The sequence below is a fragment of the Odocoileus virginianus genome, chromosome 16 (genome assembly GCF_023699985.2).
Source record: "Odocoileus virginianus isolate 20LAN1187 ecotype Illinois chromosome 16, Ovbor_1.2, whole genome shotgun sequence".
NCBI classification, from domain to species: Eukaryota; Metazoa; Chordata; class Mammalia; order Artiodactyla; family Cervidae; genus Odocoileus; species Odocoileus virginianus.
This window is the reverse complement of record NC_069689.1, coordinates 11,877,356-12,430,759: the sequence shown is the minus strand read 5'-3', so window position 1 is coordinate 12,430,759 and position 553,404 is coordinate 11,877,356. Positions and strand designations below refer to the sequence as shown.

The 553,404-nt window shown below is 51.1% G+C and overlaps 6 protein-coding genes, 1 long non-coding RNA gene and 1 other non-coding gene across 16 annotated transcripts; 5 read left to right on the top strand and 3 right to left on the bottom strand.

Annotated features, from left to right (window-relative positions):
• Positions 1-54,766: 54,766 nt before the first annotated feature.
• Positions 54,767-59,364, bottom strand: LOC139038608 (uncharacterized). Its single transcript, XR_011491629.1, has 2 exons — positions 59,313-59,364; positions 54,767-54,981 (listed from the first exon to the last, which is right to left on the bottom strand). It is a non-coding gene; the product is annotated as an uncharacterized lncRNA (long non-coding RNA).
• Positions 59,365-62,059: 2,695 nt separating this feature from the next.
• On the top strand, positions 62,060-62,131 carry TRNAC-GCA (transfer RNA cysteine (anticodon GCA)). Its single transcript has one exon. It is a non-coding gene; the product is annotated as a tRNA-Cys (tRNA).
• An 8,816-nt stretch (positions 62,132-70,947) lies between these two features.
• Positions 70,948-147,400, bottom strand: SETD3 (SET domain containing 3, actin N3(tau)-histidine methyltransferase). 2 transcript variants are annotated; one of them, XM_020899103.2, is made up of 13 exons: positions 147,206-147,400; positions 131,973-132,082; positions 130,457-130,549; positions 128,179-128,327; positions 125,806-125,878; positions 125,245-125,501; positions 85,335-85,393; positions 84,364-84,478; positions 78,402-78,476; positions 77,329-77,495; positions 76,359-76,444; positions 73,013-73,173; positions 70,948-72,276 (listed from the first exon to the last, which is right to left on the bottom strand). In XM_020899103.2, the coding sequence occupies exons 2-13, from the start codon at positions 132,073-132,075 to the stop codon at positions 71,830-71,832; spliced, it is 1,785 nt and encodes a 594-aa protein (XP_020754762.2). In that variant the 5' UTR covers positions 132,076-132,082; positions 147,206-147,400; the 3' UTR covers positions 70,948-71,829. The 2 variants fall into 2 exon arrangements, with proteins under 2 accessions (XP_020754762.2, XP_070333954.1); XM_070477853.1 differs by lacking the exon at positions 147,206-147,400 and having other exon boundaries at positions 130,457-130,563; positions 131,973-132,041.
• Positions 147,401-147,879: 479 nt separating this feature from the next.
• CCNK (cyclin K) lies at positions 147,880-177,071 on the top strand. 2 transcript variants are annotated; one of them, XM_070477854.1, is made up of 11 exons: positions 147,880-147,975; positions 161,740-161,989; positions 162,670-162,751; positions 164,223-164,354; positions 168,323-168,428; positions 168,925-168,982; positions 169,739-169,908; positions 170,214-170,485; positions 171,078-171,111; positions 173,308-173,379; positions 175,724-177,071. In XM_070477854.1, the coding sequence occupies exons 2-11, from the start codon at positions 161,793-161,795 to the stop codon at positions 176,347-176,349; spliced, it is 1,749 nt and encodes a 582-aa protein (XP_070333955.1). In that variant the 5' UTR covers positions 147,880-147,975; positions 161,740-161,792; the 3' UTR covers positions 176,350-177,071. The 2 variants fall into 2 exon arrangements, with proteins under 2 accessions (XP_070333955.1, XP_070333956.1); XM_070477855.1 differs by lacking the exon at positions 147,880-147,975 and adding an exon at positions 147,982-148,110.
• Positions 177,072-177,445: 374 nt separating this feature from the next.
• CCDC85C (coiled-coil domain containing 85C) lies at positions 177,446-257,542 on the bottom strand. 2 transcript variants are annotated; one of them, XM_020899082.2, is made up of 6 exons: positions 256,386-257,542; positions 197,799-197,872; positions 187,878-187,985; positions 182,978-183,073; positions 182,583-182,681; positions 177,446-180,321 (listed from the first exon to the last, which is right to left on the bottom strand). In XM_020899082.2, exons 1-6 carry the CDS (start codon positions 257,182-257,184, stop codon positions 180,232-180,234), a joined length of 1,266 nt encoding a protein of 421 aa, XP_020754741.2. In that variant the 5' UTR covers positions 257,185-257,542; the 3' UTR covers positions 177,446-180,231. The 2 variants fall into 2 exon arrangements, with proteins under 2 accessions (XP_020754741.2, XP_070333957.1); XM_070477856.1 differs by having other exon boundaries at positions 187,878-187,982.
• Positions 257,532-314,493, top strand: HHIPL1 (HHIP like 1). Of its 2 annotated transcripts, none has more exons than XM_070477852.1 (9): positions 257,532-257,875; positions 294,489-295,135; positions 298,417-298,560; positions 301,237-301,565; positions 302,064-302,190; positions 304,674-304,819; positions 307,891-307,972; positions 311,463-311,545; positions 313,093-314,493. In XM_070477852.1, exons 1-9 carry the CDS (start codon positions 257,759-257,761, stop codon positions 313,611-313,613), a joined length of 2,196 nt encoding a protein of 731 aa, XP_070333953.1. In that variant the 5' UTR covers positions 257,532-257,758; the 3' UTR covers positions 313,614-314,493. The 2 variants fall into 2 exon arrangements, with proteins under 2 accessions (XP_070333953.1, XP_070333952.1); XM_070477851.1 differs by lacking the exon at positions 257,532-257,875 and adding an exon at positions 287,186-287,751.
• Positions 314,494-321,883: 7,390 nt separating this feature from the next.
• Positions 321,884-350,460, top strand: CYP46A1 (cytochrome P450 family 46 subfamily A member 1). The gene is made up of 15 exons (XM_020899101.2): positions 321,884-322,224; positions 329,523-329,603; positions 330,329-330,410; positions 333,098-333,171; positions 333,631-333,717; positions 337,778-337,916; positions 338,671-338,781; positions 340,796-340,946; positions 341,071-341,133; positions 342,329-342,401; positions 345,679-345,763; positions 346,404-346,514; positions 348,716-348,804; positions 349,477-349,543; positions 349,723-350,460. Exons 1-15 carry the CDS (start codon positions 322,058-322,060, stop codon positions 349,891-349,893), a joined length of 1,551 nt encoding a protein of 516 aa, XP_020754760.1. The 5' UTR covers positions 321,884-322,057; the 3' UTR covers positions 349,894-350,460.
• Positions 350,461-356,765: 6,305 nt separating this feature from the next.
• Positions 356,766-553,047, top strand: EML1 (EMAP like 1). 5 transcript variants are annotated; one of them, XM_070477850.1, is made up of 23 exons: positions 356,766-356,845; positions 468,540-468,722; positions 487,232-487,367; positions 501,102-501,236; positions 516,901-516,929; positions 517,812-517,868; positions 520,268-520,397; positions 523,441-523,590; positions 524,624-524,693; positions 528,110-528,220; positions 529,019-529,114; positions 530,566-530,700; positions 531,395-531,494; positions 533,193-533,347; positions 535,676-535,801; positions 536,271-536,402; positions 539,836-539,903; positions 542,535-542,623; positions 547,633-547,730; positions 547,840-547,927; positions 549,337-549,432; positions 550,853-550,983; positions 551,517-553,047. In XM_070477850.1, the coding sequence occupies exons 2-23, from the start codon at positions 468,566-468,568 to the stop codon at positions 551,640-551,642; spliced, it is 2,415 nt and encodes an 804-aa protein (XP_070333951.1). In that variant the 5' UTR covers positions 356,766-356,845; positions 468,540-468,565; the 3' UTR covers positions 551,643-553,047. The 5 variants fall into 5 exon arrangements, with proteins under 5 accessions (XP_070333951.1, XP_070333948.1, XP_070333950.1 ...); XM_070477847.1 differs by lacking the exon at positions 356,766-356,845 and adding an exon at positions 359,552-359,680; XM_070477849.1 differs by lacking the exon at positions 356,766-356,845 and adding an exon at positions 398,679-398,879.
• Positions 553,048-553,404: the final 357 nt, after the last annotated feature.

Sequence of the window (553,404 nt, the reverse complement as noted above, 5' to 3'; positions counted from 1 at the left end):
CAGTTCCTCCAGCCCCCCTCCTCCCCCAGCACTGGCACCGACTCTTGGCTCCACACCTGGCTGTGTTTTTGCCCCATGAACTCCCACCTGCTACAGCCCTGACCCTGACCCCAGCCTCCAAAACCACCCTGCTGGAGTGAAGAAAGCAGGGTTGAGACTTGGGGTTGACCTATTATGTCCCCACGGAACCTGGGCCTCAGTGTTCTCATCCGTAGAGTGGGGACACCAGCCCAACACAGCAGGGGCTGAGGAGCCCGTGTGCCCGGTCCCACTCTTCCCTCCACGGTGCCTCTGTGGCCCTGCATGCACCTGCCAGCCCACCCGTCCTGCACCCTGACTCTGGCCAGGCCCAGCCTGGACTGCCCTTTTCCCTCCTCCGCCATTCCAGCGTCTCCTCCTCCAGGAAGCCCTCCTGTTGCCCAGCCTCAGGGGTGGCTCTCCCCCAGGGCCCTCAATCTAGCATTACGCCTGAGTACCGTCAGACTCCCTGGTCCTTCCCTCTGTTCATTTCTTTTCTTCCCATCTCTGAAAGCAAAGATGGGCTTCATCCACATGCCAAGCATGCTGCCTGGGTTGTTAGGGGTGTCCCGGGCCTCAGGGGGCTGGAGAAGCCTGACTCTTCCCCTTTAGGCTGCCAATCACTTCCCTTCTCCAAGCCTCAGTTTCCCCATCTGTACAATGGGGAAGAAATGGGTGCTGCCTTCTGGAGTGTGGTTAGAACTCCTGGAGGAACACACGTGAGTGCTCACAGAAGTGTTTCACAAATGGCAACAGAAAACAAGCCTCTTCTACCTCCACCCGTCTTCCCGGACATCAGGCCCTGTTTGGGCATAAACTCCTTGAGTCCCCATCCTGGGCCATCTCTGGTGACATAGGTAATTCTGGCTGCCCACTGGCCCGTCCCTGCTCCGGGCCTTTTCCTGTGAGTCTGGGCACTCCTCCTGGGGCTATGGAGGCAGTGGTCAACGGACGCAGCCCCAAGACCATAATTTGAGTCCAAGCTCCTCTGTTTCAGCTGTGTGACCCAGGGAGAGTTACCCAGCTTCTCTAAGGCTCAGGGTCATCACCCATAAAATGGAGACAATAATGAAGATTAAATGAAAGAATGTATATACAGTGCTTAGCATATATAGCACTGGGCGTGCCTGGGGGCTCAGACGGTAAAGAATCTGCCTGCAGTGCAGGAGACCCAGGTTTGATCCCTGGGCCGGGAAGATCCCCTGGAGAAGGAAATGGCAGGCCACTCCAGTATTCTTGCCTGGAGAATTCTATGGACAGGGGAGCCTACAGGCGGGCTACAGTCCATGGAGTTGCAAAGTGACGACTGAGTGATTAACAGTTTCACTTTCACACTTGCAGTGCTTAGCACAGAGGCTGAGCGCTGGTTACTATGACTGTCATTGCTACCATTATTAGTCTGGAGGATTGCAGGCTTGGTTCCAGGGCTCCTCTGAAGGACAGAGAAGCCTCCTGGGGAGGACCTCAGGCCCTGGAGAGATGCATGTGAGCACAGGATGGCGGGTCCCTGTCACTCTCACCCTGGGGACCTGCGGCTGTGCCCAAGATGTCCAGAGTCTTGCCCAAGGCCGTGGGGTGTCGCAGAGACAGTCAGCCCCAGGGGTCCAGCAGTGCAGGTGGCCCAGGCTCCGGCAGCCACACGAGGCCGTGTCTGAGGGTCCCCTGGACAAGGGGGCAGAACCAGAGAGGAGGAGAATGGCAGGCACCTGGGGGGCACTCTTGGAAACATCTAGGAACCTTCTTGGGGGGCTTCACTTCCTGTTGCAGCAGGTAGAGCTGAATCAGGGAAATACCGTCAGACTGTGTTCCCGGATTTTATTAATGGGAAACATTTTTTTTTCTTTTTTAGAGGAAACCAGGTGAATTGGGCAATTCAACGTGAGCTTCCATGAGGTCTATGCGACTGCCTCCTGCCCTCTGTGCTCCTAAGGACGCCCTTTCTCTAGACTTACAGAGAAGGGTGCCATTTGTTTACCCGAGTATTGACTGACGGCCCTGCAAGTGCCGGACCCTGATGATTCCGTGTTGAGCAAAGCCGAGCCCCAGTCCTGCCCACGGGAGCGGACTGTCCGTCAGGGCTCCAGCTGTCCAGATCGAAAATAGTGCAGACTCAGAATCGACCACACAGGCTCCAGTTCAGACTGCATCTCTGCCACCCCGTGTTCTGTGACTCTGCATGACCATCTGTGAAATGGGCGTGCAAGCTGACACATCAGGTATCCTGAGAAGTTCATCCAAAGATGCTTTTTTATGAAGATTTTTGAAAAAGTAAAACTAAACAACACACCTTTTCTAATCCTCACATGTGAAAAATGATTTAACCTTCTTTTTAGGTTTTCAACACAACATTCAGGAGTGTGGTCCCCTAGGCAGGGGGAACAGAGGCTCTGGGTGGAAGCAAGTTATAAACAATGTTCTGGTTCTCATATTGGGTGGCCAATCCTTGGGGTTTATTATTTACAGACTTAAAATATTAATGAAAACACACTGGGCCAGTCATGAGAATCTGGCATAAAGTAAGGACCACAATGAACAAGTCCTGTGTTCCCAGGGTCCACACAAGGGTGAAAATGGGATGATGTGGTGCCTACAGGAAGCCTGGTTCAGAGGAGATGCTTCATAAATGCCTCCTCCCCATCTTCCTTCCTGGAAGGTGACATTTCCCTTGCTTTTGAAAAGCAGATTTATGCCATTCCAGTGAACTTCAGAAGAAACAAAGAGCATGTCTCCCTGGTGAAGAATCAATCTGTTTCCTCCTCGAAGCAGCTCCGAGAACCCCTCAGACATCACACAGGCAGGTGACAGGTGTCTGCTTTGTCTGTCCAGGCAGAGCCATTAGGAATACATCTTTATATAAAGAGGTTTATTACAATGCATCATTTGTCACGATTATGGAGGTGGGCAAGTCAGCAGTCCACAAGCTGGAGAGTCAAGGAGAGCTGACGTTTCAGTTGGAATTCAAAAGCAGAAGGAGCTAACATCCTAGCTCAGAAGCAATCAGGCAGGAGGAGTTTTCTTTTACTTGGGGGAGGGTCAGCCTTTTGCACTATTCAGGCCTTCGACTGATTTGGCGAGGCCCACCTTAGGAAGAGCAATCTGTTTTACTTTTTTTTTCTTTCCAGTGATCTGTCTCTATCTTTTTTTTAAGTGTGCATTGGAGTGTCGTTGATTTACAGTGTTGTGTGCATTTCCATTGTACAGCAAAGTGACTCAGCTATGCATTACATGTATCTATTCTTTTTCAAATTCTTTTCCTATTTAGGTTATTAAAAAATATTGAGCCAAGTTCCTTGTGCTATACAGCAGGTCCCTGTTGTTTACCTATTTTAAATAAAGTAGCAGTGTTAGTCGCTCAGTCGTGTCCAACTCTTTGACACCCCACGGACTATAGCCCACGAGTGTCCTCTGTTCATGGGATTCTCCAGGCAAGAATACTAGAGTGGGTTGCCATTTCCTTCTAAAGGGGATCTTCCCGACCCAGGGATGGAGCCTGGGTCTCGTGCATTGCAGGCAGATTCTTTACCATCTGAGCTACAGGGAAGTCCATTTTAAATATAGTAGTGTATATACATGTCAATCTCAAACTCCCAATTTAGCTCCCTGCCCCTGACTTTTCCCTTTGAAAACCGTAAGTTTGTTTTCTCTGTCTGTGCTATTAAATGTTCATCTCACCCCAAAACATCCTCACAGGAACGCCCAGAATAACGTTAAACAAATGTCTTTGGCAACCCATAAAATCCACCATCACAACTGTCAAGAGCTCACATGGGGCTCAGCACTGAAGGACCTCCTCACTTGGACCCTTAGATCAGGCCTCGCTGAACCACACTTTGGCATTTTCCCCTAATCTAAGACAATGTAAGACGCTGCTAGGAAAGAGAGCTGGCACCTTGAGGGTGCTGACAGCGCCGTCATCCCATCTCCTTGGGGTGTACTTTGCCTGACTTGGTGAATAAGAACACAGCAGGCCCAGCTGAATGTGAATTTCAAAGTACTTGAAACAATTGCTTAGTGTACCGGTGTCCCAGGCACTACTTCTACAACTTCATCTGACTTCCCTACTGTTGTTTCTCCTTTATTCTGATTCCCTCGCTTCCTTCAGGTTTAGGAGATGAACAGAGAGACTAGGCTTGGGGCTGGGCTCCCCGCCCTGGCTTGGGTTCTGTGTGAGTCTCCCTGAGAGCGGCCACACTATGCGCGCAGGGTCCCTGTGGGACTTCCACCCTCCGCCTTCCCCTCACAGAACTCTCTCTCCCTCCCTCTGTCTCTCTTCGCTCCCTTGGATCAGAGCACGTTTACTGAGCAATACCATCTATGTCCACAGCACAGGGCCCGTGGCTCCTGTTTCATGAAGACCCAAGCTGCTCCAGGTCACATCTCCCAGGGTGTTCATGTGACCCCAGGGGCACCTGAAGGTCAGATGCTTAAGCCCAGGGTGTGAAGAGCCTGAGGCCAGAATGCTGGTGCCAGGGCCACCCTGCTGGCAAGATGCTCCTGCTTGGGAGACGGACCTACCTGCCTCGAACCGCTTCAGACAGGCTTGTGGGCTGGAGCCTGATCACAGATAAGAGTGTCTGCCTTGAGAGCGAGGAGAACCAGGCTGCACCCCACCTTCCACGCAAGGTTTCTGCGCCATCTTAAATGATCTGCTTCCCCTTGCAAGCTTGTTTCCTCATCACCTTGTCAATCTAACGTTGGTTCTTCTACCCAAAGTCCTGTGACCTTTATGGGTAAAGCAGATAAGCTGGCTGGTGTCAAGGTAGGCAGGGTAGAGAGGCTCATCCAGCCTTCAATCTGCCCCCAGAATAAACACATCCGTTTGTTCAACAAACAGAGAAGGTTTGCTCGCTAATGGTGCTTGGAAAACGTCCCCCACATGCTAGAAACGCTCACAAATGCTGACTTCCAGGGGTGCCAACTTAACGGTGAAAATACTGGAAAGAGTGGTTTGGTCTTCCAAGATCAGATGTTGGCCAAGGCCGTCTGGTTAATGCCAAAAGGAGCTAGTTGATTGTGACATTGGCAGGAGCCCACATTTTGCCATTTTCTGTGCATTGTGCTTAGCGGGAAAGACGGAAGAAAGAGGGATAGACACAGAGATGCAGAGGACGAGAGATGACTGGTGATAGAGAACCTTCTGATCCTCAACCGTCCCTGCCTGTACCACACGGACACCAAGTGAATCCTCGCTAGACGGGCATCTAGTGGGTCAGCCACCAACTCCCTCCACAATCTAAGTTCACATCATTTTGCTGCTGCCAAATCTCTCCCCCAAATGACAGATTATTATCAGGTTCCCCATAAGAATAGCTTAGAAGGTCTTCAGACCCTCCACCATAGTAGTAAAGTCATTTAAGCTGTAAAGACCCAATAAACTTCAAACTGGGATACTTCTAATAAATCACCTATGCCTAACATCTTAGTCTATGTCGAACAGATGGGGAAACTGAGGCTCAGAGAGGGACTGTGACTTGTCAGGATTGTACAGACAGCCGGGGTGGCTGACAGAGGACAACTCTGGTCCCTGAACCAACTGGAGAGACCGTAAAAGCACTCTGGGGCCTCATCACAGGATGCCTGCCCCCTAAACTTCCAAGACACCAGACTCGACCAGCCAGTTCAAAAAGCAAGGGCAGCTTCTCTGCAGTCAGCAAAGCCCTGTCCGTCTGCCCCTGCTTTGGGCCACATGGGCGCTTCTACCTTCGGAGGACAGTGGACGTCCTCATGCCAGTAATTATCAATCCTGTGGCTCAAAAAAAAAAAAATCCTGTGGCTCCAAAAACCAACATCAATAACAAACAGACTTTGCCTCCAGTTCTTAGACAATTGGATGCTGGAGAGAGTCTGTGCTGAGACCACACATACATCCTGATGGCTTTGCTGGCCTCTGAAATCCGGGCTGCACATGGAGCCCTGCTAACCCCTCCATCAAGCCCTAACATGCTGCCAGCATCTCCCTGGCTCGGGGGCTCTTGTGCTTGATAAAGGGATGGCCCAGGAGACAGAGGAGATGAATTCCAGGAATGTGATCTTTCAACACCCAAGGAGCTGGAGCCTGGGGTGAGAAATTCCTTCCTGCCTCTTCTAGTGGCTTCAGTGCTTCTAGGACATGACAGGGCTGGGCCTTCTTCTAATCCATTCTCATTCACCCACCCAATCGCTAAGAGGCAGAGAGCACCGGCAGTGTGCCGGGCCAGGGGCCGTGGGGGCTCCAGCTCCATGTAGCCCTGCTTCCCCACCACACCCCGTGCTCAGGACCCTGTGTCCACCCTCTCAGGACACACATCTCCTGAGCATGTGTCAAGTGATCCCCACCTCCTTGCACCTGCCACTGACCTGTCCGAACCCCTCCCCAGACCATGACGCCCATGGGAGACTCACACAGAATAAGGTCTTTGCTGTTGGCCAAGCTAAGATGAGGTCAGGAAGGTGGACCTTAATCCAGCATGCGTGCATGCATGCTCAGTCGCTTCAGTTGTGTCTGACTCTGTGTGACCCCATGTAGCCCACCAGGCTCCTGTGTTCATGGGACTTCCCAGGCAAGAATACTGGAGAGGGTTGCCGTTTCCTCCTCCAGGGGATCTTCCCGACTCAGGGATCGAACCTGCATCTCCTGCATTGGCAGGCAGATTCTTTACCCCTGAGCCACCAGGGAAGCCCCATCTAATATAACTGTGTCCTTATATAATGGGAAATGTGAACACAGATGCACACACACACAGACAAAGCCATGTGCAGATGAAGGCAAAAATTAGAGTGATGTGTCTATAAGCCAAGGAAAGCCAGAGGCCGCCAGCAACCAGCAGAACTCCATCATGCATGAACACCTGACGCCCCACGCACTGCTAGGTCCGCCTCTTCCCCCACTGCCTTTGCTCCTGCGGTTCCTTCTGCCCAGAACGCCCTTCCTGCCGTCCGGCACCCGTGCTTCCTTCATTCACTCAGCACCGCCCCAGCGGCTGTGCAGGTTGCCCCAGAACCCCAGGGGTCTGCCGCCTCCCGACCTGCTCTACGCTGCACCCCATGGGGATCTTTAAAATGTACTAAAGAGCAAGGGCCTCACCTGCTCAGAAACCATCCATGGCTCCCACTGCCTTCCCCCTTCCTGAGTCTGCCCCCCATCGTCCGCCCCTCTCAATCACAGCCCGAATCTGTCCTGTGCCCTCCTGGGGGCTGGACGCACCTGGGTTTCACTTTCTGCTCCCATGTGACCTTGGAGGTGATACCTGCTCACTGAACAGCAACTGCCCCCCCAACCCCCACCAAGTGTCAACAGGAAGCTTGAACTACAGGTGTTTCTGAGCTCCCTTAGGGCTCCCAGGTCTGGATGCTGGAGGAAAAGCACATTGAGAACATTCCACCACGCCCTCGGGGAAGGGTCTGGCTCCTCCTGCCCGCAGTCTCCGAGCGCTAGTGCTGTGACCCTACGTGTGATCTGCAGAAACCACTAACCTTTGGAGTCTCCGAGAGGATTAAAATAGGAAACTGTCTCCGCCTCCCACACGGGGTAGACGGTTTTCACAGTTCACACGGCACGTTGGCTCAGCGAGCCATGGCTGCCGTTCCAGCATTTTCAGACGTGACGATCAATACTTAAAAATGGATGGAAAAAGAAAAGAGAGAGAGAAGGTGAGTGGTGGTGGCGACAGGGGGTCTGCTCCCTGGGGCCCCCACGTGCCACCAGAATGCGTCCTCTTGTTTCTGAACAGGTCTGAGGTGGGACGTCTCACATACACACACACATGAGTGAACATGCATGCAGACATCCCAAGTAATGCCTGTAAACACTCAAATGCACCAACATCCACAAACCCGCACACAGCCAAACACTCACATCCACCCTCCGCCACCCACAGGCGCGTCCACCGGCCACACACACACGCCGCGTACCCATGTGCATGCACCTGTGAGCTTGTATGCACACTCCCCCTCGTTGTCTGACCTGCCTCTGAGCGAATCCACGGGATGGCACATGAAGACACGAGCCCCACGTGCCTCCTCAGCCACCTGAGAGGCACACAGCGCACGGGGCACCCAGGAGAACCTGTTCGTGGGGCGGGTGTTCCGCGGGGTGGATGGAGCTCCAGCTTCGGGGCTCCCTCCCCCGGCTGCGGGGTCCCTGGGGGGTCTGGTCGGAGTGGAGGTCTGGTGGGCGAGGGGAGACGCAGAGGTCAAGGCCAGGAGTCTGGCCAGGGCGACCACTTCCTCGAGGAGACGGAGGAATTCAGATGCCCGGAGCCAGGCCTGGGGAGCGGCTGGACGGCCTTCACCCGCGGCATCCTGCCAACGAGGAAACTGAAGCCCAGTGGTGGAAAAGACACGCCGCCCACCCCAGGCTGGCCACCTTTTCACACCCGCTGTCCTCACCTCGGGGGTCCAGATACAGGTGACCCCTCCTCTTGGCGGCCAGCCCGGCGATAGGAAGGACTTCTAGGCTTGACCTCAGTCTACATACAAAAGACTGGTCTCCAGGAAGCGCCGTTTGTTCACTGGACACAGACAGAGGGCTCCCTCCTACGTGCCAAGGCCCCAGGGGGTGGAAATGAAGGATGCAGTCTAGAAGATGAAGGCCTGCCTGGGGTGGGGGGCTGCCCCGGCAGAGCTGAGCTGGGGTGGGGGTTTGGGAGGGGCTGTCAGGAAGGGGACTCCGGAGGCTTCGGGAAAAACACACAGAAGCTATGAGCGGTGCGGGGCAGGAGCCCTGAGCGGGCGCAGGGGCGCTGGCACTCATCGCCAGCTTGCCTGGGCGTGGGGTGGGCTCCTGGCAAGCACAGCGTTTCTTCTGGAGCTCCTGGCTCCAAGAACCCAGAGGAGGAACTTCCCTCGGCTCCTAGCTAACAGTTTGCATTCTGGGCAACCTTTACCATCTCCGAGTTACGTGCTCGGAGGAGATCTCAGGGTGTCGCGCTGACATTTCAACTCCTCCAAGCGGCTCGTCACCTCCGTGTTTTATTTCCATGCGGCACCGAAGAGGGTGGTGTCTGGCCAGCCGCGGAGCCCAAGGAGCGGGTCTGGCCTTTTCTTGGGGAACATTTGAAAGGCTCTTGGCAGAACCCCGAACGCATATGGGAGGGGGCTGGCAGGCCCACTGGAAGAACTCCAGAGCAGGAGAGAAGAGAGTTCCAGAAACCCTGAGGACTTTCTGAGCTTCCAGTCTAAAGAAAGCACCTGCTGGCAGGCTTCCCCTGGCGACGGGGTCAAGGCAGGCAGGGCTGGACATCTGTGAAAGGTGACCGCCCGTCAGAAGCAGTGGACTCAGGGGCCAGCGGGCGGGACCTGCGTTTTGGTCCTAGTACCACGCCTTTCTGATTGTGGGATTCTTGTCTGCTTGACGAGGGCCTCCGATCTTCAGTCACGTCACCTCCAAAACTGGGATAATAATAAATAGCTCACGGGGGTCCTGTGCTCTGTAAAAGGCCCATGCTTTTAAAGTGGAAAAACATCTGTGCAGGAAGGATGATGACTTTCCTCAATGACAAATAGGATGGGGAGGCGGGTTCAGGATGATGGGGGGGGACACATGTATACCTATGGCCAATTCATGTTGATGTATGGCAAATCACAATATTGTAATTATCCTCCAACTGAAATAAATAAATAAATTTAAAAAAATAGGATGGAAGGGTGGACCTGTATCCCTGAGTCATCCCCAGGAACAGAGCCACCCACCAAAGGAGCCTGCTCGCCCAGGGCCAGTGGAAGTGGGACCCCTCCCATCTTCACGAAGCCACTGGGTTTGTGGGGGCACCTTGGTTAGCAGAGCTCAACCCTCACCCTGACTCACACATGCTCCTTTGCGGGTCACCCTCACAGGATGGCATTTCATCCTCTAAGCATCATTTCACATGTGATGTGATTGCCAACGGACCAGTAGGCTGGGCAGTGTGCAGGTTGCCTGGGGAGACTGGAAAAGGCAGAAGCCAATCTGGAGAGGGCTGAGGGTGGGGCGTGAGAAAAGAGAGTGAACAGAGCAATTCTTACAGAAGTCTTCACTGGAGGGCCATGCAGAGTCAAGGGAGGGTTTTGTTTGTTTGTTGGGTAAAGATTTTGAGCTCATTTAAGTATTACTGGGAAGGAACCAGATGTGGGGAGGGGCCAATTAATTGATTGTATTAGGTCCCTGAGAAGGGAGGAGATAAGTTTTGATGCATGATGGAGGAATCAGTCTTATGCAGAGGAGTGGACCCATGTCAGGGAGCTGCTATGGATATTTAACATAAACCTATGGTGAACCTAGACAGCGTTAGGTTCTAGAAAGCAGAACCTAAGGAAGCAGAGACATCACTTTGCCAGCAAAGGTCCATATAGTCAAAACTGTGGTTTTTCCAGTAGTCATGTTGGGATGTGAGAGTTGGACCATAAAAAAGGCTGAACGCCAAAGAATTGATGCTTTCAAACTATGGTGCTGGAGAAGACTCTTGAGAGTCCCTTAAACTGCAAGGAGATCAAATCAGTCAATCCTAAAGGGAATCAACCCTGAATATTCACTGGAAGGACTGATGCTGAAGTTGAAGCTCTAATACTTTGGCCACCTGATGTGAAGAGCCAATTGATTGGAAAAGACCCTGATGGGGAAAGATTGAAGGCAGGAGGAGACGGGCGTGACAGAGGATGAGATGGTTGGATGGCATCATTGACTCAATGGACGTGAGTCTGAGCAAACTCCAGGAGACAGTGAAGGACAAGGAAGTCTGACGTACTGCTGTCCATGGGGTCGCAAAGAGTCGGACACAACTGAGCGACTGAACAACAAAACAATATTAAGTCCTTAGCAACTTGGTAGCACATAGCAAAAACGATTTCACATTAAATAATATTATTGAAGAAAAGGAATAACTGTTCATTTGAGCCAAAGGCCTTTTAGATATCTGTTGTTAGGTGTGTCCAACCCTTCTGTGACCCCATGGAGAGGAGCCTGACAGGCTCCTCTGTCCATGGCGATTCTCCAGGCAAGAATACTGGAGCAGACTGCCATGCCCTCCTCCAGGGGATCTTCCTGACCCAGGGGTAGAGCCCATGACTCCTGCATTGGCAGGCGGAGTCTTTGCCACTGAACCACTATTGAGATATAACAATATAGATCTGTGATATGATTTCTTATACTAATAGATTTTCCTTAACATTAAGACATTTTTACATTCCTGGGACAAGGTCTACTGGACTTGGATGAATAATTAACATGTTATTGAATTTGACTTGTGAGGATTTTACTTAGATTTTTAACATCTGCATTCACAAGGGAGACTGTGTAATCTTGGTGACAAGATTACTTTAACTTTGTAATAGTATTTGGGTAAATTTTGGTCTTTTCTATGCTTTGGAAGAGCTATACATCTCTTCCTTAAATATCCTAAACAACTACATACAAAACTATTACTACTTGACCCCACAACCGTCTTTTAAAAGTGCCCATCAGCAGACGAATAGATAAGAAAGCTGTGGTACATATACACCATGGAATATTACTCAGCCATTAAAAAGAATTCATTTGAATCAGTTCTAATGAAGTGGATGAAACTGGAGCCCATTATACAGAGTGAAGTAAGCCAGAAAGAAAAACACCAATACAGTATACTAATGCATATATATGGAATTTAGAAAGATGGTAACAATAACCCTATATGCAAGACAGAAAAAGAGACACAGAGGTCTAGGACAGAATTTTGGACTCTATGGGAGAAGGCGAGGGTGGGATGATCTGAGAGAACAGCATCAAAACATGTATATCATCAAGTGTGAAACAGATCGCCAGTCCAGGCTGGATGCATGAGACAAGTGCTCAGGGCTGGTACACTGGGATGACCCAGAGGGATGGGATGGGGAGGGAGGTGGGAAGGGGGATCAGGATGGGGAACACATGTAAATCCATGTTTGATTCATGTCAATATATGGCAAAAACCACTACAATATTGTAAAGTAATTAACCTCCAACTAATAAAAATAATTGGGCAAAAAAATTAATTTTAAAAAGTAGTTTTATAAAATGTTCAATCATTTATAAAATATTTTATCATTATTTACATTTTTGAAGTTTTTATACATTCACAAGTGTTGGTAATCTACCATGTTCCAGATAATTGCCTATTTTCTTTGAGATTTGCAAAGTATTTGCATAATTATATATATTATTCTTATTGTAAACTACCCTTCTGAAGTTATATCCTTTTTATCATATTGTTTGTATTTCGTATCTTTTTATTTAATTACAGTCACTAGATTACTAAAGGTTATTTTTTCAAATTGACTCATGTTTATATGTCAGCTCCATTTTTCACTACATTAAGTTTGGCTTCATCTTTTTTTATTTTACCACCACAGTGGGTAGCTATTCCCTCCTCCAGGGGATCTTCCCGACCCAGAGATTGGACACAGGTCTCCTGCTTTGCAGGCAGATTCTTTACCATCTGAGCCACTGGGGAAGCCCCTTTTTATTTTATTGGGGTTGCTTTTCCCTTCTTTCCTGATTTATTGAATTGAACACTTAAATCATACATATTTTAACTCTCTTTCTGGATAAATAATTCATTTAATAACTATGGGTCTGCCTGGGAGAATAGCTCTATTCCTATCAGGTAGAGAGTTTTTATTTTCATTAGTTTCAAAGTAGTCTGTAAATGTATTTTGTCCCTCTATGTTCCCATTGTTATTAAAAAGACTTTTAAAAAATTAGTTATTTATGGTTTAATTTTGCAATGATGGGAAAATGGGACTTATGAAATTTACATTTTAGGGAACACAGTAGGATTTTTATGACCTAGCATATCCTCCACTCTGGTCAATATCCCACAGATGCTAGAAAATAAGGTAAATTGTTTTTTTGTGTGTAAAATGGTAGACACTTGGGAGTTCTCAGCAGTACAGAGGTTAGGACTCCACACTCTCACTGTCAGGGCCAGGGTTCAATCCCTGGGCAGGGAAGTGAGATCCCGCAAGCCACACGGCACGGCCAAAAGTTTTTACAGTAGACACTTCATTAATATTACTATTCTGATAGTTTCGACCTCTTTTAAATTGTTTAACTCGTTTCCAGCCTTCTTTCTGTTGTCTTATTTTCTGCTTTCTGCTTTTTAGTTTCCTTGTTATCTTTTTCCTCCACTTCCTGCTGTCTATATAAGGAATTGCTCGCTTTTACCTCTCCCCCTGGAGGAGGAGGAGGGAGGGATGATGGGGGAAATGTTTAGGTGTGATGATTTGCTCACAGTCTCAGGGGGGATGATGGCTGCACAGGTGCACACCATGCCAAAACGCGTGAAATTTTATGTCTGAAATACGTGCAATTATAGTATGTTGATTATACCTTAAATTATACCATTCTTAAAAATGCCTGCCGCATAGCTCCGAAAGACCTGAACACTCACTGGAGGTCAACCCCGTGGAACCCCGGCTCCCTCCCCATCAGAGGCCCAGCCCCGCGCAGACCTTACAGGCGTGTGGATCTTCCTCTCACACAAACGTGAAAAACCCTTCTACCGTGGCTTTTTCTCACTGAACATATTTTGGTACAAACTTGCAGCTCTATGAGTGATCTCCTTTCTGATAAGCAAATGCACACGCAAGCTGATGTGTTTTATAGTTTCATTTGTGAATTTATTTTGGCCATATTGGGTCTTCATGGCTGCTCGTGGGCTTTCCCCAGTTATGAAGGGCAGAGGCTACTTGCTGGTTGCGATGTGCGGGCTTCTCATTGCGGCGGCTTTCTTGTCGTGGAGCACAGGCTCTAGGGCACAGACTCAGTAGCCGTGGTGCACGGGCTTCATTGCTCCACAGCATGGAGGATCTTCCCAGATCAGGGATCAAACCTGTGTCTCCTGCATCAGTACATGGATTCTTTACCACTGAGCCTCCAGGGAAGCCCTCAAGCTTATATGTCTATATTTGCCAAAATCAAGAGCAATATAATAAGCCTTGACAAGCCTGAAGAAAAGCTTTATTTTCTCCTAGTGTGTAGTATTCAGAGGAGAAATAAAAAACAAGCTTATTTGTTCTTCCTTTATGGTTAAGCTATTTTTTAATACCTCTCTGCTCAGTGAAGAAAACTTGGGAAACACAGAGAAAAATAACTGATTGCCTATAACCACACCCAACGTAGATAAGGCTGTTGATACTCTGGTGTGGGTCTTTCTGATCTTCTCTCCCCTCTATGAGGTACGGTGAGTTACCTGGTGGCCTAGTGCTTAGGATTCTGGGCTTTGACTGATAGGGTCTGGGTTCAGTCCCTGGTTGGGCATCAGGGACCCCACAAGCATGCAGCATGGCCACAAAAAAGGGAGAGAAAGATAATGACACATACCCACTTGAACTGAGAACAAGATCCACAGATTAAAAAGCATAGGAAGTGTTTGGTTGAATTTTTCCAGCTATTTGGAAGAGAATTAATAAATGACTCTGCTTCTGAATGCATTTTTTATTAACAGAAAATCCCTTTCTCCTTCAAGAGATGAAGAAATTCTTCAAGAGATGGGAATACCAGACCGCCTGACCTGCCTCGTGAGAAATCTGTACGCAGGTCAAGAAGCAACAGTTAGATCCGTACATGGAACAATGGACTGGTTCTAAATTGGGAAAGGAGTATGTCAAGGCTGTATATTGTCACCCTGCTTATTTAACTTATAAGCAGGGTACATCATGTGAATTGCCAGGCTGGGTGAAGCACAAACTGGAATCTAGATTGCCAGGAGAAATATCATTAACCTGAGATAAACAGATGACACCACCCTTACGGCAGAAAGCGAAGAAGAACTAAAGAAAAAGTTGGCTTAAAACTCAACATTCAAAAAACTAAGATCACAGCATCTGGTCCCATCACCTCATGGCAAATAGATGGAGAAACAATGGAAACAGTGACAGACTTTATTTTCTTGGGCTCCAAAATCACTGCAGATGGTGACTGCAGCCATGAAATTAAAAGATGCTTGCTCCTTGGAAGAAAAGCTATGACCAACCCAGACAGCATATTAAAAAGCAGAGACATTATTTTGCCAACAAAGGTCCATCTAGTCAAAGCTGTGGTTTTTCCAATAGTCATGTATGGATGTGACAGTTGGACCATAAAGAAAGTTGATCACTGAAGAACTGATGCTTTTGAACTGTGGTGTTGGAGAAGACTCTTAAGAGTCCCTTGGACTGCAAGATCAAACCAGTCAATCCTAAAGGAAATCAGTCCTGAATATTCATTGGAAGGACTGATGCTGAAGATCCAATACTCTGGCTACCTGATGTGAAGAACTGACTCATTGGAAAATACCCTGACACTGGGAAGACTGAATGCAGGAGAAGTGGACAAGAGAGGATGAGATGGCTGGATGGCAACACCATCTAGATGGACATGAGTTTGAGCAAGCTTCGGGAGCTGGTGATGGACAGGGAAACTTGGTGTGCTGCAGTCCATGGTGTCGCAAAGAGTCGGACATGACTGAGGCATTTAACTGAACTGAACTGATTCTTTGGGAGAAAAAAAAAAACACTGAATGAGCTAGGAACTTAACTGGAAAGTCTAGCATAGGTGGTTGCTATATTGTTCTTCCTCCTCTAAGAAAAAATAGAACAAATGGAGCCAGACCTGCTTAACCATGCACAAATCTTTTAGCCAAAAGTTTTTCATCTGGGAAGTGAGGATGGTAATGTGGTCACTGGGAGTACTTAGTAGGAGAAAGAGGAGCAGGAGGTAACAGGGTTGTAATGAATGAAAGGGGCTTTGAAAGTTACAAACTGTGACAGTGCTAGATAAATAAATCCCTTGTGATTGGCTCCATGAGTGCCTCTTCTTTGTGTCCCCTCCCCTTTGTTATGGGACATCCCTGTTATGGGACACTCAGGGAAAATCCCCTCTACCTAGCCTAAGAATTTCCATCATCATCATGTAACCACTATCCCCTCTTACGGGGAAGCAGATGGGATTAACAGATTGTCACTATTGTCTCTTGTTCTTAAGCAAGGTACACAAGGATCTGTGTGTCCCCTTACAGAAGAGAGGCTCTATCGCTGCCACAGAGAAGTGAACATGTGAGGTCCACAAATACCCTCAAGAGTTCCTCTCTGTTTAGAAATCAAGCTTGCCTGGTGCATCAGTAAGGATCATGTTCAACCACATGTGACTGAGACTCAAAATAACAGTGACTCAAACACAAGAGAACTTTCTCTCTCACATTAAAGAAACCCAGAAGTAGGAAATACAGAACTGACATGAAGGACACAAGGCCATCAAGAACCTCAGTTCTCTCTAGCACGCTGCTCCACCACCACTAAAACGTGACCCTTGTGATCTAAGATGGCTGCTAGCACTCCAGCCATCACACCCATGTTCCAGACAGCCAGACACAAGAAGGATCCAAGATGGGCATGCTCCTGATTTTTTAAGATGAATTCTGGAAGTCCCACAGGACACTGCTGTTCATATCCCATTCGGCCATAGATGACTCACTTAGCTCAAGGGAAGCTGGGAAATAGTCTTTGAGATGGTCAGCAATGGGTGATTTAAAAATTAAGGTACTGAGATGGCCCCATGTAAGGTCAGCTGGTAGAAGATTCCAGGGACTCTTGAAAGGAGAAAGCATTATTCTTATTCTTATTTTTGAAAGGAATAAGAGATCTTATTAGGTGACTTGGAGGGCGGCGGTGCCTGTTGCTGGAATGCAGTTTGATCGGTCACCCTGGCACAAAAAGGAGCATCTAAAAAGCCACGCCTGGGAGCCCCAGCCTATCTATGTTAGGACCGTGGTTCTCTAATGGCTGTGAGAAAGACCCCCAGCCTCAGGGGGGATTGTCTGAGCAGGACTCAGTGGTCACACAGGCACCAAAGTCTTGCTGAGTTCCTGCCTAAAGTCCTTGGATCATGACCAAAGGAGACTTTAGGGAGAGAACCCCGACATTTCACTCCAGGATCCACAAGGATGACAGGCTCTGAGGCTGATCAACTTGAGTAGTAAAAGTGTGTGTGTTGATTCTCCCGAGTGCTAAAAGAGAATCAGTTGTACATGAAAACGCAGAGCTTGGTCTCAGCATTCATGGAACCTGAGCCCCTTTTTTTGCTGAAGGATCCTCAGGTATAAAAGCATGAGGCTATGATGGAGAAAACAGTGTTAGACTTTGTGTGTGAATCCATTAGCTTAGCACTTGTATCCTAGATAAGCAGAGAGCCGGTGCCATAAAGAATGGAGCCTGGAAAGGCACTTACAGATCACGTGCATAAACACACAGGCGTGCGCACGCGCGCGCGCACACACACACACACACACACACACACACACACAGCCTTCCTTCTCAGATGAGAAATGAGGCCAGAGAGGGAAAGACTTGGCCCAGGATGGAATCCGCTGTCAAGAGGTAACCCAAGGGGGAGGTAACTGTGAGGAAACTGCCCAAAAGTTAGAAATGTGGGGCAATTAACTGACTGCCATTTGACCTAGGGTGGAGATAATTCTTTCATACAAAGACAGACAAGCCAGTCCCCAAGGAAGCAGGGCCCAGCAAGGGACTCTCTGAGGACCGTCACACCACAAGGCTTGCTCTGATCCCTGGAACCCAGGTCAGAATTCAGCAAATGGGAAAATCTGCCGAAATTCAAGACCACCTAGCTTTCTAAGCAGAGCGGCATGATCAAGTGGAACCACGTGTGACTCCAGGGCAAGTTAATCAATTCTGAAAAAGTGCCAAGCCAGGTGCCCCTAAATCCTCCATGTCTGCCCTGAGGGGGCAGAGATGCAGCTAGACATATGCATTGATGGGAAGGACACTGCCCTGCACCCAAGGACCTCCCTCTGGACCCCTGAGGCATCTTGAACAGGTCCTACAATGTCCCTGAGACTCTGTACCCTCAGCTGCCACGCAGGGCTCCCGACTAGCTGATCTCTAAGTCCCATTATAGTTCTGCAAGTTCCTCTTTGTGCAGGGAGGTCAGTGGACCTGAGCCTCCCTGGGGAAGGAAGGATGGGAAGGGGTGGCAGGAGGGAAGCACCTGGGCATTTGTGTGTCTGAACCTCAGTCTCCGGGTAGCCTTTTCTCTTCTGTGCCTGTTTCCTCATCAACAAAATGAAAATGAAAATCCTTGCCCTCGACGTCAGAGGATTATTGTTAGGATAGAAGCATAATGTTTTGCCAACTGTCAGACACTTAGCGCCATGCACAGGTGGGCACTTTTAAATTTGTATATATAGTTAATTGGATGGAGAATCCAGAGATGTAGACACCTGCGGTGTGATCCTGGGTGAGCCTCTTCTTTCCAACTGGTCCACTGAACGAGCGCAAAGGTTCCTGAGCTCACGTGTCATCTTTCCTGTGAACAGGCACTGTCTCACTTGAGCCCCCAACACCCCAGGAGGTAGATGCGACAGGCACTGCACTCCTGTGTGCTCCAACTCCAAAGCCTGCCCTGAGCTTGGTGATGAGCTGACATGGACCACTTCTTGTCTCCAGTGCCGCAGGGGCAGAGGAAGAAGGTGTGCTTGCACTGTAGTATTTAGGACTGCCCCTGGTGGCTCAGACAGTGAAGAATCCGCCTGCAATGCGGGAGACCTGGGTTCGATCCCTGGGTTGGGAAGACCCCCTGGAGGAGGGCATGGAAACCCACTCCAGGATTCTTGCCTGGAGAATTCCACAGATAGAGGAGCCTTGTGGGCTACAGTCCATGGGGTCGCAAAGAGTTGGATATGACTGAGCTGCTAAACACAGCTCACAGCACTGTGTATAAGGGCCTCAGGTAGCTCAGATGGTAAAGAATCTGCCTCTAATGCAGGAGACCAGGGTTTGATCCCTGGGTCAGGAAGATCCCCTGGAGAAGGGAATGGCTACCCACTCCAGTATTCCTGCCTGGAGAACTCCAGATAGAGGAACCTGGTGGGCTACAATTCATGGGGTCACAAAGAGTCGGACATGACTGAGCGACTAACACAACACACACGCTACATTATTACACGTGGGTTTTATTTGACTCTAAGTGCCACACTGATGAGTGAATGTTCCCAGAGGAGGCATCTGTCCTGCATATCCTGGCTTTAGCTCGTTTGCGGGTCCATCTCGGCTTGCTTGAATCGTAAACCATTTTAGGTAGAGTGGAAGGAGCAAATCCTATGTCACAGGCCCATTTTGACTCTGTTACTCCATGCAAGCAGTGTATTTTTTTTTTTAAAGGCCTGAGGGCTCTCTTCAGGGGGCAAAAAGCAGGAAAAGACTTTGTAAAAGCCCTGTGTAATTTTGCCTGGGTTTCAAACATTTGGAATGGCCACATGGAATTTGATGGGGTTCTATGCAACATTCTGGGTAACATTCGTGGGGTTTCCAGAAGCTCTGATGGAGTTCCAGGAAGGCTGGAGGAGGCTCACTGGTCATTTCACAAGTTGGCGGAGGGATCCCACTAGGTCTTAGATGGAACTGGGTTGGGAAGCCAAAAAGATCAAGTTTAAGGATGTGGTAGGTGCAGAGAGCTCCGTGTGCTGAGGTGCAGAGTTGGGGGGGTCCCGGCCAGCTACCCCAGGGAAGGGCAGAGCCATCCAAATGCAGGATCCAGCAGGAGGCAGGGCCCAGACGAGAGCCTTTCTAGAAATGAGGAAGAAAGAGGTCCTGCCTTTGAGAGGCTCTAATAGGCCAGGCCAGAGAAGCCAGGCCCCACGTTCCCAAAGGTAACCAGGGACCAAGACAGGGAGTGGTGTGTAGAAAATGTGCTTGCATCTGGATGGTTAGGTTCATAAAAGGAAAAACATGCCTCACTATATCCCTGAAATGTGACTCTCCTAATACTAGGCTTTTATTCGTAATTCTTTCAACTCCCAAACCCACTGTGACTCAGGGACACTCCCTCCCGTGTTCTGCCTCTTCTTGCCCCAGGAACTCAGCCTTGTGCAGAGGCCGCACAGGAAAGGCTGGCAATACCAAGACCCCCATGACAATAACTGTGGGACTGGGAAGTTATTCCACATCCAAGGGTATGAATAGAAATTCAACGGAACCCATGTTCCAGGCTCACTCAAACAAAAAGAGCACATGACTTTTCTTTATAGGACATCCATCAATCTGGCTACATCAGTAGCTCTATGCATCTTTGGTTAAAAAACCCTGAGAACAAATCAAATATCACCTTAAAATGTTATGTGTTTAATAGACATTTTTTCCCAAAATGTAGGGTTCCTGATGGGAGGAGGTGGGTGAAGCCAAAAGTGAACCACTGATGTCTGTCTGTGGCCTAACCTGCTGAGCCCTGGAGTAAGGACTGAGGGAGCCCCAGCTTCGTCACTGACCCCCAAGAGGCCTCACTCACGATGGGAAAGGCTGGTGAAAGCTCCACCAATGTATTCGTTTAATGAACAAATGCAGGGCCCACGGGCCACTGTTTCCTGCTCCTGCCTCCTAACGAAGGCCCACAGCTTCCTACAAATCTCCCCAGTAAACACACACACACCAGCTCAGGTGTTTGGGGGTCTCCCACTGGAGAGTCTTAGGCAGCCTTACGCTCAAGAGCAGTAACTGTGGGACAGGCCCGGGCGGGCCCACCTTTCCCCTCTGATTCCAGCTTTTCCATGACATGTAGCCCCACTGCCTGCTATCAGCAACCCCAGAAAGGCACCCACTGCTCCTGCAGGTCACCCCACATTCCCAGAGCACCACTGACTGCTAACCGCTCCCCGCCAACCAAGGTCCCTGCATGCTGGAACCATGAGGACCACGATTCTCCAGGCTTCTCAGAGAGTTCTGGACAGAAGTGGGCGAAAGGCTCTCTCTGCGTTATTGTTACATTTCCCCACCTGATTGGAGGCCCATGGACCCAGGCCTCATCTGATATTCTGATGACTAAAGTCCGGATGAAGGAAGTGGATATTTTCAAGAGGTTGCTCACCACCAGTGCACCAGTGGAAATTAGCAGTAAACACCTAAGCAGCATCCATCCGTTCACTGGAGGGGCATCTTTGGACCTGCACCATGCTAGGTGTTTCAGGTAGATGAATTAGACTCACGAGGAATCAAACACAGCAATAAATAATTCAGAAAAGTACATTAGTTTAAAGGAGAGGTTGGCGAACTTTTTCTGCAAGTGGCCAGAGAACTATGTGGGACTTCTCCGGTCATTCGGTAGCTCCAATATTTTGGCCACCTGATGGGAAGAGCCTGATGCTCATTGGAAAATATCCTGATGATGGGAAAGATTGAAGGCAAGAGGAGAAGGAGGTGGCAGAAGATGAGACAGTTGGATGGCATCATTGACTCAATGGACATGAGCAAACTCCAGGAGACAGTGAAGGACAGGGAAGCCTGGCGTGCTGCAGTTCAAGGGGTCACAAAGAGTCAGACATGACTTAGCAACTAAACAGCAACAAGAAATCTCTGACAAAACCACTCAACTCTGCCACTGTGCGCAGTGTGACAGCCGCCCTAGACAATGTGGAGGTGAATGAGAGTGTGTTTCAATAAAACTTTATTTATAAAAAATACGTGGCGGGCCAGGTTTAGCCCTTGGGCTATGGTTTAGAGTAAACCACATGTTAGCTGCTGCCATATGGTGATTTCTGCTCTCCGGGCAGCTCCCCTCTACATCTGAATTCAGAGCCTCAGGCTCCTACCACCATGCTGCTCCAACATTTTCCACGTGTGTGTGGTACTGAGGGCGCTGTGCTCGGGAGTGTTGCCCCGTGAAGGGATGACAGAGAGGATGAAGGACCTGCCTCTTGGGCACCTTGCTGGCGGCAACACACACGGCTTTGTCCTCGGGTCCTGTGGGCAAGAACACGTCCTGGGGCTCCAGTGAGACGCAGCGGTTCCTGGGGAAACCCCTTCCAACCTTGACTCCTCACTGAAGCTGGGAGCAGACAAGTGACGAGGAAATTACTAGACGTATTCCAAGCCTCAGAAGTGCAGATTAAGTTTTAGGGACAGAACTGAGGTCTTAAGAGTCACCTAAGTCTCTCAGCCTGCCGGGGGAGAAGAAGAGAGTGTGTTCTTCACTGAGGACAGGAAGAAGAGCAGTGAAACTAGGCTGGGGCGGGGGGAGGGTTGGGCCTGAGCGCGGGGGCTCACCGGCAATGCCCAGGAGCCCAGGCTTCGTCTCTAAGACAACGGAGAATGAGATGGGGAGCAAGGCGATTAGATGCATTACAGATCACAAGGATGCAGAGGCGGCTCAGTGGTAAAGAATCCACCTGCCAATGCAGGAGACGAGTCCAATCCCCAGGCAGGGAAGAGCCCCTGGAGAAGGAAATGGCTACCCACTAGGCTATTCCTATGGCCAGTGGAGGATGGCTTAGAGAGGAGGAAGATTGGAGGCCAGGGAACAAAAGAGTTCTTCAACAGTTCTGACCAGCAGGAAGCAAGAGGGGAGGGTTCTAGACCATTTTAGGATGTAATGCCACAAAAATTTGTGAGCGGGGTTGTAGGCATGCAGGTCTCCTGGTTGGGTCACTGGGTGGGTGGTGGGGGCTTCTGCAGATACCAGAGAGCCAGGAGGAGCAGATACAGGGAGGTGGGTGAGTTTTGGGGACGTGCTGAATTGTGGGTGTCTGGGGAAGTCCAGGTGATGGGACTGCTGGGTCCACTGGGTTGCTGGCCGAGATCGCAGAAGTCATCTCACAAAGCCAGCCAGCAGGGCGTGGGGCCACCAGCCCACACTCGCACCCGCGGAGCTGTCTGGAGAGGGAGACGGGCCGGGTGCAGGTCGGGGGGTGGATCATGATTTACACCCGAGAATACTGATTTCAAACAGGTGGAAAATCCGAGCCGGCGAGGGGAGACAGGAAAAAGACGCTGATACCCATTCATCAAGGGCTGCAGATCAAGGAGACCAGATGTTGCTGGACAAAAAAATGCAAAGAATTTCATAATTTATCCTGCAGACAAGAAGAGCCTGTTAAGGTCGGGGCAGGCAGCCTGGAGTTCCAGGTCAGCCGGGAACTCTCCAGTGGGGGCGGTAAGTGTGATCGCCCGTTACCAATTGATGCCAGGCGGTGTCAGACACACACCTCTGTAAACACCTGCACGGCAGGCAAAGAGCCTCCACGGACAAGCGGCCTCCTCTGGATCCAACCGTCCCGACACTGGGCTCCTGGAGGGAGCCTGGATGACCTGGAAAATCTCAATACCCCTCCTCTGGTGCACTCTTGACCCGAAAACTCAGTGTCGCTCTTGTCCCCTACCTGGGGCCAGCCCCATCCCGTGTGGTTGAATCCTCACCACGACACAGGGGCTGTTTCCACCATCTGTGGGGCGCGGTACAGAGGGGACCCCAAAGGGTGGAGAAGAAAGGGGACCGCCAGTTCCTACTGCCGGAGCCAGCGCAGCACATTTCCACACAAGCTTTGGAGTCAGGACTGGGACCAAGTGAGTTCTTTCTTCTTAAATGTTTAAAGAATGAATGTCCACATCACTAATTATTAGAGAAATGCAAATCAAAGCTACAGTGAGGTATCACCTCACACTGGTCAAAATTGTTGCTGTTCAGTCCCTCAGTTCTGTCTGACTCTTTGTGACCCCCACGGACTGCAGCACGCCAGGCTTCCCTGTCCTTTACCATCTCCTGGAGTTTGCTCACAATCATGTCCATTGAGTCAGTGATGCCATCCAACCATCTTGTCCTCTGTCGTTCCCTTCTCCTCCTGCCCTCAATCCTTCCCAGCATTAGGGTCTTTTCTAATGAGTCAGCTCTTCGCATCAGGTGACCAAAGTATTGGAGCTTCAGCATCAGTCTTTCCAATGATTGATTTTCTTTAGGATGGACTGGTTGGATCTCCTTGCAGTCCAAGGGACTCTCAAGAGTCTTCTCCAACACCACAGTTCAAAAGCATCAGTGCTTCGGTGCTCAGCCTTCTTTATGGTCCAAATCTCACATCCATACATGACTACCGGAAAAACCACAGCTTTGACTATACAGAACTTTGTCGGCAAAGTAACGTCTCTACTTTTTAATACGACGTCTAGGTTTTTTATAGCTTGTCTTCCAAGGAGCAAGTGTCTTTTAATTTCATGGCTACAGTCACCATCTGCAGTGATTCTGGAGTCCAAAAAAAAAAAAAAAGTCTGTCACTGTTTCCACTGTTTCCCCATCTATTGCCATGAAGTGATGGGACTGGATCCCATGATCTTTGTTTTTTGAATGTTGAGTTTTAAGCCAACTTTTTCACTCCTCTTTCACCTTCATCAGGAGGCTCTTTAGTTCCTCTTCACTTTCTGCCATAACAGTGGTGTTATCAGCATATCTGAAGTTACTGATATTTCTCCTGGCAATCTAGATTCCAGCTTGTGCTTTATCCAGCCCAGCATTTCTCATGATGTACTCTGTATAGAAGTTAAATAAGTATGACGACAATATACAGCCTTGTCATACTCCTTTCCCAATTTGGAACCAGTCCATTTTTCCATGTCTGGTTCTAATTGTTGCTTCTTGACCTGCATACAGTTTCCTCAGGAGGCAGGTAAGGTGATCTTTTGTATTTCCATCTCCTTAAGAATTTTCCACACTTTGTTGTGATCCACACAGTCAAAGGCTTTCGCGAAGTCAGTGAAGCAGAAGTAGATGTTTTTCTGGAATTCTCCTGCTTTTTCTATGATCCAACAGATGTTAGCAATTTGATCCCTGGTTCCTCTGCCTTTTCTAAATCCAGCTTGAACATCTGGAAATTCTCATTTCATGTACTATTGAAACCTAGCTTGGAGAATTTGGAGCATTACTTAGCTAGCATGTGAGATGAATGCAATTGTGCAGTAGTTTGAACATTCTTTGGCATTGCCTTTCTTTGGGATTGGAATGAAAACTGGCCTTTTCCAGTCCTGTGGCCACTGCTGAGTTTTCCAAATTTGCTGGCATATTGAGAGGAGCAATTTCACAGCACCATTTTTTAGGATTTGAAAGAGCTCAACTGGAATTCTATCACCTTGACTAACTTTGCTCATAGTGGTGCTTTCTAAGGCCCACTGGTCAAAATGGTCATCCTTAAAAATTCTACAAACAATAAATTCTGGAGAGGGTGTGGAGAAAGGGAACCCTCCTACACTGTTGGGGGGAATGTAAATTAATACAACCAATTTAGAGAACAGTATGGAGTCTCCTTAAAACACTAGAAATAGAACTGCCCAGCAATACCACTCCTAGGCATACACCTGGAGAAGACCATAATCAGGAAGATAGATTTTCCCAATGTTTACTGCAGCACTGTTTACAATAGCCAAGACATGGAAGCAACCTAAATGTCCAACAACAGAAGAATGGATAAAAAAGATGTGGCACATATATACACATGAATATGTATATGGCTGAATGGAATACTATTCAGCCATAAAAAGGAATGAAACTGTGCCATTTGCAGACATGTGGATGAACCTAGAGACTGTGATAGAGAGTGAATTAAGCCAGAAAGAGACAAACAAATATGCAAATATCACATTTTAATGAACAAATGTGTCCCCTAGAAAATGGTATGTTGCTGTTGCTCGGTCGCTGTCATGTCCAACTTTTTGTGTCCCCATGGACTGTAGCCCACTGGGCTCTTCTGTCCATGGGATTTCCCAGGCAAGAATACTGGAGTGGGTTGCCATTTCCTTCTCCAGGGGATCTTCCCAACCCAGGAATTGAACCCGCATCTCCAGCATTAGGCAGGCATTAGCAGGCAGATTCTTCACAGCTGAGTCACCAGAGAAGCCCTTAGAAAATGGTATAAATGAACGTATCTACAAAGCAGAAATAGAGAGACAAATATACGAAACCAAGGGGGAAGGGAGTGGGATGGATTAAGAGACTGGGACTGACATGTATACGCTACATGTATAAAATAATTAACTGATGAGAACCAACCGTACAGCACAGGGAATTCTACACGGTGATCTGCGGTGATCTAAATGGGAGGGAAATCCAAAGGGGCGGGGCTAGATGTACACGCAGAGCTGATTCAGCCCGCTGCACAGCAGGAACTAACACAAGACTGTAAAGCAACTCTGTTCCAACGAAAAATAAAAAAGAGTGAATGTTTGATCAGTTCAAACCCCCTTGGACTCCCAAACCAAGCTCCTTCTTTTTAGCTGGACTGGTTCCCAAGATACCCATCATGGTGTGCAAGAAGAGGTGCCTGAGTGTTTTACATGGGCAGAATTGCTCATTATTTCCTGTTGAATACAATACAAACCAGAGTCGTGACTTTTACCACCAGTCACAGCAAAGTCTCAAGTCCTGCAAAAACAGGACCTCTTAGCTTGTGAGGCCTGGACTCAAACTGAAACTTCTAACACACAGGAGAAGAAACCAAGGAATTTGAGCTGAGAGTCCCCATTGGCCCAAATTATTCTCAGTGACACATCTGAAGAATCCTACACCAAGCAGGATTTTCCCTGGGATGCATGGATGGTTTAACATACACAAATCAATGTGATACATCACAGTAATAGATGGAAAGATAAAAACCATGTGATTGTCTCCGTAGTTGCAGAAAAAGCATTTGACAAAATTTAATATCCTTTCATGATAAAATCCTCAACAAACTGGGTATAGACGAAACATGCTGCTATTTAGTTGCTGAGTCGTGTCTGACTCTGTGCAACCCTATGGACTGTGGCCCACCAGGCTCTTCTGTCCATGAGATTTCCCAGGCAAGAACACTTACATCCAAATAATAAAGGTCATCTATGACAAGCACACAAAAACATCACACTCAACAGTGAAAATTTGAAACTCTTTCCCCAAAGATCAGGAACAAGACAAGGGTGCTTATTCTCACCACTACCATTCAACATGGCACTGGAAGTCCTAGCCAGGGCAATTAAGCAAGAAAAAAATAAAAATGCCTCTAAACCAGAAAGGAAGACGTGAAACTGTCATTATTTGCAGATGATGGGGCCTTAAACACAGAAATTACTAACAACTGTTAGGCTCAAAGAAAAAACCCGTCAGAACTAATCGACAAATTCCATAAAGTTGCAGGATATAAAATCAACATATAGAAATCAGTTGTGTTTCTGTACACTGACCAAGAAACACTGGAAAAAGAAATTTTAAAAACTATTCCTTTCATAAGAGCATCAAATACAGTAAAATACTCAGGAATAAATTTAACCAAAGACAAGAAAAGATCTGTACAATGAAAATTACATGACTTTGATAAAAGGAAGTGAAGAAGGCACAAACAAATGGAAAGATATCCCATGTTCTTGAATTGGAAGAATATTGCTAAAATGTCCAATACTACCCAAAGCCATCTATGGATTCAGTGCAATCCCTATCAAAACTCTTAGGGCCCCAGATTGCTCTTGAAAGGGACCTCATTAAAAGTCATCAGCCCATCACAGCCCTCTGGCGTGTCCTCCAAGGGACACAACTGCTCTGCTCAGCCCATCAAGAGCCCTGTGGTCTGAATCACGCTGCCCGGGTGAGATGCCGACAGCAGTGGGGTCTACACTCAAGTCCCCAAAAGCAACAAAGATGAGAGCTAGCTGGTCAGGGAAAGGGACTTGGGAATGACCATCTATGGGCCAGAAAGGCCCCTGGAGGAAAGGGTCTCTGCTCTTACGTGCGCACCCCTGGATCTGGCCAGCATATGTGGTAGGGGGCGGAGGAATGGGAGGATGGAGGAACACTGAGGAGGGAAGGAAGGCGGCCCCAGGGTCAAGGCGTTGGAAAGAGCAGACTCCGTGTCTGGGGGCATCACAGACCTCCCGGCGTGGCTGCCTAGGTGATCTTCAGAAACGAGAACCCCTGGCCAAGGTCTATGTGGTGCCTGGTTGCCATCCCTTCAGGCTGGTCAGGCTCAGCTGCTGGGTCCCCACAGCCCCTGGGCATCCTCTCCCATAATCCTGAATTCAGGGTACCGCGCTGTTGCCGTGTTCTGTCTGCCTCGTAGGCTGGGTCCTCTACACTCTCACACCATCATTGAGAAGGAATAGATGCGCCTTTCTGGGAGTCGAGGGGTAGGGGGTTGGGGTGGGGGCTGGATGGACAAAGAGGCGGAAGGAGGTGGGCTTCCTCCTCCTCTGTCCCCTCCCCACCACCAGCCCCCTCAGTCCCAAGCGAGCGGCTGGGCCCAGCGAGGGAGCCGGCAGACACAGCGTCCTGACTGCCGGGAGCAGTGACTCAGCCACCATCTGTTATTTAATGAGAAGATGACAAGCCAATTGGCGTGTTTCCCCCGCTTCTCTTTAATATGGCAAATCGAGAAATGTGACTTTCTTGATCTATATTTTAATGATTTTGACTTGCTCACTCTTACTTCTCTTAATTCAGCAGTAAATAAAGCTGTGATTTGCACAGGAATCCCTACTGGGGTTTCTTCTCATTTTGCTTTGGGGGTTTGGGTCTTTTTTGGTGAATGGGGGGGGGATGAGTAAGAGGGTTTGACCAGGTGACGCCCATCCTGATTCTGCCGCTAGAAGGGGCCAAGTTCAATCCCAGGGTCTGCTCCATGAATCACAAAGAGAGGGGGCCCAGGAAAGCCCTCCTAACCCGGCCCACTCCAGAGGAGCCAGCCCGCCGTGGCAGGGGACAAGCTCTCCTTGCACAAGTGTCGACGAAGCCTGAGGCTGCACTGGTCCAGGCAGGCTCTGCCACTGGCCCTGCGTGACCCTGGGTGGGTCCCTCTCCCCCTCGGGCCTTGGGTTCTCGGGCCGTAGAAGGAGGAGGCTCCCCCAGGTTCTGCAGCTCCACAGTGCAGGCTGGGATTCTTCTGGACGGATGGTTTATGTATCACTACTCACTCCTTACATGACCTCAGGCAAGTTCCCCATGTGGGGGACCAAGTCTTCAGCTCTGAGCTGTGCCCAGGGGAGGGCGACAGCGCCCACGCTCCTCACAGCGCCCCAAGGAAGGAGCACGGTCACCCCCCGGAGAAGGACCCATGCAGAGAGGGCATCTCGTCCACCATCACGTGCCTCTTGGCCTGCAGGGGGGCTCGGGTCTGTGATGGGATGGCAGCTCCCCACCTAGGACCCTGCTGTCTTTGATCCCCTAAGTCCTCGGGAGCTTCAGTAGCTTTGCAGGAAGCCACTTGGCTCATGAGGACATGGGTTCTGGAGTGTGACAAGCTACCGTTTGGATCTGTTTATCGGCTATGTGACCCCGGGCCAGGGACCCATCTGAGACTCAGTTTCCCCACCTGTTCAGCAGGGCTGAGAAGCCTACTCAGCACTAGCAGAAATAATGTGAAAAGTCAGGGGGGCTGCTGTGTCTAGGAAAGAGACTGCTGGCTTTGCCCCACTGGTGATAAGTTTGACCCGAGCGCCCAGGCGCCGTGCCCACGAGCCACCAGACTCCTGCCTGGACGGACGGCCCCGGGGTGGGGGGCGGGGGCCTGGGGGCGCTGAGATCTGGCCACGTGCTCTGCCTCAGTCCAAAAGCCACGCTCACGTGACCATCGGCAGCGGATTGATGAAATTAAGCACAGATGGCTACTTTGTTGTTGTTCTTTGAACTGACAGCTGCTGGTATAAAAATAAATTAAATTAAATTTCACATAAGTCAGACTTTTTGTATTTTTTTTAAATGATCTAAGTTTTTTTGTGTTGTTGTCGTTAAATTGTTTTCTTTCTTTTTAACATACGGAGGCAGAGAAAACTCCAGGGCAGCAGAAACAAGAATGCGAAGGAGAGAGCTCCAGGGTGACCCCTAGATTTGGAGAAAAGCCCCCCAAAGCCTTCCCAAAGCCCCACCCCCAACCCCCAAGGTTTTTGAAGGACCACAGAGCTGCATGGTTAAAAAAAAAAAATCTCTTAGCTCCTTTGTCTTAAGCGGCATCGGCCAGGGAGTCAAACAGTGTGACTTTGAAGCCAGTCTCGGCCACCAGCCCGTGTATTAAGCTGTCCCCATCTGTGAGGAGGGAAGTGAGGCTGCCTCCCGGGGGCACCTAAGTGCTCAGCATTCTTGGCCTGTTATTACTCGCATGATCCAAGTAGATAGAGAATCCTCACTCACTTGGAAGGACTATTGTGAAGGTTAAATGCAAGAGGAAATACGGAAAGAAGCCCCCAGCAACCCCTGATTCCCAGCAGGTTCTCAAAAACCACCCCCTGTGGCTGGCCTCACCCACCCACTCAACCCACCTCCTGCCTCCTTGCCCCACATCCTGTGCACCAGGTCCAGGCTGGGCATGGCCACACGATACACGGAAGGACTGGGCAGCTACAATGAATGCCCCTGGGATCCCCATCAGCTGTCCTATGGCTGTGTTCTGAGACAGCCCACCTACTGGCCATAGCCAAGGGGTCCAGGGGAAAACATTTGGACCAGGCAGGCCAATCAGATCCCTGTCCTGAGGTTTTTCTAATGAGAGAGAGAGAGAGAGAAAGAGATTGACCTTGCATCAGGTGATAAGCTGTGAGCCTTTGGAGAAGATGGTCAGGAGAAAGAGGATGAGGACAGCCCACGATGAGAGGCAGAGATGAGAGATGGGGAGAAAACCCGAGGACCATTCATTCTCTGGTCTTCCCTGCATCTCTGCAGCATCCTCACCCTTCCCACGATTCAGCTGTTCACCCTGGCTATAGACCTCTTTCTGCCTAAGCTGGCTCCAGCTCAGCAGCTCAACCAAAATGCCCTGTTCGTCCCTCCCAGGCCAGCGGAGGAGACAGCATGCGTTATTGACAATAACAGTAGGGAGAATCCACAAAGGGTCATAGGAGGGGTGAGATAAAAGACGGTGGGCACCCTGGAAGGGAGAGGTCAACTCTGATGGGCAGTGTGAAAGCTTTCTAGGAGGAGGAGAGACAGGAGGGATGGGGCAGATTTGGACAGGTGAACAAGGTCATACTCCACGCAGGAGCAGAGTGAGCAACGCCACGGAGGTGGGAAAGACAGGCCTGCATCATGTACAGTGGGGACGCAAACTGGGGGAATGGGCAGGGTCAGATCATAAAAGGTCTAAGTGCTATTCTAAGGGATAAATGTTTCTCTATGGTCAGGAACCATGAGGGCACACACACCCCCCACACACAGGCTGCTCTTTCCTCTCAGGCCCCTGGCAGATCTTATTGACCCAACTCCTCACTGAGGTGGGACATGGTTTCAGGATCCTTCTTGAGGCTTAATGCTTCAGGCTGATGGGACATAGCATGTGGGGTAAAATCTATTTGCTACCCACATCACCCTGATGGGGAGGCTACTGGTCCACATACACCCCCACCCCCCTCCCTACCTCCAGGCAGTGATTTGGTCCTAAGCAAGTATTAGCAGGTAACACGGACAACAGTCACTACTGGCTTTCGATAAGACCCTGTCCTGGCCTGGTACTCCAATCACCGTCCATCAAACAAAGAAATGGACAAGACCAGTGACTTCCAAGTCTGTGTGTTTTAAGCATTTGAAAACTTTACTCAAATTCCACAAACCACTCTCCAAGTACACTAAAAATCACTCTTCTGTCTGCTCTAGGGAGAGGTGGCAGAGATCCACCTGGGTTACGAGCAGCTCCCTGTCCCGAGGTGCCTGTGCCTTCTCCCTGAGGATGGGTGTGTGTCCACGCCTAGTCACTCAGTCCTGTCTGATTCCTTGTGACCCCGTGGCCTGTAGCCCACCAGGCTCCTCTGTCCATGGGATTTCCCAAGCAAGAATACTGGAGGGGGTGGCCATTTCCTACTCTAGGGGATCTCCCCGACCCAGGGATCAAACTCGCGTCTCCTGTAACTCCTGCATTGGCAGGTGGATCCTTTACCATCCGGGAAGCCCCGAGGGTGGGCATAGAGGAGTAAACCACAAATCCCGGGTTCCCAGGGCAGGAAAAGGGGAAAGGCAGCTGAGAAAAGGACGTGGTCTCACAAATGGCCCCAAGCAGCATGATTCTGATGGAGCACCAGGGGCTGCTGGTCCTCTGGACCAAGGCATCCTATGGGATGAAGGGCTGAACGCCCAAGTCCTGTGGCCCACATTTGGCCCGGGAAGCAGGGCTTGAGTTCAATCATTCAACCCCAGGCTATGACCGTGCCAAGTGCCACGAGCAGTAAGACAGGGCTGGTCAACAATGGTGATGATGCAGGCTCATGTTCCTTGGAGAACAGCTGCTTCTGAGCAGCTCAGGGGTCCTCGGCAGACACCTTGGGCTGGGGGTTTTCATGCCCCATGACATTAACCCGACCCCAAAGCTCCCGGAAGTGACTGCTGGGGCCAACTCCCAAGGCCTCCGCTGCTACCCAGCCTTTGGGTACCTTGATGGAGCACAGGCCTCCGCCATTCTGGTGACCACTTATTTAGCAGGAAATGTCCCAGAGAGGTCTCTCTCCATGGGGACCTGACAAGTCAAGGCAGTTGTTTTCAAATGCCGGTGGTTTTTTAAAAATATTTTTGGCTGCATCAGGATCTTCGTTGCATCACATGGGATCTTCCATCACGTCTCAGTTGTAGCGTGCAGGAGCTTTCATTACAACGCAACTCTCTCGTTGTGGCACATGGGCTTAGCTGCCCCTCAGCACGTGGGATCTTAGTTCTCCAGCAGGGATCAAGCCCACATACCCGGCATTGTAAGGTAGATGCTTAACCACTGAACTACCAGGGATGCATGTGCTTTTATTTCTCCATCTGTGAGGAAGAGAAGGCAGAGGGCAAAACAGAGTTCTCCCAAGTCTCTTTTGATCCCAGGTTGAGCGCGGCATTTCCCTTCTCTTGACTTGGTTTCCCAGTTTGTAAAAAACAGAAGTTGGACCGGCCACCTTTTTGGTATGTAAGAGCTAGGACTTTCTCCAATTCATTTTAAAAAAAAAAACCAAAAACCATGCAACAACAACAACAAGGATGAGAATGATAAACAGCCATGGCAACTACCATTTGGAGAATGTTTGCGTGTCACCAGACACCAATAGCTTTACCCTGATGCCTGTGTTCCCACCAGTGAGGGAGGGATCATTGCTTTGCTTTGAAGAGCCGATGAAGCCAAAGCTCAGAGAGGTGACGCAGCTTGCCCAAACTCACAAAGCCCACCAACAGCCACTCTACTGCACGACTCTCAGCTGATTCTCCCTCTCACGTCAAAGTCCCCATCCTCCCGGCCTCTTAAGATCAGAAGACCTGAGAGTATATCATTCATGGAGTCCAAATACCAGACCCACAGGCATCCTCTGATCCCATCCCCTCAGTCAGCAGGTAGAGGCCAAGACCCTGAGGAGGCAAGGGGTTGACCTTGGTGCCACGCCAGTGAGCCAGTCCCTCAGGCCACGAGCTGGCTCCGGGAAGATGGGAGAAAGGTTTGCATCACTTGCAACCAGATCCTTGCTGATCTGGACAGGCCAGCCGTGTGGAAGGAGCCCCTGGAACCGACAGAAAGACTGTCCTACAGGGAACTCCCGTGGTACCACTGCTCTCAGCTCCTCGGTTCTCTGAGCCTGTCGCCCCATCTGAAAATGGGGGACCCCTGCGCCCTCCTGCTAAGGGACAGTGGGGCTGCCCTCGGGCACAGGGGAGCAGCGCTGGGGGCTCAGGTGGTGCTGCCGTCCAAGGACCGAATCCAAGGACTGGGAGGTCCTGGCCAGGAGAGCGCCCCCCCGGGGAGGGGCTGCACCTGAAGCAGCCCATCCCTCCCTTGGAGGGAGTCAGTCCTCGGGGCCGAGTCCCCAGCGGCTCGGCCGGGAGAGCCTGGCAGCCGCCCGTCCCAGTAGCACCAAGAAAAGAGGATTTCAAGCAAATTAAAAACAAGCATGTGTGTTTCTCCTTGGCCCATCTGTGGCAGTTTCTCGAAGCACCAGCTCTCTTGGAAGGGGGGAAGGAACAAGGAGGAAGTCGAATGGCTCTTGGAGAAGCTGGAAAAATTAGCAATTAGGAGGGAAAATTGTAATGAGAAAATGAGCCTTAATAAGGCAAACACAATACTGCAACGGCTTTTTTCTTGCTCTCTCGCGAAAACAAGCGGTGACTTCATGTCTGGGTTTCTCTGCCTTCCTGCAGCAGAGCCAACTGGGAAAGAGCGGGAGAAAATGTCTCCATTGTCCCTAGACAGCGTCCGTGGCATCCGGGAGAGAGACAGCCTGCTAGGCCGTGATGAGCAGGGGAATCTCACAGGTACCTTCTGGGGAACCCCTACTCTGCTCTCGGCATCACACACTGTGTACACACACTCCATAGTTAGGATGGGCTAGGTCCTGCTGCAGTAACCACCCAAACTCTCACTGACGCAACACACGAAATTTACATCTCAGCCACATTAGATGTCCAGAGGGTTGGCTTGGCTACGTGCTTGCATGGATGTCGTTGGGGGCGGGGGGGTATAGTGAATTTTTCAGTTCACTGGCTCTTACAGTTTTTATGCATAAAGGACACTCATCACTTAGCATACATATTTCACTAGTCAAAAGTAAGTCACTTGGCCACACCCAACTTCAAAGAGGCATGGACCTTCATTCCCAATGTGTACCCCATGCAGGATCAGGAAAATCTGTGATTCGCCCTAATGACTATCACACATGTGTTATCTAACCCTCTCCAAGGGAGGTAGATAGTAGCTATTAACGATAGCATCCTCACTTCCCAGGTGAAAAGGCTGCGCCTAGGAGAGAGGACATGAGTCCTTTCATGCATTCAAGTATTCATCCAGTCTTCATCACTTGCACTTTCATTCAACAACTAAATAAGTCTCGACTTCTTGATATAGCTTCCTATAATGCATTCAACATTCAGCCAACATTTCTTGAGGACTGGTGCTGAGCCTGGCACTGGGGATACTGGAATGAATAAAATACACATATGCTCTGCCTTCATGGAGCTCACGGTCTAGCTGGGAGACACACAAACAAGAACGCGAGTGAAGAAACTGGAAAAATGACATTATGAAGCCTAACAAGGACAATACTAGAACTGTGAAATAAGCATGCTGAATGAATGGGTACACTAGGCAGTGAATGAAAGTTCCCACAAGACCCAACTCAAGGGCCAGCCAGGCAGCTGACAGCAGGGTTTGGAGGCTGAAGCTGAGCTGCAGACTCCACTGACACCACTTTGTAGAGCTATGATCTTGAGTAAATCATTTAATTCTGCAGACCTCGCTTAGGACAAGAAAGCTTACACTGAGAGCTTTACCTATCTAGAAAGAATTTATATAAGGTGCCCAGCACAACAAATGTACTCTGATTATTGCCACCTATAGATCAGGGACACAGAAAGAGACCTTAGAGTAATTCCAATGCAAAGAAAACGGAGAGCATGAGACTGCGTAGGGCCTGAACTCTGCTCCTGCCAGGGCCAGCTTTCCAACCTGCAAAGTGGGTTGTCTGGGTATTCCAGGTCCTCTGCTCTGATATCTCTGGGCCTAAGAATTAATATCTTTAAAGCCCAGCAGACAGGCACCCTTAATACAGAAACAGCTGCGTCCTTCATAAATATGGAGGGGGATCAATATCCCTGGGCCTGTCCACTGATAACTTCAACAGGCCATCTGCAGACACTGGAAATCACCAGTGGTGACATCACTGAAACCTGTGCCCGGCCGGCTGCTACCACACGGGCCTCTGCTAATCTCCAAAGGCCTGGGCCGGAAACCTCCAAGTTCTCACCTGGGGCTGTTGGCACCACCTGGGAGTTCAGTTCCAGGGGCACTGGCAGGGCTCCCAAGCTGCCAGGGACGCAGGTACAGGCGAATACAGACCTCCTGGAAAGAAGTGTGGTGGCACCCAATGCAGGCCGCACTGAATATTTATAGCTTCCCCGTGAGAGGCTCTGATTGGCTCAGGTTGCCACACTTCTAGATGGAGCGTTCCTATTGGACAGAGCTTACATCTGCCACCACCCATCTGTTTGTCTTTGGCTCCGCCCCCAAGCCTTGGTCCAATCAGCTACGCAGGAGGATGAGTCACTTACTTTCTTATCTGCAAAATGGGTCCAGTGGAATCCCCTAGTTGTGCTGCTCATATCACCCTACACACGCCCCCGGGAGTGGTTTCTAGCCAGTTCCCACCACACCCGGGAGCAGTCAGTCCAACTGCCACATGCATGGTACCTCGAGGATGCGAGTGGGGAGGGGGAGAGAAGAGGAAGGTGGCCCCTGGAAGGCAGCCCAAAGGCCCCAGCCCCTTATATGCACAGCGTGCAAACAGCACCTGCGACACGTAGCCCTGCCCCTCCACGACCATTTCCTCTCCATCTAACTTTTCGAGCATCGGGCGAACTAGCGGGACACCGACACCATTCCTGCTGTGGACGGAAGGCTCTTCACTGCCAAGGAGTTACAAGCCCAACACATTAGGGCCCAGAGTAGCTGAGCGTTTCCGGCCCTCCCGTGGCCAAGCCTCTCCCTTCCAGCCCAGGAGGGCCAGAGCTGGAGAAACAGCTGGACTGCCTGTGCAATGTGAGTTAATGGGAGTTATAATTTTTCCAATGCCTCCGCCTAGAAATGGGAGCGATGTGCATAATTTATGGGGGGTCTGGGTCTGCGCTACCAGGCTGGGCGCCGCTTGCTAGCAGTTGGACAGATGTGGGAGAAGGGAAAAGCTCCCAGAGGAGGGCCTGCCCAGAGCGGCTGCCCTGGCCTGGCTCTCAGCCCCGTTCTGTAGGAATCTGATCATCTGCGGGCTGGAGAGAAGGCCTAAAACTAGCATTTCTCTGGGTTCCGCTGTCTGGGGGCAGTGGATGAATGCACTTGTTTTATTATTGATGGTGGCTTCTGTAGCCCTGAGTCTCAGCCCCGCTGAGGAGGGGGCATTTAAGCAGCCTTGGAGGGGAGGTCCTCTCATTTGCCTTCCAGCCTGATGCCAAGCTGGGTATTTGTTCATTTTCTGACTTTTCCCTGCTAGAACATCAGCTAAGTGAGGGCAGGAGTCTTTGTTTCCTGACTTCTGTTGCGTTAGCTTCTAGAATAAGGCCTGGTCCATAGTAGGGACTCAATAAATGTTTGTTGACTGGCTGTGTGAGCTCAGGATCTCAGCAGGAATCAAGGAAACAGTGTGGTAAAGTTGCAAGAAACAGATAAGAGTGTGAATCCTTATTCTGCCGCTGATTTGCTGTGCGGCCTTGAACAATTTGTTGTTGTTTTTCAGTCACTAATTTGTGTCCGGCTCTTTGCAACCCCATGGACCGCAGCACACCTGGCTTCCCTGTCCTTCACTTTCTCCCAGAGCTTGCTCAAACTCATGTCCATTGAGTCGGTGATGCCATCCAACCATCTCATCCTCTGTCGCCCTTTTCTCCTCCTGCCGTCAGTCTTTCCCAGCATCAGGGTCTTTTCCAATGAATCAGTTCTTCACATCAGGTGGCCAGAGTATTGGAGCTTCAGCTTCAGCATCAGTCCTTCCAATAAATATTCAGGATTGAATTCCTTTAGGACTGACTGTTTTGATGTCCTTGCAGTCCCTGGTACTCAATTTAAACTCAGGACCACTGCTTCCTCCTCCAAAAATAGGGACAATGGGATTATTCTCTTGGGACCCTAATGGGGTATCTCAGGTTGGGAAGAGGGGTCAGTCAAGCATCAGGCAGAGTTAGCAGAGCAGTTATGAAGCCCATCACAGAATCAACCTGGGCTCAGGAATCCTTTCCATAGACCAAAGCTCCCCACCTGGAGGAGACTTTCTCCTCGGACCCTTGGTCCTGTCTGGAGACATTTTTGGTTGTCATGCTGGAAGAAGGCTGGCATCTAATGGACTGAGGCCAAGGATGCTGCTCAGTGCCCTACGGTGCACAGAACAGCCTCCACAAAAGGATTAGCCAAACCAAAATTGTCAGTAGTGCTGAGGTTGAGAAACCCAGGGCTAGACCAAGGAGGGCGTGCGGAGCTGCAGAGTCCCCATCTGCACAATGGAAGGAGGGCAAGGTGACCACAGCATGGGCAGACTCCCACTGAGTCAGAGCCTTCCAAGCCCCCAAACCCGCCATTGCCCAGAGGGAGCTGTGAGCATCGGGGGCCCTCCTGGGGAATGTGCTTCCCCTGAATGCCGGAGGAAGCGAGGGGCCTCCAGGGTCTCTCTCCACCCATGTAAATCAGCCCAGGAAGGTAGGAGCAGTGGCAGCCCTAATTGAGGCCAGAGAGCTGTGTCAAAAGTTCAAAGAACATTCCAGGATTTCTTCCTTAATCGTATCTTTAAGGGCAAGCCCCAGACCCCGGCGTTCTCTGCCACCAGGTGCGCCATAAACCATCTTTTCATGACAGGCTCTGTCCCAGAAAGCTGGGCTCGGGAGGGGGCCGGTGAGCTCTGCACAGTGCACCTGGGAGCTCAGGTTCTGGATCCACCCCCAGTTCTCTAGCCACCGACTCTGAGATTCAAGAAACCACCCCCAAGGCTCCGGAGCTGCCCATCAGGACTCTAGAGCCAATGGCGCTGGGATTCTCAAACTGGGCACCTGGCTTTCTGACACTAGCTCCACAGCCAAGGGTGCAGGAGGGCCAAGGCTCAAGAAGACGTGTGCCCTGATGATTCTGGGAGCATGGGCTCTGGTATTCCATCTCCGGCTTAGGGACCCCGTTCGCCTTGACCTCATGGGACCCCAGCTAGCACCGACAACCAGGGTGGTGGGCTGCATCCCACAGACCAGCAAGACCTGTACTTGTCCAGCCTCAAGACCCAAGAGGGAGCCTGGAGTTAGCAATAGAGACATCGGTGGTTTAACGCATGGGGAATCTTAGACTTCAGAATCGAGGTCCTGGAGCAACACGCCACCGTGTGTGTCAGCCAGCGGGCAGGACGTGGCGGCAGTCTTGGCTCCCAGGGGGAAGAGGAGGTTTCCAGTTATAGGGGAGCTGATGTCAGGCTGGCTCATCAGTAACCAGGGAAACTGCCAAGAGGGGCACGGCCCTCACTGCCTCTTTGATAAACTGTCCCAGTGAAGATGTTCTGATCTCAAGGTTAGAACAGTCACTAGCTGCAGTGGGGGCAAGTACATAGGAAGGTTAGTCGTGTGAGTAGGGTCTAGGGGAAGCAGGCACGGTCAAGCGGGGGATTACAGAGAGCAAGAGGACAGCCATCTTGGACAGCCCGATCACACACAAGGGTTTTCAACTTGATGGTCTGGCGTGTTTGCAGCCGCATGGCTGACACAGTGCTGAAACCACAGGGCATCCTGAGTTCCGGGTTTTCCTGCTGGAGGTCCGCTCCCTGCAGGGACTGAGGAAAGAGTGTCCACGACCCTGAAGGTGCCCAGCACATTGGGCCAGCTCCCCGGGAATGGATTCTGGGGGACTCCCACCAGCAGGGAGCACAGCTGAGCCAGTTCGTCCAGGAGTCTGGCTGGAACGAGCCCGGGTACTCAATAATACATTCCCCCCAAATGGGGACATCGATCAGCGGCGGCCCGCGCCTCCGCCTGCGTCGGGCTGGGATGACACACATCTGTTTCAGCAACAAGGCGCAGGCTGCCTCCCAGAGCCCTGCAATGTCGCCAGCCCCCGGGAGCCTTTTGAGAGAGAGCAGAGCAGCCAGCCCCGACCAGCTCAGCTTCTCTGCCCGACAGTCTGAATATTCCATGGGCTTGAATAATGCAGACCCCATGCAAGTCAACTGGGGCTGCTAGAAAACTGCAGAGAGACAGGGTGGTGGGCTTCTGATTTTTCATTCCAATCCATGGCTGTTTCGAACTCCACGAGGTCCCTGCAAGGTGAGGGATGAGGCCTGACGTGGGGCAAGGTCGGGGGAAGAGGCATGCAGGGGCACAGTGCCACTGCTGACCTCTGTGGTGTTTGAGGCATCTTTGAGTTGGAAGGAAAAGGGTGTCAGAGCTGGGCTAATCCAGGCTCAAATCCAGGCTCCACGACTTAGGCCCAAGTCACGTGACCTTGCTGAGCCTCAGTTTCCAAATCTGTAAATGGGAGCCATTGTCTTGGAGTGTTAAGTGAGGTTGGATGAGGAAATGCAAACTGGAATTCTCAGCATGCCTTAATCCCCTTCCTCCCCGTCCTCCTCCATCACCTCCACCATCACCATCATCCTCACCATCCCAGTCTTCATCCTCAAGCCAGAAAGCCAGGAGCTGCACCCCCACCCCTTGCTTTCACCATACCCCGTGTGCTGGGAAATTTTCCTGACTGCTTCTGAGAGTATGCTTGCCCAAGGAATGCGGGGGCTGGAAAGGAGGACCGTTACAGAGGCGGTTAAATTGTCTAACCCAGACTTCCCTGGTGATCGGTGGTGAGGAGTCCTCCTGCCGATGCAGAGGACACAGCTTCCCTTCCTAGCCCGGGAAGATTCCACATGCCGGGTAAATCCACGCGCCACAGCTACTGAAGCCCATGCGCTGCAATAAGTCCGAACGCTGCAACTGGGGAGCGGCCCCCACTTGCCACAACTAAAGAAAGCCTGCATGCATCAATGAGGACCCAGTAAAACCAAAAATCAATTGATTACTTAATTAATTAAATGTCTTGTCTTTCACTGTCTCCAGGAGTTTCCTCAAACTCATGTCCGTTGAGTCCGTGATGCTACCTAACCATCTCATCCTCTGCCATCCCTTTCTCCTTTTGCCTTCAGTCTTTCCTAGCATTTTCCAAGGTCTTTTCAATGAGTCAGCTCTTCACATCAGGTGGCCAAAGTATTGGAGCTTCAGCTTCAGCATCTGTCCTTTAGATGAATATTCAGAGTTTATTTCTTTTAGGATTGACTGGTTTGATCTCCTTGAGTCCAAGAGACTCTGAAGAGTCTTCTCCAACAACACAATTCAAAAGCATCAATTCTGTGGCATTCAGCCTTCTTTATGGTTCAACTCTGACATCCATACATGACTATTGGACAAGCCATAGCTTTGACTATACGGACCTTTGTTGGCAAAGTGATGTCTTTGCTTCTTAATACATTGTCTAGGTTTGCCATAGCTTTTCTTCCAAAGAGCAAATGTCTTTTAATTTCATGGCTGTAGTCACCGTCCACCATGATTTGGGAGCCCAAGAAAATAAAAAGTCTGTCACTGTTTCCGTTGTTTGCCTGTATATTTGCTATATATTTGTTTCCCTATATATATTTCCCTATATATTTGCCATGAAGAGATGGGACCAGATGCCATGATCTTAGGTTTTTGAATGTTGAGTTTTAAGCCAACTTTTTCACTCTCCTCTTTCACCCTCATTAAGAGGCTCTTTGGTTCCCTAGGGCTGCCGTAACAGAGTATCACAAACAGAGTGGCTTAAACAACTGAAGGTTATTATCTCCCAGTAATCTAACGTGACTAGAAATCTGAAACCAAGGTAACTGCAGGGCCACATCCCCTCTAAGTGTGCCCGCAGAGGATTTTTTCCAGGCCTGTCTCTTAACTCCTGGTAGTTCCTTGGTTTCTGACAGTGGAAGTCTGATCTTCACCTGGTGTTCTTCCGGTATGTGCATGTCTGTGTCCAAGTTTATCTTTTTTGTTTTTTTAATTTCAGTAGACCTTATTTCTTAGAGCAGTTTTAGGTCCACACCAGAACTGAGCAGACGGTACAGAGATTTTCCATATACACTGCAAATACACATCCTTCCCCGCATCACCACCCCACACCAGAACAGGACATTTGTTACCAACTGAACTTATATTGACACAATCTGTTTACTCCAAGTCCGCAATTTACACTAATGTCCCCTTTGGTGTTGTTCCTCTTTTCATTTTATAAGGACTCCAGTAGTATTGGATTAGGGGCCCAGCCTTATCCAGTATGACATCTTAACAATTACATCTGGAGCAATCTTATTTCCAAACAAGGGCTCATTCTGAGGTTCTCGGAGTTAAGACTTAAATGAATGAATGGGGGTGGGGGGGCAGGGAGAACAGAGTTACAGTTCAATTCATAACATTCTGCAGCTTTCTTTTTTCACTTAAGCACTTATAAAAAAAAATCTTTCCAGGTCATTATTCCAACTTATTCTTTTTTTTTAAATGTTTTTTTTTTTGTTTGTTTTTGGTTGTGCTGGGTCATGTGGCTGTGGGGGCCTTTCTCTAGCTGTGGCATGCGGGGGCTACTCTCTAGTTGCAAAGTGTGGACTTCTCATCGTGGTGGCCTTTCCTGTTGCAGGTCACTGGTTTTAGCACGTGGGCTTCAGTAGTTCCAGCTCCCCCGACTCGAGAGCACAGGCTTAGTCATTGTGGCACAGGCTTAGTTGCCCCACGGCATGTGGGATCTTCCTGGATCAGGGATTGAACCCATGTCCCCTGCATTGGCAGGTGAATTCCTTACCATGGAGTACCATGGAGCAACTTATTCTTTAAAAACACACACACATGATTGAGACATAATTCACATAGCATACAACTGACCGATTTAAGGCATATCGACAACCTCAGATACACAGGTGACACCACCTTTATGGCAGAAAGTGAAGAACTAAAAAGGCTCTTGAAGAAAGTGGAAGAGGAGAGTGAAAAAGTTGGCTTAAAACTCAACATTCCAAAAACAAAGATCATGGCATTTGGTCCCATCACTTCATGGCAAATAGATGGGGAAACAATGGAAACAGCGAGAGACTTTACTTTGGGGGGCTCCAAAATCACTGCAGATGGTGACTGCAACCATGAAATTAAAAGACACTTCCTCCTGGGAAGAAAACCTATGATCAACCTAGACAGCATATTACAAAGCAGAGATATTACTTTGCCAATAAAGGTTCATTTAGTCAAAGCTATGGTTTTTCCAGTAGTCATGTATGGATGTGAGATTTGGACCATAAAGAAGGCTGAGCACCAAAGAATTGATGCTTTTGAACTGTGGTGTTGGAAAAGATTCTTGAGAGTCACTTGGACTGCAAGGAGATCAAACCAGTCAATCCTAAAGGAAATCAGTCCTGAATATTCTTTGGAAGGACTGGTGCTGAAGCTGAAGCTCCAATACTTTGGCCACCTGATGCAAAGAACTGACTCACTGGAAAAGACCCTGATGCTGGGAAAAATTGAAGAAAGGAGGAGAAGGGGATGACAGAGGATGAGATGGTTGGATGGCATTACCAACTTGATGGATGTGAGTTTGAGCAAGCTCTGGGAGTTGGATAGGGAAGCCTAGTGTGCTGCTGTCCATAGGGTCACAAAGAGTCAGACACAACTGAACTACTGAACTGAAGGCATATAAATCAATGGATTTTAATATATCCACAGATACGCATAATCGTCACTGCAGTTAATTTTAGAAAATTTTCATCACCTCACAAGGAAACCCCATACCATTTAGCTATGGTTTACCCCTTTCTATTCACCCCTTTATTATCCCATCCTCCCCAGTCCTAAGCAACCACTAACCTACTTTTTGTCTCTATAAATTTTCCTATCCTGGGCACTTTCTATAAATGGAATAATTTATACTTTGTGATTCTTTGTGACTGGCTTCTTTTACGGAGCATATTTTCAAGGTCCATCCATGTCATAGCAATTGTTAGTACTTCCTTCCTTTTTGTGGACAAATAGTATTCCATTGTCTGGACAGTCCACATTTTTAAAATCCATTAAACTGTTGATAGACATTTGATTTGTTTCCACCTTTTGGGTATTATGAATAATGATGCAACAAACATCATGTAGATAAACATCTTTGTGCAAGTTTTTATGTGGGCAAATGTTTTCTTCTTCTTGGGCATATATCTAGAAGTAGAATTGCTGGGTCATATGATAACTCTATGTTTAATCATTTGAGGAACTGCCAAATTGTTTTTAAACATGGTTACACCACTTTATACTCCTAACAGTTGTGTATGATGGTTCCAGTCTCTCTCTATCTTCATCACTTACTATTATCGGACTTGTTTTTTTCTACTATTATCTGAGTTTTTTATTTAGCCATCCTAGTGGGTATGATATGATATCTCATTGTAGTTTGATTTGCATTTCCCCAAATATGAATGAAGTTGAGCATCTTTTCAGCTGTTTATTGGCTATTTACATGTTTTATTTGGAGAAAGTTCTGTTCAAGTGATTGGCCCACTTGTAAATTAGATTCTTTGTCTTTTTGAGTTTATGAGATCTTTATATATTCTAGATATAAACCCTTTCTCGGGTAAATGATTTGCTGATATTTTCTCCCATTCTGTAGTAGGCTGTCTCTTTATTAACAATGTCCTTTGAAGCACAAAAATTTTCAATTTTGATGAAGTCCAGTTGAGCTATGCTTTCCCTTGTTGCTCATGCTTTTGCTGTCATATCCAAGAATCCATTGACAAAACTGAGATGGTTAAGATTTACCTATGGAAAGAAGGTTCACGAGGGGGGTGGTATGTGTATGCCTATGGCTGATTTACATTGATGCATGGCAGAAACCAACACAGTATTGTAAAGCGATTATCCTTTAAATTAAAAAAACTCAAATAAATTTGCCTTTGTATTGTAAGAGTTTTATATGCTTTGCTTTGGGTTAGTTTAGTTCACTGTATCACTTTGAGTTTTTTGTATGGTGTAAGGCAAATCTTGGAGAAGGAAATGACAACACACTCCAGTATTCTTGCCTGGAGAATTCCATGGCCCGAGGAGCCTGGGAAGCTAGGGTCCATGGAGCTTCAAGAGTCAGACAGGACTTAGTGACTAAACCACCACCAAGGCGAATCTGACTCTTTTACATGTGACTGTCTCATTGTTCCAACACCACTTGGGAATATTGTCCTTTTCCCCGCTGAATGGTCTTGGAACCTTTGTTAAAAAGTGAGTTCATCATGGATGAAGATGTTGTATATATGTGACATACAACAGAATCCTACTCAGCCATAAAAAAGAATGAAATTTTGCCATTTGCAGGGACATGGATGGACTTGGAGGACACTGTACAGAGTAAAATAAGTCAGACAGAGAAAGACAAATACTGCATGACATCACTTGTATGTGGAATTTTAAAAATACAACAAACTGGTGGATATAACAAAGAGGAAGCAGACTCACACCTGTAGAGAACAAAGTAGTGGTTACAGGAGGGAGAGGGATGAGGGAGATGCAGTATATTGGAGGGGCAGTGGGAGGTAGAAGTAAGCCACAAGGATGTATTATACAACATGGGGAGCAGAGCCAATATTTTACAGTGAGACTAAATGGAGTGTAATCTTTACAACTTGTGAATCATTATATTGTACACCTGTAAATTACATAATACTGTACATCAATTGTACTTCAATTTTTAAAGATTTTTTAAAATAGTTCACCGTAGACAAATGGGTTTGTCTCTAGATTCTCAATTCTATTTCACTGATATGTATGTCTGTCCTTGTGCCCCTTCCACACAGTCTTCATTACACTCTTGCTTTGTACTAAGTTTTGAAATCAGAACTGTGAGTCCTCCAACTTTGTTTCTCGTTTTTTCCACAATTGTTTTAGCCATTCTGGGTCCCTCGCAATTCCATTTGCATTTTAGAAACATCTTGGTAATTTATACAAAGGAATCAACTGGGATTATGATAAGGATTATATTGAATCTATGGATAATTTAGGGCGTATAGCCATCTTTACAATTTTAAGTCTTACAATCTCTGAATACGAGATGCTTTTCCATTTATTTAGACCTTCTTTAATTTCTTTCAATGAAGTTTTGTAGTTTCAGAGTGTAAATTTTGTGCTTTTATTGTTTCTTCCTCAGTATTTTATTCACTTTGATTCACCTCAGTATTTTATTCACTTTGATGAATATGAATAGACTATTTCAAGTATGTTTTTCAAATATTTACAAAAAATAGTTTTGTTCCCGTCGTAAATATGATGGTTTTTCCATTTCCGTTTTTGTTTATTACGAGTCTAAGGAAAAGCTACTTCGTGGTTGCTTATTTATCTAGTATCCAGCCACCTTAGCTTTTGTTTCTGTTGTTGAATTTTCTAGATACATAATTTATAATCTGAAAATAAAGAGTTTTATAACTTCTTTTCACATATTTACGTTGTTTTTGTTCATTTTCTATAACAGTGCATTTAGCCAAGACAGTGTTGAGTAATACTGGTGACTGGTTAGATAGCATCCCTGACTCGGTGGACATGAGTTGGAGTGTTAAACTCCAGGAGGTGGTGAAGGACAGGGAAGCCTGGCATGCTGCAGTCCATGGGGTCACAAAGAGTCAGACATGCCTGAGAGACTGAACAATAGCAAAAACAAAAACAGTGGTGATAAAGGCATCCTCTCTTAGTCCTAATTTTAATGACAGTGGCTTTAAAATTTCCGTTCACTGGTCAATTTGGGTAAAAGGACTTTACATGTTTAACAAGTTTTATTCTCTTCCATCTTACTTAGGAGAGCATAGTAGTTGAAAGTGTGTATTCTGGAGTCAGACAGTGTAGGTCTGAATTGTAAGTTATTTACTAGATGTGCAACCTTAAAGAACTTACTCAAACTCTGTTTCCTCAGCTATAAAGAGGGGATAATAACAGTTCTGACCTTACATGTTTGTTGTAATGATTACATTATTCCTCAGTCTTCTGACTTCCAGGATGGCAAATGAGAAGTCTGATTTTGGTTTAGATTCTCTTAGGAACATTTTTCCTCTGCCTGGAATTTTGAAAGCTTTTTAAAAAAAGGTTTTCCCTAGAATTTAGGAATTTCAACAGACTGATCCTGCCTGAAACTTGGGGGGCACTTTTGATCTGAAAATGTTTGCATTTCCATTGAGAGGGGCAAAAAAAAAAAAGGTAGTGACTTCAGACCAGTATTTGTCACGGTCATTCCTATCATTGAAATATGAGTGCCAAACTTTAGACTTTACTTTGTGGTCAGTGACAATATCAATTGTTGACAACTATTTGGAATATTGGGAACTTCGCTGGTGGGAATCAAAAATTACCAAAACCAAATCACTTAGTTTACATTATGTGATAAAGTTGAGGAAAAGAACACCCCATGACCCAGCGCTTCTAGCCCCAGATATAAACCTGACAGGATTCCAGCCCAGGGGCACCGTGAGACTGACCTTGTTAAAGCGGCACTGTCATGAGAGCAAAGAAAACAAAAGCATCCCTGGAAACCACCCAAATTTCAGCAGCAGAAGAATGAATCCATAAATTGTGGTCCATTCACGGGACAGAATGCTACCCAGTGGTAAGAAAGAATGACCTGCTGTTTGCACCGTGTGGATAGTCTGGGGACATCATGTAAAGGAAAAAAGCAGAGGGTAGAAGGATCCACACAAAATGACCCAATTACCTGAAGATCAAAAACATGCGAAACTAAACAATGTCATGTTTAGGGCCACATGCATGTGGTAAAACAATAAAGAACAGCAGGAGAATGATAAATGGGCAGAAATAAGGCATGTGATTGCTTTGAGGGAAAATGGGCAGGGAACGGGGCCTGAGAGAGTAAATAGGGGGCCTCAAGGTCAATGCACTCTCCTGTTTCTTAAACTGGGTACCCTGGGTACCCCTGGGGTTCCTGGTTGTTACTCCTTATAACTCATGCATTTTCATAAGTGCTTCTTTTTTGAGTCCCGCTATTGAACTCAGCAAGCATTTCATAGAGAATGTGGTTTATGAGGAGCCAGGGGTTTGCCGTGAAAGGGAACAGAGACAGGAGCAGGTGGCTGCAGGGAAATATGGGGTCAGGATGGCGGTGTCCTGGAGGTGTGGGTGGTAGAGGTGGTCACCAGGTACATTGTTTGTAGAGAATTTAAAACATAATAAAACTGACTGAAAGTCGGTCTGCTTTTTATTATCACCATGTGCCTGCAATTCTATGCAATGTCAGTGATAAACAACCCTCTCTGGGGAAAAAAAAAAATCTTCTGCCGATCTGACACATAAACAATGGCTACAGTTACTGTTGAGTTTTAATGATTTTTAAAGTATTTTTATTACTTACCTTTAATAAACATCGAGATCTACATGGAAGTAAATTCCATCGGCACTTGAAACAGACAGACTCAGCTACCCATGGGCTGGTCCAGTGGTCTCCCGGTCCCGACTGCCATGGACAGGACGCTCCGCCCAGACCTCCTGCCTCCAACCCCAGGCTTCCCCCTGGTGCCTGCCCTGGGCAGCCCTCTGCGTGGCACCCATGATGCCCAGACAGGCCTCAATCTGACCTCGTGCTGAAGGCCTTATCCTCAGCTGCCCTTCCTCCCGAAGCAGGCCACCCCATTCCCCCACTTCCTGTCTGCACCACCATCTTCTCCCTGCACCGCCAGGAGAGCTGGCCCCTTCTGCAAAGCTGACCTCAGAGCCTGTCCTCTCGAGGCCGCGGCTGACGGCTCTTAGCTTCTCTTAGCCCCATTCCCTGCTCCACAGGCGGGGGTTCGTTGCCTGGCCCCCTGGTCGCCCTCAACACCTAGCCCCTGGACGCCCCCAGCTGGCCCTCAGTGCGCATTTGAGGAGGGTGAATGGTGTTGGAATCAGTCCTTCCACACCAGGATTCTGGATCCCAGGGAGGGCCCCCCAGCATCCCCTGGAGGGGGCCCCAGTGACCCTACGTGTCCAAGGCCACACACAAGGCCCCGGGACCCCAGACTACAGCTGGCATCGGTGGTCCAGAGAGCCTGTTTATGAGTGCACACTTTCTCGAGGCCATATCACAATGCCAAGAATTAATATTTTTGCTCCCTCTTAATCCCCTCAATAAATCTATAAATTCAACACAATCCCAATCAAAACCTGATCAAGATTTTAATGGGATTTGACAAGCTGATTCTAATATTCAGACAGAAGTGTAAATGTTCAAGAATAGCCAAGACAGCTTTGAAAAAAGAAAGAACAAAGAGGGGAATTTTGTCCGACAAGATGTCAAAGTATATTATAGAGTCATTTTAATAAATATAATGTGATATTAGCACATGAATAGATAAATAGATTCTTGGAACAAAAATAAAAGAATTTGGGATATGAAGAAACGTGGCATTTCAAATCAATGAGGAAAAGATGGATTAGTCAATAATATTAGAACAACTTAAAATGAGATTTTCTCTTCATTCCATTAACAAAAATTAATGAAATAAAGACATATGTTTTTTTAAATCCTGGAAGAAAAATAGAAGAAAAAAACATAAAATGTAGTTATGATCTTGAATAATCTTAAACTAGATTTAAAGAAAAGCAAATTAGTAAATTTCACTATAGGATTTAAGTCCATATGAAGAAAGATAATGTAAGTTAAAAGAGGAATGGCAAATACGGAGAAAAGATTTACATCGTATATAAGAAACTAAGGATAAGTATCCAAAGTGTACCAAGAATTCTTTTTTTTTTTCCCATTTATTTTTATTAGTTGGAAGCTAATTACTTTACAACATTGCAGTGGTTTTTGTCATACTTTGAAATGAATTAGCCATGGATTTACATGTACTCCCCATCCCAGTCCCCCCTCCCACCTCCCTCTCCACCCGATCCCTCTGGGTCTTCCCAGTGCACCAGGCCCGAGCACTTGTCTCATGCATCCAACCTGGGCTGGTGATCTGTTTCACCCTAGATAATATACATGTTTCGATGCTGTTCTCTTGAAACATCCCACCCTCGCCTTCTCCCAGAGTCCACAAGTCTGTTCTATAGCAAGAATTCTTTAATAAGAAAGTAGGAAAAGGTTATGAACGGATAAGATGCAGAGCAGAAATTATAAAGGGTTAAGACGCATGTTAGGACTTCCCTGGTGGTACAAGGGATAGGAATCAGGGTTGCAATCCAGAGGACACCAGTCGATCCCTGATCCGAGAAGATCCCGCATGCAGTGGAGCAACTAAGCCCTCGGGCCACAACTCTGCCCGAGCGCCTACAGCCTGTGCCATGCAACAGGAGAAGCCACCACAGTGAGACGCTGTTGCAGCTAGAGTCTCCCCGGTCCTCCGAGAGCTAGAGGAAAACCCGAGCACAGCAAAGGCCCAGTGCAACCAAAAATACAGTTCACTTTTAAAAGATGCACGTTAGAAATGCTCACCTTATTAGTAAAAGGAGGGAAATGCACATTAATTTCACATTTTCCCCATCAGATTGGCAAATATTTAAATGTGTCAGCATCAAGTGTAGGGAGATCCTCTCATACACGGCTGGTGGCCATTTTGGAGACCAACTTGGCAAGATCTATTAAAATTTCAGGGACTTCCCTGGTGATCCAGTGGCGAGAACTTTGTGTTCCCAATGCAAGGGATCTGGGTTTGATCCTTGGTCAGGGAACTAGATCCCACACATAGCAAATAAGACCCAGTGCAGCCAAATAAATACTTTTTGAAAATTTCTTAGGCAGCCTGCCTGACTTCTTTTCTTCTTCTCTAGTCAGCTGTTAGATAAGGCCGAGCAGGGTAGGTGCCCACACCAGAAACAAGAAGTACACGGCAGCCCAGCATTGGTGTAGGAGACTGAATGGGTCCAAGCGGGCAAGATTTTCCACATTGAGGGCCAATGACGTGGGGAATCAAAGACTCCACAGGGATGAGAGGTGCCCGGGCAGCTGATCACAGGGTATCCAGCCAAAGCAGGGAGAAAAAGGCGAGGACGGTCCCCACACACAAGGGTGATGGTGGGGGCAATGAGAGATTGGTCACCTACTTACGGGGGATTGATCCCATAAGCAATTATTTTGAGGATATGGGAGCCTAGAGTCTCACTGTTGGGAAACAGAGCTACAAACATGGAAAGTAGAACACTCGAATGAACTCAGTGGTGTTGGAATGGAATTAAAGGAATGAATTACATAGAGATAGAGAAATGGGGCAACAAATGAACGTGTAAGCATGTGTGTGTTTAGCTCTGTCCACAGAGAGAGCCTGGAGACTGACATCCCCACGCTAATGAGCACACCTCCTGTCCAGATCTTGGCGGCTAATACCACGCTCCACTAAACAGAAACACGGCATGATCCCGGGCTGGGGCAGAGAAAGAACAAGATACATCTGGAGTATCTGTGACAGAAGGTAAGGAAGTGCTCGAAGAATGATGAGGACCAGAGTCAGCTTGAAAGGCTAACCTGCTGGCCAAATCAGGACCAAAGTGAAGTCACTCCGTCGTGTCCGACTCTTTGTGACCCCATGGGCTGTAGCCTACCAGGCTCCTCTGTCCATGGAATTTTCCAGGCAATGATACTGGAGTGGGTTGCCATTTCTTTCTCCAGGGGATCTTCCCAACCCAGGGATCGAAGCCAGGTCTCTTGTATTGCAGGCAGACTCTTTACCATCTGAGCCACCAGGGAATCCAATAAATCAGGACCAAGTTGAATATCAAAATAAATGATGGTAAAAAAAATTCTGGAGAAGGGGATGACAGAGGATGAGATGGTTGAATGGCATCACAGATTCAATGGACATGAGTTTGAGCAAACTCAGGGAGATAGTGAAGGACAGGGAGGCCTGGCGGGCTGCAATTGATGGGGGTCGCAAAGAGTTGGACACAACTGAGCAGTTGAAAAACAACAGCAAAATATATATAAATAATAACAATGATAGTAATAGAAGAGGAAAGGGCTGTTTGCATATCACACACATAGGGCTTCCCAGGTGGCGCTAGTGGTAAAGAACCCACCTGCCAATGCAGGAGATGTAAAAGACAGTGGGTTTTATCCCTGAGTCCAGAAGATTCCCAGGGGGAGGGCACGGAAACCCACTCCAGTATTCTTGCATGGAGAATCTCATGGACAGAGGAGCCTGGCAGGCTACAGTCCATAGGGTCGCAAAGAGTCAGACACAACTGAAGCAACTTAGCACTCACACACACATACAGGTAACACCCACCCATACACACACATGCACAGGAGATGTGGGCAAATGAGCTAACCCCCAGCCTCAACTTCTCCATCCATAAAATGGGACTGTTATAGCACCTATTTCACTGTGGTGAAAGTAACTCTACAGTTGGCATATCTGGCAGAAATGACCGCAGTCCAAAGAACAAAGTCACCCCGGTAAGCTCTGGGATAAATAGAAATCTTGTCCCACCTCCTATGATGCAGGGAGCAGAACACAGCATCACTTCTGTAGGTTCCTGAGAAGCTGCAGAACCTGAATCTAGACATGAAAAGCCCCAGCTAAGACCATCATGGGAAAGAGCAGACCTGTGCTGTTTGCAAGTGAAAAGGTCGGGACAGGCAAGGACCTCTGCAGATGAAGACGGTTAAAGATGCTGGGCATGTGGGTGGGTAGGGGTGGGCACGCCCAGCTGCTCAGTGCTGTCCGACTCTTTGCAGCCCCTTGGACTATAGCCCACCAGGTTCCTCTGTCTATGGAGTGTTCCAGGCAAGCATACTAGAGTGGATTGCCACCTCCTCCCGCAAGGGATCTTCCTGACCCAGGGATCCAGCCCGAGTCTCTTGCATCTCCTGCATTGGCAGGTGGACTGTTTACCAACAGTGCCACTTGTGTGACAGCTAAACATGAGGCGTGGTCTGGGATCCTTTTGCTATAAAAGACGTTCTGGGACCCCTGGTGAAACTTAGATGGGCTCTGAGCATCAGACAGTTGTAATGCATCAGCATTAATTTCCTGCCTTGGTGGGTATAATGTGATTGGGTGGAAATATCCTTGTTTGCAGGAAATGCACACTGGTTTTTTGCTTTAATTTGTTGCCTTTTTGCAGAGGTGGGGGGTTTCCGTGTGGATGGTGCCTGTGTGGGCATCTTCAAACAGTGTTCGGAAAAAGAAAGGTTTCTACGCCAGCCTTGCTCTACCTGAGCCCATGTGGATGCAGCTGATGCAAGAGTCGTCATTGCCCCATGGGTACCAGCAGGGGGCTGGGTCTGTCTCAATCACCAAGGACGTGCCAGCACGCGGTAGGCACTATATAGATGGTCCTTTTTACAATTTTTAAAATATGGACCGTTTTTAAAGTCTTTATTGAATTTACTACAATTGTTTTTGTTCTTTTTCTATGTTTTGGTGTTTGGGCCACAAGGGGTATGGAATCCTAGCTCCCCGACCAGGGATTGAACCTGCACCCCTGCCTTGGAAGGTGAAATGCTAATCACTGGAGCACCAGGGACGTGCCTACTGATGGTCTTCAAAGGGGGAGTTTTGGGATCACCAAGGCAACCTGCTTATCAGAGAAGGGCTGTGCCTAGGTCTGGGTTCATCTCTCGTTTCCTTAAGGGATAGGCTGGCTTTGTGATTTGGACAAAGTTCTGTAACAACTTCAATTTTCTTGTTAGCAAAATGGAAATAATAATAAAGGAATTGGACTGAACAGTCAGTTGCAGCTAACGGGGAGAGAAGCTGGAGTCCCAGTCTCGGTCAGGGGGTCTGGCGTCCTCACCTGGACCCCTGGATCACACCCCTCCTACCCCTCAGAGTTCTGGTTCATGCTGACTCTTGTTTCCTGGGGCCCTGTGATCGGCCAGCCCTGGAGTTGGATGTCCGTGGACCAGGATACATCGGCCGTGAGCTGCCTTCAGTCTGGTGAGGACCACAGGCACATTGCCGACCACGACACAGTGGGGCAGAGGCCAGGAGACCCCCAGGAAGGAAGGAGAGGCCAGTAGCTACCCTGGATTTGGGGAGCAAAACCACCAGACTCGGCTCATCCGAGGTCATCCCGACACCTACGTAGTGGGGCGTGTGGGGACGAGCCTAAATGACAAATCCCTCCAGCTTCAGTCACAGTCTCTGGCCTGTGCTCAGCGGCCCACATAGAGCATTCACTGTAATCCAGGAAACAGCCAAGTGAAATAAGCACTATTACTGCCCCATTTCATGGATGGAGAAGTGGAGGCAGGGGTTAGTGCACTTGCCCAGGCAGCTATTATGTGAACACAGGCAATCCTATCCTTTCATATCGTTGCCCAGAGCATAGATGGAGGGAGCAGCACATGCACCAGGGAAGTCCTTACTGTAGTGATGTGGTCCCTGGGGCCGGTGGGACGGGGAGGGTAGGGATGATTGTCACTGACCTGCTGGCCATGCCAGCATCCTAGCAACCGAGAAAGCTCTGATGAACACCTCAGTTAGTCCTGGAGGACTTACTTTTTTTTTTTTATTAGAAATGTCACAGGAAGTCCACTCAAATGTTTGAAGTCACCGCCAAGCGTGCACACGTTTGATATTAATTAAAGCGAAAGATGACAGCCTCCAGGAAAAGGAGTAATTTTCTTCTCTTGGAGAAATGACCTTTCAGGAGAGCTTGTTCTCAGTTCTAGCTGGTCATTATCAGAAATTACTGAGTCTTTTCAATAAAGCTGGGGTGACCAGCTGTTTGCAGTGTTCCACCTCCTGGTAAGAGAGGGGGCATCCGTCCTGGGCCGGGGGGGAGTCCCTCACCCTTGGCCAAGCCATGAATGATGTCCTTGGTGAGCAAAGAATGAACTGCGCTTGGAATGCCTACAGCCCCACCCTAGCCTGGGCCCCTGCAGCCCAGGGGGACAAGGTCTCCGCTGCCCAGCGCTGTGGCCTCCTGCTTCCTGTGGTCCCGCCGTCCACCTCATCTCAGGCCTGTGGCCACGGCCACACCCTCACCTTCATCACCCCGCCCAACATCACGTCCAGCTTGCCCCCTCTGCACCCCCTTCCTCCTCTAGCAGCCCCCCTCCGCACCCCCTCCCGAAGCTGTGGGGACACCCCCGCCCTGGCCAAGATGGCCTTTTTGTCCCTTAAACCACAGCCTCCCAGTCCCTTCCCTCCATAGGGAGCTCACTGCAGCTCCTCGTGGGCCACACCACCCGGGAGACCTTCCTCAACCCCCCTTGCTGGGTGAAGGACCTTCCCTTTCCGGCCACCTGCCCACCTGCTTTCTTTGCTTTTAGGTCCTTGCCAGCCTCTGGCGCCATCTTAGCTGTGTCCTGGCGTGTTATAGGATTCTCCCTCCAGAACAGCAGCCCCCCAGGAGTTCCAGGCCCTCCCCTCCCTTCCTGAAAGGGGACCCATGTGGCCCAGGAGCCCCGAGAGCCAGGAACCGAACTTGGCCGGAGCCTAGGTCCTATGTTCCTCTCCCGGCTCTTCTCTCTGACCTGGTTTCCTCATCCACGAGACGGACAAGCCCCTATCTCGGGCCACGGGAACGGTCAGATGGGATTGCAAGTCACCCCTGGATGGGAGGGTGTGAAGGTGGCCCACCCGTTTGCCCCATACTGAGCAGCTCATTGAAAGCCAAGAAAGGCCCAGTTGATGCCCACTTCATGCCTATGGGCCTGTTTATTTCTTGGAACATCCACGCGCCTGTCCCATTGTTGGAGGTGCCTTCACTGGTCCTCAAGGTACACGGGCACACCATCCATCACAGTCCCTCGGACGCACTTAGACTAATAAAGGCTGAGCCTCTTTACTGTGATGGAGGCGAAGCTGCTTCCGGGTTTCTTCTTGCAAGACAAATAGCTGGTGGAAAAGTAATACCGCATAATAGAATATAGTCAAGGAAGGGAGTGTTTTAATATAGCTGGATGCAGCGTGTGGGTGGTGAAAAATAGCCTAGTTTGTTTTTAAATAAGAGAAAAGAGAGGTGAGATGCTTCGTCCCCACAGGAGAGTCTCCAAGGCCCACAGAGGAAACGCACAGCCCCGGGAGGCGTGCCGCAAGCTGGTCACCGAGTGGTGGGAAGGGGCAGGACCAGAGTCCCGAAGCTGAATGCAAGTCGCAGCGTCCTCTCCCGGCAGGTGCGAGGGAGTCCGTTTGGCCTCTGAGGCCTCAGTTTTCCTCCTCTAGAAAACGGGGGTGATCCACCTTCTTCCCAAGTGTCAAAGATCCATTACCATCCTTCAAGGCCTCGGGGATGGAGGGACCCTGGTAATTTGGTGGAGAAAGAAGGGATGTCGAGTCTCAAGGACTCTGGGAGGTACTGAGGTCCATTATATTAATATTATCTTTATGTCTCCCTGGGTAAAGAAATGAATGTTCTGACGGCGGGCGCTGGGTTACATGTGGCCCAGGGTTTAGAAAAAGGCACGTGTGGAGGCTGAGTGAGATGGTTGGATGGCATCACCGATTCAATGGACATGAGTTTGAGTAAACTCCGGAGCTGGTGATGGACAGGGAGGCCTGGCATGCTGCAGTCCATGGGGTCGCAAAGAGTTGGACACGACTGAGTGACTGAACTGAAGGTTGAATTTGAGGAGCCTTTGACATTGAGGAGGTCACACTTTAGTGGTGAAGGTGGACATAGAAAGAAATCATTAAAGCCCCTCGGAGTCTTCCCAGGTGGCACTAGTGGTGAAGAGCCCGCCTGCCAAGGCAGGAGACGTAAGAGACTCAGGTTGGATCCCTGCGTCAGGAAGACCCCCCTGGAGGAGGGCATGGCAGCCCACTCCAGTATTCTTGCCCGGAGAATCCCACGGACAGAGGAGCCTGGCGGGCTACAGTCCACGGGGTCACAGAGAGTCGGACACGACTGAGTGACTCAGCGCGCAATCGGCACGCACACAGGAGACCACGGGGAGAGGCAGCAGGAAGGGTTTCCCGATTTTGTGGAGGTGCCATTGGAGCAACGTCCTGCAGGAAAAGGGTCTCTGTCTTTGTTGCAAGAAGCTTTCTTGGTCATTTGAGGCCAGAAGGCCCCTCCTAAGCTGCCAGAGGCTTTGAGGCCAGGGCAGTGGACTCAGCAGGCGGCCCTGGTCAGCCTCCCCCTGGCTCTGCCCGTGGGGTGGGTGAGGGGTGGGGGGCGTCACAGGCCTCTCTGGGTCCAGCTCCTTTCTGGACAAAGGTGGTCATCACAGCTCGTCGTGTCGTCGGGGGAGGGCTGCAGCCGGGCTGCCCAGGTCCCAGTGCGCACGCACACTCACACACACTCACACTCACACACACTCACACTCACATCTGCAGGGTCATGCATGCAGGCACACTCATGCACTACCTTCGCTGGGCCTCAGCCTCCTAGGTCATCAAACCAGGTGGCCTCGGAGCCTCGAAGGGGAGTGATTGACTCACAGGGAGCGCCCAACGCATGCGGCTGCACTTGGCATCCCTCCCGTTATCTCTTCCGTCTCTGCCAGTCCCTGGGTGGGGGGACTCAGATGGCCTCAGAGGCAAACCATAATCCAGGTCCCGTGCAGCACCCACGTCCTGATGTCAGGGTGGGGGCAGGCTTGCTCCCCACTCCGGGCGAGGGCTCATGTCCATGGGGTGGGGGATGGCACAGGTGGGCGGCAGACAAGGAGAGCTAGGAAAGGAGGGGGCTTTCAAGCAGGCGATGACAGGAAGGGCCTTCCAGAGGGTTCCAGGCCCAGGGGAGAGGGGCCCAGGCCCTAGAGGAAGCATCGGTGAGATGGCGCCATGACCCGCCCTCCCTGGCTGGCTGGGAATGGTGGGCTCGCACCCAAAAGCCCACCAGACAGGTAAGTGCTCCATGCATGCGACCCTCTCCCCTAGAGATGAGCTCCAGCATGTGTTGCTATTGGCTGAGTTTTTCAATTGCCTGGAAAACCCTGTCCTTTTTCCTCTGTGTGGGCTACCAGTCTCTCAGCATTTCATTTCAAAAACAAAAAAGCACCACTTGGACCCTTATGTGCTGCCACAGATTTGTCTGCGGTTCTTGCTGTACTTTTTTAAAAGAAATTAAAAAAAAAATTTTTGTGTGCAGCCTGGCAGCTCGATTTCCTCGCAGCCCCGAGAACGCAGCAGCTGCCCCTGGGCACGGTCCTTAGAGCTTCCTGAGGGCTCTCTCATGGAGACCCTGTCCACGCGGGCAGGCCTGGGACCCCGGTACATAGCGGGAAGTGACAGGCTGCGGTTCAGGCCCAGGCAGTCACAGCCAGGACACAGGGTCTTGCTCTGTATTTTTGAACTGAATCCAGACTCACAGAAAAGCTATAAAAACAGTGCAAAGTTTCCGTGTATCTGCCACCCAGCTTGACCTCAAGTTCATGTCTTGCATGACCAGAGTGTAGCGAGCAAATGCAGGCAATGAACACGGCTACTGATTAAACTCAGACCTTTCTCAGATGTTAACAGGTTCCAGCGTCCCACCCAGGATCCCACACCCCTTCATTTTCCTGGCTCCTTCATCCTCTCCAGTCTGTTAACAGTTCCTCCGTCTTCCCTCGTCGTTCACGGTCCTGGCACGTCCGTAGAGTATCGACAAGCTATTTTGTAAAAGGTCCCTCAATCTGGGTCTGCGTGATTGTTTTGTCAGGATTGGATTGAGGTTTTCCATTTCTGGCAAGAATCCCACGGAGGTGATGCTGTGTCCTGCTCGCTGCCTCATATCAGGAGTTCATGGTGTCTGTGTCTCGTCACTGGTGATGTTGACCTTGGTCACTTGTTTAAGGTGCTGTCTGCCAGGCCTCTCCACTGTCCAGCTCTGATCTTTCCTTTCTAATCAATACATGTCTTGAGGAAGGTACTTTGAGGCCACGCAACTTTTGTTTCTTCCTGAACGTTCACGCATTAATTTTAGCATCCATTGGTAGATCTCGTCCACCACAATTAATAGCGTGATGTTTGCTAGATGCTCACTTTCGGTTTTCTTCTTTTCTTTTATGTTAATAAATAGGAATTTGACTGTAAGGAAGAACTTGCCCTTTTCTCCATTTATTTATTGAATTGATTGTTTATATCAGTATGGACTCATGGGCAGATGTTGTAATCTATGTATTATGACCCAATACTACCATTATTTATTTTGCTGTATAAACTGTTCCATCATTTTTATCACTTCCTAACGTCCTGATACCACAAAATGGCCAATCCAAGCTCATCTTGTATTTTCCCTGCTCCAGTCCTAAGGCCAATTCTCCCAGGAATCTTTATTGGAGGGTGGTGCTTAGAGACCAAGATTAGGCACTAGGGGTGCTCACTGTTCCTGGGACGTCACTGCTTCCAGGCCCACTCCGTGGACAGAGCTGGGAAACCTGTGTGTTCTACATGTGCTAAGCACATGCACGCACATCCATGATCCTGGTCTCCCTGTCTCATCACACACAGTAAAAACCATGAGTTCATACAAATCACAGGAATCATTTTAGCTTTCCTCTTCTCCTCCTTTGTAACTTCTTTCTCCAACAGTGAGAAAACCAGCTCTTGTAATCTGCAATATGATTATTAGTTCAGTTCTCGTGGCCGTAGAGAGGAGTTTCAGGATTGCCTGCTGACCCATTCCCCTTCGAGAGACTCATTTCCTGACTGGATCTGTGTGCAGCTCTTTCCCCTGTGACCTTACAGCATCCAGTGAAGACACTGATTTCCAAAGTTACTTAGGTTCGTTCCTTCCCCATACCCTACAGGGTAAGTGTGCTATTCATGTGCAATGTGTCTTGGTTAATTGTTGGTGGGGGTTATTCCATTTGGGGCTACTCTCATATCTCGGTTTGTTTGATTTGGGGGGCAATGTAAAGGACATGTGAAAGTCTGGGAAACATTGCAGAGGTCCTGACTCAGAGCCTGGCCACCCTGCCCTGCTCCCTGCCACCTGGTTCCATTCCCCACTCATGGGAGCAGTCAGGAAAATGGGAGAAAAGCATGAACAGACAATTCACAAAGCCCTGAAACATCAAACAGTGTCCAAACTCATTCATCGTGGAGAAATGCAATTTAAAGCAATACCTATGGACAATTTTCTCCCTATTAGACTAACAAAAATTAAAATACAACATATTCTGTTGGTGAACTGTGGGAAACAGGTGCTCTCATGCACTTCTGCATTTGCATTCATGCAAATTAGTACTTCCCTTGCAGGAAAATGTGGCAATACCCAACAGAGCTATGTATGCACTTACCTGTCAGCGCAGCAATCCCACTTCTCGGAATCTGTCCTGAAGACACACCCGCAACATGTGAAATAGATGCACACAAAATCATTCATTGTAATGTTGTTTGTTATTGTAAAATACTGGAAACTGCATAGAAGTTTATGAATAAGAGAGGGGTTGAGTCAACTCTGGTACCTCCACACAGTAGAGGAGGACGGTCTTCGTGAGCTGACCTGGAGTGATTTCCAGGATAGGCAGTGAAGTGAAAAACGCAAAGTGCAAGAGAGTTTCTATAGCACATTGCCCTTCGTGGGAGAAGGAAGGCAGTCTAATACACTCATTTATGCAAAGGAAATACAGGAATAAAAACAGACACTGACGAGATGAATTACATACAGGCAGTGAGGAACTAAAAATGGAACTGCCATATGACCTAACAATCCCACTTCTGGGCATGTACCCAGAGAAAACCATCATTCGAAAAGATACAGGTGCCCCGTGTTCATTGCAGCACTGTTTACAATAGCCAAGACGTGGAGACAACCTAAATGTCCATCAGCAGAGGGATGGATAAAGAAAATGTGTTACATATATGCAATAGAGTGTTGCTCAGCCGTAAAAATGAATGAAACACCACCACTTGCAGCAACATGGATGGACCTAGAGATTATCAAACTAAGGGAAGTATGCCAGACAGAGACAAATGTCATAGGATATCATTCATTCATACATGGAATCTAATTTTTAACAAATAATACAAATGAACTTATTTACACAACAGACTTATAAGTATCAAAAGCCAACCAATAGCTACCAAAGGAGACACACCACGGGGAGGGATAGATCAGGAGTCTGGGGTTAACACACACACGCCGCTACATACAGAGAAGGCAGTGGTGGCCCACTCCAGTGCTCTTGCCTGGAGAATCCCAGGGATGGAGGAACCTGGTAGGCTGCAGTCCATGGGGTCGCGAAGAGTCAGACACGACTGAGCGACTTCACCTTCACTTTTCACTTTCATGCATTGGAGAAGGGCATGGCAACCCACTCCAGTGTTCTTGCCTGGAGAATCCCAGGGACGGGGGAGCCTGGTGGGCTGCCGTCTATGGGGTCGCACAGAGTCGGGCACGACTGAAGTGACTTAGCAGTAGCAGCAGCAAACACTATATATAAAATAGATAACCAACAAGGACCTACTGTATAGCACAGGAACGCTGCTCAATATTCTATGATAACTTACATGAGAAAGAAATCTGAAAAATAATGAATAAATATATATGTATCACTGATTTACTTTGCTGTATACCAGAAACTAACACAGCATTGTAAATCAACTATGTGGTGGTGTTCAGTTGCTAAGTCACATCTGACTCTTTGCGAGCCCATGGACTGCAGCACACCAGGTTTTCCTGTCCTTCACTACCTCCCAGCATTTGCGCAAACTCATGTCTGTTGAGTCAGTGATGCCATCTAACCATCTCATCCTCTGTCGTCCCCTTCTCCCCCTGCCCTCAATCTTTCCCAGCATCAGGGTCTTTTTCACTGAGTGGGCTTTTGGCATTAAGTGGCCAAAGTACTGGAGCTTCAGCTTCAGCATCAATCCTTCCAATGAATATTCAGGGTTGATTTCCTTTAGGATTGACTGGTTTGATCTCAATGATAATCCGATAAAAATTTCTTTTCAATTATGTAGCCAGTCAAATCTATGCATCTGGGTTTTCAGGGAAAGTTAGAGAGTCTTCAGCTACCCCTGCGTGCAGTCCTTTAAAGTGGGGAGTGGGGAGAGCGGGGAGGAACAGGCGTGGGGAGGCGGAGAGCTCCGCTGGAAATAGGAGACAGGCCAGCTCAGTGTGGAGCTTGAAGGGACTCCAAAGGGACTCACTTACACAGGTAGTTCCCCAAACACTTCAGATTCGGGTAGGTTTGCTGAAATTGAGCCGAAATCCCATGCTTCGTGAGGACGTTTATTCATTTCACGGCGAGAGCAGAGTCAAGGGCAGAGTCCTGTGCCTCTGGAGCATGGGGTGGGGGGGGAGGAGGGGACCACCTGAGCGAGGAGAGTCAGGGCTGGTGTTCCACCAGCGGGTTCTTTAGCTGCTAATCTGAGGTCCAGGTGGGGAAACTGGAGGTCTGTTAAGTAACCCAATCACGTGGTGGAAGGGCTGGACTGAATCCACCTTCCTCCAGGGCTGTGCTGAGGTGCAGCGGGGGCTTGTTTGTCCCCCAGGAGACCCGCACCCCATCCCCAGGGCAGTTTCGGCTAATGGCATCTGCAGGCCCCAGGCTGTGGTCCTGGGCTCGCCTCTCCCTCACAGGCGCCTCCCACCCACCTGCCTTTCTTCTGAACCTTCCGGCCGGACCTCTCCGCCTGCCCTGGAGTTTATGCTGCAGATGCCCCGGCGGCTCCCTCCTCTGGCCTGCACCCCCAGGCGCCGTGTAGAGCGCCATGGGGATCTGTCTACACTTCAGGGAGCCCCTCCCCAAAGGAGAAAAGCCCCATTTCTTCTACCAGGTTGGTGGGGGGGTCATGGGCGGCTCTGTAACCAGCCTCCAGCCATCTCAGGGACGCCTCCTTTATCTCGGCCCCATCCCTGGCTCCAACCTGCCAGCGCAGAACAGCCAGGCACCAGCTGCCTCCCTGTCCACTGGGGACAGCACTGCTGGCTGCTGGGGCCAGGCTCCCATCCACCTCCCCTGAGCGCCCTGCATCCCTCTGACGTGCCCAGACCAACCCTGATTCCATCCAGTTCAGGGGTCTGCTCCCCTGGTGGGCTTCCCTGGTGGCTCAGCTGGTAAAGCATCCGCCTGCAAGGCGGGAGACCCAGGTTCAATCCCTGGGTTGGGAAGAGCCCCTGGAGAAGGGAAAGGCTACCCACTCCAGTATTCTAGCCTGGAGAATTCCATAGACTGTATTGTCCATGGGGTCACAAAGAGTTGGACATGACTAAGCAACCTTCACTTTCATTTTTCCCCTGTAGGTACTGGGCAGACTGTAGATGCAATAAAATGTCTGAAACAAGCTATTGTGGGCAAGGAGGAGGAAAGACGGGGCGGAAAGAGGGGGTTGGAGCCAGAGAGGGAAGAGGGGCAGGAGGAGTGGGGAGGTGGGAGAGGACTGGGCCGGGTCCCTCATGGCCCAGAAGGTCAACAGGAAGCCAGCGCAGGCCAGAGTCATCTTCGCTACAGTTCCACGGCTAAGACACCATGGCGTCTTTTAACCGGGCCCCACGAAGGACCCAGAGCATCAGGTGCACTCAGATTTAACGCAGGTTCGCAGCCTGCAGGGATATTTCGGGATCGGCAGATGCTGCTCTGCGCTCCTGCGTTTCCCTTCCGCACCCTCTGAGCGGCAGGTGTCCCTGAGGACAGGCTGCTCCCAGGAATTCTGTAAAGCCAGTTGTGTCTTTGCCTGCAGACCACAGTTCTTCAAGAGAGTGACCTTTCCTTCCTGAAAGTGTGAGGTCACCCTGTGAGCTCCTATCCGTCCATCTGTCCCCTCTGCCTGCAGGCAGAATGTTGTGGAATTGTTGGGAATAAAGCATTCTAGTGAAAGTCACCGTTCTAACCATTTTCCAAATTATATTTTGTAAAAGACTGCTTCTTGTTTTCTTTTCTTTTTTTTGGCTGTTTACAGTTTCAGTTTTAGCTCACCTCTTGCTGAGCTGAATGGCTTGCGCTTTGTTCTTCTAGGGCATTTTTTGGGCACCTACTCTGTGAAAGGAGCAGTGGGCACACGGGGCTGTAAATGGGGTGTCGGGGATCGACTGCAAAGTCAAATCTCGCGGCGGGAGTGCTGCAGGGGGCATGCAGGGAGGACCTCAGTCACAGCTTAAGGGTCCAGAAGCTGGATAGCAGGGGTGGGGGAAATCCAGGGCCATAGGGCACCTGTGGACAAGGCAGGGTCCTGGCTCCATGCACATCATCAGTACTTTTTGGATAAATAGGTGTAACTGTAGGTCTTAAATGGTCCTTAATGTTGAGCATCTCCGTGCTGAGAAGCGTTTATTTGCACAATATAACGGCAGCACCAGCAAGCCCCAGACACCCAACACCAGCAAAAGCCCACCTCTAGAAGAAAGTTCTTGGCTGGGTGCGGGAAGGTACCTGCTCCCCGGGCGGTGGAATGCAAGGGCTCGGCGCCGTTTTCCGTTGGGCGGGTTGTCCCGGCGGGCACGGCCACCAGGGGGCGCGAGCGGAGCAGGGGAAGGGAGATGGCCCGGGTCGGTGACCCAGGGCGGAGGGAGGGCGTGGGTTGGGTTGGGTTGAGAGTGGACAGGGAGGCTTGGTTTGTCTTCTGTTCCGGGGCGGAGGAGGTCTTGAGGTCGTTTCTCCGCTGTTTCCCGTGCCGGGAAGAGATGACAGAATTCCATCCCTCGTGGACACGGCTCTGGGGGCTGCCCGCGGCGGCGGTGTGGGGGAAGGGCAAGCAGGATGCCCATCGCTCAGCTTCACCCTTGGCCTCCGGTCGCCGGAGACCTAGCTGCCTGATGGCTGTTTGCTCGTCTGCCCGTGGGTCATTTCAGGGATTCAGGGTGACACTTTCCCTTAACACACGTTGTACTTCGTTGCCAGTTTGCAGAAATTACTTACTTCAAAATGTGCAGATTGGAGACTTGATGCCTGAAATCTACATAATTTGAATGACTAGAATCCTGAGGTGAGTGAACAAGCTCCTATACTCATATTATCCTACTAACAGCACACAGTATTTGGGCTTAATTTTTCTATTTCCTCGGCTTGTAATCTACTTTCCTTCCCATCAGATACACAGCAATTCTGTTCTTCCGGGATCAGCTGTTTTATAATCATCACCCTGACAGCCGAACTACATCCCTGTATTCATTTAATAACTATTTATCATCCTCTATCTTCCCATTTTCAGAAAGAAATAAGTGCTCCAGAAATTGGAAAAAAAATTGAAATTTGACCTTTATTAACTGGGTTAATTGTCAAAATCTCTGCTTGTAAAAAAAAATTAATGACCAAAAAGTGTAACTTTTAGAGTTTCAAAGATTAGGTTCATGTCCAAGGAAATATAAACTCTGACCTTTTTGACACATGTCATAAGTAACATCTATCCTAGTAAATTGCTGCTGTGAGCAATTATAACATTTTTCCTGTATCCAATTATGCAATTTAATTGCCGCTGGAAATTCTGGCTTCCTTAAGAGATAGCCTGAAGAATTTTTTGATACCTACAGGAGTCATTTTATATTTGTTCCAGGGGAGTATATTTGTTCATTTGGATTTCTAAGAGATTGAGATGTCCTGGACAAAGCCTAGCCGCTTTGGCCAAAGGCAGCTTGATCAGTAAACAACAAAACTTGTCACAGGAATGACGGGGAAACAGCAGACAAGATTCTATGCCCAGATGCAGTCTGTCACTGAGGCTGGATCCTCTCATTTCCTTGTTAATTGTTTGTTTGAGATGGACTGAAGTAGGTGCAACTTAGTCAAACTCCATGGGATTAACAGGTTTTTTTTTTCTATTTTTTTAAACCTTTTATTTTAAATTGGAGGATAGCCAATTAGCAATTTTGTGATAGTTTAAGGTAGACAGCAAAGGGACTCCACCATCCTTATGCATGTATCCATTCTTCCCCAAACTCCCCTCCCATCCAGTCCATCACATTGAGACAGAGCTCCCCATACTATACAGTGGGTCCTTGTTGGTTATCCATTTTAACTATAGCAGCGTGTATATGTCTGTCCCAAACTCCCTAACTATCCTTCCCCACGGTTTCCCTCCTGGGAACCCTAAGTTCAAGTTCATTCTCTAAGTCCGTGAGTCTGTTTCTGTTTCGTAAATAAATCCATTTGTGTCATTTCTTTTCATTCCACATAGAAGGGATGTCATATGATGTTTCTTTCTCTGTCTGACTTTACTCAGTATGACATCTCTAGGTCTATCCGTGTTGCTCATTCTTCATCGGCTGAGGAATACTTCGCTGTGAGTATGGACCGCATCTTCTTTATCCATTCCTCTGTTGATGGACATTGAGGTTGTGTTCATGGCTACTGTAAACAGTGAGCAGGTGGTCTTTTAGATGCTATCATTCGAGGAGGGGTGTTTGCAGACTAATTTGAGGAAGCGGGGCTAATGCCCTGCGTTCACACTCTCACACACCGGTCTCGTAACAGGTTCTGTTGTTTCTGTTTCAGCAAAGGAAACAAGGATTTCAAAACTGCTATTAATCGAGTCACCCCAGAGCTATGATGCTGGGGTACCCTCTTATCATTCCATCCTCATCGGAAAATCCCACAATGTTAGAAAGCCTGGAAGTGTAGTATCTAATAAACAGGAAGAAGATTCTAGTTCCCTGAGGCATGTGTTCAAAGCACTTAAGTAAAGTTGTGAAAAGAAATCAGACTTAAACTCTCTACTGCTTGGTAATAGAAATGAACCTTTGGGGTGGAGGAGAGAGAAGGAATAAAATTCAGGCTAAGAGAGAACTAAGGTAATCTACCATTTTGTAGATTAAAAGCCCTGGCCAGTCTCTTATGTTAGGAACAGGAAAAAAAAAAAAAAGGAATGTACCTGAAGACCTGGTTTGGGGGTGACTTCCCCTGGAAGGCCCCCCGCACCCTCCAGACATGGGCAGGGGGCTGGGCCTGCTCCTCCTGGAGTTCCGTGTGGACGAGGGGCCCGGGGCCTGCACTCTTTGTCCCCCTAGCCCCGATCAGGCGCCACAACTGTGGGCAAATCTACGGGTATCACCGAGGGAAAGTCCCTCAGTCGTGTCTGACTCTTTGCGACCCCATGGGCTACAGTCCATGGAGTTCCCCAGGTCAGAACACTGGAGTGGGTTGCCATTCCCTTCTCCAGGGCGTCTTCCCAACCCAGGGATTGAACCGGGGTCTCCTGCCTTGCAGGCGGATTCTTTACCAGCTGAGCTATGGGTGTCACTGAATCAAAGCTTACAGGAAGAGAAAGTAGGATGAGACCCTGTGGCCACTGGTGGCACCTGGACCTATGTTTTGTCACCTGGGAAACGGGACTCCTGCCCTGCCCTGCCCGGGCCCCCCGGGTGCCATGGGAGGGAGCAGCAGGCCGGGGCCGCCTGGGTCCCCGTGGAGAAGAACCCGCACCTGGAAGGCTGTCCGAGCTCCGAGAAGACAGACCTGGAAAACGGCTGGTCCCGCGGGGACCCTGCTCTGCCTGGCTGGACTGCCCCCACTCACGTTGCAGGGCTGAGCAGGTACCTGGAGGAGACGGCCACTTGAACCCACAAGGACAAGCGGGAAGGTCGAGCTCTCCTGGCGCGCTGAGGACTGACCCAGGAGTCTGACGGTGGGGAGCGAGGCCGGCTGCCTGAGGCACTGGGGAGCGGTCCTCACTGTCGCTCACCCACCAGTTGGCGGTTCCCACGGCCTCTCAGCAGGCGGCAGGAACGCATCCAGCCAGGCTGCCCTCCACCTCAGACCCCTTGGCACCCGCGTCCGGCAGCAGGCACGCTGGAAACGCTCTCTGTGAAACACCGCCTTTGTTCGAGCTGCCGGTTAGGGGTAGACAGCCCTGACTACGACAGCAGAGTGTCCGCGACAGCCCGGCTTTCTGCGCGGGGAGGGCGGACGCGAGGAGCCGTGCGGTGCTTAGTCTTGACTTTGCAACCCCGTGGACTGTAGCCCGCCAGGCTCCTGTGTTCATGAGATTCTCCAGGCAGAGATACTGGAGTGGGTGGCCATTTCCTCCTCCAGGAGATCTTTCTGACCCAGAGATGGAACTTGCGTGCGTCTCTGATGTCTCCTGCATTGGCAGGCGGGTTCTTTACCACTGGGCTTCCCTCATAGCTCAGTTGGTAAAGAATCCACCTGCAATGCAGGAGACCCTGGTTCGATTCCTGGGTTGGGAAAATCCCCTGGAGAAGGGATAGGCTACCCACTCCAGTATTCTGGCCTGGAGAATCTCATAGACTGTATAGTCCATGGGGGTCGCAGAGTCGGACTTGACTGAGTGACTCACTTTCTTACTAGTGCCACCTGGGAAGCCCAAATGTGTGTGTGTGTGTGTGTGTGTGTGTGGACTCACACACAGGTACACCTGAGTCGTAAGAGGGCACCAGGAGACTGTGCCTAGGAGTTGGCACTGAGATGAGTGTGAGCATCTGGGTTAACTTTCCCAACCCCACAGTCAGCTGAGGCCATGAACACGGGTTTCTCTGCAGTTTTATTGTGTTTCTACAGGAAATACCGACGGTGGCATTTGTGTTTAAAGCAGCTGGCCACCGCTCCATTTTTCCACCTGAAGCTCACTCCCTGCAAGGTGGGTGAAACTCCGCAGGTGCTCTCCTGGGAGCCCGAGCCCCAGCCCAGTCCAAGAGCCTCCTGTGGGGTTCCTCGCGGAGGGATGGGGCTCAGCTTCCTGTGCCCTCACCCGGCCGGGCACTGCCCTGCCCCCAGGGGAAGCCCTGAATGTCCACGTCCCACTTCCTCCAATGCTTCTTTGCCCGAGTTCCCAAGTGCACAAAGCACCCCCTTCTCTTGAGGCGCGGCCGTGCTCTGCCCGGGGTGATGGGTATTTGTTCAAATGGCTGCCCTGCCACCTCGCACCCGGGTCTGAAGTTCCCTTCTCCGTGGACAGATGTGAGCAGCCTGTCTGCAGAGCAGGGACCCTTGTGCTCCCCCCACCCCCAGTCCCACGAACATTTCCAGCCTCCTGGGGGCAGCTCAGACTGAGAAAATAGTAATAACTCACATCTACTGAATGCTCAGTACGCAGCCGACACTGTACCAGAAGCTTTTATACCCATTACCTCATCTGGTCTTCCCTGTCCCCTTGGGAGGTAGGAGGCACAAGATAGCCTAAAGGCAAGTACAGAAACACCCAGCGACTGTCCGCAGGGCCTGGGAGAGCAGCCTGGGACCACGGGCCCCAGAACTTGCCTTCTCAGCCAGCACGGACTGCCTGTATAGTGATGAATAAAATCAAAGTGCCCCCGGCACTTAGAACACACTCCACGTCAGTCACCCCTTCCGATGGCCAGCGGTCTGTCCCGGTTCACAGGCACAGCGGCCTTCCTCGGCGGGACTCTGCCTCCCTGACCACTGGCCAGGGTTGTGCCGAGTCCCGTCCCTCCTTCCAGGGAGGGTTCCTCAAACACCCAGGACCAGCCCTGCAGCTTCATTTAAATAACAAATTCGACAGTGCATCTGAATGCAACCCGAGTTCCTCAAATTCCACTGACACACACAATTTTAGGTTTACACAAGATGCCACTGATTAGAAAAAAACAGTAGGCTGACCCTTAATGAGGTGACTGGATTCTACTCTACACTTACCTGAAATTGACATTTAAATAAAAGTGAGCCCAATTCTTTGGTCAGGTGATAGGCTATAGCCTGTTAATAAACATGCTCATTCTGCCAGATCGATAATAATGGGAACGTGGCACAATATATCACAGAAAAAGCCTCTCACTGTAGCCATGGTTACAGCCAACGCTTCACGATCTGGGTTTTCTGAAACTCACCCCCTAAGCCAACCCCCACTAACCATGATTCCTGGTTTTCTTTACAGACACTGCTATTTTAGTTCTGAACCCAAGTTGTAGGTACTTTCTCTGGGTTTTTTTTTTTTTTAATTCTTTCACTTCAACATGTATGCATTAACCACCAAAAATATAGTTAAGTGATGATTTACAGAAAATGAATTCCCTCATTTTTAAGTGAAAGTTTGACTTAGCACAACCCTGTATGTTGGGAACCTGGGAATATTATATTTTTAATGTCTTACCCCATCTCTCGGAAAAATTAAACACATCTTTTAGTGAGCCTATTCTAGAAACTATTGGGGGAAATCACCCATCAATGGCCAGCCTGTGTGGGAAAACGGGGTGATTTTTCTAGGGCTAGAGAATCTAATTGCTAACTGTTTACACAAATAACACACAGAGCTAACGAAACAGAAGCAGAAGCTGGCATTTTTCCAATGACTAGCCTGAGCAGCCTCTTATCCAAAAGCATTAGGAAGAAAGTAAACTTTAAAATGATTTGAAAAAGGTCTATTTTCATGACAGATGGCAGTGAGGGTTCTTCAATGCCAATTTAATCACTTTTCCTCAGTTTTCAAATGCTTCATTTGTGAATCCAAGGGTCTGTGCGGTAGCACTGCCTACCTCACGGGCACAGGGGGCTGGTGACGTGCACTGTGGTCTTGCCGACCCTGCTGGGGTCCTGCCAGGGCGATTCTCCTCGACCTGGGAAATCATGTTGTTCAACACACTGTCTTCTGACATCGAAAGCATTCTATGAGCACCATTTTTGTCACAGAGAGCCTCCTCCATTGGAGCCTAACCTATGTAACTGCTTTCTGGTCCAACAACCTTAACAAACAGACCCTAGTGGAATTAGTGGACAGAACAGTCTCCCAATTTTTAAGCAAGGACTGTTGATAATTTAGTACCATTCTCTCATCTCCCAAGTAAACGAAGGAACTGAGCCCTGAGCGTGGGGACGTCCCCCCCCACCACACCCTCCTTCGGTGCCCTGAGGACCAGGGCTTGTCCCTACCCCAGTCAAGCTCCACCTCAACTGGAATCTTCTCCAGGGAGTATTTTGAAACCATCCCATCTCATGAAGTAGTCTGTCTGAACCGTACATACACCTTTCAAAGGACACACTTCACATTAGACTTGAAGGCTGTTATCCAATAAGAAACTCATCTACAATCAGTCATGAGCATTCCCGTCTCTGGGGCTTCTGTTCTGGACAGAAAACTCCCTGAATACCACTGTGCTTTTGCCTCTTGCAAGTTAGCCACGTACATCTCCCAGACTCATACTTTGGTAAGGGGCTGATGGGAGAGGTGGTGTCACAGGCAGCCTCTTAGGAGGAAGCTGAAACTGTGATTGCATGAACAACGCAGGATGTTAACGGGCGCTGACCGCACGGAAAGATGAGACCTGCTGCGAGTGCCCGATGCGGCGGGTACACTTGATGCGCAGAGCTTGGGGAGGCAGGGTGTCCTCAGTAGAGAATGAAGCAAGTGGTGGACAGAGCTGTGTCTTCTCCAAGGAGAAACCCCAAGAACATCCTGGAGACATCTGTGTGCAGTGATGCTACACATCACTAGACAGTTGGGTGAAGAGTTCACTTGGCATTTTTAAAAATAAGTGATGTTATTTAATAGGGCTTTGGAGACATGTGAAAACATTAACATGAAGTTGAGGATGACTGACAATGAGCAACCTGAAGGCTGGTGGCTTTCTAGGGATGGAACCCACCCCACCCCCCGTCACCACCTCCCCTGACACTAAGAACCCCCTTCCAGTGTTCCTGGTGCTGCCGGGCCTCCCAGAGCTCCCCCTGCGGCTGAACACAGGCTTCTCATCCACCTTGCCAGGGGAAGCGAACACACCCAGCACAGGTCAGGTTCACAACCTGCCCAGGAGCGAGCAGCATGGTGTACATAAAAGCTCCCCTGGTGGCTCAGACGGTAAAGAATCTGCCTGCAATGCAGGAGACCTGGGTTGGATCCCTGGGCCCAGAAGATAACCTGGAGAAGGGAATGGCTACCCATTCCAGTATCCTTGCATGGGAAATCCCACGGACAGAGGAGCCTGGCGGGCTACAGTCCCTGGGGTCACGCAACTGAGCAACTAACACTTTCATTTTTGACTCAAGAGGCCTGTCACACTCCAAAGAAAAGGAATAGACAAAAATATTAATCACGTTTTCCTTTTAATAAGGCTTGTTACTCAAAAGTGTAGCTTTGAAAACCTGTAGCTTGTTGTGACAACCAGAGAAGCCAGGAGCAGCCTCGCCTGAACATAGCCGCGGTGCCCTCACGGGCTCTCCGGCGCCGGCGTGGAGGGCGAACGCTTTACAATCTGAGCCAACGCGGAAATTTACGAGCAGGGTATGCATGTCCTACTTTGATTCCAGGAGAAAGGACAAGCTCTTAACACAGTAAAACAAAACACAAAGTAAACCAATCTTTAGAAATCACTAAACGTGTGTGTATGTATGCATGTTCGTATCATTAGGATTATCATCAACATTTAAAACTATTAAAAATAAGGTTGCCACCTTTCCTTTTCTTTTGGTACTGGGGGCATTATTTTTCTAGGAAAAAAGAAAAAGAATTTCATCTTCTTTGCCCAGACTCCCAGGTTTCCTAACCTCAAGCCCGTTTTCCGCTGGGCAGCCACCTGCCCCAGCATAGCGCAGCACCCCATCGCGCCCCCCTCAGGCAGGAGGCGGGTCAGGCCTGCCCCTGTCGAGAGGCCAGGCCCACAGAAGCACAGCGGACTGGGGAGCTGCATCCTCTCCCAGGAAGAAAAGGCGTCTGCCCGCTGCGGGCCTGCAGAACCTTCCCAGGCGCCGCTCCCCTCCGTGTTCTGCTTGGTTAACTGGTTGGTTTGGCCTAGAAGCAAGATGGCAAACATAATCAGAAAGGGAAGCTAGATTTTTTAAATAACTTAAAAAAAATCATTTTTATATAAAGCAGCAAAAACATATTTTTCTCTCAGCAGAAAGAAAACCGTGAACAGGGAAACACAGCGATGTAAACGGGCCTGTTCATAAACCTCGGCCGAACCCGGCGCTACTTTGCACCGTCCTCGGCGCTGTCGGAAGAAGGTTCTTTGGCGTCTCCAGTCGCTCGTTTACTCTCCTCTTGAGTTAAAGTCTCCTTTTCTGACCTGGTCCCGTTGGGGATAGAGCTTTGGCCGTTGAGGAGCCCGTGCTCTGCGGCCTGGGCCCTGCGGACGGCCTCGGTGAGCGTCAAGGCCTCCTGCGCGCCCGCCTCCCCGTCCAGGTTCCTGAGCACCAGCGGCAGCCGCGAGTCCGCCACGCCCTCCAGCAGCGCGGCGCCGCTCTCCTCGTACTGGGGCAGCGGGGCCCGCTCCTCCATCTGCTGCCGGTAGAACTCCCGGTTCGCGGCCGCGCTCTTGACCGCTCTCTCCAGGATCTCCTTCTCCCCCAAGCGCAACTTGACGGCCATGGTGGCACGGGCGGAAAGGTCGTGGTTTTTCAAGAAAGACTTATCTTCCTGGAAAAGGAAACAGCCAAATCAACTATCACAAGTCGCTGAACTGGTAAACTGTACCAACAGAAGGCAGGCCAGTTATTGCCGGGGACGAGGGCACGGGGGAAATCGGGGTGCGGGGGAGAAGGCTCGAGAACTTGATTGTGGCGGTGGCTGCATGACTATACACTTACACCCAAGCGCACACTTCGGAAGTGTGAATTTTACTGTATGTAAATTATACCTAAATAAATTATGGTCAAACAAAAAAGAGGGGCCTAAATCACAGTGCTTGGATGCTGGATGAATGATGGGTATTTGAAGTCAAGTGACCCAGGAAGAATCTTTGAAAGCACAAATAAAAACTTACATTTGCTTGTATCATATGAATTAGAAATTATAAAAAAGCACTAAATAATTTTAAAAAGTTATCTTCTAATCAACAATGCCTCATGACTCTTGTGGTGAGGGTAAATGTGTTAAACAGAAAGATATGAATGCGTTAGATTTGGCTGCTGCCGTGTCCAGCTCTTCAGCAACCCCATGGGCTGCAGCCCACCAGGCTCCTCTGCCCATGGATTTCCCAGGCAGGAATCCTGCAGGGGGCTGCCATTTCCTTCTCCAAATGAACTGAATGAAAAATGTCAAATATACAATGATTTTTGCTAAAGAATTATAGTAATTTACATTTAAGAGTCTCTCATGAAACATCTTTTAAAGCATGACAAAGCACGAATCCTTGTTTAATCAACTGAATCACCTCAATGGTTGTCTTATATGTTTTTAGAAGAAGTGACGCTCGGTCTTCAAGAAACGTCCACAGTCTGACCTCGTTGTCCCAGCTGACAGGGTACTCAGAGTTCCCCAGGGTGAAGATTCTGTCAATGGCACTGTCTCCCAGCAAGTGTTCTTTCAGCTCTTCTACAGGAAACACAAACAGGCGCCTGTTAGGGGAAACAGCACTACTTTCACACTAACCAGCGGCTACCTCACAAAACAGCCTCCCAGCGGCGTCCTCTTCCGTGGTGAAGTGCTCCCTTCTCCCGCGTCAGTCAGAGCAGGATCAGAGCCTGACCTGTCTCAGGGAGGGAAAAGGCGGACAGGTCTTCTTGATTGGCATCTAGATCAAGCCTTGCTTGGCCATTGTTTTTAAGAGGGGCCCTGAGAGCCTTTAGATGGTTGCAGAAGATGCTTCTTAAAGACCATCTGGAGAGACACACCCCTTATTCTGAGAACACCCTTCCTGAAAACCGTGAGCCCAGTCACTCAATTGGGTAGAAGAGACATGCAGGTGAGCAATGCAATCAGGGAAGACAAACAACAGCTCAAGAGCCCAGTGACCCTTCTAGATTGAAATCTGATGGTACCAGTTCCAGTAGCTGACCTGACAAAGCTATCTGTCTCATCTTGTAACAAGTAAACCACAAAGTGAAACAAGAAAATGGACTAGAAAAATCTTAATGAAAAATATGTGCCTATATCCCTCACTTGTCAGGCATTTAAATAGGAATTACAAATAAACACAAGTGCACATCTCAATTACCTTCAAATGCATGTAAGAAGAGGAAAGAATTCAGCAACTGCTCTGAGCACTTTATCTCCTGGCACATTATCTTCAAAAGACCAAAACGTGCCGATCCTATTCACGCTCAAGAAGCATACCCGTGCTTCTTATGTAATTATGAGACAGTGTCTCTTTCAGAGCAAAATGCCCCACAGCTGTCACTATTTACAATTCAAATGGAAGAACTTCTGCTGCCAGCAAACCAAACTTTTATTAGTATTAGTGAGAATGATTCAAAGAACGCATCAATTGTCTTGACATGACAAACTCTCTATGACTACAGAGAAACTAAAGAGAAGCAACGAACCTAAAATGATTCAAAAGCAGGGTTTCTTTTTTTTAATAAAATAGAAGTTAATCTAATATTCAAAAAAAATTTATTAAGTTGCATTTGTTAGCAAAAGATCATGATAAAATTCAGGATTTTTAGATTTTTGAGCCTATAGTTTTATTCTTTGTATAAAGAATATAAACTCTGTGGGTGGAAGAAATGTCTTTTTAGAAGCCCCCAATACTAAGGTTCCTATCTTTTTTCCTTCCTCAACCTACTCAAGTTTCACCCTTTAATGAACTTTGCGAAGCCAAGGAGCTGAAGCAGAGTTTTCTCTCTGCTGCTTTTCACAGTGAAACCGGCCTGACTTCACACACCTGGAGAGATGAAACTTAGGAAAGGCCATCCACCTGCCTGCAACCCCCGGGAAATGAACACAGCCTCCGGAAGCAGGCTTCTTTCCCCCTTCCCCGACTCACAGACCCTTCCTGGATTCCCTGCCATCACAGGGCTCCTCACCACCGCTCTACTTCCCCCCACCCTAGCCACCACGAGAGCGTGGTTTGGTGGCCCCCAGCCTGGCTCCGTGTCAAAGACCCTGCAGCGCTAGATCTCTTCCATGGGCTGCAATTCCTGCAAACCAGCCGGAGCCACAAGGGGGCTTGGGGCACAGGCTCTGAGTTGGCTGAGCTGGTCCCACGGGTCACTGCCTGTGAGCTGAGTGGCCAAGTTCCTCTCCTCGTGGCACAAGAGTTTCTACGTCAGTTAAGTGGGAAGCCCTGCCTCCCTTCCACAAGGCGGCTGAGAATGAACAGCCTGCTCCATAGTCCTCTACAAATGCAGACTCTGACACGGTTAGATAATCCAAGATGTTGTAGGTTTTCTCCAATGAAGTAGAGAATTATTTGTTTATTACAAGAGCCCCGCCCAGAGTGGGGCTCCCAGACCCCAGGGGTCGTCATCGTCATCATCACTCCTAGTTATCAGCTTCTTCAGGCCATGAACTGTGACACTCAACTCTGTAACCCTACCTTATATACAAGAAAAGCCCACAGTTAACCCTAAACTCGTGTCCACTAAACTGGAGTGACAACTCACCACCACACACAGAAGCACAAGCTCTCACTCGGGACGGGGAGTCCAGAGCAGTATGGCTGTGAACGAGGGGTGAGGACCGCCGTGCATGTCTCTGGGTTCTGCAGTTGACGTCTAAGTGGCCTTTCTGTGCTGCGGGACTCAGTTCTCCCACCTCCATCCCGATGACCAGCCAGACCCAGGCAGCACTTCCCTGGCTGCGGATGTGAAGATAGGAGCCGGGTGGCAGAGCCCAGCAGGCTCCCTCTAGGGGCTGGAATTTCTGCTCCGGCCCAGCTGGCCTCGCTCCAATGCTCGGACAGCCTCACACTTGTCTTTTCCATCAGGGGGCACTCGCTCGCTTGCTCACTCTTTCCCACCCAATCTGTTGTGCACGGGATCCAAGGTGCTTTACAACAACAGCAAACTCACACACAATTAACAATGGCACCTCACGACCAGAGGGTCTGGAAGAGTGTATTTTCTGATGAAGAATGAAACACGACCGCAAGAGGTCACAACTCAGTACCAGAAGCCCCAAATGGCTTATCTTACAGAAACATAAAATCAGGGCTCAATACTATGTATATATATATTAAACTCTTTTTGTGCCTGAAGTAAGAGGCTGTTGACAAGAATATTTTGCAATTTAAACAGGTTCTGTTTGCAGTGTTATATACTCCAACAGGATGCCTGGCATTAAAAGGCCTGCTGGCAACTTTGGATCCAAACCACAAAGCTGGTTAACAGATGAAGGCCTCTGGCCCACACGGGCCCCAGCCAACCCCACAACTTCAGTGATAATTGCCCCCTCACTTGTCCAGATGAATTAGAGACATCAGACCCCATGAGTACACAGAGATTCTGTCGTCCCAGGTAAATAAACACATCAAGAACTCCTGTCTGCCAATGAAGAATCTGATATGGTTAGATAGTCCAAGATGTTATAAGTTTTCTCCTAATGCAGTAGAGAATTATTTGTTTATTACTAGCGAATATTGACAACACATCGAGGATTTAATAAAAAAACTTCCATGATGAAACATCATTTTCTTCTTTTTCCAATATTACTGTCTTACCTCCTCCCCCAAAGTGCTTTAATTTTAAGCAGTTTTATCTTTAATCTGAATCCCTCTGTCTCACACTTCATGAAATAAAAAAAAAAGTCAACATTTTTTTTTTCCTGAGATGATTTACCTTCGGTCATGCAGAAAACTCGGAGAAAAGCCAGCAGCTGGGCGGAGATGGGTGGCTCAGTGAAATGCAGGGCAAAGACGCTGGAGCTGACAAGAGAAGAGGCCGCATCAGTCCCGGGAGCCCACTCCTGCCCGCCCGCTCCTCAGGGAGATTTCTAAGCCTGCCCTCGGCGTGGTGACCCTCAGGGAGCGCTGGGCCAGCCAGAGGCCCCCCAGCTTCTCCCCCGAACTCTAAATACACAGCATTCAGTCCTGGCAAAATGCAGCAGGGCTGGGCCGGCCCAGGAGGACGGCGGAAACCGTCACTGCCAGCAGTCAACGGTCTAACAGCCTTCACCTTGGGGGCACACAGCATACTAGGAGAGCTGAGCACACCCACGGTCCCTAAAGGGAGGTTACGATAATTTATGTTGAGTTCACATTTTAATCATTAATCAAATATTGACAAGTTCAATAAAAAAAGGTCTAGATAATCCATTTTCATTAAGAATGGTTCCTCCATTCCCTGGAGAACCAATAAATCATAATTCTTGTCTTCTTTATCATTTTGCACCTCAAATGCAAGAAGATCTTAAAAAATTTAACCAGAAATTCTTGAAATCACTGAGGATCGTGACTTCATTACAGAAACTAATGGTGGCAAAGAATTAAATGAAACAAATTGATCCTGGTCATTAACCTTTTCAAGGTGAAAGGCATTAATGACACGGAGGCTCTAATTTAACTGAAGGAGGATTTCAGGCCACATCCCCGGGAACTGGCTGTGGACGCCTTCAGCGACACGATTATGTTCATCTGAAAACGCTGGTAAATCACCATACATCTAGCAGTTTAGATTCACAGTATAATAGGGATAAAGGGATTAAGACAAACTACAGCAAAGGAGTCGCATTAACTCGCCAATTAAACACTCTGCAACTGGAAGTATTTCAAGGGCCACAGGAGAGAGATGACAGACTGTGTCTACGTACGTTGGGATGCCAGCGCGAGCCAGGACCTCGGCCTTCATGGCGTAGAGCCGGTCACTTTTACTCACTCCAAGCTTTATTTTCACTCTGTCGTGTGAATTATTGTCAAAGAAAAAACCACTGTGGATCACAAACTCTGCATTTGACCGAGTGCCATAAAAAATGTAAATCTGAGATGCAGTAAAGAAAAAATAAAGGGATATAAAAGAAACTTAACATCCATTCTCAGTACAAAGCAGGGCAAAGGGTCAGTTCTCATACATTTAGCGCGACTTTACACTAAGAGGACGGACAGCCCTGAAGGAACCACACCCTGCTCTGAAGGCCCGGTGCGGCCCCCCAGGCCTCCCAGCACACACAGGAGCTGGACCCGTCCCGGCCTCTCTCGCAACCCCTCCCTGCCCAGGCACAGCAGTACTGTCCCTTTAGAGCTGCACGTTACAGTCTACCACGTTCTCCCCTCCTCTGACCACCAGTGTCTGGCGGAGACCCATCTCTAGAGGCTGCGGCAATTCTGCCCGTAGCAGAGGGGTGATGAACTTTCCTCCAGACACTTGGTTAGGCTGACATTTTTCACCCTGTCTCCTCGAGAATGTCAGTGGCCTGTGTCAGTTCTTGGTCACGGCTGACAGAGCACAGGTGTTCTTACCTGCATATCTGCAAGCTGACTTGAGAGGCTGCGCCCCGCCCACCCTGCCCCAATTATTACTGGAAACAGATTCAAGTGAAAGTATAAAAAGTCAGCTCTTGTGGGTCCCGATTCCCTTATGGTTTTGCCACTTAAATACATTGCCTCCGTATAAAGAAGGTTCTGATCCATAGAGAAAGATATGAAAGCAACGCAGTTTATACAATGGAATAAATCTGTTCTACTGTCGTAACACAGAGTTGATTTTCAGTGGACAGTGTTACACACAGTAGGTCAGTTGTGCAAACCTTTCTCCCTGGCGGGACCAAAGGTCCCATACAGAGCATGATGTGTTTATCCTGGCTTTGGGTCCCAGTACATACTCCCTGAACAAGCCTTAGACACAGATCTCACACAGTGCGAGCTGAGGGTCTCCGGCGGAACCCACCTGCTCTCCGGCCCGGAAATCCTGCAGGGCCACACACTCGCAGCGGTCGTCCTCCAGGTTGTAGCCGGTGGTGATCTGAACACAGGAGGGAGGGGACAGGACAGTGTCTGAGTGCTCTGGCTCAGAAGGGCCTTTTTTTTTCTTTTTGGCCATTAGAGGATAAGAAACACCCAAAGCTACTTAAAGGGGTACATTTGGCCCTGCTTCATCAAACTGAGCAGAGTTATTTTCATTAATTCTGTTCACACCAGACATCCTCCTGGAAGACCCCAAACCTGCACTGAGGGACATACCCTTTGGAAAATGTACACATTATCCCTTGCTGGTCTCAACCAAATAAAATTATTCGTTACATAATTCCTGCCTTTGAGCCCATCTACCCCCAACCCCACAACACAGGACAAGCACTCCCCAAGGAGGAAGCAAGATCCCAGGAGAACTGTGAAAGTGAAGTCACTCAGTCGTGTCCGACACTTTGGGATCCCACTGACTGTAGCCCACCAGGCTCCGCCATCCATGGGATTTTCCAGGCAACAGTACTGGAGTGGGGTGCCATTTCCTTCTCCAGAGGATCTTCCCAAACCAGGGATTGAACCCAGGTCTCCCACATTGTAGGCAGACACTTTACTGTCTGAGCAACCAGGGAAGCCTGTAACAGACTTGCAAATAGCATCTTTTCTATCTGGCCATTAAGAACCCAAAGTGAGTCTCCTACTGGATCATGAATCAGGGAGAAAGAAAAATCCTGTTTCTGAATTATATACATATTTTACTCTAAAACTAGAGAAATTCAAACTTTCAGACAAGCAAAAGAAAAACAGAACAACTTAGTTACATCCTATTCACTTTCTTTATGCTGAAGGCTACACTGAGTTTCTAAATCCCCCAATCACTGACTACACGGAAAACGTGCATCTCTCACCGCTCCTGTCCTGGGGCCTGGAGAGGGAGGGGAGAGGCAACACTGTAGTCCCAGCACTTATACCTTCACTTAATTCTCTGGGCCTCAGCTGGTCAGCATGTCACCTTCCAGGTCGCCCTTTGGATTCCATCTGTCCAGTCATCCCCCTACTCGTTCGTGCCTGGCTTATCATGTACAAAACCCTCCCAGCTGATCTCCAATTCCTGCACTATCCCTCCTGCATCCCTGGGGACATTCATTGTTGATCTCTTGTTTACAACCTTTCAGTGGCACTCTCCTTTGCCTTCAGAAAAAAAAAAATCTGAATTCCGGAGCAAAGCCAGTTTTCAAGGAGCCCTGCGCCTCCTTATGGCCTGTGGACCTGCCACTCTGGCCACTGTCCCTGCTCCATCGTGCTTGCAGCTGCCTTCAGCTCCTGTTCGGCCTGAGCTCTGCCTTCTCTGGAGGTCTCCCCTCATTCCAGATTCCCTCCGTGCCCCCCAAAGCCCTTCCCACCCCACAGCAGGGCATTTATCTGTGTACCTGCCCCTGCCAGCCAGAACTGCAGCTGAACCCTTTCCACCACTGGGCCAGCAGCTTGGCCCACCGTACCTAACACCCGATGCTGCCTCTGCCCTTGACAACATCTGCCTGACAAAGCAACCTCCAGCGGGGAAAGAATACGGTCCCTCAGGGCAGCCCCCGCCATATCTTAGAGGGTCTGTGCGTGTAAACTCAGTCACTTCAGTTGTGTCGGACTCTCTGTGACCCCGTGCACTGTAGCCCGGTAGGTTCCTCTGTCCATGGGATTTCCCAGGCAATAATACTGGAGTGGGGTGCCATTTCCTTTTCCAGGGGATCTTCCCGACCCACGGATTGAATCTGCATATCCTGCGTTGACAGGTGGATTCTTTACCCACTGAACCACCAGAGAAGCCCTAGAGTGTCTGTAAATGTTCATTAATAAGTTTGATCTCCTCATTTTATCCCGGAGAATCAGAATTCAAGACAGCTTCACGTGCTATTTCCTAATAAAGGTGTCAACAGCTCAAAAGATTACTTCCGAGTCTAGGGAACTGCAGGCCAGACAACACTGCTCTCTAAACCCAGCACCCCAGAACCAATGGCTGAGTAGACACAGACCAAGGAATCCACACACTTGTGATCTGCCAAGACCAAGGAGAAACAGTAAAGAGACGCGCACGTCATGAAGCCAGGCGTCCCCACTCCTTCCCACTCACAGCACAGCCGCAATACCTGACGAAGGAAAGCATGGCTTGGAGAGGCAGCGGGACAGCCAGTGCCGAGGCCCCGTGGGGGGGTGTGGGGGGACAGTCAGTGCAGAGGCCCCGTGGGGGGGTGGGGGGACAGTCAGTGCAGAGGCCCCGTGGGGGGGCGGGGGGACAGTCAGTGCAGAGGCCCCGTGGGGGGGGTGTGGGGGACAGTCAGTGCAGAGGCCCCTTGGGGGGGTGTGGGGGGACAGTCAGTGCAGAGGCCCCATGGGGGGGGTGTGGGGGTGCGGGGGGACAGTCAGTGCAGAGGCCCCACAGGGGGGTGTGGGGGTGCGGGGGGACAGTCAGTGCAGAGGCCCCATGGGGGGGTGGGGGGAAAGTCAGTGCAGAGGCCCCATGGGGGGGCGGGGGTAAAGTCAGTGCAGAGGCCCCGTGGTGGGGGTGTGGGAGTGCGGGGGGACAGTCAGTGCAGAGGCCCCGTGGGGGGGTGTGGGGGGACAGTCAGTGCAGAGGCCCCGTGGGGGGGTGTGGGGGGACAGTCAGTGCAGAGGCCCCGTGGGGGGGGGTGTGGGGGTGCGGGGGGACAGTCAGTGCAGAGGCCCCACAGGGGGGTGTGGGGGTGCGGGGGGACAGTCAGTGCAGAGGCCCCGTGGAGGGGGGTGTGGGGGTGCGGGGGGACAGTCAGTGCAGAGGCCCCGTGGGGGGGTGTGTGGGGGTGTGGGGGACAGTCAGTGCAGAGGCCCCGTGGGGGGGGTGTGGGGGGACAGTCAGTGCAGAGGCCCCATGGGGGGGGTGTGGGGGTGCGGGGGGACAGTCAGTGCAGAGGCCCCTTGGGGGGGGTGTGGGGGGACAGTCAGTGCAGAGGCCCCATGGGGGGGGTGTGGGGGTGCGGGGGGACAGTCAGTGCAGAGGCCCCATGGGGGGGGTGTGGGGGTGCGGGGGGACAGTCAGTGCAGAGGCCCCGTGGGGGGGTGTGGGGGGACAGTCAGTGCAGAGGCCCCGTGGGGGGGTGTGGGGGGACAGTCAGTGCAGAGGCCCCTTGGGGGGGGTGTGGGAGTGCGGGGGGACAGTCAGTGCAGAGGCCCCACGGGGGGGTGTGGGGGTGCGGGGGGACAGGCCGAGCAGGCACTTTTCTGCCACTACAAACACCTGGGCTTTCACCTGGAGACTGAAGCCTGACGCACATCTAAACGTTTCAGACTTGTCAGCACCCAAACAGAACGGCCTTGGGGAAGAGCCTCCCTGGGTTCTCCCTGAACCTCCGAAAGCCCGCTCGTCCTGACTGGCAGAGGCTCGACCCAGACCCAGGGGCTGGCCGTCCGACGCGCGCCACCTGCGGGCAGGAGCGCAGGGGCCCCAGGCGGCCAGGAAGCGGCCTTCTCTGTGTGAGCGGACCGCCCTCAAGGAAGGGCAGGCAGACCAGCACCCCCCGGTTCTGACCCAGACCCAGCTCAGCACGACACCTGGAGGCCTGTCTGTGTGCTTCTCCCAGCGGATGGGAGTGGTTCTCCTGCGCCAGGCTGCGGCGGCCCGGGCTAGCCACCCGGCCGGCCGCCTCCTTCCTCATGAGCCACCTCGGCTGCTGCTTTGCAATCACTGTCACAGAACCCGACTCTCCCACCTCTGCCCCCGGAACCTGGTGCGGGCACACTGTCAGGAGCGCGACGCTGCCCGGTCACCAATTTCTGTCTCCTCCCTCAGTGGCAATGAGATCAGACAGACAACGGCTGCCAGGACAGACACACACAGAGAAGAAATCTACTGTCTGAAAAGCTTAATTTCAAATACCTCACTTTAAAAAAGAGATTAACTGTTCAGATGTATGACATGCAACTTCACAGTGTTAAAATAGATTCTGAAATTACCCAGACAGAATTTCCCATGAAGTCTTACAATTACGACGGCAAACAGTTCAACAAAGGTGCAGCAGAAAGAATTAAGTATGTGGAGAAAGGAACCACTGGAGGGAAAAGTACTAACGTCTCACATGAGCCTTCTCAAGGTCAGCAGTGTTCCCCCGTGGTCTGCGGGGGTTAAAGCCTTGGTGAACAGTGTAGTAAAAGACAGCATGAGCGGTCGTCATCAACTCAGTAATTTTATTACGAGATAAACTTTCTTTTTTTTTTAACTTTTAGGGGGAAAATGTGAGTAGTGTACATGAAAGCAACATAAAAGTAGTCTGTGTGTGAGTGTGTGAGGGGGCAAATGCATGCAGAGACTCTCAGAAAGCCAGTGGCCAGCTGCCCAGGAGGCAGGAGGGGAACAGACCACAGGGCCCGAGACTGGGGGCGAACTCTTGAGTTTCACCTTGCAGAGGCTTCTGTTTTGTTTCACAGGTTATGTTTGTTTACAATAAAGTGTGTGCTTTCCACACTTTAGAAAGAAAAGAATAAACCCCAACAATCAATCAAGTCTGGGAACCAACGTCCCAATCCAAAAGAAGAAAAAGAAAAATGCTACAGCCAAAGATTAAATGCTATTTGAAAATTTTATAACTTCAATATGATAATCAGTTCAAAACAGCTCTGAAAGAAAAGGAAAAGAACAAAATGTAAAATTTTATTAATGAAAATAAATGATAAAATATGCTAAGAACACCTCAAAATGGCTAATTAAGCATATCTAAATCAAGGCAAGAGTAAAATTTAAAAAGTCTAGTTATTTCTTCTCTACAGTTTAAGAGTGTACTGGTTGCTAGACCTTCCCAGATTAGCACTAGGGTGTTCTATCTTAAGTGTTTGGCAAATGTTACATGTGTTCTGGCCATTTTGTGGAATTACATGTAAAATACTCATTTGCAGCATTTTTCTAATCTATTTATAATACTGCTAATAATAACAAAGAAAGCTGACACTGAGAAAAGATGAACAAAAAACTAACCAAACCAGTATACAATCATAATGTATAAGTTCAAAACATCCTGAAGTTGACTATCTTTCCGACACTGATTTCAGGAAACCTCTCTCGGACGCCTTCTGTGCACAGAGTGGCACTCTTCGGTGGCTCACGGTCGAAAGCACGCTAAGCCAGAGGCAGGCTCCTCTGCGCATCCTGACTAACCATCATCGCGGCATCTCCCTGTCTCCTTAGCATCCAGTGATGCCAAGAGACTCCTGTATCCGAGGCCATGTACACCTCCCCCGCCCCACCGCCAAGGCCACCAGGACAATTAACACCAGGTTAATCAAGGGGGCCGAGGATGTGTCCGCCTATCAGGTGAAGGAGTGGGCCAGGGGATAGAAGAGAATCAGAGAAGCTTAAGGACCCAGAAATCAGTCAGCAAGGAGAGAAAACCAGCAACACAGAAGGAAACAGCAGGAGGAGATAGGTTTCTTTTTTTTTTTTTAAATAAATCAGTATTTTTAAAAGAATCAGGAAAAAGAAACTGGTTTAGTCTGTGGTCCTTAGATAAGAAAATGTATGTCTAGGCTTAGCACATAAATGCTGTTCACTGTGGCTTCTGAAAGTGACATAAGACTCCTGTTTTCAGGATTAAGTAATAAACACAGGGAGAAAACCCCCAGCCTCTACTCAGGGGAGGCAGGGCAGGTGGCAGGTTTGCTCCTCTGGGAGGGGCTGTGGGGAGACTGACCTGAGGCAGGCCGCCCCGTCCTGACTACACAAGACCCTAGAGGAGCGGTGAGGAGAGTGACCTGAGGCAGGCCGCCCCGTCCCGACTGCACACGACCCGGGAGGGGCAGTGAGGAGAGTGACCTGAGGCAGGCCGCCCCATCCTGACTACACAGGACCCGAGAGGGGCGATGGGGAGAGTGACCCGAGGCAGGCCGCCCCGTCCCGACTGCACACGACCCGAGAGGTGGGTGCTCACCAGGCCGCTGGTGTGGTTGCACATGTCCCACAGGGGGATAAGCGCCAGGGTCACCCGGGAGCCGTCCTCCGTGGGAATCTGGTTTTGTCGAGTCATAACGGAAGAGACCGCCCACCTGTAACAATCCAAAAAAAAGAGGCTGATTAGGGCTGGCACATCGAAGAGCCCAGCACAGTCATAGTTCAACTAAAACTGAGGTGCCTGACTTCTCAAAATTCTTTCCTAAGTTGCAAAGGTGACAACTGGCCACCTTCATCGTCATTTAAAATTTACTTTCAGAGTTGGTTGGTGGGGGAGGGGGACAGGTATGGAAGGAAAGGAAGCCAGGGGCAATCAAGGAGTGAGCGGTTAACAGGAGGCTGTTCCTGGGGGAGAAAGTAGCCTGGAAGAAGGGCTGGCTGACGTCAGAGCTGGCTAGCCCTCTGCAGGTCCCGGGCTGGGCGGCCACGGGGACTCCATGCCTCTTTCACACAAACGATGACTCTGTTCCTATGTGTAGCCTCAGTGAAAAGCAAGCAGTATAACTCCTTTCTGATCAGAAATCCTCTAAGAATGCTTCAAAATGTGGAATGCTATTTTTTATTATGCTGTGAACTACACTGAATCTTTTTGTTTAAAAAAAAGAAGTCCCTACTTCAAAGCACTAAAATAGTCTACTTAGAAAGAAAAAAGATCCCCACGACCACCCCACACTAATGTTAATCTTGGGCAGCACTTGGCTACAACAACTAATCCCCACCAATACAGGTGAGTGGAAATTTCCACATGGCTATGAAGATACGGCTACTTACCCCAGCTGTCCGGGGTAACTTGGGAAAGACTTTTTTTTTAAGGCTTTAAATGGTCATGCCAATGACTTCTTATCAAAGCTCTTCGAGCTTCTGAGACCCCAAATTCACTCGGAACCACCCTCCGACACATGCCTCGTGCACATACACAACCCCCCCCCCATCACCCTCCCACACACCAACCTGTAGTCCTCGTAAGTGAAGGAGTCCTTCAAGGGCAGTTTGTGGGCATGAGGATGGGTCTGGGAATGAGGAAGTTTTAGAAAGCAGAGGTGAAAAGAGAAAAAGGGAAGACAGAAATCAGTCAGCAGAATTTCATTACTTAGCTGCCTAACGGATCCTAACAAGAGCCAAATGAAGCAGGAGGCGTCCAGCGGCGCTACTGAGGGCTCATGGCGCTATTATGCGCTCATACATCACTGTCAACTTAATTTGTTGTGCCCAGCAGCCGCCATAAATCTGCTGCTTGTATTCTGATACCAGGGCCCACAGACGAGGCACAAAAATAAAATTTAAGGTGGACTGAGTTTACCAAAGGTAGGCACACCCACACTGATCAACACAGAAACCCGGAGCCTAAGTCAGGTCCCACCTCCCTCCACATCCTGTCCCATGATGTGCTGTGAGGCTCTTACGAAGAGTCCAAATCTCTTCTTACCTCAGTAAAAGGAGCAATTAAAGGTACTTGAATAAACTGAAACTTCTCTCATTAATCTCTGACTTAAAATCATTTAGAAGGAAATCAACTTGTTATGGGCAAATGAATCACACACATGGCAGATGCAGCTCAAGTATAGAAAATCAAGAAAAAATACAGTTCTGTAAATTATGAATTAAATTTTACAAACAAACATAATGAAGATAAAATTGAGATCGGCACATTTAAACTTCACTACTTTTTTTTTTCTCTAGACAAAAGATCATTTGATGAAAATATCCCAAATTTCACACATTGGAGAAAATTTTAAACATCTCAGGTTCTCGCTCTGTAACACTCTCCCCGCCACACCTTAGACCTTTTGAGCACGTAAAAAACTTTGTCTCAATTAAGAAATTAAAAGCTCAAACGGTATAATTTTAATCTTCAGTTTCCATTACAGGCTGATAGACAGATTGCAGTAAGTGATCAAATGAACAAATGGTGATTTCTGAGACACCCATGGAATCGGCTGCACTGTCTCTGCACCACTGTTAATGCATGAAGCCCCATGTAGTATGCAGTTTTTACTCTTGACGCATTAGCATCACAAGTGCACGGCAATTTATCATCGCTCACTGTAATGTACTCGCTGGCACCGCACGCAGGACAGTGGGGGATGAGGTAAAAGTGGCTCAAACCGTAAATCAATTAGAAAACAAAAGCTGGTGCTCCGCGCGCAATTTTAGGCAAATTATATATTACAAGAGGCTGCCAATTGGGTGCTAGCTCCCAGGTGCCTGCTTCTCCCCTCTAACCCTCAACCCAGTTTTAACCCTTTGGAAGAAAAGTCAACATTAGGAAATACAGTTACACAATATGTAAATGTTGTGATAATAAAAATGAAATTAAAGAAGATGCCATTTAACATAAAAATAACCTATTGCCCAGGAGCATTCTCTTGCTACATTTTCTAACTAGGAAGATTAGGCAATCCTGTTTCTGGTTTTTTTAAAAAAAAAAACCCTATACCATGGTCAAGCGCAGCAAAGATGGGAGGAGAAGCTTCTCATTACATCTTCTTTGAATAGATGAAATGTAAGGCTGTGCTCAAGACTCCTAAAGATGCTTTCCATTTAATTATGGAACTTGACCACAACGGTGCTCGCGTTTTTTTCTCATAAAAATACAAGTTCAGCAGACAGGAACTTCTCTACACCCCAAACTATGATAAGTACCATAGAAAAGCTTCCAAACTTGAAAGAAAGGGAATTCTATTGCTAGAATTTCCTTTCACTTATAATGAAATGAAGTTTCTCATAGTCTGACCTACTTACCAGAAATGTGGCACAGCCCATCTCTCCTCAAACTCTAGGAGGTGGGAAAGCACTGCTGCTTTTGTTATTTTAAAATATTTTAAGTTCATTTAAACGGTGGAATGCACTACAGTATTTTTGAAAGTTGGTAAATTCCAATGCTAAAACCCCTAAGTATTAAAAATTTGACCCCTCCCCCTCAAAAAGTTTGACTTATTGGAGAAAGATGACAGTTTTCAAAATTAGAACGCTGAATGTCATAATGACTTGAGGAAAAATGCTCCAGACACTCAAACATCTTTAAATAGCTTTGGACTCTGTGAAAACTCTTCAAACAAGGGCCACCTCCCTAAGAGCCAAAAAGATGGAAAATCAACTCGCAAAACTGTCTCCCTTCCTATTATTTATATACATTTCTTACCAAATATATAAGTTCATGTTCACTGTCCTGGCAAAGTCGTAAAGAAAACTCAAGGAAAAAAAAATGTGCAAATGTTTTCTGCAGATTAATTTTGAAGATTATTTTGGCTGTAGAGTTATGTAATATTTGCAGAATCTCTTAGAAACAGTTGTTCTTATGTGCTTAAAAAATAAGGTGTGCCCACTGTATGTAATTCTGGTTTAAAGAAATATATGTGTTCTGCCAAACACATTCACTTAACAGACTGAAGCGGAATTTGAGGCTATAGAGAAAGGCAAGTAACTGCCATTTCAATGGGGCTCTCACTACTGTGACACCAGCGCCACCTACTGGTGTCATGGTGGAATACATTAGCGCTGCAGGGTTCTTGAAATAACAGCATTTCCCAGGGTATGAGGCCTTCAGAGCAACTTATCCTAAACCCAAACTGGGTTTATCCAGAGTGGCTACTAGTTCAGATTTACTCAAGAGAAATTTGGTTTGTTAAAAAAAAAAAAAAAAAAATCTAACCTTCCCCTTTAGATATGTAATAGTTTTACAAGGATCTTGAAACATTCAAATATTGAAATGATTTGCATGGGTGAAAAGCATTTAACTTTAAATATAAGTATTTTCACAAACCCTGAAAAAATAAACAAGAATAAGAAATGTGTCTATTGCAGACACTGTTTAAACTTTGGACAGATTTTTTTTTTTTAACACATTAAGTCTCAAGGTTTAAAAATACATCTTCCAAAAATTACAATATTAATCTGAAGTTACTTGCAAGTTTCTAAAAATGTTCTTGGATGAAACTTATTATGCTTATACTTTATGGGGAGGATAACTGAACACTCCTCACTTTATAGAGCAAAATCCTATAAGGGTTTTGTTTATCTCCAGTAGAAGCCAGTCCTAACATGTACTTTAACAATAGAAATCTAAATGAAAGCAGAAAATGTGGCTAATTGATTTAAGGTGAGATAGCTGTTTCCAGGATGTACCTACCTACACGCTGGATGGGGAGGGGCTGTCTGGCTTGAACAACAGTGACCCCATAAACACAATTTAGAAACCAGCCATAGATCTTCTGCAGATTTTTTAAGTGATTGATATTTTCACTTTCTTATGCATTATAAATATTTGAAGTTGAGATATGAACAGTTGCTGCAGCTCATGATCAGACCTGAAGCCCTGCAGAGCTCACTTTTAAAAGAGGATTCTTGTTTGCTTATGTCAAGCCCGGCAGCCCAGGGAAGCCCTCCCCGGTCCCTCTTCTATCGGAGGAGGTGTTCCAGATGAGACACAATAATACTGTACCTAGTACAAAATAATCACTGTGTTTGGGAAAGATTAATATCTAAAATCGTTTGTTTGGCTTCAATAAAAAGAAGTAATATTGCTAAATATGTAAGTATGACATTTTGAAGAATTTACCATATTGCATGGGTCTGGTAGCAATGCTTAAGGAAATTAAAAACCACTATAGTCAGCATATTTCATCCTTATTAAAGTTCTGTCTTGAACTATCACTCACATAAAACAAAAATAAACCAAGAAGAAATTTAAATAAAAAACCTATGGATTACAAGAGTTTGAATATGAAAAAAATGAACAATATTCTGGCTTTAAAAAATTGATTTAGCATGCAGCTTCTCTTTATAGTCCCTTGATAAAAATGAAATCTCCCTAACAAACACTTAATAAAACCTGTCAATATCTCTAGAAAGAAAAATGACACAAATGCATTAAGTATTAAATACCCTTGGAAAAAGTCACATATTCCATGAATTTTTGATGTACTATCTTGACATTAATGTAAAACCTTGATATTTATAATTGACAGATATTTAATAAAGTATAAAAGAAGATGGCTGCTGTGTAGCATGCAAATTCCTCAGGTTGATCAGAAATGAAAGATACAGTCATGTACTTAAACTAAACAAACAGTTAATATGTGCTGCACGAATCAGCTGCAGTCTTATTTTAAGCTCACACAACAAACCTTCACAGAGAAGCAAAATAAGCAGAATTCATTATTATGTGAATTCCTAATTCAAAAGCATCTAATATATGAAACGGCTCTGAAACAGCTCTGCACATGAAACAAAATACATTCGAGTTAAAGTTGTTTTTTAACAGTTGACAGTAAACATCTCAGAGATAAAGATAAGCACTTTGAGAACTACATGGAGAGGTATTTCCTAAAACAATTCTTTTTTAAAAAACCACACATTTATCTGGAAGAAAGATTCGACATCCTCTAAGGAAATTAAAAAATAAAATAAAAAGAATTAAGACACATAAATGTCTCTAGGACATAAACACTTCTCAAAATTAGATCTTTACTTTTCTAAAAAATACTCATCTCTAACCTTGACCAGTGTTTATATGGAAACTGAGTTGAACACATTTAATAATCACCTTCCATGAGGCATTTAAATATATCAAAAGGAAAGTAGCGCAGTTCAAAAAAAAGACTCTTAAACACTGTATTTTAAAAAATTTATAGCCTGCTATAATATATAATCAATTGTTAATTTGAAAAATATATACGGTAGTTCAGTGACTTATTAATGGTTCTACAGTATCAGGAATGACAAAATACAATTTAGAAATTGTACCTAGTTTGCTCTGGTTAAAAACCACAGTAACACGCAATTAGAACTTTCCAACTATAACACGTCATAGGTTGCATTTGGCATACATACTAAAAGGCAGGGGACAGGGGAGGAGGAGAAGGAAAATTTATACTTAGAACACGGAGGTTCCCCTTCTAGCTCCAAAAGCAGGCTAATTAGAAGCACTGTCAGGCAGCGATTTCTAGTAGGTCCGTCAACCCTCCTGCTCATATTTCATTTTCTAAGTGGATAGAACACAGTTTAACAGAATGACAAATTGCAAAATATCTATTGAATCTAGAATTTAGTTTTGATGACCATAAATCAGAATCAAAGCACGCTTGGTTCATACATTTGGCTCTTGAGGGAAAAAAATCAATTTTTAAGACTTTTATTTTTAAACACAGATTACATCCAACTCTTCAGGGAATTTTTCATCATAAAGTTCTCTGAATTTACTCAATACGATCAAATAAATACATCAATACACATTAAATTTAAACTGTTTGCTTTTTGCATATATATATATATATATTTCATTTCTATAGCAAATATGTATTACCTTAAAATAAAAATTTTTAATTAAGAAAATGAGATCAGTGGAGAAACATCAACACTCTTCAATAAATTTATAAAATTACTTAACGATGGAAGAATTGTTTTTTTTTAATTGAAACACTGAAATCTATAACCTACATTCAGTTTAAAGTGAAATCTACTGAAACACTGCAAAAGATATGTCTATTTAAAAACTTTATTGGTTACCATTTATATTCCCTGAAGAGGGGCAATCAGCCATGAATCAAATTTAGCATCATCAATCTACACCTTTGACTGTCAATCATATTTGTTCACTCAACAAATAATCATTGACTCCGAAAAGAGTTGACTAGGTTAGCAGTAGAAATTCCACAAACATTGTCTTCACTGTCTGTCTTGAGAGGTGGACGCTGTCACACTCTCGGGGGGCCTGCCTGGCTGCAGTCAGATAAGCGACTTTAAAAGGAAAGCTGAAGCCCGAAGGTGCAGCCCGGTGCCCTCCCTCCACCGCCAGGCTTCCCCACTGTGCGGGCCCAGCCCTGCGCCCTTCTCCCGCTGTGCGTGCGTATGTGCGTGTGTACACACATACGTGCACATGTGGTTATGTTTCTTGGCCCAAGGAGGCACGGGGGGCAGGGGCCATGTCCTTTCTGACCATTAGGGAACCCCCAGTGTCTCGTGGGCGCCTCACTGCCCGCCCACCCCCGTGAGAGGCAAACACCCCACCTGCCCGTGCCCTGGGCCGTGGGGAGAGCCGCCATCGCGGGCTCACAGGACTTCTGCGTGAGCCCGCCGTGGCCTCCAGGACAGGAGAGCAGACGAGCGGCGCCACCCAGGTGCCCAGGCGAGTCGGCTGCGACCAGACTGCAGCCCTGGGCTGTCTGGTCCCCACGCCCCTCTCAAAGGAGCCGTGCCCATGGGCACCGCTGCTACACAGAGACACCGCCCACACGCTTCCAGAGAGGCAGGCCTGGGTTCCTCTGCCTCCGACTTCCATCTCTCACGAATGGAGTATTTTTCTTCAATAGGGCCAAAGAATCTTCTCTCTTTTGTTTCCTCCAAATCTACCTTCAAACACGTTTACTCGAGAAAGCTCTAGTTTAAAAATCTGCGGAATCCCAAAACAATGGCTCTGATGAACTGACTTGCAGGGCAGGAACAGAGATGCAGACGTGGAGAACGTACGTGCTGATGCAGGAAGGAGGCGAAGGGGTCAGGATGCACTGGGAGGCGGAGACTCCCACGCACACACTCCTGTGTGAGCACAGATCGCTGGTGGGAGCTGCTGCACTGCACAGGGCGCTCAGCTCTGCGCTCTGGGGTGACCCAGAGCATGGGCGGGAGGCTCAAAGGGCAGGGGGCACGTGTATGCACACAACACATGATGTCATGTGTATACACACAACACGTGTGTATACACATTCTCACCGTGCTCTACAGCAGAAACCAACTCAGCGCTAGGAAGAACTACACTCCAATTAGAAAGAAGAACCCACTGAGGCAAAGGGGACCCCTGCTCCAAATGGCCAACAAATGTGCCTCCAGCACACTCCAAAGCACCCCAGCAGAGGCACACCCTTAAAGACAGCGGTGTCCTTCCTGGTCACCTCAGATGGCCTGACCCTGAGCCTCTGAATCTGAAAAGGGGGCCAGACAAGAGACCTCTATCTTCTAAGCTCTTAAATCTTTTGGCTTCTTTGCCTTTGACACTCCTCCACCAAATACCTCAACATACGGGTCAACTTAAGGACTCTAAACCATGATCGTATCTCTTTTCTAGTCTGCAAAAAGATAACAATTCCAAAGCAATATTTGCAACTTCTCAGCTTATCCCTAAAGAAACTGGAAACAAATAGAGTGGTAAAAGCAGCTATCATTTTAGATGAATATACCTGCATCAAAAAAGCAGGCTAGAATTATTTATCGTCAGCTTCACAGTATTCTACTTTTCATTTCAGCTACTTCAGATTTTAACAATTCAGGATAGAGTCTGTGGACTCTAAGTTAATCAAGCTAGCATGATCGGGGCCACCAGTCATTCATAAGAGGAGAGAATTCTGACCACCATGATGAAGCCCATCTTCTGGACTGACATTCAGAGATGCAAACAGACCTTGTCCCAGAAAAGGTCAGAGTCAGAGAAACTGAAAGGGAAGGAGAGAGGCAGGGGGGCGGCAGAGAGGGAGGGACTGTTGTTTGGCCACTAAGTCGTCTCTGACTCTTTGCAACCCCAGACTGCAGCATGCCAGGCTCCTCTGTCCTCTGTCCACTATTTCTCAGAGTTTGCTCCAATTCATATATTCAATTGGTGACGCTATTAACAACCACTATTTGCTAAATCCTCAGTGCAAGGAACTCTGGTGAACTTGACATGTACTACATAATTTAATCATCTTGCTTCTTAGGAAATAGGCACTATGATTAGGCCCACTCCATTGCTGCAAAAACTGACGGACAGAGAAATCAACAGTGTGTCCAAGGTTATCACCCAGTTAATAAATGACAGGGGTGGAATAATGGCCAGGCAACAGTTTTTTGGAGTTTACTGAAAGGCATAGAATAATTAGCTATACCACTTATATAAATTAAGTTCTGATACGGTAAATACGTTTTTTTCTTGTTGAAATGCTAGAAAAATCCTTGGTAAATATTGCTCTCATTTAAAATTCAGCACAGAGGGCTTCCCTGGTGGCTCAGTGGTAAAGAATCGCCGGCCAAAATTCAGGAGACACAGGTTCGATCCCTGATCCGGGAAGATCCCACACGCCACGGAGCAAGTAAGCCCACACACCACAACTACTGAACCCGCGCTCTGGAGCCCGGAAGCCCCAGCTAGTGAAGCCCGTGTGCCTAGCATCAGCCAGCGCTCTGCAACAAGAGAAGCTTGTGCGCCGCAACTAGAGAGGCGCCCCCGCCAGCCACAACTAGAGAAAGCCCACGCAGGGACAGAGACCCAGCACAGCCAAATAAATAAATCAACACTAAAGTTTTAGTGCTCAGCACAAGCACAGAGATATTTTAAGGACATTACAAAGCTTAGAGGCAGGCAGTATTAGCAAAACTAAGACTGAATCTGTTATTTCCAAATTACCAGAAAGGACACCATATTTAAAGTCACTACCTACAGCCATGAAATCTCAGACCCAGGTGCTGACATAGAGATCATCTAGCCCAATTTCCTGGTCATTCTGGATGTGAAGAACCCTGGTTCCAGAAAACACACGTGTACCAAATACATGTAGAGATGTATACTCTTTTCCTTCAATACATTTTAAAACACAGGGGTCATATTTGGAATTCACTTTCTGGTATTTTTTTCTTCATTAAAATTATGCCACATCGGTGTTTCGACAACTTCCAATACCACGTTATCTGGAACCTCTATCATTTCATGATAACTCTGAATAGCCTCTAAGACACCCCACAGCTTTAATTAATCATTAAACCAGTATTATCTCCATGTTCTTACACAGACACTATGTCTTTGGGCTACTTTCAATTCTCCTAGTTGTCATGTTGTTAGAAATGAACTTTGGTCCCTTAAATTTTCTGCCTTTAAGCCTAAAGGAAGTTGAAGAAGTCACAAGCAGCCAGTAAGAAATGAACCCCAGGGGTGCGCCACAGAATCTGAGAACCCACATATTTCAGACTTGGGATTCTGATAAAGATGGGCCAACTTCTGATGTAATGCATCGATCCAAAGGATTCAGGAGGGTCCCTACAACTGAGCAAGCCTCTGGAACCTCCACTCTCTGAGGCACATCGTATGAGCCCATACATCATGTATGCTACTTTGTCACCAGCTGCTGTGAGTTTACTTTGGTAAACCCCAATGATAACAGAATCTAGGGTAAAGGTCCCTGCAGCACACAGCCAGCTGCTGGTCACCAGGAAGGTGGTGAGGGTGTGAGGCTGAGATCACAGCGCCGAGGTCAGGGCGTCTCCACCGCCCCTGATGGCACTGGGGTGTGAGAGAACACGGCCACTGGTGAGGGTGCTGGCCCCCCTCCATCGCAGGACCACTCCCATCCCTTCCTTTCCCCTGGTCCGACACTTAACGCTGCGCTCAAGAGGGGCCCACCAGAGAGGAAATCCCCAGCACTATTTCTCTGGGTCCCTGTCAGTAGAGCAAAATTACAACCAAGAGGAGAGGTACGGAGGCCATGGAACACGAGGTGAGCACACGACTCTTGTCCCATGGCCTGGTACACAGGAAAGCTCCCTGCATCTCCAAGAGAGAGACAGACAGGCAGACAGACCGAGAGAGAGGAGGAGGCAGAGGTGAACAGTATGTCACTGACAAAGAACTATGCCGAGAAAAGTGTAGAAACCTTTTCTGTACCCCCTGAAAAGGGAACCTGCAAACATATCACCCTGAGATTTGACAAAGGAAACAAATATTTTAACATTTTTTGGTAAAAAAAAAAAAAAAAAATACCCCCATTAAAACTGCAATAAACTGAATTATAGGCTATAATTTATTAGAGTCACACTAGAATGTTATTACAGTAAGTCAAGACAACTCACATATAATTTAAAATGCCCATGCCTTTCGGTAAAGTAGCTGAGAGCTTTCCTTTTGATTAAGCAAAATTATTTTATATTCCGCTTCAGTTGATAAAAAAAAAAAAAAAAATCACTCTGGTTTCAAGAGTCCATAACTCTTTCGAGCACTGTTCTATCAAAAAATAAAAATTAAGATAGTGTCACTAAGATGTCATTGGTATTTATTAGCTATTTCTCTACCGGCATTAAAATTTCTAACGGAAGTCATAAAGAAAAATTCTTCTGGAGTTAGAGTGTACCTTGAAACAAAACCGGGTATGAAACTGAGAAGGTTTAAGGGCTGGTCAAGTTGTGCAGGGTTGTCTGCACCAGACTCTGCTCGGCTCCCACCTCTGAGAACCAGCCAACTGAGAGCCCAGCAGGACAAGCAAGAAAATGCAAATCTACTTCTTTTTCCACCAAAAAAAAAAATTATTTGCCTTATATTTCTGTAATTAAATGCTTTACTGATCAATAGTTATGAGATGGATTTCATTCTCGTTTTTATCAGAGAAAATGCTGTCTCACTTTCTGAGAATAACACCATTAAACACCATTTTGTTGGAGCAGTCAATATCTGGAAACAAATTTCCAGTGAGAGAACAGTATCACCAGTACACAGCTTTTAATCGCCACCTACAAAACAGGCAATTATCAAATTGTTCACTTGGAACCAAAAGCAAGGAACTGAATATATTAGCTAAAGTTACCTTTTGACGTAAGATGACCTCTGATTATAGTCAGAGATGAGAGAATATTTTAGAACTGGGTTTTGAAAACCAGGTCTAACCCTAACCCAGAGTCCCGAAAGCTGGGGAGCACCCCTGCTCAGGGGCAGGAACGGCAGTGACAGAAGTGCAGGGGAGAGCGCCTGACGGGCCAGCAGGAGGTCGGGGAGGCCCAGGTCGCAGGGCGGCAGGAGGCCCGGAGGACGGGGCCCACCAGGGCGCGTCGCTGGCGGTGGGAGCACCCAGACCCAGCAGCCTGAGGAACTCTCACGTGTAGAATATTCTTGGTGAATGCCGTAAGTGAAGACCGAGGGGACAGGACATTATCTCAGAGGCACAGGGGCGTTGTGTAAACCCAGGGACTACAACCGGGAAGGAAGGAAAGATGGGGATGGAGAGACAGCATCCAGAGCGACGTCACAAGGCCCGGGCACAGGCCACTGGGCTCGTCTTAACTGCTGGCCAGGACTCCTCCTCAGAGAGACCAAGGGAGGCGAAGACACAGAGAAACTGAGCTGGAGACAGCAAGAAACAGGAGGGGTGCCTGTCGCCGGCTCTGAGCTCTCTCTCAGTAAAGCGGGAGCAGGGGAGCCTGGGGGCAGCTCGGGACTGCAGGGACTCTGAACCACCACCTGGGGAGTAGCCGGTGAGCAAGGCGCGATGAGGCATCTCTCTGGCCAGGCGGGGGCTGGCCTGTCTGGGAGCTGACGGTCACCTGCACACTCCTGATGATGCTCCTGGGCCGGGATCAGAGGCTGAGAAAGGGTGGCACGGAGCCCCGGGGTCTGCTATAAAGGGCAGTGCATACGCCTCCTTCCTAACAGACGAGACGACAAGGGTTTCAGAGTTAGTCTCAAGAGACTCAGGCTGGGGAAGGCGGTGCAGAGAGAACCTCTTTCTAAACACTTAATGAATCTGCTGCAGAAAGAAAAAAACCTGTTTTCCCATCTGCACTTGCAGACGCCTATAATAATGTGACATTTTCCAACATAGGTTTTTCTAGATCATTAGCTTTGTCAATTAAGACTCCATGCTCGGCAAAATGACCATTGTTTTTTTCAGTCATCTTCTAATTTCTAAAAAAATGTTGCAAAAACCTGGAAGTAATCTTATATATCCCTGAAAAAAAATGTGATGTGGAAAAGTTTCCCCAATTCTCACAACTAGTGTTTGGTATTACTCTCCAGAGTAGAATGATTTACTCCCTGTCCAGTGATTCACTTTGCCAACCCTAAGATAGTTTAAGATTCCTCTTATTTCAAATCGTCAGATAACCTCCAGTGACCTCTGCATTTCTAAAACTGAAGTCTGCAAAATACCACCTAGCATTTGACTTCATACCATATTAAACTGCTCTTGAGTTGCTCCATTCATTCATTCACTCACTAACTTGTTCAACAAACACTGCCGAGTGTGCGCTCTGGAGTGAAGGCTGTACCCGATGGGGAGCAAGTGAACAGGATGTCTTGGCCTTCTACACTCCTGGCGCGTCCTGTGTGCTGGGTAAGAGGAGGTCACAGACAGGCTGAGAGGAGGAAGGCAGAGCAGAGGGGTGGTCCAGCCAGGCAGGCGGCAGGGGGTGCAGGGAGGGAGGAGGGGCAGGCAGAGGCAGCCCTGGGCTCCCCTGCTGAGCCCGCCACACACAGCAGCTGACCCTGGTTCGCTGTTCCCACTTCCTGTTCCTGCTATGGGTCAAGCCCCAAGGGGGACAATCAGTAAGACTGGCTCCCCACACTCAGGGCCAATGACATCATCGCGGGTAGGCCACCCGGATGGGCAAAACACGATGTGTCACGGCAGACTACACGCCGTGTGCTGGAATCACACAGAAGGGGTTGCAGACGTCGTTGGGAACAAGGTCAGGCAGTGACTCACGGAGGAGGGGGCACATGAATCAGGTTTTCGAGTGGGAAGGTAGGAAGCGTCCTGGGCAGAGAGCACCCGGCAGGTGGGTTCACGAGGAGGGGCTGAGGTGTCCTGGGGGGAGAAGCATGTGCAGAGCAGCAGCAGGAGGGGGCGAGGACCCTGTAGGGGAGGGGACAGGGCCCAGGGCACTGGGTCTGCAGGGGCCCTCACCGTCGGTCAGCAGCCTCACCAGGAACAGGGAGACAGTACCTGCCCCCCTAGGTTTGCTGGTACTTGAGGAGGTATCAGTAAGTTAGTATCCTTTCGGGGGGTGGGACTTGATTTTAGTAGATGTTGGTAAATTAACAGAAATGATGAAGGTCTTCTTGGAGCTGATTTTTTATATTTTTTTAATATTTTGGCCACACCACACAGTTCCCCAACCAAGGACTGAAGCAGACCACAGCAGTTTGACACTGCTGAATTCTAACCAGTGGGCCACCAAGGAACTCAAAGAAGGTCTTCTTCAGGGAAAGTAATTTACCAAAGGATGAATCAAAACACAGAGCCAAGGACATAGAGAGTATGGGGAAGGGTCTGGTAGTTTGTGAATCTGATCAAAACCATAGGTCTGAGGTGGGAAGACCTCAGCCACCAGCAGTAAGAACTGTGTCCCCGAGGGGCAGAGACCTGCCTCCAATGATGAGAGGGAGTCAGGACACGGATCCCACCCCAGTCAAGCCCTCAGATGAGAGCATGTGCTGACTGCGGATTGAGAGACACCTGGACTGGAGGATCCAGAGAGGCCACGCCTGGATTCCCACACCAACCGTGAGGGAATAAAAGTGCACTCTTTTACGCCTTTAAGAAACACACAAACAAAAAAATGGGCCTGGGAGAACTTCTCAAGGAAGTTCACACAAGCACATACATGCCTTTTGAGTCAGGATGGACTGGGAGCTGCTGTAGTAACAAGTGTCTTCAGTAAATGTTTACACCTTTCTGCCTTTTAGGAAAGAGGAAGTGACCATATTTACCAGCAAAAAGGAAGAAGATGAAGAGAAAAGGGAGTAAGTGACAGAACAAGGACTCATGGGCATTCCGTTACCAAGAGCACAGACAGAAGGGCTGGTCTGGACAAGGAGCAAAGGTGAAGAGAGCGGGGGTGAAGCTACGGGGAAACTGAGGAAAAGAGAGGAGCCACAGAAACTAACGGTGGACAAGACACCTCAATTCACCTTAAACTGGAGGCCAGAGACTTTGCTCAGAACGAGGGCATCTGGTCAGCTTTACGACCATTAAGAGTGTGGTGACATGGTTTCTGGTCCCTTCTGCCCCTATCTGAGCTCAGCATTCACTCAGTCACCTGAAAACTAATACTCTATTTCAATCCTAAATTTACAGCTCTTGCAGACATCCAAGCTCTTTGAAACATATGCTATGTACTCTGAACAAAGACACTGGTTAGTTAAGATGTGATAAACAGTTGCTTCTACACTGGCAGTCTCAAACAGAATCCAGTCCAATATAGAAACCCATCTGAGTCTCTTTAATTTCCAAAGTTCCTCATGAAAATCAGGCACTCTGAAGGCCTCCATAAGGCCCATCTTATATGCTTAAGGATTTATTTTGGTCTCTTCAGCTCCATACACCTGTTTTATTCTGTGAAACAGATGAAAACTGTGACGCATACAGGGGACTGTAAGAGACTCTGGACAGGGGCCAACAGCAGGCTCTCTGCTACTCCAGAGTCCTGCAGTCCAGGGTGCTGCTCCCTGGGGGCAACGTCCAGGCCTCAGCCCAGACCCACAGACCCCGAGAGCGGCGTGCAGGAAGCACTGTTTTTAACAAGTTTCCAGGTGACTTACGCTCACTCGAGTTGGATCCAGGAGCTGGGTGTACTGCCAGCTGCCACCAAGGAGGAGACAGTGAGGATCTCTGCTATCTGATCAAGCCCTCCCCACGCCTTGCACGTACATATGTGCACACAGATGCACGGTGGCAGGATGCAGTCTGGGAGAACCTACACTTCACACTAAGGTTTCTGGCCCCATCTCTGCCCAGATCTGCCCACTTGAGGTTCCAGGTCATTGAAACTCTGCCAAATAGAACATATAAAACCTTAACTTTCCCCCTTAAGCTACAGTGTATTTTTTATTATATTTACATATAGTTTCCAATTTTAAAAATAATTTCACTTAAAAAAAAGAAAAAAAAAAGTCAAAAAGGCCTCTGACACCAAGGCCAAAGACTCAACCACATGACTTTTTCCTCTAAAGTAATCTTAACGACCTCTAACATGACTCTTTCAGCCACATTACTTTTTCTCAGGATCCCTAACATAGTTTGGGACCTGACCTGCAAATAACTGATCATCAGTATTTACTCAACATACATGTATCAGGGGCCATCAGGCTCCGAGCAGTAGAAACAAAATCGAAGAAAGTTTGTTCTCTGCCCTTCCGACATTGAAAATGGCCCCATTAAAGAAACTAGTGAAATTAAACAGGTGACTCATTAACAAATAATTAAACTCTGAATCTGCTGGGCAGTGAAGACACAGGTAAACGCGAGGCACCCGGCTCTGATGTCTCCTCCTTCCCGCAGCAGGCCCTCTCTGCCCATCATTCCTGCCCAGCTTCACAGCGCGGAGGACCACAACCCCGACGTCAGGGACTCATCACACCGCTTCCAGAGGCCCAGTCAGCCTGTGCAGAAAAGGGTCTGACTGAGGCAGACACTGAATTTCATTGTTATCCAAATCAACTCTACAGTAACAATAAAATAATTAACATTCACTGAGAATCTACTATGTGCCAAGCACATAAAATATCCCAGGCATTTTACAGCTTAACAAACTTAAACCTCACGGGATCCCTGTAAGGTTGGTACCACCATCACCCCCATTTTACAGGTAAGGAACGATGCCCCAGAAGAAATGAGCCCCAAGTCACCCAGCAAGGAAGGGGAGGTCTTTCCACATCTACTCACCTAATCTCACGTGCTGCCTCAGTATAAACACAACACACATCACAAACAAGTGGGTGGATCCACAAACAAGTGGGTGTGTGTTAGTCACTTAGTCATGTCTGACTCTTTTTGACCCCATGGTTTGTCCATGGATTTCTCCAGGCAAGAATACTGGAGTGGGTTGCCACACACTCCTCCAGGGGATCTTCCCAACCCCGGGATCGAACCTGGGTCTCCTACACTGCCAGTAGATTCCTTACCATCTGAGCCATCAGGGAAGCCCTTGAACCAAATGGGGGCCCCTCCCATTTCTGTGAGGATCTGTACTTCACAAAGAGCTCGTCACTCCTCAGTCAGTCCTCCAGGACCCACGTGGGATGCGGCCAGTGCCTCCCCTACCAGAGTGGGAAGCTGAGCCACCCCTGGGTTACTTAGAGGCAGGCCGTGACTCAGACCCAGGTGTTGATTACAAATTGGCACCTCTCTGGCACACACTAGACACAAATATGGAGAAAAAGGGGAACCAGTGTTGCCCTAAAGAGCAACATTATAGTATTTTTAAGGATTTTAAAGCAAGATCTAAGTATCTAACCCTAAAACCCCTAGGTCCCCTTGACAGAGCCAGTTTCAACAGCAAGCAGTTACCTGTCCACAACATATGCTAGATAAGGTGATTTCTTTTCCCCATCTAACCACTCAACAGCCATAAATTCTTATATAAAATTAGATTTTAAAGAATATCATGAATGTACTGGACACGACATTAAACACAGGGGAACGTTCTCACAACAACCTTTTTGTCCTTCCTGTCCTCCTGAACAGCTGTCCACATGGGTTAAGGGCACCACTTGTGAAGTTAGGTTCTGCTCCTCCTACCAAATACTAGGATTTGAATATTTAAGTGGTCAGTTTTGTGGAAGACCTGACAAGTAGAAATCCAACTTAATTACAATGGAAAAACTAAACAATTCCCTGTCTGGCAAATTCTAATCATGATGCTTATCTGCAAAGAACCAGGTAAGTGAAAGTCGCTCAGTCATGTCCAACTCTTTGTGACCCCATGGCCTATACAGTCCATGGAATTCTCCAGGCCAGAATACTGGAGTGGGTAGCTGTCCCCTCTCCAATGGATCTTCCCAACCCAGGGATCAAACCCAGGTCTCCCGCATTGCAATCAGATTCTTTACCAGTTTAGCCACCAGGGAAGCCCCTCAAAGAACCTAGTAACAGTCTAGTAAAAACAGCACACGTGAGAGTTTATTTTGTGAGTTGCATCTTTTGTGTGGATGTTTCATTACAGTTGCAACCTGAAAGTTAAAAAACCACAGAAACAAAAACTCTATCAAGTCCTTAATAATGGAGCTGGAAAAGGAAAAAACCCTTCAGTTTCTGCACGTGCCAGGCATTCACTTCACGCTCCAAACACTGGCCTTTAGACCACCAAACACCGAAACTTCAGTTCTGTATGTGAAAGTGTTCCATGTACGGTTCCTGGCAATGAGTTGAATTTTGTTTTAAATAAAAGGCTGGGGGCCCAGATGTGGAAGAATTAAGATTTCTCTCAATTTCTTCTCATCCCATATACCTGGGTTACAGAGAGATGGATCACAGACTTAACTGCTCAAGGTAAGGTGAGAAAACTCCCAGAAGCGAATGTACAAGAACACCCTGATGATCCTGGCCCGGCCAGGCTCTCCCCAGCTCAGCACTCCCGATTCTATGGGCCAGATGAGTCTGCGTTGTGGGAATGTCCCGTGTGCTGCAGGCTTGGCAGCCTCCCAGGCCCTACTGTTAGAGTCAAAAATGTCTCTTTCCCAGAGGGAAGACTGCTCTTGGTGGAGAGTCCCTGGGCTTGGCAAGAAACTCGTTACAAGGACACGAAGAACACTACCTTAAAAATAAGATAAGACTGATAAATCAGACTTCATTAAAATTAAGAACTTCTATTCATCCAGTGATATCATTAGGAAGGCGACGAGGCAAGCCACAGACTGGGAGGAGACAGTCAAAACAGGTCGCGTGAAAGCCACACATCCAGAAGACAGGGAGAAGGGAATGGTAACCCACTCCAGTCTTGCCTGGAGAATCCACGGACAGAGGAGCCCAGTGGGCTACAGTCCATGAGGTGGCAAGAGTCAGATACGACTGAGCAACTAAATCATCATCATACAGAAGAAAACGCCAAATTATTAACACAAATAACAGAAGGGGGCGGGGGCAGGGGCAGGGGAGTTACTGCTTAATATTTACAGAGTTTCTGTTCATGGTGAGGAAAAGATTTTGATAGAGGTGATGGCTGTACATTAGGGATGTAATTACTACCACTGAATTGTATGCTTAAAAACAGTCAAACTGACAAATTTTACGTTACATATATTTTGCCATAACTTGAAAGCTTAGTAACATGATATAGTACTCCCCCCACAAAATACACCCTGGACTTTGATGATTCATTATAAAAAATGTAAAATATATCATAAATCACTTACACTGATTATATTTTTAAAGGATAATCTTTTGGCTATATTGGGTTAAATAAAATATATTATTATAATTTTACTTTAAATGAGTAAGATTGCCATGGGCACGTCCCTAAAGAAGGTGTCCACGTAATTAATAAGTGGGTGAGATCACCCTCAGCACTGCTAGTCACTGGGGACAGAAGCTGGGGCCACAAGGAGACAGACACATGTGCACAGGACGCCCCGAGGCCCAGGGCTGGGAAGGAGCTGAGCAAGCGGGACGTTCGTGCACCGTTCCCGCCACCAACAGGGTTCAGCTGCTTCAGAAGATAGTCTGTCAATGTCTACTGAGGCCGGGTGGTCACAGACACGACTGCCCCACACCCCAGTTAAGTCTTCTTCCAAGAACACCCAGAAGAAAGGAATGCGTTATGTCCACAAGGAGACATATACAGGATTATGTACAGCAGCTTCGTTTACAACAGCCGAACAGTAGGAACCACCGAAATGTCCACCCATAAGAGAATGGATAAATGCTCTGCGGTACATTCACACCCTGGAGAACTATACAGCAGCGCTCAGACACTAAACCACTGCCGCCCCAGCGACATGGACGGAGCTCACAGACGCCACCCCCAGCACAGGAAGGCAGAGCTGAGTCACACTGCACAACCCTAATGCCAGGAGGCTGGTGAGCAGGCAAAAGCAGCCCTCGGTGACAGAATCCCCAGGGCTCACCTGTGAAAATGGGGCAGGGGAGGGCACAAAGGAGTCTGGGGCGCTTCCTGGGATGAGGAGATGCTCCATATCTTGATTTCGGTTCAGGTATGTAGTGTAAAGACGAATCTGTACCTGCTACCTGTGTGCTTCGTGTGTGTAAATTAAATCTCAATTTAAAAAGTCAACAGAATGGAACTGGAGGAATCAATCTGCCTGACTTCAGACTCTACTACAAAGCCACAGTCATCAAGACAGTATGGTACTGGCACAAAGACAGAAATATAGATCAATGGAACAGAATAGAAAGCCCAGAGATAAACCCACGAACCTATGGTCACCTTATCTTCGACAAAGGAGGCAAGGATATACAATGGAAAAAAGATAACCTCTTTAACAAGTGGTGCTGGGAAAACTGGTCAACCACCTGTAAAAGAATGAAACTAGAACACTTTCTAACACCATACACAAAAATAAACTCAAAATGGATTAAAGATCTAAATGTAAGACCAGAAACTATAAAACTCCTAGAGGAGAACATAGGCAAAACACTCTCCGACATAAATCACAGCAGGATCCTCTATGACCCACATCCCAGAATTTCAGAAATAAAAGCAAAAATAAACAAATGGGACCTAATGAAACTTAAAAGCTTTTGCACAACAAAGGAAACTATAAGCAAGGTGAAAAGACAGCCCTCAGATTGGGAGAAAATAATAGCAAACGAAGCAACAGACAAAGGATTAATCTCAAAAATATACAAGCAACTCCTCCAGCTCAACTCCAGAAAAATAAATGACCCAATCAAAAAATGGGCCAAAGAACTCAACAGACATTTCTCCAAGGAAGACATACAGATGGCTAACAAACACATGAAAAGATGCTCAACATCACTCATTATCAGAGAAATGCAAATCAAAACCACAATGAGGTACCATTACACGCCAGTCAGGATGGCTGCTATCCAAAAGTCTACAAGCAATAAATGCTGGAGAGGGTGTGGAGAAAAGGGAACCCTCTTACACTGTTGGTGGGAATGCAAATTAGTACAGCCACTATGGAAAACAGTGTGGAGATTTCTTAAAAAGCTGGAAATAGAACTGCCATATGACCCAGCAATCCCACTTCTGGGCATACACACCAAGGAAACCAGATCTGAAAGAGACACCTGCACCCCAATGTTCATCGCAGCACTGTTTATAATAGCCAGGACATGGAAGCAAGCCAGATGCCCATCAGCAGACGAATGGATGAGGAAGCTGTGGTACATATACACCATGGAATATTACTCAGCCATTAAAAAGAATTCATTTGAATCAGTTCTAATGAGATGGATGAAACTGGAGCCCATTATACAGAGTGAAGTAAGCCAGAAAGATAAAGACCATTACAGTATACTAACACATATATATGGACTTTAGAAAGATGGTAACGATAACCCTCTATGCAAAACAGAAAAAGAGACTCAGATGTATAGAACAGACTTGTGGACTCGGAGAAGGCGAGGGTGGGATGTTTCAAGAGAACAGCATGGAAACGCGTATATTATCTAGGGTGAAACAGATCACCAGCCCAGGTTGGGTGCATGAGACAAGTGCTCGGGCCTGGTGGACTGGGAAGACCCAGAGGGATCGGGTGGAGAGGGAGGTGGGAGGGGGGACTGGGATGGGGAATACATGTAAATCCATGGCTAATTCATTTCAATGTATGACAAAAACTACTGTAATGATGTAAAGTAATTAGCCTCCAACTAATAAAAATAAATGGAAAAAAAAAAAAAACCATATAGGGAAAAGGACAAAAAATGTAAAAAAAAAAAAAAAAAAAGTCAACAGAACATTTCCCAAACTGTTCAACTTTGTCACATGGTGAGTGTTACTCACCTGAGTTACTGGAGGGCTGTTCCCTTTACTTTTTCTACTATGTATTTATTCTATCAATATTGATCACATTAAATAACTGACGCACTCATTATATGTGACATAATTCAGCAGTAGATTTGTATCATTTTTAACTTTTTCAATTACTTGCCATGTATAATGTCTGGGGAGACTAAAGATAATCTTACTTTAAAAATAGCTTATAATGTTCAATGTTTGGAAGCGATTATTGACCTTTACTGTCTTTTTACAGTACAGCCTATTTTCATGTGATAAAATCTTAAACCATTCAAACCTTCCCTGCCTCTAAGTTTTTGTCTAGAATTTTGGTAACCAACCTTGTACCAACCAGCAAAAGCCTCCATCACCATAAACCGGCACGCTCTGCTGCCGTCCGGCTTCGCCCCATCTGTCTCACTTCTCCCAGGAGGCTGAGGAGGGAACAGCAAGCCCCCTGAACACACTGGGCCGAGACTGGAGCGGCCACTCCACGCCCCTCTGAGCTGGGAGCAATCAGGGCTGGCCACGCAGCTCACTTCACACCTCATCTGAGATTCGCCTCTTCAAAGCCCCCAAGGGGCAGTGACAGGCAGCCTCTTAAAAAAAACTCTATTACCGAGGAGCAGCTTGCCTTCACTCCTCACCGGGCTTCACACGCCCACAGGTGACACAGGGCAGGTCCCCTTTCCAGTGACAGACTGAGGGGGCGTGAGGGGCAGGTCCCTGCTCACGGCGACTGCGAGCCGCTGCCGGGGAACAGGGCTGCAGGGCTCTGAGGTCCGCTCACCAGTCCTCCCAGTGCTTCCTGCTCAATCCCATCCTTCTAGCGTGGCCAACAGCTTCGTCAACCAAGAGAGGCTCAGTCTACACACACAGTCTCCCTGGCTGTTCGCCACCCAGAAACGGGGTCGGCATGCCTCCCAGGTCCGCAGAGCTGCCCCAACAGGAGTGTGGGCGGGACAGGCCCAGCAAGCCAGCTGGACGCCACCGTCAGCTCTCCGACCACGTGCAAGGCTGAGTGAGTGCCTTGCTGAGACGAAGCATCTTCTTTAAAATAAAAAGCAGAACAGTCAGTGAAGTCGGCTTGGGATGACTCTTTCTCGGGGCACGTCTGACTTGGCCCACACCTCTGTTCTCACGTGCTTTTCATTCCCAGAGCAGCCTGTCCAGGAAGCTGGTGCCACCCACCACTCTAAAGGAGACCCAGAATGGCACCCAAACGTGCCGACCCTGCAGGCGGCCCCCACCTCCTCTCGGCCTCACCCAGGAACTCTCCTTCTTCCCCGGGAACCAGGCCCCTGGCTCTCGCTGCACACCAGCACTCTCTGCTCTGGGCGCCCGACGGACAGTGGCCAAGCCCTGCCTCTGAGGGGCTTTCACTTCCAGAGGACTCAGGGGCACATGTGCACGCCTGAAGCATTCCTACTGCTTGTGGTAAAATGTAAACCAGATGGCTGGGCTGTGAGCACCCGCATGCGTCGATGGAGTGAGCGACCGGCTCCCCAGGGTACAAAGTGAGGTCAGCATGGCATCAGAAAAGGGGCCTCAGATTCAGGCGGGAAGCTAAGGCCTCATGTACCAACCACAGGGGTGAGTTTAAGTCCTGAAACAGATGGACCAGCAAAGAGGCCTCCGTTTCTTCATCTGTCAAATGGGAACAACAGCCAGAAACAGCAGGGTGGTGGTGAGGATTCAGCATGCATCCAGTGAGGTGCCACCGCACGCTGGCTCTGTTCCCTCCCTTCCAGCCTGTCTCCCCACCCTCTCTCCCTCTGCCCCCTCCCCCGTACACCAGGCTCTGGCTGCAGAGTGGCCAGGCTGTGTCCCTCCCCTCCTCAGCAAACCTGGACCTCCTTCAGTGTCAGCAGCCCGCCCCCTCTTGGAAGACTCTCCTGACCCCTAGGCCTGCTGCTGCTGCTGCTCCCCTCACCTCTAGGCAGTGCCTCCCCAGCCCCGCTCTCCTCTCACGGGATGGGCCCAGCCCTCCGCTTGAGGGAGAGCGCCCTGAGACCAGAGACCAGGCGTGCAGCCCAGCACCCGCCAGGGCTCCTCTCACACCAGTGGTGCTGGGTAACGGGGGAAAGGCCTGGATGCACCGGGACTCCTGCGTGACTGTGTGACATGTGATGTGATGTGTGTGTGTGTGAGAGAGACCGATCCTTCCCAGGGGCTCTTTCTCGGTTTGGGAATACTCCTCCTAGATCCTCCATACACCCCGGTCCAACACTGCGCTCACTGAGGAAGCTTCACTCACATCTACGGCAGCTGCGACTCAAACACTGCTCCTGTGACTACACTGCCCGCGCTCAGTGACGACGTGGTAGCATTTAGACACAGCAGCCGTGGCTAGGTAGTCCCTCCAGCTACTGGCCTGCTAACGGGAAGCTGCTGTCCTTCTGGTTCTAGAAACTACAGCCACTAACTCCCATTAGACTAATGAGAAGACCACACAAGAGCCAGGACCTCTAAGCCAATGGTAGCAGTTGATGTCAACACCATCAAAAAAAAAAAAAAAAAAACAAAACAGGCTTATTAATTTTAAAGGACTTCACAGCATTTAAGGAAAAAAATGAGACTGACACAAAGATTTCAGAACTCATTAGAGACAGCCTGGAAATCACTGATATATTTAAATTGAAAGCTGCTCATCTGACAGCCCTTCGTTCAGACATGCTATTGTGTGTATGTCACTACGGTTAAGGTTGAGTGAGCACTTCCATTAAAACCTTCACCTTCACAAGCTTATAATTTCACAATAAAGATTTGCTCCAGGCTTGACTTTTGCATACAAAAGATTTCTGCTTGAAATATATATTCCAAAGTATAAAACAAATCTGTCTGGACTGAAAACTCAGATACAAGGATTACTTTCAGTGTCTTGGGTTTAAATAAGTTAAAATAAACCAGAAATTTAGGATCAAAAGTTTCCTTTCTAAACCACAAAGGTTAGAAATACAGAAAGGGTGGGCAAATCAGTTTAGGAAGAAGGGGAACATACTAAACTTAAAACAATTTTATTCCAGAAACCGCAAGGTCATCCTACACTAACTCTCTCCCAAACTCTTCTCAGCCAGTTTGTCACCAGATACTGTCAATTTGACCTTTAAATACTTCTCAAATTCCTCAGGCTAACTGGTCTTCTGGCTTCCTTGCAGCGAGGTTATCTGTAAGCAAGCAAACACACCCAGGCAACGTGTGACCGCTCTGCTGCCCGGGGTGCCCTGTGACACGAAGGGCACTGTCCCCAAGGCCGCCGTGGTCTCCCTCCCTCCCTCTCAGCTCCTGGCAACAGGCCTTTCTGCCTCCTGCCTTTTATGTCCACTACTGGAGCTTTCTTTTTTGATATCACTGAAACATGCTCAAATCTGGCTTCTGGTGAATTATGTTAACAGGACGCTATGTTTTAAAACCACATTTTATCCCCTGATATCAGCTGTGAGACAGGGTGGGATGGAACACTGGAAACTGAGGCGCCTAAGCAGGTGTCATAAACCCAACTGCAGAGGTCACAACTATTCCCTCCCACACTGACCTGAGCCACAGAGGCTACAGGCATTCCAGGGAGGTGCCCGGACCCGCCTTCGGGGAGCTGGTCCCGGTGGCACACCCCTGCACAACCTGCCTCAACTCCGCGACTGTGGCCATGGCAGGCCACGCTGTCTCCCATTCTCAGAACACATCCTGCAGCCCCTGACGCCATCCCTCGGCTGATGGCATTTCCCTCCCTTGGCCAGACAATTCTGCCCTTCAAGCCCCAACTCAGGTACCACCTGACTGCCCCCAGGAGCTCAGGCGGCAGTCATGGCCTCAGTTTACCGTTTGCTCTTCAATGTTTCCTGCCGGGTGTCTTCCTCCCATCTCTCTCTAAACTCCCACCAGGCAAGGGTCTCAAAGGACTTTTCTATCTCTCCAGAGCACCCATCACTGACTGGGAGAAGAAGCCAGCATTCAGCAAAACACCCTCGTTATAAGAAGATATTTTAAATAGATAGTTATCTGACTTTCAAAAAACTGTAATGAGTACTATTGCAATTTTTTTCAAGATAAGGCTGAATGTAAATAAAAATACAGTATCTATGCTATGTTTTCAATGACTGATATTTAGGACTCATTTTTCTCTTAAACGGAAAGAATAAAATTGATTTGTGAAAGGACAAAATAACTCAAGTCGTAACACGTGACAAAGTTTAAGAACTAAAGAATACAGGTGGGCCTAAAAGTAACAGCTCTCCAAAAATATAATTCAGGCTCAAACTGTTGATAATCGCAGGGCGTTTTGCTACAGCTGTATGCAAGGTGGAGACACCCAGTAATTTTCAGGAGGAAACAGCCAGGAAGAGGGTCAGGAGGGACGCCCACGGCCTCAGACGGCCACACGGCAGCACGCAGAGGAGGGGACACCGGGCCCCGCGCGGTCAGGGAGCCCTGGCTGGGGCAGACTGAGCGGACGAACACAGCAGCAGGAGAGCTGGAGGGAAGTGAACAACGGCCCCCGGCGCCCCTGCAGGGAACTCTGACTTGGAGCCACAGGGCCTGGTCGTGGGCACCAGGTGAGAAGGAAAGAACAGAGCCAAGAGTGCAGGGAAGTACATTTCACATCACCTAATCTTTTGGAAAATACAGACTATCTTTTTTAACAGAGGAAAATACAGTAGCCCAAGAGGGTATACACCAGTTATGTGGACAGCAGTGAAAGTAAGCCTGCTAAAAGCAGAGGATCTGATAAATCTCCCCTCACTGCGTGGTTCGTGTCCTGGAAGAAAGACCGGGGCACACACATCCAGGGCCCCTGTGCTTCAGGCACAGCGAGGCCTCGCTCTTAGGCTCGGGCAGCCCTCATCCACGCGGTTCTCTTAGGGCCCATCAGGCTTAGCGCCTTGACGTGAACCTCCGCACACACTGGAGACGGCTGCCTGCAGCTTTGTGGGGACACAGCTTGGCAAGTGGAGGGTCGGCTGGATTCTGGCCATTCACCTCCCACGAGGCCCTGGCCGTGCAAGAGTCACATGGAAAACCTGGGGGTGATCGGACCCCCCATGGAGCAAGCTCTGCCCGGGCTCTGCAGGTCCCACACAGTGTCACTCTGGGCCTGGAGAGCAGGGTCCCTCCAGAGGAGGACACAGACAGTAAGCTAATACATCAACCTTACAAAAGCCTGCTGTGAACGTGGATTTTGTGTGTCAACTTGGCTGAGCCACGTGCCCAAATGTTTAGTCAAGCATGATTTTGACGGTCCTGGGACACTGCTCTTGGAGGAACTTACCATTTAAGCTGGTGGACTCTGAGTATAGCAGACTGGCCGCCCTAATGCAGGGGGGGCCCCATCCAGTCAACTGAAGGCCTGAATGGAACAAAAGACACCCCACTCAATCAACAGGGAAGTCTGCAGCAGATGGCTTTTGCATCTGAACTGAAACATCAGCTCTTTCCTGGGTCTTCAGCCTGCTGGCCTATCCTGTGAATCTTGGACTTGCCAGCCTCCATAATCATGAGAGCCAATTCCTTGAAATAAACTCCTTCTATATAAACAGCTATGGTTTTTCCAGTAGTCATGTGTCGATGTAAGAGTTGGACCATAAAGAAGGCTGAGCGCCAAAGATTTGATGCTTTTGGAGAAGACTCTTGAGAGTCCCTTGGACTGCAAGGAGATCAAACCACTCAGTCCTGGGGGAAATCCATCATGAATATCCATTGGAAGGACTGATGTTGAAGCTCCAAACTTTGGTCACCTGATACTAAGAACCAACTCATTAGAAAAGACCCTGATGCTGGGAAAGACTGAAGGCATGAGAAGGGGACAACAGAGGATGAGATGGTTGTATGGCATCACCGACTTAATTGACATGAGTTTGAGTAGGCTCCAGGAGTTGGTAAAAGACAGGGAAGCCTGGCATGCTGCAGTCCAAGGGGTTACAGAGTCGGACGCAACTGAGCAACTGAATAGTAAACATACATACAGTCTATTGGTTCTGTTTCTCTGGAGAGTCCTAACTAACACACTAACACAGTAGATAAGGAAGATCTACTTGAGAGAAAGGAAAGCCACACTCAAACTGTAATGTTGTAGCTGAAACCAGAAGGCTGAGAAGGAAGCAGTCACTCATAGACCAGGGGGAAGCCCCTGCGGAAAAGAAGCAGGTGGCAAAGCCCTTTCAGCTACTGGCCAGAGAGGCTGGGCAACACCGGGGAACTGATCGCAGCCAGAGGGGGCAGACAGCAGTGATGGGGAGGAGGGCGCCCAAGAATTCACCTGAAGCGGGCAGGAGCAGCCACCTCGGCAGTCCCACCCTTTGGGCTTTCCCAAGTATAATGGTACTAGCGGCAGGACACAATTCATGTTATGAAAAGATGGCACTGGTTCTACTCAGACCTAGACAGGAGAGGTCAAAAGTGCAGAAACCCTCTGGAAGGGAGGATGGTGTCTGTCATCACTGGAAGGAAAATGAATTCCTAGGAAAGAAGACATGATAGTAAGAAAGCCCCCAGCCACTTTAACAAGTCCAAATCGATCCAGATTGAAAATAAAACAAGAAAGTAACTGACTTGAACACTGAAAGAACCTATACATGCGACCGCAAAGTCATAGCTGGTGATCTCTTACAGACCACGGAAAATTTTAAAAAGCTGTCTGAACACAAGAGACAAGCAAACCTCCCCATAAAAAAGAAGAGAAGTAAGCCAGGGAACACAGAAGTCTGCTCCTGACCCCTTGCAGATTCCCGAGGAGCCGAGAAATAGATGACCGAGCAACAGGTGGCCCAAGTTCTGGGACTCTGAGTTGGGCAGGGAGGGCGGTAGTGTGTGGAGAGCAGGGGCTCTGGGGTCTGAGCCGAGCCCAAGACCCAGCCTGGCTACTGCCCACCAGAGAGGCCTAGCAGGTCTGTCCCTCAGGAGTAAAGCGGAATTGCGCCTCTCTCTGGCTCTTGACAGAAGGAAACAAAATAAGGCAGTGTCTGACCAGTTGTACTAAATGCCGTTTGCTGCTGTTTGGGCTATTGGCTGGTGGCTTTATTCAATCAACAAACAACAGAGCCCCTGCGATGTGTTAGGTACCTTCTAGGTGAAGATGAAACAGCACTTGTCGGCAGTGTGCTGACACTGTGGTTGGGCAGAGAGACAAATGAATGGAGAAATACACAGTACGCTGTCAGGTTCCGACACGTGCTGGGAGGAAAAGTCGGCAGAGGTGAGGGCAGAGAGCAGTGGGTCCGTCTCTGAGGTCACCTTGTCCAACCACCACTGCTTCCTGTTGAAAGCGACAAAAAACAAAAAAGTCCTCCTCAACCTCTCAGCTGAATGGACTCTTCCTTCTCTGACCTTCCATGATTTATTTTTTCAATCTATGCCCCCAAATATCATTTTAAGACTTTTTTTTGATGTGGCCCATTTTTAAAGTCTTTATTGAATTTTGTCACAACACTGCTTCTATGTGCAGAGATCCGCCCGGCAGCCCCTGCAGCGGACCGTGACGCCTCCACCACCGGACCGCCAGGGAAGCCCAAATATCACTCTCTACTGGACTGGCTACAGAGGGTCGGCAAGCAAGCTCCTCACTAACTTTGTAAACTGCTGATTCCAAGCAGGTGCACCTTCCAGAGAGGTGTCTGCTGAATGAAGTTCTCTGCCGGAGGGCGGCAGGGGAAGCTGGGGAAGAGGAGTCGTTGTGGCAGAGGGCGAAATCTACTCTTTCACTCTAAAAGTCAGCAAACAGCTCTGAACGATGGTCCGAGGGAGGCGGATTTTGCCTCCATACAGACTGGCATCCTGAGTAGGCCTCACGCTGCGAAGGGCTACCTTGTAGGTGCGAACCCTGAGCAGCCCAACAGATCCGAGGCTGGCCTCGCAGAGGGCAGGGACCAGCAGTGTGCGCCTGTGGACTGGCTCCTGGTGTTGGGCCTGCGGAGGGCCTCCTTCTCTGCTCTACACGGCCTGGCCAGCAGATGCCCATGTGTCCTTTCTATAGATAAGGGACGCAGACTCCAACCTAACCTGCACAGATTCACCCAGCAGGTGACAACTCAGGCTGCAGGGGACTGTCCCTTCCTCTGCAGGACACTGACTTCTCTGAACACTGGCAAGCAGGGTGCAGAAGGGACGGCTCATGTAGAAGTCATAATTAACAAGACTATTTGAAAATTATTACATCGCATGGGCAATCTTCTCGATAATAATTGCAGCAACAGAAACATGCTGCTGAAGAGTTTCCGTGATGGTAAAAGACGTGGTCCGCCTGGTCTAACCCACCAGGGCTAGAACAATGCACCGAATACTCACATCAGAGAGTCTGCCAGCATCAGTCCTAGGCAGAGTCAGCATGCAGGGCAAAAGCAGGAAGCACGCAGCCCCAGCGGCACCAACAGCAAAGCCCCACCCACACCCCGGCTCTCATATCCAAGAAGGTCAGGCAGCCTGGACTGTGGGTGTGTCTAACCCACGGCAGGCACCTCATGGAATAAGGGCGACAGAACACAGGCACCTCTGACTGGTCTCTGAGGGTCACTAGCATACTGTTGCCCAGAGCGACTGTCCTCACCACCTCACTCCATGCAGGCCTGTGAAGTTCACTCACGCTCACGCCTCCACTGGGTATTAAAGCACGGCGGAGGGGGGCAGTCCCAGCTCTGCCCACACATTCAGCTGCTGAGAGGCCCCAGGCTCAACTCAGGTGATATTGACGTATTAATACACAAAACTGGCATTACCAAGGCCCCTCTGCTGTCTCCGTCCTCCTCATGCCTTCACTGCAAACATTTCTCTCCCTGAGGAGGAGGATACACAGAGTGGCCATGGGATGCGGGCAGCCTGAGTCTTAAATTTCTTGGGTCAAACGCAATTACAAAAGCAGAACGGTTCTGCACGGAAGGAATGGAATTGGGGCATCAACATCAACCAACACGAGTGGCTGCAAATAATTTGCTGCTAACACGAAAGAGTGTTCCAGTAAGGGTGCTTGTCAGAGGTCTCAAAAATAGAAGCAGGTCCCCACTTTATCAACACACTCAAAACAAAAAGTAAAACCCCAGAATCCTATCCCAGAGGATAGGGAACATAATCATCAGATACAGATCTCAGGGGGCTTAAGCAGGTTTCAAGAAAGATTTTTTGAAGCTTTCGTTTTTAAATTCGTATTTTCCAAAAAGTTCTACTGATCAGATTTGTGGTCTTTCCCAAAGCCAGGACAGGAGGAGGAGACGGGAATTGTAGAGAGGCCAGGTCTGTGGAGGTGAGGGAAGTGGGAAAAACAGCCTCCAGGGTTGGGCAGATCTGGGTTTCAACCCTGATGCTCAGCCCATCTCCTCACCTGTAAAACGGGGTGGCGCCCGGCTCTGGGGTAACGAATCAAACCACCAACGACCTGGGACTGGGCCTGGGGGCTTCTACTGAATCTAATTTGATTAATTCTGTCTCAGACTCTTATGGGATGGCAGTAGTTCCTGGCATAAAAGGTAAGAAAGCTCTCCCAGTGCTGGACACACAGCCAGCTTTGCCAAGCATGATTACCCTTGGGATGGCTTTGCTGGACTTCCATTCCTAACTATGAGCAGCAAAGCTGGACGCTCTTCTCAAGGGGCCCAGGTGACAAGCCCGGGGACGGACGGCCAGGGGGAAGCGCCAGCAGGCCAGGCAAGGGCAGGAGCCTTACCTGGAGTGCTTCCACAGGAGGACCCAGAGCATGGGGCTGCCCAGCATCTCCCCTTGTTCAGACACCTCAATCCAGTACCCTCCCTTCTCTGCCAGGACGGAATACACGCCACCAACTGCACACAGCCATGGCTTCTCCCACTCAGAACAAAGAACAGAGAAAACGCGCTGATTTCCTGAGGCTGCGGAAACAAAAACTGGAAGCAACAAAGAACAGGATTCCCAGAAGGTGAAGTTTGTATCTCTTTGAATTGTTATAATTTTACACAAAACAAGTCAACAAATAAAAACACAGATTAGGATTTTTTAAAATGTCTTATCTGCAGCCTGCGTTTATAAAAATGGTGAAAATTAGACACATGTTTAGGACGAATAATCTACAAAGTCAGAAACCTTACATGAGGACACGGTCAGGACAACACTCATACATTAACACAGATTAATAATGCTCAAGGTCAGCTATCAGGAACAAGCAAGGACACGGGTCACAGCATCTCAGCAAGGCAGCCAGGGGCTCTAACAAGATCCCAAAGGCCCTGGAGACCCTCCAAAGAACACACAAGCCTGGAGTGACTCTCCTAAATCCCACTGTTTCCACAATTTTTATAACATTAAAAGCCAAGCTGGTAAGGATAAAGGGGAAAAAAGAGAAAGAGAAGACCCCCACTGGTCCCAGCGAGGGGGGAGCTTCAGCCTGCGGCTTCCTCTGCAGGTGAGCCTCTCCCACCGCTGCACACAGGACTGAGGTGGGGACGGGCTCCTCGGGGAGTGGAAGGAACTCCAGCAGGCTCTCTGTGCAGGCCAATGAGACAGCCTAGCTTTCTGCGAAATGAGAGCCCAAAAGGGAGACGAAATAAGACTGCTCTGCCCTTAAACTAGACCGCTTCTTTGTCCCCAAAGTGAAGACCAGGAAGGACCGCGGAGGCAGACCGTGCCCCACCGGCCCCGGTTCGGGAGGGCTGGGGTCCGGCCGTCCCCACCTCCCACTGCTCATTTGCAAAGGGAGCACAGCACGTGCGCTGCTCCCTGGCAGAGTGACTGTCAGGACCAAAGCCCTAAGGAGGGGCCCAGGGAGGGTCACCCCAGCGAGTGGCTCTGTCCCCACCAGCATCTTCGTTAGCGACCGCAGGTCCCTGCAGCGTGCTCGGGAGCCACTCCAGCACCCGGCACAGAGCACGACTCCCAGATCGGGAAGAGGCCCCGCTGCCTCTGGGTGCAGCTTGAGACTGGAGGGCGTCATGTTCTCCCCATTACATCCTGCGTCTCCACCAAGGCCATGACACAGAACCTGGGTTCACCTCGATACCCCGAGCCCCTGAAGCACCTCCTCTCACCCCCGCCATCGCCCCTGCCTCACCTCTGCAGCGCTCCACACCCCCGCCCTCCATCGGAAGTCACGACACTGTCAGGAAGTAGGCTGAGAACCAGAGCACCACATACAGAAGGCACGTGCTTCAAGGAGGAAACGCAAGTGGACCCCAGGACAGGAGCAGGGTGTCCAGAGGCGGTGCCCATGGTCAGGCTTTCAACTCTGTATTAATTTCGCAACTTTTTTGAAAGCTGAGAAAATCATTTTAAAATAAAAAGTTCCAGAAAAGTCTTCGTCCCTGTCCCCAGGTGTGGTGCCTCACACTGGAGATCTCAATGAACAGAAGATGAATGACTCAACAACCAGGAGGACATAATGGGAGAAAACAGAAAGAAAGGAAAGTGAGCCCAAGGGCAGGAGGAGCAGGTGGGTAGGTTTACCTGGGAGGGAGGACCCTTACACAGGCTTCCAGGTGGAGAGGAAAGGCCAACAGAGGGGGAAGCCAGCGACGGAGATCCCCCAAGTGCCCCGAACCGCGGATTCAGGGACGACATGGAATAAACCCATGCATAAACCTGGGGGTGCCCGCCACCACCTCAGCCACCAACAGAGGTCAAGTTCCGTGAACATGCACGCATGTCCTCCCCTGTGGTGCCGCTCGGGCACACACATTCACACGCGTGTGCCAAACAGCATTCGACGCTCACGCACATCACCCGCAGGGGTCGATGTGTTGGATCTTTAAAGTCTGTGGAGGCCCTAGGGCTTGACTCAAACCCACTGCTCACTCCTGAAGGCCTCAGCACAATCAGATTTCTCTATGCAGACGCGAGCCTCGCAGACACAGGGGCAAACCCACCTCCAGAAACGCATGTCTGTGCGTCCCGTGTGGCTCTGCCAGGGCGAGGACTGCGGCGAGGGGCGGGGCCGCGCCTGGGGCTCAGCCACGTTGCCCGGGCTGCAGAGACCGCAGCGCCAGCGGCCTCGGGCCCTGGGCCGGCCTGTCTTCAGCAGGCAGGGAGGCCGGCTGCCTGGGTCCTGCACCATCGAGGGCCTGGGGGTGGGGAGTGTGGGGGTGGTGGCGGGAAGCTGCCTGTCCAGGATGATGGCCACCATCGCACAGCCTCCCCCTACCCTGCAGCATGAGGCCAGCGAGGAGGAAGCCCACTGCCACGGACACACACCGTGAAATATTAAAATTCACAGCACTCGGCGCACAAGGGAGCTTCCCCTCCGCACCCCTCCCCGTGCACCTCTCAGATTCAACCAGCCCAAAGGAGGAAACCCAAGGAAGGTGGACAAATCACGTATGTGATGAGATCAACCGCAAACAGTACTGATATAGATACACCCCTATGCTCTATGCTGTTATACCCCAAACACTTGAACTTACTTAAAAGAGTATCCTGTTCAAAGTCAGCAGCACGGGAAAATGAGCACGTTCCAAGAGCACTCTCAACCTTTGCATAGGCTGGCGGCCCCCACCCAGAGCCTGGACCACCCCTCAGGATCTAGTAATTTCTTTTCCACTGACGTGGGTGAGACACATTTGGACTGTTATTCACCTATCTTGAGTCAAGATAGAAATTTCTTCCCTTTCTCATGATTACACTGCTTCAAAGTTGGGTTTAAGCTAAATCCTGCTTTTTATTCCCACTGATTTCTGTCACAAAGCTAGTCATTTATTTCCATGCAAAGTCCCAACTTGGAGCCGAACTTTGGAATGCCCTGGCCTGTCAGGTTATTTTTACTGGTTAAAGCTCTGCAGCAGTTTCAAAGGCCAAGTTCTGCCTCCACCACTGATCCTCTCTTCTTCCCTGGCCCCTCCTTCACAGACAGACAGAAATCCTACCACCACACAGGTTCTCAATCCCCAGGAGCCTTTTCCAGCACTTGGCTGAGCCACAGTTTCTAACTTTAGCTTCCTGAGTTTGGGTGTGGACATTTCTCAACCATGAAGCTGCAGTATAATGTTTCACCAGCAGGTGTTAGGTCTTAACACAGGTATGCAGGAGAAAGTCCCTGAGTCTGAGGCCCTGGTTACATACTATCACCTTTGAGCACCTAAAAGACACCCTGTAACACTGCACATCTCAAGAAGAATACAATGTAGGTACACGTAAAAACCCTGAAGAACCATAAAGCTGAAACTCTACTGCACAGGTGAGGACCACCAGAGGCCTGGAAAAGCTGTTAAAGCAGCTCTAGGAAGCAAGGTGAAGACAGCCACTAGCAAACTGCTAGCTTGCAGAACTAGGCTAACTAGCAACTCAACTAGCAAACAGCCACACTGAAACAACCCTGACCAAAGAGACACGCTGGGAGGCAAGAACACAGGAAATTATCTTCCTAGGTCTGAGGCAGCAACAAGCAGAGAGCGAGACACTAAAACAAAGAAAGCAGTAGCAGAGAACTGTAGCAGAGGAATCTACAACAACTAAACATGAGCACTAGTGCTCGTTTTCTTTTAGAATAAACCACCTAAAAGCTGAAGCAAGAGGACCATGAACACTTCTCTGGGCCCCTCTCCGGGGAGCTGGGATCACCACCAGACACCCAGACCCGCCATGCCTGGGTCACCCCGCTGGTGCACCGGGAGGCCGCGGCCAGCACACCCGGAAGCCAGAGGCCAGCTCAGAGCTTAGGACAGATCCCAGAAAATGACTTTAAATTGCAAGTCATAGCAGAAAACTGCAAATCAGGTTCTGGAATTTCAGTCCCAAAATGGTAGGCCAGGGTCTGTCGTTATAGCGCACAGGCATGTTTCTTTGGGAACAGAGTGCCCGAGACCCTGAAAGAGGTTAACGGGGCAGGTCACCACACTGAAAACGTTAACTCTGGGCTGCTGTAACCCTGGCCTAACCCCTGGGGGCTAGTTCATTGCTGAAGTAATCTGTGTGCTAATAACCAGGAGCCAAAACCCAGCATCCAAGCCTGGAAAAGCAGCTGGTGAGAACACACTGCACAAGGTAACAGCAGCAGGAAGGGAGCGGTCACGCTCGCTCTTGGCGATCACTGAAGACTCCACAAGCAGTGAGGGCACTCTGAAACCAGAAAAGCAGTGAGACTCTGAAGATGGTGTTTAAAAGGTAACTCTTGCTTACATCTGTTTTTCTTTGTCATGAATTCTTATGCAAAAACCCTCTTCTCCACAGCCCAGACCCTCTGGTTGTTTCAGCAATACATCTCATTCTAGGCTGCCTGGAGCTTTCATAGCAATGGATACAGAAGTTAAATAACTGATAAAGAAATTTTCTGTGAGTTTCAGAAAATGAACTTATGGTTGCCAGAGGGAAGGGACAGTTACGGAGTTTGGGACAGACATGTACCCACTGCTATATTTTAAATGGATAACCAACAAGGACCTATTGTATAGCACGTGGAACTCTGCTCAATGTTATGGTAGCCTGGATGGTAGCGGGGTTTGGGGGAGAATGGATACATGCACACGAATGGCTGAGTCTCTTTGCCATTCACCTGAAACTATCACAACATTGTTAATCGGCTATACCCCAATACAAAATAAAAAGTTTAAAGTCTGGGGAAAAAAAGAAATTTTCTATGAAAGTTCATTCTGATGTATTTTCAATTTGTGATCATCTCTTCTGTTGCCTTATTTTTAGTAATTTCAAGTGACTGTCACATTTGCTTTTCCTGAAAAAGACGCCCCTTTACACTGACCACACCGGGGGGCTCAGGGTGTTCACGCCACGTAAAGCCAAGTTTCTCCTGCTGGATCCTGGGCCGCGGGGGTGTGCAGTGGCATGCAGGATCATGGGAGAGCAGTGCTGGTTCCTGCAATGCCCATCTACCTTGACAGTAAGTCACCTCACATGATTTTCAAACTTCAACAAACAAACAACTGCATGAATTTTTAATATTTTAGGGGCCTTCCTGGTGGCTCAGATGGTAAAGAATCTGCCTGTAATGTGGGAGACCCAAGATCAATTCCTGGGTCAGGATGATCCCCTGAAGAAGGGAATGACTACCCACTCCAGTATTCTTGCCTGGAGAATTCCATGGACAGAAGAGCCTGGCGGGCTACAGTTCATGGGATTGCAGAGAGTCAGACATGACTGACTAACATTTAATATTTAAAAACATGAGACTGAAAGAAAACCCAACAATAACAACACAAGCATGAGGTATGGAAGCAATGTCAAGTTTGTGAAGAGGCACTTGGGAGGACTTTCCTGGTAGTCCAGTGGTTAAGAATCTGCCTTGCCAATTCAGGGGGCGGGGGTTTGAGCTCTGCTCTGGGAAGATTCTTCATGCCACAGGGCAACTAAAGCCATGCGCCCCAGTGCCCATGCTTCCCAACAAGAGGCGCCATTGCAATGAGAAGCCTACGCATCGTGACCAGAGAGAAGCCCTTGCTCACTGCAACTAGAGGAAGTCTACACACAGCAACAAACACTCAGCACAGCCATAAACTAACTAACTAATTTAAAAAAAAGGTCACTTGGCTCTAGGCCTAAGTCTTATAAGAATGCACTTTATTATCCACGGCCAGTAGGGATTTTAGTAGGAAAGTTGAACACTAACATGAGGTACTGTAGGACAAAGGAGGTGCAACTCAAACAATAAAACACAAACAGAAATGGACGAGTACTTCCATGACAGGTACTGCCAGATGGAGTGCCTCACACAGGTTAACTCACTTCGCCCACTCAGCCACTGGGAGACAGATGCTGTATTAGCCCATTTTGCAGAAAAGCCATCAGAAGCACAGAGACTCGCCCAGAATGAAGCTTTGGGGACTGGAGCCCTGGCAGGCCGGCTCCAGAGGCCACCCTCTCCACTACCCGGCTGAGGTGGCTCCAGCCACGACCTCCTTCATGCTTCACACATCCACAGGCATCGCGGCCCTGGATTCTGCTGAGGGCTTTGGCGAACAACCCAACTTGCACTGACAACAGTTATGCTGGTCTTCTAGTTTTACCTAACAGATTAGGAGACAAACACAGAGGGCTAGGGTAAAGCAACTAACAACAAACCACATTTAGTTTAACTAATAAATATATTTATTAGTATTTCTCTGCTCTTCCCCAGTAACATACTGGATACCCACCAACCTTGGGCCAGGACAGGCGTGGCGGGCGGGGGGAGGGGATGCTCATCTTCCACTGTCATATCTCTTTGCCTTTTCATACTGTTCAGATGTGAGAGTTGGACCACAAAGAAGGCAGAGCACCAAAGAGTTGGTGCTTTCTAATTGCGATGCTGGAGAAGACTCGTGAGAATCCACTGGACAGCAGAAAGATCAAACCAGTCAATCCTAAAGGAAATCAACCCTGAATAGTCACTGGAAGGACTGAAGCTGAAACTCCAATACTTTGGCCACCTGATTAGAGCCAACTCACTGGAAAAGACCCTGATGCTGGGAAAGATTAAAGGCAAAAGGAGAAGGGGGTGACAGAGGATGAGACTGTAGGAGGGCACCACTGATTCAGTGAACATGAGTTTGAGCAAACTGTGGGTACAGTGAAGGACAGGGAAGTCTGGTGTGCTGCAGTCCATGGGGTTGCAGAGTCGGATGTGACTGAGCAACTAAACAAACAAAAGAAGTTTGGATTTCAATTCAGGTCTGTCTTACCACAGAGCTTGAGTTTTTTCTGTGCAGCCTCTCTCACGGGCAGATCATCTCACTGCTGCTTCGACCCTTCTTGAGACCACCCCCAGTGAGGGCAGCCCTGTGTTGGGCATGCAGTCCTTCCCCTCTCTGAGTCCACTGCCCTCTTCCTGACTAAACTCTCACCAGCTCACGTGGAGCAGTGACGACAGCCCACCAGATAGAGTTCATCTTCAAATGCAATTACAAGGATCTCATCTTGACTCGTTAACAACTCAAACATCTCCAAACCTAGTTATAGACTTGTAACTTTTTAAAAAGAAGGGATGTTTGTTAAATGAAAGCAAACAAAAAAGCACTTCAAACACATTCCCCCAGCCACAGCCAGTGGGCGGGAGTTGGGCAGAGGCCCAGGAAGGCTTTCTGACCTACCAGCAACCAACGCCAGTCAGACTCTAGGTGTCCAATCACTAGGGATTCTGGAATCACACTGGTGTTTGAGGTGCTGTGTTCACTGTACAAACATAAAGCAGGGTTCTCCGTCTCTGCACCACTGACATCTGCACTGGGCGATTCCTTGTTTGGGGGCTGCCCTGGACGTCATGAGAAGTTGAGCAGCATTCCTCCCACCGCTGCACTCCACCCCGCCAAACCTAACAACCAAAACCATAACCACACACTCTCTCAAGGACAAATACCCTTCGACCGCCCAGCTGAGAAGCGCTGATGTAGACTAGAGGAACCTATTAAGTGGGCACAAATACACTTTGCTCTCTCTTCAGTTTGATACTTCTGACAGTCAAGAAAAACAGGGTTTCATCTCACCCTAAAATATTTTTAAACTTTGTAATTCTGTAATGTTTTTTCTTTTTATCTTTTGACCCCCTTTGTACCTTCAATCATGACCATTATTTTTCAAATACTCAAGACTGACTTAATTATGCAAAAAAGCCAACATTTGCCTGATGACTATACTTTCACATTTGATATATCCTGTTTCATGATTATTAGCTAAATCCCTCAATAAAAAGGAACAATAAATAAAGGAAACCCCAAGGACAGAGGAGCCGTCACGAGAGAGTCAGACACGACTTGGCGACTGAACAACAATGACAACAAGGAACAATGACAAGATAGGTCCATTAATGCTTTAAGTGGGTTTTCTTTTTAAGGACATTTGGATTTATTATAATTTATACAAACTGTTCTTGTTAGTCATGTGAGAATTTTATTATTCTTAGAAAAACCTCTGAATTAAAGTTTATTTTTAAAATGTTCTCTACTTCCTGAGATATTCACAATAAATACAATTTACTACCTAGACTGTGGTGTAATTCAGTCACCTCAACATCACCTAAGGGGGTTTATTTCAGAGGGTTGTTAAGAGACTCGGCATAAGACAGTTCCCAAAGAGAGTCTTTTAGTGACTCAGTCTTTAAAAATCTCATTGCCTAAGCAAAACCGCACTACTTCATTAAGGCTGAAATCAACGGACCGGTGCGTGCAGTGAAAACCCAGAGATCATTCTGCCAAGCCAGCTGTCAGGAGACCCGGCACAGTTCCAGAATTCCTGACCTGACCGCGGAGGCGCTACCTTGCCTCTCAGGGCAAGCCGCTGGCACTCGCCGTCTAACCGCCCCAATTTGAGAAATGCATTCATAGAAAGAGCTAGTTTCCAGGTTGATGCCTAATGATAGAAAATGACAGAGGCTCAGACCTGCCAGGGTCAGCTTCACGTTTAGTCACTGAAGACACTCGAACAAGAACTTGGAAAAAAAGCACAACCCTTTCAGGTCACGAATAACCACACCAAACGTCAGACTGCAGGAGGGTAGGTGCAAACTAACTAAATAACCAAAATTTTTATTTGGCTCAATCGGTCTTTTTTCAAGTCAAGCACACTTGAAGTAAACAATGTATAGATACTGTACAATAATTCTTAATGACTTCCTGAAGTTTAAAGTTTAGAAAAGCAGAGATTTCTGCCTGAAGATAAGAGTCATACAGTTTTTTTATATATCCGAAGTATCTGACCCATTGAAGGATGTAATTTTTGAGTGCAATATTCCTGTGCAGTAAGCATGCTGAATAGACATTTATTTCCTGTTGCAATGAAATGAGATCACCATTTCTTGCAGATGAAACACAGCAGAGACAGACCAGCTAAGGGAACAACTGTATCAGGCCTAATTCAGGTTATCAAACTGCCCAAAGAAAAGGGAAGGGAGCAGCTCATTTTTCACTGGCCACTCGTTAGGTACAGGAGCCGATTTGTGGGCAAATGAGAAACAGGGTGCATCAGGAAGCAGAGACCTCCGCCCCTTCTCAGCTCCAAGGGAACCATGACGCTGGCCCCCCACCATCTGAGTGCCGACCAACTTGAACGGAAAGAGGATGTAGGGATGTTGGCTGGACTGCTACAACACAGCAAGGAGCAACGAGGCAGAACTCAAACGCTCACCCCCGTATAGAGACTTCTGCGTGACTTAGAGCTTAGAACTAATTACAGTTAATATACTACAGTGTACACTTGGAAAAACAAAAGAAATCAACTGTCAGTACTTTACTACTAACGTGTACATGAAGAATCCATAAAGGGATTTTCATTCTCTTGGAAAATTTAGGCCTGGAGCATCTTCTTGTATCAGATAGACTTGAGTGACTTCTAACATTCCAAAGTTATCTTCTGCTTCCAGAACAATGTCATGACTTTCAAGAGATGGGAGTAACTGCTGCTTGTTTTCACAGGGGCATCGAGGCAATCAGATGTATTCCAACTACATTTCAGTGACATGTTGTAAAAACAGAAACATGCACTCCACGCCTCTTCCCTTAGAAAGCAGAACACTTAAGGGCAGCACTCAAGCACTCGGTTCTCCTCCTCCCCCACCCCGCCAGCACCCGCTCACCTGGATGACCTTGTAGAAGTATGCGTACTGCCGCGCCGTGTTCTTATACTGGCTGAAGACGTCGTGTATGGCCTGTGTGGACTGCAGGTAGCGAACCTCATCCTCTTCGAAGTAGAGGGGGGTGTCGTACTCGCTGGGGAGGGTCTGGATGTAGGGCTGCCAGAATGAGTTAGGGTCGGCCCGCTCACACAGCAGATGGAAGGCCAGTGTTATGTTCCCCATGGCTTGAAGAATTCGGTCTTGAGAATACAAGGGTCCTAAATTAACCCAGAAGTTAACAGCATTAGTGCCACAAACTGCCTTATAAAGTGTTCATTTCAAAAGATACATTAAAGTTACAGGAGCAACCTGATAGTCTCATAACATTTAAAGTTTAAGTGCCCCATTCTTTTGCCGTTCTTCTACTATGTCATATTACAAGCATGGAAAACACTTCACGGGGACTGTGGGAAATATCCCACTAGTCTAGAAAACAACCAAAGACAGTCCTTCCCTCACAAAATGAAATTTTATATATTTTTATCATTTTTGCTCTCCTTTCAACAAACAAATTATTCTCACCCAACACTGAATTTTTAGCAGATTCAACAGTCATTAGTAATTTTCGTGGAACCCATAAAAATAATTCTTCTGCCTAGGAGGAAAAAATAACAAGACGAGAATTACCAAAACATGTTACAATTGTCAATCCAACCACATCCATGGTCAGAAATCCAGTCACAAGGAGACACAACTTAAAGTTGCCAACTGGCATTTCATTTCTAATGATCAAACATACTTCTAAATATAAACATTTGTAGTATAGTTTAATGAGTATACGCATGATCTTGAAACCTGTATCCAAAGGAATGGAGAAGAAAATGGCAACCCGCTCTGTATTCCTGCCTGGAGAATCCCATGGAGAGAGGAGCCTGGAGGGCTGGAGTCCATGGGGTCTCAAAGGAGTCAGACACGACTGAGCGACTAAACAACACATCCAAAGAAAAACTAAACACAGCGAGAAGAAATGAAAACAGCAGCTTTCAACTTGAATTTGAAGCAAACAGAACAACGTGGGGTAGAGCACAGGGTGGTTATTCACTGGTCTTTTTAAAGATGTATCTATTTTTGGCTGTGCTGGGTCTTCGTTACCGTGTGGGCTCTTCCCTAGCTGCCGCGCACCTTCGCACTGTGGCAGAGCACGAGCCCCGGGGCCGCAGGCCTCAGGCGTTGCCGGGCGCAGGCTCTGGGGAGCTGGCTCAGTGGTTGTGGCACATGGGCTTAGCTGCTTTGCGGCATATGGGATCTTCCTGGACCAAGGGTTGAACTGGTATCCCTTACATTGAAAGGAGAATTCTTAACCACCTTGTTTATTCACTCTTAGCTATACTTACATTAAATCTAAAAACAAGACAAAATCCTACCTTCCACAAAAAACCTCACCTGCCAGTGTGAATCACCACTGGGTTTTTGAGGCCAGAGTAACCTCCCTTCCTCTACATGTTTGCCCTCAAAGCACAGGGTTACCAGTGAGAGCACACGCCCATGAGACGCGTTTTGGTTACCGATTTTTTCCAACAGCATCACCTCACTATCTTGGCAACATGAAGGCTTGGGTTCAGGCAGTCCTGCATGTGTGTCTATACTGCCTAAAGCATGGACACTGCTTTAGTAGTGCCTCAGAGAGGTGATGGTGTCACAGATACACACCTATGTCCAAGCTCATCAAAATGCATTCATTAAAGATGTGCAGTTGTGTATCAATTATGCTTCAATAAAGCCTGAATAAATAAAACACATGCACACCATGAAGACGCCAGCACCAAGACACTGCAGGCAGCAGCCACACTCCCAGGGCTGCTCCTCTGAGACATGTCTGCTCGGGCCGCTCACCAGCGTCGCCCGTTCCCTCTCACGTGTCTGGTCCCTTACCACACACAAGTGTCACGAAGGGAAAGGGCCTGGTGTTTTGGGAAGCATGGTATGATGATGAACAAGGGACTATTCACATACTAGCTATTCAACGGGTAGCTAATAAAACAGTGCATGGCTTATCAATGTATCATTGAAAAGTAAACTACAACTTGACCACAAGTGTTGTTGGGAGTTTGAGGGGACCCAAATAAATAATACCCATTTCCTCCACCTAAGTTCTGAACCAACTGAGAGAGACACAAGAATACAACAGATGGTCACACAAAACGTCACCTACGGAATCCCAGAATTAGACCGACTCCCCCACCTAGTTACAGGCAGGACTGGAGCCTCACAGGCCTCCCCTGTAAACTCCCAGGGTGGGGAGGTGGACACACATGGCAACCAGCTCCATGGAGAAAAAGGCCAGTTCCTTTTTCCAGAACCGTCAAGACTGCTATGCCTCCTCTCTAGGAGAGGCAGGAGTGAGCGCCAGAGGGAGGCCTGGAGCTGGTCAGGGAGGCCGCTGCTCCCTCAGCTGCTGGGAGGCTGCTGTCAGGGAGGCTGCTGCTCCCTCAGCTGCGGGGAGGCTGCTGCTCCCTCAGCCAGAGGAAGGACTGAGGCTGGAGAAGAGCACCAGTCCCTTCTTCTTTCCCACCGCCCCTGCTGCTGGCATCTCAGTAAGTGGTACCTCCAGGCATAGTTATCCATCCAGAAAACAGGTCTCCACCCTCAACACTGTCAATCCTCCACCTGACCCCGCATCCAATCCATCACAAAGTCACTGGTTAATAGTACAGTTCCAAGGACGACCTGGAAGGGGCTGCCTTGAACCCTGAGTCGAGGCTCCTCCGGACCCACGAGACCAGATAGAAGGCTGCAGGGCAGGGAGGGAGGCTGTGAACGGCACAGCCGAGGTGTCCACAGGCTCAGAACTCAGCCCAAGGCATCTGTCCCCAGGTCCTGGGCCCTCCACACCATACACCACCCAAACACTGAGCTCCCTGCCCACCCAGACCCACAGCTGACCTACAAACTCACCTTGATATCTCTCGTTGCTCTCAAACCGAAGCCCTCTTCTTTGAAGTTCACCATTTCAAAACCCTCAACAGAGGCTCCATTTTCAGAGGCCCATTTCATTAGATCAGGAAAGTAATCTTCTCTTTTTCCATCAAAAGTAACAGACAGACCTATATTCATCCAGGTGTTAGAAAACAAGAGCTACTTTGAGGACATGTATCAGGCACGCTGCCACAGAAAATAAAAAATAGACTACTGGAACTAACTACCTGGAAATAGTAATAAGACTTCAATCTCAAAAAAAAATAAAAACCGACCACCAGACAGTCACAGTGCATACCTTAACTAGTGACAGGAAAGGCAAGTTAAAACACTAAATGCCCCTGCTGGTTACAGAGAAACAGCTGCGGATCCCAGGTAACATGAACACTGGCTGTTCGGTTCTATCAGGTGATATCAAGGGATGGTATCATGGGAAGACTTCTGACCAGGCAGGTTTCCAGAGTAACCTGCCCTCTGTCATATGCACAAGCAAACAAAACTCCCACAAGCACCAAGATCAGCAACGCACACATGTGCATGAAGACACGTGTGGAAGGGGAGCCCTAGACCCTGATTAAGAGCACAAAGCTGAGCTCTGGATTCCGCCCAGCATCTGAGATGACAGGATTCGTATGTATCACTGTAAATAAAACACAAAACTTTACAATGTATTTTTTCTTGAAAATGCAATAGTGTGATACCATTTATGTAAACTGTTAAAATACCAAGTAGTACCATCTATTTGTATGGGGTTATAAATGAAGCAGAAACACATTCACTGTAAAGACAACCCCCCTGATGGGGGGGGGGGGGGAGTGTGGGGCTTCAGCTATCCCTGAGACACCTCCTTTCTTAAAAACAAATATAAGAACCAATCAAAGTACAGAGGGAGGGGAAGAGATGGGACCAGTAGGTGGGAAGGGAGGAAAGAAGAACCTGACCCAACAAGACTCGGGCGCGTGTCCAGGTGATACAGTGGATGCTTAGGGGTGATCTTCTCGGGCCTCACGGCACATTTAAAATATCAAAAAAGGTGAAAAGCCATGCATAGGAAAAATCATCATTTTTTTTTAGGAATAAGGGGAGAATAGGAACTTTAACCACATGAGATGCTGGGCATGGCATCCAGTCCAGGGTCTGTGGCCATGCCCCCAGGACACAATTCACGGGTAACTGGATTGTGGGGCTGTGCCAGGTGAGACCTGCTAACTGGAGAAAACTGAGTTTGTGAGGGATACTCTAAGACAGAATGTACTCTTCCCTTACTGAGAACAAATGAATGCTCTAACTTTAGTGCCAGGGATAGTAAACAATCTCTACTCAGAAGAGAGACTCAGGACATACAAAAACTGTTTATAGCAATCAACGTGGTGAGCCAGGATGAGCACAGGGTACCAATCAGTGCAAACAAACACTCTAAAAGGGCCAGTCCCCATGAGGGTCTGAGACCGTCCCACCTGAAGCCTGCAAGTGTGCAGGCGCTACAGGACAGCACGGACACTTAACACCCGCCAGCGCAGTGAGGAACACCCCCTTCCCACTTCCACGGCGAGAAACAGACAGGGAGCCAAGTCCTTTCATCCTTTTAAACGCAGGCTCCTTACTGTGTTCTCTCCTCCCACTTTCCCTGTGGCCTGCATACAAATCTACTTTTTGCGCTTTACAGCACAAAAACAATAGGTATATTGAACAAACTTTTCCAAATTGACACTTGGTCCTGTTGCCAGCCTGGTTGAAAATCATTAAGATGCCTACTGAATACACCCTGAAAGAACACAGCTTGACAAATATAGCTAACTCTCTCATTCAATCAAGATAGATTTGAGTTCATCATAAATCTTATTTAACAAGACACTAATCAATCCGGATATATTTGTGTGCTGACCATACAACATCATGTACTGACCTCAAACCCTGAAGGAAACACAGGATACCAAAACAGATTTAAAAACATATTTCATAAAATAAAGATCAATGAAAGTTGTATCATTTTAGTTCCCAGACACATTCCCCCCACCTGAAGCTTAACATTTTTATTCCTTCCAAAGCAGTCATAGTGCCTCAGAAATGGGAAAAACCCTGATGGTTTTCTGATGCAGTTTCCCCTCCAACCTAGAAGCCCTTCCACAGACACCCTCCAGACAGGCATGAGGCCTGAGGTTTCATGCGAAGACCTTCCTTCTCAAAGCCGCTCTGCCTTGCCTGGGCCAGGTCCCCAAAGGATATTATTAGAATAAGATCACTCGAGGAAATTTACCTTTTTGCTTTTTTCGTATTTTCTCCACTAGAGACCGGATCTGCACATACTCTTCCCACTCTTTTCCAGGGCCAGGGGCAGGGCTACTGCATTCTGTAACACAGAAACTATGGCATGCGAACAGTTTTCTTTCACCTTAACCTGTTAGCCTTCAGAAGAAAGAGGATCTGGGTTTTGTCATCGCTGTTGGTTTATTTTTAAAGGACAAAGATACTGTAGCTGTGATGACCAAGGTGAGAAGTACAAACCAGGTGTGCTTTTTTAAAGCACATAAATCCTCTGAGATTGGCTTCCCTGGTGGCTCAGCGATAAAGAATCCGCCTGCCAATGCAGGAGATGGGGGTTTGATCCCTAGGTTGGGAAGATCACCTAGAGGAGGAAACTGCCACCCACTCCAGTATGCTTGCCTGGAGAATCCCATGGACAGAGAAGCCTAGCGTGTTACAGTCCATGGGGTCACAGAGTCAGACATGGCTGAGTATGCACACAATCCCTCTGAAGCCACTCAGGCCCAGTGTTACATGGTGCACACAGACACAGGTGTGGGCACCTTACCTGCATCTACCTCCTTCTTGCTCCTCGGATCAAACTTCCTCAGAATACACTCATAAACAGGAAAATCTAAGAAGCTAAGCTAACATGCGAAACATTTCCCTGAAAACTCTTGTGGATGGGAAGAAGAAGGTACATTAAAAGACAACATTTATTTCGAGTTAAACCCCGTAACAATGACTCCCCGAGGGAACCAGATAAATTGGACATAAGGACAATCAGTCAACAAACGTTTCACACCCATGCGTAAGGCTCTATAATAAGCGCTCTGGGGGAGTTACAAAGAGACGGCACAGCTGCTGCTAACACAGCAGCGAGGATCCCACCACCGGGTCAGAACGGGCGCTGTGGAGGGCCGCACACCAGGCCCCTGCCTGCCAGGGCCCTGCCCTCTTTAAACAGCTGCATCTGTTTAAAGACAGAGACCGCGCCCCACGCTCCTGCCAAATCTCTAGGCCCACTCTGTTCCCCAAGGAGAAGACTAGATGTGTAAATAATGAATAGTAACTAGTTATGTGTTGATGTGTAACTATCAGGTTAAGCAGTCTTACTTCCCTCTTCCATCAACACCGACTGAGGCCCTGGGATACAGGAGTCTGTCCTTAGGCCATCTACAGTCTATCTGAGGAGACATGTGGGAAGGAGCAGGTGGGGGAGTATGTCTGTGGGGGCCCACGCTGATCTGCGGGGGGCACCCACAGGGGAGGATGGGAGCACTCGGGGAGAGACAGTCACAGCCGGCCCCGTATCTGTTAGGTAACAGTTACTGTTGGTACCGTTTCTCCATGTTTACAGCTGGGGAGACTGCGGGCTGGGAAGATGGGTAATGTGCCAGGTCCCATGGCTAACCAGCTGGGAACTGACAATAGTCTGTTTCACCTCCTGCTCCCCAGACCAGGGACCCCCTCCCCACAAGGAAAGATGCACGTGCCCCCCAAAGGCGGGCAGCCGAGTTGGGACTTACTCTGCAAAAGCTCACTGGTCAGGTTCAAGGTTTCCTTCGGGGACACGCTTGCTGCAGCACCAGTGCCTGATTTCTGCGTTTTCACTCGGCTCTTCTTACCCATTTTCTGACTACAGAGAGAAAGAAAAGACAAAGAGGAAAAGCCCTACATTTCCAAAGAACAAAATCGAGTAAAAAAACAGGGCACGGCAGTGGCTCAGCCTGGAGACATTAAGATCTTACCTTGCAGGAGCCATATTCCTGAAGTTAACTTCCAGAAAAAGCAATGTGTAACAAACACTAGTGTTTAGAGGCACTCAAATGGGGGGGGGGGGGGCGGGAGATGCTGCTTTCTAGTTTCTGGAAGAAAAGTTCACTCCTGTTCACCTACAATAACTACAGTGGAAGTAAGTTTTACTCTGGAATTTTTTTTAATTACATAGACTTCGTTGTATATCCTACAATGTTTATTCTGTGACACTGCATTCATGTATCACAAACTATCACATGGCCACAAAAATCTAGATATTCTCTTCTCACTTTGCTTTAAAAGAATAATTTCCTATGAAGAGCATCTATATCATAAGCAACAAATCAGACTCTCTGGATAAGCGCTAAAGACAGTCTGGAGATCAAGGAAACTTCAGGGAGCTAATCCAATTCCTCAGTCTCCTTTCAAGGAAAATCCACAGTGCCTTGCCCAGGCCCAGGGTTTCACAGGAGTCGATGGCAGACCCGAGCCTCAAGAGAGGTCTCCATCACTGCCTCCCCATCTGGCACTGCAACCACCCCGGAGGCCTCAATGGTCTAACAGATAAATGGCCACAAGCAAACAAGACAGTGGGACCGGCAGGTACCAATGGACGCTAGGCAGAGATGTCATAACATTTGTGAGAAAACAGTTGATGGCAGTGAGTCAGCAGACATATCTTGAAGAAAGCAAGGGACATGTGAAGACAGGGAAGGCAACTCAAAGGTTGGGCAAGACTGAGGGGGGCACCTGGGGACCCAGTGGGCAGTGTGCCCGCATGGTGAGGGGTCTGTGGGGATGGGGAGAGAGAAGACCCCAGCTGCAGGAGGGGCACCACTGCTGCCCGAGGACTCTGATCCAAGGGCTCTCCTAAGTCAGAAGTGCCTGAGGACGACAACCCAGGAAGATGGGGAGAGGCCAGGCGAGCAGCGGCTGGAGCCCCCTGCACACTAATGACCCATGGACGCCATGGTGCCGCTCCACGGAACCCGCGCCAGCAAGCTTCACTTCATCCCAAGGGGAAGCCAGAAAGCCAACTTTGACCTGCTTGGTTTTTTACAAAGAGAAACAAGTACTGAAGCGGGGAAAGCTGTGACGGGACAAAGGGTTAAAATGCATGCTCTCCCACAGTCTAGCTGTTCACTCACTCCACTGTAAAGACTCCAGGCAAATACAAGCAGTGCTCAAACATCAGGAAACCGCATTCTCTTAAAGGACTGGCTATGCAGCTTCTCTGTCTCTGATGTAACTTTGTAACTTGTGTATCCAATAAGCCTTCTAACACAGGGAGTGGAACACACAGTATCTGCCCTCCTAGAACCAAAGGAAACAAGTAACAAAACCTAAAACTTGTACAGCAAAGAGAGTTGAGTTATTTTGAGATCAAAAGCAGGGGAAAAAATATTAAGTGTGGGGCAGGGCAGCAGGCAGAGGAATAGTTGAAGCACCTTTTCCTAACTCAAGGACTAAAGAGAAGGAAGCTCCCATGTTCGCTGGCTCTTGGCCTGGACAGAGTGCCTGCCACTCTTCTCTGCAGCAGGCCCTCTCCACATCTACAGAGGGCATCTTTGCGGAGGACCCCTGAACTTGACCTGAAAACAACTAAGACTAGCGCTAAGTCCGCAAACAAGGGCTCCTATCACACTTCCAAATGTAGCTTGGCGGGAGCAGTCGGAGATGGGCTTGCTGGCCTCTCCCTACAGCCTTGTGTATCAGACACCAAGCAACTTGAAAACATCACTCCAACAGGAGCTCGAAGACCCTGCCCCATTCAGCAGGCCTGCGGCACAGTGAGGCCCGGGCTGCCACACCCCCACCCCCACACTGGCTGCTCAGGACAAGGACCCAAGGGCTACAAAACAGGGTTTCCACTCTTCCTGCAGCCCTTGTGCCCACCCCGCATGTCTTCCCTCAGGAATCCCCCCGCAACTCCCATCCCATGCCCCAGCACCTAGAAACCTGCCCTGAGATAAGGATCCTTAATTAAAACAGCAGCGGCAGCAGCGACTCTGTGCGCAATCCTTAACCTTTGCCACACGCAGCTGAGATGTGTTTGATCTTCCCAGACACTCTAATCAACAGACGTTAACCTCCTCTTCTAGACGACATTCTCAAAAAGATGCAGTCCTCAAAAAGGTGCAGCGAGGACTCTGAAGCCTGGGCTCGGCCACCGCCCAGCGGCTCCTGTGAAACGCAGAGGAAAGCACAGCGCTCCACGGGGAGGAGAGCGGCAGGTCTTCCAGACCCGACACTGATCGCGCCTGGACAAGGGGCCACCCTGAGGACCTCAGGCGACCCGCCCCTCTGGAATCCACCCCCTGCTCAGACCGCAACAGTGTCCTGCGTTCTCCCTGCCCACGCCCACCCCTGCCGCTTAAGTCGGCCCCCACTGAGTAACAAGCGCAGAAACACAACACTGGTGGAACTTCAAAACACATCAGGACGTGAACACCTGGGAGAGCAGCTGTTCTTGAACTTCATACAAGTGGGATTACACAACACACCGGCTTCTTTTGCTCAAGGCGAAGCCTTTCCACAGCGCTAAGGTGACACCCACTCTCCCAGGCACAGCCCGCAGGGCCCTTCACCCCGTCACCCCACTCTACCTGCCCCGCTTTCTTCTTCCCATCACCCCTCACACAGCACAGCGTCAGGATCTGCTCATGTTCTTCCCCTTTTCTGGAAGAAAGCTACCTTCGGCTACCCCTGCCTCCTCCAGACAATCATTTTTCACAGACCCAGGTCAAAATGTCCCCAGTGGCCTTGAAGAAATTCTGGGCTCCTCCATGCAGCCTTCATTCCCATGGAAATCAGTAAGACTGGGTCAAGTTCAATGTGGTCAGCAGATGCTAAAGGTTAGGCTTACCTTGAGATTTGTTGTTGTTTAGTTGCTCAGTTATGTCAGACTCCTTTGCAACCAAATACACTGTAGCCCACAAGCTCCTCTGTCCATGCAATTTCCCAGGCAAGAATACTGGAGTTGGTTGCCATTTCTTTCTCCAGGGGATCTTCCCAATCCAGGGATCGAACCCACAACTCCTGCACAGGCAGGTGCATTCTTTTCCACCAGGGAAGCTACCATTGAGATCAGTCTTACGGAATTCTCTTTGGACTGTTTCCCTCCCACAGGGACACAGGCCCAAAAGACATAAAGCAGCTTGCCCAGGTTGTTGTTCAGTTGCTAAGTCATGTCTGACTCTCTGTGACCCACAGACTGCAGAATGCCAGGTTTCCCTAACCTTCACCATCTCCTGGAGCATGCTCAAACTCGTGTCCACTGAGTCAGTGATGCCATCCAACCATCTCATCCTCTGTCATCCCCTTCTCCTCCGGCCTTCATTCTTTTCCAGCAACAGGGTCTTTTATAGTGAGTCAGCTCTTCGAGTCAGGGGGCCAAAGTGTTGGAGCTTCAGCATCAGTCCTTAAATTCAAGACTGATTTCCTTTAGGATTCACTGGTTCACTTTCCTTGCAGTCCAAGGGACTCTCAAGAGTCTTCCCCAACACCACAGTTCAAAAGCATCAATCTTTCAGCACTCAACCTTCTTTATGGTCCAACTCTCACATCCATACATGACCACTGGAAAAATCATAGCCTTGACTAGACGGACCTTTGTTGGCAAAGTAATGTCTCTGCTTTTTAATATGCTGTCCAGGTTGATCATAGCTTTGCTTCCAAGGAGCAAGTGTCTTTTATTTTCATGTCTGCAGTGATTTTGGAGCCCAAGAACGTAAAGTCTCTCACTGTTGCCACTGTTTTTTCCATCTAATTGCCATGAAGTGATGGGACCAGATGCCATGATCTTAGTTTTCTGAATGTTGAGTTTTAAGCCAGCTTTTTCACTCTCTTTTTTTCACTTTCATCAAAAGGTTCTTTAGTTCCTCTTTGCTTTCTGCCATAAGAGTGGTGTTATCTGCATATCTGAAGTTATTCACAGTTCTCCCAGCAATCTTGATTCCGACTTGTGCTTCATCCAGCCAGGCATTTTGCATGATGTACTCTGCATAGAAGCTAAATAAGCAGGTGACGACATACAGCTTTGATGTACTCCTTTTCCAATTTGGAGCCAGTCCATTGTTCCATGTAAGGTTCTAACTCTTGCTTCTTGATCTGCATATAGATTTCTTAGAAGACAGGTAAGGTGGTCTGGTATTCCCATCTCTTTAAGATTTTTCCACAGTTTGTTGAGATCCACACAGTCAAAGGCTGAAGCAGAAGTTTTTCTGGAATTATCTTGCTTTTTGATGATTCAATGGATGTTGGCAATTTGATCTCTGGTTCTTCTGCCTTTTCTAAATCCAGCTTGAACATCTGGAAGTTCTTGGTTCACATACTGTTGAAGCTTGGCTTGGAGAATTCTGAACATTACCTTGCTAGGGTGTGAGATGAGTGCAACTGTGTGGTAGTTTGAACATTCTTTGGCATTGCCTTTCTTTGGGATTGGAATGAAAACTGACCTTTTCCAGTCCCGTGGCCACTGCTGAGTTTTCCAAATTTGCTGGCATATTGAGTGCAGCACTTTCACAGCATCATCTTTCAGGATTTGAAAGAGCTCAGCTGAAATTCCATCACCTCCACTAGTTTTGTTCCCAGTGATGCTTCCTAAGACCCACTTGACTTCGAATTCCAGGATGTCTGGCTCTAGGTGAGTGATCACACCATCGTGGTTATCTGGGTCATGAAGATCTCTTTTGTACAGTTCTGTGTATTCTTGCCACCTCTTCTTAATTACTTTCTGCTTCTGTTAGGTCCATACCGTTTCTGTTCTTTATTCTGTCCATCTTTGCATGAAATGTTCACTTGGTATCTCTAATTTACTTGAAGAGATCTCTAGTCTTTCCCATTCTATTGTTTTCCTCCTTCTTTTCGTTGATCACTGAGGAAGGCTTTCTCATCTCTCATTGTTCTTCTTTTGAACTCTGCATTCAGATGGTATATCTTTCCTTCTCTCCTTTGCCTCTCGCTTCTCTTCTTTCCACAGCTATTTGTAAGGCCTCCTCAGACAACCATTTTGCCTTTTTGCATTTCTTTTTCTGGGGATGGTCTTGATCACTGCCTCCTGTACAATGTTACGAACCTCCATCCATAGTTCTTCAGGCACTCTATCAGATCTAAACCCTTGAATTTATTTGTCACTTCCACTGTGTAATCATACGGGATTTAATTTAGGTCATACCAGAATGGTCTGGTGGTTTTCCCTACTTTCTTCAATTTAAGTCTGAATTTGGCAATAAGGAGTTCATGATCTGAGTGACAGTCAGCTCTTGGTCTTGTTTTTGCTGACTGTATAGAGCTTCTCCACCTTTAGCTGCAAAGAATATAATCAATCTGATCTCAGTATTGACCATCTGGTGATGTCCATGTGTAGACTCTTCTCTTGTGTTGTTGGAAGAGGGTGTTTGCTATGACCAGTACATTCTCTTGACAAAACTGTTAGCCTTTGCCCTGCTACATTTTGTACTCCAAGGCCAAACTTGCCTGTTACTCCAGGTATCTCTTGACTTCCTACTTCTACATCCAGTTCCCTATGATGAAAAGGACATCTTTTTTGGTGTTAGTTCTAGAAGGTCTTATAGGTCTTCATAGAACCACTCAATTTCTGCTTCTTTGGCATTAGTGGTTGGGGCATAAACTTGGATTACTGTGATACTGAATTGTTTACCTTGGAAATGAACAGAGATCATTCTGTCATTTTTGAGATAGCACCCAAGTACTGCATTTCAGACTCTCTTGTTGACTATGAAAGCTACTCCATTTCTTCTAAGGGATTCTTGCCCACAGTAGTCGATATAACGGTCATCTGAATTAAATTTGTCCATTCCAGTCCATTTTAATTCACTGACTCCTAAAATGTCCATGCTCACTCTTGCCATTTCGCCTTTGACCACTTCCAATTTACCTTGATTCATGGACTTAACACTCAGCTTCCTGTGCAGTACTGGTCTTTACAGCATCAGACTTTACCTTCACCCCCCAGGCACATCCACAACTGGGCGTTGCTTCCACTCTGGCTCAGCCTCTTCATTCCTTCTGGAGCTATTTCTTTGCTATTCTAGTAGCATATTGGGCACGTACCAACCTGGGAAGTTCATCTTTCAGTGTCATATCTTTTTGCTCTTTCATAATGTTCATGGGGTTCTCAAGGCAAGAATGCTGAAGTGGTTTGCCATTCCCTTCTGCAGTGGACCACATTTTGTCAGAACTGTCTGCCATGACCCACCTGTCTTATAGGTGGCCCTATATGGCATGGCTCACACTTTCATTGAGTTAGACAAGGCTGTGATACATGTGATCAGTTTGGTTAGTTTTCTGTGATTGAGGTTTTCATTCTGTCTGGTCTCTGCTGGATAAGGTAAAGAGGCTTGTGGAAGCCTCCTGATGGAAGGTACCAGCTATGGTGCAAACTGGGTCTTGTTCTGATGGGCAGGGCCATGCTCAGTAAATCTTTAATCCAATTTTCTGCTGATGGGTTAGACAGGAGGAATCCTCCAGGTAGGCACTGTCAACTCACTCTTAATTAAGGAGAGTGTAGGGAGGTGCCTGTCCTTGTCCCAAGGCAAATCCCTGAGGTGCAAGAGCCTAGGTCTAGACCAGGTCTTAACCTGTGCTACCCAGAAGCCAGGCTGACAGTGACCTTGTCCAGGAAAGTCCTCCAGTCACCTGGCCCACTCTGTCAGGAGCTCCTCACCACTCAGTCCCCCTACACACAGACTCAGGGGCGTCCTCAAGCCTTAAGGGTACCTGAGGAACTCACATTTCAGGAGGGCGGTGGTTCTCTGTATCCAGTTCTATGGCCCAGTTCAGCGGTTCTTCCAAACTCTGCAGCCATCAATGTCTGGAAGATTCATTTGCCTCTGGATTCAATGTGGTTCGGCACCAACTCTTCTAGTATTTGTGTACAGACACCCTGACTAGAAGCACCGCAGAAGCAAATGAGAATTTCTTTTCACCCTAGAAAGTACCAGCCCTTCTTACCGCTGTAACCCCCTTTGGCTTGGCACCACCCACTGATCTACGAAAGCCTTTGGTGAAGGCACCTAAGTCTCAGCTCAAACCCCACCTACCAACAACCCCCTCCCCAGTCTGCACCCAGAGCCCAGCCCTGAGGCTCTGCGGCCTCACCCGCTGAGGTCGACTTCATTTACAGCTATCTTCATCCACTGGAGTGGGCTTCTATCCTGTAGCAAAAAAAACCCCACCCTTCCATTTTGAAATTATCTGTAGGGTCTAGTATGGTGTGACAGACACAGTTGAGGGTCAAATATTTGTTGAATGAAGGAAAATCTAATTTGAATGTACTAGTGTTATTTGTACACTTCCCAGGCGGCATTAGTCATAAAGATCTGCCTGCCGATGCAGGAGTTCAATCCCTGGGTTGCGGAGAGCCCCTGAAAGAGGTGATAGCAACCCACTCCAGTATTCTTGCCTAGGAAATCCCATGGCCAGACGGACCTGGCAGGTGACAGTCCATGGGGGTCCCCGAGTCAGACATGGTTGAGCAACTAAGCACGCATAATATTATCTGTGAGTGATTTATTTCCCATCACTATAGTAAAATTGTACAGCAATGAACGATTTTGATATATTCCCCCACCACTGACAGGACAGGAGCCAAAATGAGACATTTACTTAATATTTAACTACTACCTCTAAAAACTAGGATGACTCAAAGTCAAAATACAACTTTATACACATAAAGATATATAAAATTCACATTTAAAAGATGGCTTCCTTTGGGAATCCACAGTTTCTTATCAGAAAAGTTTTAAGATATTACATTTCATAGAAGAATCTCTCTGGTTTCTAGAAAGCAGCCAAGCAGAAAGAAGTTCATTTCCAACAGAAACGGAAAAGCAGTGACTCGCGCATGACTTCGAGCTCCGGGGACACTTGAGAGTGTCAGCACAGCACTGCTCTGGTCCCACCGTACCTGCCACAGCCCACTGAGGCCGACGGTAACCACTGTGATGTCAGGGGACTCACACACGGCTACGCCTTGGCCAAGAGCCCACAGCCATCAAGCAGTGGACCCACAGCTTCAACCTGTAGTCCTGTGTTAGGCCCAGCACATTTGCAATGAGACAAGCTCACCGGCATCTCCGTGCCAGGACCATACCGTCACGGCAGAAGATGACCAAGTGAGGGACAGTCAGGCCTGTGGCCTCGAGGACGAGGGGGTGGGCACCCAGGACAAAGCCTGGATAACTCCTTGAATGCGCGAGGAAAGTAAGGAAACAAAGAGGGGCGAGGAATAAAGTGCAGTTAAAGGAGAACAACTGGATGCTAAGATTCAGCCAGAGAAAAGTGTTAGAATCCAGTCTGGGTGGTCTCCTAAATTCAACCCCCTTCTGCCTTTCTTAGCTAACAAAGATGTCCCCAACACCAAGGATTTAAAATAACTACCTACCCTGTTCATTTATGATTCAAAAACTTGTTACACACCATGAATAATTTTCACTGTGAGTTCAGCCAAATTTGGGGCAGGATTCCAAGTTTTAGCAAATGAAAGAGCCAAATAGGTATCCTGAATATTCTTAATGTTCTCAGTGGGAAAAAACTACTGTTTAGTTTAATTCATCAACTTCCTACAAAGACTCAATATTTATCTTCAATATTTATTTCAAATATGTTTATTAGAAAAATTTAAATATGTGCTAAATTACATCTGTGTATACATACATAAAGTTAAATTCCAAATTCCAGTCAAAAGGTACAATACGAAATAAAAGATCTGTTTCCTCAAAGTTTAGATCAAAATCTGGTATAAATTACAAATTCTTATTGAATTATCTTAGGGGAAACAAATATATGGTTGGAAAAAGGACTTAATACCTAAAAGAAATTACTATGTTGAAAAGCAATACTGAATTGACAAGCAAATGGATTCTACAATAAACAGTTACTACAGTGACAGTCCTTCAAAGGAAGGGCCATCAATAAAAAGAAACAGCAAGCTAAGAGTTTTACACCTATCTACATTTCTCACCATCAAGATTTTTTAAAAATCTACAGAATCTTCCAAACCTGGCTCTTTGTAACACCATAAGCTATTCTGCAAGTCTATCAACAACCTCTCCACCTAAGAGGTAGAACAGACTTAGAAAACAGTAAAATAGATGGCATATTCAATTGTTATTTAAATTGCTAATATGCAAGTGGCACCTGTAATCAACACCCACCTCTGACCAATGAAGTGATTCTTGCACATATGATCTGCACAGGTGAGGAGACACATGAAGACAGAGCTTGCAGGGAACTCGGGTGAGGGGAGGTGGGAGTGGTCAGGGAGCGTGTCGGACACTTAACCCGTTTTTACAAAATCTAGTTCACACTTATTGAACAGACTGAGATAGAATTCAGCTGTGTGGGATTTTTTTTTTTTCCTGTCTCCCAAAAATTCTAAATGGAAAGACTGTAAATGTGCATTATTCTTGAGTTGCTTTCCACTAATTACAACTAGAATAAACATTTTTTATTACACTTACTTGGTAACTCACCCAGAAAACCTTTGCTCAAGCCCAGCATCTGCTTTTCAATACATCCTGCATCCTTCCTCTCAACTCTGCAGCTGGATCGACTAAGGGAGAGGATAGCCCTCAGGCTTTCTCCTACCTTGGGCTCACAGCTCTAAAGGTGTTTGAAGGGAGTGGGAACCCTGCATGATCTCTGAAGGAAGAAAAGAACCTCACTGAAATCCCTTGCAAGCCATTAGGATCAGAGGACATTCTGAATTAAGTACACAAATTACAGGGTGGCAGCCTAGGCAAATAAAAGCGCTCCCAAATTGAAAAGTATTTACGCTCTCTCTGCTACAAAAACTGATGAGGTGTACATAGTCCTTGCATTGGCAGCATGTTAACTGAAATGTCAGGAACATCTCTCTTTGCACGGTTGCAGAATCTAGTAACACGGTCAAGTCACACTAACTTACCCCAGTCCAAGAGGCTAACAAGCACCCACCATTCCAATCTCTATCAAAGGAGGCATGTGTGTGTCACAACTCACAACCACCAAGAAGTCAAGGCAGGCAGACAGGTAAGACAGAGGAATTAATTTCAACTCAGTAGCTACACATATAGCAAGATGAAGGTAGACCTATAAGCTGTATGTAAGAAAAATTCCAATCTTTATACAGAACAAGCTGGGCTGTCAGATAGATAGATACACAAACACACAAACTTAAGATCTTTTTTAAAAAATACAGATATTTCTTGCTTCTACAATGTTTTTGCCATATTTCCATTAATACACATGATAATTTTAGAGATGCTAAAGTATCTTTGATTCACTTTTCAATACATAATAGGTGTACTTTTAAACTGCTGTTGAATTAAGTTACAAACTCAAATTAAAATGAGGCTTCTATTTAAAGAAAGTTGCTCCCCCCCAAAAAAAACCCTCTTTATAAAGCAAAGAACCACTCAGTATCATAAATAATCATTCCTTATTATACCTTTCTTAAAAAAAAAAAGAAAAATGCTAAAGGGTGAAGAAACAGCTAGCTGTAATCTGTCAAGAAGTTACTTTCAAACCACCCACACTCCTCCCGTAAGGATATTAGATTCTCGAACTATGGAATATCAGGTTTGGAAGAGACCTCTAGGTTTATCATCTGTGTTAACCCTCAGCACAGACATCTTTAAAATAATGACATCTAATGTTAAGTAGCAGGTATGGCTGTCAAAGTGCTTCGCAAACCACAGCCAAATTCAACTCAAGGAGATTTTACTAACACAGATGGTCCCCAACTTAAGATGGTTCGGCTTAGACTATTTCGACTTTAATACAGATGGTGCAAAAGCCATGGGCATTCAGGGGAGTCGTTGAATTCTGATCTGTCCCAGGCTAGTGACATGCAGTCCGATGCCCACTGGGGTCCTGAGCAGCGAGTCTCAGCTGCCGGCCAGCCAGTGGAGAACGAGGGCAAACCAGCAGCACACTTGCCACCGTTCTGAATCCAGACCACCATTCGGTTTTTCACTTTCAGTATAGTATTCAACAAATAGTATGAGATATTCAGCACATAAGTATAAAACAGGCTTGTGTTAGATGATTTCGCCAAACTGTAGGCTAATGTCAATGTTCTGCGCATGTCTAAGGTCGGCCAGGCTAAGATGTTTGGTATGTTAGGTGAACTAACTGCATTTTCAATGATATTTTCAAATGCTATCAGGATATAACCCCATCATAAGTTGAGGAAGATCAGTATAGACAAAACAGCCTTACTTTTCCACCAGCCAAGTGAACAAGTCAATTCACACTTGGATTCAGAGCATATTTCTTGAGTAATCTGAAAAGGAGGGATAAGTTAAGGCAGACTTTAGGATAACATGATAACCAACTAAACCCTTGGTTACATAAACTGATCTTCAGCTAGATCTGTGTGCTTTATTAAACAATAAATCCAAATGCAGTTTTAATCCAAATGCAATTATTCATGCTGTCATGTTGTTTGTTTCCAGGCTGTTGAAAGTGTGTGTGCCCTAGGGCAGGTTCCCACATGACCGCCTTCATCCTAACTGCACCATTCAGGCATTCTCTGTATCAGGAACTGAGGTAAACATTTTACACAGTAGATAAAGAAAGATACTATGCCCACTTTACAGATGAGAAACCTCAAGTTTAGCAATAGACAGATGGTAGCAGAGCCTCATCAGCACAGCTTGGTGTCCAACTTCACCGATGCCCAATAGTATTAACATGTGAGAGGTTAAAATTTTACTCTGGCTTGGTAATCAGTACCACTTCACCTCTCAAAATCTTAACTTTAGAGTTAAGACTTCATCTTCCATTGCCAGCCAAGAGTGTTTGGACTTATCTTGATTATTCAATTAACTTCTAACAATACTTGGAAAGGACTTGAATAAGAAAAAAACTTTTCAAAGCCTCAACTTTGGTATTTGAATTTTATAATCATTTGGAATCATTTTTCTTCCATTCAAATTTATTTCAGTTGAAAATTGTCAATAGCTGTGTTTGTACTTCTGATTTTATGGTCTGTTTATTTCTAAACCTAGAAGAAACTCCCAAAAGGAAATGGAGTCTACACAGCTAATCTCTGGCCTGAGTTACTGCAGGAATTTAACAATAGAAAGGATTGCTATTCTTGCCAATTCTGTTAATTGACCTTTTTCTCCATAAAACTATTAAGTGACTTAGAAAAAAGTCTCAACTCCTTCATAATTTAAAAAAAAAAATCATATTACTATTTTATTAGAAATTTGAGAATAAACATTAGGTAAATTATATTTGCAGATAAAAATATTTTACAATATCCAATTTTGTGAGTTGAAAAGTGAGATGACATAGGGAAATTCAGGATATAGAAGTCAATTTTGCCAAGTAAGGTGCACTTGTACAGGCAATAAAAGTGAAAATCAGGAAAATTCAAAAGCAAGGAATCCTTAAACTAATACCTGTAAGCACTTAAATATGACTCAGAATGAACTGATAGCCAAGATTAACACTTCTTCAATTGTAGCAAGAAAAAAAGATGCACAGGAAATCAAAATATTATTTCTGATAAATCAAAGGGCCCAAATATATTGCTTTTTAATTGAGAAAACTAAAGATAAAAAACCTCCCAGTGACAGATATTCATCAAACTGCATCAAGAAAGATATAGGATTACCAGTTACATTTCTAAAAACTACTGCAGATTAGTAATTTAAAAAAAAAAAAGGAGACTATGTAGTTTAAACATTTTAAGAGACTTGCAATGTCAAACTAGATTGACACCTTGTAAAAATAAAGCAGAGGAACCCTGAGCCAGGAGTTAAGATTTTTACTCATATTTTTACTAAAATTCCACAGGCCACAAACTAGGTACCTGGTTCCCATTGAATTCAATGATCATCTACTAGATATTTTCTGCAAGCAACCTAAGTCATGCTGTAGACCGCCTCTTCCAGCCATCCCCGTCTTTGTCATCTTCATAAGAGCAGCAAGTTCTAAGGAAAGGTTGTGACCAGTTATCAGAGCTCTTAGAACAAAACAGTTTTCCAGGGGCTGTTAGAATGGAAAACTTTCAGTACAACCTTCACAGCTCTCTCATTTTCCAATGGCTTCTAAAGCAAAGGTTTAATCATCATTCAAAATGTGGCCTAAATGTTCACCACATGGAAGAGCAGCTTAGTGTTAGTCTTCCTGACAATCTTATTGCACTCCTATTGACTGAATTGAACAGAAGTTTTCATGTCTACAGACATGCAGGCATAAATGTTTTCATCTTCGAGTCCAACATCATTCCTGTTCCAGGGATCACTGGAGAAGAAACCAGAAGCAGCAACTATTTTACTCATTCAAACTAGAGTTTCACTGCACACATTAACTTACAATTTTGAATACATATATATATATATGACAAAAGGCAGACAGGAAGGGGTAGTAGAAGGAAAACTGAGGTTGTTGAGGGCCCAATAAAAGTTGTTCTGTAGCTGTTTGAGAACTTGGCTTTGCACATCACTTTCCTAGGCCAGAGGAAAACTCCTCCTTAAAATGCTGGAACCTTTCCAAAATATCAATCACAACAGCCCCAGGGACTAATCTGGTAAGATGAGACTGAATGCATAGTAGCCCCAATAGACACAATGTATCATGGCTCAAGTAAGTCTTTCCAAATTTTAATGGTGGAGAAAAGCTGCTTTTATTTTTCTATATTCTCAAATTAAATGTATTCACTTCAAATAGTTAAAAAAAAAAAAAAAACAACTTCTCCTAAATAATTACTGGTTGCTTCAGTTTGGAAATAGTGGGGTCATTCTGCAGAAGAACAATGGGCAAGAGGTATCATTTGCACATGATAAAATCCACACTTCTGCCAGCTTGGACAAACCCATACAGCCTTTTAACTACACCCCAAGCAAGTTATGTTCGGATCCGTCGCTAAAGGGTTAAAACCCCGCAGAGGATGTTAAAAGCAAAAGTCACCTGTCAACGGACTTAAAAGCACTTTTGCTCCTGAAACATCACCTCCTGCATTTGGAAATGCAACACTACACTCCAAGTGATCCTAAACCTGTCAACACACAGCGAGGGCGAGCACTCCCCCCGTTCCCCCGCAGCAAGTGGCGCCCGACACACTAATCGGCTCCTTTCTGCACTCGCACCCCCACGCCCCCACCCCGGCGTAGACACACACACACACACACACACACACACACACACACACACACACACAGGGGAGGGGGGGTGCAGACTTGCATCGCCAGGCTGGAGTCACGAGGAAGAAGAGTTTGATACCCCGGAATGACAAACTCCAAAGCACTGAATTTTTCTTCCTAGTAGGGCACGGAGCGTGGGTAAGATGGCCAAGGGGCGCGTGGGAAGAGAGATGACCTATTTTCAACGACCGTTTTTATAACTAGAAAGTGAGGGAGAGAAGCGGGGCGGGGGGGGGGGGGGGGGCCTAGTCCCCAGCATCCCCGCGGGCGCCTGAGGTGTGGAGAGAGGAACACGAAAGCCACACAGCCCTCGCCCAGGCGGCGGGGTGACGACGGCAAGGAGGGAGGAGAGAGGAAGGAAGCGGGTGCGCGAGCCGGGCGCACGCAGGGCCGAGCCCACGGGCGCCAGAGGGACGGACCCCGGCCCCACCCGGTGGGCGCCGAGGGGACGGGCATTCCTGCACCTGCTGCAGCCGTCTCGGGGCGGGCGGAGCGGGGACCGGGGGATCTTGAGCGCCGGGAGGGGATGAATGCGCCCCCAGCCCCCGCCCCAGCCCCGGGCAGGACCGGAGAGTAAAAAGGCCGTGCGGCGCACGCCGACCTCGCTGGACTCCCGGCACCCAAGGCCCGACCCGCCGGGCCCCCAGGGCGCACACCGCCTCCCGCACTCTGGGCCCACAGAGGGGCCAGCGGGGTGCGGGCCTGACCACGGGCGAGGGCCGCCGGCCCGGGCGTGGGGCGGCCGCGCAGAGCTCCGGGGCGGGCGCGCTGGCGGTGGCGGAGGGCAGCGCGAGTCGGCTCCGCGGGCCGCGCGCTGAGGAGGGGCCGCCGCCGGCACTCACCTGCCCACTTTTGCCCCTTCGCGCGGCGGCGGCGGCGCCACACTCCGCCGGGACCCACAGGCCACCTCAACCAAGCCCCAGGCGGCGGCGGTGGCAGCGGCGGCCGGACGGGAGGGGGCGGGACGGCTGCCTCAGACAGCCCCGCCGCCGCGGCCCAACCCGGCTCCGCCCGCCCCCGGGCCCCGCCCTCGAGCCGCCACCGCCGCCGCCGCCCATTGGCCCGCGATTTCGACGCAGGGGGCGCATCGCCGCTCCACCACCCCCTGACCGTTCCGCGCCGGTTCCTCCCCAGCCATTGGACGGGCGAACTCCTGGGTCCGGAGCCGCCGGCTCGGCCCGCCAGCTTCCGTGCCATAATTGGCTAGGCTGAGCCCAGGCCCGAGCGTTGATTGGAGGACCGGCACTCCCCGCCTCCCCCGGGGCCCGCCTCTCGCGCTTCAGTTCCGTTAGCAGGTTCGGTTGCTCCAGAATTCCCTCTCCCCCCCACCCCCACCCCCCAGGGGGCGGGACCGACGGGATGGGCCCTCTAGCAGGCCCCTCCTCCCTCACGCCGCGACCGTCGACTCGATGGGCGGGGCCCGGAGGAGACTGGCGGCTCTTTCCTCGTTTGAGAGCGCTACGTTCTTCTCATTGGCTGACCGGCTTTCCTCCGGTCGCTCATTTGTCCGTCACAGACGCAGCGCGATGACGTACACCCCCGACATTCCACGTCCAAGATGGCCGCAGTCGGCAAGGAGAGACGTCGCTAAGGGGCTTACCTCAGGCGAGGGGTGAGTGAGCAACGGACTTCGGACAGCGCCACTTAAGTCCTGCGTACCTGGAGGTCGGGTTAGGGTATGGCCACCAGCCTCCAGCCTCTGGTGGAGTCTCTCTTCCTGGATTCCGATTTCCTCCGCTACCCCCCGGTGCGAATCAAAGTTAGCGGGCGATGGCGGGGCTGCGGCTTCCGAGAAGCGCTCGGGGAGAGGGTCTGAGGCGCAGGAGCGGGTCAGGGAACCTGGTTCGGACTCTAGAGTAGGTAGCAACCCACGAAGTGAAAGGCGCTTATGGTTCAGGGGGGTTCTGGAAAGTGGGGAGAAAGGGCAGGGGTCTTAGGCACTCCCACACACTCAGCGATATAAACGCAGACTACCCACATCTTTCCAGTCATTTCGCAGTGTGTCAGTCCCAGCCTTGGTAAAGCCTGAGTCCTTGCGTATTGTTCCACAGCTAGGATGCTCTGACTTCGGAGTTTGAAGATCGGTGCAAAGAAGGTGGGACTAGGAATGAGGAAAACGCACTTCCGCGATTATTAATCGTTTCGTTCTTCCGTTCACGTCGCGCTTACAGACCCTCTCCAGGGTTGTTTGGTTTGTTACTGGAGGGATTGTTGTTTAAAAGTTGAGGCGTTAAGTCCAGAGGGATCTCTCAGAGCTCTCAGATTACCCGCACAAAACATGGTCGTTAATGCTCCCGAAATTTGGCCTGCCAGTTAAAACGGAGCTTTCGCTAAGTTTTCTAACATTAGGAACGACTCAGAGCATTTAGTTGAAAGGGGCCTTTTTATGTTTTTAACGTAAACTTGATGATGCTTGGGTATCTCTAATTCGCTCGTTAAAGATACCTAGCACAATGCCTTGCAATCTTAGCGCTGATTAAAGTTTGTATGATGTTGTTAGAGTGAGAGCTGCACAAAGCTTTCTATCCTCAGCATCTAAAATACTGCCGGGATACTAACCTGTCCCTATTGCTTAATGAATGCGTGAAAGTGAAAGTCGTTCAGTCGTGTCCGACTCTTTGCAACCCCCCAGACTATACAGTCCGTGGAATTCTCCAGGCCAGGATACTGGAGTGGGTAGCCTTTCCCTTCTCCAGGGAATCTTCCCAACCTCGGTATCAAACCCAGGTCTCCAACATTGCAGGCAGATTCTTTACCAGCTGAGCTACGAGGGAAGCCCAAGAATATTGGAGTGGGTAGCCTATCCCTTCTCCAGCGGATCTTCCCGACCCAGGAATCAAACCGGTGTTTCCTGCATTGCAGATGGATTCTTTACCAACTGAGCTATCAGGGAATGAATGCATGGATGATGATAATAGTGGCGATAATCATAGATATTTGATTGGTTAAGAATCTTAGTGTTCTTAGATGCCTGCTTGTTGACTGTGAATATAATAGTTATCCAAGATTCTTTTAGTTTATTTGGAATGACTACCATTGGTGTGTAATTTTAACTGTTGTCTCACTTCTATTATCTTGTGATGCATTGTTGAAAAATATTAGTTGATTCTTGCATAAAAGCATGTTAAACATTTGTTCCATTTTATGGAACTTAGTTTGCGCCAACAAGCAATAAACATTCTAATTGTTAATGAGATCGTTGTGTCTTAGGTGTCATTTCTAAAATTGAATATCACAAAGAAAAGATGGTCATAGTTTGGCCTACAAAATAAATTGCTCTTTTGGCCTACAAAATAAATTGCTCTTTTCAGGAGATTATATTTGAAAGCAATGAGTTTGCTAGGAATAGAGAAGAAAAAATGTTTTCAGTTTTCTTTAAAACTAGGTCAAGACAAAACCAGGAAGGATTAAGGTCAAGGGAATAGAGATTATAAAGAATACTTAATTGGATTAAATCTAATTCATATTTTCAGGATCAAATAAAAAATATGCCAAAATACTTACAGATAAGATTGTGAAATCATTGTTCATAACACTTGAGGTATCTTAAAAGTGCAGTTAATGATAGAAGACTGGAGTCTGGTAAATGTGTCAGTTTTTGCAGAGAACAGTTGAATGGCTTTGGATGCTAGAGCCAGTTGTTCAGTGCCTTAGTCATGTCCGACTCTTTTCCACTCCTTGGACTGCAGCACACAGGACAGGCTTCCCTGTCCTTCACCATCTCCTGCAGGCTGTTCCAACTCATGTCTGTTGAGTCAGTGATGCCACCCAACCATCTCATCCTCTGTCATCCCCTTCTCTTCTAGCCTTCAATCTTCCCAGCATCAGGGTATTTTCCAATGAGTCAGCTCTTCATGTGAGGTGACCGAAGTATTAGGACTTCAGCTTCAGCATCAGTCCTTCCAATGAATATTCAGGACTGATTTCCTTTAGGATGGACTGGTTGGATCTCCTTGCAGTCCAAGGGAGTCTCAAGAGTCTTCTCCAACACCACAGTTCAAAAGCATCAATTCTTTGGCTCAGCCTTCTTTATGGTCCAACATTCACATCCTTATGTGACTACTAGAAAAACCATAGCTTTGACTACATGGACCTTTCCTGGCAAAGTAATGTCTCTGCTTTTTAATACTCCACATAGGTTTCTCTCAGCTTTTCTTCCGAGGAACATCTTTTAATTTCATGGCTACGGTCACCATCTGCAGTGATTTTGGAGCCCAAGAAATTAAAGCCTGTCATTGTTTCCATTGTTTCCCCATCTATTTGTCATGAAGTGATGGGACCAAATGCCGCGATCTTTGTTTTTTAAATGCTGAGTTTTAAGCCAGCTTTTTCACTCTCCCCTTTCACCTTCATCATCAGGTTCTTTAGTTCCTCTTTGCTTTCTGCCATAAGGGTGGCATCATCTGCATATCTGAGGTTACTGATGTTTCTCCCAACAGTCTTGATTCCAACTTGTGCTTCATCCAGCCAGGCATTTTGCATGATATACTCGGCCTAGAAGTTAAATAAGCAGGGTGACAATGTACAACCTTGATGTATTCCTTTCCCAATTTGGAACCAGTCTGTTGTTCCATGTAAGATTCTAACTGTTGCTTCTTAACCTGCATACAGATTTCCAGGAGGCAGGCAAGGGGGTCTGGTATTTCCATCACTTTAAGAATTTTTCACATTTTGTTGTGATCCACTCAGTCAAAGGATTTAGCGTAGTCAGTGAAGCAGAAGTAGATGTTTTTCTGGAATTCTCTTGCTTTTTCTATGGTTCAACGGACGTTGGCAATTTGATCTCTGGTTCCTCTGCCTTTTCTAAATACAACTTGAACATCCAGAAGTTCTCGGTTCACATACTGTTGAAATCTAGCTTGAAGGATTTTGAGCATTAGTTTACTAGCATGTGAAATGAGTGCAATTGAGTGGTCGTTTGAGCATTCTTTGGCATTGCCTTTCTTTGGGATCAGAATGAAAACTGACCTTTTCCAGTCCCGTGGCCACTGCTGAGTTTTCCAAATTTGCTGGCATATTGAGTGCAGCACTTTCACAGCATCATCTTTCAGGATTTGAAAGAGCTCAGCTGGAATTCCATCACCTCCACTAGTTTTGTTCCCAGTGATGCTTCCTAAGGCCCACCTGACTTCGAATTCCAGGATGTCTGGCTCTAAGTGAGTGATCACACCATCGTGGTTATCTGGGTCATGAAGATCTCTTTTGTATAGTTCTTCTGTGTATTCTTGCCACCTCTTCTTAATTACTTTCTGCTTCTGTTAGGTCCATATTGTTTCTGTCCTTTATTCTGTCCATCTTTGCATGAAATGTTCACTTGGTATCTCTAATTTACTTGAAGAGATCTCTAGTCTTTCCCATTCTATTGCTTTCCTCTATGTTTTCGCATTGATTACTTAGGAAGGCTTTCTTAACTCTCCTTGTTCTTTTGAACTCTGCATTCAGATGGGTATATCTTTCTTTTTCTCCTTTGCCTTTCGCTTCTCTTATTTTCTCAGCCATTTGTAAGACCTCCTCAGACAACCATTTTGCATTTCTTTTTCTTGGGGATGGTTTTGATCACTGCCTCCTGTACAATGTTACAAACCTCCATCCATAGTTCTTCAGGCACTCTATCAGATCTAATCCCTTGAATTTATTTGTCACTTCCACTATGTAATCATGGGATTTAATTTAGGTCATACCAGAATGGTCTGATGGTTTTCCCTACTTTCTTCAATTTAAGTCTGAATTTGGCAATAAGGAGTTCATGATCTGAGCAACAGTCAGCTCCTGGTCTTGTTTTTGCTGTGTAGAGCTTCTCCACCTTTAGCTGCAAAGAATATAATCAATCTGATCTCAGTATTGACCATCTGGTGATATCCATGTGTAGACTCTTCTCGTGTTGTTGGCAGAGGGTTTTTGCTATGACCAGTGCGTTTTCTTGGCAAAACTCTGTTAGCCTTTGCCCTGCTTCATTTTGTACTTCAAGGCCAAACTTGCCTGTTACTCCAGGTATCTCTTGACTTCCTACTTTTGCATTCTGGTCTCCTATGATGAAAAGGATATCTTTTTTTGGTGTTAGTTCTAGAAGGTCTTGTAGGTCTTCGTTGAACTGTTCAAATTCTGCTTCTTTGGCATTAGTGGTTGGGGCATAAACTTGGATTGCTGTGATACTGAATGGTTTACCTTGGAAACGAACAGAGATCATTCTGTTGTTTTTGAAATGGCACCCAAATACTGCATTTCAGACTCTCTTGTTGACTGTGAGAGTTAGTCCATTTCTTCTAACGGATTCTTGCCCACAGTAGTCAATATAATGGTCATCTGAATTAAATTTGCCCGTTCCGGTCCATTTTAGTTCACTGACTCCTAAAATGTTGATGTTCACTCTTGCCATCTCCTGTTTGACCACTTCCAATTTACCTTGATTCATGGACTTAACATTCCAGGTTCCTATGCAGTACTGTTCTTTACAGCATCAGACTTGACTTTCATCAGCAGACGTACCCACAGCTGGGCGCTGTTCCACTCTGGCTCAGCCTCTTCATTCCTTCTGGAGCTGTTGCTTTGCTCTTCTCCAGTAGCATGTTGGGCATGTACTGACCTGAGGAATTCATCTGTCAGTGAATTTTTTCAGAATTCATCTTTTACCTTTTCATACTGTTCATGTGGTTCTCAAGGCAAGAATGCTGAAATGGTTTGCCATTTCCCTTCTGCAGTGGACCACATTTCGTCAGAACTCTGCCATGACCCATCTGTCTTAGGTGGCCCTGCAAGGCATGGGTCCTACATGGGACATGCTCAGTATGTCTTTACTCCAATTTTCTGCTGATGGATGTGCCTGTATTCCCTCCCTGTAGTTTGGCCTGAGGTCAAACTGTGGTAGCAGTAATTGCATTAATGGAAACCTCCTTCAAAAGGACTTAGGCCAGCACCCTGCAGCTCCCAAGACTTGTATTCAGTGGCCCTGACTGTCGACCCACGCGTCTGCCGGGGACTCCTGGGCACTCACAGGCAAGTTTGACTCAGTCTCTGTGGGGTCACTGCTCCTTTCTCCTGGGTCCTAGTGCGCACAAGGTTTTGTTTGTGCCCAAGATTCTGTTTACCCAGTCCTGTGGAAGCTCTGTATTCAAATCCCACTGGCCTTCAAAGTCAAATTCCCTGGGGGTTCTCAGTCCCTTTGCCAGATCCCCAAGTGGGGAAATCTCCTGGGCCCTAGAACTTTTGCAACAGTGCAAGAACTTCTTTGGCATAATTGTGTTCCAGTTTGTGGGTCGTCTGCTCAGCAGCTCTATGGTGGGGCTAATGGCAACCTCCTCCAAGAGGACTTATGCCACACGCTACTTCTCCCAGGTCTGCTGCAGCCAGAGCCCTGTCCCCGCGACATCCCCTGCTAATCCATGCCTCCGCAGGAGACACTCACACACTCAAACACAGGTCGGCTCAGTCTTTTGTGGGGCCCCTGGGTCCTGGTGCACACAGGGTTCTGCTTGTGCCCTCTAAGTGTTTATGGCGAGTATGAGGTTTGATTCTAAACACGGTTTTGCCCCTCCTGCCATCTTGTTGGGGCTTCTCCTTTGCCCCTGATGCAGAGTATCTTTTTTTGGTGTGATCCAGCATTCTCCTGTCAGTGGTTGTTCAGCAGCTAGTTGCAGATTTTGGTGTTCTTGCAGGAGAAGCTGAGCACACACCCTTCTAGTCCACCATCGAAGTCATACTCCAGAGCTTATTACTAATCGATATGAGGATCTTTAGGATGAGCAAAAGAGTTTCTCAGTATTGGGAAAGGAGGCTCATAGCCTCAAACTGGCAGAGCTTCCATTAAAAAAAAAAGCTAGTAACACAAATTATATTTCCTTTTGTTATAAGTTTACTACACTGCTGAGGGATAATTTCCTAAGGGCACTGAACATAATCCCACTTCATATAATAGATACCAGAGGTAACTGTACACTGAATAAGGTCTGGTTAGATGGATTTATAGCCATTCAAATTGCCAGATCCCAAATGTTGATCAATAGGTTGATATCAACTGGAAGAGAGTTCTTTAGAGATAAAGCTGTAGGGCTCTGGTCTCGCTCTCACTCTGGTTAGCACTTTTTTTATTACCAACTTTAAATATATGAGGCATGCTTCTCAAATTAATAAATATACTCAAAATCTGTAGTGATAGTTAGCAAGTATGTTAGATGACACTTAGATTCAAAGCATTCTTCAGGGCTGAAATTATAAACCAAAATTAAGATGTAGATTTGCCAGGAATTACTGAATTCATGAAAATTCAATTGTGTGTGTGTTTGAGATGAAGAAGATCTGACTTGGGGCGGGGGAGGGGGAAAGGTTGTATGATGTAATGTTCCATTTACAGAAGTGAACTATTAAGTTCTCCCCAGCTAGGGGAAAGGTGGTGTTTTACTCTAATGATAAATTGTATTTCTTCCATTGACTAACTGTGGAATTAGGCAAGTTGCTTCATGTCTCTTTTGCCCCATTTTCTCAAGGATAAATTGTGAGGAAAACATAGCTTGCGGGCATGCTGCAACTCAGCGGACACACAGTGGGCATGTTGGTGAATATTAGTATATTCACTCATACTATGCAGATTGTATGAGGAATGTTGCTTTCCACGTTGATTGCTAATGTTTAGGGAGGCTCTTGAAATACTAAAAGCCACGTTAAGAAAACAGAGCTGTTTCTTTACCCAGAAGAGAAAGGAAAAGTTGTCTTCACATATTTCAAAGTAAATCAGTAGATAAGGGAAAGGTATTTTCAAGGCTTAGGGGCTAGGAGGGAGCTACAAAGTTGTTGCAAGGTAGATTTCTTTCATTCGTTATTCTGCGCCATCTGTACCAGATCCCTGGGATGAATAGAACTGATAAAAATCGATAAAAAGTTAATACAAAAGTAATGTAAACACCAGTTATTGATACCTAGCAATACCATAGGCTGCTTTGTCAACTATTAAAGTCCCAATGAAAGTGGCCAATTGAAAGTCAATGACCAAATGTTACTGTTTAGAGGCAGTCTGTGTACCAGATGAGAAAATTGAGTAGTGACCTTTACTGTTGATTCCAGTTTGTAAGTATCCGTAATTCTAAATGTTGAGAATGCATTTAATCTCTTCTCAGTTAGTGATAACCTTAAAGCACATTCCTGAAAGATGTTAAAATGCCTTGACATGCCGCTTGTTTACAGAGAGATTTTTACTTTGTGGAGCTCATAAATCTCCATCGTTTTCACAGTAGTCATGAACTGCTAATGAGAAAATTTATAACTCTAGAGTCTTGTGGAAAAAATAAATTGAAGAGTAATAGGGAACAGGGTTCTAGAACCGAGGTTAGAACTGTTTTGGGGGTTACTGATTTAGAGGACTGTCTCTATTCTATTTACGTGACTTATTTTCTCTGTGTTGAGCCTGTTGTTCATCCTGTCCTGGAGTCTAACAGCACATAGGGTAGATTATTAGCATGGGTTCTGGCGATGATAGCAAGGTAAACAGGTTTGAATTCTTTTCCATCCCTATTTAATCCCTACTGGACTGTTCCTGATCCTTTTTTCCACTCCGTCCCTCTCTTCTCAGCAGAGGTCTTGGCACTTTCCAAAGAGAATGGAGATGCTCTCTTATGTTTTATTTTCTCTCCCTTGAATGATTTTTTAAAATATTTTTCTCACACTCTTCCTTCCCTCTGTCTCAGAGAAAAAGCAAGCTCCTTTTATTATCCCTAGGCTTTTTATTATCTCTTGGCCCCTTAACCGCGCAGTTGCTTGCTCAGCCTCTTCTAGTGGCTCCTCTGGCCACAGGCATCTTTCATTCTCCTCTGTGCTGAAGAAAGAATAACCCGTTTTATACCCTGTTCATTCTTTGTCACCCATACAGTTTTCCTTCTGCCCTACTGCACCTCCGGAAAGTTTCTTCTGTTTACACATGTGTATGTGTCTGCTTTATCGAGGTACAATTCACGTATCGGACAAATCACCCTTTTAAAGATGCACGAGTTGTGCAGCTGCCACTGCTCTGAGTTTTTAATGTTTCGTGAGTCCACCAGGCCTAGTAACCTTTCCTTGATTCCTGTCCTCTGATTTTTCTTCAGCATTTGTTACTGTCGGCTTCTGCCTCTTAAAGCTGGTGTTCCCTTGGTTTCTTATGTTATGAAGGGTGCAAATTTCCTTACCTTTTGACCATTCCTTCCCTTTCTGTCCTTCCTGCTTCCTGAAGTTCTTAAGAGGTGTGTCCCTGTCTTCACTCTCCATCCTTCTGTCTATCAACATGACGTTATCTGTCAGTTCTATATAGGTGAATCCCAAGTAGATGAATCCTTTCTAGATTTCAGTAGCCCTGTTTATGAGTCTGGTGGTTATTTCCTCACAAGTATCTAGTAATTATAGAACCACATTCTTTCCCTCCTCTGTCAAAACCAACTTTTTTTCATGCTTGAAACATAGTAAATTAACTGTGAAAGTGAAAGTCGCTCAGTCTTGTCCGACTGTTTGCAACCCCATGGACTATACAGTCCATGGAATTCTCCAAGCCAGAATACTGGAGTGGGTAGCCTTTCCCTTCTCCAGGGGATCTTCCCAACCCAGGGATCAAACCCAGGTCTCCCGCATTGCACGTGGATTCTTTACCAGCTGAGCCACAAGGGAAGCCCAAATTAACTCTACTCAGAGAAAGTAGTATTGAAGAGAAAAATGGGGAAGAGAAAGACTTTTGTTAACTATACTTCAATTTAAAAAACAAAAGTCTTTCTCTTCCCCATTTTTCTCTTCAATATTACCCTTCTCTGAGAGTAAAGCAAACTTGAGTCATCTCTTGCTATTCTTTGCCTCGTGGCCAATTGTGATGCCTGTCTTTCTCCCGTGGCCATTTGTGGGGCCGAGGCTTTGTTAGGCATTGTTTCGGCAGCTGTTACAGCCTTCTGCCTGGTCTCCCTTCTGCACGTCTATAAACTGCCCCTAAGGCATCACTGTCCCCGCCCTGCCATACTTTATTGTTTCCCTTGACTCCCTGACAGACACCGGGGCTCCCGATAGACACCGGGGCTCCCGATAGACACCGGGCCTCCCTGACAGACACCGGGGCTCCCGATAGACACCGGGGCTCCCGATAGACACCGGGCCTCCCTGACAGACACCGGGCCTCCCGATAGACACCGGGCCTCCCTGACAGACACCGGGGCTCCCTGACAGACACCGGGGCTCCCGATAGACACCGGGGCTCCCGATAGACACCGGGCCTCCCTGACAGACACCGGGGCTCCCGATAGACACCGGGCCTCCCTGACAGACACCGGGCCTCCCTGACAGACACCGGGGCTCCCTGACAGACACCGGGCCTCCCTGACAGACACCGGGCCTCCCTGACAGACACCGGGGCTCCCGATAGACACCGGGGCTCCCTGATAGACCCTGGGACTTCCTGACAGACCCTGGGGCTCCCTGATAGACACTGGGGCCCCCGATAGACACCGGGGCTCCCTGATAGACCCCAGAGCTCCCGATAGACCCCGGGGCTCCCTGATAGACCCTGGGACTCCCTGGTAGACACTGGGACTCCTGTTAGACACTGGGACTCCTGTTAGACGCTGACGTATCTGTTTCTCTTTATGTCTGCCTAGAATGTAAGCTTCTGGTGGGGTCGAGAGCTTGCCTCTCTTGTTTCCTGCTATGGCATTGAGGCCTGGCTCATAGAAAATGTGCAGAAAACATTTGAATAAATATGGAGATACATTTGAATGAATATGAGGGAAATATTTCAATGAACATGGAGAACTGTTATTTTAATATGTTCTAAAGACTCCCAGCTAGTGTCCTGTGAATAAATTACAGGTAAGCTGAGATGTCGATCCCCTCAGCCAACTGGCCAGTTGCCCTCTGCTCTACAAGAATGCACACGAATGTTTATTACTATTATTAATAATTGAAAATCAGAGACATCTCAAGTGTTCATCCACGTAGGAAACCATTATATTCACAGAATAGAATACTGTGCAACAGAGCTTCTCAACTTCAGCACAGTTAATTCCTTGTTGTGAGAGATTCTTCTGTGCGTTAAAAAAATGCTCAGCTACGTGCATGACCTCTAGCCACTGGAGGCCAGCAGCGGCCCCGCAGTTCGGACCAGCGAAACACTGCCACGTGCGCGCGCCCTGGAGGGCACATTCTCCCCAGGTTGGCAACCCCTGCTGTGTGATAGTGAGGATGCGACAAGGACGAGCCCCACAAACCTAATATTGAGCAAAAGAAGCCAGTTGTAAAAGAGGGATAATATCTCATTCCACATCCTTTAGAAACAGGGAAGACTATCAGATGGGAATAGAAGTCAAGATGGTGGTTATCTTTCCATAGGTGGTGATTAGGAGAGGAATGGGAACTGCTGGGGTTTGGTAATATTCTGCTTACCGACTGGACGGTGCTACACAAACATGTTCATCTTGTGAAAATCCATACCTATACGCTTAAAATCAATTTGCTTTTCTTTTTGTATGCTATAATGCCCTTAAGGCTGACTCCTGAGTCCTTTTGTAACTGACTTTTAGGACTCAGGAGCTAGCCTGAAAGAGCTGTTTCCAGTGGCTGTAAACTGGACCAGTGGGAGCAGCAAATAATGGTAGTGGTGGGATTATAACTCAAAGAATAAGATAAGTATTGATGAGCCCATCCTTGTTTAAATAAATGATCAAATAAATAAATGAAGGAGAAGGAACAAATCTTTCTTACAAAAGAACTCCAAGTGATGTTGAAGGAAGGAAAGAAAGGAAATTGCCACTAGAACACCATAGTGGTGGTTGCAGGCAAGATCCTCAGAGGAATGCTAAAATTAATAGGTGATGCTTTTAGGAGAAACAGGTACTTTGCATACTATTTTGCATTGCAAAATACTCCCCCTGCCCCAAGACATTTATATTGCAGTAGTTTTGATATAGGTCTGCACACATTCTTCAGTACAACTCCTTCAGGCAGTGGCACTTAATTCCCTTATTTCCCTTACCCTAGAGTGTGGCCTGGACCTTGGGGCTCACTCTTAAAGAATAGAAGATAAAAAGTGAGAAATAGTGACTTACAGTGAGAAACTGGCAGACCCCATGGTAACCAAATGAGCACAGTAAAGCAGGTCATTCTGCAGTCACTTGCCCCCTCACGTGATGTGATGAGAAGGGCACTTTATGACGTTCTCCCTCAGAACTCCAGTCTATTAATAGGAAAATATCAGACAGACCTAAATCAAGACATTTATTATCTTCTAGTACTCTTCAAAACTAGGAGGGTCAAGATAAACAAGGAAAACATGAGAAACGTATTAGAAGACATTAAGGAAATGTGAGCCCCCAAATGCAACGTAGCATCCTGGATTAGGTCCTGGAATGGAAAAGAGATTTTTGGAAAAATTCAAAGTCCAAATCAAGGCTATATAGTGTAGTTAGTAAGCTTCCAAAATTAATTTTTTAAGGGAAGCTGGTTTAGGGTATACGAAAATTCATCTTTACAACCGTCTTTACAACTCTTCCATAAATCTAAAATTATTTTTAAATGGTTGTTGTTGTTTTTAAGTAAAACCATATAAAAAGATGTACTCAGAGAAATCTTGTTCCCATCCCAGTTCTTTCCATTCCCTATTGGTAACCAGTTTTTTGATTAGTTTTTTTTTTTTTTTTTTTAAGTAAAGATATCTATTCTTACTTCCCCTCTTTTCTTACATAGATATGTACCAATGTTAGTAACTATGTATGCTGATCCTGGAAATTTCTCCACACCCATAGTTAAAGATCTTTCTCAGTCTGTCGTCATAGCTGCATGGCACGCTAATGTACCAGATTACTCAGCTAGTGCCCTAATGATGGGCATTTGCACTGTCTATATAGTTTTGGCTGTTATAAACAATACTTTGAATGATCTTGTGCACCTTTGTCTTCTATTTGTGATGATGTTGTCAGAGTAGATCCTTCGAAGTAGAATTGCTAAATCAAAGAGCAAGTGCTGCTGCACTTTTGTTACATATTGCCAGATTCCCCTCTGTGAGAGTTGTTCCATTTTGTACCCCCACCAGCAGGATATGAGATCACTTGCTTTTCTCTGGCCTTGCCAGCAGAAAAGATTTGGGCTTTTTGCCAATCTGATGGGTGAGAAATGATATCTCAGTGCGACATCTGAGATATACCATTTTCTGGATATATTATAAGATAAAGCAAATATATAAATGATATAACTGAAGATCAAGTTTTTCAGTGCAAAGGAAACATATAGACAGATACACACACATATATAAACGAGATCAAAGATTAAGAAAAAAACAACTCTTTATTTTTACTAAGCATCTGATTATGAACTCTTAATATATATTGAGGCTTTAGTGAACCAGTCTCCCCCGGCCCCCACCCATTGCCCAGTTCAGTCACACAGAGCGTAAATTAGTTCAAGAAGATTACTTTTCTCCAGGTAGTACTTCATTCTTCCTGTTGGAGGAAGACCACATTCTCTTTAGAGCTCACAGGTGCAAGGAGAGCAGTCTACCCCCTGTCACTTTTCTGACCAGAGATGAGGTGTGGCGCACAGGAGAAGTTAGGTTTCCAGATTAACCAAAGACCCTGGCCCAGAGCCTGGCTGCCTGGATGCTACTTTCTTGCTGAACCAGACCAGTCTGGTTCTAGCTGCCTCTTTAGAACCTTTTCTCTGCCCTGTATGAAAATCCCTGTTTTCTGGTCCGATTTACAAATAATTTACGTATTATAATGAACTCTAGGTGAGAATTCTTATTTATTGTTTTCTTTCCCCAGCTTAGAGGTTTTAGAGAATTTCTTCATTCTGAATGAGAGAGAAGGGGATGAGAGCAAGAAAAATTTAAAGGCACTTCTTCTTTTCCTTATAGACCACCTCCCTCCACCCTCTCCCCCTAGATCACTATACCCATACCTGATCTACATTGCTCTGTTCAGTGGCTTGTTCAGATATCAATTCATCCAGTATGGTGGCTTTTCTAAGTGAAAGTACCTAAATGGAATCAAGTAAACTAAAAAAGGGAAAGTTTGATTGGATGCTAGATGGAAGAAATGGATAATTTTGGAGCATAAATCTTTTGGGTTAGGACAGACCTAGGTTTTACTGAAGAACAGAATGTAGACCAGCATGAGGAAGCTAGGTCTAATGAAGAAAGGCAGAAAGAAATGAGACAAATGCTCTTCCTTTTAAGCTGTGAAATATGGGATTTATCATACTACATGTCACTTGAGTGTTATATTGTGTTTGGAGATGAGCCTGGTCTTCTAAATGCCAATCAGTAGTGTGTCCTCTATTGGAATTTTTTTTATCAAGTACAAATCTATGATTGTAGATTGTTTATAATGATGGAGATTCTTTAATGTGAGGTATCCCTTTCCAACATTACTTCTTCTCTTTTTCTCAGGATTCTAACATTTTTCCGAAAGTCTTTTGGAAAGAACAAGTCTACTTCAATAAATGAAGGAGAATAAAGAAAATTCAAGCCCTTCAGTAACCTCAGCAAACCTGGACCACACAAAACCATGTTGGTACTGGGATAAAAAAGACTTGGCTCATACACCCTCACAGCTAGAAGGACTTGATCCAGCTACTGAGGCCCGGTACCGCCGAGAAGGGGCACGGTTCATCTTTGATGTGGGCACACGTTTGGGACTGTATCCTGTTTCTGGAATCTACAATAGATGGGTTTCCCACCACCACCACCAAGAATTAAATTAGACATTATAGATAAAAGAGTAACATCCCTGACTAAAACAGCTTTTAAATATCTTTCTTATTTAAATGCTACTTCAGATTTGCTTGGCTCCTTAGGGGTTTTCTGTCTCTTTTTTACAACGTAAGTGTGTAGACATAGCCACTAAGCTTGTGGCCACCAGGATGAAAAGCAGCACCTGCTGATCACAGAGGGAGTACACCTAAGGATAGTGAAGCCCTGCCTTCCTAAAGCTTCCCAGGTGACGCAGTGTAAAGAAGCCACCGGCCGATGCAGAGACGCAGGGCCAGTCCCTGGGTGGGGAAGGTCCCCTGGAGGAGGGCATGGCCACCCACCCTGGTATTCTTGCCTGGAGAGTCCCATGGACAGAGAAACCTCGCAGGCTGCAGTCCATGGGGTCACACAGAGTCAGACACGGCTGAGCACACAGCACACACACCTTATTAAAGCACAGGCTGCAGCTTGTACCAGAATCCTGACACCTTGAGGCTCCCATTTACCTGCTTTGTCACTGATAATATTTGCCTTCCCACTTCTCTTGTTGTTATTGTTCGCTTTTATTATTTTTCTGCATTTAACGAAGACATAACTCTTGGCCAAAGTCCTTAACCAGAACAACAGACACTATGACACCCTGGCAACTGGAATAATTTATTTTCATCGCTTCTATATGTTCCATTCCTTCAAGCAATTTCCAAGATATGTAAGTATTTTAATTCTATTATAATTCTCTATCATGTGTTATTATTTCTACATAGTTCAGTGAACAGACTCTAGCCTTTCTTTTTATTGTATTTTACAGGAAGTATTCATTTTTGTATGGTGCATACTATATATAAACAAAATCAAGTTCAGACTTTGTTTTTTCCCAGTTAACTGTAGTAAAATCTTGTTTGACTGTCTTGTTTGGGTCAGTATGAACCATAATCGTGTCGCCCTTAGTGTACTTTACTCCCTTGTTACTTTTCCCAAGATAAGATTGGCCTTATGGTTGAGACGCAGCAAAGGCCAAGATGGCATAGGGGTTCTTTGTTCCGTGTCAGGGAGTCTTCAGTTACTTTTTAAACCTGCTCTCTGGGAGATGCCACCTCCAGTGGTTTCCGGTCCAGGACAGCTGGTCTGATGAATGCCAAGCACACAGTAGAGAGCGAGGCCACGGGAGAGGCAGGGAAGAAGGCTGGCGCTCCAGGGGAGGGGTTGCCTGCATCATGGAGGAGTCGGGGGGGGGGGGGGGGAGTGCCAGGGAGGCGGTGCCAGCCCTGAGTTAAGCCTTGGCGGTGAGTGGGACCTTGCTGCGCTGAGGTGAGACTGAGCAGTCGTCTGCCAGAAACCAAGCTGACCCAGGCTCTGGGGCAGGCGTGCAGCCAGCCAGGAGGCCTGTGGGCAAGAACGGCATGGTGGGACTCTGGGTGCAAAAGTAGTCTGAGCTAGACTATTGTGGACCTTGAATTCCAGACCGGGGAACTGTGACTTTAATAGATCAGCCAACGTGATGGGAGGGTTTTATGAAGAAGACAGAATTAGACATAACAGGAAGGTAGTCTGCTGGGGCTTCTTCCTTTGGCTGAGAGTTACTCAGTTTTGCACGCATCTCTTCCTCACTAGTTTGTGATGTTCTCGGGGGAGAGACCGTGTCTAGATCTGCTTTGTACTCCAGCACGGTACTGACTGCTGTGTGACGTGTGGTCAGGACTCTGTGAGTGGAGGGGCACGTAGAAGAGCAAGCAGGCAGAGGAAAGCTGGAGGCAGAGCAGTGAGACGGTCACAGGGACGAGGAGCGGGACCAGGAGTCAGGCAGCAGAAGGAAGGAGAGAGCACGGGCCATGGTACGGGGCGAACACGCTCTGAGCAAGGCTACTGGTCAGGGAGGCAGTGTCTCTAAGAACACAACATGAAGAGAAAGTTTGTTTTTGTGACTTTTCCCGTCTACATGATTTACATGGCATTTAATTTAGAAAACTATATTTTAAATAATTTGTGAAGCCAAATTGGAGGTTGCAGGGTGGATTGTCTATATGTGGACTTCCCTTCAGGTTTTTAGAGTGCCCTAGTGTTTGTGAATGAGAAGAGTAAGACAGGAAGGGAGGCGTCCCAGTTGATTGTGAAGGCCCCAAATCCTTCTGTTTCTGGGTGAGCCCTGATAGTGAGATCAAGAGCTTTTGTCTTCCTTTTAGGTGACAGGAGCTTGTTGTCTCTTTCTGGCTGGGAAAGTAGAAGAAACACCAAAAAAATGTAAAGATATCATCAAAACAGCACGGAGTTTATTAAATGATGTACAGTTTGGCCAGTTTGGAGATGACCCAAAGGTAAGAATCATAACTTCCTGTGCTCAGGTCTTGATTTCCTCAGGGCAGCGTTGTGGCAGAGTTCCTTGTGTTGACAATGGATGTGGCCCCAGTATCTGCCAGTCCCTGGAATCCCTAAGAGGCCCTTATACAGAGATTGCTCTTCCTTGCTTCTGTGAGTAAGGAGGGGAGATAATGTACTCCACACTTAGGTGGCAGCTACTGATGTGCTGTGTCGGCTTCTGAGCCCTTGAAGGGCAACAGCACGTAGCACCAGTAGGAGCAAAGTTCTCTCGTGGCCGTTAGCACTCTTAGGCCCAGAAGCAGTTTGGCTTCTTGGGTTCCTCTCTAGCCGGCTTCTGGGCAGACAGAAAGTACAAGTGCTGTATGTACATGTGCTGTGTGTCTTTTGCTTCCCAAGAATGGTGGAAGATACAACATTTGCAGACACCCAGATTAATAGACTGTCCATCTTGTCCCTTCCCCACAACACCTGCTACTGTCAGGAAATGGTGGCAAAATAATTGTACACATTCTTTTATTATGTTCTAAAAAGACCACTTTCAGGGATTGGTAGCAGCTTTCCTTCTCCCTGGTCCTTGTCAGGATCTCTCATTATGATCCTTATAGCATTGACGAGAGTGATCCTTTATGACATTTATCACAGCTCATAATTACGTAGCTTTTTTTAACCAGGTTGACACACACAGAGTATCCCTTTTCTCAGTCGTCTGTGAGCGCTCAGACCCTGTCTGTTCTGCCTGGTGCCTAGTGTTCTCTCCTGGCTGGACAGGGTAGACATTTAGTAGGTACTTGTTGAGTAAATGACAGCCTGAGATTGTGGGGAGAAACTGAGAACCACAGAAATGCAAAGCTGACCCAGTCAGAGACGTTCGGCGCACCCACGGCCCTGTTTCTCCTAGTCAGCTGGTGTTGCTTCCCATGGCAGTCACCCTCTCTCCGGCCCGCAGAATCTGTGTGTGTATAAAACACGTGTGCTTGTTTTCCTTCTCCCTTCAAAGAGGTGGCAGAGGCCAGAATGCTTTTGCACGTTCTGTGGTTGCAATAAATGGTGGTCCTTTGTGTAATTATTGTCGGTGTGGGTAACCCTGTTCCTTGAACTTGTTTATAAATCTATTCACCTGTTTATAAAAATGTGAACCTATGATAAACTCATAACTACCAGTGGTCAAAAATATATTTTATGAAAGTAATGTACCATTAGATATTTCTGATGCCATAGGTTTTTTATTTTCACGGAGCACAGAGTCTGTTGTAGAAATGGATCGTGCTTTAGTCAGGTCTGGTTGCAGGGGCAGAAGGACCTTGTGACTAGCGAGCCGTGGTTACTCAGGAGTCGCAAAGATCTGGAAGCTGCAGCCGCTGGTGTACGTCGTCCAAGGCACCTTTGGAGGAGTCCTCTTCTGCTTGCAACCTTAACCCCCTGCACCAGCACGCCAGGAACCTGAGACCCGGGCCAGGCACAGCGAGATGGAAGTACTGCGGCTCAGTGCCCAGAGGCCAGCAAGTGGGGAATGGCCGTGCTCATCAAGCTTTTAATGCAGGCCAGCTTGACCCACATGGGTAGAGGGCTTTGTAGCCCACACTCTGCTTTCTCACATGCAGTCTCCCTACACCTGACTGGGTGTCAGGGCCACAGGAAAGAACCTGGGTCTGGGAGCAGTGAGAACACTGTGATAGATACTGTCTCGATGGAGAGGAGAGGAGGGCAGTTTGGAGGGAGGCCATGTAAGCATGTAAGAAAAATAAGATCCTGAATCATGTCCTAATAAACTTTGCCCGAACTGTGTGATTTCCCCATTACATTAATCTCTCATGTACTCAACAAGTACTTGTTCCAGGCTCTGTGTTAAGCACTAGACATCGGTAGCAATAGGGCTTCCCTCGCGGCTCAGTCAGTAAAGAATCTGCCTGCAGTGCAGGAGACTTGGGTTCGATCCCTGGGTCAGGAAGACCCCCTGGAGAAGGGAATGGCAACCCACTCCATATCCTTGCCTGGGAAATCCCATAGACAGAGAAGCCTGGTGGACTTCAGTCAGTGGGGTCACAAAGAGTTGGTCATGACTGAGCGACTAACACTCACAGGTAGCAAAACAGGCATGGCTTTTGCTCTCATGGTTTTTACAGTCGAGTAGAGGGATAGATTTTATAATCAAACATTCAGATAGCCAGTGATCTGCTTATGAGATGTGATAAATGCTGTGAAAGGTTATTTAAAGGTGAGGTGCGGGCTTGCCATCTGGGAACCTAGGCAAGTACTCCAGACAGGTAGTATGGGGCTGAGGGAAAGTTCCCCGAGGGGTGATGCTGGCACCCAGACCCATAATTATCCCTTTAATTGAGTATCTGAAACAAAGGGAGGCCAGGCCTTGAGCTGTCTCGTAATACTATACTGTATGGGCTACAGTCTGGACACTTGTTAAAGAGTGTTCCCAAATTTAGAAGACATGATGAAGCTTCTAGGAAACAGGTGGTGACAAAAACACTGAGGGGTTGGGGTGGAGGAGACAGTGATGGTGGGAATCTTTTTTTCTTTTTTTTTTTTCATACTGTATGAAAGTGTTAAGACTTGAAGAAAGTTTCTTGAGAGAACACTTGGGAAACTTGAGTGGAAGCACATTCACCCTGCCTGACCTGCCATCTGGAATAACTCTTGTGGTAGAATCCTCTGCCTTCTGTGAACTGATACCATACTTGAACCTAAAACCAGTTATCTACATGGCTTCTCTTCCCAGAGTTAACAGATTTATGTAACTGTTAACGATGAGATTGTCAGTCTCTTGAAACCCTTTCTTCTTCAACTCAAACAAGTGATTCTAACTGTTCTTGCCACACAGAGCATCTGGACAGTATTTTACAATCAAGTGAAATTGTCTTAATGTAAGTGCTCAGTCAGGCTGTACAGCCGTTGAATTCAAGAAGTTCTTGTTTATTAACTAGTTAGGAAGTATAATCAAAAGAGATTCCATTTACAATAACAGCAGTAAAATAATATATCCAGGAGTAAACCTTAAAAGAGATTTATGGAAACCATGTTGGGGCTGGGAGACTTTAGAACTACAAAAGGACTGGAAAGGAGATTTTCATAAATAAATTTTTGATAGTAAGATACAGTGTAATTAAAACGTCCATTCTATAAATCAGTGAGTTCCCAGACAGAACATAGTGGCCTTCATTTTTTCTAGATGGTACCAAATAAAATGATATTAAAATGCAGATGTTAGGGGGAACATGCAAAAACAAGAAACGTTTTTTAAAAGAGAAGTAATAATTGAACTGTCCCAAATGTTTAATCACTTTGGTCCTGGTACAGAAATAGACCAACAGATCTATGAACAAAAAAAAAGATTGTATGTGAGCACACGTGTATATGAATAGGCAGCTTAGGATATAGTTTGATAAAAGAGAAGATGATGATTTATTCAATAAATAACATTGGGAAAGCCTGTTTCAGGAAGATGAAAGATTAAAACACAGTAATAATGTGCCCCATTCACACACACACACACACATTTAACTGGTATAATTCACTGTCCAGGTATTCATGAAGCTGCCACTGTTACAGTCTTTCTTGCTTAAAATTTTCAGTGTAAATGCCTGAAAGATTGCATTTTTAAATACAGGTTTAGAAGGAAACCAAGGTTTATTAATGTATCTATAAAGTAAAGATCTGTTTTTTAAAAGGGGGCTCATGTGTGTTGAACGTAATGACATTTCTGAGAATGTTTGTTTCCAATAGTTTTAAAAATTAACTCTGATTGTTTTGTTTTCCTGCTTGTAGTTCTTTTGAGAATTTTATTGTCTTCTGAGCATGTTAAAGGCCTGAGTGGGAGAGAGGAGAAAGGGAATGAAAAATAGTTTCTAAAATAGAACTTGGGAGAGAGAATAAAAGGAAAGCTCACGTTTTTAATGCTGTTTCAGACTTGTCATTGAAATTACTACCCCAGCATTTGTTATTTCATTTTTAGGAAGAAGTAATGGTTCTGGAGAGAATCTTACTGCAGACCATAAAGTTTGATTTACAGGTAGAACATCCGTACCAATTCCTACTCAAGTATGCAAAACAACTCAAAGGTGAGAAGAAAAAAACGTTATGAAGAAAACCTCTTCATTCTGAAATCATCTGTATAATAATTTGATGACATTCAGATTATACTTTTCAAGAGAGAAAAGCAGAAAGTTCAGTGTTTGAAGTACCCAGGCCATAGCTTGCCAGACAGTTCATGTTATAGCTGCTAATGCTGTTTCCTTTTATGTATAAACAGACTGTCATCCAGTTGCCAAGTGATATGAGGCAGGAAAATGAGTCAGAATTTTTTAAATAGCCTAATAAAATCAGCCTCAGAGCCAGGTTTCCCATAAATGGTGGTTCAGCGTGGGTCATGTGGACAGAGGACAGAGGTAGGACCTGGGCCCGCTCGTCTTTCCCTGGCTCCCCAGCAGCGGCTCTTTGCTGTGTGTTAGGACTGCTGCTGAGCACACGGTAGACTTCAAATAAGTACTTATTGCCTCTCGTGTATTGTTTTTTCTTTCTATTGCTACTAATTTGCCTTCTCTTTCCCATCTCTAGGTGACAAAAACAAAATTCAAAAGTTGGTTCAAATGGCATGGACATTCGTCAATGACAGGTACACATGTTCACATTGGTTTAATCGTGGTGCTTTCAAACAGGCAGGGACTTCATGTGTCATCTAACCCGAACCCCTTATTTTGTCATGAGGAAACTGACTTGCCCCAGCCTTAGGGCCCAGTACATGGCAGAGGTGGGTTAAATAAAATCCAGGTCATTTGCTTCCCAGCAGAGGGGTAACCTGTTATGTCATGGTGGTACAGGATGCTGAAGCCTTACCACCAGCTTGAAACAGAAGTCCAATGCAATATACCAGAGAATTTTGACAAGTAAATACTTAAATCCATTTGATTTTGCAAAAGTTGGAGAGTATGTATCTGCAGTTTTATACTTTTTGTGATGGTTCTAAAGCCTTGATGTTCTTGGAGCCCAGAGATCTAATGAGGTACTGTATGGGGAACAGGATGCCCATGAGTAGCATTGCTTCATGTGAGGAGAAGGGTCAGCATCAGGATTCCAGCCACTTAAGAACTTAAGCAATTTCACTTGTATTTCACAGCATAGCAATTTCTGAAGGTGCTGGAATTCTTCTGCCTCTTCAAGGAACAGACAGATTAGTAGCTGTAGTTAAGTAACTCATTTCAGTATGTTTAGAAGGCTAAAAAGTTGCTTATTAATAATACTGTATTTGATCATGTATAGGGGATTATAAGCAAATAAGACACTTGGATACAGCATCTAATCTCCATGCATTCAGTTAGTCATAAGTGTTTGCTCATCCAAGTCAAGTCACCTCTTTTTCTTGTTGAACTAGTCTCTGCACGACCTTGTCACTACAGTGGGAACCAGAGATCATAGCAGTGGCAGTGATGTATCTTGCGGGACGTTTGTGCAAATTTGAAATACAGGAATGGACCTCCAAACCCATGTACAGGAGATGGTGGGAGCAGTTTGTGCAAGACGTCCCTGTGGATGTTTTGGAAGGTATGGGGCGTGCTGAGCTTTCTGCAGGCTGATCATTCTTCCCTGGGAAACTTGAGTCCCAAGAATGGATTTTCCCCAGTAGGTGCATGCAAACTATTCTTTAATTAAATTCTCTAGAGTGTTCATTCTGTCCAAGGGTGAACTGAAAATGCACAGCAGTGCTTCACACACCAGAGATGGGTGATTTGTTAATGCAGATATGACCCGGCATAATGGTCCTTCTAGGGGCATCATAGCTGCAAGGGACATTGGGGGCATTTTAAAACATCACCTTGTGAGGAACGCAATTGTTGCCTCTCGTTTAGACATCTGCCACCAAATCCTGGATCTGTACTCACAAGGGAAACAACAGATGCCTCATCACACCCCCCACCAGCTGCAGCAGCCCCCATCTCTCCAGCCGACACCGCAAGTGCCACCAGTGCCACCGTCACAGCCGCCTCCGGGCCCCGAGCCACCCCAGCCCCCACAGAAGGACTCGCAGCAGCCGGCCCAGCAGCCGCCGCCGCCGCCTGCCCAGCCACCCAAGAAGCCGTCCCCGCAGCCCAGTCCCCCCCGGCAGGCGAAGCGAGCCGTGGTGAGTGCGCCAGCTCAGCGCCAGGTGGCTGGCTCCCCACGGCAACCCCCCCCACATCCCCGCGCGTCTTCCCCTTGCTGAGGATCGCCCAGAACTGCAGCCTTGCCGTCTGCATGTCTGTGGGCAGCTGGACCGCTGGTGTGGTTGAGGGGAGGCCTCTGGGAGCCAGGGCAGCTCCATCCTTCAGCACTGCTGTTGCTATGCCGGGGCCCCAGAACCTGCTGGGGTAGGCGTCTCTCCTGGCTGTCGGTGACGCGTGGTGTCTGTAAAGGTTCCTCCCCATGGCAGGGGGAAGCCCTATGGGACAGGCAGGGCAGCAGGCCCCGCTCACCACAGTTCCGACAGCTCGAGGAGGGCGCAGGACTCACTGCTCAGAAAAGCTAGTCCTTCTGTCCGATTTGACAGGGAAAGAGGAAGGAGGCAGAAATGATGATCTGTCAGATGCCTTGGTTTGCTCTGCAGGTTCAAGCCAAAGTTAATTTTTGTCTGAGGCTGTGTCTGGCTATGATTCTGCAGTGCCTGAATAATCCATTTTTCTGATGATTACTTTTCAGAGTCTTGGTTAACCACTGTTTGTTTTCTTTTGTAACAGGTTGTTTCTCCCAAAGAAGAGAACAAAGCAGCAGGTAATTTGCTGTCCTTGTGCTTCCTGTTTTAGTTTTATGTGTTGTTTATCAAAACTTTAGTTTCTTAATCAAAAAATCATTTCCTTTCAGATTTAGAGTGACCTTAAAATTTAACGTTGGAGCCAAGCAAAAACTTTATCCTACCTGCATTGTCTCTTCTGTGTATTCCCCGACTGTGTGTTTTTGGATTGTACTCTTAACAGAAAGTATCAGTTCAAAGAAAATCACTAGCGGCAGTGAAAACATGCTCAGCAACATACGGTCGTTCCTTGGTATCAGCGGCGGCGGGGCAGCCTCCGGACCCGCCTTAGATACCAGACTCGCAGATGCTCAAGTTTCATAGTCTGCCCTCCCTGTCTACAGATGCGAGGGGCCGGCTGTATATCAAAATGTAGTTAGGAATGTAGGTGAGCCACTGCAGCAGCATGTTTTTTGAAGGTTGGTTAAGCCCACCGCAGTCAAGAGGCCCCCTGGCTGAGCAGCAGGCAGCAGCGTGCAGGTAGAAAGGAGGGGGGCCATGAGCCAGGGTGCCGCCTGCTGCTTACGGGGCCAGGCTTCTTTGCAACACCTCTTTTCCCCATATTTGTGGAGCCGAGTTGGTTAACTTGTTTCTGTGCTAGAAACCAAAGCAGGATGGTCACAGAGACGACGAGAGGCGCGTTGCCTCCGACTCAGCCGGCCCCGTGGCGATGACCCCTGTGCAAGCACAGGCCGGGTGTCTGTATTTCTGATTCTCTGTTTTCTCTGTTGCTTGGTTCCAGGGTAGGAACCTCAGGAATTATTTATTGAACTGCTGTGAGATCTTCACATTACAGTAAAGCTACATTTTTCTCAGGATCTTTGGGGAAATGATGAGTTCAGTACAGGGGAGATCTTTTTTTTTTCCTAGCTCCGGATGGGTAAGCAGTGAGTGTGAGACACAGAAGAGGGGGCTGTGCTATGTTTCACGTGGGTGTACGATCTGCTGAGCCGGTACCATGTCTGTGAGAGGCAGAAACAAGCCCGGTGGGCCTTGGGGGAGGGCTGGCATCAGTCAGCTGGGGCGGACAGGGTGGAGTCTTTAGGTACATGAAAACTCATCAGTGGAGTTGAGAATTTGGGAGAAAACAGAGAAATGAGTTTTACTGGACTGTGGGTTCAAAGGGAGTAGCTTTTGCTAGAACTGAAGATGGGATGGAAGCAGTGACCATGCCCACCTGGGTGGGCACTACGGGAGGTGTGTGAGCAAGAGATGGCACGGTCTGAGTTCATTCCGTTCAGAAAGTCTCCCGGCAGCACTCACGGCACGGAGGCTGGGGAATTGGGTCGGGGGGATCTCTCAGGAAGAGGGTAAGAGGGGCTGTCCCTGGACCTCGAATTCAGCCTGTGTTTGAGACAGAGGAAGCCAGGAATACTGAGCAACTACAGGGCGGAGCGGTGTACAAGCTAGAATAGAGCAAGTTTCAGGGAGAAAGAACCAAAAATACACACACAAAGATGGAGTGCTTTTTTGGTTGTATGCACACTCTGTCTACTCATGACCGGAAGGTACTGGACGCAGTGCAGCCTGTCTTGGCCACTTAGCCAAGTGGTCACTGGAGGTGCCGTTTCCAAGCAGCTGCCCCACCCCGAAGGTTGGGCCGTGTGCTCTGCCTCAAGTGGTCCCGACTGCTTTGCTGTCACGTCCGCTCACCTCCAGCCACCAGTTAATGGGCTGATAACTGGTAGTAAATACTTGTAAGAGAAAATAACCGCAGATGCGCCTGAGCAGGAATCAGACAGCGGCAGTTGCTCCTGTGCACACTTGGGGCCTTTGTGTTCTCTGCGCTAGGGTGGACCCCGGTGGGTACCACTTGGCACCTGAGATTCACTCCACTTCTCTCAGGTCATTGGACGGCTTGTCTTAGGTGGTCAGGAGAAAACTGGGAAGATAGGGAAAATGGGCTGGCCATTTTTGCTTTGGGGAGGGAGGTGGTAAAAGGTGCGGGGCGTGCGGGGAGGGGGGCGGGACAGAGGGATGTATTTGTTTGATTTCCTTTTTGTTCTTTTAAAAGGATGGTTTAGCCAGTCTGTCCTCAGCTTCCCTTAAAGCCTTCATATCTGCCTTTTCCCCAAAAAATTCCTTAACGGTACATTTTTCTGTTCCTTCTCTCTCTCTCTCTGACATGTTTATTCTACATGAAGAGTAGCTTTTTAAAATCTATTTTTTCTGTTTAGAACCACCACCACCTAAAATTCCCAAAATCGAGCCCACTCACCCTCCATTGCCTCCAGCCCATCCACCTCCAGGTAAGCTCTGCTGGTCTCTGGGAAGACCAGCTTTTCTCTCTGCCTTTTTGAAGGACAGATTTTGGAAGTCCTGGGGAAAATTTCTAGAAGAACTTCAGAAATATAAAAAGACATTAATGACTTGGGTGTGGATATTCGCTCAGTGTTGTCCAACTTTTTGCGACGCTATAGACTGTAGCCCACCAAACTCCTCTGTGCGTAGAATTCTCCAGGCAGGAATACTGGAGTGGGTTGCCATTTCCGTCTCCAGGGGATCTTCCCAATCCAGGGGATTAGTGCAGGGTCTCCTGCATTGCAGGCAGATTTTACTGTCTGTGCCACCAGGGAAACCCCTGGAACATAAAGGGGGTTGAGGGGGGTGGGAGTTGGAGAGGGTGCAGACTGACCGGGACAGATGTGTTCTGATGACCCCCTTTGTCGTCAGACGGGGTCATCAAATCTCTCCCAGTCAGTCTGCACCCTCCCCAACCCCCACCCGCCTCCCCTAACCCGGTTCTCCCGCTCTGACCTGACTTCACGCCATCCGGCCCCTCCCCCTCCCCCCTCTGGATGTATCCTTGTTGTTTCACATTTCTGAACTCACCTGAGTACTCTGCAGCCAGAGACACTGCATAGTGGAGACAACGTCCCCTCTGAAAAATTCAGATTTACACCAAGGACCTGAAAAATACTGGAAGTCTTCTCTTCTGTCTCGTTCTTGAGGGTCTGTTCCCTAGAGCCCCATCAGACCCCAAGCTAAAATCAGAGGGCCCCCAGCAGGGAGACAGGGAGACGTCTGAGAAGGAGCTCCTGTTGTGAACAGTGCTGGTGGTGGGGATGTGGGCGGGGGTGGTGGGGGTGCATCCAAGAAGGGGGATAAGGGGTGTGAGGCAGGGGGCTGGACTGGAAGGGGCTCGGGTGAGTCTGCACTCCAGCTTGAGCATCCCAGAGAAATGATCCATGGCTGTTTCCCCTGACCTGAAATCTCTCCCCCTCTGCCCATCAGAGGTGTCATTTTTTCTGGCCTACATGTAACTCCAAGAAGCTGCATAAGGTCTACACCCGGGGCTTCCCCCCTGCCCCCCGCCCCCATCTTCCTCCTCCTGTGGCTTCAGAAGCAGCAGCAGTGGTAGCAGCGGCCCCTGCCGCCGCCGCCGCCGCCGCCTCCTCGTTGCTTGTTCCTCCTGTCCCAACCCCGCTGGTGGGGCCAGGCTCTGGCCCTCTGTTACTGGCGCTCAGGCAGACCGCAGCTCCTCTCAGAAAATTGTTTTTTACAGCCAGATAATTTTGGGGATGTTGTGAATTCTAAGTATATCTGAATAATCTCTGATCTCTTGCATCCAGAGATGGTGAACTACCCATGAGAAACTAATTTGGAATTAGTTTTAGGAAAACAACAGCCCTGCCAACTTGGGAACATTGTGCAGATCCGGGCAGGAGCGCAGTAGCCTCAGGCTCCAGGCTCTGCGCCTGCTTCCTCTTGGCATACACTTTGAAGAGGAAGCAGTTGTTCGTGTAGTCATGTGGAGAAGAAAGAATGAAAAGTGCTTCACAGGCACCCAGTGACCTAGGACACTTCTGCGACATCACTAGAAGTAGAGGCGGGAAGTTATAAAGAACTTCCCTTCTTTACCCATGGCATCATTTTGGGTGTTTAGCTAGAAAAGGTGGAAATTGGTGTCTGTCTGCTGAAGGGTGGAAGATGCTCCAGAGACCTCTGAGCCTCTGGAGATGTCAGCTCTCCCCGTGGGCTGCTGAAACAGGAGCCCTGCCTCGCAGCCCAGGGCACTGGCCAGACCTGCCACCTTGGGGGGGGGGGGGGGGGGGCAGAGACTGACTCAGGTTTTGTTAACACCAGGTCACAAAGTGACCATCTCTCAGGCGTCCTGCTAGAACACCAGTGCCGCAGGCAGTGGTGTGGTCTGGCCCCGGCCTGGGCTCGCCTTTCTCTGGGGGCCGAGATGGGCAGAAAGAAGGGGCCAGGCCCGTGTTTGTGCTAGATGGGGGTCTGGGGCAGAAGGGGCTTCCTGCACCACCGGGAATGCCCGTGGCTTGTGCACTGGGGACCAGTGGGGGGACCCGCAGAGCGACTGGAGGCAAGGTGGTCGTGCGTGCCGGACCAAGGGGAGCAAGGTGGAGGGCCTGTGTGGTGGAAACGAGCCCACGGTGGCAGGACGCAGGCGCAGGCCGTGCTGTCGGGCCACAGAAGCGAAGGTGGCCCAGGGCGCAGTGACAGGGCCGGGAGCCCCAGGGGTGACTGGGCCGTGCGTGGAGCCCTGAGGGGGCAGTGGCCCCTGCCTCCACACGCTGCCCTGCTGGGGAGGCGGCGGCTTGGGCGGGCCAGTGACCCGGCTCCTCTCTGCAGACCGGAAGCCGCCCCTCGCAGCCGCGTTGGGTGAGGCCGAGCCTCCAGGCCCGGTGGAAGCCGGCGACCTCCCCAAGGTCCAGATCCCTCCTCCGGCCCACCCAGCGCCTGTGCACCAGCCGCCGCCGCTACCGCACCGGCCACCGCCGCCGCCGCCCTCTAGCTACATGACGGGGATGTCCACCAGCAGCTCCTACATGTCCGGGGAGGGCTACCAGAGCCTGCAGTCCATGATGAAGACCGAGGGCCCCTCCTACGGGGCGCTGCCGCCCGCCTACGGCCCACCGGCCCACCTGCCCTACCACCCGCACGTCTACCCGCCCAACCCGCCACCGCCGCCCGTGCCCCCGCCCCCCGCCTCTTTCCCGCCGCCCGCCATCCCTCCCCCGACTCCTGGCTACCCCCCGCCCCCGCCCACCTATAACCCCAACTTCCCGCCGCCGCCCCCTCGCCTGCCCCCCACCCACGCGGTCCCCCCGCACCCGCCCCCGGGCCTGGGCCTGCCACCAGCCAGCTACCCGCCTCCGGCGGTGCCCCCGGGGGGACAGCCCCCTGTGCCCCCGCCCATCCCCCCACCTGGCATGCCTCCCGTGGGGGGGCTGGGGCGGGCAGCCTGGATGAGATAACCTTTGACCCCTTTCTTTTCCTTTGTTGTTTTTTAAGAAAAGTTTTTCTAATCGACTTGAAAAGTAATTTAAGTGGGTAAGCAGCAGGGTACCTTGTATTATGTTGACAGTTGGAGTATGAGAAGAAGTGGACGGGACCAGAGATGAAATCGGGGTGCCCCTGCGCACCTGGAGAGCGGGTGCAGCAGCCCTCGGGGGGCCAGGCCGCCCAGCTGTGACCCCGCCGCCTCTCCCCGCGCCGCCTCTCCCGGCTCAGCCTTGTCCTCGGGCCCTGCGCTGGGTCACTTCCCACTGGTGAGAATGTTCACCAGCCATGTTGGCTCAACACAGAGCTTCAGTGAGGAGTGCATTTCCTTCTAGAAACCAGTGCCTATTTTTCCTGGAAAGTCTTTTTCAATAGTCCAGTTCTGTCTGAAGTCAGGCTTGTCATTGCTGTCATTCATGAAGTTCTCGCCCACGGCTCCCAGGCCAGATGAACCACTGTCTGATTTAGAGAGAACCCACACCGTTTGTGTTCGAGTTACTCTGAAGGGGCTGCCTTGCTTTTTCCAGGGAGAAAGGGAGAAATGTTCTTGGAAGTAATGTATGTTTACATCAATTTGCAAATTCCTATACATAGAGATATATTTTTTAAGTGTGAATGTAACAACATACTGTGAATTCCATCTTGGTTACAAACAAGACTCCTTCAGTCAGTTACCCAAATAAAATCAGTTCTGAAATGGCCCCTTTCCTTTGTTACGGGCAGAAGGCGGGGCGCCTGGGGTTTGCAGCCCAGAAGCAGGTCTTCCTGGGGGTTCTGGGGGTGTAGGAGCAGGGCATGGAGGAATGCCCCCCAGGAGATGGCCCAGGAGGACCTTCGGGGGCTGGCCTTCCACATCAGGCACCAGCTCGGGCTTTCTTGGGAGGAAGTGGTTGAATGTGATGGTGGTTTGGGCCTGTCCATCTCCCTCCATAGACAGGTCCCTGGGTTTAGACTGGAAACTCTTTTCCCTCCTGGTCTGTGACTGAGACCCTGGAGCAGCAGGCGTCGGCCCCACTGTCTGCCCCGAGGGGCCCCATCGCCAGAGATAATGAGCACTGCATACACACCGCAGAGGCTTGCAAGGAGCCTTTATTTATCTAGCGCAAAGTATACACTATCACAGTCTTCTCTGTTACTTTTACTAAAATAGTTCAAATCAATGTTTTTACCACACTATCAAAAAAGTTCTATTTCTTTTTCTCTCCCCAAATCAAAGTGGTTCAATAGAAGGTAGAAACGGGCACAGGAGTCCAGGGCTACCGGCACTGCGCGGAGCTGGGGAGGGGTCGGCCCGGGGCTCCAGCGTCCCATGGAAGACAGAGCGTGGCTGCTGGCCCGGGGACGGGAGCCAGGCACGCACCCGTTCCCAGAGAGCAGCACAAATAGTTCCCCCACGTTATGAAAAATATACACCTCTACCGCTCTGCAGTCATGCATTTCCTTTGTTTCTTTAAAAAAAAAAAAAAGTCAGTAGTATGCATGGTTTCCTCTCAAGTTTTCAAGAAAGAAAAAAAAAAAGAAAGGTCACTTTTCTCTTTCAAACACTGATGTGTGTGGCTAATAACTTTTGGATAAAAATGTGCTCAGTGGATTCTGATTCCAGGATGGGCCTGGCCACGTGGGATGAGGCTGGAAGGGCGACACCCATCACAGTGGGGACGAAAGCCTCAGCACACGGGTCCCATGGGGCTCCGGCAGCAAAGAGTGTCTGAAACAAGGACCTTCACGAAAGGACACCAGGTTCAGTGACACCCCTACCCACGAGCTTCAGAGCTAAGGCTCCGGACCGGAGGAGGGGTGCCACGGTCGCCCTGCGCACACTCCCTGCGTAGTGGCAGAGCTGGGACTCCCCTGAGCTAGCCAGGATCCCGGGATCCTCCTCCCAGCCGAGGGTTCCTGCTGCAGCCAAGGCCCCAGGCCCAGCGTGGGCCAGGCAGAAGTGCTGCAGGCTTTTCAACAGCTTAGGTGAACGAGATGGTATCCCAGGTACAGCTCTGTCCTGGAAACCCGTTCCCAGGCAGCACTGGCTCTGGACACAGGCAGGGGGCAGGAAGGAGACCTCAGCACCAGCCAGAAACGCCTGCCCTGCCCCATCCCCTGGACGCCACCGCAGCATTAGGGGGCAGGGTCACCTCCCTCCACCCGGGAAAGGTCCCTTTGAGGCCGTTCCCTGGGTCAGTTTGCAGGAGACCCGCAGGTACCAGGACACCTGACTTATTGCTTATTTTCAGTGGTGGCCAAGCCAACCTGACCCAAACGTGACACACGGGGTTCTCGGACATGGCTCCCACCCCAGAGACCCAGGAGGGGCGTCCCTCTGCCCTCCAGCTCGCTGCCCACCTAGGTAGGAATCACCCAGCTCCAAATACATACCCCTGGAGACGGGGAGCTCACCACCTGGCCTAAGAACCAGCTCCTCCCAAGGCGCCTGTAGCTTCCTGCAACGCCCAGGGCATCAGGACCATGCCTGATGCCGTCAGCAGCACCCACTCGGCACTCTGCGTATGCGGGCCTCTCCCCGGGGACTGTCCGCCCAAGGGTGCCGACGGCAGACAGGCAGTGGGGACGGCTCTGAGTCCCCGTGGGGGCTGACCCAGGGCAGCCTCACCCATCCCTTCGCCTGGTCCCCGCTGCTCACGTGAGCCTGGACGAGGCCAAGACAGCCTCTCGGACAACTCGAGCTTTCAGTACCACCGAGGCGCAGGGGTCAGCGGTGCTGGAGGAACTGGAAACCGAGGCCTCTGGGCCTCACTTCCCTCGCACATAAATTTTAACATTTACATGTCTTGCTTTACAGTTTTATACATGGTCATTTTACACCGAAGGTCTTATTTGATCCCCAGAGCCCTGCAAGGAGGGCCTTAGGCTGCACCCTCAACAGGAGAGGACACTGACGCTCAGAGAGGGAGGTTGCCACCCATCGAGGGGGGGGCCAAGGCAGCGGGGCTCCCCCGCAGCCCCCCGCCCCCGCCAGCCACCCCTCCAACAAGAGGGTCCCCACTGGCCCCCACGCTGTGTGTGAGCTGCTGGCCCTGATTCTCTGAGTCCTCCTTTTTTCCCCACCAGGGGCCCAGAGATGCTGAGCGACTTGCTGAAGGTCACACAGGAAAATGAAAGCCAGAGCCCAGGGGGGCTCCTCCCAAGGAGGGCAGAACCCCTTCACCTACGGCCACGCAGCTCCAGGCACAGTCACCCAGGAGGGGGCCTGGGCTCGAGGGGACCATTCCTGAGCAGAGGCTCAGCCACGCCGCGGCCCGCTGCCACCCATGCAGAGGGAGGCCCAGCCCAGAGGCTCCGCACGGCCCGTCGTGTGGAGCACAGACCGGGAAGTGCCTCAGGCCCCTGGGCACGAGGGACTCAGAAAGATGGGGTACCAGCTGGCACAGGCAAGGGGACACGGCAGAGGGTGTGTGGCCAGGGGTGGGGGTGTGGAATCTAAAAACAAGCAGTGGCTGGCAGCAGGGAGGCGCCAGGCCTGGGGGCCAGAGGAGGGGCCACGGCGGAGCCCCCGTCATCCAAGAGTCGGGGCACCCTGCTCGGGGAGCTGGCGTTCAGCAGTGGAGCCTCGTGGGGTGGTCCAGCAGGCGGCAGCCCAGGGGACCCCTTCGCCAGGGCTGGGCGTCTCTGAGCACCCCTCAGCCTCTCGCCCGCCGTCGGGCCCCGGGGCAGGAAGGAAGCTGTCCAGGCCGCTCTGCTTGGGAGCCGACTCCCCGGTATGCTGGTGTCTGAGAGGCGGGAGGGGGTCACGTCCCCTGCAGCTAGGCGGCGACAGGCAGCGTCCTATGTACAGTCCACCAGGGAGAAAGGAGCCTGCGGCTCGGCACAAGGGCCAAGTCCACGTCCACGGGGGAGCGGCCCTACAAAGGCCCTTTGAACTGGTTCCCAGAGAGGTGCTGCCGGATGGAGGGCTTGGAGCTGGCGGCATCTCCCAGTTTCCTCCAGACCACCTGTGGGGAAGAAGGAGGGGCTGCTGTGAGGGGAAGGCCCACCCCAAGCCGCCCCTGGGGGCCTGTGGGCACAGACTGCCCAGTCGCTCAAGATTGCCTGTGTCCCCCAGAGCCCTGGGGCCAGGAGGGGGCACAGAGGAGACCCTCAGACCCGATCTGTTTATGCCCACCCTCACCACCACACTCCCCAGCCCGGCACAGATCACATGGGTGCGGACCTGGCCTCACGGTGGTCCAGTGGGGTCTACAGACTCGGGGGGGGGGGGGGGGGGTTCCGGCAGAAGAGGGGGACTCAGGACACGCTACCCCGAGCAGGGCCTGGGCGCAGCCCCCGTGATCCCCCTTCCCTCCTGGCTCCCTCGAGGTCCACAGGGACAGCACGCATCGACCAGGCCAACAGGAGAACGCTCTGCCTCCCTGAAGCCCCAGAGGGGCCCAGCTTCTCAAAGCCAAGGCACCCCCGGGCTGGGGGTGTTGCAGAGCAGAGAGGGTCCCACGGGCACCCACAGTGTGAGCATAACCTGTGTGCTGGCAGCCAGACTGACACCAGGGGACAGGGGTCAGGGGCCAAGGGTCAGGACGCGTGGGGCAAACCAGACCGGAATCAGGGACTCGGTTCTCAGGGAGGGGAAGCAAGGAAGAACAAAGGTGGGGCAGGGAAGGAGGGAGGGGAGAAGGGAGGGGGGGAAGGAGAGAGGGGAGGAGGGAGGGGGGGAAGGAGAGAGGGGAGGAGGGAGGGGGGGAAGGAGAGAGGGGAGGAAGGAGGGGGGGAGGAGAGGGGAGAGGAGGGGGGGGGAGGAGAGGGAGGGGGGAGGGGAGGAGGGGGGAGGAGGGAGGGAGGAAGGAGAGAGGGGAGGAGGGGGGAAGGAGAGAGGGGAGAAGAGAGGGGGGGAGGAGAGGGGGGAGGAGGGAGGGGGGAGGGGGGAGGGGAGGAAGGGAAAGGGAAGGAGAGGGGAGGAGGGGGGGGGAAGGAGAGAGGGGAGGAGGGAGGGGGGGAAGGAGAGAGGGGAGGTGGGAGGGGGGGAAGGAGAGAGGGGAGGAGGGGGGGAAGGAGAGAGGGGAGGAGGGAGGGGGGGGAGGGAGAGAGGGGAGGTGGGAGGGGGGGAAGGAGAGAGGGGAGGAGGGAGGGGGGGAAGGAGAGGAGGGGAGGAGGAGGGGGGGGAAGGAGAGAGGGGAGGAGGGGGGGAAGAGAGAGGGGAAGGAGGGAGGGGGGGAGGAGAGGGGAGGTGGGAGGGGAAGGAGAGAGGGGAGGTGGGAGGGGGGGGGAAGGGAGAGAGGGGAGGAGGAAGGGAGGGAGAGAGGGGGAGGGGAGGGGAGGGGAGAGAGGGAGGAGGGGGGGGAAGGAGAGAGGGGAGGAGGGAGGGGGGGAAGGAGAGAGGGGAGGAGGGGGGGGAAGGAGAGAGGGGAGGTGGGGAGGGGGGGAAGGAGAGAGGGGAGAAGAGAGGGGGGGGAGGAGAGGGGGGAGGAGGGAGGGGGAGAGGGGGGAGGGGAGGAAGGGAAAGGGAAGGAGAGGGGAGGAGGGGGGGGAAGGAGAGAGGGGAGGAGGGAGGGAGGGGAAGGAGAGAGGGGAGGTGGGAGGGGGGGAAGGAGAGAGGGGAGGAGGGGGGGGAAGGACGAGGAGGGGAGGAGGGAGGGGGGGAGGGAGAGAGGGGAGGTGGGAGGGGGGAGGGAGAGAGGGGAGGAGGGGGGGGGAAGGAGAGAGGGGAGGAGGGAGGGGGGGAAGGAGAGAGGGGAGGAGGGGGGGGAAGGAGAGAGGGGAGGTGGGAGGGGGGGGAAGGAGAGAGGGGAGGAGGGAGAGAGGGGAGGGGGGAGGGGAGGAAGGAGAAGGGAGGGAGAGGGGAGGAGGGAGAGAGGGGAGGGGGGAGGGAGGGGAGGGGAGGAAGGAAAAGGGAAGGAGAGAGGGGGGAGAGAGGGGAGGCGGGAGGGGAGGAAGGGAAAGGGAAGGAGAGGGGTGGAGGGAGGGGAGGAAGGAGGGAGGGAGGGAGAGAGGGGAGGAGGGAGGGGAGAGGGAAAGGAGGAAGGAGGGAGGGGAGGAAGGGAAAGGGGAGGAGGGAGGGGAGGAGGGAGGGGAGGAAGGAGAAGGGAGGGAGAGAGGGGAGGAGGGAGGGAGGGGAGGGGGGAGGGGAGGAAGGGAAAGGGAAGGAGAGGGGTGGAGGGAGGGGAGGAAGGAGGGAGGGAGGGGGGAAAGGGAAGGAGGGAGGGGAGGAGGAGGCAGAGGGGGACAGAGCCCCAGAGCCCACCCCCAGGCCCTCGCAGCTCACGTTGCACATCTCGCGGACGATGGCCTTCTCCTTCTCACTCAGATCCTCCTCACAGCTGTCCTGCAGTGGCCGGTCGAGGTTTTCATGCACCTCCAGGACCTGAAGGGGGCGAGCCCTGGGTCACCAGGCAGGCCCTGAGCAATGCCCACCGCCCCCCTCCCTGACCTCCCCCAGGCCTCGGTGCCCCCGGCTGCCGCACAGCACCCCCAAACCCCTCCCCCACACTGTCCCAGGCAGTCATGCCCCTCCCCCCCGCCTTCCTGCCCTGCTGCTCAGCGGCCCCGAGGCCCGGAGAGGGCAAATGTGGGGCCCAGGGTCACAGAGTCTGGAAAAGCAGCGGGGACTGGGGTGGGGGTCCCTCAAAGCAGCGGGAGCCGGCAGGGCCTGGCCCTCACCTTCATCGCGTGCACCACGGCCTCGGGCTTCTGCCCCGTGGAGCTGTAGCCTCCAGACGGGGGCGAGGGCAGCTCGGGAGCCGGGCAGGCTGGGCCCTGCGGGAACAGACTGCGTCTGAGCTCGGAGCTCGCCCTGGCTGTCTCTTGGGCCATGGGGCCATGGGTCTCCATGGGGCAACCAGCGGCTGGCAGAGGGCCTTGTGTCTGGGCTAGGGCCCAGGTGGGAGGAAACGGGGGCTAAGGTGATTGGGGGAGAGGAGGCTGGGAAAGAAGGCTGGGCTGGGGCAGAGAAGAAGCATCAAGAAACCTACCCCCTCCCCAAGAAACCTCCCAAATCCCATCAGTCAGTTCAGTCACTCAGTCGTATCCGACTCTGCAACCCCATGGACTGCAGCACGCCAGGCCTCCCTGTCCATCAGCAACTCCCAGAGTTTACTCAAACTCATGTCCATGGAGTTGGTGATGCCATCCAACTATCTCATCCTTTGCGTCCCCTTCCCATAGGCCCCTGTAAACAGCCCACGGGGCAGGTCTATTGTTCTGTTTGGCAGGTCACCTAGGAAGGTGCAGAAGGGCTTGGGCTCCAGCCCCAGGCAGCCTGACTCCTAAGGCCCCTCTCCCTCCCCCGTTTCCACCCTCTAGGGCCATCATGGGGCTTCCAGCCCTGAGCCGGACCTCCCAGCCCTGACACTCCCAGCCCTGTCTGAGAACGGCCACCACATTGTACAAACACTCTAACTGGCAACTAGAAGCCAGGTTTCCACAACAGCCGGGGAAGCCAGGAGATGAGGCCGGAGAGGAAAGGATCCAGCCTCTGGTCCCCTGCCTGCCCGTGTCAGAGGCCGAGCATCTGCCCAGCTTCTCCTGGGCAAGGGGCGCTGGCCTTGTGGCCATGGGGCAGGAAGCAGGCCTTCAGGCTGGAGTGGGGACCCCAGGCCCCAGAGCAAGGTCAGGAAGCACTCAAGGCCGCACAGAAGGAGCTCACACTGAGAGACAGCTGGAGCCCTGGGGCCAGCAGGAGCCAGGAGGTCAGGAGACACTGCGCCAGGCCCTGCGATAAAGCAGCAGGTGCCGGAAGCCAGAGAGAAAACACCGAGAATGCCCCCAGGGAGTGCGTGAGGGGAGAGAAGACCCTGGAGTCCTTGGGCGTCCCTCCCGTCTCTGAGTCTTGGTTTTCTTCTCCATCAACCAACCGATGACGCCTCTGGAGACCAGGCCGACTCCGTGAGCTCAGAAGATGAGGCCATGGCCCCAGGATCCTCCCAGCCTGGCCGCGCTGTGCAGGGACCCTTGGGGTCTGGAAACTTCCACCACCAGCAGCCAACCTCTGCACTCGCCCCACTGGCCAGCATGGCCTGGACCTGCTCCCAGGGGAGCCTTGCAGGCTCACCCTGCTCCCGGTTCCACGCAGAGGCCAAGACCCCACAGCCCTGGGGTCTGGGAAAGCTGGGCATGGGCATGGTTCTCAAGGGAGGCCCGACCCACTCTGGATCTCGGTCTCTGTCTCTAGCCAGGGTCCCTGTGTGTCCCAAGGCGTGTGCAGAGCCCTGGGACGCTGTTCCCTAACTCTGGCCCAGGCTGCCTGGTCTCTGGTGTCATACGGGGGAACCAAACAGGGTCCTGGGGGTGGGGGGACAGGGGACTGGAGGAGGTGTGGGCCACACCCAGGTGTGCACCTGGGACAGAAGGCTGCCTTCCTCGCACCGGCCAGCAGGGGGCGACGGTCACACATGTACTGCCCTGGAAGGCGCCTGGCCCTTGGCGGCTCTGGGCTCAGGTCCCGCCTGCACCTGGGACTTCCTGCTCCGCAAGGGGACATGTTCCTAGAACAAAGGCCAGGAGTGGCTGGGGGAGGCTGTGCAATCCAGCCCTTTCCTGGGCCTCCTCGATGGGCCGATAGCAGGTGCTAATGGGGCTTCCCTGGTGGCTCAGATGGTAAAATATCTGCCTGCAATGCGAGAGACCCAGGTTCGATCCCTGCGTCGAGAAGATCCCCTGGAGAAGGAAATGGCAACTCACTCCAGTACTCTTGCCTGGAAAATTCCATGAACAGAGGAGCCTGGTGAGCTACAGTCCATGGGGTCACAAAGAGTCGGACACGATGGAGCGACTTCACTCACTCAATGAGTGCACGGAGGAGCCTGTGAGCGAAGCCACCGCCAGACACTGGTCAGGACTGTGAACCTGAGAGCATTTCCCAAACCAGCTCACCCTGGCAGACTCCCCCAGTCACAGCCTGGAAGGCCCAAGGATGCCTCCCCAGCTCCCTAAGCCCACTCGGAGCAGGGCAGCCTACCGAGGGCTGACTGCAACCCTCTGTGTGGAAGCTGTCTTTTCTATGCACCCATTTTACAGATGAGGAGGGGAAGGCTACAAGACTTGCCTGAGGCCAAACAGCTAGTAAACCAGGGGGCCCGAGCCTCCAGCCCGGGGCTGTGGGACGCCAGGACCAGCGTCCAAAGTGAGGAGACAAGTGTACTTGTCTCCCAGAGAACTGAACACAGACATCCACACAAGTGCCCCGTCTGGGAGTGTTCAGAGATGCACAATCACAGGAGGCAAAAATGGAACAGAGGCATGCACAGCGACTGACAAATGGATGAACAAAATGAGGGTCCCCACGTGGTGGGGTGCTGCTTGATAAGGAAAAGGCACGAAGCTCTGACACCTGCTACCGTGGGGCTGCACCCTAGAAACAGTGCTCGGAAGCCAGGGACAAAGAGTGACACGTGTTATGCTTCCATTTATATGAAATATCCAGAAAAGGCAAACGGAGAGGCAGAAAGCAGATTAGTGATTGTCAGGGGCTGGCGGGGGGGCGGGGGTGTGGGGAGGGATTGCTAATGAGCACGGGCTTGCTTTCCAGGATGAAGGAGACATTTTGCTGCGATGATTGCACAGATCTGTGAAGATACTAAAATCCACTGAAATGAACACTTAAAATAGCCTCACAGAAGGCGTGCCCACACCCAGGTACGGAGAGACAATGCCCCTGGCAGCGTCAGAGGGCAGAGGGTCCTCCCCACACAAGCCTCCTCTCCCGATGCATCCGTACGCTGGACACGGGGCTCAGTGCCCAGCCGCTCCAGAGAGGCTCCATGCCCCCTAAACAGCCCGAGAGGCCTGGACCACGAGCCTCCACCCAAGCTCCGGCACCTCTGCGGCAGCCTCCCACGAGCCCCAACCCTCCCCCTCCGCCCCAGGAACCTGCCCCCCAGCCTCAGTGGAGCTTCAGGCTGGCCCCCAGCGCCCAGGCCCAGTCTGGGGCCATGCTGGCATGGACTAGTCACGCGACCCTGGCAATCCACCCCACCTCACCTCGGTGGGCCTCAGCTTCCTTCCCTCTGAAGTGGGGTGACAACCCCTGGCCACACAGGGTGGCCTAAGGGAAGCCCATGGAAGCCCTCTTAACGCCTCCTCCAAGAAGCCTTCCAGAAGCCTCCCTGCCTTTGACAGCCCAAGCAGCACTGTCAAGGCCTCAGGGGCTCAGCCTGGAGGAGCGAGCTTGCTCTGCTCACATCTCACAGGCCTGGCACATCACGGGAGCCAGCCGGGCTTGCCCCGCACTTTCCAGTTTGCACTGCACTTTACAGTTTGCAGCCTGCCGAGGCTTTAGCGCACAGTACCATCAGCGGTGAGGATTCCCACAGCCCAGGGAGAGGGTACGAAGGGCTGGGGAGCTGCCCCCTGTGGGGGCGATGCTGGGCTTTTCAGAGCCCTTCATCAGGAAGCAATTGGAGCCTCATTGAGCCACGGGGCTCCTGGGTAAATATTTGGATTATCTGTCATCAGCGGGCTTTGCCACCTCCTCAGCGTCAGCAGCTACATTCCTGGAGAAGGTGCGAGGCCTCGTAGAGAAACTGCAGAGGGTTCTGCCGGCAGCCAGCAGCGGTGCCATCCCACTCCTGCCAGCTCGGAGTCCCAGGAGGCGCCCTGGGCTCACCCTCACTGGCCGGGGTGGAGGGGGGCAGCAAGGCTGGGACCCTGGGCAAGAGTCGGGCCCACCGTGACCTCAGGCCGGCTTGGTTTCCTTTCTGTTCCAAGGGGACAGTGAGGTCCCCGCCCTGTGATGGGGTTTCGTGGGGAGAACCCGGCATGGCCCTCCAAGTAACAGATGCTCAATGAACGTCCCACGGCTCACCCAGACGCGTGCTTCTGGGGGAGGTGGTTTTGCACATTCACCAATTTGTGCAGTCACTCAACAGACACTTTCATCACCTCCTCCTCGCTCCCCCCAGCCCCTGGCAACCACTCACGCACTCTCTGCCTCTATAGATCGCTGTCTTCTGCACATGTGGAGTCACCGGGGACAATGGCGCGCTCGCCCACAGGGAGCGGTCCTGAGCTGACCACGCTCGTCCTGGGGAGCAGGCCCCCTGCCGCCCTCCCAGGGCAGGCCAGGGCCCAGGCAAGGACCCAGGACAACTGTGGGGGCCCCTGGCGAGAACTGAGGCACACAGCATACACCTGAGCTCAAGCCGGGGTAGCGACCCCTGCACAGACTTGGGCCAGCCCCAGCCCAGCCGGGCAGCCTCCCCCAGCTGCATCCGAGGAGGGACACAGGCCCACAAGAGACACAGAGACGGCAGCCGGGCCTCGTGGCCGCTACACCAGCCTAAGATGCCAGGGACGGCATCTCAAGCCGGGCCTCCACCTCCCGCCAGCACACTGGGCCCTTACAAGGCTCCAAGGGTCAAGGGTGGAGGTCAAGGGTCAGGAGCCCAAGCCCTGCCCCGGAAGAGCTTGGGCAGAAGCTCAGGGTCCCACATCCAGCTCAGCTGTGACCACCGACGTGGCCCTGGGAAGGTCACGAGCGCGGTCTGAGCCTCATCCCTCCAATTCCCTGGGGGGTGCGGGGTCCTCCTAGACATGGTGGGGCCCTTGGGGGAGGGGCACTTACATTCTGCAGGGAGTCCTGGTAGGAGGGCGGCAGGCTGGAGAGCTGTGACTCTGAGTGGTACGGGGAGAAGCCTTTCCGCAGCGTCCTGAACTCCCCGGGGCCTGCCTGCTGCGAGAGAGAGAGAGAGAGAGAGAGAGCGAGAGAGAAAGGGGGTGGGATTAGACGTGGGGTCGGGCCTGGGCCAGGGGGGCCGAGAACTGCTGGCCTCTTTGCTGGACCAGACGCCCCCACCCAGTCCTTGGCTCAGCAGGGCATCCTCCTGGGGGCACCTGCCAGGCAACCCCGCCTGTGCCTTCTCCCTTCCCCGCCCCCTCTTCATCCATCCCCACTGCCACAGCCATCGGAAGCCCTTGACATCCCTCCCTCTCCCCACTCGAGGGTCAGAGCCACAAGGCCAGGGGCTTTGATTAGCTCCCCGCTGCGTGCTTTATAAGCATCTGCTGAGTGGCCGAATAAACAGGTGAGTGAGTCGGTGGCTCCCCCCACCCCTCTCCACTCTCGCCCCTCTGCACCAGCATCCTGCCCTTGGGGTCCCCGCCGGGCCTGGGGAACAGCCTCTCCAGCCCTGGGGCTCAGCTCCTGGAGGGGGGAAGTCCGCCCACCACCACGAGGCTGGGGGCTGCCCATGGGGTGAGCCTGCACGGCGCTCTGACACATGCCCACAAGCCTCCACCATCCGACAGGGAGCTCCCTAACATGAGCCCAGGGCCTCGCCCTCTGTGTCCACAAGAACCAGTGCCGCTGGGCACTGACTAAAGCCCAAGGCGTGCTTAGAAGGAGTGGGCAAGGGAGAAGAGAATGAATAAATGAATGAATGAATGAATGAACAAGCACAGATCTGGCCTTAAGTGGTTCACTTGAGCAAAGCGACACACGGCACCCCCTACAGAAGCTGGGGCCGGACCCAGGGGTCACACTCGATCCAGCACAGCCACCAGTCCGGCCGAGCAAAAGCCTTGGTCTGTGGACCCTCTGAGTCCCTTCGACCCTGGGATGGCGTTTCTGACCCCAACACACTCTTCTACTTCAAAGGAACTTTGGGAACACTGCTGGGCAGATAAAATTCAGCGGAATGTCCCATAAATCAGCAGGCTGTTGAGTTGCCCAAACAAACCCTTCAAGAGGAGGAGGCCAGGGCTGGGGCGAGAAATACAGGCAGCAGCCTCGCTGGGGCAGGCGGGGGGCGGGGGTGGGGGGACCTCCTCCTTCTCATCAGCGCCCCTGACCCCCCGCCTCGCCCAGAGGCGTCTGCACACACCCTGCCGCCCGCTCGTCAGCCGCTGGATCCAGGTCCCCATTTCCCATGGGACCTTCAGCCTCATCGACTCCCTGGGTTCTGCTCTCCTGCCCCCCGTCATGCCCAGGGCTGACCCCCCAGGCCTCACCGTCTCTAGCGCCTTGTGTCTGCAGGCCAGGAGTGGAGGCGGCCAGGGGAACAGGGGACAGGCGGCTGCTCCCTGATTAACCCCCCCAACCCCCATTCCCAGCTCCCAGCAGCTGGAGCAGACACCAGCCGCCTAGCTAAGCACGGTTCCCATGACCTGGGGGAGCCCAGAGTGGGGAGAAGCGGGCAGGGTCTCACTGGGGGACCTCGGGCACAGCCCTCTGTCTGGAACTGGGACAGTCACGCCCCATCACTGCCTGTCTAGGTCAACCTGCGGCATCAGCGCCCCAGGCACAGAGACCCTCCCTGGCCCGGCCAGGGGTCTGAGTGGAGAAGCCTCTACCAACAGCCCCCAAAAGAAAGAGGCCCCGCATCTACACCCACCATGCGGATTTCCCACTCCCAGGGCACCCTTGCTTTCCTGTGGGGGGGGGGGGGGGGGTGTCTCACCCGCAGTTCCACTTAAAAGCAAACTTCCCAAACAGAATTATTTTTTGGCCAGATCTCCATGATAGCTGCAAAATCACCTCCAACCGAGAGTGTGTTCTAAACCCAACCCACAGAATGTCCACTCCTGGGGCCACCGGCGTCTCACCGGGCCCCGGAGCCATTCTGCAGGCACTCCCCCGCCTGCCTGGTGAGAGAAAGCCAAAGGGCCAGGCGTAAGGCCCAGCTGGCCCAACACACACACGTGTGGATGTGGATGTGGCCCCAGGGCTGGGCTCTGGGGCCCCGGTGCTCCCACAGGCCCCAGGGACCAAGAGGCAGATGCCTCCCTGTCCCCACCCACACGCAGTCCAGATGCTGCCCTGGGCTGTGGCTCCCCTCATCCACAGCGTCTCTGATCCTGGACCCAATGGGATCACAAGCAGCCCATGTGCTGCTTCTGGAAACACTGGTTTGTATGTCTCCTCCCTCCCCCAGATGATTCCCTGGGGAGGAGGTATATATGTGTGTGCAAGAGGGCGGGGAGATTTTAATTAGCAGCGTGCAATTCCCACCCCTGCCTTCTGTGATGGGTGTTGTGCATCAATATTTGTGAGCCCACAGCGCTCGAGGAGCAAGCCACAAAGCTGGCGGGGAGAACGCACCAGCTCTCACAAGGGGCAACGCGCCTAATGACGCATCGAAATGAAGAAACGTAACTGCACTTAAATCCAAATTAAAAATCCTGCTATTTGCCCACCAGTGCCCTGGAAGATGAAATCCCTGAGGGTTTCCCTGCTGATGGGGAGCGGTCTTCTAGGGTGACTGGGCAGGCAAGGATGGGGCTCACTGCCGCTCCCCAGGAGAGGACCGCCCTGCCCCCTCCAGGCTCCCAAATGGGGTCCCTCAGGACATGGAGGGGTGGGTCGGGGACACAGAGCAGGAGCCGGAGAGCTGCCTGAATCTTTAAAAGAGAAGGCAACGATCCCAGTGCTGAAATGCGCTTCCACCCGGTCCCACCCCTGCCAAGGGCAGTGAGAGGGTTCTGGATGGGGTTTAGAGGCCAGGCCAGGCGGGCGTGGCCCAGGAGCCCCAGAAGCTGGCTGCGGCGGGCGGCGTGAACCCAGGCCGCCCAGCCTCTCCAAGCCTCTGCAGAGCTGCAAGGAGGCTCCAGCAGGAGAAACGGCCGTCACCTCCTTCCCAGGGACTCCTCCTTGCAAAGCTGCGGGGGCGGCACCCCCGGGATCCTCCTGGGGAGGACCATCAGGGGAGGTGCTGAAGACAAACGGAACTCAGAGGAAAGGGGGCCAGGCGCCCACCCCTCTGCCCCTCCTGGCTCACAGCTCCCCTCCTGCTCCCAAAGGGCTGGAGACCCCTCGGGTGGGCCGCACACTACCCCCAGATCTGGTCACTGAGCACCTACTGTGTGCACACCTGAGCAGGGGGCAGCACCTGATAGGTGAGGCGACGCCTGCGGCTCTGGGGATGGAAGGTGAGAACTCACACAGGGGCGCCCGGGGTCCCCACCAGGCAGCCTGCCCACCGGTGACCATTCAGGTCCAGGGCCCCCGGGCCGATCTGCACGCAGTGATCAGGGGCAGGGCCCCCTCAGGGGGAACCATCCCTCGGGCTGCCGGCCCTCGTGGGGCAGGGAGGTGTCGGCGTCTCCATCATAGGAACAAGGCCCTGATCCCAGATGACACCAGTCCTGCTTTCCAGAACGGTACCCCAGGGCGGTATGCCTGCCTCCCAGGGCGGCAGGGGTCTACTGCTCGGTGGGGCTGGGAGCCTGTCGCTGGGCGCCGATGGGCTCTTCCGACCACCAGGCACCCCTGGACACCTCGCCTGAGGACCCGGGCCAGCCAGGAGCCAGCACTCACGCCTGGGCCTTGGCCAGCCAGCCCCTCGCCCCACCAGGCGCTGTGGGTTCTCCTGCAAAGTGTGGATCACGACCTGTCCCCCTGCTCCCCCCCAACCCCAACCTTGCACGCTGTGCAGATGGGGCAGATCGGATGACAGGTGGGTGAGGGCCTGAGCAGAGTGTCACAGCAGGCTGCTGTCTCCTAACTCCTGGCTGTTGTTTTGTAAAGCTACCAGCTCAGAGAGGAGGCAACACCTAAGATGAATCTAAATGCCAGAACCTGGGTGGTGGTCAGCTCCCCGGGGAAGGAACAGGAAGGCCATCACACAGCACTGCAAGCCGCCCCCACCCCACATGCCACTGCACACGAGCCCCGGTCGGGGCTACCTGAAGCCAGCGTCGGGGACGACCGTAGGGGCGGGGCAGCTGGAAGGAAAAAGAGCACATGTCACCCCGCAAACGCCTCCCACCACCCTCACCTCTGCCCTCCCCGCCACCCCCCCGCCCCGGACTCCCACTGCCCCAAAGCCGCCAGGACCTTGGCTGGGCTGGAGTGGGAGGGGGTCCCAGGGCCCAGGTGGGGTCCCCAAGGTGTCTCATCAGAGTCCCACGTTTTCGGAAACTCTGGATTCCACGAGGTCGTGACACAGCACATGGCCAGCCCCTGACTCCCCGAGGCTGACACCAGAACCCAGAACACAGCTGCCCTCCTGACAGGCACCCCGAGACCCCAGCCAGCCCCGGGGAGGCTGGGGATCTGCCTCTGCTGTGTCCTCAGGGTGAAGGTCCCTCACAGGAACATACAGGTCCTGCCAGTCAGATTTACTTCCTTTTTTCCCCCTGGTATTTTATAAGAACTCATCTGCAGGCCATTGAACAAAGGGCTGCAGGGTGACCCAGGCCCAGAGGGTTTCTCTGATCAGTGCTCAGATGAAGCACGTGGCATCCACGTGTGGTTAACGAATGGCTGGTATTTCTCATCCGCAGCTGGCACTGCCCCCTACTCCCTACGCAGCTTCGGTGCTCAACCTGGGATTTGAGGACCGCCCAGGACCGTCCAGCCTGTGACCGATGGGTACCACACAGACCGGGCCTCAGCCACAATGACCACTGTCTGCTCCTGGGTCCCCTGGCACGATGAGGTGACTGAGGGGCAGGCCATGGTACCTCCACGGGGGGAAAACGGAGGCTTTGGAGGGCACGTGCATGGGTGCATGTTCAGTCGCTCAGCCGCGTCTGACTAAGACCCTACGGACTGCAGCCTGCCAGGCTCCTCTGTCCATGGGATGCTCCAGGCAAGAATACTGGAGTGGGTTGCCATTTTCTCCTCCAGGGGATCTTCTCCACCTAGGGATGTCTCCTGCACTGCAGATGGATTCTTTACCTCTGAGCCCCATGGAAGCCCTTGGAGGACACTGCTGCTGCTGCTAAGTCACTGCAGTCGTGTCCGACTCTGTGCGACCCCATAGACAGCAGTCCACCAGGCTCCCCTATCCCTGGTATTCTCCAGGCAAGAACACTGGAGTGGGTTGCCATTTCTTGGAAGGCACAGACGTTGCTAAATCCCAATCCCACCACAGCTGTTGGATCTGAGCAGCTTCCCAGCCTCCTGGTCTCTTGCATGTCAAATGGGGTCCAGAAGACACTCAGCTGCTGGGTGACCCCCAGGCGAGGTCACAGTCGCTGACCCACGACCCCTACCACCAGCGAGGCCTGGCCCCTTTAAGCCCTTCCGTGAGTCGCCCTTTAGTCCTGGGCAGGCACCCTTCGTGTCCTCATCTCATATATGGGGAAACGGAAGCACAGAGGTTAAACCACTGGCCCAGTGCCACCCCGCCAGTAAGTGGCACTTTAGGGATCTGAACCAGGCTCTCTGGCTCTAAAGTCCTGGGGTTGCCCTCTAGCCAGGTTGACCTGGCCAGCAACTGGCTCACAATGGACACTGGGTGAGCTTCGGGTACAGAGGTGAATTCCTAGTCTCTCTTCCTGCCCACGTTGCTAGATGGACCAGCCATCGGATGATGGAAAGACGGGGTGTTCTCCCTGGCTGAGAAGGAAGCTGGAGTGGGTCAAAGGTTCTGCTACGGATACCAGTTTAAGCCCTCCGGAGACCATGTCACCCATGACAGAGGGGACAGGGAAGTGATGGCCAACCACAGACACCAAACAAGGGGAGAGGGGATGGTCCAGAGCCTGTCAACAGAGCGGCACAGAGGATGCTGGCGAGCAGGTACACTGTGAGGCCAGCACCTGCAGAGGGCCTGGGCGAAGGAGCCACCACCAAGAACAACCCCCGCCCCCAGGGAGGCAGGAAAGAGGAAGGAGGCGTCAGCCATGGGCTGAGGCAGCAGCAGCCCGTCTCTCAGTCCCAATGGATGGTTCAAAACTCAAAGAGCAAAAAGGAGCGAGCAGTTCATCGGGGATCGAGCCCGGCTGAGTGGGCGCGGTCTGCCAGACCCTGGAAAATCCCAGGCTCCCAAGACCAGGAAAAGGAGGGAAGAGCAGACACCTGCCATGGCGCCCCAGGTTCCGACCAGCGCTGCAGCAGGCACCCCACCACCCCTGGGTTGCAGGAGGAGAAACCGAGGCACTGGGACATAAGACACCCCGCTTAAAGCCACACACACAGAGGGTGACAGCTGGAGCAGGCATCGTCTGAACCCAGATTCCTCCGGGGCCCAAACCCACTTTCTCATACCATCAGGCTGACAGCCCCACAGCGGCAGGCTGAACTGTGTCTCAAGCAAATTTATACATGGCCCTGTTGACCCCCACGCCCCCCAGAATTATGAGACAATACATTCAATACATTTCAGTTGCTTAAGCCCCTTCTCCACCCTCCCACCCCCACCAAGACTATGGCTCTTTTCCTGGGCAGCCCCAGCAAACCAACTCGATCACCCATCCCGGGAAATCCTCCTCCACCCAGGCCTCAGTTTCTCCATCCCGGCTCGGTGTAAATCCTGGGGTCGCTTCCAACCTGGTGTTCAGCGATTCCGTGCGGCGTGGCAGGACGGGACGAGCGGGCCCTAGGGCCAGGAGGCGCAGGCAGCTGGAGCCGGTCCCAATCACCAGCCTGGACCACGGCCTCTGCGCCCCGGGAGGGCCGCCCGCTCCTGCCCAACCAGCTTCTTGCTCTTTTGTGAAGCTGGCTTCTGGGCGCACGCGGCGCCTTGGCTGATCAGCCCTGCAGGGAAGTGAACGGAGGGAACCACAGAGCAGCGTCAATGACAGCCGCCCCCAGCCCAGCCCTGCCAGGCACGGAATCCATGGGGAGAATCATACCCTGGACCAGGCTCCAGATGAATCATCGCAGGGGGAGCAGCTGCGCTGATGAAATTTTAAAGCCGACACAAGAAAGAAAATAGGAACTGCAATACACTAATTTAGCCTGTGGACACTCCGGCGCATTTTTAATTAAAGCTATTTTGGAGCTAAATAGAGGCAGTCGGGGGACGGGGGAGGGGGTGGGAAGTGGGAAAGGGAACCCACGGAGGCCCTCTGCCCTTCCCCTCAAACCCCAAAGCCACATCATCTGAAGATAGTTAAAAGAATAATGTTGCTCTCTGCTGCTTTTTGCCAAAAGGCAGATTTTTCTGCTTTGCACAGGGCTGGAGATTCCTGGGCAATTTTTATTTCACTGACAAGACTCAGGTGCCAGAATCATAAAATCTCACAAGCCAGAGCCCATGAGGCTGTGGCCAGATGCCCACCCATGGCAGCAGTCTCCTTCCTAAACCTGGTCATCCATCCTCCCACCCATCCACCCTTGATTACCTCCAAAGATGATACACTCACTATGTTATGAAGCAGCTCTCCCTGGGTTAAGCGGATCTTCCTTACTCTGGGCAAGAACCAGTCTCCCCTCTGACCCAGAAGACTGGGTGGGGTACAGGCAGGGGTCCCCAGATGCATCCACCAAGTCCAGCCGGGCACTGAGGATATGACCGCTGAGATCCTGCAGCCCAGTCTGTGAGGAGCTGACACTCCAGCACAGGTGGAGGCTGAACTCCCCAAGGGAGGATCCCAACACCCCATCGGAAAGAGCAGCCCGCAGTTCAAAGAGAGCTCAGAGCAAGTGCTCACTGGCCAGTCTCAGTTCCCAGCACTTCTCCTGCACTAGCAAGAAGCTGAGCAAAAAGATGCTCTTATTCCCTAAAGCCCAATCTGATTGCCTGCAGCCAGCAGGCCTGGGCCCAGGCTAGAGGCCACCCCACATCTGAGGGATGGAAATCTGTGTCCGGAGAGCCTGGCCCGAGTGTGGGCACAAGCTGGGGACAGAACCCCCCTGCTGCTGCCTCCAGGACAAGGCCCCCAGGGAGCAGGTCAGAGCAGGCTTGGGGAAGGGAGGGCCCAGACAGAGACACCCACATACCCCGATGCTCCAGACACAGGGCCCCTGTCAACCTCCACCTCTGCCCATGTGCGCGGGGGGCAAGTGGACAGACACAGCCATGGTGGGGTGTTCCTTGTGAGACCAGGGGGTGCCCACAGAGAGGAGGAAGAGGAAGGGCCACCAATCTGGGGCCTGAGCATGTGTAGGTTTTGAACAAGTCCCCGGGGGCTCAGTGGTAAAGAATCTGCCTGCGATGCAGGAGACACGGGTTCGATCCCTGGGTCGGGAAAATCCCCTGGAGAAGGAAATGGCAACCCCACTCCAGTATTCTTGCCTGGAGAATCCCATGGACAGAGGAGCCTGGCGGGCTACAGTCCATGGGGTCACGAAGAAGTCAGATACGACTGAGCGACTAAACACAAGGCCAAGTTCACCACGTGGAAGTGGGTGCGCGTTCTCGATGGGACAGCGCGGCCTAGGAGAGCAGGGGCCACAGGGACACATCCACCCTGGTCCTCGGAAACAGGACCACGAGCAGGGCTGGACCGTGGAACAATACTGAAAACAGCATCCAGAATTTGGGGTCCATGCTCTCAACCTGCTTCTCCCCAGAAACAGTGCCATTCTCCCCTACTTGCTGGACAGGAACAAGCTCTAGAGTCAAGGCCCCCAAGTTCTGATGCTGCCCCCCCATCACCTCTGCCTACAGTTCCCGCAGCCCCCAACACACACCCTCCTGCGTCACAAGGACGCCCCCCTCCCCCGCCGGGGAGTGTTTGGGTGTAGGGAGCCCCAGCTCACAGCCAGGTGAGCCCCCACCCCTCCCTGCCCTCGCCAGCCCCGAGGAGCCTGCACACGTGGGGCCAGGCACCCAACACCCGACACCCGAAAACGGGCCTTGCAACTCGATGCCTGGCTGCGCACCTAACACGGAGGCCATGGAGGAACAAGGCCAGGGTGCGTGGACCACGTACTCCACAGAGTCCTGCACCTTCCAGCCGCCCATGCAAGGGCGAGAGGTGGGACGGCAGCCGTAGGGCTGCCCTCGGGGCGGCAGCAAGCCCACCAGTCACTTAGCAATGTGGCCCGGCCACCGAGCCCTCCCTGGGGTCGGTTCCCAGAAACACGCTCTGGGATCCAGGCCGGCCGCTTAGGAGCCAGCAGGCATGGCTGGAGAGACGCAGGTGCTGAGATGGAGTCAGGGCTGAGGACAAGGGGGGAGAGAGGCTGGAGGGTCCACCCAGCCAGCTGCCCACCCCGCCACCGGGCACCCCGATTGACCAAGCTGACTGCAGGCGCCCAGCAGCATCCTGTCCGCAGTGGGGAGGGACCCTCATCCTCGTCTGCAGGCTCCAGCCGCCCGCAGCCTCCCAGCTCCATCTCCTCCCTGCACCAACCTCGTCACCCATCCCCGACCTGTCGTCCCCGTGCTGGGGACGGGCCGGGGTCAGGCCTGGCCTCAGCTCTCTGTGGCCCCAGGCCAGGCAGGAGGGCGGAGGGCAGACCCCAGCCATTAAAGAATCTGGCCCAGCAGGCCCAGGAAAGTTTCCCTATGGGTCTGAGCGCGGGCGAGCCTGTCCGCCTCTCGGGCCTTGGATGCACCCAGCAGAGGGGCAAAGCAGGCCACTTCTTCAGCAAGTGTGGGTTCCACAGCATCTCCGGGCCCCCGAGGAGCTCGCAGGACACCGGGGGGACAGACGGGGGATGGCTGTGACGAAGGGATGCCCAGAGGCTGTGGGGTCCCCGAGCAGGTGTCCCTGGAGGTGACTCTGGGCGGGAGTGGAGGGCAGGTGGGATGTTGGGGGCACGAAGCAGGAAGGAACCCACAGAGGCCACCTGGGGCTGGGGGGGCCAGGCCCTGGACAGGAGGGCGGTGCCAGGCCCGCCCCGGCCCTCGGGGTGCAGCCAGCCTACCTGCGCCAGGAGCTTGTCACCCTCCAGAAGCTTCACCTTGGTCTCCAGCTGCCGCATGTAGGTGGATGAGGGATCTGAAAGACACACAAGAATCACGTCACCGGCCGGCAGACTGTCTCCCACAGGAGGGCCCTCCCCTGCGTGCCCCCCACCCCGGGTGGGCCTTGGAGCCCGGTTTCCCCATCCACCTGCAGAACTGGGGTGAGGGGTGCTCTCACCAGCTTGTCCTGGGCTGATGCAATCAGCCTCCACAGGGCTTCAGGTCCAAAAGGAGGTTCCTGATGCCCCCTCACCCCGGGGCAGCCCACCCCAGGGCCCACGGTGCAGGAAGGCCCTCGCCCACGCAGTGGGGGCAACTGGGCTTCCTCCACTCCGTCCCACCTGAACTTTTACAAACGACTGTAGGCATAACCCAGCACCTTTCCTGAGGTCAGGGGCCAGACCACAGACACCCCCAGCCACACGCCCCCAGTGTCTGAATGCAGCAGGGGGTGAAACCCACCCTCCCTTGACTCACTGAGCCTGCTGCATCAGAAGCAGGAGAAATTCCACCACCCCAGCTACCCATAGCCCCGGACCCCCTTCCCTATGGGGCTGGAAATGGGCTCAGAGGAGAAAAGTCCCTGTAGGCCAGGACAAGGGAGCCGGCCTGGGTGGAGGTCAAGGGCGACATGGGGCAGGTGCAAGGAGGCAGGAAGCGGGGTAGGGGAGGTCACAGCAGGGGCAGAGGGAGGAGGCTGGGCCCAACGCCTCGGTGACAGCGCAGGCATCTCCCCAGGTCTGCGGGCACCTGGGAGGAGACTGCCGCGTGCCTCTGAAGTCCCAAGGGCGCCTGGCTCAGGCACCAGCCGGGACCCTGCCCACCCCTGGGCCAGCCTGCTGCTCCTGTCCTGCCCCCCCTGGCTCACGACAGGACTCAAGGTCTTCCTAGATCACACTACTGACCCTTCATCTCAGAAGGCACCAGACCTTCGACGTAAGCCAGCTCCCTAACCCACCCACAGCACTGACCCCCACAGGGCTTTCGACCTTCTCGGGCAGTGGGTGGGGGGCAAAGGGGGCTTGGTTGCTGCCAGAGGATGAGCTGGGACCGTCATGCAACCAAAGCAGCAGAGTCAGCATGCCCCCAGAGGGGCCCCCAGCCCTGAGGGTCCCCCTGTGTGACGTGGACTTCACGCCCCATCCCCACGGAGCCTGCGGGCCGAAGAGGAGCCCACAGGAGCCCCGTGAGAACGGGGCAGTGGGCGGCCCTCTCCCCAGATGCCACGACCCCTCCCCTGCACTGGAGCTTGGTCCGGGCTCCATGTGAGGACGGGGCGGTGGGTGGCCCCCTCCCCAGATGCCACAACCACCGCCCCCCACCGCCCTGCATGGAAGCTTGGGCCCAGCTCCACCAGCCTCTGCCCATCAGCAGCTCTGCCCTCTGAGATGCCCGGGAGGCGCTTCCGCCTGCAGTGCCCAGCTGCCCCTTGACCTGTCTGCTGCGGGTCACTCTGTGCCCCGAGCACCTCAGAAGGACCTGGGGAGGCTTGTGTGCCCAGCCAGGGACCAGACCCAGGAGACTGCGGCCCAGCCCTGGGCAAGAATGGGGGGCGGCCCACCCCACCCCGATTACACAGCCAACTCCTCCCCTTGCTCTCCGCCAGTCACCTCTCAGGAATGTGGAGGCTTCTAGCAAGGAAGAAGGCTCGCCCACCAGCCTCCCACCCCCAACCCCAGGGGTGACACCGGGAACTAGAAGGCAGGTCTGCAGCAAGCCCTGCGCGCTGGTCTCCGAGAGGTGAAGGGGCTTCTTGACACACACACGAGGCAGTGGCGGAGGATGGCTGGACCCCAGGCGGGGACTCCAAAGGCCCCCCACTAGGACCCGGTACCCAGGTCAGGAATGGGTAGATCCCCCCTGCCTGGGCGGGGGGCCCTCGGCAGTCACTACAGTACATGCCCTGTGCCATTCCCCTGCCTCAGTTTACCCTCTGTCTGCCCAAACTGACCAGTAGCTCCCACATCCCATCCTCACCCACCCACACGCACCCACACCCGTCCACACCTATCCACACAAACAGGCCTGATGGGAAGGGCTTTAGGGTTTGTGGTTTGCTGGGCCCCTGAGCACCAGGGCGGAGATGGGGTGCAGCCTCCCCAGCACTCTATCCTTCACCAGCTGCCGGCAGGGAGGTTCCCTGGAACACCACCTGAGGACAAGACCCTCCCGGCTCCACGCAGATGGTGCTACAGGGACCAAAACTGAAACCACTTGTTCAACAACAGCAGATAGTTCACAGCCTCGTCATCATTCAAATGACGTTTGGGAGAGCGTCTCTCCTCAACGATACAGGAAAAAAAAACAACACTTCAACGCCAGTGAAAAGAACTGGACGCAAAAGCACACATATAATTGCTGTTGTGTTTAAAAATATCTGTGTATTGAAATAAATCCAGGAAGGAGGCACGGGGAAATACTGATTGCAGTGTTGCTCACGAGGGGACGGGTGATCTTTTATTTATTCACACCATTTCCTGTTAGTTTTCCAATAATCTGCTTTTAGAATAGGGAGAGATCTTTCTTTATAAAAAAGGAGGAGGGATTAAACGATTCCCCTCCACATAACAGAGCCCCCTGTTGATGTCAAGACAGGCAGAAGGGGGGGCCCAGAGCACAGCCTGGAAAGTGGACCCCATCACCCACCCTCTGCGCACGTCCCCCAGTTCTGGTCTGGGGGCCTTTCCTGAGCCCCGGGCCCAGCCCCGAGCCTGCCCAACCCTGCTCAGTTTAACAAGGGAAGAGGCCGCCTCCTCAAAGTCCCGGATAAACCTCCCCTGCCCCATGGGACCCCTCCCCACTGTCTCTATCCTCAGCTCCCCAAACCAGGCTGTGCACGCTGCCCAGGTCCAGGGAGCCGGACATCTGGTCACCTGGGGGTCAGAGCAGGTGCCCTGTGGTAGAGAAGCATGAGAGCCAGGTGGACCCTCAAGTCAGGCGTGGGGGGTGGAGGGGACGGCAGGAAGGGCCTGGCTCCCTAATCCTCCCCAGCAGCCTTGGGCAACTGGGATCCCATGGGGCGCCTCCATGCCCCAGCCTCTAGGAGACAAGCGTGTAATTAAATTAATCCCAGGGTTTGCAGTAATGAGTGGAGCCAGCAGGGAGGGAAGCGTCATTTCCTGGCCTGATGGCTGGGCGGAGGGGGGTGGGAGGTGGGAGGGGGGTGTGAGGGGGGCGGTTGACTGCGGAAGGGACCCCGAGCTGGGCTGGCCAAGGTATCCATCCCCTCAGAACTCCCCTGACCCAGGCAGGGCCCACTGGTCCAATTCTGGGGGACTCATGATCCACCTTCCATCTGGGGAGACAGGGAGCACCCTCCACAATGTTCTCACTCCCAGGAGCCTGAGCACCAGCCCTCCTCAAGGATCCTTGCTGCCGGGGTGCGTGGTGGACCAGTGCAGCCCATGGGGCGGGGGGAGTCACAGAGCTGCAGGTCTCCAAACTCCTCCCCAACGGTGCTGATCAGCTCCCCCCAGAAGCCCTGTGCCAGGTGCAGGCCTTGACCATCAGGCAACCCTGCCCTCCCAGAAGCCGCCAGGTCACATCTCCCCTCCTGGCCCAGCCCCCTTGCCTGGCTAGGCAATGTCACTCCAGCCTCAGCATCAGTCCAAACTGCAAGAACTCGGGGGCCAGAGGCCAAGTCCAATCACCCATCACCCCCTCCCCACCTAGCTCATAGAGTTCAACAGGCCATGGGGCCGCCTCCCCGAAGTCCCTGAGAAACCTCACCACTGGGCACCCAGAAGGTCCTGGGAGACCTAAGGACCTAAGAGGAATTCATCCTTCCTGGTGGGTCGGACTGATTTCCCCAGAGGAGTCGACCTTCTCAATCCTGCAAGCTCCCCCCAGCAGCAGCAACGATGACAGTCAGAAGCACCCAGCCTGTGACCGTGACGTGGCACCCCCAGGCCACCCAGGGCAGAGCAATGCCAGTGGCCAAGGGCCAGTGTTCCCCGGACCTCAGCCCGCAGCACTCACGCTGTCTCACCATGAACTTAACGTCTTAGTTTGGATGAGACACAGACTCGTGGGCAAGCGGTGAGGTGGGAGGGGGGCCTGGGAAGCCCAGGTGGGGGGCGTGGGGAGGTTAGAGGGGATCACAAGGAGCCAAGGACAGGCGATGTCTACCCTCTGGGGAGCTCCGGGGGCCTCAGAGTCACTCGCCGACCCAGGGGCTCGCTGACGGGAGCCGCTCCTGGCAGACGAGGGGTGTGCGTGCCCCAGGACTGCTCGCCTGGACGGGGGATCCCCCACGCAGAGCTGCAGGTACCAGCAGGCGAAGCGGGTGGTGGGCTTGGGGGCAGTGAGTGCCACAGGGACCTGGGGAAGGAGCCAACAGTGCCCGCCAGAGTCAGGAGAAAGCAAGATTCTCCTTCTCTGCACGGGAGGAAGGGGATGGGGGCTGGGGGGCGGGCGCCGCAACACACAGCAACACACGGGGCCTGACTCTGCCGCTGCCACCTCTCCCAGGGTCCCCACCAGCCCTGATCCCCGCCAGCCCCCTCTCCTTGAGCAGGGGCCCCATAAGGAGTTGGGGACAGGCAGGCTTTGTGGCGTCACTAGCAGGAGACGCAGCCATGCCATGCCTTGGAGCCCTCCATGGGGGCTCACGCCCAGACGCCCTGCCCTGAGACGGCTGACGTTTCCACGTCTGATTCAATTCCTTTCTCCTCCCGCTTCATTAAGAAGGGGTCGCGTGCGGCATCAGGGCTGAGGGCTCCATCGGGCCTGAAAGGTCTCATTAAGCCGAGGCCTGCTCACTGCTCCAGGTTCCCTCCCCCTCTGCCCCAGGGGATAAGAGCAGCTCCTAAGAGCATCTCTGCCTTCCCGGGAGCCATTCTGGGCTTCTCTCCTTTCTCCCCCATCTCAGGACTCACCTCCAAGGGGGCAGGTGAGCACTACCCACGCCTGCGGCCGTGGAAATCGAAACCAAGCAGGGTGGGCCCAGAAGACACCCGCACTCTGCGCCACGGGGCTCAGTCTCCACACGTGCCTCCCACCTGCCCAGGTGGTGGAGCTGTGGCCTCTGACAGGCGACCCCATGGGAGGAACCCCCCGACCCCGACAAGGCGCAGAACAAGGACGCAGCATCGCACCCGAATCACACAGGCAAGGGCCACCAGGAGAACCACGCCCAGGGGGCTCGGACCAGCTCCAGGCTCATGCCCAGGGGGCTCCGACCAGCTCCAGGCTCCAGGAACAGGGGCGACGCTCTTAATGCTTGTGTCTGCCCCCACTGCAAAATCCACATGTTGAAACCTAACGCCCGGCAAGACGGTGCTAGGAAACCGGGCCTTCGGGAGGTGATTAGGTCATGAGTGTGGAGCCCCCACGAGGGCAATTAGTGCCCTAATAGATGAGACCCCAGAGAGCTCCTCTGTCCCCTGTCTTGTGACCACACAGCAGGGAGAAGACCATCTATGAACCAGCAAGTAGCCCTCCCCAGACACTGAATCTGCCAGCGCTTTGACCTTGGGGTCCCAGCCTCCAGACGGAGGAACTCCTGTTGTTTCTAAGCCACCCGGAGCAGCTGGAGCAGACTCAGACAGATACAGAGCAAGGCGCCCTTGCCTGCAGACCAGGCTCAGCACGCCCTGGGCTGATGTTCCTGCTGTCTCTGCCTCTGATGAAAGAGCCACCTGGTGCACCCCCCACCACAAGAACACGAATCCAGCTGAGCTCGGGGACCGTCCTGTGTCCTGAAAGGACTTAAAGGGTGCTCCAATCCCAGACCCACCTACTCCCGACCCTGGGCAATCCCAAAGGTCACCAGAGCACCGCGTTCTCACAGAGCAGGTGGTCCCCAAATCCAGGACTGGAAAGGAGAGTCACCAACTTCATGACAGTCCAGGCTGCCAGCGGGGAGTGAGCTCCCCACTGCTAACAGGAAGCAAGCAGAGTCTGGAGGCTGGAGAGAAACCCCGGTAACACTGAAGTTTCCCCACCAAGCTGGGAGGAAGGGGGGACCCCGTCAGGTGGGCGGCAGAAAGCCCAACCTACAGAGAAGGAAAAAAACACTCAGCGAGTGTGACCTTGGGCCCACCCACGGTCACAGGGCCAGGTGCCAGCAGGACCGGCAGTCAGCATGCTTGTCCCAGGGCATGGTCCCCTTCTGGGAGGGGCTCTCAGCCCAAGGAAGGAGCTGCAGGAATAACCACGTCTGCTGAAGGGCAAAGGGTAGAGTGAAGAGGCTCACCCTGGGATGACAGGGCACAGAGAGAGTGCGGATGCACTGACAGGGAGAAATCAGGGAGTCCTGCCTGAAGGAGGTGGCATCTGAGCACTGAGGAGCGAGCAGGACACTGACCCGCAGGCAAGTGGGGCAGGGATGGAAGGCAAGTCCCAGCTGAGGGTGCAGAGTGAGCAAAGGCAGGAGGTGGGGTCAGGCAGGTTCGGGAGCACCTGGGCCGGTGCCCACTGGCATCTGTCTCCTGGCATACATCGTTGCCCCAGGAGGTGCGGGCTGAATGTGAGACGGGCATTATTTATGCATGAAGGCGAGAGGGCTGCGGCAGGCATATCAGAGGAACATCAGGTTCCTGTGAGGACACCGCTTGGCAGGGGCAGCGCTGAGCAGGGCAGGCTGCCTCGGCACCTCCCTCCTCCAGCCGGGCCTGCCCACCTAAGTTGCCCACAGTGGGTCTGCAGGGCGCGTGCAGGCCAAGGCAGCCGACTTCCAGAGCCTTGGGCGTGAGAAAGATGTCTCCCGTCCACACAGAACAAACAAGAATGCAAATTTTACTGAGCACCTACTGTATGCCTGGAGTAGGGAAGTGGAAACCCACTGCAGTATTCTTGCCTAGAAAGTCCCAAGGACAGAGGAGCCTGGCGGGCTACAGTCCACGGGGTTGCAAAGAGTCGCACACGACCGAGCACTCACACTACTGTGTGTCAGCAGGCACTGAGCAAAAGCCCAGTCCTTTCAGCACCCCCGTGATCCTCACACACCATCCCTGTTTACTGCAGAGGGACTGAGACTCAGAGAGGTTAAGTAGCAAGTCCAGAGTCACACGGTGAAAACAGGGCAGGGCTGGGATGTGAACCCAGCTTTGTCTAGAGCCAAGGCTCTTTCGGCCCTTCCTCGAAGCGCCCCCAGCAGCCCTGGGGCCACACGATCACCCTGGGCCTCTCAGAACGTCACGGCCAAGGGGACTGGTGCTGCTCAATCACAGCCCTGACCCGGTCAGGGGACCAGTGATTTTCACCCACTCCCCAGATGGAGAAACCAAGATTTGAAGGGGCCCAGGAACCGGTCCCATCAGAGCGCATTAAAGCAGGGCTGCAACTTGAGATGTGCGTGCGTGTGTATGTGAGTGTGTGTGTAAGTGTGCGTGTGTGTGTGTGTGTGTGTCCATCCCCAAACCTGGTGCTCTTCCAGGCCACCCATCAGGCCTGGGAAGGCCCACGGCTTCCCTCCCCCCACTTCCCTCTCCCTGAGCACCGTGGGGCAGCTCTGGAAACTCTCCGCCTCCAAGGCGGGGCCCAGGCCCCAGGGAGCTCCGCCCTGGACGGCATTCTCCTGGCCCTCTCTCCCCTCAGACCCCCCTCCACCAAGGGCACCTGCCAGCCCCCAGGCTCCGGACCTCACTGGGTCATGAGGCTCCGAAAGGCTGGCACCCAGCCTCTCCCCCGCTCTCCCCTGTGTCCTGAGACAGGGGACCCTGGAAACCTCAGATCCCACCTCTCCAGCTCAAACAGGACAGCCATGCCCCACCTTCCTCATCCGGATCCTGCAGAGGCAAGAAAATGAAGGGGCACAGAGAGAAACGAACACCTCATTGATGAAAACTGAGACCTCCCCAGGCCGGCCGCTCACCCTCTCCCAGAGAGGCACAGGGCTGCCCCTGGCAGCCACCTGCCCCACAGTGTGCCACGTGCACAGCTCCCGGGACCCATAGCTTGGTGCTCTGCCCTCCTGGGGCCACCTGGCATTTAATCTAACCCACACCGAAATCTGGAGGGACCGGCCCAGCACACTTAGAACCCACCCAGTCTGGATCCACCTGCAGCTGTGGGTGTTCTCCAGCCGAAAACTCAAACTCATCCTCTCCATCTACCGCTTGGGAAGCCTGACAAGCCAGACTGAAACCAGGGGAAAAGAGGGGAAAAGAGAGTTCCTTTCCCATGCCTTCAGCTTTCCCCTGCTGGCTCAGAGTGTAAAGCATCTGCCTGCAATGTGGGAGCCCCGAATTCAATCCCTGAGTCGGGAAGATCCCCTGGAGAAGGAAACAGCAACCCACTCCAGTACTCTTGCCTGGAAAATTCCATGGATGGAGGAGCCTGGTAAGCCACAGTCCATGGGGTCGCCAAGAGTCAAACATGACTGAGCGACTTCACGTCAGTTTGCAGGCCCAGAAACTAACCTGTGTGTTAGAGCAGGTGTCAGCCCTGTTCATGTCTCCACCCCCACCAACCCTGATTTCGCTCTGAATGACTGGGAATCAGTGACAGAGGCGGAACAGACCACCGAGAGGCCCCCACAGAAGGGGGAACACACAGAAGCCGAGTCACACCTGGACTGTGTGTGACTCAGCACACAGCACCTGGCTCCCTGGGGATCTTTTCAACGCTTGATCTCTTCTCCCCTGAAACCCACTAAACTGGACTCCAGCAAAGGGGCCTGGAGGTCCACATACAATTCAGACGTCCTCCAGGTGATTCTAACAGGCACATGGGCTGGGGACCCCTGATCTATGCGGAACAATGACTGTTCAAATGGTCCCCCTCTCGGGCTCCTTCCCCGAGGGACTCCATGCCGTCTGGCCCTGACTATTCCTTGGGGCTAAACTCCTGCAAACATAGCTGCACTACAGGGACCCCGATGAGACCAGGACATGCGGACGTCTAAAAGTGGTGGGAACGGGGCAGTTCATGGACCCCAGAACGTATCAACCAAACCCTCTGGTAGCCACAGTGGAGACCCTGTGGGTTTGAGCAGGAAAGAGAGTTTGCTTTCCTGCCTAGATATCAGGTACGTCTCTACCAAGCATGCTCCTTAGAAGAAAAGTTATGACCAACCTAGACAGCATATTAAAAAGCAGAGACATTACTTTACCAACAAAGGTCCGTCTAGTCAAAGCTATGGTTTTTCCAGTGATCATGTATGGATGTGAGAGTTGAACTATAAAGAAAGCTGGGTGCCGAAGAATTGATGCTTTTGGACTGTGGTGTTGGAGAAGACTCTTGAGAGTCCCTTGGATAGCAAGGAGGTCAAACCAGTCAATCCTAAAGGAAATCAGTACTGAATATTCATTGGAAGGACTGATGCTGAAGCTGAAGCTCCAATACTTTGGCCACCTGATGCAAAGAACTGACTCCTTGGAAAAGACCCTGATGCTGGAAAGACTGAAGGTGAGAGGAGAAGGGGACGACAGAGGACGAGATGGTGGGATAGCATCACTGACTCGATGGACGTGAGTTTGAGCAAGTTCCTGAAGTTGTTGATGGACAGGGAGGCCTGGCGTGCTACAGTCCATGGGGTCGCAGAGTCGGACACGACTCTGACTGAACTGAACTAAACCAAGCATGAAAAGCTGGTGGGGCCGGAACGGGGCCGACTGGCCAGCGGAGGTCGCCGGAGGCAGGGGGCAGGACACCAGGGCACACCCCAGCCGCGGGCAGGGGCAGGAGAAGTGGGGAGAGGAGTGGCAGGTGGAGCAGGGACAATCTGGGCGTGGCTGGCTCCTCAGACCCAGGGATCCCCATTCCAGATACAGGGGAGCAGCTGGAGGTACGGCCAGCAGCTCTGATGTCTGACACCTCACCAGGAACCCTGCCCCACGGGTGAGCAGCAGAGCTGGGGCTCAAGGCCTCGGCAGCAAGAGCAAGAGGGGGCTCCAGGCAGCGAGCTCTGGAGGCAGCATCACATCTGGACAGTTTTGCCGATTCAGTAAAAACATGAAGAAGCCGAGCTTCCCTGGTGGCTTAGATGGTAAAGAATCTACCTGCCAATGCAGGAGACCTGGGCTCGATCCCTGGGTTGGGAAGATCCCCTGGAGGAGGGCATGGCAACCCACTCCAGTATTCTTGCCTGGAGAATCCCATGGACAGAGGAGCCTGGTGGGCAACCATCCATGGGGCTGCAAAGAGTCAGACACGACTCAGCGACTAAACAAAAACAACTTTGGAAAACCTCACAAACACCCACGGCAACGGGCCTCCTTTGCTGCCGCCCCCAACCCTTGGGAGCAGCCGAGTGGCGGCAGGTCAGAGCCTGCAGGGAGAGGAGGGGTCCACGGGCATGGGAGGCTGACAGCAGTGGGAAGCCACCCTCCTGCAGACAGTTCAGGGACAAGGGCGGGTCCCAACTCTGCCCCCAACCACCCTGTGGCCTTAAACAAGCCCCTTCCCCTGCCCAGGCCCAGAGAGATGTGGGTAGGAGGCGCAGGTGACCCAGAAGGCTGAGGGCAGGACCAGGAGGTGATTCAGGGCCCCTGCAGGGCAGCACCCCTGCAATTAGGCAGAGCAGTGAGGACCCGCCCGTTACGACGACACAGACTCAGCGTGGGGACAGCAAACCGCCCTTCCCACTTCACAGGACACCCAGAGCAGGTGGCTGGTGACCGAAGGACCATGGAGAAGACTGACTTCTGCGTGCCTCCCCCGAGGTCCTAGGGAGGACGCGCCCTTCGAGCCGGTGAGAGACCAACTCCTTTTGTGCCCAGGGCACATTGCAAGAGGAGAAAACCAGTGAAGGGTCCCAGCTCCGGCAGCACCCTCGAGCTTCAGTCTCCCCCAAACTATACGATAAAGATATAAGCCTGCACTTATGAACTGTACTTGGCAGACTGCTGTCCACCCAAAGATGCCCTTAACTCTTAACTCCTGGAATCTACGAATATGCGATCTTACGCAGACAAAGAGAGTTTGCCGATGTGATTAAAGTCATGGCAGTCAAGGTCGGGGGACTAGCCTGGATGATTCCCCAACCTAGTCTCATGAGTATGAAAAATGGAGAGCCGTTCCTGGCTGTGGTCAGAGGGATGTGTGAAGTGAGGAATGGTCAGAAAAAAGCACTACTGCTGCCTCGGAAGACAGGGACAGGCCACGAGCCAAGGAATGCGGGTGGAGTCTAGAAACTGGAACAGGCAGGAGGCTTCCCCCTCAGACCTGCTGACACCTGGACTTTAGCACTGCTATAAGATGACCCATTTGTGCTGTGTACGCCACCCCAAGGTCGTCATCGGTGACGGCAGCCGTGGGAATAAAAGCTGTGGCTGTGTGACTTCAGGGGACATGCCCAGCCACTCTAATCTCAGTTTCATTTTAAAGTAAGAAGAGAGAAACCAGCCTTGGGAGGCTGCCGCGAGGACTAAGAAAGCTGAGAGAGGTAGCAAGCAGCCCAGGAAGCCCCTGGCCCAGCACCTGGCATATTTAATAGATGCTCAGTTAAAACCCGGCCCCATCCTCTCCACTGCCCACATCCCAGCGGCATGACCTTGATGGGAAGGAACTGTGAGCGGAGGCTTCCATGCTGCCGGCCAAGGGCACACCGCCTCTGAGCTGTCCCACCGGCACCAGGTCACCATGGAGACGGCGGCATCAGGCCACAGCCACCTCCACGGCATGACCGCCCACCTGGGGCCTGGCCCACCCGAGCCCCCTGCGTCTGCCTCACTTTCAGAGTTAGCGAGGCTGGTGCATCACCGACAGCCTGTGAAAATGGGGTATGAATCCAATTTAGGACCATCACACCCAGAGAGTATCTGAAGCAACGGTGGTGCTGTTTGTTCATAAAACAAATGCCCCCTTCTCTATTTTAAGTTGAGATTCTTGTAAAGTGTGGCGTGCACGGACCACTGAGGTGGCTGTGATGGAGAAACAAACCGCAGCTGGTTCCACAGACCGCAGGGAAGACCTCCCCGCCGTAAACAGTCCCAGCGCGGGTGAGGGTCCTCCGTGCGTGCACCCCTGGAGCTGCACAGACCCCAGCGCCCAGCCCCGTGTTCACGGGTGCATCACAGGTGGCCTCCAGGGAGTGGGGAAGGACTGAGCGAGCAGGTGAGCCCGAGGCCAGGCTCAGCCCCCTACTTCCTAGCACACTGCTCCCCCACCCCAGTTCAATGCCCCAGGAAACAGGGTTCAAGAGGCAGTCGAAGCCAAACCCAGGCAGGAAGGCGGGTCCAGGAAAGAAGAAAGGAACATGGCGAGAGAAGAAATGACCCAAGCCAACACTCACCAGACCCCAGGCCCTCATGGCAACGAGAGCCAGGCTGAGCAAGGCCAGAGAGGATGTGCTTGGTCACAGGGCACCTGGAGGTCTGATTCGAAGGATGTAAGGATGGGGTCAAACCCCGAAGCTAGGGGTCCAGGCATGAGGCTCAGGGAGAGGGAGGACGAAGCTCCTCCCGGGCAGGGAAGCCTGCACCACACAGAGCCCCACGCTACACGCATGGAGGGGTCTCCTGCGGCACCTAAGGTGGATGGGCAGGAGCCGGCTACCGCCTGGCAGGGCTATGATTTTGGTGCATAGTCCAACTCCTCTGAGGAAGCTCACAGACCTGCACGTCCACCGTGGGTCATCATGGGGGCCTTCACGAGGCATCAAGTGCCCCAGGCAGGCCCCGGGCTACAGCTGGCAGGGGGGAAGCACGCACAGCCACATCCCTGCCACACTGCGAGGAGCGCCTGGGCGTGGGGTCTGGGTTGGCTGTATTTGCCGGGCAAGTCATCCGCATCCATGAGTCAGTGTGTACCATGGGGACAGACCAGGCTCCCAGGCCCCCCCAAAAGGCCGCACAAGACCCGGGCAGAGAGGGGCTACAGTCCTGCAGGTGCTGGTGCTGATGGGGGTGCCCAGGTGGTGGCCTTCAACTGGCCCTGCCAGCCTCCCCAGGTGCCTTCCCGTCCTGCCATCAGCTCTCTGAACGACCCTCGGGCCCAGGCTGCCTTTCACCCGGTCAACGGAGCTAGAATTGCCCTTTGGACCCACAACTCTCCCCACGAGGGAGGGGGTGCACGAGCTTCCAGGATTCAAAGGTCACCGGCTCACCTTGGGCAGGGCCCTTCCTGCCACGACCTCAGTGGGTGGGTCCAAACAGGACTGGCGAGCCAGGCCTCCATGGCGCCTCTGGTCAAGGCTCAGCCTGCTGGGGGAGACCCCAGCGCCTGCCCATTCCGCCTCCCTCAGGGCGCCTCTGATTGGCGTGTGCCCGCCCTCTGCAAGTTTTTGGGTCGAGAAGGTGGCTAACCCTCACATCCCGTACACTACACAGAGCAGGAACCATCAGCCCACTCCCCAGCATCAAACACCCGCCCCGGGCTGAGAGGGGACCGGTGAGGCTCATCACGGAAAGGGGTCACCAGCAGTGAGGGGAGCAGAGTCCAGGCCCCAGGGCCCGGGACCCACCACCACTCGCCGTGTGACCCTGGGCAGGTCGCCTGCTTTCTCTGGCTCCCAGAACACCTTCTCTGTACAACGAGGAAGTTGAAGGCCTCCAGGGGCCCTTCTGGCACGGTGGGCACAGCGGGGGCGGGGGCATCACCACAGCAGCACCCCTGCCCACACGGCTGTTTCTTTAAGACAGAGACGAACGCGGACAGACCCGAAGGTCAGGAGAGCCGGTGCCAGGATGAGGTCAGTGTTTGGTTACCAATGAGAACAAACAGGCCTCGGCCCTGCGGAGGAAGGGCCCTGCTGGAGACACGCCAGGGGAGCGTGAGGTGGGCAGGGCCAGGGCGCCACCCCCCGCGTTGTCACGCCCACAGGTGACAGGTGACAGCTGGCCGCCAGGAACTGCCCCACGGCCAGCACTCAAGTCTCAGCAGGGAGCCAGCACAAGGCCTGGAAAGGGGACCCCCAAGGGAGCAAGAGGGCCCTCAAGGTCAGCCTTTCCCAGCCCCTCTTCCTAACATCAGGGTTTACTGGGGGGCCCCAAGATACTCCCCAACTTGCCCGAGGTCATAGGCCCTCCTGGACCCCAGGGCCCCACCGTGGACACACACACATCAAAGCCCAACTCCCGCCTTCTCCTCCCTGGCATCTAGCCAGCTGTTTGTCCCGGGCAAGGTGACAATGACAATAACAGAGAAAGCCAGGGATCACAATCACCTTGGATAAAATAAGGATCCACACCGATAAAAACACATCCACACACACAGGCTGCTGAGCGAGAAGGGGAAGCCCGCCCTCCCTCCCTCCCGCCCCCGTCCATCCCCGGCAGAATTCCAGCCGCTGAGTGCAGGTGCATGGAGCAAGTTATAAAAAGTCACCGCCACCACGGCCAGGGGATGCCAGCTGCTCAAGGGTGAGCACCCAGTGAGCATCAAGACACAGGTGTGTCCTCAGAGTGCTTCCCACAGGTGGTTTATTAACCACAGAACTCCATGTACTGACCGCACAGTGGGGAGACTGTGGGAAACCTCCTGACCCCACAGAGGGAAGTCTGCTCCCAAGACGGGCCGTTACCAAGTGCCCCCGGCAGGGTGGGCTGACGACACGGCGTCCCCTCGGGGCCATTCCTGCCCCAGACACACAGCCTGGAATCCAACCGTGAGCCAAGCTCGCGGCTGCTCCCTGCTCTTCAAAACAACCGTGAACCGTCAAAGGAAGATGGAGGCAAGGTTCCCCAGGAAGGATGACCAAGGGGAGGGCGTGACCCTGCACGGGGCCCCCGATCAGAAAGTGATTGCTCTAGAGTCTAGCCTGGTGGCCCAGTGGTTACAAATCAGTGGAGGGGAGACAGGATCAATCCCCGGTTGGGGAACCAAGATCTCACATGCCTTGGAGCTCCTGAGCCAGGAGCTCTGGAGACCACGTGCCACAACTAGAGAACCAGTATCGCAATTAAGACCTGATGCAGCCAAATAAATAAATAAATACTTCTTTAAGAAAGAAAGCAGCTGCTCCAGAGCACCGTGCCGGGCTGCACAGGGGGCCGGCTTCCACCGCCGGGCACTGTCACCATACGGGCATCACCTAAGGGAAAGGCCCGGTTCCCAGGAAATGCAGGCAGAAGGTGTGTGTTAACCCCGACTCCTCCAAAACGGTTCAGGGGCAAAAAAACAGCCCACATGCAGAGAAGGAATGAGCAAGAGCTGGACAGCCCTGGGAAACAAACGCACCTGCTCTTAGGGACGTTTAAGGGCAAGAATGGGAAAAGTCAAGGAATTCCAGCCACACGGCGTCACCTCCCACGAGAGCCATCCCGAGTGCCACCTTGCCACACTGCCTGGAGCATCACCATGAGGGGACCTGGGGTCCCGCCACGGCCCGCAAACCAACACCCCTCCTCCCAGGCAGAGGCCGTTGCTGTCGTTCAGCCACTCAGCCCTGTCCGACTCTCTGTGACCCCATGGACCGCAGCACGCCAGGCTTCCCTGTCCTTCACCATCTCCTGGAGTTTCTCAAACTCATGTCCACTGAGTCAACAGAGGCCGACCACTGACCTAAAGCACCCCCCATGCAGGAAACAATCTGTGTTTCCCCAACAACAGAGCAACAGTCACGTAAATTCTGGTTAACTCACTCGAAGGGATGTTGTACAGACACTAACAAGGTTTAGGAAGTCTGGTGCAATGTTGAGTGAAAAGAGCCAGATTCCTCATTAAACCCACAGCAAGATAACCAGCCGCAAAACACGCCTGCTCCGGGGAGAAAGCAAACACTCTTATGTTTTTATGAACAAAACAGGCTTACGTCAATGGCACATCGCAGGGTGGAATCTTCAGAGCAGGGTCAGGGGTGGGAGGAGGGTAGGTACTGCGCTAAATGTGTTTTGATTTTCTTTCTACTTTTCCAAATCTTCCTGTTTCTCTGAGGAATACGTATCCCCTTAGAAATAAAATCAATCAAATCTGTGCCTGGGCCTCACAGGCCTCCCCAGCACGCAGCCCTGGAATTCCTCGTTGCAGGAATCAGCTCATACCAGCTGCTTCCCCGGGCAGACAAGTGCTAGACCCCAAGGATGAGACCCAGGAACTCTCAGGCCAGGCTGCTTCTGAGTGGTGGTCTCCCAAGGCTGCCCACTTAACCCCGGCAAAGAGAGGGGTCTTCAGGCCAGCCCACGGGCAGGCAGAGGGTCTGGACCAGGCGATCCTGGGGTGAGCCCTCTGAGTCTGGGCATGCCAACTGGGAAACGGTGACAGTCACACACGAGGTGAGTTCGCTGGAAGGTGGCAGTGCTGGCAAGAACGCCTTGAACGGAACCACAGGGGTGCCCGGGGAATGACAAAACCCCCGTGTTGCAATTCTAGAGCCCTCCGGCGCCAGGCTCTCTTTGGAGAAGTGGAGGAGGAGGCCTGGTGACATCCAGTGGGCCCGGCCCTTCCCCCGTGGGCATTCCAATGCCACAGAGTGAGGGTGCCAAGGACATGCTCGCTCTCAGAGGGCCCCGGAGGGAGGCAGCTACGCATGCTCCGCCCCGTCACCCCAGCCCCACACCCGGAGGCGGGCCCCACGTGCAGAAACACTCCGAGCTGGGAGTTGCCGTGCAAGTCACACACGCCCCCAAGGGTGGTTTGGTTCATCAACAGCCACCGCCCAGCTCTGCCCTGATGCCAGAGCCCCTGGGAACGTGAGAAATCTCTTATACGGGGAACCCAGATCCAGAGAGGGGTCCAGGGAGTTTCAGAACCAGGAAGAGAAGCCAGCCTCCTCTCCCCACACCCAGTCCAGGGAGGACGCCAGGATTCCAGCTGCACTGGGGCACTGGCTGCAGCCACAGGTCAGGGCCCCCGGTCCAGTCAGGACAACTCGCTCACGTGCACACACCACCAGCTGGCGCTGCCCCTGGGGGGCAGCCGTGGCCACTCTGCCCCAGACCCGGCGGAGCCATGGCCTCACGGCGTGGCCTCAGCCTGTCCACTGGGATGGACCCGAAGACCTCTGACCTGGTCTTGCAAGTTCCTCCTACCCCGGGGCCCAAACACAGCTTGTGCCCGAGCTCACTCAGCCACAGGAGAGATGCCTCAGGCAGCCTGGCCCTTCTCCCGGAGTCAAGGGGCACCAGGGGAAGGAGTGAGGCTTATTTCATAGCCTTGGGTGCTGGGCGATCGCCTGGATCTTCAGGAGCATCTTCAGTGCCCAGGATCCAAAATTTAGGGATGACGCAGATGGCGAGCAGGGGAAGGGTAGGGATAGGCGGCAGCAGGTCCTCAGGGAACCCCAGCATAGAGGGGTCCTGCCCGTGCCCATCCCACACCCCGACCTCCCTCCTGGGCCTACGGTGCCTCTCTTCTGCCCCCAGGGGCCAGGACCCCAGGCCACAACTCTCAGGGGGCGGCTTCAGGAGGTTGTGCCCGTCCCACAGGAAGCACCCACACCCAACAGTGACCTTCCCGTGGCTGCCCTCGCTGCGACAGGCAAAAGTGAGCCTCGGCGTGTCTGAATCTGAGCCCTGGGATGGCATGAGCCTGGGCGAGTCCCTCTGGCAACGGAACCACCCTGGCAACCACCCATCCATCTACCCGACTGGAAAAGACACTCACTAGCCCGAGACGGGGGCGTCAGGGAGGCTGGAGCCCTCCCAGATCAGTAGGGTCAGGAAGGAGGGGCTTCGAACCACAGACCCAGGCCCCGGTCACACTCAGAGGGTGCCTCTTCCGTGCCCAGCCCTGGAGGCAGACTCTGAGGACCCAGGCCTGCCCTGGGAGCTCACAGCAGCGAAGGGGAGGGGAGCCAGGGCGAGGCACCCACAGACAGGGCGGCACACGCCCGCCGAAGGCCAGGCTGTGCCAGGGCCTGCCTCTGCCCAGGAGCCTGGTCGGCCCAGCCACGTTCCGCATCCCTCGGCCTCGGTGTGCCACCCCCTCCACGCGTCGTCGCAGCAGGGCACGGCCCGGCACAGCAAAGGCAAGAAGTGGCCTCAGACACTCCAGGCCCCAGAAAGAACCACCGAGGCCCAGGGTGGAGGCGCCTGCGGGCCACATGGCACTCCTGGGAGCCCCCAGGGCTGCAAGTTCAACGTCGGGCTCCGGGCCAGGCAGGGGCCACGAGATGGCAAGGGAGCTGGCCTGGCAACCCACAAGCTCCCGACACTGTGCCTGCCCACGCTGGGGCCCAGGGCACCTCAGGGGAGGACAGACGGAATATGGAGGGCCAGGAGGGAGGGGGTTTCATGCCCGACCCCACCGAGGGGCTCTGGCTCTGAGTTATCACTCTCCCAGCTGTCAAAGAAGCATCTTCACTGCAGAGCTGTGCTGTGCTAAGGCGCTTCCACTGCGTCTGACTCTGTGTGACCCCGTGGACCACAGCCCGCCAGGCTCCTCTGTCCATGGGATGCTCCAGGCAAGAATACTGGACTGGGTTGCCATGCCCTCCTCCAGGGGATCTTCCCAACCCAGGGATCAAACACATGTCTCTTATGTCTCCTGCACTGGCAGGTGGTTTGTTTTTTTTTTTATCACTAGTGCCACTTGGGAAGCCCTGGGGAAGTTCAGTTAAACTTGATTCCATAGGACGCAGGACGCAGGGAGCCCAGTACCGGGCCTGACTCCCCACCATATGTACATTCCCCTCCTTCCTCTCCCGTTTTCCTGGGTCACTCACGTAAGGACCTAGAGGCAGAACTGCCCACTGGGGCCCTTGCTTCCTTCAGTGGGCCATTCTCCCCCCAGAAATGCCTGGCAGGCAGCCCTTCCGGGGGCAACCCCACAGAGGTGCCAACGTGTGATACCCACGTCTCTTGGGAAAGGCGATTCTCCCACAAAACAAAAGCACATTCGAGGGCAGAAGACAATGAGCTCCCCCGGGCATGTGCAGCCCCAGCAGGTGACAGATTTCCAGACAGACAGATGCTCCACCCAGCAGGGGGCAAGGTCCCTCCCAGGACTCAAGTCCTGCTCCCCGCAGTGTTTCTGCTGCCCATGACCTTGTGCCCACCCCCTTGCTCACGCGGGCCTCAAGGACAGCAGCAGCCCCCAGCCGGTGCCCATGCAGAGCTGGCGCTCATCGCCTCCCCCGCGGTGAAGGAGGGCTGCCATGTCCCTGGGTCCCCTGCATGCCCACTACCGGAGGCAGGCGCTGTCACCTCGCCGTACGAGAACCGCAACAGAGCCTCCCCGGGGGCAGCGTGGCCATCGCCACAGAGCATCCGAGCTGGGGTCCGCGTCGGGGGTGCCCCACAGCGGGGGGAGCGCGGCGTCCACCCCGGGTCAGCCGGGCCTCAAAGGGGGAAAGGGAGGTGCTTCCAGGGCCGGCGCACCGCCTGCCCCGAGTAACACGCGCTCCCTGAGGGCCGTCCTGGACACCAGAGACTCCTGAGGGCACCACCACCTCCCCCTCCCCTGCACACTTCACACCCACACACGGAGCTCGCACTCATGCACCCATGCACACGCACACGCACACACACACGCACGCGTGAGCCCCATCCCTCTCCAGGGTCCCAACACTGAGAACACACTATCGAGTCAGAAGCAGTCTAGGGGTCATTTATTTTAATTGTTAAAACAGCAGCCACTTACTCTCGAGCCATCCATAATGCCACTTAATTACCTACTACATAAAACTGCCTTTGCATCTTAGCAGAGCAATAAATCAGCTCAGAACCGGAGTTGTTGAAAGCATTCTAGCCAAAGATTCCGGGGCAGGGGGGCGGTGAGGACGTGCCCCCTCGGCACCCCGGGAAGTGATAAACCAGGTCTCGCTCTGAAGCTGCGTCCACAGAAGGAACAAATGGGCTGGCTCCCGCCAGCCGGCCTGCGTCCTCTCTCGGTTCCTCCGTCCACCGCGGGGCCGGCCCCTGCCCTGCCGCGCTCCATTCTTTGTGTCGCCCACAATAGCCCCACCAGATGGCGTGGCGTGGCCAGCGGCCCCTTCAAGCCAATCACTCATCCTGTCGAGACCCAGCAGGGGCTGTGGGCAGGACACCTGGGAACTGGCCCAAGGCATGTCTCGCTCACCCCTGCCCTGACCACCTCCCGGTCCCTGGCCCATGGACACAGGCGGCGTGGGGCCCAGCTGGGCCATCGAGAGGACCTCAGGCAGGTGTATCACCCCCCAGGGGAGGAGGCGGACCTGCCTGGTGATTAAGGGGTCACTCGGTATCTGCAAGACACCAGGGCAAGATGGGGAGGGCAATGGAGCAGGCAGGGAGAAGCCAGGCACCACACGCCCCCAGGGCTGGCAGAAGGCGCAGAGCTTGCCAGCAGGCAGACATAAATCACCCCTCCCGGGGGCCACCCGGAGCCTCCATGTGCCAGCACCCCCTGCACGCTTCTCCTCGGGCAAGGAGTCCTGTGAACGGCCCATGAGGGAGCAGGTGGGCCAGGCCGCTCCTGGCACAAGCCAGGCGGGGCTGGATGAGTCCTGCCTTCCCCCTGAGCAGGGCTCCCAGGGCACCGGGGTGGGTAGCAGGCACGAGTCCTCAGCAGGGGACCCCTGGGCTGTCTCCAAATTCAGCCATCACGAGCTCGGCCACAGCAAGGGCTGGGACGGGCCCCCTCTGCATGCCTGCTGAGGACCGATTGCCGACACGGGGACTGCTCAGCCAAAGGGGCCATGCCTCTGTGATTTTCTAAAAATCACCAGATTGCCCTCCAGAGGGACTGGCCCCCATCACACCGCCATTAGCATGCGTGAGAGTATCCATCTCCCGTTAGCACATATGAGGAATGCTTTCTGGCTTGCCCTTCATTTTCCGAAGAGAAGGAGTTAGCCAGTTGGACACCTTGTAGCTCCACATGCAGCCTCCTCGCCGCTGGTCCTCTCACCTGGGAATTCCCTCCCCTGGTAAGTGGTGCCCACCTCCCCACCCACGCCCGGAGTGGCTGGGAAAGAGGAACAGGACCCAGGTGACTCTGAGACACGTCCTCCCGCCTGGGCCACCCTGCAGCTGCAGACCAGAGTCAAGCTCATCAGGGAAGGGGCAGTGCCTCTCCGACACCCCCTCACCCACACGGCCTTCTAGAAGTGCAACCCACTCCTGCATCCTTCCCTCGCAGCAGGCATCCCTCCTAGCTCAGTGGGTAAAGAACCTGCCTGCAGTGCAGGAGATCTGGGGTCTATCCCCAGGTCAGGAGGATCCCCTGGAGAAGGACAGGGCACCCCACTCCAGTATTCTTGCCTGGAGAATCCCATGGACGGAGGAGCCTGGTAGGCTACAGTCCATGGGGTCACAAGAGTCGGACACGACTTAGTTATGAACCTGCCACCACCACCAGTATTCTTTTTTGTTTGGTTGGTTGGTTTTTTTGTTTGTTTGTTTTCACCACCAGTATTCTTGCCTGGAGAATCCCATGGACGGAGGAGCCTGGCGGGCTACAGTCCCTGGGAGGTGGCACAAAAAATTGGACACTACTGAGCACGCACATATGCCTGCCCTCTGCACCAGCCCTTCAAGCCCTCTGTGCTTCCTGGCTCATTGTATCACCTCTTCCCCGAAATCAGCCTCCACCATCTGACTGAGTACCTCTCCCACGTCCCATGTGTCCCCTCCCGGGTGGTGCCTGACACAGGCCCTTGTGGAGAGTGTCTGGTTAAGGCCATCAGGAGGCTGGGGCGGGTGGGCTGGATACTGGGTCATCCGGGCTCATCTCACGACACCAGCCAACAATGTCCAGCCTGTCACGGGTTCTCGGAGACAGCCCAAATTAAACTGTCTTTACAGAAAAAGAAGGGCATTCAGCCAATCTGAGACCTTCTGGACAGACTGTGCCGGCTTAGTGGGGGGGTTGGGGGGGGCGGGACGGCGACAGGGCGGGGGTGGGGAGCAGCTGGGGGCAGAAAGGAGCAAACAGGCCGTGAGGAATGTGTGCTTGTCCAGGGAACACTCAGGAACTGCGAGGAATCCAGGCGGGAGCAGCGGCCGCTGGGGACAACCAGCCGCAGCGCAGGGAAACGGAGCCTCCCCGGGTGGCCTCGGGCCCCTGAGCACGCAGCCAAGCGGCTGCACTCGCTCAGAGCTTAGTCACAGGCCACTGGGCCCGCTGTCCCCCCGCTGGCTTGGCCAGGGACAGTCAGCTCCGGCTATAGCGCAGCCGCGGGGGGGACCCCTGTTCCCGGGTCCCGGGTCCCTGGTCCCCAGGCGCTGCAGTAAGTCCTGCTACCCCTGCCCTCCACCCAGCCAGCCCCCCGGGTCTTCTCACAGCCACAGGGGCGGAGAGGCTGCCCGCCCATCCCATGGGCAAGGAACTGGCTCCCAGTGCCCCTCGACGCAATGGTTGGCAGTCACAGGACCCAGCTGGCCAGGTCCCGGGGGCTCTGAGCAGGAGGGAAGAAGGTCACCCCGGAGAGCTGACCCATGTGACCCTCAGCTGACCCTCTGGAGACCCCTGCCTCCCGAAGTCTCAACGCGGAACCCCGGGTAGAAGGATGGGCAGGGGGAAGGGGAGGCTGGGGAAGGGGTCGGGGGTCCTAGGACAAGGGGTGGCACCCCTGCCCTGGGCCTCACCCGGGGCTGCAGCGCCCGAGCCTCCTGCCCCTGGCAGCTCACCATCTCAGGGCACGCAGCATTCATGCCCGCTGATGACAAGAAGCTGGGACACCTGTCCTGTGGCTCTTTAAAGCTTGAAGGTTTCCTTACAGACACAAAGCTCATTTGCCCATCACACTGTCTGAGCCTCACCACAACCCGACCGAGCAGCTCACACTTAAGTTCCCCCATCTAACCCACGAAGACACTGAGGGTGCAGAGAGACTCCACCACTGAACAAGTTTCCTCTGCCGGCAAGGCAGCAGGAAGTGTGCCCAGATCGCCCACCCACCCAGACACAGCGCCACGCCCCACCGAAGGCATCCATCCGTGGTACCCACACCTGCCTGCCCGTCACGGCAAACAAGACGGCAAAGCGGGAGGGGGCCGCGGGAACGCCACACGCCTGCGTAACACGGCAGGGCACAGCTTCAGAGCACTGCTCTGGGCCTCCGCAGGCCCTGGGGTTAAGGCCCGGGGGGGTCACGAGAAAAGCCCAGTCCCAGAGGCCGGGGTCTCTGAACATGGGGACAGAAGGGCCTGGGTGTGGGGAGGAAATTGAGGGGAGGAGGGTGGCTGAGTCCCACTGCCGGGCAGTCTCTCGGCATTCCCCAGGCCAGCGGGGGAGCAGGCGGTGGGGGGGTCTGGAACCATCAGCTGGGAAGGGCCATGCCAGGCACCGCGGGCCTCTGTAAGCCCCAGGAGGAGGCCCGAGCCGCAATCACCCCTCCCACCTCTGCCAACAGCTCAAGGCCGCTGCTCCTGTGCGGGGCGTTTCGATGTGGTGCTCACCCCTTCCTTGCAGAGGTCCCTCCTCCACTGCGACCACCAGCCGGGACTCAGGGAGCAGGTCCAAGGCGGAGGAGAGCCAACTCCAGTGCAGAGGGCGCCAGGCCAGGCACCCCTCTGGTACGCAATGCTCTGTACTGTGCTGAGAGGTGGGGACTTCAGTCTCCCTGGTAGAAGCTGGGCCATCAAGAACACTCTCTCCCAGAGATGATCCAAGACCTGAGTGGCCGTAACCTGGCTCCAGTGCACAGAGGCCTGAAAGTCAGACAGGTAACAAGCCCCACCCGGGGGCCTGTGTGTGGCCCCAGAGAGAGAGAGGTGGGTACGTGACCAGGCTGGGAGTGGGCAGGCTGCTACCGTGATGAATGTGGAGCCCAGCAGGACGCCACCGCCACCCCCACCCCCTGCCGCGGCCACCCCACCAGCCCCGGCTGCTTCATGACCACTGTCTGCTGCTCCACTAAAAGAGGAGTCTGTGCTGGGCAGCCTGACCCGAGCAGAACACACGCACTGGAAGAGCCACAAATATAAACAGGCCCCCAGTGGGCCGGGCCAGGGTGGGCGTAGCCCCTGGAAGAGGCATCATGGTGCAGGAGGGGCATGTGGGCGGCCCCCACCCCAGGGCAAGGGAAGGCAGCGGGGGCCCAGCCGAGCAGTGGCAGGGACACGTCACAGAGGGTCCCCGGAGACCAGGGAGGCGGTGGCGGCAAGGACCCCACATCCTCCGGGCTTAAACCGTGTGGTCCTCCACGAGCACCCAGACTGTGGGAAAGGCTCGTTCGCCCCCATCACGGCCACTGACCACGTCTGCGGGGCACTTGCTGCGTGCCAGGCGTTCTGCTAAACACACCACGCGAGTTACTCAGGCCTACGAGGGATGCGCTGTCGTTGCTCCACTTTACAGATGGGAAAACTGAGGCTCCTGAGGGTGGTATCAGGTGCCCGCACCACCCGGAATGGTCCTAGGTGGGTCTAAGCCTTCACATCCAGGACTGATCTACTTGGGAGCTGGACCCTTCATCACTAACCTACAGCCTCCTGACTCTCCCTTCCCCGCCCCGCTGCCCGCCCCCCACCCTTCCCTTCCGCCAGCCATCCAGGGAGGTGGGGCGCCCGGTCCACGCCCTCCTGGAGAGTGAGTAAGGTGCCAAGGCCTCCTCAGCTCCCCGAGACAAAAATGCACACACCCCCAGCTGACCCTGTTAACTCTGCACCCATTTACAGCACGGGAGCCTCGCAGTGTCGGTGTCTGGGCAGGGAGGTGCCTGCCTCCTGCAAGGTGTTCACTGCCCTGAAAAGGCTTTGAGCAAACCCGGCTCCACGCCCATCAACCCCCTGAGACCCAGATGTGTCTCTCCAGGCTGGGGGCCTGCCTCCTGCTGGCAGTGGTGGACTCATGGCCGCTTCACTGTCCCTCGCCCTCTGCTGATAGCAAGGGGCCCAGTGGCTGCGATCTCAGAAGCCCAGAGGAGCCAGAACTTCCATGAGACCCGCCCCGCCCAGGGCCGGCCGCGGTCAGGGCGCTGCCACGCCTGCCACGCCCAGACTTCACGGGGCAGGCAAGGCCTGTGGATGCTAACCCCTTGCCCTCACCCCACACGGAGAGTTGCCCCAAGTCCCTGAGCGGGCAGCTTGGCCCAGGTCAGGACCTCCACTTGGGCCCCACGTCTCAGGGACGGGGAAGGCAGCCCCCATCCCTGGTCTGGGTTAACAAGAGGATGACTGCAGGAGCAGTCCCAGGGCCCCCAGAAAGGCCTGCTCTGTCCCAGGCAGCAGCACACACAGCCTGGCGGCCGATGAGACGGGGCAGCACCAGGACCCACAGGAACCGAGGTAGGAGGCCTCGGCTTACCCCAGGGAGGGCACAGCAGGGACAGAAATCCTCCGGGTGGACCAGGCAGGGAGTGGAGATCGGCAGAGGACCCCCTGTGCTAAGGCCCCCATTAGGCTGGACTTTTTGTAAAAGCTCCATGGGGTGGGACGTCCCCTGTGGTCCAGTGGCTAAGACTCCTCACTCCCTAGTTCAATCCCTGGTCGGGAACTAGATCCCACACGCCACAACTAAGAGTTTGCAAGCCACAAAACTAAGGATGCCGTAAAGATCCTGCGTGCCACAATTAAGATCCAACGCAGCCAAATAAACAAAAATAAAATAATAAAAGAAATAAAGACAGAAAAGCTCCATCAAAAAAAAAGAAAAGCTCCATCAGAGCCCTCGTTCTCAGAGCAGAAGGGACTCCTGGCCCAGGACACGGCAGATGCAGGCTTGTTTACGATGAGATGGGTGGCTTCAGGGGGCCTGTGTCTATGACCTTGCCCCCGCTGCCCATGAATTAGCTCCCCAACTCCGGCCTCTCTGGACCAGACTCAGCCAAGCCAGGGCCCCAGGCCAGCCTCTGAGCCCTGCTGTCTCTGCCTGGGGGGACCGGGCCCCAGAGTCCCCGCCTTTGCCACTGTATGCCTGCTTCCCACTGGGAGTGGAGGGCCAGTCTTATGCATTAGGGGGCATCCACAGCTATTCAGCAGAGCGGCAGGGGAAGGTGTCTTTGCTGGGCAACCCAGGCCTGCAGCCCCAGGGCGGGGGTGCTGCTAGCCAAGTGTGTGAATTTCAGAAGGCCTCTGGACCCCTCAGATCTTCTCCAGCCTCCTCTGCCCCTCTGTGTCCTGGAACCTCTGCCCCCAGGCATCTGAAGGCACATCCCCCCTCCCCAGCCTCCTTGCAGGGTAGGGGAAAGCCGCAGAGACCTCCTCTGTGGACCCCTGGACACACAGGCAAACACTCGGAAGACAGCGCCCTCCTGATGGGCCGGCAGGTGAGCAAGACAAGGACGTGAGTACAGCGATCGGGACAGAAGTGGCCGTGGGACCCTGTGTCGGCAGCGAGGGGGACGCAGACCAGCTTGAGAGGCATGCAGGGCCCTCGGGGAGAGCACGCTGGGCCCTCCTGCGACTGGGGGACAGGGCCGGGGACAGCCCACACATCCCGCAAACGTAAGGATTACTGCGAGTTGTGTAATTACTAGTGGTTTGGCCAAAGGCCAGACACAGGCTCAGAGAAAAGGGCAGATGAAACGTGACTTCAGTCAGGCTGTCAACAAAGGAGAGGATTACCTCGTCAGAGACAGTGCTGGAAATGATGGGGGAGTGGGGGGCTCCTCCGGGATCCCCACCCCCAGCTCCATCTCGAACGTGGTCCCAGGAGTGGGCAGGGCCCTCTCTCCTGGGGTGGCCGGTGCCTGGCACCACAGCAGGAGCAAGCCTCAGAAACATGGGTGGGCTGACCAGGGATCCCAGCGATCGGGAGAGGGGCTGCAGAGAGAGACTGCTCTGGGGAAGGTCAGACCCCAACTCTTGGCCTGACTGTCCAGCCCCTGCTCCCAAACCCAGCCACACCACGGCCAACTCTAACAAAAGACCCATGTGACCTTATGCCTTATCCACAAAGCAATATCCAAATTCCCAGGGGTGGCCCAGTGTCAAGGAAGATAAACCCAGGAACCCGGAAGCCGAGAGCCACACAACACAGGGCGCTAGGTGCTGAAGCACTGAGGTCTCCCAGAAAACAGGCCACTGGCCAGCACGGTGTTTGCTCAGCTGCACCAGGCGGGATTCCAAAACGGTGCGTGTGGCTGGCGGTGGTCACCACTGCCCAGGGCTCTCGGCAGTGACGGCGGGGGGAGGGGGGGTGCCCCCTGGTGCCAAGACATAACTCGAAGCCACGGAAGTCCAAGCCTCTTATCCAGACAGGCTCGAAGAAGAGACAGGGACCCAGCTGCTGCCTGAGCCACAATGCCAGGAACTGGGAAACAACACGTGAGCCAGGGGCAGCCACCTCAGGCGGGGACCCCGCAGCATTCCGGGAGGCCCCGTGAGGGCCCGAGACCTGCATTCGGTCCTCCCGCCTCCGAGGGGCCCCATGTGGGGGTCCCGAGAGCACCCAGAGCTGCCCTGAGCCTCTCTGTCCAGGTCACTGCCCCAGACGCAGGCTCACGTGCGGCATTTGCTGATGCTGGGCTGGTGGGAAGGATCTGGAGCTGAGGGTCAGCCTCAGCTGGGCGGCTCACGGTCAGAAGAGGGGACCTGAGCGGGCAAGGCTGGCTCCAAAGGAGGAGCCCTCGACATGGGGCTCGAGATACACCTCCTGAAGCCAGCTGCCACCCGCTGGGAGTGACGTCCAAGTGCAGCCATCATGGCCTGGCTCCTGACACACCTGAGCACCGTATACACGTCATCCCGGCCAGCGCTCGCCACGTGCTGCAATAAGGAAGGTTCTAGCATCCCCCTGCTTGACCCATGAGGACAGAGGCTCAGAGAGGTTAACCGGCCAGCCCAAGGTAACACAGCAGCAAACACGGGGGTCTGCCGAGAACCCTCAAAGGGGCCCTGACCCAGCTTCCTCCCACTGCGCTCAGGGTGGAAGAATGTGGGGTGGCCTGCGTGCCTAGGCCCTTGCTGCACACACGCCCTGTGACGCGGGTCCCTTATCAACCCCACTCTACAGATGAGCCACCGCAGCAGGGACCACAAGTGGCCCAGACAGAGGTTTCTAAGGCAGTTAACAGGCCAGTAGGGGAGGGTCAGAGGGGAGCATGGGACTACACTCCAACAGGCCAGGCCAGAGAAACGAAAAGGCGTTCCTAGACCTCGAGATATGCCCTGCAGGCCCCTGGGAAAGATGGGTCCTCCCAGAGTCAGATGCATCTTATCTAGAGGTCAACCTCCTTGGCCACTGACGGCGGAACACCCAGAGCTTACAGGCACGTGCGGTTTTGGAAGGAGCAGAAAGGCCCAGGCCCTGGTACAAACCAAAGGGCAGAAGCCAACAAGGAGAAGATGGCCAGGCCACGCTGGGGTGGCGCGTGCTGGGGCCAGGGCGGGGCAGCAGCGGGGGAGGGAGGGGCCCCGTCCCCGCCGGCCTCCCCAGCCCCCAGCAGCAAGGCCAGCCGGTGGGTTCCCCCAACCAATCACTGCACACCCAGACCCACAGTGCCCGCCTTTGCCAGGGCCTCACTCTCTCTGAAAACCACCCAAGAGAGGGCAAAGCTGAGACAGAAAGCCCAGCCACGGGGAGACCAGGGCTTCCCATCTTGGGGAGGTCTGCCCGCCGGGGCTGCCACCACAGCAACAATAACAGAGATGTGTGCGTGTCTGCTCAGCCGCTCACAAGTGTCCGGCTCTGTGCGACCCCATGGACTGTGGCCCGCCAGGCTCCTCTGCCCATGGGATTCTCCAGGCAAGAGTACTGGAGTGGGTTGCCATTTCCTCCTCCAGGGGATCTTCCTTCTCCAGGGACTGAACCCGCCTCTCCTGCTTTGACAGGTGGATTCTTTACCACTGAGCCACCTGGAAAGCCAACAACAATAATAACGGTCACCAATTCATAAAGACAATAACGGGAACAGTCACCAATTCATGAGAACACCCAGCTCCGGCTGCTGTGAAGACCAAGTGCCCGCTGTACGCCTGGGGTGCTGAACCCACACTCCAGCCCCAAGTGACGGGTGGTGAGCGGCAGCTCAGAGGAGCGAAGGGCCGGCCCACGGCCGGGGTCACAGGGCGTCCCTGGGCGGGCTGCTGGAGACGGGAGCCGGCTGGGTCCTCCACCGCCTGGAAGGTCAGACTTGGCCACGGATGTGAGAGTGCGCCGTACCACCTCGGATTCCTTTCCTGCCCTCTGTTTGCAGCAAGATTTATGATGCCAGGAACTCCTTGGAGAGAAAGGTGGGTGGGAAGCTGAATCACAGGCACGGGGGTAATCTGTGGCCTGACGGATGCATGTATTTCGGGCGGGTAGATGGAGAGTTCCAGGCCCCTGCGGCTGATTTCTTGAGTCAGGCCCCATCAGGCTGATTAGAAATCAAATCACTCTCGTCCCCGAAATCAAGTCTCTCTTACCCCTTCCCTCCTGCCTCCTGACATGCAGGAAGGAGGGACTGTCACACCTGCCAGCTTCCTGGCCCTTCATCTTAGCCCGGAGTCACAGGGAGCGGGGCTGAAGGGACAGGGCGACGGGGCAAAGGAGCTAGAAGCTGCTCAGTGTGGGCCCCCTACCCCCACCAGGGCGTCTGCACAAACCTGAGGCCCAGAGGGTCCCCTCATGGGGTCCTGTAACCCCACCCCAGGCTCTGGAAGTCTCTGGAAATCAGTGGTGGGGGTGAGGTCCCCCAGACGCTCTCCCAAGTCCATGGACTCCCCCCCACAGGGTGGTAGCCGAGAGGGTGGACTCCTGCGTCGCTGGCCACACGCCAGCCCTGGTGTCGGCAGGCTGGAGGGGTTTGGAATGTTTGTGAATGGCCAAGGCACAGCCCTACCTCCCTGGAAATTCCTCCATCCCCAGGGAAAGAGCCACGTCTCCCTCAAAAAGGAATTTTTTTTTTTAATTATTTGTTTCTCTCTAAGAAATATCACGTAAGTCCCAACACCAGAAAAGTTAGGGTGTCATCTCCTCCCCCCTCCCCAGTCCTTAGCAAGGAGACTGAAAGCTGCGCCTGTGGCCTCTGTCACCAGGACACGGCAGGGCCTCCAACCAGGCACCCCCACCCCACCCCAAGCCCATCCTCTACCAGGCAACCCAGAGCCTTCGGAGAAGTCTGAGTGAGACAGTCACCTCTGCCTGACTTAGAGAAAATCCTAACTCCAACCGCCCCGCCCACTCTGCCCCCTCGGTCACCAGGCTCCAGCCACAGTGGCCTGCATCCTGTCCTGGAAAGCACCAGGCTGGTTCCCACCCGCCTCCGCATCCTCCCTGGGCTGGAAGACCTCCAGCGACAGCTCCCGCTCATCCCGGCCGTGGTCCAGGCGGCCCCCCTCCTCCCTGACGGCAGCCACAGCCTCTTGTCTGCTCTTCCCGGCACTCACCAGCACACAAACCTCTCTTGTTCACTGATTTGTTTGCTCGTTTGTCTCCCCCTGTTTGTTTAACTTCTACACAGAGTACATCATGCACAATGCCGGGCTGGATTAATCACAAGCTGGAATCAAGATTGCCGGGGAAAAATATCAACAACCTCAGATATGCAGATGATACCAAACTAACCGGCAGGAAGTAAAAAGGAACTAACAGCCTGTTGACGAGGGTGAAAGAGCAGAGTGAAAAAGCTGGCTTAAAGGTCAACATTCAGAAAATGAAGATCATGGCATCCGGTCCCATCACTTTATGGCAGATAGCTGGGGAAAAAACAGAAACAGTGATAGATTTATTTTCTTGGGCTCCAAAATCACTGCAGACAGTGACTGCAGCCATGAAATTAAAAGACACTTGCTCCTTGGAAGGAAAGCTAGGACAAACCTAGACACCATATTCAAAAGCAGAGACATCACTTTGCCAACAAAGGTCCGCGTAGTCAAAGCTGGGAGAGTTGGACCATAGAGAAGGCTGAACACCGAAGAATTGATGCTTCTGAACTGTGGTGTTGGAGAAGATTCTCAAGAGTCCCTTGGACAGCAAGGAGATCCAACCAGTCCATCCTAAAGGAGATCAGTCCTGAGTATTCAGTGGAAGGACTGATGCTGAAGCTGAAGCTCCAATACTTAGGCCACCTGATGTGAAGAAACGACTCATTGAAAGAGACCCTGATGCTGGGAAAGACTGAAGGCAGAAAGAGAAGGGGGCAACAGAGGATGAGATGGCTGGATGGCATCACCAACTCGATGGACGTGAATTTGAGCAAGCTCTAGGAGATCATGGAGGACAGAGGAGCCTGGCATGCTGCAGTCCACAGGGTCGCAGAGAGTCGAACGTGACTTAGCAACAATACAACAAACTCACCAATGTGATTTCTGTCTACGTTGCTCCGGGGACTATCCCAGGAGCATGGACACAGGGTCCCGATGTGAAACAGGTGCTCAGTAAACAGCTGACACAGAGCTCCGGCTTCGAGTACCACAGAGGGTAAAGGGCAGGAGGCTGGGCTGCCACCCCCTCCCTGGTGGCATTGGGACCCTGAGCAGGCTCCGGGACCTCTGAGCTCCATCCACTATCCCTGTGCATAGGACAGGATAATGAAAACCTCAGAACGTCATGGTAACCACGGGAGACGCCAAGTGACAGAGCCCGATGCTGACGGGGACGAGCAAGGCTGCCGCTATTTCTGGGGACATCAGAAACCAGGCAGAGACGGCCGCCCCACCACCCACACACCACTCAGCGTCTCCTGGAGACCCCGGCGTCTCTGCCCGTGCCGCCGCTGCCACCGTCCAACACGCCCACCGCTGGGCCGACCACGCAGAGTGAACGCCAGCCCCCCGGGGGGGTGCTCCCTGCAGAGGAAGGAGCCGTGGGCGGCCAGGACTCTGACGGGCGCCCCCTGGGGAGCTGGCTCTGCCTGGTGTCCGGGTTGTCATGGTCTGAAAGTCTGTGAGCCTCCAAAGTTCGTGCTGCAGTCCCGAACCCCACAGGTGATGCTGTTGGGGGCAGGGCCTTTGGGAGGGGGCTAAAGCCAGAAGGTGGGGCCCTGAGAATGGGATGAGTGCCTCAGGAGGGGCTCCAGAGACCCCCCCCAACTCCCCCCGCCACCGGTGAGGCCACAGGGAGGAGGCAGCAGCTAGGAACCGGCGCCTTGATCGTGGACCAACAGCCTTCAGAACTGGGAGCAACACACTTCTGTTTTCCCAATAACATCCCCAGGCAGGGGTATTCCAGGACAGTTGCCCAAAGGGACAGAGGAAGGGGGCTGCCCCGGCGGCCCGCACTGCCCGGCTGCTGTGGGGGGCTTCTGTTTCGACATCACTGAGGGTCATCTGGCGTCTCCTAGAGCACAGACCCTCAGCTGGCACCCAAGCGCAGGCACTGGCTGAAGTCGTGCCTTCACGGTCACTGCCGCCCTCCCCACTCCGGGCCTTCAAGGGGCAGGCTGCTCGGGGCCTTGCTGGTCGGTGATGAGGCCCCTGAGGTCCGGCTGCTCTGGCTCCAAGGACAGAGGGCACTCCACCCACCCCCACCCCCACCCCAACCCCTAGGCAGGGCCCTGGGCAGCATCATTGGGCTCCAACCTCACTGTCTCTAAACAGCCCCGGGCAGCACCCATCACACACAGTCCAAGGCTGGCAGGGGTGTGCTGCTGCTGGGGGGGTGGGCAGGGGAGACAACCTTCCAAGAGGCCTTCCTTTTGACAGCCGCACTGTCCCCCAAATGCACTCCTCCCCACGACCCCACCCAGACCCTCAACGGCCCCTGCCCCTCCTCCACGCAAGGCTGAGGGTGGGGACAGAGGAGCCTGGGTCAGGCCCAGGCAGCTGCTGGGTGACTCGAAGCGAGTCGCTCCGCATCTCTGAGCCTCGGATTTCCGGGCGTGTTAACGCCCACCCCCAACCTGCAGAAGGCCTCTGGTCTCCGCAAGCACTCCGCGGCCCCTCAAATGAGGGGCAAGCGACCCGAGGAAGGGGCCTCGCTGGAGTCCTCCGGCCCGCCACCCCGGGGTCTGAAGGATGCACGTGGAGGGCTGTGTTTGGCAGCGGCCACCTGGAACCTGGGGTCTCGGCCGGGCATCCTGGCTGACGGAGGGCACGGCTGCCTGCCAGCTTTTAAAGTGAAAGTCGCTCGGTCGTGCCCAACTCTTTGCGACCCCATGGACTATACAGTCCATGAAATTCTCCAGGCCAAAATACTGGAGTGGGTAGCCTTTCCCTTCTCCAGGGGATCTTCCAGACCCAGGAATCAAACCGAGGTCTCCTGCATTGCCGGCTGATTCTTTACCAACTAAGCTATCAGGGCTTTGGGTCAGAGTTAAATTCTGCGACACCTGCTCCTTCCTCTCTGCCATCCCACCAGCTCGCAGTCAAGGACTAGGGAGCCCTCCTCATGGGGGGGTGTGGGGAGCTGGGGGGCAAGCAGCTCAATGGAGAAGTGAAAACTTCCGGGGATTTTCCATGTGTTCACAGGAGAAGCAGCTAGCTCTCAGCTGGAGTCATCCCTGGCCCAGGGGAGGCAGAGATGCCTGCTGGGCACCATCCCAACCACAGCAGGCTCTCCCCACAACTCGGGTCTGACACACTCCCAGCACACCCCTCCCCCCAGGGTGAGGCACAGAGAATCCATCAAGTTCAACCCAGACCCGGGGCTCCCTGGGGATAAAGATGACCTGGGCAGGTGATGCGGGGCACCCAGGAGGTAGGAGGCAGGCGGGCCTGGAATTCAGGGAATGTACGGAGATAGGGGAGAATGGCAGGGAGGCAGTCAGTGCTGAAGACCAGGGGAAATGAACATTCCTAAACCTGTTCCCACCTGTGCAGGGCAAGACCACAGAAGGGCCCGCCACAGGGCATTCTGGAGGTTAACAAGGTCATGTGCTGGGTCCTTGCCCGGGCCCGGCTGTGGACAGGCCATCAGTGGGACACCGCTGGCCATCCGTGGGTTATCCCACGTATACGCCCAGGGTTCCTGAGACGCGAGGGACTGCCAAGGTCAGCAAGCAAACGGCTTCGACCAGTGACAGGGAAGAAAGGCTTCCTGGAGGCGGGGACTGCAGCCAGAGCGTGGCCTTTAGGATTGCATCCGGGCCTCCTCCTTCCTGTTTAACGGGCGCCACCCCCAGGATCCGGCCGAGTTCCCTGACATGGGAGCCCCAGGTGGGGCCCACTTTCTGGCCCTGGGCCCAGCAAGGGAATTAGGGCATTCAGCAGGCACGCGTGTGACCACTCGAGGGAGGCGGCAAGGGCCCCGGGAGACGCGGAGGCCCCGTGACCCACAGACGGTGCCGGGCCCTCTGCCCACCGCTCACCCTGCAGGACTGGGAGGACACCCAGACCCAGGGACCATTCCGTGAGCCTGGTCCCCTTCTGTGGGTGGCGGGCGCCCCACAGGGCTGCCGTTGAGGACACAGCAAGAAACAGAGGAGACTCCCTGGGGCTCACAGCGGCCCACCCTGGAGGAGATCATTCACAAATGCCTGTGCAAAGCCACACGCCCTCCACCTGCTCCAGGCCATCTCCCAGCCGAGTTCTGCACGGGGAACATTTGCACTCCAGGCGCTGCACAGAGATAAGCCCACTCCAGTCTCCCGGGTCCTCACAGGGGCAGTCACAGGCCATGAGACAGAAAGCAAAGCCAACGAGAAGGCAGCTTCCAGGCCAAGGAGCCCGCCCTGGGGCATCCAGGGGAGAAGGCTGGCGTGCTCCCCCAAGGTGGATCCTCACAGATGGCCCATGTTTCACGGCTGCGGGGACAAGAGTAGACGTCGAGAATCTGAATTGTCTCCCAGGCCAAATCAGATATCTGTGGGCTGGCGGGCCCTCCCATTCCTGTCCAGAACTCCAGTCGCCATAGGAAACCTTAGGGAAAGCCAGCCACGTCCCCCGCCCACCCCACAAATCTATCCCCTTCCATGCAGCTCTGATGGGCATGGCCCGAATGACGGTCGCATCTCCCCCATCTTCAAAGAGGAACCCCAACCCCACAAGGGGGGCCAGGGCACACTCCAGGGGCTGACAGATCACCAAGGCAAGCTGTGATATTTAATGGGGCACCTCAGATACCTTAGTAAAATAAAAATCAGGGAGCGGCTGCTAACCTTCCCCACTGACCACATCTAACACCCAGGGCCAGAGGCCTCCAGACTGAGTGTGGTCCTGTGGGTCCCTGCAAATGGGGTGAGCCGGCTGGACAGTGCAAGGCGCTCCTTCTGGTTCCAACACACAGGACCAGGCTGGCCCAGAAGAAGGAATCCCCAGGAGGCCTACCCCCGCCCCTGCCTGGCATCGTGCTATCCCCAGGACAGAAGAGTGTCGTCCACTCATGTGCCATCAACCTCACCGGTGGGACCTGCCTCTCTGGGGAGGCAGCCTCACCTTCGAGAACAGGAGACCTAGGAGGTAATCATGAGGAGCCGAGTCCCACATCCACGTTGGAGTACTGGGGGCCTGCGGGTGCAGATGGCTACAGAGCTCCCCCGGAGTCCACACTCACCCCAAGCCACCAGGCCTGGTGACGTCAGGGCCCCTGATGAGCTTGCACGGCCTGTTTCAAGTTTACCATCCTCTCACCCCACAACACCCTCGGGGGACTCAGGGCGGGGCGGGAGGGCCAGACGCTTCACTCAGCAGGAAATCAGGGCTCAGAGAGGTAGGAATATACGCCCAAGGTAGCATAGCAAGTCAGCACTCTTTCCACACCACCCTGCCCGCCCCATCAGCCTGGAGGCCCACGCACCCACCAATGAGCTGTCCCTCCCCACCCAGGCGGCCTGGGCGCACGGCGGGCACCAGTGACCGGATACCCCAGGGACCCCACCTGCCTCCCCTATCCGCTCACTCTGCAGCCGGCCAGAGGCCTCGAGTCAGAGCAGACATCGGCAGGGGATACGACCGCACCTGCGCCGAGCTGGACTCCTTCTAACCCCAGGAACAACACTCCCGGCCTGCCTCCTCGCCGCCTTCCAGTCTGCGTCTCACCCATCACTGGTACTCAGGGCACTTCACACACACACACAGTAGATGAACAAAGGCATCTCCCCCACTGACGGCTGGCTTTGCGCCAGGCGTGGGTCCCCAGTGCGGCGCGTGAAACTGCCTGAGCGTCCCTGAGCCCGCCGAACGGAGGAGGGGACAGAGGCTGGGTGAGCGGGACAACCTGCCCGGCAAGTGGTGGCAAGTCACCCTGGGCCCCCGACCCCGGCATGCCCCGGGGCTGCTCCTCCACGGGCCCCTGGGCTCCAGGGTGTGCCAGGGGGCACTCCACGCGGAGGACACCACCCCGACACCATCTCCGCGGGGGCACCTCAGGGGTCAGTGCCGCCTGGCTCTGAGCAGGCCAGCTCCCTCCACGCTCCAGGCCTCAGCGTCCTCACCTGCACGGAGGCTTTAGACTCAGCAGAAAGAACAGTCAATGTTCCCGGAGCCTCCGACCCCCGCCAGCACCAGAGGGGCATGGGTCAGCAACTGCCTCCCTCCACACAACCGGGATCTGTGGATGGCGGGAGGGTGTCATGAGCCTGTAAACATCAATACTGATACAGACAGCATCCACTGTCACCTAGAACCTTCCGTGGGCGCCGTCATACCGCCTGGCAGATCATTAAATCCTCACCCCGGGAAAAAAGCTTGCAGAAGTCAGCTCTACTCTTGCGAGGGGCTGGGGGTGGGGGTGGGGTGGAGCATGGGGACCCAGAGCAACGAACGGTCCTCTCTCCCAATTACATGTCATAAACTCAGCAGCGCACCAACAGCCCAGCATCGTGAGCATTTAACTAAAGGTCGAAAGCAAAAATAGAAGCTGTGGGGAGAGATGCTTTCAGGCCATTGAACGTGAGTGAGGGGAAAGGAGACAGGCTGTGTGGGCGGGGTGGTGACACACACACTCATTCATACACACACACTCACAGACACACATGGACACGCGCATTCTGACTCACACAGACACACTCTCTCTCCCATATACATACACACTCACACACCGTCCATCCTCCCCACCCCGGGTCTTCCCAAAGCCAATTCCCTAGTGCGTGCTAAGTCACTTCAGTCGTGTCTGATTCTTTGTGACCCCATGAACTGTAGCCCACTGGCTCCTCTGTCCATGGGATTTTCCAGGCAAGAACGCTGGAGTGGGTTGCCGTGCCCTCCTGCAGGGGATCTTCCCGACCCAGGAATCAAACCCACATCTCTTATGTCTCCTGCACTGGCAGGCAAGTTCTTTACCACGAGCATCGTCTGGGAAGCCCCCAATCCCCTAGGGAGCCTTCTCCTCCCTCCTGCCCAACACCAGGCACTGGGCCCAGGGCAGCTCAGGGAGAACGCGGGTCCTGTTCTCAGGAGCCTGGTCAAGGGGCCGCTGAGAAAGGCCACGCTCCCTCGGCACCCTGCGTCATCGCTGCAGCTTGGTTAATCCGAGAAGTTGGTGGCTGACTCCACAGTCAGGAGACTCAGAGCTTGGGGGGGCCGACAGGGGGTGCCCCACGCCCCAGCCTCCTCCAGCTCACCCTGCAGAACCCTAGGGCACCTGCAATAAGCCCCTGGTGCTCCGGATGCCCCCTGGCAGCCGGGGGGCCATTAAGTAACTCAGTCCACCCCGCTCTGAGCCTGCCCGGAACCCAGCCCAAAAAGCCCAGGCAAGAAACACAGAATGACCGGGCAGAGCCCAAAAGGCCAGGAACAGAGTCAGGATTGCCGAGGGCAGAGGGGGTGCCTGCATGACCTGGGGGGGCTGCCTGATGTCTCTCAGGGCCCTGGCCACCCCAGCTGTGACGGCCACTGGCGGAGGGAACCACACACCATCTCCTGCCCGCCGTCACCCCTCCTGACCCTCACCATCCGCATCTTACCAACAAGGGCATCAAGGACAGGAGGAATCAGGCTGCCTGCCTGCGGGCGGCCTGAGACACCCCCTGTCCACCCCCATCTGGCTGGGTCCCACAACTCCGGGTGTCAGCCTGGGGGTGAGGCACACAGTGACCCCTGATCCCGGTCACCGAGGCGGACGGAGCCCCCGGGGGCAGGAAGCAGGGCGCCTAGCCACCGCGGCCCTGACGGAGGAGGAGCCAGGCACTCGGTGCGGCCCTCGGCATCGGGCGGGGGAGACACGGGCCACCGCGGGGCGCTCCCCACTCGGGCAGTGGGTACTGGACCAGTGACCGTTAGGATGCGGGGCCATCCTTGGAGTTCAGGCAGGAGGCTGACGAGGAAACAGCCACAGACCAGACAGAATGAAACCCGACTCAAAGAGATCCACCCCAAGTGCTGGGGGAGGGGGTGGCCAGAAATGTGGAAAGAGGGGGTGGCATCTCAGCTGTGGCTGAGATCCCGCAAACAGGTGGGATCTTCCAAATGAGTGGCGGGAGGCGAGGTGACGGGAAGGGGACTGGAGGTGGAGGAGACGGTCAAGGCAAAGGCGGGGGAAACGCAGACGCCTGGATGGCACTTGGGAACTGCTATTGGCCTGGGGTCGTGGAAGCTTCTGGAAGGGACGGGAGAGGCGTGTGGAAAAGAAGTCAGAGTGCCTCCAACTTTGTCCCCCGGAAGCTACACTCGATTCTGAGGCTGAGGGTCCCCATGGGTTGTGGGCAAGGTAGGGGCTGTTGTTTCCAAAACATTCTGGAAGGCCAGAGTGAGGGCTGGAGGTGGAGACCCTGGAGGCAGGGAGGCCACCTGAGTGGCTGGATCTAGGAACACTGGCGCAGAGGTGGGCCTGGGGGGTGAAGTCCCAGCACCGAGGGATCGGGGTGGGAGCGCCCACGCCTGGAGACTGCAGACCCACGCCCACGGTGGCACCGGTCCACCATAAACCACGAACTTGTCCAAAGACGGCACAGAGCAGGGATCGGAGCCCCAGGGGCGGCCCCAGACCACGCCATGCCAAGCCGGGTAGACCCTCTGGGGGTCTGGACTTCTTGCAAAGCACGCAGCCCCGAAGTCAAAACTCCAAGCTCTACAGGACGCGGTGTGGCACCCGGGGGCCAGCCGACTCCCCCCTCCTTCGGGGCCCCCGCCCAGCGGGCAGAAATCCAGTGACCTGCCCAATGGTCGACGGGCGACCCTGCTGACAACTGCCTTTTGTCTGGCGGTCCCATTGTCTGCAATTCTCTCGCCTGCCTGCACCAGGGTCAAAGCAGGGCTTCCAGAGGGGTTTCTCAGCGGGCTTGGGGAGAAACATCCTGTTGGCGGGACCGGCTGCTCCCGGCCAGGAGAGTGGCTGGGGGTCAGTGACCCTTCAGAAGTGGCCCCGGATGTGAGCGGCTACTCTAAGCCAAGCAATGGTTGGATTGCAAGGCCATACACAGGTGGCGGGACGCCCCCCTCCTAGGGTCATGGGGCCCCGGAGGGCAGAGCCAGCCCCCAGCTCCTCCTGGACCCACACCACCCCACTGCCACATTCCGCCCTCTTATATGACCTCGCCCAGTCTGGGGGACCCAGGGGCGCTCTGGGAGAGGTCCGTGTGCCCCCAAAGCTGCCCTGTCTCAGAGGAAAGGGGTGCCTGGTCTGTTCCTTGGACTCCCCCCATCGTTGGGGGGGCGGGGCTGGACACTGACAGACCAAAGCAGCCCAGAGGGTCTGCAGTGGCCCTTCTGAAGGTCCCGGTGGGGCTGGCCACAGGATGGACAAGCAGAGGGCCACCCAACATGACGAGTGAGAACTGCCTGACATGCTTTGCTGAGATACCCTCAATACAACCTGGAAAATCGCAATACTTTAATAAATTGAGAGAAATTCTCAACAAGCTCCCAGGAAAAAAAAAGGTGGGATTACCAACTGGAGGGTGTCTGGGACTTCCCTGGTGGTCCACCGGCTAAGACTCTGAGCTCCCAATGAAGGCGGCCCAGGGTTCGATCCCTGGTCAGGGAACTAGGTCCCATAGGCCTCAACTAAGAGTTCAAATGCCTCAACTAAAGATCCCACAGGCTGAAAGGAAGATCCCACGTGTCCAACTAAGACAGCGCAGTCAAATAGACAAATATTAAAAAAAAAAAAAAATCATGTCTTAGATAGCATCCTGAACAGAAGAAGAAAGCTAAGATCTGGAAGTGCGGACTCTAGTTAACACACACATACCAGTATCGGCTCAGGAACCGTAACAAATGTACCAGTTCTGTTAGAACCAGCAAGCAACAAGAGAACGGGGTCCACGGTTCATGGGTAGCTCCGCTATCTTCTCGGTGATCCTGTAAATCTGAAAACAGTTCTACACAGAAACACTGCTTTTAAAAAGTGTGTCTAACAACTCTATACACGTGGCAAGAGCTCATAAAACTCCCCACACACATAGGAATGAGAACACTGGAAAGACAGACCGGTCGGAGGGAGGGTCTGAGGTCTGGTCACTGCGTGGGGTCATCATCCATCGTTGCTGTGGTTTCAATAATGCCCATTCGCACAAAGATGTCACTGTGGGGGGTGGGGAGGTGAGGAAGGGCACGAGGGAGCCCACTTTGCCACAACTGCAACTTCTTGTGAGTCTACAATTATTTCAAAATAAAACGTTAACAGAGTTTGCTTTCCGGGGGTGAGTCTCTTTCTGTTTTATACATAAGTTGTTTTGAATGGATTTTTTTTTTTTTTTAAGGTTTCACATATAAGTGATACATGTTATTGGTCTTCCTCTGTCTGGCTTATCTCACTTAGTAGGATCGTCTCTAAGTCCATCCACGCTGCCGCCAAGGGCGTTATTTGCAGACTCACACACAGAACAAACTTAACGGTTACTAAAGAGGAAGCTGGGAAGCAGGGATAAACTTGGAATCAACAGATACACACTCTCCTGTATATCAAACAAACAAAATGGAACTACTGTGTAGCACAGTGAACTATATTCAACATCTTGCTGCTTTGTTGAGTTAACAAAACGTGTGCACAAACCTCCCTTTCGAGCCAGCATCTCTTTCCTCCTTTAGGAAAGGAACAAAATGTTAATACCTGTTCTCTCCAGAGAGCAGCATTATAGGTGATTTTCAAATTTCGAACGCTGAATCTCTCAGTACCTTCCAAGTCTCCCCTGACGGGCACACAATAAGCAAAGGATAATTCAGGTGTGAGCAATACTCTGTATCCCCACCAGGATAAGCCAGAGGGGTGGGGTGGGGGGTGGGGGGTGTGGAGTCTGCAGCATGAAAGGACCAGGTGAGACACAGCAGCTGGAGGGGTGTCCCCCAGCCCCAGCGGGACACATTTGTGGGGAATGGTGTCCAGAGACGCCTCACCACCACCCCCACCCAACTCCTTTCAGGGGATCTCAGGATGAGGAAGGCTGAGTTCAGGCTTGCAACAGGGGGCTGTGCATCCCAGAGCGGGGTGGGGGGTACTGAGGGGAGGGGGCAGTGATGCCCTGGGAAGAATCTGCAATGCAGGACATGCTGCAAAAACATAAACGCAGCAGGGCTTTGGAGCCAAGAGATTCCAGGATAAGGGTTCCAATGACATACGTGTTTCAGGTCCACCAACTCCCCCACTGCCCGCGGAGGGGAGAAACATCACCCTCAAACTGGAATGTTCCTGATTATCTCCTTAACTCGCCCATTCCCATGGCCAGTGCCCCCAGGGAAAGTGGAAAAACGCACCCATGACTTTCAGGCCATATCACTCTGGTTCACAGAGACCTTCTGGGTGCTGAGCCCAAGGTGATTATTTTCCTAAATTTTCTATAATAAACAGGCACTGTCATTTATGTATTTATTTTTGGCCACACCACGTGGCTTGTGGGATGTTAGTTCCCCAACCAGGGCATCCAGGCCTAACCACTGGGCCTCTGGGGAATTCCCAAGAGGCACTTATTTCAGAAGAAGAGAATGCATTGATTGTGCGCCACGTATTGTGCAGAGAGGCAGCGCAGGGTCCCAGTGGGGGATGCGGGCCCCAGAGCCAGGCCCGTTCTTCCCCTCTCCCCCCCGGATCTGGGCTGCTCAACCTCTCTGGGTCTCCGCTTCCTCTTCCCGCCACGCGGGAAAACTGAAGTGCCTGTGCTTTCCAAAGGTTAAACAGGTGGATACACAGCACGGAGCACCCACTACTGTTGCTACCAGGCTGCTCTTGCTGTTAGTATGCACACATCCTGATCTAGTCTCAACAGCCTAAGATGAACAAGACAAGGTCACTCCATCAAACAGAGACAGAAAGGCGAGGCACTCGAGTTTGTGCGACCTGCCTGGGTTCACAAAGGGGGACCCACGACCAGACCTCAGGACCCTCCATCTGGACCCTGTCAGATGGTACCCAGCGCCCACCAGGAAACTGAATTGCAGCCCCAGCTGAAACCCACCCAGCAAGCTGGCCCTGACCAAGTCCTGCAGTGGGGAGGGTGAGACGCCAAAGCCCCCTCCTCCCTTGGACCTCAGGTCAGAGGGTGGGAGGTGGTCGAGCTCAGGACACAGGGACAAGGGCCAGGCTGGCCACCCGGGGGCCTCCGCCCTCCTCCCTGCAGCAAGGACTGTCCCACTCTGGGCAGGATTTTCTTTCCCGGTGGTCCCTGCCTGCCCTGGGTGGTGCTCAGACCACGTGGTAATGATGACCCAACATGTCATTGTTGGGTTAACATATCAATGGTAATGATGGCCCAACATGTTATTGGGACCTCATTGTTCTTGTTCGGCTGTTACTCAGTCGTGTCTGACTCTGCAACCCCATGGACCGAAGCAAGCCTGTCCTTCACTATCTGCTACAGTTTACTCAAACTCATGTCCACTGACTGGATGATGCTACTATCCAACCATCTCATCCTCTGTCATCCCCTTCTCCTCCTGCCTTTAGTCTTTCCCAGCAACAGGGTCTTTTCCAATGAGTCAGCTCTTTCCATCAGCTGGCCAAAATACTGGAGCTTCAGCTTCAGCATCAGTCCTTCCAGTGGATATTCAGGCTTGATTTCCTTTAGGATTGACAGGTTGAATCCCCTCGCAATCCAAGGGGCTCTCAAGAGTCTTCTCCAGCACCACAGTTCGACCTTTGTTGGCAAAGTGATGTCTCTGTTTTTTAACGGGGGACCTCCCCAGAGCCTCCTCCAGGCCTCCCAGAGAAAACTGTCCCCCTCCCACACACACACAGATGTGAACTCAGACATCAAACTCCATCCGTCTCCTGAGTGGGGACCAGCAGCCTGCGGGGAGGGACGCAGGGGTCAGCAGCACTGGGGTCCAGGTCCCATCCACCACTGCCTCCCTGCATCGGGTGGCACTCTGCTGGAGACAGCATGGTGCAAAGCGGAGAAGACCACCAACACCCCCACATTCCCCCCAGGACAGAGGCAGGAACTGGGGCTCAGGGATGGACGGGGGGGAACCTGTGAAATCCTATGGCCCTGAGGTCTGCGTTCCCCCTCCTCTGTGCCGTGGGGCTGGACCAGCTCCCCTCCCCGTATCCAGGCCCCAATCCCGGCCACAGCAAACTGGCGGACTCCTCCTCCTGAAGGCCCTTCATGATAAATGCACGCGTTTTTAGGAAGCACGCTGTGTAATGAGGCATCATTTCCAGGTACCAGCTCATCACTCTTTTGCCCACAAGCATCTACCTGTCTGAGCCGCTCTGGACATGGAGAGGAATGGTGATGTGTCATCAAGGGATCCCCCCTCCCCCGACCCCCGGGACCCCCACCTGCCCCTTCTCCCACCCCTGCCGCTGCTGATCCAGGACCCCAAGTCACACCAGGCGGCCTCGGGGCCGGCGAGCCACGGCTAAGCCCTGCGGCCACAGGCACACCTCCAGAGCCCATGAGGGTCCCTGCCTTTCTGACCTGGGGTCCTGCTTGCTCCTGCGGGTGGGGGTAAGAGGGGCAGAGGGGCCAGGCCAGCTCCCCTTTCCCCCAGCAGGGCAGCCTCCCACCGGGACCTCCTCCTTCCCCACCAACTCTCCTCCTGGGCCCGCTGTACACCTCATGCCCCCGGGGTATTAAAAGGGTAAACTCTGAGGACAGCAGTTGGTGTGTTATCCGAGGCAGCCCTCCTGCTCTGGGGGCGGCCCAGAACCCAACGCAGACTCAGCCCCAACATCCCTACCCCCCGCCAATGCCCAGGGTCACTCTCCCTTCCAGGACCACCCCCTCCCCATCATCCTCTAGGAACGGCGACGGAAAACAGCCTCGGTGCCTGATGAGAGTGGTCAGAACTGAGTCTTACCCAAGACCTCTGAGGGAGGTTGTGGATGCTGGTTTTCTAATTTATTAGAAAGAAGAAAAAAAAACATTGAGTGGTGTAGGTGGATTCTTCCCAACTCTCTGTGGCAAGGCCCTTCCAAACCCTAACCCAGGGGTCTGCATCACCAGGGACAAAGCAGAGCCGCCCTGGAGAGGGGAGAGGAGGGGCGGGGGCAGGGAGGGTGGGGGAGCTCACCGCTCCCTTGAGGGGCTCCCCCCCGCCAACAGGACCAGCCGAGGACAGACACAGGCCCGAGGGCTGGGCGCCGGGTGCACCTCCTGCCTGGGAGGCGGTCACAACAGAGCAGGTGCTCCCGGCTCTCGCTGGCCGTCCCCACCTCACAGCCTGCGCCGGGCCGACCCCTCCTCCCAGGCTCATTCCCAGATGCGGAAATAGGACACTGAAGCAGGTGGTCACTCCCGCCCCAGGGCCTGCACCACGGGCAGCCCTAGAAACGTCTGCCATGCCAGTGACGAAGCCATGCCACCCTCCCCGTCCCCATGCGGAACGCGGCGAGCCGGGTCCCGCATCCCTTTCGTCTGCCCTCAGCCACCCCTTACCTGCAGCCCCGCACACACCCCCCCGAGGCCTCCGAGACCCCATTCTCCCCTTTGGGAACGTCCTTCCTGCTTCCTCGAGGCACCAGTCAGCAGGCCACGGAGGGGCCGGTGGGCATGACGTGGGGAAACGAGGCCTCTCGGCTGGGCACAGGGCTCCCTCGAACCCACAAAGCCTCCCGGGAGGCTGAAAACCCCAGCCGGCACACAAGCGCATTAGCACCTTTCAGAGCCAAAGTCACAGGCTGGACGCTGGGCCGTCAGTCCAGGCTCAGAGCCGCCTTCTCGCCCCCAGGCCTCCCCTGATGCCCTAAGGCTGCCGTTTTCATTAAGGCAAAGGAGGCACTAATGCATATATTTTCAGCCAAAGAACGGCAGCCCACAGACCGATTCAAAAGTCACCAGAGGCCTGGTCCACAGGAGGAGGGAGGTTGCCATTCAAAAGAAGGAAATTAGGAGACTTTCCCGTGTTCATTCTGCTCCCGCTGGTGATGGCTGCAGCGCCCACAGCCTTGGGAGCTGGCACGTGCACCTCTGGTTCCGGGGGGGCAGGGGGGCAGCTTGGAAAGCTAAGCCTTCGTAGGAGGGGTGGGGGGTGGGGGAGGGCAGTACGCGATCCCTCCCAGCCACTACTTGCTGATTCTGGGCCAAGTCAGCCCCCACCGGGGCAGGCACTTGGAAGGCAAAGGCCTGAGGTTAGAAACTGAGAGTCGCCTTGGATTCTGAAAGCCCCAGAGATAAGAACGTCACCCAGAAAAAAGCCCCAATGGCACTAGTTCAGCAGGGGAGAAGGGGCCAGGCCGGGAACAGCCACCGAGGCAAGGCTGCTGCCCAGAAGGGACCCCACGTCCAGAACCTTCCTTCCCCAGGTTCCTCTGGGGTCTCTGAGCCCCCACGGACCTGGTCCAGCTGCCTCATTTCCCAGCTGGTAAGCTGAGGCCCCGGGAAAACGAGGCAGAGGGGAAGCGACACAGAGAGAAAGTCAGGAAGCAGAGATGTGCATGGAAACACCTACCTAAGCCTGAATCCTTCACTTCGAGAGAGGAGCAAGGGCGTCCCTGGGGGCTCAGTGGTAAAGAACCCACCTGCCAAGGCAGGAGCCACGGGCTCGATCCCTGGTCTGGGAGGACCCCACACACAGCAGAGCAACTAAGACCGTGCGCCCCAGCTCCTGAGTCTGTGCTCCAGAGCCCGAGAGCCAGCCACCGACGTCCGCGCGCCCCGCAGCCTGTGCTCCGCAACAACAGAAGCCCCACAATGAGAAGTCCACGCAACTAGAGAGCGACCCCGCTCTTGCAACCAAAGAACGCCGGTGCAACAGTGCAGACCCAGCAGAGCCAAAAGTAAATCCACAAGTAAAATTACTTTTTAAAAAAGACAGGGGAGCAGAGGTGTGACTTTCTGAAGACGGTGGGGTGGGACGTGAACCAGAACTTGACCTCCAAACCCGCTAGACCACAGGCTCAAACCAAGATGGTCGGTGTCCAGGACGCCCAGTCAGCAAAGGGAGAGGCCATCAGATTTCACTCCCTGCGTTCTGCATGGAGCCTCTTGGCTAGGTGTGTGTTAAGCTCATTCATTTTTATTTTTCAAAGGCTTCATGGAGAAGCAACCTAAATGTCCATCGATAGGGGAATTAGGGGAATGGATAAAGGTGTAGTATAATATATATTGGCCTTCCCTTGTGGCTCAGCTGATAAAGAATCCGCCTGCAATGCGGGAGACCTGGGTTCGAGCCCTGGGTTGGGAAGATCCCCTGGAGAAGGGAAATATTGGTATATACAATGGAATGTTATTCCTCCATAAAAAGAATGAAATAATGCCAATGGCAAGAACTAGAGATGATTGTACCAAGTGAAGTAAGCCAAAGAAAATTTTCATATTATATTTCTTATATGTGCAATCTTAAAAAAAGACACGAACTGATTTACAAAATAGAAATAGACTCACAGACAGATAACAAAGCTATGGTTACCAAAGGCAAAGGTGATGAGGATAAATTAGGAGTTTGGAATTAAAATATATACACTATTATATATAAAATACATTACCAACAAAGACCTACTAAATATAAATAGCACAAGGAACTGCACTCAATATCTTGCAATAAACTACAACAGAAGAGAATATTAAAAAAGAATGTATATATTTATATACATATGTACAACTGAATCGGTTTGCTATATACCTGAAACTAAAACCACACTGCAAATCAACTCTATGTCAATAAAAACTTTAAAAAAGAAACTAAACAAAATTATTTATATATATACATACAGTTTTTTTTAAAATTGTTTTAAAACCTTCAGGCAGGGGTTGCACTGTCCCTCCCAATGTGGTTCTGGGTCTTTCCTGGGCCAGAGACCACGCCCCACCTTTTAGACATAGCCTGAGAGCAGTCATGTTGGGGACCCGAGTTTCCGCAAAGCCTGTCTTGCCCGGGTTAAGGAGACCACGGCACACATGTCCACCGAACATCAGCTCAGAGCAGGGCACAGCTGACCTTGAAGCAGGAGGGCCTGCTGAGGGACCAGAGGAAGCTGAGGGGGCCCAGCTGTCTCCCTCCTATCACGACCCCCAAATTGAAGCCCCAGGCCAGGAAGCTCCCGGGACCCCACCTGCACCGCCTTTTTGGAGAGCAGGAGGGCAGACTGGCCTCCCCACACCTCCAGCACCCCCACCCCCGCCCGCCACTCTCCTGCCCACGAGTTTGAATTGCAGCAAAAACAAGGGGTCTTTTCATCCTGCATTACCCATAAGGACCCAGCCACACACACTGGGGAGCGGATCACGTTGCCCACAGCCAGGCCGGCGCTCACAGGAACCAGGTCTTAACTCAGGGGGGACGACAGGGATTAAGGACCCTGCAGGGAGAGGTGTGAGATGAAATTAAACCGCACTGGGGCCCACCCTCCAAGGGCAGGGGGCACCCTCGAGGATGAGGACCACCCTCCAGGGCCGGGACCTCGGAGGGAGGGCAGGGAGCACCCACTGGACCTCCTGACCACACTCGGTCAGCAGGAGGGGGTCCCATGACTGGGGGACTACAGGCTGGGGTGGGGCAGGGCTCCCAGGAAACCCACGGCCGCAGACCAGGGAGAGGAGGGCGGTGGCAGGAGAAGGGGGTCAGCAGACCCCCAGGGAGCTGACACCAAGGGTCCCCCACCCACCAAGGGCTCCACCACCATCAGCTGTATTTCCAGAGGAAGATGACTTAGAAGGGGCTCTCCTTGGACCCTTCTGGCCCCCAAGTTCGGGAAGGCTGGAATATTAGCTCATGTTCCCAAGGCCAAGCCAACGCCCCAGCAGGCTCTCAAGCGGAGAGTGGGAGGGGGCACACGGGGGGCACCATCCGGCTGTGATCTCATCGGTCCCCCTGCCCTCCCCCGCCAAAACCCAACAGTGAGCTCAAGGAGGGGCAGCAGTCAGCGAGGCCGAGCCCAGGGCAGGACCCAGGTGTGGTGTGTAATGGCTTCATCTGCCAGGGAGACCGGCCGGCCTAACGACCGCAGCTGGACTCCGGCAGCTCATTTAACCCCGAGACGGTGCACCCGCCCGCTGCCCGTCACAGCCACGGAGGGCGGCAGGGGGACCCTGCTGGGGGCTGGTGACTGGCCAGGATGCTGCCGGCAAGGACGGCGGGGAGGAGACCGATCGGAGGCCCCGGGTCCCCTCCCCTGCACCCCTCCTCCCACCTTACCCCACCGTTTCTAAAGCCATTTTCTCTGTTTTCTGATCCTGCAGGCTTCTTGGTCTCATTTTGAGGCTGGGCGCAGGGGGCTGGGCTCTGAGGGGGTGACCTCCGCAGCCTCCGGGGGCCCTGCCTGTGGCCTCTTTGGTTTGGGTTTCCTACACAGATCTGTGGACCCACACACAAGGCCACCAGCAGGAGCGGCATCCACGGCTGCAGGGCAACCGGCGAGAGGCTCCTGCGGACGCCAGGGGATGAGAGGATGGACTGCGGCTCGCTCAGCTGGTAAGCGGCCACCTCGAAGGGCAGACCTAAGCCTCGGGGGAAGAGCGGGTCCCCGTGGGGGCAGGAGGCAGGAGAGGGGGTTCCTGCCAACAGAAGCCCTCAGGGCCGGCTGTGCACCTGTGAGGCAGGCAGACCTTGGGGAGGTGTGTGGAGCCCGGCAGGGAGGGGCAGAGTCCCTGACACCTGCCGAGACACAGAGCTTCCTTCCATGCACAAGAGCAAGTGCAAGGCCTGGCCAGGCGTTGTCCAGATCGGCGCTGCCCACAGAACTCTCTGGAACAACGGAGAGGTTCCTTTCCTGTGTTGACAACAAGCTGCAAAGCGCCTGCAAGGGGCCTAAGTGCAGCTCAGAAACCAAACCGCTCTTGTTACTTAATCCGAATTAACTCAGATCGAAACAGCCTCCAGTGGCTAGTGGGCAGCTCAGGGCCACAGCCAGAAAACCCTGGAGTAGGGTCACCACCCATCAGGCAGAGGACACAGGGGTGTCGGTGAGACACAGGGGCCCCGACTCAGAGGGCACCATCAGCGGGAAGCTGACTGGGACACTGGACAGCTAGACATCCAGGTCAGGAGAGAGAAGCAGAGAAAGACCAGGGGCTCATTCCAGGAGGGAGGCAGCCCAGCAAAGGCGGGAGGCAGCCAGGCACCCAAATGCTGCAGTCACGGAGGTCTGGGGGCAGGCAGCACACAGCCTTGTTCCAGCAGACGAGCCCAGGGTGGGCATCAAACACCACCAGGTCAGGATGAGGAGAAGCCAATGGGCCAAGCCGGAGCTGCCTTTCCTGGGGCCCAGGGCCACCAGGGGCCAAGAAGCGGCGGCGGGTGGGAAGGTGGGTTGGGCCTCGGATGCTCCCGGGAGAAGTGAGCAGTGGAAGGAGGAAGCAGGGGCAGGGAACAGAAGGGGGAAGACCTTGTTTATTGTTTTGGACCAGGAAACATGAGCCTGTTTGCAGGGGAAAGGAGCCAGGAGAGACCCAGAAACAAGAGGAGGGGGACAATGGTGGAGGCAGGTCCCACGGGGGGGGCGGGCTGGGACCCGCTGCCCCACGCCCCAGGCTGGAAGGTGCAGAGAGGGAGCGAAACATGCAGTTTGATTTTCTGTCCTATATAGAAGTGGGGTGTGTGTGTGCATTCCCCCAAAATACAGAGAAAAAGGCGAAAGGGCAGGGCAGGAGGCTCCCATTGTCCACCCCCTGAGCTCCGGGAGATGTGAATCGAGCCTTCTGGGAGCCCCTGGCACAGGCAGCGTGGCCGGAACCCGCCACAAAGGGCCACTCCCAGAGCGGGCTCATTAGGACAGGAGCCTGTGCGCTCGATGCGGGGCGGGCCCTCGCGGGGGCGCCACACAATCGGGCCCTTGTAGGGGGCGGTGGGGGGGGCGGGCGGCTCCCGGAGCCTCTGATTCCAAGACAAGAGCGAGCCTGCTTCTTGCCTTACAGCCCAGAGCCGACAGAAAGACAGATCGGGGAAGACAAAGAGATGCTTCCCCTGACAGTGCACGGGCTATTTCTGGAAATGGGTCGGCTCTCCTGCTGTCTGGGTGCTGCCAGCCCTGCCCACCTCTGTCCCCTTGACCGCAGCCCTAAGCAGGCCCCCAGCCTCCCCCCTCCACCACCCACCACCCCACTCCACGGGGGTGACAAAGGCAGTCAGTGCCTCCCAGCCTGAAGCCTGGCAGTCTGCTCTGGCTCCCAAGGGGGGTGGCAGGGGGCAGGGGGGTGGGGAGGGGACCACCGGGCCAAGCCGTGACCAGGGCTGGGGTGGGTGCTCAGCAAACGCAAGGCCAGCTTCAGACCCAGCTTCCCACTGTCCGCCGGGCAGGCCAAAGCCAGCTCCCTGGGCATCCAGGCGGCAAATGCGGGCAAGCGACCATCCGAACAGGCCTGTCTCACGCTCACGGCTAACGTGAGCCGACACCAGCCTCCAGGCCCGCGGGCCTGGCTCTGTGATGCCCCAGTGTGGGGAGGTGTCCTTGCCGTCAGCTGACCTGCGAACAGGCCACCTCCAGCTCAGGCGACCAGTGGACCCCACAGCTCGTCCCCCAGAGCTTCCCACCAGGGAGGAGCCCCCAGGGAGCATCTCCAACACCCACCCGCCCCGACCAGACGGGCCCATCTCCAAGGACTGGTCCAGGCACTGACACTTCTTCAAGTTCCCAGAGGTGATGTCTAACATGCAGCTGAGGTTGAGAACCACTGATAAAAGCAAAGATGTACTTCTAAGGAGTTGTTAAAATGAAACAGGGAAGTTGGTTGGGGGGGGCGGGGTGGGGGGCAGTGTAAAGCACAAGTCACCACCCTGGGGGTTGGGGAAGTGATATGATTTTTGTTTTTTAAAGTAGTTGAAGGCCATTTGGCGCCAAATGGCACAAATGAAAAAAAAAAAAAAAAACAGAAAAAAAAAGAAAGGCAGGTGGCCAAAGCGGATGAATCTCTGTTGGATTTAAAACCAGAGGGAGAACTCATCCAGCGCCTCTGGATTGCTCATTTCTCATCCCACCATTTACTGAGTGCCCACCACATGCCAGGAAGACTGGTCCCTGCCCTGGGGAAGGTTATGGACTCGAGGACAGACAGGACAGCGAATGGCGTAAGTCCAGAACAGACAGACTTGTCCCGGGTAACCCACACCTGGGGACCAGAGCCCAGCGCCCTCTTCTAGCAGCGCCCAAGCCTGCAGAAGGTGATCAGATGGCAGGGGCAGGTAATTCCACCGGGGCCCTCACCATGGCCCCTCACGAGGACAGGCTGGCCAGCCACTGGCTTGGCCTCAGTGCTGGACAGAGTGGTGCCCGCCTGTCATCACAGCAGCCACAGCCCTGCCACCGCCCAGACCTGCCCCTGCAAGAGACCCAACCACAAAGGTAACAAGCAGAGGAGGATGGGAAGGGCAGTGGCCCGTTCCCTGTGGCTCTGCCAGCTCTAGGAACGCTGAGTCAAGGGGCTGGAGGATGCGAGGGTCTCTGGCACCCTGGGCACAGCCCACCCAAACCACCCATTTTACAGAAGGGCAAAACAAGGGCCCAGAGAGAAGACGGGGCTTGCGTGAGGTCAGCTCACCAGTGGGCTGCGGCCGTTGTTTCTGCGTTGTCCGATCCACACACAGAGCCCTGACCCGGGGGGCGGGTAGGGCACAGCCATGCCCCTGAAGCTGCCCCAGATGTGGGGACTGTATCAGCTGGCGGGGGGGCCCCTGTGTGTGTGTGCTCAGCAGAGCGCAAGGGGAAGGGAGCAGACGGGCTATGGGAAGTGGCAGTCTCTTGAGGGCGCCTGGGACAGCTGACTGCAGAAAAACTCTCCGAGAAGGTCACAGCTGGAACTGCTCACAGCTGGAAGAGCCCAGCCCAGGGACTGAAGCGGGGGATGCGGTGAGGGCAGCGCCACAGAGCCACCTGCCCCAGCATCTCGCAGTCAGCAGCACCCCGCCGAGCCAGATGTGCCAGTGCCCCAGCGGTTCCTCCCTCCACGCCTGGCCTCTCCCCTGCTCTCCTCTGCTTGCACGGACCTGCTCTGTCTCAGCTCCCAGCTCCAGCTAACCCCCTCGGCTGAGCTCCGGGCACCCCCGAAGAGGCTGAGAGCCAAACCAGGGCACCTCTGAGAGCAGCGAAGGGGGGCATGATGAAGTCACACGGGGGTGGCGGGGCACCTTCACACGCAGCTTCACATGGCCGGCCCCCTCCACAGCCCCACGTGACCTGATGTGACTTGCCTCTCTGCTCTGAGCCCCCCTTCCTCAGCAGAAACAGGGACCCCGCCCCGACTCCGCCCCGGTGCGTCTCGGCACCGGTGTGGCCAAGCCTGGGGCGGGCCCCCTTTCCTTCCCAGTCTCTTCCGAGAGCCTTCAGGGCTCCAGGCAGTTTGCTCCCAGGTTTCCGGCTTTCCCAGGCATGGCATTTCCTCCTCTCTAAGATACCATCAGTCACAGATGCCCGATTTTCCAGAGGGAGGGAGGGGAAGACCTGCAGTAAACACACACCCTGATTCTAAGATGCAACCCCGCATTGCAACAGAGGAGGGCAAAGCCCACGTTCGAACTCAGGAAATAACAAGTGACCAGGGCCTCTGGCCAATGGGGAAGCAGGAAGGAGGGAAGGGAAACAGACCCTCACCTACTCCCCAGGGCCCGCGGGCTCTGCTCTGGTTAAACAACGCTCCACACCTCTGCTTAAACATCATACACAGGTTGATCCCAAGAACATTTACCGACGAATCAATACAACTCCTGATCTTTCTGCCCTGCTCCCGGGACAGTGGAGACCAACAGTGAGTTGCTCAAGAAGAGGCAGGCATCCCATCACCAGGGCACTGACCCAGCTCCAGACCTGCCCTCCGCCCTCCTGCCCCTGCCTGCCTGAGGCAGCAGAAGACGGCAAGAGGGGCACAGGTGACAGTGACCAGCTCGCGGTGCCTGGAAGCTGAGGGTGTGGGGGACCATTCCTGCCTCTTCACAATCAAAAGAGCATCAGCTCTCTTTCGCAGACCAACCTGTTCCTCTATCGCCAGGCTTCGGGGAAGCCACTCGGGTCCCCTCACCACCCTGCTCCAGGGAAATCAGCGCTGCCTCCTTTCCAGCTCTGAAATCCCAGGGCACTCCCTGCAGGGGTCCCCCGGCACCCAGGCTGGAGGCATGGGCAGAGCCACCATGGGCGTAAGTATTCCGTGGGCAGGCACAGTGAGGCTGCAGAGAGAGAGGGCGTGCCTGAGCACCCCAATAGCTCAGGGTGGAGCCCCTGACCCCAGATGCCAGGAGTCACAAGGAGGCAGGCGGGCCTTTGGGGCAGACACACCTGGTCTGAGGACCTGCAGAGAAGGTTCTCTCCTGTGACCACGGTCCCCGCGACAACCACCCCGGAGGCCCCCAACCCAGCCCACACCACGATGGACTCCAGATGGACGCTCCCAAGCTGCCACTCCCCAAGCCCAGCTACATGAATCACCGCGCGTGGCACTCTCAGACTGAGTAACCGCTCAAGAAACGTCTGCTCTTGTTTTCCTTCCTGCTTGAAGGGCGAATTCTCTCAACAACCAGCCCCACCCACCCGCCTCCAGACTATTCTCTACTCCTGTTCTGGACTCGCACAACCAGCTGACCAGCTGTCTGAGTGCTTCATCGCAGTGGGTTCAGGAATGCCCTTGGCTTGCATGCCTCCCCTAATGGGGAGCTCCCCACCTCCAGAGGCAACCAGGTCCGCCTGGACCACTCTTGTTTGCAGGAGCTGAAGTCTGAATTGCTGGAACTTCGGGGGTCTGCACACAGCACTAATCCCCCTGGGCTGACAGCCCTCCCTGCCTAGCAGCCGCTCACCAACCCCAAAGCCTTTCATCTCCTGGCTCAACATGCTCGCTCTTGCTGTTCCTGAGAAGAGGCTTCCAGGCCCCCTGCCTCCCTGCAGGTCGTGAGAGCACCTTGCAGGCCCTGGGCTCTCGGCACCCCTGGTCCAGAGCCACCTGCAGACCTATGGCTGCTGCTGGAATGCCACCCCTTTCCATTCAACCGGACAAGGACTCCTGTGATTGTGACGGGAGGCAGGCACAAAGGCCCCTTCACGAGCACATGATGGGGGTCCCGCAGCCCCACCCCGAGGACGCAGGTCTGCAGGAGTCCCTGAGCTCATCCTTTGAGGCTCGGTTCTCAGGACACAGATGAGGAAATCGAGGCTTCCACGTGCAGTAAGCTGCCTCCTCTTAGACGCTGCCCATTTTACACACATCCCTACGCTTCCTCCTTCCTCAACCCGAAGGAGGGTCACAACTTCCCACTTTGCAGATGAGAAAACAGAGGTCCCAGAACTTGAGCAGGGTCCAGGCCTCCGATGCTTTCTGCCAATAGAGGACAAGCAGAGCATAGGAAACCCCCACGAGTGCAAACCACAGACCACGAGCAGCGGAGCGTTTCCCTGCTAATCCTGCGGCTCCAGGATCAACATAAAAACCAAGTCTGTGTCCTAGGAACTCGGAGGCCAGGCCCTGGGTGAGGGGTCTGGAGGGGCCGTGACAGCAGAGGGAAGCTGTCTGGCAGGGAAGCGAGGGAATGAAAACAGAAGTGAGGGGACCCGGTGCGTGGAAGCTGGCACTTTCCCATCCACAGATCTCCGGAGCCGTGAACTTCAGGCAAGGAAAGAGGACAGCAAGACTGAGGCTCTGGGCCTGGCCTGAGAAGGGGAGCCACACCTTAGCTACACAGGCCCCGCCCTGCCTGGGTCCATCTGCAGGTCATTGGAGCCCTGCCCACGACTAAGCTCCGAGTGGCCTTCCACGGCTGGAAGGGGGCCTCCTATGGGGGGGGCTCAGACTGTCCTGGCCCAGAGGGGTGGTAGGCCCAGGCTCTGACACCCAAGGCTGAGAGAGAGCCCCTGGACTGATCCAGCCACTCCTCTCTGCCCCAGCCAGCCCACAGGACTGGGAGCTAGTCACCACACCTCTCCAGACCTCAGTTTCTCCATCTGCAATATGGGAACCACTTGGGAGCTCTGAACACAATGGAGCTGGGACTGGGATGCTCTGTGGTAGGTATAAACTGTGAGGCTCAGGGCACATGCCCTGGGTTACCGGCCAATGAGCTCCTGGCCCTGCGGGCCCGGTACCCAAGGCCAGTGACAGGTGGTGGGGTCAGGATGGGGAGGGAGGGGGAAAGGCTTATTCAACCCCGCCTCCTTGTCTTCACTGACCTCTGCCCCCAGGCCTGGCCAGGTTGAGGAAAAGCTGCCCATTAGCGTCCTGCCCCAGGGCTGCTGAGCTGGGATCCCCACATAAAAGACCTATTCAAGGCCAGAGGCTCTGTCTTTTTTTTAAAGACCCAGACCACCCTCACTCTATCCTCCCTTTAAACCAACAAAAAAACACAAGCAGGAGAACAAACCCATCTTATTTTGAGAAGCTCAAACTTTTCATGCAAACTTTTAAGGTATAAATGGGGCCTGTACAAAGGGCTGCTGGAGGCCCTCGTTCCTGGGGTTAGCAAAAAGGGGAGTGGACCATGTGATGTGATGGGAGGAGTGGGCCAGAGGTGAATGGGCACACGGTGGCCGGAGGGAGGAAAAAGGTGGGACGCGCAGGATGGGGAGGGGGAAGGAAGAACTGTTAAAAATAACTTTTGTTTGAAAATTGCATGAGTTCAAAGTGCAGACCTGACTGTCTGATGTGTGGGGTTCGCCTGTCCCAGTCTGCCCCCCGATTAAATTAGAGCAAAGAGCATCCCAATCCAGACTTTAATCAGCTCAGCCCAGACCTCTATCAAAGAAAAAGAAAAAGAAAAAAAGACCAAGAAAAAGGCTTATTTGAATTCCCATTCACAGGCCAGTCAGGCCCAGGCCCAGCCAGGGAGGACCTGGAATACAGATGGGCCGCCACCCACCACAGCCTCTTACAGCCCCAAGGGCACCCAGCAGGGCTGCAGGCACCCTGCAGCTTCCAGACATGACCAGGGCCACTGCGCCCCAGGAGGTGCAACCAGACACCAGCTCAGCCGCAAGCATTCGGGAGAGCTGTCTGTCTAAACAGCAAACAGAGTTTCAAAGAGAACGGCCGATGTCTATTTGGCAAACCCCCAACAGGTCCCTCTCTTTCTCCTGAGGATCCTTGGGAGAAACACGCATGACAAGGCCCTGACAACTGTTGAGGCCCACTGTCTGCAGGGATAGAGGAGGACCCACTCTACAGAAGAGGAGCAAAGAGAGGCTCGTGAAAGTGAAGTCCCAGGCCGGAGGGAAGAGGGAAGAGATTCGAACAGGAGATTGTCTGAGCCCTCCAGGCACGGGGGTTATCAACCATCTGCTCAGGGGTCACCGATAAGGAAGTGACATTTGCTGGGGCAGGAGAAGCAGGGCAAACGTGGGCCGGAATCAAGAACGGGGAGTCAGCAGTGTCTGTTGATGAATATTATCGGCCAAAATGACCACAGGCCAGAGACGTGAGCCAACCCCGTGGCCGGAGCAGTACATGACCTCCGCAGCACCACCCAGGCAACTGACAACTGACACTGCAATCTTAGTTGCCTTCCCAGGAATTGCTCAGAACCTCTCTGAGCCTCTAGTTGCTTGACTGTAAAATGGGGATAATACTGCCTCGCGGGGTTCCTGTGAGGGTAAGCTGAGAGGGCAAAGAATCTGAGGCACCACTCTGGTATCTGATTCCACTTTCACCACCATCCAGACTGGGGCCTGTTATCTGCCTCATCTCCAGCTTGCTCTCCACCCAAAACTACAGGTCCAAGGGCAGAAGAGTGGCTTTGAAGAGAAGGGCCTTCCCTTGTCTCCAGACATCCCACTCATACAGTTGGGAGACCATCTCAAGGCCACGCTCAACTATGAGACGAAACTAAATTGACAGCAATCCCACTGATGACTGAAGCTTGTGATCATGACGCTGAGTGCTTATTTCACCCCGACACAAAGCTGCGCCCCCACAGACTCTGTGGCAGTCCTGTGTGCCCGGGTCCTGGGGGAGCGTGGACTCTACAGGGAAAACGACAGCTCCAACCCTCGCTGCCCCTCAGCGGGCTGGGAAACCTCAGGTGGGATCCAGTCCTCCACACCTGCTCTGCTCACAGCAGCCGCAAACGAAGACAGGGTCCGCGTCTCCTTGTCCAAAATAATGCCAGAACTTCTCTGCCAATATGCCCTGACACTTTAGTGCCCTGCAGAGAAACACCCTCGCCAAGTGTCACTGATGACGCAGCTGAAAACCAGAAACATTTCGCTTCCTAGCCACAGACTGCCGCAGTCCTCCGCTTCCTACAGCACTTGGGGAAACCGAGGCCCAGATATCTGACCCTCCCAAGGCCCACCCCTCCACCCCCGCCCCAGAAAACAAGACCAGAGAGGCTGAGACTGGGACTCCTCATTCCCCAAATGGTGCAAACCACCTAACTCGGAGCTACTCCCACTGGCCTTACGGAGCTTGCTGGTGGGAGGTGGGGTGGATAGAGTCACTGGAGAGAAACCCAAGTTGTAGCCTTAGATTGCTAATCAGTAATGAAATATCCCTCTACACCTAGCCCTGCCCCAACTCACAGGCTAGGAAGGTAAATAAAACCTGCACTGGGCTAGGGCCCCACCTCCCCCGGGTCCAGTTCCCACCCCAGCCCCCACCCAGAGGCACCTGCAGAGGCCACTTGGCCACCAAAGCAGAGAGCACGCCCCGTCCCCACCCGGCTCCCAGGCTGTCGCTTAAGGGAAGAACAGTCATTTAAGGCCTCCATACATTTTCTCTGAACTAGGAAAGCCTTTAAAGAGAACCAGAAAGGGCTGTTTAATCTCCACCTTCAGGCAAATAGTTCAGGCAGCAGGAACAGCCACCAGAAGCAGGAGCCAAGCCACCAAAAATGTGGAAAGACAGGGAAGAGGGAGAGGAGTGAGGCAGGGGGGACAGCCACTGATCAGCGAGCTGGGGACGGGGAGGGCGACCAGCTGCCCGGCTCCGACAGAGCCCTCTGCCCGGGGGCCCAGCAGTCAAGCGGGCTGGAATACAGTAGCTGGGCTTTCCCGCGGCCAAAGGTCCTCCCACCCACACCCCAGCAGCTGCTGCCAACCTCCGCACTTCCTGTAAGGTGAGCAGTAATTTACAGACCCCTTCAGAGGCTTTTATCTCTGCCTCAAATCCGGGAGGTAGGGATTACCGGCTCCATTCTACAGATAAGGAAACTGAGGCCCGAGGAGATAGAATGCCAGGATCCAGTCCAAGCCTATATTCCTCTGGGAAATATTAAGAGCCTCAGTTGACGAAAGCTCCCCGGGGGCGGGGGGCGCTGAGAAAGGCAGGAGTAATAGCAATCCAGGAAGGTTCTTCCACCCCAGTACCCTGGCCCAGCTGCCTGTGACCCCTTCCCTAGGGCAGACAGCACGGTGAAGCCCAGGTGGAATGCCAGCTCCGCCCCGGCACACAGGTGATCACTGCTTGGGGGCTGCCCCGTTGTTCCAAGAAGAGGGAAAATTTCACTTCCGCTCAAAGGGCCTATCACTTCCCTCCCCCGCACCCCCCATTAAAAACTTCCCGGCCCCGGGCCAGTGTTTCCAGGCAGAGCTGCGGCACCTCCAGCCAGCCCTACGGTCCCAGATTCTGAGACCGATAAACTCCGCAGGGGAGAAACTTCTGAGGAGTCTGAGGGTCCCGGACCGGCTGCGGATTCAGCGCGGCAGGGACACGCCCCCATCGCTTAACCGGAAAATTCGGCACCTAAAAAAAAAACCCACCGCCTGCTGGCTGGCGATCTCTCCGACGCCAGCCGGAGGAGGGGTCCGGAGTGGCGGTGGGTATTTTTTTTTTTTCCCCGCCCGCGGGGGAAGGGGCTCTGGGCCCGAGACGCACCCTACCCGGCGGGCGCCCTCCTTACCGTGCAGGCCGTTGGGGATGCTTCGGTGGTGCGGCGGCGGCGCCGAAAGGTCGTCCAGGGACCGGCGCGTGGCGACCGCCTTGCCGTCGGGGGCCTTGGGCGGCCCGGGAGGCAGCAGCGGCGGCGGGACGTGGTGGTGATGGTCCGGGCTGCCGCCGCTGCCCGCGCTCGACGTGCTGCTGCCGTCGCCCACGTCCCGGGTACCCGCGCCCGCAGCGCCGCCGGGCAGCGGCCCGCTCAGGCTGGCCTGGCTGTCGATGGAGCTGCGGGAGCCGGCGCCGCCGCCGCCGCCGCCGCCCGCGCCCGCGCCCCCCGCCAGCGCCGCGCGCTCCTCGTCCAGCAGCAGCACCAGTTCTTTGAGCTCCAGGTTCTCGCGCAGCAGGGCCTCCTGGCGCGCCTCGAGCTCGCGCAGCTTCTGCTGCGAGCGGGCCACCTCGTGCCACACGGCGCCGGCCGCGTGGCGCCCGAAGCGCTGCCACTCGCGCGCCAGCTTGCGCCCCTTCTGCCGGTCGTCGTCCAGGAAGCAGCACAACTCGCGCAGCTCCTGGTTGTCGTCCTGCAGCCGCTGGTTCACGTCCTTGAGGCCGCGGATCTCCAGCAAGTGCTGCTGCAGCCTCCGGTTCACGTCGCGCATCAGGCCGCCGTGTTCCAGCATGAGGCCCACCTTCTCGCCCTCCGCGCGCCGCAGTCTCCGCGCGAGCTCCTCCTTGCTCCAGCGCAGCAGCTCCTCGTCCGGCACCTGGCTCAGCTCCTCCGACGCCGCCGCCGCCGCTGCCGCTGCCGCCGGGGGCTTCGCCATGGCGGGGCCGTCACCGCGGCATCGCCCGCGCCCTCGCCCGGCCGGCGCTCCCCGTTCCGGGGCTGCGCTGGGCCGGTCCGCGCGCGGGCGGCGGGGTGGGGTGGGGGTGGTGGTGGCGGCCGGGGGGCGCGTGCGGCCCGCCCCGCGCTGCCTCGCGCGCCCTCACGCAGCGCCTGCCCGCCGCCCGGGGCGCCCGGGGTAATCGGTGCGTCTCGAGACTCGGCGAGCTGGGAACGCTGCTGCGTCGGCGGCCGCGGTGCCGGGCTCTCTCCCGGCTCGGGCAAGGCAGGCGGAGGCCCGCCCCCGGCCCAGCTCTGGAGCCCCAGCCGGCCCGCCTACTCCGGGCGGGGAAGGGGCGGGGCGCACGCGGTCCGGGCCCCGCCCCCGGGGGGAGCGAGCGGGCGGGCGGGCAGAGGCGCGGCAGGTCCCCACGTCTCCCCCGCGCCGTGCGCCCGCCCTCCCGGCGCCCAGCCAGAGGCGCGCTCGAGCCGTGGTCCCACCCCCGCGCCGGTCCGATTGGGTCTTCCGGGGGTGTGTGGGAGGGGCGGGGCGCACTCGGGGGACGCCGCAGGAGATGGTACAGTCCACCCTCCGGGCTGCCCACCTCCCCCCGCGCCGCGGTTCAAGTTTCTGCGGCCGGAGGACGCGGCCTCCGCCAATCCCAGGGCTACAGGGCGCTTTTAAAATGCAGGTACGGCTGCGGGGAGGGAGGGTGACGGTGGGAAAGGTAGGGCAGGGCTTCCCTTAAAGGAGACGCGTGGAAAAGGGCGCCCAGCCCCTTCCTGGGCCCGCGCGCCCCACCCGCCGTCCCCCGCCCCGAATAAACAAATACCCACGATCGGAAGGACGGCTCCCCTTCTCCCGGCCGAAGGCACCAGAGTCCAGCTTAGTCTGAGATACGGCGGACAATAGGACTCAGGCCCGGGGGGTCCCTCTCCCCGGCCGAGAGCGGCTCTTTGTCCGCTCCCGGCCCCCGGCTCCCCCTCCACCCCGGTCTCCACCGTGGTCCCCAGCCCGGAGCGCGCCGAGGTTGCAGCGTTTTCCACTCAAGCCAGGGGCTGCGGCTCCGGCGTCTGCGCCCCAGGAGGGCCAGGGGGCCTCACCCGCCGTCCCGGATCGGGGTCCCGCACCCTCCCTGCCCCGAGAGGGCGAGGGCTTGAGGAACACGCACCGTTCCCCCGCCAACCCGACCGCTCGTCCCGGAATGCGGGAGGGAATCTGTGACTCGCGACGTGGAGACCACTGGGGAGGGGAGGGGAAGGTCTTTCACTGAGGTCTTAACTCTGGGCGGGGCGCCGATTCCGCAGCAATAAAAATCAAACCCTCCCCACCGACAGCCTCGCCTGGCACCCGGGTCTCCCCCCACTGGCTTGTGCGAATCCATCTCGTTGTCCTCGCGTCCCTGAAGTGCATTTACGGCGAGTCTGCTGCCAGGCGGGCGGAGGGGGGCGTCCCTCCCCCCGGGACCCGCGCCCTCGACCAAGACCGCCACGGCCGGGCGCGCGCGCCCCTCGGCAGCGGTTGTCCCGGCTTACAGCGACCCAGCCATTCATTGGACAACCGTGTACAGCGCCTCCTCTAAGCCAGGCTTGTTCTGGACCACTAGGGGATTTTCTAGGGGACCGGCGGCCACTGCCCGCTGGGGGGGACTTTGCACTCTGTGGGGAGGAGGGGCGAGAAGAAAATCAACAAACTGGAGAACTGTGAGGCTGTAATAAGTGCTGTGCAGGGGATTAAGACCAGCTGCTGTCGCAGAAAGTGATTATCAATTACTTTAGATCCCGTGGTCAGGGAGGACCTTTGAGGAGGTGTGGTCTAAGCTGCTGTCTGAGTGACGGAGAAGGACAAAGATAAGGGGGAGGGCACTCCAGGTAAAGAGAACAGCTAGTGCAGAGGCCCTAGGGTTACCCTGTTAGTGGCCTATTCAAGGAAGAGGTGTGAGAGATGAGGTCAGAGAGACCAGATCATCCGTGATTCTAAGGCAGCTGGGAAAGCCGTGGGGGGAATTAGCAGGACACAACACGACCCGATTTGCCTTTTAAGAGCTTCACTCTGATGGCTCAGACAGTAAAGAAGCTGCCTACAGTGTAGGAGACCTGGGTTTGATCCCTGGGTCAGGAAGATCCCCTGGAGAAGGAAATGGCAAACCCACTCCAACATTCTTGCCTGGGAAATCCCACAGACAGCGGAGCCTGTGTGGGCTAGATTGCATGGGGCCGCACAGAGTCAGACAGGACTGATGGACTAACACTTTCTTTTCTTTTTCTGGCCCATATGTGGAGAAGGGGTGGGGGTGTGGGGTCGCAGGGCAGTACAGATTCGCCACTCCCTCCCCCCACCCCCATATAGATAGATGTTTAGGAAAGGGTAGTGAGGAAAGGATGAGCTGGGCAGGGGGTGGGGGGAGCATAGCTTGAGGGTCAAACCCCAGGGTAGCCAAGGGTCCCCCAGGCAGGTGAACCAGTCCCTGGGTCCTGCGGCGGGGGGTGGGGAGTAGGGTAGGTGTCACCCTCCCCACTGGGGCACTGTGCTTCGAGGACCCAGCCCAGGGCATCTAAGTTTGAGTTTGAGGAGAAGAGTTCCAGCTCTCACTTGAGAAGGCTAAAGTCTTTCTTACCCCCAAAGGCCAACCGGAACTAATAGCTCCCTGGAGGCTGTCCCCAGAACAAAGGCTGGTCAGAGACGCTCCTGGGAGAGTGAAGGGTGAGCACCAGGGAAGTCGCTGAAATGTTAGCACTGTTTGTGGGGACCCCCTCTCCCCAATTTGAGTGTGGCTCCAGGTTGTTCCCATAGCATCTAGTCCTCTCCTCCAGGGCTGGCAGCTTCAGCTGAACTTTCCAAGAGAAAAATGAAGCCTCCATCTAGAGGGGGTTTACTTGCATCATCTACAGGGTGTGGGACCTAGAGTCCCCCTTGCCAAAACTCACGAGAGCGTCCCTCATGTCCCTCTGATGCAGCAAAGACAAGGGGCTAGAGATGAGGCTACTGGGTAGGAAGTCTCAGGGACAATCTTTGCTCTCCCCACTGTGGCTGGACAGGCCGAGGCACAACAAGACCGACTGCAGGAGGGTGAGAGGGTCCAGACCTGAAACAGGCTCCTGAAGCACGGGGCACCATCCAAGCCAGAACCCCCTCCCTAAGGGTCCAGCAAGCGCCAAGCCCCCCTGGAACACTCGCGGTCCAACAGACCCTAGACCCAAGCCAGGGTCCCAAAAATGTCAAGTGTCTTTGGCTTTTTTTAGCTATGTGATCGTAACAAGCACTGCTTTGTCATGAAACCTGTAAAACTGAACCATGGATCTCCAATACAGTAACTCTTACAGCCCCATGTACTATAGCCTGCCAGGCTCCTTTGTCCATGGGCTTTTCCAGGCAAGAATACTTGGCACGAGTTTCCATCTCCTCCTCCAGGGGACCTTCCCGACCCAGGGCTCGAACTCAGGTCTCCTGCATTGCAGGCAGTCTCCTGCATTGCAGGTGCGTCCTTTACCGACTGAATCACCAGGGAAGACCCTAATAATTCTCTAGATGGCCAGTACAAGTAGCTGTGGGTCTTGGAAAAAAATAAAGATGCACCACCACCGCTCCTCAATTTTTTTTTTTCTTCTGAATCTCCAAGGCTGTGTGTGTCCATTTAAAGCCACACAAATGTTTTTGAGAGCCAGCTAGGGGGACAGCCAGTACACTAATATATAGTAGACAAAATGATTCCTGATCACAGGGTCTGTGAACCTGAAAAATGGTAACAGCACACTAGGGGTAAGTAAATTGTCTCCACAATGGGAGGGAAAGAGGGTTCTTATGCCTCTGTGGCTGGGCCCTGAGCATAGACCTCCCATCAGCCACTCTGCTGTTTGCTGAGTAAATGCATGATCAATCAAGTCTGAGTCCCACGTTTTGATGATGAAGATATGGAGCCCCAGCAGGGAAATGACTTGCCTAAGGTCACTTTCATTCATTGATTTCCGAAATACACAAGCATAATTGGTTCAGTGTTTATGCATAAATGCATATGTATATGTACAATCAGATATGCATTGGAAATGCAGTGTGGTAAGCACCACAGAAGAGAGGAGCAGAACACATCATTGTGGGAGCATCCTGAGGCCATGGAGGAGGTGACACCCACCCCCCTGCCACCCCCACCTTCCACCCCCATCACCACCCAAAGGGAATTAAAGAGTAAGAGTTTATCAGATTGTAGATGGGGAAGGAGAGGGTTGAGATAATCCAGGTGGAGGCAACAACAAAGCCGAGGCCCAGAGGTGAGCAATGGTGAGGGCCAGGTGTGGACACAGCCATGCCTTATTGCCTGAAGAGGCAGAGAACAGCAGGGAATAGTTCCAGGGGAAGTGCAGCCCCCTTCCTGGCGCTCTGATGGCTAAGAACAGCAGCAGCAGCAATAATAATAACCATCACCTCCTACCACGCACCCAGTGGGTGCCAGGGGTCCTAAACCAGCCCCCACGTGATGATCAGAATGACAACTTCATTAACCCCTTGGAGGAGTTAACATGAATTCCTATTGGTTGTGGGTTTTGTCTCCACAAAGCTCAGATCACTGAGTGCAAACTCATGGGCAGTGTTCAGAGGCTGGTGGATGTCCAAGGCCTCTGGTGTGGCCAGTGGAGGTTTGTGTGGTGGCTGAGGATTTCTGCAGGTCAGCGAGGCGATGGCAGCTGACAGGTCCAGGACCAGGCTCTGGGGTTTCTTCTCTGCACCCCACCCTGCACCCCTGAACGGGGGAAGTCACCATGCACAGCTGAGAGGCCACAGTGAAATCAGGGCCCATGGAAAAGCAACTGGAATTGTTATGAATAAAGGGCAGTGTTTGCGGAGCACTTGCTACATATCTACCCAGCCCTGGGCAAAGGATTCACAGGGATTGTCTCACTGAGTCCTCAATGCAGTCCTCGGTTAAGAGCCTCAATCCCCGTTTTACAGAGAGGCAAACCAAGGCTCACAGGCTAGGTCACTTGTCCCAGGTCACAAGGCAAGCAAGTGAATGAGCTGAGATTCTAACCCACGGCCTTCTGAGCCCACAGCCTACAGCCTCCTGCACGCCGGCTGCTCTGCAACATCCTTTTCACTGTGACTCTGGTTCTACCATGGGGAGGCCTGCGCTCTGCCCGCACCACGCCCATCACCCAGCTTCCTGCTGCTTCCGCCTTCCCCATTGTCCCCAAGTCAGACTCCCTGCACCTCTGGAGGGACCACTGGGTAGAGCTTCCCAGCTCTCCCTGCTGACAGATCAATCACTGCGTGCTGTTAGCTCTGTCTCACAGCTCTTCTCTCACCCATTTGCTGGGTGACCTTAGGCCAGTCCCTTACCCTCTCTGAGCCAGTTTTCTCCTCTGAGCCTTCCTTCACGAGGCCAGTGTCAAGGCCTGGAGAAATGCACCTCTCCTCTCTGCTCATTCTCCCCACCCTTTGGATCAGGACAATCTTCCCACAAGGATGTTTGTACCCATTTCCCAGATGCAAACCCTGAGGCACATTGAAACAAGGGCTGTCCAGGAAGCCTAGTGCTTGCCCTGGCAAACAGGGCTACAAAGGATGCTGGCTATGGCCTTGGGCTGCCACCGACTTCCTTCTGGAAAGGGCGCAGCACAGAATGAGGTTTAGTAATGAAGGGTCTCAATTCTCACATTTTTAAGTGGGGAAACTGCAGTGATGCTGGGCCACTAGCAGGCAAGTTTGCTGGGATATCAGCCCCTGGAGCATAGCCCTGGGGGTCTAGGGGGAGGGTGGGCTCACTCACTCACATCCTTAACCAGCTGCAAGGCCCCTGGGTGCTGGAGATCAGGAAGTCAGTGATGAACTGCACAGCTTCCAGAACTGCCAACGTCACAGGCAAAAGCCTCAACGTTAACCTAAGGGTGCTACTGGAAAGAACCCGCCTGCCAATGCAGGAGATATAAGAGACAGGGGTTCGATCCCTGGGTCAAGAAGATCCCCTGGAGAAGGAAATGGCTACCCACTCCACTAGTCTTGCCTGGAGACTCCCATGGACAGAGGAGCCTGGAGGGTTACAGTCCGTGGGGTCGCAGAGTTGACACAACTGAAGCATCTGAGCACAAGCCCGCACCCAACCTAGGTGCAGTGGGAGCCGCAGAAGAGTGGAGAGCAGAAGAGGGACCTGGCAGACTTTGTTTGAAAAAGAGCAAGTGACCGGAGCTTCAAATGGATCAGAGAGTCAGCTGAGGCTGAGACAGAGTCAGAAGACTGCAAAGCCAGGCTGGCCAGAGGCCAGGGCAGAGGTGGGAGAAAGTCGCCTTTAGGGATCAATTCAGTGGTGGGGGATCAGGACCCTGCCTCTCCCTTCCCCTCTGGAGCCACCAAAATACCCTCCTTCCCCTGCAGCTGCTGACACTGACAGGAGCAAAGCAATAGTGGAGAGGGAAGGGGAAAGAGGGAGGGGAAGGGGGGAGGGGAAGGGGGAGGGAGAGGGGAGGAACCCTCAATCACAGGGAAACCTAGTGAGGAAAGCTCTTTGAAGGACTGGCTCCCAGCTCCGTGCACTTCAAAACACCAGTCTTCTCATTATGAGTGATTTCCTACCACAACAAACTGCAACGCAGGTGCCTGGAACCCTACTGCCCAGGTTAAGGAATCTCTGATGTCATTGGCCCCTGGAGCCCCTCCCAGGTCACCTGGCCAGCCCACCTGACCCCAGGGTGAGCACGATCCTAAATGTTGCATTGCTTATTCCTGTATCTCATAGTTCTGTATTTCCCCCTTGTAATATACTGCTTAATCTTGCATGCTTTTGAACTTTATTCAAATGGTATTATACTTCATGTGTTCTCTGGCAGCAAGCTTTTAAGTCATGCATTATTATGTTGAAATATGTCGCTGGGGTTCATTTATTTGCACGGCTGGCTGTAGAGTGAGGTTTCCCAGCCTCAGCACGTTGGCAGTTTGGACTGGAGAAGTCTTTGTTGTAGGGGCGGGGAGGGGGCATCCTCCCCAGTGTAAGATGTTTGCCAGCTTCTCTGGCCTCCACCCATTAGATGGAAGTGACGCCCCTGCCCCTGCTACTGTGAAAACCAAAAACGTCTCCAATCTAAAAAAATGATCCAAATGAACTCACTTACAAAATAGAAACAGACTCTCAGACTTAGCAAACAAATTCATGCTTACCAGAGGCAGGAGGTGGCGGGGAGGGATAAATCAGGAGTTTGGGATTAACAGATACACTTGCGTCCTTGCTAAGCCACTTCAGTCCTGTCCGACTCTTTGAGAACACCCCCCCATGGACTGTATCCCACCCGGCTCCTCGGTCCATGGGATTCACCAGGCAAGAATACTGGAGTGGGTTGCCATGCTCTCCTCCAGGGGATCTTCCCAACACGAGGAGCAGATACAAGCTACTATATATAAAATAATCAACAAGGGCCTACTATAGAGCACAGGAAACACCGCTCAGTATTCCATAATGACCTAAATGGAAGAATAGATACGTGTATGTGTATAACCCAACCATTTTGCTGTCTGCCTGAAACTAACACAACATTGTAAATCAACTATACTCCAGTATAAAATAAAAATTAAAAAACAAGAACAACAGTGTCTCCAGACCTTAACAAATGGCCGCTGAGAGCGAAATCTCCCCAGCTGAGAACGCTGCCATCTAATTTCCATTGCATGAATACATTACCTTTACTTCTCTTCTCCTGTTGAAGGGCATTTGTTTCTAGTTTTCTGTTGCAGCGAGCGATGCTGCCTTCTGTGTCCCCGTGCTCACAGGCACGAGCTTCTCTTGGGTCTGTACCCTCGTGGCTCTCGGGGCATAAGAGAAACCCTGGCTAAATTTCATAGTGGAGGTGCACAGTATATTAGGGGGAAAAAAGAAACAGTATAGCAGGTTTGCCCACTATGACATCTTTGAAATGTTTATCAAATTGACACTTTCAAATGTGCAGAGATATCAGTGAGACATGACTTATGTTACTTGTCAGATATACAGGATTTATTCCAGGTGATAAGTTCCAGACCCCAGACACATGGTCTTTGAGGCCAGCTGTGCTTCTCTGTGACCCTCATGACTGTGCTAGGAAGGGGGAAGCCCAGGCGAGCAGTCCCACTGTGATGGGTGATTTCCATCTGCCTGGCCGCAGCTGTACCCTCCTCCAGGACAAAGCCCCACCCTTCTCTGGGACCCTCCCAGCAGAGTTCCCTGGGGGTCTGCAGGAGATACCTCTGGGCCACGCCCAGAGACCCCCACCCCCACCCCCAGGCCCCACCTCAGCTTCTAGATGCCTTGCCCGCCAGGCCTGGGCAGCTGCCCTTCTGGCCCTGCTCTCTGCAGAGATCGGAGACCAGCCTCCTCCGCTGCTGAATATTTCATGCTCTGACGGTGGAAATGAAGTCGGTGAAGACCTTAATTGTTAATGTGGCTGCTGCCAGTTCCAAGACCAGCCTTTCCCACTCTCTCCAGCCTGCCCCCTCCTGTCTGATACAACAACAGCAGTATCAATAATTCCTCCTGTGACCTGCTCTGGGTGAGGCTGGGCTGAAGTGAAGGTGTCCCCTTCACCCAGCCCCTTAGGCGAGTCCACAGTTGGCCTTTACCAACAGAACCATCAATTGGGTCCATCTCTTTGTTTACCGCCATTTGAACTGTGGTGCTGGAGAAGACTCTTGAGAGTCCCTTGCCCAGCAAGGAGATCGAACCAGTCAATCCTTAAGGAAATCAACCCTGACTATTCACTAGAAGCCCTATTACTGAAGCTGAAGTTCCAATACTTTGGCCGCCTGATGCGAAGAGCCCATCATTGTAAAAGAGACTGATGCTGGGGAACAGGGAGGGCAGAAGGAGACAGGGGTGACAGAGGATGAGATGGTAGGATGGCATCTCCAACTCAATGGACAGGAGTTTGAGCAAACTCCAGGAGACAGTGAAGGACAGGAAAGCCTGGCGTGTTGCAGTCCATGGGGTCACAAAGAGTCAGACAGGGCTGAGCGACTGCACAACAGCAACATTCCCCAGAGTCCTCCCAGCAGACAGCTGGGAACTCAGAGTATTTGTGGGATGAATGAATGATACAGGAGGGAGCTGGTTTAAGTAGGGAAGCCCTGGAGTTAGAATCTGTGTCTCTAACCTGATGCTTAACCTTGGGGGGTCCTGCCCCTCCGTGAGCCTCTGGTTCTTACGGGGAAATGGAATCATTCCCTCCTCCTGCTGGGACGGAGAGATACTCAAATGCACGAGAAAAGGTGGGCTCGAACCCTGAGCCACACAGTGAGGCAGGTGGGGAGCTGGTCTGCTAGCGAAAGGCCTGGGAATCCCCCAGAGCCCAGCCGGAGACTCTAGGAGGGCTGATCCTTCTTTCCAGCACAGGCTCAGCTCCACCAAGACCCAATTCCAGGACCCAGCTTTGCAATGGAAAGTCATATCTTAGCATCCCAAACTGTCAGAGCCTCTATAATAAACAAGTCAGGGTCCTAATGAGGCCGAGCAAGGCCCTGTGGGGCTCCCAGGCCTTTCTGTCCCCCAGTTCTTATAGTCAAGACTTGAGCCATGATGACCTTCTCTGAGTTCCAGAGTGTGGGTCTGAACAGTTGCTAAGCAAGGAAGGAGCAGCCAGGAAACACCTGAGGCCAGAGGAAAGTGATCAGAGAAGCTCATCAAGAATCAGACCATCCTGCTCACACCCTAACCTTTGTCAGAGACCCCACACTTGACTCTGTTATAAAAACCCTCATCAGGTTCTTTGCGATGGAGACACACAATTCTTCAAGGCAGAAGCCTGGCGTGTCACCCTTTGCCTGGCAAAGCAATAAAGCTACCCTTTTCTACTTCACCCAAAATTCTGTCTGCAGGATTTAGATTCAACACCAGTGCTCAGAGAGGCCACGCTTCCAGTAACACTAAGGAAGCCGCTATTTCCTGCTCCAGGGGATCTTCCCGATCCAGGGATCGAACCTGCATCTCCTGTGTCTCCTGCACTGCAGGTGATTCTTTACCTGCTGAGCCGTTGAAAAGAATCAGACAGGACTGAGTGACTAAGCTCACAGCACACAGGAAGTAGCTAACTCTGAACAAGGCCAGTGGGTCAGATCAGTGGCTGTCAGCTCTGGGCACTGACTGCTCAGACTCACCTGTGTGCATGCTAAGTTGCTTCAGTCGTATCCAACTCTTTGTGACCCCAAGGACTGTAGCCCACCAGCCTCTTCTATACATGGCATTCTCTAGGCAAGAATACTGGACTGGGTTGCCAGGCCCTCCTCCAGGGGATCTTCCCGGCCCAGGGATCAAAATTGCATTGGCAGGCAGATTCTTTACCACTAGCGCCACCTGGAAAGCCCCTCATAAGCTGGTAAAATGCAGATGCCCAGGCCCCATCCCAGACCCATTCCATCTGGAGGAGGGGGGTCTAGCAGGCAGGGTGGAGAAGGACTGGGTTAGATGAAGTCCTTGTTCATTGGCCAGGCTACCCAAGAAGCCACCACCATTTCTGGGGGCACTCCTTTCTCCAAGTGTCTGGATTTAGAGATTTTTCTCTAGGTTCTCCAGATACCCCAAATAATCTTTAGATACACTGCCAAGGTTAGGGAAGAGGCCAAGGGATTCTGGAGTTCACTCTAGAGTTCTCACTTAATGTCCCCGCCCCTTTTTTTTGCCCCATATCTAATGCGACAAAATGAAGGGAAGGAAAATATTAGCGATATGATACATAAAACCCTGGGACTGAGGGCTACAAAGCGCAAGCACAGAAGTGGAGAAGTCGTCATAGTGGGCACATCCTTGTAAAATCTGAAAACATCAGGGTGGAGGAGATCCTAAAAATCTCCAGAAAGAAAGAGAGAGAGAAGGGGAGAGAAAGAGAGAGTTCACACACAGAGGATCAAGAAGCAGAAACCCTGACGTTCTCAACAGTAACTCCAAACGCTAGAGGATCTTGGAGCAACACGTTTAAGATACTGAAGGAAAATGATTTCAGTATCTGGCTAATTATGTATGAGGGTAAAGTATGACATGTTCAGACTTTTAAATTTTATTTATTTATTTTGGCTGCGCTGGGTCTCCGTTGCTGTGCACGGGCTTTCTCGAGGTGCAGTGAGCGGGGGCCACTCTTTGCTGCAGTGCCGCTGGCTTCTCATTGTGGTGGCGTCTCTTGCCGTGGAGCACGGGCTCTGGGTGCTCCGGCTTCAGTACTAGCAGCAAACAGGCTCAGTAGTTGTGGCACACAGGCTTAGTTGCTCTGAGGCATGTGGAATCTTCCCACACCACGGATTGAACCTGTGTCCCTGGCATTGGCAGGCAGATTCTTATTCACTGCGTCTCCAAGGAAGTCCCAAAAGTCCCCAGATTTTTAGAAAAGTATCTCCCACGCATTCTTTCTCTAAAAATTAGGAACAAACAAAGACACAAGATCCAAAATTCAGGAATTGGGGAATTCCAAAGTGATGGTATACATCTCGGAGGACAAGGAAGCCTGGCGTGCTGCAGTTCACGGGGTCTCGAAGAGTCAGACACGACTTAGCGCCTGAACGAAGGTGATGGCATAGGGAAGGATGACAGCGAGGGCTTCAGGGCTAGAAACTATCAGAGCACATTGGAATGGGGTGGGAAGGGGCACCAGGAGGAGCTGGCCGAGAAAGAGAACACAACTCGTGGATTGCCTGGGGCCTCGGCTACCTAGAGAGGAGCATTAGAGCTCTGTCAGAGAGCCTGGTGGTGAATGAGAAGCAAGTACAAAGAAGGAGGCAACTAATAATCCCCAGGGAAACCCAGAAGTCCTGCAAGGAAGGAAATACAGTCATAGGATGTGCTGTGGCTCTGTTGACCAGAGTGTTTAAATAGTATCATATGTAAACACTGATTTAACCAAAGAAAATTGTTTACAGTTTTACTAGGAGCATAGGGGAAGGGGTGGCATGTGTGGGGGTGGTTTATAAGTGGAGTAAATCTTCCTGGTCCCTAAGAGAAAGGCAGTGATAATACCTAAACTGGAAAGTCAAAGAACTGTGTTAGTGTGTTGTTTTGAACTGTGGACAAAAGAAGAATCGAAAGCAGTTGCCTCTGGGATGCAGGATCAGGATCGGGGTGGAGCCTTGAGGCAGGGAGTTTTTGTTTTTCATAGGCTTTATACTTGTATCTGATTTTTTAAACTCTGTGCACGTGTATTTAAATTAATACATTTTTAACAAGCTGGCATTGGACTTCTTATTAGAAACCCTAGAGGCTAGAAGATCACAAGAGTCATCAGTCGCCTTAAAAGTCTAAGGGAAAAGGATTTCCTGCCTGGATTCTATGCCCACAGAGGACATCAGCCAAATATGAGACTGGAATATAAACATTGTCAGAAATGCAAGGTCACCAAAAAGAGGAAAAACTGGACTACCGTGCACCTTTCAGGAAGCTTTTGAAGCACATGCTCCACCTAGGAGCTGAGAGTAGACCAGAGGACAGGACGGCTCCCCAGGGGGGCCAGTCCTTAACTGGGGGGAGGGGTGGGGGAGGGGAGGAGAAGGGGGAGGGGCCAGCCCAGGCCCCAGAGCAGAGTGGGGAGGGTTCAGCCTGGAAGAGACCAGGTTGGCGCTGCGAGATAAGATATCCAAGTGCCTGACCATTTGACCATCCCGCCACTAGGTTAGAGCGGAGCAGATGGAAAAAGAGACATTTTACAAGTTTGTTTTTTTAAACACATTAACTCCAAGGCATAAACAAACTCCACCAAAAAAGAAACCATTCCTTGACTTTCATAGGCAACGTTTATAGAATCATAATGAAACCCTGGACGACTAGTCACCTAAGCCTCAAGGGGAAGCTGACGGAGGAGATGTGAGAGCGGGAGGATTTAGAGAGGTGAGGGCTTGTCCATCGTGGCCGGAAGGAATTCTAGAAAAGTCTAGAACCAAGAAATCCAGAAAGCCACGGACGGAAACCCCTTACCAAGAAATGCGGAGATCAAACCAGAAGGAACAACTAAATGTAGAAACAGATTGTTCCGGGGGTGGGGGAGGGGAGGAAAGGCCAGGGAAATATTTCCTTCTGGACCTTTTACTGTTATTGGGTTTGTTTTTACCCAAGGTGCATGCATTGTTTGGTTTACAGTATGAATAATATATATAGCTATATATAATTAATATATTATATTTTATATAAACAATACATTTATATTATATTATAATACAATTTATATAAAACATTTATATTGTATAATTTATTATGTATAAACAATAAATATATAACTAATCTAAATAATAAAACCTACCTCTGGGCCAGGGCGTGTGAAACAAGAGAGAAGGACCAGAGATGCTCCCCCAGACACACTCCTAGACCTAATGCTCAGCAGCCCAGGCCCCGGAGCCTCGAGGACTGCAGGCCCACCCAGCCCAATCTGCCCTCACGTTCTCCAAGGCCATTTCCAGTTTATGAAGCATTCTCTGGGGAGCATCCTCCTCCCATCCTCCCTGCAAAGCCTGCAAGGTGAACAGGAATGAGCATGTCCATTTATGCCCACAGAAGCTGAGAGTCCGTGTGTATTTAGGGGGTTGAAACGGGTCCCTGCCGTGGCCGGTCAGTGGAGGACACGTTCAAGAGCCAGGGAGAGGCATGGACCTCACCGGTGGTCCAGTGGTTAAGAACCCACCTGCCAGTGCGGGGGTCACGGGTCTGATCCCTGGTCCCGGAAGATCTCACACGCCCCAGGGCAGCCAAGCCGGAGCATCGCAACTACTGAGCCTGTGCCCTGCAACAAGAGAAGCCACTGCAATGAGAAGCTCAGGCACCACAGTGAAGTGTGGCCTCCACTTGCCACAACTCGAGGAAGCCCGGGCACCGCAACAAAGACCCAGTACAGCCAAAAATAAATAAATAAAAATTAAAAAAAAAAAAAAAGAGCCTGTGAGAGGTAGTCAGGCTGGAACTTCAGAGCTGGAGTCACCTCTCTCGGCCTGGGGGCACCCAGCCAGGAGGCTGCAAACCCTTCACTTGACCATACAATTTACTTTTCCTCATATGTAGTCACAAACCCCACTCCCAGGGTCTGTTGGAAGGAGTGTTTTGTCCAGCAGGTGGGGGTGCCCTGTTGAGGGGGTACCTCCAGTTGCCCAAGAGGAAGGGCTGGCACCAGCCAGGGCTGCACTTAGATGCGGTATCCTGGGGGCTGTGTGGGAGCTGGGGCGGGGGGGCAGTGGACAGGCACCTCCGTGCAGAAAGTCCAGAGAAAGTCCAGCTGGTCGGGTGGTGGGTTCAGGGGTCTCCATGCTCCTGAGACAGGCTCCGAGTCATGCTTACTGCTGATGAGTTTACTGTTGTTTCTTTCCTTTTTCTTTTTATAAATGTTCATTTAACACAAAGATTTATTTTTATTTATTTGGCTGCTCTGGGTCTTAATTTCATTCGGCATCTTGAATCTAGTTCCCTGACCAGGGATGGAACCCGGGCCCCCTGAGTTGGGAGCGTGGAGGCTTAGCCACTGGACCAGTGGGGAAGTCCTAAGTTTGCTGTAGTCAAATCTCTTTAGGTTCGCAGCCCCAGACTCTTAATATTCCCCTTGAAAACACACAATGGCTCAGGACCACCGACCCAGCCCAGTCCCTCCAGAGAAGATGGGAGATCCTGAAAGCTACTAAGAAAAAAGAGGCTCACCCATCTCAGGAGTGGGACACCTGCACTCTCCCTGCACTCTGCACCCAGATCTTCCTGGTTGCAGGAGCAGCACACCCAACACGACTCTTTAGTCTCCTCTATAGACTCTTTAGTCTCCTCTATAGCCTCACACTCTTCCGCCCACGTGGACCCAAAGCTCCGGACCCATGTGTACAACCAGACCCCTAACGCCCCTTAGCCCAGTCCCCTCGGCGAAACAGCTAGCAGCCCCAGGCCTTTGCCTGGCCTTTCCTTCTCTCTTTAAGATTCTGGGGAACAAAGCCCAGCTGCTTCGCTCAGGAACATCCTTCAAATACTTAGACCTGCGTGGGTATAGAGCAAGGGCTCAGACACTCTCTGGCTCTTGGGGAACCAGGTAGGAACGGAATGGGAAGGGAGGTGGCATTCTCCCCCACCTGGAGTCTGACACATCAGGTGTGCGGGGCTGCCGTGCTCTGCTCAGAGCCTCCATCCTCCCCTCCCCAGGCTGGGACTGAGCCTGGCCAGGTAGGGGGAGCGTGGAGAAGACCCCCGCAGAAACATCCCACCAGCCTCCCTGCCCGTCTTGACACTGGATGTCCTCAAACCAGCCTGTGTGCGCTGGGTGCGGTTGCTGTTGTATGTTGTTCAGTCGCTCAGCCGTGTCCAACTCGCTGCGATCCCATGGACTGCACCACGCCAGGCTCCCCAGTCCTTCATGATCTCCCGGACTTTGCTCAAACTCATGTCTGTTGAGTCAGTGATGCCATCCAACCATCTCATCCTCTGTCACCTCCTTCTCCTCCTGCCCTCAATCTTTCCCAGCATCAAGGTCTTTTCCAATGAATTGGCTCTTTGCATCAAGTGGCCAAAGATTGGAGCTTCAGCTTCAGCATCAGTCCTTCTAATGAATATCCATGGTTGATTTCCTTTAGGATTGACAGGTTTGATCTCCTTGCTTTCCAAGGGACTCTCAAGAGTCTTCTCCAGCACCACAATTCGAAAGCATAGATCTTTGGTGCTCCTCAGCTGTTTTTATGGTCCAGCTCTCACATACGTACATAACTATTGGAAAAACCATAGCTCTGACTATATGAACCTTTGTCTTCAAAGTGATGTTTCTGCTTTTTAATATAATGCACAGGTGTAACTTCCCCCAGTGGTGATGGGACAGGTCTGGGGAGAGGGAGGGGGAGAGGCAGCCTGTGTAAGTGGTGACAGAGGCTCCCAGAGCCTTGCATCCCATGGAGTCATCCTATCCAGAATCTCACCAACCTTCCCAGAATCCCAGGGACAGGCCTGGGGCTAGGCCCATTTCACAGATGCAAAAACTAAGACTTAACAAGGTTTAAATCAATGCATGGCTGAAGTTGCAATCTTAGCCGTGAGCAGGGTGTCTCAGCCAGCCCAGTGATAGGAATCACGCAGACCCTTGTCAGATAGAACTTTTCCCTGGAGATTCTGCACCTCTGGGTGCAGCTGGGAGTAGGTCTGCTTGATCAGTGCGGGGGTGGGGATGGGGGCATCAGGAACCTCAGGTGATTGACCCACAGCCACCAGGCGCCACCCCGCCCCCACCCCCCCATTCACCTAATTTTACCACCGTGTGCTATTTAGGCAGCTGAGGTGCTTGGCTGCCCCTCCACTGCGGGTTGCAAGGGTGATTTCCGGGGCTGAACTATTATAAATACTTCCCGCGGGGCCATGTTTGTGCACAGCTTGGTTTTCCTGTCCGATTGTTTCCTCGGGACGAGTTCCCAGAAGTGGGATTCCTGAGCGGAAGGATGGATGTTCTCCCGCCCCTGGTCCCCATCCCTAATCCAGTCTCGCCCCAGGAGGAGGATCCGGCCTTTCTCTGGCTTCTGGGAGGGGCGGCCAGCAAGTCGCCCTCGGCACTTCCGGAGGAAAATGACAGGTCTGGTCCTTCCAGTAAGAGCTAATGACCAGCTTGACGCGTCCACGGCTGGCAGAGCCACGAGGGCCAGGTGACTCAGTACCATCTTTCCGGGGCCCGCCGGGATGGCTTCGCCAGCAGGTGATGGATTTTCTCCGTGGAGGTCACAGGAAGCAGAAAGCCATCCACATCTGTCAGCAGCTTTTGGGCAAGGGCCAGAGAGAAGGCCTGAGACCCAGTGAGCTGATGGTTCCTCATCTTTTCAGACAACAAAGGACCTCTGGCCTCTCTGACCCCCCTGAGGTGGGGGCCGCCCCTCCAGGGCGCATCTATGGGACACTCAGGCCCTTCTCCCACTGAAAGTGAGTGTCAGTTGCCCAGTCGTGTCTGACTCTTTGTGACCCCATGGACTGTAGCCTGCCAGGTTCCTCTGTCCATGGGATTCTCCAGGCGAGAGTACTGGAGTGGGTTGCCAATTCCTTCTCTAGCAGATCTTCCCAACTCAGGAATCGAACCTGGATCTCTCATTGCAGGCAGATTCTATGCTTCTAATAGGAGCAGGAGGAGTCGACCCTGGGAGGCCAGCCTCTGAGTGCCCAGACCATCTCACAGAGCCTGGCACTCATCGGTTCCCCCTCCCTATTATGAATTCTCTGAAGGCAGGCTGGTGTCTGCTCTGTTTCAGACTCAGAAGTGAGCTCTCTGCCCCTGGAGGTGGACAAGCTAAAGCAGCATGACCATCTCTCAGAGGCCTGAAGGTTGTACCAGCTAGGCAGAAGGGTCTCCCCAGGCTGCGTGCCCACCCTGTGCCACTGTTTGCCCAAAATTTACTTGGCTGTGGACATTACACCCACTTTACAGCTGTATAAACTGAGGCAGAGGGGCTCAACTGGCTTGCCCGGAGGCCTGAAGACTCATTCACGACTCATCGTGCTTACCGAGCACCTGCTGCGTGCCAGGCCGCCTGGCTTCCCGAGTCTCCCCTTGACCAGTTTTTCCAACCATTGTCCACATTTCATCACAGGCACAAGGAGCGGCCGTGCGTCCACGCCCGCAGGAAGGGCGTTACCCCCGCTGCCCTGCCCCAAAGCTGATGTTCAGCTAGCCGTGGCTCTCTTCGGCCTCGGAGCAGCCTGATAGCTGTTCCTGGGTAGGACTGGGGGTTCAGCCAACTCCAACTGCTGTTGTGGGGGAGGGAGCCTTACAGGCACGGCTGGGGTTGCCTGTCCTGGAGCCAGGCCACTGGCTGCCCTCCTCGGAAGGATTCTCCCAGGCTCAGGACACATAATAGGAAGGGGGAACCCACTAGTGCCAGGCTCTGTGAGATGGTCTAGCCACTAAGAGGCTGGCCTCACAGGGTCAACTCCCCTTCCTCCTATTAGAAGCATAGCTGCCTGCAATGAGAGATCCAAGTTCGATTCCTGAGTTGGGAAGATCCCCTGGAGAGGATCCTCCTGGATGATACAGGGTCATTCATCCGGGGGCCCACTGCCCACAAAAAGTTGATATAAAACCTTTTGTGGGTGGGCCCCAGGAAAACAGGTCCTCCATCTCAGCCTCAAGAGATGCTCATTTAAAAGACAACTTGGGGGAACAGTCTGTGCATTCGACCTTCTGCACATGAAGGCAGGTTATTCAGGCTCTCTTTGTTCAATTCCATTCTGTTGGACTCAGTCCCCTGTTTCACCTGCTGAGGTTCCTGGAAATGCTGTGTTTTCGTGGGATGTTGCCACTGGCACATCTGATAAGCAAGCCTCCCAGGGCTCCATGCAGATGCTTGATTGAAACGAGCAGAGCAGAAGGCAGAGTCCCATGGCCCACCTTTAGAGACCCTCTCACATCAGACTGCACTGATTTACAGGCTCACTTTGCCCCCAGGTCACTGGGTCCGGGGAGTTACGGCTGCCCTCCTCTCCAGCCTGCATTCTCCATTCCACCAAAAGGACAGTGTGAAGAGCTTGCCTCCTAGACCTGCCCTTATCTGTTACACCTCCGCGCCTTGGGCCACAGTGTTCCCTGTGCCTCGGATGCCCTGTCCCTCTTCCTCACCTGGCTGACTCCCACGCTGCCTGGACACAGGCTTGTAAAGTCCTTCTCCACACCCCCTCCCAGCCCATCAGGCTCCCACAGGCCCCTGGGCTCCCCGTTCATGCCCCCCGCCACCCCATGGCCAGTGCTGTGGCCCTGTCTCCTGGCCCCTCACTTACACCCTGGGATCTCAGGGTTCTCAGAGCCCAGGCAGGACCACACCCCTGCAGAGGCAGTTCTGTGCTGCCGAAAGGACCCGGGCTCAGGGCCCAGCCAGGTTCAGACCAGTGGCTGAACCTCTCTGAGCCTCGCTTTTCCCACTTCTCCAAAGAGGATGCTCACCAGGTCAAGGGTTAATGAGGATCACAGACCCCCGTGCGCAAAATGCTGGGCTGGGACGGGCTCTCTGTGCTCACCGGGTGAATGAATGAGCCAGGAGCCACGGTCCCTGTCCTCAAGTTCAGAAGGGGACAGATTCATGCTGTGGGAACTGCCACTAGGAGCCACGATTGACGGGAAGCAAGGAAGGCTTTATGGCAGAGGAGGTTCATGCACTGCTCGGGGCCTCCTGAGTTCTGTAAGCAGCAGAGCTGGGGGAGACATTCTAGCCTTCCTGGGGGTGCTGTTTCCTACAGAGCTGTCGGCACTGGCTTTTATCATTTTAATGACGAGCGTGTGTGTATATGTCTGTGTGATTTAATAAGGGTGAATGGTGTTGGAACAGCCTTATTCTGCATGTCTTTGAATGCCTGTTTCCCTTTAAGGCTGGCTCTGAGAACCACGCATCTCAAAAGTATGTATGAGTCCAGGGAAGTCCTTCTCTATTAGCTCAGTGCTGGAGCGCTTGGGTGGTTTTACAAAGTGGTGCGTTTCAGATGATGAGAACCCCACTTGGTAGGGAAGAAAGGCAGGACACTGGCATGCCCCGGGCAGCACCAGCCTCCCTGGGGCTGCCGCTCACTGTGATCTGAGAAACACGAGGCGTCTTCCCTAGCCGCCTCCTGGCCTGACACGACCCGCCGCCGCCTCGAATTCCACCATCTCTCACGTTCCTTCTTAAGGCAAGCGTTTCTCCTAGAATGTAAATATTTTGTCTGGGAGAGAACACTTGGCTTTATCATCAAGAGAGTGAAAGATGGAAACTTACTTTTATCGAGCACCTACTATGTGCTTTATTATCAAAGGAAAGGAAGTTGGAAACTTACTGGGGTTGAGCGCTCCACACGTGAGCAAGGCGGGGGAGTTACCCAGGCTGCAGGTGAGGGGGTGGGCTCTCGGAAGGGCCAGGGGGCTGCCAAGGACTTGGCGGAACCAGGAATTGAAGCCCAGAGCTGACTCTCCGCCTTGCTTGGCTCACAACACCCAGTGCTCCTCCTTCTTGGGAGGTGGCTCCCTGGAAGGTGAGATGAGACGGTTCTAGAGTCCCAGGGCTCCCTGACCTGGGTTCCAGTGCAGTCCTGCCTCCCACCCGCTGCGTGGCCAGAACCATCACTTCACATCTGTGGATGGGACAGCAATAATGTCTGCCCCGCGGGGCTGTGGTGGAGACAGGAGACATGCGAAACTGGAGACACACGGTCTGGACGAGGGCTCAATCTGGGACAAGTCTGGTTTTCTTACCAACTGACACAAGATAACGCGTGTACAGCCCGGAGTCCCCCCTGGGGACACACTGCCCCTTCTCTGACTCTGGTGGATACAGAAGTGGGACCTGCCTTCTCCTCCCCCGTGTCCCCATCCTGGAATCTGAGGAGACAGGGCAGGTGGCGGCTGTAGCAGCCAGCCTATAAGTGCGAGTTGTTCACAGGACTGGTGGCCTGTGTCAGCCACCCGACTCCCTTCCTACCCCGTTCATGTGACCATGAACTGGGCCCCCTTTTCTTGTCCCCAGAAGCCTAGTTCACTATGCAGAGGAGGCCAGATTCAGAATCCCACACTGGCCTTGGGCCGCCCCCTCTATGGCCCGAAGCAAGCCCCTAGCTGCCCTGTGCCTCAGTCTTCCTGTCTCTAAAATGGGCGTGTGTGCTAAGTCGCTTCAGTCATGTCCAGCTCTTTGTGACTCTATGGACTGTAGCCCTCCAGGCTCCTCTGTCCATGAGGATTCTCCAGGCAAGAATCCTGGAGTGGCTTGCCATGCCCTTCTTCAGGGGATCTTCCTAACCCAGGGGTCAAACCTGCGTCTCCAGCATTGCAGGCAGATTCTTTATAGCTGAGTCACCAAGGGAAGCCCCTAAAATGGGCAGTCCATCCCATTCACACCTCTGGAGTTCGGAGAAATACCCAGTCCCTGACTTAGTGAGAACTGCCTTAAGGTTGAAGTGCCAGAGCTGCCAGTCGAGGGGTCTGCTGCCCACAGGCAGGTGCTGCAGCCCAGGGGGCCTGGAACTGATGGTCCCCTGGGAGACCGGTGGGCTCCGGCTCCCCCCCCGCCACCCCAAGGCAGCATCGCAGGGCCTCCTTTCCTGGGGCCGCAGCTCGGGCCCCACCAGCCTGGCCAGGACTCCACCCTGCGCAGCCCCACCCCGGGGGGCAGCCCGCAGGAACTGACACCCCTCAACAACCTCATCCCTTTTTGCAGAGGAGAAAACAGGTCAGGGAGGGCGCGTCACTGGCCAAAGGTCTTGAGGCGAAGGTGTGCCGGTCTGCCCAACACAGAGTCTGGTCTCTTGGCCATGACGCCAAAACTGCTTCCAAGGTTATTATCGTCATTACAATAGAATATTCATAATAGCTGTAATTACTGCTATGGAGGGCAGTGCCCTCGGCAGACAGGTCTGGGTGGCGTGTCGCTGGGGCCAGGTGCCTGGCTGGTGTCCAAAACTCGGCAGGGATGCGCCCCAGGACCACAGTGAAGATGCGAGGCTCCACCATGCAGCCCTAGTCTTCAGGCTGGGTCAACAGCACGGGGCCTCGCCCACCCTCCAGTGGATCCTGGGCTCCGGCAGGCTACTCAGTATCCATCTGCTCCTGGAAGCATCTGGTGATGGAGACAGCAGAGTTTCACAGATGGGAACACTGAAAATTCAACCAGAGGCGCCCACTGTTTTGATAAAGCACAGTCTCCCCACACCTGCTTGCAGGTAAGCTAAGCAGCCATGCTCCAAAAGGCGGTACGTCCTGCTGGTTAGTGCATGATTGTTCCTGTTCAGTCATTCAGTCGTGTCCATCTCTGTGACCCCACGGACTGCAGCACACCAGGCTTCCCTGTCCTTCACTATCTCCTGGAGCTTGCTCAAACTCATGTCCATCGAGTCAGTGATGCCATCCAACCATCTCATCCTCTGGCGTCCCCTTCTCCTCCTGCCTTCAATCTTTCCCAGCATCAGGGTCTTTTCCAATAAGTTGGCTCTTTGCATCAGGCCAAAGTATTGGAGCTTCAGCCTCAGTATCTGTCCCTCCAATGAATACTCAGGGTTGATTTCCTTTAGGATTGACTGGTGTGATCTCCTTGCAGTCCAAGGGATTCTCAAGAGTCTTCTTCAGCACCAATATTCAAAAGCATCAAAAGCGCTCAGCTTTCTTTATGGTCCTCACATTTGTACCTGACTACTTCCCTGGTGGTTCAGATGGTAAAGCGTCTGCCTGCAATGCGGGAGACCAGGGTTCGATCCCTGGGTTGGGAAGATCTCCTGGAGAAGGGAATGGCAACCCACTCCAGTATTCTTGCCTGGAGAATCCCACAGATGGAGGAGCCTGGTAGGCTACAGTCCATGGGGTCACAAAGAGTCGGACACGACTGAACGACTTCACTCACAGTGGAAAAATCACAGCTTTGACTATACGAACAAGTGACTTCACCTGCTGCTCTGTTTCCCCATCTGCACAACAGGACAAAGCTCAAGGTCATTGTGAGGACTGCAAGCTGGAACCATGCCTGGTCCATGCCCATGCTCCATAAACGTTTGCACCATTATCCCTGCAGGTGGGGACAGCTGGAGAAGGGGTGGACTTGATGGCGATGAGTCCTCGTGGCGTGGCGGGCCCCATGTGTGGCTGGGACAGCCCCATGGCCCCAGCAGGCATCAGCTCTGGGCTGGGAAAGCCAGAGGGCTTGCTGCCCCCAGGGGTCCAGGGCCATGTGTTTGAGCCCCTCAGGCCCCCCTGGTTCCCTTGGAGCTAAGAGACCCTGGAGAAGCCTGCCTAACGGGTTCCTGCTCCCTGCTTCCAGCCAGGATTCCAGCTCCATCTTCTGCTCTGTCCTGCCCCTGGGACCAAGGGGGAAGGGGTAGAAATCTGAAGGCCTAGCTCCAGCGTCTGGGACACAGCCCACCCAGGTGCCCAGCTCTGGGCTCAGAGACCAAGTCTGCAGCCTCAGGACGGGGTGTCCAGCACCAGTGTCAGCCCGCAGCTGGCCTCACGGGCTCCTCATGGGATGGGTGCCTGGCCCGGAGCCTGTCCAGAAGGCTGGCTTGCTGGCAGAGCGTTGAGAATGCCTAGGGCCCCCAGAGGGAGACACCAGCATGGGCAAAGGGGAGGGCAGGGTGCATTTTCAGGTGCCTTTGTAAACGGACTTCCCTGGTGGTCAGATGGTAAAGAGTCTGCCCACAATGCTGAAGACCTGGGTTCCATCCCTGGGTTGGGGAGATCCCCCAGAGAAGCGAATGGCTACCCACGCCAGTATTCTTGCCTGGAGAGTTCCATGGACAGAGGAGCCTGGCGGGCTACAGTCATGGGATCGCAAAGAGTCGGACCCGACTGAGCAACTGAGACTTTCAACCATTCACGTCAGTGAATAGGAAGCATGAAGGCGAGGAGGTCCCACAGGGGCCAGGATTCTCGGGGAGCGTTGCTAAGGCAGAGGGGCATCCCAGTGGCCACGAGCAGCCAAGGGCCCGGGGGATGAGGGGATCCGATGGAGGCCGGACAGGCGGGCCGTGGGTGTGCGTGGGACAACATCTCATTCTCTGTCTTCTCCGAATGAAAACAACACCCAACAAGATGGCTTAAAATCTGTTGTCCTTTTCTTTTCAGGAGAGGTAACTGGGGTCAGAGGTGACCTCTGCGTCTTGCCCTTGCATTCCTGGACAAGGACAGTGGCAGGATGGAGGAGAGGCAGTGCTCCTGGAAATTCAGGATGCTGAATCCCAGTGCAGGTTTGCCTCCGTCCCTCTGCGGAGTCTCCAGTGGTGTGCTGGTCACCTCGGGACATGATGTGGCCACCAACGCGACTGGGCGGCTCCATGGGGCCCCCTGGTGGCCCAAGGAGTTGCTGCAGCCACACAGGCTGGGGTAAGCTCACCCGGACTCCCCCTGATACAGGACCTTTCTTGGGAGAACCAGACCGCATGTCAGGTTCCTTGCTGGGTGTCACTGGGGAAAGGTCATCTCCCAACAGTCCTGTGAGGTGGACATTACCCCATCTTACACATGTGGTCATCTAGAGGGGACTGTCCCAAGTCATTAAGCTGCCACAAAAATCCGTTGTTAGAGAAACAAGCAAGAGACAGAACAGAAATAAAAATAACACAAACATGTACTTACTTGAAAAATGAAGAGCGAGTGTGGTCTGGAGGCTGGCACAGAACCTAGTACCACCCTGTGCTTCCAGGAGGGGAGCTGAGGCCTGGGCGCAGGTGGGAGAGGAACCTTTCTCACTGGTTTAATTTTGTGCTTTCTGGTTTTTGAACCCTGTAGAAAGATTGCCTGTACTTAAAAATACATGAAAGGTCTAAGTATTCAGAGACCCAGGGACAGAAAGGAGCATGGAAGTAACCGGATTTCCCCAGGTCACAAAAGCACTGATAGGAAGCTGCTTGACAATTACTTGTATGCCTACAGCAAAGGGGAGCTTACACCTTAATGAGCCAACTCTCAGTCTGGAAAGACTCTCTCTCTATGAGCTGAACCATAGCTCTCTGGTTTAAACTCCCTGTCCTGGGATGACCTTTGGTTATTGGTAGGATTCCAGTACTGGCTGAGCATCCCCTGGGGACTTGGGTCCTGGTTTCAGCCCCTAACAAGCTCAGAGGCCAGTTTCTACAAGCCCAGCAACAGATGGGATTCTGAGGCCATTGAGTACAAGACTGCAGCCAATATAGGACTTGACCACCACACACAGGGCTGGCAGCTGTTTGTAGCAACGACACCCATTCACGGAACCCATGAATTCTTGTTGCATCCTCTTGTCCCACTTCCTACCGTCCAGTGTCTACAGATATGCCCTTGTACTGAAGTGTCTGATGGGTGTATCCGATTGGTCTTGCAGTATCAATGTCATGAGCCTCAGTTTCCTCATCTGTAAAATGGGGTTAATAAAAATGTTCATCCTAGAAGGTTGCTGTGAGGTGCCTGCCAATCTGCTGGTCTCTTTTCAAAACATCTATGTTTAATTTTAAACTTGAAAAAGAAAAAGAATACAAAAACAAGAAACTGGGTATGATGCAGCTTTGTGCCGCGTCTATGACCTCATACCAGCACGACTGCACACGTGAGCTGTCTGCCACCAGGTCTCAGCCGTCAGGTCCCGGGGGCCACGTGAATCAGGATGCTGCCCCCACCCCTACCGTGTGCCTGCAGGATCCTCGGGTCTCCCCAGGTACCCTGAGTCTCTGGGCGCCAGGTGTGAACTCAGGGGCAAGCTTCCTGGTGTCTTCCAGCCCCTGAGACCTTCGCCCACCGCCTGCCTGCACCAGCCGGTGTCTCCACTGATGTCCTGGCCACAGGCGGATGGAGACCCTCAGGCACAGGGTGCTGAAGGAATCACAGTGGGATCAGGAAATGGGGGGACTGGGATTTGAACTCCGGGCTCAGTGTCAGGACACTTCACTGAGGCTCTGGGGGTGGCTTCCTGAGCTCCCGGGACCTGACATTTTGAAAAGAGACCAGCAGATCAGCAGGCCAGCAGGTCTCCAGAGACAGGCTGAGCTGCCTTTTGGTGACTGGCAAGGCAGATAGAAGGCAACCCTAAGCATCCAGTGTGGCCTGGACAGCAGTTCAGTGAGCAAGCTCCCATATCCACACAGTCGAATCTCCAACACCGGGTGAGGGGACAGAAGCCAGTCACAGGAGTGAAAGTACACAGCACAGTCCAGTTGTTCAAAGTTAGAGAAGGTGTTAGAGGATGCTCTGAGTTCTCTGTGGTACCTGCATGCACCGCCTTCAGGAAAGACTTCCCCCAGGAGCAGAGGAAAAGGCTGTGAGGTCAATGTCAGGCGCAGAAGGTGGGAGCCAGCCAGGTCTGTATCAAGCATGTACTATGTGCCAGGCCTCACCTGCCAACCCATTTAACAGATGAGTAGATTGAGGCACAGAAGGGTTAAGCGGCCTGTCTAATGTCACAGTAAATTGCAGAGCCCACACTCTGGATTACTAACCCTCATGCCTGGCCTCTCACAGTTCTCACAGTTCCTCTTGTTTTGAAATAACACTTGAGACGTCTGAAGCAAATGTGGTCAAATATTAACGTGGGTAAAGTCTGGTGGTGTGTCCTTGGGTGTTCTTTCTCTCATGCTGTCTGATTTCTCGTAGGTGTAAGGTGTTTACAAAAGCCTCTGAGGGCCCCAGGCCCTTTGCCCAGCTGTGATCCACATCACACAGGGAGTCCAGCTGCCAGGCTGACTGAGCTGGGACCAGCCCAGCCCCCAGCTCACACATTCTCCTGTGCTAGGACGCCTAGCGCAATCTCCTGCTGTGGCTGAGTGGCCTGGGTCCTAGGGAGAAAGGATTAGCTGATACCGGCTGCCTCCTAGAGACGGGGAGGGCAAGTGGCCCCCTGCGCAGGCAGGCGGGTCGGGGGCCTTTCCCGTCATTCTGGAGAAGGAACTAATGGCTGTGTAATTAGCGGGTGTCTGCTCAGCAGGAGCTGATGCATGGCTGGCGGCCCACATTGACCCAGTCTGGCTAGAGAAGGTTTTGGGTGTTCCTCTGGTCTCTGTGTCCGGGTTCTGGCAGTGCCCTCGGGGCTCCTGGAAATGTGGGCAATAGTTCTACACCCTGAGACAATCCTCAGGCCCACTGGGCTGGGACCCGGAGTGGCCAGCAGTGGCCTGGTCTCACCTCCTCTGCACCGCCCCAACAAGAAGTAGGGTAATCGGGGCTGAGGGTGGGGAAGATCATGCACGGGGTCACCAAGGGTGTTGATGGCAGAACTGCGCGTCGCTCTTGTTCCAGGCGGGACCCGAATGGGCAAGAAGGCAGCCTTTGGGCCCAGAAGCAACTGCTGAAAGTACCCACGAAGCCAATGTTTGGGGAAGAAAGTCCAGAGGTTTCCTTAGCCACAGGGCTGGCTTCCGCCGCTGTTTCCATCACGTGGAGCCCGAGGGCACATCGGCTCAAAGGACCAGCTTTGTTCCTGCTGCCCAGGCAGTGTCCCCAATCCCCCGAATATCCCTGACCCCAGACGGCATTCGGTGAAAACGTTCAAGCCGTCTAGTCCATGGCCACCAGCTCAGTCCTCAGGGGCTGTGACATTCACTAGCGTTTCTTAGCTTGTCCCCTTAGGTAAGACAGGTGGTTTAGAGCTTAGGTTAGGGAGGGCTGGAGTTGGGGAAATGCCTTGTGAGGGGTGTTGGGGGTTGATGTGGATGGGGCTCTCTCTTTTTGACATGCCTATGCTGATTAGTATTCTTGGTTTTTTTTAATTATTTATTTACTTGGGTGCATTAGGCCCTAGTTGCAGCCCCTGGGACCCTCGCTGTGTCCTGCAGGTTCCTTCACTGTGGCACGCAGCCTTTCTAGTTGGGTTGCGCAGACTCCAAGGCACATGGGATCTTAGTTTCTCGACCAGGGATCGAACCTCACACAGCCCCTACATTGTAAGGTGGATTCTTAACCACTGCACCACCAGGGACGTGCCTCTGGTACAACTCTCAATCCTGGAGAATGGGTTTCGTTATGGAGACGGTTGTGAGAGTGTTTCGTGGTGGGTAGGGAGGGGACCACAGGCTTTCCCTTCCCCCTGCAAGAGCTGTGGGGGTCTTTGGCGAGGCTCCCTAGCAATAAAGTCCCTCCTCCTTTAGACTGTGACCCCTGGGCCCCATAGGAGTTCCTCAGCCTCACGCTATTCGGCACTAAACCTTCTGAAGTTCATCAACATGACCTCTGAGGCCATCCGACAGCTTCTGGATCCAGTACCTTCTGCCCCAAGTGAGTCGATCACCCCTGGCACTCTGGACTCGCTTGTCTCTTCAGATTTGGGGGTGGCGGTTGACTCTCAAACCTCAGTTCTCAGATGGGTCCAGGAAAAGTCACTGATCCGATTTTCAGGCTATTCATCCTTTTTCTTTTTTTTTTTAAGATTTATTTATTTGTGGCTATTCTGGGTCTTAGTTGCTGCCTACGAGCTTTCTCCAGGTGCAGAGAGCGGGGCTACTCTTTGCTGCCATTTCTGTGCAGGCTTCTCATTGCAGTGGCTTCTCTGTTACCCAGCACGGTCTATAGAGCGCAGACTCAGGAGTCATGGTGCCCAGGTTCAGTTGCTCCATGGCACGTGGGATCTTCCCGGACCAGGGATCAATCCCTTGGGCCCTGCATTGGCAGTTGGATTCTTAACCATTAGACCAGTGGAGAAGCCCCACCCTTTGTCTTACTGGTGAGACAGGAGTAAACACTTCCAAGCTCTGACATGCCAGAGAGGAAGCAGAGACCCTGGCTCTCCAATGCCAGCTTGCTATGTGCTGCAGCCCGTGGTTCCTCCTCTGCACAGCGGGCCTCAGCACGAAGACTCTGCGCCCACGCTGCCAAGACCTGTAAAGAGTGCTGGGGACCCTGGCAAACGTGCGCCCATGATGGAGGCACCAGTCAGAGGAGTCCGGGCCCCCGGGCCCCCCTCCTCGGGACCCCAGACAGCAGGTCTTCTCCGAGGTCAGACGGCCCAGCATGCCGGAAAACAGCCAGGTGGGAACAGGGGCCTTGAGCCAAGTGCCCTGTGGCTGCTTAATGAATATTTGTTTAATGAACTAACAAACACATCTCTAAAAGTTGTTCCACCCAGGTGGGGATGGGGGCTCAGCAGGACACCGTGGCCCCAGAATCTGCCTGAGTGGCTGGCGGTGCCCAGGTGCGTATGTTGCGGGGGAAAGGTGTCTGCCTGCCCATCTCCAGAAAGTTCCGTGGCAATGACACTGGGCACTGGTGAGGCTGTCCCCATCCCCGAAGCTCATGGCTATGGCCCCGGCTCTGCGCCCTCCTCCCCCGCCCTCCCAGCCCCTCACACACGCTCCAGGAGCCCGTGTTGATGTGCTGTTATTACGATCTGAATGTCTGCGACACTGCAGGACTCCCCTGGTGACTCAGTGGAAAGAATCCGCCTGCCAATGCGGGAGACATGAGGTATGTGGGATCTTGATTCCCTGACCAGGGATTGAACCTGTGCCCTCCTGCAGTGGAAATAGGGAGTCTAACCACTGGACTACCAGGGAAGTCCACCCTCGCCACATTTTAAGGACTTAGAGATGTTTGACCTGCTGTGGACACCCCGGCTCACACATGGTACTTGCTCAGGCTTAAACCACAGACCTCAGGAGCTCAGAGTCCTGCAGAATCAAGTTCACCCTCAGTCCTGCCACGAGGGCCTGTCCCCCAGGGCAGCCCAAAGAGACCTGCCCAGAACGGGCGTGTGAGCTGGGGCCGTGAAGGCTGGGTAGGAGTTTGCCAGACCGAGAAGATGGGAAGAGCAGTCCTGGGAGAAGCAAGTGCTAAGGCCCATCTGGAAAAGTATACCCGGGGGGACTTGTTGCTCTGAGATCCTGGGAGTAGGGGGCAGAGTGTGTGTGTGTGTGTGTTTAGGGGGGTCCTGTCTGGGCAGTGGGAGCCACAGGTGAACCCCACCCTACCCTGTGTGTTGTATACCAGGGTAACTCAAAGAGTAATTCCAGAATTTCTTGCATTAGAGTTCTACGGGGGGGGGGGGGCATCAGAATCTCTGCATGCCTCAGAAGCTGCATTTCAGGGGGGCTGGCTTGCTCAAGAGAGTTTGCAAACCGCTACCCTGGGCTCTGAGAGGCCTCAGGCCTGGTCAGCAGGGCAAGGACCCCCATGGTATGTGCCTTTCTGAAAAACCTCTAGGGATCTGTGGAGTGGAGCTGATGGGGAGTAGGGAGAGGAACGGGGCTGCTGCGGATGCCCCTCCCGACACCCGGGTGGTGATGCCCAGCACAAGCTGGAGGGTGGACAGCTGGAGGCCCACCCAGGTGGTATGCAAGAGCCAGAGGGAGGAGGCCTTGCAGTGCCAGGCTGCCCGGAGTCAGCTGCCCAGGAGAGGAGAAGGGGAAGAAGCCTGGGGTGGGGTCCACGGTGGACTCTTGAGGCGGCCCCAACCTCCCTCCCCACCTTGTGAGTCCCAGGGCAGCGCCACCACCCATTTACATGACTGTGCTCCCATTTTAAGTGATTTTGTGAGAATTTCCACCACGGGCCCCATGGTGTCCCTCCCCTGGCCCAGTCAGAGTCTCCCGCACCTCCTGGGCTAAAAACCCCCGGGGGGGGGGGGGGGGAGACAGCTGCATCCCAGATGAAAACGCGAAACGAAGTCCGCACCCGGCCCCAGAAGGCCAGGTCACCGTCACGGTAATCGGAAAGACTCCCGACCCAGGCGTTTGCGCCGAGTTCGGCACCGCGCCCCTCTGCGCTCAGTCCCGGGCCAGAGGTGACCTCCTAGTACGGGAGGTCTCCAGGTCTCCCAGCCCGAGGCTCTGCGGGGCGGGCGTCCCGGGAGGCTGCCGGCGGGGCAGGAGGCGGGCGCTCAGGGCGCGGCCGGCGGCTACTCGCGGGCCGCACTGGGCCGGGGGTGCCTCCCTCCGCCTCTTCCTCCGCCGGCCGGGCCGGGGCGGAGCGGGGCGGCGGCATGGCGGGCCGGCGGGCCGGGGCCGGGGCCGGGGCCGGGACGCTGCTGGCGCTGCTGGCTCTCCGGGCGCTCGGGGCCGCGGCGCACCCGCAGTGCCTGGACTTCAGGCCGCCCTTCCGGCCGCCGCAGCCGCTGCGCTTCTGCTCGCAGTACTCGGCCTTCGGCTGCTGCACTCCCGAGCAGGACTCGGCGCTGGCCCGGCGCTTCGGGGCCGTGGCGGCGCGCGTGGACGCCGCGATGTGGGCCGAGTGCGCCGGCTACGCGCTCGACCTGCTGTGCCAGGTGAGCGGGCGCGCGGGCCGTGCGGGGCGCGCGGCGGGAGGGCGCGCGCCCGGGGCCTCGGTCCCAGATGCGAGGGTGGCGGCGGTGGCAACCCTACTGGGCGAGGAGGATCGAGACTGGGCATCGGGCTTCGGAGCCAGAGGCCCCCGGGCGGGAGTCAATTGGCAAGGGGCGGGGAGTCGGGCATCCTGAGATGGCTGTGGGCTTTGCCATCACTAACTTTGTGCCTTAGGTTTTCTCTGGGTCTCAGTTTCTCCTCCTGATGAAATCATTGCTGCCTCCGAGTCTGGGGGGCTCTTCTGCCCTGGCACCGCCTAAAGATGCCCCCAGTGCCCCGGCCCCGGAGAGCCCTGCCGTTGTCCAAGATCCAGGATGGGAAGCTTTTGTTCTGCTCCGAGCTCCCTTGCGTTGCCCCCCGGGAGATTTGGGCGCCCACCGACCCCTGCAGAGGGCATGATCGTCGCGCTGGGCTTGGGTTTGTCGAGGGGTGTGGGGGACCCTGCTCCCAATGAGGGCCATTCCCCTCAACCTGAAGAAGCAGTCTGAGGGCCCCTCCGTATTGTGAGACCCTGACACGCCCTGGGTCTCCTATCCTGGGTGACCCCAGTAGTGAGCTGTGCCAGGCGGTTCCAGACCCCCTAGGTTTGTGCTGTGCCCTCTCCCTGGGATGGTGCTCCCGCCCAGCGTGAGCTCTCCCATCCTCGGAGACCGCCCAAGACATCCCTTTGGTGAAGCCTCTTGGCCGCCATCCCCCCGCTGACGGCTGAACCCAGGCTTCTCCTCACGCCAGATTGTGCCTCAGTTGTTCATTTTCCTGACTCCAGAGTACCCAACCCCTGGTGGGTAATGGGTCAAGGCTGAGAGATCCAAAGGCTGGCCCTGGCCCAGCCCTGGGCAGTGAGAGGACCCGTGGCTGGAGGGGTCCTGTCTACGCAGCACAGAGTCCTAGCCTTCTGCCATCAGGGGCAGGTGCTGGTGGAAGGGGCGGGGCCAAAGGTGCTGGCTTGGATTCAGACATGCTAGGGTCCGATCCTGGCTCTGCACTTCCTGGCCTTGCAACCCAGGACAGGTCATCCCTGCCCTTCAGTTGCATCATGTTTACACTGGGGGAGGTCTAAGTTTCCCCGCCCTCCCCCACCCCTACCCCCACTTGCCATGAAGACTGAATGACACACACTCAGAGCTCAGTGAGCCATTCTGCCTGGACTTCTCTAGCACCTCCTTGGTCCCCAGTGGCCGCCCAGCCCCAAGCGGGGACGGAGGGGGGCCCAGAGGCTGACTCAGGGAAGGCCCGGAGAGGCAGGGACTGGCCCGGTGATCATACAACCCGGAAGTGGCCATGGTGATGCGTGGCCCACACTCACTGCCCATGTGAGTGAGCCGTCACCTGAGCAAGAAATAAGAGGGGCTGGGAGGGCTCTCTCTTCTGGTGGACTCCCCCGAGCCCCCGCACTGGGCATCTCAGGGGAGCAAGAATGGTGCGATCAAGTGCCTACCTCCCTCACCAATCTGGGGGCCCCAGAGGATCAGATCCTGTGGTCTTTCCATGTCAGTCACGTGGAAGAGTTCATGCATCCATGCCATGTTTTTTTGTCTTTTTGCTTTAATTGAGCATTTACTATGTTCCAGGCTCAGCAGGGCACTGAAGGTAGGCAGGTCTGCGAAGGAAGAAGGGAAGGGCCAGTCCCAATACCCTCCCCCTGGCAGGAGGCTCCCCTCTGTCCTTGGGAGCCGTCCCAGCACGGCCTGGCCTTGAGCAAGCTGTGGTAGAATGGCTGCTAGCATCTCACCCCGGGCGTCTTGGGAGTGACCTCATGTCTGGAGCGAGCTTGGAGAGTGCAGCGGGGGCTGGATCATGGTTTCCCTGGAGGGCCTCGTGGGAGGGAGGGAGAGCGCTGGACCGGGGACAGTGTTCCCAGCAAGCCAAGGCGGTGTCTGGACTCAGCACCTCCTGATTTCCACCAGGGGAGGGGGCCGAGGTGCCTTGTTTACAAGTTTCAGTCAGTGATGGAATTCAGGCACTCACATCTGCCTGGACTCCGATGGCGAAAGAGACCATGAAACCATGCCTGTGCCCACAGTCCCCCCAGAACATGCGCCCATCTGAATCCTCCAGACGCCCATGATGACTACCTAGCCAGAGAGTAGTAGTCCCTCCCAGCCCCTTCAGACCCTTTCCTGAGGCTTTGCCCTGGTCCATCTGATGCCATAGGAAGGAGAAGAGAGAGCTTGTGACATGTGATAGCTCAGGTTCCAGGTTGATGAGAGCCAGTCCACGCAACAAACTTCCATGTGACCGTGATGGCCTCTAAGCACCCCAAGTCATCAAAGCCTGGTTTCTGATAGAAGTCTGCACAACACACTCTGCAAGCGCAGCCCCTGGGCAGACAGTGCTTCGGAGCCTGTCAGGAGTTGGCCCTGTGCTGGGTGCTGGGCCCAGGGGCAGTTGGCCAGTCACAAACCCAGTTCTCAAAAGTCTCCTTGTTCAATTCAGGAGACACAGAGACACTTATCAGAATGGGCCAAAGGCTCCCCACGGGTCACCATGGAGGCAGAGCTTGCCCTGAAAAAGTCAGGGAAGCCTTCCTGGAGGAGGGAACACTGAGTTACCTCTGGATCGTCCATGTTGTTTGAGCCCTTACTCAGAAAACAGATGTATCGCTTCAGTTTATTTCTCCCAATAATTCTGTGCTTCAGTTTATTTCTCTTGGAAAATTTTTTCCCTTTTATAGATGGGGACATAGGCACAGATAGGTTAAGAAACTTGCCCAAGGTCGCTCAGGGAATGGTAGATTTAGTCTCCCGTACGCTCTGACTCCAGAACTCCTCTCTTAATCACTTTGCCATATTGCCTGCCTTCTTGAAGCCTCGCTGTGTGCTGGGCCCTGGGATCCCTGCCCTGAAGGGTCCCACAGCCTAGCGGGTGGACAGACACGAAAGAGATAACTAAGTCCTAGTCAAGCAGACCACCTGAACAATGGGGAGGTGACAGCAGAAACAGAGAGCTCCCGCTGCAAGCTACAGAACTACATTTAGGTGACTGCTGTGTTTGAGATGTGGGCGGAGAGCTGTAGGAGCATCCACAAGGGCCGGGGGAGTCAGGGGACAGAGGTGTAAGAGAAGGCTATTGAGTTGGGCTTTGAGGCATGCATAGGAGTTTGCCAGATGCAAAAGTGGGCAAGGAGGGAATGTCCTACAAGTGAATACTGTCTACAAAGACTCAGTCTTCCTGGGGAGTTCTCTGGTGATCCAGTGGTTAGGGCTCTGTGATTTCACTGCTGAGAGTTTGATCTCTGGTCAAGGAACTAGCTATGTGGCACAATCAAAAAAAAAAAGACTCAGTCTTCCTAAAGAGTAGATGACACGATGGACATAAGAAGCCTTTGGGACTCTGGGCAGTGGGTCATGAGTGTCAGCAACCGCACAGAGGCAACCTTGGGCAGTAATGTGGGCAGGCTGTTTGTCCCTGTGCTGAAAGGCGCAGACAGCTAAGCAATGTGATACTGAGTTGGTTTTCCATGAGTTTTCTGCTGCCTCCCCCCACTGACCACTGTGAGGCCAGTTGCTTTTTTTTGTTTGCTGTTTATTTATTTGGCTGTGCCGGCTCTTAGTTGTGGCACACAGGAGTTTTAGCTGTGGCATGAGATCTGAGTTGTCGCATGTGGGATATAGTTTCCTGACCAGGGATGGAACCTGGGCCCCCTGAATTGGGAGTGTGGAGTCTTAGCCACTGGACCACGAGGGAAGCCCCGTGGGTTGGGTTCTGATGCGTGGAAGGCACTCAGATTGGCTTGCAGAAGTCTGTTTTGCTGCCCACTGTCTCTGGAGCCGAGGACAGTGCCTGGCACGGAGTCTGAAGGCAGTAAACACTTGTTGAATGAAATTCCGTTGAGTAATCTGAAAAGAGCCCTGGTCTGGGTGTCCTGAGACCGGGTTCTGAGCCGTGGCTTGGCCACTTCTTGGCCTGTGGCCTTCTTGACGCCTCAGCTTCTCGTATATAGTAGGAATCACCATGACCCTACCTCGCAAAGCAGAAATGAGCTGTGTGTGCGCACAGACACTCCCTGGTCCACACACAGCTGCTGGCGGGACTCACGGGGCCTCCAGGGATAGTATGAGAGAGGGGGCAAGCGCAGAGGCCAGGGCCGGGCCGTCTGGAACACAAGGAACACGGCCTCCCCGTCTGGGCCCAAGACGGTGCTCACCAGACCACAAGCGCGTCACCAAGTGGCCCTCAGCCCCACGGTAGCAGGAGACAGGCCAGGAGGACAGGCCAACGGCGTGACCAAAAGCCACAGTCGTGTAAAAGGAGGGTGTGGCCTCTGGCCAGGAGCCTGAGAACCCAGCCAAGAAGGCAGCCTGCCACCCATGGCCCCTGGGGGCCTCCAGTGGGAGCCCAGCCGGGCCCTGCCTGGGACCGGGCCGCGTGGGCCTGTCTGTGCCTCCCCTACTGGGGGATGAGCATCCCCGGAGGCTTCCGGGGGCCCGGGGCTGAGTCAGACCCGCAGGCCCTGGCCTGGTGAGCTCATGGTGGGGGTGGGGGATGGAGGGTGGGGGCTGTCAGACACGGACACAATTAAATAGGCTCCGTCAGAGGCTCTAGGTGAGGGACAGCCTTGGAGAGCCTGGAGTGGTGAGACCTTTGCTCTGGGTTGGGGGGGTGGTGGTTGGGAGGGGGCTTTCAGCTCTCAAATGGTGAGTTCTGGATCTCAAAGCTGGGAGAGGCCTGGTCATGTTGGTTGTCTCCACGTGGGTTCTCAGAGAGCAGAACCTGGGCCAGAGTTCATGGATTTTTTTCCTTCTTAGGGTGAATGGACCCTGCCAGCAGGAGTGACCAGGGGCAGAGGGAGACCCATCAAGGATGCAGTTGCAAGTTGGCTGTTGCCAAATGTGACTGATGCTTGAGCTGGCAAGACCACAGGTCCAAGAAGCCATATAGATGGCAGATCAGACCTGGCCCGGGGAGGGGAGGGGGTGAGCCCAGAGGAAGACAGAACAATTTCTCCATCAGCTTCCTGCTCCCAGGGGCCCAAGGTTTGCCACATCAGGCCTTAACTCCTCCACATTCCAGATCCTGCCCACACAGGTGCTGAGTGGGGTCCCAAGTGTCTCATCAATGGGGAAGCCCCGGGAGGGGGCGGTGGAGGGGGGAGCCATAGCTGTTGGATATTTCCCAGTGGAGTCACAGCCCAGCAGAGCCGGAAAAGGGGCCAGCGAGGTCAAGAGGGTCTGAAGAAGTGCTGGAGGGGAGGGGGAGCAGGGGAGGAGCGGATCTGATTCATCTCACAGAGAAGCTGGTCTGGTTGCAGCGGACAGGCTCAGGGCCCCGTCTGGAGGGGCCGAACCCAAGGTCAGAGGGAAGGAGGAAGCGGGTTTTAGTGGCCAGGGGGACGTGGGGACAGGAGTGTAATCAAGGTACTCACACGTGTACACGTGTCACTCCCTGGTGCTGGGGGGATGAGTCCACCCGAGACCAAACCCACATCCTCTGTGCTCACGGAATGGTGCCGAGTGACACTGGGGGACCCACACCTCGGTCTCCCCATGTGCAGGAGAGAGCTCCCCGTCGTGGGCTCTTGTGGGGATTAAACGATGGAGGGAGGAGCACTTATTCCCACCCAGGGCTGCTCAGGGTGAGTCAGTGTCCAGCATGGTGCCTAGGTATTCACCGTGGGCCTCCTATATGCCAGACACCATCTCAGGCTCTGGGATACAACAGGGACCAACGCAGGCAAAATTCCTGCCCTCGTGGAATTTAGGTTCCGCGGAAGGCAGACAATAAACACGTAAACCCATTGATTTTTATTACATTATCAGGGAACGGTTACAGTGTTTGTTTTTTTTATGGTTTTCTGTTTTAAGCCAAAACAGACGCCAGGAGGAAATGGGGGTGATGGACGGGGTGGTCAGTGAAGACCTCCCTGGAGGTGCCCCTTGAGTAGGAATCTAAAAAAGAAAGTGGAGTGAAGCATGGAGGTATAGGGCAGAGGCAGCATATAAAAAGAGAAAGTGGAACTTCCCTGGTGATCCAGTAGGTAAGACTCTGCACTCCCAATGCAGAAGGCCATGGATTCGATCCCTGGCGAGGGAACTGGATCCCACATGCTGCAACTAAGAGTTCACATGTGTTAGTCACTCAGTCGTGTCCAACTCTTTGGGACCCCATGGTCTATAACCCGCCAGGCTCTTCTGTCCATGGAATTCTCCAGGCAAGAGCACTGAAGTGGGTAGCCATTTCCTTCTCCAGGTGATCTTCCTGACCCAGGGATCAAACCCTGGTTTCCTGCATTGCAGGGGGATTCTTTACCATCTGAGCCGCCAGGGAAGCCCGATCACATACTACAGCTGAAGATCTCGAGGGCCAAAACTAAGACCTGGTGCAGCCAAATACATATATGTTTTTTAATAAATAAAAGAAAAAATGTATTAAAATGCCTCAGAGCCTTTCTGGCAGAAAATAGGTGCTTAAGAGTAGCTCCTGATGTTGTTAGTAGCAGGAGCAGTCACAGTGTGGTTATTCTAACAGAAGCATCAAGGCAAGAGAAAGGAGGAAGGTGAGGAGATGCAGGCCCCCTGGAGCTGGCACTGTAGTCGAGACAGTGGGTGGAATGGACAGATGGCGTCTTCCCATTTTACAGATCAGCAGACTGAGGCTCTAGGAGATGGGGTGAACCACCCGCGGCCACATGGCTGGGAAGCCCACCCCAAAGCATCCCTGCGCGTGCCTGTCTCTGCAGGAATGCTCGCCCTACGCGGCCCACCTCTACGATGCGGAGGACCCGTCCACGCCCCTGCGGACGGTGCCCGGGCTTTGCGAGGACTACTGCCTGGACATGTGGCAGACGTGCCGGGGCCTCATCCGGCACCTGTCTCCGGACCGCGAGCTCTGGGCGCTGGAGGGCAACCGCGCCAAGCTGTGCCGCTCGCTGTCTCTGGACGACACCGACTACTGCTTCCCGCGCCTGCTGGTCAACGAGAACCTCAACTCCAACCTAGGCCGCGTGGTGGCCGACGCCGAGGGCTGCCTGCAGCTGTGCCTGGAGGAGGTGGCCAACGGGCTGCGCAACCCCGTGGCCATGGTCCATGCCCGGGACGGCACCCACCGCTTCTTCGTGGCCGAGCAGCTGGGGCTGGTGTGGGTCTACCTGCCCGACCGCTCGCGGCTGGAGAAGCCCTTCCTGAACATCAGCCGCGCCGTGCTCACCTCGCCCTGGGAGGGCGATGAGCGGGGCTTCCTGGGCCTCGCCTTCCACCCCAGCTTCCGGCACAATGGCAAGCTCTACGTCTACTACTCGGTGGGCGTCGGCTTCGACGAGTGGATCCGCATCAGCGAGTTCAGGGTCTCGGAGGATGACGTCAACGCTGTGGACCACGACTCCGAGAGGTGGTTCCCCCCGGGAGCCCAGGCCGGGAGGGGGCGGGGCTGAGATCCGGCAAGGCAGCGCACCAGCAATGGTCCATGGGATCTGCGCTGCGCCCCGAGGGGTGTGAAATATTTTGACTGTCACACCTAGTAAGGGGGCTGAGTCCCCTAGGAGTTCAGGGGAGGGGCAGTTGCCAAACAGACATCACGGGACTTGAATCCAGCTCCTGGATCAGGTACTTTAGCTGGTTCAGTTCATTTGGTTCTCATACAGCCCCATTTTACAGATGAGGAAGTGGAGGCTCAGAGAGGTGAAGGGACTGCTAGGTCACACAGCTAGGAAGTGTCAGAGCTGGAACTTTGATCTGTCTGCTTCCCTCCCAGGCCCAATGCACTGCTCCCATCCGCCCAGCTCTGGCCTGGAGGGGCCATTCTCACCTGGCTGGCCCCCACCTCCTACCTGTCACCTCCACACTCCACCCCCAAATTGCTCCTTCCCACCCTCCCAACTGCATGTTTATCCGTTCTTTGCCTCCAGGCTTCTGCCCCTCCCAATACCCAGCCTGCTCTTTGGGTATTAGTTATGCTCCAACTGTTTTCAAAACAGGTGTGACAGGGCTTGATATACACATGTTATACACAGGCTTCCATGCTGGCTCAGACAGTAAAGAATCTGCCTGCCATGCAGGAGACCCTGGTTTGATGCCTGGGGTGGGAAGATCCCCTGGAGAAGAATTCTTGCCTGGAAGAATTCCATGGACAAAGGAGCCCCGGAGGGGGGGGGGGGGGCGCGGACTGCAGTCCACCGGGTCGCAAAGAGTCAGACACGACTGAGCGGCGAACAATTTTGACCTAGCCTGGCGTGAAGGGCATACATAATCTGTCTCCAATAGGAAAATAAGTCCCGTGCCAGGTAATTCAAATAGGCAGAATTTGATACTGGGAATTAGTTCCTCAGGTGTTGGAAATGATGGATGAGAAGTGGGGGGAGGAGGGGGAGAAGGGAGGCAACCCCGAGTTCAGCAACTGAAGGGAGCTGACTTCACCTCTTGGACTGCGAGAGGCAGGGCTCCTGGAGCCCGTCAGCTGGGGCCGCTGGGTAGGAGCTGGAACCACGGTGGGCCTGGGTGGGGGCAGCTGGAGCCAGGGAAGAGGTGCAGCTACTGCCAAGACACTGCCTGAAGCCGAGAGAGAGGGGGGAGGGAGAAATACCCCCGAATCCTCCCCCACCCATCTCCTGCTTTCCTTGGCTGAACCTAGCTGGAGGCCAGTTAGCTGAGGAACATGGGAAATGTAGTTTGTAGGAGCTGGTAAAGTATCTGCCTGCAATTCAGGAGACCAGGGTTCCCATCCCTGGGTTGGGAAGATCCCCTGGAGAAGGGAATGGCACCCCACTCTCCTATTCTTGCCTGGAGAATTCCATGGACAGGAGCCTGGTGGGCTACAGTCCATGGAGTCGCAAGGAGTCAGACATGACTGAGCGACTAACACTTTCACTTTCTTCCCCCCAACTCCAGTCTCCTGCCAATGCTTTCCTTGGCTGAACCTAGCTGGAGGCCAGTTAGCTAAGGAGCATGGGAAGTGTAGTTTGTAGGAGCTGGCCCTCTGAAGCAGAGAGCAGGTAAGGGGAGGACCAGGGCTGATCTGAGAGCAAATAAGCAAATAATAGCACATCATGTGTTCGATAAAATTGTAAACTCTTGACATTGAAAGTATAAAAAGAAGGAATCAAACTGGCTAATGTGAGAATCTAATGTATTAATAGATTTTGCCTGTGAGCTTCCTGGCAGCCAAGGCAAAAATGGAAAGCATAATTCTCGTTATCATATATGAAGCCACACAACTGAGTCTCCAAGAGAGGCCAGATTCGTCATGTGAATCTCACAGAGGGAAGACAGAGGGACAGAATGGATGTGTCTTCAATGGTGACTTTAAAAAATGGATTCCTGATGAAGACTGAAGGTGGAACACAAAATATACAGATGAACATATTTCAGAATTAGGGTTCATCAAGGGTCCTCTGGGGCCCTCACAGTTCAAGCCTAGAACCTGACTCTTGCAGGGGAGGAAGTAGGCATGGCTGGCTCAAGGCAGAGCCAGGAATGAGTGGTCCTTCTCGCCTGAGTCAGCTGTCAGTCTCTGTTCTCAAGGCTGGGATCCCCATGGGAGATGGACGTCTAACAGTCTGGGCTGTCCTTTCCATGGAGGACCCGATTTGGGGATTGTGTGTGTTGGTCTCACAATAGAAAGGCTTCTGGTCTTGGTTCTGAAGGTCGAAAGTCCTGGGGTCAAGGTACCTGACATTTCTGTATCTCAGGTTTCTTATCTGCATTAATAAAGGATCGGCCAGTCAGTCGCCAATCCTGGAAAACCTAAACTAGCCTAAGCATTTTGGTCAAAGGGAATTTAATACAGGGAGTTGGCTACAAAGGTATTGGGAGGGCTGGAGAAGGAAAAGGAGAGGGTCAAGTTCCCTAGAGATGAGTTCTTGTGAGAAGCGAGGGAAACACAAGGCAAAACGGTCTTGGTGCTGCTGGGTTTCGCCCCTCCTGGTACCCAGATGTCTGGGCAGAACGCCAGGAGTCCACATTCACCAGGCGCTGTCGCCCTTCCTGCAACCATTGCTTCCGGAGGCAGCGCCAGAAACCAGGGACATGTGGCTCCTCCCTTCCCCTTGCCTACCACCCTCTCCTGGCAAGCCCTAACTGGAAGCTAGCTGACTGGCAGTGTGGTGGAAGATTCCCGCCCTGGCAGTAAAGGAGGTCAATGGGAAGTGAGTGTGGAGCTGAGCACAGGCCACACCATCCAGCACGCCTCCTTAGAAGCTGCAACCATAACAAATGAGGGACTGTGTCAGAAGTGCTCAGCTTAAGTGGCTGGTGTGTGGGGAGCTATGATGATGAAGAAACCAGTCATGCTAGTGACTGGGTCAACGGTTTCACTTGATCATAACAGGCAGGGGCTAGTTGTGGGGGAGCAGTGGGAAAAGCACTAGACCAGAACCAGAAGTCCTGGGTTCCTGTCCCAGCTCTGCTGTCTATGGGCTGTGTGACCTTGGGCAAGTTGCTCAACCTCTCTGAGCCTCTTGGATCTCATTGGCACAGTGAAGTGAATTATCCCTTCCTAGCCTGCCAGATCCTTATAAGAATCACCTCCTGTAGAGGATATGGAAAGCCTTTCCAACTACGAAACGGCATCTAAGAGAGAGGAGGTTTTATCGCTGTGATCTTGTTTTGTGTTTCTGACTGACATTTTCTTTGTGTGTGTGTGTGTGGGGTGTGGGATGGCTTATCTTCTCTTAGGATAATCCTGGAAATTGAAGAACCAGCCTCGAACCATAATGGAGGCCAGCTGCTCTTCGGGGATGATGGGTACCTCTACATCTTTACTGGAGATGGCGGGATGGCTGGAGACCCCTTTGGGAAGTTTGGAAATGCCCAAAACAAGTATGTTCTGATTTGGTTGGTGGGTGGGTTGGTTTATGTACTCTCCTGGAGGGGGAATTACTTCCTCAGCCACGAAACTAGGGCAGTAGAAATGGCTTTGGGTCCCAGCTCAGCCTGCAGCCAACCAGCCTTCCTCTTATCAGTTAGAAAGGAATAATGATCATCTCCATGGGGAGGCTTGTCATGAGGCATAAAGGTGATGGGTACCTGAAAGGCGGCATCACAGAGCCTCTGGGAAGATGAGATTTTTCTCTGAAGTCCGCCCAGCCCTGCTGAAGCCAGAGGAAGGAAAGGGGTGCTTCCCAGACCAAACGGGGAGTGTGAACTGGCTGGAGCAGGGCTGTATGGATGGGCATGTGGGTTTTCTACCCTAAGGGTCACCCGAAATGACCCCAAAATTGAAGCAGAATCTTGCTCTCAGTTCTTCATTTCTGGACTTGAGAAGATGGCCTGCCACCATTCCCTTCTTTACACACACACACACACACACACACACACACAGAGTCTCAAGTGTATAGATAAGGATGCCCAGGAGTCTCAGGGCAACCTCCCCCATTCTCTCAGCCAAAATCACAAAACCTTCCTCAGCCCAAAGAGTAAAAATAGTGCATATGATGTTGATTACAGTAATTAAAGTGTTCCCAATTTGTGACTTGTGCTTTCATATGTGACAGCATAAGAATCATTGCAGCTTTCTCATGTTTGGGATGTATTTAGAGATGAAGTTGAGAAAATAGAAATTAAGGATTTGTGGATAATTGGACAAGACTTAAAACATTATTTTGCTGCTATGAGTTTTGCCCACTTACATATCAAAGCCTGGAGCGTGGTGTGTGGGCTCTGGGGAGTAATCTGTAGCTTGGTGTGGAGCAGGCTGGAGAGTGTCAGAGGAACTCTCTGGAGCAGAACCTAGAAGTCCACAATAGGGGATTAACTGTGGGGCAGCTACTGGGGCGGGGGAGAGCGTTTTATCATCATGAAAGAGGACACTTGTGTGGTGTCTTTAATGATGGCGGAAATGCTTGGGTGCTGATGCTCTGTGAGAATGTGGGGTACACAGTTGCATCAAATGGGCAGACCAGCCAGTCCTGCCTTAAAAAGCAGCCCAAAGGGAGTGCACCCAGATGCTAGGCGAAAACCTTGCATTAAGTAAGTGCATCAAAAAATCACAGATGAAGGGACTTCCCTGGTGGTCCAGCGGTTAAGATTCTGCTCCCAGTGCAGTTCAATCCTTGATCAAGGAATTAGATCCCACATGCCACAACCAAGAGTTCCCACACCCAAACTAAAGATTCCACATGCCTCAACTAAGACCAGACACAACCAAAGAAATGAATAAATACTGTAAAAAAAAGTCACAGATGAAGAGTGTGTGTTCCACGCTGCACATCTTCAGGGACGTCGCAGACTCCATCGTGTGTCGCTTTTGTCCTGCAATGAATGAGACCCGGAAGCCGCTCACTCCAGCGGCTGCATGGAGGTCCGGGCTGCAGCTGCGCCCTGTTCCGCCTGGCTCTGGAGGGAACGTGCTGAGGTCTTGCTCCTAGGCCCCGGAAGCCGATGTTGCCGGGCACCTGAAGGGACCTCACTTCCTGTCCAGAGCTGCCTGGGGGACTGGCAGGTTGTTCCCCCTCAGAGCCTGGGTTCAGGATGGTGTGTGTGGAGTGTGGGGTGAACTGAACCGTTTCGGAGGCCTGTTTGGCCCTCTGACATGCTGCGATGGCCCTGGGCGTGTGTGAGAGAGAAGGCAAGAACCCCGCCTCCCGTTTCCTGCTAACAGCTGCTGCCTTCTCTCCCTGCCCTCCATTGTACTCTGGAAAGGTGCACTTGATTTTGATTGCAGTTATTCATTCATTCACTCTCCAAACACTTAATGAGCACCTACTGCATGCCTGTTGCTGTGCTAGGTGCTGAAAGTAAGCTGTAAATAGGCATCATTTTTCTAGTATCATTTTCACCTGGTAGTGCAGTCCTGCAAGGAAAGAGAGAGACCATCTAATATTACAGCTGAGAACCCCAAGGCCTGGGGAGGTCAGAAAGTGCGGTGAAGAGCTTGGGTTTCTGCAGCCAGGCTACCTAGGCTGGATCTCAGCCCAACGGTTTATGAGGGGTGAGGCAACTAGGGGTGCTCTATGGCCTCTCTGCGCTCAGCTGCCCCATCTGTGGAATAAACGGCGATCACAACAGCACCCACTTACCTAAAAGACTGGGGCTTTCCTGGTGGCTCAGCGGGTAAAGAACCCGCCTGCCAATGCAGGAGATGGAGGCTTCGATCCCTGGGTAGGGAAGATCCCCTGGAGAAGGAAATGGCAACCCACTCCAGTATTCTTGCCTGGGAAATCCCATGGACAGAGGAGCCTGGCAGGCTACAGTCCAGAGAGTTGAAAGAGTTGGACATGGCTTAATGACTAAACAACAACAACCACCTAAAAGATTTGTTGTGAGGATGAAACAAAGCAACAGATGGTATGTAAGTCAAACGCTTAGGATGGAGCCTGGTAAGGTGTCTGATAATGTCAAATGAATGATTGGGGTTACCCAGCCGGTGCATGGCTGCTGAGGACTTGAACTTGGGGTCTCTGGCCCCATAGCCAACGCTTGCCTTGCACCTGGGGCGGCCTTGGGCTCCAGGCCCCCTACCCCCAGCCCCGCCCCAGTCGGTGCTTTCTCCCACAGATCGGCGCTGCTCGGCAAGGTGCTGCGCATCGACGTGGACCGCAACGAGCGCGGCCCGCTCTATCGCATCCCGCCGGACAACCCGTTTGTGGGCGACCCCGCCGCGCGGCCGGAGGTCTACGCCTTCGGGGTACGCAACATGTGGCGCTGCTCCTTCGACCGCGGCGACCCGGCGACGGGCGCCGGCCGCGGGCGCCTCTTCTGCGGCGACGTGGGCCAGAACAAATTCGAGGAGGTGGACCTGGTGGAGCGCGGCCGCAACTACGGCTGGCGCGCCCGCGAGGGCTACGAGTGCTACGACCGCAAGCTGTGCGCCAACGCCTCCCTCGGTGACCGCCCCCACCCGCTCCGCGCCCCCGGGGACCCCTCTCCCCAGATCTGCCACCCCCCACCCCACGGCTGTGCGCCCACGCCTCCCTCGGTGGCCCCCCAACCTCACCTACCTCCCCGCGCCATTGAAGCCCGCCAATCCTGGTACAACCCGCTCCATCCCGCTCCATCCCGCTCCATCCCGCCCCACCCCGTCGGGTTGCGCGCCAGTGCCTCAGCCTGTAGCCAGCCGTGCGCCTACCCCAGACTTGCCTCGCTTGCTCGTTCCTCCGGAATGGCTCCCCCCCCAACCCCCCCAAATCACTTCCTGCCTGGCAAACCCTTGCCCTCTCCCCACCTTACAAACTTTATGCATCACCCTTTCTCGTTGACTCTCTGGGGCCCCATCTCCGACCCTCCTGGGGCCCTCCCACCCCCTGGTCGGGAAGGACTCAGGCCCACCCACGGAGCCTCGGCGGGACCCCGGCAGGCTCACCCAGCGTCTCCCCATTCTGCAGATGACACGCTGCCGATTTTCGCCTACCCGCACAAACTGGGCAAGTCGGTGACTGGCGGCTACGTGTACCGGGGCTGCGAGTACCCCAACCTGAACGGCCTCTACATTTTTGGAGACTTCATGAGCGGGTAAGTGCCCCGACAGCAGTTCTGAGGGTCAGGGACCGCAGAGGTGAAAGGTCGGGGAACCTGAACATCACCTTTGACAGCTCTGGGTCATCCGTCTCCTGGTAGCCAGGACCTGTCATTGCTTACCAATGGGCCAGAGAGGTCACCTTGCTGGAGAGAGGGCACCCGGGGCTCCAGCTGAGGTCTGCCCACTGGGCCCCCTGGAGCCTTGCTGCCTGATTCCCATGCTCTGTGGCCATGTTGCCTCTACCCACTGAGCCCCCAGAGTGGGGGTGGGTGTGTTGGGGGGAAAGGAGGGTGGGATAAATCACATCCCAAACAGGTTTCAGAGGGTGTTGGAGACCATACACCCAAGTCTGACGTAGGTCAGACTCTTTCCCCAGGGGAGCTTACAGAGCCTCATGACACCTGTTTCTCCCATTGTACAGAGGGGAAAACTGAGGCCCAGAGAGGCCCAGGGAAGCCACATACCTGGCATGATGTTTTAAAGTATAGCTGAGACGACCTGTGTCCGAAGCCTGGCGCGCTTATTAGCTGTGTGACCTTGAGCCAGCTGCTTCACCTCTCTGAGCTTTAATTTCCCTCATCTGCAAAATGATAATAGTACCTGCTTACTAAGCTTATTTGAGTCCTGTTCTTACATATACAGCACTTAGAATCTAGAACATGCCCAATTTCTGCTTGTTTTGTTGTTGTTTTATTTTATGAATAAAATGGAAGGATCTGCTGGTGATCTCAGGACCTTCCCAGCCTCATGTGAAATGAATTTTTTTTTTTTTTTTTTTTTGGTTGCACCATGCAGCTTGAAGAATCCCCAACCAGGGATCAAAACCAGGTCCCCTGTAGTAGAAGTGTGGAATCCTAACCACTGGATCACCAGTTCTTAAGTATTTGCACTCTAGCCTCTCCACATAAGGGCAGTTGAACAGGGTCTCTGTTCAGAGAGGAAGTAAGGAAGCCTGAGGCTGGCAGAATTCTTACCTCTTGCAGGCTGCTGAACTGGGGTGGGTTTGTGGCCATTTATCTATAGCTGGAGCTGACAGAAAACCTTGACCTGGGCTGGGTCCTTCTCCCAGCTTGGAGAGTGTCCCTCTGGACTCAGTTATCCCATCTGAAAAATGGGTATAGAGGAAACCTCTCTTTTTTACCCCAATTCTCCTTTTACTCTTCTGCTGCACCCCCACCCCCACCCCAGGAATGCCCAAGCCACCTGAACACAGAAATTCAGTGAATTTTGCCGGCACTTCCCAAGCTCCTCCGCTGGGGCAGGCTTCATGCCAGGGCTAGAGCAACAAAGTTGAAGAACACCTCACACCCAAGCCAGGTGTGAGTCTCACTTGGTCCACTCGAGTCTGGCCTCAGAGAGCCCATGCTGTCTGGGGAAGCCCAGCACAGGATCAGGCAAGAGGGCTTCTAGGAGGAGGGGACAACCAAGCAGGGCCTGAAAGTATCCGTAGGTGACTGACAAGCGTAGAAGGGAGTAGGGACAAAATCAGCATATTCTGAAGATGCCAAATTCTCCACTTCAGGAATTCCCTGGCGGTCCAGTGGTGATGACTTTGCCTTCAGCTGCAGGGGGCATGGATTCATCCCTGGTGGGGAGCTGAGATCCCATGTGCCTTGCGGCCCCGAAACACCAAAACATAAACAACAGAAGCAATACCATAACAAATCCAACGACTACTTTAAAAATGGTCCACATCAAAATCAAAAAAACAAAAAAAAAAAACAGATTCTCCATTTCATGCTCCCAAGTGGAGGCAGCACCCAAGTCTGTGCAGCCTCAGAGGCTTTGAACAGGAAGTCAGTTCCTGACTGCCTCTTGCTGGTCAGTGGTTGGAACTGAACAGAGGAGGCTGAAACCAAGTCAGTCTTGTTCACCCATAGGCTTCTTCTGGGTTTCCCTGGTGGCTCAACAGTAAAGAATCAGCCTGCAATGCGGGAGACCTGGGTTGGATCCCTGGATTGGGAAGATCCCATGGAGGAGGGCATGACAACCCACTGCAGTATTCTAGCCTGGAGAATCCCATGGACAGAGGAGAGCCTGGTGGGCTACAATCCGTGGGGTCACAAAGACTAAGCACACAGGCTTCTCCTGCTGTGTATTGGGTTGGCCAAACAGTTTGTTTGGGCTTTTCCGTAACGTCTAACAGAAACACCCAAACAAACTTTTTGGCTGACGCAATAGCAGGTGTGCTCAGTAAAGACAGCACGCAGGGCAGGCTTCCTGGATGTGCAATCTGTGCTCTCACACAGACGTGCTCAGAAGGGTCCACGCTCAGTTTAACGATCTGCCATCACTATCTTGAAACTTTTAGTACATTTTGTACAAGGGTCCTTGCACGCTTATTTTGCACTGGACCCTGCATATTATGTGCAGTCCTGGTTGCATGGCTAACAGATGAGTGGATGGATGGGTTGGTGGGTGGGCTTCCCCCAGGCACCCTGCCAGGCAGGACCCCTCAGCCCATTCTCCTTTGCAGGCGTCTGATGTCCCTCCGGGAGAACCTGGAGACAGGCCAGTGGCGGTACAGCGAGATCTGCATGGGCCGTGGCCAGACCTGCGCGTTCCCAGGCCTCATCAACAACTACTATCCACACATTATCTCCTTTGCCGAGGATGAGGCTGGTGAGCGCTCCTGAGCCCTTTTCATCTGGGCTGCCCCTACCTGGGACTGACCTCCCCGCTTCCGGGGTCCTTTTGGCCTGGGATTCCCGGGATGGCATCTCAGGCCTGAGTCACCTTCAGGCTGGAAGGTGACATGTTCAGAGATCTTGAGCCTTGTCTGGGTGTCAGTTCTCACCTGTCTGAGCTCCCACTTCCTCATCTGGAAAGTGGGAGCAGTGGCCCCGCACTCCCACCATGGGCAGAGTTACTGGGAGGGATCACGTGACCCCACAGGTAAGAGTCCAGGGAGGTTATGGGACCAGAAACAGGTGTGATGGTGGAAAGGCAGGCAAGTGGCGGGAGAGTGCCTCCCTGGGGACCCCCAGCACCCTGGATTCCTGATGGCAAATGCACTGGGGACTATGAATGAAGTCGCACTGTCCTCGGAGAGTGGTGGGCGCTGCTTTCTTGCCTGTTAGTGGGTCCCCTGTTCAGGCGCTTGTGTTTTCATTGCCAGGAGCAGAGGGGGAGGGGAGAGGAAGAAGGACCCTGGGGGCTGGATCCCGCCTTTGTCCTTGGCCCCGGATTGTCCCTGGACAAAGCCGAGGGGCCCCCAGTGGGGCCCGGTGGATGCTTGGCCAGGTTACTAGGCAACATCCTCCCAAGGCCCTTTCGAGAGGTGTCCCCCTGCAGGGCCCAGTGCCCAGAGCCCCCGGGCCTGAGTCTGGGAAACCTTTGTTGAACCGACACCCGTCAGAATTTAAGTTTTCAAAAGGGCAGCCCCAGCCCCCACTGCCCTCCTCAAGCCCACTGGGCCCTTGAAAGCCTTTTCTTTTGGTCAGTAGGGGGTTAACATGTTTTGGAAGGGGGGGTGCCCTTTCCCGGTGCCCCCTCCCCACAGAGCCCAGACCCAGAGGCAGGCCCGGGGGCCCTTCTGAGTGACACCAAGGGACGGACAGCCAGGAGGAGGCCCCTCAAAGACAGACAGGCCGACGGACAGCATGCTGGTGAGCTCAGGCAGGCGGTCTCTGAAGGCACAGAGAGCCGGGGGGCTGATGCCTGCAAACCGCCCCAGCTCCCTGCAGCCTCTGCCTCTCGGCTTGATCTTCTGACGCTTGTCAATTGCACAAGGACCTCTGCTGACCCAGTGTCCTCCAGGGACACTCCACACCGCAGAGACCAGGAGGACGGCGTGGCCCTGGGCAGAGCTTAGCAGTGCCATCAGGGCTCCCTGACTGCGCACGGGGCTGGGGGGCCATGGCTTCCCACAGACCAAGGCTGGATGGGGCCTTACAGTGCACCCGGTCCAGTGCTGCCACCGTACCGATGGGGGAACTGAGGCTGGCTTTTCCTGCCCAGTCTTGGGATGGGGGAGGGGCACTGGACACAGCCTGCCCCCCCACCCCCCCACCCCAGGCCTCCGGGAGCAGGGTCTCAAACTGGAGCTTTGTCAGGCAAAGGCAGCCTATGAAGAAGTGCATCCAGGCCGAGGGGGCAGCATGTGCAGGGACCTGGAGTGTAGGTTCAAGGAGGGCTGCCCAGCCAGGGAGGAGCCAGTCTGCTCCCAAGGGCCTCTCTCCAGAAAACAGCCCAGAGCCTCAAGTTCACGGCTATGCCTGTGGACTCTCCAGCAGGGACCAGCTTGCCGGGACCCTGCTCCCTCCCACAGAGTGCATCCACCTTGTGGGCCTATTCTACCCCACCACGCCCACCAAAGTAGGGCTGGGGCTCCTGGAGGGAGAAGTCAGAAGGCATTGACCACTCAGCATCCTGCTCTCCCCAGCCCCCAGCTCTCCTGACAGCTGGATCTACCCTAGTTACACAGGTCACCTGTTAAGTGTCTTCCCCTTCAAGAATTCCCCAGGTTTCCTGGGTCTTGATTCTCAGACACCACCATCATGCAGCCCTCCATGACTGCACCAGTCACCAGGGTCATGCTTTCCTCCAAGCTCCCATCTCACTGCCTGTCTCAGCCTCTCCTTGGGGAAACCACCCCTGCCCCCATCCTTGGGAGAGCTCTTTGCTGCCTCTTACAAGGATGGGAGGTATTAGCATGGCTGAACCATCATATTGAGCCACAAGTGACTTGTGTCAAGGCCTCCCAACTACTATGTGTCCTACATCAGTGTGGGCTTGGGGGCAGCAGATGTTTCTGAGTTCAAGGCCTGCTTAACCATTCACCGGCTGTGTGACTTTGGGCAAGTCACTTGACCTCTCTGAGCCTCTAATTTCTCATCTGTACATTGAGAATAATGAAACCTACTTCTTGGACATTTGTACCTGTGGCAGCAAGGGCCGGGGGTGGGATACGGGTGAGGAGAGAGCAGAGAACTCAATTCCCCTGAGAGTATCTACGGTCCAGGTGCTCATAATTCCACTTCTACAAACTGAGGCTGAGGGGGCTGTCCCAGAGCTGCAGGAGCTCATGGGGGGCAAGTGCCGGGGCCGGGATTCACACCAGAGACTCCTCAGACTCTTCTGCCCCTGCTACTGGCCTGGGAGGTGCCTGCTGCTCCGTGGAGAGAGAGAGTGCCCTGTCCCCAAGGGCCAGGCGGGATCTGGACCCTGGGTGCCAATGACAATAACAACAACGGCAGTAATAGCTCACACTGATGGAGCAGGTACCCCCACGCTCTTGTTATCCTCACAACAACCCTATGAAGCAGGCCCATGGGGGAATGCGGAAGCTGGTCACCAGTAAGCAGTCGGTGGGGAGCTGGGCTGTGGACCCCCACTGATGCTCAGAGGTGTGTGTGCTGGGCATGAGACCAGGCAGGGACTAGGGGTGGGGCCTGGGTGCCCCTGAGGTCGCCAGGAAGGAGGCACGAGCAGAGGTCAGAGCCTGGGTGGGTGCGGACAGAGTGGCCAGCACCCCAGGAGGCTGTGCTGCAGAGACCCCGGGGTGTGTCTGGATGCCTTTCGCAGCCTCAGTTCCCTGTTCTGGGGACTGGAGAGGTACACCGACCTGGAGCATCTCCCCTCCTGGCTCACCGAGGCTGGGGTGCATCCTAGAGCCTGAGGTGGGGGCGTGCGGCTGGCCCGGATGGTGTTCCAGGCAGCTGTCTCACCGTTTGCTTTGCTTCTTGTTCAAGGGGAGCTGTACTTCATGTCAACAGGCATGCCGAGTGCCACTGTGGCGCGTGGGGTGGTCTACAAGATGATCGACCCTTCCAGGTGAGTACCTGCCTCCCACCCCCAGAGGGCCTGAGCTCCTTCTGTCTGCCAGGAGCACTCCCCTCCGTTGCCTTATTTCCCCTCTCTATCGCATCCTAAGGTGGGTCTGATTAACACCCCCATTTTTCAGAAGAGAAAACAGACCCAGAGAGGGAAAGTGACTAGCTAAGCTCATACTGTTGATAAGGACAGATCTAAGATTCAGAACCTATCTGCCAGCCTCAAAGTCCAGCTGTATTCATAGGTGGCGCTATTGGTAAAAACCCACCTGCCAACGCAGGAGATGCCAGAGTGCAGGTTTGATCCCTGGGTCAGGAAGATCCCCTGGAGGAGGGCATGGCAACCCACTCCAGTGTTCTTGCCTGAAAAATCCATGGGCAGAGGAGCCTGGCGGGCTACAGTCCACGGGGCTGCAAACAATCAGACACAACTGAAGCAACTTAGCACGCACGCTTCCACCCTTAGAAAGGTGCCAAAGATACCAGTGGGGACTGACAACCGTGGACCCCACCATCACAGTTTTAAACATTCTTTTTTAAATTTTAGAACAGTTTGTTTTACAGATAAGTCGCCATGATAGCACAGAGTTTCCCATATGTCCACCGTTCAGTATTCCCTATTATTATGATACATTTGTCATGATTAAGGACTCCCCTGGTGGCTCAGATGGTAAAGAATCTTCCTGCAATGCAGGAGAACCAGGTTCAATTCCCTGGTCAGGAAGATCCCCTGGGGAAGGAAATGTCAACCCACTCCAGTATTCTTGCCTGGAGAATTCCATGGACAGAGCACCCTGGTGGGTTACAATCAGTGGGGTCCCAAAGAGTCAGACACAACTGAGCAACTAACGCTATCACAGTTAATGAACCAATACTGGTGCTTTACTCTTCATTAAATGCCACACTTTTTAAAAAGTCAGGCACCGCCATACTTTTAAAAAAAGGATTCCTCTGGTTTTTCCCTCATGTCCTTTGCTTTGGGATTCCATCCAGAATTCCATGTTGTATTCAGTTACTATGTCTCATTAGCGTTCTCTGGTCTATGACTGTCTCTCAGACATTCCTCGTTTACCACACTGTTTTGTTGAAAGCACAGAGCTCTTCGTTATTGACATAACTATGAAGAAAAACATAAGGGCTTGCTTCTTTCCCTCCTCTGAGGTCCTGGCCCTCTTTGGATTGCTGTCATTGTGGAGGAACACATGCAAACTTTACATTTTACTTTGTAGGTCTGTCCTTATTTTGCATAAACATTTCCATGTTGCAACATGACCCTCGGAAGGCTCGTTTTTGATGGCCGCATAATTTTCTGTTGAGTCACTGTGCCATGACTGCCTTATCCATCCCTTGGACATTTAGGTTATTTCCAATTTGGAAGGGAAAAATGCTTCTCTAAGGAATATCACCTAATTCATGCCAGATACTGCCTGAGACCCACCAACTCCTTTAGTCTGAACAGCATCCTTCTGGGCTCATGCGTGCAAGATCAGTCTTTTCAGCTGTGTCTGACTCTTTGTGACCCCATGGACTGTAGCCCATCAGGCTCCTCTGTCCATGGGGTTTTTCAGGCAAGAATACTGGAGTTGGGTGCCGTTTCCTCCTCCAGGGGATCTTCCTGACCCATTGACTAAACCTGTGTCTCTTGCATCTCCTGCATTGGCAGGAGGATTCTTTACCACTAGCGCCACCTGGGAAGGGTAGCTATCACCTCCTCCAGGGGATCTTCCCAACCCAGGGATTGATCCCACGTCCCTTGCAGCTCCCTGGGCTCACGACCCGCTTACAACAGAGGGACTTGAGGCTTAGGGATCTCTGCTCGAGGTCTCATGGGTCAGAGGAGCAGGCAAGAGGCTAGACTCCCCTTTCCCCCGCCCCCTGACCCTTCTCATCCCTAGCACTTTTCTCTTTTGGAATCCACGTTAAGTTTTTGCACTCACAACATATGGCAGAGGGGCCACATTCCAGAACATTTGGAAAATGAAGAAATGGGAAGTGCAGGGAGTAGGGTAGGGTCCTCTGCCCAAACATAGCCACTGTGGGATTTTTCTGGGTGCATCTCCTACCCTTTGGCAAAACAAAAAATTTTTACATAATTTCCTTAAGGAACAAAACCAGCTGGGTCGGTCTGACGCGTGTGGCTATTATCTGGAGCTCAGAGCAGCCGGAAAAACCACCCTTTCTGCAGCTTGGAGAAGGATGTGAACCGGGCTGTGTTTCAGCCTCGGGGGGCAGGGGGCAGCCCAGGTCCCCCCTCGCTTTCTCCCTTCTGCTGGGGCTGTTTGAAAGCAGCCCAGGGTCACGTGGCTGCTTCAGCCCTTGCGCTTTCCCTTCGTGCTCCTGGGACCCATTGAAGTCTTGGACCCACGTGGGCTGGTCCCAGAATAGGGTCGGTCCCATTCAAAGATTCACAGATCAACAGCCAGAAGCTCATTAAAATGGGATTCCATTCCTTCCTTGTGCCCCTCCAAGATGTCCAAGGAGACCCAATTCAGAGCCCTGGCAACCCTTCTCAGGCTCTTTTCTCTCCCAGCGCTCTCCAACCTGGCGCTCCAAGGCCCCCAGTTTCCTCAGCTATGCCGCCAGCCCCGAGGCTCTCTCTCTCCCCGCCCCGCTTCATTCTTCAGATCGACTTAACCTTTCCCTTTGATTCGGCATCACCAGAAATCTCAGAACCAGAGGGGCAGAGAGAGACCCTCCTCAAAGGCTGTGGGGGACGGGGGCCAGGGTAAGATGCAGGGATGGGGCTGCAGTGACAGTTACAGGAGTCAGACCCGGCAGGCTGGGGAGGAGGAGCGTGACGTTTGATCGCATCCCAAGGACGCTTCATGCCCTGAGTCAGAAGTGGCCACCGGGGCCCTTGTGCACTTCAGGCAGAGGCTTGAGTGGGTGTTCGGCAGGCTGTTCAGAAGTGTTCCTGTCCTGGGGTTGGGCTCTTGGGGCCTGGGAGGCTGGTGCAGCAGGAGTGTGCTGTTGTGTCCGACTCTCGTAGCCCGCCAGACTCCTCCGTCCATGGGATTCTCCAAGCAAGAATACTGGAGTGGGTTGCCATTTCCTTCCCCAGGGGATCTTCCCGATCCAGGGATCGAACCTCTGTCTCCGGAGTGTCCTGCATTGGCAGGCAGATTCTTTACCACTGAGACACCTGGGTGAAAGTGAAAGTGAAAGTCGCTCAGTCGTGTCCGACTCTTTGCGACCCCATGGGCTATACAGTATACTGGAGTGGGTAGCTTTTCCCTTCTCCAGGGGATCTTCCCGACCCAGGGATCGAACCCAGGTCTCCTGCACTGCAGGCGGATTCTTTGCCACTGAGCCACCTGGGTGCTGCTCCGTAAATGGCCACCCTTGTTAGCATTCACACCTGCCCAGGTCTGAAGGCACGCCGGCCCTTCCCCTTCGTGCATGGCTGCAAGGGGTGGATGATACTGGAGGGACACATTCAGGGTGAGCTCCCAGGGGGATGGGGTGACTCATGACGTCCTGTGTGTCGGCAGACGGGCACCACCTGGCAAGTGTCAGATCCAGCCCTCCCGGGTGAAGGTCAGGAGCCGCCTTATCCACTTCGTGCCCAAAGAAAGTAAGTGCCTGCCAACGGAGACACAGAGGGGGCTTCTGCAGCCCACATTTGCCCACTCCCGCCCCCCAGATGTGCATGCTCCTAGCTGGGTCTGGGTGCCCTCCCTCACTGTGCGCAGCACTGTGCCTGGGGCACAGCAGACGCTCGGAGGGCACGGAACTCCTGAGACTCCCTTCTCCTGGTGCGTGTCAGTCCCAGGCCACGGTAAGTGGCTCCGAGGGGCTGCAGGCGGTCAGAACCACCGTGACAAAGGGAGAAATAGGGGGTCCCAGGCAAGGCTCACTCAGAGTTCTAGGGAGGGACAGAGAAAGGGGGTAGATCTATATCTGAGCGACAGTGGAAAGAGTTATTCTTGGTGCAAGGGCACCTGGTGGAGGGGACGACTGGGCCAGGTCTGCTATTAAGCCAGTTCTGTTTCTGACAAGCTTCGTGGGGAGGGAAGGGGTGCCAATCCTCCAGAGGGGCCAGGAAAGGCCACAGTGACCGCCCGTGGGATCTGGGGCCCTCTGAAGAGGGTATGCCCCGAGGAGGGGCTGTTCCACTGGGCTCAAGCTACGTGGGAATGGAGACAGACCCCGTGTAGTCAGACCTTCCAGTTCTCAAGACAAGCAGGATACGCATGCTTGAGTCCATCCAGCACATGTATGTGCTTCAATCTGGGGCTTTAACGCTGAGCAAGCAGATATGCTCCCTGCCTTCTTGGGTTGTTATTGTACAATCTCCTGATTTGAAAACACTGGCAACCAGCTCATAATTTTAAAAGCCACCCGGCGGGCCAAAGGAAATACTTTAGTGGGCTGAGTGTGCCCAGCAGGTCTCCAGTTGGCAGACTGGAGTTGGGGGTGAGGGGGCAGGAAGAGGGGGAGACTGGGCAGCAGGGCGGGTGGGGGTGCCTGGCCCTGAAAAGGGGTGCCCCACCACGTGGAGAAGAAGTTTGGGGGAAGGGGGGAGCTGGGTATTCAGGGTGGGAGTTAATTCTAGCCACAGTTGGTTTCAAACCTTGGCCCTTTTCCACTCACTCATGAGGCAGTTTTCTGCTCTTCTGTGAGGTCCCAGCTCTGTGCTGGATGCCCGGGCTCCAGGAGAAGTCAGACCAGGCCCTGTCCCGGCTGGGGCAGACAGAGAAGTCATTTAGTATCCCAGGCCCCATGGGAGAAATTGTGCGGGGTGCCACCGGGACCCAGAGCCTTGAGGAGCTGGAGGGGGTGGGGGCGGGCCGAGAAGGGCCTGGAGCCGATGAGGGTTGAGCCTGGGTGGGGAGGACGGTGAGTCCAGAGGTGGGGGAAGGCGGCCTGGGCAGTGAAGGCAGCAGCAGGGTTTGCAGAATGACCCGAGAAGCACCTAGCCCCAGCTCCAGGTTGGCACCTGTGGGGTCAGGGTGACCCCAGAAGCACTGTTGGGGACTTCATTCTCAGGATCTGAGCAGAGGGCAGAACCAGGACATCTTTCGCTGGGGTCTGCCTTCGGGATGGAGGCCGGAAGTAGGCTGGGGCGGCCGAGGCGGGGGGGGGGGGTCCCCTCTGACTACACGCTCTTCCTTTGTGCAGAGTTCATCCGGAGGACGGAGAGCACCCCACGGCCCACTAAGGCTCCCCGCCGCAGCCGGCCCACAGCCGCTCCGCCGGCGCCCACCCCGCGGCCCGCACGGTCCACCCCGCGGCCCGGGCGCCGTAGGGGCAGCGGGCGGCGGCGGGGACGGCCCGGCACAGCCGACCCCGAGCCCTCGAACGGCGCAGTGCGCCTGGTGCGGCCGGCGGGCCTGAGCCCGGGCCGCGGGCGCGTGGAGGTGTTCGCGGGGGGACGCTGGGGCACCGTGTGCGACGACGCCTGGGACACCAAGGCGGCGGCCGTCGTGTGCCGCCAGCTGGGCTTCCGGTACGCGGCGCGGGCCACCAAGCGCGCCGAATTCGGCGAGGGCCGCACGCTGCCCATCCTGCTGGACGACGTGCGCTGCACCGGCAGCGAGCGCAACCTGCTGGAGTGCGCGCACGCCGGCCTGGGCTCGCACAACTGCGGCCACCAGGAGGACGCCGGCGTCGTGTGCAGCCGCGAGGACCCCGATCTGTAGGCGAGCATCGTCCGGCCGGAGCCCGGGAGGCCCCTCCAGCCAGGGCGCGCGCCTGGTGCGTGCGCCGGGGTCCGAGGGTGGAGCGGAACGTGGGGCGGTTGCCTGGGGTGACCCATCTGCGACGCTGTCCTGTGGATGCGTGGGGGGCGTGTGCGGTGCGCACGTGTTCCCTGTGTGTTTCTGCCCCTGCGTCTACCCGGAAGCGGCAGAGTGTGTGGTGGGGGTCGGTGTGGTCCCTGTGGGCGCCGTGGTTCTGGGTGGAGGTGATCTTACCTCCAAGCATCTCAAGCAGTGGGCCAGGAGCACAGCCCTGAGCACCGAGGGCAGCTGCCCTTCAAGGGTGGACCTGACCACTGGCTGCATTAACAGAGGTCCGGTGGTGGATGGAGGGAGGGGACCAGAACTGCCCTGCTCAGCAGGGGAGTGGAAGGCCCGAAGACCAGCTGGACCATGGTCTGAGAAATGCGACCCAAAGGATGTGGACCGGTGGCCTGGCAGTCAGAGTTGTGGAGGAGAACCTGAAGGCATCTAGTGGGGACAAGGGAAGTCATCAGATGGGTGACCTGTGGGCGATGGGAGTCAGGCTGCCCTGGGGAGGGCAGGCAGGGGGCACTAGGTGACTTCAGGGAGAAGCCTCCTGGGCCCAGCCAATCCAGGCACCACGGTCGCTGGTGAGGCTTCGGGTCCCTCCACTTTCAAGCCTGTGCCAGGGCCACCTCTCTCATCCCCACCCCCCACCCCAGCCCCTCAGTGAAATCCCAGGGAACCTTCTGCTTCCTCCGGCCCCACTCCAGGGGCCGGCCAGGCCATGGACCCAGCGAGACTACTGATGCTCTGTCACCCAGGGCTGTGCCAACAACGTGACTGTTTACAAACCCTCCTTCCCGCCTCTTTTCTCTGACTCGCCCCGGCCTGGAAGCTGGGGGTGGGGTGGGAGAAGGGGCCCGGGGCCTGCAGTTGCCCTCCTGCTCACAGCTGGAAGTTGCTTGGCCCACGGATGGCCCCAGCCTGGGCTCATGCCAGGCCTGTCCGGGGGCATGAGTGTGGCTGGGCTCAGCCTCTGATGGGGGGCAGGGAGGAGAAGCAGAGGGGTGGTCACTGGGCAGTGAGGACGGATATGGCCCACGTCCGGGAGGGGGCTGCCGAGAGGGCTCCGGATGGGGCATCCCAACCCAACCCGGGTGCTGTCCTGAGAGTGCAGTTGGCACTACTCTGGGTGGTGTGCCTGGCAGAGAAAACCGTGCAGGCAGAAGCCTGTCAGGGTCTCCCAGCTGCTTGATGAGGCTCATTGTGGAGTACGGGGCTGCAGAGAAAAGCTTTAGGGATTCTTGCCCAGAGAATCCCATGGACAGAGGAGCCTGGAGGCTACACAGTCCATGGGGTCACAATGGTCGGACACGACTTAGCGACTAAACCACAACCACCACCACGCTTTCCAACTCCCCCTACCTCTGCCCTGAGAGGGGGTGGCGAGGGGCCCAGACCCTGTGGCTCATCTAACCCTGGAAACCACAGTTAACCCTCCATGGGGTGTGGCTTTGTCATAAGAACGTGCACGCCTGAACTCATTCAATCCTCAAAACGGCCCTCGTCCTCCCCTTTTACAGATGGGGAAACTGAGGTGCCCAGAGCTTAAATATCTTAGTTGATATATCACCCTGCCAGGGAGGGGGAAGCCAGATTTGAACACGAGCTGCCTAGCCCTAACACCTGCCAGCACCCGAACTGCTGAAGCCCCTGGCTATACCCGCAGAAAGTCTCAGCTTGGCCCAGTCTCAGCAGGTGGCCCGTGGGGACCATCCCAGCCAGACTCCTCACTGGGCTGCTGGGGAAGTGAACCTGGGAGGCTGAGTGTCCAGGCCTTTGTTCAGATGGGGCTGACCTAAGTCTAGAGTCCAGGGGAGGCAGGACCCTCAGAGAGGCACTGCTGTGGCCCTGCCCAGCGAGAGCACAGACCTGCAGGTCCCTCTGGCCTGAAGCCAGGGGATGGGTTGCAGCAGCCTTTGCCTCCTCGTCCGGGGGCTCCTCCGTGCTCATCCCTGCCCCTCCCCACCTGACTGAGACCCAGGCGGGGCCTGGGAGGTGGGCCCCTCCCACCGACCTCAGCACCCACAGCCTGGGCCACCATCTGCGGACCCTGGCGCCTCCCCCAAGTGGCGAGGTGGAGTGGTCCAGCCCCCTGCTAGGCCCTGAGTGAGGCTGCTGTTTGTGGAGGTAAGCGGGGGAGGTCCCAGACCCCATCGCTCCTCTGGGCAGCGCTGGCCTTGGCCGTGAGTCCTCCAGGCACAGTGCTCCTCCTCCCCAACCTGAAGACCCATCACCCCCTCAGGCTCTGAATGAGGCTGAGGCTGCAGCCTGGCTCCTGAGAAGGAGGCGCACAGACTCACTGCTGTTTCATTAGTCATAACAAGGGCGAGTAGCTGACATTGGCTGAACACTATGCCAGGTGCTGTTAAAGGTTTTACATATTAGTCACTCTTTAATCCTCTTATTAACTCTAGGAGGTAGGTGCTGTGGTCACCTTCCCACCCATTTTACAGATGTGGAAGCTGAGGCCCCGGGGCCTGAGTTACTTGCCCAATGTCACACAGCCAACATTAGAAACCAGGCTTTGTAACCCCCCCCTCCCACCTTGGGCCCTGTCATGCGTAGTTGGGGACACAGCCCCGGGCAGCGGCAGAGTTGTGTGCGGACTCTCCGTCCAGTGCTCCTCTCATTCTGCCGCCAGCCTCAGCAAGTGGAGGGAGCAATCACAAGTGACCCTGTCCCCCAGGGACTTGGCTCCTAACCTCCGAGTCTTCCAGGGTCTCTGGGGACGGAGGCGGGTCTGGGCCAACACTCCCCCTGCTCCCTAGAGGCCTCTTCCCTCATTCCCTCTAAGCTGGGCTCCAGTCAACAGCTAGTGTGGTCTCTCAGAACCTGCCCAGAGAGGGCCTGCCTCCGCCCAGTGTCACACGGCTCAGTCCGGAGCCCTTGGAATGTCCCAGGTGTGGCCCAGAGCCCAAGACTGCATCCTGGGTGTCAGCCTAAGATAACAACACTCCAGGTTCCCGGTTGGCCTCATTCATTTCCTGTTTACCTGCATCCCTCTGACAAGCCCTCTCCGGGCAGGGCCCTGGTGACCACCTTTCTCCTCTGATGACAGGACGTGCCTACTGCCCCCGGGTGCCGGACAGCTAGAGTCAGCGGCTGAAGGCCACCCAGATAACAGGGCAATTTCCAGCTCTGCGAGGCATTCCTGTGTTTCCACCTTGCAAATGTTCGGCTTGGAGATGACGCCCAAGATGCTAGAGAGCAGGGTTCCAGCCTTGACTGTGTGACCTTAGGAAGGTCACTTAGCCTGAGTCTCATTGGAAAGCAGAAGTAATCAGCAGGATTGTTGGAAGAAAAAAATGAGATAATCTTCACAAACATGCCCAGGCTGTTCCATGTTGCTTTCTCGATGGAAAGCTCAGTAGTAGGTTGGTGGTGTTCACACCTACTACTTGTCAGCTGCACAAGACAGGGCAAGGAGGGGCATGCCACATGGAAAGACCAGCGTGGGAATGATCCAGCGGCAAATCCTTAACATGGGGGGAAGATGAGCCCCTTCAGCTCACATGGAGAACCCACATCTTCCTGTGGGAGCATTTGTCCGCTCATGCCCTGCTGAGAACTCGCCTCAGGTATGCAGGATCATTTAATCCTCACATTTACTCCATGTGGTACCCCTGACACTTGGAAGAAAAAAAATGTTGCCTGCCATTCCAGGTAAACAAGGAATGTTACCCGCCATCAAGCCATCAGCCACTGCAGCCACCCCCTGCAGTGTGCCATGAGGGATTTTCAAGCTGGAGAAAAACTGGACACTGGCCTTAGATAGTTCAGATGTGTTTGTTGCCATTCAGTCGCTAAGTTGTGTTTGACTCTTTGCAATCCCATGGGCTGCAGCCTGCCAGGATCCCTGTCCCTCACTATCTCCTAGAGTTTGCCCAAGTCCATGGGCAAGGCTGCTCAAGATGCCTATCTGAGGACTAATTTCAGTGAGCCTAGCCTCTTGTGTGTCCAGCACTAAAATCATTAACTTGAGATGTCTGTTTTTCATGATTAGCAGTCACCGTTTAATGTTTGACTACATGTTTTTTTATTTTAAGCAAAAACTCATGTATATATTAACATATGATGGTAGTGATGGTTTTTGCCAAGTCATGTCCGACTCCTGTGACCTTGTGGACTGTAGGCCGCCAGGCTCCTCTGTCCATGGGATTTCCCAGGCAAGAATACTGAGTGGGTAGCCATTTCCTTCTGCAGAGGATCGTCTTGACCCAGGGATCAAGTTCACCTCTATATTTACAGGGTTCCCTACGTGGTGCTAGTGTTAAAGAACCTGCCTGCCAATGCAGGAGACATTATATATTTATATATAGTAGTAGTGCTTAGTCACTCAGTTATGTCTGACTCTTTGTGACCCCATGGACTGTAGCCCACCAGGTTCCTCTGTTCATGGGGATTCTCCAGTCAAGAATACTGGAGTGGGTCGCCATGCCCTCCTCCAGGGGATCTTCCCAACCCAGGGATCAAACCTGGGTCTCCCACATTGCAGGCAGATTCTTTACCATCTGAGCCACCAGGGAATACATCTTTCTCATCCCTTCTTTGGAACAGTTCCTCAGGGCCATCTGAGAGGTTATCTCAGGCTTTAGTCCTCAGTAATGTCCCCAGTTGCACTCATCTCACACGCTAGTAAGGTAATGCTCAAAATTCTCCAAGCCAGGCTTCAGCATACGTGAACCAAGAACTTCCAGATGTTCAAGCTGGTTTTAGAAGGCAGAGGAACCAGAGATCAAATTGCCAATATCCTCTGGATCATCGAAAAAGCAAGCGAGTTCCAGAAAAACATCTATTTCTGCTTTATTGACTATGCCAAAGCCTTCGACTGTGTGGATCACAATAAACTGTGGAAAATTCTGAAGGAGATGGGAATACCAGACCATCTGACCTGCCTCTTGAGAAACCTGTATGCAGGTCAGGAAGCAACAGTTAGAACTGGACATGGAACAACAGACTGGTTCCAAATAGGAAAAGGAGTACGTCAAGGCTGCATATTGTCACCCTGCTTATTTAACTTACATGCAGAGTACATCATGAGAAACGCTGGGCTGGAAGAAGCACAAGCTGGAATCAATATTGCTGGGAGAAATATCAATAATCTCAGATATGCAGATGATACCACCCTTATGGCAGAAAGTGAAGAGGAACTAAAAAGCCTCTTGATGAAAGTGAAAGAGGAGAGTGAAAAAGTTGGCTTAAAGCTTAACATTCAGAAAACTAAGATCATGGCATCTGGTCCCATCACTTCATGGGAAATACAGCGGAAACAGTATCAGACTTTATTTTTTTGGGCTCCAAAATCACTGCAGATGGTGACTGCAGCCATGAAATTAAAAGATGCTTACTCCTTGGAAGGAAAGTTATGACCAACCTAGATAGCATATTAAAAAGCAGAGACATTACTTTGCCAACAAAGGTCCATCTGGTCAAGGCTATGGTTTTTCCAGTGGTCATGTATGGATGTGAGAGTTGGACTGTGGAGAAAGCTGAGCGCCGAAAAATTGATGCTTTTGAACTGTGGTGCTGGAGAAGACTCTTGAGAGTCCCTTGGACTGCATGGACATCCAACCAGTCCATCCTAAAGGAGATCAGTCCTGGGTGCTTATTGGAAAAACTGATTCTGAAACTGAAACTCCAATAATTTGGCCACCTGGTGCGAAGAGTTGACTTGTTGGAAAAGACCCTGATGCTGGGAGGGATTGGGGGCAGGAGGAGAAGGGGACGACAGAGGATGAGATGGCTGGATGGCATCACCGACTCGATGGGTGTGAGTCTGAGCAAACTCCAGGAGTTTGTGATGGACAGGGAGGCCTGGCGTGCTGCGATTCATGTGTTCACAAAGTCGGACACTACTGAGCGACTGAACTGAACTAAACTGAATGTCCCCAAATAAAATGTAGCTCCCAGCTTTTAGGTTGTACATTTCTCTCACGGTCAGCCATTCCTAACCAGGTAATCTCCAGGGTGGCTGTGTAGCTGGGTCCCAGCTCAGAGAGAAAGTGAACTTTGAGCCAATTCTTGTTGCCTGGGCTGCCACTGGACCTGTGCCCTGCTAGACCACTCAAGTGGAAGCAGCCACTTCAGAGCCGTTTCTTCTGCCTGCACCTCTCTCAGTGATTCCTGCTGGGAAACCACTTCCGGTATGGAAGCCACATGGCCAGTGTCGACCACAGCGGACAGCATTTGTCCAGACCTTCCCAGAGAAGGGCCAGGTGGTTGGCGGCGTGCTTCCAGGCGGTGCCCTCTGCTGGGGACTCCCAGGCAAAGGGCCTCCCACCGGAGTCTGTGTTTGGTCCCAACACTCTCTGCTGCTCCCAGGAGAGCTGGGAGGATCAGAGGAGATGGTGAAGGGACAGAGCCAGAGGTCACTGGTGTTGACCAATGCACCCACTTCTCTTCCTTTCTTAGTTGGACAGGCTCGCACTCACAAAGGTACCCTGAGGCTGTTTCATGGCCGCCCTGCACTGTGGCCCGAGCAGGTTAAGATCTGACCCTGGCTTCCCGGGTGGCGTTAGTGCTAAAGAATCTGCCTGCCACTGCAGGAGATGAAAGAGACATGGGTTCAATCCCTGGGTTTCAAAGATTCCTTGGAGAAGGAAATGGCGACCTGCTCCAATATTCTTGTCTGGAAAATTCCATGGACAGGGAAGTCTGGTGGACTATAGTCCAGGGAGATGAAAAGGGTCACACACAACTGAGCACACACACTGCCCTCAAGGAACAATCCTTTGGCGTCCTACCTTCAGATGGCCCTGACCCCTGGAAGTTTCGCAACCCAGAAGGGCCTGTCTGCGCTCCCTGCCTGCCTCTCCCCTGCCCCACAGGACCGGCCAGTGCGTGCCTGTGGCTGCTTCTCACCACCACACGCCAGCATCTCCCAGCCCTAGGGAGAGGCTGGTGCTGTCTCTGAGCTGGGATAGATGTCCAACTTGCAGTGGGGGTGGGGGCGGGGGCTCTCCTCTATGCCTGACCCAGCTCTTAAACCTTGACTGTCTCTGGCACCCTGCATCCCACACACCGTGAACACACCCATGTTCACGATTCACGTGAATCATGCCCATGGGGGGAACTGTCCCCAGCTGTACCTGGGAAGGAGGTATACAGGCTTTCTCTATTTTTCCCAAATCTCTCAGGATTCTGGGACTCTGGCACACGAGAGGGGCCGGGGAATGCCCTTTTCTCAGAAACCAAGCAACATCTAAACTCTCTGGACGCCTCCTCCCGAACTGGAAGATCTTTATCTGGAAGAGAACGGGGGCGGGGGCGAGGGGTTGGGGGGGTGGGGGCGAGGGCTTGGGGGGGTGGGAGGCACACCTGGCCCTTTCCATCTATTCCTTTCATCCTGGGTCGCTCCTAAGTATAAAAATCGGGAGCTAAAAAGCCCCAGATGGAAGAGCTGGGCTCTTCTTGTCATACCTGGATCGGTAAGAAGAAACAGGTTATAAAAGGGAAGGAGGTCTTGGTTATTAGTTCAAAGATACCCTTTGGCCACCCTGGGCACACTTTCCGTTCTCCCACTTGACCGAGACTTTCCGCACGAAGATTTTCAACCACTCCAACTCTAGCTCCTTCGAACCTGGATCAACGCCTGGGACACTGCACCCGCGGTCCCCCACTGGGGCTTCCCCTTGGGCTGGATGGCAGCCTCGGGTCCAGCCGTGTGCTCTTCACTCGCAGACACAGGCCTCCCTGTGTGCCCAGGGTCCTCTTCACCTGCCCCGTGAAGGGGACACCCGTTTTGGAGGTTGGGGCTTCCAGAGAGAGGTCTGGGAACAGTCGGCATAACACAGAAATTTGGAGGCTGGGATGGGGTTTCCAGGAAGATTTAGGGAGAAAAGAAGGGGCCTGGGACTGCGCGCGGAAGAAGGCCATTATTCGCCAAGGAGGGCGGACAAGCCCCAGGATTTAGCGCCGCCGCCAGGGCAGCAGGAGAGGAGGAATTAAGGTTGCCAGGGACAACGCGTTCTGGGCGGAGCTGCTGTTGGGGTGGAGCTTGAGGGGGTGTGGGCGGATCCTTGGGAGGCGGGGAGAGGGCGGTGCTGAGGGGGTCTGGGCCAGAAGCCCAGTTGTGATTGGTGAAGACCACGTGCTCTGGGCGGGGCCTATGAACTGGGCGGGGCAGTGTTGCTGTTGGGGCGGAGCTTAAGGGTGGGCGGGGCAAATCTGGGGCCGGCCCCGAGAGCTGGAACCGGAGGCGGAGACGTGGTTGGCGGGGACCAAACGCCCTGGGAGGGGTCGGAGCTGGCGGGGGCGGAGCCGAGCGGGCGGGGGCGGTGCTGGGTCGCGCCGGGCCTGGGGCCGAGGCGGCGCGCGGCTCTGACAGCTGAGTCGACTCGCGGCCTCCCGCCCCCTCCATGCCCGGCCCCGACCCCGACCCCGGCCAGGCCGGCCCGGGAGCCATGAGCCCCGGGCTGCTGATGCTGCTTGGCAGCGCCGTCCTGGTCGTCTTCGGCCTCTGCTGCACCTTCGTGCACCGCGCTCGCAGCCGCTACGAGCACATCCCCGGGCCGCCGCGGCCCAGGTGAGCGGGGGGGTGGGGGCGGGGGCCTGGATGGGGCGCTGGAATGGGGGGTCGGGGAACCGCGTCCAAGCTGGCATCCGGGATGGGGGTCCAACCTTGCCACTGCGCGCGGCCGCTTGGAAACGGCGGCCAGGAGAGGGGCGCTAACTATTCTTAGTAACAAATTACTCACAGCCGCAGCAGCTGCTCGGCGCCCACCGCGCTCTGCTGGGCCCCGACAACGTGATGGTAGCGACAACCCTGTTAGGTGGGCGCTATTGTTACCCCATCGTTCAGACGAGGAGACTGAGGCGCGCAGAGGCAAAGTCACCTGCCCAAGGTCACACAGTTGGTAAGCCTAGATTTAAACCCGGGTCAGCCTGGCTCTTAAAGTGGGCGCTCTTAACTTTGGGACTTGGATGAGGTCACTCAACCTGGATTGGGATACACTGTACTTTGGTCACATTACCCCCTCTTTTTTTTTGTCTCCCCTATTTCTGTCCTGGTATCTCCTTTTTGTCTTCTCCTTAGCACTTCCATTCCATCCTCAGCTCTCACCCCCATTCACGTTCCCTCCCCACTCTTCACCAGAAGCTTACCTTTCAGAAGCTTAAATCAAACGGGTTGTTTCTTTGCTCCAGAAGCTTCCCATCACTTTAGAACTAGATCTAAATCAAGTCCATTCTGTGGCCAGCAAGGCCCCCGCTGAGCTCTCAGAACCTGCTCTCCACTGCTGTCTCCCCTTGCTTGCTCACTGCTGTCCCCAGTCTTTCTGCACCCACCCACCCCAGCTGCATCCCTCCTCCAGGGTCCTCCTGTTCCCCCAAGCCCACCTCCTAGCTCCAAACTCCTCAATGGGGCCCTCAACCCCGAACTTACCTCCTTTTCACCTGTTGACTATTCACCTGTTGACTGTCTATCTCCCCCTTTAGAATGTGAGCCCCAGGAGGGCAGGGATCCTGTGTGTTCACATGTGTATCCCCAGTGCCTGGCACTTTGCCGATGCTCAATAAATATTTGTTGACTGAATGAATAAACCGTGGTATTAGAACACCCTTTGGAAAAACCTCAGGACACCAACATTCTGGAAGGCACCCACCTCCAGTGCAAAGCGGATGCCCTGCCATGAGAAGCCTGAGACCCTGTTTGGGGGGCTCAGGAAAGATCTCTGAGACTGTGGACCCAGGGAGGCAGCTGTTCTCCCTGTCGCCTCTTTGTCCCCCCAGGTGCCCTCTCCCAGCCTTTTCCCTTACTTCACAGCTGTGTTTTCCCCTCCTTCTAGACGATTCTTCCCCAGCCTTCTAGGCTTGGCTTAAATGCCAACTGTTCAGGGAGGCCCTACCTATTCCCACAGCCAAATACATTATGATCATTTTATAAAGTCACCCAAATGGTGGCAACCTCTTGTTAAGTGTCTGTCTCTCCCATGGGCCTGTGTCTGTCTTGTTCACTGCTGTGTCCCTAACACCTCCCTCAGTAGCACCTGGTCCGTGCACAGTAGACCCTGGATAAACTCTGATTCAAGATGGATGGTAAAAGTCTCTTGCCAGTTTGGTTAGGTACACTGTCACCCTTTCAGGTTTTCAAATCAGCCATCAACAGCTTGGAACTGTGAATTTTGCACTCATTCAGATAGGCCTCCTCCTGGCTTGACCTTCTTATACCTAAGTGCTTCAAACACTGCAGGCCTGGGCCAGTCTCTGTGTCTTGAGAAGACAGAACTTAAATCAAGCCCCTTTCTGCTACTCTCCCCCCATCAATTTTTTGAAATTGCTATTTTAAAAAATAAAATTAGGTATGCTGTAACATGTACCCCTTTAAAGTGTACAATTCAGGGCTTCTTAGTATAGTGACAGAGTTATGCAACCACCACTGCTAGCTCCAGAACATTTTCATCATCACAGAAAGAAACCCCATACCCGTTAGCTGTCACTCCTCATCCCCCCAAACTCCCTGACAACCACTAATTTGCCTTCTGTCTCCATAGATTTGCCTGTTTTGGACATTTCATATAAATGGACTCATACAATATGTGACCTTTGTGTCTGGCTTCTTTAGCTTAGCAGAATGTTTTCCAGGGTCATCCATGTAGTAGCATGTGTCCGTGTTTCTTTCCCCTTTATGCCTGGATTCTCCCTGAGATCTTACACTGCAGAATTGACATGTGACCTACAGGGATGCAGGTGGCTGGGTGGAGGAGTGGGAGGAGGGTGAATATAATGTGGGTTGGGGTCTTTATTCTAATGAGGTCAACTGAACAGTGCATGTGCAAAAGGTTTTAGATTAAAAATTGGTTGCTGGTCAAATACAAAGCTGCACTAAAGGAAAGTTCTGGAACTTCTTTTTAGTACAAATCAGATGCTTTGGCATTGAAAGTTTGGGTCCCTAAGCCATGACTGGCAACATCACAGTTGACAAGAAGTCTGTGTGTATTGAGTTTCCAGTAGTGGCATTCGCCCCTTGTGCTTTGGGGCTCTGCCAGCTTGCAGGCAGGGAACCCTCTTCCCTGCAAGGGGCAGCTGCTGTGTTCTCCCAGCCCCACTCCTCATCCTCTTTATTCTGCAGGAGTCATCAGGATGCCCCCTCCTCCACGATGCCCTCTCTGATTGCCCCACTTCTGTGTGCTCATTACAAACAACATCCTACTGCAACAATCCATGTGACATCTGAAAACACAGACCTCATGTTCAGATCCCACAGAGACACTGTAGCTTCTATATTGTTACTGCTCTGAACTTCCTTATCAGCCCCGCACCCTCCCACCCCTCAGCCCCCGAGTGTGGGATGAATGTAAACTTGACAATGAAAAGTCTCTCTCTCAGTTTTTATTTTGTAATAATTTTTTTTTTTTTTTCCAAAACTCCTGGGCAGCATTGGTTCTCTCTGCCCTGTCCTCCTTGCCAAGATGTCAGGCGTGGGGGTGGTCTGACAGTTGCTGGAGGGTTCCCGGCAATGGTGGAGACCCACGGCTGGCTCTGTTGGGGGGGTGCATCCAGTGGACTTGGGGTGCCCAGCTGAGCACTCACCCCACCCCCATCCCTCTGGCACGAGGCAAATTCCTGGCCCCTCACCCTCACTTCCAGTGTTTGGCCCACCCCAAACCATTTCGTGGGATCGGTGCACCCCTCTGGGTGGCCTCACAGTGGTCACTCCAGATGGCTTCTGCTCCAGTAACTGTCCCACACTTTCTCTGCCCACTGGAAACCTCAGATTCCCATGGTGCCCAAACGCGGGATTATCAGAAACTAGGCTTTGTTGGGCACCAGGTGGGGGGCGGGGGGGGGGGAATGTTTTGCCCGCCCCTCCCTCCCTCTCTGGGCTGCTCTGCCATATGCCGTCTGCTACAAGAGGCACACAGAGGTGTGTGCCCACCGGTGGGCTTCTGTCTGCCAGTCCCCGTCCAGGTGTCTCCCGGCCGCTCTTTCCTTCCTCCTCACCTGCTTGTTAACGCCCGGTCTTAGCGCTCCGTCTTCGCCTCCCCAGCGCCCCCTGTAGGAGCAAGGAGGAACGGGCCTTAGACGCCTTCCTTGCCTGGCCGTGGGCACCCCGAGCCACCCCGAGCCACCCCATGCCTTTTACCTTCTTGAGGTGTCGCTCATCTTCCGGCCCAGGTGGCTCTGGACCCTGTTGCTTAGGATAGAGACTCTCAGACAGGTCTGGGGAGGTGAGGAGGGTCTAGACTCTGTTCTCACTCACTGTTTGGGGGGACTCAAAGATGAAAACACTCTCCCCAACATGCCACTTTGGGGAGTGTCCAGGGATGCTGGACTATTCTGGAAATGAAGCCAGTCGTGTGTGATGTCCACAGTCCATCTTGCTGCAGGTGGCATGGTGTAAGTTCAAAGCCACTCACCTCGAGTGGGTTTGGCAGCCCGCCGAACTCCCTTCCGCTCAGCCCTTCGTCTCCCTCCTCCAACCAACACACACTTAGCCTTTATTCTCGCCTCCTAGTTCCTTGAGCAAATGAGCAGCCTGACCGAACTTCCTCCCAGGGTTCTGCCATCACAGCGGCCCCCTGCCCTGCAACCCCTTCACTGGGACCTCGATGCTCCTGGCCAAGGGCGCCCTCCACCTCCACCGCTCAGCGACCGCTGCATTGTCCCCCTCTCGTCTCTCACCCCTCTTCCTTCTCTTCTGCATCGTTCCTATTTTTGTATAATAGGCTATAAAACAAACCTCTTCCCCCTCATTCCCTCTAGCTGCCGCCCCCTCCCCAGATCCTGGCTTTGCACCCCCGCAGCAACACCCCCTCCAAAGCCTGCCTGTTTAGGGTCCCCTGTCCACCCCTCCCCTTCTCAAGTCCCCCACCCCATGGGCTCTGACCCCCACCTCTCCACCCAGTGGGTTCTGGTCAAGGCCTCAGTGACCTCCGTGGAGCTAGGCAGCTCGGTCAGTGCTCGGGGCCCATCTTGCCTGGCCCCTCAGTAGCCCGAGACGGGGCCAGTCCCTTCCTACCTCTTGGAGCTTGTCTTCACAGGTTTCCCCTCTCTGTCGCTGGCCTCCCCACTTGGCAACTCCTGCCCAGTCTCCCTGGCTCGTTGTCCCCCTCCTACCTGTCCCCCCAACAGCAGCTCACTCTCGGGGCCTCTTCTCTGCACCTACGGCTTGTGGTCTACCTGTCTGGAAGCCCCACTTCTTTGCTGAGGACTCACACTGACAGCTCTAGCCAGGACCTCTTCGCTCAACTGCAGTCTCAGGGGACTGCCTGCCTGCATCCCTTCCACGTGAGATGGGCAGTGCATACCCAGTACCTCCAAGGCTGGCTCCCAGTTTCATCCGCTTGTCTCAGGCTGGTTGCCAGATGCCCATCCTGAGATGAGAACTGAAGTGTAAGCAGTTTGGGGAAGGTGATTCTGGTGGGGTTGGACAGAGAAGGTCAGTCAGTTCAGTTCAGTCACTCAGTCGTGTCTGACTCTGCAACCCCATGAACCACAGCATGCCAGGCCTCCCTGTCCATCACCAACTCCTGGAGTCCACCCAAACCCGTGTCCATCAAGTTGGTGATGCCATCCAACCATCTCATCCTCTGTCGTCCCTTTCTCCTCCTGCCCTCAGTCTTTCCCAGCATCAGGGTCTTTTCCAATGAGTCAACTCTTCGCATGAGGTGGCCAAAATTTTGGAGTTTCAGCTTCAACATCAGTCCTTCCAATGAACAGCCAGGACTGATTTCCTTTAGGATGGACTGGTTGGATCTCCTTGCAGTCCAAGGGACTCTCAAGAGTCTTCTCCAACACCACAGCTCAAAAGAATCAATTCTTTGGTGATCAGCTTTCTTTATAGTCCAACTCTCACTTCCATACATGACCACTGGAAAAACCATAACCTTGACTAGACAGACCTTTGTTGGCAAAGTAACGTCTCTGCTTTTTAATATGCTGTCTAGGTTGGTCATAACTTTTCTAAGGTCGGGTCAGAAGCCTAATATAAAGCAAGTTACCTCTGGGGGCAACTGAGATGCAACCCCCCTGGGGAACTCTAGAACCCAGTGGTCCCCGCCTGGAGGGAGAGGCAGAGGGGGTCACTGATGGAGGGCTGGTTTAGGGGCTGTTGGGCTGGGGTTTCCAGCCTGCCCCTCCCGCAGGCAGAGCCAAGAGAGCACAGAGCAGGGTCTCTGATGCTGGCCTTTGGACGCCCCTGCCTGCAAAGACAAGGGCAGGCGGCAGGCATGCAGTGCTTGCTGCTGCCAGCAGGCCCCACCCCCCAGTCCTCCTCCCCTTGGTGAATGGCAGCTCCAGCCAGCCTCCCAGTGGTGCAGGGCAAAAGCCCCAGGGTCATCCCTGACCCCTCTCTCAGGCCCCACGTCCAGTCCATCAGCAGGTCCCCTTGGCTCCACACACCTTCATGCATTCAGCGTCTGACATCTCATCTCCACTTACTGCCCCTCACCGCTGCCCCTGCGTCCACCTCTGCCTGCCCTGTTTACTCTCCGCCTTGTAACAGTGAGGACGGTTCATTTAAAACCCAAGCCGGATCCCGTCTCTGGTTCTGCTCAAAGCCCTCCCGTGGCCTCCACCTCAACAAGGTCAAAGCAAAAGTTTGGATAACAGTCCACAGTGCCGCACATGATCTGAACCCCATCCTTGGCGATCCCATCCTGTACCACTTTCCCTCAAGCACTCTGGTGCAGCCACACTACCTCCTCGCTGTTCCTTGAGCTCACCAAGCATGCTCCTACCTCAGGGCCTTTGCACCTACTATTCCCTTTGCCTGACATGCTCTTCCCCCAGATACCTGTGTGGCTGAGTTCCTCACTCCTTGCAGCTCACATGTCACCTTCTTAAAGTGATGTCGCCTGTTTAAAATAACCCTTCTACCTCCATCCCCAGCTCTCTTTATTTCCCCCAACTCTGATTTTTCTCCCAGATGACTTCCTGTTTACATACTTATTTGTTTATTCATTCTGTCTCCCCCACCAGGAGAATGTGAGTTCCATGACTCAGAAAACCCCAATTGCAGTTTTATCGTCACCCATTCTGGAAGCTATAGTAAGTGAGCTTGACGGGAATAAAGTTAAACAGGAAACAGGAAGTCACCGGTACCTTGAAATATGCCTAAAGCGATACCAAACAGGCTTGTTTACAATCTGGTTATCACACTGCTGAGTTAGTATGCCCAAAATATGCCCTGGTGAGAAGGGCTGTGGGGCACCCGGGTACCAGCCACACACCTGGGGCCAGGTGACTTCCTTTTCCCACGTTCAGTTGCCCTGCCTATTAACTGGGTCAGTAATAGACCTGCTTCTAAAAGGTGTGAGGAGTTCAGATGGAGTCAGGCTCAGCATGGTGCCCGGCATTTAATAAATGCTCAGTGAATGTCTCAGGTTATTTCCCACCGTGATTCAGTTGCTCAGTCGTGTCTGACTCTGCAACCCCATGGACGATAGCATGCCAGGCTTCTCTGTCCTTCACTATCTCCCAGAGTTTGCTCAGATTCATGTCCATTGAGTCAGTGATGCTATCCAACCATCTCATTCCCTGCTGCCTTCTTCTTTTACCTTCAGTCTTTCCCAGCATCAGGGTCTTATCCAATGAGTTGGCTCTTTGCATCAGGTGGCCAAAGTATTATTCCTCATGCCAGCCCCCAACTTCTGCACCAGGGAGATGGTTTTATTTTCCTCCATATTTCTAAGAAAACTTCTGGAGCCGGTCAGACTGGGATTCGCTGTCTGGTGACCCTGAGCCAGGGCTGTACCTCTCCGTGCCTCAGTCCTCGCATCTGTGAAATGGGTCTGATAACACCACCTCCACAAGGTCCTATGGGGAAGGGAGCACTCTTTGATGGTGACTTCCAGAGACCTTAATGTTTCCCATTTCTTCTAGTTTCCTTCTAGGACACCTCCCCTACTTTTGGAAAAAGGATGAGGTTTGTGGCCGCGTGCTCCAAGATGTGTTTTTGGATTGGTGGGTCCTAACTTGGTATTTGTTGCTCCTACCCCAGCCCCCACCCCTCATGGGCCAGCTCCCCCACACCCCCAGTCCAGCACACACTCCCCTCCCCAGCCCAGGCCATTCTCACCCCCCACAGTTCCTCTTCTAGGTAGAGAGGCATATGAGGCTGGTTCAGAAGGCAAGCTTCGGGATGTCACTGGTGGTCCAGTGGTTAAGATTCTGTACTTCCAATGAAGGGGGCATGGGTTCAATCCCTAGCTGGGGAACTAATATCCCATATGCTATGTGGTATGGCCAAAAAAATGAAGAAGACAAAAGAAGAAGGCAAGTTCTGCCTTTAGCCAACAGCTTGGCTTTAGACCAGTCATCAGAAGCTCTCTGAGCCTCAGTTTCTTCATCTGTAAATCGGGTGGGTGTGCCACTATGTAATAGTCATTAGTGTTTGGGGAGGGATTTTACATTTCTCAAAGCCCTCATATTGCTTGATTCCCAGCACAACCTTTTGGGGCAAAGGAGGAGAGTAGGGACCCTGCTTTCATGAATGTGGAAACTGAGGCCAGAGGGCGACGCAATTCAGCAGAGTCGGCACCAAGGCAGAACTTAGGCTCCGGACCCCTGTTGGGTGCCCCCCACCCCTAGGATGGGACGCCCTGTTTCTCCAGCTGAGTCTGGGCTGATCTGATGATGTTCACATCTCTGGGAGTTGACAGCCTCCTTTGCATCACTTTGGTTTCCAGGGCTAAGAAGTATGGGCCCGTCGTGCGGGTCAATGTCTTCCACAAAACCTCGGTCATCGTCACGAGCCCTGAGTCGGTCAAGGTAGGAAGCAGCGTGATTTCGAAGGAGAGCCCTCCCCTTCCCTGGTTGGGTGCATGAAACACTACCCCAGGGACTGTGGGAGAAATGTTCCAGAGTCACATGAATTTGGGCTGGTTTCCCCAAGGATCCCAAAGGGAACAGCATCTTCCTTTCTAACCTCCCACCTGTTGTTGGTAGAGGTGGGAGGGGGGCTACGAAAAGCAGAGCTGTTTTATGTGGACAGTGAGTTGTTAGACTCTTCTGGGTTGGGAACTGGTACACATAGGTTTAGTTAGTCCACCTCTCTTAGCAGTTCCTTCCTCTGCAAGGTGGGGCTATAACCCCTCTCTTTTAAGGCTCTGATGAGGACGAAATGTTGATCCATTTATTTGACAAATAAAGGAATAAATAAAGGGTCAAAATTTGCTTCAGCATGCACTTCTGTGTACTTTACAATTATGAACCCACTTAATCGGTAGGGACTCTTTCTGATCCTCATCTTGGAAGTGAGGAAACAAAAACAGGAAGCGTTAGTTGGCCTGTAGGATGTGCAGGACCACGTTGCCTTGTTGGTGCTAAGAATGGCCATCAGATCGTCTACTTTGAAGTTGGCAGGACCGGGCTCTGCCGCCGACTGGCTATGGAACCTCGGACAATTTACTTAATCATTCTGGGCCATCGTCTCCTTGTCTCTCAAACAGGGATGATGCCGCTCTTGCAGACGGTTGTAAGAATGGAGCTGAAATGATGTATGTGAGCCGTCCAGCCCACGCTTGGCACACAGCAAGTGCTCAGTAAATGATGGGGCTGTTAGTCTCCCAGCGGGTACCAAGCTGACTTGTGGGTGTGGTACGCTGCTTTGGAGAGTGGCTGTGGTGATTAAGAGGGATAAAATATAACTCTGTGTCTAGATCATGAGACAAGTTGAATGACCATCATGTCTCTAACAGAATGTTAAAAGTCATTTTACTATTATTATTATTATTTCTAAAAACCTCATTGCAAATTCAGACACAGTTTAAGACTTTTTAAAGCATGCTACCAAAAACCATACACAAGACCTTCATGATGTTCAATGAGAAAAGAAATTGAAAGATATATATTAGTATGATGAATTACATTGACTAGTATTCAAGAGTCAAACCAGCCTTGCATTCCTGGGCATGATACGATTTGTTCCTGGTTACATGGATACAATTTACACATCTTTTGTCAAGAACTTTTGTTTCTATATTTATTCTTTCTTGATCCCTGACTTTGGAATCAGGTTGATAGGCCTCATAAGATGAGCTGGGAAATGTTTGTTCTCTTCTGTTTTTTGAAAGAGTTTATATAGGAGTAGTGTTATTTCTTCCTTGAATGTTTGCTAGAACTTACCAGTGAAGCCATCTAGGCCTGTCATTTTGTTTAAGGGAAGCGTTTTCTGTTTTCTTTAAATTATACAATCAATTTTTAAGATTGATATATGGCCATTCAGATTTTTTATGTTTTCTTGAATTTTGTGTCCTTCAAGGAATTTACCTAGTTCTTTTAAATTGTTGAAATTACTGGTATAAAGTTGTCTGCCATATTTATTTATTATCTTTATCATGTATACTAGCTCTGTGGTGTTGTTCTCTTTTGTTCCTGAGAATAGCAATTTCAGTTTTATCTTCTTGAACAGACTAGCAAGAGGTTTTTGTTTTTTTTTTTTTTCCAATCATGTTAGTTTTATTCCTTTAAAGAGTGCTGGACTTTGTCAAATTACCTGAATTCAAATCCTGTGTCTGTGACCAAAAATTACCATGTCTGTGAGCTTGGGCCAATTTTTCATCTAGATGTAAGAAGAGCATAGAAATGCCCCCCACATCTGAGGGATGATTGGGCATTAAATGAACAGCAGGGTGCTGTTGTGTTCTGGCGCTTACAGAACACCCGCTATGTGCCAGGTGCCATTCTCCACACTTTCCATGTAGAACTAATTCACTCTCACAGCAGCCCTGCCAGGCAGGCGTTCTCCTGATTCCCATCTTGTAAAATAAGGAAACAGGGGCAGAGGAGGTGAGTAGCTCACCTAGGGTCATAGAGTTAGCAAGCAGTAGAGGAAAGATATTTGAGCCCAGATTCAAATTTAAGCCAGCAGAGTCCACAGCCTGAGCCATCAAACCCTGGGCAGTGCTGCCTCAAGAGCTGTTTGCTCACGTGACTGTTGCTACCACCCTGCTCTTGGTGAGGAAGTGGACCCTTCTTCCAGGAAGCCTTCCTTGACTTCCATGTTTGGGTTGGCACAAACACTGAATCTTTGCTGAGAGCCTCTCCTGTGTCCTAGAAGCTCTCCCACCAGGCTTTCCCCCTTCCCTATTCTGGTTTCAGAGCAGCCCATGCCTTTTCTTGTTTTAGCCACTGTGCAGGGCGGTGTGGTTTGAGCCCCTGGGTGTGGGCTTCTGAGCTTGGGCATTGGAGTGAGGAAGCCCCCTCCCCGACATCATTCCCCAGCTGTGTAACCACAGGAAAAAAAAAATCCCTTCACCCCTCCGTGCCCCGCTTTCCTCATCCCAGAAAGACAGGACTTCTAGAGGAAGTAGGTGGGATCACACGTTCGGGGGTTCCCACTCAGCTCAGGGTGACTTTTTGGAGGTGTGTTTCACAAGAGCCCAGAAAACTGCTGAGTCCTCTTGCAGCCTCTCACGGGGGCACAAACTCATGTTGCTTTTTTGGGGTGTGTTTAGAAGTTCCTGATGTCAACCAAGTACAACAAGGACTCCAAGATGTACCACGCGATCCAGACTGTGTTTGGTGAGAGGTAGGATTTGAGGGGGCGTCCGGGGGGAGTCTATGAGAGCCTCTGGCTGCGAGTGGAGGGCCCACGGGGTCCAGAATGTTGGATGTAGCATTCAGTCCCAATACCCCGGCTGCCAGACACACAACAGGGGCCATCCGTGGTGGCCACCGCTCTTGACATCAGCACCTTCCCTGTCCTCCTTTCCCCTCCAGGTGGCGGGTGGGAATATGGGGGGTCATGAGGTTGGGACACATGGTCACCCCGTTTCTTATGAATTTGTTATGGTAAAATTCACATCAAATAAAATCTACCTTCTTAACCACACTGGGTTTGGTACATTCTCCATGTGCGTGATTGTCACCACTGTCTGGCTCCAGCACATTCTCATTACCATGAATGAAAGGTGAGCTGACCCTGTCAGGCGGTCAGTTCTCATTTCTTCACCCCGTTTCTCCCATCAAGCGTCTGTCTCTCTTGCAGGCTGTTTGGCCAAGGCTTGGTATCCGAATGTGACTATGAGCGCTGGCACAAACAGCGGAGAGTCATGGACCTGGCCTTCAGCCGGAGGTGAGTGTAGCCGCAGATGGGTCCCAGCGGTGTCATGGCTGGTTGCTCAGAGGTGGTGCTGGGCTCCCAGCCTGGGTGGGCTTGGACAAGGTGCGTCTTCATTTGAAGGGGCCTGACTTGGGGCTGAAGAGAGAGAAGAAGGACGTGGCATTACTGATCAGAGAGACAGAAAGGCAGGCAGGCCTGGGTTTGGTGGGGGCAGGAGGGAGTGGAGAGGCCCCCATGTGGTTTGTGAGCATCAGGAGCTGCATGACCTCAATGCCTGGAGGTGTGGGGGCCCCTGCCCACCAGCCGCTTCCCTGGTTCAGATCTCATCTCTCCTCGTCGGGGCTTCTTCATTTATTGTTGTTTTCATTTGAGGGTAATTTTTCTTTTTACTTTTACTTTCTATTTAAAAATTTTTTTTATTAGCATATATTTGATTGACATTGTGTTAGTTTCAGATGAACAGTAAAGTAGATTGGTTATACATATACACGTATCCACTGTTTTTTAGATTCTTTTCCCATATAGGCTGTTACAGAGTACTGAGCAATCCACAATCCATATTCAAATTTTGTCATTTGTATAAAGACAGCTATTTTTTCCTTGTCTAGGATCTAGGATCATGTGTTATATTTAGTTACCATATCTCTTTAGCCTCCTTTGTTCTAGAACAGTTCTTAGTCTTTCTTTGAATTTCTTGACCTTAACATTACTGGCCAATTTTGTAGAACTTCCTTCAACTCTGTCTGCTATTTCTTGCTCCATAACCCTCAGGTTGTGCCTTTTTTGGCAGGAATGGCCCAGGAGTGATGTGTCCTCCCCAGGGTGTCGTATCGGGAAGCTTGTAATGATTTGTCCCTTTGCTGAAGATGTTAACTGATCCCTTGCTTGAGAGGGTGTCCTCCAAGCTTCTCCACTATGAAGTTACTATTTAGTACATAAACCTTTTCGCTTGGAGTTTTATCACAGCCTCCTCCTTGGCTTCCCTGCCTCCTATCTCCCTCCTCCGAGGCATCCACCTCACCACCCTGGGGAGATCCTGCTGACTCAGATCTAACCGCACCTCTCCCCTGCCCTGAAGCCTTCAGTGGCTCCTTATGATCTGAAAGATGAAGGTCAGACCTCACCCCCCTCAATCTGCTCCTGAGACCCCCGCCCACCTTTGGACCCTCTCTCCTCCAGCTTTCTGGAACTGCTGGGTTCTCCTGGCATCTCTGCCTTTGTTGCTGCCATCCCCCCGCCCTCTCTGTCACCCCGGGGACTCCTGTGCCTCCTGTGATACCCAGCTAAGATGTCACTGCTTTGGGGAAGTGTTTCCTGACCTCCTAAGACTGAGGTCATGTCTCCGTCAGGCTCCTATCACATCCGCGGCAATGCCTCTCTTTCAGCCTGCCTCCCTCGCTAGATGTCAGGTCCTTAAAGGCAGAAGACGACATTGTCGCTGGACCCCTGCACCCAGTCTGACACCCGGGCCTTCACAAGCCCTCCAGGAACATCCATAAAGTGAATGAATGCACGGAATGGTGCTGGCTTTACTGGAAAGTTGCCAGGAATGATAAAAGGAATAGACTAGGAGGAGCACAGATGCCTGTGCTGAGCACCAGGGTTATGAAGGCCAGGCAAGGTGACATAGTCCTGCCCGCAGGAAGCTTTGAGGTCATTGGAGGACATGGATTCTAATCATATGACCACTTACAGTGCGCATGACATCATTGTCTTAGTGGACTCTCTCTAGCACACTGAACCTCACCTTTGAACTGCACTTTGCATTTTATTAAGTGCTTTCACAAAGATTTTTATTTAAAATGTTTAAAATTGTGGTAAGATACACATAACATCACATGTACCATCTTGTCCATTTTTAGATGTACAGTTCAGTGGTATTAAGTATATTCATGTTGTAGTGCAACCATCACCACTATTTTTATTTTTTATTTTCACAATAAAGTAGTTGTCTAAGTTACATTTTATTGGAAATGCAAAATTCACAGAGTGTATGAAAGAAAAGTCGGGTGATTCCTGTGTTTATGAAAGTGTCAGTTACCCTTGGTGAATCTGGATTCACTACTGGGAGTAACAGGCAGAAACCACTGGTGAGTTTCATCTCCAGCCATTGTACGCAGAGAATATCATTATATACCTTTAATAAAATTGTGAGAGTAAAGTGCCAGTTTCTGCTTCTCCAGGTATTAATTTTGCTGAAAGGCCTTGGCCCCAGTCATTCCATCATAAACAAGGGGTTGGGGCTTTACTGTACGGCTAATGTTCCAGTCAGATATTTTGTACCTGCGGTAGCTGTAAGGGATTCAGTACTGGTGTGACGACCGTCCCAGGGGACCCAAATGAGTCAATTAGAATGTGACTTTTTTTTCCAAGAAAAAGACAACTACGAGGAACCTTGCAAATTAATATACACTTGCAAACCACGTAGGTGTTGTGAGAAAAAAGTCAAGAGTACTTTGGGGGGCACATATTGAGGGCTTCCCCTCAACTGGTGGCTCAGTCAGTAAAGAATCCACCTGCAATGCAGGAGACCTGGATTCGATCCCTGGGTTGAAAAGACTCCCTGGAAAAGGGAATGGCAACCCACTGCAGTATTCTTGCCTGGGAAATCCTATGGACAGAGGAGCCTGGGGGGCTACAGCCCATGGGGTCACAAAGAGTCAGACATGACTTAGTGACTAAACCACCACCCCCACCATCCAGGCTTAGGAGACATGTTCCCGAGGATGTGGCATTTGGGTGTCCATCTGGAGAGAAGGCACATGTTAAGGTGCTAGTGGAGTGTAGGGGTTGAGGATGGGAGGGGAGAGAGCGCAGGCAGAAGGGATAGCACGTGCAAAGGTCCTGAGACAGGAAGGCGTACTGTGCTTTGGAGGAGATGAAAGGCCTTTGTAACAGGAAAGCAAGGCAGCAGGTGGGAATGAGCAAGAGCAGACAGCCCCTGGGCCCAGGTGAGGGATTTCCCCTCCCTCCTGAGAGCAACAGGATGCTTTGGAGGATTTTAGGTGAGCAAGGATGAGATCAGAGTGGTGCTTTCAGTAAAGTCCTGGACCACAGAGAATAAGATATGCAGCCAGCATGGGACGGGGGCAGTAGTGACCACAAGGATGCCAGGACCTGTGCTTGAGTTGGAAACCAGAGTAGAACTGGCTGATTGGAAATGAAGAATGAATAGTCTTTCCTAACTAAAAAAGTCACTTTTTTTTTCTCTCTCTTCCACAATTTTCTCTTTTTACTAGTTTTAAAAACCTCTTATTTGGAAATAATTTCAAATTTCTAGATGAGTTCCAAGAATAAGAATAGGAGAGAAAACATTCTTATGCCCTCTACCCAGATTGCTAACATTAGAAATTACTTTTAATTTCAAAAGCAGCACTTTCTCTTTGTAAAAATTCAGAAATATGTAATGTACAAAGGAGCAATCTCCCCTCTTTCCAATCCCTCAGGGATACCACTTTTGTGAGTTTGGAGAACATCTTTCCATACCTCTTTCTAAACTGTTTGCCAGGCAGACAAGTCAGGTAGCTATCCTGGGGCAGGGACACTGGGTTGAGAGTTCTGGGTCTGAAGGCTCATTTCTGTTGGGCACCTTGATTGCTCGAGGACAGAGAGTGAAATGGGATGATTAAAGGCTGTGGATGGTGGCCTGGGTAGGGTGGGTAAGGAGAGTGGGCAGTGTGAGCAAGAGGCCAGAGGGGAAACCTCCTGGACTCTTGGAGGCCCCAGAGGTCTTTCTTCCCTTCCTCCCCACTGTCCTCTGGACTTTCTACATTGCCACGTCTCCTTGGAGTCAGAGTTGAAGGGCCCAGTGGCAGAAAGGGTACATGCGGAATCACTAAAAGAAGCATAAAGGGACACGGGCCATCCTGAGTGGCGGGGGATTGGGAACCCCAAGGCTTAGTTTGATTATTGCAACCCCAACCTGTGAGCTGGGACTCGTGGGGAGACCAGAAAGGCTGGGGGAGGCCCCCAGCACCACTCCGCACACTGTCTCCCTCCAGAGAGGGGACAAAGGATGTCCGCAGGTCTGGGCTGGCCCCAGTGGCTGCTGATGCCTGTGCTGTTTCCCCAGCTCCTTGGTTGGCTTGATGGGAACGTTCAATGAGAAAGCGGAACAGCTGGTAGAGATCCTGGAAGCCCAAGCGGATGGTCAGACCCCGGTGTCCATGCAGGACATGCTAACCTGTGCCACCATGGACATCCTGGCCAAGGTGATGGGAGGATGGCGGGGTGGGGGGTGGGGTGGGCCACATGCCAATGGGCTCTTCTTCCCTCCCTTTTCCCTTCCTTGCTTCCCTCCCCTCCCTCCTGCTCCTCCACGCATCAGCCACCCCTTCTCTGGGCTGGGAGGGTCATCTCCTTTATTTCCTTGAACATTCAAAACAACCTGTTGTGAAATTGGAGCTAGTAACTCATTCTCTAGAAATGGACCCGAAGAATGCAGGGACTGGCTCTTGGCTGGTCAGTGGCAGGACCAGGACTGGATCTCAAGTCTGCCTGACTCTCAGCCCAAGCCTACCTCCCCCTTGGCAGCCCTCCTCCCCCAATCCCCCTCCTGCCAAGGAGTATGGCTTGGCTTTTCACCCCCCCACCCCCGCCCTGCCCCAGCCCCCCCACCCCCGTCGGCCATCTCAGCAGGGGCCCAGATAACTTCAAACCCAGGTAAAACATGGAGTGCAGACATAGAGAGTGAGGAGTTGTCACCGTTCAAAAATTCACTGGGAGGCTGGGTTTAGAATAAATACCCAAGGAAGGCTGCATTTCAGGGGAAACGCATCTTGTCAAGGAAAGAAGCCTAGGTTCATTGAGTGGCTATTATGTGCCACTTAATCCTATCACATCCCAGAGCGTCAGGGTTGTCATAGGTTGTTGTAAGGAGTCGATGACAGGATGCACGCAGTGCTTGCCCTGGGTCTTCAATCCTCCCATCCCCTATGTGTGACCTCACCCTTCTGTCTCCCCCAGGCAGCTTTTGGGATGGAGACCAGCATGCTGCTGGGTGCCCAGAAGCCTCTGTCCCGGAAAGTGAAACTGATCCTGGAGGGCATCAGCGCATCCCGGAACACTCTGGCAAAGGTACCAGCCATCATGGCTTGTCTTGTCCTCATTTGCTGGAGCACCTCCTCCAGTGATTTTTTTTTTCCAGAATGGGTTTTGAGTTCTGATATGTCTGAAGTGACTTCCGAATCAGTCAGGATTTGCATACATCCCCTAAAGTAGAGGTGGAAAATCAAAGTGGTTTAAGAAAATTAGGAATAAATCTTTCTCTTATGTAAAATGATCCTGAAGCAGGGAACCCAGGATGGCAATGATGACTCCACAATGTCAGATGTTCCTGGATTTTTCTGTCTTTCTGTTCCACTGTCTTTAGCATACCACCTCATTGTTATAAGATGGCTGCTGCAGCTCCAGCTATCACCTCCTTGTTCCAGGCATGAAGGAAGAAGAAGGGGGAAAGGTGGTACTATTACTGAACCAAATTTGGGTCTGCTTGCCTGCGCACAGTAAAGCCCATTTTATTGATATTGGGTTGTGGTAAAGGAAAGTGCAGTATTTATTGCAGGACACCAAGCAAGGAGTGTAGCTAATGCTTAAAAAGCCTGAACTCCCCTAAGGCTTTCAGGGAAAGGTTTTAAAAGACAGAGTGAGGGAGAGGAGTTGTGGGATGTGAAATCTGTTCATGGATATTCTTCTAATTGGCTGGTGGTGAGGTAATCAGGAAGCAACATTATCAAACTTCTGGTTCTATCTGGTCTGGGGTCTATGTGCTTATGGATAGCATACTGTTAACTTCCTCCACTGGAGGAAGTATCTGCAAAACAACTCAAAAGATAAGGCTCTGAATGTTATTTATAGCCCTTGAGGAGGAACTAAATGTCCTTGACTTTATTTAATGGCTAAACTATTTTTATTTTGTCTTCCTTGGCTGTTTTCCTTTCTTTCTGCATTTTCTCACTTCTCTGATTAAATATACCCACTGGAATTTGGGAAAGACCTTGGAGGCTAAGGTCTTCCTATAGACAAGAGGCAGGTGGAGGATGGCAGGGGGCAGGAGGGGTTGGGTTCTGCTCTGGGAAGACCCCATAGGGTCGCGCTCAGCTACAGTACTTGAGCTGATTCCCAGACAGATGCCCTCCTGTTCCCTGGGACTTCAGACTCTGTGCTTAGAATCCCCTGATGTCACTGCATCTGTTCAGCAGTTAATTCCACTCCACTTCCCTCTGGCTTCTGTCCACTTTCTGCCTTCAGTGCAACCTTAACTGTATCCATTCTTCAGGAATCCTTTATATATATATATATAAAATTTATTTTTGGCTATACCACCCTGGACATATGGGATCTTATTAATAGTTTCCTGACCAGAGATTGAGCCTGCACCCCCTGCAGTGGACGAAGCATGGAGTCTTAGTCACTGGATCACCAGGGAAGTTTCCCCCAGGAATCCTTTCCTATTTTCCAGTGCTCCAAGGATTTTTTTAAAAATAATTAATTTATTTTTAATTAAAGGACAATTGCTTTACAGTATTGTGTAGGTTTCTGCCAAACATCAACATGAATCAGCCATAGGTATACACACGTGTCCTCCCTCTTGAAACTCCTCCCACCTCCCTCCCCTTCTCACCCCTGGAGGTTGTTTCAGATCCCTGCTTTGAGTTCCCTGGGTCATGCAGCAAATTCCCATTGGCTCTCTATTTTACATATGACAATGTATGTTTCCAGATTACTCTCTCCATACATCCCATCATCTTCTTCCTCCCCCCACCCCACTCCCAGCACCACTGCCCCCCACCCCCAGCTCCCCATCTGTCCATAAGCCTGTTTTGTTTGTGTCCCCAGGGGTCCATGGATATTTTAAGGCATCTTTCCCAACATTTCTAGGGATGCAGAGCAGGAAGGAGAAGACAGTGCTTGGGCTTAGCCCACAGTCTTGATGAAATCTCCTGGCTACTTGATATTTTTTAGAATGTTCCCAGGTTCTTCTGGCTTCCTAGCCTGCTGTGGGTTTCTGACGTCGTTTTGGAGCTGGGGGGCCAGGGGAGTCGGGGGATGGGGGGAGGCGCACTGACACGGAGCGGGAACTCTCCTGCAGTTTATGCCGGGGAAGTGGAAGCAGCTTCGTGAGACCCGGGAGAGCGTCCGCTTCCTGCGCCAGGTCGGCAAGGAGTGGGTCCAGCGGCGCCGCGAGGCCCTGCAGAGGGGGGAGGACGTGCCGGCCGACATCCTCACGCAGATCCTCAAAGGTGCCGGGGCTCCTCCGGGCTCCAGGAGGGGGGCGCGGCGGGGGTGCCCCTCCCCCGCCAGGGTGACCCATCACAGGGGAGGGGACCAGGCTCCTGGCACCCCGACACGCGCCTTGTCTTTCAGCTGAAGAGGGGGCCCAGGACGACGAGATCCTGCTGGACAACTTCGTCACCTTCTTCATCGCTGGTCTGTAGCTTCAGCGTCCACCAAGGGTTCCGAGCTTTGCAGGAATGCTGGGGACCGTGGACTGCCTGACTCGGAGGTGGTCTTAGGCTGAGCAGAGGTCCATTCTGGGGTGGGCTGGGGTGAAAGGAGCAGACGCCCTTTCTTGCTTCTCGGGGAGGCCCGGGAGGCTCTCTTGGTGGCCCCACAACCTGGTTGTTGTCGTCGTTCAGTCACTAAGTCATGTCTGGCTCTTTGTGACCCTGTGGACTGTAACCCGGCAGGCCTTCCTCACCATCTCCTGGAGTTTGCCCAAGTTCAGGTCCATTGAATCGGTGATGCCATCCAACCATCTCATCCTCTGTCACCCCCTTCTTCTCCTGCCCTCAATCTTTCCCAGCATCAGGTGCTTTCCCAATAAGTTGGCTGCTTGCATCAGCCACCTGGTTAACTCCTTAACCCACCTGGCTAAGGAGCTGGCAATTGTGAAGTTTCGTGAAGCTGCCTTTTGGGGTTCAGGAGAGCTTGGCTACGTGAATGCAAGGCTCTGCCTTACTCAGAGTTTGTGGCGAGGTCTTCGGTAGACTAGCACCAGAAGACGCGCTAAGCACGTTGATTGGTTGGCTCATCAGATACTTCTTGAGCATTGTCCCTCACCTGGAAAACTCCTCCTCACCCTTCAGCGATCCCGCAGGCGTCTCCTCCTCAGAGAAGCCCTCAGGGATTGTCCAGACTCATCAGGTCCCAGTTAGAAGCTCTCCATGGTGCCCAGACAGGAGATGTACCCTCTCCAGACCTCAGGAGCTAGTGCCCACATTAGGCAGCTTGTGGGCCTTGGCCCCGAAAGCCTTGCTTTACTTGAGTCCCAGCTCTGCCCCTCCTGCTGTGTGACCCAAGGGAAACATATTCCTCTCAGCCTCAGCTTGCTTTTCTGCAAAATGGGGACAAATACCCCTCCAGGCCAGGTCAGGCCCGAGGAGGGTTGGAGGAAAGGTCTCCCTGGATGCAGGGGGCAAAGGCTGGTCCTTTGACCGCACGGGGAGGCACCAGGTGTGGAGGTGGCCAGCTGTCTCCTCCGTATCTGTAGGTCTGGCTCAGCCAACGGGAGCGGTGAGGCCTTGACCTGTCTCTAGGGGCTCGGGTTCTCAGAGGCCCAGTGGGCTGGGCCAGCAACAGCCCGGCAGGCCACGTGGGGCTGCCACTCTCCTCCTTCCCACAGGTCACGAGACTTCTGCCAATCACCTGGCGTTCACGGTGATGGAGCTGTCCCGCCAGCCCGAGATCTTGGCGAGGTATGGGGAGGGGAGGTGGGGGGCCCTGAGGCTGGTGAAGGGGGCTGTCTGACCTCTGGCTCTCAGAGGACCCCCTGCTCCTACCTCCCCCGGCTGAGCCCCCTGGCCCCGCTTCAGTGAGCCCTGCTCCTCTTCACCCCAGGGTCTTTGCACATGCTGTTCTTACTTCTAGAAGCTCCTCTTCCTGCTTTTCTCCTGGAGAACCCCTCCCCTCCCCTCCCCTCCCCCTCCCCTCCCCCTTCCCCCCTCCCTTCCTCCTTCCTCCCCCCGAACCTTCCCCTCCCCCCTCCCCCTTCCCCCTCCCAAAACCTTTCTGACCCCAAAAGCAGCCACTCTGTTTCCCCTCCTAGCCTGCCCGCAGCTCACACATTCACCTTCTCCTGGGACCATCTGCTTTGAGTCTATTTCAGTTGTGAAACCGGAAGCTCCAAGAGGGCAGGGCCTTGGCTCTTTCCCTCCCGAGAGGTGTGCAGGGCCTGGCCAGGGGCTGGCACTGAGGACTGAACTGAATTCCAAGCAAAGTGCTGAGGGAGACAAAGGCGGGCCTCCCTGGGGAGGTGGCATTTGAGCGGGGCCCTTGGTTTCCTTAAATACAGACAGGGTCCCTCAAGGACTGGGGCCCAGACGGGCTGAGCCAAACCCCAAGGACAGGCTGGGGGCTGGGAGCTCTGGGGACGAGGGGAAGGGCCCGTTAGGGCAACGGTTGTCATCCCCAGCAGAAAGGGCAGACTGAACGATTGCCTGGGAATAGAAAATAACACAGTGGACCCGTGGACAGCAGGGTTTGAACTGTGGGGCCCGCTTACACGTGGATTTCTTCCACTCGGTACTGGTTACAGCCCCACGTGGTCCCCGGTGGGTTGAGTCCAGAGATGTGGAACCACGGACACAGAGGGCCGATGGTCCAAACTCATACTCGGATTTTTGACTATGCGGAGGGTCAGTGCCCCAACTCTTGTGTTGTGCAAGGGTCAACTGTAGCTCATTGGTGTTTAAAAATACATAATAAAAATATAATTATAAAAATAAATAAAATGAAGATACATAATAGTATTTATTAAAAATTTGGAATAAACGGAAAAGTTTAATTATTACAATAAATCCAGGGACTTCCCCAGCAGTCCAGTGGTTAAGACTCACACTCCAATGCAGGGGGTGTGGGGTTGATCCCTGGTTGGGGAACTAAGATCCCACATGCCACACAGCATAGGCAAAAATTAACAACAATAAATCCACTTGTGGTGCCCTCATCCACCCAATGACCGTTCATAGTTAATTCCTGAATTTCACCGTGTGTATTATCACATTGCCCCACATTTCTGCAACCTCTTCCCAAGTCCATTCATTCTTTATTCCTTAAACTTTTATTTTGTATTGGGCTATAGCTGATTAACAATGTGGGAGTTTCAGGTGAAGAGTGAAGGTGTTCGGTTATACATATACATGTATCCATTCTCCCCCAAACCCCCCTCCCCCTCATTCATTTTTAAATATTGTGGCTATGTGTGTGTGTGTGTGTGTGTTTGTGTATATGTGTCATATATATTATATCATATATATAATAAAGTTTACCATTTAAACTATTTTCAAGTCTGCAGTCCACTGGCATTGAGTACATTTATAGTCAGGCAGCCATCCCCACCATCTATCCCCAGAACGTTCCAGCATCCCAAACAGAAACCGTCCCCATTAAGGATTAATTCCCCACTCCCTGCTTCCCTTCCTCCAGCCCCTGGCCACCACCATTCTATTTCCTGTCTCTGTAAATCTGACTCCTCCAGGTACCTCCTACAAGTGAATCATACAGTATTTGTCCTTTTTGCTTGGCTTCTTTCACTCAGCATAACGTCCTCAAGGTTCAGCCATGTGGCAGCATGCAGTGGGATGCCCTTCCCTTTTAAGTCTGAGCGATACTCCATCGTATGGATGGACCACCTCTTGTCTATCCATTCATCCATCAGTGGACACTTGGGTTGCTTCCAGCTTTGGGTTACTGTGAATAGTGTTGCTACAAGCATTGGTGTGCAAATACCTATTTGAGAACCAAGTTTCAATTGTTTTGGGTCTCAAGCATGAAGCACCAAGAAGTGGGATTAGCATCCATGGTAATTCTATGTTTAGTTTTTTGAGCAGCCTCCATACCATTTTCCATAGCAGCTGCATGATTTTACATTCTCATCAACAGTGCACAGGGGTTCCGGTTTCTCCGCATCCTCACAACCCTTGTTATTTTCTGCCTCCAGCATGGGTAGGAAGTGGTCCAGGTCCACTTGCACTGCTACGTATTATTGTTTAAAATGTATTTATTTTTAATTGGAGGATGATTGCTTTACAGTATTGTGTACGTTTCTGCCATGCATCAACATGCATCAGTCATAGGCATACATACGTCCCCTCCTTCCTGACCCTCTCTCCCACCTCCCCACCCCATCCCACCCCTCTAGGGTTTGAGCTCCCTGCATCATATAGCAAATCCCCACTGGCTCTCTGTTTTACATACGATAACATGTATGTTTCAGTGCTCCTGTATTTGTCCCACCCTCTCCTTCCCTCACTGTGTCCACGAGTCTGTTCTGTGTCTGCATCTCTATTGCTGCCCCGAATACAGGTTCATCAGTACCATCTTTCTAGATTCCATGTGTATGAGCTAATATGTGATAGTTGTTTTTCTCCTCCTGACTTACTTCACTCTGTATAACAGGGTCTACAGTATGCATCCTAAGGCTGGTACCTGCATCGTTCACTCTGCTGTTTCCAGCTGCTTGGAGCTAAGCTGAAATAGGCCTCTTGGTGCTCTTTTTTTTTCAAGGTCTAAAGAAAATTCAACTTGCATTTCATAAGGATGGTATCAAGTTTATATATTTGAGAGAATGGGATTCTGAGAATAATTCCCATTATAGAGAATTTATAATCCCGAGAGAATGGGCATCAATATAATATTAAGTCTCCCAAACAAAGATATGGTATTTAATCTCCATTTATGCAGTAGGCATCTTTGTGCAAAGACCCTGTTCTGAGGTGGTTTACCTCCTGCAGCCGATTCCAAGCAGCACACAATGATGGGTGAATGTTTTGAGGGCTGGAAACGTAGTTCCCAACTGCTTGGGCATCTGGGTTTGGACGTGGCGGTTCCTTCAAGAATAGGGCCCGGGGGGCAATGTGTGCAGCGGAGGGGGGCCCCAGGCCTCTCTCGTCACGCTTCCTGCCATGCCCCCTCTTAACACTCAGGTGGGGACCTCTCCCCTTGGAGACGAACTTGTCTTTGTCTGACCGACAGGCTGCAGGCCGAGGTGGACGAGGTCATTGGGTCCAAGAGGCACCTTGACTGCGAGGACCTGGGGAGACTGCAGTACCTGTCTCAGGTGTGGGGGTGGGAGAGGGGCTTCTGGGCAGAGGTGGGTGGTTGGCTGACCGGCCTGCTGCCCCCCTGGCCCTGTAGGAGAGGGATTCTCCAGTGTCCTGGCACCTGAGAGTCGCCTGGGAGATTAAAGGCCTCCCTGTGTCCAGGGTGCTCCAGACCAAGGAAATTAAGCCACTGGGGGCGTGGCTAAGGCTTCCCGGTGATTCCAGTATGGAAGTCAGCCCATTAGTCAAAGGTGCTGTGTTTGGGCTTCCCAAGGAGCCTGGGTTCCAAAAGTCTCAGACTTACCACCCAGGGCCAGTCTCAGCCCAAAGAGTCCCCGACACAGCACAGGGGGAGGCCTTCCTCCAGCTGCCCTGGGTCCTCGGAATGGTAGGGGCCCGGGTTTAGAGGGAGGCCTGGCTCCTGGCGCGGTGGCTTTGCTCAACCCTCTCCTTGGGCCTCAGTTTCCCCTTCTGTCACATGAGGGGTTGGACATGCAGATGAGGCTAACCTTGCAGGGGCTCGGGACCCAGTCTGGCTGTGGGCACACACGCAGCGCCTTGAATGGGAGCAGAGAAGGGTCTGGGACATGCTTCTGGCACCTTCCGTGGGGTCTCCTGACATCTGTCTCTCATTGTCTGCCCGTGTGGTGTCTGCAGGTCCTCAAAGAGTCGCTGAGGCTGTACCCGCCGGCGTGGGGCACCTTCCGTTTGCTGGAGGAGGAGACCTTGATTGATGGGGTCCGAGTCCCCGGCAACACGCCGCTCCTGGTGCGTGGGGGCCCTGCCTGCCCACCCCTTTCCCCCCCCCCCCAGCTGGGGGCTGTCCTCTGAGGTCAGGGGCGCCTCCCTGGCCACTTGAGTCTGACCGTAACCCCGTGATGTGCTTTCTCTCCCCGCCACGCTGTCCAGCGTGAGATTACAGTGGATACTTTTAAAACGGAGAGGCCTCATTTACAGCTGAGGCCGCTGAGGCTCAGAGAGGTTAGGTAACTTTCCTGAGGTCACACAGCTAGCAAGGGGCAGATATGGGGAAATGCCCAGTTTCTGAGCTGGCTCAAATTTGCCCCAGTTCCTTTTCTTTCCACAGCTCCTGCTCCCTTCCCACTAAGACTGACTTTCTCCCCCTGTTCTCCTTTAATTTTGTTTCTCTGCCTGTTTCCTCATTCATTCATTCAGGCTCCAATCATGCACAGTGACCTCCATAAACTCACTACCCCTCCCCCCAAAAAACTAGAATGTAACCAGCTGTGTACACACGGCTCCTGGTTCCCCCCAGAAGCTGTCACTGTCCTGAATTCTGTGCTCGCCACCCGCTCACCTTTGTGTGTGTGTGTGTACCCACACAATAATATGCTCTAGGACTTGCTTTGTGACTCAGCTCGTCAATTAAGATTGTGTAGATTTCCCCGTGCGGCTACTGTAGGCCGTCCATTTTCACTTCCCTGTAACATGACATCAGTCATTCTGGATTGCTGTGTGCTGTGCTAAGTCGTTTCAGTTGTCTCTGACCCTTTGTGACCCCATGGATCATAGCCCGCCAGACCCCCTCTGTCCATGGGATTCTCCAGGCAAGAATGCTGGAGTGGGTTGCCATTTCCTCCTCCAGGGGATCTTCCCAACCCGGGGATTGAGCCCGAGTCTCTTACGTCTCCTGCATTGGCAAGCAGGCTCTTTACCTGGGAAGCACCGTATTGGATTAAGGGCTCCAGTGACCTCATTTTCACTTAATTACCTCTTTAAAGAGCCTATCTCTAAATACAGTCACATTCTGAAGTTAACTTCAGCATATGAATTTTAGGGGCACACAATTCAGCCCAAATAGGACCCAGTTTTATTTTCACAAAGAAGAATGATGTGTCCCACCTTTTGAGCAGCTCCCCCTGCCCCAGGGCCCGGCCACACTCACCCCAGCACACACCAAAGCTTCATCCATGCATGCTTCTTTATCCTGTTTATCTGCGCTTTTAAAAAAAACTACCAGCTACTGCAATGGTCTCTTCAGAATGCCCTTACATCTGGCAGGGCGAGGCCCCAGGGCTGACTCTCAACCCCCATGTCCAACCTGAACCCCATGACCTTGAGTGGGCAGAGCCAGGCTCCAACGCCAGGCCTGCTCCCTGCCGGCTGAGCCATCTCAGGCAAGACCCTGGACTTGTGGGCCTCAGTACCATCCTAGCAAGCTGGGGATGGATGCTGGCACCCGAGTCAAGAGGATAATGCACATCCTGTGTCTGGCAAAACTCCCCGGCACATAGTGGGCACCGTTTGCTGCCCCCAGACCCCTCCCCGTCTTACAGCTCCCGCTCCAGCCCTGGCAGCCCTGGACCCCACACAGAGAAGGAGCAGCGAAGGCTTGGAGAGACACTCTGTGCAGAGGCCAGCACCCAGGGCCCGGGGCTGGCGCACAGAGCATCAGCCCCAGTCAGGAGGTGCCAAGTGTGCGGGCGAAAGGCTACTGGGGGGTCGGTGGCTCCCTACCCCTACTCCACTGAAGCAAGTCTTGTGTTGAAAACAAACTTTGAATAATAACAGCTCTCAGGAATCGAGAGAAGGATGGCCTTGTCGCAGACCTGAGCTTGCATCTCGTTTTGGCCACTTACTTGCCAGGTGACTTCAGGCATGTCATGAACCTCTGAGCCTCAGTTTCCTCATCTGTAAAATAGGGATAATTGTGGCTCCCCCCAGGGTAAAGACAAGCATGGGATGATGTAGCGTGCCCAGCCGGTGGACGACACATTGGGCTGCCCTCTTTCTCCCTGTTAGACACTTTTCAGGGGCCAGTGGAATCCCACCCTTGTCCAGATGGGCGGGTGGGGAGGTGGGTGGGTGGGGAGACTGGCGGGGTGGGGGGGATTTGAGGAGGGGGTACTCTGCTCCGAGTCTTCCCACTGGGTGACTGCGGCAGGTGGGGGAGGTGGCGAGGGGACCTAGCCTTGGACCCAGAGACAAGCGGATCCTCTGCCCGGCAGTTCAGCACCTACGTCATGGGGCGGATGGACACGTACTTTGAGGACCCTCTGACTTTCAACCCGGATCGCTTCAGCCCCAAAGCACCCAAGTAAGTCTGTCTTCAAACTGTCGGTGAGTGGAGGCCTGGTGGGAGGACGGGCCCAGCGGCCTCTGGTCTGAGCCGCCGTGACCCCTGACCACTGTGAGGGAACTGGGATCCCCACTCTGCCCCCACTTACAGGGAGGAGATCCCAACTCAGAGAGGTTAGGTAACTTGCCCGTGGAGGCACAGCCAGCAAGGACTCAGGCTGGTTTTAAAGCGTGTGCTTATGAGCAGTCCCTTAAACTGCAGAGCCCTGTGACTTGGGCGAGTGGCCGAGGCTTCCCCAGGCCGGATGATCCTATCTGAGGAATGGGGATACTGACAGCTCCTTCTAGAGTGACCGCTTTTAAGTACCGCAGCTCTGATGGGGTCTGAGTCCAGACCGGGACTGCCCGGAGCTGGACGTGTGACCGGCTAAGTGGACCGAGTGATGTAGGACCTGGGGGGAGTGGCTTTGTCTCTCTGAGCCTCAGTTCCTCCATCTGTGAAATGGGACCAATCACAGCTCCTTCCGGAAGGCTCCGTGGAGGATGAAACGAGAAAACACTGACCCAGAGCTCAGCGGAGTCAGCCGGTGATGTCATTAGCTTGGTCAAAAGCAACCCCGGCTCAAAGTCGTCATCACAGGGGTGGCCTTGTCACGGCCGTTGCCTCCTGACGCCTCCCTCCCGTTTGCAGGCCCAAGTTCACCTACTTCCCCTTCTCCCTGGGACCCCGCTCCTGCATCGGGCAGCAGTTTGCTCAGGTAGGAGGCCAGCCGCGAGGTTTCAGCCCCGGGGGGACCGTGGGGTGGCATCCAGTCAGGGAAGCACTTCAGAGCCCCCCTGCTCCAGGGTCCCCGGGGCTGGGGGCCCAGACAGCCACGGTGCCTCACGTCCCGCATCCTCGCCGCTGACTCACCCTCCCCGCCCCCTGCGCGCACAGATGGAGGTGAAGGTGGTCATGGCCAAGCTGCTGCAGAGGCTGGAGTTCCGGCTGGTGCCCGGGCAGCGATTCGGGCTGCAGGAGCAGGCCACGCTCAAGCCGCTGGACCCTGTGATCTGCACGCTGCAGCCCCGGGGCTGGCAGCCGGCGCCCCCGCCCCCGCCCTGCTGAGGGGCCCGGGCGGGGCCACACTCCTCGGCCAGGGCCCTGGGCAGCCTGCTCCCCCACCCCCACCCCCGGGAGCACCCTCCACGCTGGCTCCCAGCAGGCCCTCGGCCCTCCACTGCCTGCTTCACCCCCTCCGAGCTCCCCCTCCCCACTAACCCCGCCCCCCGCCCACCAGCCCCTGCCTAACCCCCAGGTGCCACCCAGATGTGCTGTTGCGTCTCCCCCCACTGCCTCTTTGCACAGACCACTCCCTCTGCCAAACACCCTAACTCTTGCTCACTCCCTAAAGCCTTCTTCAGGTGTCACCTCTTCCAGGAAGCCCTCCTGCCATCCCCCGGCTGGGCCAGGGGCCCCTCCTCCGTGCTCCCCCGCCCCCATCACCTGTGCTACCTCTAACACCACACTGACCACACTGTATCGTGAGTGTCCTTTGACGTGACCGACTGCCCTGCCAGGCTCCGAGTGCCTCGAGGGCAGGGCCTGCGTGTGATTCATCTCTGAGCCTCCTGTGCCCACCCACGGCCTGGCACAGTCGATGCTCAATAAATAAATATGTGTTGACTGCACGAATGAATGGCCAGACTGGGCCAGGGCGCTCTGGCCTCCGTTTGTTCATCTGTAAAATGCGGGCCATGTTGAGACCAATCTCCCTGAGGGCTGACGTAGTTCTGGAAGCTGTCCCCGGGGATGCCTAGATGATGCCACATCAGGAGAAGACTGCCCAAGTTCCCAGGTGGTGTTAGTAGAAGCTCATTCCCTCGTGTGGAAGACTGTGCTGGGGTGAGGCTGGGACTGTGGGCAGTGTCGGGAGCTTGAACTGAGGGGCTCAGGGGCCCCGGGGCCTTTGTGGTCTAGTCTACCGCCAGCAAGGACACGGACACCCCAGAGGGCCTCCGAGAGGCCAGAGCTCCCGGGACCTCTCTTGGGGGCAGCCTGGTGGAGCTGAGCACGAATGCCCACTGCACCCTCTGCGTCTGTTGGCACAGGGCTGCCCCTCTGGGGCCCAGACAGTAAAACTGCAACCCTCCCGGCGGTGGGCAGGTAAGGAAACTTCTCCTTCCTGCTCAGGGCCAAGGGATGGCCAAGGGGCAGGAAAACCTGGCCCCACCATGTCCTCTGGGCGTGTCCAAGGAAAGGGCCACCCCCAGTGCCTCCTTCAGCACTTAGGAGTTTGTCTAGGAAAAAGAAACTGCCCCCGGACTTCCCTGGTGGTACAGTGGGTAAGAATCCGCCTGCCAGTGCAGGGGCCACAGGTCTGATCCCTGGTCCGGGATGATTCCGCAGGCCGCGGAGCAGCTAAGCTCGTGAGCCACAACTACTGAGCCCATCGTCTAGAGCCTGTGCTTTGCAACGAGAGAAGCCACCGCAGTGAGAAGCCTGTGTACTGCCTCTAGAGAGCAGTCCCCACTCTCTTCAACTAGAAAAAGCCCACACACAGCAATGGAGAACCAGCACAAACGGAAACACCAGAAATAAGTTAACTAATTAAAAAAAAAAAGAAAGAAACTGCCCTGGGCCCCCTGCCTGGGGTACATGTCCCAGACAGATTCCACCCCCCCACTACACCCAGGAGGGTGTGGATTTAGGGTGTCCTTGCTATATGTCTGCTCCTCAGCCCTTGCTGCAGTCTCGAATGACAGCTCCCGGGTATCTTCCCATTTAGCAGATGAGAAAACTGAGGCTCAGGGGAGGCAGTGACATGCTCGGCACAGGTGGGTGCTCTGCACCGGGATAGGGCCACTGGACGTGGGAACCTACAGTAAAAGCGGCTGCACCTGCGCCTCTGGGCAGGGCGTCAGACCTCCAGGTGCGTCTGTGGCTGCAGATTCCTTGCTGAGTGAGGGTCCTATGCTCTCCCAGCCGCCTGCCAGACCTGAGTTCCCAGCCGGACCCTTATCAAGCCACACACCACCCTGTCTATTTCCATCTACCTGCCTTGGGTGGGAGCGGGGCGGTCAGGGGCAAGGCCAGAACCTCTGTGCTTCTGAGATGGCTGTACCAGCTGGGCCAGTCTATGGGGTGGGGACCAGAAACTTTTCTTTTTAAGGCCCCCCCCCCGCCCCCCATCAGGAGATCCAAGCTTCCCTGGTGGCTCAGCTGGTAAAGAATCCACCTGCAATGCGGGAGAACTGGGTTCGATCCTTGGGTTGGGAAGATCCTCTGGAGAAGGGAAAGGCTACCCACTCCAGTATCCTGGCGTGGAGAATCCCATGGACTGTATAGCCTGTGGGGTCGCCAAGAGTCGGACACAACTGAGCGACTTTCACTTCACAGGAGTCTCCAGGGTGCGCAGGGCTGGTACCAGGCCCTGGGGCCCAGGCAAGATGGACAGGATTAAGACCAAGGTCCTGCAGCCCGACCTCCTGGGTTCAAATGCTACCCCATCTGTCACTGGTTGTGGGGCTTGGCCCCCAGTCTCCCCACTGTAAGGGAGGACAGATAATAGTACCCACATTCTAAGGTTGGTGGCAGAGTTAAGAGCGTCTTCCGTGGATGGTGCCCAGCACAGTCTTCTACCGTGGGCGATGGCTGCGCACCCACCCGCGGTGGCATCTTGATGGCTGTTCCCTCCAGAGAAGGGAGGAGGTCGGGCGGTGCAGTTCCCAGAATGGACGCATGGTGGCGCCCCGGCGCAGCGCTCGGATCCGCGTCCGGCCCCCAGCCGTGTGGACGACGCCTCCCCGCCCCTCGAGGGTCCTGAGGTCCGGAGTGCGAGGGACTCGAGGCGACGCCAGCAAGCCCAGCCTCTCGGAGGAGGGGTCAGGGCGAGAGGGTGCGACGCTGGCCGCCCCCCCGCGGTCAGACGCGGGTGGTCTGGAGCCTCCAGTGACCCTGGGATGGCAGTGGGGAGGCGGGCATCGCGGTCCCCATTTCGGAGCCGGGGCCACTGAAACAGGCTGGGCGGGGGCGGTGGGAGGGCTGCCGGGGCGCTGCCACGCGTGGGGCTGCGGCGATCGCTCCGTGTCTCCGTCTCCCCTCCCCGGTGGGGGGGCCTGGGTCTGGCGGGGGCGATGCTGGCAGGCCCGCGGTGGAACGAACTGGGCCGTCTGAACTCATCCAGAAAGGGCCCGGGGGTGGAGAAACGCGTGAAGCTGAGTCCAGGGTCAGGCTGTTTGCAGCCGCCGCACCAGGCAGCTCTGGTCCCCTCCCTGCCCTGCCGTTCCCTCCCTCAGGACGGCGGCAGCGACCTTCCTTTCCCGGCTCCTGGCCTCTCTGTCAACCTGGACAAGGTGAGATGGGTCTACACGCTCACCCTCAGGACGCTTCCCGTCTGCACACTCACCCAAGCGCCCCCGATTCCCCAGTGCTGAGCTGCTGAAGCACCTCGACTGCATATTAAGCTCCCTAGACGTCATCTCCTGGTGCCCTTCCCTGCCCCACGGGTCAGGAGACTTGTGGGGGACGCCTGGGTGTCTCTGGCCAGGCCTCAGGAGCCTAGTCTGCCGGTGTGGCCCGGCCCAGCCGCGGTCCCGTGCCTGGTGTTCTGTGTCTGTGCTCCGGGCGCCAGGATGGTGCTGGCTAGGAGTTGCCGTGCAGGCCTCGGCGGCAGCCCACATGAATGAACAGAGGACCACAACGAGCTGCCCCGCCGGTAAGACCCTGGGTGGGGTTCCTGGTAGTCTGGGCCAAGCAGGCCTGCTGTCCTCTATCCTGGTCCAGGGTCACGGAGGGCCAGCCGGGGGGACCCCACAGACACAGCGTGGGCGATCACAAGAGGGGCTGGCCACCTGCGGGTGACCTCAGGGCAGGCGCCAGAGGGGACTCAAGCCGGGCCTTGGTCCTGCGTCGCACGCCCGCTGCTCGGATGCTTGCTCTCCTCTGCGGGGAGAATCCAGGGGGCGTCTTCAGGGGACTTCCTGGCCAGTATGTGACCCCAAGGAGGGTCTCGACCCCCTAAACACACGTCTGCCCAGACCTTACCCTGGGCTCCAGACAGTCCCGGACATCTCTGGCTGGATGTCCAAAAATAAGTCTGGCCGGGGGAGGGCAGACACTGGGGGTATTTCTGGCAGGCGACGGGAGACTTACCCAGCAGGGTCATTTCTCCGAATCAGGGAAGTGGTGGGGACGAATGGTCTGGAGCTTTAAAAACACTCACTTCTCCCAGAACATGGCTCTCCCTCACTTCCTTCTCCCCGGAGGAAACCAGGGTTACCTTCCTGGTCTTGCCCACCTTAGGCAGCCTCAGCTGGGGAGCTGGACCCAGCCAGTCAGGCAGAGTGGTCACCCCCAGGGTGGGGGCCCTGAGAGTCTCTGCGGAGGACAGGGACCAGTGGGGGCCTGAGCCTCCCGCTCTTGGCTGGCTCGGGGGGTGGGCAGCCCCCGCCTGCTATGCCTGGGTCCCAGGCCTGCCTGGGAGGAGGCTCCATGGGCCTCAGGGTGGAGAGGCCGGGCAGGAGGTGGGGACATGGGGGTCCAGGGCCTTTCATTCAGAAGCCCGGCCTCCCGGGTGGGGTCTGGAGGGCCCCAGAGTCAATGTCAGATGGGCAGGGGCAAAGGCTCGTCTCCTCTCCCCACTCTCTGTCCTTGGGCTCAGCTCTGCTGGTCCAGGATTGGGGGAGGGCAAGGGCGGCGATGCATCAGGGGCAGTCTCCTGCCTCCCCCAGCCCAAGGGCAGGGCTTCCGGGCGGCCCCGGGATCCTGGCTGAGGAGGAGTCTGGGATGATGGGGTCGGCTCACCCATTGAGCCCCTGCTGCTTGGCCAGCCCCAAGCTGTACTGTGACCCTGGGCCCCTTTCTACAGACAAGGTCCCAGTGGTGGGGCCTCACTGTTCCTGGAGGGCCTCACCCCTGCTGTGAGCCCAACAGCCTGAGGAGGAGGCCAGCACCTCCCCCCCAGCCCCGTGTGCCCCCAGCCCCCCGCCAAGTGATGGCAGCTCCTAGGCTCCCACCCAGGGGGACGGGGATTGCCCCAGGGAACCCACACACGCCCTCACACCCTGGGGACCCCCAGAGCAGCTCACGGGTTCCTCAGGCTTCTTTCCTGGCCAGGAGCCTGGAAACAGGAGGCTCGCCCAAGGCCACCCAGGCGGTCGTCAACTTAAGGGGGCCTTGGATGTGGGAAACCAGCTCCCAGGACTACACTGGAGTGTGTGTGTGTGTGTGTGTGTGTGTGTGTGTGTGAGCTGCATGCATATATGTCCATTCATGGGCTTCCCTGGAGGCTCAGATGGTAAAGAATCTGCCTGAAATTCAAGAGACCCGAGCTCGATCCCTGGGTCAGGAAGATCCCTGGGAGAAGGGAATGGCAACCCACTCAAGTATTCTTGCCTGGAGAATTCCTTGGATAGAAGAGCCTGGCAGACTACAGTCCATGGGATCACAAAGAGTCGGACACAACTGAGCGACTAACAGTTTCACTTCATGTCTCTCGTGTATCTCTGTGTGGGGTCTCCCCATCTCTGTGTATCTCTGTCTCTCACAGGTGAGGCTGAGTGTGTGGGTCTCCGCGTCCACACCTGCATGTCTCGGGCTGCGTGCATTTGGGTGCGTCTGCTGTGACCTGAGCTGTGAGGAGCTCTGTTTTAAGCTAAGGCAGTGGGCAGACCCGGGAAGTATTACAAGGCCCGCGGGTGTTCGGTGCTTACTGGGCATTGCACACCCTATCCTGAGCCCCACAGGTTAGGTGGCCTGCCTAGGGCCGCGCACGGGGCCGGGCCGGGGCACATCCTCTGTCCTTCAAATCATGGTCACCAATGCCCCAGGTGAGGCTCCTTGCTTGGAACCTTCCTGCCTCTATTTACAGGGGGCCCCAGGGCCAGGGAGACAGGTCTCCGGCAGTGGGGAGGTGCCGGGACCCCCGAGACCCAGCCGGGCCCACGGGAAGCTGGACCTCTGCCTTGACCCCACCGCGCTCCGATGCCCTCCCGCCTCTGATCAGGCCAGCCCTGACCCTCCCACCCTCCCGGGTCCCCTCACTCCCAGCGCTACTGCTGGTCACCGAACAGTGGGAACTCGGGGGGCTGGTGGGGGGAGCAGGTGTGGGGTGTGGAGAGTGCAGAGCTCACAGTCCCCAGGCAAGGTCACTGCGAGGCTGGTGGTCACCCTCCCCTGGGAAGGGGAGCGCAGATTCCCCCTAAGACCACACAGTGTGGGGGGGGGGCTCGGGAGGGACCCCAGCTCAGGGCTACCCCTGCAACCTTTCCAGCATCTCCACTCCGGCCGACTGCCAAGGCCACAGGGGCAGCCCACCTGCCCCCCTCGCCCATCTCCCGCCTCGTCCGTTCCCCGGGTGCCCCAAACTCTGGGCCAGGGTTGACCTCCACCCTGAAGCTGACCCCCTCTTCTTGTCCAGGCGTCGGCTCCCCGTCCAGGTGTCTGCCTTCTCCTCCCTGACCCCGCCCTTGCCCCACTGCCCCCAACATGCCCGTGAGCCCCCCAGGAGGCTGTGCCCCATCCCACTCAGGCCCCCGCACGAGTGCCCGCGGGTGACTGAAGTGGCATCAGACATTCATGAGCCAAGACCGCGCCAGCCTGGTTGCTGTCCGATGGCAGGGACGCCGATGACTGAGCAGACAGAGGGTGGAGGTGCAAGAGTACACACCGTACACACGCGTGCACACGCCTCTGCACACGCGGGAACGTGCACACACACACACGCTCCACGCACACAGGTGTGCCCCACACCACTGCCGCACACATGCTCACAGACACACACGCAGCGGGCCCGTGGATGCTGCGGTGACCTCCGGAGCGGAGCGGAGCAATCAAGTTGTTTTTTTCCCCAGGACACGTTCCCACACTAAAGAAAACAGGAAGGGACTTGGGGCCGGGACAGGAAGAGGAAGTGGCCTGCGTGCAGGGAGCCGGCTCCAGCCGGATGGACCCCGGGCGGCTGGTTTGGGTGGGACTCAGGAGCAGACAGACAGACGGCTGCAGAGTGGGGAGGTGGAGCGTCCTCCAGGGCGTCTCGGCCTTGCTGCCGGTCCTCACCGAAGGCCCCTCCCGCTTCCAGGTGAGCAACCGAGGCGGGGGCCAGCTCGTCCCAGTCACCAAGGAGGGCAGGGGGAGCTGGCATGGGACCCCGGCCCCTCTGACGTCACGCCCCCCAGCCTTGGTCCTGCGGCCCCATGGCAGTGGGCAAGGTGAGGCCTCTGCCTAGGATGCCAGGGGCCTTGACGGGGCTCTTTCTGTGGCCCTGTGGTTCGTCCAGTGCTGGGCGTGTCTGTGGCACATGGCCTGGCCTCTGGCAGTCTCGGGGGGCACCCTCTAGGGGGCCCTGAGCACGCACTGCAGAACACACACAAAGGAGCCGTCAGCCCAGCCTGCAGACACCCCCCCTCCCTGGGACTGTGCATGTCTGATGGCAGGGACTCTGTGGGGGGTCCCTGCCCCCAAGCCTGGCCCAGGGCTGGGTACAGGAGGTGCTCGTAAATGCTCCACTGATGAGGCATTGGAGGCACAGGGAGGGATCACGACTGGCCCAAGGCCACACAGCGAGGCCGGTCTGAACCCACTTGTTTCCTCCCGCTGCAGCTTCAGGGGAAAGCAGGGTGGTGGCCTGGGCACATGGTCCCAGCCCCTCCCTGGGGAGACAGACTGCTGCAGTATCTTGTCAGTCCTCCAGACCCAGCAGGCGAGACTCCCCCCGGCCCTGCAGGTGGGGGCCCAGGGGAGCTTGCTGTCCTTGCTGACCTGCCTCCTTTCTACCCTGCATGCCCTCCCAAGGCACAGGGCAGCTGGGTGTCCTCTTTCCCCTCCAGAATCCCAGTCTTAGAATCACATCTAGCTGGTGTGAAGGAAAGAGGAGGTTGTGGGCAGGGTTAGGGCTTCAGAGACAGATTGTCTTGTTTTGTCTATTTTTTGTTTTCATTTAAAGAAGAATCTTGCTTAGGAGGGACCCAGGACGACCAACAGTCCTGGTTTGCCTGCGACAGAAGTTTTGCAGGATGCATGAGGACTTTCAGGGCTAAAACAGGCAGAGGTCCAGGGAGACCAGGACATGGTACCCTAGAGCTCCAGAGACATTTAATCTAAGTCTACCTGATGCTTGAACTCTCCACTGTGTCCCCGGCCAATGACTGTCTAGCCATGCTTACATACCTCCAGTGACAGTGAGCTCATTACCTTTAAGAGGCACAAGAGCCAACCAACAGGCAGGACCAGGCAGTGACCACAGTGAGGTCAGAGTTTGCAGAGCAGAATGCAGGGGCCCCTGACCAGCCTTTAGGGGTAATCAGACAGGGCTTCCCAGAGGAGGAGACTGGCGAAGAGGACAGAGAATTCCTGAGCAAGGGAATAGTACAGGCAAAGGCCAAGAGGCCTAGAGCCACCTTCCAGGGAGTGAATTTCTTTGCTGTTCACTCTGACGGCTGATGTGACTCTACAGCCCCCCACCCCACCCCCATCTCTGGAAAGGGGCCCCTCCTGCCTTCACATCCCACCCCACCTCCTCGGTCTCCAGGCTGGGAAAGGTCTCACTGCCAATGGAAGAGCTGCTAGATGACCTGGAATGCCATTCCACGCCTGCCCCCCATTTTCTGAGGCACCAACATCTGCCCCCTCCTCCAAGAAGCCTCCCCTAGCTTCCCCAGCCCCAGGTGCCCCCACTTCCACCCGGATCAAACTTCTTCTCTACTAGGGGTCACTACACCTTCAGGGACCCCTGTCACCCTCCAGTTGAGCTTTCCTGCCTCTTACTTTCACACCTACTGGTCTCTCTTCCTGAAATGTCCTCTCATCCCCTGAAAAAAAAGCTTTCTTATCCGTCAAAGATGGAGCTCAAATGCCAGCTCTTCCAGGAAGCCGTCCAGTATTTCTCTGACTGGAGTTGATACCAGCCTTTCCTTTCAGTCATTGCACTCCCTCTGTGCTGACCTTGGGCCAGGGTCGGGGGTGGGAGTAGGCAGCCACAGGCACCCAACCCTGGGAACTCAGCCCAAAGCCTTCCACCTGCCTCACTGCCCTGGTCTCTGGTCCTTGTGGGGGACCCAGGAGCAGAAGTGGGTTGGCTCTTAAGGCAAGCACAGGGCAAGTGCATACTCAGGGCTTGCTGCACTTTGTTCATTCAACCAATATTTCCTGAGCACCCCCTCTGTGTCAGAGAGTCACATGGCTGCCCTTGGGGGTCCTTTTCCATCCCCCAGCACACATGGAGCAGTTAGAACAGTAGGGCCCCTGCTGGCCACGGCTCTCATCTCCCAGGCAAAGGCAAGGGACACACCTTCTGGCCACCTTGGAGCTAGCCGGCTCCAGAGCCCAGCTCTGGTCACACCCCTAACCTGCTGAGGGGCCTTGGATGGGTCATGCCCTCTGTGACCTGGAGACAATAGGAGTGGCTGCCCGGGAGAGCTGAGAGAGGGGACGAGTGTGGCTTCTCTGGGTGGCATCACTCACTCTCATCCTTCTCTAAGGACCCGAAGTGCCCCTCGCTGGGCGGGTGGGACCAGTCCCCAGGAGAGAGCTTGCAGGCACTTTGGGGTCCTAGGCTGGCAGAGAAGGGTCTCGCAGCCTGACCGAGTGCCCAGGGGTACAGCGGTCTCTCCAGCAACCTTCTGAGTCTGCTGGAGAGGCTGGGGGCAGGGGAGGGCAGTGCCCAGATTTATCCACCAATCCCGCAGGCTCCTGGCCCTGGAGCTCGTTATCTGCCCGGCCCAGCATGGGGCGGGGGAGGGGGCGGTGGTGGTGGTGGCTGGGCCTGCCGGGGCGGGACACCGCCTGGGGACTGGACGCAGCCGGGAGCCCCACCAGGTGGGCGACAGCCGCTGAGGTCCCCGAGCGTCCCCGCGGGCCGTGGCCGGCTGCCTGCCCATCTCCCGCACCATGTCGGACGGCGAGGGCCCCTCAGCCGGTGAGTGGCAGCGCTATATTTACCCACCGCGGCTCCGGTTGCAGAGCCAAGGCCACTGGTCACCGAGGACGCGGCCCCCCCACCCCCCCACCGCAGGCTGCAGGCAGCTGCGGGGCTGGACCCCCTGCCTCAAGCCCGATGCCTGGGGGGCGGGTGGCTATGTGTCTGGCGGGAGGTGCGTGACTCTCCAAGCTCAGCAGTGCCGCACCCGTGGCTTCCCTGTGGGGCGAGAGCAGGAAGCGGTTTCTGCCGTGGACCCTCCCGGCTGTCATCTGGGCCATGGAGCTGACCCACCCCCGGCTGCCGTTGGACCCTGGGTGGGCGCAGGGTGTGGGATCCTGGAACCGCGTGCAAACGAGTGTGTGTAAACATTTACTTGGTGATGGGGGACAGGGGAGCGCACAGCTTCCATTAGACCTCCCAGAGGTCTGAGACCAGGAAGTTCTGAGCTTCTGGTCTGCCTACACAAGATGACCCCCTCCACCCAGGGGCACCCAAACCCTCTCAGTTGGCAACCAGGCAGGCGGAGGGGTGGTCAGACACTGGGGTCTGTCTGCATGCCCTCTGGCCTTCCCGAGGTGAGGGGCGACGGTGGGGGCTGGCTGCCCATGTCCCTGGCTGGTGGCCCCTGGTTCCGTCCAGCTGAAGACAAGCTCTGATGTGGACATTACCCTGAACCTGCCTGGGGTGGGGTGGGGTGGGGTGGGGGGTGGCTGGAGACGGCTTAATTCAGGGAACATTTCGGGGACTCCAGAGTCAGGCTGCCCAAGTTCCGATTCCCATTCCTTCACTTCCAATTCGGGTGACCTTGGGCGAGTGGCTGAATGGCTCAAAGCCCCAGTGGCTCCAGGTGAGGAAGGAGGCAGTGCTAATGAACCCCCAGGTGGTTGTTAAGATTGACAGTGAGGATGCATGCAAGCATCCGCAGGTGTGCAGCGAGCGCTTAGCGGTGTCTTTGTAGGAACGGCAAGTTGTGGGGCGGGGGTGTCCCAGGCTGGCGCCAGAAGCCCTCAGATCTGGGCAGCCCTACCAGGCCCCTTCCGGCCGCGCCTCGTCGCCTTAGCCGTGACTGTGGCCCACGGATTCCTTACCCATCAAATGCCACCATGGAGAATCTCCACACGTCAGATTGTGATGGAGAGAGGGCCTCGGGGTGAGCTGGGGGCAACAGCGCGTGGCCCCCACCCTGCACGGTGTCTGACGACCATTCCCCGCCTGGGCCTGGCTGAGTCAGGCATGGAACAGGGTGGGTGGGTGTGTGTGTGTGTGTTTGGGGAGGGGGATACCGACAAAGCTGGCCTGACCTCACCCTCTTCTGCCGGGCGCCAGTGGCCCTGACTGCCAGGAATTGTCCGCCGTGGTTGTGAAGGAGCCAGCATGGGCCGGTGGGGGGGGGGGTACAGGGGGTGCAGACAGGCCCTTTTCTGGCTGGCTCTGCCCACACCTGACACCAACCCGGAATAGCTCTCTCCCTCCACCAGGGACATGGCCCTGCTTTTAGCAGCTTGTAAAACCACCCTGCTGTGGGGATGGGTATTTCAGGAAGCCCAGGACAATATTAACCCGTCAGGGCGATGGAATGGGTACTGAGCATGTGTGTGTGTGCGTGGCCTGGAGCCTGGGGCAGACTGCCTTCCCTATCAGGATTGGGAGAAGGTCCCCTGGATTGGAGGCTAGCGGGCAGCATCCCTGCCCTGCAACTGGGCCGGTGGCTCCTGGCTTCCCGCCTGTAGGATGCTGTGTGATGGTCTTTGCTGTCTGATGTGCTGGGCTGCGATCACTCCACGTTGGCAGACGTAAAGAAGGCTCCTGGGTGCAGGGATGCATGCTTGCTTATGGTGGAGGTAGGGTTCGGGGTGGGGGTGGGATCTCCTAGGGTGTGTCACCTGCAATTCCAGTCTTTCTCAGATTCCTTCTGTGCTGCAGCGACTGGGCCAGGCAGGCTGCTGTGAAATATTCCCACCTGTTCTCAGTAACCAGCCTCTGTGTCCGTGTGGACAGCAAGCAAAGGTTCTCAGCTCTGCGTCCGTAACCTGTGTAACCTTGGGCAGATTACTCAAGGGCGCAGACCTCAGTTTCCTCATCTGTTAAATGGGGACAAAAATAGGATCTCAGTGCTTTAAGTTCCAGGGAGGATTAAGTGACCAAGAACATGCAGCACACTGAAAATCATGCCAGGCTGGCTGCCCGCTGAAGTTTTTATTATTCAACTAGTGAATGAGCTGTGACCCAAAAGAGGAAGCAAAGGGACCAAGTTGTCTGCTGTGTCTTGTCTCCCAGTCATTGTGGATGCACTGTCTGTTTAATCCCTAGAGATCGGTGGCGTGGACTTCTGAGGAAACCAGAGCTCAGAGAGGCAAACAGACTTGTCCAAAGTCGCCTAGCTGGCCAGTGGTAGCACTGGGCTTCAAACCCAGCTTCCTAGGCCCTGTCTGTGCAGAGCTCAAGTCAGATGCCTTTTCTAGGAAGTCCTCCTTCCCTGCTCCCCTGGGGGTGGGGAGTCTGGCCATCTTGCAGGACTTTTTAGCTGTCCTCTGAGCAGTGGCCCTTCTCACCTGGGAGACTGTTAGCTCAACATTGCCTCCAGTGATTTGGAGCCTGTAAAAAATGGTGGTACCTTGTTAGGGTTGTCAGGACGGTTCCCCAGCGCAGGAGTGCAGTGGCAGGTGGTCAGCTCCAGGGTTTATGGCCCTGAGCCTGGGCAGGGGAGCCTGGAGGCTAAGCTTACCGGGAGTCAGCATCATATTTATAGCAGGAGCTCGCCTGCACTGAGAACTGCCAGCCTGTCACCGGGTCCAGTGAAGGTGCTTCCCCTACAGGCGCCTGGCTTCCAGACCTGGCTCTGCCCTTTGGCGACACAGAGGGCTGGATGGGTCACTTCCGCCCAGAGGCCCAGCTTCCTCCTCCGTAAAGTGGGGCCTTGCCACGTGCCTCCCTGGAGACGGGGTCTGTAGGTGCCGTCACGGGCCTGGGTGGAGGGGCTCCTCACATCCTGGGTCTGCTGCTTGGCTTTCCCTGCCTCTGACCTCGCGGTACCCCTGACCTCTCAGCTCTGGAGCTCCACAGGAAGAGAGTCCAGCCCATGTGCCCTCCGATCCTCCCATGTTTGGGAAAGTTTCCAGCAAAAGTATTCCAAGCACCGAAGAAGAGGCCACTGGATGTGCCGCAGAGCGCCTGAATGCAGGTCCATCAGAGCCCAGGGCTCGAATCCTTGCTCTGCCATTCCCCGCTCTGTGGCTTTGGGCAAGTCACCTAACCTCTCTGAGCCTCAGTGACAGGTGGACATTTGTCCAGCCCCGGAGGGTGTGGCGAAGATGGACACCCCTAACCCGAGGAGGCGCTCAGCCAGTAACGTGACCTTCTTCCTCCTCCTGTAAACCATCAATCCCACTGCCCACCCACCCCAGCCCCATCCCTGGGGGCTGCGGCCACATTCTTTGCACAGTGGGAGGTGGTTTTTCTGGGGCAGGTGGTGGCTGATGTTGGGGTGGCCACCGTTTCTCACTCAGCTCCTGGCATCCCAGAGCCCGGAGACAACCCGCCCCGGCTTCCTGCTCCCAGTCATCACAGCGGGCCCCCTGCCAGGGCGCAGGGAGCCCTCACCTCCCTCCGAGTCATGGGCTGCGTTCTGCTCTCCTCTGTGGTTACTGACCGGCCTCAGGGCCCGGGTCTGTGCCGAGCATCTCCAGGAGGAGAGAAAAGCAAAATGATTTTACTATTCAGGCCCCGCTCTTGGAGAGGAAGGGTCTTCTCCCAGGAGAGGCGGGCTGGGCCCCGGGGCCTCAGCATCTCTCTGCCTGGCTCCCCTCCTGTCGGTGAGGGCTGCCCCCCACCCCAGACAGGTTACTGGGCTCTGCTTTTATGGACAACAGGGATCCCGCAAGGTCGTGAACCGGGGAGATGCCTGGATTGCTCCCGTGTAGGGGTGCAGGGTCAGCAGAGACTCCGGAGGCCAGGAGGTCCAGGAGGAGGCTGGTGACGTAGTTCCTGAGCTGAGGGGGTGAGGCCCGCTGTGGGGAGAGTGGGAGGATCTGGGAAGTCCTGGGAGTGGGGTGGGGGAGGGAGTAGGGGGGATGCTGAGGCCTGATGCTGCCTCTCCCGCTAGGAGGGTCAGGGGCCTGGGGGTGGGGTGGGGTGGGGTGTGGTGTGGTGATCTGGCAAAGCCCCAGGGGCCGGTTTGTACATCCTGTTGGGAGTCCCTAGAGAATGATTTCCAGGGTCAGGCAGACCTGCCGCCCAAACACAGGCAGGTCCTTCTCTCTGACTGTCAGTCGGCTCATCTGCAAGTGGAGGTGACACCATGACCTCGGGGGGTGTTGGGGGGGTTAGCTGAGATGTCACCTTCAAACTCCTGTGAGCCGGGGGCCAGGGGATATGTGGGTGGCAGCCGCTCAACCCCAGGAATGAACCTTTAACCCACGGCCCTTGGTAGTCTGGGTGCTGTGCTGGCGACGGCAGGAAGGGTTTAATCCGAGGGGCATCTACCGGGCGCAGGAGGCTGGGATCAGGGGCGAACGAGGACCTTCCACACAATGCCCCGTTACCGCCCCTCTCGGTTCCCAGAGTCACAGTTCACACCACACTCCCTGTCCACACTTCCCACCTGTGCATCCCCATGTCGTGGAGGGGCAAGCTGAGGCCCAAGAGAAAGACTGGCTCAGGGTCACTGGCTAGGGAATGACGAGCCGGGACTCAATTCCCCAAAGCAGGCCCCTCGGCACCTGTGTGCAAGCTTCACACCTTCCCTCCTACTGCTCGGAGCCGGCCCGTCGTCCAGGCTGGTGGGGTTCTGCCTCCTCCAGGGACCCTTCCCCGGAATCTGCAGCCCCAGGGACCCCACACCCCTGGAGTGCCCCATCCCACCCCCCATCTCTTCCTCTGGTTGAAACAGCTTGACTGGTGCCAGCCTGGATGCTGCTGTCCCACTCATAGCACCTTGGGTGGCGGGAGATGTGTTCGGGGCTCATTGCTGTGTGACCTGAGACAAGCCTCCTTCTCTCTCTGGTCTCAGAGAGGTTTTTTTGGTTTGCCTCTATCCCCATAGACTCCTACAGGTGAGCACACAGCTCTCACGTGTGTCCCGTGTTGGGACATCAAGCAGGGCTCAGGAGCCCTGCCACCTCTGTGTCAGCCCTCACCCCTGTCCAAGAATCTCTGAGCAGCAAATGAATAAATCCACGTGGCTCCTGTCCCCACTCCAGCCTCCTGAAGCCCCCGGGAGCTTTTACACTCATGACAAGAAATACAGCTTAGAAGCCATTAGTAATTCCACCTGGAAATAAAAGCTATCCACTTCTGTTCTTTTAAAGTATTGGGTCCATTCTAAATGAGCATCCTTGAGATAGCAAGATACATTTTAACTAGTTTGAATTATATTTTTTAAATGACCCAAAGCTGTTGGTGTCTGCAACCATTTGTCCGCTTTTTTTTTTTTTTGAAACTATGCATGCAGGGAAAATAAAGTACAGAAAACTGGTGGCTGAGATGGGCCAAAGATATGTTATTATCCATACCTTCATGTGTGCTAAATTGCTTCAGTTGTGTCTGAATCTTTGCGACTTAGCACGCAGGAAGATAGGAATAATAACGTATCTTTGGCCCATCTCAGTCACCAGTTTCTGTATCTATTGATTTCCAATTTTTGCATGGGTCAAGAGAGCTGCTTTTGGTTTGTACTGACTCTATCACTCTGGACAGGTTTGGTATACTATGAAAAACACAAATCACAGTGGCTTAAAGCAACAAAGATATATTCCTCACTCATGCAAAATTTATTGCAGGTCTGGGTTTTTGCAGGTCTGGGTGACTCTCCAGGGCAGGTCACCTATGTGTTGGCTTGGCAGGTGTGATGCCTACACAGGGACCCAGTTTCCCCGTCATAAGGCAGATAAAGCCAGGGCCGGAGATATCACACAGGCAGTTAAACGCTCCCACCCGGAAGTGATCCGTGCGATCTCTACTGGCATTTCATTGGCTAAAGCAAGTCTTACGGCCACGCCCAATGGCAAGAGGGCAGGTACCGACCTCCAATAGGGAATGGATTAGTAATATCTGCTCCTCTTTTTTTTCCCAACTGACTTTTAAAAATTTTCCCTCTTTTTTTAAAAATTTGGTTTTTAAAAATTGACATATAATTGCTTTCAGGTGACTCACTAGTAGAAGAATCCAGCTGCCAAGCAGGAAATGCGGGTTCGATCCCTGGGTCAGGAAGATCCCCTGGAGAAGGAAATGGCAACCCACTCCAGTATTCTTGCCTGAGGCATCCCATGGACAGAGGAGCCTGGTGGGCTACAGTCCAGGGGACCTCAAAAGAGTCAGACATGACTTAGAGACTGAACAACAAGAATTGCTTTATGATATTGTTAGTTTCTGCCGTACAACAACGTGAATGAGCGATATGTATACGTATATCCCCTCCCTGTTGAGCCTCCCTCCCACCACCCCCAAATGACTTTTTAAAAAATGGCCTATTTTAATTATGAAATGCTCAGAGCATATCTTATGCAGTATGGTCAATAAGCCTCTGAAATGTATGAGTCTTTCTGATAAGCAGATCTCAAAACCAGGGGCAGGATTTCTCAAAATATGTTCTCTCCCTCAGCTCTGAACTTTCCTTTAAAAGCCCAAAAATAAATTTCTGAAAGATCTGGTCACAGCACCAGTGAGGAAAAGCAGAAGCAAGAGAAGCATTTTGCTGCTTGTTGCCAAAAAGCTCTCTTGATTTATTATTCCCTCAGGCACAAAAGAAGGAGCTGGGATGGATAGTCCATGAGCCAGATTAATCACTGAGTCCGTCGGATAAAAACATAGGATGTGATTTTAGAAGGAAATGGTTATGGAAATGTACTGGAAAATAAAACTTGTGAGTCTGTACTTCATCCTTCTCGGTCAGACCCTGTTTCCTTGCTTCTGTAACATCACCAAACACAGCATCATCGGTTTAATTACAGGCTTTCCCACCTGACTTTAGTGTGTTGTTGCCGCTTAGTCACTAAATTGTGTCCGACTCTTTGTGACCCCACAGACTGCAGCCCGCCAGGCTCCTCTGTCCATGGGATTTCCCAGGCAAGGATGCTGGAGTGGACTGCCATTTCCTTCTCCAGGGGGGTCTTCCTGACCCAGGGATTGAACTTGCATCTCCTGCATTGGCAAGGAGGTTGTTTACCACTGAGCCACCAGGGGAAGCCCTTTAATAGTATACAACTAAGCAAATAGAAATAAAAACACCCAGCCTAACAGAGGCCTGTGGCAATGAACAACACACGCTGTTATGCATGATGAGATCAGACCTGGTTTAAAAATAACGTTTGCAGAGGCTGGAGGTGTTCCGAGCCCTGTTCCAGAAGTCGATGATGTCGCCAAATCCAAGACTTAAAACTGGAGTTTGAAGTTGTTGGGCTCCATGTTGGGGTGCGGACGCGCCTGCAGTTCTGGGCCTCATATTTCAATGTCTAAGCCATACTGTTTAGAGTGCTCTCTACCAGGTTCTACATTTCTAGGAATCCTGCCTCATTTATTTCAGGTGGAAAAACATATCAAAGCACTGGTGCGTTGGCTGAAAACACCCTTCCTGCCACTTCTCGCTGGAGGGGTGAGCTTGCGGTCTGAGTGGACCCCTGATTCATATGTCCCGCCAGGTCCGGTGGTGGGAGTGGAGAATTGGGTCTCTTCCCACAGACTTGCCTTCAACAACCCACTTCAGTTTCCTCCTCCACAGTTACTAGGCTCAAGTTATGAGAGCAGTAGAGGAGAATGTATATAGTAGGCACTACATAAATGCTGCCTCCCATTCTCCTAGGTCCTTTCACATACCCAATTCTGCATGATTTTCCTTACAACCCTATGTGGTAAACACTGTTGTTCCATTTTACAGATGAGCAAACTGAGGTTTAGAACCATTGAGTGACTTGCCCCAGAGCACACAGTGGGGGAAATGGGGCCAGGTTGGGGGTGTGCTGGCCCCATCCAGGGCTCCTCTTTTGCACCGAGCAGCTTGCAGCCTGAGGAGGGTCTGGAGGCCTTCAGTCCTTCCCAAAGAAGGCCAGCAGATCAGGGAGCAGGCCTGGGAGGAGGACTTTTATCAGGAGACAAGACAGCAGATGAGATTCCCTCTGAATTTCTTTGGAAGGCAAAGGTCTGCCAGGGAGAGCACTGGGGTTGAAGACTGAACACTTGGACCTGAGCTCAGTCCTGATACTAAAGTGCTCAGCGAACTCCAGCAAGTCCTTTGCTGTTTCTAGAGAGGTTTCCATGAGAATCTAGGCCTAGGAGTGTCCCATGAGAAAATCAGTTCTCTTTCCTGTAGCAGAATCTTAGGATGCTCGAGGGGCCTCAAATGGCTCAGCATTTCTCTGGAGCAGTTCCCCACTCACTCGGTGATGGTGAACCAAGCGCTGGCCCCTGGCTCTGCCCCTAGACCAGGGTGGACTCAGCCACATCCTCCACACCTAGGGCCACACGGCATCCCCAAACTGCTGTGGCTGGGTGCTCTGGGCACCTTCATGCCCAAGAAGTGTGACTGAGGCTGGAACAGGGCCTGGACTGTGGCCACACCACTTGGCCATCACAGCCCTCCCCAGTTCCTCCCAAAGAGAAGCACCAAAGACCACGGGCCCGGTTTACTGAGCATCGGCTGTGTGTCCTGCTCTGGGCAGCTCCCTGCCCCTCTCACAGGCCTGGACGCTGGTGGGTGATGGATTGACACAGTTCCAACCCGGAACTTGGAAGCCTGCTGCAGCCGGTGCACCTTCCTGACACCTGTCCAGGGACCAGGAGGAAATCCAGCGCTCAGCGCTGTGGGAGGCAGATGGGGGGTGGGGGGCGTGCGGCAAAAGTCTCATCCCGCAGCCCCCACGGCATTCCTTCCCTTTTCTTTCCATCTGGAAACTTGTTGAGAGAGGAGGAGTCTCAGCCATGACTCCAACCCAGGAGGCAAAGTGCTATAAATAGGTTCCACCAGGACTTGTAGCTGAGCCATCAAGAGACTGTTCCAGTCCTGGGTGCCTGGGGAGAGCCCCACTCACCTCCAATCAGCACCCACTAGGGCACACCCCGGGGAGGAGGGGACACAGCTGGGTTTCTCTTGTCTCATGGGGTCTGGGGTTGGCCTTCGCCCAGAAGAGCAGGAGAGCACGTCATTGCTCGGAGCACACAGGGGTCCAGTCTCCCAAGCCTGCCCTGAAACTGTGGGATCAGCTGGGGGGTCAGTCCCCCAGGGGAGATGAGCTCAGGCCCCTCTGAGTCTCACAGGGTGACCAGTGACCTCAGAGCTGCAGGCTCTGTGGAGAGTCCTGGGTCATCACTTTTTAAATCTTTTGGTAACAGCCTCACCGAGATGTAATTTAACCATACAACTCACCCATTTGACCTGAATTTTATAACCATCTCCACAATCAATTTTAGAACATTTCTATCACCTTCTGGTGATACAGAAACGCCTGGGCTTCCCTGATGGCTCACAGGTAAAGAACTCACCTGCCAATGCAGGAGATGCGGGTTCGATCCCTGGGTCAGGAAGATCCCCTGGAGAAGGAAATGGTAACCCACTCCAGTATTCTTAAATGCCTGAGAAATCCCATGGAGAGAGGAGCCTGGTGGGCTACGGTCCATGGGATCGAAAAGCGTCAGACACGACTTAACTACTAGATAACAATCAAAGAAACCCCTAACCCATTAGCAGTCAACCCCCAGCCCCTGGCAACCACTACTCTAGTTTCTGGCTCTGTCAATTTGCCGATTCTGGACATTTCATGTAAGTTGGATCATACGCTATGTGGCCTTCTGTGATCAGCTGCTCTCTCTCAGCATCACGCTTTTAGGTTCACTCATGTGTGGATGTATGTAACTGCCCTGTTCCCTTTTGTGGACAAATAGTATTCCACTGTACAGATCCAGACCTCATTTTATTTGTCCATTCTTCAGTGGATGGACATTTAGCTTGTTTCTACATTTTGGCTCTTATAGATAATGTCGCAGTGAATGGTCGTGCACAAGTTTCTACGTGAACACGGGTCTTTGTCTCTCCTGGGTTGCTACACACCTGGAAGTGGAATTCCTGGAACCATGTTTGATTTTTTGAAGAAAAAAAAAAAAAAAGACCAGAATATTTTCCAAAGAGACTGCCCCAGCATCAGTGGTGGAGCATTTGACTGCAAAGAAGTTGCACTGCGTACGTTCCCACCAGCAGTATATGAGGGTCCTGATTTCCCCACATCCTTCTGGAACTTGTTATGATCTTTTTAAAGAGATTTCCTCACTCTTGCTTCTTTTATTATTTTTTTAACGTTTACTTTCATTTATTGTTGGCCGCGCTGGGTCTTCATTGCTGTGCGGGCTTTCTCTCGTTGCGGTGAGCAGGGGCTGCTCTGTGGTTGCATGAGCTTCTCTCGTTGCAGAACACGGGCTCCAGGGCACACAGTCCTCAGTTGTTACAGCTCCTGGGCCCTGGGGCACAGACTCTGTAGTTGTGGCACATGGGCTTAGCTGCTCTGTGGCGTGTGGGATCTTCCTGGATCAGACCCATGTCTCCTGCTTTGGCAGGTGGATTCTTTACCACTGAGCCACCAGGGAAGCCCTGTTATGATCTTTCTGATTCCAGCCATCCCAGTGGGTGTGAATCGGTGCCTCATTCTGGATTTTTTAAAATATTTTATTTTATTTATTTATATTTGTCTGTGTCAGGTTTCACTTGCAGCACACAGGTTTAGTTGTCCTATGGCAGGTAGGACCTTAGTTCCCTGACCGGGGTTCAAACCTGCTTCCCCTGCCTTGTAAGGGAGATTCTTAACCACTGGACCACCAGGGAAGTCCCTCCTGGTGGTTTTGATTTGCTTTTCCCTAGTGACTAGTGTTGATCATCTTTTCACTTGCTTCTTGGCCATCACCTCTCAGGTCTGAGACATTATGCCTCAGTTTCCTCATCTGTAAAATGGGCATAATGACAGCAGGACCTGCCTCCCAGTGCATGGTGAGGATTCAGTGAGATAATTCCAGGGTCCTGGTGCCGAGAGGCTGCCAGCAAACATTGCTTGAAGCTGCAGACTGGGTTCTGAGCCCTTCCTCTGAGGGCTGGTGTGAAGGAGGGACTGGGAGAGAGGTGGAAATCCGGAAGCTTCTGCAAGCTCCAAAGGAAAGGGACAAACATCATCAGAGAAGGTGCTGACTGGCCCTGGCCCAGCCCTGGATGATTTCTTGCCCAGCACTGAAGCTCTGCTCAGCTGGGCAGACCAAGCAACCTGGCCACGTCTATGCAGCCTGGTGAAATGCAGATGAGGCAGGTGTCCAGACCACATGCGCAGTGAAGACAAGTCGGGCCTGTCATCTGGGTTTCTGAGGAGTGGGGGCACCTGTGGTTTTTCTCATCGTGAGTTATTTGGCCTCCTCCCCTTGGCTGCTCACTTGAGGGGTGGTGGCGTTGCCCTCCCTGGACTTACACGCTTGCGTCTGTCAATAGAGCACTCTGGAACTGGGCCAGGAGCTTCCTCCCACAGGTTGGGCGGGAGCCTGGGGCCTGGCGGAGGTGCCGATGGTCAGGCCGATTGTGTAGCGGAAACCTGAGCCAGGAGCCGGGCGGGAGGTGAGGGAAGGCAGTCAGATCGTCGCGGGTGGAAAATAAGTTCACTTCCGGACAGCGAGCTCATTAGGCTGCCCCGGAGGGAACAATCAAGTTCTCTTCTGGAGCCCACCCTGGAATGTTCAGTTGAGTCTACTATCTGGGAAGGGCGGGTCATATCCCAGGGGACCCCAGGCCCTGGGGCCGGGGTGGATGCTGCAGCTGGCAGGGGTCCTGCCGCTGGGTCCACAGTCGCGTGGGGCACAGGTGGGAGGCAGGGACAGGCAGTCGGACAGCCCGGGCCTGGCACACGAGCTCTGCCATCCAGTGCTGTGTGGTCTTTAAAAGTCGTACAGTCTCCCTGGACCTTTGTCTCCTCGCGTGCAAAACGAGGCTGATGATACATTAGAGCAGGGGTCCCCGACCTCTGGGCTCTAATGCCTGATGATCTGAGGTGGGGCTGATGTGATAACAATAGAAATAAAATGCACAATAAATGTAATGTGCTTGAATCATCCCCAAACCATCCCCACCCCACTTTGTTGTTGTTCAGTCGCTAGGTTGTGTCCGACTCTTTGCAACCCCGTAGACTGCAGTACACCAGGCTTCCCTGTCCTTCACCATCTCCCGGAGTTTGCTCAAAACTCATGTCCATTGAGTTGGTGATGCCATTCAACCATCTCATCCTCTGTTGTCCGCTTCTCCTCCCGCCTTCGATCTTTCCCTGCAACAGGGTCTTTTCCAATGAGTCAGCTCTTCGCATCAGGTGGCCAAAGTATTGGAGCTTCAGCATCAGTATCAATGCTTCCAATGAATATTCAGGGTTGATTACCTTTAGGGTTGACTAGTTTGATCTTCTTGGTTTGTGGAAAAATTGTCTTCCACGAATCTGATCCCTGATGCCATAAAGGTTGGGGACTGCTGCCTTATAGGATGGCTGCTAAGTGTGAATGAAACAGTACGTGTGGCCAAGGGCAGAGTGGGGGAATTCTATCAGACAGAAGCAGAACTTCTAGCCTATGCACGTGGCTTATTGGGAGAGGCTCTTAGGCGAAGGCAGCAAGGAGGAAGGGAAACAGGGTAGGGTATCAGGTGATGTCTAGCCTTCTTTTTTAAAATAATAGTTTAATAAAATAAACAGTAATAATTAATACAAACTCTCAACTCCACACGCAGACTTTGGACATCTGGCTTTCTTTTGTTTGTTGTCTGACACTCCAGTGCGGGCTGCGACCACGCCTTCTCTGTGCCTGATCAGTAAGTGTTTGTTGACTGACTGACTGATCGAGTGCTGCAGCCGCCTCTCGTTCTGCGTCGGGTCACCCAGGACCTCCCGCGTAGCCTGGTCCTGTGAAAGCTCTGGGGTACGTGGCGCACCGTGTAGTCTGAGAGCAGAGGGCCTGGCTTTTGCACCCCAGCCTCCGTGAGTCAGGCTGAAACCAGGTAACTCAGGTTGGGACTTGAACCCACCCAGCCTGGACCTGTGGCTGCATCATTTCCATCTCTGCCTCCGCAGCCACACTGCCCAGTCTGTGCTTCAAAGCGCTGCCTGCTTCCCTCTTATAAGGACACCTGCAATGGCATTAGGGCCACCTGTGATCCAGGATAACCTCCCCATCTTGAGGTCCTTCATTTAATCACAGCTGCAAAGACCCCTTTTCCATATGTGTCTGTGTGTGTATGTGTGTGTATGTTAGGTGCTCACACATACAAGAGTCATTGTGTCTGACTCTTTGTGACCCCATGGACTGTAGCCTGCCAGGCTTCTTTGTCCATGGGATTTCCCAGGCAAGGATACTGGAGTGGGTAGCCATTCCCTTCTCCAGGGGATCTTCCCAACCCAGGGATCAAACCCAGGTCTCCTGCATTGCAGGGAGATGCTTTCCCATCTGAGCCACCAGGGAAGCCCTTTTCATCTATAATATTCAAAGGGTCCAGGGATTGGGGCCTGATATCTTTGAGGTCCATTTCATCTTCAGCCCACTACAGGCACCAGCATAGGATTCCTCAGAGAAGCTTGTGGCCTCCTGGAGCTCTGGCTGGGGAGCCAGGGAAATGGCCCGAGGGTCTTAGATGACACAAGTGGCTTTATCCCAAGGGAGAGCCAGCTGGCATCCTCCTTGCCTGTAGCCTCCCCACATTTTCCCTCCACCCTGGCCCTCTCTACTCCCTGCCCTCCCCTCTCGTGTGCTTCAGGCTTTTCTCTTTTATGGAAAGGGAAGTTTCGGGACTCAGACACTCTTAATCTTTCTATGAAAGCTCCAAATCTTTTCCTCTCCTGACAGAGTCAGTCCGGGCTGAGCATTCCAGCAAGCTCTGGCCTTGGTGCAGGCCGTGAGGCCCGAAGCCATGGCCACCGAAAGTCCCATAGCAGCCGGGGAGGGGGGTGGCATGGGAGGAGACCCCCTGCTCAGCCACTGGTGATTGGTTCAGAGAACATGCTGGACAGGAGTTAGTTCCCATGCCTTCCATCTCCCAGACCTCTGTTTCCCTGCCTGTGAAATGAACCAGTCTGGAGCCAGTACCTCTAAAGACCTTCGAGTGAAACACCAGGATCTATGAAGAAGAATTTAAAAAGGAAAGAAAAAGAAATGATGTAAGCCATTGTTTACTTAGCTGCCAATTGTGTCCTGGGTACCAGCTGTTGGTCAGGCCACTGCTGGCTCCTGGGACACAGAGGGCTGTCTGTCATAGTTGGGCAGGGAGACAACTGAGAAGAAGGACATTGAGAGCCCAGAGAGCCACCTGCTGTGACTTGAGTTGTGAGGGATAGTCAGGGAAGGCTGCCTGGAGGAGGTGACCCTGAGCTGGGTCTTGAGGGACAAGTGGGAGGTGATAAGGGAGGGAAGGGTCCTCTAGATCAGAGGGCTGGGGGCGGTCAAGAAAACATGGCCATCCAGGTTTGGGGATGAGCCCCCAGGGTGCTGGAGATAGCCTCACACATGCATCTTTCCATTACAAAGCAAGTTCTTGAATCAAGGCCTGCTGCAAGGAGGGTCCTGGGTGACCCAGCACAGAAGCAGAGGCAGCAACTGCGTTCAATCAGTCATTCGACAAACATTGGTTGATCAGCTGTAAGCATGTGTGGTCCCTGGCCTCCCAGGGCTGATGCTGCTGTGTACAGACAATGAACAAAATAAATAGCCAAAGGATGTACAATGGTGACCAGAGTGATAAAACTGGAGGGTAGTGACTCAGGACAGAGAGAGAGAGAGGTCAGGAAGGTCTTTCTAAGAGGGTGATAGTTAGAAGAACCTGGGGGCCCTGAAGCGTGAGTCTAGGAATATCTGAAGGAAGGGAGTTCTCAGCAGAAGAAACCACAGGGGCAAAGGCCCTGGTGTGGGGATGCCTGATCTTTACAAATAACACCAGCGACGGCGCTTTGGGCAGAGTGAAAAGGGCATGGGGGGAGATGAGCCCCTGGGGGGGGTGGGACAGGAAGGTGGTGGAGGACCTTTTTGCAGTCCAAGAGGGGTCCTTGGCTTTGACCCGCAGTGAGATGGGAGCGAGGAAGGGTTGAGAGCAGGGGAGTGGCGGGACCTCACTCGGGTTTTGCAAGCAAGCGGCAGCAGGTGGAGATGTTAATTTCCAGTGATTCCGAGCCTCAGAAGATAAGAGGTGTCAAAGCCAAGGCCTTCTGCCAGCCCAGGCTGGAGTCGTTAATCACCGCGTCCCAGATGGAGCTGCTCCAGAGGCACTCCTGATGGAGCCGGTAAGTGGCTGAGGTTTAAAATGCCATCAGCCGGCTCTCAGCTCAACGCTCTGAGAGCTCCGAGCCCTCTGCCCGGGGACAGCACAGGCAGTGCAGCCCAGGGAGACGCGTTTCTGCTTCTCTGCCCAGAAAGACGCTCCGAGTTCCAAGTCCTTGTCCTGGACGCCCCCGCGACGCACACCAGTGCACACATGCGCAGGCACTCCCTCCTGACTCCTGTGACCGACCCCGGGGCTACCGGACAGAACTCACGTGTCCCCTTCAATGTGAAGTTTAGATCAACAGCAGGTAGTTCTTTAAGTGCGAGTAGAATCCCAGTAGGGGCTCCCCAGGTGGCTCAGATGGGAAGGAATCTGCCTGCAGTGCAGGAGACCCGGGTTTGATCCCTGGGTTGGGAAGATGCCCCCCTGGAGAAGAGAATGGTGACCCACTCCAGTATTCTCGCCTGGAGATTTCCATGGACAGAGGAGCCTGGTGGGCTACAGCCCACAGGGTAGTAAGCAGTCGGACCCGACTGACGACTAACACACACACAGACCCCCAGTAGGGCTCCTTACCAACAGCCAGAGCAGCCCCCAGGAACCTCTCTCGTGATGCCCACCCGGCACCTCCCAGGCTCACAGGACTGAGGACCCAGCTAGTCTGGCCCTTTGCCCCCAGCACATCCTGAGCCCTGTGGTTGGAGCCTGAGGGGTGAGGGTCTCAGGGGTCAGGCTTGCAATAGCAGAGAGGGTCCTGGTCCCACGGGTCCCAGGCGCAGACACGGGGCTGGCGGGGTGGGCCTTGTCCTAGGGGAGCAGTGCCTGCTTCAGGGTCTAGCGACTCCTGGCTGCCCCTCCGGGCCTCCAGAGCCCAAACCCTTTTGGCTGATGAACCGCAGCCTGTCGAGGGCAATTATCCCGCCTTGGTCTCACTGCCCCCTTTAAGAAAGTGATTTATGACTCTGAGAATGGGACTGGTGAGAGGCGATGCGCAGGGGGGCTGACTCCAGGAAGAATCAGCTGCTACCTTTTTAAAATTTGTATAAAAAATGCACACTTTTCTCTTTTATTTTTTAAAAGTGTGATAACACATTTACAGGAGACTTGGAAAATACAAAACAAAGTTACATATAGCCCCACTATATATTACAGCTCTTTTTTAAAATAGATGAGATGTTTAGTTGGAGTTTCAATATCAAACTCTCAAAAATTAGTAGAATGAATATACAGAAGAGTAGAAGGATATAGCAGAACTGAAAAGCACCATGAACCAATTCAACATAATGAAGATTTATACAATCTTCACACAACAGTAGGATACAAATTCTATTCAAGTTCCCATAGACTGTAAAGCCAGGAGACACTGGAACATATCCAGGGACATAAAACAAGGTGCAAAAAATTTCACGATCTAAAGGTATTGAAGTCATACAGAGTCTGTTCTCATATCGCTGTGGAATTATGTTAGAAATGAATATCAAAAGATATTTGAAAATAACCCACATGTTTTCAAGAGCAATGTGACATTTACCAAGAGAGATCGTTGACTAAAAAATGCACATTTTGAAACAGCAGTTTTTTTTAAAGTAGTGAAGCTTGAATGGGGAAATAAACCTATACAGTTCAGTATGAATAATGGAAGATATTAACTCCAGGAAGCTGAAAGGCAGTGTCGTAAGGAAGAGCAAGGCCTGGGTGGGAGGCGGCCCCGCTGTGACTCCTTGCCCAGTGCTGGCCCTGGCCGAGCCTCAGTTTCCCCATCTGCTACTCAGGGCTCATCTTGGGATGACCGTGAAGAGGAGGCCGGGAAGGCGGCACAGTGAGCCCTGCCTATCCTGGGGGTGGGGGGGGGTCCTGCCTGGTGATGCCTTGTCCCCCATGGTATCACCCCACCCCTACCTGCTCTTTCCAAGGGGCAGGGCTGAGGCCCTGCCCAGGGGGCTGGGTCTCCATCAGTAAGTGAGCCCCCTCAGGGAGAATTCCCCATTGGAGTTGAGTCTGAGCCCTTTGGCCAGGCACACACTGACCCTCTCTGGGGGCCTGACACCGCCGTCCCCCTGGGGCTCCCTACCCAGGACTGCCAGCGCCCTCCCCCTCACATCCGGAGTGCAGCCGAGTAGATGGAACTCGCCACACATTCCACGCCCTTTCTCTCCTCCCAGTCCTGACCTGTGCTGGTTCCTCTTCCTGGAATGCCTTGTCATTCCCAGGCCTGCCCTTTTTCCCTCCCATCCGTTCCTTCTCCGGCAGGGCGGACCTCCCCTGGGTGCCTCCATCACTCCATGCTTCTCATTAAATGCTAACCATCTTGAGGGCAGCGGTTATGTGTGAGTCATCTTTATGCCCAGCATCTGGCACAGAGCAGGTGCTCAACAAACTGTCTTTTCTTTTTTTCTAATTGAAGGATGATTGCCTTACAGAGTTTTGTTGTTTTCTGCCAACAAACTGTCCTGTTATTTCTCTGATGCTCCTTGTTCCTCCAAGAGCCCTTATGAAGCATTTAGGGTTGAGAGCTGTCTGCAAGGCCTTTAACGCTGTTATCTTTTCTCTGCAACCCTGCGGTGGTTGTTGTGTAGTCGCTAAGTCATGTCTGACTCTTGCGACCCCAGGGACTATAGCCCGCCAGGTTCCTCTGTCCTTGGGATTCTCCAGGCAAGAATACTGGAGTAGGTTGCCATTTCCTCCTCCAGGGGATCTTCCCGACCCAGGGATTGAACCCATGAGACTCCTGCGTTGGCAGATGGGTTCTTTACCACTGAGCTATTAGGCCAGCCTTGCAACCCTGTTAGCTAGGTGTTATTATCACTCCCATTTTTATGGACAAGAAAACTGAGGCTCAGAGGCTGTGGATCATCACATGGCTAGTCCAGGAAGGCATGAGGTTTCAACTTCAGGGCTGCTGGGATGCATAACCAGAGAGCTTTCCAACCAATGCCCCCCTCCTCTGAGACCCTCCTCAGTCCTGGGGGCTAATGGATAAATCCCTTCCCCTCTCTGGTCCTCAGTTTTATGATATATAAAACAGATGGAGCTACAGTGGGTGATATTAAAGAGTCTCACCACTTGCGTTGGGAGACACAAGACATTGCCTTGCTCTGTTCATGTCCAGGTGTCCCTGGAGTGCCTGTCCATCTTCTGAAGATAATACTTTGTCCCAACACTAGGCGACTTCTTGTAACATCACCTTGATTCTGCGTGGGTAGCAGTGTCATCAGTTTGATGGGGTCTGTCTGAGCGGGGAGGGACCCATCTCCTAGCCTGGAAGGCCACCTCTTCACCCCTGCTCCCTCCACCCCCCACCCCCCCGTGGCACTCAAAGGCCACGGGCATTCATTGAACCAGGAGCTCCAGCAGACCCCTGGCCGGCGGCTGTAATTCACTCCCAGGCCAGCTGCAGGGTGACCCTCCGGGACTCCCCTTGGTGGCCTGGAATTTTTATTCTCTCTTGACAATTTCTGCTTGATGCAAGTGTCGGTTTAGACCCAGAGGTGTGGGTGGGCAGGGCTCACTCATACATGAGTTCACTTCTTCCGAGTCTTGTTTGGAGGACAAAATGAGTCAGCCTGGCACCCAGCATGGGGCAGGGAGCCCCAGCAAAGCCATCCACCAGCTGTGTGGTCTGAGCGCGCCTCGGGTTCTTCACCTCTAATACAAGACTCAAAGCACCGACCTTGCAAAGAGCTGCTTGGGCTTCATGGGCTTCACGTGAAGCCGGGTTCCTGGGAGCCAAGGCAGCCCTGCCCGAGACCCTGCAGCGGGCAGGCACCCGATCCTTGTGCCCATGCAGGGTTACAGGAGAGAACAGGTGGCCCCCAGGAAAAGCCGTAACTCTAGCCCTGTAATCCTGCTGACGGCTGGTCTGCCTTTCAGGAGAGGGCGGTCCTGCTTCCCGTGCTCGGCCAGGAACAACAGGCCGTCGTGTTCTTCAGGGAAATCGAGATGGAGCGCAAAGGACGAGTCAGGTGTCCACGCCTTATCTTTCCTGGCAAAGCGGGGGCCCTCTGGGCCAGGTCCCTGCTGGCAAACAGAGACGTGAATGATAGAAGGGCTGGCCTGGGCTCCCCGCCACCTGGGCTGTGTTAGGAGCCGAGGCAGGACCCACGGGAGCTACGCAGCCTTGGATGGTGTGGGAGCCCCAGAGGCCCAAGGGAGCTCGGGGCTAGGCTGACGCTGCTTAGAGAGGCAAGGTGTCCCTGCGAAGGCCCGGGTTTTCAATCTCAGGTCTCACAAGCTGTGTGTCCTCGGCAAGATGCCTAACCTCTCTGAGCCCTCATTGCCTCATCTGTGATATCCCTGCCTACCTCTTATGATCATTTCAGAGCCTCCAGAAGCAAGCCTGCAGAGTGCCTGGTACACCGTAGGTGTTTGGCAGTGGCAGCTATGGAAGAAAGCATTTAATGGGATGGAGGCAGCAGAAAATGTTCCGTCACAGCTTCAGGCTGGGGGTGTGGTGCTGGGTCAGCCTCCTCCCCATGCTGGGGCCACTTCCCTCCTGGGAAACAGGGAGCCCCTCCTGGTCCCCCCCGCCCAAAGCTTGAACACCTTCACCGGGGGAACTCCATCCCTCACCCCCACGGGGCAGGGATGGGAAACTAAGATGCTTCTGGGGGTCTGAGAGGTGCAGGGGCTGCCTGGAGGAGGTGTGGCCTGAGGGAGGCGGGGCAGGACCCAGGCCCAGGGTCCAGGCAGCCCAGGGACGGGGCTGTTTCACAGGGGAGGGAAATGAAGCTTGGCGAGCTCACGGGGGTGCCCGGGGGCAGCAGCAGCCTGCTACCCTGCAGCCCCTCTCCCAGCCGTGATGAGCTCAGCAAGCGGGCAGCGTCTTGACCTGGGATGGTTTTCAGTGAGTTGGAGCCTGGGCATGGAGTTATTCTGGTGGGGTCACCAGGTGCCACCAGGTCCCAGGCGGGTACAATGAGGACCTTCCCTGGGCTTGTCGAGGTGGCATCTCTGATGGCACGAGCTTCCATTGACCAATGCCAGTCACTTGTGCTTTAGGGGGAGTCTCAGTGTATGGAGGGGTCAGGCCAGGAACACGGGCAAGGATAGGCACTGATGAACAGGGCCCACTCTAGGACCCACGCTGATAAACCCAAGTCACAACAGGCGCAGCCGTGGCCCCACCCTGCCGACGCAGGGGCGTGGGCGGGGAGGGCTGGTGGTCAAGGCCACTCTGTCCTGCTCGGGCATGAGTCACCTCCTGGCTCAGGGCCCAGGACGCTAAGGGAGGCTCTGGGCGAGGTTCCCCGCGGTGAGAAGCCTCCAGGCTCCTTGGCATTCCTGTTGAGCTGCTGGCCCTTTGGGAACCTGAACTCAGATGATGAAGTGGATGGTGAGATGGTTTTGAGCTGCAGGAAGTTCTAAACACATCCTTAACGCATGCTGCTGGGTCAGGGCCTTGACTTTCAGTGCCTAAAACCTATGGCCGGTGGTTCTCAAACTGTCTGTAGTCACCTCAAGGGAGGGCCTCTCTGAAGTCCTGCATTCCTGAGGCCCACTCAGGGCCCTGGAATCTGCATCTGAAGCTTCCATGTGGGCTGTGGGCCGCACTCTCCGGCCCCCTCTGGCACACGGTGGCCCCCCCGCATCCACTTTCCCAGTTCCCCACTGCACACGTCCTCCCACAGGCCTGCACCCCATCTGTATGGACTCACGCCCACACAGACGCGCAGACACGCATGTGTACACCCAGGCTGGTTACCCAATTCGCCAGGCCTGCTGCAGAATGAACGTGTGTGTCCCTGCTCAAGCATTACTAAGAATTTCAAGCAGAACATTAAAGCGAGCACAGGGCCCTCGGTGACAGCACAGGTCATGTGTCAACAGAGCCAGGCCGGCCGGCTCTATGTGGTTCACCCGGGGGTCCTCCAGGCTGAACTCACCCCAGGGCACACGCACACACATATGAATATACACTCGTGGGCGCACACGCTCAGGTGCAGGGAGGCTTCCAAAATGACTTTTATTGGGGTGAGGAAGTGTACTGGTTAATGTTTAATAGCAAAATCAAAGTTGAGTCACATGTGAGTTGCTTGTAAGCAAGAAATGCCAGCCAGAATACAAAATGAATCACTGTCTTGGGGTTCATGAGTAACATGCTAATTGGATTGTGACTCGTTTAGGAAAACTTTTCAACTCTCCCACCCCAAATCCGAATTCAACTGGTGCTTAATTAAAGCTTCAAAGGCCACGAAGCTCCCTGAATACAATTGTGAATTTACAGGAGCTTCATGAACAGATTTTCAACCAGATAGCGATAAGCGGGGCTGCCCTGTCTCCCTAGGACTGAGAAGGGGAGGAAACTCACGTTTATTGAGCACCTACTATGTGCCAGTCCCTGTGCTCAGTGATGGGCCCCGTGCTTGGCATACAGTAGGTGCTTAGTAAATGGTAGCTTACTGCTGTATTTCTTCAGAGCCTCAGTTCAGTTCAGTTCAGTCGCTCAGTCATGTCTGACTCTTTGCGACCCCAATGGACTACAGCACGCCAGGACTCCCTGTCCATCACCAACTCCTGGAGTTTACTCAAACTCTTGTCCATTGAGTCGGTGATGCCATCCAACCCTCTCATCCTCTGTCGTACCCTTCTCCTCCCGCCTTCAATCTTTCCCAGCATCAGGGTCTTTTCCAATGAGTCAATTCTTCTCATCAGGTGACCAAAGTATTGGAGTTTCAGCTTCAACATCAGTCCTTCCAATGAATATTCAGGACTGATCTCCTTTGGGATGGAAATCAGCACCATCAGCGCTAATTGTGTGTGCGTGCTAAGTCGCTTCAGTCGTGCCTGCCTCTTTTCGGCCCTGTAGACTGTAGCTCTCCAGGCTCCTCTGTCTGTGGGATTCTCCAGGCAAGAATACTGGAGTGGATTGTCGTTTCCTTCTCCAGGGGATCACTGCAACCCAGGGATCGAACCTGCATCTCTTGCATTTCCTGCTTGCGTCTCTACGCAGCCTGGGGGTTTAGGTGTTCCCGGTGGTGGAGCGTCCCTTCTCTGCACCCCGCCGTCTTCATTTGTGCATTGGTTTAGGTGTGGATGTTCTCTGCTGCAGAGGGACAGACAGCGTGTGGTTGCAAACTTCTTGTCTGTCCTTCCTGAGCTGTGGCGCGTAAGGGGCGATTCATCAAGGTCATGCATGCAGGCTAAGTCTCTTCAGTCGTGTCTGACTCTGTGTCACCCTATGGATCACAGCCCGCCAGGCTCCTCTGTCCGTGGGATTCTCCGGGCAAGAATCCTGGAGTGGGTTGCCATGCCCTCCTCCAGGGGATCTTCCCAGCCCTGAGATCGAACCCGCATCTCTTACGTCTCCTGCATTGGCAAGGGGGTTCTTTACCACCAGCACCTCTTGGGATGCCCCCCTCCCCTCATTTGACCAAAGGCAGGCACAGTTGGAAGCATTTTCTTCAAAGCAAGCTTTAGTGACTGTAGTAATTTTGAGGACCGGGGGCCTGCCCTCGGCTTCCACAGCTCTTTCATGCAATAATTCATTACGGGAGGATTTTTCACAGACAGCCACTGGCCTTGGAAGGCAGCGAGCTCATAAATATGCATAGGCTCCTCCTCATAAATTATGCATTTGATACGGAGGTTTCCTGGGGAGGCCGAGGAGGCTGGGACTGGCTCAGTCCTGCCTTACTCCTGAGGACTTCTTGTAAAGCACTTATTCCGCCTCCCTCCTTCCCCATCACAATGAACTTGCAGAATGCCTCTCTAGCTCTGTTAAAATACAGCGCCTTGGTTTTCAGAGTCTGGAGTTCACATGCCTGATGCTTCTCTGACGGCAAGGTTGGCAGGTCTAGAGGGGCCATCAGGGTCAGAGCAGGCCCGCGCTCGCCTGGAGACTTGCTTCAGGCCCATACATCTTGGACTTTGAACTTGGACTTTACCGGGGCCCCAGAAACTGAAAAGCTGACGCCCAGATGTGTAATTTACCTGTCGTTGAAGGCACTCACGCTCCTCCGGATCGGAGTGAGCTCAGGGCAGGTGGTGCCAGCTTCCCGCAATAAGCACTGGGCCAGGACTCAGGGTGGGCCCAGGTTTCCCCAGCAGGAAGGGGGAAAGGAGCTCTGCTTCCCCCAGCGCAGGCCCTCACCCCCAGAGCCTGTCTCGGCCTCCCAAGGCAATGCGGTGCATTGCCAACCATGGCTCTGCCAGCCTTGCATGTCTGGACCAGGATGTTTCTCTTCTGAGCGATCATTCTGTGACTGCCAGTCCCTATCCTACAGCACGGCCACCACGTGTGACCATCCCATTCATTTGAGCCTCCCAGCAGCCTGGGCAGGAACCTGGAGCCCATCATACGGACCAGGCCTCAGACAGAGAGGCAAGGGCCTGTCCTGGGCCTCAGCTAAGAGTGGGCACTGCAGGTCTGGAGGACGCCCACCTGCACTGGGTCACTGCTTCCAGCCCAGCTGAGCCTCAACCATCTTCATGGGCTGCAGGGCCAGGGCCAACCCCTGAAAAACACTATCATCGTTCATGGACCAGGAGCTAAGGGGCTGGGCTTAAACCACTCCAGTTTTTCAAAGAGTCAACTTCCAAATGTGTATAAGAAATGAAACCAAGTACCGATGAACTGTGCACAGGGCAGGAATAGGACGCAGGCACGGAGAATCGGCTTGTGGGCACAGTGGGGAAGAAGAGGGTGGGACAGACTGAGACAGCTGCCCTGAAACATACACCACCATGTGTGAAATAGATAACTGATGGGAAGCTGTGTTTAACACAGAGAGCTCAAGCCGGTGCTCCGTAACAACCTCGAGGGCGGGATGGGGTGGCGCTGGGGGGCAGGTGCAGGAAGGAGGGGATATATGTAGACTTGTGGCTGATTCACCTTGTTGTGCAGCAGAAACCAACACAATATTGTGAAGCAATTATCCTCTAATTAAAAATAAACTTTAAAAAAAAGAAAGAAAAGAAATAAAGCCTCTACAGAGAAAATTCATTAAATGAAGAAAAAAAAAAAAAAATGAAATCTGCTCTAGTCCCTTTATTTGGAAGCCCAGCGCTGCCGGCCACATGGGCCTCCCCTTTCTCCCTCCCGCGCTGAGAAGGGCTGTCAGTCAAGAGGCCCCTGCAATAGCATCTCCTGGCCCTTCCCCTCAGCGCTGGGCTGAGTTTCCCACTTCACTGTGTTGTGTCCACAGTCACTGCTTCTAATGACTGCAAAACGTTATGTGTGAAATCAGTCCATTATGTCGGGCATTACTGTGCAGGATTTTAAACGTCACTGTTCAGAGGAAATGACTTAGGGCCTTTCGTTAATTCACTCCATACATTGTGTGGCTAATGGATGACCATCTAGCCACTGTCCCTCCTTCACCCCCACTAGCCTCCAGTAGCACGAAACGGGCTTCTCTCCCCGGGCCCCCCGGTAAAGACCTTGAAGACGGGATCCGCACCCACTCAGCTCCTGAGCACATGCTGACGGCCGCCCATGTTAACCTTGGCCTCACGGGGCAAGCCCCGATCCTGGGCCGATGGTCCCCGTGTGGAGGAGCCCTGATTCCATCTTAGGCTGTGCAGAAGTGCCTTGCTCAGCCAGTAAGCACAGAGCTGGGATTCAAACACCTCTAGCCCAGGTGCCTGGGGTGCAAGTCTCACTCTTTTCTGCCCGAAGGCCACAGAAACAACCAAGGCTTGACCCTGGGGCAAGCAGGAAACGGAGACACGAGGACTCACACGCGATGCCAGCCAAAGCTTATGAGGACTTTTTCTGTAGGAAGAGCTCTGCAGTCGCTGACCCACTCAATCCTGATCACACCACGTGGGGTCAGTATTATTAACAAATGAGGAAACTGAGGCTCAAAGAGGCTGAGTAACTTGGGCAGAGTCACCCAAATTTTGAGGGGCAGGGGCAGGATTTGAGCACAGGCTGAGAGCTTCCTTGGAGGCTCAGATGGTAAAGAATCTGTCTGCAATGCAGGACACGACTGAACGACCAACACTGTGTCTGGCTCTGGAGTTCAAAGTCAATCACTTTGCTGCTGTGAGTTCCCGAGACGCCAAGTTCAGTCCAGCTCTCTATCCCTACCATGGCCTGCGTAAGGCCTTCCCGTAGGAGGTGCTGGGTCAATATTTGTCAATGGAGGACTGTTTGCCTGATAGAGCGCTGGCGGATAATTCGGGAGAAGGCGGGCTGGCGGAGACATGGGTGGGTGTCAGAGACCGACCACCATGGGACGCTGAGTCCACAGCAGTCTGGCCAGAGTTCTCATTGGATGTTATGGGACCTGGCGCCCCTTCCCAGACAGAGTAAGATCCCCAACATTTGTAGGAGGGTCTGGAAGGACACTTGGACGGCACGTTTATCAAATCCGCGGGCGATACTGAGACTACGGCTGGGAGGTGGCCTGCAAGACCAGAGAATGAGTATTCACAGTGATCACACTGGGTTAGAATCGAGGGCAAACTTAGCATGAAATTTGAGGGTGACAAAATCCAGCCTGAAGAGTAGCATGAATGGAAACTGGTGACCAACTAGAGAAACACTGTGGAGGTAGAAATGATGCACTTATGGAACAGATATGGGGATGGGTCAGGAAAGAGGCTTCATGTAAACTGACTGTGACGGTGAACTCAGCACCAGGTCATGACCTTGATCTTCAGCATCTTCGTCTCTAAAAGAGGGACAATAATGACCCCTGTGCCCCAGATAGTTTTTAAGTTTATTTTTTCCATAAACTTTTTTTTCTAATTATTATATATGTAATCAAAATGGCAGATTGCAAAATCCTTATTGCAAAATTCAGACGTAAATTGAAGAAAGTAGGGAAAACCATTAGGCCATTCAGGTATAATTGAAATCAAATCCCTAATGATTACACAGTAGAAGTGACAAATAGATTCAAGGGATTAGATCTGATAGACAGAGTGCCTGAAGAACGACGGACAGAGGTTCACAACATTGTAGAGGAGGTGGTGATCAAAACCATTCCCCCCAAAAAAATATGCAAAAAGCAAAATGGTTGTCTGAGGAGGTCTTACAAATAGCTGAGAAATAGAGAGAAGCAAAAGGCAAAGGAGAAAAGGAAAGATATACCTATCTGAATGCAGAGTTCCAAAGAGTAGCAAGGAGAGATAAGAAAGCCTTCCTAAGTGAATGATGCAAAGAAATAGAGGAAAACAATAGGATTGGAAAGTCTAGAGATCTCTTCAAGAAAATCAGAGATTTCAAGATTTAATGCAAAGATGGGCTCAATAAAGGAAAGAAACAGTATGGATCTAACAGAAGCAGAAGATATTAAGAAGAAGTGGCAAGAATACACAGAAGAACTAAACAAAAAACATCTTAATGACTCAGATAACCCTGATGCTGTGATCACTCACCTAGAGCCAGACATCCTAGAGTGTGAAGTCAGGTGGGCATTAGGAAGCATCACTACAAACAAAGCTAGTGGTGGTGATAGAATTCCAGCTGAGCTATTTCAAATCCTAAAAGATGGTGCTGTTAAAGTGCTGCACTCAATATGCCAGCAAATTTGGAGAACTCAGCAGTGGCCACAAGACTGGAAAAGATCAGTTTTCATTCCAATCCCAAAGAAGGGAGATGCCAAAGAACATTGAAACTACCACACAATTGCACTCACCTCACATGCTAGCAAAGTAATGCTCAAAACCCTCCAAGCTAGACTTCAACAGTATATGAACCAAAAACTTCCAGATGTACAAGCTGGATTTAGAAAAGGCAGAGGAACCAGAGATCAAATTGCCAACATCCACTGGGTCATAGAAAAAGCAAGAGAGTTCCAGAAAAACATGTACTTCTGCTTCACTGACTACTCTAAAGCCTTTGATGGCATGGATCATAACAAACTGTGGAAAATTCTTCAAGAAATGGGAATATCAGACTACCTTACCTGCCTCCTGAGAAACCTGTATGCAGATTAAGAAGCAACAGTTAGAACTGGACATGGAACAAAGGACTGGCTCCAAATTGGGAAAGGAGTACATCAAGGCTGTATATTGTCACCCTGCTTATTTAACTTACATGCAGAGTACATCATGTGAAATGCTGGGCTGGATGAAGCATGAGCTGGAATCAAGATTGCTAGGAGAAATATCAATAACCTCAGATATGCAAATGATACCACCCTTATGGAAGAAAGCAAAGAGGAACTAAAGAGCCTCTTGATGAAGGAGAAAGAGGAGAGTGAAAAAACTGACTTAAACTCAACATTCAAAAAATGAAGATCATGGCATCTGGTCCCGTCACTTCATGGCAAATAGAAACAGTGGAGACAGTGAGAGACTATTTTCTTGGGCTCCAAAATCACTGCAGATGGTGACTGCAGTCATGAAATTAAAAGATGCTTGCTCCTTGGAAGAAAAGCTATGACCAACCTAGACAGCATATTAAAAAGCAGAGCCATTACTTTGCCAACAATGCTCTGTATAGTCAAAGCTATGGTTTTTCCAGTAGTCACATATGGATGTGAGAATTGAAGCATAAAGAAGGTTGAGCACAAAAGAATTGATGCTTTTGAACTGTGGTGTTGGAGAATCTCTTGAGAATCCCTTGCACTGCAAGGAGATCAAACCAGTCAATTCCAAAGGAAATTAATCCTGAATATTCATTGGAAGGACTGATGTTGAAGCTGAAGCTCCAATATTTTGGCCACTTCACGTGAAGAGCCGACTCATTAGAAAAGACCCTGATGCTGGGAAAGATTGAGGGCAGGAAGAGAAGGGGATGACAGAGGATGAGATTGTTGGATGGCATCACTGACACAATGGACATGAGTTAGAGCAAGCTCTGGGAGATGGTGAAGGACAGGGAAGCCTGGAGTGCTGCAGTCCATGGGGTCGCAAAGGGTCGGACTCAACTGGACGCCTGAACAACAACAATGAACTTTTTAATTGGTATTGACCACTGCACACAGAAAAGTGCACAGATTGTGAAAACACAGCTTGACACTGTGAAAACACACCCTTGTAACCAGTACCTGACCCCCGATCAAGAGACAGAGCGTTGCAGCCCCTGAATACCCCTGGCACCCCGTCCAGTCACCACCCCTCAGAGGCAAACGCAGTCAGACTTCTCACTCTAGATGAGCTTGGCTTGTTTTAGACATTGAGTGGAAATGCAAGTACTGGCAAAGCTCTGGAGCCGCTGGAACTCACGCCTGGTGCTGGTAGAGTGCGGCCTGTTGGAGGCATTTTGAAGGACTGAGATTATCTGCTCAAGCTGAATTCACTCCTGGGTATGTATGCATGATGTATGTACATGTATGTAAGTAGGTGTGTGTGTGTGTGTGTGTGTGTGTGTGTGTGAAGAGAGACATAAATACACGTATTCAGTGTAAGACAAGAATGCTCACAGCACCACCCTTATTTATTTTTTAATTTTCTTTTTAAAAACTTTATTTATTTTCGACTGCACTGGGTCTTCTTGCAGGGCTCGGGGGTCTGCTCTAATTGCAGAGCACAGGCTCCAGCACACATAGCCGCGGCTCATAGGCTTAGTTCTCTGCAGCCTGCAGGATCTTAGTTCCCTGACCGGGAGCTGAATCTGAGTCCCCTGCCCTGGAAGGCAGGTTCTTGACCACTGGGCCACCAGGGACGTCCCGGCAGCACTTTTATGATGACTTCAAACTGGAAGCTGCCCAGATGTCCATCCACAATAAAACTGACCCACAGTCAGTACTTTCGTGTGACGGACTGCTATTCAGCCATAAAAAGGAAAGAAAGAAAAAAAAAAGGAAAGAAAGGTGGACACCCGGATGGGTCTCAGAGGCTGAAGGAGGGAGACCCCAGGCACACCCACAGCCGGGCTCCCCATGTTGTTCTGGGAAAGCACCAAGGCCAAGGCCACGCCCCACCTCCACCCCAGGGATGTGCTGGGAGCAGCGCCCTTGGCCACCAAGGGCCCAGGGGGCGGAGTGGGTGTCCTCCACACGACCCTCAGGATGGAGTTTTCTCTCCTGATCCTCCACTAAGCTGCACAGATGTTTCAACCGATTTTAGCATTTACTAAGGCTTACCTAATAGCTCAGTTGGTCAAGAATCCACCTGCGATGCAGGAGAAAGTGAAAGTGAAGTTGCTCAGTCGTGTCTGACTCTTTGCGACCCCGTGAGCTGTAGCCTACCAGGCTCCTCCCTCCATGGGATTTTCCAGGCAAGAATACTGGAGTGGGTTGCCATTTCCTTCTCCAGGGGATCTTCCTGACCCAGGGATCGAACCTGGGTCTCCTGCATTGCACGCAGACACTTTTACCTCTGAGCCACCAGGGAAGCCCTGCAGGGAAGCTATGCAATGCGGGAGACCTGGGTTCAGTCCCTGGGTTGGGAAGATCCCCTGGAAAAGGGAAAGGCTACCCACTCCAGTATTCTTGGGCTTTCCTTGTGTCTCAGCTGGTAAAGAATCCGCTTGCAATGCGGGAGACCTGGGTTCAATCCCTGGGTTGGGAAGATCCCCTGGACAAGGGAAAGGCTACCCACTCCAGTATTCTTGCCTGAAGAATCCCAGAGGAGCCTGGTGGGCTGCAGTCCATGGGGTCGCAGAGCTGGACATGACTGAAGCGGCTTAGCGTGCACACATGCGTTCACCTTGCTTAGCCCCTGGGGACTTCAGCAGAGCTATACAACACACATGAGCCTGGAGAGCGATGTGAGGGCTGCTTAGAGCAGTGGGGGACACCGAGGACCCGAGACATCGCTGCCTGCCCTGCACACAAATCCGCCGGGTGGGGAAGGGCCGGGCGAGGGAGGCTTTGGCTCCGGGAGGCTGCTGACCCTGGAGGCTCTCCCTGGAGGGCAGGGCTTCCCCGTGCATCGTGCCAACATCACGGGTCAGCTGAGGGCCTCAGACGCTTCCTCCAGGAGGAGACGGCCGGCAGCTGGGCAAGGAGAGCCCAGGGGTTAGTCAGCGTTCTCTAGAGAAATCAGCAGGGTTATAGAGAGGGAAATAGATTTCTAACTGGGATGCGCTCAGCTGGTTACGGAGTCGAGGAGTCCCGTGATCTGCCATCTGTGAGGTTCAGAAGCAGGAGAGTTGGGCCCATCATTCAGTCCCGGCCTGAAGGCCTGAGACCTGTCTGTCCCAGGAGATGTGAGTCCCAGCCCGAGTCAAGAGCTCTGATGTCCACGGGCAGAGAAGCTGGGTGTCCCAGGTCAAGAGGAGAGAGTGAATGGTCCTTCCTCCACTTTTTGTTCTATTCAGGCCCCCCGTGAATTGGGAGGTGCCCACCTGCCCTAGGAAAGGCCAACTTGTATTATTTTATTGAAGCATGGTTGATTTATACTGTTGTGTTCGTCTCAGTCCTACAGCAAAGTAGTTCAGTTATACACACATGTATATGTGTGTCTAATCTTTTTGAGATTTTTTTCATTATGGGTTATTACCAGGTATTTATTAGAGTTCCCTGTGCTAGAGGTAAGCCCTTGTTTTGTCTTTTATATTTTTTATTTTATCTTAGTTGCAGCACCAAATATTTTCCTTTCGGCTTTCAGGCTCTTTAGTTGTAACATGTGGGATCTGGTTCCCTGACCGGGGGTCTAGCTGGGGCGTCCTGCATTAGGAGCACAGAGTCTTAGCCACTGGTCCACCAGGAAAGTTCTGGTCCGTGTTGTTTATCAGTTTCATATACAGCAGTGTGTATATGACCAGCCCGAACTCCTAACCTATCCCTCCTAAGGCCAGTTTCTTTACTCAAACGCTGTTCTGGAAATACCCTCACAGACACACTCAGAAATACTTTTTCCAGTGATCTGGGCACCCTTAGTCCCATCAAGCTGACACAGAAATTGAACCATCGTACCCACTGAGGGTGGAGAAAGGAGAGTAAAGAGCGATACTCTAAGAGTCCCCTTATGAACCTTGGGGCACATGTGTCTTTTTCAATTATGGTTTTCTCGGGTTATATGCCCGGAATGCGGATTCCTGGGCCTGTGAATTTGATTCCTCTAAGATCTTCCTATGGGTGGAATCACATAGTGTTTGTCTTTCTGTGCCTGTCACTTAGCATAATGTCCATAAGTTGCATCTGTATTGTAGCATGTATCAGAATTTCCTGCCTTTTAAAGGCTGAGTAATATTCCATTTCATGCTGTACCATATTTTATTTATCCATTCTTCTGTCAATAGACACCTGGGTTGTTTCTGCCCTTTGGCTATTGTGAATAGAGCTGCTATGAACAAGGTTGTAAAATGTCTGTCTGTTCAAGTAGTTGCTTTCAACTGTTTTGAGTTTATAGCCACAAGTGGAATTGCTGGGTCATATGGTCATTCTATGCTTAATTTTTTTGAGAAACTTAATCGATGTTTTTTTTTTTAAATCACATATAGATTTACTACAAATTTTAGGGAAGCTTATCAAGAGCAGGATAAGCCAGTCATTACCTTCAAACAATATTTAATGTTTGGCCATCATTTTAGACTTAAAAACCAGGCTTGACCTCTTCACCATTGAAATTCTATTGGACAGTGTTCAATATCCACCCAAATCAACATCAATAATTTGTTCCACTTGGCAAGGAAAAATGTTTAAAATTTAATGAAGCCAGCAGATATCCACAACCCCGTGTTGCCAGGCAGCAAACATGCTAACAAATGGCCAGGGCTCTCCTTATAAAAAGGAAAGGGGACCAGTGTTTGCCTGGAGACAGCGGGGCTATCAGTAACAGAGTGAGGCTGGCTTTCGAGTTTCTATAGGAAGCAACGAGCAATCCATCATTCTGGAGTGTTTACTTTGAAAATACGGCCTGTCCACTGGGAGTCACGGTTTTCCAAAGGCCCTTTTGCTGGTTCTGCTGATTCATATTCCCATAATTCCTTTACTGAATAATATTTTCCCATCACCATGGTGACTGTGTGAGAAGAAGGCATAAAGAGAAACTTCAGGACTTCTAATGTCACAGAACAGAGATTAGACTTCTGCTGGAGAGTGGGCTTCAAGTTTATATTTTAAAGACAAGAGTTAGAGGTCCCATGAGGCAGTTTAGTCAAGAGAGAGTGGGGATCAGGGAATGAGAACAGCTGGGTCGCTGGTCTTGGTTCTGGTACTTTCCAGCTGGTTCTGGCACTTTCTAGCCATTGACCTTGGGCGATACTTTTCACTTGGTTCCTCTCCCCACAAAATGAAGTGGTGAGGAGGAATTAAGATCCTCAGAAGAACTGATCGACAAAATTCAAGGCATTAATGGGGCTCCCCAAGTGGAGCTAGTGGTAAAGAAGCTGTCTGCAATGCGAGAGACCTGGGTTCAATCCCTGGGTAGGAAAGATCCCCTGGAGGAGGACATAGCAACCCACTCCAGTATTACTGCCTGGAGAGTCCCCATGGACAGAGGAGCCTGGCCGGCTGCAGTCCATAGGGTAGCAAAGAGTCTGACATAACCAAAGCGACTTTATCATCAGGACACAAATTGTAAAACCTTATTAAAAAAAAAAAACCACGAACCAAAAACAAATACAAAATCTCAGGTTTAGTCCACATCAAAGTACCACGGCAGGTGGTTATACCTTGCGTTAATGTGGATGACATTTTGTACGGTCTCCCCAACCACCACCCCCCCCCACACACACACACACGCAGACACATACACACACCTATGACCTCCTAGAGGGAGGAATTTTTATCCTGGACTCTAGTTCGCAGCGCACATGACTTCACTTTGTGTAGGCCTCAAGAAATGCTTGAGTTGAATTCAAATTTGGATCCAGCAAATGCTTGCCAAGTTCACAGCACCAGGCTGTGGGGGCACAGAGGTGATTCGGCGGCGGGGGGTGGGGGGCGCTGAGTCACCCTGATTCTCAGACCAGCCTGTGATTTCACAGCACCTTCTTTGGGGGTGGGGAAAGGGGAGAATGTGTGCTTTGAATGTAAGAGTCAGTTATCTCAGAAACAGAAAAAACAAAAATGTGTCTTAGAGTTGAATTACGCTCGTTACAATGGCACGTGTGAAGTGAACTTCTCAGGAGGATGTGCTGTTGGCAGAGGGGACCCAGAGAAGGGAAGGATTTGCTCTGTGTGGAGAGGTGGGGGCTCAGAGCGTCTCATTGAGCAGCCCTGAGAGCCGGGGGCGTTGAGGCTGAGCTGGGAGGGTGAAGGGCTGCGGAGCTGACTGAGCTACCCCGGAGGAGGGGATTTCAGAAGAAAGCTGGGGGCAAAGGCAGAGGCAGAGAACAGCCTGGTGCAGCCTCAGGAACTCTCCACGTGGCTGGAGCATAGAAGAGGGAGGAGGTGGGGAGAAGGCGGGCGGGCCCCACCCGGGAATGACCACATACACCGCAGCACTCAGTTCGCGGGCACAGAGAGGAGCCCTGCTCAGCTGCACCAGAACTGCTGGTCAAGGAGGGAAGACTTAGAGAATCCTCTGGGCAGATCCCTCAGTGCAGGGGGGTCTTCATTATCATCAGTTTGGGCTTCCAGGGTGATCCAAACCGGCCTTGGTTAGTGGTTTTGATGTGGGTTCAAGAGAGCCAGGAGCCAGGAACCACAGAGCCCTCCAGCGACAAGGGGAAATCACTTTGTCGTTGTTCAGTCACTGAGTCGTGTCTGACTGCAGCCCCATGGACGGCAGCATGCCAGGCCTCCCTGTCCTTCACTGTCTCCTGGAGCTTGCTCAAACTCATATCCGTTGAGTCAGTGATGCCATCCAACCATCTCATCCTCTGTTGTCCCCTTCTCCTCCCACCTTCAACCTTTCCCAGCATCAGGGTCTTTTCCAATGAGTCAGCTCTTCGCATCAGGTGGCCAGAAGTATTGGAGGTGGAGGTTCGGCTTCAGCATCAGTCCTTCCAAGGAATATTCAGGGTTGATTTTCTTTAGGATGGACTGGAAAGGGACCCTTTGGTCCTCCTTTCTCAGCCAGTCTCTGGACCTCCGTTTGCCAGCTGTTAATACTTGCCTGAGAAGCAGGAAAGTGAGCAGCATTAATCATCTCTTCTGGTGAGTCAGGCCAGCAGGGATTTTGCTGGGCACCTGGGGAACTGGAGGGTGTCAGCATGCAGGCAGCAAGGCCTGCTCTGCAGATGGCAGCCTGGTCACCTCGGGGGACACTTGACCAAGGCTGAGGTCTTCCTGCAGGCAGAGCTCATTCTCGGGATGCCAAGAAAAGCACTTACCCAAAGGGCATAGCCCAGGCCCCAGGGTTCCTGCGGTGGGCGCCGGCAGGAGGCGGCCCCTGTGGAAGTCAGAGCCGGGAGTTCCGCAGAGTCACCCTCAGTAGGCACTGCTGGCCTTGAACTTCAGTAACCTTGGCCTCCCTGGCGGTGGGCAGGGACACAAGTGCCTTCTCATCTGTGGGAGTCCCTCTCACCCCTAGACACACATCTCGTGCAGACAGTCCCAGCTTCCTTAGTCTATGTGGTCCATCTGATTTCACTCATTTTGGGGGCCTCCCAGATGCTGAAAGGGAGGCTAACCGTTTACAGGTCCACATCCCCATCCTTTAAGACGTCAGTCTGGACCAGGGAATATGTACATCAGCATTTGGACAGGTGTCTGATATCCTCAAGACATCCCTGCCCTTAAAGCTCAGCTTTTCGCAGGGTGTTACTTTGGGGACCCTCAGCTTAAGTGTAGGGAAGCTTCCTCCCAAGCTGCATCTCCTACATGCAGCCAGCCAAGGAGGGGGAGATGAGAGAGATCCCCAAGTCCTCTTTACTTTGTTACCGCCCCGCTTTCTCCCTCTACTTGGGAACGGAAATGGGGGCTTAGTTTGATGTAGCCCCTGTAGATGCCTCCAGCCCCATTTCCCACCAGTTCCTCCTGTCTCCTCCAAGTTTCAGGCACCTGATATCCATAAATATCACATACAAGCTTTCCTTCCTCCTCACCTCTCTTGTCCTCCCTGTTTCAATGGCACCTAAGCTTCCCTGTACATTCTTCTCCACTTTTCTCAAAAGTAAAGGAATTACCTTCTCTGTCCTCCTATGGTCATTTTGTAGGAATCAGGGCTGGTTCAAATTTCAGCTCTGACACTAACCCAGTAATTTTACCTCTGTGGACCTCAGTTTCCCCATCTGTAAAGTGGGATGATAATAAACCTGGCCAAGTAACAAGAATTATATAACTGTGTAGTATGCTGAGCACAGGGCCTGGCACATAGTGGATATTCAGCAAACATAATTCTCCCCCTTTCCTAGTCTTCCTCATAGCAGTTTCCATTGTTATTATCATGATCTGTGTATGTTTCATCTACTAGATGTTGAATTTTAAGGATCTATGATTCAGATAATAATAACTGTGTATGTGCCAAATAGTTGTTATTTAATCAGTAGGTCGGGTCTGACTCTTTCTGACCCCAAGGACTGCAGCACGCCAGGCTTCCCTGTCCTTCACTATCTCCCCAAGTTTGCTCAAATTCATGTCCATTGAGTCAATGCTGCCATCAAACCGTCTCAACCTCTATCACCTTCTTCTCCTTCTGCCCTCAATCTTTCCTAGCATCAGGGTCTTTTCCAATGAGTCAGCTCTTCACATCAGATGGTCAAAGTATTGGAGCTTCAGCTTCAGCATCAGTCCTTCCAGTGAATATTCAGGGTTGATTTCCTTGAGGATTGACTGGTTTGATATCTTTGCTGTCCAAGGGATTCTCAAGAGTTCTCCAGCCCCACAGTTCAAAAGCATCAACTCTTTGGCACTCAACCTTCTTTATGGTCCAGCTCTCACATCCATACATGACTCCTGGAAAAACCATGGCTTTGACTATACAGAACTTTGTTGGCAAAGTCATGTCTCTGCTTTTTAATACACTAAGTTTGTCACAGCTTTTCTTCCAAGAAGCAAGCGTCTTTTAATTTCATGTCTGTAGTCACAGTCTGCAGTGCTTTTGGAGCCCAAGAAAATAAAGTCTGTCACTGTTTCCATTGTTTGCCCGTCCATTTGCCATGAAGTGATGGGACCGAATGCCATGATCTTCATTTTTTGAATGTTGAGTTTTAAGCCAGCTTTTTCATCTCCTCTTTCACCTTCATTAAGAGGCTCTTTAGTTCCTCTTTGCTTTCTGCCATAAGGGTAGTATCATCTGCATGTCTGAGGTTATTGATATTTCTCCCGGCAGTCTTGATTCCAGCTTGTGCTTCATCCAGCCCAGCATTTCACATGAGGTACTCTGCATATAAGTTAAATAAGCAAAGTGACAATATACAGCCTTGATGTACTCCTTTCCCAATTTGGAGCCAGTCCTTTGTTCCATGTCTGGTTCTAACTATTGCTTCTTGACCTGCATACAGGTTTCTCAGGAGGCAGGCAAGATGGTCTGGTATTCCATCTCTTTAAGAATTTTCCAGTTTGTTATGATCCACTCAGTCAAAGGCTTTAGAGTAGTCAGTGAAGCAGAAGTACCTGTTTTTCCGGAACTCTCTTGCTTTTTCTATGATCCAATGGATGTTGGCAATTTCATCTCTGGTTCCTCTGCCTTTTCTAAATCCAGCTTGTACATCTGGAAGTTAATGGTTCACATACTGTCGAAGCCTCACTTGAAGGATTTTGAGCATATATAATTCAGTGGGTTTTTTGTACACTCAGAAAGCTGTGCGATCATCACCAGCATGTAATTCTAAAACCATGGTGTTACTCCCAAATAAATCCAGTGCCCATTAGCATTCAGTCCCCATTTCCCCTTCTCAACTCCAGACATAGTCTAATCTAATTTCTGTCTTTATAGGTTTTCCTGTTCTGGAAATTTCCTCCTAATGGAATCATGCAATGTGGTCTATATGAGTGACTTCTTTCACTTGATGTTTTCAAGGTTCATCCATGTTGCAGCATGTATCAGCACTTCATTCCTTTTCATGGCTGAATAATATTGCACTGTTTGGTTGGACCACATTTTGTTTACTCATCAGTTAATAGACATTTGGATATTTCCTACTTTTGGCTATAATGAATAATGCTACCAAATGGTTCGTTTTTATATATTGCACTTCTTGACTGAGAGAAGGTGATAGGGTTAGGGTTTGGATGTCAAATATTTTTTACTAGGACATATTTTACCTCACTATTATCATAGTTCCTTGAAGTTCTTGTCTAATAATCATAGTATCTGGCTCATTTCAGGGTTGGTACCTATTGACAGACTTTTTGTTCTTGAAAATGAGCCTTCATGTGAAGAGTTATTCTGGATTCTGTCGTGGACATTGTGAATGTTCTGTTGTGGAAAACGGATTCTGTGATGTTGTTTTGAAGGAAGGTGATGTTTTTGTTTCAGTAGGGAATGAATTTGGCCGGGCTCAAACTTTGCATTCTATGACACTTATAGTGGGGAGGGGGTCTCAGTTCTCAGTTGAGACCGCTTTTAATCTGCCATGCACACGTGTGGCTTGGGGCTCAGCCAGAGACTTGGGCAGGGGTCTACACACAAACTCTGGGTTCCTTCTTCTCCAGCTCTCTCCATCATGGGGCTCCTGCCAACGCTCCAGTGACTTGGGCTGTCTAAATCTCCTTCTCCCAGTTCCTCTGTCCACGAGGACAGTAGGCCTCCCGCTGGAATTTAGTCACCTTGTGCGCCCACCGCAAATGTGGCAGATGCCCTCAGGGCAAAGCCACAAAAATGGGAAGCTTGCCTCTTGTGGGTTGATTCTTCTAAGTTTTGACACTGCTCCAAGACATTTCTGCTTATGTTTACCCTCTAGGGCCCTGTTGTTTTTGTTATATTGTCCATAGTTTGTGGATTTGTACGTGTTGTCTGTAGGACGGTTGGTTTGTGAGCAATTTACTCCTCCACACAGAAGCAGAATATACATATATATGTATTTTTAAATATTTGAATATATATATTTGAAACATAAGTTTCATGAGTTAATACTTACCTACTACATTCCTGCAGATGATTTACTCTAATAATTTCTGTCCTATTCCACAATCTTTCATTTAAAAAAGGCTGCTCTCGGTCCTCCGCTAAATTGATCTTGTGACCCACAAGGCGGTCATGATCCCGTTTGACGCCCTCTGCTCTGACGCCTGGCAGACATGAGCAGGGACTCTTATGGAAGGGCTCGCCGAGCAAATAAAACACAAGAGCATCTCACTCTCCTGCCCAAGGTTTAGAAGCTCTGTGTCCTGAACATACTACGAGCAGGGTGCTCACAATGCTGTCCCCACAGATGAGGGGGTTCACTTGTGTCCCCTGCCCTGCACACCCCTCCAGGGCCATCGTCACCAAAGCCTGCAGTGAGAGTCCTTTAGGACGTAGGACTCCTGCTAAACGTGATTCACAGACTTCATACATCTCTGGCCATCTTGCTGAATAAGGAAATTTAAAAATAGTGATCATCTACTTTGGCCATCATAAACTAAAGGTTAGAAAAATATCAGCTGGACAATCACAGAATAAGGCAAAGTCTTGAAATTAAATTCACTTCCTCCTGTGGAAACCTCACTCCATACCTTCCACATCATTCCACGGATAGGTGCTTGAGAGCTCTAGATCTAGCAGGGACCATGGGAGGCCAGTCCTGGAACCCATCTCCCTCCCGTGTCAGCCAGAGAGGATGGGCATTCGCCCAGGGTCCCACACCTGGGCAAGAACAAACGCTTTCAGGTTTGGCATAGGTACTTCTCCACTGAAATTCCAAGTGGCTGTGACTGCAAAGATGCAGGCGCTTGTTCCCAGATTCCTTCTCTGCTCCATCGACTCCCCAGGCCACAGAGCTCATTTCACTCACCGCAGCCGGTCCCCTGGGGGGACTTCCTCCGCCCTACTTGCCATCACCCAGATGCGCAGAGAACAGAGGGTGGATGGGAAGAAGAACCAGCCGGGCCCCCGCACACACCCCGCCCCACTCCCCGGAGCAGCGCAGGAGACCCGAGAGGCATTAGTGCCCGCATAATGGAGCCATCCTCCTCTCTCCTTGGAAATCACCAGCCCATCTTAATGACCACGAGAGGAGTCAGATGCGAGCCCTGTGCTCATAAGGCTGGGCCGTGACGCCCTGTCTCCACTGGAGGAGGGGCAGCGGCTGCTCACCCTGGGAGGAACTGGCCTGGTGTCTGTCTTCTGCCCAACGGAGGCTGGGTGAGAGCTCCCCCGACTCCGCCTCTCACGCCATTCTGCTGAGGGGCTGGGGCACGGGGCTTCTGAAATGCACCTGGGTTGGGGGGGGGCTGTGGAAGAGCCCTCTGCGGGTTCTGCCGACAGGATGGGAGGGAGGGAAGCAGAGTTCCAGGCCAAGAGCTGAGGGCCTAGAGGTGAGAGGCTGGGATTCTAGGGGGTCTCAGAGACAGCGTGTGGGGTGGCCTTGGGATGTCTGCATGAACTCACCGGGCTGCTCGCCGTGACCTGCTCGGGCATCCTTGGGGCTGGGCGGGGCCCAGCATCAGCAGGCACACCCTGGATTGGCCTTGGCATTTGTTGGAAGATTCAGATATTTCTGCAGTGCTCGGTACTCTGTAACGTCGTCCCAGCCCTCGTCCTCTGCTTAGGGCGCCCCTTCCTCCTGCCCCCAGCCCCCTCCCCGGGGACCCCTCAGCCTCCCACGTCCAGGAGCAAAGGGGCTCCTGCCCTGCACGCCGGGGGGCCTCCAGGCTCCTGCTCGTGGTCATATATGTGGTGGCGTGTTTTTATTGGGGTATCATTGCTTTACAAAGCTGTGGTAGTTTCTGCCGTACCGTGGGGTGCATCAGCTGTACGTATACACGTGTCCCCTCTCTCAGGCCTCCTTCCCAGCACCCTCTTCGCCGCCCCCTAGGTCATCAGAGAGCTCCGAACTGAGCTTCCTGCGCTTTGCGACCGCTTTCCCACTAACTATCTGCTGGTTACCGTGTATGTTTAATAACACTTTGGGGTCTGATGCGTGACCGAGGCTGGTTTGCAGCCCCGGGCATGTGCCCTGCCTGCTCGTAGGGGCGACCCAGGGGTGTCAGCCCTGTTCCTGGGCGGCCAGCAAGTGGAGGAGTAGGTAGCCATCTGGCTGCACGCATGAGACGCCCTGGGTTGGGGAGAAGCTGAAGGAAAGAAGGATGGGAAGAGGGGGTACATTGCCAACCTCCTCCCACCGAATGGGAAAGAAAGTTGAGAGTGAAAATTTTAATTGCAAAGATCCCACTGACAGCTTGACTTGAAGGGAAAAGATGAGCTAAATTTAACTTAGCCAAAGAGCCAAAAATGCAATTTACTAATTAGCTTAAAATGGAAACTAGTCCAGTGATCCTAAAGAGGTTTTCTGGTTACAAGATACCAAAAAAGAGGTGGTTCTCCTCTTCATCCTGACACACACTTTGCATTTAATACTGTTGGGTAATTAGCAACGCAGTTTGCTGGCACATGGCCCGGAACATGGAGGCAGAGCACCAGAGCCTTCTTGAAAAGTTACAGGAACCCATGTTTTCATGTTAAACCTATCTTCTAAATCCAGAGCATCCAGAGGGAGTGAGTCTGTCCTCTGGGAGTGCACAGCCCCCTGGAAAGAGGAGGCAAGGTCTGGAGGGGCTAGAGTCCCCCTAGACAGTTCTAGGTGCCGAGGGGTTTAGAGGAGAGGGCCCCAAAGCAGGTACCAGTTGAGTAAATGGCCTTTGATGAGCCTTGAGAGGTGATGACTTCAACATCGGGAGTGTCTTAGTCCCTTCGGGCCGCCCTAGCGACATGCTGCAGGCTGGGCGGCTTTCCATGTCAAGCATTGCTTTTCTCACAGTTCTGGAGGCGGGCAGTCCAAGACCAAGTTCGGTTTCTCGGGGTGGGGGGACCTCTCTCCTGGCCCAGGGGTGTCCACCCTCCCACTGGATCCTCACGTGGAGGTGAGGTAGAGCTCTGGAGGCTCCTCTTTATTTCTCTATTTATTTGGTGGACCACTTTTTTAAAGTCTTAATTTGTTACAATACTGTTTCTGTGTTATGTTTTTTGGCTGCAAGCCATGTGGGATCCTGGCTCCCTGACCAGGGATCAAACCCACCTCCCCTGCGTTGGAAGGTGAAGCCCCAACCACCAGGGACCCCAGGCAAGTCCCATGAAGGCTTCTGTCTCTAGAAGGACACAGACCCTATCAGAGGAGGGCCTGATGACCCTGTTGGACCTTCATTACCTCTTCACAGGCTCTGTCCCCAAATAAGTCACCTGGGGGGCTTAGAGCTGCGACATAGAAATGCTGGAAGACACAGTTCAGCCCCTAGCAGGGAGCACAGGGAAGGGACGGAGCAGCTGTGTATCTAGAGAACAGGTCCATTTCACAGGCTAGTAATGTGAGGTCCGGACACGTGTGTGAGATCCCACACAAGGAAGGCTGGCCTGGCCCCTGGCTCTTCACTCAGCAGGCAGGGGTGGGTCACAGGGGACCCCTGAGCTGGGCAGTGACAGGATCAGAACTGCACTTCAGTGGGCCAGTCTGACCACCAGGTGGAAAAGATGTCTTCATTACTCTGGGATGATTTTTGTTCCAATTCTAAAGGCATGCCTAACACACGAGTGGAACTCATTAACCCTCTTCTCTTTCCCACATAATGGCAGTCTTGGGAGAGCAACAGGGACTTTGAATAAAACATTTTGGAGAGTCATCCAGGACATTATAAATAGTCATAGCACAAAAGTAACATTTGGGAGAAAGAGCATTTTCAGCAGCAAATTTTCATGGTACGGTTTCTGTGTATACTCTTCCAACTAAAACAGATGGTTTTTCCAAACGATGGCTATCTTTTAAGAATGTTTTACTGCTTCTCTAATTTGGTGCAATAAAATGTCCTACAGGCAAAAATAAAATCTTAGCAGGTAACACAGCTGTTCCTTTATTAAATGTATAGGAGAGGTGCTCCTCTCTGCTCTCCCATCAATGACACTGAAAGGCAGCAAGCATATCTGTTACAGAGGAAGGGATGAAAAACCCATGAACTTAATCCATGCAGAATCTCAATGATGTAAAGCTGAACATGTTACCACCCCACTTACGGAGTATGGTTAGCTTTTAATCGCTAAATGACATCATTAAGGATGCACATAATAATGCAATTAAAGACCACAGCTCCATGTCTGGAATAGAGATGAATTGTCATTTGGTGTCATTAGTAATATCGGTCATAAATGAATCCCCCTCTTGCCAAACAGCAATAACATTGCCCATAAATTCGTTCTCAAATTACCTTTCCTGCTGCCACATCTATTTCCCACCAGACTGGCCAATATATGAAAATATGAGTTCACACATATATTATGCAGGATTTTTTTCCCCCGAAAGATTTAAATAGCAAGCTCCAGCCATACATTCACCCAAGATTTCAAGTGATTTACAAATGTAGAATTTAGAGTTCTTCAGAAACCCATCTTGTATGCAAAACAAACTGAAAAGGCACATAAATCTCTAACCTCCTTGAAATTTTTCTTATAAAAAGAGAAGGGCCTTTAAGTGCAGAAATTGAGACCTCGTCTTTATCTGGCATGGCACCTAACCTCCAGAAGAAGGCCCACAGGAAATGTCTGTAGAGTGAATGAATGAATGAACCAACGAACAAATAAACTAAAGAGCAAACCAGCATGAGAAAGTTTTACCCTATTGGATTAAATGTCAAAAGTGTTCCAAAGCCAAGGAATAAATTGTGTTTCTGATAGTGAAAAAAAAAAAGACCCAATATACATTTGTTTGATTGAATGAATAAATAGGCCTTGATAAAAGATAAATAAAAATAAAAAGACTATTTTGTGTGGGAAAAAAAGAGCAAATAAACTGAAGCTCAAGAATTTACATTAAGATATACATATAATTTTAAACTTAATTTAAATTTATTAAAGTCATCATGCACAGATTTTTAAAAATCAAGCAGGTCTACAAGGCTTAATAAAAAAAATAGCAGTTACCTTCCCTTATTCCCTGTGTCATTCCCACTTTCCAGAATCAACTGTCCCTTCCAAATATTTTATCCATTCCTTTTGGAATGCATTTATCTTTCTTGAAATAACACGGGTATACAGATGCTTCCTGATTTTTCCAGGTTCGGGAATTTCAGGAATTTGTTATCTGTTTACTTGCCACCATGGAAGATGAAGACCTGCTTCTCTCTTCCATCACTCACTATACACCCACATGTGCATACATACCCATCCCCATCTTTCCAATATAGCTATGTCCTAATTTTTAATTTAATTGCTATGTGTTTATATTATTAGGACTATGGAACACTATTCATGGTTAAGCCATACAGAATTTGATTGAATTTGCTTTCTTCTACAATTTTTGGTTGTCCTGGGATGACTCTTCTGTTTTCCTTGCACCTGTCACTAAATCATCCCAAATACTCTGGCTTATGTGTGAATCTCCTTTCAATAGTTTCCAGTTTCATCTTCTTGGCGGCCTTTCTGCAGAGCCTTTGTCCCATGGCTGCAATCTGACTGGCTCCCCACTGGCACAATTATCACTGTCGATTACACAAGTGATGTCTTAGGATCTCTCCACCTGTTTTCATGGAGGTTCCTTTGACCCCTTTCCTGGGTACCTTGTGTCCCGGAGCTCACGCGTTCTTCATTCTTGGTGACTCCCTCATTTTGGTGGAGCACACCCTTCAGTAGCTTCCTGAGAAAGGGGGCACATGGGACCTAAGTTTTTGAGAACTTGTATGATTGAGAATACCTTTATGCTACTCACATGCTTGATTGAATGGTTTGAAATTATAGGTTGAAATTAGGTTCCCCCCTAAAATTTACTTTCTTAAAAAAATTTCCTTATTGTTTTCTGGGCTTCCCTGTAGCTCAGGTGGTAAAGAATCTGCCTGCAATGCAGGAGACCCTGGTTCAATTCCCGGGTTGGGAAGATCCCCTGGAGAAGGGATGGGTTACCCACTGCAGTATTCTTGGGGCTTTCCTGGTGGTTCAGTCTGTAAAGAATCTGTCTGTAATGCAGGAGCCCTGGGTTCGATCCAGGGTTGGGAAGATACCCTGGAGGAGCTTGGCTCCCCTCTCCAGTATTCTTGCCTGGAGAATCCCCATGGACAGGTGGCAGGCTGCAGTCCATGGGGTCTCAAAGAGTCAGACATGACTGAGTGACTAAGCACATTGTTTTCTAGCTCCTCTTATTGCTGTTAAGAAATCCAGTTTCATTCTAATTCTTAACCCTTTGTCCAAGACCTGTTGTTTCTCTCTGGAAGCTTTTTGAACGTTCCCTTTATTGCCAGTGTTCTAAAATAGAGATATAAATTTTCCTGCTTGGTTCTCTCTTCATTGTGCTGAGAACTTAGCTTGCTCTCTCGGTGCAGAAGTTCATGTCCCTTTGTCCTGGGAGTTTTTCTTGAATTATTTATTTGAGGCTTTCCCTCCATTTTCTTCACTTGTGCTTTCTGAAACTCCTATTATTCAGACACTGTACTTCCCAATATGATTGTTGAACTTTTCTCCTGTATTCTATATTGCTTTGTCTTTTTATTCTATTTTTCAGGGAGATTTGTGTAACTATTTTATTGTTATTTATTTCTTTTCACTGACACATAAGTGATTTACAATGTCATATTAGTTTCAGGTATATAGCACAGTGATTAGGTTATATTTGTGTATGTATATATATATTATTTTTCAGATTTTTTTCCCCTTACAGATTATTAGAAAATATTGACTATAGTTTCCTGTGCTATACAGTAGGTCCTTGTTGGTTCTCTCTCTGTATATAGTAGTGTGTATGTCGTGTATGTTAGTTGCTCAGTTATATCTGACTTGTGACCCTTTGGACTGTAGCCTGCCAAGCTCCTCTGTCCATGGGATTTTTCAGACAAAAATACTGGAGTGGGTTGCCATTTCCTTCTCCAGGGGCTCTTCCTAACCCAGGGATCCAACCTGGCTCTGCTGCATTGCAGGCAGATTCTTTACTGTCTGAGCCATCGTGGAAGCCGGTGTATATCATGCTCCATTTAATTAACTTAATTAATGCATTTATTTATGACTGCACTGGGTCTTCCTTGCTGCGTGGGTTTTCTCTAGTTGCAGCGAGTGGGGACTACTCTTGGTTGCAGTCCATGGACTTCTCGTTGCCGTGGCTTCTCTCGTTATGGAGCATAAGCTCCAGGCACACGGACTTCAGTAGTTGCAGCTCACCAGCTGCGTTGCTTCACGACACGTGGGATCTTCCCGGACCAGGAACTGAACCCATGTCCTATGCATTGGCAGGCGGATTCTTTACCACTGAGCCACCAGGGAAGTCCTTAATTCTGTCTTAGACTCTTCTGTGGAGATTTTATTTCTACCATATTTTTAATTTCCAAATGCCCATTCTTATCATCTAACTTTAGCCTCTTGTCCTTGTTTTGTGGCTGCGGTCACGTCAACCTTTGAGGACACTGGTGATTACTTTATTTCCTTCTGTTCTCTGTGTTGTCCTTTTCCTCTTATTCCCCTGCCCTTTCTTCCTTTTACATTTTCTCAGCTGTTTAGAGATTCTTGGTTCTCCATTCAAACGTTAGAGACGAACATTCAAAAGCTGCAGGAAGCTGAGTCCACAGATGAGATTTGTCCACGGGAGGACTTGCCAACAACTGTGATTCCTGACCCTTCCCTCCCTCCAGGTCTTTCCCCAAGAGGTTGTCATGGCCCCTAAAGAAGGGTCTTCCACACTCTGGCCCGGACGGCAGACAGTGGGCTGCCAGGATGCAGGAGCTGAAGATGGGAAGGGGCTGGGGTGAGGTCTTACCGTTCAGCCTTAGGCCATCACTTGATCTTCATCTTCAGAATCTTCCTTTCTGGTATCCATTTGTGGGGAAAACCCCTTCATTCACTTGTTTCAGAGATTAAATCTCTAGTCTTCTACAGGGAAAGGAAGGAGGCTGGGGAGGGATCTAACCGTTTCTGTGTTAGTCACCAGGCTGCCATAGCAAAATACGGCACACTGGGGGTTAAGCATCAGACATTTATCTCTTGCAGCCTTGGAGAGTGGAAATCTGTGACCTGGGTGAGGGAGAAAGACATTTCTTCCTCTTCCTCTAAAGCCACCAATCCTATCAGATTAGCCCCCACCCTTATGACCTCGTTTAATTCCGGCCCATGCAGCCACAGTGTCCCCTTTGGGCTTCCTAGGTGGCACCAGTAATAAAGAATCTCCTTGCCAGTGCAGGAGATACAGGAGACGTGGGTTCGATCCCTGGATCAGGAAGACCCCTTGGAGGAGGAAATGGCAACCCATTCCAGTGTGTTTGCCTGGGAAATCCCATGGACAGAGGAGCCTAGTGGGCTACAGTCCACGGGGTTGCAAAGAGTCGGACACAACTGAAACGACTTAGCACGGATGGAATCTTAATTACCTTTAGAAGCCCTAACAGACTTCTCACGTAGTTCAGTGGTAAAGAATTTGCTTGCAACGAAGGAGACCAGGGTTCAATCCCTGGGTTGGGAAGATCCCCTGGAGGAGAATATCTGAATGGCTACCCACTCCAGTACTGTTGCTGAGAGAATCAAAATCCCAGGGACAGAGGAGCCTGGAGACCCATAGTCCAGTCCATGGGGTTGTCAAGTCAGACACGACCGAGCACACAGAAGCCCTAACCCCAAATGCAGCTGCTTGCAGGTTGGGGCTTTCACATAGGAATCTAGGGGAACACAATTTGGTCCATAGCAACTTCTTCTGCAGACTTCTGGTCAACCCTCCTGCTTCCGGCTTCTCCTGTGTCCCCGCTTCCATAGTGGTGCTATCAGTTCCAGAATCTTTGGGGGCTCAATGGCGGAAGTAGGGTGCTCCTTGGTGGCCCCCAGTTTGCTGTCTTCAGTTTCAGCTTGTTTGGAGCAGATGAAATCATTCTTCTTTGCTTTCTTCCCAGCCCGCGAAGCTGGACTGAGGTTGCGCCCTCTTGCGTCCTCTGTCGCGCGGGCACGAGGGGCGGCAGCAGGACGTGGGGACCAGCACGTGTGCTCTGCCTGCTGTTTTTCCCTTCGAGGTCACTGTTAGGACGTCCTTGCCAGGATGATCATGTCGCCCACAAAGATTTGTTGACAAATTAAACCTCGCATTTTCTGCGGCATCTTGCCCCTGTCATCCTCTGACCCTCTTCCCAGAAGACATGTGATTCCTCCTTCTTTCCCAGGTGACCAAACCTCTCCTCCCCATATACACAGTTTCCTCTGGAAGTCTGTTCCAGCCACCATCTTCCTTCTCCTTGAATTGTCACCAACTCCCCTTCCTCTTCAACAGCTGAGCCCCCAGGGAAGCCCAAGAATACTGGAGTGGGTAGCCTATCCCTTCTCCAGCGGATCTTCCTGATCCAGGAATCAAACCAGGGTCTCCTGCATTGCAGGTGGATTCTTTACCAACTGAGCTATCAGGGAAGCCCCCAGTCCACCTGCAGTGTGGGAGACCTGGGTTCGATCCCTGGGGTGGGAGGATCCCCTGGAGAAGGGAAAGGCTACCCACTCCAGTATTCTGGCCTGGAGAATTCCATGGACTATACAGTCCATGGGGTCGCAAAGAGTCGGACACAACTGAGCGACTTTCACTTTCACATCACCCCTCCTCTGCCCTGACCCTCCTGTCACCCACACTGGCGCCTCCCTTCCTGAGAAGGCCCCTCCTGACCATGCTGCCCCATGGGGCAGGGTTTCCAGCTCTTTGCTCCTTTCCCAGTCTGACTACCTGTTTCCTGGTCACTGCTGCTGGTCTTCAGGCCTTGCCACTGCTCACCGGTCCAACCTCTACATCCCCAAATACACCCTCGTTGCCAAGGTCACGGTCTTCTCCCTGCACTCAGCTCTCTTCTGGACATCCCGCTCCGCCCTCCACTCCATCCTCTCAGAGTGAGACCCTCCCTTGAGGTCTTCTGTGTCTGTAACCTGGTCCAAGCAGCCAATTCCCCACCCACCTGGGAGGTGGCTGGTGGTCATACCCAGACTCTCACCGCCTCCCTGGGAGCTATGACTGTGGCCGCCAGTCCATCCTTGCGATTTCTGGTTCCATTCACATGCACTTTTCTCTCCATCATCCTGAAGCACAGCCTCATGGTGAGGCTTCCAAGGGACTCCCCATTGGCCATGGGCCAAGTCCAACCCATTAGCAGGGGGTCCCAGGCCCTCCACAATGGAGCCTGACCCCCCCTGCCCAACCTCCTCGTCCCATCCTTGATTCAAACATAGCTGGATGGCTCATTCAAACATAGCTGGATGGCTCATCACTTCCCAGACACACTGGGCATGCCTTTCTAGCCCCTTAACCTGGATGACTCGCCGTCTTCCTCCCCAATTATTTCATCTCTCAGATCCATCAAAGTTAGAGCTCTGATCCCATCCACCAGCCCCAACCTGGGATTCCACATGCCCTGGCCCCCAGAGCTTCAGCAACACTTGTGCCTTCACTTAGCCCCAGCCCAAGCAGCGAACACTTTCTGCACATGTCCCGTTGGTGCATGAATCCGGGGACTGCTCCCCAGAGGATGAGGTCCATGGCCCCATCCTATCTGGAGGTGTTTCTTCCCTCCTGTCCCCAACCAAGTCACCAGGTTTTATTCTTAGGGAAATCTTCCCTCCTTCCCCCAGGCTCTCTGAGCCCATCCTCAGTTGCAGAGGTGTTAGTTCAGAGCTGCAAAGGAAGGTTTGAGGCGTGATGAGTCCAGATGCAAAGCCCAGCTCTCTCACCTGCCCTCCTGCTCACGAGGGATTCCCGCACAGGTAACGATGAGGCACTGCCACCTCCGGCACAGGCCTGTGGCACGGACAGTCACTGATGCGTGGGCAGTGCTGGCACTCTCTCCCCCGGGGAGCTCCTGGGTGCCCGCCTGTGTGTTCCTATGTTTGCTCCCCTCCTGGACCACAAGGCCCTCAGGAGACAGGCATTGCCCTAGTCTCCTTTGGGTCCCCTGATCCTGGCACAGAGCAGGCACACTCAGCGTGTGCAAATGTGTGAGCCAAGAGTCAGCACCCAGCAAACATCTGCGATCGGATCACACAGGGGACTATATTAAATATCTTGTAATAAACTATAGGGCTTCGCAGGTGGCTCGATGCTAAAGAATATGCCTGCCAAGGCAGGAGACGTGAGTTTGAACCCTGGGTTGGGAAGATTCCCTGGAGAAGGGAGTGGCTATCCACTCCAGTATTCTTGCCTGGACAATTCCATGGACAGAGGAACCTGTCAGGCTATAGCGTATGGGATCACAAGAGTTGGACACGACTTAACAACTAAATGACAAATACACACACAGAGACACAGACACACACACATACTGAGTCACTTTGCCGTACACCAGAAGCACAACACTGTAAGTCAACTTACACTTCATTCTTTTTTAAAAAAAGAGTGCAATGAGCAAGCCCATAACTGGGGGTGATGGAACAACGTCTGACCAGTGATCTCTGCTCAGAAGACCCTTTAAACCTTTGCCTTAATCAGTGGGATAATTAGAGTCTGCAGACCATAGGCAAATAAATTAGCAAGGATTCCAGGACCCTTTGTTAATCACAAGTAAGCATTATGCATCTCGGCCTCCAGGATGAAAAAGGCCATAATGGGGGTGGTGGGAAGAGACCGGGCAAACCTCAGAAGTGGGCTTTTTACTTGACTTTCTTAATAAATAATTCAGATTTCTATCAAGTTCTCTATAATTCTTGCAGTTTTGACATGAGGCAGCTTAGAATGTCATAGTAAATATAACTGTATGACCCTCCATAATTTTTTTCAGTGCATTAAATGGATAGAGTCTACATCTTTCTGTGTTAGCTAGGATGACAATATAATCTGCCATCCCAACTAAAATAATTCAGTCAAAGGGGGACTGACTATTGATGAAGACCCAGGACGTAAGCATAAACCCTGCTGCCCCAGTACACTGAAATGAGTGATTCTGATATTCCAACATTAGAATATTTACTCTGTGGTTAATTAGCTCTATGTGAAGAACTGCCATGAAACCTCACAGGCAACATGATAGAGCAAATGAAAAAATTCCTGAAAGTGACATTGTTCGGTGGAGATGTCTCTAAGGAAATATTGTTTGCCACCCACAGCGGTACTTGCATTACCGTATAGATAAGAGACGATTTGAACACTGAGTTTCCCAAACGGAATGCCATTTAGAAAAAGAGAAAACTGGAACATCCTTGGGGGTCCAGTGGATAGAACTCTGTGCCCTCACTGCCAGGCGCCTGGGTTCAATCCCCGGTGGGGGAGCTAATAAGACACTGCACGCCGTGTGGCTAGGCCAAAAATAAAAGGCAGGGGCTGGGAAGGACGTCCAAGAGGGAGGGGATATTTATATACATATAGCTAATTCACCTCATTGTACAACAGAGACTTACTCAATACAGAAAAGCAACTGTGCTCTAATAAAAAATACTTTTAAAAAATAAAAGGACTACAATTTTTAAAAGAGAAAACCAACCAACATTGCTTTTAGTTCTCCACTTCAGATACTTTAAAATACGTAAATTCTTCTGATCAGTGTAAATCATTAAGAACATTTTGGAGTGAATAACCTGCTGAGGGGAAAACCCCCTAGGTTTCTGCGACAACAAGGAGCTTTCATATCCATTTGGACAATGAGCCATCATCTGTGAAAGGCTCAGAAGCTCATGGTTCTGCGGTGAGGACATTTCAGTGACAGGATCACAACGCTGACGAGGCTGTGTGTTCTTACAGAACGTGGTCTCCTGTCGGGCACCACTCACTCACTCACCCAGTCTGTCCAGGACAGTCTGTGCACAGGCGGTCAGGGAGCTGGGTTCACGGGCTACGGATATCGTGCCTTCGCAAGGCTTCTAGCCGGGGCTGAAGCCAGGGAGAGAACTAGGAAAACTCATGTTGGTCGCTGGAGGAGGAGGCATGAAAGCAGAGTGAGGAGCAGCAGCCCTGCCCCCAGGGTGCCCAGTTTCTCCAGAACTTCAAAAAGGAGGCTGGTTTAGCCCAGATGAAAGGTCCTGGCAGCCGGTAGCAACGGAGGAGCAGGGACTCTGGCTGGACAGAGGGGTCGGGGGCGGTGAAAGAGCTGAGCTCAGAGGCTGAGCGGAAGGACCTTCCAGGGCGCCACGCAAGCGAAGCTGCAGGGTGTCTGGGGAATGAAAAGCAGAATGAAGGGCTTCCCTGGTGGTCCAGTGGTTAGGGCTCCACGCTTCCACAGCTGAAGGCCTGGCTTTGATCCCTGGTCAGGGAACCAAGATCTCACAGGCAGCGAAGTGTGGTCAAAATAAATAAATACTATTCTTGGGCTTCCCTTGTGGCTCAGCTGGTAAAGAATCCTCCTGCAATACGGGTTAGACCTAGGTTCAATCCCTGGGTTGGGAAGATCCCCTGGAGAAGGGAAAGGCTACCCACTCCATTATTCTGGCCTGGAGAATTCCAAGGACTGTATAGTCCATGGGGTCACAAAGAGTCGGACAAGACTGAGCGACTTTCCCTTCCTTCTTTTCTATATATTTTTAAAGAATTGATTGACTGGGGCAGAGGAATGGGAGCCTTGAAGGACTCTGAAATCCAATCTGCACATCTTGGACTTCGCAGGTTTCTTTTTCTCCAATAAGGAGAATAATTTGAAAACTGGGAAGAGTTGTTTTTTTTTTAAGTCCCTTAGGAGAAATTGTCAAGGGCCCCAGAGAGGTGAGAGATGGGGGGGCAGCTTGGTAACTGCAGACCCTTCTCCGGGTCTCCACAAAAGGTCTCAGAGTTGGCCAGATGGGAGTCACAGAAAACTGGGAAGGGAAAAATGTCACGATTTTCCCAAAAGCAGAATAAGTTGGGTTCTTGAAAACAGAGATGATAAATTTGATATTAATATGGGCTCTGAGCAATAATTTTAACAGATTTTTGAAGAGCTGGTGTGAACTCACTTGGAAGGAAATGTTATTGCGAAGAGGCAAACCAAACCCATTCCCTCTTTTCGCAGGGTTACCAGGCTGGATGTGCAAAGCATTGGTAAAGAGCCTTCACAAAATCCTGTGGATGACATGGGGAAAAATAGGCTGGGCGAACAAATATTTAGGTGATGATATTTGGTTGGACAAACACATTCAGGATATTTATAATAAACAGATCAGTGGAGATACACCTGGTGAGATGTGGATGACATGAGAGCTGCACTCCTCCCAGCCCCGCCCCTGCCCTGCACTGCTAATGTGTTTATTAATTATAAGAATGAAGAAGACTTTAATGTGTTTACCATGGTACGTTCACTGCTGTCCCAATGCTGATGTGTTAGATGCCAGATATAAGAGTTTAAAAGATTTTGGTTGGTTAAAAGGATGGCTTGAAACCAATAAAATGACATTTTACAGGGGTAAAGATAAATCTCGTCTTTAGATTTAAAAACGTCAATTAACTCAGTAAAGGTTGGAGAAGACCCAACAGTAATTTCATTTGACAAAGACTGATAGGTTTATATTGAACAGAAGAAGTTCAATATGAACCAACAGCATATAGCCTGGGTTAAAAAAAATCAATACAAACTTCAGTTGTATCAATAGAATCATAATGTCCAAGTTATATAAGGGAAAGGCCACTCAGGTCAGTCCTCTGAGATTACTATATCCAGGTCTGGGCACAAGGATTCAGGAGAAGGGAGTCCAGTTAGGTGGTGTGGATGTTTACATGCATGAGGGGGTCTAGAAACTGTGTCACGTGGTGGACAGGGAAGAAATGGAGAACTTCACCCTGGAGTAGATGAGAGCTCCCTTCAAAGCATATGCACGTCTAGCGTGTGCAACAGACAACTGATTTTGCCTCGAGGGTCACTGATTTCTTCATTCATTTGCTCAGCATTTACGACTGCCAAGTATGTTCCATGTTGTGTCAAGTATGATGGGCATCAGAGGCATGTAATCTCCTGGGAGACGTGAACACACACACGCGCACACACACACACCCTCCCAAGTTCCTCGAAGACAAGGTGGATTGACGTAAGGGATGCAATCGGGTTCCAATAGACATGGTGGGGGTGAAGCAGGCCCACGATGGCCTCCAGATGGGGCAGCTTCTCTGCCAGCAGGCAGGCAGGGACTGGGGAACAGCGTGGGCAGAGGTCCAGAGCACTCAAGCGCAGGGCACGAATGCGAGTCAGGGGTAGAGGTTGCCCAGTGCACGGTGTGGCAGCAGCGTGTCAGATGCCAAAGACAGCATTTGCGGCAGGAGCACTGACAGACTGGAAGTCCATGCAGCGACGTGTGCACTTCATGGGGCAGGTGTCAGAGAATGAAATGACATTGCTAACCCCTCTTTGGGCAAGTTAACCCTGGAGTAAGCAGAGGTAAGGAAACCTGGCCACAGGGTGTTAGCGCAGACAGAAGCCTCAGGACAGGCGGAGGTGAAATAACCAGGCAGTAGTGGGATCGATGAAGGACACTGGAAAAGGCAGTTTGGAATAAAAATAACCAACCATCTTTTTAATAATTCAAGCTCTTCAACTCTGAAATGGGCCGAGTGACCATTTGTCAGAGATGTTGCAGAAAAGTACTGTGGTGTCAGCAGGCAGGTTGGGGACCACAGTTTAATATTCTTTATCGATGTTAGGGATCTGTGATTAGCTCATTTTATGGAGTAACAATCTTTTTATAAGAAAGTGTATTTACATATTAAAATTTAGTATCAGTGGCGAATGGCTTTCTGAGTGTTTGGAGTACCCAGTTCTTAATTTTGAGATTCTATGCGTGTGTGCGTGCTAAGTCGCTTCAGTCATGTCCGATTCTCTGCAACCCTATGGACTGTAGCCCACCAGGCTCCTCTGTGTATGGGATTCTCCAGGCAAGAATACTGGAGTGGGTTGCCAGTTCCTCTTCCAGGGGATCTTTCTGACGTAGGGATCAAATCCGTGCCTCTTATATCTCCTGCATCAGCAAGCAGGTTCTTGACCACTGGCACCGCTTGGGAAGCCTTGAGATGCTATACTAGCTACATCAGTTCATCAGGGATGCTGTAATGAAGTGCCACTTACCAGGAGACTTAAGAAACAGAAGTTTACGGTTTCACACTTCCGGAGGCTAGAAGACCAAAGTCAAGGTGTGGGTAGGGCTGGGAAGGAAGAATGGACTCCAAGCCTCTCTCCTTGGCTTGGAGACAGCCGTCTCCTCCCTGTCTTCTTCACACTGTCTTTCCTGTGTGTGTGTCTGTATCCTAATTTCCTCTTCCTACAAGGACACCAGTCCTATTGGGTTAGGGCCCACCCTAATGACCTCGTTTTAACTCAATTACCTCTGTAAGGACCATGTCTCCAAAAAAGGTCACATTCTGAAGCACTAGGAGTTAGCATTTCAACATATGAAGGGGAAAAGTGAAAGTGAAGTCACTCAGTTGAGTCTGACTCTTTGTGACCCCGAGGATGATAGCCTATCAGGCTCCTCTGTCCATGGGATTTTCCAGTCAAGGGTGCTGGAGCGGGTAGCCATTTCCTTCTCCAGGGGGATCCTCCCACCCCAGGGATTGAACCGGGGTCTCCTGCATTGCAGGCCGACGCTTTACCATCTGAGCCACCGGGGACTTGGCTCAGAAGGGGGAGGAAGAGCACGATTCAACCCAAACCACTACCTGAAAGGCAACTGCTCTTTGCTCTTAGAATAAAACCCGAGGCCCCGTGTGTACAGGCCGCCCCGTCTCCTGCCCTGCTCCCCGGAGGAGCCTGACTTGCCTGAAGCAGCGCCCACTGGCTCTCTGCCCACTGGTGCTGTCTCTCGGTTCACGCCTCAGTCCAGTTCAGACCTTCCAGAGTCATCTGAAACCCTTCCTTCTGGTTTTCTTTCATCGCACTCCTCACAGTTTGCACTGACGTATTTATTTGTATGAGTATTCGATGTCACCTACAGGGAGAGACACCCTTTATCTCCCAGCTCAGCACACACACAGTTCAGGTAAAGATCAATGCTTGAGGGGGAAAACGCTTGTTCTTACTACGTTCAGGGCATCCTGATATTTCCTATTTCGTTTATTTTTTTTTTCTCATAGTAAAATATACACAAAATAAAATTTGCCGTTTCCAGCATTTTGAAGTGCACAGTCTGGTGGCATTAAGTATAATTCACCCTATTGTGCATGAGACAAGTGCTTGGGCCTGGTGCACTGGGAAGACCCAGAGGGATCGGGTAGAGAGGGAGGTGGGAGGGGGGACCGGGATGGAGACTACATGTAAATCCATGGCTAATTCATTTCAATGTATGACAAAAACTACTGCAATGATGTAAAGTAATTAGCCTCCAACTAATAAAAATAAATGGAAAAAAAAAATAATTCACCCTATTGGACAACCACAACCACCAGCCATCTCCTGAACTTTGTCATTATCCCAAATGGAAACTCTGTTTCCATTAAACACCAACTCTCCTCCCCTAGCCCCTGGCACCTGCCATTCTATTGATACTTTCCATCTCTATGTACTTGACTCCTCTGGGGACCTCATATAGGGCTTCCCCGGTGATGTTAGTGGTAAAGAACCTGCCTGCCAATGCAGTAGACACAGGAGATGCGGGTTTGATCCCTGTGTCGGGAAGATCCCCTGGAGGAGGGCCTGGCAATCCACTCCAGGATTCTTGCCTGGAGAATCCCATGCACAGAGGAGCCTGGCAGGCTGCAGGCCATAGGGTCACAAAGAATTGGACACGACTGAAGCGACTTAGCACTCACACACATAGGGACCTCATGTAAGTGGAATCATCCAGCATTTGTCTTTTTGTAACTGGCTTATTTGACTCAGCATAATGTCCTTAAGATTTATCTGTGTGGTAGCGCGTGTCAGAATTTCCTTTCTTTCAAGAGTACATCATATTCCATTGTATGGATAGACCACATTTTATCTCTCCATTGATCCATGGACAAGGGGTTGTTTCCCCATTTTGGCCGTTGTGAATGATGCTTCTATAAACATGGGTGTACAGACGTCTGTTTGAGACCCTGCTTTCAATTTCTTTGGGTATACACCCAGAATGGAATTTTCTGTTTCTCTTTTCTTTTTTTTTTTTTAAATTATAGTTGATTCTGTTTCAAAGTGCTGATGTGACTTTAACTTCAAAGCACTCGCAGTTTAGAAGGCACTGTGTTTTTTTGTGCTATATCCCCAACCTCAAGCATGGTGTCTAGAACTATTTTCAGAGGAATGTTAAATTAAACTATAGATGCACAAGGCTCTCCATTTTTGGGTAATTTTTATTACTTTTCCATGAATAAAGGCTACAGAGCTCCCATTTTTCTTTCTTTTTTCACATGTTGTACAAATGCTGCTATTAATGTCATGGAATGCTATGGTTATATTGTCCTAGAGAGCATACATCATTTATTACAACAACAATATGTTCTGGACTCGGGCCATAAATTATCTCAAAGTGACGTGGAATAACAGTCTGTTAAAATGTTTGGTCGCAAAATCTTACATTATTAATTAAGTTTTCAGAGATTTTTTTCTTGAACTTTCTCTTTTTTTTTCCTCCACAGATCTTTTAAAAATGCTGTGTAGATTATACTTAGTTGACTGAACATGCGTGTCCTTGTAATTATACTAAAATTTGCTTTTGTTAGAGTAAGCTTTTACCATTGTGGGGAAAAACATAGCAGTTGAATACTCTAGGTTAAGAGAGTAATAATGATCTTTATCATCTCAGAGCAGTGGGCTATGTTTTTGTTATATGTCATTTTGTTCCATCGGAAGTAAAATCCTCTAAGAAAATCTCCAAAAAAAAAAGAAAATCTCCAGCTCAATTTTTCTCCCATCCCACTTTTGAATTTTCTTTACTCCCCAACCTTTCTGCTTTGGGGCCATCAGATATCATATCTTTCACATTATAAATCAGGAATGCTAACAATCCTAAACAGAATCATCTTTTAATCATTTATTCATGATCATCACTTCCTTTCCAGAGCATGCCACACATCAGTTTCTAAACACTAACTATCCAAAGTATCCTAATGTATAAAATCACAAAGTGGAGTAGCAATAGTGTAAAGGTCAGACTGGAAGGGGAGAAAGATAGGAAAAGAGAAAACAGAGAAATGCCAGGTGCGCACCTGTGTTTAGTCCCAACCTTCAAAAGCCCCTCTCCGGGAGGCTTAAGAAGACGGGGATATATAAAGTTACGGCTGACTTGCATTGCTGTATGGCAGAAGCCAACACAATTGTCAAGCAATTTTCCTCCAATTAAAAAATAAATTCAAAAAAGCCCCAGCACCTGCCTTTGGGATGCATAGAGTCTGCCCGTACTGGGTCAGGGTAGAGGCTTCATGTAACTCTTCTGCCACCTCTGCCCTCTGTATTTGACCTCTATTTCTTTTCTCTGTCAAGGTTCTGAAACATGCATCTACAAGCATTCTCCTTTTCTTTTTTTGAGGGTTCTTAATGATTTACACTGATCAAAAGAATTTACATATTTTACATTGTCTGAAGTGGAAAATTAAAGGCAATATTGATTTTTTTCTCTCTCTCTTTAAATTTTAGCCCTTTTATTTTTTGACTGCACCTTATGCCTTGCAGGATCTTCATTCCCCAACCAGGGATCAAACCCATGCCCCCTGCAGTGGATGTGTGGAGTCTTATCCACTGAGCCACCAGGGAAGTCTCTGCCTGCTCTCCTTTTGAGGTCTGGCAGCTCGGCTCCGGTCCCCACTGCTTCACCAAGATGCTCCAAGTCACCTGGGGGCCCTCTACCACCAGATTGAAGCCCTTTCCCCAGGCTCATCCCCCTTGACTTGTCCCACAGAGAACTTTGCGGAACTTTCTGTCCACCTCTGTGCAACTTTCTGTGCTCTTGGCTTAATGAGAGAGCCCACTAGGCTGATGTCCTGCCTCTCAGACAGCTCCTTCAGAATTTCCTTCTCTTCTCCCTTTCCAAGGCTCTGTCCAGCTCCCTTCCCACCCTCCATCCTCTCTTTAGAGTGTTCCTGCTACAGCCTCTTTGCGGACAATCCCCACTTCTCATTCTTTCACTGGCCAGCTGGTCTGCACCCCCAGTTGCTACAGGGCATTTCTAGTGTGAGGTCTGCTGTCCTCTGGTGTTTGGCCTTCCTGCCTCTCCGGCTGTATCGTCCTAGAGCAGTTTCCCTCCGGCCCATCCCTCAGCTTCTTTCTGCCCTCTGACTATCCGGGCCCTGAGTGCTCCTTTCCAGACAGCTGCAGACACCCTGGGGGTGCTGCAGCTGCAGGTCCTGGCCCCTGTGGTCTGATTCACGCTCAGCTCAGTTCAGTTCAGTTCAGTCACTCAAGTCGTGTCTGACTCTTTGCCACCCCACGGACTGCAGCACGCCAGGCCTCCCTGTCCATCACCAACTCCTGGAGCATGCTCACACTCATGTCCATCGAGTCAGTGATGCCATCCAGCCATCTCATCCTCTGTCGTCCCCTTCTCCTCCTGCCTTCAGTCTTTTCCAGCATCAGGATCTTTTCAAATAAGTCAGCTCTTCGCATCAGGTGGCCAAAGGATTGGAGTTGCAGCTTCAGCACTCAGGCTCAGCTCTAACACTGTTGGTGTCAGCCACCTGCTGGCGTGCAAGCCTCCTGCCTCCCTCTGTTCTCCTGCTGGGTCTGGCTCAGGCTCCAGTGCCGGCTCTCAGGACCTCTTAGCTCAGGCCACTCTCATTTCCCCACTGTCTGAACACAGACCGTCCGCTCACGTCAGGCCAGCCCCAGGGCCTGTCAGCAGCCCCGGCTGTTTGTTTCCCCCACAGTCATTAACCCTGTCCCTCCAACCCCAGGTCACAGTTGAACCTACAGCACCTGCAGCTGTTGAGGGTCACGCCACCACCTCACCCATCCCAGTGTACTTTTCCTCTTAACTACCCCTGTGGTCTTCTGTTCTTGGTCTCCTTGACCAGGACGGGGCTTCAACCTTTCCCGTCTGTCCAGAGCATCTAATGCCAGTCCTGCTAACCACATGTGCCAAGCACAGAGTGGCAGGGTCCCATCCCTGACCCTGCCCTCTGCTTTTGCAAAGAGAGGTCCCCATCCACCTCTGAACCCCAGCGAAGCCCCCAGGTTTTCTATTAGTAACTTTTTTTACTCAGTTCTCATTTCACCTACTTGAGCTTCCCTGGTGTTCTCAGAGGGTAAAGAATCTGCCTGCAATTCGCAATAGCTGGGTTCGATCCCTGGGTTGGGAAGATTCCCCTGGAGGAGGGCATAGCAACCCACTCCAGTATTCTTGCCTGGAGAATCCCATGGACAGAAGAGCCTGGCGGCCTACAGTCCTTGGAGTCACAAAGAGACAGACACGACTGAGCGACTGTGCACCGCAGACAGCACAGGCGCTAATACCTACGACTGGAAACCAGTCAGAACTGAACATGAGTCAACTGTAACTACTGTGTAACCAGGAGCAAAAATGTTACCCCGTCTGTTCTGGACTAAGTCAGTTCAGTTCAGTTCAATCGCTCAGTCGCTCTTTGCCACCCCAATGACTGCAGCACGCCAGGCCTCCCTGTCCATCGCCAACACCCGGACTAAGTCAGAGGATCGTCAAACGCACACTCTGCATCCTCACTTGCCACGCGCCAGCATCTTTACCTCAGTCCACGGTCAATGACTGGCGCATGTGCGCAGGAACTGGAAACTTTACAACCCCGTGGATTTGCGCCTTTATCTCCTTCTGTGGTACTTTGTCCCGACTCCCTGTCTCCCTGAGATAGAGTAAGTAGAGATTTTCATGGGTCCTGTAACAAGTTAACAAGTGTCTTATGTGACAACCCAGCCCCCCACCCCAGGGGCTGATCAGAGGTGGGAGGGGCCCCGGCAGATGTTTTAGCTCCCTTTAAAGACCCCGGCCTTTCCAGCCTGACATCTGGAGGGCCCCTTTTGGACGTGGGAAGCCGCATCGGTTCGAGCCGAGTCATCAGCCCGACGCCGGTTCTCACTCGAGGCAGGGCCTGGCCGCGGCGGAAGAACCCGCGGAGAAAGGGGCGCGCCTGGCAGGACGTGGCCAAAAGTGGAGCTGCTCCGACGTGGACACCCGGCCGAGATGGGCCCGCGAGTTGTCCATGTTTGGTCCTGGAGCCGCCCGCGGGGCGCGCGGGGACAGCGCCCCCAGGGGAGCGCGGGCGCCGGCGGCTGCAGGAGGGATTGCCCCGGCCGGGGCCGGGGACGGGGTGGGGGGCGGCTCTCCCGCTCCCCGCGCGCCCCCTCCCGCGCCGCCGCCGCCGCCTCGCCTTTGTCCCCGCGCGCCCCCCACAACCCCGGAGCCGGCGGCCGCGCGGGGAGGCGGGGCCCGGCCGCGGCAACCCCCGCCCCGGTCGCGCGCCGCCCTCGGCTCCCCGGCGCCCCGGCCCCGCCCCGGCCCCGCCTGGCCACGTCCCCCCGCCGAGGCCGCCCCCTGGCGGGCGGAGCGGGCGTTCGGCTCGCGCGGCCGCGGCGGCGGGCCCGGGGTTGCCATGGTAACCGGCGGCGGCCGCCGCCACGGCAGGGCCGGCCCCAGCGCCAGCGCCGGCCGCGGCTCGGCGCGGTTCAGTGTGGGGGTGAGCGGGCGGCGGCGCGGCCGGGCCGGGGGAGCGGGCGCTGCCCGGCGGCCTCAGCATGGAGGACGGCTTCTCGAGCTACAGCAGTCTGTACGACACGTCCTCGCTGCTCCAGTTCTGCAACGGTGAGGAGGGGCGACGGCCGGGGCGGGCCGGGGGGCCGCGGCGCGGAGCGGGCCGAGGGGCGAGGCCGGGGCGGCCGGGGAGGCCGCGCAAAGTTGCTGCGGAGGGGCGCGCGGTTCCCGCCGCCGCGGGCGCATTGTGCTGGGCCGCTGAGCCCCGGGCCGCCCGCGCCTCGCTGCGCCCCCGCCCCCGCCCCGGCGCGGCTCCCGGCTCCCGCTCCCGGCTCCGGCTAGTGCGCGCGGGGAGCGGCCGGTCCCGGGGAGACCCGCGCGGGCGCACCGACCGGGCAGCGCGAGGGGAGGCCCGGGCGCCCCGGGGCTCCGCGGGGACGTGTTGCTTTCTGCTTCCAAACTCACATCTGTTTGGAAATGTCTGGATGAAGAACTCGGAGAACATATCACTTAATAACAAAACACTCCTTCGAGGATGTGCGCAGTGTTTGCTGCGCATGGACTCAGATCCATTCCGTTCTACTTTGATGAAACCATCAACACTTTCATGCAATCTAGAGCTGTTTAAATGGACAGGCAGAGTGAACCGGGCTTCAAAGTGTTTCGACTGTTTACGGGGTGATACTTTTGGGGGGTTTTGTATTTTTTTTTTAATACAGGGAGGAAATATTAATAGCTTATCAATATGGCATCTTTAAAAATTATATAAAATCTTACGTTTCAAAGATGTTAGTTTCACTAGTAGGGTAGAAAACAGACTGCACGGTTTATCAGTACATTCATGCACAAAAGTTAACCATACAATTTTTCTATGTTGGATTTATTCCTTTATTAGAGGATCCCAGAAACTTGTTAAAGAAAAAATAATCGTGTATTTTCTAGAATGTGCCTCTAGTACAGATGGAATCTTGGAATTCTAGGCGCTTTGACGACTTGAGCAATTATGTTGCAGTTGTATTTGTGATTTAGGCGAATTTCTCTAGTTATTGGACACCTGTTTGCAAATAGGAGGTATTAGCCTTGGCAATTAACATCACCGGGTTGATTCATCCTCTATAATGATATTTTAACCTCTGGCGAAACTTATCATCTTTTTCATGGGAGAGTATATATTCTGATAGTTTTGGCAGCTTGTAATTTTCATATTAATCACATGTGAGCCTTCATTAACTTGTAATGGCCTCTTCAGCAGAAAGGGTGAAAGTTTTTGCTCTCCAAATTTAACAAGAGTTTCAGAGCTGAAGGAGGATAGAATGTATTTGGTGCCCTTCTGGCCATTGGAATTTCTTATATGTAGTTGAGAGTCATGGAAACGGTTTTATCCTCCACAACATTAAGTAGATATTTGAGCAGTTGTTTAGGGGCTGGTCATATTGCTTCTAAATAGCAGTTCAGTCATAAAGTTGTGCATCTATTCATGAACGTTTTGGATTTCTGCCTTTTCTTATTAAGTGTGTGTTAGAGATATTGGTAAGGAATTTTACTGGTAAGTGTCTAGAAGAAAGTAAAAACCAGGTTTTATATTGTATGGCTAACAGTTTAAAGAGGAATGACTATTATTGAAGCATAGTTGATTTACAATGTGTTAAATTCTGCTGTACAGCAAAGTGGTTCAGTTATACATGTATATCTATTCTTTTTTAATATTCTTTTCCATTATGGTGTTTCTGAAGATACTGAATATGATTCCCTGTGCTGCACAGTAGAACTTTGTTGTTTATCCACACTGTATATAATAGTTTACATCTGCTAACCCCAAACTTGCAATCTATCCATCCTCTACCCATGTCCCTGTTGGAAAAAAATGACTTTAAAATAGCTTAGAAAGAAGCAATAAGATCAGTTCAAAATACAATTGAATCCTAACAGTTGAATTACTTTTCTTTACAAAGCTCTTAGCTCTTTGCTTATTTTTCTGGTTACCTTATGAATAAAGTTTAAAGCAAGAATGGTCTCTGAGGTAGAAATGAGTGTCACACTGGTGATGTTTTAGGCAACAAATGTTTGGATGAGAAATTATTCATTTTAAGAGGCCTTTACTGAGTGAAAATATAAATGAATACAACTCAATTAATGATTGTGATGCAGTAGATGAACCCATCCATGTTCATATGTTGAGCACACTCCATGCTTTCGATAGTGACAGGAACCAAAAAGTCATAGTTGTTTATTAGCTTCAGAAAATAACATCCCATACTTGTTATTTGGATGACTGCCACAGTTAACATCTTCCTGGTGTGACCAAGATAGAAGTTAGTAGTAAACGTGAAAAGAAAGGAAGAGAAAACGTTCTAAGGAGTGAAATCTCTAGTTCCCACTGTATTTTTTCCCTTACCGTCTCTTGTACTTGATTTGTAATGGATATTAAACATCAACATAGGCAGTATCTAGCCTCATGAAAAGACTATCCATGCTCCTCTTTTAGGTACTGGCTGTCTCATTTCAGTAGGAAATGTGTGCAGTGTTTTTTCTCCAAACTGTTTCGGACTCTGTAAAGTGAGCTAGAAATCACAAACTTCTGTCTGCCTAAGAAAAAACTACAACAGTTGGAAAGTGGACTAAAGCTGTCATTTATAAGCCAGTTTCCTGTTTGGGAAATACTTGCCATCTTTTACTCTATTTTTTTCTTCAAACCCTTCCTTTTGCATAGGAGGAAACTGAGTCTCAAAGAGATGTTTCTAACTTTATAAGGCCATACAACTAGTAAGGCTTGGATACCAGTATGAGTTTTTTTGGTTTGTTTTAGTAAGAGCTATTGAGAAAGATAATTCACATTCTATAAAAATTCTCCCTTTTTAAAACATACAGTTAAGTGGCTTTTTATTCACAGAATGGTGCATGCATCAACATTATCTAATTTTAGAGCATTTTCATCACCACCCCCAAAGAAACCCTAGCACCCACTAGTTTGTATTCCCCATTGCCCTGTCCCTTTGGCAATACCAATCTATTTTTCTGTCTCTATGGATTCTGAATATTCAGTATAAATGGAATCATATAATATGTGGCCTTTTGTCTGGCTGTTTTTACTTAGCATAATGATTTAAGGTTCATCCATGTTGTAGCATGTGTCACTACTTCATTCCTTTTTATGGCCAAATAATATTCTGTTATATGGGTAGACCCTACTTTATTTATGTGTTCACCAGTAGATAGGCATTTGGTTGTTTCTACTTTTTGACTGCCATAAATAATACTATCAGGAACATTCATATCAAGGTTTTTGTGTAGACATGTGTTTTCATTTCTGTTTGGTTGATACCTAGGAGTAGGGCTTCCCTGGGGGCTCAGATGGTAAAGAATCTGCCTGCAATGCAGGAGGCCCAGGTTCAACCTCTGGGTCAGGAAGAGTCCCTGGAGAAGGGAATGGCAATCAACTCCAGTGTTCTCGCCTGGAGAATTCCATGGACAGAGGAGCCTGGCAGGCTCCAGTCCACGGGGTCGAAAAGAGTTGGACACGACTGGGTGACTAACACACTTTCACACTTATCTAGGAATAGAATTGCTGAGGCATATGGTAACTCTGGGTTTAGCATTTTTGAGGAACCAGTCTTTTTGAAATCTAAACATCAAGCCGTCCATCCTAAAGGAAACCAGTCCTGAATATTCATTGGAAGGACTGATGCTGGAGCTGAAACTCCAATAGTTTGGCCACCTGATGTGAAGAACTGACTCCTTGGAAAAGACTCTGATGCTGGGAAAGATTGAAGGTGGGAGGAGAAAGGGATGACAGAGGATGAGATGGTTGGATGGGATCACCAACTCAATGGACATGAGTTTGAGCAAGCTCCGGGAGTTGGTGATGGACAGGGAGGCCTGTGCAGTCCATGGGGTTGCAAAGAATCGGACACGATTGAGTAACTGAACTGAAAAATCAAGCTCTTTTTATTATACCTTGTTGGTATGAGACTAGGGAGTCAAGAAACTGGATGAAAGAGGGAAGGAAGTGGGTGGGAAGAACATACTGTTGCTATTTCATTTCTGTGAGTCACTTTTGATTCTTCCATCAATCACAGTTCTTCAAAACAAGTCAACGCACACGTTGGCTTAGTTGCTGTAGGTTACAAGAATTTCAGAGTTTGAGGGGACCTAAGGGTGATCTCATCTCATGATTTACTTTCTTAAGCCTCTAAATGTTTTGTCAAAGTACAGCTTACCCAGGAACCCAAATGTCAGGCAGATAAACCACAGGGAGCATCCCCCGCTGAACTCGGGGAGAGGGCAGCGTCTCTGGTCCTCCTTGCCTGTCCTGTCATCCACTGACTCCATTCACCCAGCCCTCCAGGGCTTGAGATCTCTGTTCCAGAGGTTATTCAACATGTTTGAGCAGTTCCAAAGAACTGGAAACTCACCATCTCTGCGTGCAGTCCATTCCTTCTTTGTGTGGTTCAGACCATCAGTTGCTAAATGCAGTCAAAATTTGGCCCAAGTTCTGCCCCTTGGGTCCATAGGAAATCGGTTTAATCTCTTCTACATGTACTAGGTCATCCCATGTTTGAAGACAGTCATGATAGTTTCTTCTCAGGTCTGATTCCAGCTAAACATTACCTTTAGAAAAAGAAATCCTCACAAGACACAGTTTTAGACGCTTCATCATCCTGGTTTGCCCAGTCTGTACTTCTTTTCTTTTGTCTGTATGCCTCTTTGGGCTTTCCTTGTGGCTCAGCTGGTAAAGAATCTGCCTGCAATGCAGGAGACCTGGGTTTGATCCCTGGGTCAGGAAGATCCCCTGGAGAAGGGGAAGGCTACCCACTGCAGTATCCTGGCCTGGAGAATTCCGTGGACCGAATAGTCCATGGGGTCGCAAAGGGTCGGACACGACGAGCGACTTTCACTCACTCACTCGTATGCCTCTTTAAATTTGACACAGCTGAATGTGTGCGTATTCCAAGCATGGTTTTTAAAGAGAGTGGAGTAGAGTTGGATACTTCACCTCCCTTGTTCTAAAATCTATACTTCTAATAATGTAGCCCAAGACCATAATAGTTCTTTTGCTTGCCATTTCATGTTGTTACCTTTTATCGGTTTTCACCTAAAATTCTTGTCTGTTTTACATGTATTGTGGCTAACCCCCTTTTTTTCATACTTTTCCCTTTTCTTTTTAAGGGGGAATTTCCTGCAATACAGCATAATTGTAATCTGTATCATAATGCTGTAAATAATCCCAACACTTATATAAAATATTTCAATGCTATAATAGCATGGAAGTTGGTCATTGCCTTAAAGGTTATGATTCTGGCTGATGGCTTTTTTTTCTGTCTTGCCTGGAAAGGTGCTGTGAGGGATCTTACCATGTGCCTTTCTATACATGGCTCATCTACCACTTCTGATGTAACTGGACTTCCCCTACAGGTGCTCCTTGTTAATAACCATAGCCTGTCAAGTCCATACTACCTGCTGCTCCCAATGACATTCTGAAGTCACTACAGTAATCTTTTGAACTTTGTTGTTTTTGTTCACTTGCTAAGTTGGGTCTGACTCTTGTCACCCCAGGGACTGAAGCACACCAGATTTCCCTGTCCTTCACAATCTCCCAGAGTTTGTTCAGATTCATGTCCATTGAGTCAGTGATGCCATCCAGCCATCTCATCTTCTGTCATCCCCTTCTCCTGCTCTCAATCTTTCTTAGCATCAGAGTTTTTTTTCTAGTGAGTCAGCTTTTTACATCACATGGCCAAAGTGTTGGAGCTTCAGCTTCATCAGTCCTTCCAATGAATATTCAGAACAGATGTCCCTTAGGATTAACTGGTTTGATCTCCTTATAGTCCAGGGCACTCTCAACAGTCTTCTCCAGCACCACAATTCAAAAGCATCAATTCTTCAGCACTCAGCCTTCTTTATGGTCCAGCTCTCACATCCGTACATGACTACTGGAAAAAGCTTAGCTTTGACTATGCGGACCTTTGTCAGCAGAGTGATATCTCTCCATTTTAATATGCTGTCTAGGTTGGTCCTAGCTTTTCTTCCAAGGAGCAAGCGTCTTTTAATTTCATGGCCGCAGCTACTGCCATTTATTTTTCTAGTTATCAAATGAAATCTTTTTATTTCTAAGCATTTATATTGGGGGAGTTAAGAATACTTTATTTAAAATCTTAGAAATATTTTGGCATCTGTGACTCTGTTAACTCTGATTCTGATAGAATTTTCATGTTGGCAAATAGTTGGGTTTGAAACAAGGTCAAGGAACTCGTGAAGAAATCACTCTGAACTCAACAATATGAAGTCTTTTCAAACCTCATTTATTCTTCTGTGGTGGCAGAGGACTGAGTTAGATTTTCTCTGATAGCAAAATCTAAAGAAAATGGTTTTTACAGGAAAATGCCAAGTAAGCACCCATACTAAGTGAGAATTTTTAATTGGTATACTTGATATTCTGGCAGGGAACCTATTTTATAGCCAAACCACAAGAATTTATGACATTATAAACAAACACACAAGCATTCTGATGGAAAGTTCACCAAACCAGGCTTAAAAGTAACTACTAGTTCTTGTTAATTTCTGAGATAATATAAGCTTTTTCATATAGTCTCTTTAAAAATAAACATTTTAGTTGAGTGGAGAGCGGATAAAAAAGAAATAACATCTTTGTTTCTACTGTCAAAGTCTGTTCAAGCTATAAAACTAGAAGCGTGAAAAACTTAATTATGATAGCATTGAAAATTGAACATTACAGCTTTGCTTTTAGTAGCAAAAACAGCTTCTCCAAGGACTTAAAACCAGTGGTATTTTGTGCCACTTACAAAAATCTCTTTCAGGAAAACTATGATTGTTCATCTTTAAAATACTAGCATATTAATTGAGGATTTCTAGGATTAGCAAAATGTTTTAAATGCCACCAGACACATTGAAAACTTTTTAAAAAGTATGCTGCAAACTGTTAATGGCATGTAAGTATTATCACTATACCCTCCCCACCAAAGCTTCATATTTTTCTCACTAGATGTTTGACACATAAGTTTAATATTCTGCTGAAAGCAGCATGTTTGTTTCAATGTCGTGTGGGATGGGGGCCGTCTTATCCTCTTTGGTTTCCTTTAAAGAAATAGCTCTTTAGAAGATTTTCATTCTTTAAAGTATTTATTTTCCGATCAAGAGTTAGGTAGACATACTTTCAATTTTGTTTCCTCTCAAGCCATATCTTTACTGGAAAATACTATTTGTGGGGAAAGCTACATTTTTACAAGAGTACTTAGCTGTGTCTTAAAATACAGTAGCATGTTTATCCTGCCAGCTTTCTGGAAAAGATTTAACTTGCTGTCTGTAATAAACTACCCTCTCTGTGAAGGGCAGATTTGACCGTTAGCCTTGGATGATGCAAGAGGGTGGGATCGCCGAGCCCAGAGCGTGCCCAAGGTGGGGAGTTCTGCAGGAGACCTTGGCAACCTGCAGAGAAGGAGAAGAGAGGTGCCAGCCTCTCGGGGTGGTGTCTTAGTCGTGGTGTGTCCTTGCGGTAGGGTCCAGCACTGGCGGTGTCCTTCATTCTGTGCCTTCTGGAGGGGAAGGCATCATTGTCCTGGCCTGCAAATTATTCCCACAAAGAACCTTTCGAGGACAATGGGCAGCTCACAGTTAAGGGTAATGAGGATAGAGACGATCAGGCAAGTATTCATGGAGAGAGAGGCCTTTGAGTTCACTTGGCAGATGGAGCCAATTTCGAGTGCGTCCCTACAATGTGCCCGGGACAATGAAAAATGTTTAAAACATGTCCTCCCTGGAAGCATCAGTTTTCGCTCATCAGTGTCCTGCATGCCTCTTTCCCCCGGCCTCCCATCTCCACGGGAGAGTTCTCCTCTCCCACAGATCTCATCGTTCCTGGCCCTGCTTTACTCAGACCCCGGTCAGTCCTCATCTGGGGTGTGTTGTAAGGGCAGCAGCCCCAAACCAGCCTTTCGGCCTCCAGTCTCAGCTCCTTTTTCTTACTCAACACGTGCTTGAGTACCCAGCGAGCTCCTTGCTAGGCAGGTCCGAGGGTTCCGGCCACGCGCGGAGCCCACGCAGCCCTGGCTTTCTGGAGGCACGCGTTGCTCTTAGGGGGTTGGATGCTCAGCCTCATGTTCTCAGCCAGTCTTGTTTAACGATGCTGGACTTAGACCATGCTGAGAAGCAGGCTCAGGAGAGGGGCCGGGCATGGGACCTGGAAAGGCCAGCGTGAGCTCTTCCCTGGGGAGTGGAAGCCACTCACCCACAGGGGGCGGGGAGAAGGCAGAAAGGACATTCTAGACTGGGTGCAAAGCCCTGGGTGTGGAAACTAAAAATCTCCCCCGAAAGAAAGATAAAGGGGACAGAGCTGAAATGAGGCGGGGAGTGCCCTGTGGGGCCTTTGGGCCACGTTAGGAGTTTGGTCTTATTCCAGGGAGCAGAGAGAATGTGGTGGAGAATTTTGAGGCGAGAGAGTGATATGATCAGATTTTCAGGGAGTTTTGGGGAATGCCTCTCCCCGCAGTGTGGAGGAGGGGCTGGGGGTACTGCTGCGAGAGAGGGGGGCTGTCCTGTGAGGAGAACGGTGGCGATTCCCACCAGAGGGCTGCTTGGGGGCTGGCCTCACCTGGACTTCGGCCTTTACACGCAGGAGGAGGAGGAATCAAGGATTCCTCCAACGCGTCCACCCAAGTGAGTGCCACAGGCCGAGCTAGAAGGAGCTGGAAGGGCAGACAGGCAGACAGCGGTTCAGTTGGGGCGTGTGGGACCCAAAGCCGAGGGGCTGACTGACTCGCAGGAGGCAGAAACCGGAGCCAGGACGATGTCTGTCCTGGAGAGATGTTTGAGAGCCGCGCCTCAGTGCGTAGATGGGGGCTTCCCTGGTGGCTCAGTGAGTAAAGAACCTTTGCGATGCAGGAGACGTGGGTTCAGTCCCTGGGTGGGGAAGATCCCCTGGAGAAGGAAATGGCAGCCCACTCCAGTATTCTTGCCTGGAGAATCCCATGGACGGAGGAGCCTGGTGGGCTACCATCCATAGGGTTGCACAGAGTTGGACACGGCTGAGCGGCTAACGCTTTGACACTTCACACTTGCAGTGTATAGATGGATGGCACCTGAATGCACGGCGAAGGTGAGCTCACTTAAGGTGGAGTTAGAATGCTCCTTCTGAAAGACAGATCTGATCCGGGAAACACCCTCCTGTTGGAAAGTCTTCAGGGTCCCCCCACCTTTCTGGCACCCAAGCCCCCAAAGGCCAGCTGCCCGTCTCAACTCCCAGCTCCTTCCCCAGCCTCCACCCCCAGCTCCTGAGTCTGGTGCGGGGTCCCTTCTTGGTGGCCACTAAACCTCTGTCATCACTGTGATCCCAGAGACCTGTCACGGTCATTTATTTTCAGATCACCCGTTAGACTGTCACCCCTTTCCAGGCAGAGGCTCGCGGTGGTCATGTTTGTATCTTTTTGCTCCTCAGCAGAGCCTATGCCTGTGGGTTTCCTGATGGCTGTTGTGGGCGTGTGAAATATACATGCACCGGTCAAAACACCTCACCTGTAACGTGTATGCTAAATTAAGGTTAAATAGGTGCCACTTCTACATATCCTTGAAATAATGTGTACATATGTATATGTATTTTATGAGGAGGGCATGGCAACCCATTCCAGTGTTCTTGCCTGGGAAATCCCATGGACGGAAGAGCCTGGTGGGCTACAGTCCATGGAGTTGCAGAAGAGCGAGACACGAATCAGTGGCTAAGTGACAACATGAGGTGGTTTCATAGACTTAACACCAATGATGTTCAGCCAGAGGAACTGACCCAGTGAAGTAGTTCTTGGCAAAATCAATGTTTTTAGCCATAAAAAATGATTGAACTGTTAAATCAGCACCCCCCCAAAATTATTTTGCGTAATAAGAATTTTTACCATTCTTAGGCAAATACGTTCCAGTCGAGCAGCTGCTTAGAGGTGTTGTTATTGTTTAGTCGCTAAGTCCTGTCTGACTCTTGCGACCCCGTGGGCTGTAGCCCACCAGGCTCCTCTGTCCCTGGGATTCTCCAGGCAAGAATACTGGAGTGGGTTGTCATTTCCTTCTCCAGGGGATCTTCACATCCAGGGGTTGAACCCGCGTCTCCTGCATTGGCAGGCAGGTTCTTTACCACCGAGCCACCAGGGAAACGCTGGTAGAATTAGGACTGTCTTCTATAGCGTGCCTGTGCATGCTGCTGCTGAGTCACTTCAGTCGTGTCCGACTCTGTGTGATCCCATAGACGGCAGCCCACCAGGCTCCCCCGTCCCTGGGATTCTCCAGGCAAGAACACTGGAGTGGGTTGCCATTGCCTTCTCCAACGCATGAAAGTGAAAGTGAAGTCGCTCAGTCATGTCGGACTCTCAGCGACCCCATGGACTGCAGTCCACCAGGCTCCTCTATCTATGGGATTTTCTGGGCAAGAGTACTGGAGTGGGGTGCCATTGCCTTCTCCAATGCATGAAAGTGAAAGCGAAGTCGCTCAGTCGTGTCCGACTCTCAGCGACCCCATGGACTGCAGCCCACCAGGCTCCCCCGTCCCTGGGATTTTCCAGGCATGAGTACTGGAGTGGGGTGCCATGGCCTTCTCCGATGCCTGTGCATAGCAGCCCCAATTATAGTGTCACCAACAGTTGAAAATCCTTAGGAACAGAACTGAGTGATGATACTTCATGTAGCATGAAGTCCCTGTAACGCTGAACCATCCCGTGTGTGAAACACGGAGACTGCTCCCCCCGGGAATGCCTGGGCCATATAATAAAGATAATGATCAGTGAGCCTGGCTTCACCGAATTAGTCCTTTGGAAAGTAATTAAGCAGCCTTGCCCGCACTCCACTGCTCTCAAAGACTGAAATCTGGCTCTGTGTGTCATTTCTTTGCCTGCCGAGAAAACGGCCTTGTATTGAGTTGATATAATTTAATTACATAAAAATGTGTGTTCAGACTGCGTCTTGTACTTAATTACAGCTCTGACAACACAGAGTTGTTATTTCCCAGCCAGAGCTTGAGCTTCTCCGAGGTAGGAGCTGCGTCCCATTCATCTTTCCCTGCCCAGGGCCGGGCACCCTGTGTGTGTGCACACGCACGCGTGCATGTGTGTGTGGAGTGGCAGGGAGCGACAGTGCTGGAGGTCTCACCAGGCAACCTCAGATGTCACATGGTCTGAGTCTGAGTGCTTACTTCTGTCCCCTTGTTTAACCCTCCCTGAATGAGATGGTTGGGTGGCATCACTGACTCAATGGACATGAGTTTGAGCAAGCTCCAGGAGATGGTGAAGGACAGGGAAGCCTGGCGTGCTGCGGTCCATGGGGTTGCAATGAGTCAGACACGACTAAACTACTAACAATAGCAACCACCTCTTTGAGGTGGCTTCCGTGTTCATCTCCATTGTGACTGGTGAGGAAATAGAGTCCCCCAAATTTGAGAAGCGTGCTCAAGGCCACCTGGCTTGTCCTGTTCAGAGCTGGGATTTGAACCCAGGCATCTGGCTCCCCGGTCCATAGCCTGTGAAATGCTCAGTTATGTTTGATGAGTGAGTGATGGATCCAAAGACGGGGCTGGTCACAGACACGAAGGGGTATAGATGGTTTTCTTCGGCCCCTTGCTTCTGGAAGAAGCCACGCACTTGTTACTAGTTGGATCTGAGGTCCTTTCACTGGCTTGCCAAGGGGATCTCTGGACACATTTCCTTGTCTTCACCTGCACTTCCCTTAGATTGCACGCCTGCCGCACTTTGTAGAGCAGGAGTCTCATTTATCTCTGAGTCACCCCAAGTCCCCAGGGAGCTGCCCGTTGCCCCGAGGATGCGTGTCCGTGTCCGGGAACGGCCTCCAGCCTGCTCTCCTGACCCGGGGTGGCCTTCCCTCCCAGGTGCCCTCGGATGCCACCCCCCTGGGTGGTATCTGAAGGAGTCTGGCTGCTTGACACGTGTTCCCACACACTGTGACCCTGGCTTCCCTGCAGGGATCCTTCCCCACAACTCCCCCGCCTCCTTGGCGTGGTCCTGAATTTTGGCAGTGGGACTTCCCTGGTGGCCCAGTGGTGAGGACTTCACCTTCTGTGTCTATGACAGGCTCTGGTTTCATCCATCTCACTAGAACTGACTGAAATTCATTCTTTTTTGTGGCTGAGTAAGGAAGAGAAAAACAAATATCATATGTTAATGCATATATATGGGATCTCGAAAAAAGGGTATTGATGAACCTATTTGCAGGGAAGGAATGGAGATGCAGAAGTGAAGAAAGGACTTGTGGTGGAAGGAGCCAGTGGGACAAGAGGAGAAAGTAGCATTGACATATATACGCCGCCATGTGTGTGTATAGATGGCTGGTGAGAAGTTGTTATATGCATATAACATAGGGAACCTGGCCTGGCGCTCTGTGATGACCTAGGGGGCGGGAAGGACAGGGGAGGGAGGCCCACGAGGAGGGGATGTGCGTACACTTATGGCTGATTCATGTTGTACGGCAGAAACCAACAACATTGTAAAGCAGTTTTCCTCCAGTTTTTTTTTTTAAAAAAGGACCTCACCTTCCAACGCAGGAGGGTCAGGTTTGATGCCTGGTTGGGAAGCTAAGATCCCACATGCCTTGTGGCCAAAAAAACCCAAAACATAAAACTGGAGCAGTATTGTAACAAATTTCGTAAAGTCTTAAAAATGAACCTAGGCGAGGTTCTCTTGGGGCCCCAAGCCTTGGTGCCTGCGCCTCCGTGCCCTGCGAACCTTGATTTCCCTTCAGACCTGCAGCTCCCGGAGGGACATCAGGGCCCTCAGTCCCCGAGTGCTGGACCGAAGAGTGAGTCATCCCAGAGTAGAGATAGGAAGCGATCATTTTGGTCTGGTAATTGCTCATTTACAGGTTTGGCATGCTCTGTGTGTTGCCCCCTCTCCTGTAGTAAAGCATTAATGAAACTGTTCACTCCTTTTTTAAAAAAAAATGTATTTATTTTTTAATTGAAGGATAATTGCTTTACAGAATTTTGTTCTTTTCTGCCAAACCTCAACATGAACCAGCCATAGGTATGCTTATATCCCCCCTCCTCTTGAAACTGTTCACTATGTCAGTAGTTCTAATTCTTTCTGTTTTTTCTCCAGCAGCCTCATCCCATTCATTACTCCCTTGCCCTTTTTAGGCCCCTGTTTTAGTTTTTAGTTGTGGCACTGGTGGTGGTTTAGTTGCTAAGTTGGGTCCGACTCTTGCACTTAACATGAAACTGACCCTCGTTAGCCAAGTGTACAGTTCAGCAGTATGAAGTTCCTTCTCATGGTGTGCAGCCATCAGGAGCATCGGTCCACAGAACTCTTTTCATCTTGCAAAACTGAAACTTTGTCCCCATTCAACAATGAATCCCATTCTTCCCTCCCTGGGGCCCTGGCACCCTCCATTCACTTTCTGTCTCTAAGAATTTGATTACTCTAGGGACCTCATATAAGTGGAATCCTACAGTATTTGTCCTTTTGTAACCGGCTTATTCCCCTTGCAGAACCTTTTGTAAAACTCCAGTTTCACGAGTTACAGAATCCCAAACCGAACAATGTCTGACTCAGGGTTCAAAGCTGGGGTGTGAGGGGAGAGGGGTAATTAGCTCGCAGTTGGAGGCGGTCAGAGCCCCTGCTGGGTGTCACCGGATCGCACCCACATGTGTTACCAGCAGCTCTGTTCAGCCTGTCCCGGGTAAAGTCTAAACATCTTATCTCTGGAATCCCTCTAATAAAATGTGTGCTCTTCCCTTCCCCGCCCCCCTCCCTGGTGTCAGGGCAAGACCAGGCTCTGGAAGGGTGGTGTGGAGTCCTGGAAGCAGGGCTCAGACTTCACACTGTCCTATATACGACCCACCAGCGACAAAGGCCACTCTGACAAGCAGGGAATGGTGACAAGTGTCTAAGCTCTCTTAGGAATGGGGGAGGTGGTGGTGGAAAAAATTTTAGGGCAGTTTAGAAAGATGATGAAGGGCACATGTTTGCTAGAGAAATTCCATGACATACGCCTTCTGATCACCAATAGCACGCATTCTCTCTCAACTAGCTAAGAACCTAAGAAAGGAAACAGCAGGTGTGAGACCCAGGGTCTAGCAAAGGATCTGGCCCAGAGAGAGTCTTGGAATATCTCTGAGTTTTTGTGCTTTTTTTTTTTTTTTTTTTTTTTAAAGATTGCTGTTGCACATTTGGCACCATCTACTGACGTGAATGTCTGATTGGAGCATCATGCTCGCAAGAGTGTTTAAAAAGATGAGCAAGCGTAGGCTGCATGTGTCCAGAATGAGTCACTGACTCTTGAGAATTAGCACAAAAGATGCTGTGCGTTTCTTTCAAGGCTTGCTGTAGTCTGTCACCAGGTTACATCCCCGAGGTTCAAAGCATGGGCTTTGGAGACAGACAGGTTTGGGTTCGGGTCTCGATTCTGCCAGTGATGAAAAATAAATACCCTGACCTCACTCTGCTCCCTTCCGCCCATCTGCTGCTGTCTGTCCCACTGGGCAAATCCAGAGGGGATCAGGGGGCCATGTTGCATCCCCCACCCCTGCCAGGGTTAGCCTCCCAGCACAGAGGACAGGGAAGGGTCAGAGGGCAATCGCAAGAGGTCCAGCAGTGTTGTCTAGAATTGAGATGTAAAGATTTATGAACGTGTTACCTTGGTGTCGTCTTGATGGTTGCAACTGCGTTGATCTAGCCTAGTTCCCGATGCCATGTTGGCACCCCATCAATGCTAGATTCCTCTGTCTGCCGGCTGTGCGTGTTGCTCTTCCAGCATGCCAGGAGTCTCCATGGCTCTGTAGTCTCGCTTTATCAATCCTTATCCCCTTGTGTTTCCATATTGAAGTAGTTTATCCTGGGCACCCAGCCTACACACTGTCTCCTGGCTGAAATCTTCCGTGATCTATCCAGGGTCACTTCTGCGTTTCCAAATTCCAATACATACCCCTCTAAATGCTACTTGGTTCCTTCCATTCCACCTTCTGGTTATCTGCGCAGCCTTTGTTTCCATGGCCAGCTGGCTCGTCCCTTGAGGGTGGGGACCTGTATTGTCTTTTTGCTTCCTTCCGTTGCTCTGCACAGAGCCTTGGTCATATGTGTGTCTAGTGAATGCTTGTTGAATGAAAAACCAAATACTAAAATTAGACAAGGGGCCTTGCTATCTTCAAATTATCACGAAAGGCAAAGGGAGAACTTCCTGTTACTGAAAAGCTTTGCAGTATTCCCAGAAACATGCCGTTATTGTTTACAGAAGTGAAGTAACTCACAGTTGCATGTAGCAAAGCCTCTTAGTTATCATAGAGAGGAGTCAGTGTATGCGCTTTCAGCATTCATGGATTATACATATTTGTGTACACACTTGGTAAAAAAAAAAGTATATGTTTGTATATACACACAATCATATTCTGTTTATTTACCTTTTGGGGATTGACATGGCCTCTAAACACAGGCCAGCTGCTGTAATTTGTTCCAATATTGAAAGAATTTATTGAGAGATGCTATAGTTTAGGCAGAACCATGGTGTGGAACACTGTGGACTTCTCAAGAAGGGATTTTTCAAGAGTAATTTTGATACATGCTATTTCATCTCATTTACTGACCATAAAACGTAACTCCAGCATAAAACTGCCTAAAACCCTCCACTCTAGTATTTTATAGTTTTTAAAGTACCTTCAGATCTATTTCTCATTAAATTCTCACAACCAAACTCGGAAGCGAGTTAGATAAATACTCTTCTGTCACATTCACGTAACAGATGAGCTCCATCAGGTGACTGATAGATGTTAAGTTACTTCCTCAAGCCCACTCGGTTCAGGAAGTGACAGACCCCAAGCCCAGCCTCCTGACAAATCCTAGGGTCCTTTGAACGGTGCCATGTCCCCTCCTATGTGTTAGTATCTACATTGATCTGGTTGGTAATCAACCTTGATAAGAGCACTTTATTTTTAATAATATGATACAGATAATTGCACCTTCTATTCTGTACAGTTTGTTGTGGTAGTGGTTGTTTTCCTGGACCTTGGAAAAATAATATATAGATACCCCTGGCTTTTAGAAAAACCTGCTATCCAGCATTCTGGCTGCAGCATAAGCCTTTACAGGATTCTTTACAGGATCCCATAGCCTCTTCTTAAACCTGTAGGTTCCCTTATCTACTTAATTATTATCTTTGCCAAATGTTGATCTTGCTCTTTTGGAGGCCGCATCTTGGGTAAAGTGCCTTGCTTTTTTTTTATTGCTAATTCCTGTCCTCCCTCCAGTCATCCTAAAGAGTGGGGAGACCGCTGGCTTCCCAGCAGTACCTCTCACTTCTGTGGGCCTTCCATTGTGGTTGAAAACGTGAGCGGAGACGTGCCCGGAAGTCACACCCAGTGTTCTGACAGGTGCCGGGAAACCCAGGCTGGGCTCTGCTGTGTCTGCCTGGTTTCCCTGCTGTGTGTTTATCTCAGATGCCTGAAGATCCAGTGGCCCAAGGGAGAACTAGCTTCTAAATCAGCCCGTAATCCTTTATCTGTGATTTCAAAACCCGGAAGACTCTGAGCACCATGTGTCTTTTGGTAACTCAATTTTTGCTTAGACTTGGCCTGATTGGACATCATTTGGTGGAGAGTTGTGGAGGTGGGGGCATGGAAGAACCTCCCCTGTATTGAAACATGTGACTTTTAATGGTTTCTAGCCCTCTCTTTTCATATAAAAGTTCTCTTCTGTGGAGCCATTTTCAAGCGTGATTACTGGTGCTGCCCTGGACCCTCCTGGGGTATTGGGTAGTACAGTGAGTAATACGCCCTCGGCTTTTGTTCTGAAGTCAGAACCTGGATGAGAAGCCCATCAGGCCTCAGGGGACTGGGAAAGGGTCCGTGTCCCAGTCGGACCCAATGACCAGGCTGGCACATGCCCAGGGCAGGGCCTGCTGAGGACCGTTTCCGTGGATGCTGGCCTGACTCTTGACTGCCGTTCTTGGGAGAGCCTGGCTGGTAGGCGCGTGGTGCCCTGGGGAGCCACGCGGGCCCCGTGGCACAGTCGCCCGTCACAGCCGCCTGCAGTGCCAGGCAGCCAGGTGTGCCGAGGTTCATTCTGCAAAAGCGGAGCTCAGGGAGGGTCTACCGACGCTTCTGAATCAACACACCTCCCTGCCTCCTTCCCTTCCTTCCGCAGGAATCTGTGTCTCCCAGTAACAGGGCCTGGCTCTTGGCTTGTGAAGCCGGACAGGGCTATTCCACACCTGCTGAGTATCTGCAGCTTATCACATGTTCTCAGCCTGTCCCCGCACCAGCGGTCGCCCGCGGGGCCGGGCTTGGCCTCTTTCACAGCTGAGGAGCTGGGGGGGTAAGTCCCCCTGCCCAGGATTCACAGCAGTCAGTCTGCAGAGCCCGGCCCCAGGCGTTTCCTTCTCTGCTGCCCTCAAATCATGTGTTGATTCAAACACATCCCTCCCTTCTAGGACTCAGCTCCTCAAAACCCAAGCCGGGTGGAGTGGGTGGCTTTTTTTCGGATTTCTGGAACCAATCATTTAACCTCAGTTTTCCCTGCCCTGAAGTGGGCTTCCTGATCCTGGCCAGTCAAACACCCCAGGAGACCGCGCCTTGTGAACTTCGGAGCCCCCCACCACGTGGTACAGTGTTTCCTAATTCTTCTCCATCCCCACCTCCAGGTGGGCCTGTCCCCCGCCATGGGGTCCCCTCCCAGGCCTTCTGGGGTTCACCTCCACTCCGTTCCGCACTCTGCTTCTTGACACCCTCAACGCAGAGCGTCTGTCGCCTTTGCGAGCGCGTGTCGCCGGCTCCCGAGTGAACCATAAGTAATTATTCCCGAGTGGCTCAGTGGTAGAGAATCCGCCTGCAAGGCAGGAGACGCAGGTTCGAGCCCATGGTCGGGACGACCCCCCTGGGGAAGGACAGTGGCAACCCGCTCCGGTGTTCTTGCCTGGAGAATCCCGTGGGCAGGAGAGCCTGGTGGGCTGCAGTCCATGGGGTCACAGAGATTCAGACCCAACTGACAGCAGCAGAGGGTGTCCGTCTGTCCTGGGGAGGCTTGGGGTGGCTGACCTTGTCGCCTCGGCAGGCGTGGCAGGCTGGCACCCTCAGTCAGGTGTGCCTGCGGGCTCTGATACCAAAACCGCTGGGTGTGAGCTGAGAAAGACGTCGACCGAGGAGTCCTTTCTAAGCTGAATTGAATAGTGCAGATTTCTGGAGACGTCCAGATGAGGATTCTTCCTTAGTACTCTAGCATTCAGGTGCCCGTGGGAATGTCTGCCCTGCGGGGCACCTCTGCGTGACCTCTGCTCCCGCCCTTCACAGTGGCCTCTCTAATGTGACTGGCGCAGAGGTTTCCTCCATACCAGCGAGACTCCCAGAGTCAAGATTTAGGGCTGGTTTGCAGTGGGAGGGGGTGGGAGGAGGACGCAGGCCTCTCAGCGGGGTTGCGGAATGCTTCAGGGGTCAAGGAAATAATATAAGCCTTTGAATAGAGCCTCCTGAATAGTTTGTTTGGCGTCCCCAGAGACTAGCATCTCAGTTACCAACTGCTTTGTTACAATTTGCTTTTCTTTAAGCTAAACATTCCTATATGGTTTTTTTACAGCAAGTGAACAGGACAAAGTGTCTCTGAGTGTAATAATTCTCTCTTCTGATCCATGGCTGACAAGCAGAGGAGGGAGAGGGGCCATAAGCCAAAGGGTCTCCAGTTTGCTCTGCCAGAAACTCCTTTCCACACTCTCAGCTCCCCATCTTGCCCCTTAAGGCTGAATAAATTAGTTGCCGCCCTGGGGGAAAAAATGTACCCCATTTTGGCCCAGGAATCTTCATTAGTTACCTTTCTGAAGGGAAGATGATTAATCTTGTTATGCTGAGCAAACCCGTTTTGTATGCTTTGCAGTTCCAACCTTGTCAATTTTGGTTTCTCAACCAGGGACAGCAAATGTCAGTCTTCTCAAGAGAAATACTGGCTTTTGATTTAACGGGAAGCAAATCGAACAGAAGCTTACCTTTTGTTCTTCTAAACTTCCAGGTAGAAATTCAAATACCCTAGCTTATACATTTATATGATTTTGTTGTTGTTTGTAGAGAAAATAATCTGGTAGATTATTTTTCTGTTATCACCACTTCTAAGAGCTGATGCCGTTTTTTTCCCCCAAACACTGATGATGTCGAGCTGTTGTCATGGAAACCTGGAGATGGAAAAGACCTAAAAGGATTCGGGGTGAAAGTTCATCTTTAAAAAAAAAAGGTTTCAAAAAGGAAGGTCAAATGAGCCAATTTTATTATCAAGTATTTTTTTAAATTAATAGGTCATAAAACTATAAAAGAAAGAACAGGTTGGGGCTTCCTTGGTAGGCCAGTGGTTAGCATTTCACTTTCCAGAATGTGGGTTTGATCCCTGGTCAGGGAGCTAAGCTCACACATGCCTTGTGGCCAAAACACCAAAACACAAAACAGAAGCAATATTGTAACAAATTCAATAAAGACTTTAAAATGGTCCACATCAAAAAAATCTTTAAAAAAAAAGGAATAATAGATTATGTAAAGGATCACGTTAACAGTGTTAACACTATTTTACAGAATTCAGAGCCTCGCATCCACCTTCCCTCCCCCACCCCCATCCTCAGTGAATCCAAACCTGATGGACGGGTTATCTCAGAGCCGAGAAGCTGCCGGCCCTGTCCCGCTCTCCCAGGCCACCGCTGCACGTGCGGTGCGAGGCAGCAGTCGTGCGCGTGTCCTGCCGGACGTCGTTCTAGCAAAGACAGTTCTGAGTGAGTGTGTCTGTGCGCGCTCAGTCACGCAGTTGTGCTGACTCTTTGCCACCTCCCAGACTGTAGCCCCCCAGGTTTCTCTGTTCATGGGATTCTCCGAGCAACAAAACTGGAGTAGGTTGCCGTTTCCTTCTCCAGGGGATCTTCCCGACACAGGGATTGAACCCAAATCTCCTTCATCGGCGAGTAAAGCGTCTTTACCGCTGAGCCACCTGGGGAGCCCCGCTGAGTGAGTGGCTTTGTGCCAGACCCCGGGCCAGGCCCGTGTGCTTCGTGCCCTTCTCAGCTGACGGTGGTGGGCAGGTTGGGTGGCCCCACAGCGGAGGGGTGTCCACTCGTCGTGGGGGTGGCTTGGGATGTTTAGAGGTGACGCAGCGGAGCCTCAGAGAGGCAGAGTCACTTGCTTGAGATTGCACAGCTCAGGAGGGGCAAAACTAATATTCAGACTCTGTTCTGTTTGATTCCTATACAACCCACGTTTCATGGTTTGAGCATTGCCTGTCACTTTGATACCTGTGAGCTTGAATTTCCTCTGCTGCTTAAACTGAGGTCTGCGAGACTTTGTTTAAAAAAAAAAAGCAACCTTCTGATAAGGTAATGATACAGCCCCCCTTGTTGTGTCACAAGTAACGCTGATTTATTTTATGTGAACAAACCAATCCCAAGCATTGAAATTGACAGATTAAAAACCCTCCCAACAAACAAAAGTCCACGACCTGCAGGCTTCACAGGTGAATTTTATCAAGCATTTAGAGAAAAGTTAACACCTATCCTTCTGAAATGGTCCCAAAAAATTGCAGAGGAAGGAAAACTTCCAAACTCCTTTTATGAGGCCACCATTTACCCAGTACCAAAACCAGACAGAGATACAACATTGATTTATTTTAGGCAACATCTGAAATGATGTGGATTTTTTTCCCCCTACAAACAGTGGCTTCTTCTTGTTTGTCTTTAAATGGGGAGAAATAGATATTTAATTTCGGTAGCCAGGCAGCTCTGTGAATGCACTCGGCGGTGGGGAGAAGGATTTGATGGGGCAGCGGAACTGGAGCTGCGAGAGTAGCCCGGAGTTGCTTTTTGTTGGGTTTGCATGAACAGAGAGGATCTTCAGGGTGTTTCTGCTCTCTCTCCGTCGTCTTCGTGATTTTGTTTTTTGGCCGCACTGGGTCTTCGTTGCTGCCTGGAGGGGTGGGTGGAGCGCTTTCTCTAGTTGCAGCGAGTAGGGGCCACTCTCTCTGGTACTCGGGCTTCTCCTGGTGGTTCTTCCGGTGTAGACCTCAGGCTCTAGGTGCGAGGGTTTCGGTGGTTGTAGCTGTGGGCTCAGCAGCTGTGGCTCCCAGGCTCTCTCATGTGTGCACGCGTGCAAAGTTGCTTCAGTCGTGTCCAACTCTTTGCAACCCCATGGACTGTAACTCACCAGGCTCCTCTGTCCATGGGATTCTCCAGGCAAGAATACTGGAGTGGGTTGCCTTGCCCTCCTCCAGGGGGGTCTTTCCCCCCCCAGGGATCGAACCCTCATCTCTTAAATCTCCTGCATTGGCAGGCGGGCTCTTTACCGCTGGTGCCGGTCGAAGCCCCAGTTGCCCTGCCGCAGGTGGAATTTTCCCAGGGCAGGGCTCGAGCCCGCCAGGGAAGCCCCTTCTTTGTGATTTGAAAGGTAAACCATGCTGGTGACTCTGGCGTGGCTTCTGTGGTGGAGACACTTATGAGCGTTTTGTTCGAGGTGAAAGGCAGCTCGTAGGAGATAAAAATCTGACAGTATGAAGAATGTGGGGATTCCTGTGTAGCTGGTACTTCCAGAGATGCCTGCTGACTTCAGAGCACAGACGTTTAAGTGCTCTTTTACTTTTCCCTGGTTCCAGCCCTTTCCACTTCATTTCTCAATACCATGTCACCCCACTGACTTTAAAAAAATTTTTAATTGAAGTATAGTTACTGTACAATAGTATATAAGTTCCAGGTGTACCATATAGTGAGTCACAATTTTTAAAGGTTATATTCCATTTATAGTTATTGTAAAAAAAATTAGCTATGTTCCCCATACCATATATCTTTGTAGCCTATTTTATACCTGATAGTTTGTACCTTTTAATCACCTACTCCAGGGGTCCCCAACCTCCAGGATCTGATGCCTGGATGATCTGAGGTGAAGCTGATGTAATAATAACAGCAGTAAAGTGCACAAGAAATGTAATGTGCTTGAAACATCTCAAACCTCCCCCCGCCACCGTCGTGGAAAAATTATCTTCCACAAAACCGGTCCCTAGTGCCAGAAAGATTGGGGACCGCTGCCCCGTGTTGCCCCTCCCCCTTCCCTCTCCCGACTGAAACCCCTGACTTGCGACACCCCTGCCTTTTGGAGCATTAGTGCTGATACCAGATGCTGTCGGGTGTCACCTGACGCCTGGCCTGGGGACACGTGTGGTCCAGGGGCTCCGCTGCAGGTCTCCCCTCAATGCAGGTGCTCCGCAGGCAGACAAGGCTCCTCCCGCAGCGGGCAAAGGCACTGCCATCTTGGAGGTTGGATGCTTTGCTTAGCTCGCCCGGTGGCACCCCGGGCCCCTGGTGACAGCTGGAGTGCAATTCTTGCGGCTCCTTGTCCACGGGCCTCCTTCCGATCCACATCACCTCTCAGTTTTCCCCACCTTCAAAAGGTGCACATTTCCTTTGAACTGAGAAAAGGTCGAGCTGCAACAGTCCCATCGTCGGATGCAAGTATAGGACGTTATCTCTAACTGCTAGGGCGCACGGCTGATTCCTGGGACGGGAGGAGATGGAGATTTGATGGAGACGGGTGAGCCTTTGTGTCTCTCTCCTCTGAGTCCTTCAGTTTGAGTCTGGAGGTTAGAGGGTCTCAAACATTTTGGTCCATCTGGCCTTTGAACATCTCTTTGGATCACATGTGATTCTCTGATGTCACGCTTTGGTCACTCAAAAAATATTGATTCATTGGTCAATCTTCTACACAGATCTTCTAAATGTAGACACGTTTCATTATACAATTTAGAAGAATCACGTGGGTTAATATCGCCACCAAGTCAGCGGAAAAGTCAAGTATTAGGAATCTTTCCAGCTCATGGAGGCTGATACAGGTTTTCCAATGTTCTGGTTCTTCTCCCTTGAGAGCTCAGATTTTATCATTGGCAGCAAACACTGTCAATTGTTTTTCTCGATGGGACAGGCTCAGTTCACTCACTTTTGAGAGAAGGGTTGCAGAGCACCCTGTCTGAATAATGCAGTCTGTGGCACAGGTGAAATGATGCTCCCAGAGTCAGAGCTCATGGGGACTGCCCTTGCGCAGCCCTCAGACAGCCTTGGGCAGCCGAGGGCCCCCGTGCTCTCTACTCCTCACACAGGAAAGAGGCGTGTTCTCCAGGGTTTGCTTTAACAATAATGTTAGGATATTGGAGTTCCAACCAGTCCATCCTAAAGGAAATCGATCCTGAATATTCATTGGAAGGACTGATGCTAAAGCTGAAACTCCAATACTTTGGCCACCTGATGCAAAGAGCCAGTTCATTGGAGAATACCATGATGCTAGGAAAGATTGAAGACTGGAGGAGAATAGGACAACAGAGGATGAGATGGTTGGATAGCATCACCGACTCAATGGACATGAGTTTGAGCACACTTCGGGAGTTGGTGATGAACAGGGAGGCCTGGTGTACTGCAGTTCAAGGGGTTGCAAAGTGTCGGACACGACTGAGTGACTGAACTGAACTGATTGTGCAGCTTCATTAAAGACGTTCTTCCCTGAACCCAGCTTTCCACACTCAGTGGCAGCAAGGGTTTGGGCTAAGGCACAGCATTCTTGCCCGCATCTCTTCTGCACACTCAGCACACATGCCAGGCCATGACAAAGGCAGGTAACATCTGGGTATTACTGTGAGGATAGTCTTGACCTCATGGATGCCCTGAGGGGCTCTCAGGGGTCTTCCTGTACTGTTAGAACGGCTGCCATCCTTGTTAGAAACAGCTCTTCATTTGGTGCCTTCATGGGGGACTGGCTTTGTGCCTAGTATTGTTCTGGGGGCTGAAGATGCCCTGTGTGAATGGCCCGTCCCTGTCTTCAAGAAGCTCGCGGTCTAGTGGAGAAGGGGGTCAGGCGAACAGATGGCTTCAAAACATCCTCGCAATTGCGGTGGTAATGGTCAGGCGAGCAGATGCTAGGGAAATATGTGGGAGGGTCACCCAGCCCAGCTTGCTCTCCTGGCGGTGCTGGTGAGAGGTATGTCTTGGAGAAAATAGCCCTAAGCTGATGAGCTTCGAGAGGAGAAGCAGAAGTGAGCCAGGTGAAGACAAGGGGGAGAGCCCCATGAAGCCTGAGTGGCCTGGGAAAAGGTGTGGAGGGAGAGGAGAGCTTGAAATATTTTGAGACGCTCCAAGGAGCCCAGCTGAGTTTCCCCAGTTGGCTCAGTGGGAAAGAATCTGCCTGCCAGTGCAGGAGACGTGGGTTCCCTGGGTTGGGAAGATCCCCTGGAGAAGGAAATGGCAACCCACTCCAGTGTTCTTACCTGGGAAATCCCATGGACAAGGGAGCCTGGCGGGCTACAGTCCACGGGGTCGCAGAGAATCAGACACGACTTGGTGAGTAAACAACAACAATAGTCCAGCTCAAGCTGGGGCACGGGAGTTGGGGCATCACGTGGGCTGAAGATGTTACAGAGGGCAGATCCCAGGTGCTGAGTGCTTTGTCCTGAAGACAGCGGATTTAAGCAGAGGTGTGGCCCAGTTTGTATTTTAGAAAGATCATTCTGCCGTATTAAGGAGAGTGGGAAGGGAGCGGATGAGACGGTTGACATGTTGAGCCTGTGGCGGCTGGCTGGAGTCCAGAGAGCACGTGACCAGGGCCAGACCAGGGCGTGATAGACAATTTGCTTATGGCCAGACTACCTATGAAAGGGACACCCCCATCACTTAGGATCCAGGAAGGGTTATGATGGAAGGACTGGGCGTACACAGGGAGGATGGTACCTTCACACCTCGGAGACAAGATCTGTAGACAGTGAGACTAGTACCTTCACACCTTGGAGACAAGATCTGTAGACAGTGAGACTATCTAATATTCTGAATATGTGGGTACTTTAGAGTCAGCAGAGTTTGAGGACTGATTTGATGTTGAGGGTAAGAAATACGGATGCAGCCAAGGAAACCCCGAGATTTGTCGATCAACAAGAGGCTGCATGACGCTGCATCCGTGGAGGTGAGGGAGCAGGGGAGGTGTTCCAGGCCAGACGGCCAGTCTAACTTCGTGTGTCACGTTCCTGCGCACGCACCTGTGTGTTTACACGTCTACACATGCCCGTGTCTTCAGGTGAGGATGTTGGCGGGCAGATGGAGTTAGATCGGGAGCTCAAGACGGCTCTGGTCAGAGATGTTGGTTGAGGGGCTGACGTGGAGGTCAGGGCTGCGGCTGGGAGAGCTGGTGGGGTCACCCAGGAGGAGCAGGGCCTGAGTCGGGAGAGAAGTCGCAGCAGGTCAGCAGGTTTGACGCCCGGAGCCGGGTCTTCCTGGTCCCCGCCACGTGCAGAGGAAGTAAAGATGTGGAGTCATAACTCTTCAGTTAGTTTAGTTACGATCTGAGCATGCTTTTGAATGTTTCACACTGAACACGAATGCTTTATGAGCAGTACGGCCCCTGCAACACATATTTTGGTTCCTGAACTTAACCAGACTGGAAATCTGTAAAGAAGGGTGAAAATACCAATTGTGGCTTGTATTCGTTATCAAAAATTGTTTTTTTTTTTTTAAATAGTGTGACTTTAAGCACTGCAGCTAGAGACTAGCCCCTGCCTACTACAATTGAAGAAAGCCCATGAGCAGCACTGAAGACCTAGCCCAGCCATAAATAAGTAAATATAAATTAAAACGAAAAATAAAAAAGAGTGCCTTTTCCTCCCATCCATGGTTTTTACAGTTTGCAGAAATTTTACTCTTCTTCCTTTACGGCTAATAAGGTATATGGTGATTTTAGAAGTACGATTTCCAGACTGTCGGATGGCCAGAGACGGGAACAGTAACACCGGAAGTGCCATGTGGCACGTGAGGTTTGGACACACTGCGGACTTCGGCGCTGTGGTGGCAGGAAGAGGGAATCAAGGGATTTCATTCTCATCTCAGAACGGAGTAGCATTAGGCGCTTTTCCTCGTGGTTTCCGCCGTGGAGCAGGTGTGAAGCAGACGTGGGTGGGGAGATGGGAAAGTCTGGACCGACAGCTCAGGCTTCCCCTCCGTCAGCATCCCTGGTAGCACCCAGGTGGGTTCCAAACCCTGGCTTGGACCAGGGTGATCGACCTCCCTTGGGATGTAAGGTGCTGATGATTTCTCTCTCTTTACATTTTAAAATCTTATCTAATATGTTTCTGCACTTTAAAAATCAAGATCAAATAAAGAATAACCAGTGAAAATGTCTTCTAATTCTAAACTTGGGACACGCAGACAGTTTGCTTATGCCCTAGACTATCTGTGAAGGGATCTCCCGCATCACTCGAGATCCAGGAGAGGTTAGGGTGGAAGGACTGGGCGTCCACGTGGAGGATGGTACCACCTCATGAGCAGGCAGCTTGCCAGAAAGGGTTTTAGAGTTTTATCAACCGGCTAGGTGATCATGAAAGTTGATCTATCTTTAAATGTTTGTATTTAAAGTTTTTTAGCCCTACTATATATATATATTCACCAGGGGGCTTCCCAGGTTTCTCAGTGGTGAAGAATCCACCTGCAAATGTAGGAGATGCGGGTTCAGTCCCTGGGTTGGGAGGATCCCCTGGAGGAGGATATGGCAACCCACTCCAGTATTCTCGTCTGGAGAATCCCATGGACAGAGGAGCCTGGTGGACTATAGTCCATGGGGTTGCAGAAGAGTCAGACACGACTTAGCGACTAAATAACAACCATCTATGAAGTGTGCTTTTTTTGGCTGAGGGGTGGTATTTTTTTTCAGTATATTCTTAGTTTTGTGTTTACTGAAAATGAATCATATGATGTGTGGCTCTTGCTGGTAATGAGTATTGATGGATCCTAAGAAACCCAGGCTCAACCACACGGCCTGGCATGGAGGAGACCTTCAAAGGGGAACTTCCCACCTCGGTTCTCGCTGTCAGCTGTCTGCGGCCCAGCACGTGGCAGCTCGTAGGGAGAGGCTTATCGAAGATGAAGAGGGAGAATCCTGACATCCCAGCAGCTTCCCTGTCTGCTTTCTGCATCAGAGTTTTGGTGTGAAGCCGCCTGCCACATGTGTGTGCTCCGTTGTGTCTGACTCTTTGTGACCTTGTGGGCTGTAGCCCACCAGGCTCTTCTGTTCATGGAATTTTCCAGGCAAGAATACTGGAGTGGCCATTTCCTACTCCAGGGAGATCATCTTGGCCCAGGAATTTAACCCGAGTCTCCTGCATTGGTAGGTGGATTCTTTACCACTGAGCCACCTGGGAAGCCCTTGGTATGAAGCAAGTTCTTGGAAAAGTCCTGTGTCTAATTCAGACAATAGAGAAAACATCAGACCAAGGACACAGAGGCATTATTTTCCCCTTAACCCACTGCATTTCCTGTGAGCAAGCCAGTTCCTACCATGTCCTGACCTCAGGTAAGGATCCAGGAGCAGGTTCAGAACCAAAGCTGCGTTTACTTTAGTTCAGCTCCGTTAAACAGTTGTGTTCAAGTGTAACACCTAAGTCGTTGCTCTAAAGTGAGCTGGACGGAGTGCAGTGATGGCAAGGAAATGAGGAAAAGCCTGGGGGAGGCAGCCTCGTGGGGGGAAGGCCCGCAGAGGCCCAGCTGCAGAATTTGGCTGAGATGTTTAAAAAGCCTCTGTACTTCCTGACCTAGGGTTCCCCTGGCCTCCTCTGGGACTTCCCTGGTGGTCCAGTGGTTAAGGCTCCGGGCTTCCACTGCAGGGAGTGCAGGTTCCATCCTTGATTAGGGAAGATCCCGCTTGTTGGGTGGCCAAGAAAAAAAAAAAGCCATCTCCTCTGACTTCATTTGCAGGTGAAAGCAGAGGCCGGTAATTTAAATGGTTATTGTAAAAGAGATTCCTAGGCTCAGTCCTGTGTGACTCTTTGTGACCCCATGGACTACAGTCCATCAAGCTTCTCTGTGGGATTTTCCAGGCAAGAATACTGGAGTGGGTTGCCATTTCCTACTCTAAGAACAGAGCCTTGCACTAACTTTAAAATTTTTCCTGCTCTTATATAGATCTCTTTAAATCCAAGCCTCTCAGCTTGGTGACCTTGTGAAATCAGATCTTGACCCTTATGGTACAGATGAGGGAAGTGAAGGGAGAGTTAAAGGGCTTATTTAATGTAACACAAACCTGTCCCGACTCTTTAAAGGGCTCTGTTTCTTACCCTGGGTGCCCTCTGCCCCCAGGAAGGGGGCACTCATCTCTTTCAATTCTAGGGGTTCTGCACCACGTGACAGCAAGTGATGCCACGGAATGGCAGCAGATCTAACAAGCATTTAGATTAGGATCTAGAGTTGCGTTTGTCTGCTCACGTGTCGGCTCTATAAAGTATCTCTGTGGCTAACCACAGACCATTAACAGCAAGTGTATCTGTGGTTAGGAAACTAGGATGTGCGCTGCCGGTTAGGAGGGCAGTAAATCAGGACGGCAGGTGGGAGCACAGCTTCAGCGATGGCCCGTCGCTGTGGAACACTGGGTAATAGGAGCAGACAGACAGCCTGGTGTGCAGAAACGAGAGATGGGGTTGCTCTTTTCTGAACAAAGGCATTTTGCAGCCTGTGAGGTGGTTGCAAATGATTGCAAATACAAGCTCCGGCATCTAACCGGAGGGCAGATGATGTCTATTTCCAATATGGTTAGGACTACTTGTCATTCTAAGGACCTTTTGGGAAAAAAAAAAATTCTACCTTTATAGACCATGGCACTGTCATGAATGGTGTTTTTGAATAGCAAATACAGGAGCTATTTGAATATCAAATGCAGGAGCTATATATATGAGAATATATGTGAGTGAGTGAGTGAGTGAGTGTGTGTGTGTGTGTGTGTGTGTGTGTGTGTGTGTAGGGAACCATGGTGGCCGATGAATAATCATTTAGCAACAATTCAATTGTTTGAATAACACTAATGATAATCCCTTATATTTATAAGGTACATTAACATTTCCACAGCGCTTGCCCAGATATCATTGGAATGATAATTCACTCAGGGTTACAGATCATTACTGTTCCCACCCGTGCTCTGAGGGGATGGACCCCCCAGTAAGGGGTGAGGGAAGCAGAGACCCGCCTCCCATCCCTTCCCTCTCTCCCTTCACTTTCCTTTATTCACACTGATACCATTTTTCCACCCCATCCCCCACCCCAGGTCCTTTCTCAGCCTCTTGGACTGTGTCTCCCAGACCCAGGTGATTATGGCGAACATCTTTGTTTTAAGATGCCATTAATTTTTCTTCTGTTGTCACGTGTCCCACGTGAAACGCCCTTGCACTTGAATTTGCCCACATGGGTCGGTGGTCGAGGACGCCCCTTCGGAGTGGACCTGCTGGTCATACCTCGCCCATCTCCTCTCTGCAATTGTGTCTTTATCTCCTCTCCTTCGGTCCCCATTTCAGGCTGCTGGAACCTCTCTCTTGAGCCTTTTCATATTTTAGCACTCCCTCTTTTTGGCCTGCTGTGCCCCACCAGACATGCTGGCTGTCACCAGTCCAACCCATCTGTGTTTTCTGGATTCATACTAGTGCTGGGGCCTCGACAAGCTGGGTCCCCGCACGCCGACGACCGGCCCTCCAGCAGCCGTCTCCTCCGGGAAGAGGACCAAGCCCCCCCACCACACACACACACCCCACCCCCGAGACTCACCGTCCTGCCATGCCCGTCGGCTCCAGGGGCTGGTGGGGAGGCTGCCTTAGGATGTGTAGCCAGCATCTTTTTACACTGACTGCATTTCTTTGTATAAAATTGCCACTTCAGAGACCCCACTGCCGGCAGAATAGCTTCTTCTCTTAGGCTGGTGCTGGCTCCCAGCTCCAGCAGCATTGCCCCACACGTGGGCCTTGTCAGCTGCCCTGGGCGATGCTCTGGCCCCCAGTCAGAGCCGGGGCCCCTTCTGGTAGAGTTGGCGTGGCAGAGGGTGCCAGGGCCTGGCTCCATGAGAGCCGCAGGAGACCTTGGGCCCACAGGTGGTCCATCCTCGCTGAGGCTGAATATCTGTCATCTGTAAAACTGGATTAGAGGCGTCTCTGGTAGTCAGTGGTTAAGAATCCACCTTGAAATGCAAGGGACACCGGTTTGCTTCCGGGTCCAGGAAGATCCCACTTGGCACAGGGCATCTGAGTCTGCACCACATGAGTGAGTCTGTTGAGCTCATCATCTAGAGCCTGAGGGCCACAGCTGCTGAAGCCCAGGTGCCTGGAGCTCGTTCTCCACGAGAGAAGCCCCCACAACAAGGAGCCCTCTCACCACACCTGGAGAGGGGCCCCCAGCTCATCGCAACCAGAGAAAGCCCATGTGCAGCAACAAAGACCCAGTACAGCCCAAAAATAACAAAAATAAACCTTTTTTAAAAATTGGGCTAAGTGACCATAATATCAATCCCAATGGCCTGTTCATTGTGGAGACAGATGAAACAACCTATATGGAAAGGCCGTGGACATAATCACTGGAGGAGGGTTGGTTTACTTAATCTTCCGGCGTGTTTTTATTGCCTGCCTCCAGCTTGCCAAGCCCACTTCTAGGCTCTGGGAAAAGAGCAGTGAAGAAAGCAAACCCCAGGAGGCCCTTCCATCCTAGTGGGAGAGGGACAGTGAGCAAGCAAGCAGGCAAGAGTGAACAGGGTCATTTCCTAGAGTGTTGAAGTCCTCTGGTGTATGATGTGGAATGAGTTTTCCAGGGATCGCTTGGTATCACTTCTGATCTAGTACCATTTCCTCCAGGAAGTTCTCCCTGGTTGCTCAGCTGAAACAGCATAGCTGAGTAACGTGGTTAGGAGCCAAGGACTTCCCTGTGTCTTATTTCCAATTTCAGTCTCCTGTCTTAACACTTAGAGTATGTATAATACTTTATAATAAGGAGACGCAGGCTCAGAGAGATAGATCAACAGTTGCTCAGTATCTCAGAGCTGAAAAGAGACAGAACTGAATGTCTGACTGCAGTCTCTACCCTTCCTACCACACCTCCCGTCCTCCCTGTTCTCTCAGGACCACATGGTCATAGCTGATCCAACACTCACTGTAGCCTGTGGACTCTGATGTTTTCCTGTGTTTTTCTGTCTGAGCCTCCATGCTCCCAAGGGATAGGACTGTTGCTTGAACACCGGAGCAGTGCCTGGAGCATCCCAGGAGCTTTTCCCAAGTTCACTGAATCCATCACCAGCTTCAGCCGTGACAGCCCCTGGCCATATATGTGGATACCATGGATTTCCACTTACCAGTTCCCAGAATTCTACTCTATAGACTAAGTGAACAGTCAAGCTGGATATGTGTGGAGAGAACATGGGGGAAAGGAAGGTTCTTTCATGTTTTAAAAAAAAAAGAAAAGTTGTTTTAGATGTTAGCCATCTTGATTCACAGACACAAAGACTTGAATCTTACATCTCAACTTTGGGTTTCCTTGGTGGCTCAGACGATAAAGACTCTGCCTGCAATGCAGGAGATCTGGGTTTGATCCCTGGATCAGGAAGATCCCCCGGAGGAGGAAATGGCAACCCACTCCAGTATTCTTGCCTGGAAAATCCCATGGACAGAGGAGCCTGGCAGGCTACAGCCCATGGGGTCACAAAGAATCAGACATGACTGAGCGACTTCACTTTCACTTCTCAGGTTTGATGTAAGCAAGTGTAGATCCCTACCTACAGCAGCAGAAAAGCCTTAGTGGACAAATGCACATAATAGCAATTGGCTTATCCTGAGTGTTCCTTCTTGTGAGGGGTGACCATTTGACATCTGGAAAGTTTGTAGCATTTTAAATATGTTTCCATGCACTGATTTTGAGCAGGAAAGGGATACAGTTAAATTCTGTGGGTTGAGACTTCCCTGGTGGTCCAGTGGTTGGGAATCCATCTTGCGGTGCAGGGAACGTGGGTTCCGTCCCTGGTTGGGGAACTAAGATCCCACATGCCACAGAGCACCTAAGCCCACACCCCACAACTACTGAGCCAGCGTGCTCCAGAGCCTGTATGCCGCAACTAGAGGGTCCATGCTCCACAACAACAGCAAAAGCAACAAAAAGGATCCAGCGTCATGCAAAGAAGACCCACGTGCCGTGGCTAAGAGCCCGCACAGCCTAATAAATAAATACATTAATAAACAAATACTAAAAAAAAAGTTCTGTGGATGAGCTGAGCACCTGTCAAGGGGGGGCCTGCATTCCAGTCCCGACCACTCCCTCCACCAGGGGACTGCCACCCGACCATCCGGAGCATCGTTACAGTTCTCCGCGGCTTCCATCCGTCTTGTGAATAGGAACCCTGGTTCCCCTCCCACCATGAATGGCGCTCCGCTTTGCTCACTGACAGTGTCACTCTGTAAGACGGTGGTGGTGTCTGAGTTTAGTGTTACCCGGCTTCTTGGAAAACATCTTAGGGCAAAGCTCACATGATACTGCGAGCATTACAGGTGTGATTCCATTTTAGAGAAAGAAAGCTGAAGTCTTGTCAGAGCCAAATAGAGAAAATGGGTCAGGAACAGAGTGCATTTAGAACTTTGTTGTGACCAGGAATGTTCTACAAACAGACTTTTGTATTGATGGGGGACAGAACCCGATTGTGGGTCACAACAGCAGAGAAGACTATTCAAGGTGGTTCCAGATACGGATTTCAGCAAGCTAGAGTGTCAGTAAATCCATCCATTTATTTTCTCATTCGTTTAGAGCCAGGCATTGGCACACACTAGGTGCAGAATAAATACCACAGTGATGAAGGCAGTCACAGTCCCCCACAGAGAGCCGTTTAGCGGCCGGCAGATCGCTGGCAGAGCAGCCGTACCTGGTCGGTCCTAGCACTGTGTCTGTATCCTTGCAGCGCATGTGGACCTCGAGGGCATGGGTGCTGCAGACACTGTCACGGGCTGAGTTGTGTCTACTCCCAGACTCATATGTGGAAGCCCTTACCCCCTAGAACCTCGGAATGTGACCTTATTTGGAGAGAGGGTCTTGATAGAGGTAATGAGGTTAAAATGAGGTCGTGTGTGTGTGTGCACGCACACTTGCTCAATTGCATCTTTGCAGTCCCATGGACTGTAGCTCGCCAGGCTCCTCTGTCTGTGGGATCTCCCAGACAAGAATACTGGAGCAAGTTGCCATTTCCTTCTCCAGGGGATCTTCCCACCCAGGGATCAAACCCATGTCTCTTTCTCCTGCAGTGGCAGAAGGGTTTTTTACACTAGTGCCACTTGGGCACTAAAAGTCACTAGGGTGGACCCTGATGCAATCTGTCTGGTGTCCTTATAAGAGGGGATGAGGACACAGATGTACGTGGAGACACGCACATAAGACAGTCGTCTGCAAGCTGGAGAGTGAGGCCTCAGGAGAACCCGACCCTCCAACGCCTTCATCTTGGGCTTTCAGCCTCCAGAATTGTAAGGGAGTAGGTTTTGTTGTGTAAGTCCCCTCCACTTCTCCCCTCTCCCCACTGGTAACCACTGGTTTGTTCTCTGTGTCTTTGAGTCTCGTTCTTTTTTGTTTGATTCACTAGTTTGTTGTATTCTTTAAGATTCTGCAGATAAGTGATATCATACAGTATTTGTCTTTCTCTGTCTGACGTATTGCACTTAGCGTAACTTCCTCCAAATTCATCCATGGTGGCTGCAAGTGGCAAAATTTCGTTCTTTTTATGGCTAAGTGGTATTCCACTGTGTATGTATATTAACCACATCATCTTTACCCATCCATGTGCTGATGGACACGTAGGTCGCTTCCACGTCCTGGCAATGGTAAACAGTGCTGCTGTGAGACATATTGCACTTAGCGTAACGCCCTCCAAATTCATCCATGGTGGCTGCAAGTGGCAAAATTTCGTTCTTTTTATGGCTAAGTGGTATTCCACTGTGTATGTATATTAACCACATCATCTTTACCCATCCATGTGCTGATGGACACGTAGGTCGCTTCCACGTCCTGGCAATGGTAAACAGTGCCGCTGTGAACATGGGGGTGCGCGTATCTTTTAAATCAGTGTTCTGTGTTTCCCAGATGCGTTTGCAGGAATGGAATTGTGGGGTCACATGCTAGTTCCATTCTTCGTGTTTTGAGGTCCCTCCATTCTGTTTCCCACAGTAGCTGCACCAATTCACCTTCCCGCCAACTGTGTGCAAAGGTTCCTTTCTCTTCACGCCTGTGGTTTTCTTTATTTTCGAATACCAGGTGCGTGTTTGTTCGCCCTTGTTGGGAACACTCCCTTAGCTGCTCTTACACAGAGCGCTGCTCCCTGGGCTGCCCTTGTTTCTGTTTGGCTCCTTTACTCCTTAAACCCAGCCACCGCTCTCACCTCTGGGTGCTCTGAGGGCTCCTGTCTGTGCTTCTTCTCTCCCGCTGCACGTCACCTGGGCTCTTGCCCAGCCTGCAGCCTCCACTGCAGGGCGAGCAGGTGAGCAGAAGGGCGCATGGGTGACTGCCAGTCCTTGAAAATGGTTGAAGTTCAGGGGTACTTTTTTATTGTGGTAAAATACATATAATGGAATTTGAGATTTTAAGCATTTTCAAGTGTACAAATTCAGTGACATTAGAGTCACATCATTGTGCAACCGTCACCAGCATCTATATATATTTCCAAAATATTCCAGACAAAATGGTCCTCTTTAGCCAATAACTTCCTATTCTCCCCCACCCCCAACCCCATGTTCTGGTGACCTCTAATCTGCTTTCTGCCTCTGTGAACTGGCTTGTTCTAGACAGTCCATCCTCTTCTGTCCATGGGATTATTCAGGGAAGAATCCTGGAATGGGTTGCCATTTCCTCCTCCAGAGGATCTTCCCAACCCAAGGGTCAAACCCAAGTCTCCTGCATTGCAGGTGAATTCTTCACCATCTGAACCACCAGGGAAGCCCTTCATATAAGTGGTATCATACAATATTTGGCTTTTTATAACTGGCTAATTTTACTTGGCATAGAGTTTTCAAGTTCCATCCATGTTGTAGCATGTATCAAAACTTCATTTCTTTTTTACCTGAGTGGTATTCCATTTATGGGAAGACCGCATTTTGTTTCTTCATTCATCGTCTCTAACTTTTGGCTGTTGTGACTAAGGCTACTGTGACATGAGTGTACAGATACCCTTTAGACACCCCTTGTCTTCAGATATCTGTGGTGTATGCCCTGGAGATTGAGGAGAAGGGGGTGACAGAGGATGAGATGGTTGGGTGGCTTCACCGATCCAATGGACGTGAGTCAGAGCAAACCCTGGGAGGTGGTGAAGGACAGGAGAGCCTGGAGTGCTGCGGTCTGTGGGGTCACAAAGAGTCAGACATGACTGAGCGACTGAACGACAACCAGCTTAGGGGTGGAATGGTAATTGATCATCCTGTGTTCCCCTTTTTGAGGGCCCACCATGCTGTGTTCCACAGAGGCAGTACCGTTTGATTAATACTTTCCTACCCGCAGCGCCCAAGGTTCAGTTTCTGCACGTCCTCGCCAACACTTGTCGTTTTCAATGTTGTTGATTTAACCCCTCCTCGTGAGTGAGATGAAGGACTGGTTCATTGTGGTTTTGATTTACAGTTCCCTAATGACTGATGATGTCGAACATTTTTTCATGTGCTTAGTGGCCATCTGTGTGTTTTCTTTGGAGAAGTGTCTACTCAAGTCCTTTGACCACTTTTTATCTCTCTGCTATTGCACAAAATGGTTGAAACTTTTTAAAAAATGTGCCCCTTGAAAGGATGACCCCTCCTAATACTTTCTAGGAATGTTATTCTCCAGGGGTTCTAGACTGACAAGGTTATTTCAGTCATCTCCTCCCCCTCCCACTCTCTTGGCTCACTGCCCCCTCATTTTTTCTAGAGTTCATCTTTCAGATTAAACGTCACACGGTACTTGAATAAAGAATCAGGCTGCAGAATTTCACTTTGGGAAGCTGCCACAACTCAAATGCATCAATATCCTTTTCAAGTACATTAAAAAGATTAGAGAACTAGATTGTCCATTTGTATTATTCGAATGCCCTTTGACACTGACAATGTTATAGATATGTACTGCAGGCAGTATTTGCCAGTGTGTTTTGGTGGGGGCTGGAAGCAGGGTTTTGAATGTGGAGAGGCGAAATGTCTTTGTGGATAGATCTGAATGTCTCGCCGAATGGTTCTGTTGGCTGTTTGATCTCAGTCTCACTCTGAACTCTCAGTGGAAGGAGAACCAACTGCGGGGGAGAACTGCAGCCCTCGGGGACAGGTGCCATGGAAGCGCGTCTTCAGGGCCTTGGACCTGAGCCCTGCGCTCAGCACCGCTCCCTTCGGGCCATCAGCAGCTGTGAGCCAGGGAATTTGTCTCTTTTATGGAATTTGGAATGAGGAACTTCAGGAGAACTTTAAAAGCTCTTCTGAGTTAAATTGGGGGGTGGGAGATGGGGGAAATGTTGTTTTGCTGTGACTGCTGAATATATAGCGTTGACCTTGATCAAACCTATTTTCCTTTTTTTTTTTAAGTCCATTAAGAAAAAGTCTGTTATAAGCTTTAGGTCCAGAAACAGTTCAGTTTATCCTTTTCGTTTCTTTATCCAAGCCAAATATTTTCTAATCTTTTGTATTTTGCCTCATTCCACAAAGGATTTTTGGTACCTTGTAACACTGGATTTTCTGGAATCATTAAAATGTGCATACTTTTTTTTTCCTTTCTTGTTTTTCCTTCCACTGCTTTTTTCCCCTTAAGAAAAAAAAAAAAGCTTTCTGGAAGTATCATTGACATACAATAATCTGAACATACTTAAATGAGCAATTTGATAAGTTTTGACATATGCGTGTATCCATGAAACCTTAACCACAATCAAGATAATGAAGATAATCACCAAGCCCTGAAGTGTCTTTGTGGCCCTCCGTCATTGCTCTGCCTCGCCCACCTCTTCAACCACTGATATTCCGTCATTATAGATTGGTTTGCATCTTGTGTGATTTTGTATAAATGGACTCATATAGCATGTACTCTATTTTCTGGCTTCTTTTACTCAGCAAAATTGTTTTGACATTCCTCCGCATTGTTGCTTGTTCATTGTTAGTATACTTTTATTCCCAACTCGTATATCCGTGGTCTGGACATACCACAGTTTGTTTGCGTATTCATTTGTTGGTGGACGTTTGGGCTGTTTCCAGTCTTTGTATGCGCCTATGTTTTCATTTCTCTTGGGTGAACACCTAAGAGTGGAATGGTTGGATCAAGCAGCAGAAGTGAGTTTTGCCTTCAGTCTTTCCCATCTTCAGGGTCTTTCCCAGTGAGTCAACTCTTTGCATCAGGTGGCCAGAGTATTGGAGCTTCAGCCACAGTCCTTCCAGTGAGTGTTTAGGGTTGTTTTCCTTTAGGATGGACTGGTTTGATCTCCTTAGGGACTGGAGCTTCGTAGATATTATGACACTTGAAGTTGTCCCACAACCCTTCTGATGCTTCATTCTCATTCATCTTTTCTCTGTCTCTTCCTCCCTCTTTTGAGTCTTTTTTTCCTCTAAATTTCATTTTGGGAAGTTTCTACTGCTGTTTCTTCCTGCTCACTCATCTTTTCAGTTACTCTCATCTAGTGTGTTATAGTTTTCATCTCTAGAAATTTTCCTTATTCTATATCTTAATATATATCTTCCATGCATCTTCCTAACGCATTCATTTCTTTCTTTTAGTTTCTGGAACATAGGCAGTACAGTTATGATAGCTTTAATTTCCTTGCCTCGTAATTCTATCATTTCTGGGCTAGTTTTGTCAGTTGGTTCTTTTCCTGCTTATGGGTCATATTTTCCTGCTTCTTTGAATGCCTGGTGGTTTTTTATTTGATGCCAGACATGAATTTTACCTTATTGAGAGATGGATATTTTATATTCCCATAAATTTTTTGAGCTTTGTTCTGGGATGTGGTTAGGTTACTTGGAAACAGTTTGATTCTTTCAAGTCTTGCTCTTAAGCTTCATTAGGGGGAAGCAGAGTAGCATTTAGTCTAGGGTCAAATCCTCTGTGTTCTCTACCCAGTACCCTGTGGATTCTGTGGTTTTCCACCCTAGCTCAGCCTGACAGGAACTACTACCAGCCCTGTGTGAGCTCTGGAATGGATGTCTTTACTCTTATTGGGCGGCTCCTGCCCGAGACCGGGTAATCTCCTCACACATTAGTGCTGACGGCTTCTCAGCCGAAGAGCTGCAGGCACTCTCTGCACATTCCTGCAGTTTCCTCTCTTTGCGGGTCTCTCCACTTTGGTATTCTGCCCTCTGAATTCTCATCATCTCGGCTTTTCTGGACTTCCAGCACTGTCTTCCCCCACCGAAAGAGACCCCCCCAGGCTCCACCCGGGTCCCCCCTGGCATGGCTTCCTGGAAACTCTCCAGGCTGTGCCCTGGGGCAGTCACAGGGCTCACCTCTTTGCTCGTCCTCTGAGCAGTCACAGCTCTCGCTGTCTGATGTCCAGTGTCTTGGCAAGCCACCATGCAGTAGATCTCGTCTGTCTTTTTAGCTGTTTTAGGCGGGATGGCAAATCCAGTCCCTGTTGCTCCATCCTGGCTCGAAGCAGAAGTTGATGACACCTTGGGAAAAAAAAAAGTAGTTACACAATGTCAATAAGAAAGGGCAAGGAGAAAATTTTGCAGTAATGATAATCACAGAAAAGAATGTGGGTGGGAGAGGTTAGAGTTCAAACGTCCTTTTAGATTCTAACCTTAGAGTGTTGCAGCTCCACTTTTTTGATAAGAACCTAAAAGATAATCTGCACAGTGAGAACCTAGGTATTTTCCGTTGTAATATCATCCATGAACCAGTCATGTCTGCCGTATTATCCTGAAGATAGAGCACTGGTTTTCAGTATGTTTTAGAAAGTTGTATCTTGAAGAACTAGTGGTCTAGCTTTAGCCCCAGTAGTGTATTTCAGACCATTTAAATTGTGCTTTTCTGACCTTCATCTCAACTATTAAAAGCACAGGCTTTCGTGCAGGGGAATATTGTCTAAAACTAATCAAAACAGTTCACTGTAGAAGACAGTCAATGTTATGGGTAATGGAACTGTAGAGAACTTCAAATCAAAACACTTTTATACTAATGGAAATTAATAGAAAAATAATGAGAGTAGCTTTCATTTTATTTCTTTTACTGAAAGGTTTTAAATCCATTGTATCAAATAAAGACTTGTTAAAGCTACCTCTTTGGATATTTTTTGTTAAGTCAGTTTATGAAGCGAGGACCTCTTATGGTGCGGTGTACAACAAACTCAATTAGTGCATGTTGCAGTAGTCTCCACGTGAAATAAAAATGTAGGCTCCGGTTTTAGCTCTGTATCAAGTCCCACCCTTGTGCTTGTTATTCTGTCTGCTCTCCCCTTCCCCACCTCCAAAATTTTAATCTTGCCTTTTATGGTAAGGATTCAGGGATCCTGCATGCCTTGCTAGGAGCTTTGTTACAAAGCTTTAGTCTTTTCTTCTCCCTCCTCTCGGCTTGGCTCTCCTCCCCTCCTCTCCTCTGCCTCCTCCCACCCCTCCTCCCCTCTCTTCGCCCTCCTCCCCTTCCTCCACTCCCTCATCCCAGCTGTCCCAGAGACTGGACATGCTACTCCTGCCTTAGTGTGGTGCTTCTGAACTTCAGAGCAAAGCTCGAGTTTTAGGGCCGATCACGCCACACATTGTTGGGAGCATCTCTTGTTCACTTTGAAACTGTACAGTGGGGATGCCTCTCACCGGAAACCTCACTTTTCCCCATGTGACCCTTTCCTCTTTATGACCACACTGGATGTCAGAGGTCTTAGAATTACTGTATTAATTTCTTGATTTTAATGGCATTGCTTGCTTATGCTCTTGGGGGACACTGAGGTTTAGTAATCCTGGTCCGTAGCCCTGGGAGACTTCACAATGTTTGCTCAAAGGATGTCTTGTAAATACTTCCCTCCCTTGCAGAATTCACCCCCTGCAGGTTTGTGTTGCTTTTACATGAACTGTGCTCATTAAAGTCATGTTCTCCGAAGTGAAAAATCAGGCTTGATGTATACTTGATATGTACTAGGCTGTCAAAGATATTTATTAAATAAATCTGGGAAATTCAGGGTTAAAAAAAAACTGTAAAATGGACAGAAAAGGTATTAACCATTTTACAGTTTCTAGGTCTTTAAATTTCAAACAGAAACAAGACTTAGAATTACTTCTGCAGAGTTAAGGGTGTGTGTGCATGAAGGTGTGTGTCTACGTGTGTGTGTGTGTGTGTGTGTGTGTAAGTGTGTATAGTATTAGAAATGAATATTAAAGTGTTAAGTGTTAAATAAGCATTCTGAGGATTTCAAGAAATCTCAGGGCTCTATGGGAAGTCTTTGCTAGCTTGGTAACCATCGTTAGGCAAAATGAAATTAGAGCATATTTCAAGATAAAGTAATCAACACATTTCCTAAATACATAACCAGGGAATTTCAAGGCTGGTCTTTCCATAAGCGATTGTTCTTCTTTCTCTTTTGTTTCACCCGTTAAGCATTAATTGAAACCCAGCAGCTCCCCTGGAACCCTGCTCTTTGCGCTCCACCTGTGTTTCGTTCTAGGTTTGTCTGGTTCTTGTGTTACATCTCCAGCTGGCTTTTTGCCCAGTTCTTGATGGAGGTGGGGTGGGGACAATTTAATTGCTCTCTGATCTGTGTCCCTGTTTTTCTGGGATAGTTATTTGTTGACCAGTCTCTGTTCTGCTAGGTAGAGAGCCCTGAGGTTAGGAAGGTCACAGTGTCTGGCCCAGAAGATGCTTTAGTAACATCTTATTGAATTGAATGGAAGGTTTGTTAGCTTTAAACTCTGTGTCATCTAAATTCAAATGAGTCACATATTGCTTCTTAGGGTGATCTTATGTGTTTTATCTGGTGTCCAGCACCACTGTTTTACAACCCAAGACTCATAAAAGATCTTGATACAGTTTCCTTCCAGATTCAAGAGACTCTGCTGAAGCTCCTTAATCAGTCCCAATGGCAGCGGCTGATTTATATATATATATATATTTATATTTTACATTTTATATCAGTCAGGGGCTTTAGAATTCTGTTACAGTCAAGTATACAAACATTAGCTCAACGTCATTTGAAACAGCTTTACTAATGGGTAAGGTCAGCTCTTGTAATTTTCTGTGAAGTGATGAATTTCAGAGCCAGAGCTCAAGTGGCAGGTCCAGCCCTGGGATGACCAAGGCTCAGAGTTCCTGACCAACCCAGGTGATCAGAGGAGAAGCCTGAGTCTTAGAAGTGAAATAAAGCTGGAACCCTGCGGCCAGGGGTGGTGTGCAGGGCCACAAATCTGACAGTAGGGCTGAAATTCAGACCCCAAAATGACAGAACATATGTTGCTTGTCCATGCTGCCTATTTCCACATTTCTTTTGCTAGTGAATACTGTAGTGATATAACATAACTTTTCTGCAAACAGTGCATGGTACAGAAAGCCAGCTTTTACGTGAGGTGTCTGCCTACAGATTACTGAGATGTCGTTAATCCTTATTGCTTTTATGATTGGTCCCTAAAATACTAGAACCCTATAATAAGACTTTTTCTAAATAGCATTTGTCTAATATTTTGGAAAAGGTAAAATGATGCAAAAATTATCCACTTATTTTATGCTTAGTACCATACACATCCTACTGGAATGAATACTTGTCATTTGGAGAGACTCCAGGATCCCATGTAGAGACTCGCCTTTGGCTTGCTGTGTTCACTGCATGACTTAGATGAGGTGGGTGAGACGCCTAACTTCTTCAGTCTCATCCCTGAAACGGGCATGACACCCAGATGGAGCCAGTTGAATGAGGACTTCCCTGGTGGTCCAGTGGTTAAGACTCCAGGCTCCTAATGCAGGGCACATGGGTTCATTCCCTGGTTTGGGAACTAAGATCCTGCATGCAGCAGGCCCTGGCCAAAAAAAAGGAAAATAAGAAGTCATGTGGATTGGACATAATGCACCGTGAGACCCAGGGTTTGACACATAGTGGATGGGAAATGAAGGTAGCTATTACTGTTTGGTGCTATCCTTAATGTTTTAAATCATTAAGGAAAAGAGAGGCCACCTCAAATAAAGGGGACAGATTCTCAGTTAAGCTTTTAAATTGAATAGCCCTACTTTGGCCTCCTGGAACATCATTCAGATAATAGCAGCACCTTCATATCACCGGGAGATTTAGAGTCAAGAGTCTGTTTTTATCTCTAGGTAATGAGATAATCATATGAATGAAGAAAAAAGTGTACTTTCCTTGCCTTTTTAATAGAATAAAGCAGATATGTTACCTGAAGATCTTTTTGTGCCACTTTTTTGCTGTAAAACAGTAATTAAGCTTGAAAGTCATAGCCACAAATAGCAGCATGAAGCCCAGGTAAAGGGCACAGCTCAAGTGCCCTGTTTACCTATGGAACCAGGCGTGCTATAGGACCTACCAGGCCTGTTGATATCATTTGAAACTCAGAAAGAAGCTGGTGTTTGGCTAGGTTCTCACAAGAAGCAAGTCAAGATGGAGCCTTGGATGGAATGCTTGGTACATGTTTTGGCCACCAGTCAGGTGCTGTCAAGGCTTCCCTGCTGGCTTAAATGGTAAAGAACCTGCCTGCCAATGCAGGCGACATGAGAGACGCAGGTTTGATCCTTGGGTTGGGAAGATCCCATGGAGTAAGGCATGGCAACCCACTCCAGTATCCTTGCCTGGAGAGTGCCATGGACAGAGGAGCCTGGTGGGCTACAGTCCATGGTGTGGCAAAGAGTCGGACACCACTGAGTGACTAACACTTTCGCGTGACAGCATGCGTGCTCAGTCACTTCAGTCCTGTCCGACTCTTTGCCACCCCGTGGGCTGTAGCCCGCCAGGCTCCTCTGTCCATGGCACTCTCCAGGCAAGGATACTGGAGTGGGTTGCCATGCCCTTCTCCAGGGTTTGTTCCCGACCCAGGGGATCCAAACTGGGTCTCCCGCACTGCAGGCAGATTCTTTACCGTCTGACCCACCAGGGAAGCCCTACTATCATGGCCGAGAACTTTGATGAAACTTCATCTTCAGCTTATGTCACATTTCCTCAACTTGATCAAGGTACTGCAGAGCCAGAAATGGTACTTTTTACTTTAGCCTCCGCCTATCTCACAGGGCAAGCCCTGCACATACTTGCAGCGTGTGTTCAATAGCTGTTCCTGAAGTTGATTTCTCTGTTTTCAGTGTTTGCTCTTTGCTATGATAATATTAACAGCAGTAAACTATAGAAATACTAAACTACCTAGGGAATTTGGGATGGACGTGCACACACTGCTGTATTTAAAATGGATAGCCGTCAAGGACCTACTGTGTAGTGCAGGGAACTCTGCTTCATGTTCTATGGCAGCCTGGGTGGGCGGGGAGTTTGGGGGAGAAAGGACACATGAATATGTATGGCTGAGTTCCTTCGCTGTTCATCTGAAACTATCACAACATTGTTGATCGGCTATGCCCCAATACAAAATAAAACATAAAGCAATATGAACAAGTGAAAAAATACTAAACTACCATTTGTGTTGAGCACCCATTTGCCATCATCCTATTTGATGTTTCGTATACATTAACCTCTGACCTCACAAGAACTTCAGAAGACAGGTTATGGTGTTATTCCTGGAGGGGTCAAGTCGTTGGCTAAGGTCACGCAGTTCATAAGTGCCAGACCCAGGAGCTGAGCCCTGCTGAGTTTGAATCCCAGGTCAGTGTCCTCTCAGAAGCCCCAGGACCCAGACAGTCCAGTGCAGGTAACCCTGATCATTATCTTTTCCAAGAACCAGTCTTCTGAACTGTGTTCAGACCTTGACAGAATGCCAGGAGGCTGGACTTGTAGCCCCAGGAAGGTCTGTGGCTGGCAGAGGACACAGTGTCTTCTAAAGCAGCTGGCCAGCTGAGACATCTGCCCTGAGGTCCTCGCACCACTGTGGGGCTGGTCCTGCCTCACGTTAAATCCTGCCCACCTGCTCACACACAGCATCATCACCATCTGAGGGATCGTTACCAATACTGAGATAAAGGGACATCCTGCCCGCCCTGTGTAAATAGACCCCCAGGTCTTCCTGAGGAAATGAGCAGTGCCACAGCCAGTAGTTCTAGTTAAAAACTCAAGAGGTAATAATACAGAGAATATCATCTTTTTCCAAGCTTCCCTTAACACACCCCAAAGTGCAGTGGTGCTTGAAAGAATGCGAAAACTTTGAAAACTGATCAAGCTGCCCTCTTGTTAACACCATTTTAATGACCTCTGTAGACGAACTTTAGAGGCCTTGGAATGAAAATTACTTAAGTAAATAACCTGTGAAGGTTTCATGTGGACCGGATTCCCAATCTCATGAGGTTTTCTTTGATGGAATTCAGACGTGCTCGCCCATCCTGTGCCATGCACAGAGGTTGGGAATGGTTTGTGTTGGTTAAACTGGGCTTGGGGTTTTGTTTCTCATTATGCTAATCAGCTTGGCCCCAGCTGAATTGGCATGGTAAGTCGTTTGAACAACACTGGCCTTTTCTGTGCTCAAGGTTAAGAACTTCAGGCAGCTGCCACTGCTGCCAAGAAGCCCGAGTCTGATCTCGAGGGTCATTGCTCGCAGGAGCAGAAGACATTCCACAGCAGGTGAAAGTGGTGGTGCTGGCAGGATCTGATAAGCTCCGGGATTGTATGGCCTGGGGAGAACTTCAGCCAGTCTCACAAATGGAGGTCCTCTTAAGCAGATCAGACATTTAAGTTTTTAATCGCTTGTATTTGAAGGCGGATATGGAGGTTCTTGGGCTTTCCTGCTGGCTCGGATGGTAAAGAATCCACCAGTAGTGCGGGAGACCTGAGTTCCATCCCCGGGATGGGAAGATCCCCTGGAGAAGGGAGCATCTACCCACTCCAGTATTTTGGCCTGGAGAATTCCATGGACAGAGGAGCCTGGCAGGCTGAAGTCCATAGGGTCACACAGAGTTGGACACAACTAAAGCCACTTAGCACGCATGCGTGCACATAGCACAGACAGGCCACCGGAATGCTGTTTTGCATCATAAATGTTGATAATATAGAGCAGCAGCTATATAATCTTATAGCTGCCTGTCTTACACGCTGGATTATATGATATTGATTATAAGACACAAGGTTGAACGATAGAGCCTGACTTATTCCTGTCCAGGACTGTGCCGGCCAGCACATTCTGTGTGTTCAGGTCCCACTGATGGATGTGTCATCCTCCTCAAAGCTGCCATCCACTCAGACAACCCCCAAAATATGATTCTATAAGCAGATTGGGGGCTTCCCTGATAGCTCAGTTGGTAAAGAATCTACCTGCAATGTGGGAGACCTGGGTTCGATCCCTGGGTTGGGAAGATCCCCTGGAGAAGGGAAAGGCTACCCACTCCAGTATTGTGGCCTGAAGATTTCTATGGACTGTATAGTCCATGAGGTCGCAAAGAATCAGACAGGACTGAGCGACTTTCACTTTTCATAAGCAGATTTTTTTATGACTTAGGAAACACGTTATTAATCAAACCCTAATGTCTAATGAATTTTTCAGTGCTGTTTTGTATCATGATATTCAATCAGAAATGAAGAGACAGAGTTTGAGGATCCCCCCCACCTCTAGCTTTTTTCATTTGGGGATTTCCCTGCTCTCTCCAGTGTTCACAGTTCTCAGACTTCATTTTTTTATTTTTTAAGGACAAAAAGACTGCAGGTTTTTCCACATATGTCCTCACCCACCTGTGTGTTTACTGCTTAGCCTGGGGCTAAAGATCACAGAAAAGGGAGTTTGGGGTTTTTTTATAGTTCCCCATCTGCCCTCCACCAAGCGAGTGCAAACTCCCACTGGAATCTGTATGCTTGTGTCCACGCTCCAGTACTTCTTCTGTTATTTGTATGATTTGTAGGCTTAATGGTGCCTTTCTGCAGGGAGTGCTGTCCAAGAGAAGTCATACCCAGAAGCAGAAGAGATTCATGATGCTTACATGTTAGTTAGGAGACATAAACAGTAAGCAAACAAGCAAGGTGATTATAGTTCTTGATGATGCTATGAAAGAAAGAAATAAGATAGATGTGACTTCCTCGGCGGTCCAATGATAAAAAATTGCATGCTTCCGCTGCAAGTTTGATCCCTGATCGGGGAACTACCATCTGCAAACTGCGTGCAAGTGTGCTAAGTCATTTCATTCGTATCCCATTCTTTGTGACCCTGTGGACTGAAGCTTACCAGGCTCCTCTGTACATAAAGTGAAAGTCAATCAGTTGTGTCCAACTCTTTGCAACCCCCATGGACTATACCATCCATGAAATTCTCTAGGCCAGAATACTGGAGTGGGTAGCCTTTCCATTCTCCAGGGGATCTTCCCAACCCAGGGATCAAACCCGGGTCTTGGATTCTTTACCAGCTGAGTCAGCAGGGCATGGCATGTCCAGAAAAAAAAGAAAAGAAACAAGGTGAATGTGGCTGAAAAGAACAACTTTAGGGAAGGTTATTAGCCAGATTCTCTGAAAAACTCCCATTTGAATTGAGACTGAAAGAACAGAACTTGGTCATGAAAAAACCTGATTGAGAAATGTTTCAGGCAAAGGCAACAGCAAATACAAATCCTTAAAGTAAGAGAGAAAGGATAGTTTGACTGGAACTCAGAAACAGAAGGGAAGAAGGGTGCAGGATGAGTTGGAGAGGCCAAGTGGACCGTGGAGGGCCCTGGTGGACCTTGCTAAGGAATTAAGAGTTACGATTCTAGACAGAACTGTGGTGACTCTAGCTGTAAGCGTATGTTTGCGAACAGATTTGGGCACTCCTGTCGTCAAGGCTGTATATTGTCACCCTGCTTATTTAACTTACATGCAGAGTACGTCATGCAAAATGCTGGGCTGAATGAAGCACAAGCTGGAATCAAGATTGCCGGGAGAAATATCAATAACCTCAGATATGCAGATGATACCACCCTTATGGCAGAAAGCAAGGAGGAACTGAAGAGCCTCTTGATGAAAATGAAAGAGGAGAGTGAAAAAGCTGGCTTAAAACTCAACGATCAAAAAATTAAGATCATGGCATCCAGTCCCATCACTTCATGGCAAATAGATGGGAAACAATGGAAACACTGACAGACTTTGTTTTCTTGGGCTCCAAAATCACTGCAGATGGTGACTGCAGCCATGAAATTAAAAGTTGCATGCTCCTTGGAAAAAAAGCTGTGACCAACCTTGACAGCATGTTAGAAAGCAGAGACGTTACTTTGCCGACAAAGGTCCATATAGTCAAAGCTATGGTTTTTCCAGTAGTTATGTATGGATGTGAGAGTTGGACCATAAAGAAAGCTGAGCACTGAAGAATTGATGCTTTTGAACTGTGGTGTTGGAGAAGATTCTTGAGAGTCCCTTGGACTGCAAGGAGATTCAGCCAGTCCATCGTGAAGGAAATCAGTCCTGAATATTCATTGGGAGAACTGATGCTGAAGCTGAAGCTCCAATACTTTGAGCACCTGATGCAAAGAGCTGACTCATTGGAAAAGACCCTGATGCTGGGAAAGATTGAAGGCAGGAGGAGAAGTGGGTGACAGAGGATGAGGTGGTTGGATGGCATCACCGACTCAATGGACATGAGTTTGAGCAAGCACCAGAAGTTGGTGATGGACAGGCAAGCCTGGCGTGTTGCAGTCCATGGGGTCACAAAGAGTCAGACATGACTGAACGACTGAACTGAACTGATTGCTTTGTCAGGTTTGTTGTTGTTTATGCTAAGTTGTGTTATCTGACTCTTTGTGACCGCATGGACTGCAGCCCGCCAGGCTCCTCTGTCCATGGGATTTCCCAGGCAAGAATATTGGAGTGAGTTTTCATTTCCATCTAAGGGGATCTTCCCAACCCAGTGATCAAACCTGCATCTCCTAGCAGGCAGATTCTTTACCACTGAGCCACCTGGGAAGCCTCTTTGTCAGATTAGCCGATCCTTTAGTCTTGACTGGTGGGTACTGTGGCCCTGTGGTCATCGCATGGACCTGTCAGTAGCATCATTGGAACAAAAGCCAGAGGCTGGGCAGCAGATTTCCGCCACGTGTGGGAAGTTGTACTAAACGTGTGCTAATATCCACTCTACTTTTAGGGTTCTCTAATACCATGCAAAGAAAATGGCCCGGCTCTAGAAAAATATCATGGCAATTAAAACCACAGTTTTAAAAAAATGAAAAGCACAAACCTAGAGAATGAAAAGACAGTAGCAGAATGAAGCACTGTAGTCCCTTGTAATAAAAGATTTCACACAAGTCTGCCGTGGTCTCTGCTGGTGGTGGTTTAGTTGCTCAGTTGTGTCTGATTCTTCATGACACCGTGGACTGTAGCCCACCAGGCTCCTCTGTCCATGGGATTTTCCAGGCAAGAATATTGGAGTGGGTTGCCATTTCCTCCTCCAGGGGATCTTCCTGACCCAAGGATTGAAGCCAGGTCTCCTGCACTGCAGGCAGATTCTTCACCGACTGAGCCACCAGGGAAGCCATGGTCTCTAGTTTTTAAATGTTTTGGTGTGATGGCAGCGTGCCGGTGTGTGTCTGTTGGTCTGATTTCTCTGGGCAGCAGTTGAGACTAATTTGTTACTTTTTTCCTTGGTCTAGATGACAGCGCTTCTGCTGCCAGCAGCATGGAGGTGACAGACCGCATCGCCTCCCTGGAGCAGCGAGTCCAGATGCAGGAGGACGACATCCAGCTGCTCAAGTCGGCTCTCGCCGATGTGGTTCGGAGGCTGAACATCACCGAGGAGCAGCAGGCCGTGCTCAACAGGAAAGGACCTACCAAAGGTGCGCGTTGCAGATGCACGGGAGCGACAGCGGGCTCGGCAGTGGTGCATTTTGCTTTTTTCTCATTTTAAATATTCTTTTCTAAAATGCCGAAGTTCAGTTGATTTACAAGGTTGTGGTAGTCCCAGGTGTACAGCAAAGTGCTTCAGTTACTCATATACATGCGTGCGCGCTAAGTTGCTTCAGTTGTGTCCGTCTCTTTGTGACCCATGGACTGTAGCCTGCCAGGCTCCTCTGTCTGTGGGATTCTCCAGGGAAGAATACTGGAGTGGGTTGTCATTTCCTTCTACAGTAATCTTCCCGACCCAGGGATCAAATCCCTGTCTGCTGCATTGGCAGGCGGGCTCTTTGCCACTAGCGCCACCTGGGAAGAATACATGTATACATGTATCTATTCTTTTTACATACACATGTAAATATACATGTATCAGATTCTTTTCCCTTTATGTGTGTATGTGCCCAGTCGCAAAGTTGTGTCAGACTCTTTGCGATCCCATGAACTATAGCCAGCCAGGCTCCTCTGTCCTGGAATTTTCCAGGCACAGATAGTGGAGCAGGTTGCTATTTCCTTCTCCAGGTGATCTTCCCAACCCAGGGATAGAACCTGGGTCTCCTGCCTTGGCAAGCAGATGCTTTACTGGTACATCACCTGGGAAGCCCTTATGGGTTGTCACAAAATATTGAGTATAGTTCTCTGACTGTATGTACAGTAGGTCCTTGTCAGTTTTCTATTTTATATACAGATGAGATGGTTAGATAGCATCACCAACTCAACGGAAATGAATTTGAGCAAACTCCAGGAGATAGTGGAGGACAGAGGAGCCTGGTGTGCTGCAGTCCATGGGGTCACAAAGAGTTGGACACCACTTAGCAACTGAACAACAACAAGTTGTATATGTTAATCCCAACCGCCTGATGTGTCCCTCTCCCTCCTTTCTGCTTTAGTAATCACAAGTTTGTTTTCTGTGTCTATGTGTCTATTTCTGTTTTGTGAATAAGTTCATTTGTGGTGTTTTTGGATTCCACATATAAGTGATAGCCTGTGTTGTTTGTCTTTCTCTGACTTAACTTCACTTCATATGATCATCTCTAGGTTCATCCATGGTGCTGCGAGTGGCATTATTTCATCCTTTTTTATGGCTGGGTAATACTCCATTGTATGTGATGTGCCACATCTTCTTTATCCACTCCTCTGTTGATGAACATTTAGGTTGCTTCACTGTCTTGGCTATTGTACATAGTGCTGCTCCTGACACTGGGGTGCATGTATCTTTTTGAATTATCATTTTCTCTGGACATGTGCCCAGGAGTGGGACTGTAGGATCCCGTGGTGGCTCATGGCAGATTCTTGCTCCAGGAGATATGTTGCCCTCTTAATATTGACAGAGAACCCAAGCTTAGAACAATAGTGAAGCAATCGTAGGATAGTTGAAATCATCCCACGAAGTGTGACGGTTTCTTTTGGCTGGACATTGGTGACTGGTAGCCGACATTGCTGAGTTATAGCCGACATTGGTGAATTGTAGTTGACATTGGTGAATTGTAGCTGATATTGGTGAGTTGTAGCCGACATTGGTGAGTTGTAGCCGACATTGGTGAATTGTAGTTGACACTGGTGAGTTGTAGCCAACGTTGGTGAATTGTAGCCAACATTGGTGAGTTGTAGACGACACTGGTGAGTTGTAGCTGACATTGGTGAGTTGTAGCCAACATTGGTGAATTGCAGTAGACATTGGTGACTAGTAGCTGACGTTGGTGACTTCACCATCATTGGTGACTTGTGGCCGACGTTGGTGAGTTGTGGCCGACATTGGTGAGTTGTAGCCAACATTGGTGAGTTGTAGACAACATTGGTGAGTTGTAGACAACATTGGTGAGTTGTAGCCGACACTGGTGAGTGGTAGACGACATTGGTGAGTTATAGCTAACATTGGTGAGTTGTAGCCAACATTGGTGAATTGCAGGAGACATTGGTGACTAGTAGCTGACGTTGGTGACTTCACCATCATTGGTGACTTGTGGCCGATGTTGGTGAGTTGTGGCCGACGTTGGTGAGTTGTAGCCAACATTGGTGAGTTGTAGCCGACATTGGTGAGTTGTGGCTGACGTTGGTGAGTTGTAGCCGACATTGGTGAATTGCAGTAGACTTCGGTCACTAATAGCTGACGTTGGTGACTTGTCACCGACATTGGTGAGTTGTAGCCGATCTTGGTGACTTGTAGCCGACTTTGGTGAATTGTAGCCGAGGTGTACACAGTTGTAGATGATCAGTAAATGCCAGTTGAGTCAAAGAAGAAATGTCCACAGTGGACCAGAAAACAGTTTATTAAGACTCTGGGATGGAGAGAGCTTGCAGAACCAAAACCACACACGAGTCCTTGGCCCTTGTGGAGGCCGTGCCTCCTGGATACTTTCAGTGACTCTCGTCTGTCTGCCCTCAGCTTACGCTGTCGTCCAGTTCAGCACAGCAAACACTTCTGATCAGGGGCCGAGAGGGGCAGGCCCCTCCCTGACATGCTTAGAACCTGAAGCTTATTACTAACTTCCCCTCCTTCTTTGCTCGTAAGCTCCTAGTAAGGCAAAACTCCTGTTTTTTCTTTAAATCCCTTTTTCTTTTTCCTAGTAGAACATAGCCTGTGACAGAGTTCTATACCTATAAATAGTGGATTTCTGGCACATTTAAATCACTATTTCATTCCCCAGTGGTGCCTGGGAACAAAATAGAAAGCAATATTTGTGTGTTAAGTAATTCTGTAGTGACCCTCTTCTTACAGTTGTAGAAATAAAATGCCTCGTAAAAGCTTCTCTCCTGCTAGTTAGAACCCTGGCATCTGATTTCAGCCAATGTGCATTACTCATCTTTGGCCAGAACCGCTTTTCCTCATGGCTAACTCTTGAAAATGGAATTCATCTTGGCTGTCAAATTCCTTTGGTTAAGCCCTTTTAAGTCTGCAGCATGTAAATGTCCCTTTAAAATTAACTTTCTTATTTTGTTGGGATTTAAGAAATCATTTCACAGTTGCCATCTTTTCCTTGGAGTCAGGAGAGGGTACTGTCTTGATGTTGCATCTGTTCATTTCTTCTCTGGCCTGGATACATTTTCACATGTCTGTGGAAAGCAATCTCTTTTCCCTGTCCTTCAGGGTAATTATCACCAGCTCCATGTGAGATATACATATTGGGAGATGCCTACATTGTGAATAATCCCTTTAAATAATCTTTTTCTCCTAAATTACAAAACGATTAGGGTATTTTAAATAGAAACCAGGTTATTCTTGACCTACGCAGCTTTCCAAAAATAAATCTGATGACTACTGTATCCTAAAGGGTACATTTGAAGTTGTTGCTTTATATACAACTTCAGGCTTCTAAAACTTCTATTTTTAGAAAAGGAGGGGAGGGGGAAATAAAGGGGCCTGCCCAGTTTTCTTTTCTTGATTAAGAATAAAGTTTGAGTTTTGGAAACTTCTTTTTTGTTGCTTTTCATACTTAGATTGGATGTTTCTTTATAGCATTCTTTTTGAAAATGAAAATAAACCAAAGCACAATAAAGTCACACCAAGAAATAGAAAAAAGGTCATAAGAGAGCTGGTGAGTGGCATGGCCTGAATGCACTGGGCTGTAGTGTTCCCTCTTTCACATGCACTTAGAGGATGGTGGGAGAGGAGGGGAGAAGCGGAAGTGATCCCATCGGAAGCTCCGAGTCTCTGCTTCTCTTTCAGAGCTTGCAGTATTGGCACGCCGAGTACCCCCCTACCTGGAGCTGGCACGCTGTGGCTTAGTTGGGGGATGCTTAGACAGGACGGCTTTGAGAAAAACCTCCTTTGGGTCGTTGAAGGCCATGTTATTACTATCACGTGCTGTTCTTTGGGTTTGCCACCCTCATACAGACTGGGCACATGGTGTTCTGATTCTTAGATATTAATTGATTTTCCCTCCAAGGTGAGTTGTCAGGAGCTTAGGGCTCAGTGTCTTGAGCTTCCCGTGCCCAGTGTTGAGATGTTTGCCCAGTGACGGGGATGACTGGGCCGCAAAGAAACAGGCCGCCTGGTCAGACGGGGAGCCTCTGGTGGGGCTCAGTTCAGAAGAAGGGCACGGTGAGTGCCGTGACCGCCCAACAGCCATTCTAAAACAGACCGCAGTGTCCACTCACTGGCCTCAGTATTGCCAGGAAGACCATGGATAATAACTCATCCCTTTCATGACGGGGGGTGTGTGTATATGTGTGTGTGTGTGTGCGTGCGCGCGCGCAATCAAGTCCAACTCGTTGCGACCCCATGGACTATAGTAGCCTGCCAGTCTCCTCTGTCCACGCACTTTTCCAGGCAAGAATACTGGAGTGGGTTGCCATTTCCTCCTCCAGGAGATCTTCCCAACTCAGGGATCAAACCCCGGTCTCCTGTGTCTCCTGCATCAGCAGGCGGATTCTTTACCACTGGGCCACCTGAGAAGCCTTTTTCACGACAGTACTTCACTCACTTGGAGAAAGTTTATCCTGACGTCTAAGCTTTGACTTGCTTTATCATTCTTCACGTGACTTCATTCATACCCCAATGAGAGCTGCAGTCTCGTGAAAGTAACTCACTAACAGATCAAGTCCAGGGCCTCCTGAGACAAAGGAAAGTTGCAGCCAACCCTGGACAGATAGCTTTTAGAGAGAGAGCTGAGTCTTGGGCTCTGCTTTTCCTTGGTAACCTTCCCCTACCCCCAGGACTGGTGTTTTGTGCTAATTTAACATCTCTTCTTAACCCTGGGTCTTAGGATTGCTGTCCTCCTTTTCTTTGCTTATGTTATTTAAAAAATAAAACACATGAAAAACTTGTTCCCATGTCATGTCATGCATCTCAACTGTAAAGAACCTCAGCTTTGTTCAGGTGGTATTAACTTTCAAAGGTCCTTCCCTGGTGGTCCAGTGGTTAAGAAGTCACCTTCCAATGCAAGGGACATGGGTTCGAATCCTGGTCAGGGAACTAAGATCCCACATACCACAGAGCAGCTAAGACTGCACCTCATTGCTGAGCCGGCACTCCAGAGTCCATGCACCACAACTAGGTATCCGCACACTGTGACCAGGATCCCACAGGACACAAGGAGGATGCTGAATGCTGCAACTCAGACCCAATGTAGCCAAGTAAACAAAAAAACCTTCAGATAGGAAGATTTGTTGTTCTTGTGCATTTGCTAAGGTGTGTCTGACTCTTTGTGACCCCATGGGCTGCAGCACGCCAGGCTGCCCTGTCCTTCACTATCTCCCAGAGCTTGTTCAAACTCATGTCCATTGAGTCAGTGATGCCATCCAACCATCTCATCCTCTGTCGCTCCCTTCTCCTGCCTTCAACCTTTCCCAGCATCAGGGTTTTTCCAGTGAGTCGGCTCTTTGCATCAGGTGACCAAAGTATATTGGAGCTTCAGCTTCAACGTCAGCCCTTCTGATGAACATTCAGGGTTGATTTCCTTTAGGGTTGATGGGTTTAATCTCCTTGCTGTCCCAGGGACTGGGAAGATTTGGGATGTTTTAATTATGCTGAGCTTGGGTTATCATAAAGTGGGGAGAAGAGAATCAAATAGTTTCTGGAGGCTGATATTCTTAAAATTCTTGCTAATATGAAAGTTTTTTCAATATTGTGGTTGGACTGGGGGCACAGAATGCAGTGAACAGACACCATTATACTACTCTTCTGGGTATAGACATAGAAAAATGCATGTGAATAAGGGAATTCCTTACAGAATACAGGTATTGGAGAAAAATTGTATAGAAAACAATAGCAAAAGCAACCACTAGGGACATGACCAGAAAACTGTGGCACCTCATGTGAGGGAAAGCTTTGTAATCTTCAAAGATGCTTCTGTTTTAGCTAACAGCATGGGAGATGTCTGTGTATTATATTAAAAGGCAGAGTCAGGATATCCAACTGGATATGTTGTATTTTCCAACTAAATAGACAAAATCTATACAAAGAAAAGTGAAGTGTACCAAGAGTTATCTTTTTTTTTCCCCCCTCTGAGTGATGTGGTGATGATTTTTTTTTCCTTTTTATACTTTTATACTAAATGTTCTTGGTGTACATTCCTTAATAAGCAGAAGGAATTTATGCTTTGAAAATGACTCCTTTCTTCTGCCAAAGATGATCTTTACTGCACACGGTCAGCAACAGGGCTCAGAGCAAATGTCTGGAGGCTGGAGCTTCCTCACGTGTGTTCTCAAGAAGACAAGCAATGTGCTTTGGAGTTAAATTCATAATAGATCCATTGCTGACATGCACGACTAATTTCTATTTCAATTCTAGGGAAGTGTTATGGGATTTTAATGTAAAATGTAGGTTGAAATCTAATTGTCCCTTGTTTGAGAGGATTGTCTGCTTTTTTATACATTAACCAACAAGAGTTCTTATTTCTCATTTTAAATTTTGCTTGGCAGTTCAGACTGTCATTTGACAGCTTAACTTTTTAAAAACCTGAATACACCTTCTTCAGACTTTTCTGATCTTTATATTAATAGTCCCATTAATCAACAGATCAGAGAGTAAATCACTATAAGCAGAAACCATCTGCTGGAGGCGCTGACAAGCAAGACAGTTCTGTTAATCTGGGACATCAAAACCTCGTCTCAGAACTTAGGCTTTGCGAGTACTGTTGAAAGCAAACTTCAGGTCATCCTTAAGTAGCTTCTGCTATATTAACACTTAACCCTGATATTCACTATAATACCTGAGACTACCATTTGTTAACTGGATAGGTGTTGGCCTTTGCAGTAGGTATTTTGGATATATTAATTCATGTCACTTCCCCACAGCACTTTGAGGTGGGTATTACTGTTCCCGTTTTACAGATGAGAAGGCAGCCTCTAGGAGACTGGATAATTTGCCCAACACAAATTGTCCATCTGGTTTGGGAAAATCTGGAACTTGACCCCTGTAGGCCTGGCTCCACTTATGTTCTTTCAGTCATCCGTGTTGCTTGGATGTACACGCCTCTTAGCAGTATTATTTAAATTAGCATTATTCAAATCAAACCAGATATTTAAGAAATGAATAACTATGTGACTTGAAATGAGAGTTCTTTTTTCAAGGTTTAATTTGCAAAGTATCCCAAGTATAATAAATTATATTCAGCATATAATTGTGTAAAATATTGTATTATAATCTTTTCACTATAAATTTTATTAGAGAGATGTAACTAACAAATTAAAAAATTTTAAGTTCTTTGCAGTGAATGAAATCAATGCATATTTAACTTAGTTTTTTATCCTGGTTAGCCAAAATTAGCAATTTTTCCCTCTCTCATCTACTGTGCTTTTTCCTTATCTTTCTCCTTACAAATTGGTTAATTACAGAAAATAACTTGTGCTTTCTTTTAGACAGAACATGCTATAGTTTCTTCCATTTTCCTCTGTAATTGCCTTTGCCAGTTTAAATAGACATTCATTAGTGATTTGTAGAAAAGACTTGATAGATATGGAGGAGGAAATGGCAGCCCACTCCAGCATTCTTGCCTGGAGAATCCCACAGACTGAGGAGCCTGATGGGCTACAGTCCACGGGACTGCAAAGAGTTGGACACGGCTGAGCGACCGAGCACTTCGTAGATATATTCAGTTTTTCAGAGGCTGAGAAAGATTGTTTTTAAACTTTGTATTATGAATACATTCAAATGCATATAAAAGTAGAAAGAAATGGGCATATGCCATCCCTGTTTTACAAACAAGCCTTGTGCATGTGGCATTTTTATTTCTCCAGTATATCTTTAGGATAGGTTCCTGGAAGTGGGATTGCTGGATCCAAGGATAAAGGCATCTGTAATATTGCTTAGAATTAGTGATAAGGCTCTTACCCAGCACATGAGTAATTATCTACTTTGTCTTACAATTTAGCAAAAGCAGGTCACCTTTTCTGATTCCAAATATAGGCATCTTTTCAATTTTGAAGTAGAAAGTTAGGAATTCTGGGTTCATAATGGTCAGTTATGTTAAACTTTGAATTTCTACCTATAATCACATAATAGTCATGCTTTTCATAATTAAATTTATTTTGAAACCTAATGGAATGTTTCATTTATCAAATGTTGCACATTTGATAAGTTGTTATTTTTTTTATTGAGTTGTTAATGTGATGTAAATTAAAAGGGTGATAGATTTCATTTTCTTGGGGCTCCAAAATCTCTGTGGACGGTGAGTGACTGTAGCCATGAAATTAAAAGATGCTTGCTCCTTGGAAGGAAAGCTATGACCAACCTAGATAGCATATTAAAAAGCAGAGATATCACTTTGCTGATAAAGATCCATATAGTCAAAGCTATGGTTTTTCCAGTAGTCACGTATGGATGTGAGAGTTGGACCATAAAGAAAGCTGAGCACCGAAGAATTGATGCTTTTGAACTGTGGTGTTAGAGAAGACTCTTGAGAGTCCCTTGGACTGCAAGGAGATCCAACCAGTCCATCCTGAAGGAAATCAGTCCTGAATATTCATTGGAAGGACTGATGCTGAAGCTGAAATTCCAACACTGGCTACCTGATGTGAAGAACCGACTCTGGAAAAGACGCTGATGCTAGGAACAACTGAGAGCCGGAAGAGAAGAATGCAACAAAGGATGAGATGGTTAGCATCACCTGTTCAGTAGACATGAATTTGAGCAAACTCTGGGACAGAGTGGAAGACCGAGGAGCCTGGCGTGCTACAGTCCATGAGGCTGCAAAGAGGTGGACACGACTTAATAACCTAACAACAACAACAGTTAAAAGGGTACCTTGATCATAAGATTATAACAATATCATAATAACAAACATTAGTAGGTTTGACTACCAATACTTGGAATGTCTGTGTCTACATCAGCTATAGTTTTGAAAATATATTGTCAAAGATAGTATTTCATGAAAGTCTGGGTATTCCAATCCTCCCATTTTGAATGATGAGTACTTTTTCATTTCAAGCATACTTGTGAATGCTTTAGACCTGAGATTCTGAATACCTCTGTTACAGATTTTCAGTTCCCACAACCCGGAGTCATTTTGTAGGGAAGTTGACTCAAGGGTAGTTTGTGGGGAGCTTATATGAAATAGTACGCACTCAGACAGGTCATAAACACTCTGTATGTGACTGCGTCTGCTCCCTGCAGGGCCTGTCCACTTCAGCCTGCTGGCTCCTCTCCTTCACTTCCAGTGGGTTAGTGGGTCTAAGAGAACTTACAGAGCATGGTAAAGTCACATGGAAACTCGGGTGTTTCTTTCCTGAACACTCTTCTCACATAAAATCAGGGTCCTAGATTTCAGAGCAGGATGAATGACCCTTCGAGCATTTGTGGTCTTTACCGTATGGACTAGGGAAGCAGGTCCCAGGGGGTCTTGCCTGCGGTCACACTGCCAACTTGTAACACTCTGGACCTCACACCCTGGCCCCCGTCTCCCAGACCTGATCTCCTTCTGTCTTCTCCTCCCGCCACTCAACCTGGGCACCAGTAAAAGCGTGGCTATTTGGGCGATGAGAACTGTCTGGGGGTCTTCCTCGCCCCCTGCCTCTGTGTGCAGGATACAGAGTGGACACTCACTGGACCTTCATCTGCCTCAGGCAGCTTTGATCATAACTGAAATCCCGCATTTAGTTCTTCTCACACAGCATTCAGGATACTAGGTTGCACCCTGGTATCCAAACTAGAGCATTTCATCATCTCGGTGCAGCCAGGGGACTGTTTGTCTACGTTTTGCCCCTAAAAACAATTAAATGTATGTGTGTGTACGTGCGCAGTCATGTCCGACTCTTTGCAGTCCCACGGACTGTAGCCCACCAGGCTCCTCTGTCCTTGGGATTTCCCAGGCCAGAATACCAGAGTGGGTTGTCATTTCCTACTCCAGGGGATCTTTCCAACCCAGAGATCGAACCTGGGTCTCTTCTGTCTCCTGCATTGGCAGGTGGATGCTTTACACTGCACTACCTGGAAACAATTATTTTTTAAAAAGCTTTCCTGAACCAGAAGAATGTCTCATATCTCAGTGTCATCTCGAAGCCAGCAGTCCATTTATCTTAGCACCCGATGAACTGGAAATTGTGTTTGAATCTTCCTTCCCTGGTGCTATTTCTCTTCTGCAGTTTTCAAGATCACTTGTCTGAAAATGACTCATTATAGCTGCTCTGGTGTCCTGCCATTCTCATGATCCAGGCTGGTACCTGTTCAGATTGGATGTTAGGAAATAGGCTTTTCTTCAAAACTTTTCTTTATGGCAGCAATATTTTTTCCTTGAGTGGCTAATCATGTTTAGATATGGAAACATGAAAGACATCTCATGTGATGTTCTGTGCAAAATAGGTATTTAGCAAACATATTGGTGTCATTGCGATGCTATTCAAGAAGTCAGTGGTGACACAGTATCGACAGGGATTTGTCAGAGTCGGGACTCTTTCCAATCTCTTGTCACTCCAGCAGTGGCCACCATTCCCTCTGCTTCCTTCTTTTCCCCTCCTCTACACACACACACACACACACACACACACACACACACACACACACGCTGAAAACGTTAGTCGCTTAGTCATGTCTGACTGTTTACGACCCTTTGGACTGTAGCCCATCAGGTTCCTCTGTCCATGGAATTCTCCTGGCGAGTACCGGAATGGGTTGCCATTTCCTTCTCCAGGGGATCTTCCCGACCCAGGGATCAAACCCAGTCTCCTGCATTGCAGGCAGATTCTTTACCCTCTGAGCCGCCAGGGAAGCCGCTTTCCTCTCCATAGCCACTGTTTTCCTTTTATGATTTCTCATTACAGCTTTAACAATTCTGTTCGCTTTTGATGCTGCTCTATTACAGTTTAATGTGTGAGGTTTATTATTCCCTCTGAGAAGGCCTGCCGCATGCAATTGATGTTCTTTTTATGGGCTTTTAAAAAATCCCATCTCCTTTTTGGGGAGAAAAACAGTACTCAATTATTATGAGACTGAATTTTGAAATTATGACTCAAGGAAAAATTAAAAACAGTGACTCAGGGGATTTCCTCGGCAATCCAGTGGTTGAGATGCTGCACTTCCACTGCAGGGGGTGTGGTTCGATCCCTGGTCAGGGAACTAGGGATCCCGCTAGCCTTGTGTCGCAGCCAAAAAAAGGGCCACACAAGTCCTTTTCTTGGAAGCAGGATCTTTGTTCTTGAAATTTAGTGCAGTCTGATCAAGAGATGCGCATGGAACACCTTCCACATCAGCACCGTAGGAGATGCTGCCTTCGTGGAGCCCGCAGGTGATGGGGTGGACGGGAATGGACAGTGTGAAGATGGCACAAAGCAGGGGCTGTGGGAGCCCCGGGGGCACCCAGCCTGGCTTGGCGGGCACCTAAGTGTGTGGGAGGCACGTCCTGGCTTAGATACTGGAGAGGAGCAGGGGGCCCAGCCATCGTCCATCAGCCGCGCCACGTCCTTTGTTTACCCTCCTCCAGCCAGCTCTCTGCCCCCAGGGACTGTATAGACCACACCTTTCAGCCGCTTGCCCTCGGCTCCAGTGAGGTTTGAGCAGCAGTATCCCCAGTGGGTTCTGGAGGGAGGGAGAGTGAGGTCAGAGGCTGTACCCCTGACTCCTTCCAGGCCGGTCCCCGGGTGGGCTGTGGCCCCGGCCCCTGGGTGTAGCTGCCCCTGCCCCAGCAGCTTCTCTGCTCTTAGGGTCCAGTTACCTGCCAGCCCGCGGCCCCATGGGCACGTGGTGGGGCCTGGTGTGGAGTCCAGCCCACTCCTCAAGCACACGGAGAGGGATCTAGGTGGCACCCCCTCCCAGCACGAATGTCTCACCTCTCTAACCGGGTGTAAATGAGACTAGCCCGCCTGAAACAGCAGCCTGTAATCAAGCACTAAACTGTGAAATTTAGACTGGTGTGCCGTAGAGCCGGGGCCACCAGGGAGGGCCGGGCTGGCGAGGAGAGGCCCTGCCCGGCTGGAGGTTGGCCCAGACCGGTGGAGCCCAGAGCAGCAGCAGCAGCACCGGCCTGGAGGCTGGTTAGAAACGCAGCGTCACAGGCCCCGCCCCAGGCCTTGAATGGGGCCCAGTGAGCTGCATTTTAGCTCCACGGGATTCTGCTTCACAGAAGCAAGCTTGGGGTGGGAGTGAGGTGGGTTTGCTTGTTGTCGGGTGGAGGGAGGAGGCCCAGATAGTGACGAGTCTGGGCACCTGGTGGGAAAAAGAAAACCGGGTGGAGATGATGATAAGAGAACAGACTCTATGATTTCAGTACCTTTAGACCAAGAGATTTTTACACTGTGCTTTATGTCCCTGGATTTGTTCTAGCGTCTCCTAGTTTATAGTCTATGGGAACTTGAATAGAATTTGTATTTGACTGCTGTGTGAAAATTGTATAGATCTTAATCATGTTGAATTGTTTCATGGTGATTTTCAGGTCTACTATTGTTCAGTCGCTCAGTCGTGTCCGCCTCTCTGCGACCCCATGGACTGCAGCACGCCAGGCTTCCCTGTCTTTCACTATCTCCTGGAGTTTGCTCAAACTCATGTTCATTGAGTCAGTGATGCCATCCAACCATCTCATCCTCAGTCTCCTCCTCCTCCTCCTGCCCTCAATCTTTCCCAGCATCGGGGTCTTTTCCAGCGAGTCAGCTCTTCGCATCAAGTGGCCAGAGTATTGGAGTTTCAGCTTCAGTCCTTCCAGTGAAAATTCAGGGTTGATTTCCTTTAGGATTGAATGGTTTGATCTCCCTGCTGCCCAAGGGACTCTCAAGAGTCTTCTCTAGCACCACAGTTTGAAGACATCAGTTCTTCAGTGCTCAGTATTCTTCTTTATGGTCCAGCTCTCACATCAGGTCTACTGTTTCCTCCTACTTTTCTGTGTATTCATCCTATTAATTTTTGAGAATTTGATATTGAAACCCCAGCTAAAAATTTTGACATATCTACTTAAAAAAATAATTGTAATATATAGCGGAGCTATGGGCTTCCCTCATAGCTCAGTTGGTAAAGAATTCGCCTGCAATATAGGAGACCCCAGTTTGATTGCTGGGTCGGGAAGATCCCCTGGAGAAGGGATGGGCTACCCACTCCAGTATTCTTGGGCTTCCCTTGTGGCTCAGCTGGTAAAGAATCCATCTGCAATGCGGGAGACCTGGGTTCGATCCCTGGGTTGGGAAGATACTCTGGGGAAGGGAAAGGCTACCTATTCCAGTAGTTTGGCCTGGAGAATTCCATGTATAGTCCATGGGATCGCAAAGAGTCGGACATGACTGAGCAACTTTGACTTTCACTTTCATAGTGGAATATACATGTAACTTTGTTCTGTATTCCAAGTTTCCTGTAAATGTATGATCATACTTTGATAATTTAAAAAAGAAAGGAAGGCAAAAAATCTGGTGAAGAGTGAGCTGTAATTCCTGAGATTATAAAAGAGTGAAATGATGGAGAGTGGCCTGGAGACGCATGGGCCTGGGGTTCGGGGGACAGTGTCCTCTCGTCCCTCCCCCAGGCCTGGGTGTGCAGTGGAGCCGGACCACACGTGTGGTTCCCACTGGATGGGATGACGCATTTTAAGTTGTTACTACTCTGTCTGATGTCCGGCACTCAGAGCTGCCATCATGGTGTCAGCTTTTGCATTTTGGTTGGTTCTGATGACCTGACGCGTGGTGCAGCGGGCTGTGAGGAGCCGTTAGAGACCATCCATGAGGGATGTCACGACAAGGGGTTTTAAAGGAGATTTGCCGGGACAGAGCCGCCACATGCAGTGGGAGACCAGCCCTCGGTTTTAGGGGTTGCGCCGGGGGAGCCTCTCCTGAGAGATGGTAATAGCGGAATGGAAGTCAGACGCCCGGCACGCTGATATGCGTGCTGCAGTCACTCCCCAGGGCCTCGGCAGTGAATGACTGCAAACAGAAATGGATTCCCTGACAGTTCTGGAGACCAGATGTCTGAAGTGAGTATCGCTGGGCCGACCTCAGGGTGCTGGCAGAGTTGTTCCTCCTGGAAGCTCCGAGGGGAGCCTGGTCCATGCATGGTGCCCGCCTTCTGTGGCTGCTGGCCCGCCTCGGCTGGAGGGTGCATCACTCCAGCCTCTGCCTCCATCTCACGCGGCAAGCTCCTCATGCACCTTCACGTGGGCGTCTTTGTTTTCCCCCAGTGGATCTTACTGAAGTGTAGTTGATTTAGTGTTGTCTTAATCTCTGCTGTACAGCAAAGTGATTCAGTTCTTTATATATACTTTCTTTTTCATGCATATCTTTTTTCCATTATGCTTTGTCACAGGATATTGAATATAGTTTCCTATGCTATGCAGTAGGACCTTGTTGCTTATCCATTCTGTACATGATGGTTCACATCTGCTGATCCCAGGCTCCTGTTCCATCCCCCCCACCCCCACCCTTTGGCAACCACAGGTCTGTTCTCAATGTCCGTAGGCCTGTTTCTGTTTTGTAGATAAGTTCATTTGTATCGTAGTTTAGATTCCTCATCTAAGTGATATCACCTGACATTTGTCGTTCTCGTCTGACTTACTTCACTTAGCATGATCATCTCTGGGTCCGTCCATGGTGCTGCAGATGGCATGATTTCATTCTTTTTTATGGCTGAGTAATATTCCATTGAATGTACACATATACACTGGGCTTCTTATAAGGACGTGAGTCATTGGATTTTGGGCCCACCCAAATCCAGTGTGACATCACCTTAACCAGTTGTATTGGGGTTTCCCAGGAGGCACTAGCGGTAAAGAATCTGCATGTGATGCAGGAGATGGGGGTTCGATCCCTGGGTCGGGAAGATCCCCTGGAGGAGGAAATGGCAACCCACTCCAGTATCCTTGCCTAAAGAATCCCATGGACAGAGGAGCCTGGCAGGCTACAGTCCATGGGGTCACAAAAGAATCAAACAACTGAGAGATTAAGCAGCAGCAGGCAGCAGGGCCTCAAAGATCCTATTTCCTAATAAGGTCACATTCTGAGGTTCTGGGTGAACGTGAATCTCAGGGAAGACACCAACAGCACAGTACATATATTTTAAAAAGACCGACAAAGTGGAGACTGTAGGTGAAGTAGAGAGAGGAGGTGGAGATGAGGCGAGGATGGCATTGCTTCTGGAGAAGGTTCTGTCCTGGCAGAGAGCGGACGTCAGCGTGGGAGCAGACTGTGTGTGTGAGGAAAGATTTAGAATCTCTGTTTTGGAGCTGTGGTGTTTTCCTTGAGGAATATTCACTTCAAGCACTGGGCTAGGGCCCCTGGCTGGAGCAGGGGCTCAGAGAATGAGGAGAGAGAGCTTGGAGGGGGTGGAGAAGGGTATCCTGCTGTGGCCGGAGGGGCCTGACTGTGGCTTTTTAAACGCTCTTTCACAATTAAAAAAAAAAAGAAGAAGGTGGGCCGGCCCTCAGCTTTCAGAACTGAAAAGTTTCTGTATATTGAAATTTTGGCACTCTAGGCAGTTTTGTCATTGGTAGTATTTTTAAGGGCCTCCTCTGAGGCAGATTTAACTTGGGGATGAACAAAATAAATTCTGCTAGCACCTTAAAATAAACTTTTAATTTTAGAATAGTTTTAGATTTACAGAAAAGTTGCAAACAGAGTACAGAGTTTCTGTATCCCCCCCCCCCACCCCCCGCACCCAGTTTCACCTATTGTTAAGATTTTACATTAGAATGTTTGTCACAACTGACGGAACGGTATTGATACATGATTATCAGTCAAGGGGCATACTTTATCCAGATTTCCTTAGTTTACCCCTTCGGTCCTTTTTTGTCTCAAGATCCCATCTGGGATTATATTTAGTCATCGTGCCTTTTTAGGCTCCGTGGACTGGCAGTTTCTCAGGTTTTCCCTGTTCTTGTTTAACCTTGAGCGTTGCGCAGAGTACTGTCCTTCAGTTTGGGTTTGTCTGATGCCTTTTTCCTGATGAGACTCGGGGCGGGCTTAGGGAGAAAGACCGCGGAGGTACAGTGCTGCTCTCGCCCCCCCCCCCCAAGGTGCGTGCTGTCTGCGTGACTTGCCGCTGTTGGTGTCCACCTCGGTCACCTGGCCCAGGTATGTTTGTTCGGTTTCTCCGCCTCGTCGCGCCTCCGCACGGCGTGTTTAGGAGGAAGTCAGTGCACAGCCCACACTTCAGGGGCAGAGAATGTGCTCCACTATCTGAAGGACAGTGTCCACATAAATTATTTGGAACTTCTCTACCTGTGGGTGTGCCCTCCTCCTGTGTTTATTCCATCAGGTATTTGTATCAGTATGAACCTGTGGGTATTTGTTTGATAGTTTGGGGTATAATCCAGCACTACCCCATCAGTGTGGGTTTTGTGAGCACTTCCTTACTTTCTGGTGCCATAAGATGCTCCAGGCTCATATTGGATATTCCCTGTCCCAGCCCTAGTTTTGGGCATTTCCCCAAGGGTCCCTGGTTCCTTTTGTTGTAGAGTGGGATTAGAAACCAAGGCTTGGGCCCTGGGTCTCTCAGCAGACAGAGCTAGGAAATAGATGTCTACGCAGGCTTACCTGTTATTAGGGACCTGTGTGTCTCTGTCTTTGTTAAGCTGGGTTCACACACTGCTGCCTGCTCCTTGCTCCATTCCCCCTGGCTCATCTAGCCCTCCCCTCTAACTGGTCTGTCACCTTCCTCTCCAATAGCTGGGAGCTGGTTCCTTCCATCCTCTGGTGCATCTGCCAGTTGTTCACGCATCGTGGCTTCAGAATTGTTAACCCACGGCCCCATGGGAAGCAAGTTACCAACTATTATTAGAACACAGTAGTTACAGGCAGTTCCTTTTGGAGTCTTCCAGCCTCTACTCGTTCCCAAAATCCTCTGTCGGCCCCTTTCCCCTCCACCCCTTTCTGTGAGGTTGTATTATGTATTTCTAACATGGTTGGTTAGAGTCTTTTGTCTCAATCTACATTCCATCATGGGGTTCCCCCATCTCCTAATTGACCGTTATTTGCATATATTAGGGTTCACTGTTAATAAAATAAAAGGATCTGTGGGTTTTGACAGCTGTGTAGTGTCATACATCCACCATTAACAGTATCATACAGAATAGCCTTGCCACCCCAAAGAACCTCTGTGTTTCACCTAGTCATACCATCTCCAGTCTCTGGCAACCTCTGATCTACTTTCTGTCTCTATATAGAGTTTAACTTTTTATAAAGTGGCATTCTAAATGAAATCATACAGTGTATAGCCTGTCAGACTGGCTCCTTGCACTTGGCAGTTTGGATTTAAGATTCATCCATGGTTGCATGGATTGGTTCATTCCTGTTATCACTGAATCCTGTTCCGTTGCCTGCATGGGCCACAGTTTGTTTATCCCTCACCCACTGAAGGACTTCTTGGTTGCTTCCAGTTTTGACAGCTTTATGGCATCACCAACTCAAGGTACATGAGTTTGGGCAAATTCCAGGAGATAGTGAAGGACAGGGAAGCCTGGCATACTGCAATCCATGGGATCGCAAAGAGTTAGACACGACTTAGCAACTGAACAGCAACAAATATTAAATGCAAGTTTTGTATAGGCATAAGTTTTCAAATCAGTTGGGTAAATACTTAGTGTCCAGTACAGTTATTGGGTCCTATGGTAAAATTCGAGGCTTCCCAGGTGTCTCAGTGGCAAAGAATCCACCTGCCAATGCAGGAGACATGGCTTCGATCCCTGGGTCAGGAAGATCCCCTGGAGAAGGCAAACCCACCCCAGTACCTTGCTTGGGAAGTCTCATGAACAGAGGAGCCTGGTGGGCTACAGCCCATGGGGTGGCAGGAGTCAGACACGATTTGGCAACTAAGCAACAACCATGATGGTAAAATCGATAAGCCTTAGTTTAGTAAGGAACTGGCAGACTGCCTTCCAAAGTGGCTGCCCCATTTTGCATTCCCACCAGCTCCGAAGAAGAGTTCCTGTTGCTCCGCCTCCTAGCCAGCAGTTCGTATGTAGTCTGTGTGCTGGACTTTGGCCATCCTGATAGGTGGAATAGACATATCTCATTATTGTCTTCATTTGCATTTCGCTAATGACAAAAGATGTTGAGCATCTTTTCATATGCTTATTTGCCATCTGTATATATTCTTTGGTGAGGTGTCTGTTCAGATCTTTTGCCCATTTTTTTAATTGGGCTATTCATTTTCTTTCTTTTGAATTTTAAGAGTTCTTTTCCTATTCTGTATACAAGTCCTTCATCAGATATGTGACTTGCAAATATTTTCCCCCGGTCTAGGAATTGTCTTTTCATCCTCTTAATGATGTCTTTCATAGAACAAAAGTTTTTATGTTTTTTTTTTTTTTTTTCATTTTAATGAGGCCTAAGCTATTAATTTTTCTTCTCTCATGGATGTGCTTTTGGTGTTATATCTGAAAACTCATCACCAAACTCAAGGTCACGCAGATTTTTCTCCTGTGTTTTCATCTAGAAGTTTCGCAGTTTTACAGGTTACACGCAGGTCCCTTCTGAGTGGCTGGGTTTGCTGTTTCAGACTTGTCTTTATGCCTGTGTGCACTCTGCTAGCATTTCTCTTTCTACATTATCGTCCTGTAAAGTTCCCTTGAAAAGGGAAAAGTTCTAATTGCCATTTCTGCTTGTCTTCCAGCAAGACCACTGGTGCAGACCTTGCCTTTAAGAACCACCGTCAACAACGGCGCTGTGGTACCAAAGAAAGCCAGCGGCTCCCTGCCAGCCCCGCCGGGGGCCAGGAGAGAAGCCGCTGCGCCCGCCACAACCAAAAGGTAGGCAAGAGGCGCCGTCGGTGAAAGCTGCTGCAACCCAGATGCCAAAATAAGTATTAGTGTTCTGTATGACACTTCAGTATGTCTCCTTTGAGTTAAGCTTGTGAAAGCACAATATTTGGTGTGTTGCCAAAACAGAAACCATGTTGATTTGTTATTCTGCTTTTTTTGTTAGATTTAATCACATAATCTGAAATCTCATTCACTAGAGCCACAGTGTACCATTTGGTGTTTTTACTTAAACGTCACTTTTAATAAAAAAATTTAAAAAAACAAGTGGGAGTATAACCTATACAAAAAATGAATATGCTGCTCGCAGGTCCCAAGGGCTTGGAGTAGAGCAAAATTCAGATTGCTGTACTGAGCTTAAATTTTTGTTGGTAAAATTTGGATGGCACTTAACAGTGGAGTTTCAGATGATGTTTGTCAGATAGAGCGTGGGTTGCTCTTAACTTTTTTATAATTTCATGATTGTCATATTAAAATTATAGATTTTATATGCCAGCCTACTTTCCCAAATTTTATGCTGTAAAAAATGAAACACCTGATGGTCATATGGCACAGAACGTCTTAAAGAAATTCTTCTAACCTCATGAGCTTGTTCTAAGAACTTGTAGCGTTTGTTAAAATGCTCCCTGCTTTATGGGTGCTGGGGATTCAGAGTAAGTGTGCCTTGCCATGCGCTGGGGTCCCTGTGAGCTGATGAGAGTAGATTTGAGGCTGCATTGTGACTCAGAATGAAAATACAGCAATCCCATCGTATCTTTTAGATACATAATGTTTCTACATAAACTCTTAATTGAGCAGATTTGCATGATGTTTCATCAGATAGAGCTCTGTGTACTTATTGTTTGTGAATTTTGAGAAAATTGATTTTTCAGGGCTTTTTGAACTTTAAAATGAAATTCTTGGCCTCATTTCATACCTTTTTATTACTTAATTGAATCACTTTTTTATAACCAACATGAAATGACCTCCTGGATTCTAACCGGCACCAATAGTTATAGACTGTCTTTTATTCATCTAGATGTTATAAGGCTGACAAGTCTGACTTTTTTTAAGTTTCAGGTTGCCATCTGTTACCATTTCTTCCTTTCTTTTTTTTTTTCATTGTGGCAAAAAAAAAAATCACATCACATTAAATTTACCACCTTAGCCTTTTTTAGTGTACTGTTCAATAGTGTCAAGTATATTCTCATTGTTTTGCTGCAGATCTCCAGAACTTTTTCATGTTGCAAAACTGAAACTATACCTCTTAAACAGTAAGTCCTCCCCAGAGCCCTTGGTGATCATGCTTTTCCTTTCTGTTTCTATGATTTTGACGACATCAGATGTTCCATGTGAGTGGAATCACACAGTATCCATCCTTTTGTGGCTGACTTATTTCACTTAACATAATATCCTCAAAGTTCATTCACATTGTAGCTTGTGACAGGATTTCCTTGTTTTTTAAGGCTGCATAACATTCTGTTGTGCATATATTTACCACCTTTTCTTCATCCATTCATGTTGATGGACATTTGGGTTGCTTCCACCTCTTGGCTATTGGAATAATACTGCAGTGAATGTAGGTGTACAGATATGTGAGATCCTGCTCTGAACTTTTTGGGGGTATATACCTCAAAGTGGACTGTTAAATCATTTGGTATTAGGTTGGTACAAAAGTAATTGCAGTTTTGCATTGCTGAACTTGGCCATTTAATATTGGAATACATTCTTAAATAAATGTGGTTATGTTATATATCATTTTAATGACCATTTCTTGCTTTATGTTTTTTGATAATGACTTATTACTTGATGTTTATTTTATATTTATTTTAGACTAGGGAAATGATATTAGACAAAAAGTAAATTCAAGCTATTTTCTTATTCACGTTCGAAATGGGTCACAAAGCAGTGGAGACAACTCAAAACATCAACACTGCATTTGGCCCAAGAACTGCTAACAAATGTACAGTGCAGTGGTGGTTCAAGAAGTTTTGCAAAGGAGATGAGAGCCTTGAAGATGAGGGGTGCAGTGACCAGCCATTGGAAGTTGACAGTAACCAATTGAGAGGATCATCTAAGCTGATCCTTTTAAAACTGCATGAGAAGTTGCCCAAGAACTCAAAGTCAACTGTTCTCCAGTCATTTGGCATCTGAAGCAAATTGGAAAGGTGAAAAAGCTCAATAGGTCGGTGCCTCATGAGCTGTCCAAAAGGCAAAAAAATCATCATTTTGAAATGTTGTCTTCTCTTCTACACAAGAGCGAACCATTTCTCAGATTGTGACTTGCGATGAAAAGTAGATTTTATACAGCAGGCAGTGACCAGCTCAGTGGTTGAACTGAGAAGAAACCCCCAAACACTTCCTAAAACCAAACCTGCACCAGAAGAATGTCACAGTCACTGTTTGGTGGTCTGCTGCCCGTCTGATCCACTACAGCTTTGTGAATCCTGGTGAAACCATTGCATGTGAGAACTATGCTCGGCAAATCCATGAGAGGCATCGAAAACTGCAGTGCCTGCAGCCAGCATTGGTCAGCAGAACGGACCCAGTTCTTTTCCACGACAGTGCCCAACCACAGGTTACACCACCAGTGCTTCGAAAGTTGAACAAAATGGTCTACAAAGTTTTGCCTCATCTGCCATATTCACCTGACCTCTCACCAACTGACTACCACTTCTTCAAGCATTTCAACAACTTTTTGCAAGGAGAACACTTCCTCAACCAGCAGGAGGCAGAAAATGCTTTCCAAGAGTTCCTCAAATCCCAAAGCATGGGTTTTTACACGGCAGGAATAAACAAACTTATTTCTTATTGGCAAAAATGCGTTGATTGCACTGGTTCCTGTTTTGATTAATAAAGACGTGATTGAGCCTAGTTGTAAGGATGTAAAATTCACAGTCTGAAACCGCAATTATGTCTGCACCAACTTAATAATCCAATGTTTAACTTTTTGAGAAACCCTCATAGTGTTTTCCTTAACGATCGCACCATTTTACATTTGAGGAGCTTGGCGGTCTACAATCATTGGGGTCGCAAATGAGCCTGCCACGATTCAGCAACTAAAACAGTGACAACATCTATCTTTATTCCAGTACCATTCTGTCTTGATTACTGTTACTTTGTAGTATGTTTTGAAATCAGGAAATGTGAGTCTTCCAGTTTTATTCTCCTATTTCAAGATTGTTTTGGCTCTTCGGATCCCTTGGGATTTCATATGAATTTTAGCATTTTTTTCTACAAGAGATGCCATTGGTATTTTGATAGGAACTGTATTGAATCTGTAAATCATTTTGGGTAGTATGGACATTTTAACATATTAAGTTTTCCAATCCCACGGAAGATGACTTTCCATTTCTTTGTATCTTCTTTGATTTTTTTTCAGCAGCGTTTAATAGTTTTCTGTCTATAAGTCTTTCAACTTCTTGGTTAAGTTTATTCCTAAGTACTTTGTCATTTTTGAAGCTATCATAAATGGGGTTGTTAATTTCCTTTTTAGATTGGTCATTGTTAGTGGATAGAAATGGAACTGATTTTTGTGTTTTGTTTTTTGTATTCAGTAACTTTAGTGAAATTGTTTATTAGTTAACAGTTTTTTGTGGAATCTTTAGGATTTTCTACATATAAAATCATGTCATCTGCAAACAGATAATTTTACTTTCTTTTTTCCAACTTTGGATGCCTTTTACTTCTTTTTCATGTTTAATTGCTCTGGCTTGAACTTCCAGTACTATGTTCAATGGTAGTGGTGAGAGGGAGTATCCTTGCCTTATTCCTGACGTTAGAGGAGAAGCTTTCAGTCTTTCACCTTTGAGTATGATACTCATTGTGGGCTTTTCATTTTTACTTTTTTACTTTTACTATGATGAGGTAGTTTTCTTCTCTTCCTATTTGGTTGATTGTTTTTATTATGAAGGGTGTTCAATTTTGTCAAGTGCTTTTTCTGCATCAGTTGAGATGATGGTGTGATTTTTGTCTCATTCTCTTACTGTGGTGTATTGTATTAATTTTCTTACATTGAATGGTCCTTGCATTCCAGGTGGAAAACCCACTTGCTCGTGGTGTATAATCCTTTGAATGTGCTGTTAAATTCAGTTTGGTAGTTGTTGCTCACTTACTCATTCAGGTCCTACTCTTTGTGACCCTGTGAACTGCAGCATACCAGGTTTCCCTGTCCTTCACTGTCTCCTGGAGTTTGCTCAAACTCATGTCTGTTGAACTGGTAATAGCATCCCACCATCTCATTTGCTGCTGCCTTCCTCTCCTTCCTCTTTCAGTCTTTCCCAGCATCAGGGTCTTTTCCAATGAGTCAGCTCTTCACATCAGAAGAAAGTATTGGAGCTTCAGCATCAGCCCTTCCAATGAATATTCAGAGTTGATTTCCTTTAGGATTGACTAGTTTGATCTCCTTGCCATCCAAGGGACTCTCAAGAGTCTTCTCTAGCGCACCACAGTTTGAACGCATTGCTTATTCATAATAGTCTCATAATCCTTTTTATTTCTGTGACATCGGTTGTAATATTCTCTTTTGTTTCTCATTTAAGTTATTTCTTCCTCTCTTTTTTCCTAGTTTAATGGAGGAGTTAGCACTTTTATTGGTCTTTTAAAAAAATCAACTCTTGGTTTCTTGATTTTTTCTATTGTTTTTCTTTTCTCTATTTTGTTTATCTCTGCTATAATCTCTATTTTTACTTTCCCTCTGCTAACTTTTGGTTTTATTTATTGTTGTTTTTTCCTACTTCCTTGCGAAGTAGAAATAAAGTTAATTTGTTGATTTGAGATCTTTCTGTGTTTTCATAGCTGTAAACTTCTCTCTTAGTACTGCTCTCTGCATCCCACAAGTTTTAGAATCTTTTTTGTTTGTTTTCATTTGTCTCTAGATATTTTCTAAATTCTCTTGTGATTTTTTTCTTTAACCCATTGGCTGTTTAAGAGTGAGTTGTTTAATTTCAAGGTTGACTTCTTAAAGTAGCAAATAATTAATGAAAAATGAGATTCTTTGTCTTTATTCTTGAAAATTCACTTTTATAATTGATATCTCTTTATGTATTGAGTAAAATACATATTTTAGTAAAGTATGTAAATTTAGTAAAGCAAATATTTAAGTAAAATAAAAAAATTTTTCAGAGCAAAATATGATAAAAGTAAAATTTGAAATGCAGATTAAATTCCTAGCTTTCAATTCATTTCATGAGCACTTATGTCAAGTATTCTTGCACTGTTTTTGTAGAAGCCTCTGCGTTTGATCCAAAGTAACTAGTATTCTGCTGCAGAATCTGATTGACTTGTTTTTTTTCAGTCACTCAGTCATGTCCAGCTCTTTGCAACCCCGTGGACTGCAGCACATCAGGCTTCTCTGTCTTGCACTATCTTCCAGAACCTGCTCAAACTCATGTCCATTGAGTCAGTGATAACCATCCCACCATCTCATCCTCTGTCACCCCCTTCTCTTGCCCTTAATCTTTCCCAGCATCAGGGTGTACTTCAGTGAGTTGGCTCTTCGTATCATGTGGCCAAAGTATTAGAGCTTCAGCTTCAGGATCAGTCCTTCCAATGAATATTCAGAGTTGATTTCCTTTAGGATTGACTGGTGCAATCTCCTTGAAGTCCAAGGGATGCTCAAGAATCTTCTCCAGCATCACAGTTGGAAAGCATCAATTCTTTGGTGCTCAGCCTTCTTTATGGTCCACCTTTCACATCCATACATGACTACTAGATAAGCCATAGCTTTGACTATGGTCAAAGTCAGCAAAATGATGTCTCTCCTTTTTAATACATTGTCTACTTTTTTCACAAAGACAGAGGCACAGTGGTGTTTCAGCCCCTCTTTAAATCAGTGATGATGGCAGAAATCATTTTTGATAATATAATAAAAGCCTACAAAGCACCAAGCTTTTAATGCCATTATCACTTATACTCAAAACAACCTTCCAAGGGGCGTGTTGTTATCCATGTTTTGCCAGTGGGTAAACTGAGGCTCAGCGAAGTGAAGTAACTGGTCTGGGATCAAGTGAGTGGAGAGAACGTGGGCTCAAACCCAGATCTGTCTGGCGTCAGAGCTCACACTCCTTTCACTGTGATGGGCTGATTCTTGCAAAGATTTCCAGGTCAGTGCTTGCATCTCCTCATAAAAAATCAGTGCTTCATATAATTACTCTTTGGAAACCATCCCTCTCATGTGCCCTTGTGTGGATGTTGCTCGTTAGAAACAGTGATGTTCTGAGAAGCCCCGAGAGTGCTGACAGGAGCAGCAGGCAGAGGTGAGGGTGACTGAGCAGAGATGCCAGCAGCTTGCAACTCTGAGACAGACCTGCCCATTAATAAGGGGCTGCAGGCCCTGAACCCCCAGGTCAGGACCCAGGCCTGTGCTGTGAGAGAGGCCTGGTTCCTCTGCTCCTCCAGTTATGAAGGAGCTCATAGACAGGGCTCAGTCTCAGCAATATTATCTTGGAAGGAAAGAAGGAAGGGAGGATGATTAGTAACCATCATATTTGATACGGGCTGCCCCAGTAGCCCAGCAGGTAAAGAATCCACCAGCAATGCAGGAGACACAGGAAACTTGGGTTTGATTCCTGGATGGGGAGGATCCCCTGGAGAAGGAAATGGCTACCTGCTCCAGTATTCTTACCTGAGAAATCCCATGGACAGAGGAGCCTGGTGGGCTACCGTCCAAAGGATCGCTGAGCAACAGCTGAGCAGCTAAACCTGCACACTGTCTATGTGTGTGTGTATTAGCACTTTTGAAAGATTTTTTTTTTATATCAGCCAACTTTAACTCTTTATTGAACTTGTTACAATGTTACTTGTGTTGTTTATGTTCTGGCTTTTTGGCCATGGGCCGTGTGGGATCTTAGTTCCCAGACCAGGGACTGGATCTGCACCCCTGCACTGAAAAGTGAAGTCTTAACCACTGCAGCCTGGGGAAGCTCTTGTATATTAGCATTTAGACAGTAACCTTCCTTCTATAAATATTCTTAGTCCTCTGTAGACTTTCTTTCTAATTTACAAAATGATCAGTCAAAGTCATTTGATAAGCTGTTGTTCAGCAGTCAACTAGAAATATGTGGTTTTCTAGATTGTCTGAGACTCTTGGTTTTCAGCATAGGGCGTAGTGATTCAGTTATTCTATTTCTTTGCCTTATATGGGCTTCCTTGGATGTGAATTCTCATCCATCTGGAAGTTGGAAACCCAAACAGTGGTGTGTTAACAGTTACTCTGTGATAAAGTTCCTATAGATCTCTCCTGAGGAGAGAGAGTTTTGAAAACAGAAGCAAGCTGGGCCTTCTGACCGTTAGGAGTAAAACAGCCTCCAAGCCATTTAAGATACATGTACAATCGTGTTAGAGACTTTCTGTAATCAGAGCTCTAAATTAAACGAACTGGGGCGTCTGTGGCATCTGGATGGGTATATGTTTGTTTTCTTTTTTCGGGTTTTTTCAGCCTAGGATCGAAGAACAAAATCCCCTTTGGAAATTGTCCAGCACCCAGGGGTTGTCCTTTGTGTTGCCAATTAAGACTTCCATTGGGGGCTTGATTTGGAATCCTTGGGAAAAGCTTTGTTTCCATTAGTCAAAGAAGAAAAGGCAGAGAATCCGGGAAGACGCTGTAGGTCATACCTTGCTCAGTGGGGATGCTGAAGCTGACAATAGAATAACATTCCCACTGGCTCAAAACGGAGACAATCACTCATTATTTCCACTCCTAAGTAGAGCTTTACAATAGGGCAGAGCTGTGAGAAGAGAGATCAAAAGAACAAAACTGGTACAAAAAGAGAGCATTATTTTTAAAATGCTCCGCTCCAATTGGAAGATAGTATGGTAAATATCCATGGTTTCCAAACAAACAGCTGACAGTCCTTTGGAAAAATAGCTGCTCTCATTAGCAATACAGCGTTTGTGAAAGCCCCGAAGTCAGTGCCAGGTGCTTAAGGATTTAAATCTGCTTTGGGTTGTTGTTTTTGTTTTGTTTTTCTAATATATTTATCATTGAGATCCACTGAGATGTGTGTGTTAGATTCATATTCTGAGTCTGATCTCTGTAACAAGATTAGAGATGCGAGTATTTTGCTGTTGAACAGAGGAAGATGAATTGGCACCTACCCTCTTATCAGAAAGGATGCAGTTCCCCACTCTGGGCTCAGGTTGCAAAGTGTTAGTCGCCCAGTCGAGTCCCACTCTTTGCGACCTCATGGACTGTAGCCCTCCAGCCTCCTCTGTCCATGGAATTTTCCAGACAAGAATACTGGAGCAGGTAGCCATTCCCTTCTCCAGGGGATCTTCCGACCCAGGGATCGAACTCAGGTCTCCTGCATTGCAGGTGGATTCTTCACCATCTGAGCCACCAAGGGAAGCCTCCTAGGCTCGGGTAGTTGACTTTATATGATAGAAAAAACAAACCCAACTTACTTTCATGTGTCAGGTTCTCTAAGACCACCAGCCTTCTTAGGAAATACCTTTTTGTTGTTGCTGTTACAGTGATGTCTTCAGCCTTTCTTGATTACTGAAGTGCGTGACCTCAGTCTGTCAGCTACCTCACCCTTGCAGGACAAAAGCCAGGTTAGTTCTGGTCCCTGTTGACTTGCACTGCTCAGCACAGCGCCCAGTATAAGTTGATTCCAAGTAAGTATTTGTCGAGCATGCGCTCAGTCGTGTCCAGCTCTTCATGACCCCATGGACTGTAGCCCACCAGGCTCCTCTGTCAAAGGGATTCTCCAGACAAGAATACTGGAGCGGTTGCCATTTCCTTCCTGCATTTGTCAAGTAGATAATTCTTCTAATCTAGTGTTAATCACTCCAGCTGTCATGACAGATGACCTCATTAGAAAATCTCTTGTCGCGCATACAAGCTTCCCCTCAAGATTCATGTTTTTTTTTCAGGTGTAAAAGTTTGGGGTCTTTTCCCCGAAGTTTTGGAAAGCCAATTCTTGGCTCCAAGTCGCATAATGAAAGAAAGACAGCAGTCATGGTAGTTTATTACATTTAGAGTTACGCTATATCTCACCATGAGAAGAAAGACGGCCACTTTCCTCCACTCTCCATTTGCAGAGACCCAGTTTTACATCTGAAATTTAGTTTAAGTCGGCAGAAGCCATTGAATGCACTGCAGGGTAGTGTGAAGAACTACTACGTTTTCAGAACTTAGGAAGGATGGGGTTTGGGGGTGGGGGTCGAGGGCAGGAGGGAAAAGAAGAAATGATGGAATTATTAGTGCATTTCCACACCAGACGTACTTGCCTTAAGCACTAAAAAATGTGCTGTGTGATTATGCATTCTGTCCCAAGCCAGGACTTCTACCACTTTGAAAATAAAGAACGTGGTTTTTCCCTTGCTGTCCTGAGGGAACATAACTGGTTTGGTTACTCCCTGCTGGTTCCTGCAGGAGGCTCCTCACAGAGAGTATACTGTATTAACTCCTTCTCACTGCCCTTGTTCCTGCTGGTGTCCTGTCTTTAAGCTCTATTTTCTGTCCTTGGCTTTGAGTCCTAGCAAAGTCCTCTTTAATTCATAAGAGCCCTTGGCGCTCAAAAGGAAATTTCTTGTTCTTCATGAGTATACAACAATAGTAGATTAAAAAAAAGATTAACATTTTAATGCAAATATGCAAATAACAAATATCTTGAAAGGGTTGTGATGGATTATACCCAAGTCTATGTATGCAGACCGAAATGTTTTCCTGATTTAATGTGCAGTGTATTCTGTAATTTATTGAAGTTTACCAAAATAATTTTCCATGCTTTTTTTTACTACACTCATGTTTATTCTGCTTTGTTTCCATGCCTCTCATACAAAGATTAAACAGGTCTGTGAGTCTTCTCAATGCTTATACACTGAACAGGTCAACGGCCAGGTGAGGGGTACTTAGATTTCCAATGTAACCCTCGCTGACGCTTTGGTCGTTTCACCTGCCTTCTAGTGTAGTCGCTTAGAGGGTCTTACCTGATGCTTGTCATTGCTGAAGTCTTCGATCATGTTGCTGTTATTACTTATTGACCTTTGCTGGGTTTTTTAAACTTTTTATTTTATATTGTAATATAGCCAATTAACAGTGTTGTAACAGTTTCTAGTGGACAGCAAAGGAACTCAGCCGTACATATACATGTATCTATTCCCTGCCAACATTGGGTTTTTAGACATTCAGCACCTCTGTTCAGCAGGTCCTCAAAACTAATGTACTGCAGTGTTTCATAATTTGCAGGTGGTCTCTGTTTATTTTTGGCCTCGCCATGTGACTGATAGGCTCTTAATTCTCTGAGCAGAGATTGAACCCGGGCCCTTGGCAGTGAAAACTCAGGGCCCTAACCACTGGATCATCAGAGAGTTCCCTAGGTGCTGTTAACTAAGAGATTCAGCAGAGAGCTAGGGGCCATGTGACCACAGCCGTTTGACTTGAGACCCTGAAGCTCTCCCCCCATCTGTTGTTGTTGTTGTTCAGTGGCTCGGGTTGCGTCTGACTCTTTGCAACTGAGAAGTGCAACACACCAGGCTTCCCTGTCCTTCACTGTCTCCCAGAGCTTGCTCAAACTCATGTCCATTGGGTCAATGATGCCATCCAGCCATCTCATCCTCTGTTGCCCTCTTCTCCTCCTGCCCTCAGTCTTTCCCAGCATCAGGGTCTTTCCAGTAAGTCAGCTCTTTGCATCAGATAGCCAAAGTTTTGGAGCTTCGACTTCACCATCAGTCCTTCCAATGAATATTCAGGGTTGACTTCCTTTAGGATTGACTTGTCTGGTCTCCTTGTAGTCCAAGGTACTCTCAAAAGTCTTCTCCAACGCCACAGTTCAAAGCATCAGTTCTTCGACATTCACCCTTCTTTATGGTCCAGCTCTCACATCCATACATAGCTACTGAAAAAACCATAGCTTTGACTATACGGATGTTTGGCAGCAAAGTGATGTCTCTGCTTTTTAATATGCTTTCTAGGTGTGTCGTAGCTTTTCTTCCAAGGAGCAAGTGTCTTTTAATTTCATGGCTGCAGTCATTGTCTGCAGTGATCTTGGAACCCAGGAAAATAAAGTCTGTAGAATAGGAATGATACATTCCCTGGGGATTTGAGGTTTAAATTCAGTAATGTGTATGAAATGCAAAATTCTTCATAGATGTGAACTGTTGCTGCCCACCGCTTCATCACTGATCTCCCCTCTTAACTCTTCCAGGAGGTAGGTTGAGTGCTCATTATTAGCAAATCAGCTAACATTTGCTATCATTGATTAACAGTCATGGTGTCTCAGCTCTTTAAGGGTGCTTTATACAAGCTTTCAAATTGCCATGAACTTGCCCTGAACTCCCACAAGGACGCCACAGAAGTGATGCTGGAGGTTGCCAGCTGCCAGGGCGGGGTGCCTGAGAGCCTCATGTCAGATGCTCAGCGGAGAACACTCTGGAGACGTGAACTGAGCTTGGTGTTTATCGTCACTGGAAGATCTTGAACTTTAGTACAAAGGCTTCTGTAATTTTTAGACTTCAGTCCTGAATTTCAGAAATGTAATGCTCTCCCCAGAGCTGTAATTTTCTTGTCCTCAAATTGAGAGTTCTAAAAATTCACATTTTGCTCTTAAGGCACACCCGTGTGGATCCCAGCTGTGAGATCACGGTGCCGTCAATTCAGAGTTTCCTCGGTGACCGAAGAGCCTCTGAAGAAAGTGTCTTCCAGTCACTATGATTATGCTCATCTTATTTATGTTCATTCACTCAGAGTACTAGATGTTTTTTCAAAAACTGATACACCCTGCAGTTTTAAAAATCATGCTAAGAGATTATTTACTGACTGGTTGGACGTTACAGAGGAGGAAGGACTGAAATTGGCTGGAAGGAAGGCAGAGATGAGAAGGAAAAGGGAATGAAGGGAAGACAGCAGGAGCATCTCATGTACAAGGCTCTTGGACACTCTGTGTTCTTTAATTGTGAGAAAGGAAGGCGTATCCAGCCCAGGGGTAGTAGTCTCACTGTCTTGAGCTCCTGGGCTCCTGTATCCTCCTGATGGAACTTCGGGTCCTGTGCACCCTCTCCTGGCTCTGTGCTCACTGGAGCCTCTGAGGTTTCATCGTCAAGGTCCCCTCCTCCATCCACAGCCCCAGCACCTTAACCGTCCTCCCTGGGTTCTTGCTTCTCTGTCTCTCCAGGTTTCTCTGCCTCCTGAGAGGCAGTTCTTCAGCCCACCTCGTCCAGAGTTTCTCTTTCCCAAGAGGCAAAGGCTATCCTCATTTTCATCTCCTCTCCTTCCCAGCGTGGAGATTCCCTCTGCATCCGTGGTTTAGTAACCCCCGCTGGCATTGCTGTCCTAAGTCCCCTCCCGGGTTGCAGACTTAACATGCTCACCCACCGGCACCTTGACTCTGCACCCACACCAGGCCGCTGCCCTCACACACACAAACACACAGACCTGACGGGGAGCAGCACCTCCATTCACCCTTCTTTTTTTTTTCTTCTCATGGAGCAGGTGCTAAATGATAGCATCTCCCTGTGATCCTTTGTCAGTGTGACAGTTCCATGTATTGTTTCATTTATTTCATCCTTTCATTTAGTAAATATTTATCAAGCTTCTCTACTAGACTCTGCAAAGAATACAAGAACAATAAATGAGATGAGATCTCAGGAAACATATGACCTAATGATGACGATTAAAAAAAAAAAACTTGACAGAATGCCTGTAGTATGCTTCCAGGCTCCAAGAGCAGACCATCAAGCTACAGCCGCTGTCCTGGCTAACTGACCCCTCACCCCTGTGGGTTACTGTGAGGGGGGACCCCTTTTCCTAGGACAGGCTCCTGCCTACTGTGTAACTGCAGCACATCCAAGGTACTCGTTTTCTCTCTCCCAGAAGTTCACAATCTTCAGGAAGTCTTCCCTAGACATCCCACAGCAGGCTTCCAACCATGCTAGTCCCTCTGGTTATTCAAAAGGAAGTAAGCACTGGCGTGGGGACCCCCTCTAAACAAGGCATCCCACAGAGGGTGGACTGTGTTTGTCCCACGTGTGCCCTTAGACCAGAGTTCTTCAGTAGCATCACTGCTGACATTCGTCTGGACCATCTTTGTCATAGTGATCTCCCGGGCTTTATAAGGGTATTTGGGGCTTCCGAGGTGGCACTCGTGGTAAAGAACCCACCTGCCAATGCAAGGGATGTGGGATCAATCCCTGGGTCGGGAAGACCCTCTGGAGGAGGGCACGGCACCTCACTCTAAGTGGGTTAGGATTCTTGCGTGGAGAATCCCATGGACAGGGGAGCCTGGCGAGCTGCAGTCCATGGGGTCTCAGAGTCAGACGCAACTGAAGTGACTTAGCAGCTATAGCGGCACCTCCCTGGCGTCCGCCCGTTAGATAGAGCAGCCGTCCTCGCTCCCCCAGTTGTGACAAGCCAAAGTGTCCCTGTCAGACGTCCCTGGGGGCCAGAGTCACCCCTGGTTGAGCACCACTGGCCTAGACTGAAGCCTGCAGAAGGGTGGGGTCACCTCCCGCTAAGGCCGTGGAGGGTTCTCGCGGTATTGTCGGGGTTCATACCTTTCAACTTCCCCGATGACCTTCAACTTCACCAACTGTTACAAAGGCAATGAGTAGAGGCATAGATCTCAAGTGACATTCTGAAAAAATTTTTGATCTCTGTAGTAAGGAATTTAGAGCCAATCTCTCTCTTTAAGTATCCACATGGAAATAGGATATTCTGTGTATATGTTTTCGTATTCAGCAGTAGGATAAATCCACTCCGGGAAGAATTTCTCTGTCATTTCACTGTCATTTCCTTCGCATTTTCAGTACCATCAAGAGGACCAGCTCTTCCGAACGGGTGTCTCCTGGCGGTCGAAGGGAAAGCTATGGGGATTCCAAAGGAAACCGGAACCGCACGGGATCCACCAGCAGTTCTTCCAGTGGCAAAAAGAACAGTGAAAGGTAAGGGGCGTCTTCCCGCCGCTTCCTGCTGTTCTGATGTCGTGTGACCTCTCTTCCCCAGAGGTGAACCCGAAGGCCCCCTCATGTGCACATAAGCTAGGGGCCCTCCGTGGCACGTGCGCCTTCTCCGGACATCACTGTGGGCGCGTCCGACAGCTCCTGGTCACAGCTCACCCCAGTTACCAGCCAGGTGGAAAACTGTGGCTTCGACTCCCTATGCATGCAGAAGGCGTTCTTGAGAACTTGCTTAGTACCAACTCCATGGAATTTGGGAAGCTTCTGAATTGATAAAGTGCGGGACACTTTGTATTTCTAATACTCTCAGCTGCCTTTTTTTTTTTTTGCCTTTTTTCTGGCTGCACTGGGTCCTCATTGCTGTGCACGGGCTTTCTCAGTTGTGGAGCATGGTCCCTGGAGCACCAGGGCTCAGCTGTCACAGCATACAGGCTTAGCTGCATAGTGGCACTGAACCTGTGTCCCCTGCTTTGCACCAGGGATCGAACCCGTGTGCCCTGCATTGGAAGGCAGAGTCTTAGCCACTGGACTTTCTTGGCCACTTTTCCTGGTGAGGAAAGTCCCTCTCAGCTGCCACTTTAAAATTAACCTTAGTGGCTTAAGTTTGTCAACAATATTTCCTACGACAGACTGGGTAAAAAGTTGTAATTGCATAATTTGTCAGAACACCAGAAATAGGAACCACTTTCTGGTTTCATGAGTCTTTTTCTTTGAGGTTGGTTTATAATGGATTATGATAACTCCTTGTTAAACTAATAGTAACATTTTATTAGTGAGAGATAATCTGGGGCATTTTAACAGCTTGTTTTACGTCTAAGAATGTATTGTGTATATGAGAACAGTTTCTCTGTATTTATCTACGCCACATACTTTATTCTGTCTTTTTAAACATTGTGCTTTAAATTTTATTCTCTGTTGAGCAAAGCTTACGAAGGAATTTCAGCTTCACAGGCTAACCATGTTTTGGTTTTTGTTTTTTTACCAAATGTTCATGTAAGGAGAAGGCTTAGTCATAAAGCAGTGGATTCCAACCCACAGGCTGTGAAAGTTCCAAGTTTGTAAGTCCACTTTGATTCAGTCCTATAAAAGAAGCTTAAGCTCTTTTTTGGTTTTATTCCTAAAAGACATGTTTTTTATGAAGAGATGCAAGCACCTCTCATGTCTCTAGCAGGTCAAATCCACAGCCAATTAGCAATCTCAAAACCACTGACATGGGGCTGTCTTCTAATTTAGCCTATTAGGACTTCTTATCAGAAGATTATGCTAATTGGGTGATAATACCTTGGAAATAAGGCCAAGTGGTCACAACAGCAGCAGAGCATGAATAAGTGGGAGATGCCGGGTGGCCTTTAGGCTTCTCTGAATTTAGGGTAAGCTTGGAAGTTGACCTGAGATGTCGAGATCTAGGCAGTTCTTAAAAACTTGGCTCCTTCTCTGCACATCTGACTTGTATTAAGAATTTCCAGAAAGAATCTGCACTGTGCAAACTCCAGATCTGTTGTATCTTTTAAATCCTATGCTTTGCTCAGTGTGCTGGGTAAATATTTCCATGAAAGATATTTACAAAGGGTGTTTTTTTTTTTTAATGCCAGGAAATTTTGATTTGGAAATGAAGGACTGGGAAAATTTACTAATCATTTTCTAAAAATAATTCAGGCAACTGAACATTGGCCATTAAACATAAGTTCTTTGTCTTGTTAGATCCCAAGAATAGTTGAGGCCCATGTAGTGCTGAAGACTTGAGAGTCACTTGGACTGCAAGGAGATCAAACTAGTTAATCCTAAAGGAAATCAACCTAAATATTCATTGGAAGGACTGATGTTGAAACTAAAGCTCCAATACTTACCTGATTCAAAGGGCCAACTCATTGGAAAAGACCCTGATGCTGGGAAAGATTGAGGGCAGGAGGAGAAGGGGACGACAGAGGATGAGATGGTTCGATAGCCTCACTGACTGAATGGACATGAATCTGAGCAAACTCCAGGAGATAGTGAAGGACAGGGAAGCCTGGTGTGCCTTAGTCCAGGGGGTCACAGAGTCAGACACAACTTAGTAACTCAACACCACCACCACCACGTGTAGTGCGGAACTGGTTGAGGTGCACCTAAGGAGTATCAGAGAGAAAGTTCCTGCCTTCTGTGGGTCATTGCTGGTACAGGCAGACACCTTTAGGGACCTGTGGAAATGATGGCAGCGGTAACTCAGACAGAAGGAAGAAGCAGCTAGAAACAATAGAGGTGAAGGTCAAGCCGGTGCATCCGTCACTGCCTGTCCACTTCCCTTCATCCTTCCGTTCCATCCCCCATCAAGAGCCCCTCTCTTGAGTTACCTGGAACTTGTACCAAACCAGAGCTGGAGTCTTATGGACCAGTGCCCAGTCTCCAGGGCTTAAAGCAGGCAAAGAAAGGGATGGAAGGTGCAATTCCGCTTTTAAACATTATGGTCCTCAGTAGTCTAAGATTGCACAACCTCTTGCGCATCACACACAAATATTTGTCCACGATCTTACCTTTTAACCCATTGTCCATGCGTGGTTACTGTACATAGCAAGATGTAATGGAAAGAACACAGGTTCTGGAGTAAAAGAGAGATCTGGGTTTGTGAACAAACTTGGCCACTTCACTTCTCTGAGCCTCAGCTTGTCCCCCTCTGTGAATGAAGGGTTTTATATCTTAATGCCCTTGAATCTTGTCAGAGAGCTAACTGGTAGGAAAACACTCAGCATAGCACTTGGCACTCAGTAACGGCAGCTGTTGTGAATCAAGACCTGTGCAGAGTAGGAGAAAATATGGTTCATGAGGCTTTCCAAAATTCTGAACTTGATTTTCCTCGATTGTAAGGTGAAGGTGGTGGATGCCGTCTGATGTTGTTAGTCTTTTTTCGGTCTAACACATACTAACTTATATCCACAGGACACTCTTATGAGTACAACCTGGATTTTGGCAAATTCTAATTGGCTGCGGAGACACAAATTATTATACAGTCGCCCCAGGATGTCCAAGGGCTGTTGGTTCCAGGACCCCACCCCTACTCCCATCCCCAAATCCACGGATGCTCAAGTCCTTCAGTTAGTGGTTCTGCATCCACAGATTCAGCCAACCATGGATTTTTATGCTTGTGTTTGATTCCTTGGATGCAGATACAGAGGAATGACCGTATATTCTCATGGTTGTTAATATCACATCAGAACGAGCTGGTGTGCAGGCGCTGAGACCCCAGGAAAGCTCATCAGAGCATGAGTGAGTGAGGGTGGCCTTAGAGCTGTGACTTTGAGTCCGTCCTGATTCACAGAAGGAGTCATTCACCCCGGGCCATGCTTGGGCTTGTATTGGTCCCAAACTATTTGCTACAAAGCTCTCAACGACCACACACCATATGCAAAGCTGCTTTAGCACATCTGGCACTTTTGTGAAAATGAGAAAGAGGCTCCTTTCAGCATTCATGTGTCTCTGTAATAATAATCACAACAAATATAAAGCCATTTCCTATCGATTGTATAGATCTTACTGTCAAACATAAAGTAATAGTGTTTTGAGGTCCTAAACATTTACATTTTCTAAGATACATTAATTTATTGAATAATCATCATGTTTTGTGTTCAAAGCAACTATCTCCCTGGTGGTTTCCGTCTCCTTGCTCATGTGTCTCATTTTCTTTGGAAATGGTCACGAGAGTCAGTAGTCTCTCTTGTGACACTTTAGATTTTTATCTTCGAATAGTTAACATTTTAAAATATTTTCCTTGCAGTGAGCCACAGAATTTTAACCGCACTTATTAATCTTTGCACTGACAAAATTTTCATAGGAACAAAAGCAATATACAGCAGTGTAATATTTACCTCATGTATTATTGATGGTATATTGTGAATATTAAAAATTATTTATATAGTGATCTGTGTCATAATGAAGTACTTAGTAAATTTAAATAGGGACTTGACAGTAACATTCTGATAAACAATCTGTAATACCTAGTGTAGCCAGTAGACTAATCCAAGAAAAGGGTTTTGTTTTGTTGTTTTGTTTTAATAAGTATTTCATATCAGACAGAAAAACAGCTACTGTTCAGAATGTACAGTTAATGTTGCCAGATTGATAAAATGTTTCAATTATCCAACTGGTTCCCCCATTGTCATTTTGAGGGGAATAAGATATATCAACTTTGTAAGCAAGACCCTTGGTCTCCGTCAGAAAGTTGTTGCAGTGTGAGCTGATTTTGTTCAAGTAAGAAATGTGACGGCCACCTGCTGGAAACCTTGTTGTAACACACAAACTACCCATCTTTGGGGTCAACAAATGTGAAAAAAGCTTCAAAATTACGAGGACGTCTCCCGCATGAAGACTTGCCCCTGGGTGCCCTTTAGTGTTGCGCCGCTGGCTGCTTTATCCCAGCTGCGAGGTCAGAACTGTGAGCAGGACATTCAGCTCCATCCTCCTTGAAATATCAGCCTTCAATGAGGAAGGCTTTTTTTTTTTTTTACACTGAAGTATAGTTGATTTACAATGTTGTGTCAGTTTCCGTGGCACAGCAGAGTGATTCAGTTATATATATATATATATATATATATATATATGTAGACGATACCCACTCTAACGGCAAAAAATGAAGATGAACTAAAGAGCCTCTAGATGAGAGTGAAAGAGGAAAGTGAAAAAGCTGGCTTGAAACTCAACATTAAAAAAAAAATAAGTTCATGGCATCCAGTTCCATCACTTCATGGCAAAGAGAAAAAGTGGAAACAGTGACAGATCTTATTTTCTTGGGCTCCAAAATCACTGTGCACGGTAACTGCAGCCATGAAATTAAAAGGTGCTTGTTCCTTGGAAGGAAAGCTAATGTTTTAAAAAGCAGAGACATCGCTTTGCTGACAAAGGTCCATATAGTCAAAGCTACCTGGTTTTTCCAGTAGTTATGTATGGATATGAGAGTTGGACCATAAAGAAAGCTCAGTGCTGAAGAATTGATGCTTGCAAACTGTGGTGCTGGAGGAGACTGTATATTATCTAGGGTGAAACAGATCACCAGCCCAGGCTGGATACACGAGACAAGTGCTTGGGCCTGGTGCACTGGGAAGACCCAGAGGGATCGGGTAGAGAGGGAGGTGGGAGGGGGAATCGGGATGGGAAATACATGTAAATCCATGGCTGATTCATGTCAATGTATGACAAAAACCACCACAATATTGTAAAGTAATTAGCCTCCAACTAATAAAAATAAATGAAAAAAAAAAAGCAAATAATTAAAAAAAAAAAAAAAGAAGAGTTCCTTGGAGAGCAAGGAGGTCAAACCAGTCAATCCTAAAAGAAATCAACCCTGAATATTCATTGGAAGGACTGTTGGTGAAGCCGAAGCTCCATTACTTTGGCCACCTGATGGGAAGAGCCGACTCATTGGAAAAGACCCTGATGCTGGGGAAGACTGAAGGCCAAAGAACAAGGGGGCAGCAGAAGATGAGATAGATAGCATCACTGACTCAATGGACATTAATTTGAGCAAACTCCAGGAGGTAGTGGAGGATAGAGGACCCTGGCATGCTGCAGTCCATAGGGTCACAAAGGGGCAGACACGACTTAGTGAAGGAGCAAAAACCACAAATATATAAGTATAATAATATATGTATTATTTTCCATTATGGTTTATTACAGGACTTATTACTATTGAATGGAATTCCCTGTGCTATACAGTAGGTCCTTGTTGGTTATCCATTCTGTGTTTAATAGTCTGTATCTGCTAATTGCAGACTTCCAGTCCATCCCTCCCCTACCCTGTTCCCCTTGGCAACCACAAGCCTGTTCTCTATGTCTGTGAGTTTGTTTCTTTTTCATGGATAAGTTCAGTTGGCATCATATTTTAGATTCCACATATAAGTGATATCATTTGTCTTTCTCTGTCTGACTTACTTCATTTAGTATGATCATCTCTGGGTCCATCCCTATTACTGCAAATGGCATTATTTCATTCTTTTATGTGACCGAGTAGTATTCCATTGTGCATACACACATGCACGAACACACCTTCTTTATCCATTCACCTGCTGATGGATATTTAGATTGCTTCCATGTCTTGGCTGTTGTGAATAGTGCTGCTATGAACACAGGGGTACATTATCTTTTTGAATTACACTTTTGTCCAAATATATGCCCAGGAGTGGGACTGCTGGGTCATATAATAGCTCTGTTTTAGTTTTTTAAGGAACCTCCATACTGTTTTCCATAGTGGCTCCACAGTTTACATTCCCGCTGACAGTGTAGGAGGGTTCCCTTTTCTCCATACTAGCAGAGACAGTCTTTTTGGATGACACCTGGAGGTCCTCGTTTGTTGTTTAGTCACTCAGTCGTGTCCAACTCTCCGTGACCCCATGGACTGCAGCACGCCAGGCCTCCCTGTCCTTCACCATCTTCCAAGTTTGCTCAAACCCATGTCCATTGAGTCGGTGATGCCATCCAACCATCTCATCCTGTGTCACCCCTTCTCTTCCTGCCCTCAATCTTTCCTAGCATCATGGTATTCTCCAACGAGCCGGCTCTTTGCATCAGGTGGCCAAAGTATTGGAGCTTCAACTTCAGCATCAGTCCTTCCAATGAATATTCAGAGTTGAGTACCTTTAGGATTGACTGGTTTGATCTCCTTGCTGTTCAAGATACTCTCAAGAGTCTTTAGCACCACAATTCAAAAGCATCAATTCCTTGGCACTCGGCTTTCTTTATGGTCCAACTCTCACATCCATATACGACTACTGGAAAAGCCATAGCTTTGACTGGATGGGTGTTTGTCAGTGAAGTGATGTCTCTGCTTTTTAATTCACTGTCTAGGTTTGTCATAGCTTTTCTTCCAATGAACAAACATCTTTTAATTTCATGGCTGCAGTCACTGTCCGCACTGATGTTGGAGCCCAAGAAAATGAAGTGTCAGAGGTCCTTAAGGCTCAGCTTTGCTTAGCTTTTCCTTGAGCATCACTGATAGTGGGATCTAAATCTTAATCTTGGGCCTGGGTTCAAGTCCTCATCCACTGGCTGCCCACCCTCTCTGGTGCCCTGATATCCTCACCTGCCAACCCTGGCTCCCACTTTCCCCAGCAGGATTTATTTTCCTTTGTGAAGTAATTTATTATTACACAAGATAACCTGTGTTTTGGAATATCCAAATAAACGAAAAAGAGGAAAGGAAAGCTGTCTATAACTGTGGCAGTCAGAGGACTCGAAGCTACCTCTTTATTGTGTTTCCATCCAGACTTTGTTTCTAGGGTGTTGTGTAGTGTATAATTTCTACATAAATGATATTCTTCTGCATATATTTTGTAACCCTCTTTTTCATTTGCTGTGTAAGCATGCCTTTGTCTTAGGAAATATACTCTTACAACGTTTTCTCAGATGAGGACCATCATTTACCTAGATGAATGCACTTTAATTGGGCATTTGGGAACCAGGAAGACTTTTCTAGTTGTCAGACCAGCCCAGCATCTAGAACAATGTCCAGTATACAGTAGGTGCTCGGTTGATTAGCTGTGTCTCTTTGTGGCCCCATGGACTGTAGCTCACCAGGCTCCTCTGCCCATGGAATTTTCCAGGCATGAATACCGGCGTGGAGTGCCATTTCCTTCTCTAGGGGATCTTCTCAACCCAGGTATCAAACCCACATCACTTACATCTTCTGCATTGGCAGGAGGATTCTTTACCACTAACGCCACCTGAGAAGCCCTAGTAGGTACCGTAGGTACCCAATAAGTATTTGTTGAATGTATCTTTTTAACCCCAATCAATATAACAGAAAGAATTTAGGCTTAAGGAACGTCTTGGCCATAACCAAATTTTAATCCCAGCTCTGCCACTTTTGTTCTGTGACTGTGAACTAGTTAGTTAATCTCACTGAGGTTCCTCTCAGCACCAGTGAAAACTAGCCCCTACCTACTGCCCAGGGCCGCTGTGAGTGTTAAACAGGATGGTGGACGTCGGTAGCATCCTTTGCATGGGGCTTGCCAACACTGGGACTCCATAGGTGATAGCCACTACTGTTATTTGCCTTCTCCATTCTAGCGTTTGGGCTGATGTTTGCATAGCTTTGTTCACCCCAGTCCTCAGTCCGGAGTGCCTCTCTTCTTCAGGACATTGTAGAATTCTCCAACTCCCATTAGAGACCTCACCCCAACCTGAAAAGGGAGGAATCAGAAATTCTGTCACCTTATTCAGTCACTTTCCCAGCACTGCTTGACTCACTGAGCCCCTGCTCTGTGCAGAACACAATGTGAGGCATGGCAGGAAGTGGAAAGGAGCAGCCCGTGAAGACGCGTGCTCTCTACAAACGCCGGTGACACCCGCACATGAAAAGGGTCAATGACCTCCATTTCCAAAGGTCGCTCACCCCCACCAGGGAGGCAAAGGACAGCCAGCTCAATAGAAAAGTAGGTAAAAGGTATGAGCAGAGGCAGTTCACAGAGAAAGAAGTGCAAATAGCCAGTTAATTAAGGAAAAGGTGTTCAAACTCTGTCTTCATTAAAGTGATGCAAATCTAAGTAAGAAGACAGCAGAAAAACCTTTTTATTGTATTATAAAATCAAAGAGCCCAAAACCAAACAAATGCACAGCTCCGTGAGTGACCGCTTCTAACACTTAGTACCTGGAGGTTTCCCTTGTGCTAAGTGATGTATGTGTGTGTCGGGAGACCTGGCAGGAAGAGGAGAACTCCAGCCAATTCCGCAAGACCCAACTCAGGATGCCCTTCTCTGGGAAGCCTGCCTGGGCGCCCGGGCCTGAGTTAGCCGCCCCCTAGACGGCTTTGTTCCTGCCCATTAACTTTATGGATTTCCCTGGTGGCTCAGATGGTGAAGAATCCTCCTACCGGGCAGAAGATGTGAGTTCGATACCTGAGTTAGGAAGATCCCCTGGAGAAGGAAATGGTAACTCAGTGTAGTATTCTTGCCTGGGAAATCCCATGGATAGAGGAGCCTGGCGGGCCACAGGCCTTGGGGTGGCAAAGAGTCAGACACAGCTCAGCGAATAACACATACATTGACTTTTAAACCCCCACCCCACACACTGCCAGGGGCAACACCTATACCCTCCCCCCCGCTACACCTTTAAGCTTCGGGAGGGCAGAGCTGGGTCATTTTTTTCTTCTTTGTATTCCTAGTGCTTTGCACAGGTCTGGCACACAGTAATTGCTCAACAGACATTCACTGAATGAATGAAAAAATGTTACCCGTATACTTAATTGTTAAAAACATGATTATTTAAGAACTATGCAAATAGCACCACCTATTGGTGGATGATTTTAACACTGCATTTTGGATTCTGAAACATATACACTGGAAATGGGGTGACTTAAATGAATCTTTTTTTTTTTTTAATGAAATGATTGTTTCAGTCTTTAAGCCAAGGGGTCATTTACTTTTTAACAAATAATAAAATATATAAGCACTGATATTCTTTATTTAGTTTCAGTTTTGAGGCTGTTAGGTGAGGAGCTCAAAAATACATATAGGTTATTGTCGGTGAAATTAGAAGGAAGAGGGAAGATATTAATTAATAACCACATGTTAAGTACTTTGTTACATGTTATATTTGATCCTGCAGGTACCCTGTGCCTCACAGTGGTTTTGGTCCTGTTTTATAGATGAATCTAAAGTTTGTAGAGGTGAAGTGATTTGCCCAAATAAAACACGAATCCAGCTGACTTCAAAATCTTTGCTGCTTCTTCCATGTTAAACTGGAAGTATTGGTTGGAGATGTCTATGAAGCAGTAGTTTTTGACCCCAGAAGTGACTTCTAAATATTTTAAATCAGTAGTTCCTGAATGAGCCTACTTGTATTGTGGTTAAAAGCTGCTTACTTAGGGCAGTATATAAAAGAATCATCATTTACATAGCAGAGTATTTTGCCTTCCAACAGGGATTATATTCCATCAAGTGAAATCATTTTCAGAAGGAGTCATGGTACGTGTGCTGGGAGGTACCATTTTTATAGATGAGTAAGTTTCAGGGGAAAACAGTTTGACTTTGGAACAGTGTCCTCCTCGACCAGGACTTCTTAATCATTTTCTGAAGCAAGCATATCTTCTCAGAAGCATCTGGCCCATATCAGTGCTCCCAAATCCCCATCTCCCAGAGTGCCCTGTTATACAGGCCACCCATGTGGCAGAGACCTCCTCTCAGGACTTTGGGGTAAACTAGTAACAGATATGAAAATGCTAGGGCTTCCCTGGTGTCTCAGATGGTAAAGAATTCGCCTTCCATTGCAGGAGACCTGGCTTCAGTCCCTGAGTCGGGAAGATCCCCTGGAGAAGGAAATGGCAACCCACTCCAGTATACTTGCCTGGAGAATTCCATGGACAGAGGAGCCTGGCAGGCTACAGTCCATGGGGTCGCAAAGAGTTGGACACGACTGAGCGACTAACGCTTTCACTTTCACAATCATGCTAAGTGCAGATCCCACCACAGGGCAAGAGTTTGGGGAATATTCGTTGCATCCGAGCCTGAACGAATTCTTGGCTGGACTCTCCTCCCCTGACACACACCCAGCCTGTGGTGCGGCATCTGAATTATAGCAGATGAAGGGGGAAACAGCCGCTTGTGACAGCCCCCGGCGCCCAAAGTCCACACCGAACATTTCCGGGGATTCGATGCCACGTGACTTGGTCCTGGGCGGTTATAGCCGCTTCGTGGGTGTGAACTCACAGCTTCCAGTGGGAGTTTTCCTTGTACCCACTGTCTGGTCTCCTCTCGCTGCCTCCAGATCCAGCTACTGGTCTGGGGAAGGCTCCAGGCGACCTCACCTCCCCCCTGACCCCCAGGTACCGCTTATACTTAGAGGGGTCCTTCGCAGAGTCTCCTGAACCGTCCCGCCCTAGGGAGAGTACAGCCAAGCTTTTTCAGCAGATCGCCTTCCTGCCAAAAAAAACAACCGCACCGGATGGCACCGCTGTTCATTTAGGAGCCATTGGCCCTGGCCGCCTAACGCCGGACCAGCCAAGAGATGAGGGTCTGCCTGCCAGGATGGAGATCCTTCCTCTCCTCTGGGCTCACTTCCGTCCTGCACCTCCGTCAGTGCTGACTCCGGACTTGGATGGGGAGGAAGGGAGCCTCACTCTGCTCCCAGAGCTTATCCACCCTCCGTCCCAACAGCCCCACGCCACCCCTGGGGACCAGGCTCTGGCTGCGGAGGCGGTGTGAAGTCACCCATTTCAGTTTTCCCTGGAGCTCACAGTGAGGAGTGGGTGACCAGGGACAGACTACACAACACCTCGAGAGGCAGTCTCTTGGTCCAAGTGGGTTCACAGCCCGGGCGTGTTTCCAGCGTGCTGGGTCCAAAGCGCTATTTGAGGAGCTCACTCTCAGCTCTCCTGATGCTGAGTTGAGGATCGGACAGGTGATGGGCACCTGACTCCCGTGAGCTGATGTTGACTGGGGCAACAGCGTCTTTAACTTCGAATCACCATCATCATGTGTTCTGTGGGTTTTCCCTTCTGTCTGCGATTGGGGAGATTCATTGTCCTTTTATAGTTTTGTATTTATAAGTCAGGCACTCATGACTGGAGTAGGCCCTTTCCCTGGCCTCTTGCCTTTCAGGAGGGTGGTGCATTGGCAGGAATCATGGATTCTAAAGTAAATATATTAATAGTTTATTTTTCTATAGAAACTTAACTTTCTAAAATAGTGAAACATAGCAGTAATAAGTTTCCTAAATATAGCTTGTGTCAGTCATTCAGTCGTGTCCGACTCTTTGTGATCCCATGGACTGTAGCCCGCCAGGCTCCTCTGTCCATGGAATTCTCCGGGCAAGAATACTGGAAGGGGTTGCCATTTCCTCCTCCAGGAGATCTTCCTAGGGATCCAATCAGGGTCTCTTGCATTGCAGGCAGATTCTTTACCATCCGAGCTACAGGGAAGCCTTGTACCCAAAGGGTAGCCCATAGTTTAGTGCAGGATTTGAAGAACTCTGAGCACTTCAGTACCTGATACTTCTCAGTGCCCTTCAGCTGATAACACTCAGGCTGCCTTTTTCTGATCTTTTAACAGAGATCTTTTATCCTTCTTCTTACGGTGCTTCAGCATCAGAATTCCACTAGCCTCCCTACATTTGGAGTTCACATTCCCCTATGAATGTTCTCTAAGAGAAACATAATCTGTAATTGCTCTTTTCTATCTCTTGGGAAGATTCTGTGTTGTTTATATCTGTCTCACGGACTTGACATCTTTCTACTTCTGTGATCAAAGTCATGATGGAAAAAAAAATAGCTTTCCTGTCTTCTAATTCCCTGCCTAGCTTCCCTAACTAGCGGATGTGCTTTGTAGTGATCTGTTTTAGCTTTTCCTCTGTGTCCTTGCCCTACCATCAATCTGATAAAATATAAAACTTGGAGTTAAGACTTGTTCTTCCACTTAAAAAAAAAATCACAAGAGTGTCACTTCCCCCAATAACGAGAACAAGCCAGGTAACCCCACCATGGAGCCAAGGTCACCAAGTGATACGATGAACTCCAACCCCAAAAGTGACAGGCCCCTCTCTTAGGAGGGACTGCGACCACTGCTGAAGTCTTTGCAGAGCTGCAGGAAGAGAAGGAACGGGAGGAAGAGGAGGAAAGGAGCTGAATGCTTCTAGAGTCCTGCGAGGCCGGGTGTGGACCGGCATGGGTGGACTCTCAGGAGCCGCAGGCTCGAGGTGAACCTTCATGCACGCGCGCACACGCACACACACACACACACACTCGAGGTGAACCTTCATGCACGCGCACACACACACACACACACACACACACTCGAGGTGAACCTTCATGCACGCGTACACACACACACACTCGAGGTGAACCTTCATGCACGCATGCTCACACACACACACACACACACACACTCGAGGTGAACCTTCATGCACGCGTACACACACACACACACACTCGAGGTGAACCTTCATGCACGCGTACACACACACACACACACTCGAGGTGAACCTTCATGCACGCGTACACACACACACACACACTCGAGGTGAACCTTCATGCACGCATGCTCACACACACACACACAGACACGTTCTTCCCTCAAAGCCAGGAGAGTCCTGAAGCCACCCTCTCAGAGCCCAGGCATGGTAGTTGCTGAAGGGTGCTCCACACTGGGCCTTTCATGGGAACCAGGTGCTATCAGCTGCCCTGGAGGAGGGACGGGGACCCCGAGAGGGGCCCTGGTTGGGTGGGGCTGGGCATGCTGAAGGCTGAGCACCAGCTGGGAGGACGGCAGGGGGCGTCATTCATCCAGCACCTCTGGCTACTTCGGGGAGTGGGTGGGACAGTAGGGGCCAAGGCCACTGAGACACGCCCCTGCCCCCCCCAGCAGCCCACCCGGCCAGACGCAGATCCACAGGGCCAGCCAAGGTCAGAGGCAGGGAGGGCTCCAGACCCTACCAGCTTCCAGTCAGCAGCTGAAGACTGTTACAGGCCCTGGGTCACAGCTGTGAACAGCGAGCCCTGCCCTTCTGGGCTTCCCTCCTGATGGGGAGAGACATGATAAGATAAATCTGGGCTTCCCAGGTGGTACTATTGATAAAAGAACCCACCTGCCAACACAGAAGATGTAAGAGACCCCGGTTCGATCCCTGGGTCGGGAAGATGCCCAGAGGAGGGCATGGCAACCCACTCCAGTGTTCTTGCCTGGAGGATTCTCCAACTGAACTATGAGGGAATCCCAAAATCATTGGGGTGGGTTTCATTTATTTACTGTGTCTTGTTCTGTGTTAGAGTGGGAGGTATTCTGGGAAGCCAGGGCAGGAGCGGGCAGTGGGTACCGTGGAAGACGGGGTGGACATTGGAGTGTCGCAGGCTTGGGTTCAAGGGCTGGCTCTGTGTGTGAACAGGATTCACTTCCTGCCGCCCTTGGGGGTCCCGTCCCCTGTCTGGCACGAGGTGGCAGTCTTCCCACGGGCAGCTGTCCGGTTGTCACGGGGAGGACCGTGCCCTCCTGCACTTGACGGGGGGACTCCCCGGGCAGACTGTCCTCTGGGAAGCTCGCCCCCAGGGGTGACCTCAGCCTGTCCATGGTGTGCCCTTGAACTTGGTGGGTTTCTCAGGTGCAGACATGGGGTCTCAGCCTGATTGAGACAGTGGGGTCCCCCCATGTCCCAGGATGTGGCCACACCCCAATAGTCCTTATTCTTCCCTCCTTTTCCCTGCCCCCTCACCTTCCCCCCAGGAGCCATCCCTCCTGGGAGTTGTTCAGTCACCCAGTTGTGTCCAACTCTTTGCAGACCCCATGGACTGCAGCACACCAGACCTCCCTGTCCCTCACTATCTCCCGGAGTTTGCCCAAGTCTGTGTCCATTGCATCGGTGGTGCCATCCAGCCATCTCATCCTCTGATGCCCTCTTCTCCTTCTGCCCTCAATCTTTGCCAGCATCAAGGACTTTTCCAATGATTTGGCTATTTGCATCAGATGAGCAAAATACTGGAACTTCAGATTCAGCATCAGTTCTTCCAGCGAGTATTGAGGGTTGATTTCCCTTAAGATTGACTGGTTTGATCTCCTCCTTTCCAAGGGACTTTGAAGAGTCTTCTCCAGCACCACAGTTCAAAGGCATCAATTCTTTGGCACTAAGCCTTCTTTACGGTCCAGCTCTCACAACCGTACATCACCACTGGGAAGACCATACCTTTGACTATAAGGACCTTTGTCGGCAGAGTAGTATCTCTGCTTTTCAACACACTGTCTAGGTTTGTCATAGCTTTCCTGCCAAGAAGCAGTTTTCCTCTGATTTCATGGCCATGGTCACCATCTGCAGTGATTTTTGAGCCCAAGAAGAGGAAATTTGTCACTACTTCCACCTTTTCTCCTTCTGTTTGTCATAAAGTAATGGGGCCTGATGGCATGATCTTAGGTTTTTAATACTTAATTTTAAGCCAGCTCTTTCACTCTCCTCCTTCACCCTCATCAAGAGGTTCTTTAGTTCCTCCCCTCTCGGGAGCCAGGTGCTAAAGTTCTCTTGCCAAAGCCCCTGCGACAGGAGTTTGCTAGTTTTAAGTCAGTTCTTCAAATAATCTGCCAGAAGCACGTGGGGAAGAGAAACAAACCTTTCTACGCATTTAGGCAGGGCTGGTCCCGTCTTGATTAACCACGCGTTTTCCTTCTCCAAACCTCTCTTTGCTCTCATAAAAAGCACAGCTTTGGTGATAAAGTTGGGATTGTCATCTCCGGCGCTTGGTTTTAGGCATTTCTGTTTACGCTGTTTCTCTTTGCAGTTACATGGCTTTGCGTTTCTTTTTAACATGTGTTCTTCACTCAGCACCTGTGTGACAAACTCATGCGGCCATTGGTGAGGGGTCTCCGTGACCGAGACTAACCACCAGCCCCTGCTTCCCTTTGAGAACTGTTTTGGGGGACTTCCCTGGTGGTCTGGTGGCTCAGACTTCGCCTTCCAGTGCAGGGGATGTGGGTTCGACCCCTGGTGAGAGAGCTAGGATCCCACATGCCTCCTGGCCAGGAAACCAAAGGATAAAACAGAAGTAATATTGTAACAAATTCAATAAAGGCTTTAAAAATGGTCCATATCGAAAGCTGATTTGTGGTGTTGCATGGCAGAAACCAACACAATGTTGTAAAAGCAGTTTTCCTCCAATTAAAACATAAACTTAGAAAGAAATAAAATGAAACGTATTTTGGTTTTGTCTCCACAGCAAACCCAAGGAGCCAGTCTTCAGCGCAGGTAAGGCTGGTTGAATGTCAGTGCGGGTGCCCCTTACCGCGGTACTTGAGGGGCAGCTGGGATGGGCAGAACACGGGGTCCGTGTGCCGGGGCTCGGGGCTGAGTGCTCACTGTCGGCCTGTACCTGGGGGTCTGGCGACTCACATCGCTCAGAGACCACCCAGAAGAGGGTCATAAAAACTAAACCCTTTATTTGCCCCCATTTAAAATGGATTCAAGATACATCCATAAGGAGAAAGCGACATGCCGTTACAAGAAATTTCTCGGTTAAAACAACCTGTTGCCTTTCTCGCCCCTTCCTTACTAAATGGGGGCTCTCCCACCACCAACATTTGGGTTTCTCTTGAAAGGGAAAGTCTCTGATGCATCCAGTTACAGCTTTATCTAAAAGCGACTTCTTTTTCTGCCTGTGATTTCCTAAACTGCCAACTAATAGTCCATATATATCTTTTCCATGTATCTTTTCTAACACGTTATAGTAAGGGAGCTGCTATTTTTAGAATAGTAACCTTATTTGAAAACATATTTTAAAATGCAAAATCTTTGACAAGATTTTGTGCAATGGGCTAAATAAATTCATTTAATTTTCCAAGTTTTTTTTTCCCCTTAAGTTAAGCATTGAAACACGAAAGTCAGACTTTCCTATTTATGCGCATGTGCTTCAGTATTCATTTCATTTTCAGGAAGCATGAAATTACTCACTGAAAATGTCCTCGCCCTCAGCCTGCAGAGTAGGTCTGGTGTGCACTTGTCAGAACCCCTGAAACGTGTCCAGGTTTTTCTAGTGGTGGGGGCGGGGGAGTCTCTGGGCCAGGGGGCTCGAGAGCGCCCCCTGCAGGCAGGCCAGTCCCTCTTGCAGCGCCCCCTCGTCTCTTTACCCAGCACTTCTGTCTCTGTCTCCGAAATCCCAAGGGAAACGCCGGGTGACACATTGCAAAGGTAGGCGGCATTGCTGACACCTCATAGCTCTCTGAGCAAAGCTGCGCCCCAGGCTGCAGAAACGCTCTTCATACAGGCCACCAGCCACCCTCCTTGTATGAAAATGCTTTGTGATGCAAACCACATGGGTTTATTGGACGGTCAAAGCAGTCCTGAGCATTTGCTTGGGCGGGTCTTACTGAGAAGCTAAAACCTGGACCTTCAGTGACGATTGGCTGATGACAATAACTCTTTTTAAAATCTGTATGAAAGTTAAGAGAGCTATAGGGCGAACCCTGGATGCCCGTTTTTTGGAACCTGCACTGCTGCTGGCCGCTCCCTGTGGCACCTCTGGGGTTGGGGGTTGTGTGCTGTTATCCTAACATGCCTGAAAAAAAGAACAAGCAAGCAAACATTGCTTTCCCTCGCTGCATTTTTTGTTTTTTTTTTTTTAGATGTGGGATATCTGACTTAAATGTCCAAAACAGTGCCAAGGCTACCTCCAGAGCTTTTCTGCTCCGTCCAGTGACGTAGATATGCCCAATGAGTAAACTTGTCATAAGGACTTTTCCAGCACGTAACGATATACTCAAGTAGATATTCCATCTACATGGATTACATACCCCCGTATGAGGCTTTTGGTGTGTGCTGCGGGGTGACATTATATTCCGTTTATTCTGAATCTGCAGTCCGTGATTCCCCTCTTACAAAAGAACTCATGGAATCACTTATCATTTAAGCCATCACATCCACCTCTCTTTGTCCTCCTTCCGTTGATCTACTGAGTGGCTTTTAGGGTCTTCAGTTGTGATGGCCACGCCGTCTGAGGCACTGAGATTTGGTTGAGGGATGAAGGAAGGTAAGGGGGTGGGTGAGGCGAGCATGGGCAGATGCACAGAATGGGTGGGCATGTAGGTGGCAGAGAGAAAGAGAGAAGGACCCCTGGGTGGGGGGCAGTTGTGGCCAGTGACATCATATACGGGAAGAGGGGGCAGGGCAGTTAGAGCGTGGGGTCCAGCAGGCAGGAGAGCAGGAGACGGGTCCTGAATCCAGTGTGGGCCTTGACGGGTTTGGTAGCTACGATGACCAGGGTAGGGGCTGGAGGCCGTCCGAAAGCCTGCAGCCCTGGGGGCCTCAGATGGGCTCCTCCCAGGGGAGCTGGGGAGGATGGAGCCTTGTGGAGCACTGTCACAGGAGCACCACGGAACACAGCAGCTGGCACCTTGTGCAGGAGTGAACACGTGTTGGTTTTTACCTAAAAGTCCGATTTAGCACGCAGAGTGAAGCGTGTGTCACATGCATGCGTTTAAGACCTGAGCTGCACGCACACCATAAAAGTGCAATGGCCTCTCCATTTTTAGGCAATATCGCATGTGGCTTTGTCTAAAAATCCTCAGGAATGAGGCTTATGAAACTAATTTGTGAATGTGATACTTACAGCGTTATAATTATTTTATGACTTCCTTACCAGTTTCCTCTCTGGGCATGATTTTTCTGTTGAGTTACAGTATAGCCCCAGCTGCCCAATTTAAATGCCATTAAAGGTCCCAGTCCTTCGATCTGCAGTGAAGCATCAGGATGCAGGGAGTTCTGAATCCCAACAGAATTCATCAAGAGCTCACAAGATGGTCTTATTATAATACCTTGAAAACTGTAGACAGAAAACCCTATATTGTTTGGCTTTGTTTAAATCCAGGAGTGGCCCCTTGTCGATGTGTTATTGGGTTTTACTTTCATCCCTACAGTTTATTAAAGTATCAGAAGTTATTTTGTTATAAAAATGTTTGTTCTAGAAAGGTTTATTCCCCAGCTTCTCTCTCTAATGGGTCTTTTGTTCTTTTCTTTTCTATTTCTAGCTTTTCTTTGAGCATTTTCCTTTTTGCATGCATCCCAGCATGAACTTCTGCTGGTTTTGTGTCCTTTTCACTTGAATTATCCAATGTGAAAGATACATAAAGACACATTTTTACATTGCACTATAACAAACCAATTTAAATATTGAAAGATATTTTATGAATTTTGATACTACAATTGTATATCCATTGAACTCAATAAAAAAAATTTAAGTGGATTTCTTGTGTTAGTTGTAATTTTTGGGGGTGGCATTTTCCCCCTCCTGATAATAAAGAAAATATAAGAACTAAAATTCCATGGAAAATAATTGTTGGAATCTAATTCTTTTCTGCCTTTTGTAATTTCTTACATTACTTAAGTAAGCAGAATGTCAAAGGCAAACAAGGTGAAAGTTTTTGTTTCAAACTATTTGTGTTTTAGTTAGTTTTCCCTAGGATTTTAATCAGAAATGACATAAATGGCAAAGTTTCTACTTTTGCATTGAAAGGGTAGAGAAAATATAACTTTTTTTTTTCAGGTACCCTGGGCACGAAGGTGTCTTACTGACCTCTTTGTTCTCTTCATAGAAGAAGGATATGTAAAAATGTTTCTTCGTGGACGCCCTGTTACCATGTACATGCCCAAAGATCAAGTGGATTCTTACAATTTGGAAGCAAAAGTAGAACTGCCCACCAAGAGACTGAAGCTGGAATGGGTGTATCCTTTATTCATTAAGTCTGACCTGAAGTGTTGATGAGTGCTTTTTTTTCAGTTGTAGAAACCCGTAAAACTAAACCGTGATGGCAGTAAGTTTTTTAACCCAAAGAAAGAAAGAGGGATTGCCTGGAAGGAAGGACTAGCATTTCCCCTCAACCGAGTATGGCTTTGGCCAACCTTGGGACTCTACCTTCAAGTTAACTGTAACTAGGGACTTCCCTGGTGGTCCAGTGGTTAAGACTTCACCTTCCAATGCAGGGGGTGTGGGTTCCATCTGTGATTGAGGAACTAAGATCCCCCATGCCACAGGGTGGGATCTTAACATTGTAAATCAACTATACAGCAATTTAAAAAAGGAGAAAAAAAAAACTTAAAAAACAGTGACTAATTGAACATGAGTATGGACCCAGTACTAAATGAAAGGAATACAACACAGTCTATGGCTTAAGTTAAATGGACACGTAGCATCAATATAATACCACTGGAAAAAAAAGAAAAAGCTCTCAAAATCTAGGCCACAGAAATCTGAGTCAGCCATATGACTAGCATTCTTGAAACAAAGCTGCTAGAATCTTCATAATATGAGGCTTGGGAAAGTTGAATGAACTGCCTAGGAGGGAATAAAAGAAAGACAAGAAATAGAGCCTGTGAAAGAGGGTGAAGTGTTGTTTTGGGGGTTTTTTTTTATTTTACTATTTTATTTTACTTTAGAAGCCCACAGAGGCCACCTTCCAGTCCATGGAGACTTTTAAGACAAAGAGCAAAAATCCTTTCTTCAGCCTCAGACAGATATTTATTGGGATACCAGTTTAATGCCCAACCCTGACAACAAATTATGTGAAGTTGGTTTAAACTGAAGCTATTGTCATTTCAGTTAGAAGAATTACTATTTGAAATTTTAAAGTCATATTCCTTGGAAATTTTTTGGAATTATTTCTGTACCTAAATTTCTCAAAACATTTTTTAGTTTTTTCAGATTCAGATGTCATAAGTATTCACCTGCACCTATTTTGCCGTCTGTATTGGCACATAAAAAGTGATCCCATTCTTCTTCAAGTCAGTAATTGTTTGAATTGGTTAAATCAAATCTGAAACACATTATTCAAGACATAGTTGTTCAACTTACTCCCAACTCATATTTTAAAAAGTGTGAAACAGTGGAGTTTGCAGCAAATAAATGGTTGTTTTTCACATCCAGGTTCAAGTGATGTTTTGCTCTGAAATAGTTTTCAAACTTTGGAAGCATATATGCTAAAATCTTAACAGGTTATTATTCCTGAGGAGCTGTGGATGGTTAGGACAAGGAGGACCTAAATTTGTTACCTTTTATTGATTGATATATAGATACATGAGCTTCCCTGGTGGGTCAAATGGTAAAGAATCTGCCAACAATGCAGAAGACCTGGGTTTCATCCCTGAGTCAGGAAGATCCCCTGGAGAAGGGAATGGCAACTCACTCCAATATTCTTTGCCAGAGAATTCCGTGGACAGAGGAGCCTGGCAGGCTGCAGTCCATGGGGTTGCAGAGTCGGACATAAGTGAGCGACTAATATTTTCACTTTCCATGGCAGTGAGAGCCCAGAGAGCTAACCACTAGACAACCAGGTAACTTCCATATGTACATGTATATTGTTCACACCTTCTACAGGTATTTTTTATAATGTAAGAAAAAAAATGTTTGAAGTTAAATACGTAGCTGCCAGGTTACAATAAACAGTAAATTCATAATTGGTTTATAACTGAGACCTGAAAGTCATTTACCAGTGTCTTAAAATTTTCTTTTTAAATACTTTATAAGGAATGTCAAAACTCAACTTTTTTTCCCTTAGAATAGGGTTTATAACCTCATATTGCTTGATATTTGAAACAGTATAGCCACTTAACATCATCAGAGGGTTGTCCAGGTGGTGCTAGTGGTAAAGAATCCACCTGCCAATGCAGGAGACGCCGGAGACTTGGGTTCGATCTCTGGGTTGGGAAGATCCCCTAGGGTAGGAAATGGCAACCCTCTCCGGTATTGTTGCCGGAAAATTCCATGGGCAGAGGAACCTGGTGGGCTGCAGTCCACGTGGTTGCAAAGATCAGACATGGCCGAGCACGCCTGCACGCACGCAGCACTGCCAGATGTATTTTGTTTTTCAAACAAGCTCCAAAAGCCACCGACCACAATAGGATTCAGCTCATCTTCCAGCCATGATTCTAGCACCAGGCTGAGCCTCTCTTCTTAAGCGTCCCCTGTTGGAGGTATGTGTCTCAGGATGACGATGACGTGGAGAGTTCAAAGATGGCAAGATTCAGTGGCCCTGTTCTTCCTTTCAGTTCCAGCCCCAGAATCAAGCTCTCGGCTTTAAAAGTTAGATTCAAGACAGCAAGTGGACACATTCTAGATTGTGGTCATGGTTCAGCATATCTCCGCAAGTAGTGTGGGAACTAGAGTAAATGGTACACAAGAGAGGCAGCAGAAAGGAAAGAGGGGAAAAAAAATGAGCAGAGTACCCCAGCATTCTTGGGAGATCAGTGTCAAGTCACCCCCTAGGTGACTTTCATTCTAGCGTCAGGATGGTACCTCTAACCAAATATTATGGTCACTGGCCTTTCAGGAGACCAGCTTGGGAAAAATTTAAACCCAGCCTAGGTGTGAGGAAAACGCATCTACATAAGGTTTCAACAGTTCAACAAAGCAGTGTGGGCCCTGGCCACTGATTTCTTGGATCCATGACTGATGGGCCAAATTGGAGAGTTCACTTCCTAGTTATTACAGAAGTGTCTGGTCCAGTTACTGTTAGCAGTAGAACAGCAAATCACCATGTTTCTTCAAGCCGAATCAAACCCAGGTCTCTCACGTGGCAGGCGGGTTCTTCACCATCTGAGCCACCCAGGAAGCCCAAGAATACTGGAGTGGGTAGCCTATCCCTTCTCCATCTTTAAATTAGTAAAATTGATGGTAACGTCACATAGAAATTTAGTGCCTGTGCCAGCTGAAGAAAGCTGATGTTTTGTTAGCTCCTAAAAGAAGGCACGTTTTGTCTTGACGCACACAAAGCTACGGGTACCGGGGTCGAGACTGCCGTAACAACCTGTACTTGCTCCCGACGGGCGAGACGGTCTATTTCATCGCGTCGGTGGTCGTGCTATACAACGTGGAGGAGCAGCTCCAAAGGCATTACGCGGGCCATAACGACGACGTGAAGTGGTGAGTCCCCAAAACCGTGCCTGTGACGCCTGTGCAGAGGGTGTGGGCACAAAGGTTTCCGTGATGGATAGAACCGCAGAGAAGCAAGAGAGAGCTGAGAGCATGGAGTCTTTGAGAACAGCTCTTGTTTGTGCTCTGGACTGTCTTCTGGCTCCCTGGCACTCTAAGACCCATTCTTTGGTTTTCTATTCTCTTGACACATCCTCTTCAGCAACCGTAACAATTTGTTTGTTACCTAAAACAATTTGTTGTTTAGGTAACAAACAACAATTTGTTTATTACCTAAACAAATAGCTCTAACGAACCCCTGTCTGGAGGGCTTCTCGTGCTAATGGTTGCTAATTTGGGTGTTCAGTTTTTTTGGGGGGGTTTTTTTTTTGGATGTTCAGTTTTTAATAAAAATGTTTTGCCTCTTGTTTCTGGGTGGGTCTGCTATTCCTATAATTCATTTATACCTTTGGTAATGATTTTATGTATCTTGGAAAGATGGGTGGATGAATAGATGGGTTTATGTTATTTCTATTTGTCCTAAGTCCCTGATCAGTTATAAAAATCCTGTTGGAAAAAGAGGATGTCTTTGCTGTTTGATGGACTCAGAATGACTTCTTAATAAAGACTGTACACTAATTAAACAATTCTGAGATCAAAGTGGTATTTCCCAAGCAGGGGATGCTTTTCCTTTGAGTTTGGAAATTCCCTACAGATAAAGAAATGGAAGATGAAATGAAATACACACCAATTGTCTGAGGTCTTTGGGAGCTCAGAGAATTTATCAAGAGTGTGTAAGAAGTCAGACACGTATATTTCTCACATTTAAATTTTTGACCAGAGTATATTTGATCAAGGGAAAAGTGAAGCTTACTTTTGAAAGAGTAGATGTTTTGTGTTTTCTTTGTTTGGTTTGTTTGGGGTTTTTTTGGCAGTCTGAACATTTGATCATCATAGACACATTGTTAATATAGGTAAATGAAATTATGAAAAATTGAGTTTGGACTTACCTAAGAACAGGTGCTTTATGAAGATCTCTTTTTAGCCTTGCAGTTCACCCCGATAGGGTCACAATAGCTACGGGACAAGTTGCAGGCACGTCCAAGGATGGAAAAGTGAGTGATCTTTTCATGTTTTCATAATGAATTGGTAACACAATGATTTTTCTGAAAACATTTTGCTGATGAATAAGCCTACTTAGATATAATGTCTGTGAGTGTGCATGCTCAGTTGCTTCAGTCATGTCCAACTCTTTGCAACCCCACGGACTGTAGCCCACCAGGAACCTCTATCCATGTGATTCTCCAGGCAAGAATACTGGAGTGGGAGGCCATTCCCTCCTCCAGGAGATCTTCCCGACCCAGAGATCGAACCCGTGTCTCTTACATCTCCTGCATTGGCAGGTGGGCCCTTTACCCCTAGCACCACCACCTGGGAAGCTCAAATTTGAATTTAATCTCTCAATGTGAATTTTTATTACAAATGAAAATTCTTATGCCAACCTTAAAAAAAAACCCTTGAGCTCACGTTAATTTCAGCTAATTTTTAAATAGCATTGCTCTTGCCTAAGAAGTCATTAATTCTTCAGATACTTATTTACTCACGTGATAAACATTAACATGTTAAGTAATCATGAGAAATAATCATTTGAATATGGGGCATTTTGCCTCTTCAGTGAATTTCAGATACCTTGTGCCATGAGTCCCTTATTATCATGACTTTAATGCATGGAGTTTGTGTCTGTGTGTCATCCACAAGGGCTGCTCGAAGGGTTTTTGCAAAATTTTATAAGCAAAGACTTCAGTTTGTATTTTAAGGAATCAGAGAAGGAGCTAGTGGAATTTGGCAAATACAGCAATTCAAAACTGACTTCTACTTATTTACCACAATCTATGGTCATTGTTATGTTTTATCCAAAACATCTTGTAACTTTCCTGACGTCTACTTTTGTATAGTCTATCAATGCACAATGTATAATCTGAAACTAATTACACTAAGTAGTTCCATTTTTATCATGAGTGCTACCATTTTTCAGAAAGTATTTTAATAACATCAAATTTTAAATATTTATGCTATTTTCCATTAAAATCCTACACTTGAAAGGAGGTAACAGGAACAATGGAAATCAGACTGCTGTTCTGTAAACACACAGGGAACAGAGTCTTTTTCTTTTTTTTTTAATGTTAAATGACCTTTAAAAGTTATTCAAAATCAGTAGTAAGTCATTTGTTTCTCCCTCTAGTGGATGAACTGTGTATTTCAGTTTCTGGCCTTGAAATGGAATCAGAACCTTAGAGCCAGAGAAAATGTTATTTTTCTCTGAATAGCTAAGCTATTCCTTTCCATTTACAAGTGGAGAACTCCAGAGAGGCCACGTGACTGTCTGTGAACATCCAGCTACTTAGAGACAAGTCCAGACTAGAACCCAGTTCCCCCATCCGTTGTGTGCAAAACTAGCCCTTTTCTTGATAAATCTGCTGGTGGTTCTGTAATGCTTTCTTCTATTAAGGAAGAGAAAAATTAGCACAGCTGAGAAGTTTTGAACTGATCATAACCATTCTAAGTTTGTATTTGTGTATTATCAATTTCCTGTGGGGCCCAAGAATGTGAAGTTCTTAATGCCACTGGTGGTAGTCATCATGATAAACTTGAACATGTTACCCCGTGGTGGCAATCAAACTTTAAGAGAGTAACCCCTACATGAGACTCCATTTTCTTTGTCATTTTTCGGTTTTAAAACTCGGATACTTTAGATACACATGGGAATATCAGTTCCTGCGGGACGGTTATCAAGAAATGACTGTTTGAAGTTTGAAACTTGGTACTAGTTGCTCAGTTGTGTCTGACTCTGCAGCCCCATGGACTGTAGCCTGCCAGCCTCCTCTCTCCATGGAATTCTCCAGGCAAGAATACTGGAGTGGGTTGCCATGCCCTTCTCCAGGGAATCTTCCCAACACAGGGATCAAACCCGGGTCTCCTGCACTGCAGGCAGATTCTTTACCACCTGAGCTGTCAGGGAAGCCCCTAAAACTTGGTAGACTTCCCCTGCAGCTAAATTGGCCACAGGAGCCATGACTTCCAGAAGATATTCAGTTCAGCCGCTCAGTCATGTCCAACTCTTGCGACCCCATGAACCTCAGCATGCCAGGCCTCCCTGTCCATCACCAACTCCCAGAGTTTTCCCAGACTCATGTCCATTGAGTCAGTGATGCCATCCAACCATCTCATCCTCTGTCATCTCCTTCTCCTCCTGCCCTCAATCTTTCCCAACATCAGGGTCTTTTCAAATGAGTCAGCTCTTCACATCAGGTGGCCAAACTATTGGAGGTTCAGCTTCAACATCAGTCCTTCCAATGAACACCCAGGACTTATCTCCTTTAGGATGGACTGGTTGGATCTCCTTGCAGTTCAAGGGACTCTCAAGAGTCTTCTCCAACACCACAGTTCAACAGCATCAATTCTTTGGCACTCAGCTTTCTTTAAAGTCCAACTCTAACATCCATACATGACTTTTGGAAAAACCATAGGCTTTGTTGACAAAGTAATGTCTCTGCTTTTTAATATGCTGTCTAGGTTGGTCATAACTTTGCTTCCAAGGAGTAAGCATCTTTTAATTTCATGGCTGCAATCACCATCTGCAGTGATTTTGGAGCCCAGAAAAATAAAGTCTGACACTGTTTCCACTGTTTCCCCATCTATTTGCCATGAACTGATGGGACCGGATGCCATGATCTTAGTTTTGTGAATGTTGAGCTTTAAGCCAACTTTTTCACTCTCCTCTTTCACTTTCATCAAGAAGCTCTTTAGTTCTTCTCACTTTCTGCCATAAGGGTGGTGTCATCTACATATCTGAAGTTATTGACATTTCTCCCGGCAGTCTTGATTCCAGCTTGTGCTTCCTCCAACCCAGTGTTTCTCATGATGTACTCTGCATGTAAGTTAAATAAGCAGGGTGACAATATACAGCCTTGATGTACTCCTTTTCCTATTTGGAACCAGTCTGTTTTTCCATGTCCAGTTCGAACTGTTGCTTCCTGATCTACATACAGGTTTCTCAAGAGGCAGGTCAGGTGGTCTGGTATTCCCATCTCTTTCAGAATTTTCCACAGTTTATTGTGAGATATTGGGAATATTTTATTTATTGTAAAAACACAGAGTCTTAAATGCATTAAAATAAAATAAAAGCTTTTGCTTGGGACTTCCTTGGTGGCCCCTTGGTTAAGACTGCACTTCCAATGCAGGGAGCGTGGATTCAATCCCTGGTCAGGGAACTAGGATCCCACAGGCCATGTGGTGTGGCCAAAAAAAAACAAACAAAAAAAAAAATCACTTTAATTTACTTTCAATATTTTGCATGTAAATATCTAACTGATTTGAAATAAAGCCTTACAAAATAAAAGGATAAAACAAAGAACTGGGGGGAAAATTGCATTAAAAAAAAAGACTTTTGACAAAGTTGAAGTAGCTTCAATACAAAGGTAAATTTGTAGACTCAGCACTATGAGTGACCCAGCATTTTCTTCCGAAGCAGCAGTTACCCCCACACGTGCGCATCTGGGATTCAGTGACGTTGAATACGCTGCATGTCATCGGAATCGGATTTTTTGACCGAGCCGTCACCTGTATCGCATTCTCAAAATCTGTAAGTGTGAACCCTGTGGGTCTTGCCGCTTTGTCCACGTAGCGAGGAGAGACTCAGATCAAGGTTGAAGAGGGAGAGGTAACACCCCCGTACCTGCCCAGGTGTGTGTGCAGATCTGAACTCTGAAACCTCTCGCTTGCCAGGCCCCCTCATTCAGAGGGAGCACATGCTTGGTCTCACACGCTCCCAGTCAGACGTTTCCATGGTGATGAGAAGAGGTCCTGCGGCCACACTGTCTCAGGCTCATGGAGCAGTCTTGCCTCCTCCAGCCTTGAATTTCCATGTCTGTGCCATCCCCACCTGCTGCCTGGCCGTAAGCAGGAGCTGGAGGGGCCTCGTGGTCCCCAGGCTTCCTCAGGATGAACTTTTAAAGTCCTAGTCAGCCAGTTAGAAACACGTAGGTGTTCAAATCAGCATGCCTTGCCCCTCATCCCCAGCACCCGTCCCCTCATACAACCTTACGACAAGCAGGCCCATGCCCTGTGCCCCATGGCTGCAGACACCATCCCCTCCAGTGCGAGAGCTCTGCGGCCCCGGGAGGCTAGTTCTAGCAGAAATGGTACTGAAGTCCCCCCAGAACCCTCCCTCCTGCTCCTGTGCCCATTAACCCCCACATTCCCCCGTCCCCACCATCTCTCTGCCCAAGTCCTAAGCAGATCTCAACAGTGATGGGTAAAACTCTGTAATAAAGATGTAGCAGACTCATGATTAAAAATAAAATGACGTTCCTTTTTACTCACACTCAGTCTGTTTATTCTCGAGTGTAGTCTTCCTATGAATACCTCCTTGTTTCCCTAGAATGGAGGCAGCAACCTCTGTGCAGTGGACGACTCCAACGACCACGTGCTGTCCGTGTGGGACTGGCAGAAGGAGGAGAGGCTGGCGGACGTCAAGGTCTGTGTGCACGCCTGCTGCAGGGCCACCTCATCCGTTTCCCGCATGGAGCCGTCTTCCCTGGGCCGTGGGCTCTGTCCGCACCACCGCCCCCAGCGGGACCCCTTCTCGAGGAGCCCTCGGGCCCCAGATATCTCCCCTCAGTCCCAAGGCCTGGCGGGCTTCCTGCTTCTCTTCACGGCGTCTGTAAGGGTTTCGCATCCTCATTCTACAGCCACCAGCCTCTTAATTCGCTCCATCGCTCCGTCGGTCACTTCCTCCCTCACTTACTTGCTCATGTTCTTTCTATCATCCACAAATACTGAGGTCCCCTTTTCACGCACATGTCAAAGTAGTATTGGCGGGGTGATGACAAGTGAGATGTGCCCACTGCCCGGGCGGAGGGCCAGGCAGGGATCCGGGGATCAGGGAAGCTTGTCCAGAGCTGAGTGGACTCAGGAAGGGGGAGCGAGATCTTGGTCCTCCCAGTGGGGAGGGGGTCCTACTGGGGGATCCATTGAACTTCCCAATATGTCAGTGAAGTTTCCTTAAGCTCTCTTGTGCTTTCCTCCTGTTAAAACCATGATTGGGTCTATTTTTATAGAAATGACTTCAGATTCCTCACCCTGGCATCCATTAGCCTTAGATCCCCTTACTGACCTAACCGTAGGACCACCACTAGGTCACCTGAGCTACCTGTCACTAAGAGCTCCAGTGGATTACCTGGCTTACAAAACTTTCCTGTGTGGGGGGGGATGCAGACTGTATTCTAACAGGGCGTGAGCACACCTGTTTTTATACTATAGCTGTGCCTCTGTGTTTTGCTCAAGTATTTCAGTTCTTGCTGTGTCTTTAGTTGGAAGTAATCAGAGCAAGTTATTGTCTAGGCTCAGGAATGTCTAACTGAATTATCAAGCAGAAGGAGCAGTCAGGGTCAGATTCATGGGAACAGGGTGCACGTCATGAACGCTGATAACAGGGTGAGGCTGGTGAAGTGATAGCCAAAGACCCCACTCCCCTTCTGGACTCCAGCTACCAGCAGAGTCCTGGGGATCAGAACCAGGCAAAGAGGGCAGCCAGAGTGGGCCAGGAGTGGTGGAGCTGAATAAAATCCAGGTTCCGGGGCCCTTGCCATCACTCGATGAGGCTGAGACCTGCAGTTCTTAAGTCCCAGCCTCTCCTTTGGCCAGAGCGCGGCTGTGTGCCTGTTCCATGGCAGATCCCGAGAGTCCTCGTGCAGAAGGAGACTCTGAGGTCCTGTCCGCAGGGCCCAGTGAGGGAAACAGACAAGGAGAGGTGTCGGCACACACAGACACAAGTTTAGTGACTAGGGATGAATTCGGGGGAGGGCGGAAGTATCAGGAGGCCTGGTGCTCACCCTGATGAGTTACTTATTTGTGGTTCAGATTTTATTTATTTCCTTAAGTGTCTCAAGAGATCTGAGACATCTGATTCTCCCGTTTTGTGCAAAGTGTTCAAACGAAGCCGTGTTTGCCGCGGATTTCCACCCCACCGACACCAATATAATCGTAACCTGTGGAAAGTCCCACCTCTACTTCTGGACGCTAGAAGGAAGCTCCCTTATTAAGAAGCAAGGATTATTTGAGGTAAGGTGAAATTGCATCTCATTTTATTTTTCACCAGTGGTGGTTGTGATCCCCTGGCTTTTAAGGAAGCTCTGAGGCATTGCAGCCTTAGAATTTGTTTTAATTGGCCAAACTGGGGGTGTCATGGTAAAGACTATTCCTGGAGACCCCTGACGGAGTTGGGGAGCCCCTCATGGATGACACTGGTGATGCTGATAAGGAAGGACCAACACAGGGACAAGTGCCAGGAAAGGGTGCCAGAGGGCCACGGCCCTCACTGTGGCCTGCTGATGGTAAAGAGCAACGAAGAAGGTGCCCGGGAGACTGCAGTGCGAGTCTGCCATGGGTGATGGGCAACCTTGGTGCCGTTTAGCCCAGCACCTGAGGCCTCATGAGAGCACCAGCATGGCACCTGATGCCCTGTGGGCCCAGAGGCTGAGTTGGAGGACTGTGTAGTCATGGCAACACTGCCTCTTGGCCACTCCAACACCCTCCCCCGCTGTAACAGCCTGCAGCCGTGTAAGTACCAGATACTTCAGACCAGATAATCTCAGGGCGTAATTTACATAATGGTGGATGAGGAGAGGCACGCAGTGTGGTAGCAACAGCTGACGCTATCCAGCTTGGGGTGCCTGTGATTCTCCATGTTCTTAATACAAGCATAAGGATGCCTTGATCTTACATACATATATATTCTTTTTTAAACATTTTGCAGAAGCAAGAAAAGCCAAAGTTCGTCCTCTGTGTGACTTTTTCTGAAAATGGTGACACCATCACCGGAGATTCAAGTGGCAACATCCTGGTGTGGGGAAAAGGTAACAAGCGATGCTCCTCACGCAGACTCTTGGGTAATGTTCTAAGTGAGAAGCCCAAAGTGGCTCCCATCAGAATTGTCCGTTAATATCATTTCCAAGTTTAAACTATTTGATTCCAAGATACATAGGTACCTACATATATGTGTGTGTGTGTAACTTGGAATCAAAAAACTAGGACAGAGAAAAATGGAACTAGTAAGCTGTTGGCTCCTGTTGTTCTGAAAGGTTCTTTAGGCCCAAGACGTTGTAATGGAATTAATCGCTTTATGGGGAGATCTGATAACAACTTGTAATGGTGAAATCATCGAAGACTATTTAGCTCTACAGCGTTTCGCTTCTCTGGTCCACACAGCACCTGGCAGACGTTGACCGAGTGTTGATTATGTGCCAGAAGCCGTGTGCCAGGCACTGAGCGTACAGATGAGTCAGGTGGGCATCAGTGGTCAAGCAGTGTGACAGGGAGGACTCCTGACTCAAAAACACTTTGAGTCGAGTTCAGTGAGCCTTTATGAGTGTTTACCGTGGGCCAGGAAAACCGAGAAAATGCACCGTCTCTGTAGTCAAGGGCCTCAGTGTTTGGGGAGTGGGGTGAAGGTAGGAACCGGGCCACCAGGGTAAGGTCAGTTAACACGATGACCTTTGTAGTATCCCTGCTACCCAGGGTGCCACGGACCCTGCAGACACACGGGTCACCCTGAGAACAGTGCAGGGGAAAGGCAGTGGCCCCGTGACACCGAGGAGGGAACTGAGACAGAGCGATCGGGTCACTTGTCCAGGGACTCACAGCTCATTTCTCAGCCACGTGTGGTGCGGCTGAACTCCTCGCACGCTATATGCTTCATCTGAGCAGGTTTTCCTTTATTATTTTTTAAGTTATTTTCATGAAGTACTGTTGATTTACAATGCTGTGTTCATTTCTGCTCTATAGCAAGGAGATTCAGTTGCACGTATAAATCTACATCCTCCTTTTTATTATTCTTTTGACTGTGCTGGGTCTTCATTCCCCTAGCTGGGGCGAGCGGCAGCTCCGGCTCACTGTGGCGTGGTGGCTGCTCTTGTTGCGAGCCCAGCTCTAGGCACCCGGGCTTCAGTAGTTGTGGTGCACGGGCTTACTTGCTCCGAGGCACGTGGGATCTTCCTGGACCAGGGATCAAACCCGTGTCCCCTGCATTGGCAGGTGAATTCTGCATCGAATTCTTTACCCTGAGCCACCAGGGAAGCCCTGTGTATTCTTTTTCATATTCTTTTCCACTGTGGTTTGTCAGGGTATTGAATACAGTCCCCTGCTCCTCCGCAGCAGGACCTTGTGTGTCCATTCTATGTGTGATAGTTTACGTCTGCTGACTCCAGTCTCCCGGTTCGTCCTCCCCTCCCCCTTGCCCTGTGTTCTTTAATTAGAAAGGAACCCAGTTCACGTTTGTCTGTGTTAGCCGACTCTTTGCGACCCCGTGGACTGTAGCCCGCCAGGCTCCTCTGTCCGTGGACTTCTGCAGGCAGGAATACTGCAGTGGGCTGCCATTTCCTTCTCCACGCTTGTCTCATGTTTGTCTACTGCTCTGAGAACAGTAATTGAATCCTTTATAGATTCACACTGCATTGATGTTCTAACTGATAATATCTCGTTTTAAAACAAAAATGAGCTGGGCAGAGGTGAGCCCTTGGACAGCGTCCTAAGCGTGGTTTTCTCGTTGTGTTTAGGTACGAATCGGATAAGCTACGCGGTTCCAGGGGCCCACGAGGGCGGCATTTTCGCACTTTGTATGTTAAGGGACGGCACGCTTGTGTCGGGAGGAGGAAAGGACCGCAAGCTCATTTCTTGGGATGGAAATTACCAGAAGCTTCATAAAACCGAGGTGAGACAGCACGTCACACTGCTGACACTCGTTTTGAACCTTAAACTGTTATGTCAACCAGTTTCCTTATGAGTTTGAAATCTTCTGCTTACTGTTTTGAAAACAGTTTAGATAAAATTTTACGAAATGGGGGAACATTTTATAAAGAATCATGAAGGCAGTTTACTAAAATGGAATTCGATTTATAAAATGTGAGGTGGTCACATTTCAACGTCTAGAGTATTATCATAGAAGCAATCTTACAAGGGAGTATTATCGACATTTTGATTAACCCTTAAAATATTTATTGTCTTTTCCCTGTAATTGCCAGCATGTTGCTTTGGAGACATCATCACTTGAAACCAATATTTACTGAGTATCTGCTTTGAACGTGACTGAACACCAACACTGTCTCTAGAGCTTTGACTTCTTTTGGCATTTCTTTCACCTCCTTATTACCTAATTAGCAACCCTGGACTCCAGTAGGAGGCAGAGGCAAGAAATTCAATATTCCTTCTACACACTGTCTGAATTTTCTTTCCCAGGCCCTGGGAAATTATGAGCAGACGGAAATCAAGGTTGGCCTCAATCTGAAAGTTGAGGACCTTCCTCTCTAGCATAGTGTGGACACCTTGTAGAACTTTATTGTTGCTTAGTTGCTAAGTTGTGTCCAACTCTTTGAAACCCCATGGACTGTAGCATGCAGGCTCCTCTGTCTTTCACCATCTCCCAGAGTTTGCTCAAATTCATGTCCATTGAGTCGGTGATGCCATCTAACCGTCTCATCCTCTGTCGTCCCCTTCTCCTCCTGCCCTCAATCTTCCCCAGCATCAGGGGCTTTTCCAGTGAGTCGGCTCTTGGTATCAGGTGGCCAAAGTATTGGAGCTTCAGCTTCAGCATCAGTCCTTCCAGTGGATATTCAGGGTTGATTTCCTCTAGGATGGACTGGTTGGATCTCCTTGCAGTCCAAGGGACTCTCAAGAGTCTCCTCCAGCCCCACAGTTCAAAAGCATCAGTTCTTCGGCACTCAGCCTTCCTGATAGTCCAGCTCTCACATCAGCTTTCTGAGTCAGATGCCCGCAGCACAGTGACATCAGAGGACAGCATCACATGTGCTCTGACAGTGTCAGAATTTTGTTTTGCTGATTACTGCTCTTCATAAAGAAAGGCCTTCATCTGAGTTTTGGAAATCACTTTCTTTTCATGGAGACTTTAATTGTGGTAGCATTTTTTATAATAAGATTTGACCAGCATTTTTTTGAACCCAAATAGCATTGCAATCCTAAGAAATAGTCCGAAGCCTCATCTAGTATTATAGAAGATACTCACCATTTTTAAGTATCTATAATCCTTTATCAGCATAGATTATTATCATCTTTTTTCAGATCTATGTTAACCCACTGGTAAAAAGTTTGTATGAGAATGGACCACTCTTTACTGTCCCAGAACCACAGTGCCTGAAGTAGACCCCAGGCTGTGATTTTTGTTCCTTTGAAAAAGTACAAGGATCTCTGCTTATTTTATCATAGCAAATTGTTCTGGAATGATGTATTTTGAAATCATTTTTATTGTAAATCCATGGCTAATTCATTTCAATGTATGACAAAAACTACTGTAATGAAAAAAAAAAAAGAAAAGAAAAAGAAACTGTAAAAATTAAAAAAAAAAAAAAGAAATATCTCAAAAAAAAAAGAAATCATTTTTATTAACACTTAATCACATGTGTACTAGCATGAGCAGTGGATTTCAAAACTAAATAAAGTTGCCAAAAGATTTATCATTTCAAGTTACAATAAATTTTTAGGAACTCTTATTACAGCATGTTACATATTCCTTACTTCATAAATATTACCTGCTTCTGCTAGCAGAAGTCATAACAAGTAAAGAGTAAACTGCCCAGTAGTATTTATTATTTTTTTATCTTGTCCAGAAAAAAGTGCCTCGTGGTAGTTTTTTTCCCAGTTGGAGTATAATTGCTCTACCACGTTGTGTTGTTTTCTGCTGTATAACAGAGGGAATCAGCATCACCTGTACATACGTCCCGTTCCTCTTGGACCTCCCTGCCACCCCTCCACCCCCATCCCACCCATCTAAGTCACCACAGAGGACCCAGCTGGTCCTCTTTTTTACAACCTTACTCTTGCTCATTCTTTTAAGGTATATAAAATGTTTGGAGTTTAAACATACGATTTGGGGTTTGGATCATTCACTCAAGTACTTTCTCTGTCTCCTTGTTATATGTGTGTGTGTGTGTGTCATTATGACAGGAGCTGTCATTATGATAAGTAAACAAGTATTTTGAATGATGGAACTAGTAATTTAATGACACCTGAAATCTTTTCCATGCAGATTCCAGAACAGTTTGGCCCCATACGGACAGTGGCTGAAGGAAAAGGCGATGTGATATTGATAGGCACAACCAGAAACTTTGTTCTGCAGGGCACGCTGTCGGGGGACTTCACACCCATCACTCAGGTAGGCCTCAGCTCAACAAGTCCATCAAACACCTTCATGTTGTGTAATAGTAGAATATAAGACAGGGCCTCCCTGTTGGCTCAGATGGCAAAGAATCTGCCTGCAATGCAGGCGACCCAGGTTCAATCCCTGAGCCGGGAGGATCCCTTGGGGAAGGGAATGATAACCCACTCCAGTACTCTTGCCTGGAGAATCCCATGGACGGGGAGCCGGACGGGCTACAGTTCATGGGGCCACAGAGAGTCGGACACGACTGAGCAACTAACGCTTTCACTTGCATAAGACAGCATTACAAAGAGGCGATTCTTCCTGTGTTTTATATTAACATCCCCTCCCTCAGCTTCAGGGGGAGGAAGAGAAACAGATGGGAACAGTTCCAGAGCCTGCGGTGAGCCGTGCTGCTCTGTCGGGCCCCCGAGTGCTGGTGGTAATATTTCAGAGGGCGTCCATTTGTCTCTGTTCTTTGTAGGGTCACACCGATGAGCTCTGGGGACTGGCCATCCATGCCTCAAAACCTCAGTTCTTGACCTGTGGACACGACAGGCATGCCACCCTGTGGGACGCTGTTGGTCACCGGCCCGTCTGGGACAAAATTATAGAGGTGGACCTGCATGTTCTATTCCATCTTTCTTACAAAAATTCATCTGCAACACATCGGTTTATTTTTATTTTTTGCATGAGATTAATGGTGATATAAATTTGTCCCAAAGAAAGTGTCACTTAATTTATCACCTTCAAATTGCATTGCTTTAAACACCACCTCAAGGGGTCTCATCCATGTATTTCTGGTTTACCGGTGCTTTTTCAGACAGCACATAAGCCTTTCTGATTGGTTGTTGGGTTTCCTGAGTGCAGTCTCTTCTGGCTGAAAAGCTGAGGAACCCTTGTTAGGAGCCTGTATTCTATTTACAGAACACCTTTTGATGGGAATGGATTCGCTGTTCTAACAGCATCCAGTTTATCTCTGTACTTTGAGTTTGATGGTACAGGTCAAGTTTAAAGTCATTGCATCTCTGAGTTTGAAAAGGAACTCCAGTCGTATATCAGAGTGCTGAAGGATCCTCTCCCTACGTGCCACGCAGCAGTGTCAACATTTATTGAGCACTGTTTGCATACTGAACATTGCACATATGTTACTGCTCATCCTGACAGCAGCCTTGGAAGGTGAAGTTTTTAACCTTGATTTTAGTGATTAGGAGATTGGAGCTTAGAGAAGTCAGATGGCTTGGCAAGGTCAGTGTTTACACCACACTCAGTTCACACCCGACGCCAAGGTCTTCTGCTGCATCTGTAGTGACTCAAAGCACCTCCCGTGTCGCTTGCACCGCTCATGATACACGACAGCCTGGGTGAGGGGCAGCCCCTCTGCAGACCCCGCCACGAGTCCTCTCGACACCCACGGAGTCGCCAGCACTTCTCCCTGTGCTGGGTCCATGTTTCAGCCCTTCCCGCTTGGAGAAGATCTGCGAGTGGATGGAGGTGACTGGCCCCTGGGGATGTTGAGCACTGGGATGATGGGCCGTGGGGAGGCGACTGTGGCACCAGAGGGGTTGGAATCCACAACAGTGGTCCGGGAGAGGGACCTTCCCTGCGGCCTGGTCCACACGGCAGCCCGGCTGAAAGGCGTTCCGGCCACTCCAGTGCCAGGCTGTCAACCCACCCAGCCTGCCGTCACAGCACGAGCGCTGAACCAGACGCCAAGATCTTGAGCCTAGCTCCTTTACGCCCTGGCCGTGTGACTGGGCAGACGCACTCAAGTATCTTCCTCTCAAAACGTTGTGAGCCTCAAATGAGCTGCACAGTAAAGCCTCCCATGCACGTGATTTCTGTCTATGGAGGCCCTGATCTTTATCACGGCCCCCACTTTGGGAAAGCATCGCAGGAATGTAACCCAGCTTCCCAGGTGGTGCTAGTGGTAAAGAACCCTACCTGCCAGTGCAGGAGATATAAGAGATGTGGGTTCGATCCCTGGGCCAGGAAGATCCCCTGGAGAAGGGATTGGCAACCCACTCCAGTATTCTTGCCTGGAGAATCCCATAGACAGAGGAGCCTGGTGGGCTATAGTCCCTGGGGTCACAAAAAGTTGGACATGACTGAAGTGACTTAGCACACAATATGATCAGTCCCCACAGAGTTTCCTTCCTGTCTCTCTTTTTCTTCCGGTTTATCCGGTGGTATATCAATACCTCCTTCCATTTCCACATCCAGGGTTACTGCTTTCTTGGTCTTACTTTTATTAATCTCTTTTCATTTCACTCCATCCCAAGTACTCCTACCAAGTCATCTGAAATGCTGATTCAATCACATCACTCTTTTCAGTGAAAGGAAAGAGTCCCTCTCACTGTGTTTTTCCTGGTGACCACGGTCCTTGTCCTGGCCATGCAGCCCACATTACTAGCATCATCAATATGATTTCCCGTTCCCTACTCTGTAGGTCCTGCCTTGAAAAACCAATGGCTGTCCCTTGCTATTGTTGTTCAGTTGCTAAGTCATGTCCAGTTCTTTGTGACCCCATGGACAGCACCTTGCCAGGCTTCCCTGTCCTTCACTGTCTCCCAGAGTTTGCTCAAATTCATGTCCATTGAATCGGTGATGCCATCCAGCCGTCTCATCCTCTGTCACCCCCTTCTCCTCCTGCCCTCGGTCTTATGCAGCATCAGGGTCTTTACCAATGAGTCGGCTCTTCCCATCAGGTGGCCAAAGGATTGGAGCTTCAGCTTCAGCATCAGTCCTGCCAATGACTGTTCAGGACTAATTTCCTTTAAGATTGACTGGTTTGATCTCCTTGCAGTCCAAGGGTCTCTCAAGGCTTCTCCAGCACTCTGCATTTCACTCCTCAAAAATGCTCCAGACTGTGTTGCTTCTGTGTCCTGAATCGTGTTCTTGTCCCCTTAAGGCCCCATTCAAATAAATGCTGCTGTGTCCACGTCCGCCTCTACCAGTGGCAGTTCTTCCGATATCAGGAGGCCTGAGTCAAAGGCCCCCAGCACCAGCACGCCTCAGCCCAGCTCCCCCATCTGACTTCACCTGGTGCTCCCTCTCCATTGTGTTTTATTTCTCCCATCAGCCTTGTTCCACCTTGTTAGTAACAAACACATACGTGTCTCACTAGCGCTAAGGCTGGCATGTGCCTTACTCATCTTGAGATCCCTCTGGTCCTGCACCCAGTGGGAGGTGCTCATCCAGCATTGACCTGATGGCCTTGGGTGCAAGGGTCATATTTCCAGACAGATGGAGCACACACTTCCCATTCAGCACGGGGTCAACCAAAGGGACTTGCAAGACTTGAAGGAAGAGCATGTCTTTGTTGATCTGTTGTCTGATTACTGTAGATATGAAAGGATATAAGATAGAATGGGCTTCCCTCATAGCTCAGTTGGTAAAGAATCTGCCTGCACTGCAGGAGACCCTAGTTCAATTCCTGGGTCAGGAAGATCCACTGGAGAAGGGATAGGCTACCCAGTCCAGTGTTCTTGGGCTTCCCTTGTAGCTTAGCTGGTAAAGGATCCACCTGCAAAGCAGGAGACCTAGGTTGAATCCCTGGGTTGGGAAGAACCCCTGGAGAAGGGAAAGGCTACCCACTCCAGTATTCTGGCCTGGAGAATGTCGTGGACTGTATAGTCCATGGGATCACAAAAAGTTGGACATGACTGAGCGACTTTCACTTTCTACTTTGAAGATAGAATGAGAGACTTCCCTGGTAGTTCAATGAGTGGGATTCCATGCTTCCACTGCAAGGGGCGTGGGTTCAATCCCTGTTCAGGGAACTGAGATCCCTCATGGCAAGAGATGCAGTCAAAAATTTTTTTTAAAAACTTAAGACGAAAGAAAAATTATAAAAGGATAAAATTGTATTATTTTTGAGACATGACCTCCATTAAAGTAGGAAAGCGTTCTCCTCTCTGGAGAAGAAAAAAAAGTTTTTTTTTTAAATAGGGCCACGCAGCCCTAAGGGATTAGAGCTGTGCTTGTGTGTGTTTATGTACTCGCACTGTGTCTGGCCATCAATTTACACTTCCTTTACAACATTTTAGGATCCAGCTCAGTCTTCTGGTTTTCATCCTTCAGGGTCTGTGGTTGCAGTCGGAACACTGACTGGGAGGTAAGTGCGTGTTGGTGTGGCGTGTGCTTTCAGAGTTCACGGGAAAGAGGCTTCTTGTCTGTGTTTCCCCAGCGACCGGTCAGGGTAGCCCTTGGCTGCCTCGCCCAACGTCTAATGACCGGCGAGGAATTAACATCAGAACTCGGCAGTGAAACCTGAGACAGTGGTCCTTCCTGTTTCGGACCTTGGGAGAACCTAAAGTTGGCTGTGGTCCCCTCTCCCGGAGGAGGCCCCACCCCCACGCACAGACGGTTGTGGGGCTCCTGGTGTCAAAGCATTGAGGGGTTTACGATGCTTTTTCCTGCTGCCTCTCAAAATTTTAAACACTGCCCAGTCCCCGAGCCTCGTGTTTGACTCAGCTCACCCTCACTTGCCAAGTGCCTCCGATATGCTGGGCGGCAGATCTGTGCGTGAATCCCAGCTTCACCACCTAGCTGCAGTGTGTCTTTGAGCCAGTTACGTGACCTCTGAGCTTGTTGCTTCCTCTGAGAATGGTGGCAATCTATGTGCCTCGCCGAACACTGATGGTTAAGGGAGATGGTATATGAATCGGCTCCTGGGGTTGCCTGGCAGGCAACTTTGGTAGTTATTATTGTCATTGTTTTATAAGATTTGATTGTACTTTTATATTGTTTGTCATACTGTCTACACTTACTATCGCTTGATTGATATACTATTAGTGCCTTCCTGCTCTCCAAAGAGTGTACCACTTAAGGACCGGAAAGAGGGCAGGGGGAAACAGGGCCTGGGGAGTAAGAGTACGAACTATTCAGTGTAAAGTCAGCTGCAGGGATATGTGATACAGCATGGGGAGGGTAGCCAATATTTTATAATAATGATAAATGGGGTATAAGCTTTAAAAATTGTGAATCACTATATTGTATACTTGTAACTTATACAATATTGTACAGCATGCATTGTACATGCTTCAAAAGAGAGCATACCACTTAGATTATGTTGTTAGGACTGTAGCATCCGTATAAAGACTAACCACTCATAAGTCATAGGTGGCAGCATCTTGAGAGCTGAGCACCTATCCAACAGAATTCTTCATGAATTCTGTAAAGCCACACTCGCGTGCATGCACACATGCACGCACACACACACTCCTCTGACCTCTCTTAGAGACGAAGCTTCTGACTCAGCAGGCTCTGGTGAATGGCCGCCAGCCAGTTATTGTCATCAGCTGCATGCTGACTCTGTGGCAGGACAGAGCATGGAACGAGGCCAGGTGGTCAGAATCACAGACGGTGTCCTGCGGGTGGAAGAGAGTGGACACGCAGACTAACCCCTCCCCTCCATTCATGCTTCCCCCACCTCTAGTCCTGGTCCCAGGCTTAGTTCTCAGTGGGGAAGCTTAACACGGCGTTTAGAGGCATAGCTAGTCCCCACAGTCTCTCTGCTTCTTATATTCTGACCTGTGTTCAGGTTAGATAGCACATTAAAGATAAATGTGGAGAAGAAAATAGCAACCCACTCCCGTATTCTCGCCTGGGAAATCCCACGGACGGGAGCCTGGAGGGCTGCAGTTCATGGTGTTGCAGAGTTGAACAGGACGGAGTGACTAACACCAAAGCACAAAGTCACAAGGAAGCAAAGCTGAGAAGCCAAATCCAGGTGTCGGGGCCAACCAGCCCCATTGAGTGGGACTGATGAGGGCCCCGAGGGGATCATGACGCTGGCTCAGTGGACACGCTGATGAATGGATGGCATCAACGTTTGAAGTGGCCGCAGCAGGGTGCCCTTGTTCCTTTCCACCCCTGGAAACACTGCTGCCGCCACCTGAGAACACACGGGCAGGAGAGTTCAGTCTCGGCACCATTTCACACACTGACCGAGCACTGTGTCCGGATTAGAGGATCCGGAGCACTTCCAAGTCCAGTTATAATTGGACTGATGGATCCTGAGCCTGCAAAGCCGTTTCTGGGCCCTTTCCTGCATTTTACAGTCGAGGGAACTGAGCCCAGAGGAGCTAAATCCAAAGACCAGTCCTCTGCTCGCCCTTCTGCCATCCTCTGGGCTGTTTCTTTCACCTGCTGGTTGCACACCAGCATCGCAGAAGGTCAGAGGCTGGCCCAGCTCTGCTTGCGTCAGCCCGAGGTTGTCCCGGCCCCAGCCTGCTGGACCCTTTCTGCCTGGCCCGGGCCAGATCTCAGTTGTAAGCTTGTGCAGTGTCCCATTTGCCACTTGCTCTCGCCACAGGCCCGGGGTTACATGCTGGTCCATCTTCCCTGCCCAGGGTTTTCTCTCCCTCCATATGTAAGTGACAAAACTCAAACATTGAGGAGCCCTGCCAATGGCACCCCGCTCCAGCACTCTTGCCTGGAAAATCCCACGGACGGAGGAGCCTGGTAGGCTGCAGTCCATGGGGTCGCACAGGGTCGGACACGACTGAGCGACTTAGCAGCAGCAGCAGCCATAACGTCAGCAGCCAGTAAGCTGCTCCTTTCGGAAATGTTGACATGCAGGAAATTTTCTTTAAGTGAAAGCTGGGAATAAGTGTTCTTGTTAAGCAAATACAGAGCATCTTTAAGCTCTTAATAGTTTCTAATAGCCTGGCTGTGACTGTCATGGTCTGACTTCACTTTCTCACTAAACAACTGACTTGTACTTTTCCTCCTGTTTACGCAGGTGGTTCGTGTTTGACACGGAAACAAAAGACTTGGTCACAGTCCACACGGATGGAAACGAACAGCTCTCCGTGATGCGTTACTCACCAGGTTAGAATATGGACCGTTCACTGTAAACCTCTAAGAGATAAAGCCCTGCATAGATGCCTCTAAAGAAAAACATTCACAAGCCCCCTCCAGAGTGAAATTTACAGTACATCTGTACATAATTGTGGCGCCTGGGGGCTCTCCCCCTCCCTCCTTTGGAGCATTATGCTTGTGTGGTTTTATCTGTTTCAGCATGTCACGAAGAACCATGTTAACATTTATAATAGCTTCTCATGCACTCATGCTTTTTTTTAGTATTTATTTATTTGGCTGCATCAGGTCCACCTGCAGTAATCAGGATCTTTCACTGAGGCACATAGACTTCTCTCTAGTTATGGCGCACAGGCTCCGGGGTGCACAGGCTTAGTTGCCCCATGTGGGTGGGATCTTAGTTTCCTGACCAGGGATTGAACCCAGGCCCCCACGTTGGCAGGCAGACTGCCAACCACTGGACTGCCAGGGAAGTCCCCACTCAGGCCTTCTTGACAGATGCTTTTGGAGCAGGTTGCTTGGGTGGTGTTGTTTTTTTAACTCTTTATTATGGAAACTTTCAAGCATGGACAAAATTAGAATAGCGTAGTGAGTTCCATGTACCTATTCCCCAGCTTCAGCGTTTAGCCATTTGTTCACCCATAGCTTCACCCCGTGGCCCCTCCCATGTTGCTTCTGAAGCCGGGTCCCAGACATCTTATCCTTTCATCTGTTACTGTTACTATATAGAGGGATCTGGGGACTCCCCTGGTGGGGCAGTGGTCAGGACCCTGGGCTCTCCCTACCCGGGTCCCAGGGTCAGTGCCTGGTCAGGGAAGTGAGATCCCATAAGACGCATGGTGGAGTCAACTATATATATATATATATATATGTTTATATGGAGAGAGAGGGAAATATATATATATATGGAGAGAGAGAAATCTAAAAAAGATGAGGACTTTTTAATAGCTTTATTGAGGTATAATTTACATACAGCAGTTTACCATGAATGTACACGTCAGTGGTTCTTAGTAAATCTATACAGCGGTGCAGCCATCACCACCGTCCAGTTTTAGAACCTTCCCATCGCCCCCAAAAGTTCCTTTCCTGCCCATTAGTAACTCATCTCCACTCCCAGCCCCAGCCCTAGGCAACCGTGGATCTGCTGTTCTGTGTCTATAAATTGCCTTTTCTGGGCATTTCCTATCAATGGAGTCCTACAGCACGTAGCCTGTTGCATCTGGCTTCTTTTATTTAGAATAATGTTTGTGAGATTATTCATGTATATGTATCAGTAGTTTACTCCCTTTTGATGTCTAGATGGTACCCCATTTTATGGATATAGCATGTTTGGTTTGTCCATTTAACAGAGAACATGGGATTGTTTCTGTGTTTGGCTGTTATGAATAATGCTAAGAACATTGATCATATGTCAGTTTTGGCTGGGTTTTGGTGTTTTTTTGGCCATGCCAAGCAGCTCGGGATCTTAGCCTCCTGGCCAGATAATGAACCCAAGTCCTTGGCAGTGAAAGCAGAGTCCCAGCTGCTGGACCTCCGGGGAAGTCATCACACGTCCATTTTGTACTCATGTTAGTTGCTCTGTCTGTCCAACTCGTTGTGACCCCACGGACTGTAGCCCACCAGGCTCCTCTGTCCATGGGATTCTCCAGGCAAGAACACTGGAGTGGGTTGCCACTCCCTTCTCCAGGGGATCCTCCCAACCCAGGGATTGAACCCACGTCTCCTGCGTTGCAGGCGGGTTCTTTACCGTCTGAGCCATCAAGGAAGCCCCTTTTGTACTCGTAAGTCTTTTTCAATCCATAGATGTTCCCTCCCTCCCTCTCTGTCTCTCTGCCTCTCTCTCTCTCTCTCTCTGACACACGCACCATCCTTGCTTGTGGTTTATGTGGTGAAGAAGCTCATTTTTCCCCGAGCAATTTCCACACCCTGGGTTTTGCTGAGTGCATCTCTATGCTTCACATGTCCCTCTGTCCCTACACAGCCCCCTGTCCTCACATGTCCATCCATCCTTACATGTCCCCCTGTCCTCACATGTCCCTCTGTCCTCACACGTCACATCCCTCTGTCCTCACATGTCCCACCATTCTCCCATATCCCCCTGCCCTCACACACGCCCTGTCCTCACACGACCCCCTGTCCTCACACGTCCATCCATCCTTACACGTCCCCCTGTCCCACACATCCCCCTGTCCTCACACGTCCATCCATCCTTACACATCCCCCTGTCCCCACACAGCCCCCTGTCCTCACACGTCCATCCATCCTTACACGTCCCCCTGTCCTCACACGACCCCCTGTCCTCACACGTCACATCCATCCTTACACGTCCCCCTGTCCTCACACGACCCCCTGTCCTCACATGTCCATCCATCCTTACACATCCCCCTGTCCCCACACGACCCCCTGTCCTCACACGTCACATCCATCCTTACACGTCCCCCTGTCCCCACACGACCCCCTGTCCTCACATGTCCATCCATCCTTACACGTCCCCCTGTCCCCACACGTCCCCCTGTCCTCACACGACCCCTTGTCCTCACACGTCCCTCTGTCCCCACACAGCCCCCTGTCCTCACACGTCCATCCATCCTCACACGTCCCGCCATCCCCACACGTCCCCCTGTCCCCACACGTCACATCCATCCTTACACGTCCCCCTGTCCCCACACGACCCCCTGTCCTCACATGTCCATCCATCCTTACACGTCCCCCTGTCCCCACACGTCCCCCTGTCCTCACACGACCCCTTGTCCTCACACATCCCTCTGTCCCCACACGACCCCCTGTCCTCACACGTCCATCCATCCTTACACATCCCCCTGCCCTCACACACGCCCTGTCCTCACACGTCCCCCCGTCCTTACACATCCCCCGTCCCCACACGTCCCCCGTCCCCACACGTCCCCCCGTCCCCTCACGTCCCGCCGTCCCCACACGTCCCGCCGTCCCCACACGTCCCCCCGTCCCCACACGTCCCGCCGTCCCCACACGTCCCGCCGTCCCCACACGTCCCCCCCGTCCCCACACGTCCCCCCCGTCCCCACACGTCCCCCCGTCCCCACACGTCCCGCCGTCCACACACGTCCCCCGTCCCCACACGTCCCCCCGTCCCCACACGTCCCCCGTCCCCCACACGTCCCCCCCGTCCCCACACGTCCCGCCGTCCCCACACGTCCCGCCGTCCCCACACGTCCCCCCGTCCACACACGTCCCCCCGTCCACACACGTCCCGCCGTCCACACACGTCCCCCGTCCCCACACGTCCCCCCGTCCCCACACGTCCCCCGTCCCCACACGTCCCGCCGTCCCCACACGTCCCGCCGTCCCCACACGTCCCGCCGTCCCCACACGTCCCCCCGTCCCCACACGTCCCCCCGTCCCCACACGTCCCCCCGTCCCCACACGTCCCGCCGTCCCCACACGTCCCCCGTCCCCACACGTCCCCCCGTCCTTACACGTCCCCCTGTCCTCACACGTCCCCCCGTCCTTACACGTCCCCCTGTCCCCACACGTCCCCCCAGTCCACACACGTCCCCCGGGCCCCACACGTCCCCCCGTCCACACACGTCCCCCGTCCCCACACGTCCCGCCGTCCCCACACGTCCCCGCCGTCCCCACACGTCCCCCCGTCCCCACACGTCCCCCCGTCCCCACACGTCCCCCGTCCCCACACGTCCCGCCGTCCCCACACGTCCCGCCGTCCCCCACACGTCCCCCCGTCCCCACACGTCCCCCCCGTCCCCACACGTCCCCCGTCCCCACACGTCCCCCCGTCCCCACACGTCCCCCCGTCCTCACACGTCCCCCCGTCCTCACACGTCCCCCATCCCCACACGTCCCCCCGTCCCCACACGTACCCCCGTCCTCACACGTCCCGCCATCCCCACACGTCCCCCTGTCCCCACACGTCCCCCCGTCCCCACACGTCACCCCGTCCCCGTACTTCCCGTAAAGTCAACCCGCTCCCGGCCCAGTGCGTCCGGGTCGCTCGCTCCTACCGGAGACGCGAGAGTCTGCTTCCTGTGCTTTCAGAGCCATCTCTGCACAGCGCCTCGCTCCCTCAACGCAGGCTGATGATTGGTTTTCCTATTTTAGCCTTTCTTCATTTATCAGATATAATACATCTGTGAAGACTGACTTCTCTTCATCCATAATATTAATACCTTTTTGTTACCTAGACAGCATTTTAGGACAGTATTTTGTTAGTGTGGCTGAGATGTATGGCAGAGTTCACAGAGGAAGTCGGGACAGATGCTTGGTTTCTTTCACTTTATTTACCAGTTTCCAAGATAATGAGTTTGTTCTCCGTTCGCTTTAACAATGATTGGTTGTTGTTAGTGGTGGTAGCTTCGGTGCCATTATGAACTTAAGTGTATTTGGTATGTTTCAATCTGTGATGGTTATGGTAGCTGAAACAATTTATCCATCATTGGCCACTTCAGGTTGGTTCCTGAGTCTTTCTGACAACATGTGTGCTAGAAATGCTCATGGCAAATGGGTGCCGTAAGGGGCTTCCCGGTGGCTCATGATAAAGAATTTGCCTGCAATGCAGAAAATGCAGGTTTGATCTCTGGTCCAGGAAGATCCCCTGGAGAAGGAAATGGCAACCCACTCCAGAGTTCTTGCCTGAGAAATCTCATGGACAGAGGAGCCTGGCAGGCTACAATCCATGGGGTCGCAAAGAGTCAGACCCAACTGAATGACTAAACAACTAGGTAGGATATTGTTTCTAAGCTTCATCACTTATGTTTGTGCTTCAGGAAGCACTCTTTCTCTGTGATCCGTGGGACATTCAGCTATGTGGACGCTCTTGGAAAAAGTGATTTTACTCCTTGGTAATACTTGGCTAAGACTGAATTACCATCATTAGGGGTATCGGATTCATTCAAAAGCAATACTGTCTCTTTGAAATAATTCGTGGCTATTTTTTCTACATCTGTAATGGCCACTAGCATTATCCTTTGCCATTGATAAAACGGCTATTCTTAACGAATGAAGCGTAACCTTGCGTGTCTTTGCAGATGGGAATTTCTTAGCAATAGGCTCCCACGACAACTGCATCTACATATACGGAGTGAGTGACAACGGGAGGAAGTACACGCGGGTCGGCAAGTGCTCGGTGAGCGCGGGTCACTCCTCGTGGGTCTCTGCGGTCATTCGACACGTCCGGTCAGCGTGGGTGGGAATCTGTGAGGCGAGTGAGGCTCACCCAGTTTTCCCTCTCCCAGGGTCATTCCAGCTTCATCACCCACCTGGACTGGTCTGTCAACTCACAGTTCCTCGTGTCGAATTCCGGAGACTACGAAATCCTCTACTGTGAGTGGCTCCCCAGGCCTGGCCCGGGTGCAGATCTCCCGGAGCTTCACTCTGACTCCACATGGGGCCTCCTGCAGAAACCCACCGCCTGCCTGTGTTTCTCGGCTTCAATTCCTCCTCTGCTCGGCAGAGGAGACAGACTGGACAAGCCCCTGCTTGGCACTGAGATACTTGGGGGTCGGGCCCCGAGGAGGGGAAGGCCCAGCCCTGCAGGGAGAGGCACAGAGATGGGTCAGAGCTGTGCCAGCGAGAGGGCGAGAGCCTGTGAAGGCATCACCTTCCCAGCTGACACCATGAAGTCGGCCCTGCTGGGTGGACGGCAGCCCCCAGGGCCCTCCCCTCCCGGCCAAGTCAGAGCCCAGGCGGGGCCGGGCCACCTGCGGGTGAAGAGTGGTGAAGGCTCCGTGCCGTTCACTGGTGCCCCCGCCATCTGTCAGGCACCCCAGGTGGGGCCGGGCCACCTGCGGGTGATGAGCGGTGAAGGCTCCGTGCCGTTCACTGGTGCCCCCGCCATCTGTCAGGCACCTGCCACGTACTGAGCACGGGGGTCACAGGGCAGAGGGGGTCCGGTGTCTGCCCCACCAGAAGGTACTGAGAAGAGCAGTGTGCTTCACCCACACACACTCAGGTGACCCATAGCACGTTCCGGCTTTTTCCGTTTCGAAGACAAAGACATACCAGCTCAGACATCAAGAGCCAGTGGGTGGGGAGGTGGGCACCCCCCTGTTGAGAGAGAGAGGAGGAAAGGGGCTCCCTTGGGTGGAGCACCTTGGGTGGAGCAGGCGGCCCTGCCTGATGCAGGGCAGAACCGAGGGATGGTTTCCAGGGACGGGCTGTGGGTCTAAAATCTTCTCAGAATGGTCTCATACTCCTTCAGCGAGAGTTTAGTTGAGGAATACACGAATCACCTGTGAGGTCACAGGTACTTATGACTGGTTTCCGTCAGCTTTCATAACTCAGAGCTGAAAGGATTGTGTGTGTGTGTGTGTGTGTGTGTGTGCATGCACGCATGTGTATGTTTGTGCATATGTGTGCATAGGCGCACACTTGTGCCCAAGCGTGTGTTGGGAGAAGGCTGGGAAGCCTGACAGAAGGCGGCGTGGTTGTGTCCAGGAGGACAGTGAGCAGACGGAGGTCTCAGAACCAGAGGTGATCAAAGAAAAGAAGCCAGACAGGGGAACAGACCCAGAGAAGGAGATGAGCAGAGATGAAAGAAATGAAAGAGGGGTCCCCTCCGAGGCCTCAGGGCTTAGGCTGTGAGCACGGTCCCCAGGGGGCTGGGAGGTGGACGGCGTCCCTCTCCCAGAGGGCTCTGTAGCTGATGGGGCCTGGCTCTGGGGGCCCAGCCTTGCCCGGGGAGGTGGGGGGCTTTGGCCTGGATGTCACCAGACCTGTATCTGCCCTTCCAGGGGTTCCTTCTGCCTGTAAGCAAGTCGTGAGTGTGGAGACCACGAGAGACATCGAGTGGGCCACATACACCTGCACGTTGGGGTTCCACGTCTTCGGTAAGGTTTCTGCACCTTTCGTTCCATTCCAGCATAAGGTGTGTCTCCTTTGAGAATGACTTTCCAATAGTGAGGGAATTTCTTGCTTGGCTTCAAACTGCTCTGCCGTGCATGGACCCCACGGACTCAGGACACACTCCCTGCTGCCCTGGGGAAGGGCCAGGCTTGTCCAGCTATGGCCAGGCAGGAAGAACCAGAGCCCTTTTCTCTGTACACAATGGGTCCTGAGAGAATTCTGTAGAACCCTCGTATACGAGGTTGTGTCCGACTTCTGAGATCAATGAACCAGATGTACGTGTGGGCTCAGTCGCTTCAGTCATATCTGACTCTCTGTGACCCCGTGGACTGTAGGCCCGCCAGGCTCTTCTGTCCATGGCGATTCTCCAGGCAAGAGTACTGGAGTGGGTTGCCATGCCCTCCTCCAGGGGGTCTTCCCAACCCAGGGATCCAACCTGCAGCTCTTATGTCTCCTGCACTGGCAGGCAGATTCTTTACCACTAGCACCACCTGGGAAGCCCAATGAACCAGATGGCACCCAATCAATTTATTTGTCACTTGTTAGAGTGATTGTGTTTTTTTGACCCTTAAACTAATTTTCTTTACCTCCTTCAAAGTTTAAATTATTCACAAATGATCTAAAATAAATTGCCACAATTTAGTAGTATGAAAAAGAAAAGGCAGTATTTAGAGATTCTTTATGTATGACCATAAGTCAGTAAGTCGGTCAGAGTTTCACAAGTTCCCGTATAGTTGGTGTTTCACCGTCTTTTGGTGTTAAATGCTAGAATGCCCTGGGTTTACTCCAGACATCCTATTGAGAAAGCCACGTGCGTGCAACTCTCTGATATCCAACGTTACTGGGACTAATAGGGTTTTTTGGAGCCATGATCAGAAGACCCCAGGGCACTCCTCACCTACCGAGTCCACCAGGCAGGCAGCAGCCATGAAGGGCTGACACCGAGGAACACCTGAAAGGCACAGGCAGTCTCAGAAGTTAAAAGTCCTTTGGAGAGATTCTCATGTGTAAAGAGTTACCCCCAAAAAGAAAAGTCATGAAACTTCAGGCTAAGGACTAGTCAGCTTCCCATCAGGTGCTTTGGGGATAAAGGAAAGGCACTGTGTCCAGAACCAGGGATTCTGTCCCACTTTCTGCTGTAGCATCAAGAAAGGGGCCCCAGAGAGGTAGACGCCCAGAAGGACTATTACTGCAGCTCTCATTCAGCAAAACAGGCTTTGCCATGGGGGTTTCCAGGGGTGGCCTGCAGGGAAATGGTCACCGAGGCTGGGAGCCAAGACAAAGCGTCCCTTGGGCCTGGTTTCTAAATCCGGGACATTTCTGTTCTCATGGGAGTTCAATGGCCAGTCCCCACGCAGTGTGGCCCTCGTATTTCCAGTGCTGTGTCTGGGGTCTTTGTTTTAGGAGTGTGGCCAGAGGGCTCGGACGGAACCGACATCAACGCCGCTTCTCGGGCCCACGAGAAAAAACTCCTGTCAACCGGCGATGACTTCGGCAAAGTGCACCTGTTCTCCTACCCCTGCTCACAGTTCCGGGTAGAGCCTCCTTCTCTGGTCTCCCCCGACAGGGCGCACTGACCCCCGCTGGCCGGCTGGTAGTTGAATAGAAGGGCATCGTGGGTGACAGCACCCAGCACAAACCAGGCAGCGGAGACATCAGCCAACTGCCCCAAAGCATTTGGGGGAGGGGGCCCAACTGCCCTCCGCAGAGAGCCCTGTCCCCAGCGTGGTTCTGGCTCATCCTTGTCTGTGCTTCCTGGGCCTCACCCCTCTGCCCTCCACCGCGGCTCCCTCTCCTCTAGCCCTGCTGAGCTGAGCCAATGCCTGGACCACCCCTCCTCGTCCTCCCCAGACCTGACCCCTCCTCCCCTCCAACCCCCACCCCCCACCCCTGCCTCCAGTCCCCGCTCCTTTGGGGTGCCTGGCGCAGCAGCCTCTGGGGCTGAACTTCCCCCTGCCCACATCCGCCCCCCCGCCACCCCCCAGGACCGGCCTTGACGTGCAGGGGCTCCAGCACTTCCGACCCTCCTCCCGGGCTTGGCGCTCACTGCCCTCCGTGTCTCTCCTAGGCTCCCAGCCACGTGTACACTGGGCACAGCAGTCACGTCACCAACGTCGACTTCCTCTGTGACGACAGCCACCTCATCTCCACCGGCGGCAAAGACACAAGTATCATGCAGTGGCGGGTCGTGTAGTCCCGGCAAGCCCCGGGGGGCACCGAACGGCCGGGAGGCACAGACTCGCATCTCGCTCGGTCACTGTGATTTCTGCTTTGTTTGAAACGTCCTCACAAAACCTCAGGAAAACCATGCCCTTTACCGGTTACCTTAGCTTAGCGGATCGGTGAGCGTCACAGCGGGTCAGCCGTTCAGGTCTCTCTCTCGTTGTACAATATATGAAACATTTAATATAAAAAAAAGATGCCACGGTTTACATTACAGTGACATCGAGAAGTGACTGGCGTATCCTTCGTAGCTTTTCTATGAACTCTTCAAAAACGGTCACAGAATGCCTTTGTCAAAGATTGTATATAGGCTTTAGTGTCTCGCCATCGAGCTTGCTGAGTCAAATATTTATGATAACGAGGTACTGAATCATGATCACTGTTGATTAATTGGTCCTAAAAGGATGAATCGATGGAGAACAGAATGCATAACTGATCTGCACAACTGAATCAGGAAATGCAAATAAGACTTTATTTGGTTGACATTTTCTAAGGTTTTGTTCAGTCGTCCCTCTGGGAGGCTGGTGAGAAAAGGGGTCAGGTTCTTCTCGTGTCAAGCAAATTCTGCCTCAGATTAACTTAATTATTACAGCAGGGTACCCAGGCACTTCAGAGTCCCTGGACTGTCTGCCTAACCACATGCAGTCAGCCGCTTAACGCTACACCAATCGCATCCCCTCTGTCCCCCATTCACGGGCCCAGGTGAGTGGTGGAGACAGTTCGCCACCTTCCTCTGTATATTAATTGGCATGATATGGTATTGTATAGGATTTTAGCAATTCTTAATAAATACGTCAGGCTAGGCTTTACTATTTTAATGCTTATGGACGTTGTATATTTGTATTTTAAGACCAAGTAGACCAAGTCACAAAGGTCTCTCTAGCGTACCATCACCTGCGGCCGGGAGAAGTCTGGAAGGCTCCACCAGGTTCTGAAGGCAGCTTCTCTTCCTGTCTTCTGTGAATGGACGGCCTGTTACACTATGAACTAAGACTGCGCTCCGATGGGTAACGCAATAGGTGGCTTACGTTGTCAAGAAGGCCTTATCCATTTCGATTGTGTGACAGATTGAAATCTATTGTTTACATTGGGGAATGTATCTCAGATTTTAAAATAGAAGAGTAATAAACAGACTTAAAGGCGAATATTAAGATTTTTACTTGTTCTAGGCAAGTACGTGAATTGAACCGTCAACTCTACAGCACTGGTTGTTTAGAGTGGCTGATGAAGCTGAACATTGGGAAGCATTTTTTATCACATCTCCAGCCTGCTGCAGAAGTGCCGGGCACCAGTAAACAATATGTATTAAAGATGATTCTGTTTGTATGTATCCTTATCAAATATATTCTATAATGAAATAAAATCTGAAAAGTGAATTTCTTATTGAACCTATAATCATGAAAGTATATAAATTAAAATATTTAAAATTAGATATGATTCACACTATATTCTGTTTCATATCCAGATTTTTTTTTTTTCCCTCACCTGGGTCACTTACAAATGAAACTATAGTTTGCATATGGTGTGTCAGCTTTCATCAGATTAGATAACTCTCAAGAATTCAGTTTAGGACTTTCCCTAGTAGTCCAGTGGTTAAGAATCCGCCTGCCAACGCACGGGACACGTGTTCAATCCGTGGCCTGGGGAGATCCCACACGCCTCAGGGTGACTAAGCCTGCACACCACGATTGCTGATCCAACACGCTCTAGAGCCCGTGCTCCGCAACAAGAAA

Bases quoted from the DNA above. Each gene is read 5' to 3' on its own strand.
- SETD3 (XM_020899103.2), bottom strand. From the start codon at position 132,075: ATGGGTAAGAAGAGCCGAGTGAAAACGCAGAAATCAGGCACTGGTGCT. The intron at 128,328-130,456 runs GTAAATTTCCTC...GGATGAATATAG, and splicing joins AATACGAAAAAAGCAAAAAG to GTCTGTCTGTTACTTTTGAT. The intron at 73,174-76,358 runs GTAAATCATCTC...TGTTTCCTGTAG, and splicing joins AGTTTTCTGCATGACCGAAG to AAGAGCTGAAAGAACACTTG.
- CCNK (XM_070477854.1), top strand. From the start codon at position 161,793: ATGAAGGAGAATAAAGAAAATTCAAGCCCTTCAGTAACCTCAGCAAAC. The intron at 168,429-168,924 runs GTGAGAAGAAAA...TCCCATCTCTAG, and splicing joins GTATGCAAAACAACTCAAAG to GTGACAAAAACAAAATTCAA. The intron at 168,983-169,738 runs GTACACATGTTC...TTGTTGAACTAG, and splicing joins TGGACATTCGTCAATGACAG to TCTCTGCACGACCTTGTCAC.
- CCDC85C (XM_020899082.2), bottom strand. From the start codon at position 257,184: ATGGCGAAGCCCCCGGCGGCAGCGGCAGCGGCGGCGGCGGCGTCGGAG. The intron at 187,986-197,798 runs GTAGGCTGGCTG...TCTCTCTCGCAG, and splicing joins GTGACAAGCTCCTGGCGCAG to CAGGCAGGCCCCGGGGAGTT. The intron at 182,682-182,977 runs GTGAGGGCCAGG...CGCCCCCTTCAG, and splicing joins CCGTGGTGCACGCGATGAAG to GTCCTGGAGGTGCATGAAAA.
- HHIPL1 (XM_070477851.1), top strand. From the start codon at position 287,470: ATGGCGGGCCGGCGGGCCGGGGCCGGGGCCGGGGCCGGGACGCTGCTG. The intron at 304,820-307,890 runs GTGAGCGCTCCT...TTCTTGTTCAAG, and splicing joins CTTTGCCGAGGATGAGGCTG to GGGAGCTGTACTTCATGTCA. The intron at 307,973-311,462 runs GTGAGTACCTGC...GTGTGTCGGCAG, and splicing joins AAGATGATCGACCCTTCCAG to ACGGGCACCACCTGGCAAGT.
- CYP46A1 (XM_020899101.2), top strand. From the start codon at position 322,058: ATGCCCGGCCCCGACCCCGACCCCGGCCAGGCCGGCCCGGGAGCCATG. The intron at 322,225-329,522 runs GTGAGCGGGGGG...CATTTCTTCTAG, and splicing joins CCCGGGCCGCCGCGGCCCAG to TTTCCTTCTAGGACACCTCC. The intron at 333,172-333,630 runs GTAGGATTTGAG...TCTCTCTTGCAG, and splicing joins CAGACTGTGTTTGGTGAGAG to GCTGTTTGGCCAAGGCTTGG.
- EML1 (XM_070477846.1), top strand. From the start codon at position 420,200: ATGGAGGACGGCTTCTCGAGCTACAGCAGTCTGTACGACACGTCCTCG. The intron at 535,802-536,270 runs GTAGGCCTCAGC...TGTTCTTTGTAG, and splicing joins ACTTCACACCCATCACTCAG to GGTCACACCGATGAGCTCTG. The intron at 536,403-539,835 runs GTGGACCTGCAT...ACAACATTTTAG, and splicing joins TCTGGGACAAAATTATAGAG to GATCCAGCTCAGTCTTCTGG.